This window comes from Hemiscyllium ocellatum, chromosome 19, assembly GCF_020745735.1.
Source record: "Hemiscyllium ocellatum isolate sHemOce1 chromosome 19, sHemOce1.pat.X.cur, whole genome shotgun sequence".
Lineage (NCBI taxonomy): Eukaryota > Metazoa > Chordata > Chondrichthyes > Orectolobiformes > Hemiscylliidae > Hemiscyllium > Hemiscyllium ocellatum.
This window is the reverse complement of record NC_083419.1, coordinates 14,196,997-14,773,712: the sequence shown is the minus strand read 5'-3', so window position 1 is coordinate 14,773,712 and position 576,716 is coordinate 14,196,997. Positions and strand designations below refer to the sequence as shown.

The window sequence follows — 576,716 nt, the reverse complement described above, 5'->3', positions numbered from 1 at the left end:
GTGAACCAGATGAGTTTTTATGATAATGAACAATAGTTACATGGTTACCATTAGGTTAGATTTTAATTGCAGATTTATTTTTAATTCAAATTTCATCTTCTGCTATGATGGGATTCAGATCCATGTCCCCAAACTGCTGCCTTGGGGTTGTCAGTTACTAGTCCAATTCTCTCTGTGATAAAGAAATCCACAGCCTCACTATACTCTGAGAGAATAAATTCCTCCTCATTTCTATGTTAAGTGGGTGACTTCTTATTCTGTGATTGCACCCTCTGGTCCCACACTCTCCAACAAGGGGACACAGTTAAAAATCACACAACAACAGATTATAGTCCAACAGGTTTATTTGGAAACAGTAGCTTTCGGAGCGCTGCTCCTTCGTCAGGTGATTGTGGAGCAGGACCATAAGACACAGAATTTACAATAAAAATTACAGTAAACTGCATGATATATTAAACAAACCTCAATTGTTGTATGTTTCATTTTTAAAAATGTGTTGCAGGTTTCAGTTCATTAATATATAAATCTCAGAACTTCTTTTCAGCCACATTCTCTAGCTACCTTAAGATTTTATTTTTAAAAATGACATTTCAACTCAGACAATGCATTAAAAGTGTGAGGTCAGAGTCTGTCTGTATTCCAATCTTGACTCAGACTGATTCTATTTCCAAAGTGGAATTTACAAAATATTATATGGTTTGACTGCCTGCAGAATGTGCATTTTTTGAGCAAAACAGAATGTATCTGCAAATATAATTCTGCAAATACAAATTCACCCCATAGACTTATATGTGTGTGTGCATGTGCAGGAGAGAGAGAGGGAGCGTGTGCGTCTGAATGCAAGCTTGGTAAAATGAGTACACATGAGAGAGTGTGTGTTTGTCTGTGTGCAAGCTTGGTAAAGTGTGTGTGAGTGTGATGGGATATAAGCCTGTGAGAGGGTGCATGCGTGGGTGTGAGTGTGGGGATCTTGGGTTCATGTCACATTACAGGTGACCCACTACGCTAAACACGCTTTCACATATACACTCTTACGTACTCACATACTCACACGGATCCTCTCTTCATGCACATGCTCTCTCTTTCATATGTACACACATACATCTCCCACACACACACCCACACATGCATCCTCTCACAGGCTTATACCCCCATCACACTCACACACACTTTACCAAGCTTACACACATGCAAGCACACACTCACGTGCACTGACATGCACACACTCACATGTACACAGTCATTCTCTCTCTCTCTCTCTCTTTCCTGCACACACACACACACACACCCCTATGTCTATGGGGTGAATTTGTATTTGCAGTAATATATTTGCAGATACTTGCTGGTTTGCTCAAAAAATGCACAACCTGCAGGCAGGCAATCCATGTAATATTTTGTAAATTCCACTTTGGAAATAGAACCAGTCTGACTCAAGACTCTAACCTCACACCTCTAATGCATTGTCTGGGCTGAGATATCACTATTTTTTAATAAAACCTTAAGTTATCTTGAGGATGTGATTTCAAGGAAGTTCTGGGATTTATATATTAATGAACTGAAACCTGCTGCCCAATCTAAAAGATGAAAGACTTAACAACAATCTAGGTTTGTTCAATATATCATTTCAGTTGCATGACACTGTAATCTTTTGCTATAAATTCTATGTCTTATGGTTCTGCTCCACAACTATCTGATGAAGGAGCAGCACTCCAAAAGCTAGTGCTACCAAATAAAGCTGTTGGACTATAACCTAGTATTGTGTGATTTTTAACTTTGCCCACCCCAGTCCAACACCAGCTCCCCCACATCATGGTCCCACAAGGAGAAACAACCTATACACACCTACCCTGTCTAGTCCACTATCTTATATATTTCAATAAGGTCAATCTTCTAAATTCCAAAAACATGCTTCACTGTGATTTGAAGAAGTTGCACGAGTGAGTAAATGCTTGGCAGATGCAGTATAATGTGGATAAATATGAGATTATCCACTTTTTGGTAGCAACATCAGGAATATGGATTATTAGCTCAATGACGATAGGTTAGGAAGGAAGGAGTTGCGGTGATAAGTGGATGACTTTGTACTTAAACGTAAGCATTCAGGTGTAGCAGATGGTCAAGTAGTCTAATGATATGGAGTAGACCATTTAGGATTGAGATGAGGAAAAATTTCTTTACCCAGGAAGTGGTGAGTCTGTGGAATTCTCCGCCACAGAATCGTCAAGAATCAAATATTTACAAGAAGGAGTTAGATGCAAAGGTGTAGAGGCAAAGGGATCAAGGGATATGGGATGAAAATGGGGAAAAGCTACAGAGTTGAATGACCAGTCATGATCACATTGAGTGGCAAAGCAGGCCCGAAGGGCTGAATGGTCTACTTCTGTTCCTACTATCTTTGTTTCTATGAATACAGGCCCAACCTACTCATGGAAGAGGCAATGGTGTAGTGACTAGTAATCCAGAGACCCAGAGGAATGCTCATAATCCCACCATGGTTAGAAATTTGAATCCATGAAAAATCTGGAACTAAAAGCTCACTTAATCGTGACCATGTAGTCACTGTCGATGTAAAAACCATCTGGTTCACTGATAGCCTTTCGAGTTAGGGTTAGGGTGAGGGTTAAGGTTAGGGTTAGGGTTTGCATAAGATCTACTCTCCTTGTCTGGGCTACATGTGACTCCAGACCCATACAATGTGATTGATTCTTAACCTGCTTTCAATGGCTAACAGGGATGAGTAACAAATTCTGGCCTTGCCAATGATACCCACACCTTATAAATGAATGTTTTAAAAAATGGGTCATAGATACCTGGACTTCACTGGTTTGGGAGAGTGTGCTAGTTGGGTGGGATGGTTGAATTAAAACCTTCAAAACCGTAATTAAAGTTAAAATCGTCAAGTCTATGATCAATAGATCTTCGACGGGTGAGGGGTTTAAGGGTTACAGAACCAAAGATGGTAGATGGGGTTGAGACGTACAAAAGCAATGGGTGAACTGAATGTGGGATCAGGCTGGATAAGCTGATTATTCTGCCTTTGCCCCAGTTTGAAAAGTCTTTCAAAATAGAGCCAAGCTTACTAAAATGGCCATGGGCATGAGAGACAACTTCAGGAACATTCACCGTTCATGAAATGAGGATTCTTGCAAAGTGAAAGAAAGAGAAAGAGAGAGAGAGAGAGGGAGTGCAACTTCTGGCTGCTTTGAAGAAACAGACCTATTATTAGCAATCTTCCTGTCACATTTTATTGCACTTTGCTCACTGTTAACACAAGTGAAAATGCAGTTCTTTGGAAAAGCATCTCCATCTGCTTTGTACACAGCAAGACCTCAGGGAAAACCATACGCCTCCACTAACTGAGAAACTGGACTTTTGATTCCCTCTGACGATAGCCCGAAGCCTTTTGGGAATGTTTCCAAACCTTTCTCTCTCTCTGCAGTGAAGTGAAACATATTATTTTAATATGTGTTCGTATAGCGTAACACAGATGAAAATGAGTGACTAGACTTTTGCCAAGAAAATCACTGCCTTACAGCAAACAGTATTTTCCACGAGAAAAGGCAAGCCTTTTAGCTTGCATCTTTTCCTGTTTTCCAAGTGTGGCAATATCTTTATAAACTGAAGATTCTGGAGACACTTCACACCTAAAATGGAAATAGAAATATGAATTTGATTAATACTGGTGTCAAAAATAACACCGAGAGGAATCTTAATGCAAGTGGATTGTCTTTTTCTTGGACCGGCCTCACTCGCAGTTTCTATAATAACTTTATAACAACAACAGTCTGCATTTATTTAGCAACTTTATCACAGTAAAAGAGGCCTCTCAGGAGCATTGTCAACCAAAGTTTGACACTATTTTCGGACAGATGACCAAAAGGTGAAGATTTTAAGGAGAAAATTAAAGAAGGCGAGTGAAAGACGTGAAAGCAGGAAAGGGTAATTGAGAAAACTCCAGCCCTGAGGTCATACAGAGAGCTAAAGGAGGTAGGGTTAGGGTTAGGATTCATCTCATGATGAAGAAAATGATGTAAAGAATTGAGGGGGTGCGGGTAAATCGGACAGTTGTGGTTACTGAAGATGTCTCAGAATTAGGGGTGAGGCTCTGGAAGGGTTTGAACACAATTAAATGGATAATTTTAAAATCACTGAGTTTTCAGATAGAAAGATAAAGTAGGTCTGCAAGCACAGGGGTGAGATGTGAACAGCCCTTCATGCAGGCTAGAAAATGGATGAGGGAGCTTCGGACGAGCTGACCTGAATTTGAGTTCTAGCATTGCTCAGACCTACTGATGGCTTACATTTTATACTGTAGCGTTCTGTAGTATTCATCTCCTGATTGTAAAATTACACTGGTAGCAAGAAACAGGACTTCTATACTGTAGCTTTATTTGCTGAACCACATTGCCATTGGTTAGAGTGAGTGGAATTACCATTAGCTCTTAGAATTTTGAACGTAGTTAACTAGTAGAAGAATCAGCCATAAAGGCTATTAGAACCTTATACAGCACAGGCAGGGATGTCCCTAATTCTGACAGCAGGAGCACTAGGTTCATATCTCACTTGGGGCAGAAGTGGATCCTAGATCATCTGTTGATTAAAAATGTCCAGCACCGAAGGAGGCCATTTGGCCCATCATATTTCTGCTCCCTTCCTTGCAAGACTAACAGAGCCAGTCACACTCCACTGTCCTTTATCTGTAGCACGGTGAGTGTTTCCTCTTCATATAATTATCCATCTACTTTTGAAGGCCATGGTTGAATCTGCCTGCCCTGTATTTGCAGGTTGACCCTTCTAGACCCTAACCATTTGCTGCACCAAAGAGAGGGACCTCATGTTGTTTTTGGTTCTATTTGTTAATCACTTTAAATCAGTGTCTTCTGGGTCCTGGCCCCTCAGTCAACATGAATAGTTTCTAGCTACTCTGTCCAGGCTCCATGTAATCTTCAACCCCTGCATTAAATTATGCCTGGACCATGTCTTTCCTAAGGGGTACTCCGCCAAATTTTCCACTCAATCCCTCTCACAGAAGTCCCTCATCCTTTAACTATTCTCATGAATCTTTTCTGAACACTTACTGCCTTCCTGAAGTCTAGTGTGAGATGTTGTCGAGAGTGTGGTGCTGGAAAAGCACAGCAGGTCAGGCAGCATCCAAATATCAGGAGAATCAATGTTTCGGGCTTATAAGCCCTTCAATCAGCTCATTCCTTACGCCCGAAATGTCAATTCTCCTGCTCTGCGGATACTGCCTGACCTGCTGTGTTTTTCCAGCACCACACTCTTGGCTCTGATCTCCAGCATCTTCAATCCTCACTTTCTCCTAGTGTGAGATGTTGCCTTTTATCACAATATGGTTGGGCTACGAAGAAGAAGAAGTGAAGCTTTGAGAGGGGACATGGGCTAATAACACAGAGACCAGAATCTCTCTGGAGTTAACGCTTGGAGTCATGGATTCAAATCCCATGGCAACTGGAGGAATTCAAATTAAACCTGGCATCGAAAGCCTATCTCCATAATGCTGAGCATATCATCAATTGTTGGGGGTTAGTAATGTACATGGCTTGCGGTACCTTCAGTGTAAAGCATGAGGGTGATCCAAATAAAGTGTACATTATATGGAAAGGTTTTAAATGTGAAGTTTTTAAAAATTTGTTCACAGGATGCAGGCATCGTTGGCTGGGCCAGCATTTGTTGCCTGTCCCTAGTTGGCCTTGAGAAGGTGGTAGCAAGATGTCATGTAGTATAGACACCCACAGTGCTGATGGGGAGGAAGAGCCGAGATTTCGACCTAGCAGCAAAGAAGGAATAACAGTAAGTCATGATGGTGAGTGTCTTGAGGGGAACTTGCAATGATGGCATCTGCCCTTGTCCTTTGAGCCAATACAGGTCTCAGGTTTGAAATGTGCTGTTGATAGATCCTTGGTGCATTGTTGTGTCCATGTATTGGATGGTACCCTTTGGTGGTGTTTCAGGTGCAGTAGATGTTGAAATTGCTCGATAGGGTGCCAGTCAATTGGGCTGCATTGTTCAGGATGTCTCTCTATCTGTGCTGTACCCATTCTGTGATTCTAATAGCCTTTGTGCTTGATTTTTGTACCTGTTGACAATGTCCAAAATTCTGAGAGTTAATAGTAAATTCCATTGGCTCTGATTGATGGCCATGTAGCTCAGCAAATAAGGCTGGAGTGTTGATGAAACTGCAATTGTCTTGGCACATAGGGACTATGATGAAAAATCAGTTACTGGAGCATGGGAATGAAGGACAATATTAACATCAGAGCTTGGCAGTTCAGGAAGAAAAAGTCTGAAAGCACATTTTTGCACAAAGTGATAGTGGGGTTCTGGAGATGTGGAGCTCTCTCCCACAAATGTTTAAGGATGCTGGGCCTACATTGGATGCTTCAGGACTGGGATTGATTGATCATTGTTAGGTAAGAGGACCAAGAAATATTGAGCTATAGTTGAGTCTTCTCACAAAATAGTTCCAGCATAGAGGGAGGTGAGTCAGCCAGTCATTTCTATACTGGCTCGCTGAAGGAATAGTTCACCTAGTGGCACCCTCCCTTGTCACCCCATTGCTCTATACATTCTTTCAGAAAATGATTGTGTTCTCTCTTGAAAGCCTCTATTGAACCTACCTCCCCTGCGCTTGCAGAGAGTGCATTTCAGCTTCTGACCACTCACTGCATGAAAAAGCTTATCCTTATATCCCCATTGCTTAATTACTGCCTTCTCTGATTCTTGATCCTTCCGTCAACGTGAATAGTTTTCCACTGTCAACTCTGTCCATATTCTCATATTCCTGCTTCTAATGTTGTTATGATCTGCTGGGACTTCTCAGTGTTAGTTAGGGAGCCTCAACTTCCCAACACTCAGTTATCTTTATGTCCAATGTAGCTTCTGCACACGTTGTTGTGAACTGCCAGCCCCTCAGAGTGCTGCTTTATTATGACATGTGCAGAGTTCATTCTGAAAGCAATCAGTCTTCATTCATCGATCTCAGAAAGCTTTCCTGCGTCTTCACCATGGAAACAAATGGGTGAAGCCTGGGGAGTCCATTTGCTGACACTGGAATGACTTAGCATCCATTAGAGCCCTTGGATATGGTCTTTTAGCAAGCTGGACTAATCAATAGTGACCTTAAATTTACCTGGACCACCTCTGGCACCTCCCTCCCCTTCCTGGACCTCTCCATCTCCATTAATGACGACCGACTTGACACTGACATTTTTTACAAGCCCACCGATTCCCACAGCTACCTGGATTACACCTCTTCCCATCCTACCTCTTGCAAAAATGCCATCCCAATTCCTCCGCCTCCGTCGTATCTGTTCCCAGGAGGACCAGTTCCACCACAGAACACATCAGATGGCCACCTTTCGAGACCGCAATTTCCCTTCCCACATGGTTAAAGATGCCCTCCAATGCAGCTCGTTCACATCCCGCACCTCCGCCCTCAGACCCAACCCCTCCAACCGTAACAAGGACAGAACGCCCCTGGTGCTCACCTTCCACCCTACAAACCTTTGCATAAACCAAATCATCCGCAAACATTTCCGCCACCTCCAAAAAGACACCACCACTAGGGATATATTTCCCTCCCCCCCGCCTTTCCACCTTCTGCAAAGACCGTTCCCTCTGTGACTACCTGGTCAGGTCCACGCCTCCCTACAACCCACCGTCCCGTCCTGGCACCTTTCCCTGCCACCGCAGGAACTGTAAAACCTGTGCCCACATCTCCTCCCTCACCTCCATCCAAGGCCCTAAAGGAGCCTTCCACATCCATCAAAGTTTTACCTGCACATCCACTAATATCACTTATTATATCCATTGCTCCCGATGCGGTCTCCTCTACTTTGGGGAGACTGGATGCCTCCTAGCAGAGTGCTTTAGGGAACGTCTCCGGGACACCCACACAAATCAATCACACCGCCCTGTGGCCCAACATTTCAACTCCCCCTCCCACTCTGCCGAGGACATGGAGGTCCTGGGCCTCCTTTACCGCCACTCCCTCACCATCAGATGCCTGGAGGAAGAATGCCTCATCTTCCACCTCGGAACACATCAACCCCAGGACATCAATGTGGACTTAAGCAGTTTCCTCATTTCCCCTTCCCCCACCTCACCCCAGTTCCAAACTTCCAGCTCAGTACTGGCCCCATGACTTGTCCTACCTGCCTATCTTCTTTTCTACCTATCCACTCCACCCTCCCCCCACCCCCGACCTATCACCTTCATCCCCTCCCCCACTCACCTATTGTACTCTATGCTATTTTCTCCCCACCCCACCCTCCTCTAACTTATCTCTCCACCCTTCAGGCTCTCTGCCTTTATTCCTGATGAAGGGCTTTTGCCCGAAATGTCGATTTTGCTGCTCCTCGGATGCTGCCTGAACTGCTGTGCTCTTCCAGCACCACTAATCCAGAATCTGGTTTCCAGCATCTGCAGTCATTGTTTTCACCGACCTGACCAATAGTGAGACTGAGCCAAGAAGGTGGAACAACATAACCTGATGTATAAACAAATCTGCATTCAATGAAATAATAAAAACCTTTAGCATCAGCCAGAAAGTGAAAATAAAACAATTTGTGCTTGGATGAGGAAAACCCAGGGCATTAATTAGCGCTGGGCTGTTCAGAGCTGATATCCGGAAGCATTTCCTCACACAAGGATGCTGGGAATCTGGAACTCTCTCCCCATCCATGTTCACGTTGGAGTCCATTTGAAAATTTCCAAACTGAAAGTTATAGATTTTTGTTGCTTCGGGTAGGGGAGTGGTGATGGAACCAGGGAGTTACAAAGATGGAGTTCTCGTATGGACTAGTCATGTGCTAAATGAAATGAACAGGCTCAAGAGAATAACCTTTACTGTGCTGATACCCCTGTGTTTTGGAACAAGGTTTTCTATCAGTCCTGATGCACAAAGCCACCAGTATAGAAGCTGGAGCAGACCATTTGGCCCCTTGAACTTACACTGCCATTCATGGCTGAGCTGATCTTGGCCTCAGTATCACTATTGTCGAAAAACCATAACCTCCTCACAGATCAACATTCTGTCAAACTCAACCTTTAATATATTCAACAGACTTTGTTGCTGTCTGGATTAAAGAAGGAATTCCTCCTCATGTCTGACTCAGGATTTTCCTCACTCTGAAACTGCTGCCTAATTCTAGATTCCCCCACAAGGGGGAATGTCCTCTCCAGCAACTTACCCTGTCAAACCTCAGAACGATCTGAAATAAAGTCAGAAAATGCTGGAGAGACTCACCGGGTCTGCTGGAGAGATAAACAGTTAATGTTTTGAGTGTTGTGACTCATCTTCAGAACAGCTTGTTATAGACCAGATCAAAGCCCCTCAAAATATAATAAGAAAATAGCTTTGACCCTAATTTTTACCTTATTTAGAGGCAAGTGTAAGGTGCTGCATTCCAGATGCAATTCGATTGGTTAATCTACGAGTCTCCAAGTAAAACACACTCTATTCTTACACCAAAGTTAAAACACAAACAAAAAAGAATTGGCACAATTTTAACTATCAAAATATTTGACAAAATAATATATATTTTAACTCCCTCTCATCATAGGGTGGTACAGTGGCTCAATGATTAGCACTGCTGTCTCACAACACCAAAAACCTGGGTTCAATTCCACTCTCGGGCAACTGTGTGGAGTTTGCAAGTTCTCCCCGTGTCTGTATGTGTTTCCTCCGGGTGCTCTGGTTCCTCCACACAATCCAAAGATATGAAAGTTTGGTGAGTTGGTCATGCTAAATTGCCCATAGTATTCAGAGATGCGTAAGTTAGATGCGTTAGTAAGGAGTAAATGTAGAGTAATAGGGAGGGGAATGAGTCTGGGTGGGCTACTCTTTTGAGGGGTAGTGTGGACTTGTTGGGCCAAATGGCCTGTTTCCACACTGTAGGGATTCTCTGATGAACTGCTCCATTATAGCAACATGCTTGGCAAAAGCAAATTCAGCAAACCTCAGCTTGCTCTTATTTGCTATCTCCTCCATTCCTGGAGAAGGAATACTGACAGAATGAATCTACCATCAGAGAGAGAAAGAGTGCTATAACTAGCAGGTTCAATTCCAAAAACCCCAAATTCAATAAACGAAAACAAAAACTAGTCCCCTGGGCCTGTGTCAGCCTGATTTCACTCAATTATGCTTCTTTTGTCTAATTTTTTTAAAAGTCCACAGCTATTTACTTTGGAGCAGACACCAAGAGAAACAGAACAGAACAAATTCCTCTTAAAGACACATCTCATCACAAGTTCTCTCCTTCCCTCTCCACTGATGCTGCCCGACCTTTTCGCTTTTATCCCGTACGGTACTTGTTTCTTTGAACAAAATTGCTTCATGTTCTGCCAGTCAGCACAGGTCCAAGCTGCTCAGTCTCTCCTCAGCAGACAACCTCAAAACACATGACGTTTGAAGTACTTGAGAAGGGCGGTCACTTCCGTCCTGTAGAAAATCAGGCAGCTTGTTTTATGCACATTAAGCTCCCAAGAACAGCACTGGATACCTGTTTTAATTACATTAATGGTGAGGCAAATATTAACCAGGAGACCAGGGATCCCTCTCCTACTTTTCTTTGAGATGGAGTTTAATTCAGATGAATGCAAGGTGCTACATTTTGGGAAAGCAAATCTTATACGCTTAATGGTAAGGTCCTAGGGAGTGTTGCTGAACAAAGAGACCTTCTGTGCAGGTTCATAGCTCCTTGAAAGTGGAGTCACAGGTAGGTAGGATAGTGAAGAAGGTGTTTGGTATGCTTTTCTTTATGGTCAGAGTATTGAGTACAGGAGTTGGGAGGTCATGTTGCGGATGTGCAGGACATTGGTTAGGCCACTGTTGGAATATTACGTGCAATTCTGGTCTCCTTCCTATGGGAAAGATGTTGTGAAACTTGAAAGGGTTCAGAAAAGATTTGCAAGAATGTTGCAAGGGTTGGAGGATTTGAGCTATAGGGAGAGATTGAACAGGCTGGGGCTGTTTTCCCTGGAGCGTCGGAGGCTGAGGGGTGACCTTATAGAGGTTTACAAAATTATGAGGGGCATGGATAAGGTAACTAGGCAAAGTCTTTTCCCTAGGGTGGGGAAGTTCAGAACTAGAGGGCATAGGTTTAGGGTGAGAGGGGAAAGATATAAAACTGACGTAAGGGGCAACTTTTTCACACAGAAGATGGTACGTGTATGGAATGAGCTGCCAGAGGAAGTGGTGGAAGCTGGTACAATTGCAACATTTAAGAGACATTTGGATGTGTATATGAATAGGAAGGGTTTGGAGGGATATAGGCTGGGTGCTGGCAGGTGGGACTATCTGGTTGGCATGGACGGATTGGACCAAAGAGTCTGTACATCTCTATGACTCTATGACTCCAGTGCTATCCATATAATCCTAACTTTATTGGTGTAGTCTCCAGAATGCAACTTGAACCCATAATCTGATCCCTCAATATAGAGCTAAAGTGAACATCTGATGAATAATCCTCCTCATGTTTTGAAAGCAGTAAGATTTCTCCAGCACCAATATTACTGCTTTGTAGATGTTTCAGTTGGAAGGCTGAGTAAATGAATCCACCTCAGGCAATATAAGACACAAAACATATGGCGCTGCATTTCAACCCCTGTTATAACTTTCAATTCCCTTTAATCTAATAACTAGTAATGTAATCACATAATGGATTGGTAATTGTGTGTAATCAGAACCAGTGGGTGAGAATCTTTGAACGGAAGCCTGTTTGGTGTGAAATAATTCAATTACTTTTGCTCCTATCTGAAGCTGACTCATTCTCTCAATCACATTTTGCCTCACTGCTACCCCTGAGAGTATTCACTGAAGCAAGGACACTTTTCTATGTGAAGCAAAAAGCTTTACTTCTCAAACAGTTTCTGTTTATTTAGTTATGCAATGTCAGCAGCTGTTTCTTGATACCACGTGGATTAAATCAAATTGGTTGAGAATCCCATCTGTGGTGCTAATGACCACTGGAGGAGGTTGTGATGGATCATTCACTTGGTACTTCTGGCTGAAGATGTTTGCAATTGCTTCAGCCTTATCTTTAGCAATGAAGTGCTGGTGTCTTCCATCATTGAGGGTGTAGATATGTGTAGCTTCCTCCTCCTCCTCCACTGTGTTCTTTTGATTATCCACCATTATTCGCGACTGGATGTAGCAGGACTGCACAACTTCATAGAATCCCTACAATGTGTAAACAGGCCATTTGGCCCAACAAGTCCACATTGACCCTCCGAAGAGTAACCCATCCAGACCCATTCCCTACCATGCTGCATTTGCCCCTAACTTACATATCTTTGAACACTATGGGCAATTTAGCATGGCCAATTTAGCATGGCGAACCCGCACATCTGTGAATTGTGGGAGGAAACCGGAGCACCATAGGAAACCCACACAGACATGTGGAGAACTTGAAAATTCAGACAGTCACTCAAGAACAGGCTTCCGTTCAAAGATTCTCACCCACTAGTTCTGATTCCACTCAAGGCTGGAATCGAACCCAGGTCCCTGGCACTGTGAGGCAGCAGTGCTAACCACTGAGCCACCATGCCACCCTATTCATTCTGGTTCATTTGCTGTGACATTACTAAGCCTTGTCTGTCACTTGCTCCTTGCTTGCCATGCAAGTCATTTTGTTCTGTAAATTCACCAAGTTTGCCACCTAATTTTTAGGTATATGCTTGGTGTTGCTCCTATCGATCTTGCGGCTTGATGGGAAAGGTAGGGTGGTGGAAGATGCTGGGCCCTGAGGCTACAGATTGTGGTTGCACCCAATTCTGTTGTTTCTGAGGGCCCACAGCACCTTGTTAACTTGTTCCTTTTGTTGGTTGTCTCACCACCTACTCTAGACCCAGTATAGCAGCTATGGCCTTTGGTGGTGACCAGCTCAGTTAGCAGTGGTGCTACGAAGCCACTCCTGGATGTTGAAGTCCCTGTCCAGAGTACATTCTGTGTCCCTCAACATCATTACTAATACTTCCAACTGGTGTTCAACATGGAGGAAAACTGATTCATCACCCAAGGGGACCAAGTAAGGATGGTTGCAGTGGTTAGTAATCAGCAGGAATATATTTTGCCTTGATCTGATGCCATGAATCTTCACACGGTCCAGAGTCAATGTTGAGCATTCGCAGGGCAGTTTCCTTCTGATTGTGTAAAACTTCTGCTGGCCGTGACCTTCCAGTGGAACAGGGATTGTGATGGTGGCAGTTGTAAAACGTCTCAACTCTAAATCCTGCCTATACCCACAACCCTCGACTTGCTTGTTAATCAGAACTTTGTCCAACTCTGCCTTAATAAATTCAATGAGCCAGCCTCCACTCCTTTCTATGGAAGAAAATTCCATTGACTAACTACCTTTTTTTATTAATTTCCTGCCCATCCCGAATTGTCCTTGAGAATGTAGTGAGAGCTGCTTTGTTGAACCGCAACAGTTCATTTGGCATAGAAACATTCACACTAGCCTTAGGGAGGGACTTCCAGGATTTTGACCCAGTGGCACTGAAAGGACAGCAATATATTTCCAAGTCAAATGGTGAATGGCTTGGAGGGGAATTTCCAAGCTCCCATGTACCTGCTGCCCTTGTCTTTCTAGTTGGTAGCTGTTGTGGGTTTGGAAAGTGTTGTCTATGAAACCTTGGTGAATTTCCAGACTGCTGGAAATAGTACAGACTGCTGCTACTAAGCATCAATTTTGGAGGGAGTGGATGCTTATGGATATGGTACCAATCAAGCTTTGACCTGGATGGTGTCAGGCTTCCTGTGTGAGTGTTGTTGGAACAGCGTGCATCCAGGCAAATGGGGTGTATTCCATCACACCCCTTACTTATGCCTTGTAAACGGTGGACAGGATTTGGGCTGTCAGCAGGGGGAGTCACCTACTGTAAGATTTCTAGACTTTAACTTGCTTCTATAGTCATAGAATATAGCTGGCTACTCTAGTTCAGTTTCTAGTCAATGGTAACCTCCAGGATGTTGATGATGCGGGATTCAGTGATGTTAATGCCATTGAATATCAAGATATTAGATTCTTTCTTATTGAAGATGGTCATTGCCTGGCACTTGTCTGGCCTGAATGCTACTTTCCAATTGTTAGCCCAAATCTGGATAATGTACTGGTCTTGCTGCATTTGGACATAGATTGATCTGGCATCTGAGGAGTTGAAAACGGTGCTGAACATTGTGCAACTGTCAGCAAACATTCCACCTCTGACCTTATGATGAAGGGAAGGTCTTTGCTGAAGCAGTTGAAGATGATTGGCCCCAGGATACTAGCCTGAGGAACTCCTGCAGAGATGTTCTGCAGCTGAGATGACTGACATCCAGCAACCACAACCATCTTTCCATGTGCCAGGTATGACTCTAATCAACATAGAGTTTGTTCCCTGATACCCATTGGTTCCAGTTTTGCAAGGGTTCCTTGATGTCACACCCAGAGCCTTGATGTCAAGGACTGTCACTCTCACCTCACCTCTGGAATTCACTTCTTTTGTCCATGTTTGAACCAAGGATGTAATGAGGTCAGAAGCTGAGTGGCCCATGTGGAACCCGAATTGGGCATCACTGAGCAGGTTATTGCTGAGCAGGTGCTGCTTGATAGCGCTGTTGATGACCCCTTCCATCACTTTACTGATGGTTGAGAGTACAGAAAAACATTCCACTGAGACAAAAATATTTTTAAACTCTGCTTTAAAAGGAAAACTTCTATTGTTATACAGTGTTTCCTGATTGTAGTCTCTCCCAAAAAAAGGAAATATCTGCTATCAAGTCCAAAGGAATATTTCAAAAACCAGACTGATAGGAGGGGCAAAAACAACGCACATGGAATACAACATGGGGATATTCATTTTGGGTGAAACCTCTTCACAAACTCTTTAATGTTTATTAGAGTCACATAACTCTAAACAAAGGTGGTTGTTGCAAATTGTTTTCACCATCTCTATTCTAGTAAATGTGAAATGTACACAAGGAGAAGCAGTCTTGTGCACAAAGCAGTTATTGTTGGCCCAGTGTGTTTGGTGATCCCGACTGGCTTGTGTCTCATTAAATGTTCGTAGAATTCCGGCAGAGGCGAGGTGAGATCTGTATCTCCCAGTGTGGGAGAGAACAACTGCTGATTCTGTAACTACAGGCTTTTACTTGAAATATTACAGCTGCATCAGTGCACCACATCATCATTATTCAAAGTGTTCTAATTTTAGAAGGCAGTTGATAAGATTTCCAGATCAGACAAATTACTCTCAACATGTGCCACTTATCTCTCCACTAATTACTCTCTGGTGTTCTAGTGAAGAAGACGAGTTCTCTGTTAACCTTCATAATGAATGTTATTGTTTCTGCCATTATTCTCAACCCATTGGTACATTTTTCTTCTCTTCAGTGAATTAAGTTTCACAGACTCACAGACTGAGTGTCTCAAGTGGCAAGTGTTCAAGGGAAGGTCTTACGGCACAAACAGCAGAAATCCTGCCTCTGAATCAGAAGTTTCAGTTCAAATCCCACCCTGGTACTTGATGGGTTCCCAATGTGGCCAAGCAGTTTAAGTACCAACCTGTGAGTCCCTCTGATGAGTCTAAGACAGACAATAAGAGTAGAAGAGGTTTTCTGCTCAGCTGGAACTGTGCGCCATAGCAGCAGTGCAACCGACTCTCCACATCTAAAAAGAATGTACCATATATTGTGAGGATGTAAGAATGACTGCTCCTTGTCATTGTGGCTACATCTTCCCAAACGTTGCAACAAAAAGCCCAACCAAGACTGGAATCAATAGGCAAAAAAAAATGGAAAACTCTCCACTGGTTGGAGCCATACCTGACACGTGGTTGTTGGAGATCAGTCATCACAGCTCCAGGACATCTCTAGAGGAGTTCATCAGGGCAGTGTCCTAGGCCCAACCATCTTTAGCCCCTTCATCAATGACCTAACCTCCATTATAAGGTCAGAAGTGGGGATGTTCACCGATGATTGCGCAATGTTCAGCACCATCTGCAACCCCTCAGATACTGAAGCAGACCACGTTTAAATGCAACAAGATCTGGGCAACATTCAGGCTTGGAATGATATTTGGCAAATAACATTTGCACCGCACAGATGCCAGGCAATAACCATTGTCAAAAAAGAGAATCTAACCTTCACATTCAACTGTATTATCATCATTAAGTCCTTCACTATCAACACCCTGGGGGTTACCATTGACCAGAAATTGAACTGGACTAGCCATATACAAACTGTAGCTACAAGAGCAGGTCAGAGACTATATTGAAAAAGACCCTGGATTGTTTGTTAAGCCTCTCATCTTTCAGAATGGTATGTTGGTTTCAGTTCTTTCATATGTCAAATTGAAACCTACATGGTAATTCTAAAAGATGAGAGACTTAACAAACAATCCAGGTATTTTTCAATGTATAATTTCAGTTATATCACACTGTAAACCTTTGCTGTAAATGCTGTATCTTATAATCTAATGCTCCACAATCACCTGATGAAGGAGCAGTGCTCTGAAAGCTAGTGCTTCTAAATAAACCTGTTGGACTATAACCTGATGTTGTGTGATTTTTAACCTGATAATTATAGGCCAGTGAGCCTTACTTCAGTTGTGGGTAAGGTGTTGGAAAAGCTTATAAGATATAGGATTTATAATCATCTGGAAAGGAATAATTTGATTAGGGATAGTCAACATGGTTTTGTGAAGGGTAGGTCGTGCCTCACTAACCTTATTGAGTTCTTCTAGAAAGTGACAAAACAGGTGGATGAAGGTAAAGTGATTGACATGGTGTATATGGAAACTACTTCAGTAAGGCATTTGATAAGGTTCCACATAGTAGGCTATTGCACAAAATATGGAGTTTCGGGATTGAAGGTGATTTAGCAGTTTAGATCAGACATTGGCCAGCTGAAAGAAGACAGAGGGTGGTGGTTAATGGGAAATGTCCATCCTGGAGCTCAGTTACCAGTGGAGTGCTGCAAGGATCTGTTTTGGGGCCACTGTTGTTGTCATTTTTATAAATGATCTGGATGTGGGCGTAGAAGATGGGTTAGAAAATTTGCGGATTATGCTAAGGTAGGCGGAGTTGTGGATAGTGCCGAAGGATGTTGTGCGTTAAATAACTTAAATAAGATGCAGAGCTGGGCTGAGAAGTGGCAAAAGGAGTTTAATGCTGGAAAATGTGAGGTAGTTCACTTCGGGAGAAGTAACAGGAATGCAGAGTACTGAACTAATTGCAAAATTCTTGGCGCTGCGGATGAACAGAGAGATCTCAGTGTCCAGGTACATAAATCTCTAAATGTTGCCACCCAGGTTGATAGAGTTGTTAAGAAGGCATAAGGAGTATTGGTGTTTATTGGTAGGAGGATTGAGTTTCAGAGTCACAAAGTCATGCTTCAGCTGTACAAGATACTACTAAAGCTACATCTGGAGTATTGTGTGCAGTTCTGGTCACCGCATTATAGAAAGGATGTGGAAGCGTTGGCAAGGGTCCAGAGGAGATTTACAAGGATGCTGCCTGGTATGGAAGAAAGGTCTTAAGAGGAAAGGCTGAGGGAACTGAGGCTGTTTTTGTTGGAGAGAAGAAGGTTGAGAGGTGAATTAATCGAGATGTATAAGATAATCAGAGGGTTAGATAGGGTGGACAGTGAGAGCCTTTTACCTTGGCTGGCGAAGGCTAATACAAGGGGACATAGATTTAAATTGAGGGGTGGTAAATTCAGGCCACATATTAGGGGTAGTTTCTTCACTCAGAGAGTAGTAGGGGCGTGGAACAGCTTGCCTACAAAAGTAGTAGACTCACCGACGTTAAGGGTATTTAAATGGACATTGGGCATACATATGGATAATAATGGAATAGTGTAAGTTGGATGGGCATCAGATTATTTTTACAGGTCGGTGCAACATCAAGGGCCGAAGGGCCTGTACTGTGCTTTGACGTTTCGTGTTCTATGTTCTGTCCATCAGAGGTTCTCTCTGCCCTCTGAATATAAAGGTGACATGGCGCTATTTAAAGAAAAGCTAGGGTATTCTCTCCAGTGTCCAATGTTTATCTCACAACCAACATTAGATGGATCTTGTGGTCATTGCCTCATTATTGTTGTGGAATTGGCAAAATAAAGGCTGCCATGTATAATGGTGTACAATGGTGACAATATTTCAATATGGATTGAGTTGGCTGTACACCACTCTGAGGTATTGAAGGATGCTATGAAAATGCAATTTCTTTCTTTGCTTCTTTCCTTGTTCTCCTCCTGCTAGATTTCAGGAAGAACTTTAGTGGAATCCCAATGGAATTTGAGGTCCTAATCCACCATTCCAATTCTCTGACTTTATTTATTTGCCAGTCAAAATAGGAATAGACTTTCTCTGAGTTCTGGGTGCATTTCCATAAGATAGATGGTGTTACAAAATCACATTTGGGCAAAGAATATTTTCCCAAGATACACTCACCATGACAGTTCTGCACAGGAGCTTTGATATAAATCTCAAAAATGTAGAAAGTGTCCACACATAAAAACAGCAATTCAGTCAGATATAAAATGATTAATCCCTCCACATTTCACTCCTCTCATTGCACAGCAGCTTTATACTTCAGTCAGTCTCTGTAGTCTGAAACCAGGCAAGGCTTCACCCAATCCTACCCTCCTGACCCAAAGGAAAGATCTACATAATACAGTTTCCAGAGGAAAGCAAAGCAAAAAGTTGTATTTTTAACACCTAGGACACCCCAGAATGGTTTACAACCAGCATAGCTCTGATATAGGGAAAAACCCAAAGAACTGATGCTGGAAATCAGAAACAAAATCAGAAATTACTGGAAAAACCTCAGCAGGTCTGGCAGCATCTATGGAGAGAAAACTGAGCTAACATTTCTGAGTTATGTTTTACGTCCAGTGGCCCCTGAAGTGAAGGATTGCAGGACCCGAAACATTAACTGTACGTTCTCTCCACTAATGGTGTCAGAGAGTTCTTACATACAGCTCCTTATTTATACAGCCTCTTTCAGAACCTCAAAGATCCACAAAGCACGACTTTGCTGAAAGAAAATCATTGATGTTGTGACCTAGCTATATAGATGCCTTCTGATTTGTGGGCCGGGGGCGGGGAAGGGAAGTGGGGTCATTCGCCTTAAATGGCTCAAATTGCCTTAAAATTGTGAACAATGAAAATGTGATATGAGGACACTGAGCATTCATATCCTATTATCACACTTCAGACTTTCACCCCAACAGATGTTATTACCATATGGAAAATCATTGCAACTAGTGGGATTCAGCCCCTGTTAAAGGTTTCTCGGTGTAAAAGGTTACTTCAGGATGAGCAAATTGACCACAGAGCTCATTACTTTTAAAGTAATAAACTTCTTAAGATGTCATTCGTGCAGAGAAATTACAAAGTGCTGGGAAATATTTACAGCACAGAAATAGGCCATTTGGGCCAAGAGGTCCATTGTGGTGTTTATTCTCCAGGAACCTCTTCCAACTATTCTCCATCAAAATCCTCAACATATCCTTCTTCCTTTCACCCTTGTATAGCTTGGCCTTAAATGAATCTATGCCTTTTATCTCAGTTTGTAGTAAATTCCACCCTCTGAATATGCTGTAATTGTACTTTACCTATGAGAGAGATCACTTTTAAGATCTCCATGTGTTGTGACTCTGTCTGGCATCTAGTTTGCTTTGGGTTTACAAGCTGCGACACATACAAATAAATCGTTTTGATACAATATTGTTTGATTCATGACTTAATATGTGTTTTACTATTGTAAATAAACTAACCCACAGAGTAAATCAATCCCTCACAGCATTAGGCTGCTACCATTAACATGACAGGGTGAAGAAGATTTCCTGAGCCATGTCTGCAGAGTGGTCTGTGAATTGCAAATTCATATACCTCATTAAGTCATTCTTGAGTATTCCAGTTTAAAAATAACCATTGGCAAAACTTTAGCCTTAATTCAAGTTGGTTTATTGCTATTATTGAAAATTATTCAGTAAAAAGTGCTACAGTTATTAGTTAGGATATAGATGCAAAGATTAAAAGTAGGTGTGACTAAAAGGTACATATAAAGATGCAAATATGGTCAGTCCCTTATCGTTGCCACCTGGCTTGTTCGAAGTGTTCTATTTCTCAGGTGAACAACCAGAACAGATTCTGGGAGGGGGTGGCAGTGTACAGAGACTCCTTTATTTTGTTTTATGCTCCTGGAGGTTGGGTCCTTTGGTAGCCTTCTTTGGCACTGCGGTCCTTTAGTTGGTTTGCTTCTCCCTATCTCCTTGTTGGAAATTCACTCTCTCTGATAGTAGTTCCCAGACTTCCTCTTGGTGTTCTACTCAAAATAGAGTCACACAGCCTGGTCTGTACTGATCAAAACATAAGAAGGTGTGAAGAGAGTTGAGAATATAGGCAGACCAGCCATAATTTTGTCAAATATTAGAGTAGGCTTAAGGGACTAAACAGTCTATTCCTGCGCCTAACTGTTATGCCAATTTGGATCTTATTTCTCATAGAATCCCAACAGTGTGGAAGCAGGCTATTTGGTCCATCGAGTCCACATCAACTCTCTGGCGAACATCCTACCCAAACACATCCCAGTAACTCTGCATTTCCCATGGCTAATCCACCTATTCTGCACATCCCTGGACACTGTGGGCAATTTAGTACAGCCAGTCCACCCTAACCTGCACATCTTTGGATTGTGGGAGGAAACCACAGCACTCAGAGGGAACATGGGGAGAATATGCAAACTCCACATAGACAGCCACCCAAGGCTGGTATTGAACCTGGATCCCCAGTGCTGTAAGGTAGCAGTGCTATCCATTGAGCCACCATGACACTTAGGTAAAGTGAATCCAAGTCTCTAGGTTACTAGTCCAATGACATCACCATACCTTACCATCCTCACTTCACTGTGTTAAATAAAAATCATTTATCCACTTGAATTCCACTCCTCCCCGTCAGAGTGAGAAAGCATGTTGGCATAGTTGGAAATGAAAGGGTTAATGTGTTATCAGTGGGCAAGGCTCTTGATGTGGTGTAACACATTAAAACTGTTTAACAATCCACTGCCGGTGATAACGACAGCCAAAACAGACCTACATCCTGTGGCAATCTTTCCCAGCAAACAATGGCTAATGTTTCAATATTTCCACTGAAAGGATGCAGAATGAATAAATATAAGCAAAAAGAAAAACCTTGTTGTTCATATTTCACAATTAGCATTACTAATAACAGCAGCAAATCTAAAGACTCTTGAAATCTTTGTGTGACTGAACACCACATAGTCATTAACTCAGAGTCAAGAGGTGAAATCTTTTTGTTGCACTGAACTTTGGATGTTTCTCTGCATTAATTCATCTTATCCTAATTTGCATTCAAGCTAAATAGCCTACATCCTTCAGCGAATAACAAAAAAAGGAGACTGCTAAAGGAGATTAAAAAAATATAAAGTAGGTCAAAATACAATTTATGGGTTATAGAAAATTCTCTCTCCGTTGAGAGAAGAGCATAAGAAATGGGAACAGCAGTAGGCTATTCAGCCCATCAAGCCTGCTCAGCCATTGTATTTGATCATGGCCAGTCTTAGTCACATCTCCACCTCCCACCTTTTCTCTATAAACCTTGACTCTTATCATTCAAAAGTCTGTCTAACTCAGTCTTGAGTATATTCAATAACACAGCCTCCATTGCTCTTTGGGGAAGAGACTGTCAAACATTCAGGAAAAATGTATGATGGAAAAGCAAAACACTATAGACGCTGGAAATCGGAAATTAAGTTAACTTAAGCAATAGAAAGTTTCCAACTGACAATCTGTCAATTTTTATCAGCATCTGTGGCCAGAGAAAAACACAATTAATTGTTCAAGTCTTTTGACTATTCAACAGAACGTCAATCCTTAGCAATATTCCTTTTTTCTGTCACCACAGATGCTTAGAGCTTCTGGCATTCTCTGACTTGATTTCAGATTTCCAGCGTCTATAGTATTTTGCTGTTCTACCATACATTTTTGTTCAGTAATAACATAATGGGCTGTGAAAGCAAAGGTAGAATAAAGACACAGAGCAACTGCAATCTAAATGACTGACAAAACAGATTCAAGGGGTTGAAGGATTTCTTCATTTTACTCTGACTCTAAACTCTTACTATTTATATTTATATTGTACTTTACCCTACTGCGTCCTATAGCTACCCCGGTAGGTTCTGCAGTGAAGCCAGCCCAGTGCAATCATATCTTAACCAGAATAATAATTAATGGAATTAGAAGTGAGTACAATGTTGGAGAGGCTCCTTGTAGCACTTTGTTGTGCATTAACTGCACATTTTTCTTTCACCCAGAAGATTATACGTTCAACTCCCACTGCCGAGTCTAGAGTACAAGTGTCTAAAGATTTCCAGTATCCACAGTATTTTGCTTTTATTTCAGTGTAGAGACTGTGCTGCACTCCTGGGGTTACTTTTTTTTAATGAAACATTAAATTTAAACCCTGTCTGATCTTACAGGTGCATGTAAAAGTCCCATCACTCTGTTTTGTTTAAGAGCAAGAGAGTTCTTCCTGTGGGAGCTTACTGTGTGCAGGCAGCTGTCAGCTTGCCTGATTTACGACAGGAACTGATACACTAGATGGGCAAAAAAAAGCCCATTAAAGGTGCAAGGTATTTGCAAGAGTTTCTTTGCATGCTTCCAGGTAGCTGGAATTGCTAAACTAATGCTTTTGACATTGTTCTTGTTTGAATTAATCCCTCTGAGGGTGTGGATATTACTGGCAAGATGGTATTTAATACCAACTGGTCACTCTGAGAAGGTCATGGTGTGCTTCCTTCTTAGCCTGTCAGAAAAGAAGCAAGCTACTCGGGTCTTCTCTGCCATTTGATCATGGCTGATATGTTCCTCATCTCCATTCTTCTTCCTTCTCCAGTTACCCTTTGATCCCCTTACTAATCAAGAACCTATTTCTGACTGTCTTAAATGCACTCAATGACTTGGCCTCCACAACCTTTCGCGGCATTGAGTTCCGCAAATTAATCACGCTCTGGGTGAACAGATTCCTCCTCACCTCAGTTCGAAAGGGTTTCCCCTCCACTTTGAGGCTCCGCCATTGGATCATGGTCTCTCCTATTAGTGGAAATATCTTCTCCACATCCAGTCTATCCAGGCCTCTCGGTATTTTGTACAATTTCAATTAGATCCCGCCCCCCAGCATCCCTCTAAACTCCATCGTGTACAGACTCCTCAACTACTCCCTTAAATGTTCAACTCCCTCTGCAGAAACTAGAGAACAAATGTCTAAAGATTTCCAGTATCCGCAGTATTTTGCTGTTATTTCAGTGTAGAGAGTGTGCTGCACTCCTGGAGTTACTGTTTTCTTTGATGACACATTAAAGTGAATCCCTGTCTGTTCTTACAGGTGCATGTAAAAGTCCCGTGACTCTGTTTTGTTTAAGAGCAAGAGAGTGATTTAGGAAACCTATTTCATTCTTGTAAACCTTGCATGGACCCCCTCCAATGCCATCAAATAACTCGTTAAATATAGGACCCAAAATGCTCACAATATTAATTAAGAACCAACAGCATTAGCCTGTTAACTATTGTTAAATACAGTGAATGTTTCAAGTTCATTATGACTCATCTTCAGAATCTACAGAACTCTGTAGAAAAGTCATATCGGCCTTGAAATGTTGCCTGTGGTCTCTCTCTACAGATGCTGCCAGACCTGCTGAGTTTCTGCAGCATCTTCTGTTTTGGTCTGGAGGTCGGCTCCCTGTACGAAAGATTCAATTCAATGGGCGGATCTGATGGGTTTTGGTGCCTAAATCCATCTCTGACGGCAGATTCTGAGATCCTCTGGAGACAGCACACACCTGAATGGAGGAACCCAGAGTTCAGCAGGGATTGGACTTCTGACCTCATCTACATCTGCAGCATGAGCTGACAATGCCAACCATCTCTCCTGAACAGGAAAATTGATTGTGGCTCCCTAACTGGTAAAGAGTAGCCTGAAGAAGCAGCTTGGGTAAAGGGACAATCAGCAGGATCACAGAGTTACTGGGAGCCTCTCTTACTCCTCAGAGCTCCAAATCCATTGTTGATCAGTGCTGGGTGATCTTGTCTCTCATATCAGAAAGTTGTCCATTTGTAATGCCCACTGTAGCGAAGTGAGTTCCAGCTGTCACTCCCATTGCAGTACACTGTCCCATTACATCGCTCTCATTTCTCACTACTGTATTTTTCTCGCTGTGTAAGACCCCAGTCATTCTATCTTGGTAAAACAGCAATTTATTTGTACTTGTTACAATTTAGTGTGCTGTCTTCAGTCACTTGGTGCAGATCTTGGTAAGTGCTGAAGGAAAGTAGCCACAGCTTTGGCTATTTTAGGAAACCTACATGAGTTCGGACTGAGATGGTCATCAGGATCGAGCCAGTGGTTTAAGAAGACCTGTGTTCTCAGCACCTATGTCAAGGATAAGCCTCACAGCCATTGGCAATAGGTGCATCAAATGAAGGAACCTCTCACAATGGCTTGTTAGCTGTGTCCATCATCTCTGGTAAAGGGAAGAATGCCATCTTTTTTGTTGTTCACAATGTGGTCTCTACAATGCAATGCCAATCACAGATCATGTACAGCTCACCTCCATTCACAAACATGACCCCAAGCTTTCAGTAGCTGATATTTCAGTCTTTCAGTTTACTCTTATTCTGACCTTTTATTCCTTCTGATGCAGCCCATGCTCTGAGTTCTTGGCAGTTTGATCCTGTCTCCCTGCTCCACTACAATTTCCACCCACATTGTAGATGAGAATCTCTCCCCCATGAGCTCTCAACGCATAAAACTCTGCGCCGGGAATGCTAACTTGTCAGAAATACCAAGAGTTTTATTTTGCATGCAGTGTCCTTCCAAAACACACAATACATACCTTCAGACCATGTCAGCATGGTTTTCTGTCAGTTCTGTCAGTACTTTTTGACCCATACAAAACAGTTCAGGAACATAGGATTGGGAGTGGGTCATTCAGCCTGTTGAAGAGCTAGCCATTTCATTTGATCACTGCTGATCAACTCTGGTGGCTCAGTGGCTCAATGGTTAGCATTGCTGCCTCACAATACCAAGGACCTGGGTTCAATTCCAGCCTTGGGTGACTATCTGTGGGGAGTTTGCATGTTCTCCCGGTGTCTGCAATGGTTTCCTTTGGGTAGTCTGGTTTCCTTCCACAGTCCATAGAAATGCAAGTGAGGTGGATTGGCCATACTAAATTGCCCGTAGTGTCCAGGGATGTGCAGGTTGGGTGGGTTAATCATGGGAAATATGGAGTTACAGGAATTGGGTGTGATGCTCTTCAGGGGGTTGGTGTGGACGCGATGGGCTGAATAGGCAAAAGTGAGGATTGCAGATGCTGGAGATCAGAGTCGAGATTAGAGTGGTGCTGGGAAAGCACAGCAGGTCAGGCAACATCCAAGGAACAGGAAAATTGACAGTTCAGGCAAAAGCCCTTCATCAGGAATAATCTAGACTCAATGGGTTGAATAGCCTGCTTCCACACTGAAGGGGTTCTATAATTCGATGTCATTTAACCTTGAATCTTTATCTCTAAGATCCTGTATGCCGTTAGTGATTGGAAATCTATCACCGTGGGCTGCACGGTGACACAGTAGTTAGCACTGTTGTCTCACAGCGCCAGAGACCTGGGTTCAATCCCTACCTCAGGCAACTGTTTGTGTGGAGTTTGCACATTCTCCCTGTGTCTGCGTGGGTTTCCTCCAGGTGCTCCGGTTTCCTCCCACAGTCCAAAGATGTGCAGGTTAGGTGAATTGGCCATGCTAAATTGCCCGTAGTGTTAGGTGAAGGGGTAAATGTAGAGGAATGGGTCTGGGTGGGTTGCTCTTCAGAGGGTTGGTGTGGACTTGTTGGGCCGAAGGGCCTGTTTCCACACTGTAAGTAATCTAATCTACCCTACTTTAAACACACCCAAAGACTGGACTTCCACAGCCCACTGTGGTCGAGAATTCTGAATGTTCACAATCCTCTGAGTGAAATGATTTCTCCTCATCTCAGCGAATGTTATCTCGCTTATTTTTACAGTGGTTGAAAGAGAAATGTGCATTCAGACAGTACCTTTGCCATCCTCCAGGTGTTTCAAAGCATGTTTACTGTGATAACTTTTCACTTTCAGGTGTAGTTGCTGTTGTAATTTAGGAGACGTAGCAGCCAATTTGCACACAGAGTGCTGTGACGTAGTTAGATTGTGTTGGTGTCGATCTGCTATCCGTATTGGTTGAGGGATAAATATTGATCCCAGGACTGTGAACAGAACTCCACTTTACCAGGTCATTGTAAGCATAGCCATATGCAGTATAGCAATAGAGTGCAAACTGTGGGTCAGTAGGTAGCACCCTTTCTTCTCAGCCTGGTGAGTTCCGTTCCGGAGAACTGAGCATGAAATCTAATGTATCACTGAAGAGTGCTGCACTGTTGGCAGTGCTGCCTCTCACACCATGAGGCTCAGTTGACCCTCTTGCATAGATAGAAAGGACCACCATATAGGACTGATTGAACAAGACCAGGGTGTTCCCACTGGTGTCGTAGATCATAGAACAATACAGTGCAGAACAGGCCCTCCTGTTGAACTGACCTGTGAATTATTCTTAGCTTGTCCACCTACACTATCCCAAAATCACCCATGTGCTTGTCTAAGGATTGTTTAAATCTCCCTAATGTAGCTCAGTTGACTACATTGGCAGGTAGGATATTCCACGCCCTTACCACTGTCTGTGTAAAGAACCTGCCTCTGACATCTGTCCTCTCCAATATCTCATTTGCAGCCAACATCACTATAACAGAATCTGACCACTCAGGTTATTGCTGGTTGTGGGGTCTTACTGATTGCGTTTTGTCTGTTATGTTCTCAACATTTCAACATAACAGTCCTTTAAACAGTATTCTTTGGTCATAAAAACCTAAGGACGGAGGGAGCCTGTGGAAGGCACTATAGAAATGCAAGATTTTCCTTTTTATTTGCTGTCAAGCACCAGTGCACAGCATTAAATAGTATGACATGAGGCTTTACTGAAATGTGATTCACAGGAAATGATGATCCGTGTATATCTTTGTTTACCCCTTAATGCTGTACTATCTCTGCATTCTGACAACCTCCGAATTAGAATGCAGCTCTATTGTTATACTAATAGCACTGACATGTACCATGAATATAGCAGCAAATCCATTGTGTCAGGTTTCCAGCTTAGTATTCAAGCCCCAGCATCAGCACTAACAGTGTCAATTTATCTTCTCCCAGTGAAATCTAAAAATACGATCTCCTCAAGCTTTCTCCCTCGCCTTTAACATCTGAATGACATTAGAGACTGAGATTGTGACGTACATTCTGAACACTGCTATTTCCACATGGTTCTCACATGCTAACTGCAAGCCAGCAATGCGCATGAGAGCAGCAGGAAAGATTGCAGCAGTACCATCCAAGGACTAAGGCTTGTGATTGCTTTTGCTGCTAAAAAGGAATGTAAAGTGCATGCTGCTTTTGCTGGATGGTAGAGTCGATCAATGACTTTAACTCCATTGTCCTCAATTCTGTTCATTTTAAGGTGGCTTTAGTGAATAAGGGATCTCGATGTTCAAAGTCAAAAGTTTTAGGCAGAAGTGAGGATTGCAGATGCTGGAAATCAGAATCTAGATAAGAGTGGTGCTGGAAAAGCACAGCAGGTCAGGCAGCATCACAGGAGCAGGAAAATCGACGTTTCGGGCAAAAGCCCTTCAGCAGGAATAAAGGCAGGGAGCCTCCAGAGTAGTTTATCTCTCCACCTGCCTTCATTCCTGATGAAGGGCTTTTGCCCGAAACGTCGATTTTCCTGCTCCTGGGATGCTGCCTGACCTGCTATGCTTTCCCAGAAATTCCCTGCCTTCATTCCTGATGAAGGACTTTTGCCCGAAACGTTGATTTTCCTGCTCCTCAGATGCTGCCTGACCTGCTGTGCTTTTCCAGTACCACTCTTATCCAAAGTCAAAAGTTTTGCTAAGCATCTGTTTGGCACTCATTTGAAGCAAGATTGCTATCTTTTGGACATTGTGCACCAAGGAACTGGGGACTTTCAAGCTCCTTGGACTGCCTAGCCAAGACTATTCACCATGAAAAGCAAGAGTATTTTCAATTCTCCAAAGAGAATTTGTATTGAGACATTTCAGAGTGAAATATAATGCATGGAAAAAAAGTTTATTTCTGTTGTATTTCTTGTGATTCTTAATTTAAAATGTTTTGGTCTCAAGACATGGACACTATACTGAAAGTATTAAGAACTTCACAATTACATTTAGTCACCTAAAAATGGAACTTGTAGGCAGACATATTGAATTTTATTGTGCATTCTGTAATCTTCAAATCATTTTTTATAATGCACTTTAATTAATTTAATGAATTACTTTAATTGACCAAAGGGGAAAGGTGGTTTGGCATTCATTTGTGGTACAATTACTATCAACAGTACATCTCATTCATTAGATACATTTACTAATGGAATGTGAGAAATTCTGGCTCTTGTATCAGTTTCACCCAAACTGGTGGGGCAAAACAAGGATCCTTTTACTGCTGACTCCAAATATTACCTTCTGGCTGAAATAACTTCACAGAGACTGGTATCTTATAGTCAAGTCACCTTTTAGTTACACATGGACAGTACATGACACTGATCCGGTTTCCTCAGAGCCACCTCTCAGAGTAAACAGAACCGCTGACACTCCAGTTTATATCTGTCAGCCAGGGCTCTCTGATTGGACCAGGTTTACAACCTCAATCAGGGAGCTCATGCTCTGTGAGGTCCACCTGGCTCACATTGTTACATTCATTACATCCATCCCCCCTCTATGTCTCGGGATGTAACCCTTTTCCTTTTCTTGTGGCCTCTCCTGGGGCATTTCCACACCATATCCCATTCCTCTGACTCAGCCTCGGATACAGACGGCAGATACCAGACCATAGTCCACTGGAGAGTTTTGGAAGAAATCCATCCTCTTCTTCAGTTGGTAAAAGTGTTGAGGCTGCAAAATTCACTGTGTGCATCTCAGACTCCAAAGTTTCTTCAGTGTTAGACAGAGGGGGAGAAACCAGGTTCCAACAGCATTTCCAACCGTTCTGCGGGGGCAGCAATGTTTTGCTCCTGCCCCGAGTTTGCAGCCTTTACATGGTCCACATGCTTGTTCATGACCACCTCATCTACACGAACTTTGTACGTCAAGGGACCTGACCTTGCTTCAACCACACCTCTTATCCATGTAGGGCCATTTCCATGGTTTCGGCTCCATTGAGTCATAGAGATGTACAGCACGGAAACAGACCCTTCGATCCAACTTGTCCATGCCAATCAGATATGCCATCTCAATCTAGTCCCGCTTGCCAGCACCCAACCCATATCCCTCCAAACCCTTCCTATTCATATACCCATCCAGATGCCTTTTAAATGTTGCAATTGTACTAGACTCCACACTTCCTTTGGCAGCTCATTCCATACACACACCACCCTCTGTGTGAAAAAGATGCCCCTTAGGTCTCTTTTATATTTTTCCCCTCTCACCCTAAACCTATGCCCTCTAGTTCTGGACTCCCCCACCCCAGGGAAAAGACTTTGTCTCTTTATGCTATACATGCTCTTCATGATTTTATAAACCTCTTTAAGGTCACCCTCAGCCTCCAACACTTCAGGGAAAACAGCCCCAGCCTATTCAACCTCTCCCTATAGCTGGTAAATGATGGCCCTGTGATAAACAATATCTGTGACTAATGCCTCTGGGAGTTGGTGTGATGCAAAAGACGCTCACAGCTTTTCAATCATCATACCCCTGTTTGACAAATAAACTCAATGCACATTCAACCAGTTTGAGGGCACATCCACAATGACTAAGAACTTTGAGCCCATGAAATGAGTGGCATAGCTGACATGTAACTGAGTTCAGGATTTATCTGGCCATTCCCACTAATGGGGCGTGGGAGGAGCTGCTGACTGTAATATTTGTCGTTGTTAGCAGTCTGGGCACCGCCCTACCGACGTGGCTATGTTTGCATCCATCCTGGCTACCTGGCCAGTGAAACCTCGCACCAACATCTCCATTTGGAAACTTCTGGATAATCCTGGGGGGGTTCAGCCAATATCTGGCAGCAACTTTTGTTTGAGACTGTCTGGCTCCCCGTCATAAAATGCCGCCTTCTACCGTGACTGGGTCTTGCCAGTGAAGAAAGGTTTCAATTCTGGTTGACCCTTTTGTTTCCCCCCCATCACCACCAGCTGTTTGAGCGTTGCCAGGACTGGATCCTTTGGTGTCCACAGTGTGATATTGTCTGTGGTGACCGGAAATGTGTACGGCAAATTTAAAAGCAGAATGGATTCTTCCAGTGGCAGCACCACCAGTGGTGTATCCACCAATGAGAGGTAGCTCAAGGCACACGCGTTAGCCACATGGCCTCCTGAAGAGTCTTCCAACTTATAATTGTACACACTCCGAATAAAACCACTGCTGAATTCACCTGAAGTTATGGGCAGCATAGCCTTGTCTTCTTTGGCAGGGGTTTGTATTTACATCCATACAGGTATTGGTGGGACATTCTCACACCAAATAAGACCATCAAACCTTCCTTCTCTCTCTGGGCGTATTTACACTGTGCATCAGCCAAAGTCTAGGAAGCATATGCTATTGTGCCATCTGTGAGCCATCACCACCCCGATACCATATGGGGGGGGGCATCGCATGTCAGCACCTGCTCTCACTTGGGATCGTTGTATGCTAACACTTTAGACAATGATAGCTGCTTCTTCACTTCTCCGGAGGCTATGTTTTTGCTACAAGACCATTTCTAGGGCTGACCCTTTTTCAATAGCAGATGTAAAAGTGCCAGGATGGAGGCTAGGTTATTGGCGAATTTTCTGGAATAATTCTCTAATCCAGGGAAAGACCTAAACTCCCACATGGACATGGGAGCCGGGGCACCTTTGATAGCCTTCACTTTATCTTCCAATAGATACAACCCAGGCTTGTCAACTCTATAGCACAAGTAGCTTACTCAGGGTGCATGGAACACACATTTTCTTCCTTCTAGGTATATGCCCACCATGGCAAAACATCTAAGGACTATGTCCAACTTCTCTAAGTACTCCTTATTAGCATGTCAAATAGGTAAATGATGACCTGGGATAGACCTTGTAAAATATTCTTCATCGTCCACTGAAAAATGGTACAGATTGATGATATCTCAAATTGCAGTCTCATGTATTGGTACAAACCCTTATGGTCATCAATTGTAGCATACTTCTGGGAATCCTCATCTAACCATAATTGCAGGTACACATGGCTTCATGAGGGACAGCACCACACCTCCACCTCCCCCAACCCCCACCACCACCACCAGCTTAGCGTATTAGTCCTCCAGACAAGGGTGTATTTATCCAGCTATGAGCAGCAGTTCACCATTTTTTTACAAATCCCCACAAAGACTAATTGACCGTCAGGCTTCACAATCGGTATGACCAGTGCTGCCCATTCTGCCAACCGTTCTGATTTGATGATTCCTTTGCTTTCCAGCCTCCTGATTTCTCCCTCTGTTTTCACACATAGAGCAAATGGCACTGGCCAGGCCTTGCAGAATCATGGAACTGCTTCCTAGTCAATATGCAAGGTAGCCTTGACTCCTTTGATAATCCCTAGACATTCCTGAAAACCTTGTGGGTATTTAATTAGAACTTCACTCAGGTGAAGTCAAAAAATGTTGAGCCAATGTAGGTGAACTTTGCTCAACTAATTTTGCCCCATCAGGCATGGGCCCGCACCTTTTACTACAATCTGTGGTAACTGAACCAGCTGCTTCTCATATGAGAACTGAACCATAGTTGTACCCTTAATCTGTAAAGGCTCCCCAATACAGTCTTTCAGTCTAGCCAAGGTCATATGGGAACTTAAGGGTTGGAGTCCAGAGCAAATTTTGTTAAAGACTGGTTCTACAGCCATGCTAGTATCAACCTCCATTAGAACCTGGTGACCATTTAACCAGACTGTGTATTTTGATTGGTTCTGATTTGGATATTGATAAGCAATTTAACAATTCCAAGCCAGATATACTTGAACTTTCCAGTGTTTGCACTCTCCTGGATAACAGCCTTCACCACGCTATTCAGGCTCAGTGGGGCTCTTTCGCTGTCTTGAGTCCGCATTTTGACAGCAACTACAATGGCTTGCTAGCCTGGATCCTGAAGAAAATGTTAACCATTTAGCCGAGGCTTGGCTTTGTTTTGAGGTTTGCTGTGGGCTGACCACAGAGTCCCTCTGATCAGAATATGTCTTGAGTGAGGCTATGAAATTGCCTTCACTCAAGTGGTGTTCCCCCAAGCTCAGTCAGCCTGGCAAGGATGTTCACTTCCATCGATCTATCCTGTAACTCATATGCTCCACTTGCTGCGTTTTCTAATGTCAAAGACAGTTGTCACATCTGTTTGAAGTCGAGTTGGGCTTCAGCGACTAGGTGCTTTTGCATGGTTACATCATGAATCCCACATACCAAACAATCTCTCAGCAACTCATTAAAGGTTAAACCAAAGTCACATGCCTCATCCAGTTATCTTAACCTCATCAAAAACCTTGACATGAATTCCCTTGAACTGCTGAGTAAACCTGTAGCACCTCAGAATTAGAAGAGGTATGTGGTCGCAATATTCCTTTATTAAATCCATCAACTCTTGAAAGGTTTTCATATCTCGTGCCTCCTAATAACTAAAAAAGCTGCGGGTCTACAAGCTGCCAGGAGAATTGTGGACGGCACGGTGGCACAGTGGTTAGCATTGCTGCCTCACAGCGCCAGAGACCCGGGTTCAATTCCCGACTCAGGCGACTGACTGTGTGGAGTTTGCACATTCTCCCCGTGTCTGTGTGGGTTTCCTCCGAGTGCTCCGGTTTCCTCCCACAGTCCAAAGATGTGCAGGCTAGGTGAATTGGCCATGCTAAATTGCTTGTAGTGTTAGGTAAGGGGTAAATGTAGGAGAATGGGTCTGGGTGGGTTGCGCTTCGGCGGGTCGGTGTGGACTTGTTGAACTGAAGGGCCTGTTTCCATGCTGTAAGTAATCTAATCTAAAAATTACTTGTTGCTTTTCATCAACCCTGCTGACATTTACCTGGAAAAAATAATGTATTCTTTCCACATACTGGGCCCGAGCTGTGTTTTTCCAGCACCACTCTACTCCAGAATCTGGTTTCCAGCATCTGCGGTCATTGTTTTTACCTTCATACTGGGCCCAGTCTTCAACGATAGGATTGAACGAGTCAAGCTTCCCAAATAATGGAATGATGCCTAGATGTTTATCCCAACTCACAGAAGACTGCTGCGTGCAAATTTCTTCAGGAGTATTTTATTTGTCTTGTTGCCACTGAAGTAACTCCACAGAGACTGGTATCCTGTCACCAAGTCGCCTTTTATTTACACGTGCACAGTACTTGGCACTGCTCTGGTTCCCTCAGAGCCAGCTTTCAGAGTGAATAGGATGTCTGATGCTCCCATTTATATCCCTGATTGGACCAGCCTAACCGCACTAATGATGAAACTCATATTGTATGAGGTGCATCTGGCTGACCGCGTTACAATCACCACACTGATGATTTGTCAAAATGAAAAAAAATAATATTTTTGTGACTTATTTCACAAATGAGAATATCCCAAATGCCTTGCAGCCAATGAACAACCTTCTTCAAGTATATTCAGTGTTGTAATATAGGAAACAAGGTAGCTAATTTGCATAAAAGTACAAACTCCCACAAAAAGCAGTGAGATACTGTCCCTGTAATCCAATGTTGAGCACATCAGCTGTTTGACCAGCACAGGGGGAGGAATCTGCTGCCCTTCTTTGGACTAGTGCCACCGAAACATAGAAACTAGGAATGGGGGAGGCCATTCTGCCCTTCAAGCCTGCTTCTCCATTCAATCTGACCTTGGCTGTTCCTCTATCTTCAAGCCGTATTCCCCATCCCTTAAAATCTTACAAAGCACTCTTTTGTTTTATGTATACAAGAGGAATGGTTAGTAAATTTGCAGATGAAACCAAATTTGGTGATGCAGCAGAAGGCGAAGAAGGTTATCTCAGAGTGTAATAGGACTTTGACCAGATGGTCAAATGGGTCGAGGAGTAACAGATTTAGATAAATGTGAGATGCTGCCTTTTTGAAAGGCAAATCAGGGTAAAACTTACACAAGTAATGGTAAGGTGCTGGGGACTATTGCTGAACAAAGAGATCTTGGGTGCAGGTTCATAGTTCCTTGAAGGTGGAGTCATGGGATAGTGAAGACAGTGTTTGGTACACTTGTCTTTATTAGGCAGTCTGCTGAGCACAGGATCTGGATTAGAGTGGTGCTGGAAAAGCACAGCAGTTCAGGCAGCATCCGAGGAGCAGGAAAATCGACGTTTCGAGGGCTTTTGCCCGAAACGTCGATTCTCCTGTTCCTCGGATGCTGCCTGAACTGTTGCACTTTTCCAGCACCACTCTATTCCAGAATCTGGTTTCCAGCATCTGCAGTCATTGTTTTTACCTTATTGAGTACAGGATTTGGGAGATTATGTTGCAGCTGTACAGGACATTGGTTAGGTCACTTTTGGAAAACTACATACAATTCTGATCTCCCTGATACAAGAAAGATGTTGTGAAATCTGAAAGGGTTTAGAAAAGACTTACTAGAATGTTGCCAGGGTGGAATGGTTTGAGCTACAGGGAGAGGCTGAATAGGCTGCAGCTATTTTTCCTGGAGCGTCGGAGGCTGAGGGGTGACCTTATGGAGGTTTATAAAACCATGAGGGGCATGGATAGGGTAAATAGACAAGGTATTTTCCCCGGCTAGGGAAGTCCACAACTAGGGGACATAGGTTTAAGATGAGAGGGGAAAGATTTGAAAGGACCTAAGGGGCAATCTTTCCATGCAGGGTGTGGTGCATGTGTGGAATGAACTGCTAGAGGAATTGGTGGATGCTGGTGCAATTACAACATTTAAAAGGCATCTGGCTGAGTATATGAATGGGAAGGATCTAGAGTGATATGGGCCAAATGCTGGCAAATGGAGCTAGATTAATTTATAATATTTGGTCAGCACAGACAAGTTGGACTGAAGATTCTGTCTCTGTGCTATACATCTCCATGGGTCTATGAATATACTTAGTGATTTAACCTCCACAGACTTCTGTGGTGAAGAATTCCACAACTCTTTGAGTGATGAAATATTTCCTTACCTAAATGGTCTATCCCTGTCTCCTGAGAATATGTCGCTTGTTTTGAGAATTCCCAACCAGTGAAAACACCTTCCTTTATCTAGTCTGTCCAGCTGTATTACAATGTATACACTTCAATCAGACTCCCCTTTGTCCTTCTAAACTCTAGTGAATACAGATCCAATTGAACCAATCTCTCCTTATAGGACAATCCTGCCATCCCCAGTATCAGCCTAGTGAACCTCTGCTGCACTCCCAGAATAGAAAGTCGAGAGACCAAAACTGTACACAGTACTCCTGGTGTGATCTCACCAAGGCTATGTGTAACTTCAGTAAGACATCCTGCTTCTGAACTCAAATCCTCTTGCAATGCAGGCTAACATATACTTTCCTAATTGCTCACCTGCCTGTCGACTTGCATTGACTGGTGTACAAGGACACCCAGATTCCTTTGTACATCCACACTTCCCAATCTATTTTAAACAATACCCTTCCTTTCTGTTTTATACACCAGTGTATAATTTCACATGTGAGTTAATTGCAAAATCAGAATTGTACTCATTCCCAATTACGTGAGAGAATGGACTACAAAAAAAGATAACCAAACTCTTGAAAAACTTGGAGCTGAGATGGTTAACGTGATGTTCTTCTCCCTGCTGTGATTGTGTGTTCAATCCCTCAAAGGGTGAATTTTGCTCCAGTGTTTCAAAGATAATTGGTGCTTGGGGCTCAGTTGGTTGTACTCACCCCTATTGATTCACAAAGCTGTGTGTTAATGTACATACTGAGCACCAAAGTCCAGGCTGACCCTGCAGCACACAGAGTGCACTTATGTAAATCTAAGGCTTTCAGTTTTTGGTAACTTGCAGTTATAAAGACAGAAGTGCTACAAGTCAAGCCTGTGTGGAACATAACCCGAACAAAACAACCCAACTGGCAGCAGTTTATCCTGTATTAAAATTTTAAGATTACTTATTTAATTGCTTAAAAACACAATAATATTTGCAATATTATAGAATTGTTATTCAAGGGTTATAACCATCAGTCGAAAGGTCAGCTCTGTTGCTGATCCTTGGTCACCCCTGAATGGCAGCCACGTTGCTTTAGATCTGGACTCTTATTTAAACCAGAGAAGCAAGGGTATCTTTTCCAGAAGGTAGTTTGTTACAAAAGTCAATGCCACATTCATGAGATTCAATTCCAATTATTTATTTATTTAATTCAATTTAAATTCCACTAACTGCTGTAGTGGGATTTGAACCCAAGTCCATCAAGACATTAGCCTGAATCTCCAGTTCACTAGTCCTGTGACTTCCCAGACAGAGAGATGTACGCCATTAATTCCATTCTGTGTCATCTCTTCAAAAGAATTAATAAATTAATCCCACTTCTGTGCTCTTTCCTCATGGATTTGAAAATTCTTATTTTTTTTCCCTTTTTGAAGTATTTATCAAATCCCCCTTTCAAATGTTGCTGTTGTGTATCATTCCTCTGTCCTTTCAGACAGCAAATTCCAGATCACAACAGCTCACTGCAGAGAAACAATTTGCTTCTCATCTCTCCCTTTGTCCTTTGCTCTTGTTATTTCAGTATTATGAATAGAAAAGTGTCCTCAAAATAGAGGGCTTTAAAAATAAGACAAGATAACAGAGGCAGCTCCCAAATGAAAAAATATGCCCATTCACACTTGACCTTTATCGTCTCAGCCTAGCAGCTCGGGAAACATTTGGAGATCTATTAATTATCCCAAGTAATCTAATTGTCTTGTCTGGCAATAATCATCAGTTCTGCAGTGAACTGCATCTAACCCTTTAATTTACTAACTGCAGTGCAGTTCATTATCTGCAACCATACTGTTGAATCATGTTGAGATATTAATCTCAGAACAAATATCAGCATCCTTTCTTCATTCAGCAAGGTACAGCCAACCATGTTTTCAAGAAAACAGAAGACACTGTCTGAGGTAGCTGACAGGTGTGTCAAAATAGATCACTTAGCTTGTTAAAATCTTAATTAAAGACCAAGCATGCCAACAATGCAAGATGTGATAGCAGTGCAATTAAAGTCAATGTCATTAGAGGGGAATATTTGCTCTGGCAAACCCTATTATTGATGAATGTATTCTAACAGGGAACAATGTCCCATTTATGTATAGGGATAATTTTGACTGAGATGTCAGATTTCATATAAGAACAGGAGATGCTAGAGATGGAAGAAAACACATGAACATCTCTACTTCCTCTGGAAGCTAAGGAAATTTGGCAGGTCCAGAAGAACTCTTGCCAATTTGTATAGAGGCACCACAGAAAGCATAATGTCTGGATGCATCACAACATGGTGTGACAACTTTTCCCAAGATTGCAAGAAACTATAGAGAGTTGTGAACATAACCCAGTCCATCACGCAAACCAGCCATCCATCCAATGACTCCATCTGCATTTCCCAGTGCCTCATTACAAATAGATTCAAGAACAGCTTCTTTCCCGTTGTTATTAGATTTCTGAGTGGACCTCTCAAATTTTAAATTTAATGCTGATGTAGGTTTTTGCACACTTTCTCTGCAGCTGTAACATTGTAATCCTTGCTCTGATTCATAACCCAATACACTTTGTATGGCATGTTCTGCCTGTACTGCACGCAAAACATGTGACCAACAGCACTTCTCCGCACAAGTTCAGCACATTCCTATTTTAACTTGTGCAAAGATTTGCATTGATAAAGTACCTTTGTGATCTCAGGATGGGCCAAGATGCTTTACTGAGAGTGAAACACTCGAAATGTAGTAACTGTTACGATCCAGTGGTTCTCAAAGTGGTCTGTGAGCGATTTTCTGGAGGCCAATGGGGTATTTCAAGGTGCAAGCCATCAATGCACGATTGTCCAACCGAGGCTGTAGGAGAGAAGAGGTCAAATCTGTCACTGCCATCACCTGCATGGTGTCACACAATCAGAACAGTCCCTGTGTGATGGCTCAAGTCGTCATAAGTGGGAAACTGAATGGTGCAGTTTTATAAACATATTTATTTTACTGTCAATTTTGTTTAATTAATATGGATATAAGTGTCCCAGAAGAAAACTATTGTGATGACTGTAAAACCATGTATTAGAATATTTCAAACAAATGTGTTCTTTTGTAGTATTAATGTTTATCACATGAAAAGATCTGCACTTTTGTTTCTGGGGCTTGTATTAATAATTTGCTTATGATATTTAATTTACAAAATGCATGGAAATTTAAGATGCATGCATTCATTTTCATGTGTTATTTTGTACTTGCAAGTGGAAGAAGTTGGCCATCATTATTACCGTCTAAAAATGAGAAAATGGGTGCACAATGTGGCAGGAGAGGTTAAAAGAGCAGTTAACAAAGCACACAGTATTCTAAACCTTATTAGTAGGGACAGCGAGTAAAAGAACAAGATCATGATGAACTTGTATAAAGGAGATAGAGGAGAGATTTGATTAAGGGTTGAATAGAGTTAAATAAGGTAGACACAGAAAAGTTATTCCAATTAGCTGTTGGCACACAGACTGAAGGGACATCGATTTAAGAATTTTGACAGTAGCCATAGGAGATTTGTGAGGAAGAACTTTCATATACTCCACATGATCATGACTTGATGGAATTGAAGAAAATCAAAGCCTTCAAAAGGAGGTGCACGTGAGAGAAGTAAAGAGGCCTTTGGAGATGGAGGGATTGAATGGGACATATTGGACCGCTTTAAAGGGAGTTGATAGGAATTCAATGGCGAAAGTGAGGACTGCAGATGCTGGAGATTAGAGTCGAGAGTGTGTTGCTGGAAAAGCACAGTAGGTCAGGCAGCGTCTGAGGAGCAAGAGAATCAACATTTCGGGCAAAATTCCTGATGAAGGGCTTTTGCCCGAAACTCCAATTTTCCTGCTCATCAGATGCTACCTGACCTGTTGTGCTTTTCCAGCACCACACTCAGGTATTCAATGGGCCAAGTGTCCTCCTTCAATCCTGTAATGCCTCATTGGGTGGATTTTCCCAACCCTTGGAGGATAAGAGCAATGGGGAGAAACGTGGGAAAATACAGCCAGAATGAAAAAAATCAGATTCTTGACATTGAGAAAAAAATTTCCAATTTTCCCCTTAAAGTTTCAGCAATGAGATTAGAATCTTGTTGTTAAATGGTGACTATCTCATCTCTTTACATTTATATCTCACCAACAGCCAAACTGGCATGATACGCAGTTGCATATTCTCCTCCTCTCCCATTTCATAAGACAGTGACAGTCCCTGATGTGAAAGTCAGAGAGGTTGACCTGGCAGATATAGCTCACCTCTTGCTTCTCCCAGGTTTCTATTTCAACATCCCTTCTCCAGCATGTCCTCAAATGTTCCATGGACAACATCCTCCTCTATATTTCATCCAGGGAAGTCGGCACTGGAAAGCTGCAGTCTCACAACAGGATCAGAGCCAAGCCTGATCCAACTCCAAATCCAGTTCAGTCCTTGAGGATTTCAGCTTGGAGCCCTAAGATACCTTTAACTTGTATGGTCTAGCCAGTTTACTTTGTATATCGGGACGCCTACGCATCTCTTGCATCCAATCAGGATGCATCTTATGGCTTTAACTTAATTTCTTAGCAATCACTCACTTTGCGCTTACTTGGAGGCTGCCAGTCTTTGTAGATTAAACAACTCTTTAGCCAGAGGCACGGGTTATTAATAGCGGAGAACGAGGTGGTTGATAGCCATTGAGTGGAGTTGCAGCACCAATAGCGGTGTTGCTGGCCCACAGGCTTCTGTGCAGCAACAGGATTGAAGAGAGTATGAGCTGGCAGGCAGTAGATAGTGTCAATTACTCTTGCAGTCTGCAGAAGATCATCGACCTTTATCCTGCACTCTGCTGTGCACTTCATCTGAACCAGGGACAGCACTGACCCAGGCAGCTATCTATGTCTGGCTGGATCTATTTGGTGCCTTGACCTCTACTGATGGTAAAGGATATGCCTCTTCTTGACACCAGGCTAGAGAGCAGAGGGTCAGCTTCCCTTTCAGAGACATTTGGTTTCCTCAGAGGACAGTGTGTGAGGTAGTTCCTGGCTTTATAGCAGCTGAGGTGATGTATAACTGGACTTTGAATAGGGAACCTGTAGCTTGTACGCTGGACAATTCCAGCAGTACAGGGAATTACACCTGTCCTATCATTTGACCCCACGATTAGGATGCTCAAGTGGCCAGTTGCATTTTTAATGAGGAGAGGAGTAAAGGATAGCATGACAAAGGCCATTGTGAGCCTTAACAGGACACCTGCTCTGAAGCTCCCTGAACATAACACCTAGCCTAACATAGGGAAATTATACTACCTTATATTTAAGTAGTTCTTTTCCAGGTCAGGCTGATCCATCGGACTTTTTTTCTTTCGCTTATCTATTAGGTTGTCTTAGCTAGCCTCTGTAGATGACATTGACACACACTGCACAATGTGTTGTTTGGGCACATATGCCTCAGTTTAATCCCCCAGAATTGAGCTGGAATCTTCAGGAATTGAAGATCAATCCCTGAGACTGTCGCATTTACAATCCCATTGAAAAGTCACAGAGACATTTAATAACATATTATTGTTCATTCTTTTGATCATTTTCTGTATTGCAAATATAAAAATATTTCAAATGGGGTTGGGGAAAAGACAGTTTGATTAAAGGTTATCATTGGAAGCTTTCACTCTTTTTGAGGAAGCCAAGAGAATTCCTCTAATGCAATGGCTTATGGACCACCATAAGACTTAGGAGTTCTGGTGTGGAATGTCGTCGTATTGTGGGCACATCTGATAGAGAAGAGTCTACTCATGTTCCAATCGGGGAGAAAGTGAGGTCTGCAGATGCTGGAGATCAGAGCTGAAAATGTGTTGCTGGAAAAGCGCAGCAGGTCAGGCAGCATCCAAGGAACAGGAGATTCGACGTTTCAGGCATAAGCCTGAAGAAGGGTTTATGCCCAAAACATCGAATCTCCTGTTCCTTGGATGCTGCCTGACCTGCTGCGCTTTTCCAGCAACACATTTTCAGGCTCATGTTCCAATCGACCAAACAAGGTGATAGGCTAGCTGGACAACCAATAGTGGGAGAATGAGGGTGGGCAGTAGTTAATCACAGGATGAAAGCTCCAGTCGTATGTCCAACCTGAGTTGGGGTCCTTCCTGAAGTTCATACCATGATATACCATAGCTCACCCACTTTATCCCCGTACGCAACAGAGCAGGCAAGATTATAATATTCTCTTCATCTGACTTGGTGACTACAAAAGAAATTCAATAAAATGGGGATTTAACAGAACAAAACACAGCATACACAAACTGTGACTAATATATTGCCATGGCAACAGGTCCGAGGTTGCAGCTTTGAAGCTTTTCCGTGAGTCTGGAGATGTCTTTTGTTCCACGCTCAAAGTAAAAATCTATTTGTGGTGGAGAAAAGAACAGAGAGGTCTAGGTTTCATTGGAGCATGGCATGTCTCATTGGACTGCTAGCCCACCAGAGGACAACTCAAATACTCTGGGAACAGGGGTCCGAATCCGAACAGAGGAGCTGGTGGAATTTACGTCCAATGAATAAATTAGCAAAAACAAAGCTGGCCTCAGTAATAGTGACGATGAGCAATTGTTATAAAAACCCATCTGATTCAAGTATGTCCTTTCAGGAAATAAATCTGCCATCCTTACCCAATCAGGCCTACATGTGACTCTCAGAGAATTGGGCATCATTTGAACTCTTTGTCACAGAGAGCTGTGGGGGTTGAGTTCTGTGTCTAATCAAAGCTGAGATAGATTCTTGATTAGTCGGGGAATCAAGTGTTCTGAGGAAAAGGGAGTATTGGATCAGCCATGATTCTACTAAATGGTAGAGTAGGTTCAAGGGGCTGAATGGTCTACTCCTATTTCTATTTCTAATGGCCTTATGGACTCATAACTCTGAAAAAGCCTCATATGTCAGTTAGTTCAAGGCCAATTAGGGACAAGCAACAAATGTTGGTTTTTCCAATCAGGTTCATATCCTATGACAGAGTCACTGAAAAATTAGGCATTTTCCCTCACTTTTCCATTCTGAGTTAAATTTTGCAATGGATATAATTAAAAATATGACTCCATTATAGAGCCACCATGTTACTGGTGTCAACGGTCCTATTGTCTTTATCCCCTGACACGGTAAACCTATCCCGTCAACCTTATAGTTAGTCCAAAATCTGAACTAAGCGAAATTTCTGATTATTAAAGGAACTTCTTCAGCTCTACCTGCTATAAGTTGGGCCATGGAATGAAATGTCCTCCCTTCTAGGAGTTTACAGAACGGCAATGTTTGTGGGTTCATGAGGATTTAAGTGTGACACTATAATCTTTCAAATGTATTGTTTTCACCAACACCTTTGCCCTTACCATTCCTCACCTTTGTGAACAGTCTGCCTCCTTTTGCTTGAAGATTTTGTAATCCCTTTTAATGTATCTAACAAAGTATTGCTATGTTAAAGATGCACCCAGATGTCATGGTCTTGGTGTTGTTGTTACTTACTTTGAATTCAGAATTGAGACAAGTGGGTGGCATGGTAACTCACTAGTTTACGTTGTTGCCAGGGACATGGATTTGATTCCAGCCTTGGATGACTGTCTGTGTGGAGTTAACATGTTCCCCCTGTTTCTGTATCAATTTCCTCCAAGTAGGGAAGTGATTGCTGGGTCCCTTGGTGAGATGTTTGTATCATCGATAGTCAGAGGTGAGGTGCCGGAAGACTGGAGGTTGGCTAACGTGGTGCCACTGTTTAAGAACCGTGGTAAGGAAAAGCCAGGGACCTATAGATCGGTGAGCCTGACACCAGTGGTGGACAAGTTGTAGAGGGAATTCTGAGGGACAGGATTTACATGTGTTTGGAAAGGCGTGGACTGATTAGGGATAGTTAGCATGGCTTTGTGCGTGGGAAATCATGTCTCAAGAATTTGATTGAGTTTTTAGAAAAAGTAACAAAGAGGATTGGTGAGGGCAGAGCGGTGGACATGATCTACATGGACTTCAATAAGGTGTTCGACAAGATTCCCCATGGGAGACTGGTTAGCAAGGTTAGATCTTATGGAATACAGGGAAAACTAGACATTTGGATTCAGAACTGGCTCAAAGGTAGAAGACAGAAGATGGTAGTGGAGGGTTGCTTTTCAGACTGGAGGCCTGTGACTAGTGGAGTGCTACAAGGATCGGTGCTGGATCCACTACTTTTCATCATTTATATAAACAATTTGGATGTGAACATAGTAGGTATAGTTAGTAAGTTGGCAGATGACATCAAAATTGGAGGTGTAGTGGACAACGAAGAAGGTTACCTCAGATTATCATGAGACCTTGTTCAGATAGGCCAATGGACTGAGGAATGGCAGATGAAGTTTAATTTAGATAAATGTGAGGTGCTGCATTTTGGAAAAGCAAATCTTAGCAGAATTTATACATGTAATGCTAAGGTCCTAGGGTGTGTTGCTGAACAAAGAGACCTTGGAGTGTAGGTTCACAGCTCCTTTAAAGTAGAGTCACAGATAGATAGGATAGTGAAGAAGGCATTCCTTTATTGGTCATTGCATTGAGTATAGGAGTCAGGTGGTCATGTAGCAGCTGTACAGAATGTTGGTTAAGCCACTTTTGGAATATTGTGTGCAATTCTGATCTCCTTCCTCGCGGAAGGATGTTGTGAAACTTGAAAGGGTCAGAAAAGATTTACAAGGATGTTGCCTGAGATGGAGGATTTGAGCTATAGGGAGATGAGGGGTGATGTTATCGAGGTTTATAAAATCATGAGGGTCATGGATAGGGTAAATAGAAAAAGTCTTTTCCCTGGGGTGGGGGATGGTCTGTAGTTTGAACGCATAGGTTTAGGGTGAGAGGGGAAAGATTTAAAAGGGACCTAATGGGCAGCTTTTTCACGCAGAGGGTGGTACGTGTATGGAATGAGCTGCCAGAGGAAGTGATGGAGGCTGGTACACTTGCAGAATTTAAAAGGCATCTGGATGGGTATATGAATAGGAAGGGTTTAGAGGGATATGGGCCAAATGCTGGCAAATGTGACTAGATTAGATTAGGATATCTGGTTGGCATAGACAAGTTGGACTGAATGGTCTGTTTCCATGCTGTATACCTCTATGACTCTATGACTCTATGACTCTAAGTGCTCCAGTTTCCTTCATAGATGTGTAGGTTAGGTGGATTGGACATGCTATATTATCCGTAGTGTCTAGGAATTTGTAGTAAATGTGGGGTTACAGGGATAGGGTGAGGGTGTCAGTCTGGGGGTAAAGGAGCTGAATAGCCTCTTTCCACACTGTAGGCATTCTGTGATAAGATTATGTAACCAAATGGCACATTTGGAATGTGAGGAAATTGGAGCTAGAGCATTTGGTCCTTGCTATGGAATAAAGCATGACTGTTCTTGCATATCATGTTCAATTCACCATGTAATCCCCATATCCCTTAATGACTTCCGTTTTCCAAAACGTCACTATCTCTGTCTTGAATAGACTCAATGAGAGCCTCCACAATCCCTCAGATTTGAGAATTCCAAAGATTTCACAGTTCTTTGAGTGTAGAAACTTTTCCTCAGCTCAATCTTACATGTCATATTCTGAGACACTGACTCACAGCAAATATGGCCTAAAAAACAAGGGTTCATCTCATCACTTAATAGTTTTACCCAGTGCTAAATAGACATTCAATAAGCTTTCAGGCAAGCAGTTCATTTGCATTCAATGAATACATCAATCACTAAAAGGACCTTAATAATAAGGTATTGATGTAACTGATTGTCTTTTGTTATCTTATTGGCCGACATTTTCATTATGGGATGCTCTGTAATTACCTCCTGCTTTTGGAGTAAAGTGATCATCCCTCAGGAGTCACTACGCTTCCTGACATCTCAACAATCAACGTCAAGAGAACCTTTTATATTAATTGCATTTCCTTCCATTACTCTCTTTGTGTTAAGTAAAGCAGCCCAGTGGAAACTGACAGCTGTACAAATGCTCCATGTAAAGGCAACAGACCGCTTCAGATGACATGGAACTGCATTAACATTGATAAAGATTATCAGTAGGACGTTCAGTCTCAAGTCAGATCAGCAAGTGCTCCTGCCTCGCTGTATCCATACCGTTGCCAGTCACCCCCTGAGCAATAAGGCTTTTAGTCTTTGGAGAACGATAGGAAATCCATTTTTTTTGACTGAGTGAGAGTCAGTAGCAGATATTTCTCATTTGTTTAGCTTTCATTTGATCTCTGGATACCTGCCAGGATAAGGGAAGATGCCTGCTGTTGTGTCAAAATCCCGGAGCTCTCCTCCGAACTGCACTGTGAGGTGCACCTTTAATTTATTCTTCCATTGGAAGTGAGCGTCACTGGAAAGGCTTGCATTTGGTTATTTTCATGTTGCTGTTAGTCAGAATTTGCAGTGCACCAATTGGCTGGCAAATTGCTCTCGTGAGCCCCTTTGATGATGAGATACTTTGGTGGCTGTGAAAGGTGCTACATAAATGCAATTCTTTTGTTTATGTAGCAAAATCACTAGAGCTTTATTTTTCTGGTGGGCTACTGTTTATGCAGGAACCTTTGTTTGACTTTATTGGGTCAAGGTTTAGTTTCACCAGTCATTTTTTTAAATAATATATTTTTATTAAGAAAAAAATAGATTTTTAAATATTACAACAAATACAAAACAATGCAATTCAAAAAGTACAAAAATGGTACAAAACTAAACCCAAATAATAAAAAAAATTCCCCAACCCACCTTCCTATATGAATGTATAAACATATATAGTGAAGTATAAAATTTTAAAAAACCTAAACTAGCTATTTAACAAACTAGATAAATACCTAACAAACAAACAAATAAATAGTAATAACTCAGCCCAACTAAACAAAACACTCATACATTCACAGTTCCTCCTCCCTGGATATTGGACTCATGAAACACAATTGTTACGGCTATATAAAAGCCCTTGTTAGTGTGGCAGATAAATCTGTGTCCAGGTATTTCAAAAAAGGTTGCCATGTCTTGTAAACATTTTCAGTTTTGTGGCGTACCATATTTGTGAGGAAATCCAGGGGAATATGCTCCATAACAATCTTTCGCCAACCCGACAGGCCTGGGGGGGGGGGGGTTCTAATATCCGACCTAGCAAGATATTCTTCCTTGCACAGAATGTAAGAATATTGAAAAGTTTTGCCTTATGCGAGTCTGCAGGAAATAGAATGGTAGGCCCAAAAGGAGAGAAATAGGGTCCTTCTCCACCCCTACACCTAAAATCCTCTCCATTGCACTCGCCACAGCGCTCCAATATGTTTGAAGCCTGTAACAAAACCAAAGACAATGGGTAAGAGTACCCGTACAGACCTTGCACTTGGGGCATGCTGAAGATACTCCTGGTTTAAATTTTGACAAATGGTCTGGGGCTAAGTGGACCCTGTGGAGAATCTTCAACTGTAAAGCATGGGTCCTATTGCAAATTGATAACTTCCCTGCATTCTCCCAAATATCCTCCCATGCCTCTGAAGAAACTTCAACACCCAGCTCTCTTTCCCACATCTTGCAGAGTCGATCAGATTCATCTGAGGTGGCACCCCCCAATTGGTGATATAGAGTACTGACAGAGAGTGTACTCTTAGCCCTTAGTACCCCTCTTTCTATGTCAGATTTGTAGGGATCAGTCAAAAGTGTGGTCCTTTTTTGAATAAAATCCCTAACGTGAAAAAAACGAAAGAGGTCTCTATTAGGTAACTCATACTTCCATACTAACTGATCGAAGGACATCATTACATCTCCCTTAAATAAACTGCCCATGCAAGATATACCCCTAGCTGCCCAACGTTTAAATCCTGCATCTATCATACCTGGTTGGAAACTCGGCATACCCACTAAAGTGTAAGCAAAGATGTTTTGCTAATACTATCTTCCCTCTGCTAAATTGCCTTCTATGCTTTAACAGTATTGATGACTATTGGGTTATGGCAATATTCCCTAACTGTCCTCACCTTGTCCAAAAACAGCAAACTGGTAAGGGGGCACCTTGCCTGGGAGACTTCGATGTCTAGCCATATTGAAAGAGAGTTCCCACAAACCCAATCACTTACGTAGGGCAAAAGCGAGCTTAATTGGTCATTTTTAATGTCCAGAAGGTCTACTCCCCCCAATCTGTGAGGCAACTGATTATTTAAGGTGCCAGGTAAAGGAGCTGAACCAACTGTTCAGTCTCCTGAGTGTTTGTTTATTGAAAATCAGGGGGAGCATCCGTAAAGGGTATAGCAAACGAGGGAGAGTATTCATCTTAATAAGTGCTATCCAACCCAACCATGAGGCTGGAAGTGCCTCCCATCTTTGGAGATCTTGTTTAATTTTTTCAAATAATTGAGTAAAATTGGCTTTGAACAGCCAATCCAGAACTGGAGTAATGAATATGCCCAAATACACAAACCCCCCCCCGTGACCACCTAAATGGGAATCTATAGTCACTCTCAAGAGCCAACTCTTTTGTAAGACCACCCATAGGCGTAGCCTCTGATTTAGCAAAATTAATCTTATACCCTGAAAAAGCACCAAACGCGTGAATGCATTGTAACAGGCAAGGCACTGAGATTGCTGGATTTGTCAAGAAAATTAGAACATCATCTGCATACAGCGAGATCTTATGTAATTTTGACCCCACTTCTGGCGCTGAAATATTGAGATCCCCACGAATGGCTTCTGCCAATGGTTCAATCACCAACGTAAAAAGCAATGATGAAAGGTGAAATATTAAAATTGCTTGGTCGAACCCCGTTGGTAATGACCGCAGCGAGAGGTACACTGTAGAGAACCTTTACCTATCTTATGAAAACTTCACCCAGACCAATCCGGTCTAGAGTATAGAAAAGGTACAGCCACTCAACTCGGTTAAATGCCTTCTCTGCATCTAAAGAAATCACCAATCCCCGTATTGACTGCTGTTGGCATGCTTGAATTACGTCAAGCAGCCTCCTAATGTTATTGGAGGATCTGCGACCCCTTATGAAGCCGTTCTGATCCTCTTTATAATAGAGGGGAACAAAGTCTCCAGCCTTAATGCAAGAGCCTTAGAGAGGATCCTAAAGTCCACATTTAAGAGCAAGATGGGCCTGTATGAAGCACAGTCTTCCGGATCCTTCCCTTTTTTAAGGATAAGTGAAATATTGGCCTCTCTCAGAGATGGTGGGAGACAAACATGACTGTATGAATCATTAAACATATTCAGCATCGGGCCTGACAGTATACTTATAAATTCCTTATATAATTCACTGGGAAGTCCATCAGGACTGGGCACCTTTCCACTCTGAAGCTACCTCACAGCTCCCTGCACTTCTTGCTCTGATAGTGGGGCATTGAGAAAGGACTGTTGTTCGGGAGTCACGCCCGGGAGCTTCAGGTCTCTAAAAAAGGATTCCATTTTGGCCTGCCCCTCCTCACAATTCTCAGACTGATATAACTTAGAGTAGAATCTCTGGAACGCCACATTAATCGTTTTAGAATCACATGTTAGGTTCCCAGACCCTTCCCTAATCGCTGTAATGGTTTGTGGGGCACTTCTCTTTCTGGCAAGGTATGCTAAGTATTTGCCTGGCTTGTCACCATGCTCGTATAACCTTTGCTTTGCAAAAGCCAGCTCTTTCTTTGCCATCTGCATGAGCACGGAATTTAGTGCAGACCGCAGTGCCGTAATCCCCTGTAGTTTGACCAACGAGGGTCTGTCAAAATAGGCCTTCTCGGCTGCCTTCAACCGTGCTTCAAGGAGATGTTGCTGCTTCCTACTTGTGGAATATGAAATAACTAACCCTCTGGCATAAGCTTTGGCAGTTTCCCAGAGAACAGATGAGCTATCAACCAAGCCTATATTGATGTCTAGGAAAGCCCAAAATTCCCTAGAGAAATACTCCACAAACTTGCTATCCATGAGAATAAAGGGGTCCATTCCCCAGTACTTTGAATCCACTGTAACATCCCTAATTTTAACCATGAGGTACACTGGAGCATGATCAGAGATGACAATATTACCAATTGTACAGGATACCACCAGATCCAGGGTTACCGCAGAGGTCAGGAAAAAAATCAATCCTCGTGTGACATCTGTGCGGATTGGAGAAAAACGTGAAATCCCTACCTGTAGGGTGGAGACACCTCCAGCCGTCCACCAATCCAAATTTCCCACACAAACCCAATAACTGTTTAGTTTGTGCAGAGGGTATCGAGGGACCTTTAGGCAACCTGTCTACTGTGGGGTTCCTGAGGCAGTTAAAATCTCCCCCTATAATGATGTGTCGAGACTTGAGACTTATCAGTTTCGAAAAAGCATCTACCAAGAATTTAAGAGGATGAGCTGGGGGACAATAAACATTTAAAATGCCATATTCTTCCCCATTCATCAAGGCTTTAAGAATTACAAACCTCCCGTATATGTCTTTAACACATTCTAACAATTTAAATGAGAGATTTTTTCTTATAGCCACTCCCCTACTTCTGGTATTAAATGATGAAAAATAAACTCGGTCAAAGCCATTCTGCTGTAATTTCAGATGCTCCTTGTCATCCAAATGTGTCTCCTGTAACAAAGCAATATCCACCTTCTCCTTTCTAAGACTCAAAGTACCTTCTTTCTCTTAATTGGTGAGTGACTTCCCTTGATATTCCAGGTATACCATTTAATCAAATTATTAGCCATAATCTTCTGCAATTACATTTAGATTCCAGAGAGAAGGAACCTGAACCACAAATTGCTGAGCCTTTGTGTCACATGGTCCACCAAATATAAAAACTACATAAACTAAAATCACTACATTTAACAAATATACAAAATTATTAAAAATAAAAAACAACAAAAGCTAGAAAACAAACCAACATATAAAGCACCAATAGCGCTGAGTAGGGGAACTCACCCTCTGCCTGGAGGGGGCAACTACCTGTCCCGAACTGCCCATAAATAGGCATCTAACCATCTCAAACAGCTTCACTTCTCCCAGCTAGAGCCACATCGCAAGCACAAGCTATAAAGAATAAACACCCCATAGAATATCAATATGAATAAAAAAAACATTCTTTTATAAAAAAAATAGGGTAATAAATGTCCCACCCATCCTTTGGTATGTCCTAACTTAGAAATTTAAAATGTACATCTTAACCACCGCCAGACATAGTTTGAACCAAATTATTATCAATAGAGGAAAAAAAAGGGGGACAAACAAAGCTCCAACCGGATTTCCTCCATTTCTTTTACAGAATGATAAACGCATACCCAAACAACAATATTTATACATACTACAATTGTTTAAATGAAGTTAGTTTGTCCACAAAGTCTCTTGCCTTCTCCGATGTGTGAAAGAGATGCATGGATCCATCTAAGGTGATCCGAAGCACTGCCGGATATCTCGGGGAGTACTGAATCCCAAGCTCCTTCAATCTTCTCTTGACACTATCATACGATTTTCATTTCTGGATCACTGCCGCTGAAAAGTCCTGAAAAACATGATCTTAGACCCCACGTAAATTAGGGCCTTTGGATCCTTCCCCTGGAGTCTGGAAGCCTCCACGACTCTCTCCTTATCCCGGTAATGATGGAACCGCACCAGGAAAGTACAAGGCGTTGACCCAGACCCGACCTCCGTGCTGCGACCCAGTGAGCCCTCTCCATCTTCAATCCTCTCATGCCAGGTCTCCAAGTCAAGGAATTTCGGAAACCAATCTTCAACAAATTCCACAGGCCGCTCACCTTCCTTACCCACAGGCAGACTGATGATACGAATGATTTTTCTCCTGCCCCTGTTTTCAAGATCATCCACTTGGTCATGCAAGTTATGAACCTGTGTTTTCAGGGCTTGGATTGCTTCCTTGAATGAACTGGCATCAGCTTCCACCACTGTGACCCTGTGCTCCACCTCATCCGTCCTCTTCTCTAGGTCTCCCAGCTGCTGCTCATGCATCTGCAGCATGAGAAAGACTGGAGCCAGCTTCTCTTCAATCTGTTTCCCCAACATCTCGCGAGATTTCGAGAGCTGGTTCACCAGGTCCTGGAGAGCAATCGGCTCCGAGGCTGTTGCAGGCTGAGCTGCAGGCCCGGCCTCAGATGCTCCTCCTCCCTTTTTAGGCATTTCTGGACAGCTGAAAATACAGGTAAGTCAATTTTTAAATGTTTCTTGGGGCTCCACAATCTTTCCAACACCCCAAGAAATCCTGATGACCTGGGTTGGGTGGGTTAAAGGACCATCCTGCTCCTGCTGCGATGCGAAGCTCTGCAGTGTGATCTTTTCAGATCGCCGCCATCTTAGATCCCCTCACCAGCCATTTTGCAATTTTTTGAGTCAGACATTGTCACACAGTTCCGTGAAACAGAGAGAACGAATTTTCAGATTAATTCATTGCAGATCCAAATCTTAAAAACAGCTTGAAATTACTGGGAAGTGTTGAGCTTAAAACCTGTGAACATTAATTAAAAAGGGACAAGCAGAACAGTATTGCAGTTAAATGAATCTTTACAAGTCACAGAGATATGAGGAAGTATTGAACTACGCCCCCATTATCTTCTTGACACTTAACTCCATGGGTTTTAATCTTCCCAACAAGTTTCCTATCTGGTAGTTTATTTAAAGGTCAAATATTACTAAATTTGTCCATCTGTTTCTGCTTAATAATTTACTTGAAGACTTAAGTTTAACTAAGCCTTCATGGTTTGACCCTTACAAATTGTCTGCATCTAATTAACTCAAGGATTTCCAAGGACTTGTTAATATTATTCCTCGTTAGTAACAGTGGCAGAGCTGAGCGAGGTGGGGAAGAGACAAAGCTGTGTTTGCATGGTCATGACAACTCACATGGATCACTAATCTCCTTTAAAGGAAAGCAACCTGCTGACCTGTTCTAGCCTCGATCCATCTACTTCCCTTTCTGTGCATGGTCACTCTCAACATTATCAATCCTGTACTTACATGTCATTGAACCATAGAGACGTACAGCACATAAACACACCCTTCAGTCTGACACGTCCATGCCAACCAGATATCCCAAATTAATCTAGTCCCATTTGCCAGCATTTGACCCATATCCCTCCAAACTCTTCCTATTCATGTACCCATCCTTTTAAATGTTGTGATTGTACCAGCCTCCGCCACTTCCTCTGGCAGCTCATTCCATACACGCACCACCCTCTGTGAGAAAAAGCTGTCCCTTAGGTCCCTTTTAAATCTTTCTCCTCTCCCCTTAAACCTATGCCCTCTAGTTTTGGACACTGTTACACTAGGAAGAGTCTTTGACTATTTCACCCTATCCATGCCCTTCATGGAGTCATAGAGATATACAGCATGGAAACAGACCCTTCGGTCCAACTTGTCCACGCTGGCCAGATATCCCAAGCCAATCTAGTCCCACCTGCCAGCACTTGGCCCATATCCCTCCAAACACTTCCTATTCATATACCCATCCAGATGCCTTTTGAATGTTGCAATTGTACCAACCTCCACCACATCCTCAGGCAGCTCATTCCATACACGTACCACCCTCTGTGTGAAAAATTTGCCCCTTAGGTCTCTTTTATATCTTTCCCCTCTCACCCTAAACCTATGCCCTCTAGTTCTGGACTACCCCATCCCAGGGAAAAGACTTTTTCTATTTATCCTATCCATGCCTCTCATAATTTTGTAAACCTCTATAAGGTCACCTCTCAATTTCCGATGCTCCAGGGAAAACAGCCCCCAGCCTGTTCACTCTCCTGATAGTTCAAATCGTCCAACCCTGGCAACTTTCTTGTAAATCCTTTCTGAAACCTTTCAAGTTTCACAACATGTTGGGAAGCCAGAACTAGAGGCTATCCCTACCCTCTAGTTGCCATTCACCTTATCTATGCCCTTCATGGTTTTATAAACATTTAAATGGTCACCCATCTACCTCCTACACTCCAGTGAAAAAGTTCCCAGCCCATCCAGCCTTCTCCTTATAACTCAAAACCTTCACTCCTGGCAACATCCTGGTAAAGCTCTTCTGCACCATCTCCAGCTTAATAATATCTTTCGTAAAACAGGACATCCAGAATTGGATGCAGGACCCCAGAAGAGGCCTCACCAACATCCTGTACAACCTCAACATCATGTCCGAACTCCTATACTCAAAGGCCTGAGCAATGAATGCAGGCATAATAAATTCCATTTTAGCCATCCTAACTATATAGAGTCATAGAGATGTACAGCATAGAAACAGACCCTTCAGTCCAACTCGTCCACGCCGACCAGATATTCCAACCCAATCTAGTCCCATCTGCCAGCACCCGGCCATATCCCTCCAAACCCTTCCTGTTCAAATACAACTCCAGATGCCTTTTAAATGCTGCAATTATACCAACCTCCACCACTTCCTCGGGCAGCTCATTCCATACACATACCACCCTCTGTGTGAAAAAGTTGTCCCTTTGGCCTCTTTTATATCTTCTCCCCCCCCCACTCTAAACCTATGTCCTCTAGTTCTGAACTCCCCCACCCAGTGAAAAAACCTTGTCTATTTACACTATCCATGCCCCTCATAATTTTATAAACCTCTATAAGGTCACCCCTCAGTCTCCGACGCTCCAGGGAAAACAGCCCTAGCCTATTCAGCCTCTCCCTATAGCTCAAATCTTCCAAACCTGGCAATATCCTTGTAAATCTTTTCTGAACCCTTTCAAGTTTCACAACATTTTTCCGATAGGAAGGAGACCAGACTTGCACGCAATATTCCAAAAGTGGCCTAACCAATGTCCTGTACAGCTGCAACATGACCTCCCAACTCCTGTACTTAATACTCTGGCCAATAAAGGAAAGCATACCAAACGCCTTCTTCACTATCCTGTCTACCTGCAACTCTTCTTTCAAGGTGCTATGAACCTGCACTCCAAGGTCTCTTTATTCAGCAACACTCCCTGGGACCTGACCATTAAGTGTATAACTCCTACTAAGGTTTGCTTTCCCAAAATACGCAAACTTCAAAGAATTATGTACCTGCACCCTTAGGTCACTTGGAATCATATCTGAATTGTATCATTAACTGGGTAATAGCCAAGTTATGAGACTTAGCTTGCTTATTTGAGGGGTCGTATGTCACTTGTTACATGCAATAAAGTTTAAACCACTGTTTCAGTACTTGATTGTTTTTGAGATTGCTTAATAAGTAGCCAAATTAAAGGTACCTGTTGTGATTTATGCACCTACCTGGAAATCCACCCAACCCTGGAGTCGGTTTAGTGAGCATTTGTTGTATGCCTTGTAAGGCAATTATATACTTTCTTAGATGAGGAAATCAAAACTGAGGTAAGTATGGTCATACTAATGCCCCCTATAATTGCAAGAAGGCTCCTTCACTTCTACACCCCAATCATTCTGTAACAAAAGTGAACAGTCCATTTGCTTTCTCTTTTGCTTGCTGCATCTTTACTCCTTGTGATTTGTGTACCAGGTCTTCAGATTCATCTGATTCAGCATCTCTCAGAAATATTCTGCTTCTCTTTTATTTCTTATTACAATGGCTTCACACTTTTCCACATTATCTTCCATCTGCCCTATTCACTCAGCCTGTTTTTTTTGAAATGGAAGTTTCCTTACAACTTTCCTTTCCTTTGTGTTATCTTGCTTTGTGACCCACACAGCACACAATTACCGTACTGGGTGTTGGCGCTAATTAGCAACTTTATCCAGAAATGGAAAGGCGGTTAATACAGGAAATGGAAATGGCATAAGAGTAAAAGTACAGCTACAAAAGTTATCCTATCGTTCATGACTGTTACAAGGATATGTTGGTTTTGTACATGATAACTGGACTTAAGGGGTCAAATTAAAAGTAGTTTACAGAGATCATTAACTCTATTCCCTGAAGCCTTAAAGATTAAGAGGGGGATCAAATCAAATTCTTTAAGGTGATTAAAGATTTAGTCGTTCGATAGAGAAAAACACTTTGAATAATCACCTCTATCCTTGGTCTTCCCCAGATTTCACATCTAAATGCTGCCTCTTAGTGACTTTATCCAAATGTCGTGTGCTGAAGACACCAAGCTCCAATTATCCACTATCTTGTAGGCTCCTTCACTGTCACAAAGGCTACCTGACATCCAAAAGTGGATAAGTAGAAGTAACTTCAAGTAAATAATGTTGCCATAGTCTTAGTGGACCATAGGGCTGCTCCTTGTGACAGAGAGATGACTGGTCGTTGTTTAACCTGAGGGTCACCACACCTCTGGTGAAGGGAGAGGTTGAGAAGTAGAGTCCTCCACAGTAATGTGAGCCAGTGACAGGCATGCAAGTGATGGAGTTGATGTCAATCTGCATTGTGCACCACCATCTAGCCAACTGAGCTAACCAATTGTTGGAATCCCATGTAGACTCGACCTGTTAAGGATGACTAGGAGAAATGGAGGAGTGCAGATGCTGGAGATCATAGTCAAACAGTGTGGTGCTGAAAAGCACAGCTGATCAGCAGCATCTGAGGAGCAGGAGAGTTGATGTTTTGAGCATAAGCTTTTCATCAGGACTTCCCGATGAGTTTATGCCCAAAATGTTGACTCTCCTGCTCCTTGGATGCTACCTGACTGGCAGTGCTTTTTCAGTACCAGACTTTTTGACTCAGGTAAGAATGACAGATGCCCTTCCTTAAAAGACATTCATGAGCAAGACTGGGTTCTGCAACAAATGACAGTGGTTGTATAATTACCATTAGGTTGGCTTTCAGTTTCAGAAATGTATTGAATTCACATTTCTCCATCTGTAGTGGTGAAATTCAAAGCCATGATCTCAGAGCATTATAGAGTCATAGGGATGTACAGCACGGAAACAGACCCTTCGGTCCAACCCATCCATGTTGACCAGATATCCCAACCCAATCTAGTCCCACTAGTCAGCACTTGGCCCATATCCTTCTAAACCCTTCCTATTCATATATCCATCCAAGGGCCTGGGGTTTTGGGTTAACTGGTCCAGTGATGTGACCACAATGCCATTGCCCATCTTTGCCGTGCTCCACTTCCCCCATGGTGGCTCTCAGAAACTGTGCCAAAAGCTCTCTATGATCTCCTCCTCTGACAAAACAGACTGAATAGTCTGTCTCGATGTTCCTATGCAAGAACGATGGACTGAGGGATCTCTTTTGCACCATAATAACTCCATGATTCTGGATTCATAAATTCTTATCTATCTGCCCAACAGCAAGGATTTGACAGAGACAGGGGTCAATGAATTTATGACACAGTTAACAAAAATTGGTTTCAGATATCAGTATCCTATTCTGTGGCCAGGCATTCTCAACAATGTCCAGAAAGTATACCACTGATTTTCAAAAGATTGTCCAACTCCATTTTTCAAAGGTACCCACATGCTACAATGTTTTTTCTTTGATCTTCAGGGCCAAGCCTGATTCTTATTACCAATAATTAAATAGCCATCATCTTGGAAATTGAAGTAGAAATAACTTGGGAGAAAGCTACAGATAGGAAGGACTATGGCTGTCCGAAGAAAATGAATAGAGGCAATCATCCTTTATCTATTAAGCACTTGTCAAACGTCTGTTTTTATTCTGTAGAAATTTGTGGTATCTGGTGGATATTTTTCATTTTGATCTTGGAAACAAATCTGTCCAAAAGTGTAATCAGGTTAAAAGCTGTGAATAAATGTTAAAATCTATTGGGTTCGTCTTTTCCATTTGTCACTGGGGTAAAGCCAAATGCTACATTTCTGCCACTTTCTCACTAATCATGACTAACAGAGTGGATATTACCCAATATAAACAACAGGCATATTGATTTATGTGCCACTTCATTGCAGAGTATGAGCTTGGCGAGGTGTTTACAACTTAGTTAATGTAATTTACAGTCCTTGCAGTATTGGTATAGAAAGACTCATTAATTTACACTGAACTCCACTCTGATGGGTATTAATGATTAAGTTGTACAATTCATCTAACAGATGCTGGATGGAATAACTAATAATAAAAGGTTGCGCTGCTTATGAATAGCATTTGCGTGTCTTTTGATTCACTGGGGACTGACAAAGGCTGTCAGTATAATTGCCTTCAACACCTGTGATTGAAATGTTTAAAGGGTCTCACGTTTTCACTTCCATCTCTACCATGACAGAGGAAAACAATCACCTGCCTTCATTTATAATGCATCAGGTCCTACAGTACAGGGCAGACTTACCATAATTCTTTAAAGTTAAAAATAAAATATAGTTTGTCTAGAGATGTGGCAGTTCAGTCTTATAAAGTATTATATATACTTATTATTGCTATGCATGAGATTTTGTTTTGATTGATGATGCATTAAACACTTTTGTTATTAAACGGTGTTGATTCATTTTAGACTGTGGACAGAAGATGGGAAAACTCTAGGAATGTACAATGTGAAGAGCAGTGGACTGATTCCTTTCTTTGTCCCACTCCTCCATTGGTCACAAGATGGAAGTGATGTTGCCAATTATATATTCATATATATTTAGCAGTCTGTGTACCTCTCAGTATTAAAACACGTCACCCGGTTGCTTGAGTAACAAATAAAGAACTAGTTTATAGCAAAATAAACATGCTCAAACAAAGCTGTAATAATTATGAACAAAATGTTTAAACTGTGTAAATATAAACACAACCCCTCCTGATAAATAACATGTACATATATGTACATTGACAATGTCCCAACTGGGAAAAAAAAGCATAAAACTTTGCAGAGTGTTGCTTTAGAACTTACATCAATTAAATTAAGAAAACAAATTATTCATAGATTGTCAAAATATTGTTCTTTAGCTGAAGTCAGTTTGCTCACAATTTGTGGACGTTATTATTTTTCTCTGGACCAGTTATGGCTGTCTGATTTCACTTTTCTGGAGCTAGAGGAGTCAAGTTCAAATTCTCCTTTAATAACACTCTACCTCTGGTGATAAGATTTTCCAGTTGGTTTTCAACTCATAAACTTTGATGATTAGAGTTTCATAGAAAAGTAGGGGAGTAGGCAAAAACCATTGCTCCCGGCAAGTTATCTCTCGACTATCTGTGTTGAAATCCAATTACTTTATTAAATACACAAATTGAATATATGACCTCTCCCTGGCAGAATTGTATACTCAGTGACAGTGTATTCTTTCCAAATGAAATGTCGTTTCTTACTGCAGCCAGTTTATTTTGCTATACAAAATGGTATTTTTCCAAAAAGACCAAGATAAATATCTATGTCCAGCCAAATATTAATTGAAGATCATTTTCTTGCACTCATCAGGACAATTCACAAGAATAGGAATTCAAAACCAACGTGTAGATTGTGAAAAAAATTTAAGGGGAAACCAACATTTTCCAGGTTGTTAATTTTCTCTCTGCTAAAGTTATTATTTATTTAATAAACAGTGAAGAATTTTGTTTAAGATACAAAACCAGTGTCTGGAAATTAATTATTCGCAAAGTCTGGGATTGGTTATTCAAAGGTCTGCTAGGAACCATTGGGATGACTATTTGGGGGTCTTCGATAGTTTAGTTTTACTGTGTTGTGAATACAGGAACAAAAAGTTTGACTTGGTTCGGCTATCTATCTCTGTGTTCAAAGTTAAAAATCTCAGAACACCAGGTTATCGTCCAACAGGTTTATTTGGAAGCGCTAGCTTTCAGAGCGCTGCTCCTTCATCAGGTGGTTGTGGAGTATAAGATCGTAAGACACAGAATTTATAGCAAATGTTTACAGTGTGATGTAACTGAAATTATATATTGAAAAAGACTTGGATTGTTTATTAAGTCTCTCCTCTTTTAGAATGAACACGGTAGTTTCAATTCTTTCATATGATAAATCGCAGACATTTTTAAAAGTTATATTCCCAAGTTAACTTTAGCAATTGGTGTCATGTCGGCCCAGATAATGCATTTACAGTGTGAGGTGTCCTCTGTGAGACTGTCTGTGTCACAATGTTCAGACTGATTCTAACCTAAAAAAGGGACTTACAGAATCTTACATGGATTCATGCAGTTTTTGAGCAAAATAAAAATTCATCCCACAAACCTATGTGTGTATGTGTGCATATGGGTGTGTGTGTGGGGTGGGGGGAGGTAAGAAGGTTTATGAATGTCTGTGAGAGAGTGTGTATATGTGTCTGAGTGTGAATGTAAAGGGGTATAAGTCTGTGAGAGGGTGCATGTGCAAGTGAGTGTATGTGTGATCATATGAGAAAGAGCTTGTGTATAAGAGAGGGTCTGCATGAGTGTGTGTGCCTGGAGGATTGTGTGCGTGTGTCTGTAGGAGTGTGCGTGTGCACATCTGTGTGTGTGTGTGTGTGTGTGTGTAGTGCAGTGGGGTCACCGGTAGTGTGAATTGAACCCAAGGTCCCGGTTGAGGCCATCCCCATTGGTACCGAACTTGGCTATCAGCCTCTGCTCGGCCACTTTGCAGTGTTGCCTGTCCTGAAGTCTGCCTTGGAGTAAGGTCACCAAAAGATCCGAGGTCGAACGTCCCAGACCGCTCAAGTGATTCCCATTGGGAGGGAACACCCCTGTCTGTCAGTTGTGCAGTGTCCATTCATCTGTTGCCTTGGCCTCTGCTCGGTCTTGCCAATGTACTATGCCTCAGGGCATCCTTGCCTGCAGCGTTATGAGATAGACAACGTTGGCTGAGTCGCATGACTACTTGTCATGTACATGGTGGGAGGTGTACCCATACGTAATGGTGATATCCGTGTCAACACTCTGACACGTCATGCAGCATCTACTGTGACAAGGTTGTGTGGTGTTGAAAGAATTATCTGGACCGACGTGACACCAATTGTTAAAGTTCACTTGAGAATGTAACTTTTAAAAAATTCTGTGGTTTACATGTGAAAGAACTGAAACCAACATGTTCATTCTAAAAGATGAGAGACTTAACAAATAATCCAGGTATATTTCAATGTATAATTTCAGTTACATCACACTGTAAACATTTGCTAATTCTGTGTCTTACGATCTTATACTCCACAACTACCTGATGAAGGAACAGTGCTCCAAGAGCTAGTGCGTCAAATAAACCTGTTGGACGATAACCTGGTGTTGTGTGATTTTTAACTTTGTACATCCCAGTCCACCAGCAGCATCTCCAAATCATATCTCGGTGTAGTAATACTTGTCAGGCCCTCAAAAAAATTTTGGATCTTTTAATGATTCTTCCTGTTACTCTTTGAGACACCAGCAACTGAAGGCCCACTCAATAGGGAGAAATAGGTATTTCTGAATAGAGACACAAATCCTTCAATATTCATCATTATTCTATCAGCAACCTTCTCTCATACTATTAGGAGTTGTGATAGTTTGAAATTTGGCATGCTTGCATTTGCACTGACGAATGTAAGATGAAATGTTATGTCAATATTTGGCAACATTTGGGGGGGGCATGGTGGCTCAGTGGTTAGCATTGCTTCCCCACAATGTCAGAGACCTAGGTTTGATTCCACCCTTGGGTGACTCTGTCTGGAGTTTCCACATTCTCTTCAAGTCAGTGTGGTTTCCCTCCAGGTACTCCAGTTTCCTCCCACAGTCCAAAGCTGTGCAGGTTGGGTGGATTGACCATGGATTGTGGGCGGCACGGTGGCACAGAGAGTAGCACTGCTGCCTCACAGCGCCAGAGACGTGGGTTCAATTCCCACCTCAGGCAACTGTCTGTGTGGAGTTTGCACATTCTCCCTGTGTCTGCGTGGGTTTGCTCCGGGTGCTCCGGTTTCCTCCCACAGTCCAAAAATGTGCAGGTTAGGGTTGAATTGGCCATGCTAAATTGCCTGTAGTGTTAGGTGAAGGGATAAATGTAGGGGAATGGGTTTGGACAGGTTGCTCTTCGGTGAGTCGGTGTGGACTTGTTGGGCCGAAGGGCCTGTTTCCACACTGCAGTGTGAAGGCCAGGTGGGCTAACCATGGGAAACGCAGGGTTACAGGGATAGAGAAGGGGCGTGGGACTGGGTGGGATGTTCTTTAGAGGGGTAGTGTGGAGTTAATGAGCCAAATGGCCCACTTCCATGCTGTAGGGGTTCTATGATTCAAACTGTCAACTTCCATATAGTTATTTGAAGCCAGGGTAGTAAAATAGCCATATGAATCAGAACATAATAAAGGCAAGGTGATAGCTGACTAACATATAGAAAACTGAATCCATATGACTTAAGATAAAGCATGGAATGAATTGATCACTCTATTACTACTAAATAGTGGAAGTGAAGTACTAGGACAAGGAAATGGACAAGTATATGGAATGAGTAAAACAACACTGAATCAAAATAATGGGGCATTTCCACCATTCCTGTTTACACTGTTTAACCCAAAACATTTTAAAAAACCAACCAAAAGGAGAAGTATTGCATGACTTAGTAATGGAAGTCAGTAAGAAAATTAAGGGTGGGGAACATTTAGGTAACATTGATCACAACATAACAAAATTTAAAGTAATGGTTAATAGATATACGATTAGTTCAAAAACAAAAGTAATAGATTGGAAAAGAAAACAACTATGAAAGAATGGGGATGGAGCTAAGAAAGGTAAACTAGAGAAAAATATTGGCCAAGATGTAGAATGACTATTAATTAACAGGGAGAAAAGTAGAGTCTGGGAGAAATGTATACCACCAAAATAGCATAAAGATATATTCATGGGATATGAACATTGCTAGCAATGCAGAATTTATCACTCATCTCTTATAGAATTCCTAAAGGACAGAGAGACCCCATCAAGTCTCTACTGAGCACCCGCCCCTCCCAACATTTGCCATGGTTAACCCACTAAACTGCTCACCCCTGGACACGACAATGCAGTTTACCACAATCAATCCACCTAATCTCCAAATCTTTGTACTGTGGGAGGAACCCCATGCAGACACAGGGAGAACATGTAAACTTCACACAAACACTCACCCAAGGAGTGGAATTGAATCTGGGTCCCTAGCACAGCGGTGCTAATCATTATGTCATCGTGCCATCTATGCAAAGGGAATGAGAAGCTGCTTACTTGAACAATAAAAAGTCTGTGGTGCATAAACACTCACAGTGCTTTAGTGAATCTTCACTATTTTGACCCAGCGACAGTGAGGACAATATAAATATCAGTAGAAACTCAGAGCTGATACTCCCAGGACAGTATTGAGGGAGTATGTTGCACGATCAGAAATGCTATCTTTCAGGTGAATTGTAAAACTGTCCTCTCAGGGGAATATGAAAGATCCCATAACATTATTCCAAAGAAGGACAGGGCATTCTCCCCAGCTTCCTAGCCTATATTTATCCCTCACTTTGCATCACACAACAAGGTGATCAGGTCTTTATCACACACTGTGTGTGAGCTAGTTGTGTGCAAATTGGGTGACATGTTTCCAACATTCAAAACAGAATGTTGGTGAGGCTTGCTCTAGGTTATTGTGTCCAGGTCTGGTTGCCTTGTTCTCGGAAGGATTTGTTAACCTGGAGAGGATTCAGAAAAGATTTGCCAGGATGCTGCTGAGAATGTAGGGTGTGAGTTATGAAGTGAGGCTGGATGAGCTGGGAGCTTTTTTCACTCGAGCATAAGATGTTAAGGGATGACCTTTTGGAGGTTCATAAAATCATGTGGGATATAGATAAGGTAAATGGCAGGTTTTTTTTCTCTAAGGTGGGGGATTTCAAGACAAGGGGCATATTTTTAAGATGACGAGAGATTTCAAATGGAAATGCGGAGCTACATTTGTACACAGACAGTGGCTTGTGTGTGGAATGAACTTCCAGAGGAAGTGGTGGATGCAGGTACAGTTACAGCATTTATAAGACATATGGATGAGTACATGAATAAGAAATATTTGGAGGGATATGGGCCAAGCATAGGCGGGTGGGATTGGCTTAGTTGTGATGATGGTCAGCATGGACTGGTTGGACTAAAGGTTCTGTTTCCATGATGTATGATTCAATGACCGTGACTAACCTCCAAATGGACTCCATTAGTTCTAGTGTGCTGGAGGATGTCTTACTGTACTTATTTCTATTTGGAATTGAAGTTCATTAGAAAAGGTCAGAGGTTATGCTTAGCCTCTGTCTCAGCCATCAATGGATGCTGAAGACATTATTTAAATATAGGGATTAGGTTGTTTGGTTTAAGGGATAGAGCTTCTGTTTAAAAAAATGACATTACAAGAGAGGCTGTAGCATTTGTTCTGTGATGTCAGCAAAAGTAATTTAATGTTTTCTTTATGCAGTGAGGAGACAGTATAATATTGCCAATATAACCAAGGTCCACAATAAATTTCCCTTTGATCCTTTATTGATATAATTTTTATAAATATGTCAAAAGAGTGTCAGATTCTGCAACAGAATGTAAGAATCAAAGAGAATAATGCACATAAAAACAGAAACTGCTGGTAATATTCAGCAGGATCGTACAGAGAGAGATAAAGTTAATCTTTCAAATTCAATCTGACTTCTTCAGGGCTGAAGGGAGTTAATAATACAGTGGGCGTTATCTTGTTGAAAATGGGAGGAGGGAGAAAGAACAATAGGTAGGGTCAGGAACAGACAATTGGACTGCAGTGGTTCAAGAAGGCAGTTCACCATCACCTTCTCAAGGGCAATTAGGGATGGGCTGGCTTTCATGGTATCATAGTATCATCATAACCTCTGAGCCAGGAGGCCTGGGATCAAGTCTCAAACTGCTCTAGGGGTGTATAACAACATGTTGAAGCAGGTTGCTTAGGAAAAACAATGAGAATAAATGACTGCTGGTCCAGCCAGTGAAGCCCAGACCACATGAATGAATAAAAAAAAGCCAGCGATCAGGTGAAATAACAAAAAAATTGTCATGGAATAAAAGAGAAAATGGGTGGCACTGGTGGTAGTAAAGAAAAGAAATGTTTCTCCAGGGTGAGTGTGAATGGCAGAATGACAAACAGCAGTGTCTAAAAGCAAAAACATTGAATATAGTAAACGGAAGAGTCTTGGGAAAAGTTGATGAGCAGAAAGATCTGGGAGTTCAGGTCCATTGTACCCTGAAGGTGGCTGCACAGGGGGATAGAGTGGTCAAGAAGGCATTTGATATGCTTGCCTTCATCAGACGGGGTATTGAGTATAAGAGCTGGCGGGTCATGTTAAAATTGTACAAGACATTGGTTCGGCCGCATTTAGAGTATTGTGTACAGTTCTGGTCGCCACATTACCAAAAGGATGTGGACGCTTTGGAGAGGGTACAGAGAAGGTTTACGAGGATGTTGCCTGGTATAGAAGGTGCTAGCTATAAAGAGAGGTTGAGTAGGTTAGGATTGTTTTCACTAGAAAAAAGGAGATTAAGAGGGGATCTAATTGAGGTCTACAAAATCATGAAGGGTATAGACAGGGTAGATAGAGATGAGCTTTTTCACAGGGTGAAGGATTCAATAACGAGAGGTCTCACATTCAAGGTGAGAGGTGAAAAGTTTAAAGGGGACACACTTGGCAATTACTTTAAACAGAGGGTGGTAGGTGCCTGGAACACTTCCCAGCAGAGGTAGTAGAGACAGGCATGGTAGATTCATTTACGATATGTCTGGACAGATGCATGAGTAGGTGGGGAGCAGAGGGATACAGATGGTTAGGAATTCAGTGGCAGGTTTAGACAATGGATTTGGATCGACTCTGTCCTTTGTTTTGTTCTTTGTTCAAGATACAGACTCGCACTTAATTGACAAAAGAAGAGTTAATCAGAATGGAAGTCAGACTTGATGGCCTGAACATATATTTGATTGTCCTCATTGACTTCACATTACTATCCCAGAAGAGAAAAAAACCAGTAAAACTTGCGAACGACGCAAACTGGTCTGACTTGTTTTGTATACGTCAGAACAATGCTCCATACAACCAATATATTCATTTCTGGGTGTTACTGTTTTTTATAACTAGCTTTTCCCTTTTGGGGATAGCTGATCGCTTGCCCTTAATAACATATTGAACATGCTGAGGAGTATAGGATTGAGAGACATTCAACTCTTTGTCAAAAATTGTGGCACTGATAAAGCGCAGCAAGTCAGGCAGCATCCGAGGAGCAGGAGAGTTGACGTTTCAGGCATAAGCCCTTCATCAGGAATGACTGAATGGGCTTATGCCTGAAACGTCGACTCTCCTGCTCCTCGGATGCTGCCTGACCTGCTGAGCTTTTACAACACCACAGGTTTTTACTCTGATCTCCAGCATCTGCAGTCCTCACTTTCTCCCGTTCTCTATCGGAACTCCATCTAACCATTATCCATATCCCCCCCTTTCTATTGGCTACTGAAAACTTGCCAATTTCAGATTAAAAATTATGTAGCTGTTGCTTTCATGACTGAGAGTTATAGAACATGTACCACCCTTAAATACTGCCTAAATTGTCTTCTAAATGGCTTGGTCCATGATTTGAACAAGTTCTCCCCTCTTGTGTTGACCTCTCCCACCACCTCTCCTCTGTTTACACTGCACAATGCTTTCAAATCCTGGAAACCCCTCAATGAAATCACCTTTGAAATGTCTTTTACATTCTAGGAAATGAGCCTAGTCTATGAAATCACGTCTCATAATCTAACTCTTCGAATCAAAGTTAAAAATCACACCACACTAGGTTATTGTCCAACAGGTTTAATTGGAAGCACTAGGACTGCTGCTCCTTCATCAGGTGGTTGCGGAGTACACAATTGTAAGACACAGAATTGTCTGATTTGTCTGTTGTGTGATTTTTAACTTTGTACACCTCAGTCCAACACCGGCATCTCCAAATCTTCGAATCATGTATGGGAAATTTTGGGTGAATCTGAGCTGTACTTGTACAGTCCACTACAAGTAATAGGGAAAGGCACCAAATTAGACAGCAGAGCTTTGTATATATGCAGAGCTCAGATTATTTGAAAAGGTTATGTTCTGACCATTATAACAATTTCTGTTTTCAGAGATAATAGTAACTGATACCTACAGAGTGCACAAGGCCTGTCATTAGATGTCATGCAAATCACAACCCACATCAGTGAACAGACTTCATTGCTTCCATCTTGACTACGGATAGAATTTTTGATTTTTTTTCAAGGCAACATTGCAGAAATTGAACTGATTGTGGTTATAAAAAGAAGCTTCTTGTAATCTTCCAGTTTGAGATCTGACTGCTCCTGCAATCACTGCCACATTCCAATAAGTAAGTGACATCTCACAGAATGGTCTCTGAAACTATGCACTTATTAACACCGAAGGTAATTAAGATCCAACATCATTTAGAAAACCTCTTTGTCACACAAAAGATTCAATTCTCAAAGGCTTTTCCTTATTAGCTGGTTTTATAGCAGAGTGTATTTGTGTTGCTTGTTCTCTGAAAATCAGTCTCAAGGCACCATCCCTATTCTCAAATGCTTGGGGAGTTACTTTATTCTTCCATGGGAACTAGGTGTCTCAGGCAAACCCAGTTTTTATCATCGAGCCCCAACTGCACTTCAACTGAAGGACCACCTTAGTCATTTCAGAGAGTTAAGAGTCAACCATATTGCTATGGGTCTTGAGTCCCACCTTGGCCAGACCAGGGAAAGGATGGTGGTACACCTTCCCTAAAGAACATTACAGGATAGATTGGTTTTCACAAGATTCAGTTATAGTTGTCACAGTCACTATTACTGAAACTAAAATTTGTATTCCAGAATGTATTCACTGAATTTAAATTCCATAGCTGCCAGGGTGAGATTTGAACCCTTGTCCCTTGAACATTATCCTGGGCCTTTGGATTAGAAAAACAAAAAAGAAAGGAACAAAATTAGGCCATTCAGACCTTCAAGCCTATCATTCAGTATGATCAATGCTGATTATCCTACTCAGTACTCTGTTCCTGTACCCTGTACCTTTTGATCCCTTTTGCCCTCCAAACTCCTTCTTGAAAACATTTAATCATAGAGCCAGTGAATGCCTACAGAGTGGAAGCAAGTCATTTTAGCTTAGATTAGTTTGGATTAGCTTACTTACAGTGTGGAAACAGGCCCTTCGGCCCAACAAGTCCACACCGACCCACCCATTCCCCTACATTTACCTAACACTTCGGGCAATTTAGCATGGCCAATTCACCTAACCTGCACATCTTTGGACTGTGGGAGGAAACTGGAGCACCCGGAGGAAACCCACGCAGACATGGGGAGAACGTGCAAACTCCACACAGTCAGTCACCTGAGTCGGGAATTGAACCCGGGTCTCTGGCGCTGTGAGGCAGCAGTGCTAACCACCGAGCACCCATCGAGTTCACACTGACTCTATGAGAAGCATCCCACTGAGATCCAACCCCGATCCCGTCCTGTGTAATCCTGCAATTCCCATAGTTCATCCGCCCAGCCTGCACATGCCTGGACAATACAGGGAAATTTAGCATGGTCAATCCACCTAACCCACATATCTTTGGACTGTGGGAGGAAACCGGAGCTCGCGAAGGAAACCACGCAGACATGGGGAGAACATGCAAACTCCCCACACACAGTTGTCTGAGGATAGAATCAAACCCAGGTCCCTGTCACTGTGAGGTAGTGGTGCTAACCACTGAGCCCCCGTGTGCCACCCCAACTGTTTTGACCTCAATCACTTTCCGTGGTTCACCACTCTCTGAAGAAATTTCTCTTCATCACGGTGGTAAATGGCCTACCTTGTATTGTTAACCTGTAATCCCTGGTTCTAGATTCCCAGGCCATCAGGAACATCCTTCCTGTGTTTATCTTGTCTAAACTTGTTAGAATTTACAGAATTCTATGAGATTGCTCATTTTTCTAAACTCCAGTGAATATAGTCCTGACCAAATCAATTTCTCTTCATAAGTCACCACAGCTATCCCAGGAATCAGTCTGGTAATAGTTATGAGCCCAGATAATTCCTATACCATCCTCTCCCATATAAATAACCTTAGAAACAGACCACATTGTTGGTTAATGGATAAATAGTGGCTCTGCTTTTCTTGCTGTAGTAAGACCATAATACTGGAAGAAATAGGAACAGGAGGCCTCTCACGCCTACTCTGCCATTCAGGAGGTTCATGACCAATCCAAAAGAATCTATTAAATATGGAACAACTTAATTTTACATAAAAGAATTACTTTAGAATGTTAAGTTGCATCATATAATTATCTTGAGGAAGGGAATAATTCCTGATGAAAGACTTTTGCCCGAGACGTCGATTCTCCTGCTCCACAGAAGCTGCTTGACCTGCTGTGCTTTTCCAAAACCCCATTCTCGACCCTCATATAATTATCTTGGCCATTTTGGCCCAGTTAATCCAATTCCATCACCTCATCTACCTATATCTTGCCCATGACCATCCCTCCCATGCTATTCCATCCATCTCATCCATATTATGGGATCTTCCACTTCGGACTGCCAAGGTACACAAGAGTAAAATGACTTTTTTATTCTAAAGGGGAGAAGATGATGCAATGGTCACATCATTGGATTAGTATCCAAGAACTTCTGGCTAATGAGCTGGGGTTATGGGTTTGAATCAGGGCATGGTAGATGTTGAAATTTGAGGACTGGAATAAAAAAAAGCTAGTTTAATGGTGACCATGTAACCACTATAAAATAAACCATCTGGTTCAGGAATGTACTTTAGAAAATAAAACCTGCCACCTTCACCTAGTCAGGCCGATTTATGGCTCCAGACCCAGGGTTGACTCTTGACTATCCTCTGGGGAAACTAGGGAAAGGCAATAATTGCTGGCCTATCAAGTAAACGAAGAAACACAAAAAAAGGACCAGGAATATGCCAATCAGCCCCTCACATATACTCTCCCTGAAAGTGGCCAGTAGATAGGGTGGTAAAGAAGGTGTAAGGCATGCTTGCCTTTATTGGTTGGAGAATTGAGTACAAGAGTCAGGATGTCATGCTGCAGCTTTATAAGACTTTTGGTAAGGCCACACTTGGAGTATTGCGTTCAATTCTGGTTGCCACATTACAGGAAGGATGTGGAGGTTCTAGAGAGGGTGCAGAAGAGATTTACCAGGATGCTGCCTGGATGAGAGGGTATGAGCTATAAGGAGAGGCTAGAAAAACTCGAGTGGTTTTCTCTGGAGTGGTGATGGAAGGGGAGACTTGATAGAAATCTATAAAATTATGAGATGCATAGATAGGGTTGACAACCAGAATCTTTTTCCCAGAGTTAAACTGTCAAATACTAGGGGCCATGCATTTAAGGTGAGAGAGGGAAAGTTCAAATGAAATGTGAGGGGTAAGTTTTTTCACATAGAGAGTGGGAGGAGTCTGAAACCGCTACCAGGGGTGGTGATGGAAGCAGATACAATAGGTGTGTTTAAGGGACTTCTGGTAGGCACATGACTATGCAAGGAATGGAGGGATTTGGACCAAGGGCAGGCAGAAGGCATTAGTTTAATTTGGCATTGTGTTAGGCACAACATTTTGTGCTGAATTCTTTTATGTTCTATGTTCTATAAGGTCAAGGCTGATTTGAATGTAGTTTTATTTTCTTATCCATCCCCTATAACTCTGGACTCCCTTGATCACAAATGTGTCTAATCTGGCCATGAATATATCCAATGACCAACCTCAGGTGCTCTTTGGGGAAGAGAGTTCCACAAAATAATAACTCCCTGGGAGAAGAAATTGCTCCTGATCTCAGTTTTAAATCGGAGAACTTCAATTTAAACGGAGTCCCTTATTTCTAAATTGCTCCACAAGGGGCAGCATCCTCAGCATCTAACTGGATATAAATTCAGGCAACTGGATTACCTGCCCAAAACCATAACCATCACTCTACTGCCCTGCTACTGGGGAGATGATGCTATGGTTTAACCTCATCCAGCAGAGAACTATGTGCTTAAGTTGGCTCTGGGACTTGAACCAAAAGTGTTTAGCCCAAGAGGCAAAATCACAGGTACTGGAATCATCCTTCATTTGCAACAGGACTTTTCTAAATACTAGAGGTGAACACATATCTTTGTCCTGCACCATTATGTATACATCTCATGAAGAACATTAAAAAGTAGGAGGGGGCCAATCCATCCTATGATAGTGAATGATCTAAACTGCAACTTCACTCTGCTACCCTGCATCATATTCCTGGATGCCAGTAGTGTTGAACATTCCAGATCATTCCAGTGTGCAAGCAGGCCATTCAGTTTGTTGAGTCCACACCAACCCTCCGAAAAGCAACCTACCAAGACCCACCCCGTTACCCTGTATTTCCCATTGCCAATTTACCTAACCTGCACCTCTTTGGACGGTGGGAGGAAACAAGAGCATCCAGAGAAAACCCATGCAGATAATCGCCCATGGCTAATATCAAACTTAGGTCCACTGAGCATCCTAAAATATCCAAGATCCAAATGAAAGAACCTGGAGACAGAAGGTTAGAGCACAGAAGAAGGTCATTTGGTCCAACATAAATAGGCTGGCCCAAGAAACAGTGCTATTTTCCACAACTGTATCCCTGTTGGTTTTGATACTTCAGGTACATATCCAAGTGTTTTTAAAAAATGCAATGAGGCTTTCTGCATCTTCTGGGCAGTGAGTTCCAGGCTGCTTATACCCTCTGAGAGAAACTGTCTCCTCAACTTTCCTTTAATCCATCTGCCGCTTACTTTAAATACTTTTGAATAAATAGCTTGAATGTACTCAATAACTGAAGCCCTTTGGACACAATCCACTGAATAGAGATTTCACCACCTAACAGTTCAGCATAGATTAGCGGCAATTCTATTGCCCATCTGATATTGGTCCCTCATGGAGGAAAGGGAAAATAGAAGGGAATGGTTTCATAGTCTGCAAAGAGATAGAAATCCTTTAATAATTACTTCGAAGGGAGAAAAATACGATGTTATGTCAAAGGAAAATACTGTGGATACTGGAGATCTGAAATAAATATGGAAAGTGGTGGTGTTCCTAAAAGGAATCATATCAGACTCAAAACCTTGTAATTCTCTCTCCACAGATGTCAGTTGTTATTAAAACCCATCTTATTCATAATCGCCTTCATTAGAAGGAAATCTCCCATCAGGCCATTATGTGACTCCAGATCCACAACAATGTGGTTGACTCTCAACTGCCTTCTGAAATAGCCTAGAAAGCCACTCAAGTCAAGGGCAATTAGGTAAGGCCAATAAATTCTGGCACAACCAGCAATGCCCACATCCCATGTATAAACAAACAAAAATGCTACCAGGCCTGTTAAATCTCTACATTGCTTTCCTTTTTGGGATCTTATGTTCTTTCTTGGCTTTAACTGAGATCTATAATTGTTTTTATCTAAAATACAAGTTAACCAGATGATAAAGACATTTCAGAGATTGGGGATCTATGTTGGGGAGCAATATACACAACATTTTGTAAAGCTAAATGACCAGGCATATGCTCAGGAGAAAAGCTAAATGACCAGACATATGCTCAGGAGTAAAGTTAAATGACCAAGTACATGCTCAGGAGTTTAAATGAAATGCATGTCAGGAAGAAGTGCAAGTTAGACAATGACCAATTGTTGGTCTCTATTACATGCCTACCAATTTTCATAGATGTCAATGGCTTTGCACTGGACTTGAACATTACAACAGAGCTGACACAAAACACAAGGGACAGGAGCAAGAGTAGGCCATGGTTGGTCGTGGTTGTTTTCATGGGCAAAAAGACAGGAAAATCTGTCAGGGAGGAACAAATCATAAATTTGTAGTTGTGGTGCCAATCAAGCAGCCTGCTTTATCTTGGATGGTGTTAAATCTCTTGTATGATATTGGAGCTGCACCCATCCAGGCAAGTGGAGAATATTCCATCACACTCTTGATTTCAGTCTTGTGATTGATGGGCAGGCTTTGGAGAGTCAGGAGGTGAGTTATTCACTGCAGGATTCCTAGCCTGCGATCTACTGTATATTGTTAAAGATGAGACAGGCTTACCCTAAGATATATTATGAAGATAGCATCGACCTTAACTTTTATTGTAAAGGCACGTTCCAGATATGATTTGATTGGTTCACCACCAAGTTTTAATCAAAACACACTTTATTTTTACAATGCAATAAAAATACAACAAAGCAAAGAATCGGTATGACTTTACTGCATTGTCAAACTTACAAGACACTGGATTAGTGGTGCTGGAAGAGCACAGCAGTTCAGGTAGCATCCGAGGAGCAGTAAAATTGACGTTTCGGGCAAAAGCCCTTCATCCTTATTCCTGATGAAGGGCTTTTGCCCAAAACGTCGATTTTACTGCTCCTAGGATGCTGCCTGAACTGCTGTGCTCTTCGATGTTTTGGGCAAGTCCAGAATCTGGTTTCCAGCATCTGCAGTCATTGTTTTTACCAAACTTACAAGACAATGTATTATTTAATCACTAGTCACCAACTGATCCAAAAAATCAGTACCCAATAAACACATCCTTTGGCATAAATGCAATGCAGCAAAATGGTTATTATTCTCACAAGCTGTCTCTCTCCAGTAAAAAGAAATACTGAAAGAATCAATCTGCCCCTTCTGATTTCTAAGAGGAAAACTCTCTAAACCTTCAATCTAACAGCAGGGAGAACTCTAGCCGTCTGCTGCAGCAGCTAACTTACAAAAAAAGCAACTTAAAGGAAAACCAAAGCCCTCAGGGTCTGTCTGAGTCTGACTCTGTCCCCCTTATGATTCTTTTGTCTTACTCTGAAAAGACACCTATGAAGAAATCCAAAGCTATTTACACAGCGTTTGCAATCGAGGAGACACCTTGGTACTGTTGTGATAAAACCCCTCTGCACAAGGAACAGGACAGAACACATCTCTTAAAGGTACAGTATGCAACTGTCCTAATGGTGCTACTTGGAAGGACAGCAGAGAAGCATCGCTGATGAAAAGTCACAAGTTGAAAGATTAAATCTATTTCTCCCTCTTCAGCTGCTGCCAGACCTGCTGTGTACTTCCAGCATTTTCTGACACTGATCAGCTCCCACTGAGCCAGCTCTCAGAGTGAACAGAACCCTTGACACTCCTGTTTATATCTGTCAGCCAGGGCTCCCTGATTGAACCAGGTTAACAGCCCCAGTCAGGGAACTCACATTCTATGAGAACCACTTGGCCAACAGCATTCCAAACACTATAAGCTTTGTAATGGTGGCTGTGAAAATCAAATGAAATTTCTGTTTTTTCTTTTATTGGGAATTGTGTTTGACATGCCAAGAATAGTTAATCTGTTATCTCCCAGTCAATACTGTCCCCACCCATAAATGACTACCCATCTCATCTTTGGTTTGGGTGGTTGAACCCAGGGAATTTCAGCAAATTGAACATTCATGCCCTTGTTGCAATTTGCCAGTTGCCAGGTCACTAATTAAAATGGATTGTAAATTCAGGTGCATCCATGTAATTTGTTCCTCCCTGCCAGATTTTCTTGCCTTCTACCCACAAACAGAAACAATGGCACTTTTAAAAAAATTTTAAATACTCTTTGCCTGGTGTTTAGAATCACCACCCGGGTATAAGTATACATCTGGAATAGATGCGTAAAGCAGCATATTTGATCTGCAATCCTCCCGGTGTGGGAGCTCTCTCCCCTGCTACCTGCAGTCTGGTGATAAAGTGAGAGGGTTTCGATGACACGACCTTGCTTTCGTCAGTCTGTCAAAATGAGAACCAGCAGAACGCATGGAGCTTGCTTTAATTGTTGTGGCCTCGATGAATCATCTTCTCGGCCTCATTGCAATCTTTTTTAGTTCCAAGGCTGTGAGGATGAATCAGAGCTCGATGACAAAGGCAAGCCATTGTCAAGCATACAAACACCTCCGCTCGTCCATCAGAGGCTTCATTCACAACGTAATGCAGTCTCACAATGGGAGGAAGACTTCTCTCTACTGCTGCAGTGAACTCTGCCGTGTAAGATAATGAGACAAGATAACAGCTTCAAGCATCCAGATATATTCAGGCTTCAACACACAGGAAGGCGTTTTTCATGAAAATGGGAAGTACTGGAGAAACTCAGCAGGTCTGACAGCATCTGTGGAAAGAGTTAATGTTCTGTGTCCAGTGATCCTTTGTCAGAATTACGTCACTGTCATTCAAGGAGGCTGCAGTCTACGCTGCTGAAGGTGATGTTTGAGTCAAACATTAAAGAATGGGAGATGGGGTGAAAGTGGAGGGAACAGGTCCCTTGGATTAAGACTACAGAACTTGTGGAAGGTCAGCATTAATACTAGCTAATTTGGAATATCCATAACACACCTATAGGGAACAGTAGGGATGAAATGCTTTGTGAACACCTCGACCCCATTTTCTTTGATCCCATTAGCCTGAAGAACTATATCTAACTCCTTCTTGAAAACATTCAATGTTCTGGCCTCAATTGCTTTCTCTGACAGACAATTCCACAGGCTCATTACTCCCTGGGTGAAGAAATTTCTCCTCGTCTCAGTTCAAATGATCTACCAGATATTGTGACCCCCGGTTCTGAATTGCTCAGTCATCAGGAACAACATTCCTGCGTTAACTGTGTCTGGTCCCTTTAGAACTTCACAGGTTTCTATGAGATCCCCTCCCATTCCTTGAACCATATGAAATCGCCCAATTCTTGACGATGACATTCACAGGCTTTTCTTTCAATGACATTTCTGCCTCATTTTTTAAAACTACTGAACCACTAGTAGCTTCACTCATCACAAGATCCCAGGAACACAATCTTCCATCAGGACCATAGGTCTTAGAAATGGGAGTAGGCCACTTAGAAATGGGATCATGGCCAATGCGACTGCGATTCATGAAATCATAGAACTCTACAGTGTGGAAGCAGGCCATTCAGCCCATCGAGTCCACACTGAAGAGCATCCCACCCAGACATACCCCCCAGTTCTGCATTTCCCATGGCTCATCCACATAAACCTGCACATTCCTGGACACTATGGGAAATTTAGCATGGCTAACCCACCCAAGCTGCATATCTGAAAATGGGAGGAAACCGGAGCACCCAGAGAAAACTTGGACAGACACGGGGAGAATGTGCAAACTCCACACAGACAGTCGCTCGAGGCTGGAAATTGAATCCAGGTCCCTGGTGCTGTGAGGCAGCAGTACTAACCACTGAGCAACAGTGCTGCCTGTGATTGACAGGTGTGAGAGGCCTGCAGAGAATCAGGGAGCACTACTGTGTCCCTTGATTCCACGTAAAGAGCTTGTTTAGTTCTTACATTTCGGCAATCTTTTCAGTGGCTATCCCTGAAAACAGACGAGGCCTGAAATCTGCTCACTGGTCCTGAACCAATTTCTTGGAAGGGACATAATTTGAATGATACATGTGAAGAGCAGACCCTCTGTTTAAAATTGGGGATGGGCTCAAAAATGGTCTCACCTTAACTGATCTTTCAAGGGGCCTCAAAACTCCTTGTTGTGCCCATTTTATGACTGTACAATGGACACAATGAGGTTCAGTCCCTGCTGTGGTAAGCTTTGGCATGACTTTCACCTTGTGCAATTAGAATAATGCAGTAGAACGTCTGCAGAGCTCAGTAATATAACTGGGAATTCATGAATCTGACACAAGCCCAGGTTTTGTCAAATCAATTATTTCTGCGCCGTGTTTGCACAAACCCATCTGGCTGGGCTTTGACAGCAGTTAGAAATTGATTTTTTTGTTTTACTTTGAACATGTTAATGACAGATGCAAGTGTCTCTATTCCAGTTGGTTAACACAGGCTGTCTCAACACCACCTGAAAAACAAGATGCCCGTGTTCCTGCCTTGGGACAATGGTGAGGTGATTGTAACTCACTTTGACTGGGAAAAATCTGGCCATGTCAGCACATCACCCACTTTACCAGGTCATGGCTATATTTACAATATGCAACTGAGAAACACATCTGACCTGAGGCATATTGGTTAATTGACATCTTGTTTTCTTTATTCTTTGATGAGACATGAACATCATTACATTTGGTGCCCATCCAAAATTGCTCTTGAACTGAATGGCTATCCAGGCCCATTTCAGAGAACAGTTAAGAGTCAGGGACTGGCTCAGCATTCAGATGTAGGCCAGACTGGATACTAACAGCAGATTTGCTTCCCTAAAGAACCAGCTGGGTCTTTGCAACAATTCATGATCATGTAACATGGGTGAACTACATATATCAGATTTGTTCATTGACTTTGACAAGTTATAATGAGAGAAAAAGCATCCTCATCAATGCCAACTTTCATTGGGTCAGTCATGGATTCATAAAGTTGTACAGCAAGGAAACAGACCTTCAGTCTAACTCGTCCATGCCTACCAGGCATCCTAAACTGATCAAAACCCGTTTGTCAGCATTTGGTCCAAATCCCACTAAACCCATCTTACTCATGTACCCTTCCAGATGTCTTTTAAATATTGTAATTGTAACCACCTTCACCATTCTCCTCTGGCAGCTCATTCCATACACGCATCACACTCCACATGAATATGTTGCCCCTTAGTCCCTTTTAAATCTTTCCCCTCTCACCCTAAACCTATGTCCTCTAGTTTTGAACTCCACCCACCCCAGGGAAAAGACCTGTGCTATTCAACCTATCCATGCCCCTCATGATTTTATAGACTTTTATAAGGTCACCCCTTAGCCTCTGACGCTCCAGGAAAAAAGCCCCAGCCTGTTCAGCCTCACCCTATAACTCAAACTCTCCAGTCCTGGCAACATCATTGTAAATCATTTCTGAACCTTTTCAAGTTTAACATCTTTCCTATAGCAGGGAGACCAGAATTATATGCAATATTCTATAAGCCTCACCAATGTTTTTCAAAGACTCAGTTATATTCTATTCCACCTTCTTCTGTCGGGCAGAAGATATAAAAGTGTAAATAATCAGATTCAATAACAGCTTCTTCCTTGCTGTGATCAGACTTTTGAACGGACCTCCTAAACCTCAATGTTGATCTCTCTCTGCACGTTCACTGCAGTGGTAACACTGTATTCTGCACTCTGCTCTGTTACCCTGATAGACTTGTAGGGATTGATCTGCCTGAACAGAACGCAAAACAATATTTTTAACTGTATCTCAATGGAGGTGACAATAATAAATGCAATCAAATCAAATTAAATCAACATGACATCCCAATTCCTACACTTAAGACACATCTCTCCTATAAAGTGGACTTCAGAACTATGCACAGTACCCCAACCATATCGTGCCAGACTTGTCCTACCTGCCTATCTCCTTTTCCTCCTATCCATTCCACCCTCTCCTCCCTGACCTATCACCTTCATCCTCTCCCCCACTCACCCATTGTACTCTATGCTACTTTCTCCCCACCCCCACCCTCCTCTAGCTTATCCACACTTCAGGCTCTCTGCCTTTATTTCTGATGAAGGGCTTTTGCCCGAAACATCGATTTCACTGCACTTTGGATGCTGCCTGAACTGCTGTGCTCTTCCAGCACCACTAAGCCAGAATCTGGTTTCCAGCATCTGCAGTCATTGTTTTCACCTCGTACTCTAGATGTGGCCTAACCAACATTTTATACAGTTTTATACAGTTTCAGCATGATCACCCTGTTCTTAAATTTTGTATTGACTAATAAAAGGCAATGATCCCATACAGCTTCTTAGTCACTTTATCTAGCTGCCCCACTACCTTAAGGGACCAGAGGACATGAGCACCAAAGTCTGTCTGATCATCATTTGCTCTAACTGTTCATCATGTACTCTCTTCCCTTGTTTGTCCTGCCCAAGTACATCACCTCAAACTTATCCAAATTGAATTTAATTTGCCACTGAGCAGCCCATCTGACTAATCTATCCATATCCTCCTCTAATCAAAGGCTATACTCCTCATTATTTATCACACCACCAGTTTTTGTCTCAGTCGCAAATTTATTGATCAATCCTCTTCTTGGATGTAAGTTTGTTTGCTGATCTGGAAGGTTTGTTTTCAGACATTTTGTCACCATACTAGGTAACATCATCAGTGAGAGTCTCTGGTGAAGCCCGGGTGTTATGACCCGCCTTCTAGTTTTGTGTTTAGGTTTTCTTGGTTTGTTGATGTCATTTCTTATGGTGATGTAATTTCCTGTGGTGATGTCATTTCCTGTTCTTTTTCTCAGGGGGTGGTAGATGTGTTTGATGATAGAGTGCCAGTTGGAATGCCATGCTTCAAGGAATTCTCGTGTGTGTCTGTGTTTGGCTTGTTCTAGGATGGATGTGTTGTCCCAGTCAGAATGGTATCCTTCCTCATCTGTATGTAAGGATACTAGTAAAAGTGGGTCATGTCATTTTGTAGCTAGTTGATGTTCATATATTCTGGTGGCTAGCTTTCTGCCTGTTTGTCCAACATAGTGTTACACTTCTTGCATGGTATTTTGTAAATGATATTCATTGTGCTTATTTGCCACAAAAAGACATGACTCCCTCTCACTAATATCCTTACATACAGATGAGGAAGGACACCACTTCGACTGGAACAACACATCTATCCCAGGACAAGCCAAACAGCAACACACACGAGAATTCCGAGAGGCATGGCATTCCAACCGGAACTCTATCAACAAACATATCGACTTGGACCCCACTTACCACGCTCTGAGAAAAAGAAAAGGGAAAAAAAAGAAACAAAACAGGAAATGACATCAGCAAACCAAGGAAACCTAAACACATAAAAAGAAAACAAGTCACAATACCAGTGCTTTAATGGAGGATCACTGATGGTGTTACCTAGTATGGTGGCGAAACATCTGAAATGAACCTTCCAGCTCAGTCAGCAAACTTACATCCAGAACCCCAACCTTAGCTACAAATCTTCTCAAACTCACCAACCCTCCTACATGCAATTCCAAATTGTTTATATAATTCACAAACAGCAAGGGCCCCAACACTGAACACCTGCACAACCCCATTTGACATAGGCTTCCAGTCACAAATATACCACTGAGCCATCTGTTTCCTGTTACTCAAATTGTCAAATTTCCTCAGATCTCATGGACTCTCACTTTCACTATCAGTCTCCCATGCGGGATCTCATCAAAAACTTTGTTGAAGTTCAAGTCAATTAAATCTACCCCTCATCTACACACCTGGCTACCTCTTTGAAAAATTCAATCAGGTTGGTCAGACATGACCTCCCCTGAAATAAACCATGTTTACTGCTCTTGATTAATCCCTGCCTCTCCAACTGCAGATTAATTAATAGTTTTCCAATCACTGATGTTAGACTGACTGGCCTGTGGTTTTCTAGGATTTCTGTTCCTCCCCTCTTAAATAACTGTATCACATTGTCTGGCCTTCAGTCCTCTTGCACCTCTGCTGTGGTCTGACAGGACTTGAAAATTATTGCTATTTCCTCCCTTGCCACACTCAGCAGCCTCGGATACATTTCATCTGTCCCTGGAGACTTGTCTATTTTTAAGGCTGCCAGATCACTCAGAATCTCCTCTCTGTGCTGACCTCTTTAAGTATATCAGAGTCCTGCTTCCTGATGTCTATACCCACATCGTCCCTCTCACTAGTGAATACCAGCACAAAGTATTCATTTAGAGCCCTAGCTGCATGCTTTGGTTCCACACATGGACACATGGAAGCACCACCACCTGCAAGTTCTCCTTCGAGCCACTCATCAACCACTCTTGGAAATATATTGCTGTTCCTTCAGTGTTGCTGGGTCAAAATCCTGACAGTATTGTGGTTGCTACCTACACAAAACGGATTGCAGCAATTCAAGAAGGCATCTCACCACCATCTTCTCAAGGACAACAAGGGATGAGCAATAAATTCTGGCCCAACCATCGACACATACATCCTATGAGTGAATTAAAAAATGTGACAGTCAATTTGCACACAGTAAACTCCCACAAGGAGCCATGTAATATGTAATAATCTGTTTACCTCACCAATCCTCCATATACTCTGTTTCAAGAGCAGCAGCATCTACCCCAGTTTCTGGCTAATAGTTATCATTCAAAACATATCACAAATAAAAATATCTGATCATACAATTAATAGTTGTTTGTGGGAGATGGTGTGATTAGAAGCTGTAATGTATAAATTAGAAGCCATGTTTTCCTGTTTTACAACATTTCAAAAATATTTAATTGACTGAAAAGAAAAGAAACATACCTGCATTTACATAGCACTTTTCACAATCTCATGTCTTCTAAAGTGTTTTTTTAAAGAATGAAGAATCTTTCATGTTGTCATTACTGTAATACAGAAAAGTGGCAGCCAATTTGCATACAGCAAGCTCCCACACAAATTAATGCAATAATAACGTGCAGATGATGTCTTGTTTATGATACTGGCTAAAGAATAAATATTGGCTAGGATTCCTCAGCTCTTCTTCAAAACTGTTCCATCGGATCTTTGCATCCATTTGAGAGGGCAGAGATTCTCAGTTTAACTCTCATCTGAGAAAAGTCAGTGCCTCTAACCGAACAGCACCACCTCTGTAGTGCAGTGAATTGTCAGCCTAGAATTTGTGTGAAAGTCCTGGAGTGGAACTGGAACTACTGGAAATGAAATGGCCAATTTGACCGATTTAATGAAAAAATGCATTAATTATTTGGAGTTATTGGAAATATAGCGCGCTAAATGCATCATTTGAATAAGTACAAAGAAACTATTGAGAAAATACTGCACAGAAAAGCATAGGATTTTTAGGAATCTTGGAGCATAGACAAATATCTGTGAAGGAAGCCAGACTGGAGAACACTGGTCGATACGTAACAATTCAAGGCAACAACACTATAAGTGAAGCAATGAGACTTGTTTTTGGGAACATATAATAAACAAGAAAACTCTCTCTCTCTCTCTCTCTCTCTGCTCCAGAGCTGACCCATGAACACACATGAACACACATTGAGAACAACCACCTTAGGACACAATAATGGTTAAATCTATATTAAATTGTTTGAAGAATGAGATGTTCTATAGAAATTTTACTGAATTGAGTGTATAGTTTTTTAAAAATCTTATTTGATAGAGTATTCAATTATATTTTAAGATGATTTAAGTACTGTGTGCAAATTCAAAGTAGAATAGCCATGGTTTACTATATTTGATGAGAGTTGGTTATCTCAGTTGGCTGATTGCAGAGTAGTGCCAATAACATGAATTCAATTTCCATAACGTCTACGGTTATTGTGAAGGAATCTGCTTCTCAACTTCTATCCTTCTATCCTGTCTGAGACTCAGGTTGAACACCACCAGTTATCTCTCTCTAATGAGAGAGCAAGACTATGGTGACTTTAGTTTTACTAGTTTAGATGTTCAGTGATACATTTTGCCAGTGTCTCCGTAAATAAAAGAAATTGGATGATAGGGCCTGGTTTTCAGTCCTTCAGGTATGGATTGTGAATGTAGGAAAGAAACAAAGAAAGGGCTTAGTTTTTTTAGTAATGTCACCCATGACCTCAGCATTCTTGAAAGCATTTAACAGCCAATCAATAACATAATTTCAAATTGAGTATTGTGATAACTATTCATAAGCAATCATAAAAAAGTTGCTGTCTCATGTTAGCATCCTTTTGAGTCCAAATCTAGATAACCATATCCTAAAATTTTTTGTTAGGATACTAAACACTGACATTGGTAAATTTAAAGGTTTCTGTCATAATATGACTACAGATATATTCTACGCTGAGATAATTTTGCTGATTTGAAAATGGAGGGAAGGACAATTTATTGCAGGACACAGGCGTTAGCTGGTAAAACTGATCAAGTTCCTTTCATGGTCTGAAAGTTCTCATAGATGAGGTTTTAAACGAACAATACATCAGGCTGGATAGGTTTAGCTTGTTATGGGGTAAAGGCAGTGGAGCTAGTAACACTGTAGCCTCTTAATTATAACCATAAATGCGACTCAGAACCATAAACCTGCTACATAAAGGCGTTAGATTAATGTAAATTCTTCCTTTTAGATTGGAGACCTTATTCCTTTAACCTTGCACTGTTATACGCTAAAACATTGAGTAACTGTCTGAATTTTTTTTGCAATAATTCTAAGTGGCTGCTGTTTCCAAGGCACCTGGGATTACCTAGAGTTTAAATCAGATGCAGAAATTACCTTTGATTTCAAATGAATTTCTGTGGGGGATGAAGGAAACAATGGGTGTAAAAATGTTGGAATGTTTGTGAAGCGCACAGATGTTGAGTGGGTGCGTGTGTGGGTGAGTGCGAGAGCACGTTGATGAGGAGGTGACAAGTGTGTGGGCAAAGTGGTGACAGTATGTGGAAGAGAGGGGAGCAGAGTGTTCACTGAGTGGGTGAGTGGGTGGCATTATGCTCGTGTCTAGGTGAATAAAAGAAATTGGATGATAGGGACTGGCTTTCAGTCCTTCAGGTATTCATTGTTGAATATGGGAAAGAAACAAAGAAAAGACTTGAGGTTATTTGTAACGTCACTCATGACCTCAGCATTTCTGAAAGCATTTAACAGCCAATTAAGCATTTTCAAAGTAGAGTCACTGTTATAAACCCAGTGAAAGGATACATGTAAAGTGCACATAGCAAAACCAACCATCAGCAGTGACACAACAACATAGAGTAATTTATTATTTTACTGATGGTGGTGCAGGATTAAATCTTGGTTTCTCTCTCTCTCTCTCTCTCTCTCTCTCTTTCTCTCTCTGTCTCTCGATTTGGTGCCATAGGACCTTGGCAAAGGAGAATTTTGTTTGAGATTTTACCTGAAAGATGAGAAAGCCACAACGGGTCTCAGTCTAAATTTTTCTGTTCAAGTCTCTGATGTTGGGCTTAAATCCTCAGCAAAGGCACCAAAAAATAATTTGTGTTTATACAGTGCCTTTTAATGTTTTTAAAAATTAACCACCACCAAACCGTTCCCACCTGATGCCTGGAGGAGGAACGCCTCATGTTCCGCCTTGGGACCCTGCATCCACACAGGATAAACATGGATTTCAACAGCTTCCTCATTTCCCCTCCCCCCACATTATCCCAGTCCCAAGCCTCCAACTTGGCACTGCCCTCCAGACCCATCCGCCACTTGCCCCTCTGACCTTCTCCCTCACCTTTATCCACCTATTGCTTTCCCAGCTACCTTCCCCCAAACCCCACCCCCTCCCATTTATCTCTCAGCCCTGACCCACAAGCCTCATTCCTGATGAAGGGCTTATGCCCGAAACATTGATTCTCCTGCTCCTCGGATGCTGCCTGACCCGCTGTGCTTTTCCAGCAACACACTCTCAAATTAAAATGTGATGCCACATAAGTAAAACTGACTGAAACTTGGGTCAAAATGGTTTGTTTTAAAGAAAGTCTTAAAATCATAGAGGCAGACAACACAGAAACAGACCCTTCAGTCCAACCCATTCATGCCAGCAAGTTCCCCAAACTAAGCTCTTCCTACTTGCCTGCATTTAGCCAAAATACCTCTAAACCTTTCCTGTTCATGTAGCTGTTCAATGTCTTTTAAATGTTGTAACTGTACCTGCATCTATCACTTCCTCTGATAGTTTATTCCACAAATAAACCACCCTCTGTGTGAAAATGTTGCCCCTCAGGGTCCCTTTGAAATCTTTCTTCTCTCAACTTAAAAATATGCCCTCTGGTTTTGAACTCCCCTACTCTAGATAAAAGACCTTTGCTATTCACTTTATTTATGCCTCTCATGATTTTGTAGACCTCAATAACCCCTCAACCTCCTTTGCTCCAGTGAAAAAAGTCCCGAACTATCCAGCATCTCCTTACAATCAAACCATCTGGTCTTGATAACATCCTTCTAAATCTTTTCTGCACGGTCTCAACTTTAATAAATCATCCGATAGTAGAGAGGCTTAGCTTTGCAGGTTAAAGGAAGAGAAAGAGCGAGGAGGTTTAAGGAGGGTATTGCAGCAGCTGAAAGCATGGCCACCATTAGTAAAGTATTTAAAATTCGGGATCCCCTAGAAGCCAGAATTAAAGAAACACAGAGATCTCGGAAAGTTGTACACCTAGAAGGGGTTACTGAGATAAGAAGGGCATTAGAAAATCCTACATACATTTTCAATTATTAAGAATAACCCCAATGTCTTAGTCATGGAGTCATACCTAAACAGACCATTCAGTCCAACTCATTCATGCTTTCCCACATAAGCTCGTTCCATTTGCCTGCATTTGGCCCATATCTCTCTAAACCTTTCCTACCCGTGAATTGGTCCAAATGTCTTTTAAATGTTCTGACTGTCCCTCAATCTATCACCTCCCCTGACAGTTCATTCCACATAAGAACCACCCTCTGTGTGATAAGTTTACCCCTTATATACCTTTTAAATCTTTCCCCTCTCACCTTAAAGCTATGCCCTCCTATCCTAGGGAAAAGACTTTTGCTATTTACCTTTTCTGTGTCCCTAATGATCTTATAAATTTCTATGAGGTTATCTATCAACGTCGTATGCTCCAGTGAATAAATTCCCAGCTTATCCAGCTTCTCCTTGTAACTCAACCTTTCCAGTCCCAGTAACATCCTGGTAAATCTTTAATGTATACTTTCTAGTTTAGCAACGTCCTTCCTATAGCAGAGCGACCAGAATTGTAGGCAGTACCTCAGAGGTGAGCATGTTACTAACTGAACCACAGATGATGCATGTAGCTGCAATTCGAACTAAACTACTTTCATATCACAAAGTGAAACAGTTGGAATGAAATTACATTAACACTCTTGGATTTGCAATGCATTACTGCAATAATAATAGTTCAGCAAAGGGACATTCTTTATATTTACCAATGCTGGTATATATAGCGTGGTAAGACACTCCAGGCAGATTTTGCAATACTGGGCTGAATTGGCTCCATGTCAGTCTCATCAAGTTTCGTGGAGGATTTCTTTCCATGAGATCTAGTACATTTTCTTGCGCAATCATCCCAAACTCATCCCACCACCCATGCACCATACCCTCATGACACACCTCTCATCTGATGCTGGCCAAATTTTCCCATTCGTCAAAGGGGATGGATGGAAACACTGGTGACTGGGACTTTCCAGGATTCCTTGTACTGGCACCATCTTTGAATACCTGCCACACACCCAACCAGGCACTGAGAGTCCAGAGACCCCTTTCACTGTCAGCCAATTGGCACAGCAGCTACACAACCAATGCCTTTTGCAGCTGGTAGGTGGCATGGCGGGCACTTCCTTGTACATGCAGTTGTGCATTCCAATCACTGTTTAAGGATCAGGCTACACAGCTTACCTGTTCTTAGCCACATTCTCTCTCTCACCAGCCTCTGTGTCACTGCTACTCTGTCTCTACTGCTCATTATAGCCCAGCATCTTCTCACTGCTCAAGGTGGGACCATCACCCATTGTCCAGCAGATACTGAGCAGGCTGCTCGGGGAGAGGTTGGAGCTAAACTGTTTGCGTCATGGGGACAGGAGGGTCAGAGTTCAAAGCTCTCTGGGCCACTTCCTGCAGATGAGTGAGGTGCAAGCTGGGAATGTCCCAGGACACTGTGACAGAACTGTACCCAGCTGCTGGAGTGGGACCTGCAGCGTGAAGGAGTGGGTGGCCACCCTATCCCAGTGGCTGTCTGTCACACTGACTGCTGTGTTGAATTTTAACGGAAGTGACTTCCAGAGTGGGGTCTACCAGACCTTGACCGTTGAGTGTTTTAAAGCTGTCACTGATAACATTTGGACCATCCCATTTCCCCAAGACAAGGTCAGTGCTCCTGTCGGGTTAAAGGCTTTGCCAACACAGCCAGCAACCCCCAAGGGCAGAGGCAATAGACTGTGTACACATCACACTGAGAAGGCCATATCATATCACAGCTAAGTTCATCAACAGAAAATCCAGAAATCAATGTGCAAGTGATTTCTGGTCATCAGTACGTTTTCTTCAATATTTGTGCGTGGTATCCCGAGAGCTGCCAATGTGTCTGTATCTTGAGAATATTCATGTTCCTGCTTCATTTCAAGACTAGATGTCACACAAAGTTGAAGGGCAAGGTTTACCCTCTGTCACCATGGCCAATGACCCCATTATACAATCCTTGACTGAGGCCAACTTCGATACAATTAGATTAGATTACCTACAGAGTGGAAACAGGACCTTCAGCCCAACAAGTCCACACCGACCCTCCGGAGAGTAACCCACCCAAACCCATTTCCCTCTGACTAATGCACCTAACACTACGGATAATATAGAATGGCCAAATCACCTGACGTGCACATCTTTGAACCGTGGGAGGAAATCAGAGCACCCAGATGAAACCCACGCAGACACGGGAAGAATGTGCAAACTCCACACAGATAGTCGCCCAAGGCTGGAATCTAACCTGGTCCCTGGTGCTGTGAGACAGCAGTGCTAACCACTGAGCCACCGTGCTGCCCTATCCTTTAACCAGGGCCTTGCTGGAGCAGGCAATAGGCCTCCTGAAGATGACGTTATGCTGCTTGGACTAATGTGGTTGGGCCCCACATTTCTCAAGACAGAGTGCACTACATAATCATAGCAACTGAAGAAGGCAAAGAGGTGATGTAATTTCAAAAATGCAAATAAAAATACAAAAATGAGGAGATGTGATGAAGGCTGATGAGCTGTGAGAGTGGCAGCAGTCTTTCAAAGAGGAGGATGAGGACATTGATTGCCCGATGAACGATACAATGCAGCAGTGTCAGGTGCTACAAGTCCTACAGGACAAAAGTAACATTTGATTCCTATAGGTGAGGGCTGGGTGCAGTGATCATTCATTGTCGATAAATTGTTAATGATAAACATTGAAGTTTATTTCTGATCTGGGATGCGACTGCAGCTTCTAATTGTTTAATTTCTGTTCATTTATGATGCGGATGAGTAAAGGTGTCTGCTCAGATCAGTTCGAAGTCCCCCCTGTTTGTGATGGTGGTCATGGGCCTGCTGGTGCGTTTGCTCCTGTTGCATATCTCTGTGCACTTTTGCATCGTAACATCAGGTGACAAAAACACCTTCGGTAATTTTATAGTGAGTCTGTATGGGGAACATAATGAACAGAACATGTCCTTAGTAACTCACTCACAAAATGACTGCTTTGCATTCTCTTCCACACAGCAGGACATGGAGCACTCCAACAAGGAGGTTCATACAATGACCTTCATTGAACCTGCTGGACTGACCTTGGATTATTCCCCAGACTGGAGCAAGATGGAGCCCCAGACCCTGATCAGCCAACTGACTGTGCCCTAGCCGCTGGACTGTTCCTGATATGAGATTGACTGTACATAGATTCCCAGACCAATGATAATCTTCCTTGACTTGATGAAGGGTTATTCCCCTTTGACTTTGAAACACAGTCACTTGGTTGAATCAAGTGCAGTGTGTTTGCCAAGTCAGCTGCTGGCACATGGTGCAGGTGGGAGATTAATGTAGCCACACAGAAAGATGCCCACTGCCTTGATTGGTGGCAGCCATGATGAGATGCCTGGCTTTGTATCTGCATCGGAAAGGTGAGACAAGACAGAAGTACTATGAGCCTTTAAGGTCTAGCTGAGGGGAGCAAGGTGCAAAAAGGCAACGCGGAGATGCTACAAGCATCCTGATAGTTGCAAAGGGTGCACTAAGAGAGAGCACAAGCAACCCTTGGATGGAATAAACACAAATTTAGACTGATTCTGTACCATGAGTGGGATTCCTGACTCTGTGTACAAAGTGGCCCTCCCAGCGGCATTGCAATGAGAGATGCCAGAGCACTCCAAACTAAAGCATATTGTATGTGGACTGGAGATATGTCAAGATGATACAATGAGCCTGGTACATGTCAGGGATGGCAATGTCTGTGGGTCAGCTCCATGGGCTGCACAGTTGCTGCCCATGGAGCTGACCCTGTGATGTTGGTGCTGGAGATCCAGAGGAGCAAAGCAGTCAACTGGAATGGCTCTGACTTTCACATTGGGAATTCTCAACGTCTAGTTTCTACCTGAGAGGTTGGAAACAAATATATTAATGAGGAGAGACCAATAATGAGGGTGATGGTGAGTGATAATCCCTGTTAATAAGCCTCTCACCGCTCACTAGATGGAAATCCAGGACTTGGCTGGTAAATGCGACTTATTCGTCTCAGCATTGAGAAGGGTTTTGCTGAGCATGACATACAATTATCTCAAATTCCTCACCATGACCAATATCATTCAGAGTTTAGTTGCACTGACATAAATGTAGGAAGTTGGGATAATCACATTGCACCCCTTGGGGACAGCTTGCTGATGAAAAGGAACAAAGATCTTTCAATTAGCTTCTCAAAGGTTGCCGTTGCTAATGAATTGCTCTTGATGCACAGTCATTGGTGTAACTAGGGCAAACTCAGCAGGACAATTCTCATACAGAGAGTGAATCTCTGAATCAACTCTTATCGTCCTATATTGATTTGAATGGAAAAATGGATCCTGGCTAAATATTCCAAACTTCTTTGAAAATGAAATCTATATTTAAGAAGTGGAAATGTTTCTCCTATGTCTCTGTCATTCCCTCATTAAATTTGTTCACCTTATGTACTTGGATCAGGGTGTGGGGCTGCTGTACTCAGGTCAGTGATCAGAAACCAGTGTGCTTGGGTCAGGCGGCAGGGCCCCTTGTGCTCAGGTCCTAGTGGGCGGCACGGTGGCACAGTGGTTAGCACTGCTGCCTCACAGCGTCAGAGACCCGGGTTCAATTCCTGCCTCAGGTGACTGACTGTGTGGAGTTTGCACATTCTCCCTGTGTCTGCGTGGGTTTTCTCCGGGTGCTCAGGTGTCCTCCCACAACCCAAAAATGTGCAGATTAGGTGAATTGGCCATGCTAAATTGCCTGCAGTGTGGGGTGAAGGGGTAAATGTAGGGGCATGGGTGGGTTGTGCTTCGGCAGGTCGGTGTGGACTTGTTGGGCCGAAGGGCCTGTTTCCACACTGTAAGTAATCTAATCTAATCTAAAGTCCGGGGATAGGGTAGGCCGCACTGTGCTTGGGTCAGGGGGCAGAGCCTACTATGCTCATGTTGGAGGTCAGCAGACAGGGCCCATTGATTCAGGTCAAGGGTCAGAAACCTCCATAATTGGGTCAGGGGTCAGAGTCCTGTGCTCAGGTCAGGGCAGAGGCAGGGCAAGGCCTACTGTGCTCAATTTGGAGGTCAGAGATCAGGAGATTGGGCAAGGAGCAACACCAGGGCCCTTGATTGTTAAAACCAAAACAGAGACTGCTGAGAAACTCAACAGTATTTACAAAGAGAGAAACAGAGTTGACGTTTGGAGCACAGTGACCCTTCTTCAGATTTCTGACCCTAACTCTGTCTAGGACATTATGCTGAGGGACTCCTCCATTAACATCCTGGGGCTTATATGACTGACTTCCAACAATCACAATTATCTATCTCTATGCCTGGCATGACTAACCAATTGAAAGATTTCCCCGATTCCCCTTTGACTCCAGTTATGCTAGGGTTCCTTGATGCTATATTTGGTCAAATGCAGTCTTCATGTCAAGGGCAGTTGCTCTCACCTTCCCTCTGTCATTCAGCTTCTTTGTCTACATTTGAACCAATACATTCAGAAGCTGATTGAGCCTGGCAGTATCTGGCGGCACCCAAACTAGGTGTTAATCAATCATCAATAGCCTTGTATATACAATAATCCGTATACTTTGTACACAGGGACATTTAAGCACTTGCTGGACATGCACATGGACAGTAGTGAATTGAGGGGTGTATAAGTAAGGTTATTTTGTTTTTCATTAGGATTAATCCTTGGCATAACATTGCAAGCCGAAGGGCCTGTTCTGTGCTGTACGTTTCTATGTTCTATATCATTCTCAATGGATGAGTGGGACAGTGTTCCAGCTGACCACATGATGGCGACACTCAGCTCCTTCATAGGGATTGGGGGAATACACAGGAAGTAGGTCACTCAGCTCAAAAAGTCTCTTCACCATTCAGTAGCTGTCATGATTTTACTTTGCTGCCTATTCACTTGACCACCTGGTAAATCAAAAATCTATCCAAATCACCCTTGAATATATTGAACAACCCATTCTCCAATAACTGAGTGAAAATAAATATTTCCTCATTTGAATCCCAAGTAGGAGATCAAAAACTTTCGAACAGTGGCTCCTAGTTTCAGATGCCTCCATGATGCTACTCAGCATTAACCTTGTCAGGACCCCTCAGGATCTTATACATTTCAACGAGATTATCTCCTTTTTCTAAATTACAGAAATACCAAAGAAATGCTGGAAATCAAAAACAAAAACAGAAATTGCTGGGAAAACTCAACAGGTCTGGCAGCATATGTGGAGGAAAAAGCCAGTGTTAATATTTCAGATGCAGTGACACTTTCTCAGATGCTAGTTCTGACAAATGGTCAATGGATCCAAGATGTTAACTTTGCTTTCTCTCCACAGATGCTGCCAGACCTAGAATCATACAGTCATACTGTTGTACAGTTTGAAAACAGACCCTTTGGTCCAACTCGTCTCTGCTGACTAGATATCCTAAATTAGTCTAGCCCCATTTGCCAGCATTTGGCCCATTCCCTCTAAACAGTGGGTGGCACAGTGGCACAGAGGTTAGCACTGCTGCCTCACAACGCCAGAGACCTGTGTTCAATTTCTGCCTCAGGCGACTCTCTGTGTGGAGTTTGCACATTCTTCCCGTGTCTGCGTGGGTTTCCTCCGGGTGCTCCGGTTTCCTCCCACAATCCAAAAATGTGCAGGTCAGGTGGATTGGCCATGCTAAATTACCCGTAGTATTAGGTGAAGGGGTAAAAGTAGGGGAATTGGTCTGGGTGGGTTGCACTTCGGTGGGTCAGTGTGGACTTGTTGGGCCGAAGGGCCTGTTTCCACACTGTAAGTAATCTAATCTAAACCCTTCCTATTCATATATCCATCCAGATGCCTTTTAAATGTTGTAATTGTACCAGCCTCCACCACTTCCTCTGTCAACTCAATCCACACATACACCACCCTCTGCATGAAAACATTGCCCCTCAGGTCCCTTTTAAATCTTTCCCCTCTCACCTAGTTTTGGACTCCCCCGCCCTGGGAAAAAAAGACTTTAGCTATTCACCCTATCCATGCCCATTATGATTTTATAAAACTCCATAAGGTCACTCCTCAGCGTCTGATGCTCTGGGGAAAATAACCCCAGCCTATTCAGACTCTCCCTAGAGGCGAAACCCTCCAACCCCATCCTTGTAAATCTTTTCTGAACCCTTTCAAGTTTAACAACATCTTTCCTGTAGCAGGGAGACCAAAACTGAACGCAGTATTCCAAACGTTGCCTTACCAATATCCTGTACAGCCACAACATAACATCTAAACTACAATATTCAATGCACTGACCAATAAAGACAAATTTTCTTCATTAATCTTCACTACCAGTGACTCCACCTTTAAGGAACTATGAACCTGCACTCCAATCTGTTGAATTTTCCCAGAAATATCTGTTTTTGATTTCAATAACTATGAGCCCAACTTGCTCAACCTTTCTTTGGAAATATGGGCATCATTGTCCCCTGGCTTTGCTTCATACTGTGTTCCATCTTGTTATGTAACTGAGAAGGCCAGATGTTGCATAGCACTCGGATGATTTGCCTGCCTTGGCTGAAGAGCTGGAGCAAGAATGAGGCCAGCACTATTGATACATGGGTGAGGGTGAGTGGGGTATTGGAACGTAAAGCATGAGTGCAGAGTGCTAGGATCTCCTGGTGGGTGAATGGTGTGGATATTGTGATTGAGCTGCATATGAAGTTTACAGCTGGCAGGTAAGCAATGTCATGCAGAAATATACTAAATGACTTTAATCCTGAATGCATGGCCATGGCAAGACTTTTTTTTTAATGCACTTGTGGGATGTTGGTATCACTGGCTGGCCTGCACTTATTGCCTGTCCCTAATTGCCCTTGAGAAGGTGGTGGTGAGCTGCCTTCTTGAATTACTGCAGTCCACCTGCTGTGTGTTGACCCACAATGCCCTTAAGGAGGAAATTGCAGGATTTTGACCCAGCGATACTCCGGGAATGGTGATATATTTCCAAGTCAGGACAGTGAGTGGCTCGGAGGGGAGCTTGTAGGTGGTGATGTTCCATGTATCTGCTGCCCTTGTCCTTCCAGGTGGAAGCAGTCATGGATTTTGGAAGGTGCAATCTGAGAATTTTTGGTGGATTGCTGCAGTGTACCTTGTAAATGTTACACACTGCTACTATTGAGGGTCATTGGTGGAGGTACGGAAAGTTTGTGGATGCAGTGCCAATCACGTGGTGCTGCTTTGTCCTGGATGGTTGTTGAGCTTCTTGAGTGCTGTTGGAGCTGCCCCCATCCAGGCAATTGGGGAGTATTCCATCATGCCCCTGAGTTGCAGATGATCGCTTGCCTCTCTTCTCTGGGTCCTTAGGCTCAGACATCATTGATCTCTCTGACCATGACAATTAAAGCCTCTAGTGGCACACCTATGACCCTGCAGTTCCCTCCCTACATTCCCGCGATTAGAATTGCAGCTGTCCCATTCGACATCAGCCTCCTCTCATTCAGCGCAGCCCCTTTATTAAGGGACAATCTACCTTCAAGGAGAGAAAGATGTACAGTGTGTTATCAGCAAACAGTGCTTGGCTCCTGGCAGAGCTGAGAGACAGCCAGGGGCAGGCTACAATTATTTAAATAGGGTAAAGCCCAAAGTGACATGCTGCCAAATGAAACTGGTTGGGACTCGTCTGAAATTATGACTCCCTGAGGCACAAATAGTGGCTCATATCAGATCCAGGCTAAAGAGCCTGAGTTTCCTGGTTGTGGCTCTGAAGTACAGCCTCCAACAAACCCCTTACTGATTCTGTACACGTCCAGCAGATCTCCTCCTCTTAACCTTCAGCTAGCTCACTCCAAGAGGCTTTGCTGCACAAACTGCACAGAGGCAACTTCCTAACGTTGCCTGACGTAAGCTGTGGATCATTCACGTCTGTGATGCAGCTCAGGGACATAATTTCTCTCTGCGCTGAAACAAGAAACTGTCACAGATCTACCTTCTGTCGAAGTGGTGGGAGGGACACATTCAGACATCTTCCAGCATCTGGAGAATGCTGTGAATAAACCAATAACAACAACACAGAGAGAGGAACAAAACAGATGGAGAAAGCTCAGAGCTTTGAGGAGTTTATTTATCAGATAAAAGCGACCCGCTCACAATTCAACCCAGCTCCTTCACAATTCCTTCATAAACTGTGTTGTTTTAATGGCTCGAACTAGTAAAGTATCAGCTCAACTTTAATGAATTATCCTTTCAGAAGGTAACGACAGCATTTTGGTTACCTCAGCAATTCTAATTGATGTTGGTGCACTCACTAATTAAAATGCATCATTCCTTGAGAGAGGAGGAAAAGATACAGAGTGTGTTGTGCCAGATGACTGAGTGAATCTTGCACACAGCCTGTGTTCCATTCTCCACAGATGACACTTGTGAACAGCGGAGGCTGTTGATTGGAAGCCCAGCTTTAATGTTGCAGGAGGGTTATTCACATAAATGAAGACAAACGGCAGCAATAACTTGGATTTATATAGCGCCCTTAACTTAATAAGACATCCCAAAGCACAGGGTAGTCAGAAGGCACAATTTGCTAGCCTGAGGGATGATATCAGTCATTAGAGAACAGAATTTAGCATGGGAGATGAAAACTATAGCTCTTCTCTCCCCTAAATTTATATTTAATTTATGGGACATGAGCATTGCTGGCTGGGCCAACATTTATTGCCCATCAACAGTATGTCCTGGAGAAGGTGGCAGTGAGCTACCTCCTTGAATCATTGTGATGTAAGGGCACCCACAATGCTGTTAGGAAGGCAGATCTCGGTTTTTGACCCAGTGACAATGAAGGAACAGCAACATCTTTCCAAGTCCAGGTGACTGCGCAGTAGTTAGAGGCAACTCCTTCTCATCCAGCCCTGGATGTCATGTAAGCATTTTTATAATTTAGCAACAACGGAGGATCTGAGAGATGTGAGGTGGAGCTGGGTTTCTGTCATGTGGAAACTGGAGCAATAAATTGGCAAGGCTAAAAGCAAATAGCGTTTAGCTGACAATGGGTGTCCCTTACAGAAGGTTTGCCCACTCTGCAATCCTGGAAAGTCCAGCCCATGACCTCCAACCATTCCACTCTCCTCCTTTCATCATTGGTTGCCTGACACATCCTTCCCATGGAGAACTACTTTCCCAACTCACTCTTGATTCATGGACCCCAACCTGGATGGTCGACAGTCCTGGTAAACAAGTTGGTGAGGTATTCATTGACCAATGTTTCCATTAAAAAAAACCCATTGATGGTTCTTCTCACTTACTCTGCATTACCAGTGAGTGATTTTTCACCATTAACCTAGTGGACTGATGGGTGTTCTCTAGATCTGATTCTTAACAATTTTTATCGATGTGCCAAAGAAGGGATTCTATCTGGATGTGTCATGGTTGGGTACAGCAACTGCTCCACCCAGGACCATAAGAAACTACAGAGAGTTGTGAACATAGCCCAATCTATCATGTAAGCCAACCATACATCCATTGACTCCATCTATACTTCTTTAATCAAAGAGCCCTCCCATCCCAGTTATAATCTTTTCCAACCTCTTCTGTCTGGCAGAAGATATAAAATCTTCAACACACACACAGCACCAGGTTCAAGAACAGCTTCTTCCCTGCTGTTACTGGACTTCAAAATGGATGTCTCAAATTTTAAACTTTAGGTTGATCTCACTCTTTGTGCATCTTTTCTGCAGCCGTAACATTGAATTATTTGCTTTGTTCAATTACCCTAATACACTTTGTAGGGTATGATCTGCTTGTACTGCACACAGAACAAAACATTCCACTGTACCTCAGTACATGTGACAATAGTAAGGGCAGCATAGTGGCACAGTGGTTAGCACTGCTGCCTCAGAGCGCCAGAGATCCGGGTTCAATTCCCGCCTCAGGTAACAGTCTGTGTGGAGTTTGCACATTCTCCCAGTGTCTGCATGGTTTTCCTCCGGGTGCTCCAGTTTCCTTCCCCAGTCCAAAGATGTGCAGGTTAGGTGAATTGGCTGTGCTAAATTGCCCGTAGTGTTGGGTGAAGGGGTAAATGTAGAGGAATGGATCTGGGTGGGTTGCTCTTCGGCGGGTCGGTGTTGACTTGTTGGGCCGAAAGGCCTGTTTCCACACTGTAAGTAATCTAATCTAATCTAACTCAAATCAAATGCATCCCCTGTCCTTTCCCTGCAGGCTTTTCATTCTCACACAACAAGCATCCTATAAAATCCTAGGACCTTCATATCTTTGATCCCATTCCGGACATGATCATCAGGAAATGGAACATCACAGGAAGAGGCCATTCAGCCCAATGTACCAGAGCTGAGTCCTACTTGTTTTGTGTCTTAGAGCTCTGGATTTCTTTGCCTGCAAAGCATTTATCAGTTTTGTTTGAAAGTTACTACTCATCTGTTTCCACTCTCAGTTCTCTCCATCTCCCTGGTTTTAATAATGTCCCCAGTTCATCTTATGTTCTTTTACTAACACAATAATCTAGGACTTAACCATTTTTCATTACTTATTGCTTCAGAACAGTTCATGATTTTGAACTGACCTAACAGCACCTCTTAATGCTCCCTGATCTAAGGAGAACAATCTCAACTTCTTCACACAAACCTCAATACCTCATCTCTTGTATTAAAATATGATGTGATGCCTGGGTACCAACCATTGGCGGCCTTTAGTGAGGTTTAAGATCATAATACACTTCATTTAATGTTCTTCTTTCACGTTGAACCCATCTTCCAGCTCACAGAACATTTAGCATTTCTCAGTTGCTAGTATTAAGAATAACTACTCACCATTTGCAAATGATGGAGAGTGGTGCTCAACAGGCATTAATATCTGAATCGGTGTTGATCACATTTCACAGGAATGATGCAGATATTTCAAAATTGAAGGAGCATTGTTAATCTGTGGAATTCTCTTTGCTGGAAGATAGGGGTCATTATTCAAGGCTGAGTTGGACAGATTTTTGTCTGATAAAGATTTATGAGACCATGATCTTGTTGCCAGGCAGGCCAGTCTCGAAGAGCCAAATGGCCCAGTTCTGCTCCTAATTCCTATTTCTGCACTCACGTGACCCAATAGACTGGTATAATTAATAAAAAGGTAGAATGGACAAAATGCAGGAAGACACCGATAAGCTTGCAGAACTTGCATATATTTGACAAATTAATTTCAACATAGAAAAGTGTTAGGTATTACATTTTACACAAGGTAAAAAGGAAGCATAATGCTTGGAGACTCAGGTAGTGGACTACAGGGATCTGAGAGCACAGATCCACAAATCCCTAAAAATGACAACATGGGATAATGAGGTCACAAGAGGCAGGTAGCACATGGGTTCTTTGTAGGGAACTAGACCTGAAAGGCACAGCAATTACATTAAACACACATTGAAATTATTCTGGAGAATAGTGGCATTGTTTCGGTCTCTATTTTACAAAAAGGTTCCAGGGGCACTAAAGTAAGTGGAAAATGATTGACAAGGATGATACCTGAACTGAGAGAGTGCAACTTCTGTGTGAAGATTGAAAAGACTGGGTCTCTGATCTCCACGGAAGAGAAGACCTGATGGTAACTTGGCTTTGTGGGTCAATGTTTGGCAGGCGGATGCAGAAGTTCAAGAACGCAGGTCACCATCACCTTCTCAAGGGCAACTAGGGATGGGCAATAAATGCTGCCCAGCAGCAACACTCACATCCCATAAATTAACAAAAAGAAAGATTGTGGAAGCCTTTGGTGCAGCTGACTGAGAGAAAGTACTTTGACCTATAGGGATGATTACGGCTTTCCCCACACCTTTTTAGTTATCCCAGTCAGAAACAGTGAAAAAAACAGAGCATTTGCTAAACAACAATGAATGTTTTGAGAATTATGCTGATAACCAATTTCACATTATTACGTTGGGCTTGTATCGTGCCATGTATTGGAAGCTACACATACTGAAACACAGAAAGAGCAGATATACACATTGAGCCTGTTTGAACTTAACAAACCATTCTCTGCCCCATTTCCTTGGGGCAATGTGTTGACCATTCAGTCTCAACTAGCCAGGTTTAAATTTAAACAAATCTCAGCAGCTGTCAGTCACCATCTCAACAGTGTATTCTCCATGGCAACGTCTCTTTAAGTCAGTCCATTTGCCCACCTATCATCACACATTTCATACAGTTTTTTTATTCTATTTATTCTGATGTCAGCCTCATTGGCTAGAATTTATTGCCCACCGCGAATTGCCCACAGGGCAGTAAAGAGACAATTCCCTTGTTGTGGATCCTCCGATACTGCCTGACCTGCTGTGCTTTTCCAGCGCCACACTCTCAACTCTGATCTCCAGCATCTGCAGTCCTCACCTTCTCCTAGTTGTGAATCTGGACTCAGATGTACATCAGGCCAAGTAAAGACAACAGATTTCTTTCCTTAAAGGACATAAGTGAACTAGTTGCATTTTTACAACAATTGGCATTGGTCACATGGTCACCAGATATTATATTTAATTCAAATTCAAGCTTATGTCTTTAGCCTGCCATTCTGGATTATTAGGAGAAAGTGAGGACTGCAGATGCTGGAGATCAGAGTCGAGAGTATGGTGCTGGAAAAGCACAGCGGGTCAGGCAGCATCTGAGGAGCAGGAGAATCGACATTTCAGGCAGGAGCCCTTCATCAGGAATGAGGCTTGTATGCCGAGAGGATGGAGAGCTAAATGAGAAGGGGGGTGGGGCTGGGGGGATGGTAGCTGAAAGGGTGATAGGTTGATGGAAGCGGGGGATATGGTGATAGGTCAGAGAGAAGAATGGAGAGGATAGGTGGGAAGGATGATGGACAGGCAGGACAGATCATGAGGGCGGTGCCGAGTTGGAAGTTTGGAACTGGGATAAGGTGGGGCGAAGGGAAATGAGGAAACTGGTGAAATCCATGGTGGTGCCATGTGGTTGGAGGGTCCCAAGGATTATTGGTCCAGTGACATTGCTATGATGCTACCATTTCTGTCATACAAAATGGAGTTCCCCTTTACCCTGGTATTCTGGTGAACGTCCTGATAATTGCAAAATGAAAAGCTTCAACAAAATGTATCTTTTTTCAACAATAAAAGTGGTCACCAGTAAATCTAATAGGGAATTCATGAAAAATATGTTTATTCAAGGAGTGGTGAGTTTATGGAACAACTGCAGGGAGGTGGACCCATAGAGTCACTTAAGGGGAAGTTAGATAAACCCATAAAAGTGAAAGGGATAGAAGGAAATTCTGATGGGATAACTAAAAGGGTGTGGGGAAAGCATAAACACTGATGTGGATCCTTGCTGTAACTCAATGTAGTAATTAACACTTCCGTTGTTTAAGTTCAGTACTTCTTACATGTGGCTCAGTGTAGGTTTCAGGTAGGAAGGATATGCGATAATGTTAAGAGACCCTTATGTCTGCAGGCCTCAGCTGAACATTCTGCCACATGGCAGGAATGCAATGCACGTCTTGAGGCCCCCTGTGCTGTCTTCAAGCACTGCCTCAGAGTAATCACCATGGCAACGCACGTTCTGCCTGGCAACCCAACACTGGAAACCCTGGCAACGCAACACTTAAAGCCTAAGCAATCCAACACTCACCCTGGCAATGCAACACATATGTCCAAGCAACCTGCAGCCAATCCAGCCCCAGAAACCCAGTAGCTCATCTACACTCACCATGACAAAGCAGCACTCCCAGTTTAGGTAATCCAGCATTGGAGACTAGAAAGCTCAACCAAAAAAAATACTGTGTTTGTAAAGCATCTTTAAAGTAGTAAAACAATCCAATGTGCTTTGAAGCCAAATTTGATACCGAGTCATGCCAGGAGGTGTTAGGAACAGTCTTTGTCAAAGAATATTGAGTGAGATGGAGGGATTTCGGGAAAGAACTTGGAGATTTTATTGCTAAATGTGTGGATTTTTTTCTTTATTCTCCATTTCTGGCTGGCCTAGTATTGTTGCCCATCCCTAATTTCCCATGAAATAATTGGCCTGCAAGGCCATTTCAAAGGATGGTTAAGAGACAAATACATTGCCAAAAGGTCTGGAATCATATGGAAGACAGACCAGGTAAGGGTGGCAGATTTCCTTCCCTAAAGGATATGAATGAATCAGATGGGTTTTGCGACAGTGGTTACCATTACTGACATTAAATCCAGATATATCAATTAATTTAAATTCTACAAGGTGCCATGGTGGGATTTGAACCTGTGTCCTCGAAGCATTTGGCCTGTACTTGGGAGGCACAGTGGTTTAGTAGTTAACACTGCTGCCTTCACAGCACCAGGGAGCCAGGTTCTGTTCCAGTTTTGGCTGACTGTGTGGAGTTTGCACATTCTCCCCATGTCTGTGTGGGTTTCCTCCAAGTGCTCTAGTTTCCTTCCACAGTCCAAAGATGTGCAGGTTAGGAAGGATTGGCCATGCGAAATTGCCTATCATGTCCAGGGAGGTGTAGGCTAGGTGGATTAGCTATGGGAAATGGGGAGTGATGATTATTGGGATAGGATGGGGAGCTGAGTGCAGTACTCTTCAAAGGGTTGAATGGCCTCTTTCCACATTGTAGGGATTCTATGTAGCTGTCACGTTATAAAAAGGCCACCACTGCCCCCATTTACACTAATTGCACATCGATTAAAATCACATATATAAAGACAGATGTCTGTTGATCTTTTTCTGTTAATACTCAGCCCCTGAAAGAGGAAATGTTTGGAAGCCTTTATGAATTATGCAAGTTGCAAGTGTAAGAGTTGCAAACTCATGGGCAGTGAAGGGTTAATAATGTTGAGGAGGAAACAAACTGATGAATTAGTTCATGTCAGTGCAATAGTCTACAGGCGTGTCTGTGCTTAGACTCTCCTATCTGTGTGCCATGTTGATTTGTACACTCAGCAATATAATTCTTCTTAAATAAAAGATGCCTATCACAGGAGACTGGAAATTTTGAGCAGTAAGAAAGTATCAGCACTTGGTCATAGGCCAAATTCCACTGAGGAGTATTAATTGAATAATCACAGAACTGAGGAGCAAAACCCAACCTGGAAAACAAGAGTCACTTTTGCTTATTTGAAATTATTATAAATTAGAGGCAAATATAGAAATCACAGTGTCAGAATTCAACAATGTACAACATTACATTATAATGATGAAAATGGAACATAAAGCTGATCTGTTTAACAGTGACCATGAAGCTGGTTGTTGTAGAAACCCATCTGGTCATTAAATTCCTTTAGGGAAGGTGATCTTCCATCCTTGAGTAAAAAGTGAGGTCTGCAGATGCTGGAGATCAGAGCTGAAAATATGTTGCTGGTTAAAGCACAGCAGGTTAGGCAGCATCCAAGGAACAGGAAATTCAACGTTTCGGGCCAAAGCCCTTCATCAGGAATGATGAAGGGCTCTGGCCCGAAAGGTCGAATTTCCTGTTCCTTGGATGCTGCCTAACCTGCTGTGCTTTAACCAGCAACACATTTTCAGATCTTCCATCCTTACCTGGTCTGGCCTACATGTGACTCCAGACCGACACCAATGTGTTTATTTCTTAACTACCTCTCCCCGGCAGGTAGAAATGGGCAATAAGTGCTGGCCTAGCCAATAACACCCATAAGCAAATAAGGAAACAGGAGCAGAAGTAGACCAGTTGGTCCATCAAGCCTATTCCGCCTTTCGGTTAGATTGTGATGATCTGATATATAGCTCATTTCCCTGCCTGCCTCCCAGAACTTTTGACATGCATGTCAATCAAAATCTCAGAAATGAATACACTTCGTGACTGGGTCTCACTCATCTCTGAGGCAGAGAATTCCCAAGCCTAGTAATATTTCCCCACGAGTCAATTTACACTGTCAAGTCCACTCAGAACATCACATGATTCAATAAGGTTATCTCTCATTCCTCCAAATGCCAATGGTATGTTACATAGAACATAGAACATTACAGCACAGTACAGGCCCTTCGGCCCTCGATGTTGCGCCACCCTGTCATACTAATATGAAGCCCATCCCATCTACACTATTCCATGTACGTCCATTTGCCTGTCCAATGACAACTTAAATGCACTTAAACTTGGCGAATCTACTACCGATGCAGGCAAAGCATTCCATACCTTTACTACTCTCTGAGTAAAGAAACTACCTCTGACATCTGTCTTACACCTATCTCTCCTCACTTTAAAGTTGTGTCCCCTCATGTTTGCCGTTCCCATACTTGGAAAAAGGCTCTCCCTGTCCACTCTATCTAACCCTCTGATTATCTTGTATGTCTCTATTAAGTCACCTCTCAACCTTTTTCTCTCTAACGAGAACAGCCTCAAGGCCCTCAGCCTTTCCTCGTAAGACATTCCTTCCATACCAGGCAACATCCTAGTAAATCTCCTCTGCACTCTTTCCAAAGCTTCCACATCCTTCTTATAATGCGGTGACCAGAACTGTACACAATACTCCAAGTGCGGCTGTACCAGAGCTTTGTACAGCTGCAGCAGAACCTCCTGGTTCCGGAACTCAATCTCTCTATTAATAAAGGCCAAAACACTGTACGCCTTCATAACAACCCTGTCAATCTGGGTGGCAACTTTCAGGTATCTGTGTACATGGAACCGAGATCTCTCTGCTCATCTGCATTCCCAAGAATCCGACCATTGGCTCAGTACTTTGCATTCTGATTACTCCAGCCAAAGTGTATCACCTCACACTTGTCCACATTAAACTCCATTTGCCACCTCTCAGCCCTCCTAACTATGTCTCTCTGCAACCTACTACTTCCTTCGTCACTATCCACAACTCCACCGACCTTAGTGTCACCCCAGTCCAACACCGGTATCTCCAAATCATGACTGAATTATCTATTTCATTGAACACCACAGTGTTGGTGGAGCAGGACTTGGCCATTTATCTGCTGTGTATGCCTTCAAGTCCCACTTAACAGAAATATTCAGCCTGCTAAAGTCAGTTTCACATTGAGATAAGTAACAATCACACACCCTTTTTATCTAATTGATAGTGAGTGACAACATGTGAATTTAGTCACTCCCAGTCTCCTTTGTGACTTAAAGATCAGATGTTACACACACCAACTTAAGGATTGTTAAGCATGCCTTTGCGTAAATGTTTTAGGTATTTATTGTGATTATGTGCTCTACTGTGCCTGCAGGAGAATATCAATCGCCAGTTACCACACCTTGTATGCTCACCCAGTTCCCAGTCAGGAAATTATGTAAACAAGACTATTCATTTACTCCTCATTGTGCTCCTTCCTATGATTCACAATGATACTCAACATAAGGGCAGTGAAAAGGAACAGCCTGTGTTCGAGCCAATATTTATCCCTCAATAAATGTCACTTCTATGAAAGAAGAAACAAGTTGTCTAACCATTCATCTCACTAATGTCTGTGGAATTATGTTGTGAGCAAATTGGCTTCTATGTAACCTAAATTATGATAGTGACTACACTTCCTAATTACTTTATTGGCCGCATTCATTTGAAAGCATTTCATAAGACCGTAAGATGTAAGAACAGAATTTGGTCATATAGCCCATTGAGTCTGCTCCGCCATTCAATGAGATCATGGTTGATCATCCCAAACCATACATTCCTGCCTTTTCCCTTTAATCTTAACTGACTGAAAATCAGCCTTGAATACACTGAATGACCCAGCCTCAACAGCCCTCTGCGGTAAAGAATTTCACAGATTCACAACCCTCTGAAGGGAGAAATGCCTCCTCATCTCTGCCTTAAATGTGTGACCTGAGATTATTTTGGGATTATGCTGCCTGTTCCTGCACTGTCCCACAAAGGGAAATAACCTCACTACATAAAGTCCACAAAGTTACTAATCATGCCTTTTACATTCTCATCCAAATCATTTATATTTATGACAAACAAAAGAGAACCCAGCGCCGATCTGTGTGGCTGTCAAAGTGCAAGCAGAGTGTAGTGAGGGTAAATAAAATTCCAGGCTTCATATATGGAAAGATTTGCAGAAAGATCTCACCTTGGCCAATCATTGCAGTCCCCTGGTGGCAGGAAAGTAATGCAGAGCTGGGGATCTTTTTAATGGACAACTCCCTCCCTTCCACCCCTGGACGACACCACCCCCCCTCAGTCAGACACCCCACTGCCCCGTGGCCGGAAACTTCAACACCCCATCCCCCCCCCCCTCCACCAAACACATGCAGGTCCTGGGCCTCTTCCATTGCTACACCCGAACCACCCCAACGCCTCATCTTCTGCCTCAGGACCCTTCAACCACACGGCATCAATTGGATTTCCCCTCCCCCCACCTTATCCCAGATCCAACCTCCCAACTTGGCACCGCCCTCATGACCTGTCCTACCTGTCCATTGTCCTTCCTACCTATCTGCTCCACATTCCTCTCTGAGTTATCACCTTTACCCCGATCACCATCTACCTATCGCCCTCTCATCTACCTTCCCCCCAGCCCCAGCCCCCTCCCATTCACCTCTCCATCCCCTTGGCTCACAAGCCTCATTCCTGATGAAATGTCCTGCTTCTCGGATGCTGCCTGACCGGTTGTGCTTTTCCAGCACCACACTCCCGACACTGATCTCCAGCATCTGCAGTCCTCACTTTATCCCACATGTTCACCTTTGCCCCAAAGATCATGTCTGACCCTGCACGTGAGCCAGTCACTGACTTCAACAGCAACATCAATTTGCATTCATATAGTGCCTTTGACCAAGCAAAACATCCCATGGGTGCTCTCTCAGAAATGCAAGCAAACAAAAAGGAACACTGAACCAGATGGGGCCAGTGGACAAATGGCTTGGTAATAGAATTACCAGGGTTTAAAGAAGATAGAGAGAGAGAGAGAGAGAGAGAGGAAGACGTTTGGGCATGATCTTTACAACTGAGGGTATGGTAACTAAATCAGCCAATGGTAATGAGGTTAAACATTATTAAACCGTCCCACTGATGTTCCTATGCACCAGCTGCTGAGGTTATACAGAAACAATAAAGAGAATTGTATTTGCTTTGTATCAAAGCCTTCATTATTACATATGCTCCTTGCAGGTATTGATTTTGAGTTAATCTAAAGATAAGTTCACTAAGCCAACCCAGCAGCGAGTATTACACAGTGTATGATAGTCTTATCTCTGACTCGGTAAGACTGTGAGTTTAAGTCAAGCTCCACAGACAGAAACACAGTGATTTCAGCTCGCACTCTAGTACAGAGCGTAAGTGAGTTATTAAAATGCCGGTCTGCTCTTATGCCATTATTCAGACAAGTAGGGGAGATCTCAAACAGCAACAAGAGCTACTTGGTCAACACACTTCACCTTGCCCTCGTCAGGACTAAACTGCAAGAAAACCAAATGCAGAATGGCAACTCTAATTTATGTGCAACATTACAAGAGGTTGAACAATGATGGGAATTGAAATACAGCAGAAACTGCTGTCAATCTTTGCTAACCAATTAAAGTCAAACCAACAAATCAAATGTCTTCAAGAAGGAGTTAGATATAGTTCCCAGGGTTAAAGGGATCAAAAGGTACGTGATGTTGGATAATCAGCTGTGATCAGAGCAAGTGGCAGAACTGGCTCAAAGAGCCAAACGGCCAACCGCTGTTCCTATTTTCTGTATTTCAATGTTTTTACGACATTAATTGGTTAGGGTATTGTCTTTGGAATGTAGAAGGGATTAGATGTCTCCTCACCTCTCTCCTTAGGTGCAATGTGATGATAGATTCCTTTTACCAACAAAGAACAGAATCCCGTGTGTGAATAAAAGTAGCTTCCTGTGTGTGTAAGTGAATAACACAACACACCCAAGCGACGATCTTAAATTGGATTCCTTGGTACTTCTTAGTACACTCAGAATTAACCAGTAAATGTTGCTCAAATGCAGAATCATATCAAATGGTTAACACAATGTTCTAAGTGGAGATCTCCCCAGTGTCCTTGCCAACATTTATTCATCAGCCAACATCATTAAAAATTAGTTAACTGGCTATTGACTACTTTCCTGTTTGTGGGATCTTTCTGTGTTCAAATGCTGCATTTGCTGGGCTACAATATTGATTATAACATTGTTTGGTTACAACTTTGACCAGGCTGCAGTTGTTGAAAGCTGTGATTTAACTACAAGTCTTTATTTTCTTCTTTCAAAGCAGTGTTTGGAGATGTGAAATTGAGATTCTGTGTCCGATACCGCCTTTGAACATAGCACTCCACTGGGAGCACAGGAACAACAGTTTGTTCCCTCATTTTTCCAACATGATCATTTCTTGTCAGATACAAGAAGAGAAATGTTATTAATCAAAAAGAGAGTTGGTAAAATCTGACCTCTCAGCTGGCTGCATGACCATTCTGTCAAGGATAGACAGAAGTGCTGTGTGTAAAGAAAGTAAATTGCGAAACTGTGAGTACGTGATACCCTCTGATTGTCCCAACTCACATCGGAAGCAATGACCATCAGATGCCTGTCACTCATAAATGGCTGACTCTTATCAGACAAGTCAAGAGATCAAATTAATATTTGCCAAACCTGTAATGTAAATTGTGTGTGACATATTCCATTAATTTTCTTGTATTAAGTTTGCTGGGTTGTTATCAGCAAAAATTAATGCTGTTATAGTTAAAGATAAAAACTGTTTATATTTGTAGTGAACATCAAAACCTGCATAATAATGTCAACCAGCCCATGAATAATGGAATCACATGCTCAGTCCAGCTTCGAGAATAACTGAGAGGGTTTCATTTCACATCAATTATAGAATCATGCAGTACAGATTTAGGCCATTCAGCCTGCCCTGCTAATGCCAGTTCTTTGAAAGCCAGTCCTGCAATTGTGTTTTTCCTTTGCAAGTCTACAGCCAATTGAAAGTTGCATTTTAATTTGTACATCATCCAGATAGGCAGTGAATTCTAACTCACTGCTGAGAGAAAATAACTTCTCCCCCTCTGGTGCTCTTGAGAGATATCTTGAATCTGTGCTCTAGCTGGTAAGCAACTCCAATAGAAACCTACTCCCTATCGAGTCTAACAAAACCCCTCAAAGCTTTGGACATGTTCCATACTCTGAAGAGAACAGTCTGTCTTATCTGGTCACTCTCTCTTTCTGTACCTGAATGATTAGAAGATTTGTCAATTCCCTCTCCTTTGTAAAGGCCTATTCAGAGCTAAGCCTAGCCATGAGCAGCTGCTCAGAACCTATTCATGCCAACACATAATTACAGTCTGCATTGCACAGTCACGCTGAGTAGGAGTTTTGTTTGCCAGTGTGCATGGTGGGAAACATGAGTGGATCAGAATGCCTCATTAATTGGGATCGTCTCTTACACAAGGACTAGAACTGGCACTGGGATTGTCTCTCAATCTGAAAGGAATTACTGGCATCATCTGTGCATAGAGCTGTCTACTCTCCAGGAAATGACCCCAAGAAGCCAAGACTGATCTCCCGAGCACTCCAGCACAGATGACAAAAACAGAAAGCTATTGGAATCTTAAAAATGACATTACACTTGTTTTTAAATAGATCGCTTGGAATGGTTTTGTTGACCAGTCATAAACATTTAGAGATGGAGAAATGTGGCCAATTGGTCAAGATTTAAGGACTGGGCCAATGATGGGTGCAAGGCAGGGCACTGCACAGATTAGGTGTGCCAGGTGACCCATGGGAGGAGCATGTGGGCAAAGAAGATGGAGGTCAACAGTCACGTGACCAAATCACCTGCAATTCACCCAGTCAAGAATGTTATATCCTGCCACTCTGTTTTCAACTGCGCATGACCATAAACCCATAAGATATATGGGGACAGCAGTCTATTCAGACCCGCCAGTCTGCTCTATCATTCAATAAGATCCTGGTTAATCTGATAATTCTCAACTCCAGCTTCCTGTTTTTTTCCCCAAAATCCTTGATTACTTCATGATTAAGAATCTGTCTATCTCAGCCTTGAATACTGCCTTGGGCGACTGTTTGGGTGGCATTGCATATTCTCCCTGTCTGTGCGGGTTTCCTCTCACAGATATGCAGGTTAGGTGAACTGGCTGTGCCAAATTTCCCACAGTGTTCAGGGATGTGTGGGTTAGGTACATTAGTCAGGGGTTAATGCAGAGGATAGGGGAATGGGTTTGGGTGGGTGACTCTTCAGAGGATGAGTGTGGACACGTTGGGCCAAATGGCCTGTTTCTACACTGTAGGGATTCTAACTTATAAAATTCTTCTAAAAACTAATTCTACAGATTCACGACCCTCTAAGAGAAGAAATTCCTCCTCATCCCTGTCTTAAATAGGTGACCAGAGATTACACCCTCTGGTCCTATACTGTCCCAGAAGAGGAAACAACCTTTCCACACCTACCCTATCAAGTCCCAGAAGATTCTTGTAAGTTTTAGTAAGGTAACCTCACATTCTTCTAAATTTGAATGAATACAAGCACGACCTACTCAACCTCTGTCCATAAGACAGTGGTATCAAACTAGTGAATATTCTCTGGACTGCTCCAACGTCAGTATATCTTTCCTTAAATAAGGGGTCCCAAACCGTTCACATTCAAAGTGAGAGAGAGACAGTATTTCCACTTGTTTTACTTGCAATGCAGCGGTATTTAAAATGGTTGTTCTCATAGCTATAGCACTAACATCACTCAAGTCCACACATTAGATTAAAGATTGTATTTTTTTATTCTTCTGTATTTTTGATTATGGATTGAAATGAGCCAAAGACTGATTTAAAACCAAGGATTATAAAGGAGTTGCTGCACTTGGTGATTGCATGTTATTCAAACTCATTTTAAGCAGAGTTTACACTGCTGCTTTGTTCAAACAGTGAGGGAAGCTGTTTGTAGATGGTCTGGCACCAGAGGGTGTATACAAAACTACATCTGGCTGGCAACAAGTTGCTGATTTGTTTATGGAATTGTGACCAGATGTGGATGCCAAAGGCTATCAGCGTGAAAACAGCTATCTGATTGGCTCTTGGGAAGCTGAACAACTTTGGGTTTGGACAATACTGTGAGAAAACTTCAGGCAGCTGAAAAGGCACATGGAGTGCCTTTCTCTCCATGAAATACCCTAAAGCCTAAGGAAAGTAAATGTGAATTTTAATAAGTAACGAAGAGATTTTTCATTTGTTGTACCAGTCACTGTTGCCTCCTGCGAAGAAGTGAAAAGAAGCTCAAGAAGCGAGATTGAAGAACAGAAAATCCCAGCAAACAAAAGGACCACCTCAGTGACCCCTGGCATCTGGAGCCATGGAGGTGTGTGTGTGTGTGTGTGTGTGTGTGTGTGTGTGTGTGTGTGTGTGTGTGTGTGTGTGTGTGTGTGTGTGTGTGTCTGAGTATGTGTGTTTTGTGTGAGTGTGTGTTTTGTGTGAGTGTGTGTTTGTGTGCGTGTCTGTGTGTTTGTGTGAGTGTGTGTGTGTGTGTCTGTCTGTCTATCTAGCAGTGTATTAGAAGAGGATTAGCGGTTCAACGAATAGAGTTAGATGTTGCCCATTTATAGTTTTTTACCTGTAGTTAGAATCTATTTATTTGTAGTAAATTGTAATTCTTGTTCAGTACAGAAATCTGGTTCATGTTTTCTGTCAATCTGGATCTATCTAACAGGTAAATTGGAGAATTTGCATACTTAGCTTAAAATAAACCTTACCTTATTTGATGACTGATTTCCAGCTTGCTACTCCAGTGAGGTACAGCTCTAGGATATCCGTACAAAACACACACCGACTAGGATCAGTCCATTTTAACCCCGTTCTTAGAGCACACCTGGAGGGTAAGCATACAAGTCTGTGAGAGGGGCTTTCTGTTGAGAGGAAAGATAGTCAATGCCCTCAATTATCTCTTCCTTTTACCATTCTTAGAAATAAAATAAATGTGAAGAAAGGAGGAATTGTTAGTAAGTTTGCAGGTGACACCAAAATTGGAGGTGTAGTAGACAGTAAAGAAGATGCCCTCAGAGTACAATGGGATCTTGTTCAGATGGGCCAATGGGCTGAGGAGTGGCAGATGGACTTTAATTTAGATAAATGTGAGGTGCTGCATTTTGGAAAGGCAAATCAGCGCAGAACTTACACATTTAATGCTAATGTCCTGGGCAGTGTTGCCAAACAAAGAAACCTTGATATGCAGGTCATAGGTCCACAGATATACAGGGTATGAAGAAAGCATTTGGTACACTTGCATTGTGTATAGAAGTTGGGAGGTCATATTGTGGCTGGACAGGACATTAGTTAGGCCACTTTTGGAATTCTGCATTCAGGTTCTGGGCTTTCTGCTACAGGAAAGATGTTGTGAAACTCAAAAAAGTGCAGAAAAGATTGACAAGGATGTTCCCTGAGTTGGAGGATTTGAGCTATAGGGAGAGGTTAAATAGGCTGGGGCTGTTTTCCCTGAAGTGTCAGAGGTTGAGGGGTGACCTTGTAGAGATCTATAAAATCATAAGAGGCATGGATAGGGTGAATAGCCAAGGTATTTTTCCCAGGGTAGGGGAATCTAAAACTAGAGGGTGTACATTTAAGGTGAGAGGAGAAAGATTTAAAAGGGACCTAACGTTTTCATAGAGAGGGTGGTGCGTGTATGGAACGAGCTACCAGAGGAAATGGTGGAGGCTGGTACAATTACAACATTTAAAAGACATCAGGATGGTTACATGAATAGGAAGGGTTTGGAGGGATTATGGGCCAAGTGCTGGCAATTGTGATTGAATTAATTTCAGATATCGGGTCGGTATGACGAGCTGGACAGAAGGATCTGTTTTCATCCTGTACGTGTCTATGATTCTATAAAGTAAAAATAAAGCATGTCTATATATTCCTTGGGGTTCTAGTCTGTTGCCATAGCAATATAACATCTTTAATATCAAAAATATGAAACTTTTTTAAAATTAATAATATCTACTGAAGTGTCATGACGTGACTCATCCTGTTCTCCACAGCTCTGCAATCTCCTGGGAGAATCAAAAAAAACCCTCCAGAGAATAGTTGAAGCTAATAAAGGAAGAAAAAGCCTCTGGGAATTTTATTGGGTACTCCCATGGGTGATCAAATACAAAGATTCACATGGGCTTACTGTTTGTTAATGATGTGATAGAATGAAAACCTTAAGTTCCTTCACAACTGTGCAGTAGAAGGGAAAAAAATCTTCAAAAGGAACAGAATGGAGTCATGGAACATAGAACAGTGCAGCAGAGTACAGACCCTTCGGCCCTCGATGTTGTGCCAACCTTTTATCTTACTCTAAGATCAAACTAAGCTACATAACCTTAATTTTACTATCATTCATGTGCCTATCCAAGAGTCACTTAAATGTCCCTAATCTATCTGATTCTACTGCCACTGCTGGCAGTGCACTCCATACACCCACCACTCTCTGTGTAAAGAACTGACCTCTGACACCTCCCCTAAACCATCCTCCAATCGCATTAAAATGATGACCCCTTTGTGATAGCCATATCTGTCCTGGGAAAAAGGTCTCTGACTATTCACTCTATCTATGCCTCTCATCATCTTGTACACCCCTATCAAGCCACCTCTCATCCTTCTTCACTCCAATGAGAAAAGCCCAAATCCCTCAACATTTCTTCATAAGACATGCCCTCCTGTGCAGGCAGCATCCTGGTAAATCTTGTTTACACCCTGTCTAAAGCTTCCACATCCTTCCTATAATAAGACAACGAGAACTCAATATAATATTCCAAGTGTGGTCTAACCAGAGCTCTATAGGGCTGCAGCATAACCTCATGGCTCTTAAATTCAATACCACTTCTAATGAAAGCCAAAACATCATATACCTTCTTAATAATCCTATCAATTTGGATGGGAAATTTGACAGATCTATGGACATTGACCCCAAGATCCCTCTGTTCCACCACACTGCCAAGAATCCTGTCTTTTACCCTGTATTCTGTATTCAAACTCAATCTTCCAAAGTGAAGCCCTTCACACTTTTCCAGGTTGAACTTCATCTGCCACTTGTCAGCCCAGTTCTGCATCTTGTCAATGTCCCATTGCAACCTACAACAGCTCTCCACACTATTAACAACCCCACCAATCTTCATATCATCGGCAAACTTACCCACCCTTCCACTTCCTCATCCAAGTCATTAATAAAAATCACACAAAGAGCAGAGATCCCAGAACCAATCCCTGTAGAACACCACTGGTCACCAAGCTCTAGGCTGAATACATTTCATCTACCACCGCCCTCTGTCTTCCATGGGCCAGCCAATTCTGTATCAAGGCAGATAGGTTTCCCTGTATCCCATGCCTCCTTGCTTTCTGAATGAGCCTACCATGGTGAACCTTATGAAATGCCTTGTTAAAACCCATATAGACCACATCCACTGCTCTACCTTCATCAATATGTTTTGTCACATCCTCAAAGAATTCAATAAGGCTTATACATGCCCCTCACAAAGTCATGCTGACTACCTCTAATCAAACTATGGTTTTCCAAGTACTGTAATCATAAATCCTGTCTCCCAGAATCCTCTTCAATAATTTGCCCACCACAGATATTTGACTAATTGGTCTGTAATTCCAAGAATTATCCCTATTCCCTTTCTTGAACAACTTTTGCCACCCTCCAGTTGTCTGATACTATTTCAGCGGACAGTGAGGGTGTAAAGATCATTGCCAAAGGGGCAGCAATCTCTTCCCTCGCTTCCTGAAGTAACCTTGGGTATATCCCATCTGGCCCAGGGGACTTATCTAATTCTTGCATTTTTCAAACTTTTCAGCACATCCTCCTTCTTAACATCTACCTGTTCGAGCAAATCAGCCTGTTTCACGCTGTCCTCACAAACATCAAGGTCCCTCTCAGTAGTGAATACTGAAGTGAAATATTCATTAAGGACCTCCCCTACCTCCTCTGACTCCAGGCACAAGTTTCCTCCACAATCCCTGATCAGCCCCACCTTCACTTTGGCCATCCTCTTGTTCCTCGCATAAGTGTAGAATGCCTTAGGGTTTTCTGTAATCTTATCCACTAAAGCTTTTTCATGCCCCCCCTTCCAGCTCTCTTAAGTCCATTCTTCAGTTCCTTCCTGGGTACCTTGTAACCCTCTTCAGCCCTGATCCTTGCCTGCTCAATCTTAAGTAAGCTTCCTTCTTCCTCTTGACTAGATGTTCTACATCCCTTGTCAACCAAGGTTCCTTCACCTCAGCATCCCTTCCTTGCCTCCGTGGGACAAACCTATCCAGCATTATCAGCCAGTGGGCTCCCTAAACAACTCCACATTTCTGTTGTGCATTTCCCTGAGAACATCTGTTTCCAATTTAGGCGTCCCAGTTCCTGCCTGATAGCATTGTAATTCCCCCTCCCCCAATTAAATGCTTTCCCACACCATGTGCTCCTATTCCTCTCCATAAGTATAGTAAAGGTCAGGGAGTTGTGATCACTATCACCGAAATGCTCTCTCACCGAGAGATCTGACACCTGGCCTGGTTTGTTGCCAAGCACCACATCCAATATGGCCTCCCCCTAATTGGTCTATCCACATATTGAGTCAAGAATCCTTCCTGGACATACCTGACAAAAACTGCTTCATCCAAACTATTTGAAATAAGGAAGTTCCAATCAAAATTAGGGAAGTTAATGTCACCCATGACAGCAACCCTGTTATTTCTGCACCTTTCTAAAATCTGTCTCCCAATCTGCTCCTCTCAGTCTCTGTTGCTGTTGGGGATGGGGGGGTGTTGGTGGAAGGGTCTGCAGAAAACTCCTAATAAACTGACTGCTCCTTCCCTGTTTTTGACTTCCCCTCATACTGACTCTAAAGACAAACCCTCCTCAACGAGCTCCCTTTCTGCAGCTGTGATATTATCACTGATTAGCAAAGCCACTCCCCACCTCTTTTACCTCACCCACTCTTCCTTTGGAAACATCTAAAACCCTGGAACATCCAGCAACCATTCCTACCCCTGTGACATCCAAGTCTCCGTAATGGCCACAGCATCATGATCTTTCTTTCATTGCAATCTGAGGTTGACATGCCCTTCCATTTATGTTAATAAATCCTGTGGCAGCATTTTGAAGAAGAGCAGCTAAATTATCTCAATGCTCTACTGAAGATTTACCCCTCAACCAACATTCCTAAAATAGATTTTTCAGCATTATTGCTATTTGTGGGATTTGCCAAGGGTCATCCGGTTACATTGCGACACATTTCAAAGAGAAGTGCATTGGGTGTAAAGCAATTTGGGAACTCCAGAAGATATGAAAGGCACCATATCAATGCATCTCTCCTCTTATATTCAGGTTGGAATAATCAGGAGAGATGGGACCATTTTAGTTTGGGACTATGTTCCGCACAGACTGGTTGGACCGAAGGGTCTGTATCCATGCTGTGTGACTCTATGAGCCTATAAGAGGTGACCAAAATCTTGGTCAAAGGGTTTCCCAATTAAGGACAGGCTGTGAAACAAAGACAGTCAGAATCCTGGAGGCTGCTGAAGCTTCTGCAACCCACTTAAAGGCAAGACAGAAATAAGGAAAAATTTCTTTTGCCAGAGAGTAGTGAATTTGTGGCATTCATTGCCACAGAAGGCTGTGGAAGCCAGGTCATTCAGTATTTTTTAAAAAAGAGATAGCTAAGTTCTTGATTGCCATGGAGATCAAAGGTTATGGGGAGAAAATGGGAAAATGGGGTTGAAAAAACCTATCAGCCAGGATTGAATGACAGAGCAGACCCAATGGGCTGAATGGCCTAACTTCTGCTCCTATGTCTTATGGTCTTATGGATGCCTAAAGACTCCAGCTTTGATTGCAAGTAAACCCTCAAACTGAGGGGTTAATAAGTAGACTTTTTTTTTATCTTTGTTGCTCCAGTTGTTTATCATTGTGATGCAAGAGAAGACATTGAAGATAAAAGCTATTTTGTCCTTAATCCTATTCGAGAACTACCTCCTGCCCAGTTAACAATATACCCAGAACACAAAACAAAGGTTCATCAAGGTAGGACTGGGATAAAGACTTGAGAAAATTTAGAAACAAAAACAAGGATTTTGAGTTTAATTTTATTATACAAAAGCAAACTGTCACTGTAATGATAGCATGGAAATTCTAAGATAAAAACAAATATTAATTTGGTTTCCCACCATTTTCTAAACAAAGCTGTTTACAAAATTAAATTATTAGGAAGTGACTCCAAAGGTTGATTGAACACAACATACCTTCCAGGACCAGTGCCTGTTCTTGCCCTCGAATGCTGAATCCCTCAGGTTGGTTTTGAACTGCAAGGGTAAATGTCAGTTGTGACTCAGCTCAGAGTCGCAAGGCCTATTCAAGTCCTATTCCATGGTTTAAGTGCAAAAAATCAAAATGCTCATGTGCAGTACTAAGGGAGTGCTGTCCTGTCAGTGGAATTATCTTGTGGAGAAGATGTTCTGAAAGGTTAATAGTAAGTGAGTGCCATAAGCAGCACTCACTTTGATGACAACATGTGGGCAGAACAACTTAGGATCTTGCTGGAGAGAGATCTAACATCTGATCCCCCTCAAGGTCTTTGTAACAATGTTGATCATATCATTATAACCTATAAGTCATTGCTAGCATGCAATAAACTATATTTTGCTAACGTCAAGAGATCTCTCTAGTTAGATCAGGAAGTAGTTTTCTTCAATCACACTACACCATACCAACCCTGTAACTTCCGACACTTAGAGGATGGTGGCAGTAACTTTTACCAGCAGCTCATACAGTGTGGTTTGGCAGAAAACACCAAAATCCCACTAGCCTACTTAGGTGAAAGTAATTTGATTGATTTATCACCCTTTTTGATGAAGGTCATGGGTGTTATGCCTGGTGCCCTGGCCAATATTTATCTCTGAGTCAGTTTTATAAAAAGCAGATGATCTGACCACTGTCACATTGTTATTTGATAGGGGAACTTGCTGAATGAAAATTGTGTTTATTTTGCTATACATGGAGGAGGTGATTGCGAGGTGGTATTATCACTTCGACTGTTAATTCAGAGACCCAGATAATGTTCTGTGAACCTGAGCTCAGATCCTGACACAGCATATTCAATTTTAAAACTAGTCTGGAATTAAGAGTCTAATGATGACCATGAATCCATTGTTGATTCTCAGGAAGAACCCACCTTGTTCAGTAATGCCTTTAGGAAAAGGAACTGCGATCCTCAACCTGATCTGGCCTACATGTGACTTCAGACCCACAGCAATGTGGTCAACTCTTAAACTACTCTCTGGGTCCTAGACAATAAACACTGGCCTGGGCAATGGCACCCTCCTTCTGTGAATGAATAAAGAAAAAATAACAATGGCTGCACTGATTGGCTGTAATGTGCTTTCAGATGTCTTGGGAGGGGGGGGTCATGAAAAGAGCTACATAAATACAATTCTGTTTGTTTCATTTTTGTAAAATATATTTTTTCCTACTAAGTTTTCCTTTTTTTAAATGTAAAAATAACTTTCATTCACATAGTACCTTTCACAAGCTCAGTTTGTCCCAAAAAGCAATGAATTACTTTTGAAGTGCAGTCATTGTTATAAATTAAGAACAGTTTGTGGACAGTATGATTCCACACATACTTCTCCTGGTATGGAGGGATTGTCTTGTAAACAAAGGTTTAAACAGATTGGGGCACTATTCTTATGGGGTTTGACAGGTAAATGCTGAGAGGATACATCACTTTGGGTGGCACTGCTGCCTCACAATACTTGGAGATCTGGGTTCAATTCCAACCTCAGCTGAATAGTTGGAGTTTGCACATTCTCCCGTGTCTACGAGGGTGCTCCAGTTTCCTCAGATATTCTGAATATGTGCAAGTTTGGTGGACTGGCCATGGTAAATGCTTTAATGGGGGGATGTGGGTCTGTGTTGGATACTCTTCGGAGGGTCAGTGCAGACTTGATGGGCTGAATAGCCTTTATCTGCATTGTAGGAATTCTACGAAGTTAATTGGATTGTCTAGGATCAGTGGGCACGTTCTCAGAAATAAGGAGAACCAATTTAAGACTGAGATGAGGAGAAATTTCTCCTTTCTGTGGTTTGTGTGTATTTGGAACTCCTTGCCATAGAGACCTGTGGAGACGTTGATTCTTGATCAGTCAGGAAACAAACGCTATGAGGAAGGGAGAGGAATGCGGATATTCGAAGTGTCCAATCAGCTATCGTCCTATTGAATGCAGGCTTGAGGGGCTGAATAGCCTCCTCCCATTCCTTTTTCTAATGGTGTTATAGTCTAAAAGCTGTTTAATGGCAGAACCAGGAGGCACTATGGGCAGATCCGCAATAAGAAGAGAAGATTTGCATTTCTGTGGGACCTTTCTGCATTTCTGTGGCACCTTTATGACCTCCTCAGGATGCCCCCAAGTGAGGTGCAGTTATTGCTGTAAGGTAGGTAAAAACTGCAGTCATTCTGTGTACAATAAGGAGCTTGTCCTTCTAAAACAGTAACATTACAGGACACAGTTCTGCTAAAAAAGCAACAGACAAACAAAGGACCTCCTCAGGATATTATTATATCGTACATTTTGTCAAATGGAAATAGATTTAACGAACACTTTTCCACAGATTTTAATTACACGAATGAATCACAGTTTCCACCTTCCTCCCCAGAAATAAAGCTTTAGACTGTCTGCTCCGCCCTGGTACAGTTTGTTTGTGCTGGCATCCACCCTCTCTCTCATCTCCTCTTAGGAAAATGATTTGTATTTCTATCTTTTTCATAACCTCAGGACTTCCTAGAGCTTTCCTGAAGCAATGTTGGGTCATCATCACATGTTCTCAATAGGACACGTGGCAATCAATTTGCACATAGTAAGTTCCAAAAGATAACAGAGGACCACAAGGGAATCTGATGAGAGGTAAATATTGGTCCCTAGACTTAATGAGACCTCACTTTGACATCTCCCTCCAGTGACAACACTCATTCAGGAGTGCACTACAGATTTGTAGTGCTCAGCATGGGCTCTGACACCACAATCTTTTCCCTCGAAAGTAAAAATGGTACTTGTTGAGCTATGATTAACACGCAATATCTACAATCGGAAAGATTTGCAGCCACACTCATTATTTTACCTCATTGGCCTCCTACTTGGATAATAACCCTCCCAAGTGTCTTCCTTCCTGTTCTCTGGCCTCATCCTCTGCATATCCCTCACATGCAGGCAGACATGGCAAAAGCAGCTTTTTGCACATGTCTCCTGTTTCGCACTCTGTAAGATGTTAAGGTTTTATGTGTAAACAGCCTTATTTCTGTATTTGCCACTGGTTCTATCCTGTTTATTTTCCGTTGGTGTTCTCTGTTTCTGCAGCAGCTCCTGTCTATACATGGGAACGTTCAAATTGCTCTTTAATGGTTGTTTAATTATATGTTCTGTGTTGTTTGTTGCTAAGACCCATCATTAAGTTTGCACTTGCATGCATTCTATACTGTCCATGTACTTACACTTCTAGGCTTGGTCTCGAGTTCTGTACTATTATTATGTTCTCTTATCTTTGTACAATCTTAAAAGAAGTTGAACTATGTACATGTCAGCTATGGCTCAGTGGGTAGTCATCTTGCCTGTGAGTCAGGAAGTTGTCTATTTCAGTCCTCACACTTGAGTACAAACTGAGGGCAGAGCCCAGCACGCCATCAAAGATTGGACCTGTCCTGACCTTGAGCAATCAAGCCCATTTTCACTCGTTATCAATTTTTGGAGAAATATCATCTGATTGTGTGTCTAATTTAGAAACAGTATCAGATTCTTTTCAAAAACATCTCCATGGCAGTGGATATTTTAACAGATCAGGGTTCGAACTTGTGAAATGTATAATTACAAAATTATGAAACTGCACCAAAAGTCTTATTCAATCAAAAGTTGTAATGGTTTAGAATTGCACTGGTCTGATCTGCGAAATGATTTCATGCGTCATCGTCCATCACTCACCAACTGATCACGTAAGCTGTAGAGATATGTACATCAGGGAAGGAACTCATTGAGGAACTTCACTGTTTTGAAATTATTTTGCTATTAAAGATTTGAATTTATTTTAGGAACAGAAGAATTTATCATTAACATAGAATATGCAGGCTGACACACATTTATAGAGGTGAAAGTGAAGGCTGCAGATGCTGGGGATTAGAGTCGTGAGTGTGGTGCTGGAAAAGCACAGCAGGTCAGGCAGCATCTGAGGAGCAGGAAAATCAACGTTTCGGGCAAAAGGCCTTCACCAGGAAGAAGGGAAGAATGGGCTTCCTGATGAAGGGCTTTTGCCTGAAACATCAATTCTCCTGCTTCTCGGATGCAGCCTGACCTGCTGTGCTTTTCCAGCACCACACTCTCGATGCAATTAAAGAGTCATAGAGTCATACAGCACAGGAGCAGTCCCTTCAGTCCAATTTGTCCATGCTGACCATAATCCCAAACTAAAAAATTCCACCTACCTGGTCCTGCCTCATATCCCTGCAAACGTTTCCTGTTCATTTCTTTAAACTGATTCAGGACAGAATCTAATTTGAAAAAAAGTGAACTAATTAGAGGGCTTGAAATGGTTACACCCATGTTTGTGACTGAATGGATACTGCGCAGAAATTCATAAATACAACACTTGCTTTTGACTATTTTTGGCATTTGCAAAAATGCTACATAGATATAATTCTCTCAGTTTTACTTGGTTAAAGTACTTGAAACATTCAAGACAATGGGTCCTGTGCTGGGAGGTGGGGCTAGTGTAGATTTGGTAATTCAGGCTTGATGGGCTGAAAGGCCTCTCGTCTACTGCACCATACAATGACTCAATTGCAAAAAGTGAACTGAAGATTGGGACAGTGAAGCCAAAATCAAAGTAGAGAATGGAAACAGAGAAAGACACAGTTTGGCTTGAATTGCAATTTGTTTTAAATGTAATCTCTTGTAATCATGTGGCTGCTACTGTAAGGCACACCCTGTAGGCAGACATCTTAAGCTTTGCTTCAATGAAGTCCACGTGTTGAACACATTGCTGTGTTGTACACTCAATATATGGTGAGTTAAAATGGAAGTGCTGAGTTAAAATGGAAAAGCAGAGCTGCTGTTAACAGCCAGTAACGGAGAAAAAAACCCAAAGATCTCAGTAAAAGCACTGATGAAGAAACAGTGGATGCACCATTTTCCCTATCATCTCCTATTCAAATGACTGGGATATGAGGTAAGGCCGAGAATTCTTTCACGAACAACGGCAGAATTATGCAATAACAACAAATCTTTTGAACAAAACAGATCAAGTACAAGTCGCCATATTTTTTATCATTTTGGGGAAGAAACTGTTTACAAAATATTTTCCATCTTACATCTCTCTAAACCACAGAATCCCTAAAATGCAGAAAGAGGCAGCTCTGCTTTTCCATTGTAACCCATCACTTCCACCACCAGATTAGATTAGATTAGATTCCCTACAGTGTGGAAACAGGTCCTTCAGCCCAACAAGTCCACAACAACCCTCTGAAGAGTAACCCACCCAGATCCCTTCCCCTACCCTATATTTACTAATGCACCTAACACTATTAACAATTTTGCATGGCTAATCCACCTGACCTACACATCTTTGGATTGTGAGAAGAAACCGGAGCAGCCGCAGGAAACCCACACAGACACGGGGAGAACGTGCAAACTCCACACAGACAGTCACCCTAGGGAGGAATCAAACCTGGGTCCCCGGCGCTGTGATATATTGAGTGTACAACACAGCAATGTGTTCAACACAAGGATTTCATTGAAATAAAGCTAAGATATCTGCCTTCAGGATGTGTCTTACAAAGGGTCAGTGCAGAAAGCGGCCATTTGGCTATTAAGTCTGTACTGACCCTCTGCAAACCATCGCATACCAACTCAGCACACTTACCCTATTACCTGCATTTCCCACGGCTAACCCACCTAGCCTGCACATCCCTGGACACTATGGGCAATTAAGCATGGCCAATCCACCTTTAGGCTGTGGGAGGAAACCCACACAGACCCAGGGAGAATGTGCAAGCTCTACACAGACAGTCAACCAAGGCTTGAATTAAACCCAGGTCCCTGGCACTGTGAAACAGCAGTGCTAACCACAAAGCCACTGAGCAGAGAAAACAGATAGCACAAATTTTTAAACTTTAAAGATATGTCTTGAGCTCCAATTGAATGTTATATGTGAACAATATGGTGATCTGTGTGATAAAGAATCCATTGATCATTGCGTAACCCAGCTTGCAGAAACCCTGCGAATTTGAATAATTCAAGGATGAGCTAGTTAGAGACAGAATTGTATGACAAATAATGAACCCAAAAGTGAAAGCACACCTACTGGGGGAGGGCAAACCTACATTCAGGAGAGCAACTGATCTCTGCAGATATGCTGAGGTTAGAAATCAAAAACTTGAGCAGATTCATGCCAGAGAAAATCAAGTCTTGCATTATTCTGACAGATACTCCAAGTACACAGAGCAGAACAGTCATTGGCAAACAGCAGGATGTAAATACTTGCAAAAGGGGAGAAGGCGTGTGGGGAAAGCAGTGTTCTCATTCCAAGAAGCTGAAACATTTTGTACTTAAGTGTATGGCAGAAAAGATTTGATTTGATTTAGTATTGTCACATGCACAGAGATTCAGTGAAATTTATTGTTTTACATGCTAACCAGACAAGTCATATCTGACATAAATGCAACAGGGTGATAGGACAGAATGTAGTGTTATAGCTAGAGAGAAGGTGGAGAGAAAGATATACTCTAATATGTGAGAGCTCTGTTTATAAATCTGATAGCAGCGGGGAAGAAGTTGCTCTTAAATCTGTTTTCAAACCTTTGTATCTTCCGCCCAATGGAAGAGGGTGAAAGAGAGTATAACCAAATAACTACAGATGGCCACTGGATAGATAATGGCTTAAGATTCTGATGAACCACTAAACATCATAGGGGAGCTTCAAGGTACTATCCAGTGACCTCAGTATTGTCGAGGGGAGGCTGGGTTCAATTGACAATGAAATTTGAATTCAATCAAAAAGTCTTGAATTAAGAATCTTAACGATGACCTTGAAACCAATGTAAATTGTCAGAAAAATCCATCTGGTCCATTAATCCCCTTTTGGGCCTTTCTTACCTGCTCTGACCTACATGTGACCCATAGCAACGTAGTTGATATTTAACTGCTTTCTGTGCAGTTAGGGATGACCAATAAATGTTACTCTGACCAGTGACCTACCACATGAATACAAATCAACAGTTTAGTTCAGTCAGGTCGAGAGGTGAGATATGGTTTGTTAGTGAGAGTTGGAATAAAGACTGCGCATGGAGAACATCAAGTCAACGTAAATATCAGATACTGGTGTGTCAGTCATCCTCATAATCCTCACAGACACCGGACAAAGTGGCCCAATGTGGAAAGCTAAAAAGAAAGCCCTCAAAAGTAAGATTAAGGTTTTATAATGGCACAGTATTCATGCCCAGAAGGATTACTCTGTCAGCCCATTGCAATTATATGAATGAGGAACCGGAGTTCCAGATCAGTGATGCCAAAGATATGCCACTCATCTCAACTAAGAGCAAGCTTGGAATGGTAACCCTCAACACGCCAAAAGAGATCTGCCACATGTCACAGTGTATTAAACAATCGACTGTGGAACACATCCTGGGTGAGTACAAAGAGAAAGGGTCATGGAGTCACACAACATAGAAACAGGTCCTTTACCCACTGTGCCCATGACAACCAATAACCCTGTGTTTATGTCGGCAGTGGAGGAGATGTCATCACCGAGGAGGCTACAGCAGGACTCCTAGCCATGTCAGCAAGGTGGCAGCTGCAGTGGTGGTTCATGGTTGCAGTAGGTCTGAAGCAGGGACTCCTCGTGATGTTGGGACCAGAGTTGGGTCTCCTAGTGATGTCAGGCCTGGAGTAGGGATTCCTAGCAATTTGGGCCCAGAGTGGGGACCCTTAGTGTTGTCGGGCTGGAGGGAGGAATCCTAGCGATATCAGGCCCGTTGCAGGGACCCTTAGCAATGTCGGGCTCAGAGTGAGGACTCCTAGTGATGTCAAACCTGGAGCAGGAGCTCCTCGTGATGTCAGATCTGGAGTGGGGACTCCTAGTGATGTCAGACCTGGAGCGGGGGCTCCTAGTGATGTCAGACCTGGAGAGGGGACTCCTAGTGATGTTGGGCTTAGAGCGGGGGCTCGTAATGATGTCGGGCACAGAGCAGGGATTCCTCATGATGTCGAGCCCAAAGCAGGGACTCCTAGTGATGTTGGGCCCAGAGTAGGGACCCCTAAGTAATGTCGGGCCCAAAGCAGGGACTCCTAGTGATTGCCCGCCCAGAGCAGGAACTCTTAATGATGGCGGGCCCAGAGCGGAGGCTCCTAGTGATGGCGGGCCCAGAGCGGGGACTCCTACTGATGGCAGGCCCAGAGCGGGCTCCTACTGATGGCGGGTCCAGAGCGGGCTCCTACTGATGGCGGGTCCAGAGCAGGGACTCCTACTGATATCGGGCCCAGAGCGGGGGCTCCTACTGATATCGGGCCCAGAGCAGGGACTCCTACTGATGGCAGGCCCAGAGCAGGGACTCCTACTGATGGCAGGCCCAGAGCGGGCTCCTACTGATGGCGGGTCCAGAGCGGGCTCCTACTGATGGCGGGTCCAGAGCAGGGACTCCTACTGATGGCAGGCCCAGAGCAGGGACTCCTACTGATGGCAGGCCCAGAGCGGGGACTCGTACTGATAGCGGGCCCAGAGCGGGGACTCCTACTGATGGCGGGCCCAGAGCGGGCTCCTACTGATGGCGGGCCCAGAGCAGGGACTCCTACTGATGGCGGGCCCAGAGCAGGGACTCCTACTGATGGCGGGCCCAGAGCGGGCTCCTACTGATGGCGGGCCCAGAGCAGGGACTCCTACTGATGGCGGGCCCAGAGCAGGGACTCCTACTGATGGCGGGCCCAGAGCGGGCTCCTACTGATGGCGGGCCCAGAGCAGGGACTCCTACTGATGGCAGGCCCAGAGCGGGGACTCCTACTGATGGCGGGCCCAGAGCGGGGACTCCTACTGATGGCGGGCCCAGAGCGGGGCTTCTAATGATGGTGGGCCCAAAGCAGGGACTCCTACTGATGGCAGGCCCAGAGCGGGGACTCCTACTGATGGCGGGCCCAGAGCAGGGACTCCTACTGATGGCGGGCCCAGAGCGGGGACTCCTACTGATGGCGGGCCCAGAGCGGGGACTCGTACTGATAGCGGGCCCAAAGCAGGGACTCCTACTGATGGCAGGCCCAGAGCAGGGACTCCTACTGATGGCAGGCCCAGAGCGGGGACTCCTACTGATATCGGGCCCAGAGCAGGGACTCCTACTGATGGCGGGCCCAGAGCAGGGACTCCTACTGATGGCGGGCCCAGAGCGGGCTCCTACTGATGGCGGGCCCAGAGCGGGGACTCCTACTGATGGCGGGCCCAGAGCGGGGACTCCTACTGATGGCGGGCCCAGAGCAGGGACTCCTACTGATGGCGGGCCCAGAGCAGGGACTCCTACTGATGGCGGGCCCAGAGCGGGCTCCTACTGATGGCGGGCCCAGAGCGGGGACTCCTACTGATGGCAGGCCCAGAGCAGGGACTCCTACTGATATCGGGCCCAGAGCGGGCTCCTACTGATGGCGGGCCCAGAGCAGGGACTCCTACTGATATCGGGCCCAGAGCAGGGACTCCTACTGATGGCGGGCCCAGAGCGGGCTCCTACTGATGGCGGGCCCAGAGCGGGGACTCCTACTGATGGCGGGCCCAGAGCAGGGACTCCTACTGATGGCAGGCCCAGAGCGGGGACTCCTACTGATGGCGGGCCCAGAGCGGGGACTCCTACTGATGGCGGGCCCAGAGCGGGGCTTCTAATGATGGTGGGCCCAAAGCGGGCCTCCGAGCAAGTCAGACCCAGAGTGGGGACTCATAATGATGTCGGGCCTGGAGCAGGGTGTCTTAATGATGTTGATGAGGCAGCTGGGCCAGAGACTCCTGGGACATAGGCTGGACATGGAACAGGGACTCATTGCAGCCCAGAGTCCGGAACACCGTACAGGAACCCCAGAGATCTTAAGGAACCCCGGAGCCGTGCTCGACAAGAAGAACTGTAAAGTTGGACACGATTTCTTATTTTTCCGCCTTTATATTTTTCTGTCAATTGAACAGAAGATGAAGCTCTACTGAAATAATTTCTTTTTAATCATATTGTAACCCAAAATGGCGCTGGATTGTGGCAACAAAACACCTTTCACTGTATTTTCCAAAACACACGTTACAATAAAAACATTCATTCATTCATTCACATTGTTTGGCAGATGTAACCGTACTGGAATAGCTTGGCTTGGCAGCATATTTTAAAGTTAAAACCATCAGTACAATTGCCAGAATTTTATCAGGGCCCATAACCTTTGCAGTATTCAATGCCTTCAGCTATTTCCTGCTATAAGTGGAGTGAATCAGATTGGCTGAAATCTGGGGAATCGCTGGAGGAGGCCAAGATAAAGCCTCTTCCAGCTGAAGATCATTGCGAATATTTGAACCTTATCTTTTGCATTAATGTGTTGGGCTCCCCCATCATTGAAAATGGGGATATTTGAGTGGAGCTTCCTGCTGCTGTCAGATGTTTAATTATTCACCAAAATTCACGGCTGGATGTGGCAGCACTGCAGAGGTTAGGTCTGATCCATTGGGTTTTGTGATCACTCGTCCAGTAGTTAAACCAAGCTGCTACTTATAAAACTTGCCTCACCCCTTGGTATTAAACAGAATTTATTGACTGGATCCCTTCTGTACACTGATGTTAGATTTACGGTCAAACATCACTGATGAAGGAGTTGCAGTTTATATTTTTAGTACAAACAACAGTGGGGATTCCAGCACAGTGTAACAACTGCGGATGTTTATTGCCTTGAGAATGGTGTAATACCTAGATTGGGAGATTAGGTCAAAACCTTCTTCCTGCGGGCACTGAAGACTGAGGCCAAAAGCTATCAGTTTAAGATTTTCATTAAGATAATGAAAGGAGATGTCCCTGGCAGTGTTCTTGTCGCACAGAAAATTGTTGTTTTGAATCACAGAATGGATGGGAACCACGTGGATGTCGGACAAACAGTGGAAACTGAGGACAGCTGAGGGCTTTGGGGAATGACGTGGGGCAGTGGGATTCACTTTGGATTCCTGCAGCCAAGTTTCTGCACAGACACAGAGGGCAAATACCCTCAAGCTATCTCTCTGATTGTGGGCACTGCGTGGGTTCAGCTGTGTGCATTTCTGTGCTGGAAAATCGAATGATTAATTTAGATGTTGTGGAATTGGTTAGTATTAAAGTAGGCCTTTCAGCCCATCTAACAGATCCTTATTCTGTTAATTCCACACGTGCTTTTTCCCCGTAACCCTGTAAATTTTCCTCGTCAAATATATACTCAATTCCCTTTTGGAATATATTTTTATTGAATCTACTTCCCCTCTCCTTTAGGCAGTGTATTCCAACAACAAAGGTGAAATAAATTCACATCCCACCTCTAATTCTGCCAACTCTTCTGAAACAGCCCTTCCTGCAAGCAGAGGCACACTCTCCTTCTTTACTCCCTCAAAAGCCCTCATAATTTAGGCACCATGTCATAAATGTGATGCCTTAAACGACAAACCAGGTGCATGCTCATGGCACTAAACTGAGCAAGCTTTATAACTACAAAATCAAAATAAAACAGGCATCGGAAATGTGAAATAAAAAACAGAAAGTGTTTGAGCATTGTGCAATTATCAGTAAGTTTCCTACTTCTGACCTCATGATGGAGGGAAGGTCAATGATGGAACAGTTGAAGATGGTTGAGTTTATGACATTCGCCTGAGGACCTCCTGTTGAAATATCCTGAGTCTTGGATGACTGACCTCCAACAGCCACAACCATCTTCCTTTACACCAGTCCCCATTTACTTCAGTTTTTTCATTCCAATGGTATAACATTACAGGAATGCACTCTCTCAGGTAAGGGATTAGGATCAGAGCAACTTTTGTCAAGAAAATGGGTGGAAGGTGCCATTGGTAATGTTGAACTTGATTGGCTGCTCTGCCTTCTCTTTGTTCCAATCAGATTTAAGCTGAAAGAGTAAGGGATTCCCATGAATGCTCAGTTCGTTTTGAGTCCCAATGTGCCTATTAGCAACTCTCGCTGAAAAGTCACTCAGCCACTTGTGTCTCTCACAAGGCAACAGTGTTCCCATGACAACCTGAAGCACCTGAAGAGAAAATGAATTGCAGGGCTGTGACAGAAAGTGGTGGGGGCGGGGCAAGATAAGTTGCTTTGATAGCTGTCTGGCACAGACATGACAGGCCAAATGGCCTCCTACTGTGCCACTATAATTCTGTGGTTCTATAATTCCAAACCTTTCAGTCTAACTCTAAGACAAAAGCACTACAGCTGACATGCTGCAAGTTTAAAGGGCAGACTCTGATTTTTGTTTATTTTCTTTAATGTGATGCGGGCATCGTTGGCAATTTGTTGCCAATCCCTGAAAAGATCCAAAATGTTAACTCTGATTTCTCTCCATAGATGCTGCCAGACCTGCTGGGTTTTTCCAGCAATATATGTTTTTGTCTCTGATTGCCAGCATCTGCAGTTCTTTCAGGGTTTTTTAAATATAAATAGAAACCTTTATTTAAAGAAAACAATCACTGTCATAAGTTTTTCCTACTAAAGGAATAATGATCTCACTCTCCTGCCACCCATCATAACTAAATACCAAGCTTTCCCATCCTGTTTTACAACAATAATAGTAATGGAACAACAAAATCCTGTTACTGAAGAAAGGTCATAGAGGAACCAGTGTGACTCAGCTGTCCAGAATTGATTACTAATGTGATATAATTCAGCTCAGTCCCTCTTTGAGATCATCCAAAATTCTGCTGGCCATGTCCAGACTAACCACAAGTCCTGCTCAACCATCACCCCTAGTTTGCTGACCTACTCTGGCATCAGCCTGATAATGCTTCAGTTTGAAAACCCTGTCTTTGCTTTTCAATACTTCCGTGGTCTCACCCCTCCCTATCTCTGTAACTTCCTCCTCAGCCCACAGCAGTTTTTCCATCTCACACATCCTTGAATGTACTCAGAGACCACACCTTCAATTGCCAAGATCTTAGATTCACGAATTTCTTTTTAAAAATTTAAGATGGCACTCAGCAGCTACATCTTTGGAACTTCTTGTGTACAGAAAGCAATACTTACCAAAGAGGAAAAATTAATTGACTGGGCCTGCATCCTCTGGAGCTTCAAAGAACGAGATGCAATCTTGCTATGGCAGGCAAAATTCACACAGCTTTTGACAGGACAGATGCAACAAGGCTGAGAGGGGTCTATTCCAAAGGACACAGTCTCACCTTAAGGGCTAAAGTAAAAGAAAGAACTGGGGGTGCACTAGAAATCTGAAACAAAACCAGAAATTGGTGGAGAAACTCAGCAGATCTTTCCTTAACAGAGGATTCCCTGTGACTGTAGTTGACGGGGCCCTTTGGTGTATCTGACCCATATTTTACAATTCAGCCTTCATCCTCTCTTTTCCCTTTCACAAGAACAATAGGGTCCCCTGGCCCTCACTTCCCATCCCACTAATATCCACATCCAGAGGATCATCTCCACCACCTCTAGCAGGATGCCACCACCAAACGTGTATACCCCTCCCTTCCCCTTGTCAGCATTCTGCAGGAACTGTTTCCTCTGGGACACCCTGGTCCACTCCACCTTCACTTCCAACACATCCCCAAACCTGTAAGGCACCTTCCCACGCTATCGCAGAAGATACAACACTTGTCATTCATCTCCTCCCTCCTCACTATCCAACGTCTCAGACACACCGTCAAGGTGAAACAGAAATTTACCTATATTTTGGTCAGTCTAGTCTGCTGTATTCGCTGCTCACAATTCAGTTTCCGTTACATTGAGGAGACAAAACACAGACTGGGTGACCACTTTGCAGAACACCTGCATTCTGTCTAGAAAATTGACCCCGAGCTTCAGTTGCCTGCCACTTCAACACACCATAACGTGCCCTGGCCAACATCTCCGCCTCAGGCTTCTTTGAAACTCAGCACAAGCTGCAAAAGCAGCATCTCGTTTTCTGCTTGAGGACCTTGTAACCCTCAGGATTCAGTATTGAGTTCAATAATTTTAGAGTTTGAACAGTTCCTTCCACAGCTTTTACTAAACACCTGGCCCTGTCATAATATGGGCTGCTTTCCTTTCATTCTTACCTCCTTATGGTCCCCATTGTCACCTTTTCTTCTTCTCTGGCTTAACTATCAACAATCCTTTTGTTCCACTCTCTCCCTCTCTCTGGGCTCTGTCTCCATCCATCTGCCACTCCTCCTCCCTGTCCATCTACCCATTGACATAAATACCACATTTTCCCAGATGATAGCAGTTTCGAAGAGATGTCACTGGATTCGAAATGTTAACCCTTTCTCTCTCCACAGGTGCTGCTGAACCTACTGAGTTTCTCCAGCAATTTCCCTTCTTCTCTCAGAGGAAAGAGATTGGCCACGTAGGACTGAGATCTGGAAGAAGTTCTTTAATCAGAGGGTGGCAAATGTTTGGAATTCTATATCCTAAAGGTCTGTGGAGGCTTAGTCATTGAGAATGTTCAATGTAAAGATTAATTGATTTCCACATATTAAAAACATCAAGGGATATGGGGATAGTGCAAGAAGAGCATACGTGGTCTCAATGAATAACAAAACAGGTTCAAGAGCTGAATGCCCTCCTCCTGTTCCTATTTCTTATGCTCCTTGGCCAAGTTTTCAGTCACTAATATGTCCTCTTCTGCCTCAGTGTCAAACTCCTATTGATAATGTTTTGGTCTTGTCTCTTTGGGTATAAATACAACTTGCTTTTAGTGTTATTGATGTATAGTATCATTGATACTATGAAAACCTGGTGGAATTAATTTGCAAAGAATCTTTATTGTCTAGCACTGAAAGGCTCAACCTGGTGCACATATGGTATCTAGAGCTGAAATTATAAACCACTTGATGACCCAGTATTATGTTACCTAAGCTTGGTGTGGTCCTAAGCAGGTGCTGAGTACATGACTCGACACCTAAAACTGGGCTGGATTTGGCTGCAATTTTAGAGAAGTCCCCAGGCAGAAGGTCCACATCAGCAGGTTCGATGTATTCTTCTGGAAGGTCACAGAGAGTTAGTAGGGAGCTGTGTAAAGCACATCCCATGCCCCTGGATAATTGAATGGAGTATCTCACTATGTTATTTCAGAATACCCTGATGCATTCCGCCAAACAGGAACCCTCATTCAACACTAACGCGCACACATACACACACACACACACACACACACACACACACACAGCCACACATACACACACACATCCACACGCAAGCACATACACATCCACATACACATCCACACACATGCACATACACACACACACAACCACCCATACACACATCCACACACACACATCCACACACATGCAAATGCACACCCACCCACCCACACACACACCCACCCACACGCACACATATCCACACACATGCACACACACATCCACACACACGCACACACACACACATTCACACACACACATTCACACACACACATCCACACACATGCACACACACACACCCACACACAAACACCCACCCACACATCCACACACACACATCCACACACATATCCACACACACACAGATCCACGCATACACACACATCCACACACACGCACACCCACTCACACACACATCCACACACACACAGCCACCCACACACACACCCACACATACACATCCACACACACATATCCACACACATGCACTCGCACACCCACCCACACACACATCCACACACATGCACACACACACATGCACACACACACATCCACACACACGCACACACACATCCACGCACACACACATCCACACACATCCACACACACACCCACCCACACACACACATCCACACATCCCCACACCCATACATCCACAGAACACACACATACACACCCCCACACCCATACATCCACACAATACACACATACACACCCACACACACATACACACCCACACAACACTAACACACACATCCACACTACACCCCCGACACATCCACACACACATATATACACACCCATACACATACACACATCCATACAACACACCCCCCCACAAATATACACCTACATACCCACACATGCATCCACACAATACACACATACACACCCACACCTCCACACATACACAACAACACAACCCACACGCACTCTGCCACATAATAACACCCACATACATGCACATTCACATAACACACACGCATTCATACATACACTGATACACACACAGGTTCACACTCCCCCACATGCGCACTCATACACATCCACACACACACACATATTCAGATAACACAAACACATGTTTATACACATACCCACAAACAAACCCAGACGCTATATGTACACACACCACCTCCACCCACACACAGACACATAGAGGGTCCACGTTTGCAACCACCCCACATGCATATATACCCACATCCACACAAATATAAACACACACATATGCAGGCACATCCATACATCCTCACACAAACACAAACACACGCATATACAGAGATATACACACACACGGATCACAAACAAACAGACTTACGTACATAGACATACACGCACCCACACAAACACATATATACAGGCACACTCAAGGCTTGGGGAACATACAGTCAGTGAAGATGAGTAATTATTTTGCTAGTTAAACTCTTGACAAAGGTCATTTGATGATTTCAATGGAACAATTCCTTAGCCTGAGGGTCATCTATAGCTTGCATTTGATAATTGTGAAACCGCAGCACATTCCTGGAGATTGACTGAGAGCTCCAGAGGTTAATTAATTGTTTTGCTTCGCTTACCACTGTTGGCACCATCATTTACGATCTCTGAACTGAACATTGTAAATAGGGACAAAACCTGTATCATTAACCTCCCTGCGGAAGGAAGATGAGATAACCTCCATGTACGTAACATCCCTCTCATACAAAAATATCTCAAGGCATTTCACTGAAATGGAAGAGGTGTTGACTCTTGAACACTTGTGGGGGAGTTAAGGGATTGAAAGAATTAAAGCTCTGTGACACTAAGGAGAACTCAATGTGAAAACAGAGCGGGAGTGTTTTAAGGAAAAATTCTAGAAATTGGAGGCTGAGAAAGGCTGTAGAATCAATGACGGACAGGAAGGCAGCTGAAACTAGAACTAGGGGTGATTGCCTCAAAATAAAGGGGTGCAGATTAAGACTAAGTTGAGGAGAAATTTCTTCACCCAAAGGGTTGTGAATCTGTGGAATTCCCCATCCAGCGAAGCAGTTGAGGCTGCCTTGTTAAATGTTTTTAAGGCAAAGACAGATAATGTTTGAACAGTAATTAAGGGCTATGGTGAGCAGGCGGGTAAGTGGAGCTGAGACTCTGAAAAGATCAACATGTCTTATTGAATGGCAGAGCAGGTGAAGGGGCCAAATGGCCCACTCCTACTCCTATTTCTTATGTTCTTACGCACAGGAGAACAGTGAGAAGGCAAAAGTAAATCAACTTAATTAGGGGATTGCATTGAATTTATGGTACAGAAACAGGCCATTCAGCCCAGCTCAGCCATCCTAATGTTAACGTTTCGCAACAGCTTCCTTGCACCTCTGTTGATCATATCCCATTCACATAGACTTCAATTCCTTTCTTGCTCATGTGTCTGTCTAGCATTCCCTCAAATGTCTCCATGCTGTTCACAACAACTGCACCTTGCGTCAGTGAGTTATTTATTATCATGATGAAGAGTCATGGCATGATGCCCCTAGTCAAAATGTAGACCATTAGAGATCTTCATTTTTCATTGAAATCAACCACAAAGTATTTAATTATTTCTAGAGACAAAAAAGTGTCAACCGAATTTGGTCTGCATGGTCATCCCTGTTGCTTACAAGAATTGAAATGGTGAAAAAAATTGAATTTGCAAAGCTGTGGGGAAAGGGTAGGGGAATGAAATTGGGGTTGAACTGCATTTGCAGAGGGCCAGCATGGATACTATGGGATGAATGGCTTTCTTCTATGATTATGATTCTATGGCATCCTGCATCCAAGAAAAGAAAGCCCACAGGATTAAGGCCCGGGCATTTATTTGGAATGTTTTTAATTTTATGTTGACCACTTGAATAGAAGCCAACATGATCTCCAGGCAGCTACAATCCATAACAAACAAACACTCACTCATTTATCGCTGTCAACCGAGCAATTATCTGTGATAAGCAGCCAGGTGGATATTCAAAATGATAAACAGAAATTCAGCGGAGTTATAAGGAGCAGCATCTTTAGCAGTACTCAACTGGAGGAGGATTATTTATCTAAATGTTGGTGCATTTGGGTCACTTACATGTGCATTCATTAGCAACACCCACAAGCTCAGTCATGTAGTAAACACCTTCTCAAACTACCAGTTCCTTGATGAGAGAGATCAGAAAGCACAAATTACCGTGACTAGTAATTTCCTTTCTCCTTCAAGGCTGAGTCAACTCTTAGAACAGAGAAAGAAGAGGGTGAGATGAGGAAGCCATCAGTCTGTTTACACAACAAACTGTGTATCTTTTCCATTAAACATTTTAACCACAAGTTAACAACATTGTGGATGAAATACAGTTAGGGATGGAGTTGTCATGACTCAATCAGGAATGATACTGGAGATGACTCAATGTGGAAGTCTCAATATTATTTTGGGTACCTGCAATTTTTTTATTCCATGCAATCCTCCCGTGAGTGTAAAAGTAAGGACCGTCTAGCATAAGATTGATGGTCATGTCTTCTTGATTTTTATGATCCCAGCTGTTGTTATTAATGGACAAGTCAGATCTCAGACTGAAACCTGGCTTGATAGATCATAATTTGTTTTGTTTTGCTTTTAAAAAGGTGGTCTCTCGCAGGCAGAAGCACACAATATTGCAGATTTTGTTTTTGCAAAAAAAACAGAAAGGTATCATGCAAAAGAAATTATGATAAAATAGAACAAACCAATCTGTTATAGTATGGATTCAAAGAGTTTTAAACACACAGGAAATGTACAATCCTATTAATCACAAAAAAACCTTTACAAGTTTCAAAGAACTCCATCATTTTTACAGTAAGCAAACAGCAAGCCTTGTACAGTATTCACACCAGAATCCCTTTCTCTCAAACCTTAATAGGTTTAATATAATTGTGACTTTAACTCTTAGACTGGTATCTCAGATAACTTAATCCCAAAGGTATCTTACACCTGAGCTGAAACAAACTCAGCTTCTTGTCCTCTTCAGGGATTTATCCCAACATTTCTGGTCTAGGACTAGCACCAACTTCTTTATCTAAGGTACTCTAATCTACTATATTCTCTCTTTCTCAAGATCATTGGTCTATCTAGAGTCATAGTCGTAGAGTCAAACAGCTTGGAAACTCACCCTTCCATCCAACCAGTCCATGCCGAACATAACCCCAAACTAAACTCGTCCGACCTGCCTGCTCTGGCCCATATCTTTCCAAACTTTTCCTATTCATGTACTTATCCAAATGTCTTTTAAATGTTGTAACTGTATCCACATCAACCACTTCTTCAGGAAGTTCATTTCATATGTGAACTACCCTCTATGTAAAAAGTTTGCCTCTCTTCTCTTTCATAAATCTCTCTCCTCTCACCTTAATAATGTGCCACTGGCCTTGAAATCCCCCATCCTAAGAAAAAGATAACTACCATTAACTCTATCTATATCTCTCACTATTTTATAAACTTCTACCAGGTCATCTCTCAACCTCCTTCGCTCCAGTGAAAACATTCCCAGCCTATCCAGCCTTTCTTTATAACTCAAACCTACCAAACATTCTGGTCAATCTCTTCTGAACCCTCTCCAGCTTAATAATATCCTTCCTATAACTGGGTGACCAGAACTGGATACAGTATTCTGGAAGAAATCTCATCAATGTCTTATACAACCTCAACATGACTTCCCAACTCCCATACTCAAGGGACTGAGCAATGCAGACAAGCATGTAAAACAACTTTTTAACCACCATGTCTGTATTTGATGCAAACTTCAAAGAATTGTGTACCTGCATCACCAGATTCCTCTGTTCTACAGCACTACCCAAGGCCATACCATTAATTGCAAAAGCCCTATCCTTGTTTGTTGTATCAAACTGCAATACCTTGCATTTATCCAGATTGAACTCCATCTGCCATTTTTCAGCCTATTGACCCATTTGATCAAAATCCCCTTATAATCTTAGAAAACCTTCTTCACTGACTACTATGCCACCAAGTTTGGTGTCGTCTGCAATATTACTAACCCATACTTCTACATTCTGTATCAGTGAGCAGTCGAAGCTGAGCTGTTGAATATATTGAAGGCTGAATCCAGCAGATTCCAGTTCTGAAGAACCGGATTTGAAAAGTTAACTTTGTTTCTCTCTCCATAGATGCTGGCAGGCCTGCTGATTTTCTCCAGCATTCTCTGAGTTTGTTTATGACAGATCTTTGATCTATAAGTATGTCAAGGATCATGGGGAGCTGGCAGAAAAGTGGAGTTAAGACCATAATCAGATCTGCCATGGTTTTAATGAAAGGTGGAGCAGACGCAATGGGCTGAATAGCCTACACCTGCTCTTATTTTGTATGAACCTTACCACCCAGCATCTCAAAGGCTCCCAAGCCCTCAGCATGCTGCTATCAGCTCACACTCACCGCACTGTCATCAGAGTGAAGCTGGAATATATGGTCAAACAAGGAGGACACAAATCCCAGAACGATGTTTACGCACTACTGTTACTGTCGCAACAAAAGATGTGTCCTGTTGGACTTGCAGCTCAAAGATTCAATGCTCCCATAGACTTTACGTGTGACATTATGCAGAAATGCATTACTGTGCATGCATGGAGAAGCATGGGCACTTTTGAGTTGGGCTTCAGTGGTGGGGAGAGGGGATGTGGGACCAGGCAGCTGAGAAGACAAGAGGGCCTAGAAGCCAGGGGAAGGGTGGCTGACAAGGAAATTCCCAGGACCTGGGAGGGAGCGGCGCATGGGTGGCCCAAGAGTCAAGAGGCCCTTTCTCCCTCTGTCTCCTTTCCACACTCACCCCAAGTTTCCACTATCCTTTCCATCCCATCCATTCTCTCCCCTGCTCCTGATGCCAATCCCTCCACCTCACTTCCCAGTCCCGATCTCCTCAGGATAGTGGGTGGATTGGGGGGAAGCTTGTAGGCAGTGGTATTTCCGTGTGTCTGCTGCCCCTTGTCCTTCTCAGCAGTTCACGTTTGGAATGTGATGCCTCTGGGATAATGAAAATCTATCAGTCCCTGGATTTACACAAGTGTCAATTGCCTTGCACTCTTGAAATCATAAAAACCATGTTAACACTATTCGAAGATTGGAAGATGACACACTGTCAACTTAATCTCAGTTGTCATTTTTTAAGTATTTATGAAGTATTTGTTCAAGGGTTTACATGCCCCCATTGAACCTTATGGCAGTGGAACAGAATGAATTGAAGTGGGTGGGGATATTTATGGAACATGGGTGGTGTGGAATATTTATGACATTGGAGTGGCAGAACATTGACATAAAGAATGGCAGCGTATATAGTGTGGGGAGTTGGTAGAGACTGCATTTGTTCATTGACCGAGTTTATTATTAGTGAAAACACAGAATACATCTCAAATGTAGGTCAATGAAGAGACACATATTAATGATCACAACTGCCTCAGCACCAAAGAAATAGAGAGATATGTGGGCCCCTACAGTGTCAGCAGGAAGTCTATACAAGTCTGCAGCCTGTTACTACATCATAAAAGCTCAAAGAAAATAGCAGGTGGTAGGGAGGGAACAAACACACCAAAAAACAAGATCCATTGGACTCCTACTTAATTTTTAAAAATTTCACTGTGTAAGCAATCGTTTTCAAGCTGTTCTGATGCTATGTCAAACACGACATCTACTGAAGTGCCTTATTAGCAGGTGAAAAGTCGCAACAGGCTGGTTATTAGAGCAATAAAAACAGAAAGTGCTTGAGAAACTCAGCAGGTCTGTGAAGACAGAGAGAGAAAACAGTGTGAATGGTTCAAATTGGAAGACTGTTCTTCAAAACTCGAGAGACAACAACTGTCATACCGAAACATTAACTGTTTCTGTCTCCACAGATGCTGCCAGACCCTGCTGAATTTCTCTAGCACTTTCTGCTTTTATTTCAGATTTCCAGCATCCGCACTATTTTCGTTTTATTTTGGTTATAATAGCGGACTGTTTGCATTAAGCAGTTAGTGAAATGATTCAGGGAGATGATATGCAGACCATGAAATCATTGAAAATCTATAACAACTGTGTTGGGTTGCACCATCTACAAACTTTGTTCATAAGGCAAACTGTTGTATAAGTTCATGGATCTGAAAGAGTTAATGCATGGGCTTTGCTAAGCTCCTGATGAAGGGCTCATGTCTGAAACATTGATTCTCCTGCTCCTCAAATGCTGCCTGACCTGCCGTGCTTTTCCAGCACCACACTCTCGACCATGCTGAGCTCCGCGCAGTCTGATGACATTAGACAACCTCTGGGTAGAGAATCAGTTGGAATTTGCCATGATCATGTGATGAAGACATACATTTCATCATTAACTCTTGTTAGTAATAAGTAATAACCCTAAGGTTTAAAGTAACCTATAGTTAATGATATGTAACAAAGTGCATTGCTTTATCTCAGATAACAGTGTCTTTTACTAAGAGCTATTTGTGGTTCATTCACCCCCACAGACTAATGAACAGCCTTTCAGACTAGCCACCAAGATTAGACTAAACACCCATGTCCCAGCAACCAAGTAAGGAATATTGTACATGCTGTTACTCTCCCATTACTTCCCATGCGAATGTATCGTTAACAGAGCCAAGTGCATCAGGCTTAGAGTCTCATGGATATGAGCATAAGCCTGCGCTCTATAGCTCTAGACATTGGTGTGATACTGATAACAACTTGGCAAAATGAGGGGCACAAAGGACCTTGGCCTCACCCTAGGTGCTTCTTCCTGAAAAGGAGGCAGGGCAGTGCTACAGCAGACGCAGCTGGAGGAGGAACCACATACAGGCTTCCCCCTCAAAAGTCTTATCTCAGAACACTCCAGAAATGGTGGGGTCTTCCATCTCTACCCTGCCTGTCCCACCCTCAGCCCTCTGGGACTTGAAGCCGAGGAGGGTGTACCTGCCTCTGAGCAGGGCACAATCAGCATGTGTGGGCAGTGCAGACGCAAGCACTCCCAGGGTGCCAAACCAAACCTCCAAGGCTAACAGGCTCCTCCCAGCCCCAGCTGCTGAGCGCGGGACTGCACTGAGACATCATATGAGGGAGAGAGAGAGAGAGAAGACCCTCCTCACGGTACATGGGGAGACTCTGCAAAAACGACATTGCATCTGTAGAGCTTGGTTCAATTTTCATCATCAGTTGTGTGAGCGAATGTCTTTCTAGCTGCAACTACACGATGTAGGGCCTGGCCTTCCCCAACACCATACGATGTCTGATGGTCCAAGGTGTGAACTGATAATGCTCCTGTATTGTGTGTGGACTGTGGGAACTAGGAATGTGATTGCGACTTTGACAACGAGGGTGAATCTTTCCAGGCTCTGGTGTGATGCTTGTGCTTCACAACCATTGGTGGGATTGATTCCTCATGTTGCAGGACTTGGTCAAGAGAGTTTGGGGCCAGGATTGGACTGTACACAGTAGGCTACTGCCCAAGGTTCACACATAGCACACAGTGCTCAGGGGTATCTTGCTGCTATATTGTGTGCATGGCTGTGCAATGCTGGTGTCCTTTGAAGGGCCTGTCATTGCTTGCATTTGATGTCCCCTCCCTGATAGAATGAAACACAGAGCAATTCCACTCTGGCTCTCGTTGCAGACATCTTCAGCCACACAGCACCCACTCCTCACAATGAGTGTCCTCACAACCCACTTTCTCCCATCCTTGGAGAAACCCCACATACAATTATTTCCCTTTTTTGTGGCCCTCCCCATTGGCTTTGAACTTCCCACCCAACCCTCTATCTAAATCTTCATTCCCCATTATATCCTCAGCCCAATCACAGGCTCATTGAGTCAACATATCGGATTTAGTAGCCCACTCCACTGTCCCCTCATTGAAGTCACTGATTGTCACTGATCCCCCCGCCCTCAAATTACTCCTTTTACTTCAAAGTTCCATCATATCATCAACCCCATATATATTGAGGTACCCCCTTTCACAGTTTCTGCATTCCAGTATCTAATCCCCACGATTAGGTTCTGTAGCCTCTGACCGACAGCAGCAACCCCAATCCCCCTAAAGGACTGCCAGCAGCCCACCCCCTTGAGCAACTCAGACCAAGAACCCAGAATGACCAGACCCGTGACTGACCTCTGTGCAGCTCCGAGACTGAGTTCTCCCAATGCCCTGAACCCATGAGTCTGACCATGGCCCACTCTGTGTCACATTCGGCACCTCCTGATAACGAACACCCCCAAGCAGCCAGCTGACTGTGTCTAAGCTCCTGAATTTATATCAGAGGCTGCCTTGACTCGCTGTCCCTTGACTGGTGGGTATCTCCCTGGTCTTCACAGAGGACCACTCTCCTTAGTCTTTGAGACTGTTTGCTTGAAGCACATGTCGTGTGTTTGCAGTGTACATGGCTGGCACATGGTACAGGTGTAACACTGATGTAACATGACGCTGCACTGCAACCCATCCATTCTCTTGAATGATACTCAACAGAAAGACAAGACAGATGTACTGTGAGCCTCTAAGCTCTGGGTGAGTACGAAAAGGCAAGGCAAGTGCATCACAAGTAGATATGAAGTAATTCAACACTAACGGAGTAAGCAAACAGCCCTGAGGTGTACCCTAGTCCACCTCATGATCTGGGAGCCTGTCCCCGTGCATTAAGTGTTCTGACAACAGCACTGCAATAAAAAAAGCTGGTGCACTCCAAAGTGCAATATCGAAGTGCAGAACCATACCAGAAATGGATTGGATATGTGCCAATGATGGTATAGCCAGTCTAGCATGTGTTCGATGCCAATGCTCACAGACAAGAGGTAAATGAATTCACTACCCGTGAAGCATGCCCTCAGATGACGATGGGTGCTTCCAAGATGGAGAGCTGGAAGAGCAGGGAACAAGTTGGAGTTGCCAGTTACCGGCTCTGACTTTCATGTTGGGAATTGTCACCATCTAGTTTCTATCTGGCAGTTGAGAGAATGTGAAACCACATTATAATGATGTGAAGTTAACTAATAGTGAGATGTTAATGTATGCTAATAAATGCAAATAGGCCAAACACGAGTGAGAATCTTGTCTCGCTGATCAATGCCTGGTTAAAAAGTGGGACTTCCTGCTTTGTGTGTCAAGAAGCTCATCATTGACTATTTCTCACTTGCCCACTTTCTCACCATGGCCCACGTTATTCAGAGTCTGGGAAGATTCCATCCTTCACTTCAACAAAAAATCAATCAGTGGTACAGTCCTGGGAATATTGGTGGAATGATAGAGGGGGGGAGGGAATATTCGATTAAATAATTGCAGTCAAGTTCAGAAACACAAGGAAACAACCCTCCATATCTTACCTGATAGTATTAAAGATTGTAATTTAAACAAAACACTGTGCAACGTGAGAGCTGTAAATGCCGACAGTGTCCAGTCTTCCCCGAGAGCTGGATGTTTTGCCCATGATTAAATTTAAGCCACTGAGGGGGGAGCACACTGGAGTGAGTCTCAACGAGATTAGACTGGCCAAATGTGGATTAGTTAACCAGCTGCATAAACCAAAATCAGAATCCCCATATTGTCAGGTGGAACTACAACAGCTAATGCAATCAAAGTTCCACTTGCTTTGAGTATTTCACTGAATCATACACAAATACAGCTGTGACTTAAAATCTCACCTGCCATTTCAGCATTCTGACAAAATACTTAAAGGTATAGATGTAGGTAAGATGTTTCCCCTGATTTGGAGGTTTAGAATCAGTTTAAAAATAAAGGGGATGTCATTTGGGTGCAAGATGAGGAGAAATTTCTTTAGTTAGAGGTTTTGGGATTCTCTGCCCCAGTGTGGGAACTCAGTGCTTGAGTATGTTTATGCTAGAGGGTGGTAGATTTTTGATTACCAGTGGTGTAAAGGATTATGGGGGTAGTGTGAGTAAAAAGGCACCAAACCATTTGAATCAGCCATAAATCATAATGAATGTTAGGGCAAGCTTGATGAGCTGAATGGCCACCTCTTGTTTCTGAGTTCCTGATATTTCTTCATTTGGAGAGAAATGAGTCTTTGGAATTCTCTACCACACAGGGAAGTGGAAAGTCGATCATTGAATATGTTCAAAACTGAGATTGTTAGATTTCTAGATATCTAAATACTCTAGATGCCTAGATATTCTAGATAATAGATATGAGATAATAGAGAAAATGACAATGAGCTGGTTGATCATCCATCATCAAGAATGACATAGCAAGCTTGAGGGCTGAATGGCCTACTCATGCTCCTGAGTTTCTATGATTCTAGACACCTTGGTAACAGTTGGAGGAATTTTATTGACAATGACAATTTTATTGACAGTTTTAATTCTGCTAGCCTTAGTAACAGGAGGCTATTGGATGTCTCAAGGTTGCTCCACCATTCAATGAGGTCAGGATTGAGAACTACTAGTCTGGAAGCTTCAAAACCCCTTTGTCATTGCTAATCTGGAGAAGAAATGTATTATCAATTCACTTAGGATGTTTATTACCTCTTTAAAATTTTTTTTGTTACTTCAAGGAGACTGTGCTATGGAAATTAAATCCTGAGTCATTTTCAATCTGTATGCCTGGCCCTTGTGCTTCCTGTCATTTGCCATTTCAATTCTTCACCTTGTATCCCCACTGACCTCTCTGTCCTTGGCTGACTTCAGTTTTACAGTGAAATTCAACACATACTTACACAGCAGCACATCATTGTTTGACTTGGTGCTCTATACTTTGCTGGACCCAACATTGAGTCTTAATTCATAATCTCTTTCCTCATTTAATGGGATTGTTTTTTCCTTTTGGTGGTTCGGTATGTTATCCGTCATCTTTATTTTTACTTGCATTTGGAAAGCTGATTTCCTGCCATTCACCTATTCTCTACTCACATGTTTTGGTTTGTTACTTGTCCCATTACCACTTCCTTTGAGCTTGCAACTTGAAATCCTTTGTCATATCATCTCTCTTGTTTGCACTATCACATTCCTTCCCTTTTGTTCTCCATCCCACTGTCTTCCCTTTTAGTTCTCTTCAACCCCTCAACGACAACCCCCACTTCCATTCATGTGCAGGTGTTTATGGTGCAGTGGTAATATAATTGGAATAGTATAATCGAGCAGTTGAGGCTAGTCCTTTGAGGTCATGGGTTCAAATCCCTATCATGGCACTGGCTGGACTTCAAGTTCAGTTGTTAAATCTGGAATGTAAAGCTACTGATTAGTGATAGTGACCTGGCCAGCTATCACCCTTGTCATAGAATGTCCTCTGGCTTACTAATGTTCTCTGGGGAAGGAAATCTGCCATCTTTCCCCAGGCTGGCCTAGATGTGACTCCAGACCTACAGCATTATAATTGATTCATGTCTACCCTCTTGAGTTCAGAGACCATTAATAAAGGGCAACAAATGTTAATCTTGCCAGTAATGCCCATATCCCATCAAAGAAAATTCCTACATTGCTAACACTTCTCAGTCCCAAAGAAAGCTCACTGATCTGAAATGTTAACTCTGTTTCTCTGTCCACAAATGCATCAGATGTGTATTTCCAGATGTGTATTTCTTTTGATTAACCTTGGTAGCATTGCCAATGGTGATGGAAGCTGATTCTACAACTATTTTGAAAACCGAATTGGATATTTATGTGAAAAGAAAAAAATTGCAGAACTGTGGAAATGAGTGGATTAGTCAGACTTATTGAGAGCTCCTTCAAGTATATGTGTGAGGGGCAGAATATCCTCCTTCTGTGGTGTTGGTGACCCTAGCTCAGTGAACTTTATCATGAGAATAGAGAGGCAAATTTCCCTTTGATTTATTGACAGTGGGTCCATCGCTGAGCCATAGTTCCTTGAAGGTGGAGTTGCAGGTAGATAGAGTGGTGAAGAGGGCATTTGGTATGCTTGCCTTTATTGGCCAGTGCATTGGATATAGGAGTTGGGAGGTCATGTTGGGCTGCACAGGACATTGGTTAGGCCATTTTTGGAATACTGCATTCAAGTCTGGTCCCCTGATATAGGAAAGATGTTGTTAAACTTGAGAGAATACAGAAAAGATTCACAAAGATGTTGCTAGGGTTTGAGGTATAGGGAGAGGTTGAAAAGTCTGTGGCTTTTTTCCCTGGAGTATTGGAGTCCGAGGGGTGACCTTATCAAGATTTATAAAATCATGAGGGGCATGGATAGTTTAAAGAGCCAAGGTCTTGCCCCCAGCATATGGGAGTTCAAAACTAGAGGGCACAGGTTTAAGGTGAGAGGGGAAAGATTGAAAAGGGACCTAAGAGGTCATTTTTCCACACAATGTGTGGAATGAACTGCCCAATGATGTGGTGGAATTGAACCTGGAGGCATGGCACTGTGAAGGCAACAATGCTACCCACTGACCCACCTTGCCACCCAATATAGAAAAAAAATGGGGGGAAGCACAATGGACTTAATTGTGTCTGCCCTGTATTAAGGAGGGTGTATTTTGCCATAAGTGTAATATATGCAGAAGATGATGGTTATTGGATGATACACTGTTTGGTTTTATTGCCTGCTGCTATTCATTGCACATGATCATGCATGAGAAATGGTTATGCGTATAAGGCATTTGGGACTCAGCTTTACTTCTGAAGTCAGTATAGTTCAAAATTTTATAGTTTGGGAAGAGGAGAATGAATGGAGTGACTTATACAAACTTGAACTTCAATTATCTCTACACCATACAGATATCATAACCATAATTACATCACATGACTTAACCTGAACTAATTGTTTCTAAGACATTAGAACATTTCAAAGCAAAATTATCAACAATTTATTGCACTTAAATATTTTAAGTAGTCTCCATTATAAAAATGATACCATGAGTTGTGTTAACTTTAAAAAAAATCAAACCCTAACATGCTGAATCATAATTTAAGGCTGAAGATAATCATACAATGAATCAAAATATACCTCAGTTGATAATGTAAATTGCTGAGTTTAGATCTGAAGTAAAATCAAAGGAATGGTTTACGCAATAATTTTCCATTGGTGAAAGATCAATAGTTTTATTTTCCTCACGTGCGGCAGTTTATGTCATGATGGAGGTTTGATAAGTAAGACAATAAATCCTTTGTTTTTATTTGGTGTGCAGAACTTTCACCTGCTCCATGTCACAGTTACTGAATAACATACAAAAGATCCAATTTCACCAAAATAGTGAACAGTGTTCTTGCGAATTTCTGTATCCACATCTGGCCCTACAATCCTCCAAGACACCCGCACTCCTCCAATTCTGCCCTCTGACACATTCCAGTATCCTTCACCAAACACAGTGCTTTCACCTGTTTTGACCATAAGCTCGGGAACTCCCTTCCCAAACCCATCTGCCTAATTTCTATCCTTTAAAATGCCCCTTAAAACATATTTCTTTTTGGATCAGCTGATCTAACAGCTCCTATGTGATGGATTGTCAAATTTTGTCCAGCAATACTGTGATGAAGTGCCTTGGATTGATTCACTGTTATGAAGATGTGGTGTACTGTAAGAGAGTAAAATAGAGAGTTAAAAGCAAGAGAACTACCTGACAGCACCAAGTGTTCTGAAAAGGATTTAATGTAACCTTCTGGTCCAGGGTAGCTGGTTAGGTGGAGCCAAAACAGATTTGAATTAGGCCAAACAGTTTAAATTATACCCCCACCCCCCCAAAAAAAAACCAAACTCCAATCCAGTTTGAATTTAGTATATTGATAATCTTAAAAGCCAATGACACAATCTGATGCTTTGGGGATATAGGACTGGGGAAAATTGAACAGTTGAGAGGAGAACTGCCAAGCCACCAGGATGTAAAGATTGCCCAAAAATAGGTGTCTTATCGATCCTGTGAAGGTACCTGTGAAGCAGTATTCCTAAGAAGAAGAAAAGAAGACAGGAATACAGAGAATAACTGAAACTTGCCTTGTTTTGAGATAAGAAGTTTGTTTTGTAAATCTTAATTGGGATTTTAATTGGACCAGTATTGTAGAGGGAACAGTAAAGGATAGATTAGAGGAAGGAGTTGTAAATGCCTGTTAGTTAATTATATTTTAAAGTATAACAGGGAGTAATTAATTTTTACTTTAAATAGTTCTTGGCCTCTCGAATTTTCACAGATTACTGCATAAATCGTTTCTGTGTTGCTGGTTTAAATTAAGCAGGAGGGTTTACCCTATGACATAATATGACACAGTGCAGGTTGTGGCTGTCAGTTTCAGGCTACTCACTGCCAGTAGAGGCAGACAGAAAAGTCTGGAAAGAGTAGAAAGGTCACATGTAATCTCTTCAAACACTTTATCCACAACACCTTATAGTCACAGCTTAAAAGCAGCAATAATATTATTACACCTTTTTTTTACAAAAGGAATTCAATGGAATGGAGCTACTGGGAAGGTCCAGCATTTATTGCCCATCTCTAATTGCCACTTCAGAGAACAATTAGGAGTCAACTAGGTGGCTGTGGGTTTGGACTCACAAGTAGGCCAGATAGGGTAAGGACAGTAGATGTCTTTTGGTCTCATTCATGAACCAAATGGGATTTTATTTTAATAACAATCAATGATAGCTGCCTTGGTATTAATCAATGAGAGTAATTTTATATTGTAGATTTATTAATTGAATTTAAATTGCACCAGCTGCTGTGCTTGGACTTGAACTCATGACCTCAAAGCACTGACATGGGTCTCTGGATTCCATCAGAGAGAGAGAGAGATGACTTCACTGCAAGAATGTGAAACGTGTTTTGCAACGCAGATGTGAATTCAAGAAGGCAAACAGAAACAGTGGGTGTTGTGCATAGTTTTGATCCCCTTATTTGAGGAAAGATTGGAGGCAATTCAGTGGGGATTCACTAGAGTGATCCCAGGGATGAGGGGTTTGTCATATGAAGAGAGACTGAACCGTTAGGGCCTACGCTCTCTGGAATTTAGAAGTATGAGGGAAGATCAAATTGAGGTATTCAAGATGATAAAATGTGTGGATAAAAGGGACGTGGAGCAGATGTTTCATTTTGTAGGGCATCCTGGGATGAGAGGTCAAAGTCCTAGGGTAAGGGGTAGCAAATTTAAAACAGAGTTGAGGAGAAATTACTTCTCCCAAAGGGCGTGAATCTGTGGAATTCGGTACCCCACGATGTAGTGGTTGCTGGGACAGTGTGTGTTAAGGAGGTGTTAGACAGATGTTTTAATTGGTAATGTGTTGAAAGAATATGGGGAGAAGGCAGGAAAATGTAGGTGAAGAGAATATCATTCTCCTCATTCCTGATGAAGGGCTCTGGCCTGAAACGTCGAATTTCCTGTTCCTTGGATGCTGCCTAACCTGCTGTGCTTTAACCAGCAACACATTTTCAGCTGTGATCTCCAGCATCTGCAGACCTCACTTTTTACGTGAAGAGAATATCAGCCATGATCAAATGGAGGAGCAAACTTGATGGGTCAAATGGCCTAATTCTGCTCCTATACCTTGTGAACTTATGAACTTTTAATGTGCATGGCTATGGGGAAAAGGGAGGAGAATGACACTAAGATGCTCAATTGGAGAGTTGGCACAGACATTAGACTAAATGGTCTCCTTCTGCCCGTAACAGTTTATCAATTCATTGAGTTCTGAATGAAGAGGACTTCAGTGAATTTTGAAATGGTACACGAGTGTCCAATGTGGGACCTGTCCATGACACTAAAATCAGCATTAAGTATCCCAAGATACGAGCAATCTTTAACCAACTCACCCATTGAGCAACTGAGCAAATTGTGTGGCAAACCCCAATCCCATGGGTTTCAGGATATGATTAAAATGATCCCTAATATATTTGGGATTCAGACATAAGCCAGAGAATGAATTAAACTCAGAAAAAAAGGGTCAAAATAGGTCTTGTAAACAAATGTTAGATATGACCTGGATTGTAGCATTGAAATACCAGTGAAGAAACACCTTCTTCCTGCCTCGTTAATTAAATAGATAAAGCTATTTTGGTCTCTTGAAAACTTTTTCTGCAGTTATTAAATCAGATTGAATGCTTGTTAGGCCCTGATTTAAATGTCATTCTGTCATTGATGGTTTGCAATAATTACCCTCTGTTTTGCGTCTCTATTTGCTGTGTACAAAATGGTACTACTGTGTTTTTATCCTTTTCAAAATTATTTTTAACAGGATGACAGTGCCACTGGCCAGGCAGCATTTATTGCCTGTCGCTAATTGCCCAGAGGGCAGTTAAGAGTCAACCACTTTGTTGTGGGTCTGGAGTCACATGTAGGCCAGACCAGGTAAGGATGGCAGTTTCCTTCCCTAAAGGATGTTAGCCAATGGGCTGAATGGCCTATTCCTGAACATTTGTTTTGTCTTCTTATGACCACAGCAGTGAGGTTGATGGTTCACTGCCCATCGAAATAGCAATATTGTGTCCAGGAAGACAGCTCACCAGCACCTTTTCAAGGGCAATTAGGAAGGGGTAGCAATAAATGTTGGACTCACCACCATCCCACGATTGAATAATTATCTTAAAACAGATCAAAGACAATCCATATTATGGAGATAGGGTGGGATCATTTCAGTCATGAGAGCCTCCATTCAAGGGTCAAAGCGTCTGGTCAAGGGTCAAAGAGTATGATCAAGGGTCAAAGGGTTCTTCAGGATGAGATATTCCATTATGGGTCAGCAATTAGTGCTCCAAGTGAGGTGACAGGGACTGATCCTGCCAGAACACCCACTATTGTGTGATCATGTCAGTGGAATTTGTTAACCCTCTACAGCTAAACAGCTACCATTCAGGCTGAAGGAAAAAAACCCCAAAGAACTGCAAATGTTGGAAATCTGAAACAAAAGCAGAAATAGTTGGGAACAAACTCAGCAGATCTGGCAGGAAGTGTGGAGAGAAAGCAGTTAACATTTCGGGTTGCAAGATAATTCTGTCTGACACAGTCTAATTTGGAGTAACAGCAACACTGGCTATTCACTTCAACAGGGACAATAAGTAGTTGCATTGGCTGGTGGTATTTATCGGTCCCATCAGTGGAACTTTCAATTGCAGCCCTTTTGAAGAAAGCTTTGCTGTGCAGAGCAGTGAGCACCAGAGGCTGCTAATGTCATTTTAGTTTCCACAAGTTCGCCCGACTGAGAACATATGTCCCAGGGCAAGGGAACAAAAGGGCAAAAGTATGTTTTCTGACTTATGAGTGAGCTGTCTTTGTACAGCGTGCTAGAGATTGGCAAATAAAAGCAGCTGGTCAATTTTTTTTTCCTTGCTGGTTTTGTCGTTAATGTTGCTGAGGTCAGTAAGGGCCCTTACTCTGCGTGAACAGGGCGGCGGGGTCACCACGGCAACAGGAAACAGGAGCCAGGTTTGTTTATGGGTCAGAAGCAGCCGCCCCCAACCCTGGGAGTCTATTTAAACATAAGGTTTTCACACAGGCAAATTGCCAGTTGGCATTGGGGCCAAGCTCCCTATCTAATCAACAGAGCTGCCAGGTTTTTGAAGACAAGGAATCAGTCAGCAGCACTAGGAAGCAGCTCTATAGAGGCTAGTCTGAGTCCTGTGCCCATACGCCATACAGGCAGTGAGGGCCTGTTGACCTACCTGAAGGAGAACAGTGCTGCCCACTGACTAGCAGATTCCAATGTCCAAGACAACATGCTGAGGGGCACACTAAAGCTTCAGGTAGCTGCTGTCAAGGATTGGATGAGCTGCCAGTGGAACTGGTGGAGGCTGGTACAATCACAATATTTAAATGGCACCCGTGTAGGTACATGAATAGGAAGGGTTTAGAGGGATATGGGCCAAATGCTGGCAAATGGGACTAGATTAACTTCGGATACCTGGTCGGCATGGATGAGTTGGACTGAAGGGTCTGTTTCTGTGCTGTACATCTCTATGACTCTATGACCACTGTTTGAGGTTTTTCTGCTAAAGTTAAAAGGAGGTCCGTTCAGTTATCAGACCCTCCTTGTGCCTCAAATGTGTGTAAATATAGACTGGTTCAAGTAAGTGATGCCATTTGGTTTGACTGGACAGAGTCAAACTCCAATGTTTGTTTGTTTCCTTGATATGCTACTGTGTTTGTGGCTATGTATATATGTAAAGATAATTTTTATGAATAAAGTGTATTTTTGAAATAAAAAAACACAAGGCTATCCACCTCCAAGTGGGTTAATCTATCTCTAGTTGCGATGGGAAACTGGAGACTGGCAGGAAAATCCCAGCCAGCTCTTAATTTCTCAAAGCTCTTAATGAGCCTGCTTACCTGTCTTACCTAAGGTGATTTGGTGACCTTCTCAGGCTTGAAACTCTTCCTGCTCACTTCTCTTCAAAATGGTTAGCACCAGAGACTGACACTCTGTATAGACACACTGACTCCTCCAGTGCCAGTATTTCCGTGCGTCTGGTTCCAGCTTTGGATCCCAAAATCCCAGTTCACAGGATTCTAAAAGATGGACTTCAAACAGATAAATCGTTCGTAGCTGTGAATTTGTTGGATGGCAGAGATTCCTGTTCACCCACGGCACATGACGGATGTGACCCGCCATCTTGTATTCCTTCATTTTTTTAGATTAGATTAGATTACTTACAGTGTGGAAACAGGCCCTTCGGCCCAACAAGTCCACACCGACCCGCTGAAGCACAACCCACCCAGACCCATTCTCTTACATTTACCCCTTCACCTAACACTACGGGCAAGTTAGCATGGCCAACTCACCTAACCAGCACGTTTTTGGACTGTGGGAGGAAACCGGAGCACCCGGAGGAAACCCACGCAGATACGGGGAGAACGTGCAAACTCCACACAGTCGGTCACCTGAGGCGGGAATTGAAACCAGGTCTCTGGTACTGTGAGGCAGCCATGCTAACCACTGTGCCATCGTGCCACCCATTTTATGGACAGAAAATTGTGCCACCAACTACCAAATACCCAGTGTGGTCAGAAAGCATGGATTCCTGCTGCTGACCATTAGCAGATTCAGGGGAGGCACTGATACAGAGGTAATGTCATGGGCTAGTAAATTCTGAAGGCTCAGTTTAATGTTCTGAGTCCATGGGTTCAAATCCCAGCATGACAGGTGATGAAATTTGAATCTAACAAAAAAATCTGTAATTAAAAGTTAGCATGATAGTGACCATGTAACCATGGTCAATGAACATAAAAGCCAATCTCATTCACTCATGCCCTTTAATGAAGGAAATCTAGAAGGTTTTGTTGCAAACATTTCGTCCCCTGGCTAGGCGACATCATCAGTGCTTTGGAGCCTCCTGCGAAGCGCTTCTTTGATGTTTCTTCCGGTATTTATAGTGGTCTGTCCTTGCCTCTTCCGGGTGTCAGTTTCAGCTGTCCGCTGTAATGGTTGGTATATTGGGTCCAGGTCGATGTGTTTGTTGATGGAGTTTGTGGATGAATGCCATGCCTCTAGGAATTCCCTGGCTGTTCTCTGTCTGTCTTCCTGTTTGTCCTATATAGTGTTTGTGCAGTCCTTGCATGGTATTTTGTAAACTACATTAGTTTTGCTCATGTTGGGTATCGGATCCTTTGTTCTAGTGAGTTGTTGTCTGAGCGTGGCTGTTGGTTTGTGTGCCGTTATGAGTCCTAAGGGTTGCAGTAGTCTGGCTGTCAGTTCTGAAACGCTCCTGATGTATGGTAGTGTGGCTAGTCCTTTTGGTTGTGGCATGTCCTCGTTCCGTGGTCTGTCTCTTAGGCATCTGTTGATAAAGTTACGCGGGTATCCGTTTTTGGCGAATACCTTGTATAGGTGTTCCTCTTCCTCTTTTTGCAGTTCTGGTGTACTGCAGTGTGTTGTGGCTCTTTTGAATAGTGTCCTGATGCAGCTTCGTTTGTGTGTGTTGGGGTGGTTACTTTCATAGTTTAGGACTTGGTCTGTGTGTGTTGTTTTCCTGTGTACCCTTGTGGTGAATTCTCCACAATTCTCCTATATAGAACAAACAGGAAGACAGCTAACAATCGAATACATGAACATCAACTAGCCACGAAACGGCATGACCAGCTATCCCTAGTAGCCACACACGCAGACAACAAGCAACATGAATTCGACTGGGAAAACACTACTATCATAGGGCAAGCCAGACAGAGAACAGCCAGGGAATTCCTAGAGGCATGGCATTCATCCACAAACTCCATCAACAAACACATCGACCTGGACCCAATATACCAACCACTACAGCGGACAGCTGAAACTGACACCCAGAAGCGGCAAGGACAGACCACTATAAATACCGGAAGAAACATCAAAGAAGCGCTTCGCAGGAGGCTCCAAAGCACTGATGATGTCGCCTAGCCAGGGGACGAAACGTTTGCAACAAAAACTTCCAGCTCGGTGAACAGAACCACAACAACGAGCACCCGAGCTACAAATCTTCGCACAAACCTTGAAAGAAATCTGCCACCCTTACTGGTCTGGCCTACTTGGGACTGCAGATCCACAGCAAAATGATTGACTCTTTAATAAACAAACCCTCTAAGTTGTGCAGCTATGAGCACATGACCACGGCAAGGTTCCACTCGTGGTGATTGCTGTTGACACTGTCCACTGGGTAATTCGGAATGGGCAATAAATATTAGCCTGGCCAATAGTGTCTTCATGAATTAAATATAGAAATGTTGCTCAACCGAAACTCCAGTCAGGAATGTGATGGGACATTTGTCATTCTCAAGCATGGCTCCGTCAATAACATGCCAGGCCCTGATCCAGGAAACTGTGGTTTTAAGTCTCAAGCCAGAGATCAGAGCACAGAAACTAGACTGACACTCCTGAGCAGTACTGAAGGAGTCTGCACTGTAGGAGGTGCTGACCTCCTTCGGGTGAGATGGTAATCTGAATGGCTGCCCTAAAGTTTCTGTGACACTGTTAAGACGTTAGAAAGTGCAAAACCATTCTGCCTTCTGTCCGGGCCCAATATTTATCCCTTAACTGATGTCCCAACTTAAATCAGAGGCCCTGAGATTTCATGAAAAGCATGGTACAAATGCAAATAGTCTTGAAAAACTGAAAGAACTGTGGATGCTGTAAATCAGAAACAAAAACAGAAATTGCTGGAAAAAACCAGCAGGTCTGGCAGCTTCTGTGAAGAGAAATCAGAGTTAATGTTCCGGGTGAGGTGACCTTTCCTCAGAACTCCTCAGAGGTTCTGAGGAATTCACTGGAAACGAAACATTAACTCTGTTTTTCTCTCTCCAAAGATGTTGCCAGACCTGTTGAGTTTTTCCAACGCTTTCAGATTTCCAGCATCCACAACACCTTGCTTTTACTAACAACAGGATTTATGCACAGCATTACACACACACATGTATATCACCTATTTTGAGGGATTAGTAAGGACATCGCAAAATTGCATTAAGGTGGCAAAACGTCATGACCTTGGGATTGGTTAGAAATGAAATAGCTTTTGTCACTGAAATGGGAGCGAATGAGAAAATCTTTTAAAACGCATGTTCAGTGATAGGGCAAAAGAGAGGAGATATTCAATGACAGAAGTGTCGATGGGGCAAAGCCAAAGGGAGAGCTCACAAGACAGTAAAGGAACAAAAGATGCATCGAGAGGAGGTGCAAATGGCAGGATTATGAGCTGCTGTGTCCAAAAGTGAAATCAAGTGAAACAAGATTAATGCTGACAGACAAAGACAAGAAAACAGAATGTGGGAACTCAGGGACATCAGTGAACTCAGTGCAGAGTTTGGAAAGTTATGAAGTGTATCGTGAAACAGTGAGATGCTGCTCCTTGAGTCTGCATTGAGTTTCTTCAGACAGTAGACCCAGGGCAGAGATGTCAGCCTGAGAATAAGAGAATTAATATGGCAATGCTATATCCTTGACTCTGCATCACCAATCCTTCTGTCATTTAATGTCTCCCAGCTTCCATCCTAGCACAGACCTTCTCCTTGCCCCGATAAAAGCTACAACATTTCTATCTTCCCCCATTTCTGATCAAAGATCACAACCTCCAGGTTTAATGCCAAGTATTTACAGGATCATTTATTTCTGAAGTACAGCAATTTTCTCTCAGTCTTGAAATTAGCATCACTTTAGACAGGAAGGAATTGAAATGTTTTCCTTTGAGAGCTGTGCGCGCACACATACCAGGTTGTACAACGAGGGAACACATACCAGAGAATTATATATATCTGTGAATTTCTGACCGGTTTGAAAATAGTTACTGGCTTGCTGGCAATGTTCTGATACACGGTTCCAGAGGTGGGAGTGTTTGTAGCAAACATTCTTACAGTTTATCCCCTGGTTTATTTTCTTCCGTTCCTGTCTCAGCTTAGAACCGGTTTAATTAATGCCAACAACAACAGCTGAACTGAAGTGTAGGCAACCCCAGAATTCACATTCCTATTGACCCACCCAGGTGGTCAGACATCCGCTGGCTGCTCAGTATGCCTGTAATTAAATTACTGTTTTATTTTTGACTTATGGTGAGATTTGTATAAGAAATGCCCAGTTGGGCATTTGACCAATAAGTATCGTTCAAATTCTAATAAGTTTAAAAGCTCTGATTTAATTAATATCTAATCCTATTTTGTAGTATACCAAGTCCAAGATTCAGCATTTATATAAGCTTACTAACAGGAGAATGGCCAAAGAGTGAAATTTGGAGAAATTTATTTACAGAAACTTTATCATCCAGGCACAAGATGGGACCACTCAGCCTCTTCAACCTATTCCAATACTCAACAAGATTATAAATCCATAAATAGGAGCTGAAGTATGTCATTTGGCCCATCAATAAGCTCATGATTAGATTACCTACAGTATGTGAACAGGCCCTTCAGCCCAACAAGTTCACACTGACCATCTGAACAGTAACCCACCAGGCCCATTCCCCTACCCTATATTTACCCTTGACTTGGAAATTTAATATGACCAATTGCACCAAGAGGAAACTCACGCAGACAATATGCAAACTCCACACTGACAGTTGCCCAAGGCAGGGATTGAACCCAGGTTCCTGGCACTGTGAGGCAGCAGTGCTAACCACTGAGCTACTGTGCCACCCCAGGATTGCCTTGATATCTTCAGCTCCACTTTCCAGTCTTATCCCCATAACCTTTGACTCCACTACTATTTAAAATCTGTCTACTTCAGCTTTGAGTTTAATTAATGACTCAGCCTTGATAGCCTTCTGCAATAAGAATTGCATACATTCACCACTCAGTGAGAGAAGAAATTCCTCCTCATTTATGTCTTAAATGAACAGTCCCTTACTCCGAGATTATGCTGTCTGCTACTGGATTCTCCCTGAGGGAGGAACAACCTCTCTCCATCTACCCTGTCAAATCCCTTCAGAATCTTGCACGCTTTAATATGGTCTCCTCTCATTCTTCCAAACCCCAATTATGGTGAACCTGCACCTCAATTGCATCTGTCCTCATCATTCCAAACCCCTTGATACCCATATCCCATAAAAATCTACCCACCTCAGACTTGAAATCTTCAACTGATTCCCCAAGGTTCCCTGTCAGGTGGGGGCAGTGAGATAAAAAGTTTCAGGACATTTTGAAATGATAAAGGTGCTCCCTCATTTATTCATGAACAGTTTAGCATAAATTTTGAGGTTATGGGTGCAATTTTCAAGTTATAATTTAAAGTGCTGCGGTCAAGCCTGTAAAGTGTTGATTAACACATCACCCCACTGCTGACATAGTTGATCTCACCGCCCACCTTAAGAAACTAAACTGGACTACTCATATATAAATACAGTGACTACAAAAACAGGTCAGAGACTAGGAATCCTGCAGTGAGCAACACAGCTTCCATCATCCCAGAGCCTGACAACCATCTACACGTCATAGATTCATACAGCACAGAAATAGACCCCTTAGATCAACTCATCTGCGTTGACCAGACATCCAAATTTGACCTAGTTCCATTTGCCAGCATTTGGCCCATATCCCTCTAAACACTTCTTATTCATCAACATGTCTTTTGAATGTTATATTTGTACCTGCCCTCACCACTTCCTTTGACAGCTCGTTCCATACATGCACCACCCTCTCCTTGAAAATGTTATCCCTCAGGAGTGTGAGGAAGTATGCTGCACTTGCCTAGATGGGTGCAGCTCTAATAACACTCAAGAAGCTTGACATCATCCAGGGAAAAGCAGCCCACCGAATTGGCACCCCCATCCACCACCTTCAACATTATACCGTTTGTAAGATGCCAACTCAGTATGCAGGTAACCCAGGTTTCCCTATTAATCACATTTCTTGCCTGATACGAAGGAAGGTAATTGATGAGCTGAAGCCATTAACTAACCACTGAATTGATGGTGGGTCAAGAGAGTTGGCCATGGAATGTCATGCCCAGAGTTTAATCGCTGAGGTGGTGAGAATGGGAACATTTATCTCTAGATCCAACTTGCTGGGGATGGGGCAAGGGGGAAAGGAGGTTCTGCCCACATCCTTCTTCTCTTTATATCCTCCATTGGAGCAAAGAATTTCTCTGCATCTATCTGCATCTTCTACAGCTTCTCCATTTCCAAGCACATGCATATTTTCATTAAATCCGAAAGGCCTGGCATGGACTTGGGGCTAAGGTCACAAATCAGTCAATGATAGAACTGGCTTGAGGGGCCGAATGGCCTGCTCTTGATCCTGTTATGTTCTTGTGTTCATTTCTTCTTCCATTCCTTTCTCCCTCTTGTGCTCATTCAACTTGCTCTTCAATAAATCAATGCTATTGCCCTCTGAGCAACAATCCTGTATTGGAAATCTTTTCCCATTCCTTCAATTTCAGTGAGTTAAACTCCTGGAGCTCCCCCCGGGGCATTGTGGGTCTCCCTACCCAAAAGTACCACAGCTGTTCAAGAAAACAGCTCACCACCACCTTCCCAATCAGGGAGGGGCAATAGCCAGTGACACACACATCCTGTAAATGAACAAAGTAATGTTGCTGTTGTAAGTTGCACATTCATGCCAGCTGTCTGGGTAAAGCAGTTCCTCCTTCATTCTGATGGGATTTATGAGAGACTATTCTGCCCTTAGCTTTGGACTTAACTGCAAGTGAATTCTCTACCCGAGATGCCAGGACATTGAGTAAATTTACGGAGGAGATAGACAGATTTATTTTTATTAGTGAAGGGTTGATGGGTTATGGGGAGTGCGGAACAAAATAGAGTTGAGGCTGAGACGTGATCAACCAAGATCATATCAAATGGTGGAGCAGGCCCGAGGGGTTGAATTGTTTGTTCCTGCTCCTTTTGTTCCTCTAAGTGGAAATATACTGAAAATAGTGTCCCTTCAACAGGCAGTGTTGCAGTGATGGGCTGTCAGGGAAGTGTTTTAATTTTAGGACCCGTCATTTTGTGACCCAGTCAGATGAGAAAACATTGTCTATTTGGTGCACCCTTCTGTAGTTTGAGATCAGGCACAGCCTTATCCTTACTGTAATTATCCTAACCACATCCCGACACTAATAATTAGTGTCTGCTCTGAAAGTTTTTGTTTCTTTTTGCAGAATTTTATGTAACCCTATCAGCCCCTGTCATATGATTCGTGCACAATATCATTGTGCTGATATGTAATGGAAAACTCCTTCACGTGTTGCTTACTGGGACACAAAAGGGATTCAGTCTCTCTCTCTCTGCTCCAAAGACTTGAGTGGAAAACTGGAAACATACTCATTTATTTTCCTCATCCTGTCCAAACAGCTGACAATGAGTCATCCTGGAAGCGTTACACGCCTCTCCTACTTTGGTCAGAGTACACTTGTAATTCTAATATGAAAAGAGACAAATTTATCTCGGAAAACAGTTAACCAACTGTTTATCAGCGAGGAGTGTATGCAAACTGGCCTTTTCAGTTTCCCTTCCTTTTTTCTATTCGCAGTCAGAGGAGGCCCAGCTCCGCTGAGCAACTGGAATGGAAAAAACAGAATAAACCTTCCTTTCATCTGAAAAGGGAATTCAGTTCATCCAGCAGTCTGCTTAGGTAATAGTTGACAACGGGCCAGGTGATTTATAATTGAAAAGCGTTTGCTGCATCAGGATTGGATTCCCAAGGTTTCCAGGTGTCATCTGTGCCTCACCTTGCTCCCACCGTGAGTGGAAAGGTTTGTGACTATGAAAGACATGAGCGCAGAACCCAGCACTGACGCTCCAGCGCAATGCGGAGGGAGTGCAGCACTGGCAGAGGTGAAATCTAGCGGATGAGCTGTTGAATCACCTTCTTAGGTGGTTCTGAAAGATCCCATGGTGAATTTCAAAGAAGAGAAGGAGAGTTCTCCCCCTCGCCATCTTGTTCATCCCTCATTCAACATCACTAAACCAGATTATCTGTTCATTAGCACATTCATTTTCTGTAGTGATTCACAGATGTAGCTGTGTCAGCATTTATTATCATTCCTCATTACCCTGGAGAAATTGGAGGGGAGTTATTAGTCTGTACCACTTCATTCCGTGTTGTATACATGCACCCACAGTGTTGTTAGAGGAGGATTTCCGAGATAGCTATAATGAAGGAACAAATCTGGACAGTGTGACATTTGGAGGAGATCTTACAGATAATGGTGTTCCTATGTATCTGCTGCCTTTGTCCTTCCAGGTGGTAGAGGTCATGGTTTGACAGGTCCTGTCCAAGGAGCAGTGCATCTTGTAGAACTTGCCCACTGGCACCATACTGCACTGGCAATGGATGCAGTGAATATTGAAGTTGGTGGATTGAAAGATCAAGTCAGGAGTGTGATGGACAACTCCACACTTGTTTGGACAGTGTCAAGCATTTTGAGCGCTGTTGGAGCTGAGGCAAGTGGGGAGTATTATATCGCACTCCTGATTTGTGCCTTGTAGATGGTGAGCATGTTTTGGGGTGACAGGAGGTGAATTATTCACCTCATTGTTATATACTGAGCCTTACTGCATGCAAATTGACTGCTCCATATCCTACATCACAAAGGGAGAACTTTATGAATGTTTCAATTTATGCAAAGTACATAGGAATGCTCTGGGATTGAAAAGTGTGCTTTTTAAATGCAAGTTCCTTACTTTACCCTGTGCTGTGTTGAGTACTTGGACAATCAATGGTTCTTCAAGCCTTGCTGATGTTGGTTTTGTAAAGGGTCAGTAATCAAGAGAAAGGAGGCAAGTGACTGTTTCCTTCATGAGAAGTTGGTGGGAATGTTGTAGTTGAGAAAAGCCTCAGTCTCTGAAAAGGCTCAGGGGAGTTTTACTCAGGAATAAATGTGGGATCATATTAGCCAAGTAAACAGAAGGCCTTGGACTTGAACAAAGGTTTGAGTTTGTCCAAGTCTATCTCTTAATTTTAAGAACTCATTTGTGTTGGCGCATAGTGAAAACAGATTGGGATCCAGAGAGATGATCTTCTTTGGCTCATCTGAAGATTTTTGAGTTCCTCTTTCTGAAACTGTGTGACAAGTTGCCACATGACAGTATTACAAGGTGAAAGTGGGTCTGCAGATGCTGGAGATTAGAGTCAAGTTTAGAGTAGTGCTGGAAAAGCACAGCAAGTCAGGCAGCATCTGAGGAGCAGGAAAATTGATGTTTCGGGCCAAAGCCCTTCTTCAGGAATGTATTACAAGGCCTACCCCGTTAGGAAAGTTGCCAAAGTGCTTCCGGACCATAGCGCAGCTCTCTCAACAGAAGGAGACACAGGTGGTGGTTTAACCTGGGGATCACTGTGCCTGAAGTGAGGAGAAATGTTTATAACCTTCACCAACACTGAATGCATGCTGTTAGAGTTACTCTGCAGTACAAACCTGCCATCCAGCTAATAGAGCCCACTATTAAGAACAAGGCACATGAAAGGCACATTTATATTTGAGGATGTATGTAAGTCACTTTTCCATTGTCAAGGATTTGCTTTCAATTCCCAAGTGTAACCTGGATTCAATGAACTTATCCAGGACAGCACTAGAACAGTGGAATCTGAGTGATTAGCAGCCACCCTCCAACTGATGAATCTTACCTAGACAATGGCGGCCATATTTATCAGCAAATGTCTGAATCGTACAGTATGTTGGGTTTGTTGCTCCTTATAGACAAGACAGACCAGACTCAACCAGCCCACTTACAAAACTCAAAACAAAATTTCTGCTGTTAGATGTCATTCTGCAAATGGACAATACTTACTTACCTAAGTGCGTTATCTGTGACACTGACATCGAATTCACAAGTCAGGCTTATGACAGTTCTCATTTATGCTCACTACGGCCACCATATATTCAGATGGAGGGACCTGAAACAAAAGGAATATCTTCAATAGTTGTTAAATTTGAATTACCTGGAATCTTGGCATCATGGAGTCATTATGGCACAGACAGAGGCTGTTCAGACCATCAAGTCCTTAGTAGTTGCTCCCTGGGAAATGGGGAGCCAAACAAATTTAAGATTCAATTTTGATTCTGCAGAGGTTGTCCCAGAATTCTTGTCAAATGAGTCAGGGCTTCGGTGGGGAGAATGCCAGATGACTTTATCAAAGTCTTAAGGAGCCTGACAGGGTGGATACTGAGAGGTTGTTTTCTCCTGGATGAAGAATCTAAAACGTGAGGACATAACATCAGCTTGAAAGATTGAACATTTAAGCTCGAGGTGAAGAAAGCTCTCTCCCCTTGGAGAGTTGTAAATAATTGAAATTCCCCTGCCTAGAGAATTATGGATGGCATCCTTTGAACATATTCAAAGCAGAGATCACCAAAGTAATTAATGGATCGTGGGTTTGGACAGGAAGGTGGACTTATTTTGGACAACGTGCCACTGTTTTGAACGGCAGTGTAAAGCCGGGGGTAATCTTCCTGTTGTTCCTATTGCTTACTTAGATTCTTTAGCTCTCAGCAATATGTACAGCAGAAGGCCGGCAGGGAAATGAATGGAGTTGGCAACGTAGGAAGCAAGCAACAAAGTGAAGGTCTGTCACTGTCAAACAGAGTAGGGGCCAGTGGATGGGAACCAGCGGGAACAGATGAGACCTATCTGAGCACACAGAGAAACACAAGCAGCAACTGTAAACATGCAGGAGTAGACAGGTACAATAGAACAGAGACAACCCAGCAGACAATTCCATCTCTGTCAGTGACAGTGAGGATGCCTGAAAGATAAAGAGGTCATCATCCATTGGTTCAGCACTCCCTCAGCAGGACCATGGTTAATATAATTGGTTCTGATAGTGTTGGAAATGAAACCTCTGTTTTCATTTGAGTGTTTAAATTCCGTTATCTCTACTACAATAACAGGAAATAACCAGGGGAGTAAACATTGCAACTCAACACTGGGTAGTCAGAAACAGGAAGCAACACATGTCAAAATATTTCCCAGCACTTCCAGTCTCTTTGTAACAGCCTCGACAATTACATGCTTTCCCCTTTACAGTTTCCACCATCCATTTTCAAAACCCTCCAAAAATGGACAAATTCAGCAGTACAAAGAACACCAATTTGCATTTGTATAGCACCTTTAACCCATACTGCCACAAGGATCAGCATTATTTGCTATCTGCATTAATGACCTGGGGGAGAGGGTGCAGAGTGTAATGCAGCCACCTTTGCTGACAATGTGAAAATAAGTGGCTGAGTGTGTTGTGGTGAAGTCATGTGGAATCTTCAAGGGGATATAGATAGGTTGAGTGAGTGAGCAAAATGCGAGCAGGTTCAGTTTAAAGCAGAAAAGTGCAAGGTTATGCAATAGTAGACTATTATTTAAATGAAGAGAGACACCAAAAAAGTGCAGTGGAGAGGGATCTGACTGTTATTGCACGAGAAACACAAAAGGTTAACGTTTATATATAACAAATAATTAAGGAGACAAAAAGAATTTTGGCCTTTATTGCTAGAAGAATTCAAGTTTAAAAATAGGGAACACTTGTTACAATTGCATTGGGCATTACTGAGGCCGCACCTGGAGTATGGTGCATAGTTTTGGTCTCCATAGTTAAAAATGGATGTGCTGGCATTGGGGACTGTTTGAAGGAAATTCACTCAGCTCATTCTTGGGATAAAAGGGCTGACTTATCAAGGACAGCTGAACAGGTTAGACTTCTGTTCATTAGAGTTTAAAAGACTGAGGGGTGAGCTTATTGAAACATACAAGTTCTGACGGAGTGTAATAAGGTAGGGGTTGTGGAGATGTTACCACTCGTAGGGGAATCTCAAACCAGAGGATATAATCGCAGAATTCATGGACACTCAATTAAAACTGAGATGTGAAGGAATTTCATTCTCCATTGGGTAGTGATTGCCTTGAATTGTCTACACCAGAAAGCTGTGGAGGTTAGATCGCTGCAAGTAATTCAAGAGGAGGCACATAAATTTCTGAAATATCAAGAGAAGGGGGCTATGCTGAGCATAAAATGGGAGTAGAGGTCTAGAGTAGATCTTGTTGAATGGGGGGGGGAAACAGACTTGAAGGGCCGAATGACTTACTCCTATTCCTTAGATTCTTAATCCAGGAGAACGTTGCAAAGCATCTGTAGAGATAGGAGGGCGCATAGCTACTTCAAAGTAGAAAGAGAGCAGGTATGGAATGGATAGGATGCTCTGTCAATGGTTTGCTGGCTGATTGTGTTGACAAATTTATGACTGAGGTGGACAAAAGCATTGCCCCAGAGATTGTGGGGGGGGTGGGGGAGAGGTGAAGGGGACCAGTGTTGGTGCAGTAATGAGCCAAACATGTCCAAGTCAAAGGGGAACATTGGATGGATCTTCTGCCCTTATGCATGTAGGGAGGGTGGAGCTTAACCCATTTAGGAGGGTCTATCAAGGAAAACTTGATGAGTTGCTGCAGTGCTTCCTATAGATGTGTCAGAGGGAGTGGATGTTTAAGCCGATGATAGTAACTCCCGAATGAGGCTTCACTTCTTCTATATGAGGTCCCTCTGGAGATTTTTATTGGAGATACTAAAAAGGGAAATGTTGCAACCCTAGGACAGCTGTTTTTTACATCTTTAGATAAGTTTGTCGTTTTATTGTTTTCTGATCATAATCTTGTCATCTAAACTAAAGGACCAAAATATCAGTAAAATTAACCACAGTTAACAACTTCAGCTAATTTTGTGGCTGTGGTATTAATTGAACACATAACTATTCCATTTCCTTTGTTTCCATGTACAGTCACACACAGGTGGAGAACTGACTATAATAGCGTAGCTGTAAATATTTTTTAAGCCTCACCCAGCAACAGGGAATTATTAGCCATTCTTTAGTAAGCTGAAAAGGAGCTCATGTTGTGCCGTCCTGCCCATTAACCCCAGCCAAATCATATCCTCACTGGTTATCCCAGTATGTATGTGTGTAAAATGCACAGGCATTTTGCCACATCACAATTTGAGGCTGGGTGATAATGGTCACGTGTTCAACAAAGGAGAAATTTTGGAATGACTCCATTTGGAACCAGTCAATGGAGAAAATGAAAATGAAAACAACTGAGACCTGTGGAAACAGCCCTGACTGAGGGCACGCTGCCACAAACTCCAGTTTGTCCACTCTTGGACTGACTGGATTCCTTAAACTTTGCTTTTTTGGCACCATTTCCAATATTCTGAGATGAAGGCTTTGCCCTTGAGCTAAATGGACCTGTCCATTTGCCATCGCAGCAGAGGATTAGGGTTAAATATTGGTCTGGGCCTAGTGATGTGGCCTGGACAAAATGACATGTGACCAAGTCAAGGATCCAGAGAACCAATGGCAATTGGTCTCCAGGTCTCATCCATATTGTGGTGTAATGAGGTCCAAGTAAATCATAATGTTATAAGGAATCATAGAAGGCACCAAGTCTAGAATGAGCATGTGAAGTGAAAAATCTTAGACACTACACTCTTGAGGAATACTTGAAAATCTACTGTGTACAGATGCAAATAATGACTTGGAGATGCCGGTGTTGGACTGGGGTGTACAGAGTTAAAAATCACACAATACCAGGTTAAAGTCCAACAGGTTTATTTGGAAGCACTAGCTTTTGGAGCACTGCTCCTTCAAGGAGCAGAGCTCCGAAAGCTAGTGCCTCCAAATAAACCAGTTGGACTATAGCCAGATGCAAATAAAACAGTCTTTTCACATGGAAGATGTAAAAAAGCCTCATTTAGTGATGAGGAGCAAGCAACCCCAGGGACAGTATAAGTGCAGATATCCATGGCACAGAAATGCTCCAGACTAGAAGCTCAATGATCAAGTCCCTGTAGTGGATTAAGTACACATATAGCTTACCCAGGACAAGGGCTTCAATACTGACCCTCATCCAAGTCTAGGAAGGGGTTGTTCATGTGAACTACATGGGCAGGGAGGAACACCAGCTGTATGAAATACCGTCAAAGAAATAACATTTCAATAACTACCTTCAGTGGAGGAACAACAGGGTTAGCGAAGCTTCAAGTGAATCACCAAGTAGTTTAAAATGCACTGGCAATTATAGTAACTTTTCACATCTGTCTGTGTGAGTGAGTATGAACAATCCTAGGCCACCATTTGGAAGCATAGGCTGTGTCTCCAGCGTTCTGGTCAAGATTCATCCTCCAGTTAAAGCATCACACCCAAAAAAATAGCAAGCAACATCATCACAATGCTGGTCATCGGAACTTGCTGTGCACAAATTGGCTGCTGCTTTTCTTACATGACAGAAGCAGCTAAATCTCCACGATACTACGTCACCTAGAAGTGCTTTGAGACGACCGGAGATTGTGAGAAAGTGCTATATACCCAGTCCTTGAGTTCCATTCTTGAGTCTGTTCACAGTTAATTTATATCCAAGTCTGAACACAATACAGGACAACATAGATTAGATTAGATTACTTACGGTGTAGAAACAGGCCCTTCGGCCCAGACCCATTCCCCTACATTTACCCCTGCCCCTAACACTGCGGGCAATTTAGCATGGCCAATTCACTTAACCTGCACATTTTTGGACAGTGGGAGGAAACCGGAGCACCCGGAGGAAACCCACGCAGACACGGGGAGAATGGGCAAACTCCGCACAGTCAGTTGCCCAATGAGGGACATGAACCTGGGTCTCTGGCGCTGTGAGACAGCAGTGCTAACCACTGTGCCACCGTGCTGCCCAGTAAAGTCACCATCTGTAAGTACAGGAAATGTGCAAATGTCTGGGATCTTGAAAATGACACCCTGTTAGGGACCATGTAAATACGTTCTTAAGATGAATGTTTATAAATCAAGGACCCCCTGTATAATGCAGCTGACCTTTCAAGAACCTTTTGTGTAGCCCTCTCTCCTCCGTGAGAGCTACAGGTTCCTCAATGTGTTACTTTATTTGCCTTACTTGACTATTTTTCGTGCATCTTGTTTCACATGAATAACTTATACCAGGGTGACATCATGGACTTGCAATATTGTTGGCATGACAACCCGTTAGCTGAATTCTGATCCACTGAAAGGGAGGGGGACGGAGGCCAAGAGATGCAGGGTGAGTGTGTGCTGTAATGATAAGATGGAATATAGCATCAGTTCACATTTCACTATGCTGGGCTGTTCAACTATTTATAAGGTGAATGATTAGAAATTTCCACTGCTACAGCTGACACACCTGGCTTTACCTAGCAACTGCTCAAACAAAAAAAAGACTGGCAAAGTCAACTGGGAATGGAAGAACAAGCAACTGTGTTTAGGTTTCATCTTGGGAAACCATCATGGAAAATAAAGAAACAGAGGGAAACGATACCATTTGTTGTTCTGCCATCGATGGCCCTGTTGAATTGGTCATTCGACACATTATTGAGGTTCCACTTTTCAAATGCAATTGTTGACGAAACGGTTGGGGAGATAAAATGTGGTGAATCCCGTTTGCCAGAAGGTTGAGGTAGACGCTGAGGGCAACTTTCAAACCACTACCTTAAATGGCTGCACTCGGGGTTCTGAATTCGTGGGTTGAGGAGAGAGTTGGGAGGGCTGGATGTGCAATTTCTCACATCACAAAGCATAACTGTCTGACTCTAACATTCAAAAATATGCAAAACTGATTGATTGAATTAATTTGCTGACAAACCATCCACAGCAGGGACTTTGGCCCAACTCTTGCTACATTTAAACCCTTTGCCCTGGACCCCCTTGTTTTTCCCTGGAACCCCGACTAACTGAGTCCAGTGTGGGCTTTTAAGTCACATTGGCTTGGTCTTCCCCTTTCTGCTCTGTGCGTCTAAATGCTGAGTAACGAATTGTTTCTAACCCTCTTTCCTCATTAAATCTTCATGCCAAAACCCTGTTGAGAGGAGCAACTTGAAATTATATCCAGGTTAAAATGAGCATGGATTGAAACATTATAAGCGCATGTGAGGCACCATTGCCCCAAGCTGCCTGAAAAAGACAATAATCTTGGGCAGTCTTTCATTGCAATACAGAACCTATAGTGATAATACATTACAATGTAATGAATGCTAAAATTGCAAAACACAGAGTAATTTATTTTAAAAATCATTCATGGGATGTGGTTAGGCCAGCATTAATTGCCTGAGGGCAGTTAAGAGGCAACCATATTGTTGTGGGTCTGGAGTCACAAATAGGTCAGATCAGGTAAGTATGGCAGATTTCCTTCCCTAAAGAATATCAGTAAACCAGGTGGGTTTTCTGTGCAATAGACAGTAGTTGTATGATTTTCGAGTAAAAAATGAGGTCTGCAGATGCTGGAGATCACAGCTGAAAAGGGCTTATGCTCGAAACGTCGAATTCTCTATTCCTGAGATGCTGCCTGGCCTGCTGTGCTTTGACCAGCAACACATTTTCAGTAGTTGTATGATCACCATTAGTCTAACACTATAACTGTTTTGCCTCCTATTTGTACACAGTTATATAAAATTGGACAGAATGGACAGCACAGAACAGGCCACTCAGCCCAGCATGACCTATCCCAACATTTGTGCTTTACGCTAGCATCTTCACATCCTTCTTCCTGACAGACAACAGCCTAACCTTGAACTCAAGCTCATAGGCCTAGAGAGATTCCCCTTAAAGGTACCGATGTTACATTCCTCAACTGCTCCATATGACAACAAGGTCCACATTCCGATGACAGTGATGTTCCAGTGTTTGCAGGGATGTATTCCCAGAGAACATCCTGATTGTTGGTTTTCAGAAACAGTGAACATGACAGACTGTGTATGAGCGGTGTGTCATTTTGCTCCAGGGAAAAAAATGTTTTGGTTTTTCTTTAGAACTGGAGAGAAGCAGCAATTCAGAGTCAGTGGGAGGTTGCACAGTAAACATTACACTGATACGCAAATTCCCAAAAAACAAGTCTTTGCTGTGTTCTCTGGATAAAGTATTCTAAGTCTCACACAATGCTGACTTGGAAATATATCACTGTTCTCATATTTCACTGGGTCTAAGTCCCGGAACGCCCTCCCCAACAGCATGGTGGGTTTACCACAGCATATGGACAGAAGTGGTTCAAGAAGGCAGCTCACCACCACTCTCTCAAGTGCAGTTGGGGAGGGGGGAATAAATATTGGTATAGCCAGTGATGCCCACATCCTGTGAATGAGTGAAAAAACTTCTCCAAAATTCCCTGTTGTATTTATTAATGACAATTTGGACAATTCAGGCTCCCTGATCTACATACCCCATAAAAGCAGAACAGAAGGATCAATTCGGGGGGGGGGGGGGGGGGAGGAGCTTGTTCACAACAAGTGTGCTGATAAAGTTTTACCAGTGGTCAGAGTGTCATCCTGCTGCCTGGTCTGCTTTCAGAGAGGTGACTTCTGGGATTGAGAAGACTGCCAGAGACAAGTGGCCATTCAAGCCATTTGAATGTTGAGTTGATAGCACTCGCCTAGATTCTGCAGATGGTGATGGATTCCCCCACTAGCATCCCCCACCCCTGATGGAAGGGGTAGTTGGTAAGATGGTAGTCTCTTGGTGGCCAAGCAGAAGGTTGGGAGAAGAAAGGCAGGAGTCAGTAGGTGATCCATAATGCAAAGCTGTGCAACGTATGTGATCTGGCAGCAAGGACCACAGTCAAAGCTGCAGATTGTCCTTAGGAGATGTTGTCCCTCTGCAATGGAGGCCTGGGCAGCAGCAGGCACAATGCTCTTAGTTGATTGTTCAACTCTTCAGAGGGCAGACCCTGGTGGGGCTTCCCTTTGATTGGTCTGACCACATTAAGAGGTCGGCCAGTTCAGAAGCTATTGCCTCCAGGAATATTGCATCAAGGCACAGTACTTTGGCCTCAGTACTGGATCCGCATATCAGGGCCCAGAGAACCATGGAGAAATTCCAACCATAATCTCCATATCTATCCTCTGAAAACCCCTCCATCATTTTAAAGAGCCCCTACAGGTCAGCCCTCAATTCTCTCTGTTAGGGCCCCTGACTTTGATGTTTTTTAATATTTGAATACCAGCCTAGCCAGCAACATGCACAGAGTCATAGAATCGTAAAGATGTATAGCATGGGAAACAGACCCTTTGGTCCAACACGTCCAAGCCAACCAGATACCCTCACCTCATCTAGTTCCATTTGCCAGCACTCGGCCCATATCCCTCTAAACCGTTCCTATTCATATACCCATTCAGGTACCTTTTAAATGCTGTAATTGTACCAGTCTCCACCACTTCCTCTGGCAGCTCATTCCATACATGCACCATCTTCAGAGTGAAAAAGTTGCTCCTTAGGTTCCTTTCATATCTTTCCCCTCTCACCCTAAACCTATGCCCTCTAGTTCTGGACTCCCCCACCCCAGGGAAAAGACCTTCTTTATTTATCCTATCCATGCCCCTCATGATTTTGTAAACCTCTGTAAGGTCACCCCTCAGCTTCCAACGCTCCAGGGAAACAGCCCCAGCCTGTTCAGCCTCTCCCTATAGCTCAAATCCTCCAACCCCGGCAACATCCTTGTAAATCTTTTCTGAACCCTTTCAAGTTTCACAACATCCTTCCAATAGGAGGGAGATCAGAATTGCAATATTCCAAAAGTGCCCAAATCAATGTTCTGTCCAGCCACAACATGACCTCCCAACTCCTGTACTCAATGCTCTGACCCATCTTTCAACTGAATGTGGGGGTCATCTTAAACATGCTTGAATGACGTGGTCTACAGCGAGAACAGTGAGAGAATTGTGAGAAGAGTCCAAAGACCTCAATGTCCACAGAATGTAGCTGCAACATTTAACTAAGTACCCAACATTGAGGCACGATTCTCACTAGGCAGTAGCAAGTTGCCTATTACAGGGGATTATTGTTTGTTAACTATCTTATTAACTACATATCCTGAAGATCATATTGTGGCCTCCTTGCATCCTCCTCAGAGCTCTCAATCCTGTCCAGTTTTGTGTTGTCAGCAAATTTGAAAATGTATAAGATCCCACACCATGAAACAATTATCGGTTGTCATTAAAAACCCATCTGTTGCACTAAGGTGCTTTAGGAAAGGAAATGCAACCAGCCCAGCCTCCATCCGAATCCAAACCAAGAGCAGTGTGGTTGATTCTTTACTGCCTATTGAAATGGTCTAGGAAGCCACTCATTTCAAGGACAATTGGCAAAGGACAACATATGCTGACCTTACCAGCAAAGCCTGTGAAAAGATTGGAAAATATTTCCTTAGCTTTTAGCTGATAAAGAGAAAATTGAGAAAGCACAACCTCTGGAAGGTTGCAGTGAGAGTCTGCTATTCAGTGAATCAGTGTGGACTCAATGGGCCCAATGGCCTACTTCCACACTGTAGAGATTCTATGATTCTTCATCAGAAATGTATTCATATTAGTTTTAACAGGAGACGGAAATGAGAGAAGGATGATGGTGAACCAACGTCATTCCAAAATTATTGCTGCTGGTTAGGTTATTTAAACATTCCCATCAGCTAAAATAAATCCACAATGTTCTCAAGTGCGTCATCACAGTTTGATTTCAAAATCTTATTTAAATCTTTATTCATGTTCCATTGTTACTTCTTTGTCCCCAAATAGTTTCTTGTCAGAGTGCTATAAATAATTTCAGCAATGTGGGCTTGGAGTCAATGTCCCTGCTCCTGATCATTTTCCAATAATGCCAGTTTGGGCAGTGAGAGTGAGAGAATGTGTGTGTGTGAATTTGTCTCTGTTTCAAATAATGCATTATTTTTTGAGAACATGAGAGTGACAGTTCATGTGTGAGAATGAGTGAATGTATGAATGTGTGTGATTGGGTGCATTTCAATGTATGTGCAAAAGTCAGTGTGTTCATATGTGTATGTTTTTAATATGTGTGCTTATAAGTGTATGTGTGTGTGTTGGTCTGTGTGTGTGAGTGTGAATTCATGTGTGTTTGTCTATGTTTCATGTATAAACGTGCCTGAGTGGAAATATGGGACTGTGTGCCTGAATGTAAGTTGCTTAGATCAGTGAGCATGTGCGTGTGTTAATTTCTGACTGTGCAATTATGTAAGAGCACAAATGTGAGTGTGAGAAAACATGAGTGTGAGTGAGTATGTGTGGGTGTGAATGTTTGTGAGAGTGTATGAATGTGAATGTCAGCATGAGGGTGTGTGTGTGAATATGAGTATGTGTGAGCATGGGTGTGTGAATGTGATGGAGCATGAGTGAGAGTGAGATGGTGCATGCATGAGTGTGAGAGTGCATGTGTGAGCGTGTTCATGTGTTAATTTGTAAGTGTGTGAGTGCAAGGGTGGGAGTGCAGGAGTGTGGAAGTGAGTGTGAGAATGTGAGTGAGTTAGCATGAGTGTGTGTTTGTGCAAGTGTATGTGAACAAGTATGTGGATGAGAGAGAGAGAGAGTGTGTGTCTGTGTGTGCACGCATGAGAGAGAGAGAGTGAATGAGTGTGTGGATTGGGAAGACAAGATCTAGTTTAGATTCCTTTGCCCTTTCCCTCGGTCCATCCAGTCAGCTTGTCACTTAGGCATGAGAGGTAATGGCGAGTTACCAGCTAGTTGCTGACACCCAGTAAGTGAGTCAGCATCTCCAGAGTGAGTGGAAGAAAAAAATATATTTTAAAAATAAATAACGACACGTATACCTTCCTGAAACACAGACGGAGGGAGAACCCAGGCTGATGTGGACAGTGGGGGTGGGGGAGAGACTGGCCTGAGAAGATCCCTCTTCGCAAATGTACACGTTGCACTCAGACAGTTACAGAACGGCAGTGATGGCATCAGTGAAGAATTGCATGGGCCAGATGGTGAGAGCCTTCCAGCTAAAGTAGGAGCCACTGTAACAGGTGGACACATGATGATCCAAGAGGAATGTAAAAATAGAAATGAAAAATAATATTCAATTACTTCAGGAGGTTTTCACACATGTGTAATCAATGTTGGTCACAGTTATGGGGATTTCTCTTCTCTCGTCTACGTGGTCCAGCTTCTACCCTGTCGCTCCCCCAGCCAGACCCCTGCAATGGTGGACACGTCACCTTCATGTAGTACGGCTCCTATCAAATTCCTCAAGGACGTGACAGCAAGGTTTCAGGCAAACAGCCTAGTGTGGTACCATGGGAGTGCTGAGCTGTCAGAGGTGCTGCCTTTCAGATGGGAATTACGCTGAGGCTCCATCAAGTCGTTGTAAAAGATGGGGTTGCCATCTCTAATATCCTGTAATTATCCTTCAAGCAGCATCACAAAAAACATTAAACACAACCCATTGGTAGCTCATAACAGTCCCCCTTACAGGTCTGCCTGCCTTTCGAACGTTTGCTTTATGTCACTCCACTTTTACAAAAGATCTACATTAGTAGCTATTTTCACTAACCGAAACAAATCTGAAGAGGATTTTCGCTTTTATGGAAAAAGGCAAGCATTTTCCCATATACATTAGTGCTCCTTCACTTTACGCCTTTTTGGCTTACAAAAGGTTTCATGGGAACACTCTTACTTTCAGGTAGCGGGGAAAACCTGTAATACTATTCAGGTGAAAGCGAGGACTGCAGATGCTGGAGGTTAGAGTCAAGATTAGAGTGGTGCTGGAAAAGCACAGCAGGTCAGGCAGCATCCGAGAAGCAGGAAAATCAACGTTTCAGGCAGGAGATCTTCACCAGAAACCTGCTCCTCGAATGCTCCCTGATCTGCTTTCTAATACTATTCACCCTCCCAGCTAGATCATTTAGCACTCCCTTGTCTCTGTACTCTCTCTTTGGTTTTACCCTGTCATTTACTCCGTTCCCCCACCCCCTATGTTTTGCAATATAACCGACATTTTCCTAATTACCATCAGCTCTGGGGAAGGGTCACTCAACCTGAAACATTAACTCTGAGTTGAACTTTTCCAGCAGTTTCTGATTAGAATCCCTATAGTGTGGAAACAGGCCCTTCGGCCCAACAAGTCCACACCAACCCTCCGAAGAGCAACCCACCTGGATCCATTCCCCTATATTTACCCCTGACTAATGCACCTAACACTACAGGAAACTCAGCACGGCCAAATCACTTGACCTGCACATCTTTGGACTATGGGAGGAAACCTGAGCACCCTGAGGAAACCCACACAGACACAGGGAGAATGTGGAAACTCCAGGCAGACAATTGCCCGAGGTGGGAATTGAACCCAAGTCCCTGGTGCTATGAGGTAGCAGTGTTAACCACTGAGCCCCAGAAGAAAACAGACGATTTGGACATTATGGTGTCGCTGTTTGTGGGATCTTGCTGTGTGCAACCTCAGTTGCTGTATTCCCTACATTATCATAGAGACTTCATTTTAAAAGTGCTTCACTCGATATAAAGTGCTTTCATACAACTACCAGTCTGCAATGTAAAGCCTTAGGGTAATTCTTTCCTTCATCACATTCTACCCTCTTTCTTGCCCTTTCCCTTCTTTATTTCCTTCCTTCCATCTGGAACTTTGTCTTTCAGCCATTATGTATTTGTGGGACTAGACTAACGGGGTAAGGAATATTGCCAGGGAATGCAGCCACAGGGAACACCAAGCTGAGTCCAGTGCTCCCTCATCTGTGTTTATACATGTGTATGTTTACGAGTCAAGAGTGTAGTGCTGGAAAAGTGGAGCAGGCCAGGCAGCATCCAAGGACCAGGACAGTCTATGTTTCGGATATAAGCCCTTCATCAGGAATGAGTGAGGGTCTGAGCTAGGGCAGGACTGACTGCTGGTAGAGTAGATGGTGGTATATGGCTGATAGCGTGAAGCAGAGGATCCGGAAAGAGAATTGCAGTTGAAGGTTTTGGATTTGTAGTGTGCACTGGGTATCCTGTACAGGTCCAATGAGTCCGGAGTCCATGTGGGATCAGATGGTTCCATAAGCAGGCACTGAGGAAGGAGATATGGCTGTGGTAGCGAGTCTGCTTGAGGACATGGTTGAAGAGCTTCAGGGCAGAGGAGAGGACTTGGAGGGTACAGTGAGACAGGGACTCACTGAGATCTTCATAAAGAGAGGAGGAGAACTTCTTCAAGGTAGATTTCCTTGGAAGAGGCTTCGCAGTAAAGTTGAAATCAATTTGGAGTAAGTGAGGACTGCAGATGCTGGAGATCAGAGTCAAGAAAGTGGTGCTGGAAAAGCACAGCAGATCAGGCAGCATCTGAGGAGCAGAAGAATTTATGTTTCGGTAATAAGCCCTTTATCAGGAATTTTACGAGGGGATTCTGAAGACTTTCCTTTGTGATTAAAGATCTTGAGATAGGAAAAAGTGGCCCAGCTATCTGTTGAACTGGATGTAGAAGGTTATTTTTTTAAAATCGTTCAGGGGATAAGGTCTTTATTGACCAGCATTCATTTCTCATCATCGGTTGCCCTTCAGTAGGTGGTGCTGGAAAAGCGCAGCAGATCAGGCAGCATCCAAGGAGCAAGTGAATCAACTTTTCAGGAATCAGCTCTGATCTCCAGCATCTGCAGTCCTCACTTTCTCCTTCACTAGGTGGTGGTGAGCTGCTTTCTTGTACTGCTGCAAGTCCTTGTGCTGTCGATAGACCAACAACGCTGTTAGGGAGGGAGTTCCAGGATTTTGACCCAGTATTACTGTGGGTGTTCCAAGTCCAGATGATAAGTGGCTTAGAGTAGAACTTTCAGGTTCCCATGTATCTGCCATTGTCCTTCTCAATAGTAGTGGTCATGGGTTTCGAAGGCCCAGATCATGGAAGATAGACAAGCATCAGTACATTACTCTTGACCAAAGAACAATTCCTTCAAACTTGTGGAAAATTCACAGCTAATTGTGCCAACAATTTGGTGAGTAAATCCACATGCTAAACTGGACAGTGAGTCACAACCTTTCTGTCTGTGTTTGGTGGGATGGTATAGCAATTGATTAGATTGAAAACATCCACCAAGCAAGTTATTAGAAGCCAATTCAAAAAAATTAATTAAGGAAGCGCACCTTCTATTTTCTGTTAGTAGTAATTACGTAAATCTTGGGGTTGGTTATCTCTATTGGCTGGACTGCTAGTTGGCAATACAGAGTGTTGCCAATAAGGCAGGTTCAATTCCCACACTGACTCGGGTTACAGTAAAGATCTCCCCCCCCCGCCCCGTGCCTGAGGTGCAGTGAAGTCACATTCAGTTCTCTCTCAAATGACAGAGCTGTCCTCTGGGACTATGATGATTTTATCTTACCTGTATCACCAGCAATAGATCCATTCTTAATTCGGTTGATATGCTTGAGGAAATCTGATTACTTTTTATCAGAGATCAAGTACTTTATAATCCAACTTAAAATGTTAATACCTAGGACAGTGAGTCCCTTATTCAGACAGTCCATCTGCAACTGGTGGAATGGAAATTCGATTAATTAATCTGGAATTGAAAGCTAGGTTCAGTCATGGTGACCACAAAGCTATCATCAATTGTTGTACAAATCCATCTGGTTCACTAATGTGCTTTAGAGAAGGAAATCTGCCATCCTTACCTTGGTCTGGCCTACAAGTAACTCCAGACTCACAGCAAAAGGGTTGAACTCTTAACTGCCCAAACAAGTCACTTAAATCTTTTTAAAAATTTGTTCATGGGATCACCAGCGGGCTCAGCATTTGTTGCCACTTGAAACTGATTGGTCTGCTATTTCAGAGGATAATTCCGAAACAAGCACATGGCTGTGGATCCGGAGTCACGTGTAGGCCAGACTTGGATGCTGCCTGACCTGCTGCGCTTTTCCAGCAACACATTTTCAGCAGTGATATTATCACCCTACCACCACGTCTCAGGTAATTAGGGATGGGCAACAATTCTGGTCCTGCCAGTGACCCTCACATCCCTTTTAATAATAAACTATAGGACTGAATCTTGTCTTCTATTGGTTAAGTGCTTCCAGTGCTTCAATTCACCACTCTCTAATACCCGCTGAAAGACTGGTGCCCACACCATTTGTAAAAAGCTGCTGTGCATGAAGTCGAGCACTGGCATTGCAAAGCCACTCAGCTTGGTGACTGACATTCATTCAGAAGATATCAGGAAACAGGAATGTACTGACACAATTCTCCAACAGGGACCTGGAGATCTGTGTGGAGGGATTGGTACAGAGGAGGAGTGTGCTCTTCCTAGAGTACTGGCGAGAAGGCCACAAGATAAAAACCCTGGCAGCCCAGTTCCAGGTCCCCACCCGGATCCGTGTAGTTGCCACGGTGTGAAGTATTCGCCAACAGTGCTCTGTTCCACCAGGGGAGATCTGACACTTCTCTCTGTTACCTCACCCTCACTCTACCTCTGCTCCTGCACTCACTTCCCACCAAGGCTCATGTTCTGCCACTGTCACTATTGCCGATAGCATCTTCACTCACTCGATCTTATTTCCATCATTCCCCTCCCCCAACACCTCCACATCACTAACCTGACCTTATCCAATGCTTTCTCATTCCCCGGAGACACCTTATACCCCTCTACACCAGCACTAACAACCGTGCCACCTCCTGCCATATCACTAAGCCTCTACCTTTCTCTGATTCCAGGAGAAGACACTTGGACAGAAAGGGCCTGGTTGGGTGGAGGAGACGCCAACACCAGGCTCCTCACTCTCTATGAGGAGAGAATGCTGCCCTTTGCAGGAGAAGACTGAGACTGCACCTGTGGGGATGCTGAGACATCCATGTCCCACTAACTGAGTAAGTACCATTCTTCATGCCATAGGAACTCTCACATTAACCCTACTGTCAGTGTTATCCATTGCACACCATCTTTAATCTTTGGCCATGATGTTTTCTCTCCCTTGTACCTTGCAGATACTAGCAGGATGTCCATGTCCATAGTTTCACTTTTGACTGTACACAAAGCACACCACCTCCCCCCCACCACCCCCCACCTGATGAAGGAGCAGTGCTCCAAACGCTTCTGATTTCAAATAAACCTGTCTGACTATAACCTGGTGTCATGTGACATCTGACTTTGTCAACCCCAGTCCAGCATTGACATCTCCACATCAAAAGACATGATGACAGAATATTGGGACAGTATTAATGGGACTGGATAAAATCAGCATGGGTTTATGATTTGTAACTCATGCTTGTCAAACCTACTGGAGTTTTTGAAGGTGTAGCTAATAGAATAGATAAGGGAAAACCAGTGGATGTGATGTAATTGGATTTTCAAAAGGCTTTTGATATAGAGTCATAGATATGTGCAACATGGAAACAGGCCTTTCGGTCCAACCTGTCCATGCCGACCAGATATCCCAACCGAATCTAGTCCCACCTGCCAGCACCTGGCCCATATCCCTCCAAACCCTTCCTATTCATATACCCATCCAAATGCCTCTTAAGTGTTGCAATTGTACCAGCCTTCAACACTTCCTCTGGCAGCTCATTCCATACCCAAAAAACCCTCTGTGTAAAAAAGTTGCCCCTGAGGTGTCTTTTATATCTTTCCCCTCTCACCCTAAACCTATGCCCTCTAGTTCTAGACTCCCCGACTCCAGGGGAAAGACTGTGTCTATTTACCCTATCCATGCCCCTCATAATTTTGTAAACCTCTATAGGGTCACCCCTCAGCCTCCAAGGCTCCAGAGAAAACAGCCCCAGCCTGTTCAGCCTCTCCCTATAGCTCAAATCCTCCAACCCTGGCAACATCATTGTAAATCTTTTCTGAATCCTTTCAAGTTTCACAATATCTTTCCGATAGGAAGGAGGCTAGAATTGCACGCAATATTCCAACAGTAGCCTATATGTTGCCTTATAAGAGATTATTTGCCAAAGTTGAGGCACATGGGATGTATTGACATGGATCAAGAATTGGTTGACAGACAGGCAACACACTGGGAAAAATTAGTTCTTTCCAGGTGACGGGCAGTGACTACTGGGGTACTGCTTGGGTCCCAGTTATTCACAATATGGAAATGACACAGATAAGGGAACCAAGTTGGCTGAGGACACAAAACTGGGCAGGATTGTGAGTTCTGAGGAGGCTTCAAGGTGATTTAGACAAGTTGACTGAATGGAGAGTGTGGCGCTGGAAAAGCACAGCAGGTCAGGAGCAGCTGAAGAACAAGAGAATTGATGAGCTTATGCCCGAGACATTGATTCTCCTGGTCCTTGGATGCTGCCTGACCTGCTGTGCTTTTTCAGCACCACACTCTCAACTCTGATCTCCAGCATCTGCAGTCTTCTCTTTCTCCTAGTTGACTGACTGGCAAACATATGGCAGATGCAGTAACGTAGAAAAATGTGAAATTATACGCTTCAGTGTGAGAAACAGTAAAAAGATGATTATTGAAATGGTGATATCCTGGGCAGTGGGGATGTACGAAGGCAGTTGAATGTCCTTGTACAGCAACCCATGAAAGTGGACAGGCAAGTGCAGCAAGTAAATAGCAAGGCACGCGGTATGTTGGCCTACAATGCAAGAAGATTTGAGTTCAGGAGCAGGAATGTCTTATTGCAGTTATACAGGGCCTTGGCGAGACCACACCTTGATTTTTGTGTGCAGCTTTAGTCTCCCTACCTAAGAGAGGGTAAACCTGCCATTGACAGAGCACAGCAGCAGGTCACTAGGCTGATACTGGGGATGGCAGCACTGTTCCATGAAGAGAGATTGATTCTACTGGGCTTGTATTCTTTAGCGTTTAGAAGGAGGAGAGGCGATTTTATTGAAACATATAAATTCTGAGTCTGGAGTCTAGAGCCAAGGGACTCAAACTCAGGATACAAGGGACCCATTTAGAACTGAGGTGAGGAAAAACCTTTCCACTCAAACGATGGTGCACCTGTGGAATCTCTACCGCAGAAAGCTGTGGAGACCAAGACACTGAATATATTCAAGAAAGAGGTAGGTATGTTTTTAGATTTTAAAAGTGTCAAGGCGTGAAAGCGGGAATGTAGTTTTCAGATATTCAACCATGATCCTGTTGATGATGGATCAGGTTTGAAGGGTCAAATTGGTTTGCTTCTATGTTTTAAAGACCCCACTGGCACCAGGAATTCATTCTATCCTGGGCTATCCAGGTTGTGCCCGGTTGTTCTGGGTACAATATGGGCTGGACTGTTACTAGGCTCAGAATACAGGGGAGCCATTGGACAGGATAAGGAGTTAATGAGGCCAGTTTGGTAAGATATAGTGAGAAACCTCACTAGATTATACAGCGAAGAACCCTCCAAATAATTCAATGAAACTGACAACCAAAAAAAAGTCTAAAATATAGCCCATGTTCACTGTCACTGAGACTAGTTTTCACTTGCTGATTTAACTGAATTGAACCTGTGCCCTACAGCATTTCCCTGATACAGTAGATTGCTAACCCAACAACATTACAACAGTGATTAGCACTGCTGCCTCACAGCGCCAGAGACCTCGGTTCAAATCCCACCTCAGGTAACTGTCTGTGTGGAGTTTGCACATTCTCCCCGTGTCTGCGTGGGTTTCCTCCAGGTGCTCCGATTTTCTCCCACAGTCTAAAGATGTGCAGGTTAGGTGAATTGGCCATGCTAAATTGCCTGTAGTGTTAGGTGTAGGGGAATGGGTCTGGGTGGGTTGCTCTTCGGAGGGTTGGTATGAACTTGTTGGGCCGAAGGGCCTGTTTCCACTACTTTAAGTAATCTAATTACCACTGTGCCCACAATCTTCCCCAATGCCAGCTGTTTGTCATCTTGCAGACAGATTTATTGGCTCTTTGCTATGTCCAGCAGGTTCTAAGGTCCCTTTGTCAGGTTTCAAAAAACTGTAATCTCTCTCTCTCTCTGTCTCTCTCTGTCTCTCTCTGTCTCTCTCTCTGTCTCCCATGCAACACAATGCTCCATGCAAAGAACTGACAAATTGTCCTTACAGGTACAGGGCACTGGGATAACCTCCATTGTTGTGGATGCAATGGTAAAATGGAATTACTGCTAGATTATTAATCCAGGAACTCAGCTAATGTTCTGGGGACCTGGGTTCAAATGCTGTCCAAGACTCATGATGGAACTTGAATTCAATAAAGGGAATTAAGGGAGCAATGATGACCAGTGTTGACTGATTGAAAAATCCATCCAGGGTCACCAATCTCCAGATCCACAGCAATGTAGAACTCTTAACTGGGCAATTAGAAATGGGCAATCAATGGGATATATTCATCCTGGGAATGAATTTAAAAGATTACTGCATTCAGCTGATAATTTGAGGAGTGGACAGTCATCAGTCACCCCTGGATTTTGTGCACTTTTCTGGGATAGGGCAGGTAGCTTCCATCAATCTCCCACCAGGATTTGATTGGGAAAAGATCTACACCGCACTTTGGCCTTTTCATTTAATCACACTCGGATCTAGGATTCTCAGTCCTATCCTTTTGAAGAAAACCTCAGGTGAGTTTTTCCTTCATGGTCGTCTCAGTTTCATCCTTGTGTTCAAATCCCTCTGCCTCTGTCCTTACACATCCCCACCCTGACCCCTGTGAGCTCCTGCAGTTCTACATCCCTCTGAATGGCCTCTTTGCCTTTATCTCTGACCTTTTGTACATCCCAGGATTCCTTCTCTCCATCACTGGGGGTCATGCTGTGGGTTGTGGAGACCCTAATGTTCACTGCTTACCCTGTCTGCCTCTCCACGTCCCTTCCCTGCTTCAGGTCTCTCTCCTAATACAGTTAAAGTATGATTCCTAAGTCTCCTGGAAAGCACCTCGACTATTTCACTATTTTGACGGCAATACAGACTGGATTTGAGAAAACACTTGCAGCATTTGAAAGGGCAGTTTGCAACAGTGGCGTGTTTGGAAAATTACTTGTGAGTTCTAAAAGTATAAGGTCAGTGGCATCTTGTAGGGGAGCAAGGTCCATACTGGTCCAGGTTTGCTGAAGAAGTTATCCAATTCGACTCAAGTAAAAGCAAAATACTTCAGAGGCTGGACACCTGAAATAAAAACAGAAATCGCTGGAGAAACTCAGCAGGTCTGACAGCAGCTGTGGAGAGAGAATCAGAGTTAACGTCTTGAATCTGATATGGCACCTTTTCAGAAAGGAAGAGTCTTCTTCGGAGTTAGGGTCATTGAGTCATTGACAGCACAGAAAGAGACCCTTCGGCCCATTGTGTCCATGCCAACCATCAAGCACCTATCTAATCTAATATCATTTTCTAACACATGGTACATAACTTTATATATTGTGGCACTCTAAGTGATCATCTAAGTGCTACTTAAATGTTGTGATGGTTCCCATCTCCACCACCTTCTAGTTGAAAGATTCTTCCCTAAATCCTCTCTAAACCTCCTGCCTTTTACATTAAGTCAATGCCTCTGGGTTATTGATCTATCTACAAAGGGCAAGTTGAAAAGGAGAGTCATATTGGAATTGAAACGTTTCTGTCTCCACAGATCTTGGCAGAGCTGCTGAGTTTCTCCAGCATTTTTTGTTAATAATCCAATTAGGCTCACGCTTTTTTCCTGAGGCTATGCGATTTTTTTTTTCCCCCCTTTTTCCAAGAATTATTTCTAGCTATCCGTCAAAGGTTCCCACTGAATCAGCTTCTGAAATCCTTTTGGGTGGTGCATTCCAGATCATAACAGCTCACTGTGTCCAGGAAATCCCGTCTCACCTACTTTCCCCCCCCCCCCCCCCCCCCCCCCCCCCCCCCAGCCCCCCCCCCCTGACCACACCCCTGCCCCAACTCCATCTTTTATCAATCATTTTAAACCAGTCTCCTCTGGTTTTCTTTGCATAAGCTGTGCTGACTTGGTGAGATTTTTGTAATGAATAAGTGGTTTATTCATCATTTTATCCCAGGCAAATTTATTGAATTCCATTTCACAACATATGCTGCTAAGATTGGAACTCATGGCTAGCCTTATATCACAAACACTAAGTCACTGCACACTTTCTCAGCAAGTTTCAAGGCTTTATTTGATGTATTCTGATGTTCAAGCCAAAAAATATTTTTCCTGGAGGAGTGACAATTACTTAAAACACAGGAAAAAAAAAGCCACTGTGAGAAAAATAGAATGGAAAAGCCCGGGCTGTTTTCCCTGGAAGAGGAGATTTTAAAGAGCTATTTAAAATCATGAGGAGTCTGGGCAAATTAGGTAGGGAGAAACTGTCCCTTTTCATGACAGCATTAAGAACAAGTGAACACAATTGGAGCAAAGGGAACGGAGAAAATGCATTTTCAGACAGAGAGGGGCTGGGGTCTGGAGTTTCGTGCCTGGAAGTGTGGTGGAGGCTGGTTCAGTTGATGTGTTCAGATGAAAATTAACTCTCTTTATTTGGAAGGGAAGATGTTCAGGATCACAGGAAAAGGGCAGGAGATCAAGTGAATTGTTCATTGTCCTTTCCTATTTCTCAGTCTCATGCTGACCCTCACTCACCACGCCTCTCGGCTCCTTCACTGTTTCGAAGTTATCCAACTATTTATCTGACATCCAGTACGAAATAAACAGGAGGATCATCTAATTCAATTTTTGAAAGACTGAACACTTGCCTCAAATCCTAATCCATAAAGCTATAGATAAAGGAAGAGGAGTCGCCTGTTTGGCCCCTTGAGCCTGTAATACCATTCAATAGGATCATGGCTGATCCAACACTCCTTACATCCACATCCCTGCCCTTTCTCCATAACTCTTGATTCCCTGGCTGACCAAGAATCTATCTATCTCAGCCTTAAATATGCACAAGGATTCCGCCCCCACAGCTCTGTGTGGCAAGCAGTTCCAAAGACTCTCAAACCTCTGACAAAAGAAATTCTTCCTCATCTGAATCTTAAATTGGCATCCCTTTATTCTGTGTTTATGCCCTCTGGTCCTCGACTCTTCCATGAGGGGAAATGTCCTCTCAGCATTTACACTGTCAAGCTCCTTAAGAATCCTGTATATTTCCACAAGATTGCCTCTCATTCTTCTAAACTCCAGTGAGTAGATTCCCAACTTTGCTCGTTAGACAATTCCTCAATTCCAGGATTAACCTAGTGAACCTTCTGTGAACTGCCTTCAATGAAATGATATCTTTCCTGAACCTTGGGGAACTTTAATTGCTCACAATGCTCCAGATGTGCCCTCACCAGTACTTTGCAGAGTTGCAATAAGAATTCCCTCATTTCTGACTCCATCTCTCCCATTGGTCAAAGTCTGGGTGGCACGATGGCTCAGTGGTTAGCACTGCTGCCTCACAGCACCAGGGTCCCATGTTTGATTCTGGCCTCGGGCGTCTGTCTGTGGGGAGTTTGCACATTCTAACCGTGTCTACGTGGGTTTCCTCCCACAGTCTAAAGATGTGCAGGTTAGGTGAATTGGTCATGCTAAATTGCCCATAGTGTTAAGTGCATTAGTCAGAGGGAAATGGGTCTGGGTGGGTTACTCTTCAGAGTGTCGGTGTGGACTTGTTGGGCTAAAAGGCCTGTTTCCACATTGATGGCTTATTAGATTAGATTCCCTACATTTTGCTGTCTTATTTATGACACTAAGATGAGTTTATGATCTCATTTTGGTGCCATCAGTAAGGTGGCCTACTCTCACTATCACAGCATTGCCTGACTATGTTCATGTCTCAGCTCATTTGTTGCTGAATCCCTCCTTCATGTCCTTATCACCTCTGTACCTGACTGTATTTGCATACCTGGATGCTTGCCCACAAGCTATTCTTTGCAAACTTGACATAATGGAAAACTCTAATGCCTGTGTCTTATTTCATGCCAAGTCCATTTATTACCCTGGGACCATTGATCTGCATTGGATCAGTCAAGCAACATTTGGTTTCACCGTTCTCTGTGACCTTGCACATGCCTCCTCACTCCCTCCAATCTCTGTAATCTCCACCAGTCCCATAACTGTTCATGATCTCCATAAACCTCTGATTCTTGTCCCTGGAACATCCTAATTTGAATCATTCCAACATTGTTGGCCAGGCCTTCAGCTGCCTAGACCCTGAGCTCTGGAAAACCCCAGATAAAGCTCTCCACCTCTCTATCCCATGTTACTCCTTTTACAGGTCTTCAAAACGTACCATTCCGATTGGCCATCTCCTTAATATCATCTTAAATTGAAAGCAAAATACTGCCGATACTGGAAATCTGGAATGAGAAACAGAAAGTACAGGAAAAACTTAGCAGGACTGTGGAGAGAGAAACAGAGTTAGTGTTCCAAATCCAGTATGACATTTCCTCAGAACTTCAGAACCCTGAACAAATCATATCAGACTCAAAATATTAACTCTAACCACTCCTTATGTAGCTGAGTGGCATATTTTGTTTGATAACATTCCTATGAAGGGCCTTGTGATGTTTTATTACATTTAGAATGCTGCATAAATATCAGTCAATGCTGCTGTTGTTGAGTAAGTGTTAAATAATGACCAGAATAATTCCCCTGCTCTATGTTGAAATAGCGTCATGGAATCTTTATGTCCACCCCAGAGAGCTGACGTGGCCTTGGTTTAACAACTCATCAGAAAGGTGACACTCCCAGATGTCCAACATTCCCTCAGTATTGCATCGTTATTTTGGGACAATCTTTAATTACTTCTCACCGTTAAGTCACTTCCCAATAAAGTGGAGCAAAGTAAATGATGCATGCGCTGTCACACACTGGTTTCAGTGATATCGCTGCCAATAACCTCAGACTACTCCTGTACTGTGTCCTGTAGCCACTCCTTTTAGTTATTTTCTAATCAGATGTTATGGTATACCTCTAGGGCAGATGGGACTTGACCACAGGTCACCTGGCTCAAAGGTAGGGACACTACCACTGCACCACAAGCACTGTTATATGCCCCTGCCTTGCTTTGTATTCATCAACAATAAATGTTGCTTGCCGCTGTTAGCAGAACTCTCCTAAATGCCTCTTTATTTTAGTTCCTCTTCCCACACATTAGACGTCTGCTTTCCCAACCTCCCCAATTTGGTACCGCAGCAAGTTTAGCCAAATGTGGTTTTGTATCTACTTGTGACATACTAACGTACAAACAGCAGTGGTGCCAAGCACTGATCGCAGAGTGAACTTCCTATCATGTCAAAGCAGCATCCTTCACAACAACCTTTGCTCTCATCAGTTTGGCAAATTATCAGTCCACTTCAACAGCTCAACTCATATTCCACACCTATCTCCCATGTGAGCTACTTGTTAATATCAAAGGTCTTGTTGAAATCTAAATATAATCACAGTCACAGATTTTCCATTGTCAACAAATCCATTGTATTCTCAAAGAACATTGGTGAAGTTGTTAAGCATTGCTTCATTCTCAGTGCACTCTACCTCCAGGGTTTAGACTCTCGTGTCACTCTAAAACCTTACCAATTAGAAGAATGAGTGATCGCTTTGAAACATACAAGATTCTGAGGGGCTTAACATGGTTGATACTGAGAAGTTGTTCCACTATTGGGGTAATGTCAAACTAGGGGATATGGTCACAGAATCAGGAGACACTCATTTAAAACCAAATGTGAAGGTATTCCTTTCCCCCTGAGGATAGTGAGTATCTGGAATTCCCTATCCTAGAACAATGTGGAGGTTAGATTACTGAAAGTATTTTAAGAGGAGTTGATACATTTTAAAATGTCAGAGTGCTAAATGGCACAAATGAGAAGTTGAAGATTGGGGCAGATCAGCAGGATCTTGTTTAATGGTGATGCACTCTTGAAAGGCTGAATGACCTATTCTTCTATTTCTTATAGAGTCATAGAGATATACAGCATGGAAACAGACCCTTCAGTCCAACTCTTCCATGCAGAGCATATATCCTAAATTAATCTAGTCCCAGCATTTGGCCCATATCTCTCAAAACCTTTCCTATTCTTAGACCCATTCAGCTGCCTTTTAAATGTTGTAATTGTACAAGCCTCCACAACTTCCTCTGGCAGCTCACTCCATACATACATCATCCTCTTATGTGAAAAAATTGTCCCTTAGGTCCTTTTTTAAATCTTTCCCCTCTCACCTATATCAGCTAGATTTGGACTACCTTCTTCTGGGGATATATCTTACCTTGCCTTATCCACCCAGCGACTATCTCTTATCAAACCAAACCTATCTCAGTGAGTATGTCCTACTGTGGTATAACCATTGAGGCAATTCCTAATTGCTCTTACTGATGGTGTTCCAATAGCTTACCCACAAAAGAAGTTAAACCTTATTAGAAATGATGACCTGTGCAGTTTTTGTAAACACTATTTATAATACTTCCATGTGTTTAACCCTTTAACTGCAAGGGTTTGTCAAATAATTGACCTTCCCAAGGGCAGTATGCATTCTGGAACCAAAGTAGGGAGATAAAATAAGACCAACCTTGATCTAAACGAATGGTGAAACAGACTCAATGGGCTGAATGGCCTGTTCCTGTTGGTATTATTCCCCCTCAACATCTGCCTTGTTAAAGTTGGAGGTTTGCACTGTGCTTACCCAAGTTATTCTTGTTCATATTGTCTAAGCCAGTTACTCCATTAAAGGGTTAACTGACATTGCAAGATGAACTCAGCCATCAGGATATAAAGGACTGCTCCTAAGAGGAGCTAATGGGCATGTACTGTTCCAGTTCTCCATGGGTTCACCAGAGTGTGTATAGTGCTTCACTTGTTGTTCTTAATGTTAACAACATATAGCTAAAATATTAAAGCCTGTGCTTATTCTTAAGTTGACCCTAATATTTCATATGAGACAACCATGTATCTAGGATGCAATGTAACAACTTTCAGATGTTACATAATAAACCTATGTACTGTTCATCAAAACTGAACCTATCTTTGGTCTAAGAAGTTGTGCATGCATCTCAAGCCATTCTCATATCTCATTGTTTAAGCAAAGGCCAACACAAAAGGACTATTTCTCCATGTTTCCCCTTATTAGGGAGGCATTAGCAGAGTGGTATTATTGCTAGACATTAATCCACAAACCCTGCTAATATTCTGGGGACCCAGATTCAAAGCTTGCCACAACAGATGGTAGAATTTGAATTCAATAAAAATCTGAATTTAGAGTCTCATTGTTGGAAAAGCAGACCTGTCCTTCACAAAGAAAACTGCCATGTTTACCTGGTCTGGCCTATGCATGACTCTAGACATCATAGCACTTGGTTGACTCTGAGCTGCCTTCTGGACAATTAGAGATGGGCATTAAATGCTGGCCCAGCCAGTGACACCCTCATTCCATGAGTGAATAAAAGAAAGTTTCACACTGGATAAGGGAGGAAGATCAGAATGCAATTTTAGCAAAAGTGGAGTGAATGGGCCCTATCAAATTCCCATTGTATTCCTGTGGCTTTCCCTGTCCAAACTAGATTGAGTGCAACTCAGAGATGTTAGTCGAGAGTGTGGTGCTGGAAAAGCACAGCAGGTCAGGCAGCATCTGAGCAGCAGGACAATCTTCATCAGGAATTCCCAATGAATGTCTTATGCCCGAAGTGTCAATCTTCCTGCTCCTCGGATGCTGCCTGACCTGCTGTGCTTTTCCAGCACCACACTCTTGACTCTGATCTCCAGCATCTGCAGCCCTTACTTTCTCCTCAGAGATGTTAGCCTACAACATCGAATGTGGAATCAGCACAAGCAACAGTCCTCATTTGGAAGAGAATCTGAACGTTTGAAAAATCTCATCGAGATAACCATGTTTTCTTTGTTCCAAAGGTAAGCAAGGAGCTATTTACGGGTTGTTCCAATGAGCTGTCTCAGCCACCAGGTTTGAAGAAAAGTAATATTTTATTCAAATAATTAATCTTGTTGCTGGGTTTCTCCAGAGCTGTTTTATTTAAGATCTACAGCATCTACAGTATGTGGTTATCAATTCAGCTAGTGTGTGAATTCAACATGGAAACTAGCTATACAGCATCGAGCAGGAGGCTGGAGGAACACAGCAAGCCAAGCAGCATTAGGAGGTGGAGAAGTCAACGTTTCAAGTGTAACCCTTCTTCAGGATTGGGGATGGGTGTACGGGGAGCTGCAGCTAAGGTGGGGGGGGGGGGGGGGAGGGGCAGGGTGGTGAGGTGGGAATAGGGTGAAGACAGGCAGAGGGTACAAACTGGTTAGTCAATGGGAGGAATGAATCCGTTTGGTGGCTGGGAGGACTGGAAAGGAGGGGGAGGGGCTGGGAAGGGAGTCGAGGAATTTGAAGGGAGTTTATTTGAAATTGGAGGGAGAAGATGAGTGTTGTTCCCCCAATTTGCGGGTTGGTTCATTGTAACAATGGAGGAAGCCCAGGGTGATCATGTTGGAAAGGGCGTGGTCAGGGAAATTGAAATGAGTGGTGACTGGGAGGTCCAGTCAGCTCCTGCAAGCCTGGCTGAGATGCTCGGCGAACCACTCCCTAAGTTTATGTTCGGTCTCCCCGATGTAGGGAAGACCACATCGGGAGCACCTGATGCAGTAAACCAGGTTGGAAGAGAGGCAGATGAACTCTGTCTCACCTGGACAGACTGTTTGGGGCCCTGGGTGAAAGTGATGGGGGTGGTGTACTGGCAGATTTTGCATCTTTTGCAGGGGAAGGTACCTGGGGGTTCAATGGGGTTGGTGGGGAAAGTGGCACAAATCAAGGACTGTCAAAGGGAATGGTCCTTGCAGAAGCCAGAGACGAGTGGGGAAGGGAAGAAGTGCTTGCTGATGGAGCCTAGTTGGAATTGATTACACCCGAAATGTCGACTTCTCCACCTCCTGACACTGCCTGGCTTGCTGTGTTCTTCCAGCCTCCTGCCTGTCTATTTTGGATTCCAACGTATGCAGTTCCTTTTTGTCTCTAAACAACATTGAGCAACCAAAGAAATTAACCTGTTCCAATAAAAATCTAACTGAGAACTACTCTTAGAAGTTTCACAGTAAGAAACTGTGAATTTTTGCCTGAAGAGACCATCACCTTTAGAGCATCAAAGAGCTATTAGTGAATCTAACAGCTTTCTAAATAAGAGATGAGAGATCATAAATTAGAGACTGACCAAACTATAAAAGTGCACTGTATTTACATTGAATTGTGTATGTGTGCGTGCATGTGTGTGTCTGAGTGTATGAAACACATAGGGTACCTGTTCTTTATTCTTACACTCACAAAACTTTGTTGCTGTGTTATTTCATAGGGATACACATTTCAAGGGAAAAGACATAACTCTTTCTATACAAAACATACTGATCACTGGAAGGAAGAGAAAATATACATTCCATCTATCATACTTGTGCATAAATTGATTTTAAAAAGTTTAAATTTCACAAGTACGTCACATTCAACAAACCAAGTTTCTGAACTGTCTTGAAAGTAGATAATTTGCATTTAGCAAGACGCCTTGAACAGCTAGTGGGATCAATAATTAGTTAAACTGGCTTTATAATGTTGGGTCCAAAAGATAGAACGTATGAAGGGATCCTTCAGTACTATGGATCATAAAGACTAGTACAGACTGACTGGCCCATTCCTGTGTTGTATGTTCTTTGTAGACTGGACTGCTGGTTTAGGTTGCAGGCTGGACAGGGTTGCTGGCTCAGAGACAAGACCAATGTTCCAGGAACATGAACTTGAATCCCAATATGCCAGATGGTCAAATTCAAGTTCAATAAAATTCTGAAATGTTTTTTTAAAATCTAGCCTAATGGCAACCGTGGAACTGGTGTCAATTGTTGTAAAACCCAGTTGGATCCTTAATGTCCTTTAGGAAAGAAAATGTGCTATCTTTACCAGTTTGGATCTAGATGTAACACCAGATCCTTCGCAATGTCTCTTGATTGCCCTCTGAAATGGATCTGGCAAGCTTGAGGGGCAATTAGGGATGGGCAATAATGATGCCAGCCCAGCCAGCGACACCCACATGCTATGCCCAAATTTCAAAAGCCAGATTTGGAAGGAATTGCAATGAAAGCAAAGGACCCTGTATCAAACTAAGAGAAATGGAATTTGGGCAAAGACATTGATGGCAACTGAAAAATGACATCCCTTCAAATATCACAAAAGGAGAAAAATGAACAAATCAAATAATTTAACTTGCAGAGAACCACTTTAATTTCCAAACAAGAGAAGGCAGAGTTGGTGGATTGTGAAATGATTATCCATGAATATACAATGAACTAATTGTGGCTTGAATCTAATGAATAATTAATCATTGAAAGTATGTCCCAAAAGGAACTCTTACTGTAGTCATCTTAAATTATTAAGCATCTTTGGAGTCTGTGAGCCACCGAGAGAAAGCGATTACAAGGGTTTCTTTGTGTCTGGCTGCCTACAAACATCTTGGAAATACAGTGTCACAATCTGCTGATAAACATGACATCAATTAACGTAATATTTCAATTGATTGAACACAAATAGAGCATGGTTGTGATGCAGGAATAGCATCCTCCTGAAAATATGTTACAGTGCTGACAGGAATATTGAATTAGATCATTCTGTTTCTGAAGCAGTTTGCAGTTCATCGCACTGAGCTACATTTTTCTGCTGAACAATAGGGAAGCCTGTCATCTTATGGTCAGCTATCTATCTCTCAGTCTGAACTCCTTACTCAGGCAGTCTACTCAGGCTCGCTGGTATCTGACATTGCTCTTTGTGTTTGGATAGGTCGATTCACCATCCCCAGGTGTGTGTGTGTGTGTGTGTGTGTGTATGCGAGTCTGAATATGTCTGAGTGTGAATGTGACAGTGTGAGTCAGTCAGTCAGTACATGTGAGTACAAATGTGTGTGTGAGTGTATATAAGTGTGCATGTGTGGGTGCATATGGGTATGAATGTGTGAATATGAATATGAATGAGTCTAAGAGTATGTGAGTGTAAATGTGAATGTGTGAGTCACATGTTTCCATTAAGATAAACTGCGGCCCTTCCTTTCTCTGTTTGACAATTAAGTCATGCAACAGCAAAGGCTTTGCTCCCATGTGTTCTCCTTACAGGTCATGTGTCATGAGGAATTTCTCTCTTGCAGGCAGGATATTCCTGCTAACTGACATGTGCAGTGGGGGCTGACTCTGTTGAGTCAGGTCAAATGACAGCTGCAGCCAAACTAGCTCCTCCACCATTTTAAAAATAAATAAGCACAAGGCATGAGTCCTTGCCCAGATAGATATATTTTTGTATGGATTCTATTACCATTCCCATCCAAAAATAATAGTTAGTGTAAACACTGTAGAGTAGGAGAGCCTGGCTTGCCTTTACAATAGTGTATGTCGGCTGTTCTGCAGTAGCAGGATGGGTCAAAAACAACTGTCGATATGATTGTTTTTTTTAGCTTGTAGGTATGAACTCTGATAACACAGGACTGATATGAAGATAGTGCAGACAGAAATAGCACCTTGAGAAAATCCAAATCCTAACAAGTATAAAAGAGTGTCACCCAGATTGTGTACTTGCTACATTATCAGAAATTCACAAACAGTGCATTTTCATCACTGGTGGTTATTTAGTGGATAATTATAGCAAGGGATTACTGTACCTTCACTAGCAACTGATGAAGCTTAAATCATGAGGATGTCAGTTCATTTAATGCCTTTCTTTTTACACTGACGCTTTGACTTGACCTCATTGTTGATCCCATTGACCCCTACCCCTGTTGCGTGCAATCTAAGTGTGGGCTGATTCCAATAACAGACAATTAAAGCACAATTATCATTTCATTCCCATTAAGCAATGAGCTGTTCAGAATGTTCTAAATATGTGAATCAGAAAACGTTAGTATAACGCACACAGCAAGCGAGTAGGAAAGCAACTGAAATGTTGTCATTTATTGCAATTGAAACTGAATATAAAAATAGGGATGTTTTGACAATTATACAGGGTCTTAACTGGAGGGACCACATCTACAGTAATGTGTGCAGTTTGGTTTCCTTAACTATTTAAGCAGTTTAGGAATAGTTCACTCATCGGATTCCAGGAATTAAGGGACTATCTTGTGAAGAAAGGTTTGACAGGTTAGACATCTACCCATTAAATTTAATGAATGAGAGACAAGAGTTCAATTCCACCCTTGGATGACTGTCTTTATAAAGTCTTCCCGTGTCTGCCTGGGTTTCCTCTGGGTGCTCCAGTTTCGTCCCACAATCCAAAGATGTGCATATTAGGTGGATTGGCAATGCTAAATTGCCCCATAATGTCCAAGAATGTGCAGGCTAGGTGGATTAGCCATGGGAAAATACAGGGATTGGCTGGGTCTGGGTCCAATGCTCTTTAGAGGGTCAGTGCAGACTCTTTCTGCTTTGTAGGGATTCAATGATTCTATGTCTCTTTGGATACTTGAGAAAAGTACTAGGAAACCTTACAGGACTACAGACCATCAAATCTCCTGGACCTGATAGCCTGTACCCTTCAGCCTAAATGAAGTGGCTACAGATAGTGGATAAACAGGAGGCTGGAAGAACACAACAAAGCAAAGCAGCATCAGACACTGAATGCCTTGGTTGCAACTTTCCAAAGTCCATTCGAATCTGAAAAGATTCCCATTGATTGCAAAAATGTTAACGTAACCCATCTATTCAAAAAGAAAGGAGACCGAAACGTGGAACAGTATAACTGTTAGTCATCCGGAAAATGGCTAGAATCCATTATTAAGGAAGGAGGAGCAAGATATTTAGAAAATCACAATACAACGTTATAACCTACTTGGGAAAATGTACTCTTTCTCTAGAGTAATGAATAAATCAAAGTATGCACAGCTCTCCACTGACCTATCGATGGGATCACAGAAAATACTGACTAGGTTCCTGTACTCAATAAAAGCTACCCTATTTATTGCATATAAGTAAATTCTTATCACAAATAAACAGCTATGAATTATTAGCATTCGGCTTGACTTAGTGAAAACTCCTTTGAGTGGCTCATACGTGAGTCACAAAGTGTCAATATGTAGGTGGAGCAAATAATAGGACGATAAATAGAGTGTCAGCCACTTGTGCAAGACAGATTGCAATAAAATTTCTGTGCCCCCAGTAAAAACAAAAGTCAGAGATTTGCAAGTTACTCCCATCTCAGAAGGAGAAAACAAGAAGGTTCTAAGTCACAAAAAAAACAAACAGAAATTGCGGGGTGGGGAGCTCTGCAGGTCTGGCTGGGAGAGAAACAGAGTTAACATTTGAGTCCAAAGACTCTTCTTCAAAAGTTTAAGCAAGCTGGAGAATTAGGTTTTTTATGTTGTTGACAAATGATGGGGTGGGGTGGGGGGGGGGGGGGGGGTATTTTTGTTGTTGGAACAAGTGGGATAGATGGTGAGGGTGACCACAGGAAAAGGCGAAGGGATTGCTGATGGTCATAAAGGAGAGATTCAGAGGCAAAACAGGTGAGAACAAACTCAAGCAAACAATGCATTTCACAAGCTGGGGCTTGGCATGTGATTAGAATGGAGACAGTGTTCATGCTCTGAAGTTGTTAAACACAATATTGAGTCCTAAAGACTGTGAAGTGTCAAGGTAAGGTTAGCACTGCTGCCTCACAGTGCCAGGGACCATGGGTTTGATTCCACCCTTGGGTGACTGTCTCTGTAGAGTTTTCATATTCTTTCTGTGTCAACGTGGGTTTCCCCTCACATCCATAGGTGTGCAGGTTAGGTGGATTGGCCACGGGAGCTGAGGGGTTACGGGGTTAGGGTAGAAGATGAGTGTCGGAGGGATGCTCATTGGAGGATGTGTGTGGACTCAATGGGCCAAATGGCCTGCTTCCAGGGATTCTATGTTTGTCAACCTCATTTTCCAGTCTTCTCTATGTAATCTTTGATCCCCTTACCAATCAAAAATCTAACTGTGTCTGTTTTAAATACACTCAATGGTCTCCACAGCCTTCAGTGGCAATAAGCGTCATTGATTAACCACAGACTGACTGAAGAAATTCCTCCTCATTCCAGCTCTAAAGGGTTGTCTCTTCACTCTGGGATTGTGCCCTTGGGTCATACCCTCATGGAAACAACTTCTCCACATCCACTCTATCCAGACCTCTCTGTAAGTTTCAACCAGACCCCACCAACCCCGCCCGCCCCCCCACCCCCGCTATCATCCTTCTAAATTCCATCAAGTGCAGACCCAGAGTTCTCAACTGCTCCTCATATGACAAGCTCTTCATCCCCTGGATCATTCTATTAAACGTTTTTTGGATTCCCTCCAATGCTAGCACATCCTTCGCAATCTCCTCAGCAATTCAGAATTCTGGGATGTAGTCCATCTGGTCCAGGTGATTTATCCACCTTCAGATTTCCCTTCACCTTCTTCTTAGTGATGGCCTCTACACCCACATCTTCCCCAGACTCTCTTGAAGTTCTGGTACGCTGCTGCTGTCTTCCATAATGAAGTTGAATGCAAAGTAACTATTCTTTGATCGCCAGTACTACTTCTCTAGCCTCATTTTCCAGTGCTCTAATGTCCAGTCTTGCCTCTACCTTATCTTTTATATATCCAAAAAGATTCTTGCAATCATCTCTTATATTACTAACTAGCTTACCCTTATATTTCTTATTGCTTTTTTAGTTGTCCTCTGATGGTTTTTAAAGGTTTCCCAATCCTCTAGCTTCCCTCTAACCTTCACCACATTGTCTGTTTCCTCTGTTTTCTTTTAGGTGGTCCGTGACTTCCCTTGTCAGCCATGGTTGCTTCATTCTCCCCTTAGTATATTTCCACGTGCATTTAAATATGCAAAACAAGGTAAAAGCTTGTAGCATAGACTGAAATTGGTGGGAATGATGTTGTGGGTATCACAGAGGTGTTGGCTGCAAGTGGATCAGGGCTGGGAATTAAATATCCAAAGATTCACATCCGATCAAAACGACAGGCAGTGAGCAGAGCGGGCAGGATTGCTTTGTCAGTAAGAAATGAAATCAAACCGATTGCGGGAATTGATATGGAGTCGGAAGATGTTCTTTGCATCTGTTCTGGCAGCACCCCACCCAATTAGACCGGACCTGCTAAACAATCAACAATCTTCTCTTTCATGCCATATAAACTGTGGCTCATTATGAAATTTGGCTTTCTTACATCTTGCAAAGCAAACATCTTCGACACCATACCTGCTTTATAGTGACCTTCAAGAATCTGGACCACCGTGCAACTATGATAGATAAATTCCTCTTCCACAGAGATGCTGTTCCACTTTTATGTCAAGTAATGTTGTCTCCACAATCTGAGGTCGATAGGCTTTTATTCTCCAACGAGCAGTGGAGTGAAGACAGGTGGATGGAGTGAGGTTGTGTATCAGTCATGGTTCAATTGAATGGCAGAATAGGATCGAGGGGCTGAAGAACAATGTTCCTGTGGTCAGGTGAAGAACGTTCTGTCAAAATGTCTTAGGTTACTTGGGTGCCCATTAGAGAAGCGATCAGTGTAAAAGCTGTTGGAAAGTGGGAGTATTCTGTGGGGTAAAGGGAGAGGGGTCACAGGGTACAGCCTTAGAGAAGTCAATTCACCTGAGTCAGTTTTCTGCCCGGACTGAGTGGCGTAAGTCTTGACTCTGTGTAAGAGTGTGAAGTGCATGAGAGTGAGTCAGCCGCAGATTTTACAACTCTTCCAGTTTTATTTCCATTGATTCTCAGGGTTGAGTTTGACTGAGACAATGGAAATTTGTCGTGATGGGAACTCTTTTAGGCTTGATTTCTGTTCTAATCCACATAAGGGAGATATGCAGCTCTTATGTTTATGAGGGACATTGATTGTCCATGACTTAGGAAACTTAATGAACTATTTAAAAAGCAAGCAAGCATAAAGCATTGACGACAGCTGTTACAGACTGCCTGACGTGGAAAGGAAATTTTCCCATCGCAATCAGTGTGAGATCTCTCAAACACTTCTAGATTTAATTTAATTTCAACACTTAGTGACTTACACAGGATTCAGATTTCTGCTGCATTTCATTTGATGGTGGCTTTTTTTAAACAAGTATTTTGTGAATAATTTTACAGATTTATAGTTGATTTTTAAAAGTAGATTTGCACATGAAGATACTTGAAGAGGTCAATGCATATGGTGTCATGTACAAATAGCTTAAACTCACCCTTATCTGTGAAATAAATGCTTTGTATAACACTGAAATTTAAGGATTCATACAAATTCACAACATGGACAGAGGCCTTTCAGCCAATCAGTTACAGTGATGCACATTTCTATCCTTACCACACTTTCCAACAGTGAGTCCCAGCTGCCCACCACCTATTGACTGAAAAAGAATTTCCCTCAAAATCCCTCCAGTTTCCTACCCCAGCCCTAACTATTTCTGCCCCCAACCAAAGAGAACAGGGTTTTCCTATCCATTCTGCGTAATAATTTTAAATACTTCAGTTCGGTCTCTGCACTGCCTCTGCTGTTAGACATAACACAACCACAACTCATCCATTTCTCCCAAGTAAAATTTGCCAGCAATGGTAGATCTTTTCTTATATAATATCATCCTACTTCATACACCCCTGGTGCAGGTGGAAGTTGAATTGGGTCTCCTGGCTCAGAGATAGGGATACTGCCACTGAGCCACATGAGCAACCCCCATGCTCCAAGCTATCATTTATTAGTAAATGCTCTTTGCTCTCCACTTTACAGTGCAATGGCCATGTCGAACTGCGCTCAATATGCCAGCTCTGGCTGTACATCTCCAGTATAAACTCCAGCTCTTATATTCTGTGTCTCACAAATGTCAGATCTGAGACTTGGTTTCTGAGTTAAGGTCTAGACTGCTGGGTTAGCCTGTTAGAGCGTGCACTTGCCTTGAGGTTGGCTGATTCATGGTGAAGCAGAAAATAGTCAATACAAGTCAGCCTGCAGATATCAAAAAGCATTTCAACTGAAGGGCACCATGAATCACAACTGAACAAGCCTTTCAACAGATATGACTGTTCTTCTGAATCATGCATTTCATTCAATTAAAGTCAGTGTTTTATTGCTGGTGAAGATTTCAACAACATCACCTGTAAGTCCTTCTTTCATTTGTTGCATTAATCCAGCTTACAGATATGTGTGCCTGTGTTATTCAGGTTGGCTCAGTGGTTAGCACTGCTGCCTCACAGCACCAGAGACCAGTGTTTGATTCTACCCTCAGGTGACTGTCTCTGTAAGTTTGCTCATTCGCCCTGTGTCAGCAGAGGTTTCCTCCCACAATCCAAAGATGTGCAGGTTGCGAAGATTGGCTGTGCTAAATTGCCACACAGTGTCCAGGAATGTGCAGGTTAGATGGATTAGCCACAGTATCTGCAGTGCTACAGGGATAGGGTAGGGGACATGGGTCTGGGTGATGTTCTCTTTGGAAAGTCAGTGCAGACTCGAACAGCGTCCTTCCACAATGTAGGGAGTCCATCTATGGAAGTATGAGGGCATAGTGACTATGGTACTGGGCTAATTATCTTTTAACCAACGCTAATAACCTGAAGACATGAGATCAACTCCCCCCACAATATAAAAATAAAGAATTGCAGAGGCTGGAAATCTGAAACAGAAATTACTAGAGAACTCAGTTGGTCTGGCTGCATCTGGAAAGACGAAAAAAAGTTAATATTTCAGAAATGATAAAAGGCCACTAAACCCGAAAGAGTAACTCTGTTTTTCCTCTCTACAGATACTGCCAGACTTGTTGAGGTTCGCCAGCACTTTTCTGTTTCCCACCACGACAAATTCTACTCAGTTCACTGAATGAAATCTGATGTTAAAAAGCCAGCGCCTGTCAATAACTATAAAACTACCAGGTTGCTGTAAAGACACACATTCAGTTCACTGCTGCACTTGAGGATATATAGCTCCAGACTGAGCAATGTGGCTGACTCTGAACTGTCCTCTGAAGTCTGTTCTCTCCACTGGCTGACACCAACACTATGGAGAGAGCGCACCGTTGAACTCCTTGTGACTAATTATCTCTGTGTCATCACTGCCAGTTGTTCTCAAAAGGCAGCTGCACTCATGGACTGTGAGACATTGCAACACAGTCAGAATGTGAGGTTGGATTTCTTCAGCCTTGAAGCTGACTCTGTCAAATCACATGATCTTATTCTTTGAAAATACTGCTAAAGTTCTGATGAGTTCCGAAACTTTGCAGTAACAGTTGCATCATCAAAATGGAAACAACTTTTTCACTCGGAGGTTGGTGCACGTGTGAAATGAGCTGCCGGAGGAAGTGGTGGATTACAACATTTAAAAGACATCTAGATGGGAACAAGAATAGGAAAGGTTTAGAAGGAAAGAGGCCAAATGCTACAAATGGGACTAGATTAGGTTAGGATATCTGGTCGGCATGGACAAGTGAACCAAAGGGTCTATTTCTATGCTGTATAGCTCTATGACTCTCTGACTTTGGAAGTTAGTGAATCCCTTTGTATACCTCATTCTTATTGTCTTTAACATGAATAAAGGTTGAGAGGGATGTACGATATCGTGCAAAGTCATGATGATAGTCTAAGGCCCATTATCACACACAAACACCTCTTATTGCGTAACTACAAAATCAGCTCACCCACAAGATACTAAAAAAAGCACACACAACTAAAAGAATATCATATCTATGTTGGACGTCTTCAGGCTCAGTTCTTCTCCAGTTTTGGTTCGATCCAAGAGGAAACTCACTGCTTTTCCCGCTCAGACTGCTGAGTTAAAATTGCAAAATGTTCTGAGGAAGGGTCACTTCACCCAATACGCTAACTCTGATTTCTCTTCACAGATGCTGCCAGACCCGCTGAGCTTTTCAAGCAACTCCTGTTTTTGTTTCTGATTTCAAGCATCTGCAGCTCTTTCGGTTTTTAGAACATAGAACATAGAAAAATACAGCGCAGTACAGGCCCTTTTGCCCTCGATGTTGCGCCAACCGAAGCCTACCTAACCTACACTAGCCCAATAACCTCCATATGCTTATCCAATGCCCGCTTAAATGACCATAAAGAGGGAGAGTCCACCACTGATACTGGCAGGGCATTCCATGAACTCACAACTCGCTGAGTAAAGAATCTACCCCTAACATCTGTCCTATACCTACCACCCCTTAATTTAAAGCTGTGTCCCCTAGTAACAGCTGACTCCATTAGCGGAAAAAGGTTCTCACTGTCAACCCTATCTAAACCCCTAATCATCTTGTACACCTCTATCAAATCTCCCCTAAACCTTCTTTTCTCCAATGAGAACAGCCCCAAGTGCCTCAGCCTTTCCTCATACGATCTTCCTACCATGCCAGGCAACATCCTGGTAAACCTCCTCTGCACTCGTTCCAATGCTTCCACATCCTTCCTATAGTATGGCGACCAAAACTGCACACAATACTCCAGATGAGGCCGCACCAGAGTCTTATACAACTGCAACATGACCTAAGGACTCCGGAACTCAATTCCTCTACCAATAAAGCCCAGTACACCATATGCCTTCTTTACAGCACTATTTACCTGGGTGGCAACTTTCAGAGATCTGTGTACATGGACACCAAGATCCCTCTGCTCATCCACACTACCAAGTAGCCTACCATTAGCCCAGTAATCCATCTTCTTGTTACTCTTACCAAAGTGAATGACTTCAAACTTAGCTAGATTGAACTCCATTTGCCACCTTTCTGCCCAGCTCTGCAACTTATCTATATCCCGCTGTAACCTGCCACATCCTTCTTCACTGTCCACAACTCCACCGACTTTCGTATCATCTGCAAACTTGCTCACCCAGCCTTCAAGTCCCTCCTCCAGGTCATTTATAAAAATGACAAACAGCAATGGTCCCAAAACAGATCCTTGTGGAACACCGCTAGTAACTGCACTCCAAGATGAACCTATACCATCAACTACTACCCTCTGTCTCCTTCCAGCCAGCCAATTCCTAATCCAAACCTCTAATGCACCCTCAATGCCATACCTCCATAATTTTTGCAGTAGCCTACCATGGGGTATCTTATCGAATGCCTTGCTAAAATCCATATACACCACATCTACTGCTTTACCCTCGTCCACTTCCTTGGTCACCTTCTCAAAGAACTCAATAAGGTTTGTGAAGCACAACCTGCCCTTCACAAAACCATGCTGACTATCCTTGATCACATTATTCCTATCCAGATGTTCATAAATCCTATCCCTTACAATTCTCTCTAAGACTTTGCCCACAACAGAAGTGAGACTCACTGGCCTATAGTTACTAGGGCTATCTCTACTCCCCTTCTTGAACAAGGGAACCACATTTGCTATCCTCCAGTCTTCTGGCACTATTCCTGTAGACAACGACGACATAAAAATCAAGGCCAATGGCTCCGCTATCTCCTCCCTAGCTTCCCAGAGGATCCTAGGATAAATGCCATCAGGCCCAGGGGACTTACCTATTTTCATCCTTTCCAGTATTCCCCAGACCTCTTCCCTACATACCTCAAAGCCATCCATTCTAATCACTTGTGACTCAATATTCACATCAGCAACAATGTCCTGTTCCTGAGTGAATACTGACGAAAAGTATTGATTTAGTGTCTCTCCAATCTCCTCCGCCTCCACGCACAACTTCCCACTACTATCCTTGACTGGACCGATACCTACCCTAGTCATCCTTTTATTTCATATTTAACTCTCTGCCACTTCACTTCCAGGTATTCCCCACCTTGAAGAAGTTCTGCTCCTCTCTCTGACAGGATTTCCATGCCAGTCCTTTCTCTTGTCCACTGTCGTTATTTTCGTTGTCACTCTAAGGTGTTTGACAAGGTACTTGCGGAAGCTCGCTTCCACAGCAACATTCCATTCCTCAGTGACTGCCTCCGGCTCAGACACACCCCACATGGGTCTGCAGCTCAAGTTTAGTCTGTTGTGTTTTGAATCCACCCAGCATCCCAAGTATCTCCTTGATGTTCAATATCCCACAGACAGCTGCTACCGCTGCATCCTGAGATCCACGTTCAGTGCCAAGCATCACCATGTGCACACTCTCGATCGCTCTCTCCAACAGCACCACTTCACGATGGCTCGGGACTGCACTACTCCCCATTTCACCTCATCCTCTGGCTCATTCGATTTGCCATCTAGAAACATTTTCTTTTCCAGTCAGTCACAGTTCCGAGCAAGGGTCACCGAACCTGAAACGCAAACTGTGGTTTCTCTCCACTGATGCTGCCAGACCTGCTGAGTTTTTCCAGCAATTCCTGTCTTCGTTTGCGAGTTAAAATTGCAGTTGGGATTGACAGTTCAGAATGGGAATGGTGTTGGTTAAAATAGGATTCTTCGGACTTTGGCACTAGGTGTCATTGCCAGCTGCTCAGGAGATCATGGGATGGAAGGGGTTAAAATCCTTCATTTATTCACAGTCTGAAAGAAAAGTGGCAGTCAGCAAAATAAAAATTTCCAGATAAAAGTAAGCTTTATCGGGCCGGTAGACCAGAATGTCATATGGTGTAAAATAGTTTCCATTTACTGTCAGTGCTGGCGTCTAAGAGGATTTGAAACATTTGTCAACACTCGGAACAGAAATATTCACAGAGATACTGACAAGCCGAAAAAAAACTTCATCATTATTGTTCGTTTAAAGGCAAACTCAATCCAACGTTTTGTAATTGTTTAATTTTAAAATTCCCAGCCTTGTTTCCAGAACCCCCATCCCTTCCTATTTCTGTCGCAGCATTGGCATTAGCTGTAAATTCAGGACCTGATCTCTGATGTTCCAGGTTAAGGCCAATCCCAGGACTTTAGCACAAAATTCAAGGCTGTAACTCTGGCCCAGTATTGAGAGAGTGCTGCACTGTCAGAGGTGTTGCTTTTCAGATGAGTCGTTTAACCAAGGGTCCCCCTCAACTCTGCTACTGGAGTGGAAGTAACAGATCCCAAGGCACCATCTCCAAGAACAGCAGAGCAGATATCCCTGTGGAGTCTTATCATCTATTTGCCACACAGTCAACATCACAAAAGCAACAACTCATCTGCTCAGTGCCATTTGTATTAGTGGGGCCTTGCTGTGTATAAATTTGCTGCCATGTTTCTGATGAAGGCCTTATGCCTGACTCTCCTGCTCTTCGCGTGCTGCCTGATCTGCTGTGCTTTTCCAGTGCCACACTTTTCAACTCTGCAATGCTTCCTGTCAGCCCCAAAGGAATCTTCCACATCCATCCGGTTTCTGTAAAGACTGTTCCCTCCATTACTATCTGGTCAGGTCCATGTGCTCCAACAACCCTCCCTCCCCTCCTGGCATCTTCCCCTACCACTGCAGGAGTTGCAAAACTATCGCCCACTTTCCCTCTCACCTCCATTCAAGGCCCTCAAGGAGCCTTCCACATCCATCAAAGTTTCACCTGCACTTCCACACATGTCATTTACTGTATCTGTTATTCCTGATGTGGTCTCCTCTACATTGGGGAGATTGGACACCTACTCGCAGAGGACTTCAGAGAACACCTCCGGGACACCTGCACCAACCAACCCCACCGCCTTGTGGCTGAACACTTCAACTCCCCCTCCCACTCTGCTGAGGACATGCAGGTCCTGGGCCTCCTCCTTCGCCACTCCCTTCCCACCCGATACCTGGAGGAAGAACGCCTCATCTTCCGCCTCAGGAACTTCCAACTGCATGGCATCAATATGAATTTCACCAGGTTCCTCATTTCCCCTCCCCCCACCTTATCCAGTTCCAACCTTCCAGCTCAGCACCGTCCTCATGACCCGTCCTATCTTCCTTCCCACCTATCTTCTCCACCCTCCCCTCTGACCTATCACCTTTACCCCCACCTCCTCCTACCTATTGCAATCTCAGCTACCTTCCCCCCGCCCCCATTTATTTCTCCACCACCTCAGCTCCCAGCTTCATTCCTGATGAAGGGCCTTTGCCCAAAGCATCGATCCTCCTGCCTCTTGGATGCTGCCTGACCTGCTGTGCCTTTCCAGCACCACACCCTTGACTCTAACCTCTGGCATCAGCAGTCCTCACTTTCGCCATGTTTCCTGCATCACAAGTGTGGCTGTGCTGAGTAAAAATTACTTCATTGGCTGTGAAACACTTTGAGACATCCAGCCGCTCTGATAAATGCTCTATGAATTCTTTCTTTTCTTATGAACCCTCACCCCTCCAGTTTCCCAAGGTCACCCCTAATTCCAGTCTCTGGTCCAGCCTAGGTTTAACATAGCGTTGGCCATGGCTTCAGTGCACTAATTTCTGGAATTCCCTCCCTAAATCAATGGTGATCGTGATTCCAGAACTTAAATACCAGTCCAGAACACTCGAAATCAGTGCCAGAACAGACACAAAATACAGACACAGACACAATGGTTATACCTAAATTGGCAGAAACACTGAGTCGAGCCAAAGTTTAAATCTCTCTCATCCCAAAAGAATCTGTAAACATGTGCTCAGATCAGTGTTTCGGTCAGAAAGATTACAAGTTAAAGTTTGTTTTGCTGGGTAATGCATGACCATGTGACAGACAAGTAAAGTCTTTGATGTCCAGATTTCCTGACAGCGTGATTCAACCAGCTGATAAAGATAAAACTGAAATAAACATTCCAAGTCTTTACCCTGAGGCAATTTTCTTTCAACCATTTTCATTTGTGCCCTTTGTGTTGGGTTCCTTCCTTGAAAATGCAAACCTTGGTTGGGAAGATCAGTGTGTTCTGAGGAGTAACACTAGCCTCATGACCAAGCTATTGAATGGGACCTCAGGCCTTTAAAGAAAGTGGTAAGTGGGGCCCATTTCTGGGGCCTGGTGCCTGCAGAGTTCACCACATGGGAGATCCTGACTTAGCCACTTCCCAGGCTGTTTCTCACTCCTTCGTCAAAGACATCACGCTGGGAAGATTCCTGAGGCTGCAGTCCTGGTCTGATGGTCCTCAACCTTGGCATAAGGGAGGAAAACATCTGGGGGGGATTGTGGATGAGGATGGGGGCAGTGCGACTTTCTTCTGAAAATTAATTGGCTTTAATCAACTCTGAACTGCCAAAGCTGCCAAGGTGCCCCTGCTGGAGCCACGGGTAAGGGTGACAGAGCAAGGAGGTTACAAAAGGCGGCACAGTGAACCCACCCAGTCATATCTAGGTTCTGGTCAAGCTCAGATCTCAGTGTGGGTGCCCCATCCACCATTGGGAGGTTTTCCAAACACGTTCAATGCCAGCTTTTGTTCATTTCTTCCCAGTTGATATGTTCCCCACTCCTCCCACCCTCGCACACCCCTACCCCTTCCAGCCCTGGGAGTGGGAAGATCCCACTCATGAAGACCACGCTGGCAAGGGGAGTCTAATCATTTCCAGTTCACTCATTAGCATACTGACAATTCCTGAGGCTGTAATCTGAGATTTAACACAAAGAAAGACAAGCGATTACTTGTTAGGAGCTGGGTTAGGCATTTTAGCTCTTCAGACTGATTCCATCCTTTCCTGATCAAGGGCTTATGCCCGAAGCATCGATTCTCCTGCTACTCAGATGCTGCCTGACCTGCTGTGCTTTTCCAGCACTACACTCTCAACTCTGATCTCCAGCATCTGCAGTCCTCACTTTCCCCTACTTTCCCCCAATTCCATCCTTTGAAAAAGGTCATGGCTCATCTGGTTGTGGTTTCAACTGCTGCCTGCCCTCATAATCCTTGACTGTTTCTCTGTACAAAACCTATCTAGCTCTACCAATGATTGGAGACCCAGCCTCCACTCCTTTCTGGAGAAGAGAATTCCACAAAGTAATGACCCCTGAAAGTAAGGAAAGGGCGATCTCCTTTTTAAACTGCATTCCTGGTTCTAGTTTCCCTCACAAGGAGAAAGTTAAAAATCACACAACTCCAGGTTATATTCATTTCAGTTTCTTTTTCTCAGAGGTTGGTAAGTGGGGTTCAAATCAATGTGTTTATTGATGGAGTTCCGGTTTGAATACCAGGCCTCTAGGAATTCCCATGTGTGTCTGTGTTTAGCCTTTCCTAGATGGATGTGTTGTCTCAGTCGAAGTGGTGTTCTTCTTGGTCTGTATGTAAGGATACTAATGATAGTGGATCATGTCTTTTGGTGACTAGTTGGCATTTGTGTATCCAGGTGGCTAGTTTTCTGCTTGTCTGTCTGATGTAGTGTTTGTTACTGTTCTTGCATGGTAATTTGTAAATGATAAAAATTTGTAAATTTGCTCACTGATGGTTTAGGGTCTGATCTGACGTCATCAATCCTTTTTGCTACTTCTTCAAAAAATTCAGTTAACTAAGTGAGACATGATTTCCCATGCACAAAGCCATGATAACTATCCCTAATCACTCCTTGTATTTCCAAATATGTGTAATCCCATCCCTCAGGATTTCTTCCGAAAATTTGCTCACCACCGACGTCAGGCTCATCGGTCTATAGTTCCCTGGCTTTTCCTTACCACCTTTCTTAAATATTGACACAACGTTAGCCAACCTCCAGTCTTCCAGCACCTCACCTGTGATTATCGATGATACAAATATCTCAGCAAGAGGCCCAGCAATCACTTCCTTAAGTCCCATAGAGTTCTAGGTACACCTGATCAGGTCCTGGGGATTTATCCACTTATGTGTGTTTCAAGACATCCAGCACTTCCTCCTCTGTAATATGGATATTTTTCAAAATGTCACCATCTATTTCCCTACATTCTATATCTTCCATGACTTTCTCCACAGTAAATACTGGCAGCACGGTGGCTCAGTGGTTAGCACTGCCGCCTCACAGCACCAGGGTCCCAGGTTTGATTCCAGCCTCGCGCAACTGTCTGTGTGGAGTTTGCACATTCTCCCTGTGTCTGCGTGGATTTCCTCATACAGTCCAAAGATGTGCAGGTCAGGTGAATTGGCAATGCTAAATTGCCCCGAGTGTTAGGTGCATTGGTCAGAGGGGGGTGGGTCTGGGTGGGTTGCTCTTTGGAGGGTCGTTGTGGACTGGTTGGGCTGAAGGGCCTGTTTCCACACTGTAGGGAATTGAATCTAATCTCCTGCAGCTCCACACAAAGGTTGTCTTGCTGATCTTGCAGGGGCACTATTCCCTCCCTAGTTAACCTTTTGTCCTTAATGTATTTGTAGATACTTTTTGGATTCTCCCTAACCCTATTTGCCAAAGCAATCTCACTGCCCCTTTTTGCTCTCCTGATTTTCTGCATAAGTATACTCCAATTACTTTTATACTCTCCTGGGGATTCAATCGATCCCTGCTGTCCAAACTTGTCATATGCGTCCTTCTTTTTCTTAACCAAAACTTCAATTTCTCTTGTCACCCAGTATTCCCTACAACTACCAGCCTTGCGCTTCAGTCTACCAGGAACACAATGTCTTTGGACTCTCATTCTCTCATTTTTGAATAATTCCCATTTCCAGCTGTCTCTTTACCTGCGAACATCCACCACCTCCCCATCAGCTTTTGAAAATGCTCGTCTAATACTGTCAAAATTAGCCTTCCTTCGATTTAGAACTTTAACTTTTAGATATGTCTTATCCTTTTCCATCACTATTTTAAAACTAATAGAATTATGGCCACTGACCTAAAGTGCTCACCTACCCTGCCTTATATCCCAAGAGTAGGTCAAGTTTTGCACCTTCTCTATTAGGTACATCCACATACTGAATCAGAAATTTTCTTGTGCGACACTTCACAAGCCATCCAAGCCTTTAACACTATGGCAGTCCCAGTCTAAAATCCCCTACCATAACCACCCTATTATCCTCACAAATAACTGAGATCTCCTTACAAATTTGTTTTTCAATTTCCAGCTGACTACTGGGGGGACAATTGTATAATCCCAATAAGGTTATCATCCCTTTCCTATTTCTCAGTTCCACTCAAATAACTTCCCTGGATGTATTCCCAGGAATATCCTCCTTGGAAACAGCCATAATGTTATCCTTAATCAAAAATACCACTCCCCCTCCTCTCTTGTCCCCTTTTCCATCTTGCTCCTTTTTCTGTCCTTCCCTCTAGGATCTATACTCTGGAATATTGAGCTGCCAGTCCTGCTCATCCCTGAGCCACGTCTCTGTAATCCACTCGTCACAGTCTGCCATCCCCATACAGACAGCTTTATCCTTTGCTATTAGATAACCCATGCTCATGTTACCCCCTATACCTTCAGCTCTTATTTTGTGCAAAGGAAAACTTCCTGCAATATTATCACTGCTGGAGTGCAGAAAAAGTGACCAAATAACCAGGTTGGTATGTACTTTAAATAATTACTTTTGAATATAAATAAATAGTTTTGAATTACAAGTAAACAATTATGAATTAGTTCAAATTCTACACCGATGACAAGGCACATAGACTGGCTACTTTCAAGCTTCAGATGCTTTGTTCTGCAGAGAAAAGAAACAACTCCTGCTTTCCCAGAGATCATATTCCAAAATATTCACACCCTCCAGCTGTTCAGCTAGCTGGAGTCAATCACATAGTTGCTGACAGGCAGAAGGCCTTTGTCATTAATAGCTGATCAGTGCTCCACAGAGCAATCACTTACCTATTGCCAACCAGATAACCATATTCACATAAACCCCTAGACACTAGCTTGTCTGCAAACTCGGGCTTTCACCAGTCCTTGAACAAGCAGCTGTGTAAATACTACTTACAATGAGTATCAGGTTACTTGCTTTTACAAAGTGCAGCAATCTTTCAGCAATCCTTTGGCTTGTAAAGCAGTTCTTGTCCCATTTCATTCTGCAATCAAAAATACAAAAATAATGATACAATCTTTACAATGTATGTATGTCTATTTCTCTGTTCTCTATGTGTGTGCATGTGTGTCTCTCTGTGTCTCACCTACCTATCTCATTCCCAACTATCTTCCCCCCAGCCCCACCCCTGGCCCAGTGATCCAAGGGCAGTGCGAGAATGGTTGGCAAACGTTGACCATGCCAGGGATGAGACATCCATGAAAGAAAAAGGCCCTTCACCACCAAGAACTCAATGGGCAGTTGATGCAGGTCAAGGAGATGGAGAGAGAGGTGTCTAAGGTAGAGCGCAGCACTTCCGAAATTTTGAAAGTAAGAAGTGTCCACAACTCCCAGATCATCGTTGTCAAAGGGAGGCCCATGTGTCAACCATCTTCGCCATCTTTCAACCATCAGGTGAGGGTTGGTTTTGTGGGTGGGTTTAAATGCTTCTGGAGCATTGGCTGCCTGCATGTCACCGGGGCGGGGGAAGGTCACCCCTCCTTACTGCACGTGTATTGACCACTGCAGGAACCTACCAGCTCACTGGAGAAATCCAATGAATGCAGGAGAGGAACCTTGAAGGACTCCTTTATTGGCTGGATGCCACTGGGTAGGCCTTTGATTCTGACCTGTTTGATCACCTTGCTGGAGGGACACTTATCCTACTGGGGAGCCAGACAGAAATTCCGATCATTCACATAGACAAAGTATTTTCCCTGGGGTGGGGGAGTCCAGAACTAGACGGTATAGGTTTAGGGTGAGAAGGGAAGATATAAAAGAGACCTAAGGGGCAACTTTTTCATGCAGAGTGTGGTATGTGTAGGGAAGGAGCTGCCAGAGGAAGTGGTGAAGACTGGTAAAATTGCAATATTTAAAAGGCATCTGGATGGGTATATGAATAGGAAGGGTTTGGAGGGATATGGACCGGGTGCTGGCAGGTGGGACTAGATTGGGTTAGGCTGTCTGGTCGGCATGGACGGGTTAGAACAAAGAACAAAGAAAATTTACAGCCCAGGAACAGGCCCTTCGGCCCTCCAAGCCTGAGCTGATCCAAATGTACTGTCTAAACCTGTCAGTCAATTCCTAAGCATCTGTATCCCTCTACTCCCCACCTACTCATGCATTTATCCAGACACATCTTAAATGAATCTACTGTGCCTGCCTCTATCACCTCTGTTGGCAACACGTTCCAAACACCCACCACCCTCTGAAGTACTTGCCGCATGCATCTCCTTAAACTTTCCACCTCTCACCTTGAAAGCGTGACCTCTCGTTATTGAATCCTTCACCCTGGGAAAAAGGCTGGTCTCTATCCACTCTGTCTATACCCTTCATGATTTTATAAACCTAAATCAGGTCCCCCCTCAATCTCCTTTCTTCTACTGAAAATAAACCTAACCTACTCAATCTCTCTTCATAGCTAGCACCTTCCATACCAGGCAACATCCTCATAAACCTTCTCTGCATCCTCTCTAAAACGTCCACATCCTTTTCGTAATGTGGCACCCAGAACTGTACACAGTATTCTAAATGCGGCCGAACCAATGTCTTGTACAATTTTAACATGACTTGCCAGCTCTTATACTCAATACCCCGTCCAATGAAGGCAAGCATACTATATGCCTACTTGACCACTCTATCCACCTGTGCAGCAACCTTCAGAGTACAATGGACCTACACTCCCAGGTCTCTCTGCCTATCAACTTTTCCCAAGGCTCTTCCGTTCATTGTATAATTCGTTCTAGAATTAGTCTTACCTAAATGCATCACCTCACATTTGTCTGGACTGAAATCCATCTGCCATTTTTCCTCCCAACTCTCCAGTCTATCTATATCCTCCTGCATTCTTTGACAGTCCTTTATGCTTTCTGCTACTCCACCAATCTTCGTGTCATCTGCAAACTTGCTGATCATACCAACAATGCCCTCTTTTAGATCATTTATGTATTTTACAAAACAGTGGCCCCAATGACCCCTGTGGAACACCACTGGTCACCTTTCTCCATTTTGAAAAACTCCCTTCAACCACTACTCTCTATCTCTTATTGCTCAACCAGTTCTTTATCCACCTAGCTAGAACACTCTGCACACCTATGACTTCACTTTCCCCATTAGTCTACCTTGGGGAATCTTATCGAACTGAAAATGTGTTGCTGGAAAAGCGCAGCAGGTCAGGCAGCATCCAAGGAACAGGAGATTCGATGTTTCGGGCATAAGCCCTTCTTCAGGGATGAGGAAAGTGTATCCAGCAGGCTAAGATAAATGGTAGGGAGGAGGGACTTGGGAGAGGGGCGATGGAGATACGATAGAAACCTATCGCATCTCCATCGCCCCTCCCCCAAGTCCCTCCTCCCTACCTTTTATCTTAGCCTGCTGGACACACTTTCCTCATCCCTGAAGAAGGGCCTATGCCCGAAACGTCGAATCTCCTGTTCCTTGGATGCTGCCTGACCTGCTGCACTTTTCCAGCAACATATTTTCAGCTCTGATCTTCAGCATCTGCAGACCTCACTTTCTTCTCGAAGAATCTTATCGAACGCCTTACTAAAGTCCATGTATATGACATCAACAGCCCTTCCTTCATCTAACAACTTGGTCACTTCCTTGAAGAACTCTTATCAAGTTGGTAAGGCACGATCTCTCCTGCACAAAACCATGTTACCTATCACTGATAAAGCAGGAGAAAGTGAGGTCTGCAGATGCTGGAGATCAGAGCTAAAAATGTGTTGCTGGAAAAGCGCAGCAGGTCAGGCAGTGCTTTTCCAGCAACACATTTTCAGCTTATCACTGATAAACCCATTCTTTTCTAAATATAAATAGATCCTACCCCTCAGTACCTTCTCCAGCAACTTTACCACCACCGACGTCAGACTCACTGGTCTGTAGTTACCTGGAATATCCCTATTACCCTTCTTGTACAGGGGGACAACATGAGCAACCCTCCAGTCCTCAGGCACCTCATCTGTATTTAAGGATGTCACAAAGATATCTGTCAGGGCCCCAGCTATTTCCTCTCTCGCCTCCCTCAGCAACCTAGGATAGATCCCATTCGGTCCTGGGGATTTGTCCACTTTAATAACCTCTAGCCTACGCATGTCAACATGATCCAGACTAATCAAACTTCTATCTCTAATCTCAACGTTCATCATGTTCTTCTCCTCAGTGAAAAGGTTGGACCGAAGAGTCTGTTTCTGTGCTGTACACCTCTATGACTCTATGACCGAGAATCCAGCACTGAATGACCACTGAAAACCCAACCCATGTAGAAGCACATGGCATCCTCGTGAGATCTGTCCTTTGGCTTGACTCCAACCCATTGTGACAGAGATATTATTTGCCCCATGGTAAAACCCCAAGAGCTGTGGTTGCAGATTATTGCACGGCGTCCTTATTTAGGTGACAGTGGTGAATTGTCACACAAAACAATTGCGTTAAAACTTAAAGCATTAAACTTATTGTACTTATCTAGGAGTTAAACTTACGTTATTCAGCTGCTGGAAAACCAGCTCCTTGGTGAGACCTGATATTAAAAAATTATGGGCCTCTTAAACCAAGCCCAGACTTTCTAAACTGATGTTACCAAAAATGGAATGAAACTGGGGTTTTGTGGTGCTTTACACCCTAAAGTGCTTTACGGTCTTTGAAATACATTCGCAGTGAGGTCAATGTAGGAAACATCACTAAAGTAAGCTCTTAGACATACACTGGTGCAAAACACTGCTGATGGTTGCGGCATTGTCTATTTGATCCAATGTCGTAATTCTGACAATGTTCGTTTAGTTTCCATTTGCTTATCTCGCAGACAATTGATTGATTTCTTACCAGTTTACCAATAACTTGCAGACTTATCTCACACTGTTGATATGCAACAACATGCAGCAACTCCTTTATTAATGTAGGCAGAGTCCACACATTAAGTAATGTGTTCCATCTGGTGATAAGCCTGATTAACAGAAATGCTCATGCAGGGTGTACCATCCACAAGATGCACTGCAGGCAACTGAAATCTGCAACCTCCACCATCTGGAAGGATAAGGGCACCAGATACACAGGAACGCCAACACCTACATGCTCCCATACAACACCATCAGTAGTAAAGTGAGGCATCCTCATTGGGACCAAGCAAGCGGACCTCACGAAGATGTGGAGCGGCAGGAAGGGATAGCTATGGAGGAAAAGGGATGAATGTCTTCGTGACAACAGCAAGACGTTCTATTGGGTACTGCCCCTTCCCCAACATCTGCCAAAGCCCCTCACCCCACCCCCAGCCCTCACCAGTCTGCTGTCAGGCTCCCAGGAAAGGCCTACCCATGGGACATGCCACCATCCCCATGACTAGTGAAACACCAGCACCAAGGATGAGTCCCTTAATTGGGGCTTAATCAGCCTAGGAGCGGGAATAAGCCTGGCCAGATCACTTCCTTCCCAACCTAATCAGGTCGGGAGGTGACAAGTTCTGCACCCACAACTTTCCATCTGATTAAACATCTGGCCCTCACCCCTACCCTGACTCTGCAGCTGCACCTTAGGGGCAGGTTAAATGCTGCTCTGTGTCAACAATGAAAGACAATAGGTGCTCATATGAAGGAAAAGGGGATAACAGGATGTGGGAACTGACTTGGGGAGATGTTATTGTTTGATTTACTTGGGAGGAGATTGAATAGGGAGACAGGTTGGTTGGCATTTATGGTCTGCTTTCTCTCTGTAGTTCAATATCCAACATCTGCAGCTGTACAGGGCCCTGGTGAGACCACACCTGGAGTACTGTGTGCAGTTCTGGTCTCCAAATTTGAGGAAAGACATTCTGGCTATTGAGGGAGTGCAGCGGAGGTTGACGAGGTCAATTCCTGGAATGGAGGGATTACCTCACTGAAAGACTGAAGCGACTGGGCTTGTATACCCTTGAGTTTAGAAGACTAAGAGGGAATCTGATTGAGACATATAAGATTATGAAAGGATTGGACACTGTGGCAGCAGGAAACATGTTTTGATGGGTGAGTGCCGAACCAGAGGACACAGCTTAAAAATACGGGGTAGACCATTTACGACAGAGATGAGGAGAAACTTCTTCACCCAGAGAGTGGTGGCTGTGTGGAATGCTCTGCCCCAGAGGGCAGTGGAGGCCCAGTCTCTGGATTCAGTTAAGAAAGAGTTGGATAGAGCTCTCAAAGGTAGTGGAATCAAGGGTTATGGAGATAAGGCAGGAAGCGGATACTGATTAGGAATGATCAGCCATGATCATATTGAATGGTGGTGCAGGCTCGAAGGGCTGAATGGCCTACTCCTGCACCTATTGTCTATTGTCTATTATCTGAAATACCTTTGACAGGTGGTATCTTCCTTGCTTGAGGTTTCAATGTGTTCTCCAGGTTTACCATTCTGCCTTTCACTGCGATTTGTAAGCCTCATTCCTGATGAAGGGCTTATGCCCGAAACGTCGAATTTCCTATTCCTTGGATGCTGCCTAACCTGCTGTGCTTTAACCAGCAACACATTTTCAGCTCAGCCTCTGAAAGAAGACCAATAACCAAGAATATGGTTCCATTCATGGACCAACCTACACTGGCAAACTAAAGGTAGTAACATACCATATTTTTGCACTTCAAGTGTAGTTGAACATGTGACTTGTGACTAAAGAGATACAAACTGATAATGGCAAGCTGGTGGAGGGAAATACACTGAGCATGGCTTTAAAATGCTTGCGCTGTGCGAGAAGGTTGCTTTTCCCACTTATGCAAATGCTTCAGGTGCAGTCTTCACTGCTTGTTGATTGCATTATCCAGATCTAAAACTCGTTCCATTTTTCACATTGCTACCTGTCCAAAGTCAACAATACAGTTGTGATGTTGCTGTGGAGGTTGGAACATGTTTGGTCTGTTGATTTTCTGATTGCTTTTGGTCTTGATGGTCCATTCGATCTAACTCTTTGACCAAGATTTGATCTCTTGGTCTGATAAACCCTTACCTGACTTGTATCGAAATTTCGATTGTGCTGCTTGAAGAACCTTGGAACAATTCACTAAGCGCTATATAATGCAAATTGAAAGTTGTTGCTTTTGTTCAGGTGCTGTTGATTGAGGGATATCCTCCTCTGCAGTTCTTGGAGTTGAGTCACAAGACCGTTCGTAGCCATCTGAAAGGGTAGTCAGAGGCACAATTTAACATCTCATCTGAAAGATGGCTCCTTCAATTATAGAGCAATCCACTCAATTCCAAACCAGAATTCTCCATTTAAAATGGGACTTGATCCCACAAGATTCTGCCTCAGGATGAGCTCAGCAGTTTGACATCAAATTGAAGCTTTTTCAGATTTTTGTCTCAACAAGCTACCATCGCAGTTCCTGCACAGTTGGGACAAAAGGAGTCAAACTGGATTCGAAACATTAATTCTGTTTCTCTTTCCACAGCCTCTGTTGGATCTGTGGGTTTCTCTTGCACTTGTTTTTATTCCAGTGAAAATGATGATTGAATTATTTTAATTTTATACATCTGCCAATCTCAGAATACCCTCATGTCAGTTGTTGATGTGCAATGAACTGATCTTGATGAAGCATTTTTAAGTACCACAATCATTTACATTCGGTCTCAGACAAATGCATCTTCAGTCTTACTGCCCATGACAGTTGAAGATGGTGCATATCAGAACCTGATGCCTTTCTTTCTGGGTAAAGCAGGTGCCAACACTGCTGTCAACTGTGTGAGTGGCAAGGTGGCTCAGTGGTTCGCACTGCTGCCTCACAGCACCAGGGACTTGGGTTCGATTCCAGCCATGGGCAACTGTCTGTGTGGAGTTTGCACATTCACCACATGGATACATGGGTTTCCTTCAGGTGCTCTGGTTTCCTCCCACTGGTCCAAAGATGTGCAGGTTTAGGTGAACTGGCCAAGCTAAATTGCCCATAGTGTTCAGGGATGCGTAGGTTAGGTCCATGAGTCGGGAGTAAATGTAGAGGAATGGGTCTTTGGAAGTTCAGTGTGGGCTTGTTGGGCCGAAGGACCTGTTTCCACACTATAGTGATTCTATGATTCTGTAGCTCAATGAGTGACATTTCTGCCTCTGCATCAGAAGTTTGTAGGCTAAAGACCTGTTCCAGAATCTTGAGCATCAAGTCTGGCTGCAGTATCTTAGGTGCCACCTTTCAAGTAGAAAGTGAGGACTGCAGATGCTGGAGATCAGAGCTGAAAATGCGCAGCAGGTCAGGCAGCATCCAAGGAACAGGAGAATCGACGTTTCGGGCATAAGCCCTTCTTCAGGAATTCTTGAAGAAGGGCTTATGCCCGAAACGTCGATTCTCCTGTTCCGTGGATGCTGCCTGACCTGCTGCGCTTTTCCAGCAACACATTTTCAGCCACCTTTCAAGTGCACAGTTATACTAAGGAGAATCTAAAGGGCACTGTGTCTCAGTTTGAATGATAGCTGAGAATCAGGCTTCCTGGAAAATGGTTAGTCCTAACTCATCAAAGTACATGATCTGGTCATTATCACTTTACTGTTTTTGGGAGCATATTGCATGCAAATAGACCAACCCATGGTTCCTAGATTGCAGCATTGACTACACTTTAATCTTACTTGATTGATGTTGAATGTTCTGAGATTGTGAAAACAGTTAGATAAATGCAAGTTATTTCTTTCTTGCATATCACCTTTATGATGACAATTCAAAATGTTATCCCTTGTCGTCCTGTGTCTGTGAACTCAATTATATCTATTCTACTCTGTTACAATCAGCTCCCTTTAGTGGCTACTAATTCAAGGTCGTGCAAAGTCCCTCTTTTATCTCAACATAACAATACATTGGTCCTGCTGTAAACTCTTGAAACAGACCACATTTTTGACCTCAATGGCCAGAAAGCAATGGCAGGGCTGGAGCTTTGCAAGTCAAGATATGGAAGGAAAGGAAAGCCACACAGGACACTTCAAGGATTTATGAAAATTGGAGGAAGTGAGACAGATTCTTTGGCAGGAGATTATTTTGCCCGTCTCACCACTTGGCTCTACTCCAACATTAAAGCAACTAAGTAATCCTTGAGATTTCATTCTTTGTGGCTGCTTAAGTCTAACAAAGGCAATAAATCTTTTATAAACTCAGAGGAAATTGCACTCATGCCAGAAAATGTAAGAGGCTGTTGCACAGCATTTATTTTGAATCATTACTGTATCATCACAATGGCTGAGTAATTAAGCCAGTGTTTCACCAGTGATCAGTCAAGAAAGAAGCTTTCTACACAAACTTCTGGCATGCACAGCTTTATTCTTACTGCACTATTAACTTCCTCAAGTTAATGTTTAAGGACACAAGACGTATTCAATATTGTAATGATTCCAAACAATCACAAATTCCCCACCTTCCCCATAACAGGTTCTTTTCTGTGCTACTGACACACTAACATCGAACTACTGCAGAGGGGAATTTGGAACATGTGAGTTCAGACAATAGCAGTCGACCTCTGCCATTTAGTTGCAACATTATAAATCCTTTTCTACAGTGATTCCAAACTCAGGCACCGATATATATTTGAACACTTTGGGCTCCTTGTGTGTGCATCACAGAGACACAGATGTGAGGAAAAGGAGAATTTTGCTTTGAGCAATGAATTGTTACCAGTGGAATGTGTTGTCTGCAAGGATAGTGGATTCAACAGTAATGATCAAAAGTGAAATGGACAAATAAATTAAAAGTAAAGGTTTATGTTGATAAGAGCAGAAAGTAGATAGCTCCTTCAGTCAGCAGGCACAAGGGGAAGAAAGGTCTCACCTGTGCTGTACAACTCTCTGACTCATTAATCATACCTTTCTTGTATTGTTCACTGAATAGCCACCATTTATACTCTAATACCAGCATTAACTTTTTTAACCAAAAATATACTTTATTCATTATATTTGCACAACATACGTCGCAAAACATTTCAACGTGAATATAATTGAATTTACAATAAAATTCAACTTATTTTCATACACCATGTTCTACTCAGTACAGTTCCAATAGTCTAAATATTTACAATTTATATTCCATGCCAGGTGTAACTGGGCAAACCACTTCAAATTGGAAATTACTAAAAGTGCATTCAAAATAAAGTTCTCTATGCACCATGTTCAATTCTGAGGTGTCTCAATACATTTGTAATTCTGTTCATACTCATGCTGCATATTCTTCCAGGCTCAGGTGCTCTACAGCTTCCAGCCCCTCAGTATTATGCGCTGAGAGACTTTAGCCAGCAACCTTTGCCTCTTGTATTTCTACAGTGACTGTTCTAAATTTTATTACATCCCTCAGTCTGTAGTCCTAGACATTGGAAAATGTCAGTCTGTAGCACTCAGCAGGGGACTACTCTTTGCAAGGAAGACCAGCATCTTTTAGATAAATCAGAAAGTGTCTTTCGGTGAATTGATGATCCTCCAGGTGAAATTAGTGTGTGTACCGGTGTGTGTCAGCTTACTCTGGCAATTTGCAACAGTTAGATTAAGGGTAGTGCTAATGTCAATTTATGTCATGGTGACCGAAAATGTTAAACAAAAATCCCAAAGAACTGTGGATGCTGGAAATCAAAACCAAAATCAGAAATTGCTGGAAAACCTCAGCAGGTCTGGCAGTATCAGTGGAGAGAAAGCAGAATTTCGAGTCCAGTGATCATTCTTCAGAACCGACCTGAGAGATATGCTGGCGCTTTTTTAAAAATAGAGATTCGTCTGATTTTAGCATGGAAACTCAACCAACTCACCACCAGAAAAATTAGGTAAATAAGTTTCATATTTTCAGATTTAAAATTATAAGAGTTGAGGAATTTTGATAAGTATCAGAAGTCTGATACACTCTCATTTCAAACACAGCAGAGTTTGGAAAACTGCAAATAATAATCATAATGTAGGAACTGATGGTTCTGTTCCAATTTCAGCTTTTTAATATGTTGTACAATTTCTTGATGGGTGCATACCATTTACTACAAAGGAACACTGCTCCTTAAAATACAGTTCATGTAAATTTAATTAATAATTTTCACACTTTATCCCAAACACAAACAATCATTTGCGTTTGCAATTGTCAGTGACTGAGTGGTGACACCCTCGTCTGAGGGGTTCAAACCTTACTCTTGGATCAGAGTACATCATCTAAACTCCAGTCCACATTCCAAAGAAAGATTTCAGAGACTGCTACATAATCAAACATGTCCTCTTGTGAATGAAATTTTCAGCTCTGATTCATAAGACTCCTGTGAAAAAATCTAGCCATATTCACAAAGGGTTAAATCAACCTTTCCAACAATTTCGTCCACATCCCTTTAACCAAAAATAGTTACCATTTCTTTGGAAACAGTATCCTTGATGAAGCATTGCACAATTCTCTCTCAAATACATTCCTCCAGATGTTGAGAACATTCTCAACAGTCAATCTTGAGATGATCAAGTCCCTCTAGGAGTTTTGACTAAAGGTGCAATAAGCACAATCAGCACCAGTTTGTTGGATTAAAGAGAGATGGTCAGTAAACGAAATCTTGCCACTTTTGTCTCGATCTCAAGAATAATTTTGAAATGTTAAGCTTTTTAATGGGAATATAGGAAATAGGATAGGCATTGACCCTTTGCTCCCTTGAGCCTATTCTGCACTCAGCTACATTATGTCTGATCTTCTACCTCTATTATTTTCCTTGACTATTTCCATAACTGTTGATGTCTTTAAAATGTAGAATTCTATTGATCTCTGGCCTAAATGACTGAGGCTGGGAGTATTATTTTGATTGTAAGGGTTCAAAAAGGGTTGACAAGGATGTTGCCGGGGTTGGTGGGTTTGAGCCTACGGAGAGGCCGTTTTCTCTGGAGCATCGGAGGCTGGGGGGGGTGACCTTATAGAGGTTTATAAAATCGTGAGGGACATGGATGAAGTGAATAGTCAGAGTTTTCCCCCAGGGTAGCGAAGTCCAAAACTAGAGGGCATAGGTTTAAGGTGAGAGGGGAAAAATTTATAAAGGACCTAAGGGGCAATGTTTACACACACAGGGTGGTGGTGCATGAATGTAATGAACTGCCAGAGGAAGTGGTGGAGGCTGGTACAATTACAACATTTAAAAGGCACTGGGATGGGTATATGAATAGGAAGGGTTTGGAGGAATGTGGGCCAAATGCTGGCAAATGGTACGAGATTATTTTAGGATATCTGGTCAGCGTGGAAGAACTGGACCAAAACGCCTGGTTTTATGCTGTACATCTCTATGACTCTATGAGACTGTGCCCCAGTTCTAAATCACCCATAGCCCCTACCTAAGCTAGAGAAAGCACCCTTCCTGCCTTAATGACTTTAGCAGTTTAAAATAATGCAACTGCATTAGGTAAAACAATCAACAAGCAACTGATCCCTGAACTGTGTTGGGAGAGATTAGATAGGACAATCTAAATTTTGCTGGAGAGACATTCTGGAGTATTCAACCAATAAACGTTAGCCCAGCAGAAGCCTCAAATGATCCAGTCAACCTAAGGATTCCAATTTTAATCACTCCACTCCCTAACTGGATCCCATTCTGTATCTGTCCCTCTCTTGCTTTAAGACACACCTTAAACTTAAATTTTTGACCAAGCTTTTGGCTCTATGTATCCCTCATATGGATGGTTGTTAGGTTTTACCTGAATATGTTCCCGTGAGGTGGTTTGCAATGGTTCCTCTTGAAACCACTGCATGAATGTAAGTTGTTGTTGCTGTTGAGAGTCAATATTACTAGATGGCCCTCAGCATTATCTCCATTTCTTAAAAATGTTTTTACATCTACAACCATCCTAAATAATAACTATTAGCTTATGGAGACTGAGATTTTGGTCATGAGGCGAAGAGTAATAAACACTGACTCCATTCTACTGCACTGCAACAGATGTTTGCATTTGCAGTGGCCCCACCCTGATACTAAACTCCATAATTAAAGCTGGAATGTCTAAACACCTTTAGAATGTTCAGCTAGAAGAAACAACCAGCATCGAATTATAGAAGGTGGATCAGTCCTGAAACCAGATTGAATTCTTTGAAGAGGTGACTAAACCAGTTGGTGGAGGGATGTCTATGGCTGTAACTCATGTTCAGATCCAGGAATCCAGGAATTTAGCTAAGCTTAAAGCTCCTTAGAATTGAAGGCATGTGATTGAACTAATTAGCTGATGAGTGACAGTAAACAGAAACTAGGGATGATGGGTAGGCACTTTAACAGGCAGGGTACAACTGGTGGTGTCTTCGAAGATCTGTGCTGGGTTCTCACTGTATTTTTACCAATTCAATGACTGGGATAGAAAGACATATTTCCAAGTTTGTCCTGATTGAAAGATAGACACATTGTAAGCAGTGTGGGTGAAAGTATAGAAACATCAAAGATTTTTTCTTCCCCTTTTATTCTTTCACGGGCTGGACTAACAGCATTTGTTTCCCATGAACTGAATTACTAGGCCATTTTAGAGCAAATCAAAATGTAACCATATTTCTGGGGCCTGGTGGATATAGACGCCAGACCAGGTAAGGATGGCAGATTTCCTTCCCTAAAGGGCATGAGTGAACAAGATGGGTTTTTATAACAATCAATGATACTTCCATGGTACCAATACTGATAGTTGCTTTCAATTCCACACTTATTACGAATGTAGGAACAGGAAAAGGCCAATCAGCCACTCAAACCTATTTCACTGTTCAATAGGACCATGAGTGATTTGTGGTCTAACTCCATATACCTGCCTTTGGCCCATGTGCCTTAATATCTTTGCTTAACAAAAATTTATCTAGCGCAGGTTTAAAGTTAACAATTGATCCGGCATCAACTGCTGTTTGTGGAAGAGAGGTCCAAACTTCTACCATCCTGTGTGTGTAACTCTAACATCACTCCTGTGTGGTTTAGACCAATCAAATAGATTGGATTTAATTTCCACCAGATACTGTGGTGTGATTTGAACCAATGTCCCAAGTGGAATCACTGGGTCTAACTGGATAACTGTCTAGTGACATTTACCATGATATCATGGTAGGTATAGGACTTATGTTAGGGGTAGATTCTTTACTCAGCGAGTCATGAGTTCATGGAATGCCCTGCCAGTAACAGTGGTGGACTCTCCCTCTTTATGGGCATTTAAACGGGCGTTGGATAGCCAAATGGAGGAAAGTGGGCTAGTGTAGGTTAGGTGGGCTTGGATCGGCGCAACATCGAGGGCCGAAGGGCCTGTACTGCGCTGTATTTTTCTATGTTCTATGTTCTATCATCCTATCTACTCTCAGCAGTTTAAGTGTGTGAGCAAGACTGTGGCAAATGGATTGCAATGTTGACAAATGTGAGATAATTTATTCTGAACATAAGAACAGATGCATTACCAAATGATGAAGGGTTAAAAGCCGTGGGTATTTCAGAGTTTAGGCACAGCCGGAATGGTAAACCAGTTAAAATCATGGATGCTCAAAGGGTGAAGTGATGCAAACGTGGCTTGCCGGGGTTGCAGAGCTGGAGAAGGGGAGGGCAGGAGCCTGATCGAACTTCTTTACCCCTCCCCTTGTCTTTTCACTGTAGGCAAATGAGTAATCCAAGATGGAGGACCGGAAAAATGTCTGGCTGTAACAGCTACACCTTTTTGAGGTATTTCAGATGTTGGAGGTGATTGCCTCGAATTCCAGGAGCAGCAATTGCTGTTTTATATGCTGTTGCATTGTTTTGGAACTTTGGGGAAAAAAAAGTCAAAACATTAGCACTTTTAAAAGGGAGAGGAACAGATAAATGAAGGACATGGTGAGGTCAGTGCAGGAGAGAAAGAGAGAGAGAGAGAGAGAGAAATAGTAACCCATACTGCTAACTGACACAGCAGTGAACCTGTGCAGTTACTGCCTTTGGTGTTTGAAATCATGTATCGCTAGACATCAGAGTGCGTCTGGGAAAATTAACAAACAGTGAAATTCACAAATTAACTTCAAGGAACCTGTTTGGGAGAGGTCACAGCACAGAAATAGATAAGTGAATATTTTTAATTGTGGCCTACATAAAGTCTGCAGTAGTAGAGTAAGTTTTTTATTGATTATATGTTTTATTGAGATATGTCCCTTATTAAACTTAAAATATAAGCCATAAATATTAATTTAACCTGGAGCAGCATTTTGTAGAGGAATAAGACAGTGCTATTTTCTGGGTCTGTAGACTGAAAGTAGCAAAAAAGACCTTTAGTAGAGTGATATGCTCTTCTTGTCAGATGTGGGAGTTTAGGGAGAGTTTATGTGTTACTGAAGACTATATCTGCAATAAATGCCGTTGGGTTGCAAATCCTATCAGATTGAATGGATCAGTTGGAGAGACAGTTAGAGGCAATGAGGAATTTACAAGAGCAAGGGGATGTGATGGGTGGCAGTTATAGGAAGGGGGAAAAGTTGCAGATACAGTCACATAGATGGGTTAACTCCAAGACAGGTAAAAGAGGTAGGCAGCTAGTGCAGGAGTCTTCTGTGGCTATCTCCATATCAAATAAGTATACTGTTTTGGAAAATGTAGGGGGTGATGGATTCTCAGGGAAACATAGCACGAACAGCCACATTGGTAGTATTGAGACTGGCTCTAATGCAACGAGGGGTACGTCGGCTTCCAAGAGATCAATTGTGTTAGGGGACTCTCTAGTCTGAGGTACAGACAGGCATTTCTTTGGCCAGCAGCAAAAAATCAGAATGGTGTGTTGCTTTCATCGTGCCAGGATCAAACATGTCTCAGAGAGGGTGCAGAATGTTTTCAAGAGGGCGAGGGACCAGCAGGAGGTCATTGTCCACATGGGAACCAACGACATAGGAAGGGAAAAGGTTGAGATTTTGAAGGGAGATTACAGAGTGTTAGGCAGGAATTTAAAAAGGAAGTTCTCAAGAGTAGTAATATCTGGATTACTCCCAGTGCTATGAGCTAGTGAGGGCAGGAATAGGAGGATAAAGCAGAAGAATGCATGGCTGAGGAGCTGGTGTATGGGAGAAGGATTCACATTTTGGGATCATTGGAATCTCTTTTGGGGTAGAAGTGACCTGAACAAGGAGGATGGATTGCATCTGAATTGGAAGGGAACTAATATACTGGCAAGGAGATTTGCTAGAGCTGTTCAGGAGGATTTAAACTAGTTAGGCGGGGGTGTAGGACCCAGGGAGATAGTGAGGAAAGAGATCAATCTGCGACTGGTACAGTCGAGAACAAAGGCAAATCAAACACAGGGCAGGGAGGGACAAAGCAGAGAATAAGGTAAGACTGAGAAATTAAACTGCATTTATTTCAATGCAAGAAGCTTAACAGGGAAGGTGGATGAACTCCGGGCATGATTAGGAACATGGGACTGGGATATCATAGCAATTACAGAGATGTGGTTCAGGGTTGGACAGGACTGGCAGCTTAATGTTCCAGGATACAAATGTTACAGGAAGGATAGAAAGGGAGGCAAGAGAGGAGGGGGAGTGACGTTTTTGATAAGGGATAGCATTACAGCTGTGCTGAGGGAGGATATTCCTGGAAATACATCCAGGGAAGTTATTTGGGTAGAATTGAGAAATAACAAAGGGATGATCACCTTATTGGGATTGTATTAGAGACCCCCTAATAGTCAGAGGGAAATTGAGAAATAAATTTTTAAGGAGATCTCAGTTATCTGTAAGAATAATAGGGTGGTTATGGTAAGGGATTTTAACTTTCCAAACATAGATTGGGACTGCCATAGTGTTAAGGGTTTAGATGGAGAGGAATTTGTTAAGTGTGTACAAGAAAATTTTCTGATTCAGTATTAGAATGTAACTACTAGAGAATGTGCAAAATTCTTGGGAAATAAGGCAGGGCAGGTGACTGAGATGTCAGCATGGGAACATTTTGGGGCCAACGACCATACTTCTATTAGATTTAAAATAGTGATGGAAAAGAATAGACCAGATCTAAAAGTTGAAGTTCTAAATTGGTGAAAGGCCAATTTTGACAGTATTAGGCAAGAACTGTCAAAAGCTGATTGGGCGCAGACATTTGCAGGTAAAGGGACGGCTGGAAAATGGGAAGCCTTCAGAAATGAGATAACAAAAGTCCAGAGAAAGTATATTCCTGTTAGGGTGAAAGGAAATGCTAATAGGTATAGGGAATGCTGGATGACTAAAGAAATTGAGGGTTTGGTTAAGAAAAAAAAGGAAGCATATGTCAGGCATAATCAGGATAGATTGAGTGAATCCTTAGAAGAGTATAAAGGAAGTAGGAGTATACTTAAGAGGGAAATCAGGAGGGCAAGACGGGGACATGAGATAGCTTTGGCAAATAGAATTAAGGAGAATCCAAAGAGTTTTTACAAATACATGAAGGACAAACGGGTAACTAGGGAGAGAATAGGACCCCTCAAAGGTCAGCAAGGCGGCCTTTGTGTGGAGCTGCAGAAAATATGGGAGATACTAAGTAAGTATTTTGCATTAATATTTACTGTGGAAAATGAAATGGAAGATATAGAATGTAGGGAAATAGATGGTGACATCTTGAAAAATGTCCAGATTACAGACGAAGAAGTGCTGAATGCCTTGAAACGCATAAAAGTGGATAAATCCCCAGGACCTGATCAGGTGCACCCTAGAACTCTGTGCGAAGCTAGAGAAGTGATTGCTGGGCTTTTCAATGAGATACTTATGTCATCGATAGTCACAGGGTATGTGCCGGAAGACTGGTGGTTGGCTAACGTGGTGCCACTGTTTAAGAAAGGTGGTAAGGATAAGCCAGGGAACAATAGACCAGTGAGTCTGACGTCGGTGGTGGACAAGTTGTTGGAGGGAATCCCGAGGGACAGGATGTACATGTATTTGGAAAGGCAAGGACTGATTAGGGATACTCAACAGGGCTTTGTATGTGGGAAATCATGTCTCACAAACTTGAGTTTTTGGAAGAAGTAACAAAGAGGATTGATGAGGGCAGAGCAGTAGATGTGATCTATATGGACTTCAGTAAGGCATTCAACAAGGTTCCCCATGGGAGACTGGTTAGCAAGATTAGATCTCATGGAGTACAGGGAGAACTAGCCATTTGGATACAGAACTGGCTCAAAGGTAAAAGACAAAGGGTAGTGATAGAGGGTTGTTTCTCAGACTGGAGGCCTGTGACCAGTGGAGTGCCACAAGGATCAGTACTGGGTCCACTACTTTTCATCATTTATATAAATGATTTGGTTGTGAGCAAAAGAGGTATAGTTAGTAAGTTTGCAGATGACACCAAAATTGGAGGTGTAGTGAAGAGTGAAGAGGGTTACCTCAGATTACAATAGGATCTTGATCAGATGGGCCAATGGGCTAAGAAGTGGCAGATGGAGTTTAATTTAGATAAATGTGAAGTGCTGCATTTTGGGAAAGCAAATCTTAGCAGGACTTATACCCTTAATGGTCAGGTCCTAGGGAGTGTTCCTGAACAAACAGACATTGGAGTGCAGGTTCATAGCTCCTTGAAAGTAAAGTCGTAGGTAGATAGATAGTGAAGAAGGTATTTGATATGCTTTCCTTTATTGGTCAAAGTACAAAAGTTGGGAAGTCATATTGCAGATGTACAGGATTGGTTCGGCCGCAGTTGGACCATTGCGTGCAATTCTGGTCTCATTCCTATCGGAAAGATGTTGTGAAACTTGAAAGGGTTCAGAAAAGATTTTCTAGGGTGTTGCTAGAGTTGGAGGATTTGAGCTATAGGGAGAGGTTGAATAGGCTTGGACTGTTTTCTCTGGAGCATCGGAGACTGTGGGGGAGGGTGACCTTAGAGGTTTATAAAATCATGACTGGCATGGATAGGATAAATAGACAAAGTCTTTTCTCTGGGATGGGAGAATCCAGAACTCGAGGGCATAGGTTTAGGGTGAGAGGGGAGAGATGTGAAAGAGACCTAAGAGGCAACTTCTTCACACAGAGGGTGGTACGTGTATGGAATGAGCTGCCAGAGGAAGTGGTGGGGGCTAGAACAATTGCAACATTTAAAAGGCATGTGGATGGATATATGAATATTAATATGGAGGGATGTGGGCCAGGTGCTGGCTGGTGAGACTAGATTGGGTTGGGATATCTGGTCAGCATGGACGACTTGGACCAAATGGTCTGATCTGTGCTGTACATCTCTATAACTCTGTGACTCTAAATAGATTATTCAAGTTAGATTACAGCTCCAAAAGTTCCTTCTGGTGAAACGTGTAATAGGGACATGCAGACTAGTGTCAGAGAATTCAAGAAATGTGTTTTTGGAATGGAGTATCTCTAATGGGAACAATATTAGTTAATAATAGAACAATATTAGCAAATATTAATAAGATGAGTTGAGATTTGAGATATTCCTTTATCCACAGCTGTACCAGGTCAGTGGCCCTAGGCAGGAGAATGCTGGTAAAAATAATTAAAGGTAAGTGCCCAGACCAAACACCATCAGGAAAATTGCAGGAAAGTGCAGGGGACTTGTTGACTTCAGGAAATGTGGAAATTGCAGGTGTTCCATCCATTCATTCTAACTGGCAGCTTTTTCAGCAACTGCTTGTGACACACATGAATCTGAGCTGAGAGTATAAACTTACAGCAATTATCTTAATATGTATGCAAATAATCAATCTCACTTGATAAGAACAAAACTACATGTTGTGATTGGGATACAAATTAAGGCAAGAAAACAAAATCTATTGCATCGTGCCAGTCTGAAGGTTGTGTGTGTCAATGTGGAAATACAGTGCCATAATGGTACCATAGTGGTTTATAATTTATATTAGTTTAGCTATAAATAAACTCACCAAAGATCTTCAAGTTAGTGAAATTGATACACTTCATTTATATTACATTTGGATAGCAGCAGAATATTATTACAGTTACAATTTTTTGTTTTGTCTTGCACCATCATCCTTTTTGCCTTTAATTGCTCTTGCACTCCACCATAATACAGACCTTTGTTTGCTGACAGGGTAATTAAAACTGTTTAAAATTGGCTGCAAAGTACTTTGGGACTTCCTGAGATCATGAGAGATGCTATATAAATGTAAATGCTTTTACCCGTTTTGTTCCTTCCTCCTCCCTCTCTCCATTCACTACAACTTTTCTCCCTGACTCTGAACTTTTACTTCTTAATCTCCAATAACTTTCAGTTCTGATGAAAGATCAATGACCTGAAACATTAACTCTGCTTCTCTCTCCTTGGATGTTGTCGGACATGTTGAGTATCTTCAGCACCTTCTCTTATTGTTTCAGATCTCCAGTACATGCATCATTTTGTTCTTGTCTTAGATTTTGTTTCTCCTTTCGCTAAAATGGTGATGTATATTTGTTTATCTTCAGTAAAACTCTCTCTTTGACTCCTGTCAATCATGATGTGGAGATGACCGTGTTGGATAGGGATGGACAAACTCAGAATTCACATGGCACTAGGTTATGGTCCAACAGGTTTATTTGAAATCACAAGTTTTGAAGCAGTGCTCCTTCATGAGGTGACATGGGGGGAAGCTTCTCTCTACTGCTCCTGACAAAGGAGCAACACTGGAAAAGCTTGTGAGTTCAAAAGCATCTTTTGGACTATAACTGGTGTCGTGTGACTTCTGATCCTGTAAACCACTAATGGAAACTCAAAAGCAGAAGTAGCAAAATGCACACAGTACTCTGATCTAAATGCCATATGAGTAACGTAAACTCACAAGGGCAAGTTTGTTGACACAATCCCAAATTTGGTCATATAACAGAAGTTAGAAAAAATTGTGATTTTTTTTCACTACGCATTCATTTGCACTTAAGTCTTAACCTGCAGTAATAGATAGAATAATTTATGCCAAAAATTGCAGAATGTTCAGTTTGACTGTAGTTTTTATATTTAAACACATGGCTTTATTTCTATTTCCTTCATATTAAGTGCCATTGTCATTACGAGGCGCAGTTTAAAAAGTGCCAAACATACAATTGTAACTCAAAGTAAACTGTATCTGACAAAGTAAACTTTTAAGTGTGGCTGCTTTCCAATCTGCACTTGTGACATAAAACTTTCCACAGAACCTTGGCTCATAAACAAAACAAATATTTGCTATTTTATGAGCCTTAATTGTGTGGAAGGTTATGTGACAGAGCTATAGCAGGGCTACAGTGATACGATCTAAAGTGTTCTCAGCACAATGAAAAGCTGCAAATTGATATGTTGGACTTCTCAATTGCAGGAACAGATGTAGAATGACAAAAGACCATTTGGTCAATCGATGCCTGCTGTGTTCACAGGCCTTGTTCACAATCTCAGCCACTGAAGTCAGTTCAGTTCATAGTACACTAACTCTGACTCATGAAAGTTTGAGAGTTGGACTTCAGACGTAAACTCAATTGATGCTTCAAAGCAGCAGTTCAAATTGATATCATTCAATCTTCAACAGACTGCAAGTCTACAGCCATTTCTTGTTGCAGCAGGTAAAGGTTCTGAAAGGGTTAATGTTTGCAATTATGTTGGGCTCCATCCAGCCTAATGATGTTAGATGGTCTTTGAATGGAAAAGAAGCAATCTAGCACAAGGTTCCAATGGAGGCTGAAGTCTCATCACTGCCTCCTGATAGTCTTGGTAGTTATTCTTAACTAGACAAAGTAAAGGATCCAATAGAAACAACCAGCAAAACAAATGTCATTTACAAAATACCATCCAAACACTATATCAGACAAACAGGCAGGAAACTAGCCACCAGAATGCACGAATACCAACCAGCCACAAAAAGACATGAGCCACTATCACTAGGATCCTTGCATATCGATGAAGGAGGACATCACTTTGACTGGGACAACACATTCATCCTATGACAAGTCAAACAGTGACATGCATGAGAATTCCTAGAAGTATAGCATTCCAATCGAAACTCTGTCAACAAACACATTGGTTTGGATCCCATCTACCACCCTCTTAAAAAAAAGGAAATTACATCACCTTAAGAAACAAGACTCGTAAATAGAAAGTGGGACATAACACTAGCGCTTCACCAGAAGCTCACTGATGATGTTGCCTAGTATGGTGACGAAACGTCTGAAGATGAACCTTCCAGCTCAGCAAGCAAACTTACATCCAGAACCTCAATCTGAGCTACAAATCTTCTCAAAAATTGCTAAGGAGATTTTGGGGTTTGGTTTGTCCAAAGACAAGGACTCCCATGAGTTCGCTGGGACGAAAGACGCACGAATATCAGCTTCTTTTGAACAGGCCAACATCCCCAGCACTGAGGTACTGACCCCCCCCAATCATCTGATTAAGGGGCTGAGCACGTCGTCCACATGATCGACATGAGACTCCCCAACCAGGTGCCCTACTCCCAGCTTCAAAACAGCAGCCAAGCCCCAGGAGGACAGAGGAAATGCTTCAGGTATATCCTCAAGGCCTCATTGGTGAAGTGCAGCATTCCCACAGAAACCTGGGAATCACCAGCTTAAGACCATCCAAAGCAGAGGGAGAACATCTGGGAAGGCGTCAAACACCATGAGACTTGCCGCTGAGAGAAAGCGGAATCCAAGGGGAAACAGCAAAAGGAGCACATTGCCACATCAACATATCACCACCCTTTCCCTTCCCCCATGACCACCTTCTGCCCCAAGGGTAACAGAGCTGTGGAAGCTGCATTGGACAGAACAGCCACCTATGGACTCCCCCTGAGAGTGAAGAGAGTCATCCTCATCTGCGAGGGATTGCCAATGATGATAATTGCTGACACTGTGCGATGTGAGCTGTGTTTGTAAACCATTGTCAGTTCACTGTATTAATTAAAAGGAGGTGCTGGACAAAGGAGGGCGGCACGGTGGCACAGTGGTTAGGGTGGCACGGTGGCACAGTGGTTAGGGCGGCACGGTGGCACAGTGGTTAGGGCGGCACGGTGGCACAGTGGTTAGCACTGCTGCCTCACAGCGCCAGGGACCTGGGTTCAATTCCCGACTCAGGCGACTGACTGTGTGGAGTTTGCACGTTCTCCCCGTGTCTGCGTGGGTTTCCTCCGGGTGCTCCGGTTTCCTCCCACAGTCCAAAAGATGTGCGGGTCAGGTGTATTGGCCATGCTAAATTGCCCATAGTGTTAGGTAAGGGGTAAATGTAGGGGTATGGGTGGATTGCGCTTCGGCGGGTCGGTGTGGACTTGTTGGGCCGAAGGGCCTGTTTCCACACTTTAAGTAATCTAATCTAAATCTGGATTATTTTCACTATAGCGTCGAAGGTTGAGGGTCAACCTGACTGAAGTATATAAAATTATAATAGGCATGGTTAGGGTGGATAGTCAAATACTAAGGGGCATAGGTTTAAAACGAGAGAGGAACAGTTTAAAGGAGAAGTGCAAGGAGAGGTTTTCACACAGAAAGTTAGGCGCATGGAACGCACTGCCAAGGGAGGAGGTAGAACGATATATAGAACTGTACATTACAGTACGCGGACCTGATAGTATGCCGATATGTTAGGAGAGTTTAAAGCGCATTTAGACAGACGCATGAACAGTTAGGGCATTGAGGGATGCAGACCATGTGCAGGCAGCTTCATAGTCCTGGAGGGCTGAGGGACCTGTTCCTGTGCTGTACTCTCCTGTGTTCTATGCTTTGTTAGGAAATCGCATGTTAAAATGCTTTCAATACCATTACCCCATGTCTATCTCTCTGGCCGCCAATGGTTGTAACTTTCTAACAGTTTCTACAGAAATAAATGAAACTTTTCTTCAGATTCTTGGGAACACGCAAAACATTTCTAACTTAGCATGTGTTAACACTGCGACATCTGTTTTGTAGAACATAACACAATGAAGCTCTGTTTCAGGAACACACTTCACAAAAGACAGAATGTCCTAACAGGCCTTCATTGTTTCTTTTGACATTTACTCTCCTGTTTCAGAAAACAAAAATCTTTTCCTGTCCAAAATTCTAGTTAATTGGAAAATTACCCTGAAAATACTAATAGGCTTAGCTTAGCTTAGTGTCATTCCACTGTTGAGTTTATGTTTGATTACTATTTCTAAAGGCAATGTTCCCATTCAGTCCCCCTTTGTTCCTGTTTCCTTTGTGACAGCAGTCATATGATTCAAAGTTACTGGGAAATTATGTTGTTTCCTATTCAGGTGGACAGCAAAAACAGTGACCACCCTTGCACTGTCCCAAAGGTCTTTGAGATTGCTGACAGACTGCAGTGATATGCAGGAAAGATGTTGAATGGTGAGTTGGATGATTTAAGTAGAGATGACAGGATAACAGAGACCAGAATTGAGGAAGGGTCAGAAAGGATGCCATAGAATCCCTTCAGTGCGGAAGCAGGCCATCCAGCCCATAGAATCCACACTGACCCTCCAAAGAGCATCACACCCAGACCCACCCATCCCTGCAGATCTTACGGCTAACCCACCTAGCCTGCACAATTTAGCATGGCCAATCCACCCTACCCTGCACATCATTGGGCTGTGGAAGGAAACTTGAGAACCCAGTGCAGACCCATACAGACAGACGGAGAATGTGCAAACTTCACTCACACAGTTGCCTGAAGGTGGATTCGAAGCCAGTTCCCCGGTGCTATGAGGACATCAGTGCTGACAACTAAACCACCGTGCAGCCCCAGTGTGAGGAGGTGGTATTCAGAACGTTTGGCTAAAGTGTCCTCCCATCTTGAACCGTGGAATGTAAGATGCAGGAAGGGGAACATAGGAGGAGGCCATTCAGTCCACAAGCCTGATCCACTATTCAAAACAATTGTGGCTGATCATCCATTTCAATGCCTTTTCCCATATTATCATCATATCCCTGTATTTAATTGATACTTAGCAATCTACTAATCTCTATTTAAGCACACTCAGTGACTGATCCATAGCCTCCGAGATACAGTATACCAAAGATTCACAATCACCGAGTGAAAAACAATTACCCTGGTCTAAGACATAAATGACTTATTCATTCACAGGATAAAGGCATTGCTGTCTAGGCCATCACTATTACCCATACTTAATTGCCCAGAGGGCAGTTAAAAATCAACCATATTGCTGTTGGACTGGAGTCACATGAAGGCCAGGATGTCAGATTTCTGTCCCTAAAGGTATTAGTGAACCAGACAGGTTTTTCCCCAACAATCAGCCATGGATTCATGGTCAACATTAGACTCTTTAATGCCAGATATTTATTGAATTCAAATTCCACCATCTACTGTGGCAGGATTTGAACTCAGGTCCCGAGAACATTATCTGGGTCTCTGGGTTAATAGCCCAGCTATATATAATACCATTAGGCTATCACCTCCCCTACAAAAAAATTAAAAGGATTAAAAGAATTAAAAGACGCAGGTAAGGTGTTTCCTCTGGTGTGGAGAGTTTAAAACCAGAGGATATAATTTCAATATGAGTCATTTAGGTCTTAGACCAGGGTCATTTGTTTTCACTCAGGGAATTGTGAATCTTTGGAATCACACACACTCTCACATGCACACTCTCTCTCATACACACACACACATGCACACTCTCGCACACACACACGCACACGCACACTCTCTCACACACACACACACGCACACTCTCACATGCATACACACATACAGACATATGCACACTCTCACACACACAGACACACACACACACACGCACTCTCTCACACACACATGCACACTCTCTCACACGCACATAAACGCACAGACACACATGCACATTCTCTCATACACAGACACACATGCACACTCTCTCACACATAGACACTCGCACACACGCACACTCACATGCACACTCTGTCACACACACAGACACATGCACAAGCTCTCACACACAGATACACAGATATGTGGTTGTGGCTGAAAGCCTCAAATTTGCACAGTTCTGTGATGGAGGTAGTCCTGGAACCATTGTGGCCCACCATCTGTTGGGAGCCTATGTGATTTTACGAAAATACTGGCAACCTCATCAAACTGCATCCCAACAGGCAACTAATTGCTGACTACTGCAATGGGTAGGCCACTGCTGCTAGTTTGATCCTGCCTCCAGCAAGGTCTCTTAGAGGCCAGATAGTTCCTGGGAGACATTTTACTCCTGGTCCTGCCTTCTAATTAGGAAACTTTAGTCCACTTTGAGTAGACCAAAATGGCGGCTTAACTTCTATTTATTTTACTTTTTCCACATGATTCCTCTCTGGCTCTTTCATATCAACTGTCATCATTTGGTAGATTTGGCTGGTGATTTCACAGTCAGATGCCCTGCCTATTAACCTTCTGCCACCAAAGAGGGCCACAGGCCAGTACTGTACCAATACACACTGCCTTCCCTACACCAGTGGACAGGTTCTCTCAATCCAGCAAGTCCTGGAATAGTTTTTAAACCAACAACCTTTTCATTGAAAGGTAGAGAGCTATCCACGGAGGCAAACCAACTTCCTTGGTAACACCAGTCACCAAGGGCAATTAGTGAACCAAGAGGATCCAAATCATTGGAAAGATTTTAGTATTCAACTGGAACATGCTGGAATTATTGAAAAGCAAAAGTGATAAAACACAGATGTTGGAAATGGAAGGTGAGCCTTTCACAATCTAAAATCCTGAAAGAGCAGCCTTTTGTTGTGGTGGAAGTGGGGCTGTCAAAGTGAATGGTGTGGAGTGGTGTGGATTGTGCATTGACCTCAATGGAATTGAGAATTGGCTGCTGAACAACAATTTTCCATCTTGACAATAGTTAAAATGGCTCCCCAAGTCACATGACTATCTGCTGACCATTCCTATTCTACAACTAGCAGACTTCCCACAGAATTGCTCACTGCCCAATTAGAATCCAGAAAGTCGTTTTGAGTTTTGGGCTTGTTCCTTCAAAGCCAAGAACTCCTTTGGGAATAGGCATTTGTAAATTACTAGCTCGATTAGTAGGTTCCACAGGGTCTGTAAGTGTCAAACTCCAGATTAATGACTGGTCTTCTATTCATCTTGAAGATAGCTTTTGCATCTGCGTGATGTCAGAAATGTGACAACTAGAATGTTACACCTGAAGTGTGAGGTCTAAAATGTGACAACCATCTGCTAGGCCTCTAACCTTTACGAGGTTCACGAGCTGATCTCCTGTGGTATTGCTCACGGTGAGTCAGATATTGTGTTAAAGTGTGGTGCCTAAAGTGTGAAGTCTGAAGTGTGACAGTAAAGTGTGACAATTAATGTGTGACGGAAAGTGAGTGTGCTATTTATCAGTATGTGCCTTGGGAATAGCTGTATTTTAGACAGTCAGTGTATTGTGGTTTGTTTGCTATTTTGCGATCCAATACAGGTCATAAAATGTTTCTCCCCTTATACTTGAAGTTGTCATAATGAGCAGAATATGTGTCATGAACAATCAGCTATCATTAGGCCTGGCTAATCTTTTATTGCACCCCCTCTGCCAAATCTGAGCCTCCTCCTTTCAACCCAATTTATGCACCGTTGACTTCTGAATCTAATGCCCCCAATATATGCTCCATACTAGAATTGTAGACCTTCACTTCATTAAAATTCCCACTTGCTTTGAGGACCATTGACATTGGGACTACCTGGACGTTCCGAACTAGTACTTGTCAACAGTGGTTTGGCAACATTATGAGAGGCACCCTCCAAATTAGCTGCAATTCGAAACCTTGGAGGTACCAATTCAAAACATTAATCAGGTTTTAAAATAAGGAGACCAAAGGTTGATGTGGTGGGGCTTCTGGGAGGATCACTGGGGACATGGGGACAATTGGACCATACAATGTCTGAGATTCCCAATGATAACAGGCCAATACAGTTCCTTCCTATTTTACAAGATCCCTAACCTCCTCTACCAGCAGCCAAGTACTGCACATTCTGCACTTAGCTTCTTCACAACTTTTTCATAAATTTCTACATCGTTTTGAAGAACATAAGAAAATGTTGACTTTCCTGCTTCACATTTATCACTTTCATTAACACAAATCTTTCAACTTGATTTGTAACAGATCTATCTCTCGTTGTGCTTTTTACCGGGAAACTGATTACATTAATTAACTTTCCAACAGTGTTCAAAGGGAGAAAACATTACCAGAACAAATAATTGCATGGTTAATTAATGGAGTGGTCAGTCTTCCTGTGAAGCACTCATCGAAATGGATAATATGTAGCTGGCACTAACTAATTTGTAAGTATTAATGAATTCCAAGGCTTGAATCCAATAGCAATGAGTTCCATTTTCCACAGAACAGCAGAACCTTGAAGAATGTTGACAATAAATCAACAAATCCATGTGCACCCATCTCTCTGTTGATTCTTGTAGCAGTGATGTTGACCCATTTGAGCTGAACAGCGAGGAGAAAGCTTGGAAAATACATGTAGCAATATCCACTTCAGTTAATATACAATGCCAGTGGAAATGGAAGATTTGGGATGACCACTGGACAGACAGAGAGAAGATTATTCTTTTTAATAGAATGAGCATCTGGAACACACTACCTGAAAGGACATTAGAAGCAGAGACAATAGTAACTTTTAAAAATGAATTGGAAATGGAAAGTCTTGGAAAATTGTGGGAATAGATTTTGGGGGAATGAGAAGAATCAGATAAACATCTAAGGAAAGATATAAGATCCAGAGAGGTGTTGACAGCTTAATTGTGGAGGGAAAGTTTCCTCTTGTGGGAGAAATTAGAACAAGGGGGTTACCTGATGAAGGAGCAGCACTCTGAAAGTTAGTCTTCCAATTAAACCTGTTGGACTATAACCTGGTGTTGTGTGATTTTTAACTTTGTCCATCCCCGTCCAACATCGGCATCTCCACATCATCATTGAAAACTGGTCAAAACAATAATTTTTTTTCTCTCAGTCAGAGGGTCATGACCTCGCTTTCTGAAAAGGTGGCAGAGCAGTGAAAATACTCTAGTTATGCGAAGGGCTGCAAGGTTATTGGAAGGTGAATTTGAAGTTACAATCGGATCAATCATGATCTCATTGAATGGTGGAGCAGGCTCAAGGAGCTAAGTTGCTTGTTCCTGCTCCTTGTTCATGTGGAAATGACCAGACTGATCCCTTCTATGGTGGGATGGTCTTGTAGGAAGAACTAAAAAAACTGGGCCTGTACTCTCCCACCATAAACAAGTTCAACAAATTCAGTACAGATCAAGGTCTCACCACAAGACGTTCCTGGTTTGTTTGACCCAATGGAAAATTCATTGGAAAAACCCACTGTAACTTTGCAAGAAGTTGTATTGACCCACATTTGATCTTAAAATTTGTACTCCAACTGTTAATGACAATGCATTGGCAAGATTCTGCATTGCCTTATGAATGTTCTGGGTTTAGGAACATGTAGGAAACACTTTAGAAGAGAGAGCAGCCTGATGGACGTATATTTCTCTTGGTGTTGCTGTTTTCTAGTTAATGTCTTGGAAGCAGGAGCTGTGGGCATTTATTGTCTGTCCCATATAAGTAGTATTAAGCCTTCCTCTGGATGGGGTTTTGACAGAACTGAGTCCCTTCCTAGTGTTATAGACCAGACCTAAACACCTCAAAACATATATAAGAAGATCACCTAGACACTAACTTTTTCTTATTTTAAAGACAATTGGAAGGTATTGTGTTTCAGATGCAATTCGATTGATCAAACTGCTCAACGTTAAGCAAAACACACTTTAATTTTCCACGACAGTTGAAACACAGACAAAATAAAAATTTTTAAAAATGAATTGGCTTAACTGTGACTCCACTGAAATTCTTAACAAAATAATATATTAACCAAGACTAATTAACTGTTCAAATATCCCATGTAACATCCCATGAACACATCCTTGGCAAAGGCAAATTCAGTAAAATAGATAATCTTGCATGCAATTCTAGCAGCAAGAAAAAAGCTCCAGCTTTTAGCTGTGGCAGAGAGAGAAATGGAAGCTTCCACATTCAGCTTTAAGACCACAGCAAACGCTGAAAGCTAAAATTAAAGATTTTAGTTCTGTGGGAGTCTGACACCACCCATTCAGACTGCTTCTATTGTTCCAACTGTAAAAAAAAACCAAAGTCCTCACAAGTTGTTTACTTTATTGGTCTCAAGCAGACTGCTCAGCATCTCTGTATCCACCTTCCTTCATCAAACAAAAGGACAAAATATATCTCTTCAAGCCATAGTATTGTTATGTTGGCCCCACTCAGTGGGCAGTTACAAATCAGGCAGGTTCATTTGGATTCCCATGTAGGCCCAGACCAGGTAATGGGAGTGAGTTTGCTCCCTAAAGGGACATTAATGAAGTAAAGGCACCATAATTCAAGTAGACCATAGGGCTGCTCTCCCATTATAGACAGTCAACGAGTGGAGGTTTAACCTGAGGGACAACTTTCATGGTAACCTCAGTTGGTGTAGGAACTGAACCTGCACTGTCAATGTCCCTCTGCACCATGAAATAAGCTGTCCAGCCAACTGAGCTAACCAACTCCTTGACATTAATGAACTGTTTGGTTAATGGCAATCTGACAGCTCCATCATCACATCTACTGATGATTTTGTTCCAGAACCCAGATTCTCCAGATGTTTGGGAATTTGAACTAGCCTCTGAACTGCTAAACCCAGACCATGATGATGCCACAGAATTACTTCAAGCTGAAGAACCCATTCTAGAGACCAACTACATGGTAATAATCCAGAAGAAACAGCCAATTCAGTCTCACCAGTCCATGGTGTTTGTCCACCTCATAGTCCAAATTGTTTGTACTTATTTTATTCCAATACTATTTACTTCCCAATTTCTCAAAGCCACAGTCTGACTATCTGGAGGGACAGGGTTCAAGGGCAGAGGAGCGGGAAGTGGAGGAGATGCGGTGGAGAGCACTGTCAACCATGTCTGAGGGGAAATTGCGGTCTTTGAAGAAGGAGGCCATCTGGGTTGTTCGGTATTGGAATTGGTCCTCCTGGACACCCCGTGCTGGCCTCTTACCCGCCCTCGATCTCTTCATAGCCAACTGCCACCGTGACATTGACTGCCTCAACCTGTCCACCCCTCTCACCCACTCCAACTTCTCACCCTCGGAACGTGCAGCCTTCCACTCCCTCTGCTCCAACCCCAACCTCACCATCAAACCAGCAGACAAGGGAGGCGCAGTGGTAGTTTGGCGCACCGATCTTTATATTGCTGAGGCTAAATGCCAGCTTGCAGACACCTCCTTCTACTGCCCCCTTGACCATGACCCCACCTCCCACCACCAAACCATCATCTCCCAGACCATCCATAACCCCATCACCTCAGGGGATCTCCCTTCCACCGCCTCCAACCTCATAGTCCCACACCCTGCATCACCCGTTTCTACCTCCTGCCCAAAATCCACAAACCTGACTGCCCTGGCCGACCCATTGTCTCAGCCTGCTCCTGTCCCACCAAACTCATTTCTGCATACCTTGACACGGTCCTGTCCCCCTTAGTCCAAGAACTCCCCATCTACGTTCGGGACACCACCCATGCCCTCCACCTCCTCCACGATTTTCGCTTCCCCGGCCTGCAACACCTTATCTTCACCATGGACATCCAGTCCCTGTACACCACCATCCCCCATCACGAAGGACTCAAAGCCCTCCGCTTCTTCCTTTCCCGCCGAACCAACCAGTATCCTTCCATTGACACTCTCCTTCGACTGACTGAACTGGTCCTCACTCTGAACAACTTCTCTTTCCAATCCTCCCACTTCGTCCAAACCAAAGGAGTAGCCATGGGCACCCGCTTGGCCCTAGCTATGCCTGCCTCTTCATTAGATATGTGGAACAGTCCATCTTCCGCAGCTACGCTGGCACCACCCCCCACCTTTTCCTCTGCTACATTGATGACTGTATCAGCGCTACCTCGTGCTCCCACAAGGAGGTTGAACAGTTCATCCACTTTACCAACACCTTCCACTCGTCCTCAAATTTACCTGGACCATCTCAGACTCCTCCCTCCCCCTCCTAGACCTTTCCATTTCTATCTTGGACGACCGACTCAACACGGACATCTACTATAAACCAACCGACTCCCATAGCTACCTAGACTACACCTCCATCCTGTCCTCTGTAAAAACTCCATCCCATATTCCCAATTCCTTCACCGCATCTGCTCCCAGGAGGACCAATTCCAATACCGAACAACCCAGATGGCCTCCTTCTTCAAAGACCGCAATTTCCCCTCAGACATGGTTGATGATGCTCTCCATCGCATCTCCTCCACTTCCCGCTCCTCCGCCCTTGAACCCCGCCCCTCCAATCGCCACTAGGACAGAACCCCACTAGTCCTCACCTACCACCCACCAACCTCCAGATACATCGGATCATCCTTTGTCATTTCCACTACCTCCAAACGGACCCCACCACCAAGGATATATTTCCCTCCCCATCCCTATCAGCGTTCCAGAAAGACCACTCCCTCCGCGACTCCCTTGTCAGATCCACACCCCCCACCAACCCAACCTCCACTCCCAGCATCTTCCCCTGCAACTGCAAAAAATGCAAAACTTGCACCCACACCTCCCCCCAAGGATCCTTCAATATCCATCAGAAATTCACTTACACCTCCACACACATCATTTACTGCATCCACTGCACCCGATGTGGCCTCCTATACATTGGGGAGACAGGCCACCTTCTTGCGGAACGTTTCAGAGAACACCTCTGGGACACTCGCACCAACCAACCCAACCGCCCCATGGCTAAACACTTTAACTCCCCTTCCCACTCCACCAAGGATATGCAGGTCCTTGGCCTCCTCCATCGCCAGACCATGGCAACACAACGCCTGGAGGAAGAGCGACTCATCTTCCGCCTAGGAACCCACCAACCACGAGGGATGAATGCAGATTTCTCCAGCTTCTTCATTTCCCCTCCCCCCACTCTTTCTCAGTCCCAACCCTCAGACTCAGCACCGCCTTCTTGACCTGCAATCTTCTTCCTGACCTCTCCTCCCCCACCCCCTCTTCGGCCTATCACCCTCACCTTAACCTCCTTCCACCTATCACATCCCCAACGCCCCCCCCCCACCCCTCCCCAAGTCCCTCCTCCCCACCTTTTATCTTAGCCTGCTTGGCACACCCGCCTCATTCTTGAAGAAGGGCTTATGCCCGAAACGTCGATTCTCCTTCTCCTTTGATGCTGATTGACCTGCTGCGCTTTTCCAGCAACACATTTTTAAGCTTTGATCCCCAGCATCTGCAGTCCTCACTTTCTCCTAGTGAGCGGGAGGGGGCAATGATACACTGCAAAGTACAACAATGAGGGCTCCTCCAGCCTGGAGACCTTTCTGCCAACTGGATGATCCCAGTAGTGCTATCACCTTTTGTCCTGTTGGCACAACACTATGTCTAATTGCCATTGACTGGTCACATCTGTCGTATTAATCCATCTTCCAGCAGGATTCATCAAAAACAGAAACCCATTGGGCAGCTGATCCAACCTGTTCATTTCAAACTTTCCACATCTTCCCGCCTCCAAACACACCTCTTTGGAACTGGGAGAATTCACAACAGTAATCTAAATTTCAGCCATTTACTCTGGTAGATCATTCCCCATGATCACAGCCTTCCATCTAAATGTTTCTCCTAGATTCTGCCCGAGATCTCACATATTCAAAATGATATCAGTGCCCACATTTGTCAAGACCTCTCAATTACTTAGATGGTTACCTCATGCCACAGGTATTTTGTGAGAAAAAAGGGGTTACTTGAGCAGTGAATGTTTCTTGAATTCACTATGCAGTCAGAGAGACAAATCACCAGGCAACCATCAAGCTGATGATGTTGTCCTGAAGGCAGCTTCGAGAGCACAGGCATTACAAGGCCACCCACAAGGGGCAGGAAGGGTGTGGAACCAAAATTACGGATGGTGTACTTGGAGATTGAAACCCTCAGCCTCTGGAGAGGTAACCACTTTCTAATATCAAACCTTTTCTTTGACTAGGTGATTATAGCTCATTTTTAATATTGCAGCAAATCCACAACCAATTGTTCTCTCTGAGGTTGTGCCATTTTAGCCATCAGTCACTATTGCAAGCGAACTCAATTTAAAGCATGTGATAGAGCAACTTCATTCATTCTGAAGGGACCCAGCATCCAGGACTGTTTCAGCTTTTCCCACCAACTCACTATTTTGCCCCTAAGCCTTTTCTATTTCTTTACCACAGCAGGGGAAGGTTTGCTCACGCATCATGTGTTTATAAACTGGTTCTTCATTAATCACTTTACAGCTTCAGTCGCACAATTTGCACAAAAGCAAGTTGTCATTGCAGGGATTTAATTATAATAAGAGTTATTTTGCCTTGGCAAGGGAGTTCTCCCCAGCGTTGCTCACTACAGCCCTTTCTACCCTTTCACCCTCACCCCAGAAGAAAAGCAAACAGCAGCAGGCACTCATGCACCCTCCCTCATTTCTGTCCTCTCATCAGCTTTGGTTTGAAGATTCACCTCCTGACTCCCACATCCCATAAATGAATTTTGAAAAATACTTACAACGCCATCGGCACTTGTCTTGTTAAGTAGTCTTGTATGTGGTACCTTACTGAACGTCTTTTAAAAATCTAAATATATTACGTCAACTGATCCCCCTTTATCTGTCTTGCTTATTATCTCCTAAAAGAATTTAAATAAATTTGTTATGATCTCCCCTTCCTCAAGCCATACTGACTGTGATGGGTTATATTACGTATTTCTGAATACTCAGTTTGGACCTTATCTTCACTTTGCCCATCAAATCCCCTTATAATTGTTGATGCCTCTAGAAGGTGACCCCTCAACCTGCAGATACAATAGATTTCCAGCCTATTCAGTCTTTTCCTGAATGTTTTGTCCATATTTAAATGTTGTTCAAGTTCACTCCTTGAGAGTACTAATCATCAAGTACCACAGTCAGCTGACACTGTACATTCCAAAACCTTAAATTGTGATGACTCATAGCTTGATTGGCTGTAGGCAAGTTCTGTCACCCTCTTCCTGACAATGCAACCAAGGTCAAATAGGCCTTTGTTTGTGCTGCATTATAAATTGATAAGCAGGATCTGTCCCATTCACCCTCCAGCTCCAGACTGCTAATGTTCCAGCCATGTGAACTGATGTGCGCTTCATCAAATACAATTCAGCAGTTTGACCCTGAAAGATAGAAGAATTTCAAAGCAGTTCCATTTTACAACGTGTTCTGTGGGTACAGAGATGGTGGAAGACATAAAGGCAGTTTATGGTTATTTAAATGTGCTTCACTCTGTACATTTCTTGTTCTTCATCAGGTGGGCATGACAGATACATCCCATGTGTAGAGTGTGTCCACCACTGACTGGCGTGCTTTCTGGCAAAAGCCCCAAAAGGCCACCATGAAAAGGTCATTGAAAGGTCTGAGCACAATGGACATCGTTTACTGAGGGAAATAGTCAGAAACCAATGGATTTTCCATATAGTCACCAAACTGTACAAATACATTACTCACCTCGGAGCAGCACAGTTTGGTTTAGGAATGAGAATTTAGGAGATTTATCCATCACCCATATTGGTCACCTGTAAGTTAGGTTATCAATCTTACAACAATACGTAGAATTAACCACCCAGAGGAATATGTCATTTGGTCCAACTGACACATACTGGTATCCATGCATCACACCCATTACTTCCTCTCATTCAATCAGCATGTTCTTCCATTGCTTTCCTCCTGATGTTTTATCTAGCTTCACTTTAAATGTACCAATACTATTCACCTCAATTACTCTCTTTGACAGTGTGTTCCATGTTCTTGTTACTTGGTGATTAATAATGTTTCTCCCATAGTCCTTATTCGATTTATTCACTATTTTATATTCTACTACAAACCCACAGACATCCCACAGCTACCCGGACTACACCACTTCCCACCCTGCCTCCTGTAAAAATGCCATCCCTTATTCCCAATTACTCCGCCTTTGCCACATCCATTTCCAGGATGACCAATTCCACCATAGAAAATTCCAGATGACCTTGTTCTTCAAACACCGCAATTTCCCCTTCTACATGGTCGACAATGCCCTCAGCACATCTCCTCCACTTTCCGCATCTCTGCCCTTGATCCCCAACCCTCCCAACGCACCAAGGACAGAACCCCCTGGTCCTCATCTTTCACCCCACCAACCTTCGCATACATCACATCGTCCTCCGCCACTTCTGCCACCGACAAACTGACCCCAACACTAGGGATGTATTTCCCTCCCCTCCCCTATCAGCATTTCGGAGAGACCATTCCTTCCACAACTCCTTTGTCAGATCAATGCCCCCTACTAACCCACCCCCTTCCACTCCGGCACCTTCTTCTGCCATCGCAAGAAGAGCAAAACCAGCGCTCATACCTCCCCCCTCACCGCCGTCCAAGGCCCCATAGGATTTTTCCACATCTGACAGAAATGTACCTGTACCTCCACAAATGAAATCTACTGTATCCGTTGCACTCGATGTGGTCTCCTCTACATCAGGGAGACAGGACATCTACTTGCGGATCATTTCAGAGAACATCTCCGGGACACCCGCACTAACCAACTCCACCGTCCCATGGCTGAACACTTCAACTCCCCCTCCCACTCCACCAAGGACATACGTGTCCTGGGCCTCCTCCATAACCAAACCCTGGAGCCTGGAGGAAGAATGCCTCACCTTCCGCCTTGGAACCCTGCAACTACACAGTTTTAATGTAGATTTCACCAGTTTCCTCAATTCCCCTCCCCCCCACCTTATTCCAGTTCCAAGCCTCCAACTCCACACCACCCTCTTGACCTGTCCATCGTCTTTTCCATCTATCTGTTCCATCCTCCTCTCCGACCAATCACCTTCTCTCCCACCTTTATCTACCTATTGCATTCCCAGCTACATTCCCCCCAGCCCCACACCCCTTCCTATGTATCTCTCAGCCCCCACCCACGAGTCTCATTTCCGATGGAGGGCTTATGCCCGAAATGTCGATTCTCCTGCTCCTTGGATGCTGCCTGATCTGCTGAACTTTTCCAGCACCACACTCCCGACTCTGATCTCCAGCATCTGCAGTCCTCCCTTTCTCCTATTTCATATTCAGGTCTCAATGAATTGGACTTCCCCACCAATGGAAACATCCACTCTCCATCAGCTTGATAAAGTACTGTCATTATGTTATTCGCCTCTATTAGGTCACCTCTCTGTCCAGCATATAAGAAATAGGGGCAGGAGTAAGACACCTGGAAACTCGAGACTGCTTTGCCATATAATCCCTTGTCTGGCCAATGACCTCACCTCCAAGTTGCTGTCTTGTTTCCAAATCCCCTGATTTCCCTTACCCTTTCTTTTCTTGGGAATAGAGCCTGTTGAGGACGCGGAAGGATAGATTGGGAAGTGGGAAGAGTAACACATGTCACCGACATGATTTCACCAGTCTAAGCGAACTTTTGTCATTTCAAGAAATGAGAAAAACAAGCAAGCCTGAAGCTACTACTCAATCTGAGTCAGAAATTGCTGCCTTGCGCATATGGCTATGTATTTTTTTTTGTAGATTAGTTGGCATAACAACAGAGTGCAGCCAGAGACAAATGTAAGCAGGACAGATGTCTCTCAATTTCAAATCTTATGGTTGCTGGGTACACATTTACTTTGCAGTAATTGCATTGAAGGTTTTTAGAACACATTTTTTCCATTAAAACAGATCGGCCACAATCAAAATACCTGTTCCTACTTCCCAGTGTTGGTTAAATAATTAAATCTACCTAAGAGAAAAGAATTAAATATTTACTCCGACGTACAGAATGACAACACAATCACTGGGTTTTGCTTGTTTGGTTGTTTGTGTTTTGCTTTTATAAAATGAAATTAAGAGACAGAATGTCAGAAAACATTATCGTAAGTTGAGATGTTATTTTCTGATTGGCCTGTGGTCAGTGATATATTGTCCTTTCTTATGGCACTGGGGGAATATTGTGTCAGCAGTTGACTTCATTTATTACCTCAGTGCATGCATTGCTTTGTCTGTGCTTTCCTCAAAGTCACGACTTCCCTGTTTATGACACTGGTAGCAAGAGGCTATGACAATAGCTGGAGATTGAAGTGAATGGCGATGACTGCGTGCCGGTGCCCTGTGACGTCAACTGAAAATGATGCACTCCACACAACATTCCTTTCACAAGATCGCAAGACCATTAGTGGATCAATACAGCTAAAAGTTAATGAGGCTATAAAACTGGTTTCATTCAACAGTTCTCGGTCAACCCTTGTATATAAAAACTCCAGGTAAAACCGATCGATGTTCACAGTCTGTGCTTTGTCTTCAATGGTTACACGCCAGCAGGAAAGTACTTTGCTTTTGAACTGATATAAACATGAAGATTCCAGAGGGTTTTGTAGCCAGTGAAAGTTGGTGCTGAGTTGATGATGGCTAACATTAGGGGCGAGTATGTTTCAAATTTTCAAGAAGTGGTCAGATACAGCCCTTGGAGTGAAAAAGGTCAAAGGATATTGGGGGAGAAGCAGGAACAGGCTATTGAGTTGAATGATCATTCATGAGTATAATGAATGGTGGAGCAGGCTCGAAGGGCCAAATGGCCTGCTCCAGCTCCTTGTAATGAGGTCAGCCAGGGGACTTCATAGAATGATTAGGTCTATTAATCTGGTCCAATCAGAGATATATGGTTAAGATAAACGATGAATAGAGGAGTCAACATTTCAGGTCAGAACCTTACATCAGGAAAGATTCTGACCGAACCATTGACTCTCCTGCTCCCCTGATTATGCTTGACCTGCTGTGCTTTTTCCAGCTCCACACTTCACCAACTCTGACTTTCCAGCATCTGCAGTCCCCACTATCTCCATAAAAGGACAAATGTCAAATATTTTGGTCTCAGAATGCATGACTCAGCGAGAGGCAATGCTATTATCAAAGGCTATGCATTTGTAAATAAATGGTGATTGGTGTCAGGATGCCGGCCTCCGAAGAGTTGTTTCACTCCTGTTTTTCTCATTTTCTAAGTTCTGGTTTGAAATTTTGGATGTCAGAATGATACACAATAAAAGCACAAACAAAGATTGAGCTTCACTCTGTAAAATCAGCATTGACATGAATAATTAGATGTAGCAATAGAGGCTGGAGGCCTTACCACCTTGTTGATTCTGACAGCTTCACAAGGGTCAGTCACTGGTTAACAGAGGTACCATCCTGAAGCAAACAATAACTTTCCTGTCTGTGCAAATTGAAGTTCTAATAGGCACCAGAGGAGGTTATTCAGCCCATTGAGACTTTCCCACTTTTCAGTGGAGAATCCTTCTTTAAGGAGGTGTTGAATTACTATCCTTCTGTCCTCTCAGGAGGCCATTAGTGAGTCTTTGGCACTGATTAAAGAAGAGCAGAGGGAGATCCAAGATGGCGGCGACTCAGCAAGTCTGAGTTTACAGTGCTCTTCCCAAAACCTGGGTAAAGTGAGTTACTCACCCCCACCACACTTACCAAACCACCCAAAAAAATTTTCTAACCTTAATTAGCTGCTTATTATTATATTTAAGCAGTTTAATATTAAGTGGATAATGAGTAAACCAAAGGGATCCTGCAGCTCTCAGAAAACAAAGACCCCTCCCCCACCCTCCTCTCCTCCTCCTGCTGCAGCTGATGTAAAAACAGGCCTTGAAGAGATGATTGCCAGGCTGGAAACGACACTCGTCAATTTCATCGCAGAATCCCGACAGAGATGGAACTCATTCGAAGAAAAGCTACAAAAGCACAGCCAGGCTATTGAGGAGCTGCAGGGCCGAGTGAAGGGGGTGGAGCTAAAGGCCACGACCTCCGAGGCTGCAGCTCAAACAGCTGCAGAACAGGTGCGAGCTCTGGAGCAGAGAGTCCGGGCCTTTGAAATCTACATGGATGATATTGACAACAGAAATCGGAGAAAGAATATCCGTCTTCTGGGCCTCCCTGAACAAGAAGAGAAGGGACAGTTAGCAGTATTTCTGGAGCGATGGCTGCCCCAGCTTTTGAACCTGGGGGCTGAAACTGATCAGGTAAGGGTGGAGTGGGCCTACCGGGTCGCAGCACGCGGATCTGGCCCAAACCAGCGCCCACGCCCGGTCCTGTTCTGGCTGCAGAGTTATAGGGAGAGGCAGATACTCCTGGATGCCTCCAGAAATCTTGGAAAGGATCCTAAAGCCATGATCCATGAAGGATCCAAGATTATGTTATTTCAGGACTTCTCCCCGGCTTTGGCACGAAGGAGGAAGGCGTTTGATGAGGTGAAGAAATGTCTAAGGAACTTAAATATTCAATACACCTTACGCTACCCAGCGACGTTATGCTTTAACCCGAAGGATCCGAGTATAATTTTAGATCACCAGAAGAGGCTAAGGAACTTTTAGACTCGTTTAAATAAATCGTAAGAGACAATTTATGTTGGCTTGCCTCTTCCACACTCCGTGGGGAGAAGTGGATACTTTACTCTACTTTACTTTTGCTTCTGGGAGCAGGGTTGTCTTCCCTTGCTATTTTATGTTATTATACTTAACTGTAATTTGTTGGAGTTGTAATTTTATAGTTATGTGTGTTTGTACATGGCATTGATGCTATCAGATATACTCAGGTATGGGTGGGGAGGGGTGGGGGTGGGGCGCTCACTGTTAACTCTAGCTCGGTATTATATCTAAATCCTATTAAGGAGCGCCCGGGTCAAGGGTGGGACACTGTTTGGGAGAGGATATGGTGGACCTTTAGAAAGGAAGTAAGGCCCCCTGAGAACAAGGGGGAGGATCTCCATTCAAACATGTTTTATTTTTTTTTGTTCTTATTGTTTGGAAATAGTTTCCTTTTTATTATACTGTTATGAGTGTATTAGAGAACATTTTCTCTTGTTTGAAGGATGTAAGTGACTCAACTATACACTCTGGATAATTGTGGATTAGATTAGTAGTTAACTGAGTTTCATTGTTTTTCTTTCTTCTTTAGTATCATTCCTTTGAATTTTGATGATTATATATTTAAGATCTATTTTTATATTAATGTTTGTGCTTGAAAGTTCTGTTTATTTTTGTAAATCTGTCAAAATATTAAATTTCTAATAAAAATATCTTTAAAAAAAAGAAGAGCAGAGTTCTCCCCCAGTGGCTGTGCCAACATTTGTCCTTCACACCGGTTTTCTGCAGATCTACAAATCTGCCATTAGAGTAAAATACTCAGAGAATGCAAGAAATCAGGCAGAGTTTGGTGTTTCTGACCTGGGTCCCACTGTCCAGTTTGATTGATTGATTGATTGATTTAATTATTGTCATGTGTACTGAAGTACAGTGAAAAGCTTTGTTCCAGAGCAGTACAGGCAGATCATTGTAAGCAAGGATGTACAGATCAAAAAGACTTAGACAGAGGCATACAGGCTACATTGTACAGGACGTGCATTAGGTGAGATCAACATTAGCAAGATCAACATTATTTGAGGCTATGCAGTCCATTCATCAGTCTAATAATGGCCGGAAGAAGCTGTTCCTGAACTTCTTGGTGTTTGTGTTCAGGCTTCCGTATCTTTTGCCTGACGGAAGAGATTACCGGGGTGTGATGGGTGTTTGATTTGCTGGCAAAGGAAATGCCAATCTCCAAAAGCTGCCAGCCAATTATGTGATCATTGGTCTAGGATGAGTAATGGCAGGTTGGCGGGTGGGGTGGATGGTAATGTGGGAAAGAGTGGGTAGGGGGGCTAAGAGGCAAGGGCAGATGGGATGACTTGCAGCGTGTCCTGGCTGATGGTCCTTCCCATTGTTGGGTTCTATGATCAGGCACTGATGCCAGAAAAAACAGACTGCACCACCACAGGAGGCACAGAAAGGTAGTGTGGCTCCAATTTAATCCTTGAGCCAGCAGTAAGTTCCAGAGGATAATTGGTGTGCCTGAGTGGCAGCTATCATGAGCAGGCTAGTTTCTGCCTGTGAGTTAATCATTGAGTTTCTTCCTGGAGGCTGATGAGTGGTCAGCAATGTTTCCTACTATGACAAGTTGGATTAGGTTCTGCCGATCGATGTTACTGTCCCAGAAAAATGACCACAGCATGTACTTCCATAAAAGTGGCTTCAAGGGACAACTAGAAGGCCCTGGACTTTCACTTCTAGATCAAATAGAATCAATATTACCAGCATGAAATCCCCTTCTGCCAAATGACTGCAACTCTCCTGATTGAAATAGGTTTGCATTGCTTCAACCTACCTCCCTCTGAGTTGGGGCTGTACTGAGGGAGTGCTGCACTCACAGGGGAATAGTTTTTTGTATGGCATTTTAAATCTCGATGTCCCTCTCAAGTGGATGTAAAGCTTTCCCCGACTCTATTTCAAAGAAGACCGTGCATTGTTAATGGTGGGAAAGGTTGGAGGGTGGGTTCATGGTGACAGCAGTGAGAGAAGAGGGGCACAGGTGAAATGGAGGGGGGTGCATGAGAAAGCAGAATGTGGTTCTCCCAGTTTCCTGACTGAAATGCATTTTGTATACATTCATTCATGAGATGTGGGCATCGCTGGCTGGGCCAGCATTTATTGCACAAGAGAGGGATGAAAAGTCAACCACTTTGCTGTGGGTCTTAAATCACATGAGACCAAACTGACTAAGGTTGGCAGATTTCCTTCCCTAAAGGACATTAGTAATCCAGCTGGGTTTGGATGACAATGTATATATGGTCATATTTCCCCAAGATGGCGGCTGTGGGGTCGGCAGCATTCAGCTCCAGAGCATGAGGCTCAGTGGTTCATGGCTCATGCAATGGCTTCTATTGCATCGGCATGGCTTCACTGTTATCCTTCCAGCTTGGTAACATTATTTCTTTCTGTTCTGGTTGCTCTGGGCCTCTTCCTGATCTTTTCCTGAGGGATTTCGGGGGCCCCATATATCTCCAATCTCCACTCTGTCTTGAGTGGCGGCATTGGAAGACAAGCCAGGAGCCTGTTAGACAACTCAGAACCAGTACACCGTCGGTCGATGCGCAGCGTTGGAAGAGGTACATGATCCGCAGTGTAACCATCTCCATTTTGGAGACGGCAAGCACAGAAGCAATGGCATCAATGGCAGCAGAAAAGCAGCACATTGCCAGGACCCCAGGGACAATATTGGGCAGCAGTGACTGGAGCAGTGGAGAGGGTAAAGTCTACAGAGAGTTTTAGTAATATCAATTTAATATTAAGTTATTCAGTATTTTACCATTTATACAATTTGTTCAGTAATTTATTCTATAATCCAAGATGGCGCCAGAATATGGCGACATTATCCATTTTTCACAGTACCTAGGTACAAGTGACAATGTGAAATACAGAGGAACCTCAATTATCTGGCTTTCGATTAACCAAACAAAATACCCCCACCGTGACCTTCAGATTAGATTAGATCTGATCCCTACAGACTGGGAACAGGCCCATTGGCCCAACAAGGCCACACCGACCCTCTGAAGAGTAACCCACTCAGACCCATTTCCCTCTGACTAATGCAATTTAGCATGGCCAATTCACTTGACCTGCACATCCTTTGGACTGTGGGAAGAAATCAGAGCACCTGTAGGAAAGCCAAGCAGGGAGAACATGCAAACTCCACATAGACAGTTGCCCGAGGCTGGAATCGAACCCGGGTCCCTAGCGCTGTGAGGCAGCAGTGCTAACCACTGAGCCACTGTGCTGCCCCAATAATCAAGGTTCCTCTGTAAATCTAAATCATCATTAGACCAGCTTTTTATTCAATTCGAATGTCATCATTTGCCAAGATGGGATTCAAACCCATGCCCCCACAACATTAGCCCAGGCCTCTGGATTACTAATCTAGTGATATTACAATGATGCTACCACCACTCTCCCGTTTACACATAATCATCACAAAAATGTTTGCCTTAACAGAATCACATGTGTGTTGGTGGGGGCTTCCTGTGTGCAAATAGCCTGCTCCACTTCCTCCGTTACAACGAGTACACATATTTCCATGACTATAAATCACTATGGGATATCCTGAGGCTGGGAAAGGTGCTATACAAACTTACATTCTTTGTTTCTTTTCTTGGCCTGGGGCCTCCAGAACCAAATCATTTTCACACAAATTGTTGATTCGCTCTGAAAGGCTACAGATTAAGGAGTTTAAAAGTGTTGCATAGGTTCTGACCAGAGGTTAGGACTGAGAAGTGTGGCTAGGGCAGAGTTTCCGTTGATTAGTTCTCATTTTTTTTCTGTGTATGAGCTTTCAAATTTGCCAAAACAGGGAATCCTATTAATGGTCACCAGCCATAGCAGGAAAAATGCTTTTAATCACATCCAATATTTCACTTCACAAATTAATTATTTACTTGCAAAGATTCTGTTTGACAAGATCAACTTACATTTCTACTCCTCACTGTTTTTTTGAACTTGCCCTGCTTTGCGAATTTTCCAAGGATAACAGCTGTCTATCTACAAAGCAACCTCACACTTCTTCATTCACAGCTCTCACTCATTTCCTGCTTGATTTTCTCAGTATTTCTTCCTTTCTTTCCCACATACTCACATCTATAATATACAACAAACTGCCAGTAACAACCGAGCAACTGAACATGGGGGAGGTGACGGCCTAGTGATATTATTGCTAGACTATTAACTCTGAGGCCTAGGTAACATTCTGAGGACTTAAGTTCAAATCCTTACATGGCAGATGGTGGCATTTGAATTCGGCAAAAAAAAAGTTGGAACTAAAAATCTAACGACGACCGTGCAACTACTGCTTGAGGGACAAACCCATCTGATTAACTCATGTCCTTCAGGGAAGGAAATTTGTTTTCCTCACCTGGTGTGGCCTAAATGTGGTTGATATTTATTTGCCCTCTGGACAATAAATGCTTGGCTAGAAAGCAATGCCCACATCAAATGTATACCGAACCGCACACCACACCTAAAGTTCAAGTAATACCAGGGTCATAGTTTGAACCTGTCCATTCAAGTCAGACAGTCTCTCTGGAGACTTTAAGGAGAGATAGTCAGGCCAGATCATGGTATATGGTGAGAAAGACTAAATGAGAATGAATTATAATGTAACACTCAGGTTTTTAGAACATAAGAACCAGGAGCAGGAGTAGGCCCTCTGGCCCTTTGAGCATGATCTGCCAAACAATATGATCACAGCTGATCTTTTTGTGGCCTGATCTCCATGTACCTGCCTTGTCACCACAACCCTTAATTCCTTTAGTGTTCAAAAACAACCATCTTAGCTTTAAAAACATTTACTGAGGAAGCCTCAAACACTTCACTGGACAGGGAATTCTATTGATTCAAAATCCTCTGGGTGAAGAAGTTCCTTCTTAATTCAGTCCTAAATCTGCTCTCCCGAATTTGGAGGCTATGCCCTCTTGCCCTAGTTTCACCCACCAGTGGAAACATCCTCTCTGCTTTTATCTTAGCTATTCCCTTCATAATTTTATATGTTTCTATAAGATTTCCCCTCAATCTTCAAAATTCTGATGATTATAATCCCAGTTTACTCAGTTCCTCCTCATAAACCCTCAACTTTGGAATCAACCTAGTGAACCTCCTCTGCTCCCCTTCCAGTGCCAGTACATCCTTTCTCCAGTAAAGAGGCCAAAACTGCACACAGTACTCCAGAGTGGCCTCACCAGCACCCTGTACAGCTGCAACGTAACCTTTCTGCTTTTAAACTCAATCCCTTTAGCAATTAAGGACAAAATTCCATTTGCCTTCCTAATTACTTGTTGTACCTGCAGACTAACCCTGTGTGATTCATGCACAAGGACACCCAGGTCCCTCTGCATAGCAGCATGCTGCAATTTCTTACCATTCAAGTAATAATGCTTTTTTACTGTTATTCCTGCCAAAATGCATGACTTCACATTTACCATGTTCTTACATTCTGGAGCTGTGCTACTACAAAAATATACATTGTGATATTATTACTATTTGATGTTTTGGTGAATGGTTTACTAATTCCATAATACACAAAAGCAGAAGTAAGCTATTTGGACCATCAATTCTGCTTTGCCATTCAATGAGATCATGGCTGATTTGACAATCCTCAACTCCACCCTCCTGCTTCTTTTTCCCCACAAACCCCTAATTCCCTTACTAATTGAAAATTTGCCTTTCTCAGCCTTGTATATACTTAACAATCCAGCCTCAACAGTCCTCTGCACAGATTCACTACCCTCAGAGAAAATGAATTCTCCTCATCTCTGTATTAAATTACAACTCTTTACCCTGAGACTTTGAGCCCTCTGGTCCTATACACTCCCACAAGGGAAAACAACCTCTCCTTATCAAACATATCAAATCCTCTATGTTTCAATAAAGTAGCCTATCATTCTCCTAAACTACAAGGAGTATAACGCAAGCTTCTCAATCTCTCCTCATAAGAAATCCATCCATACTTGTGTTCATCAGTGCACAATATAGTAATAAAGCTCAGACTTGCAGTCATAAAGAAATATGTCATCATCATAAATAAAGTCATCATTAATCAAAATAACTAGCAAGCACACTTAACCTAAACTAGGAGGCAGAACCTTGTTATTTCCATATGGGCCCAGTGAACATTCTCCAGACTGCCTCCGGTGCTGTATCTTTCCCTCAATAAAGGACCAAAATTGTTCATAATTATATTGGTGCGATCTTACTCATGCCTTGTATAGTTTTAGTAAAACTTCCCTATTTTTATGCTCCATTCCCTTTGAAATAAAGGCCAACATTCAATTTGCCTTTCTGTTGTCTGCTGAACGTGTTGAGCAGCTTTTTGTGATTTGTCCCTCTATGAGCAATAAAGCTTAGGTCAAAGCCAAGAGTAGCATTATTTCACATCTCCTCAGGCTATGTGATTAAACCACAAGCTGAAATAGGCAATAGACAGCCCTCTTTTCACAAACCACAAATCTATCTGGCCAAATGAAGACAATCTCTGGAAAACAATGATCCAGACCTCACCTCCAAGAGCTAACCAAAAGACAAAAATAGCTGGAGTGAATATATGCTGAAAAAACAAAACAGGTTCTGCCTCCTTGTTTAGGTTAAGCTTGCTTGAGAGTCCATTTATGACGTAGGTCTGAACTTTACTGCTATATTCTACACTGGGGCACATCTAAAGTGAGCCAGCAACCTGACATCAATCTTGTCTCTCAGGCATCAGCATCCATTCTGTATTTCTAAAGGATCTCCACCTTCGAACATTTTCCGCTCTGCTTTTCTCAACACTGATCCAGTTAAAATTCATGAAGTCCACAAATTTAATATTGCCAATAAGACTAAAAGAAGCATGTTTTATAAAATTGTAATTTACTCTTGGAATGTAGATGTGGCATCTTTTGTTGCTCTGATAAAGTAGTGATATTGCAAGGCCTTTTTGAAGGCTGGTTAAGAGTCAAGCATGACGTGCTGGGATTGGAGTCATGTATAGATCAGTTCTGGTAAAGTTTAGAGATTTCCCTCCCTGCTGCACAGGGACTGTGGAGGAAAGAAAATGAGAGGAAATGCTGTTCCCACAATCAGTTACCTGAGGATGATGTAGACCCGCCCAGATGAGGACTTAACATGAAGCAATGTGCAATTCTTGGGGAAGCCTCAGGGTGAGGCATTTCATTACCTGAATTTGAAAATTTAAGAAACCGTGACCTTGGAAGTCTTGATGTGTAAAGCCAAACCCTTGCAGAGCATCAGAGTCACACACGGATCCTGCTAAACAATTCCAGACGGGTATGACAGGTGACATCAGAGTTAAAGGTTATCTTTGGTGTGAATTCTTTGAAGCAAAATGTATCCTCGAGTGATTGGCAGCTCCAGGAACATCTTCACATATCTCACAGAAGACAAAGAGCTCCCTAAAACATGACAAGTTGATTTGTTTAAAAAATATTCTTTCATGGAGTGTGCACATTGCTGCCTTGGCCTGCATTTGTTACCCTTCTTTAATTGCCCTTGAGAAGGTGGTGGTGAGCTACCTTCTTGAACTACTGTAATCTATCAGTGCTGTTGACTCTGACCTGGTCTCTGGACAATTAGAGATTTGGGAAGGTGATAGAGAGTAATGATGTCAGTAGAACGGTAATCCAGAACTCCAGGCAAATGCTAGGGGACATAAAATCAAATTCCATAATTTTAAATTTGAATTCTATAAAAATCAGCAATAAAAACCTAACCTAGTGATGACCATGTAATTATTGATCATTGTGGCAACACATCAGATTCATTAATGCCCGTTTTGGAAAGGAGGTCTACCATCTTTACCTGACCTACATGTAACTTCAGATCCACAGCAATGTGGCTGATGTTTAACTACCCTCTGGGCAATTAGGGATGGGCAATGACTACTATCTCCACCAATGATACCCACTCTCCAAAAACAAAATGGTATAGACATGTTAAGTGCCATTAGGGAGGGCGAATTTTGACCTGCTAACAGTGCAGGAATGGTGATATATTTCCAAGTCAGAATAGTGCGTGGCTTAGAGGGGAGCTTGTAATTGGCATTCCCAAACATTTGTTGCCCTTGTCCTTTAAGGTGGGTTTGGAAAGAGTCACCAAATAATCTTGTGAATTATATGTGGGGTTTGATTTCCTGTGGTATTGGCTGTGAGCTCACTTTGCTCACTTACCCCATGTTTCTCCATCTCTTCGTCCTCTCACAAGTAAATGAAATCTATTTCTGAAATAACATTTCACAGGCTTTCCCTTCTCTCAAAGAAATTCCCCAAAGATGAAACACTCAACCGGGAGTTCCCAATCAAGTTAAAAGCTTCCATCGCAAAGAGTCAAAATGAAATTGACAAAAGGCCAAATAAAAGCAAAGTTCTCATCACAGAATGAATCACCAGTATTGATCACAAATACCTCAACATTAGCCTTCCTGCCTAGTTTCTGTTTTAAATTCCTTCTGTTTTATAATTACCCCAGGGATTAAAGAGAAAACAAAGATTTTATGCTTATATAGCACTTTTTATAACCTCAAAGTGTCCCAAAAGTGCTTTATATCCAAGAAGCAGTCTCAGAGTTTAATCATTAATATAATGTAGAAAATACAGTAGTCAATTTGTACACAAAGTACCACAAACAACAATGTGATACCAACTCAACAATCTACATGTGTTCCCTTTTAAGCAAGGTCTCAAATCTTAAAATTATCATCTATGTTTGCAAAGCACTCTGTGATCTTAACCCTATCTCATAACAAGCAATGTGAATAAAAGGGATCCTGTAGTTAGATTTTCAGAAGACACTTGATATCGTTCTAGGTTAAAGGGTACTCCACAAATAAGAGCTCATGGTGGAGGCTGTAATATAATAGCCTGGGTGGAGGCGGGGTAAGAAGCAATTGGTTTGTTAACAGAAGACAGAAAATAGGCCTAAATGCTTTGAGGACACGAAATCAATTTCCACGATGGCAAATACTGAAATTTGATTCCAATAAAAATCAGCAATAAAAATCCAACCTATTGATGATCATGTGACCATTAATCATGTACAAATGCATCAGGTTCATTAATGTCACTTCAGGAAAGGAAATCTGCCATCTCTACCTGGTCTGACCTACATGTAACTCCAGATGCACAGCCATGTGGTTGACTCTTAGCTGCCCTCTGGGCAATAAGGGATGGGCATTAAAGCTGTTCCTGCCAACAATGCCTACATCATTTTAGACTGGCACTTTGCAATGATTGGAGTGGCACAGGGACCAGTCCTGGGCCTCAGCTACGTCTAATTTATTATCAATGACTTGGAAGAAGGAACCAAAGAATGATTTCTAAATTTGTTGATGATACAAATGTAAGTAGGAAAGTAAATTGTCAAGGGAATGTTGGGGGTCAGCGAGTGGGTACCAAATCTGGCAGATGGAATATAATGTAGGAAAATGTGAACTTGATCACTTTGACAGGAAACGTTTGTAAAGCAACATATTATTTAAAAACACAGAGAGAGAAAGTGCAGAGCCATGAGACTAAACCTTGATTGTTCAGCTTTGAGGCAAATAGCCGAAGGGGTATTATGGCTTCCTGCCCCTTGGTGTGACATGGTTGAAAGGCCTTAGACAGCAACCTATATCCATTGTGACTCTGCAGCAGCTGCCCCAGGCTTTAGTGCGTGTCCCTCAGCTCGTAGTCCTGGACTTTGGAATGTGCCAGTCTGCAACACTCAGTTTCGGACAGTTCCTTGCTCTGAAAACCAGCAAATCTCAAATAGATCAAACAGTATCATTTACTGAGTTGATTGCCTTCTATTCAGAGTTGATATTTTTCTTGGTGTGCAGCACTGTGACCAGCTAGAGTAGCAAGAATTGTAGTAAAAAATGAGGTCTGCAGATGCTGGAGATCACAGCTGCAAATGTGTTGCTGGTCAAAGCACAGCAGGTTAGGCAGCATCTCAGGAATAGAGAATTCGACGTTTCGAGCATAAGCCCTTCATCAGGAATCCTGATGAAGGGCTTATGCTCGAAACGTCGAATTCTCTATTCCTGAGATGCTGCCTAACCTGCTGTGCTTTGACCAGCAACACATTTGTAGCAAGAATTGTAACAATGCATCTCACACCTGCTGTAGGATGTATTTGTTAAATAGGAAGTTTGTAATAATATTACATGTTGAATTTTCTTACAAGTCCTCCAAGCTCCAAGCTGAAATTATATGAATAAAGTATATATTTTTGAAAAAAAAATTCTGAGGTACAGTGGGATCTGGGTGTCCTGTTAGTACACAGGGGCAGCAAGCAATTAGGAAGGCAAATGAAATTTATTGTTTATTGCAAGGTTATATAAGCAGTAAACATGTGTTGTTAAAGTTATACAGGCTGTTGGTGAGACCAGGTCTGGAGCCCTGTGCATAGATTTATCCTTCTTATTTAAGAAAGGAGGTAATTGCATTAGAAACAGTTCAGAGAAGGTTCACTCAGCTGGGATTGATGGGGAGGGTTACTTATGAGGAAAGGTTGGCAGGTTCAGCATGTAACCTTTAAAGAACTTTAGAAGAATGAGTTATGATTGTATTGAAATGTATTGAAATTGATTGTATTAATAAGCTCCTGAGTGGATTTGTGAGAGTGAATTCTGAAATCATATTTTTCCTTATTCGAGAGGATAAAATTAGGGGAGATCATTTAAAATTAAGGGATCTTCAATTTTAGACAATCATGAGGAGTATTGTTTTTTTCTAAGAGGGTAATGAGGACTGGAACTTTCTTCCCCAGAGAATACTTTTAAGGTAAAGTGCTTGACTAAAAAGTGAATCAACGATTGTCAGGGGTAGGCACGAATGTGAAGTTGAGGCCACCGATAAGCTCATGGCTGATATGTTTAATCATGGAGCAGGCTTGAGGGGCCAAATGGCCTACTCCTGTTTCTGATTTCATAGAATCCCTACAGTTTGAAAGCAAACCATTTGGCCCATTGACTCCACACTGACCCTCCAAAGGGCACCCCAACCAGACCCACACTATCCCTCTAACCTTGCATTTCTCATGGCTAATCCATCTAACCTGCACATCACTGGACACTATGGGCCATTTAGCATGGCCAAACCATCTAACCTGTACATCTTTGGACTTTATATTTTCGTGTGCAATCTTCTTCATTTCTACTTCTAGTCATCCAATTCTGCCTTTTTGAGTATCACCGCTTTTAATTACTCTCTCCGTAACAGCTTAAATTCCCTCCCCAAATCTCTCCAGCTCACACCCTCTCTTTCCTCTTTAAAATGTTTGTTAAAAGTGCAACCAAAACCTTGGTCATCTGCCTTCATTTCTCCTGAGGTGGCTTATCAAATTATGTTTGATAACACCAGCCAATACCTATGTGACATTTTATGACATTAGAAGTGTTACATAAATACAAGTTGTTGTTGAATGACAGCAACACTGTTGGAAGTGTTGTCTTTCCAGACAAGATGTTAATTCTGTGCTATCTGTCTAAACAGGTGAACCTGAAAACTCCCCTGGTACCATTGATTGATAGTATAGTATTTTCCCTGTGTTCCAGCACAGAATTTGAGTATTGTTGAAAAAAGATACATGTTGTTGAAATCTTTCTTAATGCACTCATCAATACAGATGCAAGAAAACCAAACGTCAAAAAGAACAACAACTTGCACTGAATGTTTTCCTTTCAAATTCAGTATTACTACATCTGTCCTGATGGGAGCAAGACAAAAAACTACGGTAACATGTATTTCAGCAATGCAGAATTATTTTCTGTCCAACCTTTATCCCCTACCTAATTATTTTTATTATTCATTTGAGGGATGTGGGTGTCACTGGCTGGGCCAGCATTTATTGCCTGTCCCTAGTTGCCTTTGAGAAGCTGAGGATGAGTTGCCTTTTTGAAGTGCTGTAGTCCACCTGCTGTGGGATGACCCACAATGCCCTTAGAGAGAGAATTCCAGGATTTTGACCTGGCAACAGTGAAGAAATGGTGATATATTTCCAAATCAGGATGGTGAGTGGCTTGGAGGGGAACTAGAAGGTGGTGGCCTAGCCATACATCTGCTACTATTGCCCTTCTAAATGCAAGTGGTTTTGAAAGGTGCTGTCTAAGGAGCTTTGGTGAATTTCTGCAGTGCATCTTGTCAATGTTACACATTGCTGCTACTGAGCGTCAGTGGTGGGGGGAGCAGATGCTCGTGGATGTAGTGCCAATCAGGCCAGCTGCTTTGTCAGTGACTGCTCAGTGACACCCAGTTGGGGTTCCCCCAGGGCCACTCATCTCCTGACCTCATTACAGCAAAAGAGCTGAATTTGAAAACTGAGGTAAGAATGACAGTTTTTCACATCAAGGCTGTATTTAAACAAGTGTAGCATCAAGGAGCCCAAGGAAACCTGGAATTAATGGGTATTGGGGGAAAATGCTCTGCTGATTGAAATCATACCTGACATGTGGGAAGATGGTCATGGTTGTTGAAGGTCAGTCATCTCAGCTCCAGGACATTTCTGCAGGAGTTGCTCAGGGTAATGTTTTAGGCCCAACCATCTTCAACTACTTCATCAGTAACCTTTCCTCCATCATTAGGTCGACGAATGCACAATGTTCAACACTATTTGTGACTCCTCAGATACTGAAGCAGTCCATGATCAAAGACAACAGGATTTGGACAATATCCAGGCTTGGGCTGACAAGTGGCATGTATCATTCGTGCCACACAAATGACAGGCTTTGACATCTCCAGAGAGAGACAATCTAACCATCACCCCTTGACATCCAATGATGTTACCATCACTGAATTCCCAACTATCAACATTCTGGGACTTATCACTGACCAGAAACTCAACTGGACTCACCACATAAATGCAGTGGCCCTACAACAGCAGGTCAGAGGCCAGGAATACTGCAGCAAGTAGCTCACCTCCTGACTCCCAAAGCCTGTCCACCATCTACCAGGCACAAATCAGAAGTGTGATAGAATATTCCCTACTTGCCTAGATGAGTGCATGTCTAACAACACTCAAGAAACTTGACAGCACCCAGGACAAAGCAATCTGCTTGATTGGCACTACTACCACAAGCATCCACTCGCTCCACCACCAATGCTCAGTGGCAGCAGTGTGTATTGCCTACAAGATATACTGCAGAAATTCACCTTAACTAATAAAGTCGACGAGACAAGTTATTTAGTCATATGCATTGTATGTGGAGCTTTGCCGACATAACAGAGACAGTACATCAGAAGTTATCCAATTGTTGTGATATGCTTTTGCATTGTCCTTAGGAAGTGACACAAAAAACTGTAAGAGTGAACTCTATCCCTAAACAATTAACTGGCAGAACAAACAATGACGCTGCTGAAAGAAAATGAAGTGCTGGAAATCAGAAACAAAAACAGAAATTGATGGAAATTTCAGCATCCATTCTGAGGAAGGGTCATTGGACCCAAAATTTTAACTGATTTATCTCCACAGATTCTGGCAGACCTATTGATCCTTTCCAGTAATTTCTATTTTGATGTAGATGACTCTGCTTTCAACCTGACCTTGTTCTCAACTGGTCGTCTCATGAGGGAAGACAGTTTCCATTTTAACCCTAATCAGTTCAATGTTATTCACATCTCCTTCTATATAATTAAAGCTTTATAAAGACAAATTATAACAATACATTTCTTATAATTTGAAGTAGGATTGGATGCAGCTATTGTCTCAAGCACAGTTTGCAATCAAATAATGGAATAAAACATCTATCAATGTTTTATACAATAACATAAATAATGCTTTCCTCCATCCCCTATTAGTTGTTGTTCATCCATACTATCTGCCAGTTTTAGTATTGAATTTTCCATTTCTTCTCTCACCTGTACATAATTTGCATTAATTGCTTCTCTCTCACCAAAGTGTTGTAGTTATTTTAAGCAAAACACCAATCAGATGTTTATTTTTACAATATAGTCTCATAAAATTTTTATTGGGTCCTTATGTAAAAATAACACATTCAACATAATCCATTTGCCCATATTTTCTCCATATTCTTTGATACCTTTGTCTCATAAAAATCACAAACCAAAAATCAATTGACCAAATAGAAATTTCCAGACTTTGACTTGAGTCAAAAATGCTTCCTGATTTCATTTATAAATGGGAAATCCCAACTTTAATTTTAATCCCTTTTGCATCGGGTTCCAAGAACAAAGAAATTGCTTTTGCTACATTAGCCCTAACAATTCCTTTATTATTTTCTACATAATAATTTGACTAGCCTCAATCTTCTGTCCTCAAGAAAATACAAGCCAAGTTGAAACAACCTGCCTAAGAAATTAAAAGCAGGTTAAATTAACCTGACTCTGATCAATGAGGGGTATATTTATTCTGGTTGACGTGGATGCTTATTAAAACAAAACGTTCTGGATATTTCAGAAGCAAACAAAAACAAACTTTGCTGGAGAAACTCAGCAGGTCAGGCAGAATCTCATAGAATCCTTACAGTGTGGAAACAGGCCCTTCAGCCCAACAGGCCGACATCAACCCTCCGAAGAGGAACCCACCCAGACCCATTCCCATTCCCCTTCCCCCTACCGTATATTTACCCCGACTAATGTACGTAATCTATACATCCCTGAACACTATAGCAATTTAGCACAAACAATTCGCCTAACCTGCATATCTCTGGACTTTGGGAGGAAACCGGAGCACCCGGAGGAAACCCACATAGACATGGGGAGAATGTGCAAACTTCACACAGTCACCCGAGGATGGAATCGAACCCGGGTCCCCAGTGCTGTGAGGAGAGAAAGCAGAGTTAATGTATAGCATCCAGTGACCCTTCTTCATAACTAGTTCCCCCAGCGATATCTGTTTTTGTTTGTTTCAGATCTTCAGCATTCTCAGTTCTTTGTTTTATCTGGGCCTTTCAGAGTTTAGCTAATAAAACAAGGAGCACAATTTGTAATGCAACACATGGTTGCATTCAATTATAATAAATGATTCATTTTAAATATGTTAAGAAATATGGATCTTTGAAAATATAACTCAGAAATAGAATCCCTATTTAATAAAGCTGACATTCCAGGCTGATGTACCCAATGGAAAACGAACTTAAGTGGTCATAAAAATGCGCAAATGTGTCCATCCAGCAAGTGTGATTTCACATTGGGAAAACATGGTCAGAAAATTTCCCCAGTAATGTTAAGTCATGTAGGTGCTAAACTTGGGGATGCAGAATTATTGCAAGTTTGCACTTTCAGGAATGAGTCACACCCAGCTGTATTGGAATGACTCAGACTCTATCGACACAAACCCCAACAGACTAAGTCATGCTGCAATCCTCTTTTCTGCAATGGAAAGCATATTTAGAGTAGTTTTTAATAGCTCCAATCTTTTCAAGCAAATGTTTAACCATAAATCTAGCGTTTATGCTCCATTACCTATCAAATTGCTATGATTTATTGGATTATACTTTGCAACCAGCATTGTTCACCCTACCAACAGCTAATTCACTTTATTAGACACTTCTCTTTTCACACAGGCGTTAATCCAGTAGAAGTAAAAGTGTTAACAACAGCATTATAACGCATAAAGAGGGATTTAGTGCATAGTAATAGGCTTTAATACATGCACAGAACTGATCAAAACATATTTGCTTACTTAGCCAATTAGCTTTACATCAGAAGGCACAGAAACAGGTCAGAAGAAAGTGAGGACTTCACATGCTGGAGATTAGAGTCAAAAAGTGTGGCACTGGAAAAGCACAGCAGGTCAGGCAGTATTCGAGGAGCAGGAGAGTTGAATAAAGGGCTTATGCCCAAAACGTCGACACAGAAGCAAGTCACTTGACACAAACAGCCCATGTTTATTCTCCCCTCAAGCTGCATCCCAGCTTTCCTCACCTAAATCTCTGAATAATCCTGCATGCCCTTAGGGTTGAAAGGTTGTGGAATCAACCTGATTGCCTCAGCGACTGGTGTAGGCTAACTGAGGTGCTAATTGAAATAACACTACAGTGGCCAGTAGCCCATCACCAAGTTCACTCCTTATTAACATGTGGACAGTGCTAGTCACTAATCCAGCTCCCTCAGAGCCAGCTCTCAGAGTGAGCAGAACCTCTGACACTTCTGTTTATATCTGTCAAGTGGGGCTCCATGATTGGACCATATTAATAGCTCCAGTACGGGAACTCATACTCTATGAGATCAGCCTGGCAGACCTCATTATAATTACTTCACTAATGGCACAGGTTTCAATCCTGTTCTGGTTGGGACAGGATTTGGGACCTACCCCAATGCCCTTTCTTTATGATGGAGGCTACAGATGGGAAACAAAAGAAGAGGAACATTTTAAAGGTCTCTTTTAGGTCACCTGTCAACCTTTTTTCAAGGCGATGGAGATCCAGCTTGTGTTCTGTCTCACTGGGGTAGTGTGCTGTTCCTGGGGTCATCCTAGAAGCTAAAGATTTGATAAGAGAACACAAAACTCCCCACTTCAACCTGTCTTATAGATCCAGGTTCACAGAAAGCACAGATCAGCTTTCTTAACAGTAAATACTATTATTGCAAGTAAATAAACTCTAGCTACAGATTAACAATTATGAACAGATTAACAATCAGCATATAACATAATAATCCTAACCCATTTATAAACTCATTCTTTTACATGCTTATATACACGCACAACACACTGACACGAAGAAACATGGCATTATGGATAGAAGTAAAACTGGGGAAGAAGTTCAGTCGTCTTTGTTCATAATATCTACTGAGATGGTTTTTGTATTGATCAGAATGTTCCTTCTCAATCTTACTTTTCCAAATGCTTTCTAGTCTGCAATTGGCACAAGGTTGATTATGAAAGGTCTCTTAATTATAAATTAAAAGTCATGGCTTATAGCAACTGAAGGAAAAGAAAACTGGCGTTCTTCAAAACTTAAAGTGGTTTTTACTGCAGAGAACAAAGCTCCTGAGCTGGTGAAGATCTGTTGCCTTCTCATTATCTTGTTCCCAGTTCCAAGCTGTTTTACCTGAGAACCAAGCACACAGTTGTTGGGAGTTAGAGGGTCTTTGAAATTGATAACTGATCATGAGTCCACAAACCAATCAGCTACTTGTTGTCATTTATACACACCCTTTTGGTTCCAGCTTGTCTGCAAACAACACTTCAACTGCTGCTTGATCAAATACCTGAGTTAATTTTTATATACTACCAGTAGTTGGGCTAAGTTATGAAGAAAATCTCTTTTTATTATTTATAATCTGCCATTTGAATTTTCACCACACCTTCCAGTGTGAAGCGTAAGTTGTCATCCCAAAGACTTGCATATGCAAGTTGAATCAAGCAAATTAGGTGAGATGATTGCATCTTGGCAATGTTTCTGGATTAGTATCCAGAATCCTGGGGGTGTGTTCTTGGGAAGTGGGATTAAATCCCACCATAATAAATGGCAAAATTTGAATTTCATAATAAGCTGGGCTAATGGCAACCATGGGACTCCTGACAATTTCCTTACAAATCCATCTGGTTCACCAATGTCCTACAGGGAAGGAAGTCCATTATCCTCACCCAGTCTGGCCCACATGTGACTCCAGACCCTCAACAATGTGGCTGGCTTTTAACTGACCTTTGGAGATGGATAACAAATACCAGCATGGCCAGTGACACTCAGAGTAGAATTTTAAAAATAGACAGGAGAAAGCCATTTCAAGGTAGTGGGGGTTTTCATTCCCACTGCTAGTATAGCACAAACTGTCCTATTGACTGTTATTTGACCAAACAGTGTATTTTAATCATATAAACATAATTACAAGCAGAAGTAAACCATTTGACCCTTCAGACCTCCTCTGCTTCACACTGGAAGGTGTGGTGAACATTTAGGTAATAAGTGGAAAATAAAAAAAAACGATACAGAAGATTTTAAAACGTTTCTTCACTACAGGTAGTTTATAAAAACGAAAACAACTTCTTAGTTGCGCTGTTATTGATAATGCTTAGATCAAGCCAAGTGATACACAGGAGGCAACTGAGTAAGACAGAGTCCCATGGTGTCAGAGGCAAGGTTCTAGCAATGATAGAAGCTTGGCTGTCTGGCAGAAAGCAGAGAGGAGGGATAAAAGGGTCCTTCTCAGGTTGGCAGCCGGTGACTAGTGGTGTTCTGCACGGCTCAGTGTTGGGACCACAACTTTTCACTTTATACATTAACAATCTAAATGAAGGAACTAAGGGTATTCTGGCTAAGTTTGCAGATGATACAAAGATAGGTAGAGGGACAGGTAGCACTGAGGAGGCGGGGAGGCAGCAGAAGGATTTGGACAGGTTCGGAGAGTGAGCAAAGTTGCAGATGGAGTACAACGTGAGAAAGTCTGAGGCCATGCACTTTGGTAGGAAGAATAGAGGCATGGACTATTTTCTAAATAGGAAGAAAATTCAGAGTCTGAAATGCAAAGAGACTTGGGAGTTCTGGTCCAGGATTCAGTCAAGGTAAACTTGCAAGTTGAGTTAGTAGTTATGAAGGAAAACACAATGATGGCATTTATTTTGAGGACTTGAATATAAGAGCAGGGATGTACTTCTGAGGCTCTATAAGGCTCTGGTCAGACTATATTTGGAGTATTGTGCACAGTTTTGGCCCCTATATCTCGGGGAGGATGTACTGGCCCCTGGAGTGTGTTCAGAGGTGTTCATGGGAACGGTCCCAGGAATGAAAAGCTCAACATATGAGGAACGTTTGAGGACATGGAGTTTAGAAGGATGAGGTGGGGGGGGAGTTGTGGGGGTGGAATCTAATTGAAATAGAAAGAACACAAAATAATTGTTGGGAAGATGTTTCCATTGGTAGGAGAGACTAAAATCTGAGGGCACAGCCTTGAAGTAAAGGGAAGACCTTTTAGAATGGAGATAAAAAGAAACTTCTTCAGCCAGAGAGTGGTGAATCGAATGAATTCATTACCACTGAAGGCTGTGGCCAGGTCATTGAGTATATTTAAGACTGAAATAGATAGGTTCTTGAGTATCACGGGATCAAGAGTTATGCTGAGAAAGTGGGAGAATGGATTTGAGAAACTTATCAGCCATGGTTGAATGGTGGAGCAGACTTGATTGGCTGAATGGTCTAATTTCTGCTCCCATGCCTTACAGTCTAATTCTGGTCACCGTATCTTGTTAAAAAAAATGATATAAAGCATGAGGACAAAGTAACTAACAATGCAGATTTATAAGGAAAATGCCAGAAGTACAAAGGTATATCTATCAATAGAGAATGAATAGGCTGTGTCTCCATTGCCTTGAAAGAAGAAGGCTGACAGTGATCTAAACGTAGAAACATAGAAACTAGGAGGAGTAGGCCTTCAATCCTACTCTATCAATCAATATGATCAGGACCATTTCTCTATCTCATCTGTTTTCTCCACATATGTCTTGATGTCTTTAATGTCTAAAAAAATGATCAATCTCTTACTTTGTTATACCCAGACTCCACAGTCTGCTGTGATATCGAATTTCACAGGTTGACAACCCTGAGTGAAGAAATCTTTCCTCATCTCAGTCCTAAAGGGCTTAATCTGTATTCTAGGTTCCCTGGTTCGAGACTTCCCCACAAAGGGAAACACTTGCCTGCATCTACCCAGTCAAATCAGAGTCATATAACATGGAAACAGGCCCTTCAGTCCAACTCCAACTCCCCCATACCAACCAAGTTTTCCCAAACTAAACTCCTCTATGGTAAGTATATCCTCTCTTAGGTGGGAGACCAAAACTGAACACAATACTCTTGGTACAGTCTCACCAAAGCCATATATAATTTCAGTAAGACATCCTTACATCTGAACTCAAATCACCTTGCAACAAAGGCCAACACACTTAACTTCCTAATTGCTTGCTGCATATTCCTGTTTACTTTCATTGATTGGTGTTTAAGGAAGCCCAGATCCCTTTGTACACTCACACTTGCCTAAATATCACAAATTAAAAGAAGTCTTTAAAATTTTCCTCTTACATTTTTCCCTGTCGACAGCATCCACATGTGGGAAGTGCAAGGAGGTGGATCCCAAATTCTGACAAGAGATTGAACAATACCATCATGCCTGAGCTGTTTGTGTTTCAATTTCCGCATTCCCATCTATCTGGGATAACCTTTGATGTACAAAACTATATTCATCATGTTGGAAAACTCCCAAGAAAAAAACAGAAAAGCTCCAGGGATATCCTCAAAGCATTCCTGAATAGGTCAAACATCCTCATAGACTAATAGGAATCTCTCCATTGTCTGTGTGGGTTTCCTGTCATAATTTAAAGATGCACAGGCTAGGTGGATTGGCTATGCTAAAATTGCCCATAGTATCCGATGAATGTGTGGTCATGGGGAATGCAGGCTTACAGGCATGGGATGGGTCTGGGTGGGTGTTCTTTGGCCTGTTTCCACTCTGTAGAGATTATATGATCTTAGGTTTTCTACCAAAGTTATTCTCCTTTTTCCTTCTGCGGTTTTTCTTTTGATAAAATTAAATACAGCTCACAAAAATCACAGAGAAAGAATTGATACTCACAGAAGGTGTGCCTTGCTCCACCAGCAACGCTAAATGCGAGAGGCCAGAGTGGAATCAGCAGATACATCAATTAAATTACTCAGTCTTTAAGTGATCAGGGGTAATTTGATTAAACGAATACTGGACAATTGAATACTAATTGAAGAAACGTGTTTATATTCGTGCTTTCAACAATCACTGAACATCCCAAAGTACATTAAAGCCAATTACACACATTCTGCAGTGTGTTTACTGTTATAATAGATGGTCTTCATCTGAACTAGAGTGGTATCAATATCCTGGTGGGGTGGAATTTGCTAACGCTCTTTGTGTGGGTTTAAACGAAATCAGCTGGGAACCCAAACTGTAGTTTGAGAATACCGGAGGTTGAGAGTAGGGAGGTCTGAAATAAGGTTGCAGGGTGGCAAGAGGGTACCGGCAAGCAAGAAATTGGTTTGAAGTGTGTCTATTTCAACACCAGGAATATCAGAATAAGGTAGTTGAGCTTGCAGCATGGGTCGGTACCTGGCATTTTGATGTCATGGCCATTTCAAAGACATGGGCAGAGTAGGGACAGGAATGATTGTTGCAGGTTCTGGGATTTATGTTTCAGTAAGAACAGAGAAAATGGTAAAAGAGGTGGGGTGTGACATTGGTAGTCAAGGACTGTATTACGGCTGCAGAAAGGACATTTGAGGATTCGTCAACTGTGATAGTATAGGTTGTGATTAGAAATGGGAAAGGAGAGGTCACTCTGTTGGGAGTTTTGTATAGGCCTCCAAATAGTTCCAGAAATTTAGAGGAAAGGCTGGCAAAGATGATTCTCGATAGGAGTGAGAATGACAGGGTAATTGTTATGGGGGACTTCAACTTCACAAATATTGACTGGGAGTGCTATAGTTCAAGTACTTTAGATGGGTCAGTTTTGTCCATTGTGTGCAGGAGGGTTTTCTGACATAGTATGTAGACAGGCCAACAAGGGGTGAGGCTACATTAGATTTGGTATTGGGCAATGAACCCAGCCAGGTTTTAGATTTGGAGGTAGGTGAGCATTTTGATGATAGTGACCACAATTCAGTTATGTTTACTTTCGGGAAAGGGATAGGTATACACCAGAGGGTAAGAGTGACAGTTGGGGGAACGGCAATTACAATGTGATTAGACAAGATTTAGGATGCATAGGATGGGGAAGGAAACTTCAGGGCAAGGGCATAATAGAAATGTGGAGCTTATTCAAGGTACAGCTACTATGTGTCCTTGATAAGTATGCACCAGTCAGACACGGAGGAAGTTGTCAAGCACAGGAGCCATGGTTTACTAAAGAAGTTGAATCTCTTGTCAAGAGGAGGAAAAAGGCTTATGTTAGGCTCAGTTCGGATGATTGAGAGTTGCAAAGTAGTCAGGAAAGACCTAAAGAGAGAGCTAAGAGGGGCAAGGAGGGGATATGAGAAGTTGTTGGCAGATAGGATCAGGAAAAACCTTAAAGCTTTCTATAGATATATAAGGGTAAAAAGAATGACTCGAGTAAGATTAAGGCCAATTAAGGACAGTAATGGGATGTTGTGCATGGAGTCAGAGGAGATGGGGTAAGCACTAAATGAATATTTTTCATCAGTATTCACACTGGAAAAAGACAATGTTGTCAAAGAAAATACTGAGATACAGGCTACTAGACTAGATGAAATTGAGGTTCACAAGGAGGAGGAGGTGATAGAAATTCTGGAAAGTGTGAAAATAAATAAATCCCCTGAGCTGGATGGGAATTATTCTCTGATTCTCTGGGAAGCCAAGGAGGAGATTGCCAAGCCTCTGGCTTTGATCTTTACGTCATCATTGTTTGCAGGAATTGTACCAGAAGACTGGAGGATAGCAAATGTTATTCCCTTGTTCAAGAAGAAGAGTAGAGACAACCCTGGTAATTATAGACCAATGAGCCTTACTTCGGTTGTGGGTGAAGTGTTGGAAAAAGTTATAAGAGATAGGATTTATAATCATCTCTATAGGAATAAGTTGATTAGGGATAGTCAACACGGTTTTGTGACGGGTAGGTTGTGCCTCACAAACGTTATTGAGATCTTTGAGAAGGTGGCCAAGCAGGTGGATGAGGGTAAAGCTGTGGATGTGGTATATATGGATTTCAGTAAAGCATTTGATAAGATTCCCCATGGTAGGCTACTGTACAAAATACGGAGGCATGGGATTGAGGGTGATTTAGTGGTTTGAATCAGAAATTGGCTAGCTGTAAGAAGGCAAAGGGTGCTGGTTGATGGGAAATGTCCATCCTATAGTTCAGCTACTAGTGGTGTACTGCAAGGATTTGTTTTGGGTCCATTGCTGTTTGTCATTTTTATAAACAACCTGAATGAGGGCATAGAAGGATGGGTTAGTAAATTTGCAGATGACAGTAAGGTAGGTAGAGTTGTGGATAGTGACGCAGGATGTTGTGGGTTACAGAGAGGCATAGATAAGTTGCAGAGCTGGGCTGAGAGGTGGCAAATGGAGTTTAATGCAGAAAAGTGGGAGGTGATTCACTTTGAAAGAAGTAATAGGAATGCAGAGTACTGGCACATGGTAAGATTCTTGGCAGTGCAGATGAGCAGAGAGATCTCGGTGTCTCATTACATCGATCCCTCAAAGTTGCTATCCAGGTTGATAGGGTCTTTAAGAATGCATACAGTGTGTTAAGTTTAATCAGTAGAGGGATTGAATTTTGGAACCATGAGGTCATGCTGCAGCTGTACAAAACTCTGATGTGGCTGCACTTGGAATATTGTGTGCAGTTCTGGTCGTTTCATTGTAGGAAAGATGTGGAAGCTTTGGAAAGGTTTGAGAGGAGATTTATTGGGATGTTGCCTGGTATGGAGGGAAGGTCTTATGAGGAAAGGTTGGGGGCTTGAGGCTGTTTTCATTAGAGAGAAGAAGGTTGAGAGGTGACTTAATTAAGACATGTAAGATAATCAGAGGGTTAGATCAGGTGAACAGTGAGATCCTTTTTTCCTAGGATGGTGATGGCTACCAAGAGGGGTGATAGATATAGGAGAGATGTCAGAGGTAGTTTCTTTGCTCAGAGAGTAATAGGAGGGTAGAACACACTGCCTGCAACAGTTGTAGACTCACCAACTTCACAGGCATTTAAATTGTCATTGGATAGGCATGTGGACGAGAATGGAATAGAGTAGGTTAGATAGGCTTCAGATTGGTTTCACAGGGTGGCGCAAAATCGAGGGCTGAAGGGCCTGTACTGTGCTGTAATCTTCTATGTTCTATAATGCAATAAGCACAGCAACTAACTTACATACTGGAATGTGATAATGACCAGGTAATCTGTTTGAGTAAAAAGTGAGGTCTGCAGATGCTAGAGATCAGAACTGAAAATGTGTTGATGGTTAAAGCACAGCAGGTTAGGCAGCATCCAAGAAACAGGAAATTCGACGTTTCGGGCATGAGCCCTTCTTCAGGATACTAGGAGAAAGTGAGGACTGCAGATGCTGGGGATTAGAGCTGAAAATGTGTTGCTGGAAAAGCGCAGCAGGTCAGGCAGCATCCAAAAGCGCAGCAGGTCAGCATTCCTGAAGAAGGGATCATGCCCGAGATGTCGATTCTCCTGCTCCTTGGATCTGTTTAAGTAATGTTGTTTGGGAGATAAATATTGGTCAGGACAATGGGGAGAACTCCTAAAATTGGTGCTATTTGATTAAAGATTCTCCTTCTTAATCTTTCTCCTCGCCCAAGGAATGGTGAATCTTTGTCTCTCTCCAGTAGGACTATGGCAACTTATTAATTGTTGGATCAATTATGGCCACATCATGTAGAAAGATGGGCCTCAGTTTTAACATAGCACAGCTCACCCTCAGTACTGCACAGGAGCAGTCATCTAGATATTTCTGTTCAAATATGGGTGAAAGACTTAAACTCAGAATTTAGTCTGAGGCATGACTGTAGTAATTGAACTATTGCCGTACATGGGGAAATATAACTGAAGACCAGAATGAAAATATTAAATACACAGATAATTGCTTCATAAGACCAGTAGGCCTTGACTCTGCATTGTGCCATGTTCAGGTCAGTCACATGGTTTATGTTTAGCAACTGACTGTAAAAAAAAATTTCCAGAGCCTTAACCACAACATCAGTATCACTGGGGTTTTGACTACTTGGGAGTTTTCAGCACATGGTGGAAACTTGGGTTAAGTTTTAATTTAGGATATTTTAAGCACAAAATTCAATAAGGACTCTCTGAAAGAAAGACTGGAAAACAAGTTTAAAGAAATACTTTGCTCATAGTGGCCCAGTCAAAATTCCACTTTAACCTCAGGAGATCAAAGGAAGAAAGATTTGCACATACAACTCCTTTCAACCATGGCAATTATAAATAGGGCCTTTCAAGAACTCAGGACATTTCAAAATGTTTACAATGAAGTTGTTTTGAAGTGTATGGTCATTGTAATAATGTAGGAAATTAGCAGGCAATTTGCATGTTGTTTTAACACTATATCCCCCAATGACAATTTGAAAGAGTCTTTGGTGTCTTTATTTCACTCAGAAGAATTATAGAATCCCAGAAGTGTGGAAAGAGGCCATTTGGCCCATTGAACCTACACCAACTCTCTGAAGAGCATCCCATCTAGACCTAACCCTCTCCCCTATCCCCATAACCCAGCATTTCCCATGGCTAATCCACCTAACCAGCACATCCCTAGTCACTAAGTGTAACTTATTCCTGATAAAGGGTTTATGCCCAAAATGTTGATTCTTCTGCTCCTCAGATGATACCTAACCTGCTATGCTTTTCCAGCGCTACACTTTTCAACACCATGGACAATTTAGCATGGCCAATGCATGTAACCTGCTCATCTTAGGACTCTGGGAGGAAACCGGAGCACCTGGAGTACACCCTAACTGACACAGGGAGAATGTGCAAACTCCATACAAATAGTCAGCCACAGCTGGAATTAACTCAGGTCCCTGGAGCTGTGAAGTCAGCACTGAGCCACCACACTACCCACAGGCCTTTTGCACATGCCCTGGTTTTCCCTTTGATCAGGTATATAGTGCTAGTGCAGAGAGAAGTTCAGGCTTACCTCAATCAATGCTGGACAGAAAGTAAATCTTAAGTTGATCAAGCAACCATCACACACAAGATTGATCACTTGCTTTTAGAGATTAATCAATTACAATACCACAAGATGTGCCCATAGAACATGCTGTAGTGTAGTGGGATAGGAGTTTCCTATCAGCCCTTACATGGAAGTGAACTATCTGCAGAGTATCAGGATATGCAGACTGGCTTTAATGAGGATGGATGAGGAATAAAGATTGGTTCTGAAGAAGGGTGACTGGACCTGAAACGTTAGCTCAGCTCTCTCACCAAAGATACTGGCAGACCTGCTGAACTTTTCCAGCAATTTCTATTTTTGTTTATTTCTATTTTTTTTTCAACATCCACAGTTCTTTCAGTTTTGAGTCCAGAGTGGCACTTGGACCCAAGATTGTGGCTTGGAGATGGGGACATGCCACTAGATCTCCTCCAAAGAGGTTCATAACCTTGAAGAAGCCAGTATTGATTTGGGGAGTACGGATGCTATATGTGCTCCATTGTGTTTTTGGTGTATATGGAGCAACACTTTTCCACTTCCTGGAGATCTTTACTCGCATTTTAAGACTATTTTCACATCCTTTTATTTATAGTGGGTTTTGTCCTCCTTAGGCATTTTCAAGCTCAATCTCAGACCTGAAAATCTCTTTGGTTGCCTCGAATGTTCTGTTTGAAACAAGGTCATCGCACCAGATTCTCTAAATCTTAATAATTTCCATTGTAGCTTTTACATCATACACATGGAGGCAATGGCTGACGGTGACAGTGGAAAATCACATTCCTTTTCATGTGAGATGGGAACTTAGTGCATGAATAACTTGCCAAGTAATGGATCACTGGGAGTCATTGTGTGATGGAAAAAGCTGACACTTGCAAAGAGGGATGAGGTCTTTAACTGTATGATTTGGATATTTACTGTCTAAAATAAATTAAGTTGGTCCCTAACAGCAGCATGAAATGGACTTGTAGGAAATTGGCAGTCATTTTTTTTTCACTACGACTGATCTTCTTTCCACGGAAGGTCACAGCATGACAGTTCAAATCTATGGCCTGTTTCCATGTAAATTTTACTTGTTTTGATACTTTTTAAAGATCTTGGCACTGTTTTCCAAGCTAATAGCAAATAAAAATCAGCACAATGAAATGTTAGTGATCGATTCACTGGGAGCTCCATTCCCTCAGCTATTACAAATTAACGGGTGGTACGGTGGCTCAGTGATTAGCACTGCTGCCTCACAGCACCAGGGTCCCAGGTTCAATTCCAGCCTCAGCCAATTGTCTGTGTGGAGTTTGCACATTCTCTGTGTCTGCATGTGTTTCCTCTGGGTGCTCTGGTTTCCTCCCACAGTCCAAAGATGTGCAGGTTAGGTGAATTGGCCATAGTTTTAAGTGCATTAGTCAGAGGGAAATGTGTCTGAATGAGTTACTCTTCAGAGGGTCAGTGTGGACTTGTTGGGCCTAAAGGCCTGTTTCCACACTGTAGGGAATCTCACCACAAACATCTGTAACCCTATGAGAATGGGAGCAACTGCAAAAAGCTTCAAAACCTGAGTGAGAACATGGTTTAGTGCTGGTGGTGAAGGCTCAAAACACATAGTTAGATGAAGGGCTTATGCCTGAAATGTCAACTCTCCTGCTCCTCGGATGTTGCCTGACCCGCTGTGCTTTTCCAGCATCACACTCTATAACAATTAAAATCAGGCCCATAACCATTGAGTCAACTAGCAGATCAAGAGACCATTCAACTCTATACTTATATGGGCTGTTTAGAAGATTTATTCAGTTAGCCTCACTCACTTGCTCTTTCCTCTTGACCCACTACTTTTTTGGCTATGAAATTTCTCCTTTTGCACATTCATAGTGAATCCTCCATTCTTTCAGGTGGTACATTCCATAGCAAAACAACTCAGAGACACATGTAGAATCCTCCATATTACCCCTCTGCTTTTTCCTCTGCCTAATATTTCAGCTGCTCAGAATTGGGATACTCCCAGTGTAACATAAGAACTTTGACAGAAGGCCTAATAATTCTGTGTAACATTTTTCTTTGAACAAAAATCACAGATAAATTAGCTGGTCGTCTGTTTCATATGATTTATCCATAAGGAACTGTTTCACTGTTCCTTCACTGTTACTGGGTTAATATCCTGGGACTCACTCACTAACAGCATTGTGGTTGTCCTTACACCATGTGGACTGTAGCAGTTCAAGAAGACCGCTCTATGCCACTTCACACTTCACAACTTCAAACTTCACAAGGGCAATTAACAATAAGCAATAAATGCTGGCCATACCAGTGATGCCCAGATCCCATGAAGTATTATGTTGGAAAAAATACAAATTGGCTGATGTATTTCTTTAAACAGCAGCAGTGACTATCATACAAATGTATGTGACTGACCTGAATTTTTGGGGCTCTCCAAAAGGCAAAATCAGAGGCAGGAAACCTCTGTCAATCTAGGATGACTCAAATCTTCACTCCATCCTCCAAATTGTTGGTGGACAATGGCGAACAAGATCAATCCTTTGATGAAATGGCTACTCAGCCTCTATGGGAACTCCAGAGACAGAAACGCAATGCAACTAATGCTATCTGCTCAATATGACAATCCTGGAGAAGGTCTTTGGGTTTGTAAAGATGCAGTTCTGTTGCTTGGACCACTGTGCTCTCCAGAATCCTCCTGCAAGGATCATAGCCATCATGTTCTTAGTTTTACAGAAATTTCCATTGAGGCATACACCTCGAGGACAATGGAAGGAGACACCTCATTCGGAGAAGTGAAGAAGCAGGAGGATGAAAGAGGAGTCTGAAGGAAGAGGTGGACAAGAAGAACTAGAAAGAGATGACACTGAGCAGTGAGGTGACCCTGGTGCATATGGAGATGGCCTTATCCTACCACCCTTTAGGAAGAGGATATTGCCATTCTCCATCACATTAGAGCCAGATCGGCATCAATGAAGCAACAGGTTGCCCTATCCTCAGGGTAAGGTCTCAGGTTCCCCACTTCTTACTCCCCTCTGGTGCTGTTGAAGGTTTGGGCACAAACTGCAGTTCTCTCCCTCAGCAGCCTAGGTAATGGCTACAGTGAAGACTCTAAACAAGAGCCACACTTTATCGGACCTGCCCCCATTCCTACCTCCATTGGCTCTAAGTGAACAGCAAACAGATCCACATATCAACTAAAGGCTTTCCATGCAGAAATCAGGATTTTCATTTATTTTCTCCTGCAGATAGGTTTCCGATCCAAAAATAGGTCCTGTTTCACATCTTTGGCAAAAATGCGATCCTTGGTCTCAGGTTGCTTTGGAGTGCCCACAGATATGAAAGAAATGCATCGTAGAATAGCATTAGTTAGGCAGCATTTCCCAAACTTGCAGTTGCTACCACCTGGATGGTTGAGGGCATCAACTGAATAGGAACACCACCAAGAAGTTTTGCTTCCAGTTACACACACCAGTGCAACCTGGGCACATATCCTATGTTTGTTCCTATCTGAAAGGCTTTCAGCTTCTTGCCTAACAGCATAAGTAAAACTCTCATCAGAGAGACTGCAGCAGTTCAGAAAGGTAGTTCCTTGTTATCTTATTGAGAGTGACTAGACTTGGACAATAAATTGCAAGCTTGTCAGCTATTCCCATGTCCCCAGAATGACTTTGTACAATGTTTTGTGCAATTAAACAAACAGCACTCTCGTGAGCCATATTACATTGAACATCCAGTTAATAACCCAGATATTTGTCTTTTAAGTCAAAGACTCGACATACAGAATTTACTTTCCAGTTGCTATTCTGGTGAATCAGGCCAGCATGCCTGCAGCAGATAAGATCACTGTTGCCAACAGATAGCAATTAATTTATAAACAATGACAACAAAGGCAAAACAGATTCTATCAGACTTGAAAAGTTTGATAAATGGCAAAACACATAGAGCTGAAATCAATGAGGCAAATTCTAAAATAATAAATGACTTTTGCTAATGGAAACATGCATCAGTTGATGTTTATGACAATTCTTCCACAACTACTTTCCCACAAGTTGTAGCTACACCAATATTTTCCCACAGTGACTTCTTTTAATACAGATGATCCAATTAGACATTTGCAAACTCACTATGTGAACTATCGTCCAAGTTGAAAAATCGTTTTACACAATTTTATGTGGAAAGGGAATTGCATATATTTGTGCAGAATTTAACAATATTGTGTTTAGGGGGTACAGTTTTAGCCCTGAGTGACTGTAACATCTTTGGTGGTCATAAGTAACTTGCACATTGAAAATACAGTTTGTACTGAATATGTCCCTATATAGTAAAATGATTCCAATAGTAGGGAAGCACAAGTTGTGCATCATGGGACTTTCCATTGGGTACTCATTTTTCTTAGTCTCCATTTAATCACAGGGCTAATATGGAACATCAGAAAGTATTTTTATCTGATTAGAAGTTCTAAATTTCCATACCATGGTCAATATGCCTCCAATGATCAGCAAATGTTATAGCACAAGAATAAGATGGTGATTGGCGCAAATCCAGTCAAGCTCTGTGAAATGGTGCAACCCTACAATCAACACATATTTAATCTCCGGTCTTTATTTACAATGAAGAAAAAATTAATAATTAAAGTATGTAACTATCATTAGAAGCAAGCTACTGAAATATGCTGTCAAGATTAAACTTCAAATCCACATTATCTGCCCCAATCTTTTTACTGGTACAAAAGTTCACATTAAACATCACTGCTGTAGTCCTGTATTCTCACTGAATTAATTATTGTTTTCCGTGGAGTTCAGTGTGATCATTAGTCCAATAACACTTTTTTTAAAAAAATTATCTATATCATAGAGAGCCTTTTAAATTCAGAGAATGCAAGGGAATGGGATTTGACAAGATTGCACTAGATGAAGATTTTTAGAGTCATAGAGATGTACAGCATGGAAACAGACCCTTTGGTCCAATTCGTCCGTGCCGACCAGATATCCTAAATAAATCTAATCCCATTTACCAGCATCTGGCCCATATCCCTCTAAACCCTATCTATTCATATACCGATCCAGGTGGCTTTTATATGTTGCAATTGTACCAGCTTCCACCACTTCCTCTGACAGCTCATTCAATACGTGCACCACCCTCTATGTGAAAAGGATGCTCTTGGGTCCCTCTTAAGTCTTTTCCCTCTCGCCTATGCCCTCTAGTTTTAGACTTCCTTGCCCCAGCGAAAAGGCCTTGTCTATTCACCCTAACCATGCCCCTCATGATTTTATAAACCTCAATAAGTTCACACCTCAGCCTCCATTCCAGGGAAAACAACCCCAGCCTATTCAGCCTTTCCTTAAAGCTCAAATACTCCAATGTTTGCAACATCCTAGTAAATATTTTCTGAACCCTTTTAAGTTTCACAACATCCTTTCATCAGCAGAGAGACCAGAACTGAACACAGTATTCCAAAAGTGGTCTAACCTATGTCCTGTAAAGCTGCAACATGACCTCCCAACTGCTATGCCCAATGCACCAACCAATAAAGGCAAGCATACCAAATGCCTTCTTCACTACCCAGTCTATCTGTGACTCCACTTTCTAGGAAATATGAACCTGCACTCCAAGGTCTTTTTGTTCAGCAACTCTCCCCAGGACCTTACCATTAAGTGTATAAGTCCTGCCCTGATTTGCCTTTCCAAAATGCAGCACTTCACATTTATCTAAGCTTTTCCTTTTTTCATTTGTGGGTTTGGGCATTGCTGGTAGGGCAGGATTTTTTGCTGATCCCAAGAGCAGTTCAGAGTCAATCACAATGTTGAGAGTTTGGAGGCACATTAAGGCCAAATTGGGTAATTAGTGCAGATTTCCTTCCTCTAGAGAACATTAGTAAACAAGATGGGTTGTTACGAAAATAAATGATAATTTAATGGCTTTGGTTTGCAATGCTAGCCTTCAATTCTGGATTTGTTCATTGAATTTAGCTCTTGCCCCTGAGAATTAGACTGGGCTTTAGGATTATTAGTCCAGCAACATGACCACCACACTGCCATGTCTCCCAGCACATAGGCAATGCACTGAATGCCCTTTCTTGATCTCCAGTTACTACAGCAAAACCATTCGCAACCAAATGAATACAATTAGCCTATGCTTAAAAACGGCAATTCTATGATTTAAAATATTATTTTCAAGAGGAAAAGACATTTCTATAGGATCATAAAATTCTTCCAGATCCTGGGATTTCCTCCAACTCATGTTACAAATGGAATGCTTGCATTCACATTTGCTGGGGGAGGATGAGGGTATGGTGTTATCAGGGAATTGGGTGCTGCACTGTTGAGATATACAGGCCAGAAGATTTGGTTAGCAGGTGGTGTTGTCAAACATATCATCATTAGCAGCTGGTGTTCCAACCACTATCACCATAACTCTACACACAGGATTAAAACATTGCAGTCTCGAAGTCTGCTCTGATTGGCAATGTAAGGTGGCAGATCATTTGTTCATTGATGCTCCACAGTCTTTGGGTGCAGTGAATGAGGAGTTACAATAAACACCATGTTTTCATTTGAAAGGTCATTTCAGTGGTCAGTTTTCAAAGGAACTGCTCAGTTGTTGGTTAAATTATTTAAAAAGACAGAAAGAACTTGCATTCATATAGTACCATTCGCAACATCAAAACATTCCAAAGTGTATTATGGCCAGTTAAATACTTCCAAGGATGGTCACGGTTATGGTGTCAGAAGTGCAGAAATCAATTTGCACAGCAAGTTCTCATAAATATCAATGTGGTAATAATTCAAGAACTTATTTTTGTCCTTTTAGTTTTAGGATAGTGAGGTCACAGTAGTCCTACTGCACTATAGGGTACTCTTTCATTAGAGAGTGACACAGATGGTGGTTTAACCTGAGGATCACTATACCCAAACAACGGAAGAGGTTGAGGAGGAGAGGGTTTCAAAGTAAACTCTGCACTGAACCCATGCTGTTGGCATCACTCTGCATAACAAACCAACCATCCAGCCAACTGAGCGAATTGCTTTAAGTAAGACACCTGGGATAATTCCACTACTCTGCTACAGAATAGTGGCAGAGGATCTTTAATCTCCACCTGAAAGTGCTGTTGAGGTTTAACACTTTTTCCAAAATGTGGCCGCTCCAACAGTGCAGTATTCCCTCAGTACTGCATTGTCGCGTCAGCCTAGATCTTTGATTTCAAATTTCTGGAGTGGGATATGAACTCACAACCTCCTGATTCTGATACAAAAACATGTTAGCATGTTGAATGCATGCTTCCAGACGAATTACTGCAGTCACATGCACTTGAAACAAGTCTCAAGAGGAAGCAGCAGTGGAGAATTTTCCAACAGTCTGCAAATTATTCACAATTACTTTGTGCAGATTGCCTCTGCAGTGAAGACTGAATAGAGAAACAGATGGGTTTATTCTCTAAGATAAAGCAATATGCCATTGAAATACTGGAATGCTTAGAACCACGTGTGTGGCCCAATGATTGATGGAACAGCCAAACAGAGAGTGAGGAATGTTTGGTTTCCTGCAAATGTAAAACTGTTTAGAGATTTGAAACTTGGAGATTGGAAACAGATAAGTGTCAGTAATAGGAAATATTTACCTATCAATTAGCCACATGGACCAGATGCATGACTTGAAAGAGTAATCACATTAGCAGGACTCTGGGGAAAGCTCTTGCAGCTACTCTGCTATGGCACTTAGGCTTATGCTGCTGATGTTAACTCCTGATAGTCAATCTTTGCCCAGGGGCAGCGTGCTATCCCATACAGTTCAAAAATAATTATTGTCAGATTCCCTACAATTAACACTTTACATTCATATTTTACCCTTTCCAAAGTCGGCCTCATCCAAATTAGGGGAGAAAGTGAGGTCTGCAGATTCTGGAGACCGGAGCTGAAAATGTGTTGCTGGAAAAGCGCAGCAGGTCAGGCAGCATCCAAGGAACAGGAAATTCGACGTTTCGGGCATAAGCCCGAAACGTCGAATTTCCTGTCCCTTGGATGCTGCCTGACCTGCTGCACTTTTCCAGCAACACATTTTCAGCTCATCCAAATTAGCAAGTGTAGATTTCTGTAAAATTTCCACTTTCAAAACTGCGTAGCCTACAGCTCATTACAAGGATGCATGACTATGTTATGCATGACCAGATTTTCTGTTTGGTTTTCCAAATTCAAATGATGGCTCAGTAGGAGCTCTCATTTCTAGAGCCAGGAGGCTGTGAGTTCAGGCCCCCTCCAGCCATATAATCACCTAATGCAAGTTGACATGACAGTGCAGCCTGGAAGGAGTTGCTTAATCTAAAAGCCTCCCAACTTGCCCAGGTGGATGTAGATAACTTTTCACCATTATCAGAAGAAGAACAGGGAAGCTCTCATAATGTCCTGTCCTTGGTTATTATCACCAGAACAGTCTTAATGGGTCAAAGACAGAATATTACAGCAGAGACACTATGCAGCCCATCAACCTTTGTGTTCACTTCATTTTGAGAGCAATCCACTTTGTCTCACTCTCTCGTACTTACCCAATATCCCGGTAGTTTATTTTCATGAAAGCATTTATCTAATTTGCAAACATCATTTTGGCAGACACTGCACCTCATGAACTTTTCAAGCATTTTCAAGTTTTACTTCAGATTTCCAGCATCCAGCATTTTTTCTGCCATATTTTCTTTCTTTGTGTTTATCTATTTTCTTTTAGAGACTTTGATTGTTTCCATCCCTCTCTCATGCAGGGCATTCCAAATCACAACCACTCATTGTCCTTGTTCCCAATCACAGAAACATCAAACTGTTACAGTGCAGAAGGAAATCCTTTTGGCCATCACATCTGCACCAGCTCTCCAAATGAACATTTTAATTTAGTGCCAATCTCCCTATAACACTACACTATTTCTATTCAAATAATCATTTAGTACCCTTTTAAATGCCTCAGTTAAACCTGTCTCCACGCATATTTCCAGATGATTTGTGCCTTTTGGTGTTGACTGTTCAACCACTGCAACCAGTTTCGACACACATATTCTAGCAAAACCTTTTATTATTTTAAACAGCCCAACGAGATCTTCTCAACTTTCCCTGCTACTTTTGGGGTGCATCTTTCTGCATTTATCTCACCCCATCATGCATTCATGCATGTAGACCCTAGGTTCTCGAATTCCTTTTCCAAATGTCTTCACCTCTCTCTTTTCAAAAATCAAGCATCCACTCCAGGATCATATAAGGGAGTACTATCAGAGTTGCCAACAATTCTGATGAATTTGTTAAACAGATGCCCTGTCTTCTCCTTAGGGAAGATGCCAAGAATTCAATGACATTATTTTAAAGAAGGGGAAGGTACACTGGTAAATACATGAACATTGCTGTAGAAATGCAATTTTTCTTGTAGAGTCATGGAGATGTACAGCATGAAAACAGACCCTTCTGTCCAACCTGTCCATGCCGACCAGATATCCCAACCCAATCTAGTCCCACTTGCCAGCACCCGGCCCAAATCCCTCCAAACCCTTCCTATTTATATACCCATCCAAATGTTACAATTGTACCAGCCTCCACCACATCCCCTGGCAGCTCATTCCATACACATACCACCCTGTGCGTGAAAAAGTTGCCCCTTAGGTCTCTTTTATATCTTTCCCCTCTCACCCTAAACCTTTGTCCTCTAGTTCTGGACTCCCCAATCCCAGGGAAAAGACTTTGTCCATTTATCCTATCCATGCCCCTCACAATTTTGTAAACCTCTATAAGGTCACCCCTCAGCCTCCGACACTCCAAGGAAAACAGCCCCAGCCTTTTCAGCCTCTCCCTATAGCTCAAATTCTCCAACCCTGGCAACATTCTTGGCAATCTTTTCTGAACCCTTTCAAGTCTCAAAACATCTTTCCAATAGGAAGGAGACCAGAATTGCACGCAATATTCCAACAGTGGCCTAACCAATGTCCTGTAGAGCCGCAACATGACCTCCCAACTCCTGTACTCAATACTCTGACCAATAAAGGAAAGCATACCAAACGCCTTCTTCACTATCCTATCTACCTGCAACTCTACTTTCAAGGAGCTATGAACCTGCACTCCAAGGTCTCTTTGTTCAGCAACACTCCCTAGGACCTTACTATTTATTAAGTGTATAAGTCCTACTAAGATTTGCTTTCCCAAAATGCAGCACCTCGCATTTATCTGAATTAAACTCCATCTGCCACTTCTCAGCCTATTGGCCCATCTGGTTCAGATCCTGTTGTAATCTGAGGTAATCCACTACACCTCCAATTTTGGTGTCATCTGCAAACTTACTAACTGTACCTCTTATGCTCACATCCAAATCATTCACGTAAATGACAAAAAGTAGAAGACCCAGCATCGATCCTTGTGGCACTCCACTGGTCACAGGCCTCCAGTCTGAAAAACAACCCTCCACTACCACCATCTGTCTTCTACCTTTGAGCCAGTTCTGTATCCAAATGGCTAGTTCTCCTTTTATTCCATGAGATCTAACCTTGCTAATCAGTCTCCCATGGGGAACCTTGTCGAACGCCTTACTGAAGTCTATATAGATCACATCTACTGCTCTGCCCTCATCAATCTTCTTTGTCACTTCTTCAAAAAACTCAATCAAGTTTGTGTAGTTAATTTATTAATGTAAAATTTTGCAAATCTCATCACTTGCGTAACCGACTTTTTGATCATCACAAAAATGAACTTTGCCAATATTTTGCAATGTGTGCAATTTCTGACACTTGTCTAACACTGCTGGTTAAAATAAAACTGAAGCAGAAGATAAAAACTACTCGGTCCCTAAGGAATGCTATTAAGGGAGGGAAGTGGGATATATGTCTGGTGGTGGCATCCTACTGGAGGAAGCAGAAATGATAGCTTATGATCATAAGGCTCCATCTCCAACTATCCACTTACTCTTTCCCTCCCCATCTCCATCATCAGCACAAGTATCACCTTTTCCCAGCTACTGTTAGTTCTGAAGAAGAGTCACTTGACTTAAAACATTAATTCTGTTTTCTCTTCACAGATACTGCCAGGCCTGCTGCGTTTTCCAGCAATTTCTGTTTTTATGTGCTTCAGATCTCCAGCATCCGCAATTCTTTGTTTTAGTTTATTACGTTAGCATCTGAGTGACTCATTAGAACAATCTCAGGGTCAGTCAATACATTTTTATTAATCAATTAAGTCTCACCAACTGCTGTTGCGTGATTTTAACCCATGCCCCCAATGCTTTAGTCTGTGTTTATCACCGAATCCAGTGATACAACCACCCCTCTCCCCAAATGTTATAATTACATCACAGCTTCTTGTATTCATTCCATTTTGGGGCATTTTCTAAAATATAACTGCTGTGTAGTTAATATAGTTAGTGGAATCACCTAGAGATGAGGGACAAACTACATCACAAGGATTGTTTCTCAAGCTTGTCATTTCAGAAGTAACTATTGCATTGTAATAATGTTGCAGCAATTGTATTGTCATATTCAACAAAAGAATCTTGTGTAAAACAGAGCATAATCCACAAGGATCATAGACAATATTGATCATCTCAACTCTGTAGTATTCAGCCAAACAAGTCAACTGTGCAATAAAATGGTCCTCAAGTCCCAAGGTAGCATGAAAATAGGTCAATCTTATGTTTACTGTTTCTGTAAGCACACATTTTTCTTTCACTCAGCGCAAACCCCGATGAATCAAAATACCGCAGATACTGAAAATGAAAGATGAAATAAAATGATAATGTGCTGAAAAAGCTCATCATCTGTGGAGAGAGAAACAAAGTCAATGTTTCCAGTTGAATAGGATCCTTCTTCAAATTCTGTTTTTACAGTACCTTAATAGTTGTTTGAGACTGACATATTTCTCTTCGCAAGCAACAATGTAGATTCCTGAGTGGAGACATTTTGTTCACTTGTGGTCTGAAATGTTTTTCTCTCTCCACAGATGCTATCAGACACGCTGAGTATTTCTGGTATTTTCTGTATTTTATTAAAACACAACTTGACTTCAACATACAACTAGACTGCCAAACAGAGAAAATGAATCTTAGATCTAAAAGAAACCAAATCAGAAAATTTGAAAATTAGAATGATGTGAATGACAAAAGAAGCTTTACTGTTGTATGTTTGTTTAAATTATAACCTAAAATGCTGTGATGTAGTGTTACAACCAGTTCCCTGATAAGGCTTCTCAAGTTGTTACAGTTATGACAGGGTACTCTATCTCATGAAGTTTTTGGATGAGGATGAATGAACTATTTCCCTTTCTAAATTTACCTGACCCCTTGTTTGTTTGCAACAAGATTATTTGAAAAATGATCCCCTCCCTTGCAATATCTTTATTCAAGAGGAAATTCATTTATCTTTTAAAGAAGCCAATTTAACCAGGCTTCATGACAAATCAGTGAGTTATTTGTTACTGAACATGAGAAGAAATGCACCACACATAGATTAGGAATAAGAAGTGAGTCTAAAAATACGTGTACAGCTCAGTCTGAGAGTTACTCATGAAGAACATGTGGCCTTCATATTGCATATTATTGGTCACATGGACATTGGTAGTTACACAATTAATTTTGAGATCTTTGCCTTACAGTATTTGCAGGTTGGCTGAAATTCTTTTGTCCAGGTAATGGGCTGGCAGCACTTAGGACAGTGACTGTTCCCTTCTTTACCTGCAGTGCGTTATGTTTAATGGCTGTTCTCAAATTGTGATCCTCACCGCACACCAGTCCATATAGTAATACATCAGATCAATAGCACCCCAGACCATGGGTTGCATTCAATTTTTAACTACTTAATTTCCCTTGAAGGGTAAAACACAAACGTATCTGCAGAAGATGATTTTCTGCTGAGAGAGGTAGTCAATCTCTTAACTTCCTTGTTAGTCTTTCTGTTGCAGCTTTCCTGACTCTTTAGGTGTGACATTCCTCAGATCCATACTATACATTGTAAGTCACTAAATTTACATTTGCAGTCAACTTTAGCAGTAGCAGTCCCTTTTAAAAAAATACCTTTTAAGTACTTTGGGATTCTAAACCTTTATCATGACATTTGGTATTTATTAAGTTTTAATGTGTTCGCATATAAAATAATTCAATGCCTAGCTGCCTTAGTCAGTCTGGTATGAGACTTGGGGGCTGTGGGTTTGGGCTCCACATTGAACACTGCTCTTTTGGTACCGTGTTGTTGTGTATAACTTGGAAGTCAGAAGGTTTGGGCTTAAATCGCACCTGTCCTGGAGGGTGTCTGCTCACATTGCTTTTTCTTTGTTAAGAAAATATTTCGATATTTTATCGTTTCAGATGTGACATAAATCACAAAGACACAAAAAACGTACGTTTTAAAAGTTGTGGCTTTCCATTGTAAATTTTAAGCATTGTAAGTAATATTAAAAATGCTTCCTATGATCTTCAGACGGAATATAAGCCAATTCCAATTCTTGACATCAAGGGAAGCATGTCAGTATTGCTGCAACAGTCAAGATGTTACACTCACACTGTATCCACATTCTGCAATAAACATTAACAGAGATATCGACTTAATAATTTTGGACAGCAGTCGATTCTGCAGAGCCAGTTAACAACGATCGAAAGGACAACTTAATGTTGCAAAAATCCAAAGATTTGCGTTGCATAGGCGGGCTGGCTGTTGGACGAGCTGTCAATCAGCCCGCTCAACGCGTGCGCGAGAGGTGCCGGTGGCGGCGCGAAGGGCGGGGCCCCGACGCGGCTGATGGGCGGGGCTTCCTCGACGTCATGGAAACAATTACGTCAGGTTGTTCCCCGCCCCCCCCGGCCTGCCGCAGACCTCCAGGAACCACGCCCCCTGAAGGCGGGGAGGTGGAGGCTGGCGATCGGACGGAACGAGCCGGGCCTCGCTCTCCAATGGCGAGGCGGGCCCGGCAGTCACGTGACGTGGCCGGCGGCGGGTTCGGGTTGAGTGGGGGGAGGGAAGAGTGTGTGTGTGTGTGAAAGAGAGAGAGAGAGAGAGTGGGGGAGGGGTTAAGAAAGGGAGAGAGAAAAAAGGAACTGGTAGTGCCCCTTCCTCCTGCTCGGGTTAGTCTAATGTGTTCAGCCTGACTTCCTTCATCCACCTGTTTGCAATAGGCCTCGATTTCCCCCACCCCTCCCCTACACACACAAACAACATTCCCCCCTCCCACCTCACCAACCTTTAATAAACAGCCTCAGGATTGATGGGGCTTGTGCTTGAAGCAGCCTCCAAGTGGGTCAGTCAGGAACTGGCCTGTTGCTGAGGGGACAGGGGGAGGTAGGTAGCCAGCCCTCACTCGAGGCAATAGTCTCAACTTTACCGCCCTCTCTCTCTCCCCCCCCCCTTTCGCTTTAAAGCCGAGCTAAGCGACCAATATACTTGAATTTGGGCTGCAACGTGACACTGAAACCGGCGACGGCCTCTACTCTTCGCTTTAGTTGCGGTTGTTGTTAAGTTTATATTTTTTTTGGCTGGAGGTCAGAGGGTAAAGGGCAGAACCCCCCACCCCCTGCCGGCAGCAGGTCCGCCCAGGGCTGTCCTGACCTGGAAGCAGGAGAAAAGAGGGGGTGTTTAAAAACAAAGTTCTATTAGTAGGATTTCTCTCTTTCTTCTCTCTCTGCGCTCAGCTTCTCTATGTCTCGCTGTCTGCAGGGGGATTTTTTTGCACCAGGTAAGCTCTCGTGGCTCTTTTGTGTATGGCTTTCGCTCTCGTATGAGGAGAATATAATTTTATTTCAACCTGTACGCTTTTAGAGCTGGTTTGCCTATCGAGCCTTTTCACCGTGTAAGCAAATTGCCACTTATGTTTTGCATGAGGCCATTCTGTAATGAAGTCTGAGCTGTACGGATCCGAGATAATCGTCTGTGCTTGTTTACTGGGTTCATGTCTTACAAACGTCTATCCTCAATTTTGTGGATATTTGTCTGATGCGTTTTTTTTTTAAAACTACCGTTTTCACTGAAATGTAAGCTTCGGTTTTTAACTCGGATGCTCTCTTAGTTAAAACCCAAGAGCTCTCTTGACCTTGAATGAAATTGATTCCACTTCACCCACCTAGCTCGCTCCACAGCTGCTGCCTGTCTCTCTCTGTTCCTGTCTGGTGTGGGATTTGGGTTCCATGTTCCGCCGCCTAGTATTGGAAGTGGACGAATGAGCGGGGTTTCCCCCGGCTCGCGTGTCTTTTTTTTTAAATAATCCGGTTTTCACTTCCATCTGGTGGATCACTTGTGGAACTAACTTGTGCGAAAATGAAGTGTTTATTCCGAGCTTCAAAAGGCTGCTATCCTGAGTCCGAATGGGTTGCAAAATCGATCGAATTATGTAACAGGTATATTTTAGGAAGAATATTCAACGCGTACTTGGGACAGTAAGATAGCTACGGGTTTGAACTTTTCGAAAAACCTCTCGTTTGAACCTGTGCGATTGCCTAAGTTCTGAATTCCCCCCCCCCCCCGGTCTCTTTCGGTAAAGCTTCCAGACCTCATCAAATGGCAACACCCTTATGATACCTGCGCCGGTTTCACATCCTTCTAATCATCCATCTTGTACCAACGTCTGTAATTATATCCGTATTTATAAGACGTAAGTTCCTTCATGAATCATCCTTGAGCAGGGTTGGTGGCCCGATGCTAGTTCAGCCCAAACGACTAGATGTTGGGTTGTGGTTGTGCCGGTGGTATACGGTATTGGGTTCCATTGATAATCGATCTTGGCGTGTGGTAAGTACTTTCAGTATAAATTAAGATTTTTACCCTATGGTTTTCATTTTCCCCATTAGAAACGACTGCGCAGGGTATAATGTCTATCTATTTGATGTTTTGCTTGTTACAATTGTCCATGACGTTCCGAAAAGTGTCCCCAGTTGGGCTTAATGTGGACTCGAAAGGCACGTGGATTTGAACCAAGCTATTCATTCAGCCTTAAGACTCTGGTTTCTAGGTTTTGTGCTTTGGTATGGAAAAGGTGTTGAACATTTCTAAATAAGAAAACTGTTGCCTCGCTTATTGAGGAAGATGTGCCATCTAGAGAGTGGTGCTAGCATTTGACATTTCCGAATAACATGTAACGAATTGTAGCTTTCTGAAGAGCTGCTAGTTAGTGGGGAGACCAAACCTGGATTAATCGCGGGATGTCTGGGGCACCCTTTCAGGGCAGGGGTCTTAAATTCAGTGAGCACCTTACGACTGAGGAACTAGGCTAGCGCAGACGTTTTGTGGTTCATAGTTTTTGTTTAGAAAGAAAGTTGAATGCGAGTGTGGATTTATATCTGCCCACCTCTGTCCAACTGAGGGTGAGCTAATTTTGAGAATGGGCATATCAAGGGAGTGGAGTAAAGGCTCGAGAAACTTGACTTTTCGCTAACCAAGCACGTGGTCTGTTCCGGGGAATGTTTAAATAGAGTTCAGTGTTTATAGAAATCTTTTCGGATAGGGAATCGGTTGGGTTTTATTGGTTTTAATCTGTTTTTGTAGTGCCACTCTTCCTCCTGTCTAGAAATAGGCTACTTTTGCCGGAAGGTGTTGCGCCATCGGTCACTGATCACACACGAGGACCATCCGACTCCAACTAAACTGTGGCTAAGTTCACTCCTGATTGGGAACAGTATTTGCAGAATAGGGACGTTGATTTTTCTTGTAAATGGCGGCTAAAGTTTGATATTCAGAAGCATGGCCGCACTGCACAAATATTCAATGGTGGGCCAACTCATTGCAGCAAGTTGACTGGTCTACCTATGTTTGATTATTTGCTTATCCAGACATTTTGGGATTAACAAAAATCTTTTCTTTTGTGCGCCCTTTTCATGGTACCAGGTGCCTTGGGTTAACCTCTTATGTGATAACCAAGCCTCTTTCCTGCAAATAACTGTTATCGCATAACTTGACGTTCAAGCTGTTTGTCATAGTCTGAAGAAGATTGTTTGCAGGTTTAAAGAACATGTTAAAATTGAGATCTCTAAATATTTTTCTATTAAAATAACCTTTTAGCCTCCATGGTATTAAAGCTGATTTTCATCAAACTTGTTTAGCTGTAATTTGCATGTTTATACTTGCATTGAAATAGTTTTGCAAGCCACGCTGTATGTATTGCCTGTATTCTGGGGATCTAATTTTTTAACTAAGCTTAAATTAGGGTCTAGCAATTACAGCCTGCACTGAAAGTAGCAGTATTTATCACTTACAAAAAAAAACTAGGCCATTTGAGGCTTTTGAAAACAAGTTCAAGCATTCCCTAATGTAAATAAACCCTGAGTTGATTGCAATTAACTTTTTTTTACCTGTATTAACCCTAATCATTTTGAAGGGATTCACATTTGTATTTGACTTTTGTTAGTCTCCAACCAACATACCATTCAGTAGTCATTCATGTAGATTCCAATATCGTAGAAGTTTCTCCAGAAGAGAGGATTGCATACTTATCAGGATTTTGGATGGGGATAACAAAGTAGGGAAAAGCTGGTCCAACTCAGTCACTGACCTGGGATAAGTGAGTAGGATGTATTTGAATAATGTGAAAGTTGGCATGCATGACTTCTGCAGGCCCAGGTTTAACTTTTGAAATTCAAAGTCACATGTTTGATTCAAGAATACAGCTGCTGATAAATTTTGAAAGTGATTCCATCTAAAGTTTTCAGTTTTTTATAATACACTTAACCATTCACATCAGCCCCTACTACAATAGGCTATGTCCCTTTCTCCATTATTTGCTACATTGTTGTTTTTATCATGGCCAATAAGTCAGTGCTGTTAGAAGCAAAGACAGGATGCAATGCATACCCTGAGAAGCAGGGATTCCTTCTATTGATGGTAACCAAAAGATGCTGTCAGCAATACTAGGTTTTGCAGATGTTTCTTTCAGACTATTACGTTTTACATTGTGGTTATGTGGGCACTGAGCAGGAAGTTTGGCACATGTCTTTCACCTGTCACAACTTCTACGCTGAGCCCTATCAAATGTAAATTTAGTTGTCATAGATGTAACCAAAAAGGGACATTTTTAATTCTGAAAAATGTTCTGTTTATTTCAATAAGTGTCTCCCTGTTGGTCATGCAGTGTTTGGTCATCCTTGTCCCACTTTCCATACTCCTGAATTTCTCTCCCTAATTATTTCCCTCTTTTTTTGGTACCCTGTTCTCAATTGTTTCTTGAGGCAGGATCTCTTGGATGTTGGTGATAACAACTGAAATGCAAGACTTCTCTAACTTGGGACTGGTTGCTGTGGCAGCAAATTTGTGGTAAAGTGAAAGATTGATCAGGAAGTGGTGAAGGCTGGGACAAGTGCAACATTCAAAAGGCATCTGGGTGGGTATATGAATAGGAAGCATTTGAGGGAAATGGGCCTTGTGTTGGCAAATGGGGCTAGATGAGGTTGGAATATTTGGTCGGTATGGGTGAGTTGGTCTCTGTGCTGTACATCTGACTAATTGCATGTATGGTTTGTGCAGTTTTGAGTTCATACTAACACTGGTGATTGGTCACTTTGGGATCACTTTTTCATTTTAGTGATTTTGCCCAATGTTATTTCTAACTGAAGGAAAGGAATACATTTGGAGTTTGATAATCCAGCCCCAAGTGCATTTGAATATCAAGTGGGGGTACTAGTGCCAGCAGCAGAAGTCATCTTGGTCTTGGCACTTTTTACAAAACCTGTAGCATATTGTTGAGAGAGATCTTGCCTTCATCTGTTTCTAGCTGCAAAACCATTAGTTTGGAGTGGTTGAAAAAATGTTCCCAGTATGGCTGAAAGCTTAATTAAAAACTGAAATGAAAACAAATGTTGAAGATATTTGGGTCATTAAGTGTCCTGAAGTGTTAAATCATCCTGTATCAACTTCCTACAGTTGCTGCCCAGCCTGCAAAATATTTCCAGTACTCTTGTCAGATTTGCAGCAGCAGTGTTTTTTGACTTTAAATTGCAATTGGCAAATCGTTTCATTGAAGCCAAATTGCACACTTTATGCAATTTGTCTGGTTTGAGAATTTTCTTTTTGATATGGGTCAGTGTTTACATTGCTTTCATTAGGATGTGCCACAGTGCAAGCTTTTGAAGGTAAGCTGGCAGTTGTCATTGCTGTTAAGCTGTTAGATTAAATTTTTGTTTTAAATGAGTGATTTTAGATATTCATTGATTATCAAATCTTTAAGTGGTCACATTCAAGAGTTTTAATCCTGTTCCCTTCTACTGGAGAGACAATCACACCATAGTAATATCTTTTCTTTTAGACTTGTAATCCTGAGTCCTGGGCTGATGTAACAAGAGGAGAAAGTGAGGACTGCAAATGCTGGAGATCCGAGCTGAAAATGTGTTGCTGGAAAAGCACAGTAGGTCAGGCAGCATCCAAAGAGCAGGAGAATTGACATTTTGGGCATGAGCCCTGAAAAAAGGCTCATGCCTGAAACGTCGATTCTCCTCTTTGGGTGATGTAACAAGAGTTCAGTTCCCACCTTGACAGCTGTTTGGAGTTTTGAGCTTAATTTGCAAGAAATCTAAGCTGAAAGTTAGCCTCAACAGCTTTTGTTTTTATTAAAAAATCTGCCTGGATCACTAGCCTCTTAGATAAATCTTTGTTTCTTACTGGTCTGCTCTACATGTGACCTCAAGCCCCTTCACAATGATTCCAAGCTGCCTTCTGAAATGATTGAGGAATCCATGTAGTTCAAAGTCAAATTGGGAGTGAACAGCAAATAATAATCTTGCCAGTTTTATTCCATCTGTGGAAGAACAAATTTGTCTTGCCTTTGTTTTTCATTAACCAGTCTTGAACAGAGATCACAATCAATACCACTTTGGCACATTGACTGCACCATGTTTCCTATTTTAGTTAGGAGTCACTTCATAGTAATGAGGAGCAAGAGCTTTTACTGTTCCTTCCCTCTTATCTCTATTAAAATCAAATATTTTTACCACCCACATAGCATAGTAATCATACCAAAAACTTGTCTGACTTTGCCACGTAACAAAACTGGATTACAAAGCCATAAACTCACACTCACAATAACATTGCATTGTAATTGTAATGAAGGCAAGTTTTGAGATTTACTTTTACCCAGCATCTCTAACTATGTAGTATTCTTCCAGTTGAAAGATTGCTAATTGGGATCCTAGCTTGTCTGGTCTTCAGATCTGTTTTGAGTTGCATTGAACTTTGGCTCTGCTGAAGGAAAGTGTCTGGAAGACAGGTGCACTGTATACCTGTGAAGTGAACATGAGCAGCGGAGCAAAGGTGAAGTCTGAAGTCAATTTCATGTGAAGCAATTGGTTGCAAAACTTGGGACAAGCAAATTTCAAATTGTAAAACCCACTATGCCAATTTAAGGGTTTTCACTAGACAGCAGTCAGAAATTTGTTTTATTTGTGACTTTTACCAAAGCATGGGAAAGTTATTGAAGTAATGGATTTTGAATTCTAAAACTTGAAGTACAAGTGTTAGTAATTTCTGAACTCTTGAATTCCCAAATATGGGGATTATGCAATCCTAATATTTAGATTTACAGGGGAAAACTTAAAATCCCCAAAGCTGCACTTGTTAAAAATTCTCTTTTTTTTTTCTACTTTATAATGTAGACCTACTGCAGATTGGATTCATTGCAGTATAGCTTTCATCTTGAAGATCTAGCTCCAGCTATTCATCTTCAAAAAGTACTCTAGCCAGGTAATAGCTAATGCATTTTAATCAATAATTGTTTTTGCGCAAGTACTAAAAACCAATGAAATGACTTGCTTCTTGACCATTAATGTCATCAACCTGAATCTGCTGCTGGCCTGTTTGCTTCAATCCACTTAATTAATAATTGAAGTAGGCCTGTCCATATCATTATCTGATCTATCCACTGCTGTCATGCTCATGAACAGCAGTGGAAAATTAATACATTGCAAGCCTGATTCAAATTTGGTTAGAGTATACCATGACACAGGCATGTAGTAAAGTTGCTTTGTTAATGTATCTGGGGTGTCTTTAAATTATTTGAGGACTTTTAAGAAGCTTTGTGCTCAGTGTTCTGATGTATTTGAAATTCTAATCATTTGAGGTAACTGCTTGTTCTACTACTTTTCTGAAATACTTGGCTGGTTTTTTACTAGGTCAGGAGCTTTTTGATTTTATGGGTTAAGTTTTTCTTGACAGGTTGCTGTATCTTAACAATTTGAGGGAGCTTCTCTTAAAGAAAAAACAGTTTTTCTTAGGAAGACTTTACACTAACTGGCTGCTAATGAATGAGATTTTGTTGATTGACCTATCACCATACTTTCTGCACTGACACAATTTTGTATTTTGCATGATGCAAAGTCTTAAGTACTGAATTCCTTTTTTATATAAAGGATTATACAATTTTTCCATCAATGTGTGAAGTTTGATTTGATTGGGATAATGGAGGAAAACAGTTACTGATCTAAGATGTGCAAATGGTTTCTACAAGGTTTTGTAATTGAACCTTCAGAATTTAAGATTTTTGGTTCCAATTTTAAGTTTGTTCCTACTCTACTTTGAGCTGGCTTGGCTTTGAAATTTTCAGTATTTTGGGCATTGTGTGCAACCAAGCAGAAAAGTAACCTCTGACTGTTAACTCGTGTTTATCATATGGATTTGTAAGAAAGCTGGCAGTCTTCTGTAAAAAGTACAATGAACACTGCTTCACTGAATTGCACCTCATTGTCAAAGTCTGCAGCTTTCAGTGCAGAGAATTTTAACTGACATCATTGATCTATTTGCTCCTGCAGGCAATTCATGTCTGTCGTATAAAATGGGAACCTTTTGGCCCAACTCTATATATTTTGAAGTTTGGACCTTTCCTCCCTCCTCTTCTTCCCCCCCCCCCCCCCCCCCCCCAGCTTTATGAAAAGGTTCCCTAGGTTAGAATAATGAGCAAGACCTAATTGTCAAGCACTTCAAATTTTGATAAATAAGTTTTTCAGCACAAGTATACTTTTGAACCTTTCAGGTTACTAAATGCAGCATACTATAAATGATGGAAATCAGACATGGAGTGCTGGAGAAACTGATAACATCTGTGGCTCAGTTTGTTTGGAATTCAAATGACTCTTCATAATTGCTAGGGGTTGGAAAGCTGGAGTCTTGTGCGATAGCCAAAAAGTCTGTGGAACAGAGGATACCCAGGACAAAAGTGGTGGTGATAGCAATAAAGATGTAAAATGGGTGGAAGCAAAAGCTGTGAAAAGGAGAATGTGGGTCCATTCTGTTGAGTAAGACTGAGATCACCAACTTGCAGGTGAGGATAAAATCCAAGAAAATGGAACATGGAGATCGTGCTCTAAGTGGAAAGTGAAGTGGTCCTCCAGCTTCCATTTAAGCAACATTGGCGCTTTAGCCAGCCCAGCATGTTTAGTGAAGTGGCTTGTTGCCAAGGTAAGCAACCTTGGTTGGTGGGGGGGGGGGGGAGAAAGAGGAAAGAGGAAACTGTCACTTAGTGAAAGTGTCTTGCACAAAGGCTATCCAGCCTGTCTGGTTATGCCAAATATAAAAATAGAATCCTGTCAGTGGTTTTGGTATCATGAAGGAGCTGGAAGTTGCAGAGGATGGACATCTCTAATATGGGCGTTGGTGGAATGTGATCAGGGAACTTTTATTGCTGTTTTGTGAGCGCAGAGTGCAGGAGATGTTTTGGATACAGTTGAGGGCTGTCAATTGTGATGTGGCAAGGGGTTGGGAGAAAAGGAGGACATGTCAGGCATCCTGCTAGACTGTAGCACTGTCTAAATAGTTAGAGCTGGAGAAACTGGGAGATTTGGAATAGAATCATTGCAGGAATCTAAGATTCTAATTGAGCTAAGCTAGAAATAATCAATGGATTTATAGTGAATACTGATGGACATCCTAGCTTCCAATACAAAGTAAAGCTTGAAAGAGAAATCAGATGGATGATCAGATGACACTGCTATATCTGGTGCCACATGGCATCTTCCTGGTCTTTTGCAGATATAAGACTTGACCATTTACCACCACCTTCCAGTTGAAGCAGTGTTTAACTTGCACTACTAGCAATTTATCCTATTTGCTTGTGGTGCAATCTCCTTCATTTGGCAAAGCCAAATGCAGACTGGGTGACTGTCAGTAGAAAATCTTTTGACCTAAATTGCTTGCCATTTCACTAAATCCCCTTGCTGCCATGCTAACACTTGGGCTTGCAACAGTGTTCTAATAACTTGATGCGAGCTGGAGGAGGAACAATTATTTTCCTTTTTTTTTAAAAGGGTTGACCATTTTGAGCTATTGCGCAACTTTAGTACATGGTTCGTTTCTCTTGGTGGTTTTTCTTCTTGAAGCTATATAGGAGATGAGGGATTTATGGTGGAAATTTCAGAACAAGGTCTGTCAGATAGCACAGAAACAGACCCTTCAGTCGAACTCTAAGCTGACCAGATGCTCTTTAATCTAGTCATATTTCAGCATTTTGGCCCATATCCCTCAACACTTTTCGTATACCCATCCCTCTCGCCCTTTTAAATGTTGTACCAGCTTCCACCCCTTTCCTCTGGCAGCTCATTTCATACATACCACCCTCTGTAGAAAATTGCCCCTTTAGATCTTTTTTAAACCTGTGCTATCTAGTTTTGGACTCGCCCGAAGGAAAAGATGTCTATTTACCCAATCCATGACTCATGATTTTATAAATCTCCTTTAAGGTCACCCCTCTGCCTCTGCTGTATGGAAAAACAGCCCCTGCCTATTGCTAGGGAATAGGCAATGCTGGATTTCATATTTTGCAATGAGGCTTTCTTGATAAGGATTCCTTCACCTTAAGCTCTCTTAGGTGGTGGCCATCTGATTGGATTTTCTCTGCAATTTGAGGGAGAAGATAAAATCAGAGGTAATGGTATTTACAGCTTAAAGCTGTGTTTCAGGGAGGAATTTCCTGAATTACTCAGGATGATTCTCTGCTGTAAAAAGGAGGATGTTGTAACTGTGGCCAACTATCAAAATCCGATAGTATAAAAGCAAGAGAAATATAATGTGGTGAGGGGCAGTGGGGAAGCTTAAAGACCAAGAGGGTGGCAACAAAAAGAAGATTTAAATGAAGGTAAGCTAGCCAGTAATATAAAGAACTAAGTTCCCTTTATATCTAAAAGGTAAAAATGGGCACTGGGCTGCTGAAAAATGCTGGAGACTACTGGGAAGGAGGTGGCTGAGGAACTGAATTTATCTTCACAGTGGAGGATGTAATATCCCTCACTCTTGAATTGTTGGGGGCAGAGCTGACTATGGTGGCCATCACCGAGAAGATGCTTTTTCAAAAAAAAACTGGCCTAAAGGTGGACTACACCCCAGCATTCTAAAGGAGATAGCAGAGATGTTAGTTGTAATCCTTCAGGAATTCCTAGAATTAGGAGGGTTTCGGAGGGGACAAACTGCTAACATGACTCCCCCTTTAAAAGGGAGGAAGGCAGATGGAAAATTACAGACTGATTTTAGCCTAACCCCTCTCATGAGAAAAATCCCAGAATCAATTGTGAAAGTTGAGATTTCTGATGGTTTAAAGTCTGTAGTCAGCATTGTTTCATCAAGGGAAGGTCCTGCCTGAAATCTGCTAAATTCTTAGTATAACTGAGCAGGTTAGACCAAGGAGAGCCAATGGATGTTGTCTACCTGGGCTTCAAGGTGCTAGCATGAACAACTTTGGCTGAATGCAGAAAGTGGGGAATGAAAGAGCCCTTATGGGTGACAAATGGTGTTCTGCAAGACTCTGGGGCCATAACTTTATTGATCTAGATGTAAAAACTGAGGGCATTCTGGCTAAGTCTCTAGGTGAAATGAAGATAGGTAGGGAGGCAGGTAGCATCAAAACACAGGCTGCAGAAGGATTTAGATAGGTTAGCAAAAGCAAAGAAATGGCAGATGGAGTACAATATGGGAAAGTGAAGTCATGCACTTTGGTATGAAGAATAGAGGCCTGGATTGTTTTCTAAATTGGTGAAAAATTCAGAAGCCTGAAGTGCAAAGATTTGAGTTGTAGTCGAGAATTCTCTCTGCATCTGCTTTCCTAACAATCTGCAAGTGTACAATGATGGCATTTATTTTGAGGACTTGAATATAAAAGCAGGGATGTACTTCTGAGGCTCTAGTCAGACTATATTTGGAGTATTGTGTGCTACTTGGGGCCCCATATCTCCAGGAGGATGTATTGGCCTGGAGTGTCCTCAGGAGGTTTACAATGGTCCCAGAATGAAAAACATTTGAATGTTTGAAGTCTCTGGGTTTATACTTGACTGACTTCACAAGGGTGAGGGACATCTAATTGAAAATAAGTACTGAATGGCCTGGATGGTAGATCTTGCAAAGATGCCCCTGTTGGTAGGGGAGACTAGGACCTGAGGGCACAACCTTAAAATGAAGACTTTTTTAAACAAAAAATAAACTTCATCAGTGTGGTGAATCTTGGAATTCATTGTCACAGCCTGTGGAGGCCAGGTTATTGTGAGTATATCCAAGACTGAGGGGTTCTTGGAGATCAAGAGTAACAAAGGAAAATGATGTTGAGAAACAGCAGGCATGATAGGAGCACAAATTAGGCCGTTCAGCGCCTCCGTAGCTCAAACCTTCCAATTCTGGCAGTATCCTTGTAAACATTTTCTGAACCCTTTCAAGTGTCACCAATAGCTGGTCTCCCTGCTATAGGAGAAAATTTAAATGCAATGTCCTATACAGCTGCAACATAACTTCCCAACTCCTATGCACAGTGCACTGATCAATAAAAGAAAGCATATTTACACTGTCTTCACTATTGTATCTCCACTTTTTCAAGGAACTATGCGCCTGCACTCCAAGGTCTTTGTTTGGCAACACTCCCCAGGACTTTACCATCTAGGTGTGAGTCCTGATTTGATATGTCTTTGCAAAATGCAGCATCTCATTTACCTAAATTAAAATCCATATGCCACTCCGTGCCCCATTTTAATGTATTGAGGTAACCTTCTTTGCTGTCCACTACACTTCCAAGTTTAGTGTCATCTGTAAACTTGCTAACTATACCTTCTATGTTTGCATTTCATCACTTACTTAAATGATAAAGCAACAGACCAAGCACTGATCCTACTGGTACACTGGTCACTGTTTTCCAGTCTGAAACACTCTTCTGTCTATCCTCTACTATCCTCTGTCTTCTACCTTTGTTGAACCAGTTCTGTATCCAGTAGCTAGTTCTCCCTATATTTGATGTGATCTAACATTGATAATCAGCCTAACATGAGGAACCTTGTCAAATGTCTATGAAGTCCATATAGATCACATCTGCTGACTACCTCAATCCTTTGTTCTTCAAAAAACTGAGACACACTTTCTCCCCCACAAAGCTATGTTGTCTATCCCTAATTGCTCCTTGCCTTTCCAAATACATTTAAATCCAGTCCCACAGGATTTCCTCCTACCTGTCCACTAAGTCTAGCAGTGTCTTATGAAAATAATACTTGAAAGTTAGTATCTTTCATGCCATAAGACTTGCTAAAGTGATTAGACTTCTGAAGTGAAGCTTTTGTTGGAATGAGTACAAAAGTGAAACAGCTAACTTGTGCAGAGCAATATGACAGCATCCTTCCCACCTGTTATGAGGCAGGGTGTGAGATATGTCCCTGCTCTAAACATGTGATTTTTTTTTTGTCTTACATCTAGATGGAGCTGTAATTTAATCTCCATGGTAATTCACAACTCCTTCAGTGCTGCATTGGAATGTCTCTTTTTTTTTTCTTTTGACTCATTTCAACTTCAGCACAATGACCTCTGAGCTCAAGGCCAATATTGTGCTGCTTGAGCCGTGATTGATGGAAAGAAAGTAATTTGAAGATGGATTCTCTTGTGTTCTATTTTCCATAAGTGACTTTCAGAAGTACTTTATTGAAAATCTTTATCCAGGTCTTTCTCTCTCGTTTTCAATTCACCTTGCTATGGTATGAAACACTTGTGACATCCATGCTTTATATACATAGAAGATACTTCATTCTTAAAGTTGACTTTTAAGTTGCCATTGGATGCTGTATTGACATTTGACTACACCAGCTACTGACTTTGGCCCTTCATAAATGAACATTGAGTGAAAATCGGCAGCATGTTAACTTGACTCCCTGGCAAGATTGCATGTCCTTATTGTCTCTGTCTGCCTTAGAACATAAAGTACAGCACAGAACAGGCCCTTTGGCTCACCAATGTTGTGCTGCGGTTTAATCCTAATGTAAAATAACCTACACACCCCTCAACTCGCTGCTATCCATGTGCAGCAGTCACTTAGGTGTCTTTGTAAACTGATCCCCCTAAGCATGTAAGCAGGCTGAGTTTATTGAACTAATTTGGATTTTACAAATATCCAGGAACCTCCGGTTGCAGTTTGTACTGAGATTTTTTCAATGTTAGATTTAAGCTTGACCTCCTTGTTTGCTATTTGCCCATTTGAGTTAGCTGTCCCAAAGGGTCTGAAATATTGAAAAATTGTTCAGTGTATTAAGGTCTGTCTTAATAGCTTACCCCCCCCTTCTGTGTCAAACTATGCTTATCTCCAGTTGCTGTGTTGTTGAACCATTTTTGAAATTCCACATTGTCTGAGCCACCAGGAGGGGCCTATAACTTCTGGTTTTGATCAGAAGCTTGACTGCTGTATTGTGGCCTTGCTGATCTATAAATGTGCAAATCTAAATTTGCCAATACAGTTATATTTTTATTTGGAATCACCTTTGTAAAATTTGATATTTTGGTCTATTTGGGTTTCAGAGCCTTCTGTAGAGCATTTAACACTGGATGTAAGCTAGAATTCTCTTTAATCGTCTCCACAAATTGAGCACTCTGGTTGAAATTACATCCCACTTTCCTATTTCCCAGTGTTAATCCATCTTTCTAAAGCTTTAGGTATTGGATTGTCCAGTGGGGTATTCCATCTGCTCCTACCCTACAACCACCTGAAGTCATTTATAAATGCATGCCATACATCTAGGCTGTCACTTACCATGGCTGAGTGATCTTTTGATATTGCATGCAATCTGGATTTAAAGTTACAAAATGTTTGCCCTGATGAGGGTAACTGGCTTAGTGCTTACCTCCGTAGCACGGGGACCTGGGTTTGATTCTAGCTTTGAGTGACTGGAGCTTTCTGGGTGCTGAGTTTCCCCCTGTAGGTTAAGTGATAGGCAGTTTAGCACAGCCCCGTAATGTCTGGGATGTCTAAGTTGGGTGGATTAGCCATGGTCTGAGGTCTGGACAAAAAACAAAGTTTGCAGCCCTGGAACAGGCCCTTCAGCCCGAACCGATCCAAATCCACTGTCTAAACCTGTTGCCCAGTTCCTAAGCATCTATATCCCTCTGCTCCCTGCCTACGTGTGTCTGTCCAGATGCTTCTTAAATGAATCTACTCTGCCTGCCTCTACTGTCTGTGCCCCCTCAACCCCCAACCCCCCCCCCCCCCCCCCCCCCCCCCAATTTTCTTTTTCAATTGAAAACAATCCTAACCTACTCGAGCTCTCTTCATAGCTAGCACCTTCCATACCAGGCACCATCCTTGGAAACCTTCTGTACCCTTTCCAAAGCATCTGCATCCTTTGTACAGTTCTGGTCACCACATTATCACAGTATTCTAAATGTGGCTGAACCATAGTCTTGTACAGTTTTAACATGACCTGCCAGCTCTTTTATTCAATACCCAGTTCTGATGAAGGCAAGCATACCAAGTGCAACCTTGATCACTCTTCTCCACCTTCAAGGTACAATTTTCCCCAGGGCTCTTCTGTTTAACTGTATAGTTGGCTGTAGAATTAGACTTTCCAAAATGCATCTTTTTTTCTGGATTGAACTCCATCTGTCACTACTTCTCCACCCAACTCTCCAGTCTGTATATTGTCCGTATTCTTTCACAGTCCCCCATGCTTTCTGCTACTCCACCAAGCTTTGTCATCTGCAAACTGACTGATCAGACCAGCCATATCCTCTTCCAGATCATTGTAATCACGAACACTGGCTTCAGTACTGATCCCTGTGGAACATCACTGGTCACTTTTTTTTTCTCTCCACTTGGATACAATTCTAATTCTTTGTGGGCTGTGGTGTTGCTGGCTGACTGGCATTTATTGATTGTCCCTTGGTGGTGGTGAGCTGCCTTCTCAAACCACTCCAGTCTACCTGATGGGAGATCTCATTTGGGAGAGTTCCAGGATTTTGACCCAGCAACAGTGAAGGAGCAGCGATGTTTCAAGTTGGAACGGTGAGTGGATTGAAGAGGATCTGAAGGAAGTGGTGTTTCCATATCTGCTGCCCTTGCTGTGGGTGGAAGTTATTTGGAAGGTGCTGTCTGAGGATCATTTTTGAATTTTCTGCAGTTAACACTTGTTACTGAGTGGTGGATACAGTGCTAGTTAAGCAGGAAGCTTGACACCATCTAGAACAAAGCAGCAAGTGTTGGAACTGCACTCATCCAGGCAAATTGGGAGAATTCTATCAGACTCCTGACTTGGGCCTTGTTGATAATGGATAAGCTTTTTTTCCCTCTGTCAGGTGAGTTACTTGTCACAGTATTCCTAGCTTTGACATACGATTTTGATCAGTGGCAGGCTCACACTTGCTCTCATTTGAACCTGGGTCCCCAGGACATTATCTGGGTCTCTGGATTGGTCTTATGGTGATACCACTTGGCCTTCACCTTCCCTTGAGACAAAGGTCAGTGCTGCCTTCCACTGTAGGGATTCTGATATGCTTGCAACCAAACGTGTTAACTCACTTTAAATTTGGGTGGATGTTATGACCTATTTTAAAAAATTTTTTCCCTTTAACTTTGGTTATCATTTGGGTGAGGTTGGTTGCACCAGGACTAGGGTGAAAATGGCAGCACTGATTACATAATTTGTCTGAAATGAGACATCTGTACCAAAAAGCCTTAAAGAGCAGCAAGAAGGTCTAGGTCTAGGTCCACCATCCTCAATCTGAATCAGGTGCGCCATGACTGTCTTAAGTCATGGGCTCTTAAAACCATCAATTACCAACACCACACTTTTTTTTCCCCTTCACCTTCCTGGTATTAGGGTTATTGTTTCTTCACCTGAGGGAAGCAGGGGTAGCAGCACTCGGGACAAATGTAATGACTAAGATTCCAACTAAATGAAGTGTGCTAATGGAAAAAAGGCTTTTTTTTAATTTAGAGCAGTTGTAAATATCCAATACTTAAGTTGCATATGTAGTTTCAGAAAAGCTTGAGGTGTGAATCTTTTTTGAAGGTAGTATTTATTGCTCATCCTAAATTGCTGTGGTAGTGGGCTGCTGGAGATCAAGAAATGGTAATATAATTTTAAAGATTGCCTGGTTTGTCTCCATGATTCTGAAGTGGTGTTTCCTTCTGTTTACCCTAATTCTACTTTTAGGTTTAGTAAGTATTGTGAAGGGAGATTTGGTGAATTGATGCCGTGTATCTGTTTTCCCTGGAGTGTTGGAGGCTGAGGGGTGACTTTTAGAAGTTTACACAATTTGAGGGGCATGGATAGGGTAAATAGGCAAAGTCATTTCCCAGGGATTTGGAGTCCAGAATTAGAGGGCATAGGTTTGGGGTGAGAGGGGAAAGACAAAAGAACCCTACAGGGCAATCTTTTTACACAGGTTGATGCATGTATGGAATGAGCTGCCAGAGGAAATGGTGGAGGCTGGTACAATTGCAACATTTAAGAGGCATTTGGATGGGTATACTAATAGGAAGGGTTTGGAGGGATATGGGCCGGGTGCTGGCAGGTGGGACTAGATTGGGTTGGGATATCTGGTCAGCGTGGGTGGGTTGGACCAAAGGGTCTGTTTCCGTGCTGTACACCTGACTCTTTTGACTTGGTGGGTACTAGCATCTCTGCCACTACTGCTCTTTTGAAGTGTATTTTAAGGTGGTGCACCTGGAATGTGGCTGTAACCAAGCCCTTCCAGGCATGTGAATATTCAATCACATTCCTGACTTCTAGATGAGACTTTAGGCCTCGGACACTTTGAACTAAATTAGTTCAATGCCCTTGGGTTGAGATGTTTGACCTGGTGAGATTCTTTTGTTGAGCTGCAAAAGATATCTCCTTCTCTTCCTCCACCCTACTCCCATATTGCCATTGACTTCAGTTCTATCAGGACTCCTTGGCACCACAGTATCTCCTCCCTTTTTTTGAATGAAGGAAATTATTCTGTTTGGCCTTGCCAAGGTCCTAATGAGGTTATGAACTGTGGTCATAGAACATAACAGTGCAGTACAGGCCCTTCAGCCCTCTGCACCAACCTGTCATATCAATCTGAAGCCCATCTAACCTACACATTCCATGTACATCCTTATGCTTGTCCAATGACTACTTAAAGTTGGCAAATCTACTATAGCAGGCAAAGCATTCGATACCCTTCCTACTCTCTCTGTGGAATCTAAATGGAGAACTGAGTAGACTGTGTTGCTTGATATTTAACAATCTGATGTAGACTCTTGTTTCTTCAAACACTAAATTTTAAAAAATGCCATTAGAAATTGTTTGGAATTTTTTTACCTATTCTCGTCAATAAAATCCCCATTGGAGAGGCAAAGGTTCTTTGCTCTTGCTTTGCCTTCATGATTTTTTAAATTATGCACTTTTCTCCAGTAGTTCTCCTGGATTACTTCCTGTCACGTTTACAGATGTGACATTTTGAAGTTTGTAAACTAACCAGTATTTGAAGTGATGTGGTATAAAGCAATTTAACACCATGTTTGTTTGTGATCTTAACAGTGAGGCTTTTGAGTTCATCTTAATACTTCAGTATGTATGTAAATGAAACTTTCAGATGCAACCTAATATCTGGGCTCAGGTGACTTAGTCAAACTGCTGCAAAGCTTGAACAATTTGAACACATTGATTATTTAAGACTTGTAATTCCATCTGACTATCAGTCCAGATTTTAATGTGTTGAATAAAACTGTTTGCTCAAATCTATCTTGCAGTGTGAACTTGTGCTTTTTTTTTTTGCTTTTGATCCCCTATAAACTTGAAAGATGTATAATTCTTGTTTTTAGTGTAATGAAAATAAACAAAGATGCTTAATTATGTGATTGAAACAATTGAAATTGACAAAAAATAGTTCCTAAAACTGCTTCAATCTTGCAGATAGCAATTTGACCGACTGGGTCTAGTATTAACCACTCATGAGCAAACTTGTCCCCACCAGCATGTATCTACTAGCAAATGATGCTTGGAATACAGAACAGTCAATGGTGTTTGGAAGGATAAGGGAGGGGGAGGAATCTAATCAAAACATAGATTACTGAATGAACTTTACAAAGATGCTGGGAAGATGTTTGCCTTAGAGTCTAGGACCCTAGGGCATAGTGTTAAAGGGAAGAGTGCTGTTAGAACGGAGATAAGAAACATCCACCAGAAATTGGGGAATCTATGGAATTCTTCCCCTCAGGCTGTGGAGACCAGGTCATTGAATATATTTTAAGGCTGAGGTTTAAATATCAAGGGTTATGGGGGCAAAAGCAGGAGAATGGGGTTCAGTAGATTGGCCATGCTTGGATGGTGGCGCAGCCTCTATGGGCTGAATGGCCTAATTCCTACTGGATAAGGCCTAGAAGGAATGTGATCGGGCTTTGATCTATTTGCTGCCGTCTTCCCATTAAATACAAATGGAATTTGAATGACTAACCATAATCAAACTGTTTTACTATATAACTAATGGGAGGAGTTCAGGCCTTGGACTGAGTAATTAGATTCAGCTAGTGGCTGAATAATTTTGTATTGGGTTTTAAGTTTTTAGGATACTATTGCCACTTTAAGGAACCTGGATTGTATGCTGGGTACATGTGCATTTCTCAACATGAAATCTCCAAGATTCTAATTGTAACACTCTGAATTGCTTGTTCAGTGTTGATACACTTTGTTGATACATAGGATCTCTCAATGCAAGGTAACATGTTACTGTTTGTACTTGAACCTTATTAGTGGAGGATAAATATAAATAACATTGCAGCCATGTAATGAAACTAGTGAATTATGTTGAACTGTTTTTCAATCGTTGAATGCTAACACCCTGAAGTCTAGCCAGAATACTCTTCAAGGCAGTATACTTTGAGCAGAGTGGCATTGGCCTTTTTCACCTGAGAATAACTGTATCCTGAATATGTTTGTTCAACTTGTTGCACATTAGCCCACCATCTTTGAAGATGGAGGGGAATTTCCTCTGGACATTGACCGTCAAAACCTTCCTGTGGAGTCGGTGCTTTTCGACACTTTCCACAATAGTGCCAGAAACTCAATAACAATTGATCTCTGCGCATAATGCCTAGTTTTAAGAAGCCATAAAATGGCAGAGCTTTTTTTTTGTTTCCCCAAAAAAAGTTGAATTCCAGTCATGCAAACAATATAACTTACTAGCCACTTACCTGTTACAGCTATCACTTTGTAGTTTGCAAATACCAGCCAAATAGCCTTTCACTCTTTTCATAGATCATGAACCAAAGCCTTCAATTTAACACTCCAGAACTGACTAATGCATTCCACTATATTGAGCTAGAAAAGTGATTCAGATAAAAGAATCAATCTTGAGGATTGAACTGGATTTGACATTGACAGTTTTATTGAGAGTGCTGGTTTTTAGGTGAAGTATGCCAGCCATTTGGAATTTTCTATTTTGAGCATACCGTACCAGTACTGAGCAGTCTCGATCAAGTATAACCTGTTCCAGATGTAAATTCACATTCACTTTGCTATGATTTGGGCACCTTTTTTTTAGTCCCATTCTTTGATCACCTGTTGCAGTGGTGTTAAACTCCTATTGTCAGCAGCTATATTGAACTTGACAATCAAATTTGGCTAGAGGTTGCCCCATTTAATTTCTTCCTTCAATACTATTACCAGTCTTAAGTATACTATGATGTTTGTGATCTTACTTTCTGTGCATTACATTGAATTTATTTCAATACCTAACATGACATCTTACCATCAAGACTTTAGATATGTTAATTGTAGTCAAGAAACAAGATTATGCAGCTGACACAAATGTCTACCATATCAAGAGACTAATGTTCATGAGCTGTTTAAACTTTGCTTTTAACTTGCTGCACAAACATTGGACTGATTTCTGAGTTTTTAGTTTCGACAATGACGACAAGGCCAGCATTGAATTGATGTTAGTTTGTCCCATAGAGAATCAGGAAGCAGCATGCGATGTTTTCAATATCATTTTAGGAGATGAGAGCTTGAAGTAAAGACAGACACTTAGCCTCTTGAAAGTGTTCATAAAACACTGAATCTGCTCTACTTTCCCCAGAGTTCCTAGGAACTTCAATTTTCAGAGCAACTGTCTTGTGTAGATGTGGGAGAGGTAAGATTGTACTCTAATAAGAATCACGGTAAAGTTATATTTTGGTGATCAGAATTCTGATTATAGGGTTTGTGTAATATTTTGATTCAGATTTGAATTGTGCTTGCTGAAGCAAAATCTTAATTCTATCACTTGGCTAGAATGACCTAATACTTCCAGGTTCAAGCTCTAATTTGCATCAGTCATGCTTGCATTATTCTGGGCTTGTCGGTGTCTGTCTACAAAAGTCAAATCTGAATATCTCTGCCAGTTAGGTTAAATCATTTTTGGATGATTTGAGATTGGTTTCCCCCACTTTTTTTTAGACCAAGGCATGCATTGCCTAGAGTCAGCACTTAGAACTGTTTTGCACTGCCATTATCAACTGCTCAACATTGGACTTGTGCTGCCCATCCTTGCATGCCCAATCAAAGCACCACCCTCTTTTTATGGTAGCCAACGAATATTCCTCTTGGAGGGGAAAAACCATATTTGCTCACTTGGTTTTGAGTTTACCCCCTTTCCTCTGCCTACTGACTACTCCCTGTAAGGGAAATATTATCATTGTAAAATGTCTATATAGTCATAGATGTACAGCATGGAAACAGACCCTTCAGTCCAACTCATCCATGCTGACCAAATATCCCAACCTAATCTCTGCCCATATCCCCCTCAACCTCTTTCCCTATTCATATACCCATCCGGATGCTGCTGCCTCTTTTTTTTTTAAATGTTGCAAATTTACCAGCCTCCACTTTGCCCTGGCAGCTGCAGCTCATTCCATGCACACCACCTCTGCATGAAAATGTCATCTCTTATGTCACTACTGTTTTTATATATATATATATATATATATATATATATATATATATATATATATATATATATAAAAATTTCCTCATCCTCATGTTGTCTACTTATCCTATCCATGGCCATAAACCTCCTATCAGGTTACCCCTCAGCCTCTGATGTTCCAGGGAAAACAGTCCTAGCCTGTTCAGCCCCTCCCTATAACTCAGATCCTCCAACCCTGGCAACATCCTTAAATCTTTTCTGAGCCCTTTCAAGTTTCACAACATCCTTCTGATAGGACAGAGACAAATTGCATGCCATATTCCATCAGTGGTCTAAGCAATGTCCTATACAGCCTCAACATTACCTTCCAACTTCTGTATTCAATACTTTGACCAATAAAGAAAAGCATACCAAATGCTGTCTTTACTATCCTATCTACTTGAGATCCTACCTTCAAGTAACTATGCCCATGCACTCGAAGGTCTTTGTTCAGCAATGCTCCATCCAACCTTACCACTAATCTGATTTGAATTTTCAAAATGCAGCGCCTTATCTAAATTGTAGCTCCTGTTGCAAAAGTGCTCTCTTTTAAACAAGCCAAAAGGAATAACTTAGCAATGTTTGAATCATGCTTCTGGCAGCTAAGATATAACTCTCCAGTGGATTCCTCATCTTCTGAAGTGTAATAGCACACTGGTTTTTCAGATCTCAACTGTGTTCAGCAAACTAGAGTCTGCAATAAATTTGACTAGTTTACATTGAAATTGAACATTTTGGTTTTTCAAAAAGGTGCTAGTGATTTGAGTCTACTGTAATGAACACCAACCTTTTCCTTTTACCACAAGTTTTTTAAAAAAAAAACTCACCTATGCAAGTAGACACTTTCTGACATTGAGTCGTAGTCACACAGCCATGCTGCATAGAAACAGGCCCTTTTGGTCCAACCAGTCCATGCCAAACAATCCCAAACTAAACTGGTCCCATCTGCCTGCTCCTAGCCCATATCCTTTCAAACCTTTGCAATTCATGTACTTATCCAAATGTCATTTAAATGTTGCAATTGTATCCATGTCCTCCACTTGAAGTTCATTCCATGCATGACCCAATCTGTTCTTGAAATGCTCCTCAGATCTTTTTTAAATCTCCCCTCTAATCTTAATGTAGCCCTTAGTCTCGCAATTCCCTATCTCTACACGAGAACTCTTAATTTTTTTTCACTGACTTGGCAACAAATTCAGCTTTTTAATGCAATTGAGTTGGATTTGCACAAGGAATTATTTGAGGAAAGTGAGGTTTTAGTGCAGAATAGGTTAACATGACTTAAGAGTTTTTGGCTATAGGTAGGATGGAGTAGGTTTTTATTTTGTTTCATTCACTCACTCATAGGATTTGGATGTTGCTTGTTGTGTCAGCACTAGTTGCCCTTTTAGTGAACTGCCTCCTTGAGCCAGTTAGCCATGTGCTTGAGATGGATCCACAATGCCATGTAAGCAGGAATTCTGGGGTTTTGGCAAGTGAAGGAATGGCACTTATTTTCAAGTCAGGATGGTGCAGAGCTTACAGGAACTTTGTCCCCATGTACCTGCTGCCTCTATCACTTTACAAATGAGTCAAATGATGAAGCTTATCCACAGGCTTTATTTTAAAGACCAGTTTCTGGTTGTGTACAAATTTTAATTAAATTTGCACTTTTTTTTTTCTCTTGCAGTGTGTTTGAACTGAAGGATTGCATAAAAAGTGAATATGGAAGCAAGTCTGTTAAATATTGGAATTTTCAAGTAATCACGTCAGATAATATGCACTTTCTTTACTGATCAATGTTATCTGGAGGAATCACACTTGGAATCTAGTTTGGCAGGATTACTGCAAGTTTTTTGCCACCTTAAGATTTTACATTAAGGATTTTCAAACATGGATGATATGAATAATACAGTGAAGTATCTCCCAAGAAAAGCAATTGATGATCATGATGAAGGGCAGTTTGGTTGCACGCTCGTGGAGCTTCGTGATCTTATGGAACTGCGATCGATGGAGGCTGTGCAAAAAATAGAAGAGTGTTATGGAGATGTCGAAGGACTTTGCACACGGTTGAAAACTTCACCTGTAGAAGGTAAACTCTTGCACTCTTCCTGTTTCAAACTAAGTTTTTTTTTCTAATGCATATACCTCTGAACAGTTCACCAAGAGAATGCCTTACTGGGAGTATGATAACTGAAGTTTGAAACTTTTTTGTTCTGAGAATTGTTTGTTTACATTTTAAAAGAATTTAAGGTTTTGAGTAGATTTAATTTTGTTATACAGCTGAAATGTTTTTTTTTGTCAAGGTCTTGGTCCAGTTTCATGAGCGCAAATCCATATTGACATTTAGATGTCAACTTTAATAATGAATTATTTGCATATTGCAATCATGAGCAGGATATGACCAAAATTGACTTTCAATTGTCTTTGCTCTTTTGGGAGCATGAAGATAATTAAGTTGTGATCTTCTTTACGCTCCCTCATTGTTTTTTAAATTTCACTTGAGAATCATTTCTTATGCAATTGAATTTATACGAATTATGTTCAATGCTCCCAATTCTGCATTTTTGCACTGTGACACTTCCTATAATCTGAGTTGCAAGACATTATTTTCATTGTACAGTATAAACTGATTTGAGTTTAACATGTAAAACTAGCAGTTTTAAAAATCAATTTTTCCTCATTGTTTTGATGTCAATTTAATGTACTTGTGTGGTAACTTTTTTTGTCCAGTTTCATTTTTGGCTCTAATCTTTTGGGACATACAATACAAGTTGATATGAACAACTTTTTAAAAATGTATTGAGCTATCTTCCTCGTGAGGATATGAAATATTGAGCTGAATAGATTATCTTCACATACTAAAAAATGGACTGATGTTTGACTTCCCCCTTGCCCTGATCCTATCTCCAGTACCCAACTATATTTCAGCGTAGCACCTCCAAGTTAAAGATTGATTATTTTGCTACTGCTTTCATTTCATAAGATCAGTGCATCAGCCAAATCTGGCTGCCTTGGTCAAAGTTTGGGGTAGCAACCAACCGTGTACAGTTACATGCTGTATTGTTGCCTAAGTTTTATGGCTCCCTAAATGTGCATCTCAAGTTGAATTTTGCACTGCCCATTTCTATAGCATGGGACAAACACTTTTAATATGCAACTTCATAAGTTAATATTTCTTCCAAATTAAGAATTACAAATTTTTAAACAACCTTTTTCAAATCCATGACCACTACCATTCAGAAGGACAGATCAAGCTGCATATAATTGGAGGGTCCATCACCTGCAAGCTTTTTTAAACTGCTAAATATACTGACTTTGATAGACATTTCAATTTGTTCAGTATCATTTCTCTTTGGGTCAAAATCCTGGATTTTTTTTTTTCCCCACCACCTTCTGAAAGACAACTAGAGATGAGCAACAAATGCTGGCACTGTTGCTTGGATCACGAGTGAATTTAAATAAACACTTCCCATATGTCCTGTGGCTCACTAACTTTTAAATGACCAGATTTGAAGGCAGAATAGTAGATGTTGTTGAATGACAGTTCTGCATGATTGGTTAGTAATGCTAGGTTGCATGGAATACAAAGGGATCTAGTCTATTGGATGCAACATTCCTTGAAGGTAGCAGACAATGGTAAAGGAGTGCGTTTAGGTTGGGACATCTGTGACCAACTATGTACTACAAAGATCAGTGCTGGGTCTACTGCTTTTCATCAGTTTATATAAAAACTATTTGAATATAGTGGTTTGATACTACCAAAATTGGTCATGTGGTCAGTGAACACTTGAGTATGATGACTCCAATGGTCTTTCCAAAAAGGCGCACCTCATTATCTACATTAAAGACTACCTGCGCCTCAGCCCAATCTAGGGCTTGAGTGAATATTGGGCCTCTGGAGGGTACCAAATAGATCTTGATGCAGGTTCATAGTGTCTGGAAAGTGGACTGCAGGTAAATAACAACATGGTGTGAAAGGCATTTGGTACACTTTACTCACTGGTCATTGGCCAGTGCATTTAGAAATTGAGATGTCAGGTTGTGGATGTGCAGCACACTGGTTCAGCCACGTTTTGGAATACTGTTCAATTCTGATCTTGGGGTCCAGAAAAGATTTACAAAGATTTGAGCTATAGGGAGAGGTTTTTTCCCCTGGTGTCAGGCTGAGGGGTGACTTGTAGAGGCTTTTAAAATCCATGGCCTGAATAGGGTCAATAGCCCCCCAGCACAAGTAGGGGAGTTCAAAATCAGTGTATAAGATATGGGGTAAGGTTTTCAAAAAGGGACCAGAGGGACAACATTCATCACAAAAAATGTGTGGAACGAGTTGCCAGAGGGAATGGAGGCTAGTACAATTTACAACCTTTTTTATAAAAAGGCATCTAGGTGGGTAAATGAATAGGAAGTGTTGAGGGATAATGGCCTAGGTTGATTTTAGGATATCAGGTCTGCATTGAATCAGACCAAAGGGTCTGTTTTCATGCTGCACATCATTGTGTTGGGGGAAGAAATAAGTTCAAAAGCAATGCGTTCTACTTTTTTTGTTTCTGAGAATATGTGAGAACTCTTCCTTTTTTTTGTCTTATTATCTGGGCCTTTAAGATTGTGGCAGGTATCCTGTTCCCATGTTGCTGCCTATTTAGATCACGTGCTGCTAGTTGACATTCTTAACTCTGCTTCCCTTGGATGAGTATGACCTCTTTGCTGTCTTCAGTTCAGAAGCTTGGATTAGTAAGTTATCTTATGCCTGTTTAAGTTTTTTGCTCCAAGTGATGCAGCTATTGCATTGGCTTATGAAATCGCAATGTTTGTAAATAGAAGCAATGGGGAAGAATTAATCCGATTTAAAACTATTATATGGTGAATTAACTGTTTCTGGCTCACATACAACTACCCAATCTTATCACCACTGCAACTTGATACATTGACTGGGTTGACTTGTTCCCTGTGTCCATGAATTAACATTGAGGAAAAAGTTGTGGTTAATCTAAAATTTGAGACATTTCAGCAGATGATACAATCTTAGATTAAATTGACTGACTGACTCTCTTTGAAAATCAGCTGGTTTGGTTCCCACTTCAACCAATCCTGATGAATTGGCACCAGAGTTTCTTTCCAGTGGCTAGGCAACAACCATGCTTGCCATGGAGACAATACAAATTTTTAACCAGTGGGTTATGATAGCCATTGGAGATCTGAATAATGGTCTCTAATGGATGTGGAAGTTTTTTGTGGTCTAGAACGCCCCCTTGTTTAATTGGGGAAGGAGTGTGAACTGCAAGCACCTGACAAATTTTTTTTTGTATGCAGTTTTAGGAAATAATGGCTGAATTTTTGAAGTCTGCACATATTTCAATTATTCCAAAAGTAGAATCTAATTTGGTTACACTTCTCCATTTTTCAGTCTTTTCAGCAGTTCAGTGTGCACCATATCCCCACTGACTTTTCCATGGGGAATCTAGTCTTCCTAAGCCTCACCCAACTCTTTTTTTTGGTGTTTTTACTTCAAAACACCACATGCACTAAAGCGTTTCCTTTGTTTTTGGCTGATTGAATCTTAATCAGGACATTCAGATTTTTTGCATTCTCATCTGAATATCACTTGCAATAAACCTGCAAAGCATTGGTTATATCTTGTCTTAAACAAAGCACATCTTTTAAACCTGTATGTTTGGGTCTCCACTTTTTCCTGCTATAGACCAGTGTAAATCTTTGCAAACAGGCTATTCGAACCCTCACTATCTAGTCAGTGACTGTTTGTTTTACTTGGTCCATTTTGTCCGGCTTAATGTCCAAGTGAGTGCCTGTTTAATTCTAGCTGCATTTATTCCACACAGAAGAAAATGCATTTTTCTACATTAAAAATATTTTGTTTGCATGTGCAGAGAAAATCTTGGTATAAACAACTTCAAACTTTCAGATGTTTTGTCGAAGACTTCAATTTGCCTCTAACATTTAAATTGTGTGGTGTTCCCAAATCTTTTGCTTTGCTTTATTTTTGAAACCTACTGATTGCATCCACCTCCAGACTGCCATACAGCACCATCAGCCCCTCCAGTGCAAATCAACTATGCTGATTAGATATTCTGAATTTAACCTAGTCCCATTTGCCAGCATTTGGTACACATCACACTCGAGCCTTTTCATATACCCATGCATATGTCATAGCATGGGTAAACACTCTCTCCTGCTTTGCTTTAAATCAGCAACGTGGTTTATCTTGTGCAGTGATCTCTGAAAATTGGAGGCCAAGAACTCATTGAAATGAAATGACTAAAGTATAACAGAATATTAACCACTAACTTTTTACAACTCTATCTTCAATATTTGTCAGATTTAACCCCCCCCCCCCCCCCCCCATTAAGATTTACTGAAAATTCAAATTTCTAAACCAGCCAGTGGTTAAATCTTAACTTCTAGATTTGTTCTCCAGGTTTTATTTGTGCCAGCTCCTTCTCTTGACAGGTACCTGAGTTCTGACCACCATGCTGCTGACAAGATGCATTTGTATCTTGTTCAGAACACTTGGTGCTGTCAGGTAGTCCCACTAGCTTTTAACAAAGGTACAGTGTACATGTATCTTAACGCAGATACCTTGAAAGCTGTAATTGTACCAGCTGCCTCCACTTTGGCAGCTTGTTCCATACATGCACAACCCTCAGTCATCTCTCCAGTGCTATTTTTTTTTAATATTCCCACCTTAAGCTTACACCCCTTCTGTTTTGGAGACTCCTACCTTGGAAAAAGACCATGGCTATTCATTATCCATACCCCTTCGACCTTTTTTATAAATGGTATAAGGTCACCCCTCGCTACTTTCCCTCCAGAGTAAAACAGCCCCAACCTGTTCAACCTAATTCTTGCAAACTTTTTTTTTCTGATCTCTTTCAAGTTTCATAATGCCTTCCAATAGGAGGGAGAACAGAATTGAATGCAGTATTCAGTGTTGTACTGATTCTGGAATGTATTTTAGCTAGAGATGGCTAAAGTTACAAGTTCAGTGTCAGCAGACTGCTTCGACCATCCAACTTTCTTCTTGTAAACAGGAAGTTAAATACTTTCCTGTTTTTATTTGCAGTAAACTGCTAAATTGAACATACAATGGTACCCTCTCCCTGTACGTTTTAATATCTGACAGATTTTTACTCCAGGGTGAATTCAATAAAGATAAAATTGATACCGTATAAGCTGCATTGTTAAAGCATTCCTTAAGTTCTGCACTGAAGATTAAGGGCTCATTAGTTGAAGGAGAGGGCTAATATTTTAGTGTTAATAGGATTAATGAATTAGAAGCAAGAAGTGTGCATAGATGGGGCCAGGACTTTGGGACCAAACACAGAATGTTGTACACTCTCTTGAAAACTCACTAGTATGGTATGGAGTGCTGCAAGATCAGGGATGATGTCTTTCAGATCAAAGGGGTGTGTGTGTGTGTCTGCCTGTGCCTGTACTGTATGTTCTGAGCTTCCATCTACTCCCTGCAGACACAAAATCAATACTCTAAACTCAAACAGTGGAGTTCTAACTTCCAGGCTAATATTTGATCTTGTCTTAAACTGATCTACTCATTGTGTATGGGTGCTTGCTCTATACACAAGCTTGTTTCCTAAACCAAGTGAATACACTTACTGTGTATTGCCAGAACCACTTCCTGTATGGTATGGACATTAAAATGCCTTCTATAAATGAGTTTTTAAGCTATTTTTTACTCGTACATGTAACTGAGTATCAAACTAAATCTCTTCTGGGTCTGGAATTGAATTTGTTTTTTCTGCCTATAGCCCTCTTTTAGGTTTTTCTGGGGAAAAAGTAGGTCTGAACTTGCAGACATTAATGGTTTTTTTTCACTTGGTGAACTGAACCCCACAGCTGTGTACCTATCAAGGATAGCAATATGGTCTAATTATAGGAAGGCAGCATTAAGATTTACAAAATAGAAAATATGTTCAGTGGCTGTGAAAATACATTTTTTTTTCCTGTGAAGACCCCTCAATTTTTAAAGCCAGTAATGGACTTAATATAGCTTTTAAATGAAGGAAAATCTACCATTCTTGCCCCACCACACTTCTTTGGTTTTTGTTGGCCAGCTAGAGTTTTGGGAGAATGCATTGCAATTAATTACTCAATTGCACATGCTTTTAGATAATCAAAACTGAAATCATTGCAATTTCATTCTCCACTCCTCCCACTCCCTGCATCCCTTTAAGAAAGCTTTGGAGATTATCTTGCTGTGGCCAAATAAGCTGACTGTATTCTGGAAGTGTTTTAAGGTTTGCAACTAGGCAGTAATTTAAATGCATTCTAGAGCACTTTAAAAATATTGTACTGTGATTCCTGATTTTTTTTTTAAACTGTATTCAAAATTGCCCCCCCCCCCCTGTTTTTTTAAAAAGGTTCTCTTTTTAGATATAAAGGTTGAACAAATGCTTTCTAGGAAAGCATTCACTAAATTTGATTGCATTTCCCTTGCATTTTTGAATTTTCTAAATGAGTGAAAAACCATTTATTCATGAATTTTGAGGCCACCTGAAGAGTTGTTCTGGTGCACCATAACTCATCACATTTTTACCTGAACAGAAATAGTTCAATACATTAGAACCAAATAGTGAGCCTGTCTTTCAGTGCTATCATCTGTGGCTCAGATAGTAGCACTGACTTCTGAAATGGAAACTTACAGGTTCAGGTTCTAGTCTGGGGCTGGAGTACAAAACTAAAAGGCTGATGTTCTAGTGTAGTCTGGAGGGAGCATGGCATTGGAGGTACTGTCTTTTGGATATGTTAAAGTGAAGCCCTTCTTGGATGAATGTAAACAATCCTATTGTGCAATGTGGAAAAAAGTGCAGTTAATTCTGGTGTCCTCTCCAATCGTTGACCCTCCTTTCATTTTAGCCTACTTTTCTGATCATCCTGTTCAGATGTTACTATACACACCTCCCCCAAGGAGGTGGGAGTTGAGCTTTGGTGCAAGAGTGGGGATAATATCACTGCATCACAAGAGGGCCCTGCTCTTTAATTCCTCTCTAAGCATCTTTTAACTGTCTGGTCGTCATTGCATTAATGAAATGTTGTGTGAGAACTGACTGCTCTGCCCACATGACTGACTACATGGCAGAGAAAGCAGTTGGCTGTAAATGTTTTTGCAATATCTGGTCACCAAAAGCTCCATGTACATGATACAAACTTGCTGTTTTACAGGTACAAAATTGGTACATTGTAAATATTTGCAAATCATTGATGCAATTGCATAAGTCTGTATCTGATTTGGGTTAGTTGTCAAGAAGCAGAATACATGTTAAATATCCAGTTAGATTGTGTTGCATTTGCATATTCATGTATATTTATAAACATGGAAATTGATTTAAGCAATCTTGCAGGTGTGCAGAATTTTAGGTCTTGTACACTATTACAGCATAATTTACAAGTAAAAAGTGAGGTCTGCAGATGCTGGAGATCAGAGGCTGAAAATGTGTTGCTGGTTAAAGCGCAGCAGGTCAGGCAGCATCCAAGGAACAGGAAATTCGACGTTTCGGGCAAAAGCCCTTCATCAGGAATGAGGAAAGTGTCCAGCAGGCTAAGATAAAAGGTAGGGGGGAGGGGTGATGGAGATGTGATAGGTGGAAGGAGGTGAGGGTGATAGGCTGGAGTGGGGTGGGGGCGGAGGCGGAGAGGTCAGGAAGAAAATTGCAGGTTAGGAGGGCGGTGCTGAATTAGAGGGAATCGACTGAGACAAGGTGGGGGGAGGGGAAATGAGGAAACTGGAGAATTGAGTTCATCCCTTGTGGCTGGAGGGTTCCCAGGCGGAAGATGAGGCGCTCTTCCTCCAACCGTTATGTTCTGGCAATGGAGTCCAAGGACCTGCATGTCCTTGGTGGAGTGGGAGGGAGAGTTAGTGTTGAGCCATGGGGTGGTTGGGTTGGTTGGTCCGAGCTCCTTGTCTCAGTCGATTCCCTCAAACTCAGCACCGCCCTCCTAACCTGCAATTCTCTTCCTGACCTCTCCGCCCCCACCCTACTCCGGCCTATCACCCTCACCTTGACCTCCTTCCACCTATCACATCTCTATCGCCCCTCCCCAAGTCCCTTCTCCCTACCTTTTATCTTAGCCTGCTGGACACATTTTCCTCATTCCTGATGAAGGGCTTTTGCCCGAAACATCGAATTTCCTGTTCCTTGGATGCTGCCTGACCTGCTGTGCTTTAACCAGCAACACATTTTCAGCCCCCAACTTTAGCTATAATCAAGATGGGATAAATAGCTTCCACTTTGTGCCCAAAAGAGCAAGTGCTCAAAGGGAAATGTAAAAACAAAAAAAATCCTGGCCTGAGATGGCTGGTTTCACCATCCTTCCAGGCTACTTCTATTGCTCCAACCTTTTTTTAAAGCATTGAGCAGCTTTTACTGTGGTGGTTTTGGTCAGCTGTCCTGTACCTCTGCCTTACTACTACTACAACAAAAAAAGACAAGACAAACTTGAAGCCACAGTATAGTCACCACCTTCTTCCTTTTTTTTTTCCCCCCCTGCACCATGCACCAACAGTGTACAGCTTAATGTTTTCTAAAAAAAATACCCTTGGTCTTGGACTGTATACATGAAAAGGTATATATTACATTGACTCAATGTATGAAAATTCACTACTGGTCTGATTCTTTTCCCACCACGGAGTGCCTCATCTGTCGCAAATCATCATGTGTCATCAATTGCATTCTCTCATCCTGTCATGAGTGTATAGTTATCAAATTAGATGGAGCTTGCTTCAACCATCCAAACAACAGGAATTCAAGGATTATGATCTGTATTTACAATTGTCTACAACATAACTTGCAATATAAATGTTGTAACACTAACATCAAGCTCAAGGTTTCCTTCTCAATAGTGCAATGCTTTCATCGATTACTTTTCTGGAAAAGTACCCAAAAGATCTTGTCAATAAGATGACACGAATACAGCACTGATGCCCAATCATTCGTATTAGTAGCCACCTTTTTTTAATGGCTTTGTGTAATTGTGTGGCAAATACTGAAGCAGCAGTTAACACCACCTTCAGACTGTCAAACTTCTTCTGTCCAGTGAAACTTTTTTTAGCACTTCAAGTCAGTCAGTGGAGCAACCACACTGCTAAATTTGGTGCTAACTTCAAATAAAAACCCTCAATACCAGGAATTGTACTACTGCCCTCTTTGGTATGTGAAACTCCCTAGTAACCTTCACTTTCACATCTGTGTGGGGGCCATCTGTCCATGTCCAATAACATCGCCCAGGAATGTGACTTTGGTCTTCTGCAAGCTCACTGAGCCAGGTTGATCACCAAGTCTGTTTCCCAAAGTTGATCAAACGACTGTGGATGCAGTAAATATTCCTTTTCACCTGACTAAAAATTATCAGGTCATCAGTACACCACACAACTAGGTAATTCATAAATAACGTTTTAGTTAGTCTTTGAAGTGTGGCTGTGAGATTTAGAATTCATAAGATTTCTACAGTGTTGAATCAGGCCCTTCAGCCCAACAAGTCCACGTCAACCCTCTGTAACCCACCCAGACCCCATCCCTATTACTCTACACTTTACACCTAACGCACCTACACATCCCTGAACAATGGACAATTTTTGGCATGGCCAATTCACCAGACCTGCACATTTTGGTCTTCTGGGAGGAGACCAGAGCACCCGGAGGAAACTCTCCCAGATACTAGGAGAATGTGCAAACTCGGCACAGATGATTGCTAGAGGCTGGAATCAAGCCTGGGTCTCTTGCTATGAGGCAACAGTGCTAACCACTGAGCCACCTGGCATGACTTTAAATTTGGTAGTATGTTCAGAGTCATGAAAGCTGAACTTCTTTGTTTCAGATAAATGCCAGTATCCTGAGTAAATCCAACTTAGGACAAAAAAAATTGTACCTCTACTTTCATATCCTATTCCACATGTCGACGACTATTGAGAATCAGCTTTTGTAACTTTAATAGTCCCCACCCAAATGTTGGGTATTATCTGGTTTGGCACCATTTTACTATAGGTGAGCTCCAGTTGCTGCATCTCACTGAATAGATGGTCTTTTGAGCATGTGTTCTGTCTGTTTTGAACCTGTATCAACTGCAGGGTCTAGTCTATAAAAATGTTGCTTAATTGGAACAGCACTTCCTATATCTGTGTAATGTTTATTTTCCACTATCTCACCATGTGATTTGTAATGGCTCTTTCAGGCCATCTCTGATTTTCCTATGGAAGTTTAATGCAGTAATTCTTTTCAGTTTAGAACTTTCTCATTTGTCCAGTTTAATTGAGGAATGTCTTCACTGTGTAACCGTAACACTCTCCCCTTTTTTTGCTTTTCTATCAAGTACCCTTTTTGAGCATATTCACACTTTTTTCTATCTGGTGTTATTATCAAATTATTCACCTCACTTGATTGCTTTGAGGCCCACTAAACCTTTGCAAAGTTTCACCTACACTTTGCTAGTGGTGGTAAAGTAGTGAATTTTTGACTACTCAGCTTTGTGTTTTCATCACGTACTGTACTAAATGTTGTCTAGCCAACTACCCACTCCAAATTTTAGGGAAAGATTACAGTCCAAATGTGGTCTAAGATGATTCACCAACTACTTATGCCCCCAAAATTTAAATCAGCTGAATTTGATAGATGCACCAAAATGAATCTTTAATTGCAAAAAGTACAAACTGAATTCCTTTATTCCAATCGTCTGGATAATCTTGATTTTATAAGCCCTCAACATAGTCTTTTGAAGTTTGCTGCTGTCAAATACTCCCTGCAATTCTGGATGATGTATGCATTGGATTTGAATTGTTCTTAAGCTATCCATAACTTTCCTGGAAAACTTCACAAAATTCTGACCTATGATCAGATTTGTTTGACTAGTTTGTACCTATTGAGTAACTCTTATACATTTTTTTTTTAGCTGTGATACTGCATAATGGAATTCCCTCTGGAAATCTCTAGTGGGCTCGCCCCTTATGGTCAGCAAAGTGATTCCCACTTCAGCTTCAACCTGAAGCTTTGACCTTGTTATCACAGTCAAAATCCTGGGATATACTTCATGTAATACCTTTTTAGTTGCCTGATGTTCCACTGGCTTTTCAACCACTAGGTTCAGTCCCACTTGTGATCCAACAATATCATTGCCATGGACTAACTGTATTCCTGAGCGGAGTTTCTCTAGTACTCCCACCACCACTTCTCTACTTTTTCACTAGGCACTCGATCTCACCTTCATGTGAATTCTCTTCTTTTCCCCCCCCACTCACTTCAGCAAAACTCTGGCTTATCCTTTTTTTTCATGTCTCCCTAGTGCTTTTTCTAAACCACCAACACTGACTTCATGTGACTACTTCTATTGCTTTTTACTTCAGTCGCCCTCAGGTTTGTTATTTTTATCCTGTGGCAAATTATCTTTATCATCTACAAGATCTTCCTTTCCCTAACTACTTGAGGATTTCTATCCTTCACAGATTGCCTTCCAACATCAATTTCAAACTTTGATTTATGAACCAACTCCAATCATCCTTCATTTCAGCTGCTAATCTTGCAGTTTTAAATCTGTTCTCCCACCTGAGTTCTCACTACTTCAGGAAGTGAATTCTTGAACTTCCAGTGAGTGTGGAAAGATGAGACCTAAGGGGCAACTTTTTCATACTGGGTGGTATGTGTATGGAATGAGCTGCCAGAGGAAGTGGTGGAGGTTGGTACAATAGCAACATTTAAAAGGCATTTGGATGGGTATACGAATAGGAAGGGTTTGGGCCAGGTGGGACTAGATTGGGTTGGGATATCTGGTCAGGATGGATGGGTTAGACTGAAGGGTCTGTTTCGATGCTATACATCTGACTCTAAATCATCTAAGAACTCACGTTGTATTTTTTTTCTTGCTTCAAGTCAACTTTCCTAATTGCTGATCTTTTCTCCCCTCATGCTTTTCTGCTGGGGTCTGCCCCCTCCTTTTTCCTCTCTACCAAGGCTATTTTTTTTCACCTCTTTGAATTACAATTTTTTAAAAAAAAACAAATGGCAGCTGCTTCACTTGCAACTGAATATTTGTTTCCAAAGATTTCAATGGCATTTCCTGGCAATCGTAAATGTCAAGTTATTGCTGCAATTTCCTCCCCTGTTTGCACAAAGGCAAACCTAACCCCCAGCTAGTTAGCCAATTCCAACAGCTTTGCCTCACTCTTGTGACATTTTAACTACCTGAATCTTTCCACCCCTTTCACCTGCTTCAACTTCTCTCCATCTGATCAGCCTTCCACTCCAACCCCAAACCAGCTGACAAGAAGTGTGGTAGTTTTGTGTGCCAAACTACCTTGCTGAAGACATGTGCCAACTTGCTGACCCTCTCCTACTGCCTCTTGATCACAACCTGACCCCCTCATCACCAAATAATCTAGGCTATATACCAGTCATTTGCCTCAGATCTCCCATTCATGGCCTCAACCACCTTTTTTTTTAAACAGTGCCTTCAACCCCATGCTGCCAATTGCCATCTTCTCCCTAAATGTCAACAAATTATCTCTGCTTGCTTCTGCCCCACTGAATTCATCTCCTTATCTAGCCTCCATCCTATTCCTTATTTTTTTACATCCAGGAAGACCACCACTACCCGCCCCCAATTGGCAGTTCCCCCAGCTCCCATCACCTCCCCTTCACCGTGGGCATCCAATCTTTCTACACCTATGTTTCCCTGATAAGTGGTCCTCGCCCTAAATGTTTCCTTTTCAATCCTCTCTCAAACTAGAGGGGTGACCATGGGTCTGAGCTATGTCTGCCTCTTAGGGTATGTGGAACAGCCCCTCTTCCATAGTTATGCTGGTACCATTTTCCCCTTCGCTTTATCAGCACTGCCTCCTCCTTCCCATGAGAAGGAGCTTGAACAGCATCTATTTCACCCACACCTTCCTCCCTTCCCTTCTTGGACCTCTCCATCTCTGGCAACTGACTTAGCATCTATTACAAACCCCGACTCTCTCAGCCACCTTGATTTGAACATCCCACCCTTCATTTTTCCCCTGCAAAAATGCAATCCCATGTTCCCAATCACTCTGCCACCACTATCTGTTCCCAGGGATGAGTGAATCCACTCCATGACACATCTTATGTCAAAGATTGCAATTACCCCTCTCCATGATCAATGCCCTCAACCACATCCTTGTTTCCTCCCCTCCCCTCACAGCAGGGAGTCATTTGGGTTTCCTCTTTGATTTTACTGCACCTGTTTGTGGTGTGGTCTCCTGTAAATCAGAGTTCGAGCATAAACTCTCAAACTGGTTCAGAGAACTTTCTTATGGGCAGTGTTATAGCCAACCCTACTTCCCTAGTTGCCAGCTATTTCAACACCATCTCTTCTGCATCTTCTCTCCCCCCTCCCCCCCCCCCCCCCCCCCCCCCCCCCATGTCTGTCCATCTAGGCTGCAGCCTCCATCAAAAATAAGGCCACACACAAACTGGAGGAAGGACACCTCATCATCTTCTGCTCCACCCTCAAGCATATAGCCTTTAATAAAGTCTCTCCTCATTCTAGGCCTGGCCCAGCCCCACCCCACCACATGCACTTAGCATGACTCAACCTGTCTTCCTTCCCACCTATCTGCTCCACCCCTCCCAGTGTCCAAACAGCCATCACCTACCTGCATTCATCAATCAATCCCACCCACTGCCCCCCTGTCCTGATGAAAGGTTTCAAACTGAAAAGTCAACTCCCTTTCTCCTGCTTGACTTGCTCTGCTTTCTCCTCTCCTTTTTTTTAGTCCAGTCTATAGAACTCCTGCAGTAAGTACTTGCACCTCCCAAAAAAACTTGCTACACAAGATGTACCCTGGTTCAACCAACTGAATTCAACACCCAAAGCACAGACACTAGCACCTACCATTCACTCACTCAGTCCAAAAATCCAAACCCAACTTGGAATTGGATTTTGATCCTGAATGAGCTGCCTCAATATTTTAAGGTAGCCTAATCCTTTACATTTTGCCTTATAAAAGTAAAGTGTTGTGCTCTGGATGGAATGCAGCTGGTGAAACTACACTCTATTAAGCAAAACAATATTTTAAATAAAACCAAAGAGGAATTTAGAATAATTTGACTATTGGCAAACTTGACAGAATAATACAGTATCTATTACTAATCACTAATTTCCTGGTTTATCTGTAAAGCAATATCTTAATGTCCTAACTAAATGATTTTCTATTAAAAGTATATCTTTGTCATTCTGAATTGCATCTACATTAAGCCCATACTTACACTTGAAATCAATCTGAATTTGCTGTACCAGGTCTTACCAGAAGCTTTATAGGTTCTAAGTCATTCTCCTTGATTTTGCACCATCACTGCTTGAGGGTACTTTACTTTGTTACAATTATTGTAAATTTCAGAAAATGGTATTTCTATTTTCAACTCAGTTCAAAAGTATAGGCCACTAATGAATGGTCCACCTTCTACAGGATTCCAAGATTCTTGTTTTAAGTAGTGGCTTTGAGCAGTGTCTCTAGGTACTTCACAAATTTTGGCGAGCTCATTTAACATTACCACCAGTAATAGTCGTCTCAATGACTATTCTTTCCTCTTTCCATGTTCGGACTAATGTTTTGGAATCTGGGATGGTTGCATCTTTCCTTCCACTAGATGCGGTCATCGCTGTGCATCAGTCTGTGGTAGTTCAAATGGGAGAATGAATGTAAAATACTTTGGATTCATGTCATGACTGTGTATATGAATATTACCAACTCTTAAATTGAAAACTACTAGCATGTTGTAGTTGTAGCATGTTGGCTGTGGTTGGGGCAGCATGGTGGCTCTGGTTAGCACTGCTGCCACAAGCATCAGGCATTCTGGTTCAGTTCCACACTCAGTGCAAACTCCAGTTTCCGTTCACGTTGTGCCTGCATAGTTTCCTTTTGGGTGCTCCAGTTTTCTCCCCAAGAACTTTGGGCAGTTGAGCAAGGCTGATCCATCTGTGTCCAGTGATGTGCAGACAGTGGATTTGCTGTGGGGATACTGTTCAGCGGGTCGGTGAGGCCTCTGGATGAATAAAACATTCTGGATCCAAATTGTTTTAAAACTGAATTTACGCAAGTCTGAAAGGTGGTACAGTATCAAAGTTCACTTTATTCCCAATTTGGGATGGCATTCAACTTTTTCATGTGGTTTGTGTAATTTCACTAATTTTCCCCAACCACCATTCCTTTTTTTTGCTATTTGGAGCAAACCATTGGTGTGAAGTTGTGGTAACCTTACTACAGTGTAAACAGCAGTGGCAGCATAGCCAATGAACTTCCTATGACCCCAAACCTAGAAGGCAACTGTACGTGCACCATTAAAGGTGCAGGAGTCGAAGTAGGCTATTCAACCCATTGAATCTGCTTTGCCATTTTAATTGATATGGCTGATCTGATCAACTCCACCTTTGTGCCTTTTTCATAAACCTTGATTCCCCTAATAATAAAATCAAGTATTTAATATATTTAACAAATCTACCTTGACAGCTGACTGTAATAAAGGAATTGCACAGAATTGCTATTTCTAAGTTAATAAATTCCTTATCACTAGAACATGTGACTCCCTTTGATGCCCTTTCCTAGAATAGGAACAGCAGGATTGGAAAATCTCATGTGCCCTTTCAACCTCCCCTGTTCTAGGGTAAATTAACCTCCAGTCTGTCCAATCTCTCAACTGGAACAGTCCATCCCAAGCAACGTCCTGGTCAAACTCCTCTGCAATCTCTCTAGTGCTATTGTGACTCTCCTATAATGTGGATTCCAAATTGCTCTCATACTCTGGCTGGAACCTAACCAACTTTTTTGATCAGTTCCAGCATAACTTCCTGATCTTTATCTCTCAACTCAAGGCAAGTATATCCATGCCTTTTTATAAAGGACCAGTGTACATGCACAAAGGCCTCTCCTTTTGTTCTTCCCAGCATCCTACCATTCACTATAACATTCTCTTAGTCCATCCTGTCCAAGTGCATCAGCCGGTCTCATCCTCTTGTTTCCTTTCCACTTTCTGCTATCCTTAACTGGTTAACCACAGTTGTTTTGATCTTTGTTCTGCCAAAGGAAGCATGTTCTTAAACGTCTGCCTTTTTTTTCCTTAATAGTATTTGCTGTTCCAATCCACCCCTGTCATCTCTACCCATATTTAAGTTCAGCACAGTTGTTTCTGACAAATTCTTCCCCATGCCATGTTATGGTCACTCATTCCAAATGAAATGTTTTACTGTCATTTTATAAGCTTGCCTTATTATACATCACCAGATTAAAAACTTGGATTAACCAAGAATTAGGAAACTTTTTTCTTATGGTTACTTCTGCCATTCTGACTCTCTACATGAAGCCCATGGTGTATTGCCACAAACTTTATAACCTGTAATTATTTGGAAGTATCTTAACTTTGGTTTCTTGTGTATTTTTAAAGTATCATTAGATAAATTCATAATTAGGATTTCTTGTGCTAAAATGTACCTCTGCTTACGGAGGAAAATTGAATGGAGCATATGTTCCCTTTTTAACAGATGATTCAGTTCCTGCTGCTTAGTGTTGAGGTAGGGAAGCCCTTTTTTTCACTGTATTCAATCCCTGCTGCCAAGCTGTTCTTAACCAATTTCTTCTGATTACCTGCTGACCATCCTCAACAACGAAGGGCAAAGTTTTTTTTCTTGACTGGATGGTTAGCTTTGAATGCCCAAGTTCAAGTCATGAGAAAAGTTAGCTGGTTGTTGGCATTTTCATTAAAAGGAAATGGGATATAAAAGGACACTTTGCTAAAACTACGCAAGGCACTAGTCAGACTAATCGCGCTCCCCTTATCCAAGGATTGATACACTGGATATGGAGGCAGTCTAAAGAAGTTCATTAAGCCAATTCCAGTAATGGAGGGACCCTCAAGTATAGGACTACTGTACTAAACCTGAAATATAGATGAATGAGGGAATCTTCTTGAAAACATAAGATCTTGAGGTAAATGTGGAATGACTTCCCCCTTGAAAAGGTAGGACCAGAGAGCATAATTTGGAATAAAAGTTCTCCATTAAAACTGAGGATTTTCAATTTCTTCTAGTGAATCTGTGGAATTCTTTAAAGCCGAGAACTTGAGGCTGCCTGGCTAAGTATATTCGAGGCTGAGATGGATGGTTTTGTTTAAATTAGTGGGGGCATGAAAGATTGTGGGGCAAAAGCAAGAAAATGAAGTCTAACTATCTCGCTGCAGATTTGATGGGTTAAATGGCCTATTTTTGTTGCTGTGTCTCAAGCCCTTCAGTGAAAGAAACCATCCTTTTGGTTACCATTCCCATCCTAAATTAGAATGGGGCAGTCTAAACCATGCAACAATGTAAATTCTGATGTCACAAATGTAGTGAAACTTAATCACATTGTTTAATATGATTTTGTTTAGTAAATCTTGTGTGGAGAAAGTTTCTTTTGAATCTCTTCCAGCTCCAGTAACTGCCACTGTGCAAATGGGGAGGGATGGAGAATAGTTCATGTTTATAACTCCTTGAATGCAGCACCCTGACTAATTAGAACACCTGTTTAATGGAACTTAACATCCACTCTGGTTTTTTTCATAAGGAGGATTTGAGTCTAGGGATTTCTCATTCTGCTTTTTCTGGATTGTTCCAAAGCATGGCTGCTAAATGCATGTTTGTTTATGCCAAATTTCTTCAGGTTTTTTTAAGAGTAAATCAAATAGTTGGGAGTTTTGGTTCCTCTTCAGCTTGTATCACTCACTTTTAAGCTATTTGTTTACTACATTTAATATTCTACGTTTGTGTAGAACAACAGGTTACTCTACGCATGCCAAAATTGAAATGGGCTTATCAGACTCCATGTTAAGAAGCATGTAGGTTATACTAAAGTCAGAATTTGACCATATGTGGCAAATATATTGGAACTTTTTTCCAACTGTTTAAAAATTCACAACTCTTGACTGGAAGCTTTAATTTGGAATAACTAACTGAAATGTTTTGTCTCTGCAGGATTATCTGGAAATCCAGTGGATCTCGAAAGAAGGCATCATGTTTTTGGAGAGAACTCTATACCCCCCAAAAAAGCAAAAACATTTATTCAGTTAGTATGGGAAGCACTTCAAGATGTTACCTTAATTATTTTAGAGATTGCAGCCCTAATATCACTTGGCCTTTCTTTCTATAAACCTCCAGGGGGAGATGATGAAGGCAAGTATTCCTAATTAATTTGAAATGTTGTGAATACCATGTTAATTATGGCTGCTCTGGAGATGAAATACCTGCACACACCTCTCTAGACTTGTGGTATTCAAAATGAAATATTGTAACTGCCCTAGTTCTAGAAATTGAGCTTTTTTGAAACTTAAGACTAATATGTTGAGGGTCCCTAAATATTTTGAAGGTGGAGATCAATTTTTAGGAAATCTAAAGTTATTTAGGGTATTGGAAGGTGGAATTTGAAACAAAGCAGATTGCTTATTGAACCAGTTTTTTTTTGGTGCATGTGGTCAAGTGACCTTCCTCAGCTTCTATATCATATGTTGGGATGTAAACTTTTAATGTACTAAAATCAGACTTAAAACTCCTGGTCTGAAACAATTGACAGCTTATCAATGCACTATTCCTTCAGACTTTGTATAAGGTGACACTTTCACTTTCTGCATTATACATTATAGCCACAGTAGAGAATTTGCAGAGCTAAACTTGAAAAAAGAACTTAGCTAGTTCTATTGGAAAAGCTAAATGTGGGCTCTAGTGTTAATATATACTTTGCAAATTGTACGCTGGTTATGATCTTAGATTAGATTCCCTGTTGTGTGGAAACAGGCCTTCAGCCCGACAGGTCCACATCAACCCTCCAGAGTATCCCACCCAGATCCATTTCCCCTACCCTATATTTACCCCTGACTGATGCACCTAACATTTAGCATAGCCAATGCACCTGACCTGCACATCTTCTGATTTTTATGGGAAGAAATCTGAGGAAACCCACCCAGATGTGGGGAGAATATGCAGACTCTACAAAGTCACCTGAGGTGGGAATTGAACCTGGGTCGCTGGTGCTATGAATTAGCAGTACTAACATCTGAGCCAAATTGTAGATATTGGCTCTTCTGGAGCCATTTGGGATGTAAAAATCTGCTTCATAGGAAATATTGCTTCAAGCATCTGCAGTGAGAATATCTTAATGTGAACTCGTAGGTCCATAGTTGCACCCTGTAAGACTTTTAGCTACAATTAAATACAAAAATATTTTTGTAATGTAAAATACTTTGGAAATCTGAAATAAGAACAAAATAGTAAAAGATGCTGATCGGACAACATCTGTTCTGACATGCTAATGCTTCTGTCAGGAAAACACTTCACAACTGATTACAGGCTGTCAACCTTAAAACGTTAACCGATTACGGAGTTGCTTCCTGACTTGGTGTTTTATTTGCTTACTGCTTTAACGTGAGCCTGTACATCTTGCTGTAATAGCACACTTGTTGCCACCCCACCCCCAAAGGTAACGACTATAAAAATCTCAACTTTGGTTTTGCCACCAGAAGTTCCAATCTATCGTGAAGCTGAACTTGAGCTCTCAAAGGGACAAAATTTTGACAATTTGAATTGAAGCCTTTGACTGCTTTCTACTTGTCACTTGCAAGTGAGCATGGTAGCTGACCACTTCTCATACCTTTGTTCCAAGCAGGAAAAAAACCATTAGAAATGAGGCCCAGTGTACACTTTTTTTTTCTTTTCAAGCCACTGAGCCTGCTCTTTTTTTTAAGCTAGATCATGGCTGATCTACCTCCTATCATTCCATCTATCCTTTTTTTTAAAAACCTTGAACTCTCTCCAACCCCACCCCCTACACCCCCCACTTCCAGGTAATGGTCCAAAAAGATTGGTTCCTCAATTAGGCTAGTCAATTGTAGCATTGATTTTAATGTAGGTCACCAATGAAAGTTATTTTCTACTAAGCTTGACTAATGCAGTATTTCTGGTCAGTCTGATGCTTGGGTGATGATGCAATTGGACTGGTTGAATCTGATTTTTATAGTACTTGTGAAATCATTCTGCAATTAATATCAAAACATGAGCTAATGTCTTTTATAACCTGTTCTTTCTGCAGTATGTGGTACAGTAACAGGTGGTGAAGATGAAGGTGAATCAGAAGCTGGTTGGATCGAAGGCGTTGCTATTCTTGTTTCAGTTATATGTGTGGTACTAGTTACAGCTTTCAATGACTGGAGTAAAGAGAAACAATTCAGAGGTCTACAAAATCGGATTGAACAAGAGCAGAAATTCACTGTGATAAGAGGTGGCCAGGTTATCCAGATTCCTGTGGCAGAATTGGTGGTTGGTGACATTGCACAAGTTAAATATGGTAATTTTCTACTTTCACCACTTATTCTATAAACTGAACTGGAATCTCAGATTTTAATGACTTCAAGTAAAGATTATTTCACTTTATAAAATATTACAGTTGTGCCAGTGGTAGGGGGCAATGAGTAACTTGTGGGATTGGTGGTGGATTATAAATACACAAATGCAAATTTTCATTGTATCTGGTCAGACAGGATGAGATATCCAGGTCTCTCCCTCAAGCATTGGTCATGTGCTTATTTAGATTTTAGCTTCTAGTTGAGCACTGATCCAAGGAAGAGGCAATGGCATAATGGTATTATTGCTTGGCTGGTAATTAAAGTATCCAGGTTCAAATCTCTCCAAGTCTTTCAGTCTAAAGTCTAATGATGACCACAAACCCTTTGGTTCTCACTTTTTTCAGGGAAGGAAATCTACAGTTGTCAACACTGTAGTTGACTTTGTGTTATCTTCTGAAATGTCATTCACTTATGTGGAACAGGTCATTCAGCTCAGTCCACGTTGACCCTGCCTTTAGTCCATAGAATCTCTCCAAGCATTTCTTTTTATTGTACTTGTATAGCTGCAGCATTTAAAAGGCATTTGGAGGTCACATCCACTTCCTGTGGAAGTTCATTCCACACACAACTGTTTTTGGAAAAACATTGCCACTTGTCTTTATTTTGATCTTTTGTCCTCATTTTTAAAAAAGTCCTGCACCTAAGGAAAAGACACCTGCCATTCACCTTTTAATCTATGTCCCTCATGCTCCAGTACAAAAGATTTGGCATCTTTTTAATTCCAACTATCCATTCTCAGCAACATCCTGGTAAGTCTTTATCCCCTCCAGCTTAATAAAAATCATTCCTCTTGTTTCTTAGTCAAGGTTGGTCACCATTACAGACTGTCTCTAGTGCCATCATTGCACTCTACCAGCAGGACAGACAGATCTAGCATGTAGTAGATATAGGTAGTTGTGCTGCAGAACCTAAAGATTGACTCCGGACTACATGAATTCTCATGTATCTGGTCAAACAAGGGCAGGAAAGCTGCTTGCAGATTACCATGTATCACTCCCCTTTGCCTGACCAATCAGTACTCCATGTTGACCACCACTTGGAAGTATTGAGGGTGACAAGGGCACAATGTATTCTAAGTTGGGATCTTTAATGTCTACCATGAGGAATGGCTCAGCAGCTGTGCTAATCAAGTTTGTCAAGTCTTTAAGGGACAACTACTAGATTTTCGGGGGGTGGGAGGGAGAAGAAAAGTGATTTTAAACCAGCAAAATATTTGACCTCCTCATGACTGATCTTTGCAGTCACATCTGTCCATGACTATGTAAGTGACCACTACCCAATACTTGTGGACATGAAGTACCCTTTTTCATATTGAGAATACCCTCCATGTTAGTGGCACTCCCATGCTGAATGGACTAAATTCACAACAGATAACTGACTAGGCATCCATGAGGCACTACAAATCATCAGAATTGTGTTCAATCTTGATGCCTGTCACATCCCTCACTTTACCATTGCACCAAGCAAGAGATTGTGTATAGATGTACCAAAAGCAGCACCTGGCACACCTTAAAAATGGAATTGTAATGCAGTGGTACTTCTGCAGAGCATAATGCAGCAGGCAATAAATCTAGTAATCCCACAACACCCCTCAACTAATAGTAATCTATTAGTTGAGGGGTGATGGTCAATTAACAAATAACTAAAGACTGAACAAATCCTCCCATCCTCTGGAGGAATCCAGAGCATCTTGAAGTGATACCAGATCTTCAGGCAATTCAGTTTACTCTCTGCAATATGATTTGGCTGAAAGCCATACAGTTGAAGCTTTGGGCCCTGCCAGTATCCCAAGAGTAGTACTTGAGATATGGACTCAAGAGCTCTCTGCACCCTTACCCATTCTAATGCAGTATAGTTGCAACACTGGCATTGACAAACTGGAAAGTGATCAGCTTGGTCTTGTCCACAAAGCAGGACAAATTCAATCTGGCCAATTAATTTAAACACCTGTGCAGTCAGTTGTGAAGCTATGATACTGCTGAACAATCATTTTACAGTACCTGCTCACCAGTGCCTTGTTTGGTTCTGGAATGAAGCATTATCCATCTTTTTGGATCAAGAGTGCAATGAGTCTAATTATCAGGACCCAGATTTCTAGTGAATACAAAGAAAGACCTTCACCCTTGACATTTGACTGGGCCGCAAAGAGCCTTTGTTTATTTGAAGATGGGATTCTGGGAAAGCTCTAGTTGTCTTGCACAAAACCAGATGGTTGTGATAATTGGAGGTTGCTCATAGTAGTCCCTAGACATAGGTGCAGAATTTCCTCCAGGATCGTGTCCCAGGGCCCAGACAGCTTCAGCTGCTTCATCACTCGTCTTGCTTCCATCTTTAAGGTCTGAAGTTAGATCACTTGGTACTGAACAATTTATATTTGTTACCTCGTACCAATTCAAATGCAGCAAGCCCTGAGCAATATTCAGGCAAGGATTGATGGTTGCAAGTATTTTCAATGAGAATCTCCACTTCACATTCAATATCATAACTATTCCTGAATCTCACCATTTTAACAAGTGAATTGCTGTTGAGTAACTAGAATGAGCCATCTACAGTGGCTGCAAAACAAATTGAGGTTGGAATTTCTGTCATGAGTAGCTCACTACCTGACTCATCCTGTCCACCATCTACAGTACATTCCATGTGATTGGATACTTGGTCAGATGACTGCAATTGCACAACATTCTACTTCAAAATCACCCTGAACTTTACTGTCTTGCGACTATTAGACAATAGGTGCAGGAGTAGGCCACTCTGCCCTTTGAGCCTGTACCACCATTCAATATGATCATGGCTCATCGTCCTTAATCAGTATCCTGTTCCTGCCTGATCTCCATAACCCTTGATTCCACAATCCTTGAGCTCTATCTAACTTTTTTTTCTTCTTAAATGAATCCAGAGACACGGCCTCCACTACCCTCTGGGGCAGGGCATTCCACACAGCCACCACTCTCTGGGTGAAGAAAGTGTCTCCTCATCTCTGTCCTAAATGGTCTACCCTGTATTTTTAAGCGGTGTCCCCTGGTTCGGCATTCACCCATTAATGGAAACCTGTTTCCTGCCTCCGGAGTGTCCAATCCTTTAATCTTATGTCTCAATCAGATCCCCTCTCAGTCTTCTAAACTCAAGGGTATACAAGCCCAGTTGCTCCAGTCTTTCAGTGTAAGGTAATCCTGCCATTCCAGGAATTGACCTCATGAACTTACGCTGCACTCCCTCAATAGCCAGAATGTGTCTCCTCAAATTTAGAGACCAGAACTGCACACAGTACTCCAGGTGTGGTCTCACCAGGGCCCTGTACAACTGCAGAAGCACCTCTTTTTTTTTTTTCTTTTTTTTTTTGCTTCTATACTCCATCCCTCTTGTTATGAAGGCCAGCATGCTATTAGCCGCCTTCGCTACCTGCTGTACCTGCATGCTTACCTTCATTGACTGGTGTACAAGAACACCCAGATCTCTGTACTGCCCCTTTACCTAAATTTGATTCTATTTAGGTAGTAATCCACCTTCCTGTTCTTGACACCAAAGTGGATAACCATGCATATTTTATTTATCCACAATAAACTGCATCTGCCATGCATCTGACCACTCACCTAACTTGTCCAGGTCACCCTGTAATCCCCTAACATCCTCATCACATTTTACCCTGCCACCCAGCTTAGTATCATCAAATTTGCTAATGTTATTGCTAATACCATCATCTATATCATTAACATATATTGTAAAAAGCTGCAGTCCCAGTAACTGATCCCTGCAGTACCCCATTGGTCACTACCTGCCATTCTGAAATGAAGCTGTTTATCACTATTGTTTCCTCTCAGCCAACCAACTTTCAATCCAAATTAGTACTTTTGCCCCCAATACTATGCACCCTAATTTTGCTCACTAACCTTCTATGTGGGACTTTATCAAAAGCTTTCTGAAAGTCCAGGTACACTACATCTACTGGATCTCCCTCTTCCATCTTCAGAGTTACATCCTCAAACTCTGAATTGTTAATGTACCGTACACAATGCAAACCAGAAGTTTACGGAGGCTCCTTTTGACAGCATCTTCCATACTCCTCAACCCCATCACCCTGAGTAGTGGGGAAGTGGGTGAATGGGAATGAAAGTTTCCCTCCACTGAATTCTTTGTTACTGGGCCAAAGTGATAGTTGCTAATGGAATTGGCATACCTCTAGTGGTTCAGATTGTGATTAACTTAATATGTGACCTGGTTTTTAAGGTGACCTTCTACCTGCTGACGGTGTGCTTATTCATGGAAATGACCTGAAGATTGATGAAAGTTCCCTGACAGGGGAGTCTGATCATGTGAAAAAAGGCCAAGGAAGAGATCCACTACTTTTGTCTGGTAAGATGCAGCATGAAGGTACTAAACCAACTGTTCTAAGCATGATAGACCACTAACTTTATTTCCCAATTGAGATGTGAAGTTGATTCCAAATCTATCGTGTCTAAACTGCTTCCTGAATGAAGGGTGAATGCAGGCAATTAGTCTCATTTTTTGTGGAAAGATACTACTTGGGTGGGTTGAAAGGTTGGGAAGGAGTAATGAAACCAGAGTCCACCACAGCTTTGGCAGCATGGCTTTAGGCAGATGGTTGGATCTACAACTCCAACTTGCTGGTAGGTATGGTGAAATTGAGAAAAGTACAAAAAGCTAGCTAACAATGCCAATATTGGCAATGGTGGATAGACTGCGTGCACAAATTTTGAGGAAAAATGCTTTGACATTTAAGTGTTAATGGTCCACCAATAAGTGGTGGACAACAAGAAAGCCAAATGTTACAGCTATGGTGGAGGAGTGCAGTCATAGTTAAGCCCCAGAATGCCAGAATTGCACTTTTTTTATAAAATGTTTTCATTAATTCAAATGATCAAGACTTTCCCATTGTCATGAGATTTTTACCAAGTTACTTTTAATTTTGTTTTTTTAACAATGAAAAAGTTCCTAAAATAAGTGGCAGTGATTTAATACCAAAAGTATAATCAGGGAATGAGTATCTCTATCTAAAAGCAGAAATACACTCAACTCAACAGAATCTGCACAGATTTCTTAAAGGAAAATGTCCCTGTTTAATGAAGGTCTGAAAACAAATTTCATGATTTTTTCAGATCATTTATCTTGTTTGCACTAAATTGCATGATCACTATGGACAAATGGAAGATCTTGCAAATGAGGCTTCAGTTTGGATGGAAATCAGTCTGCATCCAAGTTTTTGGATAGTGGTTGTAATTTGGCTATTCAAGTTTTACGAGCAGTCACAATACCGATGTGAAAACTTCCAGGTTCCCATGTGCCTGAAGGGCTCATGCCCGAAACATCGATTCTCCTGCTCTTTTTGGATGCTGCCTGACCTGTGCTTTTCCAGCAACACATTTTCAGCTCCCATGTGCCTCAGCCAAGAGTCTTGCAGCTTTACTGATACCTCTGGTCTTTCTCTTGGAATGTAAAAACCATTCCAACCAGGTGTTTTGAAACTGAATGAAATGGCTTACTGAAATACAAATTGGCGCACTCAAATTTGAGCTTGTTGACAAAACATTATGGAATGCAAGGTACAAAAATTGGGTTAGGTAAAATCACCATAGTCCTCCTGATTATGAAGGTTGTGCTCATTTGGAGATCCAGCTTGTAATGTTTTAAGCTGAGTCACCATGCCTCAGGTGAGGGAAGGAGTTGAGGGGAGAATCCTCCATGATAACCTGAGCCAGTGCAGCAACTGAACCCATGCTGTTGGCATAATGCTGCATTGCAAGCCAGCCATGTGAGCTAACCAACCCCCATAAGACTTGGAAAAGGCACTGACCTAAACTATGGAAGCTTGTAGAATTCTGATAAGATATGAGCTTTTGTGGATGTTGTTTACATGGGAAACTATTAATAGTTTTAAAGCTAGTGTTAAATTTATAAATGTCAATTTCTGCTTTTTAATACATTCTTTATATTGCCTATTTACATTTCTTCCCAATTATATTAAAAGTACCCTTTTGCTTTGTTATGGAGCAACACTTGGGCAATTTGATCTTGCTTATCCATTTCTACAGCAGGTTGTCAGAAATCACCCTTGCCCTTGCCTGGTGTAACACCTGCCCATCTATCACCTTTCTTTGTTATCAAAGGCCCAGAGATGCTTCCCAGGTGAAACAGCACTTCACCTGCATTTTGCACAATGCCCCTGGTCTAGGAACTCCCCACATGTTTGGAACACTACCCACACCCTCCACCACCACCACCAAAACTTTCATTTCCCTGGCCCCCAATGCCTCATCTTCACCATGGACATCCAGTCCTTTAAATGCCTCCATCTGCTATGACTAGGGCCCTCAAGTTTCATCCTCTCCTGGCATCCCCACCAGTACCACTCCGCTGACACTTATTCGTTTAGCTGAACCATTCCTCGCCCTCCATATTTTCTCCTCTTTGAATCTCCCACTTCCTCCAGATGAAAGGGATAGCCATGGGCCCCAACTTTGCCTATCTTTGTTTGTAGAACAGTCCATCTTCAGTTACACTGGCCCCATTCCCAACATCATCCTCCGCTACATTGACTGTGTATTCGCACCACCTTATGCTCCCGCAAGATCAGTTTATCAACTTCAATGCATTCCACCCTGACCTTAGTCCTGGTAAACTTATCTCAGACACCTCCCTCACCTGGACCCCTCCATTTCCATAAACTCTGATTGATACAACACTGACAGCTTCTACAAACCCACTGACTCCCACAGCTACCCGAATTATACCACCTTCCACCCTGCCTCCTGCAAAAATCCTATCCCTTATTCCCAATTCCTCCTTCTGTCACATCTCTCAGGAGGACAATTTCCACTACAGAATACACCAGACGGCCTCCTTCTTAAAGACTGCAATTTTCTCTCCCATGTGGTCGATGCCTCCAGCACATCTCATCCACTTCCAGCACCACCGTTCTCGAGCCTTACCCCTTCAACCGCAACAAGGACAGAAACCCCCGGTCCTCACCTTCTACCCCCACCACCCTCTGAAATGGTGGAGGATGATGTGATGTATACAATCACCTACAAATGGACCCCACCAGAGATATTCCTCCCCATCCTGTCCATCTTTCGTAAAGACCATTCAGTCAGTGACTTTCTTCAGGTCCATGCCCCACCCCCCTTTTTTTTTCTTCCCACCATCTCCAGTCCACTCCATTTTGCTCACAATATGGTCATTATCTATATTGGGGGAAACAAAGTGTAGACAAGTGTACTGCTCTGCAGAACATCTCTGCTGCCTGCCACTTTAACAGCTCCTGTTCCCTTCCCAACATCTGTTTTGGGCTTGCTATAGCACTCCAGTGAAGCTCAGCACAAGCTGGAAGAATAACACTGCAGTTTCTGCTTGGGAATCCTGCAGCCCTCTGGACTTAGTATAGAGTTCAATAATTTTAGGGCCTGAACTCTCCCAATCCATCCCCCTACCCCACGCACCAGACCTTGTTATCATTAGTGTCTGCCATTACACACTACCTATTGTTGGCCTCTAACAATCTGGCTAGGAGGGTAAATAGTGTTATCTACTCCTTTTTGTGTCTCCAACTATTCCCTCTTTTGGGCTCTATCCCCATGTCTCACTTTACTCCCTTACCCTCTTCCCCCTTTCCCCCCCCCAAACTCAATTTTGGATATAAAATGACTTTTTCCTAACTATCCATTCTGAGGAAGGGTCACTTTGGCACACAACGTTAAATGATCTCTCTTCAGATGCTGTCAGACCTGCTGAGCTTTCCCAGCAGCTTCAGTTTTTATTTGATTTACAGTTTTCACTTTTTTTCCACTTTGTTTTCCAAGCTGCTTGAGATTAATCTGTTTTCTGCCAGTGTTAAGGCCCTGCATATCCAGTCGCAGAATGACCACCTCTGAAATAATGCAATCAGCTGAGTCCATGCTGGCTCTCCATAGAGCAATTTAATGATTCCCAGTTCCTTGCCCTTTCCAATAGGCATGCAGTTGAACAGGTGTGGTAAAATCATTCTTGCTGCAACCTTCATCTGTAGATAAATACAATCATCCAACTTCTGGTTTCTAAATTTCTAGTTCATGTACTGAAACAGGTGACAAAACATCTTTTCATTCTCTAGTCAGGAACACACTTGTATCCTTTAATCGGATTTGGCTTGACCCTGTCCATCTTTTTTCTTTATCATCAAAACCACCATTAAGGTGTAGGCAGCACTTGACCAACTTCATTTCATGACTGCATGCAAGTATGTGGAAAACAAAACGCCTTTTTTCTATCCAAGATTATATAGCATCTTGTAGATTCCTGTTGTTTTTGTCCTGTGCTCCTAATTTTCTTCAACATTTCCACCCATCTTCTGGGCACCAAAAGACTTGCAATTTTAACTTATTCTATCAGCAGAGAAAGGGCTGTAAACTGCTAGCAAGCAGTGTTGCAGATTTGTTTTTAACACTGCTTTCAAGTGGCATTTGCTCACCAATGTTCATTTTAGGTGCTGCCAGAAATCATTTGACATTACAGCTTGATCCAAGTCCATCAGATCGCTTTAGTAGTGTTGTGGAGTATGCTTATCGAAGCAGGATGGCTGTCTATTAAATTCAATCCAGGAGCATTTTGTTCCTTGCCCTTATCCAACTCACCTTCTGTTTCTTCAATGAGCTGTCATCCATCACTGGTTTGAAGTGGAGTGCTTGCCTATTCTACAGTTCCATGCACAACTCCTTGGGTAAAGCAGTCCAAGCTGCAGTGTAGCAAGACCTAGATGAGCAAATGACATTTTGACCATACATTTAGCTTGCTTTTGATATTTTGATCCTGGATGATGAACTAATCAAATTCAAGAGATCTGGCTTGATGAATCACTTTTCAGCGTGATGGTTTCATTGTTTGCTTTTCAATGTTCCTGATTTGACTTTTAACAGGGAGTTTTAGAAATTTAATATTAAACCAAATAAATGAGTTTACAACAACACCACATTAAAGATGGTGTTCCTTTTTAAAAATCCTATATCGGGTAAAAATTACTTTAGCACCTGCATTTGCTTAATTTTAACTGGCTTTTGCTCCGGTCTAGAAAATCTGAGCTGCTTCTTGGAGCTTTCATATACTTTTAGCTTAAATGCTCTCTGCTACAAATAACCTCTTCAGGATGTTATCCAAACACCTGGAACTATTAAACTCCTGACCAAGGTGTTTGTTTGCTCTAATCTCTCTCCCATGAAGACTTGTATAAACTTGCCCCGTTTAAACCTTTTTCACCTAATGCGTGTTTCTTGAGTTCAAATGCCTAAAACTTACAGCGTGCTTGCCTTGCTAGTTAAACTCCAAATGGAAACAAAACCTCTAGTTCTAATAAGCTGCCTGTGTGAACTCCTTTTTCAAAAAAAAAAGCTACAATTACCTGTCACTTGATTTTCAGTGTGACTGAAAGATTCAAACTTTAAAGGTTTTAAAAAAAACACTCCCTACACTACACCCTTTGATGGCCTCACTCATTGAACATTCCCAGTTAGTATTAGGAATTACAATTGGTTTGTTATAAATGACTGCACAATTCTGGATTGCTGTTCTGTAACAGTGACTCTCCAATTGACTCCACTCTTTCCACAATGTACAGTGCTTGAATCAGGAGTGTAAAATACTACTGCCAAGGTTGCTACAACATACAAGTGTGGAGGAGCTGGTATTGGGCTAGTTTGGACAAAGTTTAAAAATCACTATCAGGTTATAGTCCAACAAGTTTATTTGAAGCACTAGCATTCAACATGCTGCTTCTTTAGGTGGTTGTGAGGCAGGACCTTAAGAGAATTTATAGCAAAAGATTAATGATACAATGGTACATGAACAAACCTAGATTGTCTTTCATCATTTTAGAATGGATTTGCTGGTTTGGGTTCTTAAATCCCAGATATTTTAAGCCACCCATTCTCTAACTTGTAACAAAAGATGACCTCTGAGCCCAATGCCTTTTTAAAGGTGAGTCAGACCAGTCTTGAGTCAGGTTGGTTCTCTTTCCCAAGTGGAATTTAATGACTTGCTACCTGCACTGACTGCTTGCAGGTTCTCCCCTTTTTTTTTTTGAGCAAAATAGAATGTGTCTGCAAGTAAAATTCTGCAAATACAAATTCACCACCTAAACTGGAGTAAATGCAAGAAACTGAGTGCACGTGTGTGCAAGCTTGGTAAAGTGAGTTGGGGCACATGCCTGTGGGAGGTGTATTTGTACATGAGGGTTTGTGTGCACACGTGTGCTTTGTATGGTGCAGTGGGATCACTTGAGTTGAGGCCATAGCCATGTTTGGCATCCGTGGCGATCAGCCACTCTGCCTGGTTGCTTGTCCCAAAGTCCACCTTGGAGGATGGTTGCCTGAGGCTGAATGTCCCAGATGTTGTCTCCAGCCTGGGAGGGAACACCCCTGCCTGGTGACTGTGTGCAGTGTCCACTCAGTTGTCAAAGCATCTGCTTTGTCTTGCCAGTGTACCATGCCTTGGGACATCCTTGCCTGCAGCCATGACCAACAATGTAGGCTGAGTCACATGTCTACCAGTCATGTAGACACTGGGTGGTGTCACCACGGTTGATGGTAGTATCCATGTTGACACTGACGTATCTTGCAATCATGACAGGGTTGTACAGCGTGGCCTATGTTGTCCTGAAGGCTGGGCAGTTTGCAGCAAGCTGTTTTTAAGGTTTAGTTGTTTAAAGGTCCACTTCTGTCCTTGAAACAACCACATATGTGCACAAGTTTTTATGGGGTGAATTTGTATTTGCAGATGTTTTTTTTTTGCTCAAAAATACAAGCAAGCAGTCAATGCAGGCAGTGAATCTATATAATTCTAAATTCCATTTGAGAAATAGAACCAGCCTGGCTCACCTTTAAGGCATTCTGTCTGAACTGAGTTGTCACCTCTTTGTTAAAACCTTAAACTTTCAAATCGCATTCAACGTAATTTTTGATTTATGTATTAAAGAACCAAAATGAGTGTTAAGGCTTTCATTCTTTCAAATGCAATCTAGGTTTGTTTGTATCCTTGTATCACTGTAATCCTTTGCTATAAATTGTCTTCTGGTCCTGCTTCACAACCACCTGATGAAGCGTGTTCAAAGCTAGTGCTTCCAAATAAATCTGGACTATAATTTAGTGTTATCTTTTTTAAACCATATACAACGCATCATGTCCGGATAGTGCAATCCAGTTGTCTTTTGTACTCCATTCAGAGTACACAATGATTGCAGTATCTCATCAATGAAGTGCAGTGCATCTTGCCCAAGCTGCTTTGGCTCTTTTCAAACTTGTAACCTCTAACTTGAACAAGAACAGCAGTTCTGGGGTAACTGCCTCCTAATTTTCCATGTAGTTACAAGCATCCTGACTTGGAAAACCATTATTCTTTTTGTCACTAGATTAAAAATTCTGACTAACAGCATATAATATCTTAATGGCATTTATAATTATTTAACGTTTCTGGGATAATTGGAAATTAACTACTGTTCCTAGTCTTGCCCCCAAACTGCAATTTCTTTAAACCTATTTATTGAACCTCTTTAAAACCCTCCCAATCTTATTTCACCCTTTCACAATACTGACATGGTTCCCAAATCCTGTGACTTCCTTTAAACTGCTCATGCTGTTAGTTTTGATCACTGCCTCTTTGTGGAAGATACTATTAATGCCCATATTAAGTATTGTGTATAGCTCCAACCTTCTCGATGGTACATGTAATTTCCTTTTTGATCTTGGTAATTCTCACTGACTTGTGGGTCCTATTTTGCAATGCAGCAACTGTACATAGTTTTAAGGTCTAGTAAAATGAAAAGTTATAGTACATCCATAGGTCTGCATGTTTTGAGGAAACAAATTCACTTAGTGCACATTTTTCTGTCCACATTTGGGTGTATTACTCAACTTTTAAAATTTGAGTACAAGTCAGTGGCGCAGTTATAAGTTGGCATCTTGGTGTCTAAGACTAAAAATAGTGGAGTAATAAGGTTATGTTCGGACTATGGCTTCAGCAGTGTTTTGATAGTGTGCGTCGGATGACCATTTGCAGAAATGAAGTTTCAGGGTTTTTATGGGCTGTAGAATTCTGGGGATATCCAAGGCAGCTAAAATTTGTAGCTTTGGTGGATAAGGACGGTTTATCTGCTGCTACTCAGCATAAATACTCTCTTCCCCACTCTAATTTTCAGATTAGGCACTGTCCTTTTCCAAAGGTTGCTACGGAATGGAATATTTGTTGAGAAGACATTTAAAAAATTTTGCATTCTGAATTTAAAAATTTGTAAACAGGATGACCAATGCAGGAGGAAAGGGAGAAGTGAGAATTTAGTTTTGAACTTTGAGCACCAATTGACTTGTAAATGCTGATACGGTTTGAGTTGGTCCTAATCTAGTATGGAGAAAAAGAACCCAGCAAGGAATGCAGATTATTTTCTGAACTGAACCCATCTTTGATCTGGAGCATAAGATGTTGAAAGGTGGTGAAGTTAAAATCATGAAGGATATAGATACAGTAAATAGGTCGGTCTTTCCTAGTTTAGGAAATTTAAGACCAGGGTGAGAGGCTTTTATAAAAATGAGGTGCAAATTTTTTTACGCAAGGCGTTCCTGTGGAAGGAGCTTCCTGAGGAAGCGTTGGATTTGGGCATCACTGCATTGAAGACATTTTGGTGAAGTATATATGAAAATGGAAGGGTTGAAAGGATATGGGCCAGGAGCAGGCAGGTGGGATGAGTTTTTAGTTTGGGATTATGTTCAGCATGGAGTGGTTAAACCAAAGGGTCTGTTTCTACACACTCTGTACATGGATGACTTCCCTCTGGGCATTCATTTGATACACTCCTTTCCCTACTGAGCATTCAGTTGCATATTTGTTATTCCAAGAATTAGACTGATAATTCCAAACATTAATCTCCCCATTGTGATCAAAAGGCTTTTATTTCTCGCCCTCTTTATGTAAAATGCAATTCTCACTGAACTATCAATTTTGAATTCTGTTTATTTTGCTGTTGTTTTAGGGGTCACATCTTTTTCCTCTACATAGAATTTTTCACCTTTGTAGCTCATCCTGTTTTATATTTGTTAATATTCTGTTCACACTAAATTTCTCTTGAACTGGCTCCAACCTGTGCATTCTGATGTCCTCTCCATTTGCAGATTTCTGAGGTGTAGGAGACCTAATTAATGTAGTCCAACATTCTAGTGACTGTGTAAAATATATCTACAGTTGAACTATAAGTTCATAATCTTCAAATATAGTTTAGATTCTAATAAAACTTTGTCTTAAAGTAGTAAATTTATTCATTTTGTGAAACTCATCTGAATTCAGTCTAACTTCATTCTGCATTGTTTACAAACTACTCATTTCTCCAGCCTCCTGTTTTAATGAGCATGGACTCCTAAATTTTCAGATAGTAATGAGAACTTTTTATTTGATACACTATATTTGCAGTAATGGCCAGTTCTAACTAGAATTTATTTTCAGGTACCCATGTTATGGAAGGTTCTGGAAGAATGGTGGTCACGGCTGTTGGTGTAAACTCTCAAACTGGAATCATCTTCACCTTGCTTGGATCTGGAGAGGAAGAGGAGAAAAAAAGTAAGCATGTGGTTGTATTGTCCTCTTAGGCTCAGTTGGGACAGCACTTTAACAGCATTGAATGTTAACCAGGAGCCTTTTTGAAATGACTGCAAGAATTCAGTCTCCATTTTCAGTACAGTATCCCCTTCTGAGCTGGATATTAAGCAGATGACAGATTGCACTAAAAGCATTTTCCCATAATTTGCCTTCCATTTCTTTTGAAAACTGAAGTCCTGCTTTTAATCTTGGAATACCCAACACTTTACTTGCCAAGATTTAAAAGCTATCATTCAGCATTTTAGCTGTCCTCCAGATATCAGGAGTAATTGCACTATTCTTTAATGGTCAACTGAATTTAAACATGATTACTGAAACTTAATAAATAAACTGGCCAAATGTTGTTTTGCCAGTGACATTTTAAAAAAGAACTTAATGGTAATTTCCTGTGATTGCCAAGGATATGTTAAATAACTTTTTTGTTTTTGTTTTTTTGCAATGTTGAGATCAGCGTATATTTGAAACCAAGTTACTAAGGTCCACAAGCATTTATGACAGTACATGCTCTTATTTAGAGTACTTGAATGCTGGAGGAAAACAGCCCAGGAATATCTTTGGACTTGAATTTGTAATGCAAGCCCAGGGATATCTTTGGATTTGAATTTGTAATGCAAGCCCAGGGATATCTTTGGATTTGAATTTGTAATGCAATTTTCGCCAACTAATGTTCCTCACTCAACCAATTGGAACTGATCACTATCTTGTGTTTATGGGTGCTTGCAAATTAACTACAAGTTTCTTAATGATCTAAATTACTAGATTTCAAAATTCCTTGAATCTCTTTAAAAGCATTTGAGATCCACATCCTGGGGGTCATACTATACAAAGTCAGTGTAGTGCTGGAAAAGCACAGCAGGCCAGACAACATTAGAGGAGCAGGAGAGTTGAGGTTTTGGGCATAAGCCCTTCAGGATGTCATAGACTCCCCTCTGCTGCCCGACCTGTGCTTTTCCAGCACCACCGGTTTTGACTCTGATCTCCAGCATCTGCAGTCTTCACATTTTTCATACTAATCAAAATTAATGTAGGTTTGCACATTAAGCTGTAAGGTTTGTTTTCAGATGTTTCATCACCCCATACTAGGTAAAAGTGAGCTTCCAGATGAAGCACTAGTGTATAGCCTGCTTTCTATTTGGGTTTCCTTGGATTGTGACCACTTCCTGTGACATTAGTTTCCTATAGTGATGTCATTTTCTGTTTTTCTCAGGATGTGGTAAATGGGATCAAAGTCAATGTTAGCATTCCAGTTGGAATGCCATACTTCTAGGAATTCTCGTGTCTGTTTGGCTTGTCCTAGGATGGCTGTAGTGTCCTTCCTCATCTGATGTGGATACTAGTGAGTGAGTCATGTCCTTTTTTTTTGTGGCTAGTTGCTCATGTATCCTGGGGGTTAATTTTCTGCCTGTTCATCCAATATAGTTTTTGTTACAGGTCTTGCAAGGTATTTTGTAAGTGACATTAGTTCTGCTTGTTGTCTGTATAGGGTCTTTCAAATTCAGTAGCTGCTGTTTGTGTGTTGGTGGGTTTGTGGGCTACAGTGATGAAAAAATAGCCTTGTGGATGAGGAAGGGCACCACTTTGACTGACTAGGTCAACACATCCATCCTAGGACAAGCCAAACAAATGAGAATTCCTAGAAGCATGGCATTCCAACTGGAACTCTATGAAGAAACACTGACTTCGTAGATCCCATTCACCAGCCCCTGATGGAGGATAAAAGGAAATGACATTGCAAATGTCACCACAGGAAACCCAAACACTTGAACAGAAAGGGAGCTATACCACCAGTGCTTCCTCTGGAGGCTCACTCTAGATGTTATCTAGATGACCATGTCTGAAAACAAGCTTTCCAGCTCAGCAAACCTACATCCAGGACCTTGCAGAGTTTTTTGTGACTGAATTTGGAAAAATATTGCTTGTTGCATCCTTTCCTGATCTACCCCTTAACTACCAATAAATTAACAGTACCCTACACAATCAGGGATGTTTGTTTCTTTGGTTTGTCTGGACAACCACTGAGAACCATTTTTAATTGCAAATATCTCTATCATGTTCGTATACCATTAATTCCAAAATATTGCAAGTTATTTGCAATTAAGTGATTATTATACGCAACTGAACCATTCTATAAGAACAGCATTTTTGAGATGCTAATGACCAGTTGAACTATTGCTTCAGTTGACTCTACTGATGCACTCTGGAAAAGTACCACAAGATGTTTTGGATCAACCTGTGTACTGAGCACTATTCTCCTTTTGTATGGAGGATGAGTCTTCCAATGCAGCACTCCAAGCACTGCACAAAAATGACTTCCCAACTCCTATATTCAATGTTCTCACCAATAAAGGAAAGCATACCAAATGCTGTCTTCACTATCCTATCTACCTGATACTCTTTCAAGGACCATGAACCTGCGCTCCAAGGTCTTTCCTAAGTCATACTCCCTAGGACCTACCCTGATCTGCCTTTCCAAAATGCACACTTCACCTTTAGCTAAAGGTAAACTTCATCTACCAGTCTTCAGCCCATGGACCCATCTGATCAAGATCCTGTTGTACTGAGAGAACCTTTGTCCACTACACTTCCAATTTTGGTGCCATCTGCAATCTTACTAACCTATGTTCATATTCATCATTTATACAAATGATAGAACAGTTGGGTTTCACCAGCTGGCCAGCATTGTGCCAAGTTGTACTTGGTGGTGGCGAGTTGTTATCTTGAACTGTTAGTCTGCATGCTTTAGGTTGACCTACAATGCCTCTAGGGAGACAATGCCAGGATTTTGACCTTGGTGATATTTAAATCTGGGTGAGGAGTGGCTTGGAAAAACTTGCAAGTGGTGGTGTTCCCATAAACTTGCTGCCCTTGTTCATCAAGAAGGACATGGTTGTTGGTTTGGAAGATGTTGTCTCAGCCTTGGTGAATTTCTGTGGTGTCCTGTAGATACAATGTTTTTAGGGCAGATTTTGGGTGGGGAGAGTCTATCAAGGTGCCTAATCTCTCTGCTTTGAGCAAGTGCTGCAGAAAGAGAAGCTGTGAACATAGTTTGACTTCCCAAGTGAAAGGGGCAGGAAAGTAGTGGCTTTTTAATGTTGTAGTGGTGAGAGGAAGGAAAATGTCCAGATCAAAAGGAATTGTGCTGATGTTGGTAAGGAGAATAGAGATGTAAACTTGGTGAAAATAGGTGCGAAGAAGATTGGTTTACTTCAAGCAAAGCCAATGAGGACATGTCATTTTTCTGAAGTTGTGGAACTGAGGGTGTAGGGCTCTACTGTTCCTCCACTTTGTGCTGAGCTTTGAACCGTAGCAAGCCAGAATGGAAATCTTGCAAAGAAGCCACTTTGCTCCCATACTAACATCTGGAAAGTTGAGCTCACTTGACAGTGAAGATGTTCTACGACTTAGTCTCGCAGACTGCATTTGGCCTGGCCAATGTGAAGTTTTTGTTTTTTTTTGTTTCTGCTGCTCAATGCAGGCTGCTTTCAGTACAATAAAACAATGCTTCACATGGATGGTATTGGGGCTTGGATAGTGAAGAGGGAGAAGGTGAATGAGCAAATGATGCACCTTTGGCACTTTTCCACGCAAATGCGCATCATGCAGAGTGAGGAAGTGTTGAGACTTAAGAGTGGACCAGAATGTCAGAGGGAACAGTCCTTGTGGCCTGACACTGGAGGCGATGGGGAAGTTACTTGACAGAAATGCTAGAGGATGCAACATTGAACTTGCTTTTGGGGTGTGGAAAAATCAACTCAAAGATGGGCAAATATATTTTGGTAGATTGCTTGCCATAAGTCAAATGGCCTGCTTCAATCCAGGCCACCACCTGCTCTTTGGCTTTCACCCCTCCTTCCTAGAATAATTATACCATCCCCCTTATCCACACTTTGCATGCCATCAGTTCTTATGTTCTGAAAATTCTTCTATTTCCTCCTCCAGTAGGGGCCTGTTAAATGTTCAGGATCAATGATTTATTTGTAATGCTCAATCTCTACCCACTGGGAACTTCATGTGGCAAGCATTAATGTTAACAAATGTTTTCTTATTTCTGGGCTAACGATTGAACACTTCACAAAGGGGCATCCAGTATTGAAACAGTCACTGTGTGCACATTCAATTTGTGTAGCTAGGTTTCAAGCACTTTAAGATATCAGTCTTTAGATGGCCATCCCTATTAGTACTTATTATTAAGTGCGTACTTCCATTGTGCAGTGTTTGCCAGTTTTGACGGGTGTCGAAGCCAAGTCCAAAACGTGTATGGGACTCAGATTTGCAGGACACCTTTTTTGCTGAGTTATTTTGGTGAAGAATATCAGTACAAAATTAGAAATCTGAAGAATTGACTTCAGGCTACACAATACTGATCATGGAGAGAAGTGTAGGCCAGCACAATATTTAACTTCAAAACACTCAAGCTGCTGGTTTGGATTGGTAGGACTAATAGTAAAAAGTTTTGATGTTCTGCTGAAGTGGCTCATGTAAGCTGTTACTTTTAACTATACAACAACTGCAAAAAGAAAACTGGCTTTATTTAGCTTCAGACAGCTTACTGGCACCTGAATCTTGCTTTTGAACCCTGGTGCAATGTTGTCTTTACACCATTGTTTTGCAAATCATTAAATGATTTGAGCTTCTATAACTTTACAATAATTCCTCACTTGTTGGTGGCCTTGTTTTTGTTTGGGTAGATTGGAAAAAAAAGCAAAACAATTTGCAGTACCACAGACTGCATTCTATCAACTGGCCTTACCATTGCATCAGGAAGTCGTTTGATGTTTTTGAGTGGATAAAGTTTTTTAATAGCGTGCTGCTGATGTTAGTTGCCTACTGGATATTCTTTTACAGTTTTTGAATATGAAATTAAGAGCAGAAGGTCATTCATCCCTTTTAAGCCTATTCTGCAATAGATTCAATATGATCATAGCTGATCTGACGACTCCATATTCAACCTACTTTCAATAACCTTTCACCCATTGCTCATTCGGAATCTATCTCTATCCGTCTCTATCTTAGAAGAATCTGCTTCCCCTGCCTTTCAAAGAATGGCATTCTAAAGTTGCTCAGCCCTGAAGAGTTTTTATCTGATTTTAAATGGGTGGACCTTTTTTCAGATTTTGTGACAAATGACATGTTAAGGTGGAGTATCCAACACAAAATTGCAACCCCTTGAGCACACCAACAAAAGCACTGAACCAGAAGCCCACTACTCCATTCAATACGCTCATTCAGTAGAATTATCAATTGATAATTCTAAGTCCAGTTTGGGCTTGACTCCATTCTCCAGTTGGCATGATTTTACCTTAAAAATTGACAGTTTACTGTTTTTATACTATTTAATCAACCCCAGATGTGCTGAGGCACCTTTTTGGAATAGATGTCTTGAACCTGGGCCCTCTGTCTAAGGCAGGGACATGGCCACTGTCATGAGCCCTTTAAATGGTTGTCTGAATATTGTAATTTTAAGTACTTGAACAATAAACAAAAGCTCATAGTTTGTGTAGCAGCACCCTTAAAACTTGTCCTTATCCATGATTGATGTACTGCCTTTATTACATGCCCTCATTCTCCCGATTTTTTTATTTTTTTTATTCTGCCCCCACATTTTCCTGTTTATCAGCCTATAGAGCACTCCCCAGTGTTGTCTTCCCTTTTTTTTATTTATCTATTTCATTCAGATTCTACATAGCAAGTGATCCTGGATTGGGATATCATACTTTATTCTATCTCTATACCAGTAATGTCACCACACCACCCTTCCTTCCTGCCTATCCAATCAAAAAGTCTCATCTTTCTGAATATTTAGTTCATAACTTTGATCTTCTTGTAGCCATTTCTCTGTATTGGCTACAAGAGTATACCCATTAATTTGTATTTGTACCATTTTTACTTCTGAATATTTCATGCAGAGATATTAATTTTGTCTTTTTACCCTCCACCCTTATTTGTGTAGCTTGCTGTATCACAAGAGTCATAAATGTACAGCATGGAAATGGACTCTAGTCCAACTCATCCATGCTGACCAGATATCCCAACCCAATCTAGTCCCACCTGCCAGCACCTGGCCCATATCCCTCCAAACCCTTTTCTATTCATATCCTTCCAGATGACTCTTTTAAATGTTGCAATTTTACAAGTCTCCACCACCACCTCTGGCAGCCTATTCCCCACACCACCCTCTGCATGAAAAGTTGCCCATTGTCCCTTTTTTTTAAGATCTTCCCCCTCTCCCTATGCCCTCTAGCGTTGCACCGTGCTGCACCCCCCCCCCCCCGAAAAGACTTTGTCTACTTACTCTATTCATGCCTCTTGTGATTTTATAAACCTCTCTAATGTCATTCCTTGTCCTTGCGCTCCAGGGAAAACAGCCCTAGCCTATTCAGCGCCTCCCTGTAGGTCAAAACCTCCAACCCTAGCAACATCCTTGCAAATCTTTTCTGAACCCTTTCAAATTTCACAACATCTTTCCGATAGGAAATAGACCAGAATTACACTTCCTGTTCTGGGTATCTTTGTACAAATAGCTACCCATAATTCTTTGTCCTTTGCAAGCTTGCATTTGCACACTTCAAACTCTTTCCCTCCCAGGCACCAACCTTTTTTTCCCTCATTGGGGACTTCAAATAGTCTGCCTCAAATTGTACATGTGAATCCTTCGCAATGAGAGTATAACTGTATTTAAAATCTGGTAACTTAGTCAAATGTTCAGTGTATTCAAATCAGTCCTCATTTGTATTTATAAATAGCTCATGGTTTGGAAATGTATAAACTGAGTTGATGTTTTCCTGTGATTTTTCTTAGACAAAAAGCAAGATGGAGCTGTGGAAAATCGAAACAAAGGTAAACAATTGTTTTTGAGCTTTTTTTAAGCTCTTAAAATTTAAAATCTACATAAACTTTAGAAATTTTAGTTTTTTTGGCTTTTAAGGTGAAACAAATTATCCCAGTGAAGGAATGGGACAAAACTAAGCTTTGCCATTTGTGGTAATGTCCTTTTGATTCCTCAATTTGTTCATAACATTCGAAACAACTTTTTAACTTAGGTATGCCTTGGCAAACATTACTCTTACTCCAAGACAGGTTTGCCCAGAATGTTCTCTGGGTCACCCTTTGATCCAAATTGTAACCTTGATATTAGCTTCAGATAGTTGTGAATCATCTGAGTAACTACCCCACTGAAACTTCTCTGAACAAACTTTTTTTTATAGTTTCCACTTAAGAACCATAATGAGTTGTTTACTAGATTCATCTGAAGTGATGAATTTTGAGCTGAGTAAACTGTAGATTCTAATGTACATATGTAATGGAATAGGTGTTTCAAAAATGGTTTGGATGCATTTAGCTGAAGGTCTCCTGAGTTGTAAGATTGAGACAATGAATATTAAGGTTGGGTTTATCCCAAAAATTGTATTTAATGCAATGCCTGCATGCTGAGCTATCATAATTGTGTAATCAGAGTAAAACTATTTAAGCAGCTTTGATTTCCATTAGAGTTGTAACTTGAGTTTCTTAACACTCAAGGCCCTCTATTCTTGTCTTAAAAACTGCACTTTTAACAGTTTAAAGTGCTTGTCATGGCCAAATAATTGTGTCTGAGCACTAAGTTCTATTTTGACATGAGATGTTTCTTTGGGTGTGTTTTCACAATGATGTAGTGTGCCACACTAATTTTGATTTTGAATCTGTTTTCTATTTGCAGTAATTACTGCAGCATGAATTATAGAAACTTAATTCATGTAGTGGAGGCCATTCAGCCCACTGTTTGTACTATATTTAAAACCGGTTGTGTAGTGGTCTTCTGGATTCTGTTCCATCATACTCGAGTAATTAATAAAATTGTCACCTTCAGCCATATGTTTGGGTAGTGTTCTAAGCCTGACAAATTAAAAGCAGGAGTAGACCGATTTTATTCTGTATATTCACAGCTGATCCCACATCTCCATGCCATATTCCTGCTTTCTACCCCATATCTCTTGATACCTTTTGAAATATAAATGTTTATCCATTTTTCTTGAGATTTGGAGCAAAGGTTGGAAAGTTGAGTTCCCTTACCTATATCTTGCACTAACTTCAAATCTAACCTACAATAATTGACTCTTGTCCAAGCGAATAATTTTTCTCTCCAAATCTGTCATCTTGGGTCAGCACCACTCCTCATTCAAAGAGCAAAATTCTAATTTCAAACCTTTTTTTGATTTAATATCCCTCATTCTTAGCAAACTACATCAGTGCTCTTAACCCTCCTTGATGGTCTTAGACAATTAGTAAGTGCGCTTTTCACAGCTAGCCTCTAGAATTCTAGACCCCTTTCAACTAGGGGGTCCAACTGTCCTCTTTGACAGGGCAATGACTATTTTACACTTTTTTAATCCCCAGCTAAAGCTCAAGATGGAGCAGCTATGGAAATGCAGCCATTGAAAAGTGATGAAGCAGCTGATGATGCAACTGAGAAAAAGAAAACAAATGTGCCTAAAAAAGAGAAGTCTGTGCTCCAAGGGAAGCTCACAAAATTAGCAGTTCAAATTGGTAAAGCAGGTATGAACACTTTCACTTGAGACCGTAAGTTTATAGAGCAGAATTGGACCATTAGGCCCATTGGGTCTACATCATTCGATCGTGGCTAATGTTTGTCAACCCATGCCACCTTCCTGTAATCTTTTAAGACGCTTACTAATCAAGGACCAATCTGTCTTAAACACATTAGAAAAGCTAGCTTTAGTTCATTGGGAACATAGGTCTATCTTGTGGAAGTAATAGTGAGTTTTGAGAAGATTTTGTAGCTTGAGTTGAGGTTGCATGTTGGTTTACTCACTGAGCTGGAAGGTTCATTTCCAGACCTCTTGTCACCCTACTAGTAACATCTTCAGTGGACCTCTAGGTGAAGCACTTATGTGGAAGTAATTTCCAATTCAGCTGATTAGTATAAACAGAATTTTTAATCTAATTCCATATTTATCAATATGGATAAAACTGAGGTTGTAACAAATACATGTTGACTGTTATTACACTCGACAACAAAATAGCATAACACCTGAGTCAGTCCCAATTAACGTTTTACTTTCTTTAAAAATGGGCTTTTTACTTTTTTAAATTTTATTTCCATAGTTTTATGTAGTCTCAGGTACTAACTCTGTGCATTAACCAGCATGTAAGCATTTGAAAGGCTGCCCAGACTGTGGTAAGCTTCCCAATTCTCTAGACTGACTTAAGAGACTCAGCACTGTCCTGGCCCATCCCAAATGCCCAGCAGAGTTAGTATACAGCCCTGCACCATTTCTACTTCATAATTCTGTGGTTTAATCAGTTGTGCCTAGAAGTGAATGTTGTACTCTTCTAAAACAACACCATTTTGAGGTGCACAAATCCAATTGAGGACCTAATAGAGCATTATTGCTTGAGACATTGGAAAACTTAGTATTGCTTTGACAATTTATTTGAACTATACCACTTAAATATTTAGCTGTATTAATTTTGGAATACTTAACTTATAACTAGTTGATACTTTCATAAGTCAGAAACCAGTGAATGGGGTTGGAGCCATTTTCTGTCCTGTACCTATGACTACTTTTTAGACAGCTTTTTATAGGCTTCTAAATGAAGTGGTGGATGCCAGCATCTAACTTATTATAAAATCTATTGATCTGCTTTTTCTTCCATAGGATTGGTGATGTCTGCTATTACAGTTATCATTCTTATTCTTTATTTTGTGATTGATACGTTCTGGGTCCAGCAACGTCCTTGGTTAACTGAATGTACTCCAATTTACATTCAGTATTTTGTTAAATTTTTCATCGTTGGTGTGACTGTCTTGGTCGTGGCAGTACCAGAAGGTCTCCCACTTGCAGTCACAATCTCTTTGGCTTATTCTGTGAAGGTAAGCTCTAATGTAAAAATAACTGAAATTGTGGCTGTTAGTCTGTTTCTTCTTTTATTGTAAGCTCCTCTTCCTTACCCCACCTGAGTTTAAAACTTCTAAGGTCTATTCCAAATGCAGCAGCTACTTTCAGTAACATTTAATGTAAGTTTCCTGACTTTTTAATCAAGAATAGCTAACTAGTTAACCAACAGTATATGACAGCCAAGCTTGATTTCTGTTCTGTCATCAAAATGTATTTGCTTGTAGGGATTCATTGCATTGTGTTCAGATCTCTCTCCCCACCTCTCTGGGAACAGCCTGCTTTTGAAAATTTGAAGTTTCTATTTCTGCAGTACATTCCCAACTGTTTCTGGTGTTCCACAAACGTTATAGTTGTCACTGACAGGTTTTGTGCATTCCAAAATGGCAATTTTTTTTTGTTTTTGCAGTTCAAACCTAACTGCATCTTGACTTTTGGAACTATATATTTGAGTGAGCTTAGAATTGACTGCATGTTACTCATTGGTTGCAGTTTCTTTTCCCCGCTAGTTGAAAGGATTCACATTTTGGCCAATCTAGTCTCAACCAATGTAATTGTAAACCCTTTCAAAAATTGTTCTGTCAAAAGCTAACACTATCTTGTATATTAAATGTTACATTCTTGAACTGGATGCTAATGATTGCATCCTTCCAAATGCAGAAAATGATGAAAGATAATAACTTGGTCAGACATTTGGATGCCTGCGAAACAATGGGGAATGCAACGGCTATATGTTCGGACAAAACTGGTACCCTCACAATGAACAGGATGACTGTTGTTCAAGCATATTTAGCAGACCGGCACTACAAGATGATTCCAGATCCGGAGTCCATTCCTGACAATATTATGGACAGACTTGTTGCTGGGGTAGCTGTAAACTCTGCATACACTACAAAGATACTGGTATGTTGGGCTCCAATATTAATGCATGATTCTTGCATGGGGCATACAGTGTATAGTGTTAAAACTAATGAGGTTTCTGTATTTAGGTTTTACATTACATTTGGAATGGAAGAGGGCATGGAGTATATTATTGGGCGTTAATTCGAACGAAATTTCAAATGTACTAATCAGACTGATCATTCATAGCTTGCTAGTAATTCACGCTTCATGCTGGATGGTCTTTTAATCCTAATTTAATAGGATTAGTTTCTGTTGCAGTACATAATAGTTGTATACTTTTTGATTTTAAACTCATTTCAATTTGATCTAATTTGGATCAAGTTCTGCAAGATGTAGTATATTAAATGTTACCGATTTTTAATTTTATAGCCTCCTGAGAAAGAAGGTGGCTTGCCACGTCATGTTGGCAATAAGACGGAATGTGCCTTGCTGGGATTTATCTTGGCTTTGAAGAAAGACTACCAGGCAATACGGAATGAAATTCCAGAAGAGAAACTATTCAAGGTCTATACCTTCAACTCTGCAAGAAAATCTATGAGCACAGTTCTGAAGAACCCTGATGGTAGCTTCCGAATGTTTAGCAAGGGTGCCTCTGAGATTGTTCTCAAAAAGTAAGTGTAATCTGTGATGCTTTTTGTAGGGGACTTGATAGGGATCTGATCAATGATCCAAAGAGAACATTTAAACTGATCTTCTAACTGGTAATTTGGCCTTTATGCCAAGGCTACCACTAGACTTGGGAAGGAAGGTTGCCTGCATAATGTAAACATGGGAAATTATTCTAAAACCAATTTTGTTCAAGTTAAATGAAAGCTGCTTCTGAGGCTAAGGTTTTTATTTAAACACTGGGTTACTTCGATCTCTTTTTCAGTACTGCTTGTGTTGATATGGAACTAAAATTGAGCACAGTATTTGTAGTGAGTGCTACTAATCTTTATTTCTGTTGTTACTATGCATAACACACAGGATGTGCCCACGTGAGCTAAGAACTATAACTTTACAAGTAACTCAAATTTATAAATTGCATGCAATGTTCCTATCCCTGAGCAGTCATTCTAAATTTGTGGAATAAAACAATTCTATTTTATATACAACTTTTGATCTATGCTCATCTCATTGTTTACCATTTTCCACTCTTAACTGCCTCCAGATTCTTATGAATGCTTTAATTTTCCCACCCTGAATTTCTAATTCAGTATCACAAATGATTTGCAACCTAAGTAGAATAACATTAGGTGTTATCTTGCAGATGTCCTAGAACTGAAATGCAGTACTTCTGGGGAAAGCATCTTACTCTGCAAAAACTTTTCTGTGTTTACTTTGAAACTCTAGGGCAAAAACAGATGCCAAGACACAGCAGTTTTAAGAAAACTAAAATGTCAGCATTTCTAATTTTGCCCTCAAGTATTCATCCTGAGTATTTGAGTTCCTTACAATACATTAGCATGTTTCTGGGTTTGAGATGGAGAGGGATGAGCAGTTGTAGAGGCCACCATGGCTCCCAATGTTTCTGCTGCTTCTAATACTGTCCCCTTTTTGATTAAAGATTGCAGAAATTTTCATATCCAGATGAGACCACACTCTAGCCTTGTATATTTTATTCACCTCCGACCATCCACAGAAGTAGATGTTTTCAGCTCCCAAATTTGTTTTTCTTGCATGTCAGTCTTTAATTATTTCCCTACTGGAGTTTGACTGCCGACAGCTTACTAACCGCCTCATCAGTACGTGCCCTTTTCCCCACTGATCCAAGCTAATATAAGCCCTCTTGATGCAATCCGCTATTGCATCCAGACAAATTTTAATCATGACCAATAGTAGAGACCTTTGAGGGGGCCAGAAGGGAGAGGTGAATTTCTACCATAAGAGAAGTAGACAACACCTCTAAGAAGATGGGAGTTTTAAAAATTACTGGAAACTAAGATTTTTATTTCTAATAGATTCTATGGAACAATATTTGCAGTATTCTGGTAAATATTATGTGTCCACTAATTTTGAGCACAGGAAGAGATCTGTTCACCAGCTCTAATTTCTAAGATGCCATTTGCATGTTATAAGATTTTAAATGTAAGTTTTTAATAGCTCAGTTTAATATACAAATGAACTGAATCCTGTTCATTTCCAGTTGGTTCTAGTTTTAAGATTTTTAAAAGGAAAAAGCTTTTATAATTTCCTCTCACCAGGTGTTCCAAAATTTTAAACTCTAAGGGAGAGGTCAAAGATTTGAAGATTAGAGATCGTGACGATTTAGTAAAGAAAGTAATAGAACCAATGGCTTCTGAGGGACTGCGTACCATCTGCATGGCCTTCAGAGAATTTGAAGTTGATTCTGATGTGGATTGGGATAATGAAAATGATGTACTTTCTGATCTCACCTGTATAGCTGTAGTTGGTATTGAAGATCCTGTGAGACCAGAGGTAAGTAAACAGTAAATATGTTTGATTAATGTGACAAGAGTAGCATTGGGGTTCTGAATTTTTAAAACCTTATCCAACATTAAGGATTTATCTGTATGTGCACATTAGAAAAATTATTCCATGGTGGCTTAATGTCCATTGTTTAGTCTTAAGAGTTTGATTACTGCAAAGTCTATTTATTTTCCCTGTATTTTCTTTTGGGGCTTCCTGTGTATTTTTCTTGGACAGTATTGAATGTTGAGAATGAAGGCAAGTGGAAATTATTTGGTGAAAAATATCCCTGTCTACTTTAACTTTTAGATGTTTAGATTGACTAGTGGCTGAACTGACCTCAATACTAAAAATGAAAGCTGATTAAAAGTATAATGACATACATTATTTTGAACTTTGGTTTAAAACATGGTTTTCATGCCTTTCAATGACTTGACTACCCAATTCTTGAAGGATGACTATCTAGCAATAGTCAACCTGTATATGTAATTTTTCAGCTGTCTGCTATTTTTTCCAAATTGATTTACTTTGTCATGAAGCCCTTACATTTTCAGTCTAACACTTGTCAAAAAGTCTCATGTTTTAAATATTAAAGGACTACAATGGAATTTGAATTTTCTACAAATTAGTTGCACTGTTTTGACTTGACACTTTATGGGTGTAATGTGGGTAACATTTGGCTATAGATGCTCAAGGTAACTTAATTTCAAATTTTAGTTTTCTGGTAGTCCATACCAGTAATTGAGGCCCAAAGCGTGTTGGAAATATTAAATCCTGCTGGATTTTTAAATTCCAATTATTAACTGAAACATATGGACACTCTTGCTTGGATTAGGTTATGATAAATTGAGTCTGATTTGATGACCTTTTGGGACCTTTTTTTAAGCGTGTATGACAGAAGTTCTTGATCAGTAAGGGGATCACATATAAGAAGGGAAGAGAATGGGGTTGAGAAATAAAAGCCAGAACCAAATGGCAGAGCAGACCTTGAGCTGAATGACCTATTTTAGCTCTTATCTTGTGGTTTTGTGGCAGGAAAGCAATCGTTTTCATGATCTGTGTGGCGCAGACCCATACTGATGTAATTGGTTCCCTCCTTTGGAAATAGACCGAGCAAGCCATTTATCCTTTATTGTTTGAAGTGAATGTCTTTAGTGTTGCAAGTAAAATACATGATCTGGAGAAAATAATTATTTCTGAAATTTGCTAAATTCAGCAGCTATAGAAACATGATTCAAAAGCTGGTAAATATTTCCAATTTATTTACTAAACGATGCATTGTCCTATAACCTGCATTTGCATAGCACCTTCAATGTAATGTAACATTCTGTGGTGATAAGAGTATTATCTAACAGTTGATCTACAAGAAGTGACCAAAAGATTTGTTCTTTGTTAGAGGTAGGTCTCAGCATTACAAGTAAAAGGAACAGGAAAGGTTTGGGAAAAGAATAACAGGGCTCAGGCCTTTGTTAGATTGCTTGCTTGCTTCATTACTGATAGCCATGCTATGAAAATGAGGGATGCTGAAAAGGTTGGATTTGGATAAGAAAGTACATATTTCATTGGAAGGAGCAAGGATTTGAAAATGTGGATTATGAAAAGATTAAACTGACCAGTGGGCAGATTAGAGGATTGAATATGGAAATCAGCCAACAGTGCACTGGAATGTCAATGTGCTTTATTTCTAAGAAATCTAATTTATAGTGATACTCCACTTTAAGTGTCACCCACTGATTTTAATGGGATCACACAGAATAGTGAATCAAGACAATCAATAAATGTCTCAAAGTTTAACTCCATTTAACAGGTTATTTTAGAGCTGGAGTGATGTACAAGATTTTGTTTTAACTAAATATTGTGCAAACTTAATATGAAGTTTGTTTTTTTTTTGAAGGGTAATCCATGTCAGAAGAAATCACTGTCAAGTCACTAAAGTTGTGTTTCTAAAATGGTAACAGCATTCACAATAGCATTAATTAGGCAAGAGCTTGGAAATGTGGATTGGACACCCCTATTTGAAGGGAAATCCACACTTAAGATGTGGGAGGCTTTCAAAGATAATTAACAGCAGTGCAGGATAGGCATGTCCCATTTGAAGGCAAAGGATAGGAAGGGCAAGATTTGTGAATCGTGGATGACAGGAGAAATTGTATGACTAGCCAAGAGGAAAAGCAAAGCATACATAAGGTCTAGGCAGCTGAGAACAGAACTGGCCCTGGAAGAATATTGGAAGAGTAGGGCAAGTCTCGAACAAGGAATCAAACAGGCTAAAAGGGGTATGAAATAGCTTTAGCTAGCAGAATTCAGGAAAATTTTTATATAATGAGCAAGTGGATAACTAGAGAAAGAATTGGTCCACAAAAGATAATGAAGGAAGGCTGTGTGCAGAACCTGAGATTTTGAATGATTACTTTGCATCAGTGTTCATTGAGGAGAGGAACATGATTGTTGATCTTAGAGGTTTGATTAGTCTGGATCACGTTGACATAAGTAGGGAAGATGTGTTGGGTAGGCTAGAGGTTAAGGTGGACAAATCCCCAGGACTGGATGGGATCTATCCTGGGTTGCTGAGGGAGGCGGGAGAGGAAATAGCTGGGGCCCTGACATCTTTGTGGCATCCTTAAATACAAGTGAGCTGCTGGAGGACTGGAAGGTTGCTCATCTTGTCCCACTGTACAAGGGTAGTGGGGATATTCTGGGTAACTACAGACCAGTGAGCCTGATGTTGGTGTTGGAAGTTTCTGGAGAGGGTACTGAGATAGGATCTATTCCTATTTGGAAAGGAATGATCTTATGTGATGGGCAACCATGTTTTTGTGCGGGGAGATCAAGTTGGTACGGCATGATAAGACTTCTTTGAGGAAGTGACCAAGTTGTTAGATGCAGGAAGGGCTGTTGATGTCATGTATATGGACTTTAGTAAGGTGTTCGATTAGATTCCCCATGGTAGACTAATGGAGAAAGTGAAGTCATATGGTGTGCAGGGTGTTCTAGCTAGGTAGATAAAGAACTGGTTGAGCAACAGGAGACAATAGTAGCTGAAGGGAGTTTCTTGAAATGGAGAAAGGTGACCAGTGGTGTTCCACAGGGTCAGTGTTGGGGTCACAGTTTTGTAATATGTGGAAATGACCTAGAAGAGGGCACTGTTGATGTGATCAACAAGTTTGCAGATGACGCTAAGGTTGGTGGACTGGCAGAGAATACAGGAGGATATAGACTGGAGAGTTGGATGGAAAAATGGCCATGGCTTTCAATCCAGACAAATTTAGGTGATGCATTTAGGAAAGTAATTCTAGACTGAATTATACAATGAACGGAAGAGCCTTGGGAAAAGTTGATGGGCAGAGAGATCTGGGAGTGCAGATCCATTTAACCCTAAAGGTTGCTGCACAGGTGGATAGTGGTCAAGAAGGCATAAAGTATGCTTACCTTCAACAGATTTAGTATAAGGGCTGGCAAGTCGTCTTAACATTTGTACAAGACATTGGTTTGGCTGTATTTAGAATACTATGTACAGTTCTGGTTGCCACATTACCAAAAGGATGTGCACGCTTTGGAGAGGGTACAGAGAAGGTTTATGAGGATGTTGCCTGGTATGGAAGGTGCTTACTATGAAGAGGTTGAGTAGATTAGGTTTATTTTCACTAGAGAAAAGGAAATTGAGGGGGGACCTGATGGAGGTTTAAAAAATCATGACTGGTATAGACATAGTGGATAGAGACCAGCCTTTTTTCCCCAGGGTGAAGGATTCCATAATGAGAAGTCTTGTTTTCAATGTGAGGGGTGGAAAGTTTTTAAGGGGGATATATACAGCAAGTACTTCAGAGGGTGATGGGTGTTTGGTACACATTGCCAGCAGAGGTGGTAGAGGCAGTCATGGTAGATTCATTTTAAGATGCATCTTATGTGGGGAGCAGAGGAATGCAAATGCTTAGAAATTGATCGACCAGTTTAATCAGTACACTTGGATCTGCTCCAGCTTGGAGAGTCGAATGGCCTGTTCCTGGGCTAAGTTTTTTTTTCTTTGCTCTTTGTTCTAATTCAGCAAATTAGACATAATTGAACTTTATGGAATTAAATAGTTTGTGGAGTTGTCACCTTTTCATAGATGTTTGAGGTGGGTGCCAGGAAACTTTGCAATGAATAAGCAATAGTCATTCATGCCATAGAGCCTTAGAGTAATGTTGTATGCCCTAGATGTTATCACCAACTCCAGCCACTTTGTTTCTGAACATAGTGTCCTTCACTTTTTTAAAAAAAATCCTCAGTCACTAAGTGGTCATTGTTCAGTGTTTTAAAGGTATTAAGAACCAAAATAATCTTGTTCTTGGTTTTGGTATGCTTTCAGCTACAGGAGGATTTTCCCATTAATTATTGCTTTGCTTAATCATAGCGACATATGAAATGCTGCTTTGTTGAGAACCTGCTATCACCTTCATATCCATGGTGTTACTGTCATGGTAAAGTTTTGAATCTGATGCAAGATCTATTGTGAGCAGATAGTTTTAATGGCAATTTAAGGTCACCTATCTCCTAATGAAGAAACTGTTAATTACTAATTGCATTTGTCCCACTTTTCAGATGGTCTTATCTTTTTGGTGTTGGTCTGGCATTTATTGTTAATAGTACTTTAATCAAAGTTCGTGCGAAGATTTGTAGCTCGGGTGCTCGTTGTTGTGGTTCTGTTCGCCGAGCTGGAAGTTTTTGTTGCAAACGTTTCGTCCCCTGGCTAGGCAACATCATCAGTGCTTTGGAGCCTCCTGCAAAGCGCTTCTTTGATGTTTCTTCCGGTATTTATAGTGGTCTGTCCTTGCCGCTTCCGGGTGTCAGTTTCAGCTGTCCGCTGTAGTGGTTGGTATATTGGGTCCAGGTCGACGTGTTTGTTGGAATTTGTGGATGAATGCCATGCCTCTAGGAATTCCCTGGATGTTCTCTGTCTGGCTTACCCTATGATAGTGGTGTCGTCCCAGTCGAATTCATGTTGTTGTCTGCATGTGTGGCTACTAGGGATAGCTGGTCGTGTCGTTTCGTGGCTAGTTGATGTTCATGGATGCGGATTGTTAGCTGTCTTCCTGTTTTGTCCTATAGTGTTTTGTGCAGTCCTTGCATGGTATTTTATAAACTACATTTAGTTTTGCTCATGTTGGGTATGGGTCCTTCGTTCTAGTGAGTTGTTGTCTAAGCGTGGCTGTTGGTTTGTGTGCCGTTATGAGTCCTAAGGGTCGCAGTAGTCTGGCTGTCAGTTCTGAAATGCTCCTGATGTATGGTAGTGTGGCATGTCCTCGTTCTGTGGTCTTTCTCTTGGGCATCTGTTGATAAAGTTGCGCGGGTATCCGTTTTTGGCAAATACCTTGTATAGGTGTTCCTCTTGCAGTTCTGGTGTACTGCAGTGTGTTGTGGCCCTTTTTGTGTGTGTGTGTGTGTGTGAGAGACTTGGTCTGTGTGTTGCTTTCCTGTATACCCTTGTGGTGAATTCTCCGTTCGGTGTTTCAGAACAGACAGCCAGACTATTGCGAGCCTTAGGACTCATAACAGCACACAAACCAACAGCCACGCTCGGACAACAACTTACTAGAATGAAGGACCTGATCCCCCAACATGAGCAAAACTAATGTAGTGTACAAAATACCATGCAAGGACTGCACAAAACACTATATAGGACAAGCAGGAAGACAGCTAACAATCCACATACACTAACACCAACTAGCCACGAAACGACACGACCAGCTATCCCTAGTAGCCACACATGCAGACAACAAACAACATGAATTCGACTGGGACAACGCTACTATCATAGGGCAAGCCAGACAGAGAACAGCCAGGGAATTCCTAGAGGCATGGCATTCATCCACAAACTCCATCAACAAACACATCGACCTGGATCCGATATACCAACCACTACAGCGGACAGCTGAAACTGACAACCGGAAGCGGCAAGGACAGACCACTATAAATACCGGAAGAAACATCAAAGAAGAGCTTCGCAGGAGGCTCCAAAGCACTGATGTTGCCTAGCCAGGGGACGAAATGTTTGCAACAAAAACTTCCAGCTCGGCGAACAGAACCACAACAGTACTTTAATTGCATTTGGATCTGTCTTCTGGGGTGAATAAACAGGAAATTTTGCATATCAGACCACTCTTGGCATTTGACTCTTCTGGATAACAGTAGTAATCCACAGTTAAGTTTCCAGAAATTAAAACTTAGCATCTTTTGGACTAAGATGTTGAACATCATGGACTTGTTGGCCCAAAGGGCCTGTTTCCACTGTGTAGGGAATCTGATCTAGTCTGGAAGAAAGTTTGCTAAACATCAGCACTTGAGAATTCTTGGAATGATGCCTACTAATTGGAGCAGGTGAAACATCAAATCCACTGCATTGAAGAGGTTTCCAATCTGCTTGTGAACTGAACGAATGTGCAAATTGCTTGTATGAGGGAAAAGTCAAAGTTGTCATTGGTCTCAATGTAATAAAAATCTGTAAGTAGACCACTATATGTAATGAAATTCTGGAGTCCAGTGTTGCATAAACAATGAATAATCACGGAGTCAGTCGTAGAGATGTACAGCATAGAAACAGACCCTTCAGACCAACCTGTCCATGCTGACCAGATATCCTAACTTAATCTAGTCCCACTTGCCAGCACCGTGCCCATATCTCTCCAAACCCTTCCTATTCATATACCCATCCAAATGCCTCTTAAATGTTGCAATTGTACCAGCCTCCACCACTTCCTCTGGCAGCTCATTCCATATGTATACCACCCTCCGTGGAAAAAGTTGCCCCTCGGTCTTTTTTATATATCCTTGCCCTCCTTTCCCCCTAAACCAATGCCCTCTAGTTCTGGATGACTCCACTCCAGGGAAAAGGCCTTTTTGTCTATTATCTTATCCTTGCCCTCATGACTGATTAAGTAACCTCTAGAAGATCACCCCTCTGCCTCCGTGCTCTGAGAAAACAGCACCCACCTATTCAGCTTCTCCCTATAGCTCCCTATACATCCTTATCAATATTTTTCTGAACCTTTTTCAAGTTTCACAACATCTTTCCATTAGGAAGGAGACCAGAATTGCATGCAATGTTCCAACAGTGGCGTAACCAATGTCCTGTATAACCACATGACCTCCCAACTCCTATACTCAATACTCTGACCAATAAAGGAAAGCATACCAAATGCTGCCTTCGCTATCCTATCTACCTGTGACTCCACTTTCAAGGAGCTATGAACCTGTACTCCAAGGTGTCCTTGTTCAGCAACACTCCCTCGCACCTTACCAGTAAGTGTATAAGTCCTGCTAAGATTTGCTTTCCCAAAATGCAGCACCTCACATTTATCTAAATTAAACTCGCATCTGCCATTCCTCAGCCCACAGGCCCATCTGATCAAGATCCCATTATAATCTGAGGTAACCTTCTTTGCTGTCCACAACACCTCCCAAATTTGTCATCTGCAAACCTGGCTAGCTATACCTCTTTGTATATTATTTGGATGTGAATATAAATTATGAAAGATAGTGGACCCAGCACTGATCCTTGTGGCACTCCACTGGTCACCAGGCCTCCAAAATGGAAAAACCACCTACCACCCTGTCTTCTACCTTTTTTTGAGCCAGTTCTATATCCAAATGGCTAGTTCCCCCTGTATTCCATGAGATCTAACCTTACTAACCAGTCTCCCATGGGGAACATGTCTAATGCCTTACTGAAGTGCATAGATCACATTCATCACTCTCTACCCTCTTCAATTCTGTTTATTACTTAAAATCTGATTGAAGATTTGTAGCTCGGGTATCCGTTGTTGTGGTTCTGCTCGCTGAGCTGGAAGTTTTTGCTGCAAACGTTTCGTTCCCTGGCCAGGGAACGAAACGTTTGCAGCAAAAACTTCCAGCTCAGCGAGCAGAATCTGTTTATTACTACTACACACAACTCCAAGTTTGAGGCACCATTTTCCATGCACAAAGCCATGTTGACACTCCTTGATCAGTCCTTGCCTTTCCAAATGTACATGCTTGTCCTTCCAACAACTTGCCCATTACTGATGCCAGGCTCACTGGTCTGTAGTTCCCTGGCTTGCCTTTACCACCTTTCTTTAAACAGTGGCACCCCATTAGCCAACCTCCAGTCTAACAGTATCTCGCCTGTGACTATCGATGATACAAATGTCCCACCAATCGCTTCCCTGGCTTTCCACAGTTCTAAGATATTTCTGAATAGGTCCTGGAGATTTCTCCACTTTGTTTGAAGACATCCAGCACTTCCTCTAATATAGGTATTTTTCAAGATGTCACCATTCATGTCATTTCATTTGAATAGCAAGCAATGAGCACCATTAGAACTATATCAACAGGTCAGTTGATTAAGTGTAAGGGACGGGAGAGAACAGAAATATTAAAGTCCAGCAACCTCTTTGGAGAGAGAATCAAACATTTTTTCAAGTCCATATTTTACAAAGTGAAAAGTTACCTTCATGTTGCTCAAAAGATTAAAAGGTGGTACAAGTAAAGTTAGCCGTTTCATCTAGTCACTGCAATGAGTGATGCTTACCACTAATTGGATGCTGCTGTCAAAGTTTTGTAGTTTACTTATGTGATAGACATGAATTTCAGTGGTGTTCATGCCAAGTACATAATATATCCCTTGCAATAAGAAAGTACTGACTGTAACCAAACAACGCATGTCTTGTCTTCAACAGTATCTAACACTAGATGTGGTTCCCCAATTGAATGGGAAATTGCTAGGATAATCTGAATATGCAAGGCATTACACTGACTTTTAGGCAACAAATATTTTTGAAAAAATGTGCCAATGCCTACCCAAATTTTAAATAGCATTTCATTCTAGATCTGGGTGGCTCACATGTAAGTTGCACCTATGGTACATGAAACCCTGTATATTCTCAAGAGAACATGTACCCACATAGATAACAAGATAGGTGCCATCTGTTTAATTTTTTTCAGGCAGTGCCTTGTCAAGTCAAAGCCAATTTGACTGGTTTAAATGTAAATTAGTATTAATGGTTCCATTCCCTGTGGCAACATTTCTACTAATCAGCACTGTCCTCTTGCAGCATAAGTATGGTTTTTCCCCTTGAATTTGTCATATTACAGAATTTCCTGAGAGACACATCTTGAATGTCTAGCTGAAAATAGTCATGCTAAGGGTTACCTCTTGCACATGAAAGCAAAAATATTAATCTCCATGTTTAGCCCACAACAATAGAAGTATCTGTCCTCTTATGAGCAGTGCTCTTATCAAATCAGCTCATTACATTTTTGTTGAATTAATCAATATATTGAAATATTGAGTAGTGAAATTCTGATATTCAAGAAACACTTAGACTGAGTTGAGCATCAAGACAGGCAGCAGTCAGTACAAACATTTGAGATTTGACTGAAATGCAGTAATAAGTTACCTCAAATGTAATGTTTAACTTTTGAATCTCTTTTTTTATATAAAGTTGTCTTTTTAGACTGAATTTGAGATTAATTTTCTTCGGTAGGTGATTGGTATAATGTGACACTTCTCTACATATTTTTGGCATAAGAACTTGTTTGTTTTTTCCCTTGCTGTGCATGCTGCACCAAACCAGAGCAGCATAAATAGGGACATCCAGTCAAGACACCGCCTCCCCAGTATTTTTCTCAATATAAGCCAATGAGTTTAATCCTGCAATTCTGCCCCTCCCAGTTAGGGGAAGGTTACTTTCCCCACCAGCTGTTCTTGTGCTATTTGGCTCGCCCATATTTTTGGAATTCGGGGTTTAAACATGACTCTGCTTTTGTGCTGGAACTGTAATGTAATTTCTGAACAAAACGTGTTAATCTAGTTGAATTAATTTCCTTTTGTGAAAAATAAGCACCACCTTTGCTACTCAATAAGAATCCAGACAGAGTCCACATCCTGAATGAGTTGAAATTATTTGAACCAGCATTATTTCTTCAATGTTTCTTTAAATTGTTCCTGTTTCAAATTTTAGTACTTGTTAACAAGGGAGAACAGTACTACATTAATATTAAATTAATTTTCAGGCACTGTTGAAATATTCCTTCAATGAAAAATTGCTTTTGCCAGTCAAAAGACATAGCCTTTTGCAAAGTAATAACACTTTAATCCTTGTAGTGACCTAGAGGTGAGTGACCAGTTTAAAAAAAAATGTTGAAATGATTTTTCAGTTTCCTTCAGAAAATTCAAGTTTAAAGACTTTAAACAATACATTTAAAATTTGAATAAACACATTCATGGAAAAACCTGTACTTCACAGAAAAGGTGAACCCAATTAACACCAACTGTGAAAATCTTCGTTCTCCAATTGTATATTTAAGCAGACATACTAGTAAATCCCTGGAACAGGTTCAAAATGATTCCAAGCTCCCAAGGACTGTCCTGCTTATCTTTTCTCGCTGGGACAGCATCTAATCCCTGAATCTGTTTTCATGGTGAGGGATGGGTGAGAATCTTCCAAGCTCATTTAAACTCTCCTCCACCCATGTGAGCTTTAATCCACATTACATCGAACCATAATGATTCATTGCCTCCAGTCTTGTTTCTTACAAATTCTCAAATCTCAACTGGAACCTATATAGTATCCCTCACTTAAATTCTGGACTCCAACCAGGGAAAACCTCTTACCTGCACCTCTCCTGTCTTATCATTTTATTTTGTAGATTTCATTCTTAAAGCTAAGAACAGAGGCCCAATTTACCAGATCTCTTCAGACAACTGTTTCCAGAACATAATCCCTCTATGATAGCTTTCCTCAAATAGGGTCAATATATTTGAGGGAATCTCTAAGTTAATCCTATAGTGACTTTGTATGGATTCTTCCCTCAGGGCCCCAATTTATAACAGTGCAAGTCATATGGACCTTCTCCCCAAGTGGAAATGATCAGACTTTTCACTGAAGCTCTAACTCTGTTCTGTACTTTTATATATATTCAACCCAACTAGAGTCAACTTCACATTCCTAACATGCTTCTGGGATGTTGACAGAGTCTGTCCACTGCCAGCCCAATCCTTTGGGTCATTGTTTTGAGGCCAGCCTGCTGCAGTCTGTAGCTTTGACTTCCTTTTTGAGGAAACTGATTACCATTTGAGGGAGTGCAACAAAGATCCACCAGTCCTAAGACGTTTGGCAAATTGGCCTGTGTTCTAAAAGTTTTGAAGAATGAAAAGTGATATTGCAATTTTCAAAATACTTAAGGGACAAACGGGGGGGTGCAAGTAAGAGGCTTTCTTCTTCTCCTCCCTTCCCCCCCCCCCCCCCCCCCCCTTCCCACCAAAGAAAAAAGCTCAGTATGCTTAAAGGGGAGGTTGCTAGATTTGATTACTATAAATGCCATTTTATGTACTGTGGGTAAAGGACTTTTAAGAGTCATGATTTGTATTAAATAATAGAGCAAGCTGACTGGCCTACTCCTACTTAAACAACCTGAGCCCAGCCAACTGGGATGCTTGTCAACTGAATTCTGAGCATTCTGAAACTTGAAACAAATGTTGCTTTGCAAATGCAAAGTTTAAAACTATATGCTATTCTATATAAACAAAGGCACAAACCACTTGTCTAGTAATGCTACTAGACTAGTGACAGCTGCTGAGCCCAAGGCTAAGCCTGGACCTAAAGTATTTGTCATTTTAGATGAAAATTCCCTGTACCTGTTGTGAACTATTAAAATGTGTTGTAATTTTCAGTTGTAGTTATGCTAAATTGCTAGTGAAACAAATTCCCTTATGCTTAAAATCAGTCATTGTATGTATTTCAGTTCATGCGTACATGTTGTGACATGACCAAGTGTGAAGTAAATTTTCATTATTGATTTAATATTTCTGTGGATTTGACTTGTTTTTGGCTATCAGGAGACTAGTTCAGCATGGAGGTGAATTGCTTCACTACTGTGGATATTCCAAGTGTATTCATTCTAGAAGTCTCACCTAAATGTACTAACTTGTACACTGTGTATGTGTGTGTGTTCTTAAAAGACTAATGTTCAACTGGAGAGGAGTCAAATTTACCAAAAATGTTGCTGGGTTGGGAGGCTGGGAGTTTTTCACTGAAACATAGATTGAAGTGACCTATATAGAGGCTAATAAAATGGGTATAGGTAGTGAATGGTGGGGATTTTTAAGGTGAGAGATTTTAAAGACCTGAGGCAATTGTTTAGTAATTCACCCATGTATCACTTAGTAATGATACATGGAAGTGATGGATATGGTCATTCACAGCATTTAAAAGACATGTATTACTACATGAATGAAGTGTTTGGAAGGATATGGGTCAGAAGCAGGCAGGTGAGACTATTTTAGTTTGGAATTATGGCTGGCATGGACTGGAGAATTGCCAACATAATAGGTGGCTATTTTTAAAGTATGTAAAGATAAGCCAAGGAAATATAGGTCAATCAGAACATTCTGAAAACAAGTTAGAACATAAGTTATGGACAAATGAAAATTAGCATAGATTTCTCAAGCCAATATTGTGCTTTTTACTATGAGTTTTTTGTGGTAATAGTTTGACCATGGTATTCTGTGGTTGGCGCAACAGACTTGAGCAAAGTAACAATTCATGGACTAAAGGATGCACTGGTTAATCAGACAATTGGCAGTGTGCTGGGAAACCGAATACTAGTTAACCAATTCCTGTTTTTAGAGGCTGGTAAAAATTTTTGTAGCGAAGTTTCCCCAGAGTGGGCATTGGTACTGTTATAAAATTTTACTCTTGTAATTATAACCCTCTGAGAAACTTGTAAATTGTGAAACTTGAAACTATATTGTGAATGGAGGACAATGATGTAAAATTTCAAAAGGACATATCCATATCGTGGGCAGACATGTGGCAGATGAGCTTCAGTGAAGTGATGTCACACTAATTATGACCAAGAACAACATAAACAATCCAAAATGAAGCAGTTTTGGGGAGGCAAGAGCAGAGGAGCTGGAGTCTAGGTAAGCACATAGCAGGAGTGGTTAAACTGTTAAATAATGCAGTAACCTAAGTTTTAATACAATACATGAACATTGCTTTGCTAGAGTATTTGTTTTTGGGTGCCACACTTCAAGGCATTGGAGAGTGGAGAAGTGGTTTGAGAATGACAACTGATGAGGAATCTAAGAAGCTAGCGCATTCTCTACTACTTGAAAAGAAGACAGGTGATTCAATTAACTTGAATCATGACGGGTCCAGACATAATGGGAAAAGACTTCCCCACAAGATTAAGAACAAGATAATTTACAGCTATAAAAGTTGAAAATATTTTCAGTGGTTAGTGTCTGAAAAGCACTAGCTGAGTGAAGGCAGGTTTAATTGAGGCAATTGAAAAGGAATTAGAAAGTTAATGTGTGGGATTAGAGGAAAAAGCCAGGTGTGTACAGCATAGGTGAAATGCACATTTGAATAATCAATGCTGCAGAGCTGCCATCTGTTTAAAAACTTTAGATCACAAATGATTGTTTGTGTGGAAATTAAGTCCAAATTAGCCTCTTAATGTCCACATCAAGATTGTGAAATTTTAATTAACATTGCTCTGAACTAACCACCAATTTGAACTGGTGGGATGTAACTGACCTGTAAAGGATGACTGACAAAACTTGGAATCACGTCAGGCTTCCTTTTAACCTAAAAGGACATAATGAACCTTTTTTGTTTTCTTTTGCAATGTTCTGATAGCTTGTACCTTGAAACAGATGCTGGATTTTTTTGTCTAAGCGTTCAAATGCTCAAGCTAGCATGTCAATGATACAGCTACAATAAAAATAATATTGCTGATGCTAGAAATGAGGTAGAAAAAAGTAAAGATGTCATGGCATCTATGGAAAGTGTTGATGTCTGAGCCTTTCAGAATTTCTTTTGTTAACATGGTGTTACCATGTGGTGTAATTCCAGCATTTTGTTTCCATTTAGTAATAAGCCTGGCACTATGGTTGTCATGGAGAATGATGAAACAGAAACAGTGAAAATAATGGTGTGGGGGAAGTTTGGCTCCCAGAGACTTGACAGTTTTTAGAGCATACACCCAAAGGTTAAAGTAAAGGGAATTTTCAGACCTGAAAAAGTGGTATTGAATGGTGGTATGAATTTTTAAATGGTAGTGCACCTTTTTTTAATTTTAAAAAGCCAGGCAGCAGTGGTACCTTTTTTTTTAATGTGCAAATAGTTACTAAAAGAACAAAGTGGCCACAATAGGGAGATTTTAAATTTGCACCAAGAGGGACAGAATCCAAAAATGTTGATCTCTGGTTGCAGTGCAAGTGAAAAGTGTTTTTTTTTAAAAAAAAAACCTTTTTAGCTCGATGTTCCAAAGCACTTGCAGCCAGTTGAATACATAAGTAAATAACCTGGTGTATTGTATAAAAACAGCCACCTTGCACCCAGGAAGGTCCACAAGCAATATAATGTCATATCGGTTTGTTGACATTGACTGAGCTAGACCATCGGGGAAATATTTCCCTGAATGATGAATCGGATCTTTACATTTTGAGTAAACGAGTCGAACGTGGCAGTGGCAAAGCAGTGGGTCAGGCAGCATCTGCAGAGCAGATGTACAAATATATACAAGTTCCCAACACTCAAAGGGGCAAATGTGAGAAAGGAAAGTGCATTCCTATGAAGGGTATATGCCCAAAACATCAACATTCCTCCTCTGCTGCCTGACCTATTATTATGCTTTGCTTTGCCAGTGCCACACTACTTTTGACTTTTTGATCTCCAGTACCTGCAGTCCTCCCTTTTATTTTAAACATTTTCCCATTCAGAAATAATGAATTGCAGCATTGACTCAGTACTGTACAAGGGTACTGGTATGTGACTTGAATTCAACTGTCTGACTAAAGTTTCCAAATTTGGAGGAAAGGGTTCTAACTTGAGATTTATCTTTGGGCAACAGTTCTGAGAATCTATTTTCATTGCTTCAGGTGTAATAGAAGACCAGAGTACCAAACACCACATTGAGATATGTGCCAGGCACAATCCTGGCACATATCTCAATGTTGTTTTTGGTACTCTGGTCTTCTATTACACCTGAAGCAATGAAAATAGATTCTCAGAACTGTTGCCCAGGATAAATCTGAAGTTAGAACCCTTTCCTCCAAATTGAAGTTAAGGAGTGAACTGAGAACCTGCAGATTAAGAACTGAGATATCTTCCTGTAAAGTTTGTAATTGAGGTGCTGAACAAGTTTTGTTTCATCTGTGCTAACCATATTTCCACATCTACATTTGGAGTGAAGAGGCTTTGGAAGTGAGTTCCTTGCAGGATTTGCAGCCTATTTGATATTGTCACATACTGAGATGGTGAAAAGTATTGTTTTGCCTGCTTCCCAAGCACATACTATTCATAAGTAAGTGCTACTGATGCAGAGGAAGATCAGCTTTTAATGATGTCTGTTCAAAAGTCTAAACAGATTCAAGAATAACTTCCCCTCCTTTATGTACTTTCAAATTTTTGTATCTTCTATCTGATGGGTGTGTATAACTGTAGGGGAAGAGGTATTTGATGTTGACTGCTTTGCTTTCTCAATCAATGGATGGAAAGCTGGTTTGTGAGATGGACTAGGTTGCATTCACAAGTCTAATTTCTTGTGGTCTTGGAGAGCAGTTGCCATACCAATCTGACCTTTTTCTGGTAAGCATAGCTGATAACTGGACCAGTGGTCATTAGTGACTTAAGAACATTGGTACTGAAGTGCACGTTTATAAGGCTGCCTAGTATTTATAGATGTTTCCATTGGACAAACCCTTGAAGGGGCAAACATGATACAGGGGAAGTGTTGGGCAAGTGGGGCTAACTGGCATTTGAAGAGGCAGCTCAAACTTCCTTTTACATGCTGTACCTAGTCTAAAATTCAATCCAAAATACTGATATTTGTGGCATTCAAACTTGGACTTTAACCAAAGATTTTTAAATTGCAATTTAATTGTGATCATCCATGGGATTAGTGATATTTAACATTTATAGGGTATAGGTGTTGTATGAGAGGAAGTTGGCTGAAATGTGGGATTTTCTCGCACTTTTGCTCAAGTAGTGTCCATAAATACTACTCCCAGCTAATTTGCTATTTAAGTGGTGAGCATAGAACTTAGATGGCTCCTGTTGTTGTTAAAGTAGACTGTAGCAAGCAACAGTGTAACATGAATGACCTTTTTTGACCCACGCATCTTCAAAGTGCAATTGAAATTTCATCAATAATTGCAAAGTTGTCCTTTTTGTTCTGATTGAAATATTTGCATTGGGAGGATGTCCTATTTAAATCTGGATATGGGGTGAAGAACTCTAGCATAATGCTATTGATCATAGCAAATGTCTTACCAGTGCTCTGTATTCCTATTGTTTTTATCCTTGTGCTCTTAATAATAAGAGGATCCATGCTTACAGGGAGAAAGCAGGAGCTTTTCATTTTTTTTTTCTTATTTGTATAGAGACCAAAAAACTGCAGATGCTGGAATCCAATGTAGACCAGGAGGGGGCTGGAAGGACACGGCGAGTTAGCCAACATCAGGTGGTAAAGTCAACGTTTCGAAACACACGGTTATAAATGAAATGTTGATCTCGCCACCTGATGCTGCTTGGCTTGCGGTGTCCTTCCAGCCCCGACTTGTCTATTTTATTTGTATCTTGGTGTGGATAAATGTTAATAGACTGGGAAGAGCTTGCATTATATTGTCTGACACTTTGTAGAGACATCATTAAATGTTGCTTAACCAGTTATTTTGATATGGACCCATGGTGTTGCCACCATGAGCTATTTTAAGTGTCATATTCCTATAGATGTACGGTATGGAAACAAACCTTTTTGGTCCGACTTGTCGATGTTGACCAGATATCCTATCCTAAACTAGTCCAGTTTGGCAACATTTGGCCCATATCCCTCCAAACCTTTCCTATTCACATACCCATCAAGATGACTTTTTTTAAAAATGTAATTGTACTGGCCTCCACTGACTCTGGCAGCTCATTCTTATTTTTTTTCCCTCTCCCTCTCCCTCTCCCTATGCCCACTTCTAGATTCTCCCTGTTCCCAAAAGACCTTGTCTGTTTACACTATCCATGTCCCTCATGATTTTCATCATGTTTCAACAGGGTTTTGCCACTAGATAGACAAAATATCCCATGGCACTTTAACCAGATTCCCTGCATTAAAATGAACTTTTTAACAGCAAAAAAGGCCAAGTAATTTTATAAATGTTTAAATGGTTTGGTTGATTTATGCTTAGATTTTGAGGCTGATTAACAAGAGAGCCAGAAGTCACATGAACTTTATTGGGTAAGATTTGGAATGTGATGCCGGATTTAATTTTGTATCCGTCACTCCCTGTAGTAACTCTTAATGTCCTTGTGTTAACTTCGTGGAAAGACTTCGAGCAGGGAAGTTAGTTGGATTACTATCTGACCCATCAGCATAGACTTGATGGGCTGGTGACTTGTACTGTTGCTGCTTTGTCAGACACCACCAGCATTAAAGTAATGGGTTGATTGTCAGCTCTCTGGAATGAAACTACCTCCAAGCTGAACTGATAATTGTTTGAATATAATCTTTTAGTTTGTTTCACTTGAGTGAATTGAGAACAATAATGAAGCTTTTGTATAATGAAAATGTATGATCTAAAGTGCTGAAATGTTCCTTTCTGCAGGTTCCTGAGGCCATTAAGAAATGCCAGCGTGCTGGTATCACGGTCCGTATGGTCACTGGTGACAACATTAACACTGCTCGAGCAATCGCTACAAAGTGTGGTATTTTACAAGCTGGTGATGACTTTCTGTGTTTGGAGGGTAAACAGTTCAACAAACGTATTCGCAATGCAAAAGGCGAGGTAAGTTAACACTTTAATTGGCTGTATCAGTGTGGATTTTTCCCTTGAAATTGAATACTGTGAAATGGCAAAATATTTTAATATTTTCAGATTGAGCAAGAACGTATAGACAAGATCTGGCCCAGGCTCCGTGTCCTTGCAAGATCTTCGCCTACTGATAAGCACACTTTAGTCAAAGGTAAAATGGTGATGGTAAAATTATTTTCACTACCTTTTTTTTTTGCACACCTCTAATTCCAATAGATGAGCATTCACTGGTTCTGATTCAGCAGGCACATTAAGCTTTGAATTCTAACTGGATTACCCTGATGCCATTGGTAGAATTGTCAATGTGCTCTAAATTGTATCTCACATGAAATTTCTTGCCTTTATGTTGAAAGGATATCTTGTCCACATAAAGGAGTTGGATCAAAGTGTCTGTGTATATCGGATTCTGACTTGAAAGTGTTTGGCAATACTTCGTTACAGCATAATTATACAAACATTGTCACCTGGTTGGTGTCCAGATAGCCAACCTAAAGCTTGATTTAAATGAAGTGCCTTTAAGGAGTAGGGAGGTGGAATGTTTTGGAACACAGAATCCAATGAATGTATAGCTGCCAAATGTACTGTTATGGGATGAAGGTGGCATGTAGACTAAATGGAGCTTTCGAGATGTGCCCCATTTTGGAGATTATCCTGGACAGCTATATTGTTGGAGGACATTCTTGCAGCAGTGAAGATTCCGAGCATGATGGAAACCAGCGAGAACAAATCAAGGCAGAACTTGTACACTTAATGACAGTTCCTGGGGAGTGTTGTGAAACAATACCTTTGGTGTGCAGGTTTGTAGCTCCTTGAAAGTGGAGTTGCAAGTTGATAGGATTGTGAAGAATGTGTTTAGTATGTCTACCTTTTACTGGCCAGCGTATTGATTATAGGTGTAGGGCAGTCATGTTGGAGCTGTAGAGGAAATTGGCTAGACCACTTTTGGAATAGTGTTCAATTCTGGCCTTTCTGCTGTAGGAAGGACATTGTGAAACTTGAAAGGGATCAGAAAAGGTTTAGGAAGTTGGCAGGCTTGGAAGGTTTGACCTATAGGGAGAGGCTGAAAAGGCTGAGGCTACTTTTTTCCTAGAATATTTGAGGTTGAGTAACCTTGAAGATTAATCTTGAGGGGCATTGATAGGGTGAATAGGCAGTCCCTTGGGATGGAGGGGGGAGTCCAAAATGAGGAGCATGAGTTTTTTTTAAGGTGAGGGTTAAGATTTGAACAGGAACTAAAGGGCAACTTTCTCAGGGTGGTGAGTGTGGAATGAGCTGCCAGAGGAGATGGAGGCTGGTACAATCGCAACATTTCAGTCATCTGGATATAAATAGGAAGGGTTTAGAGAGATATGGGCCAAATGCTGGCAAATGGGACTAGATTTGTTTTGGACAGCTGGTCAGCATGGATGAGTTGGACTGAAGGCTCGGTTTCTGTACTGTGTATGTGACACTGAAGCATATCCAGGTAGTGAAAACTTTCTAACAGCTCTTACCATTAAGGCAGGATAGTACAGTTTTCTTGGCTTGTTTCTGCTACTTAGTTAATGGACACTATAATTGTTTTAAGTGAGAGCTTCTATACATCTAAACTCTAGAGTTAGATACAAAGCTGAAAAGCCATCTTTGAAATGACAAATCTAGCTGTAAATGTATGGACAAGACTGCCACCTAGTGAAAATAGTGCAACATTAACAGAAAATTTCAAAGTCAGCAATGCATGAAAATGTGAATGATGCATAAGTGGAGGTAATACTGAAATATCAGATGTTGAATAGTGTTGAAATTTAGTCTGGGGCTTCATGGCCAATTTTGTGCAGAGTAATGACAGAAAGGTACTTTGTATTGTGTAGATATGCATGAAATGACCATATTTATTGACATTCTGTATTCCCTATGTTTTTGAGCACGAATTTTCCATTGCAATGCTCTTGTTAGTTCAAATTGTAAACTTTTCAGTGGTATGGGAAAAGAGCCAAGATCATAGCCCTTCCAAAAAGCTGATGGCATGAGTCAAGGGTCACCACTTTGGGCGGCACGGTGGCAGTGGTTAGCACTGTTGCCTCACAGCGCCAGAGACCCGGGTTCAATTCCTGACTCAGGTGACTGACTGTGTGGAGTTTGCACATTTCTCCCCGTGTCTGCGTGGGTTTCCTCCCACAGCCCAAAGATGTGCAAGTCAGGTGAATTGGCCATGCTAAATTGCCCATAGTGTTCGGTAAAGGGGTAAATGTAGGGGAATGGGTGGGTTGTGCTTCGTCGGGTCGGTGTGGACTTGTTGGGCCGAAGGGCCTGTTTCCACACTGTAAGTAATGTAATCTAATCTTAGTGTATCCTTCTCATTTTCTTTGCAGTGTTTATAGCCTATAATTCGAAGATTCTTGCTAGTAAAACTCCACCCCCTTAGTGATATCACTCTTAGTGGGTGAAAATAGAATGCAAGAAATTATCAACATTTGGATTGCTAGATCTACTTCAAAAGACTGGACAGTTCAGGTTGTGGATGAACTGAAGTAGCCATTATTAACACTGACTCTCTGTTCTTTTCCATCCCAAATGTGTGCATTTCATCTAAAATTGTGTAATTCGTGTAAAAATTTGTTGTTTGTCACTCCAAAATCTCCGACCCTGTGCAGTGAGTTAAAAACAAAATGGAGAAGCTCAACAGGTCTTCAGGTTACGTTTTCTTTGGACAATATTCTGAAGAAAGGTTACTGGACTCCATGTTTCTGCTTTTGCATAGACATTGCCAGACCAGAGTTTGTCCAACATCCACAGTATTTTGCTTTTAAGACTGCAGTGTTGTATGGGGAAAAAAGATTATGAATGGCATTCCTATTCAAAGTTTCACCTGAAATGCTTGATATTAGTGCATGGCAGCTGAATAATGTTTTTTTAAAACTCACCTATATTTTCACTTCAAGGCATTATTGACAGCACAGTGTTAGAACGCAAACAGGTTGTTGCAGTCACAGGAGATGGTACTAATGATGGCCCTGCACTGAAGAAAGCTGATGTTGGATTTGCTATGGTATGTACAAAAGTTAATTTTGTGCACTGAATTATGCATTTATGCTGACTTATCTAGGTGTTTTAATATTTATTTCAACTGAAAGAGAGCTCCATGGAAATTTTATTTGCAATTATTTATTTTGCTTTCCTTAGGGTATTGCTGGAACAGATGTAGCCAAAGAAGCCTCTGATATAATCCTAACCGATGATAATTTCACAAGCATTGTTAAAGCAGTTATGTGGGGCAGAAATGTGTACGACAGTATTTCAAAATTTCTCCAGTTCCAGCTTACGGTCAATGTCGTGGCAGTGATTGTGGCATTCACTGGTGCATGTATCACACAGGTAACAACAAATTTATTAATTTGACGAGCTTTGTGGAATAAACTGACTTTGTTTATTTAAAGGATGTCCGTGGTTAAGCAAGCATTTAAGAATCCACCTAATTACTGTGGTTCTGAAGTCACACGGAGAACAGACCAGGGAAGGATGTCAGCATTTTTTCCCTGAATGACATTAGAGTACCAGATGGGTGGAGATTAGCTATTTATTCCAGATTTTTATTGAATTCCATCGTTACCATCTGCCAGGACACGAGCCTGATAACTAGTCACCTAATTGTTACTCTCCTTAAATGAGCATAAATGGATATATCAATTACACTGGTCTCTTTTTAATAACCTAAATGGTGATCCATGAACAAAGGGGATATGTATTTTGAAACACTAGGTAGACTGTATATCTTCAGTATCCAAATTCCAAGTTGACTGAACTCCAATACCTGTCTTCTAGGATTAGAAACCAGACTGCACAAGGTAATTATTGTACAGACTATTCTGAAATTGTTTCTGGAGCATGGAATCAGTTGTGCGTATGTAGCTGTGTGGGGTACAGCCCATACACAACAATAACACCAAGCATGAAAAATGTTTGCTGTTTAAGCCCTTCTCTTTTTTTTAAAAAAAACATCTGGGGTTACATCACTGAAAATCTGTACTTGCCTGTATTTTTGTCTGTCTTCAGTGTTTTGCTTTCATTTTAGTACACTTCTCAACAATGACCAGAAACTTTCCTTTCATAATCCTCAATGTAGGTTGGGACTTCTATCTTATACATTTGGGTGATAAGAGACAGATGAGTGAATTAAAGGAAAAAGTATAATTCAATTTTCTGTCTGAACAGGTTGATTTGATTTGTTCAAATCAAAACTTGTCTCACTGCACTGTTCTGTAGGTTTCTTTAAATCTAAATGTTTAGTGTCCCTTCAAAATAATACACACAGCGTGCTACCGCTAAAATGTTCTGTTTAAAATTTTAAATGGCATCTATCTGTGCATGCAGGTATACCCACAGTGCTATTGCAACTGCAAGGAACAGCAAGAGTTTAAGATATTATATTTGAACTGCTTGTATTTCAGTCAGTTTGCAAACTTGCAGCATAAGTTACATTACCAGTGCAAAAAACACTAATTACTAGTTGCAAATTCTTAATGTAGTAACTTGGGGAACCTGTCCATTTTAACTAAATTTAGTGACATGTATTAGTAAAATTGCATTTTTTTTTGAAAAATGCAAAATGTGCAACTGTTAAAGGCAGCAAACTTAACAATTTGCATTAGTTTATTTTAATTTTGATCATAATCATTAAATTTTTATTCTGTCTTTCAAAAGATAAATTATCAAGAGGATTAATTCATTTGGGTCCTCAATTAAAAGATGCATGAGCAGTTGCCAGGTTGGTGATGGACAGGCACAAACCAATTTTGTACATGTTGCTCTACACTGGATGCAAATACTAAATCTCTCTCATTCGCTCACCCATTCCAGCAAATGTCAGTACGTTTTTCTCCTGACTTCTCTGTATCCAAAATGGGCATAGTCATAGATATTTCAGCACCTTTCAATCCAACTTGTCCATGCTGGCTAGATATTCCACGTTAATCTAGTCCCATTTGCCAGCATTTGGCCTGTACCCCCCTCCATTCTTTCTATTCATATACCCATCCAGCTATGAATAGAAATGTTGTAATGGTACCAGCTGTCTCCATCTATTGCTGGGTCCTTTGCTAAGATTTGTATCGCCAGTAGTCACAGGTGAGGTGCTAGAAGGCTGAAGATTTGGCTACTGTACCATTATTTTAAAGATAAAAACAAGCCAGGGGGTACTAGACCAGTGAACCGGACTTTGGTGGGCAAGTTGTTGGAGGGAATCCTGAGGGACAGGAATTACATTCCTTTTGAAAGGCAAAGACTGATTAGGGATCGTCCATATGGCGCTGTGGGAAATAATGTCTCAAATTTGAGCTTATTAATGAAGTAACTAAGGTGTTGTGGTTCTGTTCACTGAGCTGGGAATTTGTGGTGCAGACGTTTCGTCCCCTGTCTAGGTGACATCCTCAGTGCTTGGGAGCCTCCTGTGAAGCGCTTCTGTGATCTTTCTTCCGGCATTTGTAGTGGTTTGAATCTGCCACTTCCGGTTGTCATTTCCAGCTGTCTGTTGCAGTGTCGGTATATTGGGTCCAGGTCGATGTGCTTATTGATTGAATCTGTGGGTGTGCCATGCCTCTAGGAATTCCCTGGCTGTTCTCGGTTTGGCTTGTCCTATAATAGTAGTGTTGTCCCATTCGAACTCATGTTGCTTGTCATCTGCGTGTGTGGATACTAAGGTTAGCTGGTCGTGTCGTTTTGTGGCTAGTTGGTGCACCAAGGTTCTCTATGGAAGACTGGTTAGCAAGGTTAGTTCTCATGGAATACGGCGAACTAGCCATTTGGGTACAGTACTGGCTCGAAGTTGGAGAGTTGTTTTTCAGCCTGTGACCAGTGGACTGCCACAAGGATCAGTGCTGGGTCCACTACTTTTCATCACATATGCTCACATCCAAATCATTTTATATAAGAGATATAGTTAGCAAGTTTGCAGATGTTACCAAAATAGTAGGAGGTCTGGACAGCAAATAAGGTTACCTCGGATTACAACAGGATCATGATCAGATGGGCCAGTGGGCTGAGGAATGGTAGATTAGTTTTTAATATAGATGTGAGGGGTTTCATTTTGTGAAAACAAATCTTAGCAGGACTGAGACACTACTTGGTAAGATACTAAGGAGTGTTGTTGAACAAAGACCTTGGAGTGCAGGTTCATAGCTCCTTAAGGTGGTAAGCTTTCCTTTATTGGTCAGTATAGGAGTTGGGTCATGTGGCAGTACAGGATGTTGGTTAGGCTACTTTTAGAATATTGCATGCAAATCTGGTCTCCTTCATATTGGAAGGATGTTGTGAAACTTGAAAGGATTCTGAAAAGATTGACAAGGATGTTGCCAGGGTTGGAGGACTTGAGCTATAGGGAGAGATTAAATAAGCTGGGGCTGTTTTCCCTGGAATGTCAGAGATTGAGGGGTGACCTATTATAAAGGCTTATAAAAGCACAAGGGATATGGATAGGATAAATGTCTTTTTCCCTGGGGTGGAGAGTTCAGAACTAGAGGGCGTAGGTTTAGGGTGAGGAGAAAGGGACTTCAGGGGCAGTGTTTTCACGAAGAGGATGGCAAGTCTATGGAATGAGCTGTTAGAGGACATTGGGGCTGGTGCAATTGCAGCATTTTAAAAGGCATCTGGATAGGGATGGGTAGGACAGACTTAACGTTCCAGGATCCGAATCCTACAGGAAGGATAGAAAGGGAGGCAAGAAGAGGGGTGGAATTTTTGATAAAGGATATCAATACAGCTGTGCTGAATGAGGATATTCCTGGAAATACATGGAAGCTAATTGGGTGGAATTGAGAAATAAGGGATGATAACCTTATTGGGATTGTATTATAGACCCCCTAATAGTCAGGGAAATTGAGAAGCAAACTTGTAAGGAGATCTCAGCTAACTAAGAATCATAGGGTGGTTATGGTGGGGGATTTTAACTTCCCAAATGTAGACTGGGACTGCCATAGTGTTAAGGGTCTAGATGGAGAGGAATTTGTGTACAATTTTCTGATTGGGTATGTGGATGTACCTACTTGAAGGTGCAAAACTTGACCTACTCTTGGGAAATAAGACAGGGCAGGTGACTGAGGTGTCAGTGAGGAAGCCCTTTGGGGCCAGTGGCCATTATTATATTTAGATTTAAAATGGTGATGGAAAAGGATAGACCAGATCTAAAAGTTGCATTTCTAAATTGGAGAATGGCCAATTTTGACAGTATTAAGCAAGCTGATTGGAAGCAGATGTTTGCAGGTAAAGGGATGGCTGGAAAATGGGAAGCCTTCCGAAATTAGATAAAGTATATTCCTGTTGGTGAAAGGAAAGGCTGGTTGTATTAGGAATGCTGGATGACTAAAGAAATTGAAGGTTAGGTTAAGAAAAAGGAAGCCTATATAAGGTATAGACAGGATAGATCGAGTGAATCCTTGAAGTATAAAGGAGGTAAGAGTTTACTTAAGAGGGAAGTCAGGAGGGCAAAAAGGGGACATAGCTTTGGCAAATAGAATTAAGGAGAAGCCAAACAGTTTTTACTTTTTTTTGTCCTTAAATGTATTTGTAACTCGAGAATATGGCCCCTCAAATCAGCAAAGTGGCCTTTGTGTGGAGCCACAGAAAATGGAGATACTTTATGAATATTTTTCCACCGTAAATACTGATGCAAAGGATATGGAAGATATAGACTGCAGGGAAATAGATGGTGACATCTTGCAAAATGTCCAGATTACAGGAGGAAGTGCTGGATGTCTTAACTGGTAAAGGGGGATAAATCTGCAGGACCTGATCAGGTGTACCCAAGAACTCTGTGGGAAGCTAGAGAAGTGATTGCTGGGCCCCTTGCTGAGATATTTGTATCATCAATAGTCACAGGTGAGGTGCTGGAAGACTGGAGGTTGGCAAATGTCACTGTTCAAGAAAGGTGGTAAGGACAAGCCAGGGAACTATAGACCAGTGAGCCTGACCTCAGTGGTGGGCAAGTTGTTGGAGGGAATCCTGAGGGACAGGATGTATATGTAATTAGAAAGGCAAGGACTGATTTAGGAATGGTGAACATGGCTTTGTGCATGGAAATCCTGTGTCAAACTTACTTCCTCAAAAAAAAACAATCAAGAGGATTGAGGGCAGAGTGGTCAGAGTGATGTATGTGAACTTCAGTAAGGTGTTCAAGGTTCCCCATGGGAGATTGGTTAGATCCCTCAGAACACAGGGAGAACCCACCATTTGGATACAGAACTGGTTCAAAGGGAGAAGACAGAGGGTGATGGTGGAGGATTGTTTTTCAGACTGAAGGCCTGTGACCAGTGGAGTGCCACAAGGATCAGTGCTGGGCCCTCTACCTTTTTTGTCATTTACGTAAGTGAGCATAGGAGGTACAGTTAGTAAGTTTGTAGATGACTCCAAAATTGGAGGTGTAGTGGACAGCGAAGAGGGTTACCTCTGATTACAAGATCTTGACCAGATGGGCCAATGGGCTGAGAGGTGGCAGATGGAATTTAATTCAGATAAATGTGAGTTACTGCATTTTGGGGAAGTAAGTCCTGCTAAGGTTTGTACACTTAATGGTAAGGTCCTAGGGAATGTTGCTGAACAAAGACCTTGGGGTGCAGGTTCATAGCTCCTTAAGTAGCGGCACAGGATGGTGAAGGAGGCATTTGGTATGTTTTCCTTTATTGGCCAGAGTATTGAGTACAGGAGTTGGGAGGTCATGTTGCAGCTGTGCAGGACATTGGTTAGGCACCTAATGGAGTGTTGCGTGCAATTCTGGTCTCCTTCCTATCGGAATGGTGTTGTGAAACTTGAAAGGGTTCAGAAAAAAATTACCTGGATGTTGCCAGGGTTGGAGGATTTGAGTGACAAGGAGAGGTTGAACAGGCTGGGCCTGTTTTTCTTTCCCTAGAGTGTTGGAGGCTGAGGGGTGACCTTGGAAGTTTACAAAATTTTAAGGAGCATTGATAGGATAAATAGACAGTCTTTGCCCCTTGGGTCTCACATCTTTCCCTTCTCACTAACCCCAGGGAAATGTTTTCATGCAGAGGGTGCTACGTGTATGGAATGAGCTGCCAGAGGAAGTGGTGGAGGCTGATACAATTGCAACATTTAAACGGCATCTGGATGGGTATATAAATTGGAAGGGTTTGGAGGGATATGGGTTGGGTGCTGGCGGTTGGGGATATCTGGTTGGCATGGACAAGTTGGACCGAAGGGTCTGTTTCCATACTGTACATCTGACTTTATTTATGGCAGCTCATTTCCCACACCAAAACCCTTTGGAAACATTGCCTTTTTAGGCCCCTTTTTAAATCATTTCCCCCTTAAACCGAAGCCCTCTAGTTTTGGACTGTTTGTGGTGAAAATGTCCTTGTGTATTCACCCTGTGCACCAAATGATTTTCTTAAACCTTGATAGGGTCACCCTTCAGCCTCCAGTGATAAAGGAGAAAAGCCCCAGCCTAATCAGCCTTTTCCTATAGCTCAAACCCTCCAAAACTGGCAACATTCTTGTAAACCCTTTCTGAACCCTTCAAGTTTCACAACATCCTTCCAATAACTGGGAGACCAATATTCCAAAAGTGCCCTGACCAAAGTCCTATACAGTCACAACATGGCCTCTGAACTCTGCACTCAATGCACTTAGCAATAAAGGCAAGCATACTAAATTCCTTCATACCCTGTCTACCTGCAACTCCAATTTCAAGAAACTATGAACCTGCAACCTTAAGAGCCTTTGTTCAGTAACACTCCTAGGACCTTAGTAGTAAGTATACAAGTCCTGACCTGATTTGCCATTCCCAAATGACCCCTCTTGTCTTAGTACTTACAAATTCTCAAGTTATTTTTCTTTATCATTGTCGTCATAACTGCTTTGGGAGTTTCTCTTCCCTACTGTAGCTTTTTTATGTACTCCTTGTCCTAGTGAACTTTTATGCACGCTGTCTAGGAGTTTAGGAACAATTCTATATTATTTCAACTTTCCATCTTTCAAAGAATATTGCAATAATTCCATTGGTGCTTTGTTTCCCAAACATGCCTGGAGTAAGTACATTTTCACTCCAAGTGCTTATAGATTCATTGGAGTTGAGATCAGTAAGTTTATGGTTCTGACTAGCAGTTTCCTTCTGTAAACAAAGAACAGCTAAAGTTGAGGGTACTAAACACTTGTGTATTCCTGCTCTACAATGCAAAGTCACCCTACATCAAATGGTAAAGTGATCATGTCAGTAACCCAGGACCCTGGGTCAGTCTGCAGATGTGGGTTGGAACCCTACCATTGTAGGTGGAATTTTAAATCCAATAAGTCTCTGAAATAAAAAGAAAAGCTAGCCTAATGGCAACCATATTAGCAGCATCTCTTGCCATGAAGATCCATCTCTTTGTAATTGGCAGTAACCTGCCATTTATGGAATATGGGCATAACAACAAAACCAGGCCAAGAATGAATGCCAGATTACCTTCCTTAAAGGCTGAATTAGATGGGTCTTCATGGCAAGAGATGATGCTAATATGGTTGCCATTGGGCTAGCTTTTTATTTCAGACTTGTTAGAGCAGAAATACACAAGTGTTTAGTACCCTCAACATGGGAAAGATCAGTCACTCTAACACAATGCAGCTGTTTTACTTGGCCAAAAGACGATGAAACTTAGATGTGCTTGCTTCTGTCCTTTGTTTTTTTTTGTCTGTGCCTTCTGGTCAGCAACGCTCAAAGATTGCAACTATGACCATTTACATGGTCCCAACCTAAAGGGCTCATGAATGTTTGATCTGTAGATACATTCTGTGGTCCACTATTTCAGAATACTGCTGTTTACTGCTTTGTTAATAGCCTTGAGAGCTGCAAATGGAGTGATAAATTCTCAAGTAGAAGAAAAGCCCTTGAGATATTTCTGCACAGTTAATTCTATTCACTGTTAGTATATACTAAGTAACCTAGTTAAGCCAGTCAGCTACTTCAACTTTCCATTGTCTTTTCTAACTAAGAACCATCTGAAAGACTGCCATGTGGAACAATGTTGTCAAACATTATTCTTCAAGGCTTGTGAAGTGTCTGGTGTGTTCAGAATTTTCTTGGTTGCACATCAAGTTAGTTGAAAATAAAGCATTCATGCTGCAATAATTCTGTTCCTCCAGAACTTGATCAAGTACTCTGAAATAATATGGTTCAATTGTTTATAAACATTAAAAATTGTTTGAATTTTAGGATTCTCCGTTGAAGGCTGTGCAAATGCTTTGGGTAAACTTGATCATGGACACGTTTGCATCGCTTGCTTTAGCCACTGAACCACCCACAGAAGCACTCCTGCTACGAAAGCCTTATGGCAGAAATAAACCGCTAATTTCTCGCACTATGATGAAGAATATCTTGGGTCACGCTGTCTACCAACTTGTCGTTGTTTTTACACTCTTGTTTGCTGGTAAGCAGTGTTGTGAATCCTCCAGCTTCAGAATTTTTAACTAGGATTTAAATGCCAGTGGCTTGAGGTTAACTAAAATAGTATTTAAGATTTTAGAAAAATGTTTTGATTTTGGATTACAAATGACTTCATCGGAGTTAATACTTGTAAGCTCTTTAAAAATCGGTAACTTAATTTATTTTTGGGATTAAAAAACTGGAGCTGAAATTAGGTTTACTATAACTTCCTCTAGGCTACATCAGAGGTCTGCATTATCTCTGCAGAGGTGGTTTTATCTTCCCAAATTCTAGAAAGAATTGCAAGTTTTAAAAACTGCAGCCCAGCAATTCATTAAAGAAATAAGAGATCCAAAGGTTAGGTAGGTGTTTGTTAGCCAGTGAACTAATGGGACCTATTATTGTACAGTTGGAGAAGGAATTGTTTCTGATTTTTTTTTTTTACAAAAGGGAAATCATTTAACTTCAAGAAAACCAGCAAGATAGAGGAAGGGATCCTGTAAATGTTTGAATTCTAATAAATCATCTTCTGCTAAAAGAGCGGGTCAGAGGCTATGAATACTAATGAGAAACTCCTACCTGACTCCCAAAAACCAGTCCACAAGACTGGAGTGAGCTAAATATTCCCCACTTAGCTGGATTGGTGCAGCTCCAACAACACTAAGCTTGGCACAATGAAGGACAAACCAGCCCACATCACATCCACAATCGACCACTCCTTCCTCCAACATCTGATGCATGCTGCTACTATCTACAAGATGCACTGCAGGAATTTACATAAATCCTTAAACTGCTCCTTCCACACTCCCAATCACTTTCATCTAGTAAGACAATCAGTGGGTACATGGGAACATATAACAGGTGGGCTGCAGTGGTTCAAGATGGCAACTAGGGTTGGGCAATAAATGTTGGCCAGCCAACAATGCTCACGTCCCACACATGAATAAATATGAAAATGTCTCTACTGTCTGGAGTTGGCTTGGTGTCTAAATTTCACAAAATATAGCAAAATGAAACCTGTTCAAGCACTGTGCTGAAATTCAGGAAAAATTAAAGATGTAAAGTTTTTCATGAAGTGAACTAGATAACTGTTGTGTGCTATGAAAATGAACCCAACCTGAATGCTGCTATTTGTTACTTTGTTTGATTGAAATCCCAAAGCTTCACTCTAGTTGTCCAGGTTAAATTTGCTGTGACCAATCACTTGGACATGAAGGGAAAGGCTATTTGGCTACAATAAGTAGCTTCCGTTGGAATTTAATTTTCAGATGGGGAAGGTTTGTTTTTAAGCTAAATTTATTTGACTTTGCAGAATTTGTAGCCATTTTGTATTCATACTTTTAAATGTAACCTTTTCAATTTTTTCAGGTGAAAAAATATTTGACATTGACAGTGGACGAAATGCTCCTCTTCACTCTCCCCCTTCAGAGCACTACACAATTGTATTTAATACATTTGTCATGATGCAGTTATTTAATGAAGTGAATGCTCGAAAAATTCATGGTGAAAGAAATGTTTTTGATGGAATTTTCAACAATATAATATTTTGTACAATTGTATTGGGAACATTTATTGTACAGGTAAGTGACTGCTTTGCTTTGACAAACTTATGCTAATATTTGAATTTAAATATTGCACTTCTTTGTTTGCAATTTCAATTTTATTTTTTTTAACCAGATCATTATTGTTCAATTTGGTGGGAAGCCATTTAGCTGTACTAAGCTAACAGCAGATCAATGGTTATGGTGCATTTTTCTTGGAATGGGAACACTAATATGGGGACAGGTAAGCAATTTGCTTTTAGTTGCCTTGCATTTTATTATAGGAACAGTTTGTCTTGCAGAGAAATCTTGTTTTGTTTTCAATGTACCGTTACTACAAGTCAGTTACCAGTTGGAAATAATTTGTCATAACATTGTGAATATTTGTCACGATCCCCTTCCTTCTGAAAAGAAAATTTGAATAAAAGGCAGAGTTGGTTTGTGAAGCATAGAATGTCTGTCTGGTTTCGATTGTTCAGTCTATTGTGATTTGTAAATTTGTCTAAGACTGGTCAGTGCCACTTTACAGAATTTGGTGATCTACATATTTCATGAAGTTTTCATGTTCTCTGGTGTTGAGGTTAATTATTTCAATGTTGGATTATATTGATAGTAATCTGGTCAATACTTAACCATTGTTTAAGTGTTCTAACCCTTTGGTGGCTGGTTTAACTAGATCACCAGCATCTACAAATTGTTAGGAACACTTAGGCATTTCACTGGACAAAATCTATGCTAAGCTTCATGGAGTTTCAATTTGACTTTTCATGTACTTAAGTACAATGAAAAGCTTTGTTTACAAGCAGTATAGACCTATCAAAATAAGTGAGGACATCCATTATGCTTTGGACCAGGTCAGACCCCCTCGAGGTAGCCGAAACCCAACTTTTCTAGCTGTTTTAAGCAGGTGTTAAGTGGATATTTCAGGAGTGATGCAGCAGGTGCAACCACTCCAGTTTTAAACAAAACCATTTTATTTGCAAGATTATTGAATGAAACACAAAGGAACAGAATATAGAATAACTTAACCTATTTAAAAACACACCATATTGTGTGACCTTCATAATTCTGTTCCAAATTCCTGCAATGATCCTCATAAACAGCTCTTGGCAAAAAAGGTAAAGTCTAACAGTCTTGCAAGGGAGAGATGGCAGAGATTCAGCATGGAACACCCTCCATGACTAGCAGCCTCAAACTGCCTGCTTGCTAAAAACCAAACCAGAAAAAAGTTGGGCTGGGAGAACCAGCCACACCCCATTATTGTATGTTTTCTTAACCTGAAAACTTTTTTTTTTCCCCCCCTGAGGCAGTATGTTTATAATCAAATTGGCCCTCGAACCTATCCGAACCAGACACATTAGAACTTCTAGGGTTATGACCCCTCTGGAAACAAAAACCAAGGACAACATTGTTAAAGGAGCAGCAGCATCGCACTTCATAGCATGGAAAAATAAACTTGGGCAGTAGCATACAGGTTACATCGCCTAAAGGTTGTGCAGTAGGAAAGTTCAACATTTTAACTAAATGCTGATCTTTTTATAGTCCATTCATCAGTCCAATAACAGCAGGGAAGAAGTTGTTCTTGAACCTGCTGGTGAATGTATTCGAGCTTCTGTATTCTACCTGATGGAAGAGGTCCTAGGAAAGCATTGCTAGGGATCCATGGCAGCAAGACGTGTAATAGAGCCCACAGATGGGAGGTTGGCTTCCATAATGTCGGGCTATGTACATAACCATCTGTCACTTTCTTAGCCCTGGGCAGAGCAGTTGCTGTACCAGGCTGTTAAACAACTGGACAGTATGCTTCAATGGTGCACTTTAAGTTGGTGAGGGACCTTTTTTTATGGTCATGCCGAATTTCCTATCTCATCCATTGATGTAGATAGGGTCCTGTTCTCCCTTTTTTGAAGTCGATCAGTTCTTTTAGTTGTCTGATTTTGGGAGAGGTTTTTCTCATTGCACCACATCAGCAAGCCTTCTATCATCCTCCTATATTCTGACTCGTTTGATATGTCCTACCCTGGTGGTAATCAACAAACTTGCAGATGTTTGTTCAGAATTTAGTAACATGGTAGTGGGTGTACAGGAAGTACAGTGGGAGACTGGGGATACATCTTTTGGGTGGGGGTTGGTGGCTTCAGTGAGCTGCATTGTGAAGTTGTAGTTAACGGTCTTCAGATTGCTGTTTGTGGGTCAGAAAGCTGAGGGTCATTTGTGGAGGGCAGAGATGAGACCTAGGTCTGAGTTGAGATCAGTCTAGAGGGGATAATGGTATTGACTACAGCTCTGCCTTCAATGAGTCTGACAGGTTGCCTTGTCCAGATGTTCCAGGCATGAATGCAGTGTTTGGGAAAGGACGTCCGCTGTGGAATGCTGTATCGGTAGATGGATTACAGGGGATTGAGGCAGAGTAGAAATTTATGTGGGTCATGACCAGCTATTCTAAGCACGGATTGATTGTGGAGGTCAGAGCCACTGGACTAGTCATTCTCCTTTAAGAGAAGTAACGAGGAATTTGAAGATAGCTAGTTTTTACTGTTTAAAACTAGCCCCTTTAACCAGACTGAACAATTAGTATGCCAACCACACTGCATCTTAAATGGTTTTTTTTTAAAAAGGGGGGTACTTGGGCAAAAGTGATTGGAGATAAGGATAGTTAAGAAGCAAAAGGACACCTCATTGAATCCTGTGGAATAATGCTATTGAACTGTTCCTCAGCAATTTTTCTCCCCTCAACATTTCCTTTTTGATTCATCTGTTAGCATGCATGAGTTTAGAAGTAGTGTTTTAAGCAAGAGAGTTATGTTCATTGCTCACCTTGTGTCGAGTCTGGAGGCTTTCTGCAGCTGTATTGTTCATGATCTGTCCAAAAGCAAATCTGAGAGCACCGCTGGCCCACGTTAACTGATACTTATTCTTGCTTTTGAATGAATAGCTTGTCTATAGGCAAAACTTCCATGAACACACAGTTTCAGCAATCATCTGTCTTCTCCTCTGCCCGTGCTCCCCTTCCCCTTCTCCTCCTCCTGCACCCCCCCCCCCCACCAATTCACCCACCTTGAAAAGGCAACAGTAAATATAATTGAGTTCCAGTGAGGTGTTCAAAACGCTCCTTCCAGTTTCCTTGGTTTAAAACAGTATCATTTTTCCATTTTTGTTCACATTATAAGGTACTTCTCAAAAGTATAAACCAACAGTTGGGAGCAGGAGTGGGATGTTTCACCCCTTATATCGGTCTTTAAGATCGCAACTAATTTGTAGTCTCAACACACTTTCATGGCTATCCCCAAAATCTTTTGACTCACTTGATGGCCAATAAACTCTTTACCTTTTAATTTTAATGATCCAACTTGCATTGTTCTACAGGGGGCACTTAAGAGTCAACATTACTGTGGGCCTGAAGTCACATAGGCCAAGTGAGGATGGTAATTTCCTTCCCTAAAGAACATTAGTGAGGTTTGGTTTTTCTGACCATCTAATGGATTCATGGTCATCATTAATTTCAGATTTATTTTCATTGAATTCAAATTTGACCATCTGCTGTGGTGGGATTTGAACCTGGGTCCTCAGAACATTTTATCTGGTCGTCTGGATTAACAGTTCTGCAATAATCCCAGTAGGCCATTGCCCCCTCCGTAGACAAGACTACATTCAATTTGCCTTCCTAATCACTATGTACCTGCTTAGATTCATCCTTTCAGTGTTGGTCTGCAGTCTCTCCCACTTATCCTTCTCTTGATGGGATGCTGATCAATTTTAAACATACAGACTTGAAGTTGAAATCTATAGTGTATTGAATAAGCTAATTTGAATTCTTTGAATAAGCGGTTTGAATTTCTACACTGAGTTGAGAAATATTTTAAGTGAAATTCAGTAGTTGACTTGAAACTAATGTTTCTGTTTATAGATGATTGCTACAATTCCAACAAGTCAGTTAACATTTCTCAAAGAAGCTGGACTTGGCACACAAAAGGAAGAGATACCAGAGGATGAGTTGGAAGAAGATATTGAAGAAATTGACCATGCAGAGAGAGAATTACGTCATGGTCAGATCTTGTGGTTCAGAGGTCTTAACAGAATACAGACTCAGGTATAAATGCAATATTATCAGCCATGCTCCTGTTGAATGGTAGAGCAAGCCCTTCACCTGTTCCAATTTTCTTATGGTCTTATTTACCTACTTTTTGGAATGGAAGAAAAGGCCTGTGCCAGGATTACCCCAGACTACTTTGCTTTTTATTAACTGTAACTCTACTGCTGTCCTGTAAACTCTTGCCTTTTAGTAATTTCTACTTGTGTATTATAGATCGGATGGTTTTTCTTTTTCTTCTTTCTTCTCTCTCTCTGAACAAGCTGTCACATTCTCTGGTTCCTTGCAGATGGATGTAGTGAATGCTTTCCAGACTGGAACTTCCTTTCAGGGAGCTCTAAGGCGGCAACCTTCCATCGCCAGCCAGCACCATGATGTAACAAATGTTTCTACCCCTACACATGTAGTGTTTACTGCTGCCACTACTGCTTCTACTACTGTGGGGTGTGAGTTTTTCTTAGTGCATGACATTAACATTTCCTGAACCACATGCCTAACGTTTCTCATTTTCTCCCTTAGTACCCTCCAAACTTCATTTGTTTCAGTCTGTTCATGCAGTTTTCTTATGTGGTCACCAAGTCTTCAGATTTTATTTTCTTTGAGGGTTAGAACTCTTTAAAACTTGCAGAAAAAAATTGAAGGCTGAAATGGTCCTGCCAAATTTCAATACATATTACATTAATATTCAAGTGCCTGTGTAAATGTTTGAGTATAAGCCCAGTTTTCAAGGTCCTTTTATTTCTAATATATAAAATGCCATTTTTAACAAATCCATAAACAATTGTTCTACTTATTAACTATAAATTTTTATCTCTACATTAATCAGATTCCGTGTTGGGCTGTATGTTGCATACTTTTTTCTAGGTCTACATGTTTTCTGTTACAGCAACAAGAATGAAACTGAACACTCAGCAGCTTTTTACAGCATTTGCCATATTATTTTATGGAACTCAACTAGATTTTCTTTCCTTGCCTAATGTGCCTGAGTTAGTAAATGATTGTGTGCAACATTTCCATGCAAACAGCCAAATCCATATTTCAAAGGAACAACAAGATCACACTGCTTTCTGGATTTACTGTACTTCAAACTAAATCATATCAACCATCTTTTTGACTTTTAATAGTTTAAGGGGTTTGGCTACTTGTTTCTGTCCTAGCCTATTTGTTTGTATTAAATATCTGTGCACTGGTTGAGTATTCTAAGAAGCAAGTTGTTCTGTTCAGTAGAATTGTGCTCAACTTGTGTAACTGACTGAAGTGTAAATCCTATGAATTCTTAAATGTCGTCTGTCTTGTGGTTTTTTAATCCAAAATTTTGAATTCCATAATTCTGAAGTTGATTAAAGCAAAGCCCATTTCTGGGATTGTCCAACTTGTGAATAGTTCTACTCCAGTTTAAGATGAATGATAAAACTGATTATGGTCCTTTTTTATCTCAATTGACTACCTGGATTGGTGTCAGGAAAGAAATGACTACTAAATTTTTTTTTTGGTATGTTCCAGACTAATTTGTGCTGCTTCTGAGCACAATGCATTCCGACCCAGGTTTGATAAATTAGCAAATCTGAAGGAAATTTGTAGTATTAGGAATGAAAAGATTTGTGTGGGGTGCTGGGAAAGCACAGCAGGTCAGGCAGCGTCAATAGCAGGAACATGAATATTCCAGGCAAAAGCTCTTCAGCAATCAACCCACTTCCCTGATGAAGGGCTTTTTGTCAAAGTCAATTCTCCTCCTCCGATGCTGTCTGACCTGTGCTTTTCCAGAATCCCAGACTTGACGACTGTAATCTTCAGCATCTGCAGTCCTCGCTTTAGCCTAATGAAAAGAGCTTAGCTTTGTTTGAAATATTCTGTAAATATCTTTGCTCATCACAGTTCAAATTCTGTAGTGATGGAATAATCCTGTTTGACTTTATGTATTGAATTCCAGGTTGATAAAAGTAATTTTTCTGAAAAGAAATCCAATCTGTTTTCCTGACCAAGCAGATTATCGTGCAAGGACAGTAACAGGACTACTTCTAGACCTGTTGAGGAAACATAAGCACCTAAAACATTTGCTACTTTTGAAATTCATTCTTTTCATCAGATCAATGATCAGAAGTCTAATAGCAGACATTGTATGATAACAGTAAACTATATATATTTGTATGAAATTTTTGCTTTATAAAGTCTCTGAATGCATTGGCCTTTCTTCTCCACCTGTTTCTCTCCCTTCTGCCCTCAACCTCGTCATTCTTTCTCCTCCTCTTCTCCTCCCCCCCCCCCCCCCCCCCATAAAAATTTAAATTCCATGTAAATGGCAATGGGCATATACATGAACATTTGCACAGGTTCTACTTAGGATTTTCGCATGTTCCATTTTCTTAATGCTGTGTTTATCTTAGGCTTGGCTTTTTATCATAGTCAGTGGCATCCTAAACCCACGCATGAGGTGGTCCTGTTTTGTAGCTCATGTTTTGCATTTTTGAAAATTTTTGGTAAAGTGAGGTTCATGAATCTTGGGAGCTGGTAAGTATTGCTGCATTAACTGCTTTGTTTGTATTTTATGGTACATCAGCTTAAGTGCTTACACCAAGGTAACATGCTTGTTTAAAGATTTTTATTTACTGTTCTAAACTGTCTTAAGTTCTTTCCAGTTCTTCAACTTCCACTGCATACTGCACGATACAGATTTCAAATGTTGCTATGTAATTGGATTTCAACCCAATGCAGCTTAATCATTCTGTAACATTATCAGACCTATCCGTTACTTCAAACATCTGACACTATGTATATTTTCTTACAGCTCAGAGTGGTGAATGCATTCCGTAGTTCCTTGTATGAAGGATTAGAGAAACCAGAATCTCGCAGCTCAATCCACAACTTTATGACGCATCCAGAATTTAGAATAGAAGATTCTGACACTCACATCCCTCTAATTGATGAAAGTGGTGATGAAGAAGCACCAACAAAACGTGATACCTCACCTGGATTATCTCTCAATGAAAACAACAATGCTGTTGACAGTGGGATCCATCTTACAATCAACACAAGCAAGTCTGCTACCTCTTCAACCCCAGGAAGCCCACTACATAGTCTGGAAACGTCTCTCTAGTGTAAGCAGAATGTTAACAGACTAGATCTAGTGAGCTACAAGAAAAGAAAATTGGGTCTTTTTACACTGTGTGATTGACAAGATATTCTTGTCTTGGACTTCAACAGAAGACACACCAAGAATGTAGATACTTAAGCTTTCTGCCAGACTAAGGGTGCTTTTGGAACTCCAAGTGACACACCAACCTGGTATAAAAATGACTTGCTTTGAGGATTTGTTCTGTAACAGAGGATGAAAAATCAACTTGTAAGAATTGTCCTGAGCAGTGTGTTAGCTGAACTTTTAGTTTTTCTTGATTTTTCTGGATGGTGTTTTTCGGGCCCTGCCTCATTGATACTTTAATTTCTGCTACTTGGCTGTTAATATTTTTGAATTATTTATGTTTTAAATGACGCAGTTCTGTTTACAAGGTTTGTAGATACTTCTGTTTGTAGGTAGGTGGCTTCCTGACACACGATGCAGAGAAACTAATCCTTCAAATACTACTGGTATTTTCAGGAAAAAGGGTGTTTCAATTGAAACTGTACTAAATATGCCTGTGATTTACTTGTTAAATATTGTAGATAAAAAGCATAACTTGTAGCCAAATAGATAACACTACTAACATACAATACTTAAGCATTGTTTTATGGTCCCTTTCCCAATGAAGCCCCTAAATACTTGCACAGATTTTTCAATGATTGTTTCAGAATTTAGTTTCTCAGTTTCTGGGAAATGAACTGCAAAGATTTTCTCTACACAAATGAGTATGGGTGAAATGTTCAGTGGAAGAAAACAGCCATGTATAATGAGATTCTTCAGAGTATTTGTCAACTCATCAAATGGATTAAATCAAATGCATCATAACTTTAGTCTATCTGTGTTTGTCCTTAGATGTTAGATTTGTTCAAATGTGAGCACGGTTTTTTTGGTACTTAAATTTGCTATTCTTCTAGCACCAGTGCTGATAACTTTGAAAATCTGTTCTTTTATAGCATTCTTTGTTTAATGGTTCAATAGAGTATCTTTCTCCAGTTAATCATTTTTTTTCTGCCCTTTGGGCATATCAGAAATTATCAGGGGTAGAGCACAATGCATTGCATCATGTAAATACATTTGATTTCAAAGTGGATAACCTTTTTGTGGATCATGATTTTAAATGAAAAGGCTGGAGTACAGTGCAAACTACGGAATCATTCAGCTGCACTGGTTTTCTACATGGTGCATTTTGATAAATTCAGATGTTTTAGAAATGGCGTGGGGTGGGATGATTGGCAAAAAATCCAAAGTCATTGTGACATCCCTTAGGCAGGGGAACTCCACAACTGCTTCAGTGAGGCAGTGTAGTAATGTTTCTGCACTTGTGTAGATAAATGTATATAAGAGCTAATTTTCTTTGAACATCCCACTGAATTAACTTTCAGAAATCCTGCTGCAATTTGGTGCTTTCAGAAAAGACAAGTACACAAATAGTAAAGATTTTGGAGGGATATGGAGCAGGCAGGTGGGACTAGATTTAATTTGGGATTAAGTTCAGTATGGACTGATTGGACCAAGGGTGTCTCTCCATGCTGTATGACGCCATGTAATATATTTCAGTGTTACAGAAAAGCATTACATTTTTCTCGTAATGTGATGGGGTGGCAGGGGAAGGGGTACTTGAATATCTCAAATTGTACAACTAGATATTTGGGTTATAAACTTAACTCCCTATGTATCCCAAACACTTTGCAGGTTTGGAAAAACAAAATATAAAGTCTCGTACTTAGCATTGTGTCCCATTTTTGGCCAGTTATAATAATTTATATATTACTAATGCCAGCAGCGTGTCTTTTTTGGAACAAATTATTAAATGTTTAAGCAATCAACTAAAATGTCAAATTTCCTTGTGTCAGGTGTTCTTTAACTTGTACAAAATGTGTGCTATGGGAGGTATATTGTACTGTAATGGCAACCTTTGGATGGATGATCCAAGATGCTACTGTTGTAGCGATATTTAAAATGGAAAATGTGCCTGTGGATGAGTTTCTAACGGGTACATATTTCAAGAAATGAGTTCAATTAAGATGAACACTAATCAAAATTAGACTGTAAAGACAATGTACAAAGCTGTTAAAAGCTGCATGCCTTCTGTTATTGAGCACTTTGCAATTTTATATTGAAATTTAGTACAAATTGTTATATAACAAGGCCAATTTCTCAATCACTTGTCTACCTGCTGAGTCTAAACTACATTGTGTACTCCAGCGATGTCTGAAATTCCCTAAACTTTATACACTTTTTTTTGAGCTTCTGCAGTTGACCAAATCTTTTGGTCATCCACTTTCTTGATTTATCTACCGCTTGGCATCAAATTGTCTGCAACAGCTTAGGACACTTTTTTAAAATTATATTAAATACACATTTTGAGTTCTGATACCTTGTTTGTTTGTCTTCAAAATGAGCTAATAAATTTAAACAGCCCTTCTTAATCTGTCATATCCAACTGCATTGCCAATTTATTATTTGCTGTTGTCTAGTATCAACTAAATTGCATATCTCCAATATTCATTTCTGATCATTGTGTACTAATGTTTCCTCAGCAAAATTGAAAACTCCATTAATTGATTAACAATGCTAACCAATTGGAATACTGAAATACTTAATATATAACTGATCTGAAGGATGTCCAGTCATAGGACATATTAAGAATAAATCTGATTTTAGTTCCTGATCACTACAGAAAGTGCTCCATTTATGTAGGGTTTTTTTATACAGAGCTGATAGGATGTGATTCCTCTGCATGTTAATTAGAAATCATGAACTGATTTTTGGACTGTACAAAACAAATGTTTAGTTTTTAAGCTGCTTACCAAGTTGACAACAACTGGAAGTCTAGTAAAACTCATAACTGTACAAATCCATACACCTTTTATGGCATCTGACAAACTCTCCCGTTCAAGAAGGGAAGTGATTTGAGAAGTTAGCTGTTTGTAGTAGAAAAACAATTCTAAAACTGGAATGTGGGTCTGCATGATCAATTGTACCATTGTAAATCAAAATTGAATTGATAGTTCTCATTGTCGTCTCTTCAAATCAACTTATTTTGGTGCATAAACCAGCATCTTTAATTTTCTATCTGCATTTCCTTGGAACAATCCTGCATAAAGTTTGGAAGGACTAGCTTTGAGTGTTGCTCCATCAGGTAGCTGTGGAGCAGGACCATTAGACAATTTTATAGTTTTTAAAAGAAAAAAAAAACTAACAAACAACAGCAATCTAGGTTGGTTCAATACATTTAAGTCTTTCATTTTTTTTTGAATGGATGGCAGGTTTCAGTTCATTCACGTGTAAATCCCAGCATTTAAGTCCTGTTCGAGATAGTTGAAATCTCTTATGTTAAATTCTGACAATGCATTAAAAGGTGTGAGGTTAAAGTCGGTTTCCCAATCTTGGGTCAGACTGGTTCTATTTCCAGTGTAACATTTTATAAATACCCATGGGTTAACTGTCTACAGGCTCAAAGCGCACAATCTGCAAATGCAAATTCGCCCCATAGACTTTGCGTTCATGAGTGAGAGAGATTCTCAGAAGTCTGAGGTGAATTTGCATTTACAGACACATTTCTCCTTTGTTTTTCCACAATCTGCAGGCAGTCGATCCATTTTTTAATATTTTTTATAAATTCCACTTTGGAAATAGAATCGAATCTGACTCCAGATTAGGAAACACATGCTAACATTTCGCCTTTTTAATATGTTGTCAGAGCTGAAATCTTTTTCTTTGTAACATGTTAAGTTATCTTGAATGTGTCTTAAATTCTGGGATTTATGTGAATGAATCAAAACATCATTCTCTTTCATAACAATGAAAGACTTGTATTGAACAAACCTAGTTTACTGTTTGTTTCAATTACTTTTTAACTATAAATTGTCTTATGATCCTGTTCCCCAGCTAACTGATGGACCAGTGCTTCCAAATAAATCTGTGGAGTATAACCTGGTTTGGGTTTTTAACTTCACCCCAGTCCAATGCCAGTTCCTCTACATCTATCCTAGACAGATTTCTGAGCTTATTTATCTTGGCATAGGATAAATATGTCCTCCAAAAGATAGCGTTGAGGACCTTTTTTTTTTCATTTTAAAGGTGGGAGGGATCTGGAACTGTTCAAGGGTAGTAGTGATGAATCAACTTTCTCTGCTTGAACTGGTTTTTATTTTTTTTTAAAAAAGAAAATCAGCTGGGCTGTAGACCTAATGGATGAAGGCGAGATTAGGTTGGGTGACTGTATATTGACCCCCAACAGACTTTTTTTAATCCAAGGATGTGAGTGTAGTTTAGAAATGTCAACATGTTGATGCCTGATTTCTTTGAACTGCTGCAGTCCGTCTGCTGTTTCTACTGGGCAGGTATTTATGAACAAATTTTGAAAGGCCAGTGATGGGAGTTCTGTCAGGATGGTATGTGGCTTGTCAGTGTTCCCACACTTCTGCCCTTGTCCTCAAGTTTTGGTTTTAGAAGATGCTGACAGTGGTCTTGGTTGGTTGTTGTCGTGCATCATACATATGCAGTGGCAACCTACACATTTTTATGTTCTCCACCACTAATATATCATGAATTATGAGCAGAAATAGACACCTAAAACCTGTTCTAATCTCCAATAAGATCATGGCTGATTTACATCACATTCCCACCTTAACTCTCTCTTTTTCCCCCCCTTCCCCCAATCAAATTTACCTACCTATTCCATACCATTTAGGTACACACCCAAAAAGGCTATAGAAGCAGTGTTCCAACAATGTTGCCACCTTCTATGCCCCTCTTTTTTTTTTTTAATTTGAAAAATGACCATTGTTTTAATTCTCCAACGAGATGTACATTTCACATGTAAAGATACCTCCAGATATAATGTTGCAAAGTAAATTAGCCAAGGGGCAAACTGTAGCCTCCACCTTGCTGCAGAGTGAGCTGAACATCTAATCTAATCATCGATGGTTTATATTACTTAGTATGGAAACAGGCCCTTCGGCCCAACAAGTCCACACCAACCCGCCGAAGCGCAACCCACCCATACCCCTAATCTAACACTACAGGCAATTTAGCACAGCCAATTCACCTGTCCCGCACACCTGGAGGAAACCCACGCAGACACAGGGAGAACATGCAAACTCCACAGTCAGTCACCTGAGGTGGGAATTGAACCCAGGTCTCTGACGCTGTGAGGCAGCAGTGCTAACCACTGTGCCACCGTGCCGCCCGAATGGTAGACATCAGGATGATGGGGATTTGGTGCTGAAAATGCATTGAATGTCGTGATGAGATTGAGATTTTTCTCTTTGAAATGGTCATAGCCTAGCACTTGTCATCCCATCTTATTGTGACCTTTATTGTCTCTATGGCATGACTTCTCAGGAGTTCCACAGTAATGTGAAAAGAAGACAGTTAAGATGTATGATCCACTGGTCTGTTTTGTCTGGGCCTTCACTTCTTGGCCAGCTAAGCTTTTTCTGTTTTGGAGATGCCAGTGTTAGACTGGGGTGTACAAAGTATAAAAATCACGCCATCAGGTTATAGTCCAACAGGTTTAATTGGAAGCACACTAGCTTTTGGGATGCTGCTCCTTCATGTGATTTGTGGAGGTGAACTGCATGAATTCATGTAAAACTGTTATCTCACTTTTTAGATTAGAATCTAAGCATCATGACAGAACACAGGGTGCTAACACCTTCAACATATTGTCTAGATAACACCGATTGTTACAACAAACCTAAATGCAACTTTAAGTTTTGTTCTTTTACACATGGAAGAAATGAAACTATCATGGTATTTGAACAGATGAAAGACTCTGTATAATTTCAGTTACATTATAAATTCTGTGCCTTACAATTGTCCTCCACAATCACCTGAAGGAGCAGAACTCCAAAAGCTAGAGTGCTTCCAATTAAACCTGTTGGACTATAACCTGATATGATTTTTAACTTTTTTTTTGTTTCTGCTGGTCTCTCTTCCAATGCCCTTCAATACAGCCTGATAGTCTTGTAACAAAAGATTGCGTGCTCAGGCGGTTGTGACAAATAGCTGTTTTCACAGTGTAAGGAGGTCTTTTGAGACCACGTACCCACTGACTATAGTTAAGGTAGTGAATTCATTGCTAACCCAATGACATATATGCTGATTAAACTAGTATCTTCCAGGTTTACCAGTGATCTTATCCTGACCAGATGCTGAAGATATAAGACAGTGATCATCTATTTCTCTCCATTTGTTGAACACCTCTTAAGCTATAAGAGACTAGAAAATCTTGTTAACTCACCTCAGTTGCTTAGGAGAAGATCAAGGTTGTAAAATCTCTACCTTTTTTTGGAGGAGGTTGGGGGGGATTCAAAGGAGATGAGACTTTTTTTTAAAACCCCTAACATAGCAAGGTTAGATCTCATGGAATACAGGGAGAACTCTCCATTTGTATACAGAATTGGCTGAGAAGTAGACAGGGGGATGGTGGAGGGTTGTTTTTTTTTTCAGACTGGAGGCCTGTGACCAGTGGAGTGCCACAAGGATTGGTGCTGGGTCCTCTACTTTTTGTCATTTACATTAAATTGATTTGGATGTGAGCATAAGTATAGTTGGTAAGTTTGCAAATGACACCAAAATTGGAGGTGTAGTGGACAGCAAAGAGGGTTACCTCAGATTACAACAGGATCTGGACCAGATGGGCCAATGGGCTGAGAGAAGTGGCAGATGGAGTTTAATTCAGATAAATGCGAGGTGCTGCATTTTTGGGAAAGCAAATCTTAGGACTTACCATTAAGTGTATAAGATCCTAGGGAGTGTTGCTGAGCAAAGAGACCTTGGAGTGCAGGTTCATAGCTCCCTGAAAGTGGAGTTGCAGGTAGATAGGATAGTGAAGAAGGCGTTTGGTATGCTTTCCTTTATTGGTCAGAGTATTGAGTACAGGAGTTGGGAGGTCATGTTGCAGCTGTACAGGACATTGGTCAGGCCACTGTTGGAATATTGCGTGCAATTCTGGTCTCCTTCCTATCAGAAAGATGTTGTGAAACTTGAAAGGGTTCAGAAAAGATTTACAAGGATGTCGCCAGAGTTGGAGGATCTGAGCTACAGGGAAAGGCTGAACAGGCTGGGGCTGTTTTCCCTGGAGCGTCTGAGGCTGAGGGGTGACCTTTTATAGGGGTTTACAAGATTTGAGGGGCATGGATAGGGGTTTACAAGATTGAGGGGCATGGATAGGATAAATAGTCTTTTCCATGGGATTGTGGAATCTGGAACTAGAGGGCATAGGTTTAGGGTGACAGGAAAGATACGAGACCTAAGGGGCAACTCTTTATCACAGGGTGACATGTATGGAATGAGTTGCCAGAGAAAGAGGCTAGTACAATTGCAACATTTAAGAGGCATTTGGATGTGTATATGAATAGGAAGGGTTTGGAGGGATATGGGCTGGGTGCTGGCAGGTGGGACGAAATTGGGTTGGGATATTTGTTCGGCATGGATGGGTTGGACCAAAGGGTCTGTTTCCATGCTGTACATCTGACTCTGAATTGTCTGCATGAAAAAATCCAGCAGTGTGCCTTTTTGACCTCAGATGCAAGATAGGCCTGAATTTCTTTTGACAAGGAATTATAGTTGTAGTGTTTTTTTTTGTGAAATGCAAATATTCTTTTGAAAGCAGAATTTAGATATCAACTGGATAGAAACATTTTAGTTCTATTATTTAGCTTTCAAGTATCAGGACTGAAATATTGGATGAAAGTGACCTCCAGATTCAATGCAGTCAGTATTGGATTAGGCAAATCAACAGACAGTTGATCAAGTTTTATTACAGTACCTCAAACTATTTTCCAATAAAACCAATTTTACCTTGCTGTTACCTTTATAGGCAAAGTTTAGCTGTACTACATCCCATGTATGAATATATTTAAAATGAGCAAATTTGCCCACCACAATGGATACAGCGAAACTATGATTTGAATTTGTATTAGCTGAACATATTATATTGAATTACTTGTTTGTCAAAATACCCACATCTCTACTCTGGCCCTACACAACCTGCTCCTAACTTCAGTGAATTTATTTTTTTTGGATATTGATTTTTTTTTATTGTCCTTCTCCAGTTTCTTCCCACTTAAGGTATTAAAAGAATCTCCCATTAGTTTCACAACCTCATTTCCTGGCCTCTGCTTCCACCTCCCTCACCATGAATGAAATAAGCAATTCCCCATACCCTGCAGGATGGTTGGAAAAAGGTTGGTTTTCAAAGTAGCAAGGAAGTGTTAAGACCATAACTTAGTGGAAGTAAGGCAATGCAGCCCACTGAGTCTACTCTGCCATTCAATCATGGCTGAAGGGAATTTCAACACTATTTACCTGCACTCTCTCCATATTCCTTGCAAGATTAAGAATTTATCAATCTTTGCCTTGAAGACATCTAACGTCCCAGCCTCCACTATGCTGTGGTAATGAATTCCACAGGCCCACCACTTAAGTGTTCCCATTAGCCACACCTGCATTCATCTAGCTGAACTCATTCTGACTTGGGAGAAACTCTTAAAAGTTAAAGATGTGACCATGGATACCTGTCATTTCACATTTGTCTATCTTTGGGAATGTGGAACATTCCTTTTTTGATAAATCAATGATGTAATTTTTACTGACTGCAACAGATGAGAAATTGTAAAAATTTATCTGTTTTACTTCCAATTTGTATCCTTCCCTCACCTGGGCCATCTGACCTTTTCTGGTGCTTTTTGTGTTGAATTCTGGGATTTGTTATCCACCAGTATCCACTATAAACCTGCTGGCTTCTACAAGGACTCAATTTAATTTCACTTAGTTTCTGTCTCTTCCACAGTGCCTCTGACGTCATTTTTCTAATGCAAGGATTTCCTCCACTGCCACAGTGCTTTTCTCTTCCCAACCTCTTCCTGCCACCCTTCCACCCCTGAGAATAAGATTCCACTTGTCCTCAATTTGTGTCTTAGCATATAATCACAGAAGGCTTAACACTTGCTATTTGCCACTGCCATCCTGACTGTCCAAGGTCTCAAAACCATTTTCCAGGTCCACCAATTTTCTTGTACTAAATTGTCTGTTGTACTGTGTTCACTTTATGCAGTCTCCATTAATATTGGCAAAATTAAATGTGGACTTGGGCATCACATTGGGATTAGCATGTTTTGAGAAGATTCGTAGCTCAAGTTGAGGTTTTGGATGTAAGGTTGCTCGCTGAGCTGCAGGGTTCACTTCTAGATGTTTCATTACCCTACTAGGTAACATTATCAGTGGGCCTCAGGCAAAGCAATGCTGAAAATTCCTGTTTTCTATTTGTTTTAGGTTTCTTTGGATTGGTGACGTTTCCTGTGTGAACTTCCTGTTCCTTTTTTCTCAGGGGGTGGTAGATGGGGTCTAACTCATTCCTAGAAGCATGGCATTCCATTTGGAACTGTATCAACAAACACCATTGAGTTAGACCCCCGTTTACCACCCCCCTCAAAAGGAACAGGATGTGAGTTCAACTGCAGGAAATAGCAGCACAGGAAATGACATCACCAACCCAAACATAATGCTGGAAATTCCTGCTTTCTACTTGATTTTGCCTGAGGTCCACTGAAGATGTTACCTAGTAAAATAACAATGTCTGAAAATGAACCTTATAGCTCAGTGAGCAAACACAACATCCCAATGCATGCTTTCTATAAATTATAAACCAAGAACAGGCCCTCCAACCCTGTGCTGATCCAGATCCTCAGGTTTATAGATAATTTTCCAAGGCTTTATATACCACTGCTCCTTGCCTAGTCATCTGTCTAGATAGACCCTAAATTGTGCTTACCTCTACCAGCTCTACTGCCAAAGTACCCACTACCCTCTGCATAAAGAACTTTCTATGCATTTCTCCCTTAAATGTTATCCCTTACCTCGAACTTGTGACACCAATTAAGTTTTCCCCTACTCTCTTTGGGGGAGGGAGAGAAAGAACAGAAGAGAGTGGAGGAGAGGGGAAGGGAAGAGGAAATGCTTTTTGCTATTTATACTCAAGATTTTGTATAGCTGACAATATAGACCATCAGGTCTCCTCTTCTTTCTTCTCTTTCCATCTATCTATCTATCTATCTATCTACTTTGTTGCCTGGCATGGAGTGCACTAGCTACATTCTGGTGAACCTGGTCTGTACCCTCTTGAAAGCATCCGTATCCTTCTAGTGATGTAGTGACTTGAGCTCTGCAGTATTCCAAATATGGCCAAACCAAAGTCCTATACAACTAATAGGACCTGCTAACCCTCATATTCTATGCTTTGCTTCATGAGATAGGGTATAATCATATATTGTCTTGACCCCTATTGATTTGCATTGTCACCTTCAGGTTACAATAGATCCAAACACCCAGATCTCTCTCCACTAATTTTTCCCAGGAATTTTCTTATTTACTGTATGGTTCACTTTTGAATTGGATCTTGCAAAATGCATTACCTTGCATTTGTCTAGCGTGAATCTCACTGACCCTTTCTCCACCCAACTCTCCACTCTATCTGTATTCTGCTGTATATGCTGACAGTCTGCTTCATTATCTCTCCAGATACCTTCCTCCAGATCATTTTGTATATCACAAACAACATTGCTCCCTGTGATACACTACTGGTCACAGTTCTCCATTTTGCTACAACTATCTCCTGTTATCAAGCCAGCTCTCTATCCATCTAGCTAGTGTACCCCAGACCCCATGTGACTTCATTCTTAAGAATGACCCAAACCTTCCTGTTGCTTGCCATTTCAATAAACTGAGGACTGCAGATGCTAGAAACCAGAGTTTAGATCAGTGGTGCTGGAAAAACAGCAAATCAGGCAGCATCCGAGGAGCAGGAAAAATCAATGTTTCGGGCAAAAGCCCTTCATCAGGAATAGAGACAGGGGGCCTCTGGGGAGGAGAGAAACACTTTCTTTTTTTGCTCCCATACCAACATGTCTATACTAGGCATATTGCAGTGCTCGAGTGAAGAAACTCCAATAGGAACTCTAGTCTGCTTAGGCACTTTGCCTTGAAGGGAGGAGACCTGATTGTCTATATTGTCATGATTTTGTAGACCTGAGTGTGAATAGCAAAAAGTTTTTCTCTTCTCTTCCCTTCCCCTCTCCTCCACTCCTGTTCTTTCTCTCCCTCCCCCAAAGAGAGTAAGGGAAATTTAATTAAGTGTCACAAGTTTGAGATAAGGGGTAACATTTTCAGGGAGATATGCATGGAAAGTTCTTTATGGAGAGGGTAGTGGGTACTTTGGCAGTAGAGCTGGTAGAGGTAAGCACAATTTTTAAGGTCTATCTAGACAGATGACTAGGCAAGGAGCAGTGGTATATAAAGCCTTGGAAAATTATCTATAAACCTACAGCCTGAGGATCTGGATCAGCACAGGTTTGGAGGGCCTGTTCTTGTGTTTATAATTTATTATTTATGGAGAGCATGCATTGGGATGTTGTTTACTCACTGACCTATAAAGTTCATTTTCAGACAGTTATTTTACTAGGTAACATCTTCCGTGGACCTCAGGCAAAATCAAATAGAAAGCAGGAATTTCCAGCATTGTTTGGGTTGGTGAAGTCATTTCCTGTGCTGCTATTTCCTGTAGTAAACTCACTTCCTGTTCTTTTTCTGAGGGGGTGGTAAACGGGGTCTAACTCAATGGTGTTTGTTGATAGAAGCATAGTATTCCAACTGCAACACTAGGAATTCCAAATTAGGCGGCAAATCAGATTAGCGATTGTTCGATTTAGCTGTTTGCGATTAGATTACTTAAATCTGCAGATTTACATTTTACTGGGTTTTTAAAGATGTGGAGTCAAACATAAATTTAATTGGCGAGCTACGTTTAAAGCAGATGGAAGATAACTTTTTAGGGCATTCTATGCCTTGCAGTCCAGATGGCTGAAGGCACAGTATCAAGTGTTTAGACAAAGAAAACGGTAGAGTGCAAATAAGGTCACCGCTAAAGGAGACCAGAAGACGTCGAGAAAGTTCCCCAAAGGGAGAGCAGAGTTTTGTATGCCAGCGTGAGACTTTTGTTCCGTGTTTGCAGCATATGCCCTGCCAGCGGAACCTCGTTTTCTCTTTACAACAATTGGGAGAAGGAAGAACTAACAGGTGATGCGTAATCCCAGCATTCCTTGCGGTAATGAAAGTGCTCTATATTAACCAGTGAAACCAGGAGACTATGTGCAGTGTGTTCACTGTACCTTCAAGCGCAAAGGAAACTGCTTTAATAATATAAGTAAACAGACGCTAGCATGCACTGTACCTGTCCAGCTAGCTCGTCATTTTTAGCACCCGCAGTTTAAAGATTCTTACCTGTCTATTTGCTAAGCCCTTCAAATACGATTGGTTGTTGATATTACGTAATTTTATATACTAAGTTTATGTCTCGTTCGGAACAAATGGATTTCACAGTGGCATTAGGGCGCCAGTGTGGAGCCTGAACCGAATCTTCCAGATACTGGCGACAACTCGCAGGCGCATTTTGCGACTGAACGGCAGCAACGTCTTCAAGAATTCAAAATCGGCCGCCGGAGCGCACGCGGGGCGTCGCAGCTCAGCGCATGCGCAGACTGGGGAGGTTGGCGGCGGACGGAGCTCAGACACGCACGCGCTAGTATTGAGAGGCAGGATTGAAGCGCAGAGCGCGGTGTGGGCATGCGCCTCGGAGGGGGGAGGGGGGTTGGAGGCGGCTGCACGTCCGATGGTGGAGTATTGCTGCAGCTTGAGGCCGCGCGCTGTGGGATGGCGGATGGAGGTCCGGAAGTCCTTTCTTAACGTTTCTCCGGTCCACCACCGTTGTGCGCCATGGCCTCCGCTCTGGTAAGGGAAAGGAGTCAAGGGTGAACGGTCGACGGGGCAGACCTTGAGGAGGCCGTTCGGCCCCTCTCGCCTCTGCTTTCTCGGACAAGAATAGGCCTTTCGCCCCGTCGAACCGTTCTACAATTCAGTGAGATTATGGCTGATTTGTGGTCTGGCTCCATATTCCGTAATACATTCGCTTAACAAAAGTTTATTTGCTTCAGTTTTAAAGTTGACAACTGATCTAGGTTCTATTGCCGTTTGTTGAAGAGGGTTCTAACTCTCTATCACCCTTTCTGCGTAGGTGAGATCTTTCCTGAATGATCTGGCCTTAACTTTCCATCTATGTCCCCAGTTCTTGAGTTTTCAATCAATGAAAATAGTTGATATTTATTATCCTGTTGCTTTCTCGCCTGTCTCCTTGAAGTAATTATTCGCTTAGTCCCACTTCAGCGCCATTGCTCTTTCCCTGCCAGTTGCCGCTTTTCCAGCATTTGCCCTTTCATTGAATCTGCTTCCACTAACTTTAAAAGGTTTGATTACAGATCATGACAACATCGTTTCCCCTCTGGTTCTTTTGCTGTCCTCTATGTTAGTGAATTAGTGAGTATTGGATAACAGCTATTGTTAATAAAACTGAAAGACAAACTCAATAATTTGGGATGACCCAAAATTCTCTGGTGGCAATAAATTGATTATGAAGTGTAGTCACTGTTGTGAAACAAAGGGAAGCCACTACATTGATAGAAAGGACTCTGTAATGTGACTGCGACCAACTAACTGATTTCTTCTTAGGTTGACTCACTCCTCAACCTTTCTACAAAACAGTTCCAGGGGATTTTTTTCCACCCACTTGGATCCTTGGTTTAACTTCTTGTCTGAAAGACTCTACCTCTGATCATGCAGCACTTTAATGCTGTATTTGACTCTCAGCCTAGACTTTTTAAAACTTGGTCTTTAGAGTCTCGGATTCTGTCTCAATATGACTACTCCCCATTGGGTCATGCTGACGCTTTGGGGATGGCAGTTGCTCTATGTACTGATTGTATTACATTGATAGGAAAAGGCCAGCTGGTTCATCAGAACATAGCAGGTATAGTTAGTAAGTTTGCAGATGACACCAAAATTGGAGGCATGGTAGACAGCAAAGAAGGTTACATCAGAGAACAACGGGATCTTGACCAGATGGGCCAATGAGCTGAGGAATGTTAGGTGGAGTTTAATTTAGATAAATGTGAGGTGCTGCATTTGTGAAAAGCAAATCAGAGCAGGACTTATACAGTTCAAGGTCAGGTCCTCAGAAATGTTGCTGAACAAAGAGATCTTGAAGCTCTGGTTCATAGTTCCTTGAAAGTAGAGTCGCAGGTAGATAGGATAGTGAAGAGGGTATTTTGTATGCTTTGCTTTATTGGTCAGAATATTGAGTATAGGAGTTGGGAGGTCATGTTGCAGCTGTATAGGATGTTGGTTAGGCCACTTTTGAAATATTGCACGCAATTCTGGTCTCCTTCCTACCAGGAAAGGGTTCAGAAAAAATCGATAAGAATGTTGCCAGGGTTGGGTGATTTGAGCTATAGGGAGTGGCTGAGTTGGCTGGGCTGTTTTCCCTGGACCTTCGGAGGCGGATGGGTGACCTTATAGAGGTTTATAAAATCATGAGGGGTTTGGATCGGATAAATAGAAAAGGTCTTTTCCCTGGGGTGAAGGAGTCCAGAATGAGAAGACAGGTTTAGGGTGAGAGGGGAAAGATATAAAAGGGTCCTAAGGGGCAACTTTTGCACACTGAGGGTAGTGCGTGCATGGAATGAGCTACAAGAGGAAGTGGTGGAGGCTGGTACATTTGCAACATTTAAAAGGCATCTGGATGGGTATATGAATAGGGTTTAAAGGGATATGGGCCAAGTGCTGGCAAATGGGAGTAGATTAGATTGGGAATCTGGTCGGCATTGACGAGTTGGACCGAAGGTTATCATTGGTTAGCATTGCTGCCTCACAGTGCCAGGGACGTGGGTTCAATTCCCATCTCAGGCAACTGTCTGTGTGGAGTTTGCACATTCTCCCCATGTCTGCGTGGGTTACCTCCCATAGTCCAAAGGTTAGGTGAATTGGCCGTGCTAAATTGTCTGTAGCATTACATGTAGGGAAATGGGTCTGGGTGGGTTGCTCTTCAGCAGGTCAGTGTGGACTTGTTGGGCCCAAGGGCCTGTTTCCACACTGTAGAGAATCTATTTAAAAAAAAATCAGAAATCACAACAACTTAAACTCATGGACTAGCCTATCCTTTAGATTCTGGGTAATCCAATATGGAGGATGGGAAAAAGTTCTGGCTGTAACAGCTGCTCCTTTTTTGTTTTTGAGGTATTTTGGGTGTTGGAGGTGATTTCCTCGATTTCCAGGAGCAGCAACTACTGTTTTATATGCAGTTGCATTATTTTGGAACCTTGCGGTGGAGGGGGGGGTGGGGGGAGAGTCAAAACAACAGCACTATTAAAAGGGAGAAAAGCAGTCAAAGGAAACACATGGTGACATCATTGCAAAAGAGAGAGAGAGAACCTGCACAGTTACTGCCTTTGCTGTTTGAATTAATTATTGCTGAATATCGGAGTGCATCTGAGAAAATTAACAAACAATGAAATTCACAACTGATCTTGGAAGAACTGTTGGGTGAAGTTCACAGCACAGAATCAGATAAGTTAATTGTTTTTAGTGTAGCCTACAGAGAATCTGCAGTAAGGAGTAGAGTGGGTTCTTTCTTGATTATGTTGTTGGAGATATGTCTCTTAATTAAACTTTAGCCATAACTATTAATTTAAACTGGGGCAGAGTTTGTAGAGGAATAAGATGGTGTTATTTTCTGGGTCTGTAGATTGTGAAGGGGCAAAAATGTCCTTTACAGTGATATGTACTACTTGTCAGATGTGGGAGTTTAAAGAGAGTTTAAGGGTTACTGCGGATTATATCTGCCATAAAATGCTGTTGGCTGTGAATCTTATCAGATCGAATGGGTCGGTTGGAGAGACAATTAGAAGTGATGAGGAATTTGCAACAGTCTGCGATGGATGGCAGTTGTAGGAAGGGGGAAAGTGTTGGATACAGTCACATAGATGGGTTAACTCCAGGAAAGGTAAGCGAGGTAGGCACCTAGTGCAGGAGTCTTTTGTGGATATACCCATTTCAAACAGGTATGCTGTTTTGGAAAATGTAGGGGGTGATGGATTCTCAGGGGAGCGTAGCACGAACAGCCAAGTTTCTGGTATTGAGACTGGCTCTAATGCAATGAGGGGTACATCAGCTTCCCAGAGATGAATTGTGTTAGGTATTTTCTAGTCAGAGGTACAGACAGCGTTTCTGTGGCCAGCAGCGAAAAAGCAGAATGGTGAATTGCTTCCCTGGTGCCAGGATCAAGGATGTCTCAGAGAGGGTGCAGAATGTGCTCATGGGGGAGAGGGGCCAGCAAGAGGTCATTGTCCCCTTGGAACCAACGAAATAGGAAGGGGAAAGGTTGAGATTCTGAAGGGAGATTACAGAGAGTTAGGCAGAAATTTAAAAACGAGGTCCTCAAGAGTAGCTTTATCTGGATTACTCCCGGTGCTACAAGCTAGTGAGGGCAGGAATAGGAGGATAGAGCAGATGAATGCATGGCTGAGGAGGTGGTGTATAGGAGAAAGATTTACATTTTTGGGTCATTGGAATCTCTTTTGGGGTAGAAGTGACTTGTACAAGAAGGACAAATTGCACCTAAATTAGAAGCATTCTAATACACTGGCAGAGAAATTTGCTAGAGCTGCTCGGGAGGATTTAAACTAGTAACGTGGGGGAGTGGGACCCAGGGAGATGATGAGGACAAAGATCAACCTGAGACTGGTACAATTGAGAACAGAAGCGAGTCAAACAGTCAGGGCAGGCAGGGACAAAATAAGACTAATAAATTAAACTGCATTTATTTCGATGCAAGGGGCCGAACAGAGAAGGCAGATGAATTCGGGGCATGGTTGGGAACATGGGACTGGGATATCATAGCAATTATGGAAACGTGGCTCACGAATGGGCAGGACTGGCAGCTTAATGTTCCAGAATACAAATATTCCAGGAAGGATAGAAAGGGAGATAAAAGAGGAGGGGGAGTGGCATTTTTGATAAGGGATAGCATTACAGCTGTGCTGAGGGAGGATACTCCTGGAAATACATCCAGGGACATTATTTGGACGGAACAGAGAAATAAGAAAGGGATGATAACCTTATTGGGATTGTATTATAGACTCCCGAATAATCGGAGGGAAATTGAGAAACAAACTTGTAAGGAGATCTCGGCTATCTGTAAGAATAATAGGGTGGTTATAGTGGGGGATTTTAACTTTCCCAAACATAGACTAAGACTGCCATAGTGTCAAGGGTTCAGGTGGAAAGGAATTTATGTGTGTACAAGACAATTTTCTGATTCAATATGTGGATATACCTACGAGAGAAGGTACAAAACTTGACCTACTCTTGGGAAGTAAGGCAGGGCAGGTGACTGAAGTGTCAATGTGGGAGCACTTTGGGGCCAATCACCATGATTCTAATAGATTTAAAATAGTGATCGAAAAGAATAGACCAGATCTAAAAGTTGCAGTTCTAAATTTGAGAAAGTCCAATTTTGACAGGATCAGGCAAGAACTTTGGAAACTGATTGGTGGCAGATGTTCGCAGGTAAAGGGACGGCTGGAAAATGAGAAGCCATCAGAAATGAGAACGCGAATCCAGAGAAAGTATATTCCTATTAGGGTGAAAAGAAAGGCTGGTAGGTATAGGGAATGGTGGATGACTAAAGAAATTGAGGGTTTGGTTAAGAAAAAGGAGGAAGCATATGTAAGGTATAGACAGGATAGATAGAGTGAATCCTTGGAGTATAAAGGCAGTAGGAGTTTACTTAAGAGGGAAGTCGGGAGGGCAAAAAGGGGACATGAGATAGCTTTGGCAAATAGAATTAAGGAGAACCCATAGAGTTTTTACAAATACATTAAGGACAAAAGGGTAACTAGGGAGAGAATAGGGCCCCTCAAAGATCAGCAAGGCCACCTATATGTGGAGCCGCAGAAAATGGGGAAGATACTAAACAAGTATTTTGCATCAGTTCTTACTGTGGAAAAGGATATGGAAGATATTGACTGTAGGGAAATAGATGGTGGCATCTTGCAAAATGTCCAGATTACAGAGGAGGAAGTGCTGGATGTCTTGAAACTGGTAAAGGTGGATAAATCCCCAGGACCTGATCAGGTGTACCCTAGAACTCTGTGGGAAGTGAGAGAAGTGATTGCTGGTCCTCTTGCTGAGATATTTGTATCATCGATAGTTACAGGTGAGGTGCCGGAAGACTGGAGGTTGGCAAACATGGTGTCACTGTTTAAGAAGGGTAGTAAGGACAAGCCAGGGAACTATAGACCAATGAGCCTGACATCGGTGGTGGGCAAGTTGTTGGAGGGAATCCTGAGGGACAGGATGTACATGTATTTGGAAAGGCAAGGATTGATTAGGGATAGTCAACATGGCTTTGTGCTTGGGAAATCATGTCTCTCAAAGTTGATTTGGTTTTTTTGAAGAAGTAACAAAGATGATTGATGAGGGCAGAGCAGTAGACGTGATGTATATGGCTTCGGTAAGGCATTCGACAAGGTTCCCATGGGAGACTGGTTAGCAAGGTTAGATCTCACGGAATACGGGGAGAACTAGCCATTTGGATACAGCACTGGCTCAAAGGTAGAAGACAGAGGGTGGTGGTGGAGAGTTGTTTTTCACACTGAAGGCCTGTGACCAGTGGAGTGCCACAAGGATCAGTGCTTGGTTCTCTACTTTTTGCCATTTATGTAAATGATTTGGATACGAGCATAAGAGATATAGTTGGTAAGTTTGCAGATGACACCAAAATTGGAGGTGTGGTGGACAGCGAAGAAGGTTACCTCTGATTACAACAGGATCTTCATCAGATGGATCAGTGGGCTGAGATGTGGCACATGGAGTTTAATTCAGATAAATGTGAGGTGCTGCATTTTCGGAAAGTAAATCTTAGCAGGATTTATACACTTAATGGTAAGGTCCTAGGGAGTGTTGCTGAACGAAGAGATCGTGGAGTGCAGGTTCATAGCTCCTTGAAAGTGGAGTCGCAGGTAGATAGGATAGTGAAGAAGGCATTTGGTATGCTTTCTTTTATTGGTCAGAGTATTGAGTACAGGAGTTGGGAGGTCATGTTGCGGCTGTACAGGACATTGGTTAGGCCACTGTTGGAATATTGCTTGCAATTCTGATCTTCCTATCGGAAAGATGTTGTGAAACTTGAAAGGGTTCCGAAAAGATTTACAAGGATGTTGCCAGGGTTGGAGGATTTGAACTATAGGGAGAGGCTGAACAGGCTGGGGCTGTTTTCCCTGGAGTGTCGGATGCTGAGGGGTAGCCTTATAGAGGTTTACAAAATTATGGGGGGCATGGATAGGGTAAATAGACAAAGTCTTTTCCCTGGGGTCGGGGAGTCCGGAACTACAAGGCATAGGTTTAGGGTGAGAGGGGAAAGATATAAAAGAGACCTCAGGGGCAACTTTTTCACACAGTGGTAAGTGTATGGGATGAGCTGCCAGAGGAAGTGGTGGAGGCTGGTACAATTGCAACATTTAAGAGACATTTGGATGGGTATATGAATAGGAAGGGTTTGGAGGGATATAGGCTGGGTGGGACTAGATTGGGTTGGGATATATGGCCGGCATGGACTGGTTGGACGGAAGGGTCTGTTTCCAGGCTGTACATCTCTATGACTCTATGACTGTATAACTCTATCTGCCCTATGTCACGCTTGCTGGAGAGTTATGATTGAACATATGTAACATCAATTATCCCTCTGTATCAGTTTTGATTTCAATAATATTTAACCATTTCTCTATCTAAACTGCAGCTAAAGAAATGACCATCAAAACCACATAGAATAAGAAATGTAATACCTCATTTTACATAAAAATACGTGGAGTGGATCTAAATTGAGATATTGACTATAAGAAGGTTTTTTTTTAATTAATTTGCGTGATGTCAATATTGCAAGTTGGCCAGCATTTCTTGCCCATCCTTTGTTGCCCTTGAGAAGGAGGTGGTGATCTTATTGTTTTAGAGGGACTATACACAAAAATAGTCTTATGATGTTCATAGCCTTCGGTAATACATTGATTTCAACAATATGCTATTACAGCCAAAACTAGTTTGATAGTGTAAACAGAGTGAAAGTGTGAAGTGCAAATAATGCCTAATGGAAATTGCATATTTAATCTAGTGATCAATTAATGCTCAGGACATGCAATCACATAGATAAGCTTTCATTCAATTTGAGATGAGGTTTGACCAGTAACTGGATTTTTAAAGTTATGCTTTCATGGGAGTTGCGTGTCGCTAATAAGCCCAGCATTTGTTGCCTTTGAACTGAGTGCCTTGCTAGGCCACTTGAGTGTGCAATTAAGAGTCAACCACACTGTTGGTGATCTAAGTTCATGTATAGTCCAGGCTCGGTAAGAATGGTAAAATAATTCAATGAACCAGATGGGATTAAATGATATTGATAGTTGTCATGGTCACCAATATAGAGATGCACTTTCAATTCCAGATTTTTATCAATTGAACTTAAATGACATGAAATCACTTTTTTTCTCTAATTTCCCTCATCCATTGAACTAGTCTTATGTTTTCTGCATCCTCTCCAAAGCATTAACATTGCCAGCATTGAACAGTTACCATTGAAGCCAAACCACATTTTTGTCAAAGTTCATTATAACTTCTTCACTTTTAAATTCTGTGCCCTTTTTTTTATAAATCCAGGATCCTGAATGCTTATTTAACCATTTTCTCAACATTTTCTGCTTTCAAAGAATTGTACACATATCTGTAGTTGTCTTTGCTGCATTTAGAATTATATCATTTATTTCATAATGCTTTACCTCATTCTTTCTGCCAAAATGTATCCGTTTTCTGGATTGGGTTTTGAGTGCCACAAGTCAACCCATGCCACAAACTTGTCTGTGTCCTATTATTTGAACTGAAGCAACATCTTCTGAGCTACGCTGAGATGCTTTTTAAAGGAATCTCACTTGCAAAATATAAAAAAAATTCTTTCTTTCCATTTAGATTCTGTTAAAAACTACCTGCATTATCTTCAATCCTAAAACAACCCTCCATTGTCAAAAATCACAGCCTTGCATCCTTTAAAAATTAAATAAATTATACCATGGGTTACTATACAATCCCTACAGACGAAGGTAAAGGTATCAACCTCATTATTTGAAAATATAACTAGAAAATCATTTTGGTCATACATTTTTGAGAGGCAGTTAGAGTGTCCCAGTAAAATTAAACGGAACTGCAGATGCTGAAGATCTGAAACAGAAACAAAGTGCTGGGAAACTCAGCAGGTCTGGCAGCATCTGCAGAGAGAAAAACAGAGATAATATTTACTAGATTTGAAATATTAACTCTCTTTCTCTCCGTAAATGCTGCCAGACCTGATGAGTTTCTCCAGTACTTTCTGTTTTTGTGTCTTTATCTTTATCTATGTAAAAACTCTAACTTAATTTAGCAGTTGTCTGCCCCAAGATAATCGCACCATGACTAAATGGGAAAATGTTAACTTTATGATTACAATGAGATAATTCCACAAAACTTAAAGCACCATCTACATATTGACAAAGGATTGCAGAAAATGTTTGCAAATTCTCGGCTGCCACAAGCTGATCCACGTTTTGCTTCAGTAGAAACTGAAAACTAAAGGTGTAGTTGAAATGTGAAAATTCCTCTTTATTTGTATTTTAATCAACATTTTCCTGTGCACCACAGTTTTAAAAGCTTAATTTAGATTTGTGTTTTCATGAACTGCATACAAGAATATTTTAATAAACTTTATAGCTGTAAGTGAGTGGACAATAGACAATAGGTGCAGGCATTCAGCCCTTCGAGCCTGTACCGCCATTCAATGTGATCATGGCTGATCTTTCCTAATCAGTATCCGCTTCCTGCCTTATCTCCATAACCCTTGATTCCACTATCTTTGAGAGCTCTATCCAACTCTTTCTTAAATGAATCCAGAGACTGAGCCTCCACTGCCCTCTGGGGCAGAGCATTCCACACAGCCACCACTCTCTGGGTGAAGAAGTTTCTCATCATCTCTGTCCTAAATGGTCTACCCCGTATTTTTAAGCTGTGTCCTCTGGTTCGGCACTCACCCATCAGCGGAAACATGTTTCCTGCTGCCAGAGTGTCCAATCCTTTCATAATCTTATATGTCTCAATCATATCCCCTCTCAGTCTTCTAAACTCAAGGGTATACAAGCCCAGTCGCTTCAGTCTTTCAGTGAGGTAATCTCTCCATTCCAGGAATTGACCTCGTGAACCTACGCTGCACTCCCTCAATAGCCAGAATGTCTTTCCTCAAATTTGGCGACCAGAACTGCACACAGTACTCCAGGTGTGGTCTCACCAGGGCCCTGTACAGCTGCAGAAGCACCTCTTTGCTTCTATACTCAATCCCTCTTATTATGAAGGCCAGCATGCTATTAGCCTTCACTACCTGCTGTACCTGTATGCTTACCTTCATTGACTGGTGTGCAAGAACACCCAGATCTCTCTGTACTGCCCCTTTACCTAAATTGATTCTATTTAGGTAGTAATCCACCTTCCTGTTCTTGCCACCAAAGTGGATAACCATACATTTATCCACATTAAACTGCATCTGCCCACTCACCTAACTTGTCCAGGTCACCCTGTAATCTCCTAACATCCTCATCATATTTCACCATGCCACCCAACTTTGTATCATCAGCAAATTTGCTAATGTTATTGCTGATACCATCATCTATATCATTAACATATATTGCAAAAAGCTGCGATCCCAGCACGGATCCCTGCGGTACCCCACTGGTCACTGCCTGCCATTCCGAAAAGGAGCCGTTTATCACTACCCTTTGTTTCCTATCAGCCAACCAATTTTCAATCCAATCAAGAACTTTGCCCCCAATACCACGTGCCCCTAAGTTTACTCACTAACCTCCTATGTGGAACTTTATCAAAAGCTTTCTGAAAGTCCAGGTACACTACATCTACTGGATCTCCCTCGTCCATCTTCAGAGTTACATCCTCAAAAAACTCCAGAAGATTAGTCAAGCACGATTTTCCCTTCATAAATCCATGCTGACTCTGTCCTATCCTGTTACTACTATCCAGATGTGCCGTAATCTCATCCTTTATAATAGACTCCAGCATCTTTCCCACCACTGAGGTCAGACTAACTGGTCTATAATTTCTTGCTTTCTCTCTCCCACCTTTCTTAAAAAGTGGTATAAACATTAGCCACTCTCCAATCCTCAGGTACCGATCCCGAAACTATCGAATTCTGGAAAATAATCACCAATGCATCCACGATTTCCCGAGCCACCTCCTTCAGTACCCTGGGATGTAGGCCATCAGGCCCCAGGGACTTATCAACCTTCAGACCTAACAGTCTCTCCAACACCAATTCCTGGCAAATACAGATTCCCTCAAGTTCAGGTCCTTCAGTCGCTGTCACCTCAGGGAGATTGTTTGTGTCTTCCCCAGTGAACACAGATCTGAAGTACCCATTTAATTCTTCTGCCATTTCTTTGTTCCCCGTAATATATTCCCCTGTTTCTGTCTTCAAGGGCCCAATTTTAGTCCTAACCATCTTTTTGCCTTGCACATACTTGAAAAAGCTTTTACTATCCTCCTTTATATTATTGGCCAGTTTACCTTCGTACCTCATTTTTCCTCTGCGTATTTCCTTCTTAGTAATCCTCTGTTGTTCTTTAAAAGCTTCCCAGTCCTCTGTTTTCCCACTTATCTTTGCTATGTTATACTTTTTCTCTTTTAACTTTATATGTTTCTTAACTTCCCTTATTCCTGATGAAGGGCTTATGCTCAAAACGTCGAATTCTCTATTCCTGAGATGCTGCCTGGCCTGCTGTGCTTTGACCAGCAACACATTTGCAGCTGTGATCTCCAGCATCTGCAGACCTCATTTTTTACTCTTAACTTCCCTCGTCAGCCACGGCCGCCCATGCCTCCTCCTGGGATCTTTCTTCCTTTTTGGAATGAACTGATCCTGCAACTTCTGCATTATACACAGAAATATCCGCCATTGTTCCACCGCGGTCATCCCTGCTATGGTATTGCACCATTGAACTTTGGCCAGCTCCTCCCTCATAGCTCCATAGTTCCCTTTATTCAACAGAAGTACTGTCACTTCCGACTGTACCCTCTCCCTCTCAAATTGCAGATTGAAACTTATTGTATTATGGTCACTACTTCCCAATGGCTCCTTCACTTCGAGGTCTCTGACCAATTCTGGTCAGCTTTATCTTTGTCCATTAATTATTCTCTTTGCTGAACATGCAACTTACCACAAGCCTTAAAATGCTACGTAGACATTTTTTTTTTTGAAGACACTCAAATCCAACAGTTTTTTGAAATCTGAGGTATTATTATTGTCTGGTTTTGATTCACTTTTAATGAAACCTACTATGCACATTATAGAAAATTTTCAATTTGGGAATACTCAATTTCTTCAACATTTAGATCAAGAACACTAATGTGGGATTTTGGATGGATTTGGAATTACAGCTGAAATATAGAGTATAGTTCTCTGGTTGGATTGAGTTATGTTAAGTGTGATAGGTAATAAAGATTCAGTTTCAGAATATTTGAACTGGAATCACAATTTGTGGAAAGATCATAAGTCTCAGATGACGCTTAGTTTTTAGCAAAGACAAGTTTTATTTCGCTTTATTTGGCAACGAGCAATGGAATAAAGTAAGGTATTTAATTTTTTTACTATCCTAGGAGGATCCAAACTTAGAACACAACTTTAAAGGTCATAAAGATGTGGTCACCAGTGTTGATTTTAACCCAAACAACAAGCAGCTAGGTAAGTGCTAGATATTTTGCATAGTATAACAGAAACCTAAGCACAGAAGGAGAGCATTTTTGTCCAAAAAACTTGTGCTTCACGTGGCTCTGTCGCTTAGCTTTACATTGTAGTCCACTCCCCTTCCACTTGCCAGTTCCCAGATATCCTTATATCCGTAAGTTTAAGCTTCTGTGAACATTTAACTAATGTTAAAGGCATTGTTTCTATGTAAATTATTATGCATAGAGAGAACCCGTAAATGGAGTTGGAAATTAATGTCAATAGATTTCTACAGTTATGTAATTCACATGTGAAAAAACACTGTAGGAAGCTCCTGTGCTAACACCTTTTGGTGTATTTGGTGTCATATTTAGGTTTATGTCAATTTCTTGCCAGTTTGCAATTGCTGAACATTTGAATTGACTTTTTGTTGTTTAATTGAGATAATTGAATTTACTCATTGAATTGAGTCAGGTTAAGAGATATGTGTGTATTTCTAATATTTAAATAGGAATCTTAAAATTAACATTGGCAGACTATAAAAGGACAGGTTGAGAAGTGATAGGATTGCTGATTTTGGGATTCCAAAGGGACTAATTAATGTTGACCTTGACAAGCTATTTCACCTTGTCTAGAGCAAGTTGACAGTGTTTCAAGCAGAATAAATTGAAAATCAGCAGTGGAGACAGCAATTCATTGAGTGGAGCAAACTCCCACTGGAGCCAATAAAAACAGTTACTATTGATTCATTCAAATGCAAATTAGATAACATTTGCTGCCAGAATAATATTTTGTTATTTATTGCATCTCAAACCCTTATCCTGTGTAACATTTTGGGATACAGACTAAGTGTTTGAGATGCAATAAATGTGGCAAGTGTAGGTCAATGCAGCGATGGTGTACCTAGCTCTGAGCCAAGTGGCTCATATTCAAGTCACACCTGCTCAGACGTGTGTGGTAACATCTCTGAACTGGGTTGATTAGGAAATATTCATCAAACATGAGACTTGACCACAGATATACCGCATTACTTGGAATTTTCTTTACAACATCTCTATGCTACTTACATATATAACACTATCAATTAGAATATATTTCTAATATTTAAATAGGAATCTTAAAATTAACATTGGCAGACTATAAAAGGACAGGTTGAGAAATGATAGGATTGCTGATTTGGGGATTCCAAAGGGACTAATTAATGTTGACCTTGACAAGCTATTTGCTGTAATTAGTCTTCAACACCAATTTGTCATGTGATTTCCAAAATACCAAATGGTGGGCTAGATAGATACAAAAATGTAATGTACTATAGAAACTGAGCACATCTGGTAGCATCTGTGAAAAGAGAAGTAGAGTTAATACTTTAAGTTTAATATGACTATTCTGCAGAACTGGGTGTAATGACATTAAGCGTAAGGGCAAATGCCAAAATTCTCCCCTTTTGTAATTATTGACCTATCTACATGCCAGCTTGCCTTCAATCCTCCGAATTGAGTTTAACGCTGAACAAAACAAAAACAAAGAGCTGCAGATGCTGGAAATCATTAATAAAATTGTAAATAACTGGAAAAACTCAGCAAGATCACCTATCTTTTACATGTTTACCTTCCTTCCATCCATTCTCTACTCTGTCTTCTCTCCACAAATGCTGCCTGCTGCCACTCAGAGTTATAGAGATGTTACAGCATGGAAACAGACTCTTTAGTCCAACTCGTCCATGCTGACCAGATATCCCAACCCTATCTAGTTCCACCTGCCAGCACTTGGCCCATATCCCTCCAAACTCTTCCGATTCATATATCCATCCAGATGCCTTTTAAATGTTGCAATCGTACTAGCTTCCACCACTTCATCTGGCCGCTCATTCTATACACGTACCACCCTCTGCGTAAAAAGGTTGCCCCTTGATCTTATATTTCCCCCCTCACCTTAAACCTATACCCTGTAGTTTTGGACTCCCCCACCCAAAGGAAGAGACTTTGTCTGTTTATCCTCTGACTGTCTACATCCCAGTGTACTGAAGGAGGTTGCTCCAGAAATTGTGAATGCGTTGGTGATTGTTTTCCAGAGTTCGATAGATTCAGGATCAGTTCCTGTGGATTGGAGGGTGGCTCATGTTGTACCACTTTTTAAGAAAGGAGCAAGAGAGAAAGCAGGAAATTATAGACCAGTTAGTCTGACCTCAGTGGTGGCAAAGATGCTGGAGTCAATTATAAAGGATGAAATTACGACACATCTGAATAGCAGTAACAGGATAGGTCAGAGTCAGCATGAATTTATGAAGAGGAAGTCATGCTTGACTAATCTTCTGGAATTTTTTGAGGATGTAACTCTCAAGATGGACAAAGGAGATCCAGTGGATGTAGTGTACCTGGACTTTCAGAAAGCCTTTGATAAAGTTCCACAAAGGAGGTTAGTGAGCAAAACTAGGGCGCATGGTATTGGGGGCAAAGTACTGACTTGGATTGAAAATTGGTTGGCTGACAGGAAACAAGGAGTAGTGATAAACGGCTCCCTTTCAGAATGGCAGGCAGTGAGCAGTGGGGTACAGCAGGGATCAGTGCTGGGACTGCAGCTTTTTACAATATATATTAATGATATAGAAGATGGTATAAATAGTGACATTAGCAAATTTGCTGATGATGCAAAGCTGGGTGGCAAGGTGAAGTGTGAGGAGGATGTTAGGAGATTATAGGGTGACCTGGACAGGTTGGGTGAGTGGACAGATGCATGGCAGATGCAGTTTAATATGGATAAATGTATGGTTATCCACTTTGGTGGCAAGAACAGGAAGGCAGACTACTACCTAAATGGAGTCAAGTTAGGTAAAGGGGCAGTACAAAGAGATCTGGGTGTTCTTGTATACCAGTCAATGAAGGCAAGCATGCAGGTACAACAGGTAGTGAAGAAAGCTAATAGCATACTGGCCTTCATAATAAGAGGGATTGAGTGTAGAAGCAAAGAGGTTCTTCTGCAGCTTAACAGGGCCCTGGTGAGACTGCACCTGGAACATTGTGTGCAGTTCTGGTCTCCAAATTTGAGGAAAGACATTCTGGCTATTGAGGGAGTGCAGCGTAGGTTCACGAGGTCAATTTCCAGAATGGCGGGATTATCTTATGTTGAAAGATTGGAGCAACTGAGAGGAGACCTGATTGAGACGTATAAGATTATTAAAGGATTGGACACTCTGAAGGCAGGAAACATGTTTCCGCTGATGGGTGAATCCCGAACCAGAGAACCCAACCTAAAAATAAGGGTAGGCCATTTAGGACAGATATGAGGAGAAACGTCTTCACCCAGAGAGTTGTGGGTGTGTGGAATGCTCTGACCCAGAAGGCAGTGGAGGCCCAGTCTCTGGATTCATTTAAGAAAGATTTGGATAGAGCTCTCAAGGATTGTGGAATCAAAGGTTAAGGAGCTAAGGCAGGAGTAGGATACTGATTGAGGATGATCAGCCATGATCGTAATGAATGGTGGTGCAAGCTCGAAGAGCAGAATGACCTACTCCTGCACCTATTGTCTATTATCCATGCCCCTCATGATTTTATAAACATCTATAAGGTCACCGCTCAGTCTCCGACTCTCCAGGAAAAACAGCCCTAGCCTATTCAACATTTCCCTATAGCTCAAATCTTCCAACCCTGGCAACATCCTTGTAAATCTTTTCTGAATCTTTTCACGTTTCACAATATCCTTCCGACTGGAAGGCGACCAGAATTGCACGCGATATTTCAACTGTGGCCTAACTAATGTCCTATACAGCCGCACCATGACCTCACAACCCCTGTACTCAATACTCTGATCAATAAAGGAAAGCATATCAAATATTTTCTTCACTATCCTATCCACCTGCAAGTTCACCTTCAAGGAGCTATGAACCTGCACTCGAAGATTTCTTTGTTCAGCAACACTCCCTAGGACCTTGCCATAAAGTGTATAAGTCCTGTTAAGATTTGATTTCCCAAAATGCAGCACCTCGCATTTATCTAAATTAAACTCCATCTGCCACTTCTCAGCCATTGGCTCATCTGATCAAGATCCTGTTGTAATCTGAGGTAACCCTCTTCGCTTCAAACCTTCAATTTTGGTATCACCTGCAAACTTACTAACTATACCTCTTCTGCTCACATCCAAATCATTTATGTAAATGATGAAAAGTAGTGGACCCAGCACTGATCCTTGTGGCATTCCACTGGTAATGGGTGTCTAGTCTGAAAAACAACTTTCCACCACCACCATCACCCTGTCTTCTACCTTTTGAGTTCTGTATCCAAATTCTCCCTGTATTCCATGACATCAAACCTTCCTAACCAGTCTCCTATGGGGAATATAAACAAATATGAACGCATTATTGAAATCCATGTAGATCATGTCCACTGCTCTGCCCTTCTCCATCCTCTTTGTTACTACTTCAAAAAACTCAATCAAGTCTGTGAGACATGATTTCCCACGCACAAAGCCATGTTGACTATCCCTATTCTGTTGAAAATGTGTTGCTGGTTAAAGCACAGCAGGTTAGGCAGCATCCAAGGAATAGGAAATTCGACGTTTCGAGCATAAGCCCTTCATCAGGAATGAGGAGAGGGTGCCAGGTAGGCTAAGATAAAAGGTAGGGAGGAGGGACTTGGGGGAGGGGCGATGGAGATGTGATAGGTGGAAGGAGGTCAAGGTGAGGGTGATAGGCCGGAGTGGGGTGGGGCGGAGAGGTTAGGAAGAAGATTGCAGGTTAGGAGGGCGGTGCTGAGTTGAGGGAACCGACTGAGACAAGGTGGGGGGAGGGGAAATGAGGAAACTGGAGAAATCTGAGTTCATCCCTTGTGGTTGGAGGGTTCCCAGGCGGAAGATGAGGCTTTCTTCCTCCAACCGTCGTGTTGTTATGTTTTGCCGGTGGAGGAGTCCAAGGACCTGCATGTCCTTGGTGGAGTGGGAGGGAGAGTTAAAGTGTTGAGCCACGGGGTGGTTGGGTTGGTTGGTCGGTCCGGGCGTCCCTGAGGTGTTCTCTGAAGCATTCCGCAAGTAAGCGGCCCGTCTCCCCAATGTAGAGGAGGCCACATCGGGTGCAGCGGATGCAATAGATGATGTGTGTGGAGGTACAGGTGAACTTGTGGCGGATATGGAAGGATCCCTTGGGGCCTTGGAGGGAAGTGAGGGAGGAGGTGTGTGCGCAAGTTTTACATTTCCTGCGGTTGCAGGGGTAGGTGCCGGGAGTGGAGGTTGGGTTGGTGGGGGGTGTGGACCTGACGAGGGAGTCACGAAGGGAGTGGTCTTTGCGGAACGCTGATAGGGGAGGGGAGGGGAGGGAAATATATCCCTGGTGGTGGGGTCCGTTTGGAGGTGGCGGAAATGACGGCAGATGATACGTTGTATACGGAGGTTGGTGGGGTGGTAGGTGAGAACCAGTGGGGTTCTGTCTTGGTGACGGTTGGAGGAGCGGGGCTCAAGGGCGGAGGAACGGGAAGTGGAGGAGATGCAGTGGAGGGCATCGTCGATTACATTTGGGGGGAATCTGCGGTCCTTGAAGAAGGAGGCCATCTGGGCTGTGCGGTGTTGGAACTGGTCCTCCTGGGAGCAGATGCGGCGGAGACGAAGGAATTGGGAATATGGGATGGAGTTTTTACAGGGGGCAGGGTGGGAGGAGGTGTAGTCCAGATAGCTGTGGGAGTCAGTCGGTTTATAATAGATGTCTGTGTTGAGTCGGTCGCCTGAGATAGAAATGGCAAGGTCTAGGAAGGGGAGGGAGGAGTCTGAGACAGTCCAGGTGAATTTGAGATCGGGATGGAAGGTGTTAGTAAAGTTGATGAACTGTTCAACCTCCTCGTGGGAGCACGAGGCAGCGCCGATACAGTCATTGATGTAGCAGAGGAAAAGGTGGGGGGTGGTGCCAGTGTAGTTGCGGAAGATGGACTGTTCCACATATCCTACGAAGAGGCAGGCATAGCTGGGGCCCAAGCGGGTGCCCATGGCAACTCCTTTAGTTTGGAGGAAGTGGGAGGATTGAAAAGAGAAGTTATTCAGGGTGAGGACCAGTTCAGTCAGTCGAAGGAGGGTGTCAGTGGAAGGGTACTGGTCGGTGCGGCGGGAAAGGAAGAAGCGGGGGGCTTTGAGTCCTTTGTGATGGGGGATGGAGGTGTACAGGGACTGGATGTCCATCGTGAAAATAAGGCGTTGGGGACCGGGGAAGCGAAAATCCTGGAGGAGGTGGAGGGCGTGGGTGGTGTCCCGAACGTAGGTGGGGAGTTCTTGGACTAAAGGGGACGGAACCGTGTCAAGGTATGCGGTGATGAGTTCGGTGAGACAATGGGTCGGCCGGGGCATTCAGGTTTGTGGATTTTGGGCAGGAGGTAGAAACGGGCGGTGCGGGGTTGTGGGACTATGAGGTTGGAGGCGGTGGATGGGAAATCCCTTGAGGTCCTTGCCTTTCCAAATACATGTACGTTCTGTCCCTCAGGATTCCCTCAATCGACACCTTAGCAATTTGAATGTATTTCCAATTAAGCTAATCATATCACTGACAAAGATTTGTGGTCCACCTTCGTCCTTCATGATGTTTTCCCAGAGTTATCTTTCTTCTTGAGGCTTTTCACAATGGATGCTATATTCAAATAACGTTTGCCAACTGTACCATGTTAACTGCCAATTAATTGGATACTTGCTGCCTACTTCAGAACCTTATTCATTTCTCCCTGCACTGAATAGGGGGCTGCTTATACTGTCTGAAACTGGTTTGAATCTTCTATTGCTTCTGGTGATGTTGTGGATCAGTAACTACTTTGGGATCTATATCTATGATTATCTGAAGAATCTTAACTAAAACCTACTCTTAGTATTGATGAAGCAATTCAAGAGAAAAGCTAATTTGTATAAAATGTTCTTATCTATGTCTTAAGCATTGGCAAGTAACCTTGAGTCTACAGAGCTGTTATTGTGCTACTTGTGAAGACAATATTAAGCAAATATTTTCCCAAGCGCTCTAACTACTGTCAGCCATGTTTTGCTGCATTAGCCATGGGCAGCCATCAGCTATTTTGTGCTGCTCTAATGCGCAGCCCAAACAGTGGGGAATGGGAAACTGCGTTTAAATAGTGAGATTTGGTAATAATGAGATTGCAATGCATGTGAGTAGGCTCGCTAATGTGAAATTTGTCTCACCATTCAACATGTTTTGAGAGCCAAAAATCCAGTTTTCAATCCAAGAAGCTCCTTGCTGGCTATCTGGTATACATTTTCCAGTTTTCTCACCAATGATCATGCTTTTCATGAACTGGTCACAGTTGCAAGAGCCACAGTAGGGTTTTTCCAACATTAAACTGGAAAAATAATTCAGATAGAGAGTGGAAGATCATGGTGTTCTGAAGAAGATTCATTGAATTCACGAAGAGTATTTATCTCGCTCAACTGTAGCTGTCAGACCTGTTGAGTTCTGCCAGCATTTCCTGTTGTCTTGAAGATGGTGACAACAGCTGTAAGGTTAAGCAGAGGAGATTGTATGCGTAATATCCAGCTCACGAACATGAAAACCACATCTTTGCTTTCAAGTAAAATTACTGGAGGGGTAAATGGTGAGAAGAAATGAAACTTGGATTACCAAATTAACCATGCAAGCACTATTGAAGAATATTGAATAAGTGCAAGTAGGATTCAGAATTCGGAGGGAGTCCAGCAGACTGTGGAAGAGACACACACAAAGAATGGAGTGAATGTCAGAAAAAAGCCACAGTTCTATAAGATGTTGCCTATGCCTTGGACCATTGCTACATGTGGTGGAAACCCCACTGGAGGACGTAAAATAAATTCTAAAGACGTATGCAACTGTATTTGCAATGCTCTCGTGAAAATGTTTTTTATTTTTTCACGGAATATAGGCGTCACTGGTAAGATCAGCATTTAGCCTATCCTAATTGCTCAGCTGTTTCAGAGGGCATTTAAAAGTCAACCACCTTGTAGGTTGGAATGTTAGACCAGATAAGGGCAGCAGATTTCCTTCCCTAAGCACATTAGTTTTTTTATTTTATCTGTGCTGGTTGTTAGCTTTGTTTCAGATTTACTGATAACTGCTCTGGTGAGATTTAATACCATCGATAAATTTAAATTTCAACAGCTAATAATCCTGCTGCACTGCAAAACTGATGATGGAGTATGGCTTGAGAAATGCCAGTCCAATGTTATGGTTGAGTGATGATAGATTCAAGAGTACTGATTGAGTAATTCCTGCCTTCTGTTCCACAATATGAGTGAATTGAAATACGTCAAATGTACATTTTAACCTCTGGTGTACTGTTAAGTAATTTTAATCATTTATCATATGCGTAAAGTAATTTTTAAAAAATATTCATATTAAAAGCCATATAAATCTTGCACTGTCTTGTTAAGAGCTGTGTCAAGTAATGTAGTTGATTTGCTCTCTCTCTATGTTCATTGCACTTTGTACTAGTTAGTCATTTTCAATACTTGTGTTTTTTCAAAGAGTCCAATAAAATTTCAATTTTTAAGAAAAATCACTCCTGGCATCACTGGCTGGACCAGCATTTATTGCTCATCCCTAGTTGCTGGTGAGCTGACTTCTTGAACTGCAATGTATCTAGTCGAGATATACTGCCAGTACAGTTAGGAAGGGAGTTCCATGACTTTGAACCAGTGACGTTGAAAGAACAGTGTATTTCTGTCTAAGGAGCTTAGGTACATTTCTGCAGTCCATCTTATGGATGGATACAAAAACAGAAGTTGCTGGAGAAACTCAGTAGGTGTGGCAGCATCTATGGGGAGAAAGCAGAGTTAACATTTCAAGTCCAGGACTCTTTTTTTTTTCTTCTTAAGAATGAATGTCAAGAGGTGGTGGGTGGATTCTCTCTCTTGGGATGTCATTGTCTATTACTTGTGTGGTGTGAATGTTATTTAACGTATTTTAAAACAAAATGAATGTTGTACAGTTTTTGCTGCATTTATTGCTTCAGCGTCTAAGTCGTTGTGAATAGTATTATATGTTGTGCAGTGAGCATCCCCACTTCTGACCTTGTGGTGAAGGGAAGGTCTTTGATAAAGCAGCTGATGGACCGACAACACTCCCCCGGGGAACTCCTGTGACGACTGCCTTCCAATAACTACAGCAGTTTTCCTTTGTCCTTGTAGAATTGTCTCATTGATGTCCATGGATTTCATTTTTGCTAGGGCTCCTTGTTGCCACATTGTTAAAGGCGACCTTGATGTCAAAGGCAGTCATTCTTGCCTCACTTCTGGAATTTAATTCAAGTTTCAACCAAGGCTGTCATGAGGTTAGGAGTTGAGTGGCCCTGACAGAACCCAAACTAGGGGTCAACAAGCTGATTAGTAGTAAGCAAGTGCTGCTTGATAGTGCTGTTAATAGTGATTTGAAAGAAGCTTGTGTGCATATTATATCTTGTATATCTCAAACGCTCTAAAATGCTTCATTTAGATTAATTTACTCTTTAGTTATTGTTATAAAAAGCTTGCCATTATATAGCATTTTACAAGACTTTGTGTCCAGATGCACTACAGCTTATGATCAGCTTTTTGAACCATACCTACTGTAATGTAGGTAACATCCAGTTTGCACTATAATCAGCAATAAATTGTCTGGATGGGTATATGAATAGGAAGCATTTAGAGAGATATGGGCCAAGTGCTGGCAAATGGGACTAGGTTAGGTTGGGATATCTGGTTGGCATGGGAGATTGGACCGAAGGGTCTGTTTTCATGCTATACATCTCTATGACTTTGAGTTTGTGGTGTAAGTTGAAAAATAACTGACCAGGTTATTGGCAGACCTCCAATGCCTTCCCGCAAAAAATGCCCTGTGATCTTTTTGCATCCACTTGAAAAGACAAACAGGACCTTGATTGTACCATCTGAAAAATAACACCTTTTGATAGCACAGCACTTCCTTCAGTTCCACACTAGACTGTCAGTACAAACTAGGTTCAAATCTCTAGAGTGGAACCTAACTCTCTAAGACAACAGATATTTTTCTACTTTTGGGCTAAACTTAATACTTTAAGGAATAAATGCAATCATTTTTGTACTCCATAAACATCGAGATGAATGAATAAAGGACAGTCAGTTGAACAAGATGTCAGTTGAACACTGCTTATATTTGTGAATAATACATTGGCATCTTTACTCATTTAATTCATTAATGAAATAAGCCATTCTATTAAGTTATAATGTGTGTCATAGCTTCTCACTCACTAGATTGCTAACTATTCACAAAAATTCCAGACAGGCTTAAGCCCTCATGATTCTAACACAAAGGTGAAAGGTTGTAGCTGTAAGCTCATCCCAGGATATTCTCTATAGTTGTAAACTACTGAAGCTTCATTCCAGTCATTTATAATGGTCCCGAAGCTTGCCGGTGAGGTAATCACCCTAATGAGTACTCTTTGGCATGCATTATACTCACTTTGCAATGAATAAAAAAATTGTAAAGCTTATATAACTAAATAACCAATGGATTTATAAAAAGCAGCAAAGACAAGGCAGATAGAATAGTTACCTGCGATGAAATATGTGGCTTTATGGTCAGCTATTAGGTAGGAGTTATCAAATGAACCTGATGCACCATATGGAAGAGAAAAGCAAACAATGTTAGCAAGTGGTTAGCCAGGCCTCTGGCTGTGATGCAGAATAAGAACAAGGAAGATGATGCATTATTTATAAAGTCTGCGTCATGCCTTGCTGTGAAGCGATAATTCCCTGATAATTGGTGAATTAAATGCAGCAAATAGCACTTAAAAATTAGCAAAAGGAGGAAGAAATTAGTTTGGAAGTGATAGCTGTTTTACAGTGTGCCCAGGGAGTAAAAGGATATTACCTTCATGCAGTTTCATTTTTCTCCTTTCACTGTTTTCTGCCTCACTATTCATTTTTAGCTCTTGGGGATTTCATCTGTGCCATCTGACCAAGATTTTGCTCCACTGCACTATAAGTAAGGGGCAATATGTGAACACTTTTTTGCTATTCCATGAGTTGTCTACTTCTGCTATTTCCTGATATCTGCTGTTTATCTTGACATCTCTGTCTTTCTATAGTATGCTCACCATTTGCATTGAATATCTTGCCTGAAGAGAGAAAAAAAATAGACTGCAATTAGATGGACAAAAAATAAATAAAAAGAGAAACAGATTTTTTTTAAATGTAAAGGGAATTCAAGTACAATGGAATCTTGATCAGATGGGCCAATGGGCGGAGGAATGACGGATGGAGATTAATTTAGATAAGTGTGAAATGTTGCATTTGGAAAGGCAGATCAGAGCAGGATTTATACACTTAATGGTAAAGCCCTGGGAGTATTGCTGAATAAAGACACCTTGCAGCGCAGGTTCATCGATCCCTGAAAGTGGAGTCAGCGGTAGAAAGGATAGTGAAGAAGGTGTTTGGTATGCTTGCCTTTATTGGTCAGTGCATTGAGTATTGAAGTTGGGAGGTCATGTTGGCGATGCAACCGTGTTATAGCCAGCGCATGTTTTAAAAGTTCACACTATAGAAGCAGCATCCCCTATTTGTCAATCGTGTTACAGCCGATTCACATTGATGAAATGCATATCATAGCAGAACAACATGTTTTCTATTATGCTGAATGAAATTTATTTTCTGCAAAGACTACAAAAAACAATTTGAGAAACATCACTTGTGTTTGAAACTTCTTTGGCACATGATGTAATTAAGAACTTGAAAGGTGACATTGTCTGTTTGAAGAGAAAACCTGCAACAAAACCTAAATTTGTAATTCGGAATGCTGTGAGGGCTGTCGCTAAAATAATGAGATTAGAAATTCTGGAAAATTGCTAGGCAAATGACCCATTACCATATGCTTATGTTCTTTTATCATATCATAGAGATAAAATGTAACTTTAATTTATGCACCACAGCAATCACTATTTACAAGCTTTTTTTACGTTTATTTTATTGAGATAAAATAGTTTAATAATTTCTATCTGTCTTGATCTAAATAAATAATTGTCAGTACATCTGTGAGATTTAACTATGAATATTATTGTTATTTCATGAATCTCTCTCTTTCACAAATAGGCATAAGGGAATGTGAGTCAACTACATAATGTGTTTAAATTATTTGACTGTGATGGTCAAATCTGTACAGAAACTATGTGATTTAATATTGATTTATTCTTTCTGAAGCAACTACCTCAATTGATAAGTGCCTTATGATATGGAACTTGAAGCCACAAACCAGAGCCTACCGATTTACAGGACACAAGGATGCTGTGATGTCTGTCCACTTTTCCCCGTCAGGTCATCTGGTGGCATCTGCTTCACGAGATAAAACTGTTCGACTCTGGACTCCAAATGTGTGAGTAATGCAAGTAAACCTTGAATGTGTAAGTGTATTTTACAGATAGCAGATATATTAATTACACAAATGTTATGAAGTAGATTTTTTTTGACATTCTAGCAAGTATAGATTGCACTGTTGCACTGAAAGGATTTAAATACATTTCTAAGACTTTTGATCAAACTGAAGCTACTGAATCATCTTTAGCATTGCTGTGATTGCTCTCTTATGTATGCTTTTGCTTCTGTTCTTCTTTTCTCATCCACATAAAGAATGAGCATTTTCTTTTTTTTCTACTTTTTTACTTTCATTGTATGCTGTCCTTTTTATCCCTGTCTCCTGTTTCACTTCTCACACTAATTTTCCTTACATTTATCTTTTAAGTTTTTTTTCTTGCAATTCAGGTTGGCAGCCAAGATTCTCACAAAAATTTATGGCATACAAGTACGTAGGTAGTCCAAGGAACATCCAGATCTGGGTGAATGAACCAATAGGTTCTTCACTGTAAGATTTTAGAGAGATAAATTAGGGCAGAAGCAGGAAAGTTTGATTATTTTATTGTTACCTAGTTGATTCTTACTGACTGTTGCCATCTCAATTTATTCACTTCTAATGAATTAATTACTTGAATTGAAATATACTGTCACTGATTTTTGCCCTAAAGAGAGAAGACTTTGTGAAATATGACTCCTGTGAAGATATGATGCAATAGATTTGCACTGAATACAAGACCATTGTATACAATTAGAATATAAATCAGACCAGTTTAGCTACAATTCTCTAGATTCTCTTTCTGCAGTCAAGTTTAAAAATGCATTGTAGTTGCCAAGGTGATTTCATCAAATAAGGTACTCTGCATACGTTTTGCAGTCTCTAAAACGGACTGTAATGGAGTTGTGAAGTATCTGTCAAGATGATTTTCCATAATGAAATCATCTTTGCACATAGGTTATTTTCAGTTCTGTTTCTGGAGTGAATTAAAATGAAATATTTGAAAGAACTTGATCAGAATTTAAAAAGAAAATATTCATGAATGGTTTTCTCTTCACATTTTCCTTTTTCTTTGGGGAGAAAGAAACAACATTAGTAGTGTTCTGTATAATCATTTGGTATATAGTTTGCACATAGTTTTATAACATCTTTTGCATATACTCTTTTAAATGGTTTCCACATAGAATGAGCTTATCTCTTAGTGTTTGGATATTTTCTGATCAACTTGTGCAGATTTGTTATTAAAAGTCTGTGGAGCAGGTGGGACTTGAACCAAGGCTTTCTGGTCACTGAACCACAAGGGCCCTCATAGCACCTAGTCTTGTATTTTCAATATGATTTTCAGTACAAGCTGTTACTGAAAATCCAGGCTGCTCAGCATCGTGTTTATTACATGGTAAGGATTCCAGGGATGATATCTAGAATACTAAATTGATGCAATTAAGCATTGCAGCTATTTCTAGAATATAAAACTCCACTTCGTTTCAAAAGTGTGCTTTTTTTCATCCAATAACCGTTTGACGGCAACATTGCAGTTAAATCATGTTTAAATTGAAAATTAATTGAAGGGAGTGTTTTTTTCCTAAAGGAAGAGTTTTGTCACTTTTTAGGTCTTGAAAATGCATTGATGTTTGTTATATTGATTTAGAAACAGCCTGTGTTATCTGGTATGTCTGTTTTAGAAAGCACTGAAGTGATTTTGCTGTCTTCTAATTAGTAAAGGAACATCAACGACATTCACAGCCCACAGTGCCGTAGTTCGCGGTGTGAACTTCTCCTGTGATGGAAATTTCCTGGTTACGGCATCTGACGACAAATCAATAAAGGTGTGGAACACGCATCAACAACGGTTTCTGTTATCATTTAAAGGACACAATAACTGGGTTCGTTCTGCCAGGTACGTTTATTTTCAGGAACAGATAGGTGAGTGAAAATGTTATCTGTATACAAGTATCTGATCATAATGTTGGCTTAATATTTGTACTTATTTTTGAATCATGATTAAATTGTGACTTGAGTCTGCACTGCATAAATTTGATAGAGTGGCAGAATTTTTAAGTTTCATTCATTTTATTTTGCCTTATCAGGTTAGAAAAAATCTTAAATATCTGCTAAGTTTGCTGAATTCAGTCAGAGGTGCAATAGGAATTAAGTGTGTGATATACTGTGCCTAACGTTGTTGAATTCATAGATTGAGATTTGTTTTCCACTGGGACATTTTTACTGTGTTCTAAGCAATAACTCACTTCTGGTACAAAAAGTATGCAGACGTTGTTAACTTATTCAAAAGGTTTGATTCCTAATATGCATTTTCCCAATACCCAGTGTCACTGTTTGTTGTACCATTTTCTCCAGTGGCATGAAACAAAATATGACACAAGTGCTCCCATTTTTCATAAAAAGGGTGCAGCTAAAAAGAGGCTTAATCATAAAACAAAGGAGTGCTATAAACATGAAAAATTATTTCTAGCATTCACTTCGCTTTAGTCCTTATGTTCCTCATGAGTCACAGAAATCTTCAGATACAATAACATACTACTTTTCCCACGATGTCTGAGTGCAGATATAGTTGCTTGTGCAGTTTTCCTTCCTCCCAGACTTATGCTTTTTTTTACTTGAGGTCCTTTCCATCGAGGCTTTCAAGTTTTCCCTTCCTTCAGCTTGTAAACCTGGAATATTCACATGACCAGACAGAGTTCCTTTCATTTTCCCTTCTTCACAAAATGGGATAAAAGTTCACAGAAACAAGATAGAATTAAGCTTCAGTTTCTCCTGATGTGTCATTCTGTTTGGTTTAATTGAAATCAAATAATATAGTCAGCTGGTTACATGTGACCATGCTGTACAATGAAGATATTGAGAGTTAATTAAGATGACCCCATGCTAAAATGCAATTTGAAACGGCAAGTTATTTTGTGGTTTGCATCAACAGAAATGTTTATGCTGAATTAAATGCAGCTTGCTATTCTTCAGTGGAATTGAAACGTTATTTTTACAATATTGTCCTTTGTATGTTAATACTACAGCTGTGTTTGGGTGTTTTTTTTTGCACCAACCATCATCCCTCTGAGCTCTGTGTGCATTGAAATTAACACTGACTTAACCAAATTAGAGACTTGCAGTAGTGATGATAGTTAAACTGTTCCCCACTGAAATTGATACTGCCTGTTACACCGTGCAGTATTAAATGATATTCCAGACGTTACTTCAGTCATCTGAACAATCTCAAGGCAAAGGGCCAATACCACCTCCCAGAAACACCTGCCAAATATGCAGTCAATGTGAGAGTATCAACATGCAATGACTCTCAGAACCTGTGACCAGTGACATGGAATTTCCTAGCAGAACAATCATACTCATTAGCGAGTGTTTGCTGACATCATCCCTTCTCTAGAGCTTTGTAGTGAAGACGGTCACTGAGTTTGAAATGTTAGCTCTGCTTTCTCTCTACAGATGATGATATACCAGCTGAGTTTCTGTTTTTGTTTGAGTAATCAAGCGACGCAGTGTCATCCCTGTTCTGTAATAATTTCACCTGGGGCTATTAGAGTTCATCTAGATAATTTTGATCAGGTTATGCTCATTAGAGCTCTGCCTCAAGACTACCAGTGTCCTCTCCTCTGAGCCAGAGATTTTGTTTGAGTCCCAGAGGTTGTTGGTGATGGAAGTGAATTCATAGCAGTCAAACAGTTTTAAATATCAACTTATTCAACATACACCAGAGGCAGGCTGTAAGAACAGGAGATATTCTTGCCCAGCCATATGATAGACAGAAATTGGAGCCTTCGCCATCATGATCTATAGCTCCACTCTACAAAAGAATGTAAAGGTTTATGCTGTCACATCAACTTTGTATTGGGTGGCTGGTTGGCTCAGTGACCAGCATGGATCAGATTGATACCAGCAAAGCAAGGTTTAATCCTTCAAGTTTGGAGTGGATTCACTATGTGCTTCTTTGGCCGTGCTGGTAATTGAATGTTGTGTCACTGTGCGTTGAATTTGTCTTCAGGCACAGAATACAAGAGTATTCATTGTGCAGAAGTCACTCTAGCTGAACTATCACAGAGGATTAACTTATTTGACAAATTTAAAATACTACCTTTTAAGAATGAATTTTGAATCACATTTGGGACATGCCGATACAGATTTGAACATTGTTCTGCATTTTGTATTACAGTGCATTACACTTTATTTTTATTGGGTTCACTAAATTGATTCTGGAGTTGAGGGGTTGGCTGATGAGTCGAGACTGAGTAGACTGGGGTTATATTCATTAGAATTCAGAAGAATGAGGGATAGCTTAAAGAAACATGTAAAATTATGAAGGAAATAAATAAGATAAAAGCAGAGAGAATGTTTCCACTGGCAGGTGAAACCGATAGCCTCAAGATTAGGGGCAGCAGAATTGACAAGGAACTACTTCTTCAATCTATGGAATTGTTTGCCTAGGGAAGTAGTTGACACCACTTCAGTAAACATTTTTAAAGCTAAGATGGAATTTTGTTTTTAATCAATAAAGGAATTAAGGAGTACAATGAAAGCGTGGGTAAGTGGATCTGAATCCATGATCATATTGAATGGCAGAGCAGGCTCGAAGGGCCAAACAGCCTGCTCCTGCTCCTATTTCTTGTATTCTAACTCTAAATCAGAATTTGAAATGAGACTAGTTTGAACTATACATTTTGATTTTATTCATTACTTCATTGTTTGCACCCAGGTTAAGGATGGCAGTTTAATATTCATGCAAGGCCTCTGTTTTTAATGGTGCTTAAATTTGCAAGATATTTGCATTTTATGAGAGATATCTTTACTCTATTTTAAATATTTTTCTGGCACTCAATCATTAGGTTCTCTCCAGATGGAAGACTTGTAGTCTCCTGTAGTGATGACAGAACTGTTAAAATCTGGGACACAGTGAGCAGAGAATGTATCAATACTTTCACTGATTACAGAGGGTAAGTTCATATTTCTTCTTTACAAAATGCATTAATCTTTCAACCTCCGCTTCATTAAATCACACCATAAAATAATCTAAATGATTTTGTTGATATTCTATTCATTCTCTGATGTAAGCTCATTAGGCAAATCTGGATATTAGAGCTACATATGACCTGCTGTGGTCAGGTCATTCGGTGTGTAGTTAGAATAGCTTGTAAATTTTCGACTTCAGATGTCACATTTGATTTTCTTTTGGTGAAATGCTTTGCTTCTGTAGCAAAACTGAGACAGACACTCTATAGGCAGAAGATTTAGCTATCCAAATACCTGAAATGATTCCATCACTGTTTTTGCTGTAAGCCACAATGGTCTTGTAATTTATACTGAAAAATATGATGTTTATTATAATCCAGATTTGCCAACTTTGTGGATTTTAATCCCAGTGGTACCTGTATTGCCTCAGCAGGAACTGACAATACTGTGAAGCTTTGGGATATTCGTATAAACAAACTGCTACAACATTACCAAGGTAACTAATGAGAACTGAATTAATACTTGTTTATATTAAACAACTGATAAATTATTCATGTTTGTGAGAAGATAGTTTACCATATTCAACAAACTTCAACCTTGCATGTTTGTAGCATTTTTGAACAAATTTTATAAATGTCTACGGACTGAAAAAAAATTATCAATGTTACGAATGAAAAATGTTTATGGATCTGTGCTTAAAACAATACCATTCACTTTATAGTTGCATTGCTTAGACCATAAGCCATAGGAACAGAAATTAGACATTTTGGCCCATTGAGCCTGCACTGCCATTCAATCATGGCTGATAAATTTCTCAACCCCATTCTGTCACTTTCTCCCCATAATCCTGATCCCCTTGATACTCCGGAATCTATCGATCTCAGTCTTAAATATCCTCAATGACCTGGTCTCCACAGCCTTCTGTGGCAATGAATTCTGGCAGAAGAAGTTTCTCCTTATCTTCGTTCTAAAAGGTCTTTACTCCAAGGCTGTGCCCTTATCTCTCCTACCAATGGAAGCATCTGCCCAACATCTACTCTGTCTGGGCCATTCAGTACTCTGTATGTTTCAATTAGATCCCCCTCCCCCCACCCTCAACCTTCTCAACTCCATTGAATATAGACCCAGAGTCTTCAAACGTTCCTCCTGTGTTAAGGTTTTCATTCCTGGAACCATTCTCCTGAACCTCCTGAATATGCTCCAGGGTCAGTACATCCTTCCTGAGATAATGATCCCCAAAATTGCGCACAAAATCCAAATACGTCAGAGCTTTATAGAGCCTCAGAAGTACATCCCTGCTTTTATAATCAAGGCCATTCAAAATAAATTCTATCATTGCATTTGCCTTCCTAAGTCAACCTGCAAGTTTACTTTGAGAATATTCTGGACTAGAACTCCCAAATCTCTCTGCATTTCAGGCTTCTGAATTTTCTCCCCATTTAGAAAATAGTCCGTGCCTCTATTCTTCCTACCAAAGTGCATGACCATATTGTGTTCCATCTGTCACTTCTTTGCCCACTCTCATAATCCTTCTTCAGCCTCCCCGCCACCTCAATGCTACCTATCCCTCTACCTATCTTTGTACCGTCTGCGGACTTAGCCAGGATACCCTCAGTTCCTTCATGTAGATCATTAATGTATGAAGTGAAAAGCTGTGATCCCAACACTGAGCCTTGTGGAACCCCACTTATTACTGACTGCCACCCTGAGAAGGACACTTTTGTCCCCATTCTCTGCTTTCTGCCAGATGGCCAAGCGTCTATCCATGCTAGCACCTTGCCTGTCATACCATGGGCTCTTATTTTACTCATAGTCTCCTGTGTGGTACCTTATCAAAAGGCTTCTTGAAGTCCAGGTAGATAACATCCATTGGCTCTCATTGATCTAACCAGTTTATTACTACTTCAAAGAATTCTGTCAGATTTGTCAGGCATGATCTTCCCTTGATGAGACCATGCTGACTTTACCCTTATTCTCAGCACTGTTGTTCCTCATGTAATCTAAATAGATTTTCTTGTATCAAACAGTTTTTGAGTCGCAAATGTTTTTGAGGTCTACACGTTAAGCCATGTTAGTTACAGAATATGATGCATTAAGAAAAATGGTCATGTTTGAGATCAAATGTTTATCTTGTCTGCCTTTGTCATAAGCTTGACTTAATTTCTTTCTAATACTTACTTTGTGGCCTTTTTTGTTAATTTACTCCTCATCTATTCTGAATTTGCATGTCATTCCCTCTCTTACTGACCTTTGCATTCAGTTTCCATAATTTAATCAATGATTTCCTATTTTGCAAGATGTACACAAGATTTTACAGTAAGTTCTAAAGCTAGATTGGAAAAGTTGAATTTTTTTTATTCATTCGTGGGCATTGGTGGCTGACCATTCATTGCCTGTCCCTAGCTGCCGTTGAACTGAGTGGCTTGTTCGGCCATTTCAGAGGGCAGTTAAGAATCAACCGCATTGCTGTGGATCTGGAGTCATGTGAGGGCCAGACCAGGTGAGGATGGCAGATTTCCTTCACTAAAGAACATTAGTAAGCGAAATGAGTTTTCCTTGACAATCAACCGTAGTTTCATGGTCATCAGTTAATTCCTAATTCCAGGCTTTTTTAATAGTCAAATAATTTACATATTTTAAAAAGAAAATAAAGTGAGCTTTAAAATGGCAGAGGTGAACCAAAGCTCCCCAACCCCTAAACCTCTTTTCAGGGTTGACATTTGTGACTTTTGACCACTTCTACATATATCGATTTCAAAGTGTGATGCAAAGCTCAAATTGTCTATGTGATAAAAAAAATCAACCTGACTTAAACAGGATAGCTAATGAAGTTTGTCAAGTATTATTAACTTTCATGTAGAGGAGATGTGTGTGTCCAGTATCACTATTACCACAAAATATATCTTCATCAAGACAAAAGTAAGATAACATTGTTTATAATTAAAGTGCTTCTCTTGAGCCAAAGAGCTGTTAAGATATAGGGGCAGACATGTGACATTTGGTAAATTGAGTAACTTTACCATTCTACAAGACTGATGTAATTGAAGCTTTAACTCCACTTTTCTGGCCTCACAGCCCTGGACTGTCTTGTCCATCATAAATCTATCTCTGCCTTGCCTGTACTCATTAATCTAACCTGCCAATGCTCCCTGGGGAAAAGAATTCCCGAAATTAACCATCCTCTTGAAAGAAGAGATTGCTCCCAGTCTATCTTAAATTGGAATCTCTTATTTTGAAACCTTTTTGATTTTTACTTTTCCCCTAGTTTTAGATTCTCTTATGAGAGGAAACATTTTCTCAACATCTACCCTTGTGTTTCAGTAAGGTCCCCTCTTGATCTTCTAAATTGCAACTAATCTAGGCCAATGCTGGTCAACCTCTTCTCAAAGCACCTAGGAGCAGAAGTAAGCCCATTGAGTCACATTTGTCATTCAACGATAACATTGGCTGATCTGAATCCTCAACTCTACATTCTTGCTTTTTCCCCAAGCCCATTCATCGCCTTGTTGATGAAAAATCTTGTTTATCTCAACCATTAATATACTTAACAACCCAGTTTTGACAGCCCTCTACAATAAAACAAAAAAAAACCCTCCGATTCACTGCCCTCCGATAGAATAAATTCCACCACACCTAACTGGGTGGCCTTTTACTCTGAGATTCTCCCCTCTGTCCCTGCCTCCCCAGAAGGAGAAATAACCTGTCTGCAGCTACCTTGTAAGCCCTGTAAGAATCTTGATATGTTTCATTAAGGTCTCCTCTCATTATTCTAAACTCCAGGGAGGACAAGCCCAACCTATCCAACTTCCCATTAAAAAGCCCTCTATGCCCAGAATTAATCTAGTGAGCCATCTCTAGACTGCTTCCAATGCCAGTATTTCTTTCCTTAGATAGGAGGACTAAAATTACTCGCACTGTTCCAGGAAAGGTCTGACTAGCACGTTGTAAAGTTTTAGCACGACGTCCCTATTTTTATATTTTGCTTCCATTGAAATAAAGGCCAACATTCTGTTTGCCTTCTGTATTACTAGCTGAACTTGTATGATAGTATTTTGTGATTCGTACACAGGTTTCCCCAAATCCATCTGTTACAGCTTTTTGCAGTCTTTTCTCATTTAACTAATATTCAGCTCTTTTTTTTTAAATATATCGTTCCTGCTAAAGTGAGTAAGTTCATGTTTTCTATATTATTCCAGCCTCAGGTGACTGGAAACTCCATACAGACATTCTCCTTGTCTGCGTGAGTTTCCTCCAGGTGCTCCGATTTCCTCCCACAGTCCAGGGATGTGCAGTTAGGTGGATTGACCATACCTAATTACCCACAGTGTCCAGGAATGTGCAGGTTAGGCGGATTAGCTATGGGAAGTGCAGGATCAGGGGGATAGGGTGGCAGGTGAAGTGGAATGCAATAAAATGGGTTGGGTGGGGTGGGGTGGATGTGGGTGGGTTGCTCCTAAGGGTCTGTGTGGATTAGATGGGGCTGAATGGCTTGCTTCCACAAGGTAGGGATTCTATGATTTGCCAAATATTAACCCATTCACCACTCTTTATCCCCTTATAGACTCTGTTATCCTAGCTATTTACTTCCTACCTATTTTTGTCATCTTCAAATTTCATGATAGTGCATTCATTTCCATCGTCCAGTTCATTAATATATACTGTAAATAATTGTGATTCCAGCAATATTTGCTGTCACTGTTAATTACAGATGACCAGCCTGAAATGGTCCAAACTCCTTGTTCTTTAGCTCTATCCATGCTTCTCGTGCTCTGAATGCAACGCTGGTATCTTAAGTAGCCTTACGTGTGTTACCTTATTGGAAGCCTTTTGAAAATCCTAAAGCAATCTTCTAATCCCAGATAGCAGCCTAATGAGCCTTCTCAGAACTGTTTCATATACATATTCCTTCTTAAGTAAGGAAACAAAGAGCAAAGAACACTTACAGCCCAGGAACAGGCCCTCCAGCACTCCCAGCCTAAGCCGATCCAAATCCATGGTCTAAACCTGTCACCCAATTCCTAAGCATCTGTATCCCTCTGTTCCCCACCCAATCATGCATCTGTCCAGTTGCACCTTAAAAGAATCTACCATGCCTGCCTCTACTACCTCTGCTGGCAACGCGTTCCAGCCACCTACCACCCTCTGTGTGTAAAGTACTTTCCGCATGTATCCCCTTTAAACTTTTCACCTCTCACCTTGAATGCGTGACCACACATTATTAAATCCCTCACCCTGGGAAAAAGCTCATATTTATCCACTTTGTGTATACCCTTCGTGATTTTATAGACCTCAATCAGATCTCCCCTCGATCTCCTTTTTTTCTAATTAAAACAATCCGAACCTACTCAACCTCTGTCTACTTACCTAGCACCTTCCATACCAGGTAACATCCTTGTAAACCTTCTCTGCACCCTTTCCAAAACGTCCGCATCTTTTTAGTAATGTATTGACCAGAACTGTACACAGGGCAGCACGGTGGCTCAGTGGTTAGCAATGCTGCCTCACAGTATCAGGGTCCCAGGTTTGATTCCAGCCTCGGGCGACTGTCTGTGTGGAGTTTGCACATACTCCCTGTGTCTTTGTGGGTTTCCTCTGGGTGCTCCGGTTTCCTCCCACAGTCCAAAGATGTGCAGGTTAGGTGAATTGGCCAGGCTAAATCGCCCATAGTGTTATGTGCATTTAGTCAGAGGGAAATGGGTCTGGGTGGGTTACTCTTCAGAGTGTCGGTGTGGACTTGTAGGGCCGAAAGGCTTGTTTCCACACTGTGGGGAATCTAATCTCTAATCTATTCTAAAAGCGGCTGAGCCAAAGTCTTGTACAATTTTAACATGGCCTGCCAGCACTTGTATACTCACTACACCATCCGATAAAGGCAAGCACACCATATGACTTCTTGACCACTCTATCCACCTGTGCAGCCACCTTCAGGGTACAATGGACCTGAACTCCCAGATCTGTCTGCTCATCAACTTTTCCCAAGGCTCTTCCTTTTAGAGTATAGTTCACTCTAGAATTAGACTTCCCAAAATGTATCACCTCACATTTGCCTGGATTGAACTCCATCTGCCACTTCTCTACCCAACTCTCCAGTCTATCGATAATCTCCTGAATTCTTTGATAGTCTCTTATGCTTTCTGCTACTCCACCAATCTTCATGTCATCTGCAAACTTACTGATCAGATCAAAAATGTCCTCCCCCAGATCATTTATGTATATCACAAACAATAGTGGCCCCAGCATTGATCCCTGTGAAACACCATCGGTTACCTTTCTCCATTTCAACTACTACTCTGCCTCCTGTAGCTCAACCAGTTCTTTATCCACTTAGCTAGAACACCCTGCACACCATGTGACTTCACTTTCTCCATTAGTTTACCATGGAAAACCTTATCAAGTGCCTTACTAAAGTCCATGTATATGATGGACTTTCTTCATCTATCAACTTGGTCACTTCCTCAAAGAGTTCTAAGTTGGTGAAGGTGTAATCTCCCCTGCACAAAACCATGTTGCCTATCACTGATAAACCCATTATTTTCCAAATATAAATAGATTTCATCCCTCAATATCATCTTCAGCAACTTTCCCACCACTGACGTCAGGAAACCTTAACTTTATACTGTCTCTAAGTGCAGCCTGACCAATATGTAGTACAGGTGTAATAAAACTTTGCTATTTTTTATGCTATATCCCTTTGCACTAAAGGCCAGCGTTCAACTAGCATTTCTAAATACTTGCTGTATTTGCATGCTAATTTTTAAATTGATTTTTGTAAAAGGAGATCCAAGTTCTTAATAGATTTCTAAAATTATTTCATATGTTACGGGTGTTGCTGCCTAATCGCCCTTGAACTGAGGCATTCTAGGCCCTTTCAGAAGGCAGTAAATAATAGTCCCATTGCTGTTAATCTGCAGTCACATGAAAGAATGGCAGATATTCTTCCTTAAAGAACATTAGTGAACCAGATGAGTTCTGTAGCAATTGTGGGTATTGTTACTGAGACTAGCTTTATGTTCCAAATTTATTCATTGAATTTAAGTTACCATGATGAAATTTGAATCATTATCCCCAGCATCTGAACCTCTGGATTAGTAGTATAAGAACTGTTTTTTTTAAATTTTATTTTGTGTTTTAAAAACTATGGACTGAAATGTGAAAAAGCTGTTTTAAAATGTAGTTTAGAGTTTTGGAAGCAATTTGGAACTGAGAGAATGTTTGGATGCTTGGATAGGGCGGCACGGTGGCTTAGTGTTTAGCACTGCAGCCTCACAGCGCCAGGGACCCAGGTTCAATTCCACTCTCAGGTGACTGTGCAAACTCCACACAGACATTCTCCCCGTGTTTGCATAGGTCTTGTGGCACCGTGGTAATGTCAGTACCCTGAGCCAGAAAGCCCAGATTCAAGTCCATTTGCTCCAGCAATGTCATTAAAAATATCTAGCAGTCATCTTGCGTCTCTTACCAGCCAGTAGAAGCAACCAGGGAAAGACAACCAAAGCAAAGAACTGGCCCGCAGAAGAATCATGATGATCATCTGAAACACTGAACCAGGAGCAAAGACTGCTGAACTGTCTTACCACTTTTTTCCCCCACCGCCGTATCTATTTATTTTTATCCTGTCTGTTTGTGAGAGTGTAAGGGGATGCTTATAACGATATTAGATTTTTAAAATTTAAATTACATGCCAACAGTTTAAACTGTTCACGTGGCTATAGTGTAATTACCTGTATGAAATTGTAGTTTTCGTTACATACAGAAACTTTGTCTCTGCTTTCTGTTAATCCAGGTCTGAAAATCAGGTAAATTGGGAACTTTGCATAATTCATAAAACCTTTAACTTTTGTGACAACTCTGGGAATGCCGGTGTTTGATTTCCAGCATGCTCCCCCAATGAGTGGTACTGCCAAAGTGGGCAACTTCACATTTTGCCATAGTTACTCTCTCTACCATATTTTTCCCCAATCTCATCACTTTTGTGTATCTCTTTAGATGCTCTTCATATCTTTCTCACAACTTGTTTCTTATGTATCTGTTTTATCATCAGGTTTGGTTAGAATGCTGTCAATCCTCCAAGACATTAGTATATATCATAAATATTTAAGATCCTGTAGCATTCCACTTACAGTTTCTCAATCTGAAAAGATCCTATTTATTCTGAATCTTTGTCTCTTCTTTGTTAACCAGCCCTCGATCCATGAAAATTGTTAAACCACCACCCAGTTGTGTATCATGAGAGAGCAGCCCTATGGTCCTCTAGGACTATGTTAACTTTGCTTACGATTCCTAAGATTCTTAGTGCAGCAGCCTTTAATGTGGCACTTCATTAAATGTGTTTTGAATCCAAATACAATAAACTTATAGTTCCCCTTTATCCACTATTTATTACTCAAAGAGCTGTAATATTTTTGTCACTTTATTGCCAATTCACAAAACTATGTCGATCTGTCCGATTGTATTATGACTTTCTAAATTACCTGCTACTAAATAACGAATTCTGGCATTTTCTCAATGATTTTTAGATAATCTGGTCCTACTTCCTACTTTATACATCTCTTTTCTTGAACAGTGTTTTACTTTGCATCCTTTGAGACTGTTGGGACCATTCCAGAATCTAAAGAAATTTGCAAGATTATAAGGTTATAACCAATACGTCCACTGTCTATAGCCACTCTTAAGGGCCAAGAGATCCATTTCCCTTAACAGTTACTGTGTGTGTATGTGTGTGTTTTCAGAGTATAAAATGAGGGAGTTGTGTAAAAGATGATTGGAGAAGGAAGGATACCTGAATGGTGAGGCAGAGAATGAGAAAGACAAAAGGAAGAAATGAGGGAGAGTTAGGGGACCTGTGAGCTACTACAATTCATACTTCAGGAGAATAACTGCAAGGTTGCATTAAAAAAACCATTGGGATGGCTTTCAAAATTCTGTGCAACTAGTAAAACTATATACAGGTAGTCCCACATTCCCACGAAACCTTTCATGAGCCAAAAATGGCCTAAAGCAAAGGTGCATGATTTATATGTGAAAAAGTATCGCTGTGTTTCGTAAAAGCAAAAATCCTCTTCGGATTCACAAAACAAATACTAATGTAGATCTTTCGTAAAAGCGAAATTGCGTAAAGCGGGGAATACCTGTACTGCATAATTGTTGGCTATATTTAAAACAGCATTGTGTGAATAATACATTAAAAAAATTGGCTGATTGCTAAATATTGAGCAATGGCCAAAACTCAGTTTAGTATATTGAGAAAATGATAAAGTGTAGGAAATTCCTTTGGATTCTAAAGGAATAAAAATGCTTTAGATCTCATGGAATACAGGAAGAACTAGCCATTTGGATAAGAACCGGCTCAAAGGTAGAAGACAGAGGGTGGTGGTGGAGGGTTGTTTTTCAGTGGAGTGCCACAAGGATCAGTGCTGGGTCCTCTACTTTTTGTCATTTACATAAATTGATTTGGATGTGAGCGTAAGAGATACAATTAGTAAGTTTTCAGATGACACCAAAATTGGAGGTGTAGTGGACAGCGAAGAGGATTACCTCAGATTACAACAGGATCTTGACCACATGGACCAATGGGCTGAGACGTGGCAGATGGAGTTTAATTCCGATAAATGCGAAGTGCTGCATTTTGGGAAAGCAAATCTTAGCACGACTTATACACTTACTGGTAAGGTCCGAGGGAGTGTTGCTGAACAAAGAGACCTTGGAGTGCAGGTTCATAGCTCCTTGAAAGTGGAGTCGCAGGTAGATAGGATAGTGAAGAAGGTGTTTGGTATGCTTTCCTTTTATTGGTCAGAGTATTGAGTACAAGAGTTGGGAGGTCATGTTGCGGCTGTACAGGACATTGGTTAGACCACTGTTGGAATGTTGCGTGCAATTCTGGTCTCCTTCCTATCGGAAAGCTGTTGTGAAACTTGAAAGGGTTCAGAAAAGATTTACAAGGATTTTGCCAGGGTTGGAAGATTTGAACCACAGGGAAAGACTGAACAGGCTGGAGCTGTTTTCTGTGGAGCGTCGGAGGCTGAGGGGTGACCTTATAGAGGTTTACAAAATTGAGGGGCATGGTTAGGATAAATAGACAAAGTCTTTTCCCTGGGGTCGGGGAGCCCAGAACTAGAGGGCATAGGTTAAGGGTGAGGGGGAAAGATATAAAAGAGAGCTAAGGGGCAACTTTTTCACGCAGAGGGTGGTACGTGGTATGGAATGAGCTGCCAGAGATGTGGATGAGGCTGGTACAATTGGAACATTTAAGAGGCATCTGGATGGGTATATGAATAGGAAGGGTTTGAAGGAATATGGGCTGGGTGCTGGCAGGTGGGACTAGATTGGGTTAGGATATCTGGTCAGCATGGACAGGTTGGACCGAAGGGTCTGTTTCCATGCTGTACATCTGTATGACTCTAAGTAAGTAATGATATAAGCAAAAGCAATAAATGAGTCCTCTTGTATTGATTGATAGTCTTGGAGCAAGTAATTAATAAATCATTAGCTGTCATTTTAAAAATCACAATAACTACATTTGCATGGAATTGTAATTATTGGGATAGCGTGATTAAATCTGTAATGATCATTTAATTTTAACACATTGCTATTTACAGCATGGTGACGTAAGAGCCTTATTGTGTCCAGGGAGGTGGTGGTATTGAGGTAATATAATTTGATTAATAACAGAGGCCCAGATTAATGCTCTGGGAATATGAATTTAAATCCCAGCATAACAAAATTTAAATTCCTATCATAAATCTGAAATATAATGCCAGTTTCAGTAATGGCCACCATAACAACTACCATTGATTCCCATTAAATCCCAATTGGTTCACTAATGTGCTTCAGAGGAGGAAATCTACCATCCCTTACCTGGTCTGGCTTACATGTTTCTCGATTACTATCAGCAATATTGTTGGCTCTTACTTGACCTTTTCACCAGAGCATTTAAGTCCCTCAGTTCAAAAGTAATTAGCGATGGGCAAATACTGGCCTTGACAATGACTGCCACATTCCATGAAGATTTTTTTAAAATGTACAGTAATTGTGTACCCAGTAAGAAATCTGATCATATGTGTGTATTTCATGTGGCTACCTGAAAAACAGTCTCATCACAGTGCAGCAAGTCAAGTCTAGGGATTCTAATTGTTCCTTTTTTTAGGAAGCTCATAAATAATTGATTTTTTATAACTCATTAAGTCTGTCTGACCATCCTGTCTTCTAAACAGTCCACAGTGCTTCAGTGAACTGCTTGTCTTTTCATCCTTCTGGTAACTATCTTATCACTGCATCGAGTGATTGTACTCTCAAGATAATGGATTTGTTGGAAGGAAGATTGCTTTACACCCTTCATGGACACCAGGTGAAAATAGTGACACATTATGTAGTGAAACTATTATGTATTTAGTTCTTTATAGTCTTTATAGTTCTCCAATTGCTCTGTCATCTGATTCTGATTTAGTGTTAAATCAGTAAATAAACTCGGCTGGGAAACTTCTACAAATTTGCTCCCTTCCAAAGGGATCTTGTGAAATGGCAGAAAACCTCTCAAAATGTGAAGTCACTTACATGTGTATTTATACCCTAATAGCTGTAAAGCAGTTTCATTTATAGTTCTTTCTTAGAAAGACATTATAGAAATGTGCATTAACATGACAAGTCTGAATGAAATGAAAATTTAATTATAAACTGCTTTTCAATAGACTAAATAAATAATTTTTGTTTTAGGGCCCTGTACTTGCTGTAACGTTTTCTAGGCATGGAGAGTATTTTGCTTCTGGTGGAAGTGATTCACAGGTTTGACATTTTCTTTCTTGTAATAATAATTAGTTTTGTCTGCTAAAGCAATGAGAATGCATACAATAATGGAGGCTTGGCAAGTGTGATAACTTCCTTTCTCATAGTTTTTATTCCCAAAATCACAAGACTGGGATTTTCCATATAATTGGTGGAAAATCATGGGCTAAGAGCCTGATACTCCATGTACTTGTAGTTCCCTCCATTCTCATCAGCCATGCCCTCCTAACTCTCATCCATCCTTGAACGAAAACATTGTTTTTGTGCTGGATTCTCACCTCTGAGCAGAGGCACAGTGTGAAATATTTCCTTGTTTGTTGAAAGATGATATACAATCGGACTATGTATATTTATTTCTATATGCTTTACCAAGCAAAAAGGCTTGTTTAGTTTCAATGCTTTGAAACATTGTTTTGTATCTTTTTAAGACTGTCACTCAGCAATATGAAAATGTTCATTTAGTTTGGATGGCAAAAGGGAACAGTTAAACATGGCATCCTCCCTTTATCTCTAATATGTGTAGCTGTACGGATTGCAAATCCATGAGCTTTAGTGTTCCAGAATTCCATAGATTTTAGAGCAGTCCTCATGGATTGAGAAAATGCTGATGCAACCATGCTGATCAAGGAACAGGAAAAGGATGAATTAGCCCGACATCATTAGGGAAATATTAAGAACGTGGTAACACAGCATTCAAAATTATATGATTAGGTAGAAATAACACAGATTTATGAAAGGAAACTTGTGTTAATCTCTTTTTTTTTGAGTTAATAATTACCAGTTTGGATAAGGAGTAGCCAGTGCATGTGGTGCATTTGGATTTTCAAAGCAAGTCTTCAATAAAGGTAAAACACTATAGGTTATTGCTTAAAATTAGGCATATGTTATTGAGGGTGACAGTTTAGAATGGATTAAGGATTGATTATCAGGCAGGAATAGTTAAGTAGAAAGGAACAGTTCACTTTCATGTTGGCTGACTGGAGGCAACACAGTTTCCCCAAGGATTAGTACTAGGGCCTTAGTTACTTGCAGTCTGTAATCAATATTTAGATGAAGGGATGAAGTTACTGATGGTGAATTAGGAACTAAGGTACAGAGCTTTTCGATGGCAATAATTTTGACAATAATTCACTCATACACATTCCTCCAAATCTCCTGACTCTAGAACTGTGTTCCAGTTGTCCTTTTGTTGTGCTCAAACAAATAGGAGTAGGATCATGCAGCCCTTGAGCCTACTCAATGATTTCTAAATTACAACCTTTCATCTACATCAAAACATTTTTCCATGATACTTCCATTTCCCTTGATTTCATTAGTATTTAGAAATTGACTGAGTTGAACACAGAAATCAATTAATGAGTTTCCACAGCCGTCTACAAAATTTGAAAGTTTCATTAGTGAGTGAAGCTGATCAATTAATGCCAAACACCTGTTTACTCTTAAATGTGTAATTGTGTCTAAATTTGCTGACATTAATGTGCTATGACACAGCAGTGAACCCTTCTGTTAATTAAAACAAACACCCAGAAAAGCCCGCCTTGCATCCTAAATTGTTAAAATGAGTGACAAAGAATTCCCCAAATTCCACTATTTAAAGAAAATATCAATTTATCCTTTAACTCAAGGTAAACATTAAACAACAACTATTTACAACTCTTAAGTCCCTTTTCACTTAACTCCTTATTACCTGCCTCCAACCTTATAACAAAATACTGTTCCAATTTAAAAACATGTTAAAATTACATCAACCTAATTTCAAAACCACGCAGCGGCTAGTGTCTTTGGTGTCTTGTCTTCCGCTGAAGATCTCCCTGGGTCGTCATCTTACTTTTTACTGCAAATGGGTTTCATGTGGAAAAAGTACCTTTGATAGAGTAATTCCTAATTTCTTGGATCTGTGTTGATGGCAGTTGCTCTGTCTGCACTTTTCAAAACGCCTGCAGTTATACATCTCTAACATTGGATCATCTCGTTGGTTCGATTTTGGCAAAACAATAAATTCAAACGCAATCGAGATTTAGTATCCTGGGGCATACTTTAAGCCAGTTAAATTCAAATTGTTGTCAAAATAGCAACCAACTCTGGTATCTATTTCATAGCCAAATGTTACATATTTTCAATTTTCCAGTACACTCTGAGACTGTTGTCAAGTCATGTACACAGGTGCTTGCTTCTAAGTTCTCAGTGCAGAACAAATTTCACTCTCTCTTAAAGATACAGTACACACCTTCAACTTCACAACAAATGTTCGGTGGAAAAGTAAACAGTGAAGAGGACACAAAGAGGCACAATTAAGTGAGTGGAAAAGAACATGCCAGATGAAAATAATTTGAGCAAGTGTTGAGGATGTATACTCTGGATGAAAAAATAAAATATCATATTTTTGAATAGTGAAAGATTGGAGATCTTTGGCATGCAGAGGAATCTGGATGTCAATGTACAAATCCAGAAGTTTTACTGCAATTCTAAAATACTTTGTAGGATTGCACCTGGAGTACTGTGTACAAATTTGGTCTCTAAAATTAAAGTAGAATTGAAGAGATTGTAAAAAAGATGAAAGGTTCCTGGAACGAGGCGGTTTTCCCAAGAAGAGAGCTTTGATAAACTGGGTCTATCATCCTTGCAGTTTAAAAGAATGAGGTAATCTCATTGCAACATATAAAATTATAACTTTAGGTTAGGTCCTGAAGAATGTTTCCCATTATAGGGGAATCTAGAACTATTTGTCACTGTCTCAGAATAAGTGGTTGCTGCCTATGAAGTAAGGTAAGGAGAAATTTATTCATGCAGTGTCATTGATCTTTGAAATTCTTTATACCAGAGGTATTTGGATTTTTGATACTAAACCTCCTGCCTCACCTTTGTCCTTGGCTCAGTTCATCTCTTGGTGGAACCCTCAACTCGACTCAACTATTGCAATTCATTTCTGATCAATTCTCCTCTCATCTAACCTCCATATATTTTAAGCTGTCAAAAACTGCCGATATAACTCTTAACTAGTTCTGTTCCCTAATAGCTTTAAACTCAAGTTGACCTGTGACCTAACTGCTCTTTCAAAGCAATCCCTTAATTACTGATGATATGTTCAAGATCTGTTCAGTTGGTGTGCATTGCACAAGTACAAAATGTATAATAAAACTACAATTTTAGACAATTGACTTAACCATTAAATAGTTAATCAGAATATGTCCCAGCAATGTGTTGGCATAGTTTCAACTTTCATATTAGCATTGTAAATTAAGTAGTTAATTTTTTAAGGAGATTCTTTTTAAAGATAAATTAATCACAGAAGCTAAGCAAACAGATTTTAAGCTCCTATTGATATAAATGCAAATACCTCACTTTTCTAACTAAATGTCTGAATGCTCCAATTTAGTAAATTTTCACTCAAAATTAGTTTACAGGAAAAATGCTGCAGTTATGTTTAACAACATCTTGTTTATTCTCATTGAGAAATAACTCTACGTTATGAAACATTTTGGATGTGAACTATATTTTGTAGGAGTCTGCTACTCAACCTCTGTCTTGCCACTATTCAGTTAGATTCCAATTGATATGTATGTCAACTTCATCTATTGGTTTTTATTCATGAGCCCATAACACCCTTGTGAAACCAGCATTTGTTGACCTCTGTCACAAATTTCATTTGAACAATGATCACAGCCTTGTGGGTGAAGAATTCTGTACTTCACTACAGATTGTGTGAAAATGTTTCTTTATTATATTTTGAAATTATCTTTCTTAAATTTTAAAATTATTCTTTTTTCAGTCTGAAATCCCTTACCAGTGGAAATATTTTCTTTGTATCTGCCGATAAAATGAAAATGGAATTTAATTTTACTCAGTTGGAGCACTCCTCAACTTTCTCAGTGTGAGGAAACACAAGCAATTTCTCATGAAGCCAGTTCTCCTAATTAGACACTCCCAATTGTTGGAAACATCATGATGCAACTATTCCAAGACCAATATATTTCTTATAAAATTCGATTCTCAAAATTGAATGCAGTACTGCAACTGGAGTGGCATAGTCATCGAGAAGAGATGGGAAGTGGTAGTCAATAGACAATAGGTGCAGGAGTACGCCATTCTGCCCTTCGAGCCTGCACCACCATTCAATATGATCATGGCTGATCATCTTGAATCAGTATCCTGTTCCTGCCTTATCTCCATAACCCTTGATTCCACAATCCTTGAGAGCTCTATCCAACTCTTTCTTAAATGAATCCAGAGACTGGGCCTCCACTGCCCTCTGGGGCAGAGCATTCCACACAGCCACCACACACTCTGGGTGAAGAAGTTTCTCCTCATCTCTATCCTAAATGGTCTACCCTGTATTTTAAAGCTGTGTCCTCTGGTTCGGCACTCACCCATCAGCGGAAACAAGTTTCCTGCCTCCAGAGTGTCCAATCCTTTAATAATGTTATATGTCTCAATCATATCCCCTCTCAGTCTTCTAAACTCAAGGGTGGCTGAAAATGTGTTGCTAGAAAAGTGCAGCAGGTCAGGCAGCATCCGAGGAGCAGGAGAATCGACATTTCAGACATGAGTCCTTCTTCAGGAATCCTTTGGAAACAGTAGAGACCGACGAGGCGGCCAGGTCTGTCAATCAAACGTTGGCGTAGAGACAGAGCGGAAGAGTCAGACATCGCACAGAGCCGTGGTAATAGGGGACTCCATAATGAGAGGAACTGACCGGGGTTCTTGTGGCAGCAGATGGGATTTAAGGATGGTGTGTTGCTTTCCTGGTGCCAGGATTAAAGACATCACAGACAGAGTGCAGGAAATCCTCAAGGACGAAGGTGAAGAGCCAGAGGTGGTGGTACATGTCGGCACAAATGATGTCGGGAAGAAGAGGAGGAACATACTACAGCGGGATTTTGGAGAACTAGGAAGGCGGCTGAAAAGCAGGACGTCCAAGGTGGTTATCTCCGGTTTGCTTCCAGTTCCTCGGGCTGGTGAGGCCAGAAACACGGAGATAATGGACTTGAACGTGTGGCTGGGGAACTGGCGCAGGAAGCAAGGATTTAAATTCTTAATCAATTTAGGTAAAGGGGCAGTACAGAGAGATCTGGGTGTTTTTGTACACCAGTCAATGAAGGTAAGCATGTAGGTACAACAGAAAGTGAAAGTGAAGAAGGCTAATAGCATGCTGGCCTTCATAACAAGAGGGATTGAGTATAGAAGCAAAGAGGTTCTTCTGCAGCTGTACAGGGCCCTGGTGAGACCACACCTGGAGTACTGTGTGCAGTTCTGGTCTTCAAATTTGAGGAAAGACATTCTGGCTATTAAGAGAGTGCAGCATAGGTTCACGACGTCAATTCCTGGAATGGCGGGGTTACCTTACACTGAAAGACTGGAGCGACTGCGCTTGTATATACTTGAGTTTAAATCTTCGAGGAGAAAGTGAGGACTGCAGATGCTGGAGATCAGAGCTGAAAACGTGTTGCTGGAAAAGCACAACAGGTCAGGAAGCATCCAAGAAGCATCAGAATCAACGTTTCGGGCATGAGCCCTTCTTCAGGAATGAGGAAAGTGTGTCCAGCAGGCTAAGATAAAAGGTAGGGAGGAGGGACTTGGGGAAGGGGCATTGGAAATGCGATAGGTGGAAGGAGATCAAGGTGAGGGTGATAAGCCGGAGTGGGGGTGAGGGCGGAGAGGTCAGGAAGAGGATTGCAGGTTAGGAAGGTGGTGCTGAGTTCGAGGGATTTGACTGAGACAAGGTGGGGGTAGGGGAAATGAGGAAACTGGAGAAATTGGAGTTCAACCCTTGTGGTTGGAGGATTCCTAGGCGGAAGATGAGGCGCTCCTCCTCCAGCCGTCGTGTCGCGATGGTCTGACGATGGAGGAGTCCAAGGACCTGCATGTCCTTGGTGGAGAAGGAGGGGGAGTTGGAAGTGTTGAGCCACGGGGTGGTTGGGTTGGTTGGTCCGGGTGTCCCAGAGGTGTTCTCTGAAACGTTCCGCAAGTAGGCGGCCTGTCTCCCCAATATAGAGGAGGCCACATTGGGTGCAGCAGATGCAGTAAATGATGTGTGTGGAGGTGCAGGTGAATTTGTGGCGAATATGGAAGGATTCCTTGGGGCCTTGGAGGGAAGTAAGGGGGGAGGTGTGGGCGCAAGTTTTGCATTTCTTGCAGTCGCAGGGGAAGGTGCTGGGAGTGGAGGTTGGGTTGGTGGGGGGTGTGGACCTGACGAGGGAATCACGGAGGGAGTGGTCTTTTTGGAATGCTGATAGGGGAGGGGAGGGAAATATATTTCTGGCGCTGGGGTCCGTTTGGAGGTGGCGGAAATGACAACGGATGATATGATGTATATGGAGGCTGGTGGGGTGGTAGGTGAGGACCAGTGGGGTTCTGTCCTGGTGGCGATTGGAGGGGTGGGGCTCAAGGGCGGAGGACAGGGAAGTGGAGGAGATGCGGTGGAGGGCATCATCTTGTCTGGGGGAGATTTGCGGTCTTTGAAGAAGGAGGCCGTCTGGATTGTACGGTATTGGAACTGGTCCTCCTGGGAGCAGATGCGGCGGAGACGAAGGAATTGGGAATATGGGATGGCGTTTTTACAGGGGGCAGGGTGGGAGGAGGTGTAATCGAGGTAGCTGTGGGAGATGGTCGGTTTATAGTAAATGTCCATGTTGATTCGGTCGACCAAGATAGAAATGGAAAGGTCTAGGAAGGGAAGGGAGGAGTCTGAGACGGTCCAGGTAAATTTGAGGTCGGGGAGAAAGGTGTTGGTAAAGTGGATGAACTGTTCAACCTCCTCGTGGGAGCACGAGGCAGCGCCGATACAGTCATTGATGTAGCGGAGGAAAAGGTGGGGATGGTGCCAGTGTAGCTGCGGAAGATGGACTGTTCCACATATTCTACGAAGAGGCAGGCATAGCTGGAGCCCATGCGGGTGCCCATGGCTACTCCTTTGGTTTGGAGGAAGTGGGAGGATTGGAAAGAGAAGTTGTTCAGGGTGAGGACCAGTTCAGACAGTTGAAGGAGGGTGTCAATGGAAGGGTACTGGTTGGTATGGCGAGAAAGGAAGAAGCGGAGGGCTTTGAGTCCTTCGTGATGGGGGATGGAGGTGTACAGGGACTGGATTCCATGGTGAAGATAAGGCATTGGGGACCAGGGAAGCGAAAATCGTATAGGAGGTGGAGGGCGTGTGTGGTGTCCCGAAGGTAGGTGGGGAGTTCTTGGACTAAAGGGGACAGGACCGTGTCGAGGTATGCAGAGATGAGTTCAGTGGGGCAGGAGTAGGCTGAGACAATGGGTCGGCCGGGGCAGTCAGGTTTGTGGATTTTGGGCAGGAGGTAGAAACAGGCGGTGCAGGGTTGTGGGACTATGAGGTTGGAGGCGGTGGATGGGAGATCCCCTGAGATGATGAAGTTATGGGTGGTCTGGGAGATGATGGTTTGGTGGTGGGAGGTGGGGTCATGGTCAAGGGGGCTCCGAGGGTGAGAGGTTGGAGTGGGTGAGAGGGGTGGAGAGGTTGAGGCGGTTAATGTTGCGGCAGCAGTTGGCTATGAAGAGATCGAGGGCAGGGAAGAGGCCAGCACAGGGTGTCCAGGTGGATGGGGTGTGTTGGAGGCGGGAGAAGGGGTTGTCAGAGGGTGGGCGAGAATCCTGGTTGAAGATGTAGGTGCGAGGGGAAGGCGACGGAAGAAATATTCGATGTCTCACCGCATGTTGAACTTGTTAATCCAAGAGCGTAGGGGAATGAAGGTGAGGCCTCTGCTGAAGACTGATCTTTCATCCTCAGAGAGTAGCAATCTACCTTCCTGTTCTTGCCATCAAAGTGGATAACCATACATTTAACCCTCATTCAACTGCATCTGCCATTCATCTGACCACTCATCTAACTTGTCCAGGTCACCCTGTAATCTCCTAACATCCTCATCACATTTCACCCTGCCACCCAGCTTAGTATCATCAGCAAATTTGCTAATATTATTGCTAATACCATCTTGTATATCATTAACATATATTGTAAAAAGCTGCGATCCCAGAACTGATCCCTACAGTACCCCATTGGTCACTGCCTGCCATTCCAAAAGTGACTACTCTTTGTTTCCTATCAGCAAACCAACTTTCAATCCAAGTTAGTACTTTGCCCCCAATACCATGCGCCCTAATTTTGCTCACTAACCTCCTATGTGGGACTTTATCAAAAGCTTTCTGAAAATCCAGGTACACTACATCGACTGGATCTCCCTCATCCATCTTCAGAGTTATATCCTCAAAAAATTCCAGATTAGTCAAGTATGATTTCCCCTTCATAAATCCATGCTGACTCTGACCTATCCTGATACTACTATCCATATGTGTCGTAATTTCATCCTTTATAATAGACTCCAGCATCTTTCCCACCACTGAGGTCAGACTAACTGGTCTATAATTTCCTGTTTTCTCTCTCCCACCTTTCTTAAAAAGTGGTAGAAAATTAACCACCCGCCAATCCGCAGGAACTGATCCCGAATCTATCGAACTCTGGAAAATAATCACCAACGCATCCACGATTTCTCAAGCCACCTCCTTCAGTAGCCTGGAATGTAGACCATCAGGCCCCGGGGACTTATCAACCTTCAGACCTAACAGTCTCTCCAACACCAATTCCTGGCAAATATACATTCCCTTGTTCAGGTCCTTCAACCACTGTTACCTCAGGGAGATTGCTTGTGTCTTCCCCAGTGAACACAGATCTGAAGTACCAATTCAATTCTTCTGCAATTTCTTTGTTCTCCGTAGTATATTCCCCTGTTTCTGTCTTCAAAGGCCCAATTTTAATCTTAACCATTTTTTTTGCCTTTCACATACTTAAAAAAACCTTTACTATCCTCCTTTATATTATTGGCCAGTTTACCTTCGTACCTCATATTTTCTTTGCGTACTTCCATCTTAGTAATCCTCTGTTGTTCTCAAAAGCTTCCCAGTCCTCCGTTTTCCCACTTATCTTTGCTATGTTATACTTTTTCTCTTTTAACTTTATATGTTTCTTAACTTCCCTCGTCAGCCATGGCCACCCATGCCTCCTCCTAGGATCTTTCTTCCTTTTTGGAATGAACTGATCCTGCAACTTCTGCATTATACACAGAAATATCCGCCATTGTTCCTCCAATGCTAAGGTATTGCACTATTGAACTTTGGCCAGTTCCTCCCTCATAGCTCCATAGTTCCCTTTATTCAACAGAAATATTGTCACTTCCTATTGTACCCTCTCCCTCTTAAATTGCAGATTGAAGCTTATTGTATTGTGGTCACTACTTCCCAGTGGCTCCTTCACTTCGAGGTCCCTGATCAATTCTGGTTCATTGCACAATACCAGATCCAGAATTGCCTTCTCCCTGGTCGGCTCCAGCACCAGCTGCTCTAAGAATCCATCTCTGAGGCATTCCGCAAAGTCTCTTTCTTGAGGTCCAATATCATCCTGATTCTCCCAGTCTACCTGATGTTGAAATCCCCCATAACAACTGTAATAACATCTTTGCGACAGGCCAATTTCAGTTCCTGATTTAACTTACATCCGACATCCAGACTACTGTTTGGGGGCCTATAGATAACTCCCATGAGGGTCTTTTTGCCCTTAGTATTTCTCAGCTCTATCCACGCTGACTCTACATCCCCTGATTCTAGGTCGCCCGTGCAAGGGACAGAATATCATCCCTTACCAACATGGTCACTCCACACTCTCTGCCCATCAGCCTGTCCTTACAATAGCACGTGTAGCCTTGAATATTCATTTCCCAGGCCCTGTCCACTTGAAGCCACGTCTCAGTTATCCCCACAATATCACATCTGCCAATTTCCAAAAGAGCCTCAAGCTCATCCATCTTATTTCTAATGCTTCGTGCATTCGTGTATAGTATTTTTAATTTGTTACTGCCCTCACCCTTCCCATCAACTCCTGTTTCACTCAACCTTGCAGCATATGATCCCTTTTCTGAGTTTTCTGCCTCATTGATACAGTTGTCTTTCTTGACTTCCCTTGTTCTAACTTTCCCTCCAATCTCCTCCTCAAACATCCAGTTTGTCCCCCCCCAGCTACTTAGTTTAAACGTAGCTGTGTTGCAGTAGGAAACCTGCCTGCCAGAATGCTGCTCCCTAACCTATTAAGGTGCAAACCGTGTCTCTTGTAGAATTTATGCTTACCACAAAACACGCCCCAGTGATCCAAGAATTTAAATCCTTGCTTCCTGCGCCAGTTCCCCAGCCACACGTTCAAGTCCATCATCTCCGTGTTTCTGGCCTCACCAGCCCGAGGAACTGGAAGCAACCCGGAGATAACCACCTTGGATGTCCTGCTTTTCAGCCGCCTTCCTAGTTCTCCGAAATCCTGCTGTAGTACGTTCCTCTTCTTCCTGACATCATTTGTGCCGACATGTACCACCACCTCTGGCTCTTCACCTTCGTCCTTGAGGATTTCCTGCACTCTGTCTGTGATGTCTTTAACCCTGGCACCAGGAAAGCAACACACCATCCTTAAATCCCATCTGCTGCCACAAGAACCCCGGTCAGTTCCCCTCACTATGGAGTCCCCTATTACCACGGCTCTGTGCGATGTCCGACTCTTCTGCTCTGTCTCTACGCCAATGTTTGATTGACAGACCTGGTCGCCTCGTGGACTGGCAGTGTCATCGGTCTCTACTGTTTCCAAAAGATTCAACTTGTTCCTGACAGGTACTTCCCTCTTTCACCTGTCTCCTCTCTGCCTTCCTTATCGTCTGCTCTCTTCTGGTACGATTGGTGTAATAACCTCGCTGAAGGTCTTGTCCAGAAAGATCTCGTTCTCTCGGATGAGCCTAAGGTCCTCGAGTTCTTTCATCAGTGCTGAAATATGCTCTGTCAGTAGCTGAACGTGCACACACTTTCCACACTTGTACGAGCCAGACACACCAGAGTCGTTGACCTCCCACATCAAGCACGTAGCACACTGAACCAGCTTGGCAGTCATGTTTTCACCCTCTTCAACTGTGGCGTAATCACTTCACTCAACCTCCTTGTCAAGGACTCCTGAGCTAAAGCCTCACTCTTCAATCGACAGGAATTTCCTTGGACCCTCTTTTTGGGGCAAGTCTGTGGACTTTTAATTTAGGTTAGAGGAGGAGGGAGGGAGGCCCTACTTTGTAGGACCTGGGGTCTAGAACACACCCACTCTAATAACAATCAGTTACCTTCCTGACCGGCTTTACGCTCTGCCTTCACTTCCGCCCAGCTCCCTGATGCGAAAAGACCGTTGGCGTTGAGGTAACTTCTTAAATATCAATCTCTTACCTTCCCGACAGGCTTTGTGCTCTGCCTTCACTTCCGCCAAGCTCCCACCGCTCTCTGATGTGATTAGTCACGAATAATACAACACAGCTTACCTTTGGATCTTTTTGTTAAATAAATCTTTGTTCCTTATGAACACAATGAGCAGAGTTAAGGAGCTAATTAGCACATCAAGTATTTTTATTGCTTCAGTACATGTATACAAGATATATATAGTGCTAATCACTGACTCTCAAATAACCAAAAAGCTCGTTCTTTTACCTTTTTTTTTAAAATCTAATAAAGATCTGACTAATTTAAATTCTACAAATTTTACTTTTGGTTTGCACTTTTGAATTAGGTAAACCAATTATTTTTGTTCTTCGCAGTAAATAATTCAGCTTGAAATTTTCAACTTAATTCCATGTAATTGTATTCAGCAAATTATAGCGACCAACAATGTAACCAGAAACAGGAAATGAAATTTTAGATAATATTTCATCAGTAATAAAACAAATTTGAATAAAATTTATGCAGTAATTGTATTAATTAAATATAGGGTTGAATTTTAGATATTTACTTGAGGCAGCCCTATTCTAAGTTATTGATTTTAGCTTAAGCTAACAAAATTACTCATTGCAAGAGTTTTAAAAAAAAACTTCAAATCATTATACAGCCAGTCTGATTTTCCTCCTTTTTCTTTCAGTTGAATGGAAGGTATCAAGTTATATAATGTTTTAAAAATTCTGCTATTAACCCTGTGTGTTTTGGTGCTGACCAGTCACTTTTCAAGAGATACTATCTTCATGATAAAGCCTTGCCATAAACCAACCACGCATTTGTTCCTATTAAACTGCGTGTGTAAACTGATCTCGACTGGATAATTGGGAAGCAATAGATTGTGTTATATAGTGTATGCATATTTGGTAGTGTCAATGTAGGGCACATATTTCCAATTGCAACAAGACCAGACCTAGAGGCCATAAATATGAGACAGTCATTGAGAAATTTGACAGTGAGTTCAAGAGAAACTTAATTACCCAGATGATGGCTAAAATACCAAATTCCTCATCATAAAAAAAGTACTTAAGGTAACTAGTTAAGATGTATATAAATTGAAGCTGGATAAACACTTGAAGAAAGAACTAGAAGGTTATGTTGACATTTGATGAAGGATAGGAGAAGCTTCATGGGGACCATGAAAAACAGCATGGACCTGTTGGGTTGAATGGCCTTTAAGGCACTTGTTGTCATCCATCTGCAATAGAAAATTGGAAAGGGCTGGGAAATGGTTCCTTTTCTGTCTTGACAATGTTAGAGTCAGATGAGGACTGGAATGCCCCCCTCTTTGTTTGACCACCATGGAATTTTTTTCATACAAAAACCTGTCCTTTCAGTTGATATTTAACTGTTTCACACTGTGACTGTAAAACATACATTCAAATTAGTTTCCACACTCCTTTTTGAAGGAAAGGAAAATAATCTTTATTTTACTTAACATCCAATCTAATTGAAAATAATGAAAGTGTTCTAATTGTCACTCATCCTTTCAGGCATACAGACAAATATAAACTACCAAGTGACAGATTAGATTGAATAGTTTTCAGAAGTCCAAAAAGAAATTAGTTTTATGTGGATTGAGTAGATTGATGCCTTGGATGGTTTCAGATTGGGCACACTGATCTTTCTGAATACTATAGTAAGACAATTTCAAATTGTTGATGGAAAGTTTCTATTTGGTCTTCTAAAGTTAGTTGCTGAGTTGGGTTTGGACACAGCCCAAAACAGATAAGTGGTCAACAACAGACAAGGCTCAACCTTTCATGAATGGTGCAACAGTGCTCATTCAAGATCCTTCCTTGATTACATCTTTCCTTCAAGGAACCGAAAAGCAGTTCCTTAAAGCGCAAAAGGGAATTAGTTGGATTATCAAATAGAATGGTCCTCTCTCAACAACCGAGCAGTTACCCAACGTGGCTATGAGAAGTGAATTCCAGGTCCATGACTTAGATATTATTAAAATACAGCTATAGCTAAGTTCCCTTCTCAGCCAGAGTCTCTTGTTCAGAATAAATAGGTCCAATGTCTGTTTCCATGTCCAGTTGAATAGCTGGTTGTCTGAAAACTTTGTGAATGATGCTGGAGGTGAACCAATAACTCTTAAAGGTGATTGCCCTTAGTTTTTTTTTAAGATGGTGGGGCTCCATTACAATGGCTTTATAATTTGCTGGGTAAAGTTGTGTTAATGTTCAGCCATTTAGAAGCTGCTGTTTTAGTCCACTGAAGTGGTATTATTCAGTTTTCTTTGTAAACTCCATCAGTGATTTAAATCCAATAAATAAATTCAGTCATTTTCAATATAAAGCATGGCTGTGTCACAATAATTAAATAACATCTGAAAGGAAACCTAAAACTCAAATGAGAAATGAACTTCAGTACCGTACTACTTCAGCTGTACTAAACCCCGCCCCCACGCCGTCTTTCGTCACTACGCATAACCCCGCCCCCACGCCATCTCCCGTCGCTTCACGTAACCCCGCCCCCACGCTTATTTCCGTCACGACGCATGACCCCGCCCCCACGTCGAGCAACGTCACCACGTCTAACTCCGCCCCTACTTCGATCTCTGTCCCCGCCCCCAGCTCCAGCTCCAGTCCCACACCAGGTCCTAGCTCCCAGCCTTGCCGGATTTTCACCATCCCTCCAGATCTCCCCCTCTCTGAGGATGAAAGATCAGTCCTCAGCAGGGGCCTCACCTTCGTTCCCCTACGCCCTCGGATTAATGAGTTCAACACGCGGCGAGATATTGAACAATTCTTCCGCCGCCTTCGCCTCCGTGCCTACTTTCACAACCAAGACTCCCGCCCACCCTCTGACGACCCCTTCTCCCGCCTCCAACACACCCCATCCACCTGGACACCCCGTGCAGGCCTCCTACCCGCCCTCGACCTCTTTATAGCCAACTGCCGCCGTGACATCAACCGACTCAACCTGTCCACCCCTCTCACCCACTCCAACCTCTCACCCTCAGAACGTGCAGCCCTCCACTCCCTCCGCTCCAATCCCAACCTCACCATCAAACCCGCAGACAAGGGAGGCGCGGTGGTAGTTTGGCGCACTGACCTGTACACCGCTGAAGCCAAACGCCAGCTCGCGGACGCCTCCTCTTATCGCCCCCTTGACCACGACCCCACCTCCCACCACCAAACCATCATCTCCCAGACCATCCAGGACCTCATCACCTCAGGGGATCTCCCATCCACCGCCTCCAACCTCATAGTCCCACAACCCCGCACCGCCCGTTTCTACCTCCTGCCCAAAATCCACAAACCTGCCTGCCCCGGCCGACCCATTGTCTCAGCCTGCTCCTGCCCCACCGAACTCATCTCCCAATACCTCGACACGGTCCTGTCCCCTTTAGTCCAAGAACTCCCCACCTACGTTCGGGACACCACCCACGCCCTCCACCTCCTCCAGGATTTTCGCTTCCCCGGTCCCCAATGCCTTATTTTCACTATGGACATCCAGTCCCTGTACACCTCCATCCCCCATCACGAAGGACTCAAAGCCCTCCGCTTCTTCCTTTCCCGCCGCACTAACCAGTACCCTTCCACTGACACCCTCCTTCGACTGACTGAACTGGTCCTCACCCTGAATAACTTCTCTTTTCAATCCTCCCACTTCCTCCAAACTAAAGGAGTTGCCATGGGCACCCGCATGGGCCCCAGCTATGCCTGCCTCTTCGTAGGATATGTGGAACAGTCCATCTTCCGCAACTACACTGGCACCACCCCCCACCTTTTCCTCCGCTACATCGATGACTGTATCGGCGCTGCCTCGTGCTCCCACGAGGAGGTTGAACAGTTCATCAACTTTACTAACACCTTCCATCCCGACCTGAAATTCACCTGGACTGTCTCAGACTCCTCCCTCCCCTTCCTAGACCTTTCCATTTCTATCTCGGGCGACCGACTCAACACAGACATCTATTATAAACCGACTGACTCCCACAGCTACCTGGACTACACCTCCTCCCACCCTGCCCCCTGTAAAAACGCCATCCCATATTCCCAATTCCTTCGTCTCCGCCGCATCTGCTCCCAGGAGGACCAATTCCAACACCGCACAACCCAGATGGCCTCCTTCTTCAAGGACCGCAGATTCCCCCCAGACGTGATCGACGATGCCCTCCACCGCATCTCCTCCACTTCCCACTCCTCCGCCCTTGAGCCCCGCTCCTCCAACCGCCACCAAGACAGAACCCCACTGGTTCTCACCTACCACCCCACCAACCTGCGCATACAACGTATTATCCGCCGCCATTTCCGCCACCTCCAAACGGACCCCACCACCAAGGATATATTTCCCTCCCCTCCCCTATCAGCGTTCCGCAAGGACCACTCCCTTCGTGACTCCCTTGTCAGATCCACACCCCCCACCAACCCAACCTCCACCCCCGGCACCTTCCCCTGCAACCGCAGGAAATGTAAAACTTGCGCCCACACCTCCACACTCACTTCCCTCCAAGGCCCCAAGGGATCCTTCCATATCCGCCACAAGTTCACCTGTACCTCCACACACATCATCTATTGCATCCGCTGCACCCGATGTGGCCTCCTCTATATTGGTGAGACAGGCCGCTTACTTGCGGAACGCTTCAGAGAACACCTCTGGGCCGCCCGAACCAACCAACCCAATCACCCCGTGGCTCAACACTTTAACTCCCCCTCCCACTCCACCGAGGACATGCAGGTCCTTGGACTCCTCCACCGGCAGAACACAACTACACGACGGCTGGAGGAGGAGCGCCTCATCTTCCGCCTGGGAACCCTCCAACCACAAGGTATGAATTCAGATTTCTCCAGCTTCCTCATTTCCCCTCCCCCCACCTTGTCTCAGTCGGTTCCCTCAACTCAGCACCGCCCTCCTAACCTGCAATCCTCTTCCTGACCTCTCCGCCCCCACCCCACTCCGGCCTATCACCCTCACCTTGACCTCCTTCCACCTATCCCACCTCCATCGCCCCTCCCCCTAGTCCCTCCTCCCTACCTTTTATCTCAGCCGGCTTGGCTCTCTCTCTCTTATTCCTGATGAAGGGCTTATGCTCGAAACGTCGAATTCTCTATTCCTGAGATGCTGCCTGGCCTGCTGTGCTTTGACCAGCAACACATTTGCAGCTAAACTCATTTAAAATCCCTTTGCAACAGTAAATACATTTTCGCGTTCGTATCTCTGTATGAGAGTGACCTATTTTGTGTTGAACTTCAAACAATGGAATTGGTAGCTAGAGTTATAGAGATGTACACCATGGAAGCAGTCTAACCCGTCCATGCCGACCAGATATGCCAACCCAATCTAGTCCCACCTGCCAGCACCCGGCCCATATCTCTCCAAACCTTCCTATTCATATACCCATCCAAATGCCTCTTAAATATTGCAATTGTACCAGCCTCCACCACTTCCTCCCAATCTCTAAATCAAGTTAGAAGCACACTCTAGTAGATCTATTATCTTAATATCTATGGTGGGAATCTACTGCTACCCTTTTCATAAAGGAAATAACTCAAACATGTAGCAAAAACAAAAGCCATAAATCCATTCAAACATGGGGTTATGAAAGGTGAATGGGAACTAGCAAATATAATGGAATTCTTTGATCTTTATGTTGATTTCATGTTTTGACCTTTTAGAAAACATTTCATCAGGCCTTAGCAGAGTTCTGCCTGAACCAAAGCCTCATATGTCCTAAGATTAAATTGAGAGTTGAATCATTATTGGATAGGCAATGCTAAGAAGCAGCTTTCAATGGTCACAGCTCTGGCTGTGACAAATGGAGCCCTCTGAGCATAACTTTGAGGTGCATGGTATTTTGAACATTTGCTATTGGGTCTTTGTATTCTAAGAATATCTATAGATGACAAAGCTTTGTAGCAAGTGTGGTACAAAACAATGTAATGACTCTTGTAATTGAACAATTAAATAGAGTTTAGAATTGAGAACTAGATGTCACTGCAAAAGCAAGCCACATAAAAATCATAATGAAATTTATCTCAAAATAAAGTCAGTATGCTTGTAATTGTTTGCTATCACTGTTGAAACGTCTTGATACATGTTGCAGTAATTGTCAAAGAAGATAGAATATTGACAACTATTTAGATCCATCAGTCATGAATGTAATTAATATTGAATGTCTAATGCATCATTGAAATGACACAGTAACTGCAGTGATCTGCTAAAGCATGAAGGCAATTGAAAGAACTTAGTAGTTCAATTAGGACAAGTACTGACTTGAAACAGGTTCACAAAATGAATATTGCAGTTTAAGATGGAAGAACTGGGGTATTGGTCTTGCTGTTGGCCCTTGTAATTTAGAGACGCTTTGCATCGAGAGGGGTATCGTCTTTTGGATGAACTGTAAAATAGTGCCACTATCTGCCACGTCTGGGCATACAGTGCAGGATCCCATGGCACTATTTGAAGAAAAGGAAGTTTCTTCCATTTTCCTACCCAGCATCTATCTCTCAACCATCATTAAAACACAATTGTGAATTATTTCATTGCCGTTTATGGGGGCTTGCCCTATGCAATTTGAGTCCTATAGTAACTACAGTAACTACATTCAAAAAGCATTAAAAACATGCAAAGTATTCTGAAGTATTCCTAAACCAGATGACAAGGTCATTTCACCAAAAGGGTAATTTTCATAGAATCCCTACAATGTAGAAGCAGGCCATTTGGACCATCAAGTCCACACTAACCCTCTGTGAATCATCCCATTCAGACTCACCCCCCCCTCCCCAATCCCTATAATCCTGCATCTCCCATGGCCAATCCACCTAACAAGCACATCTTTGGACAGTGGGAAGAAGCCAGAGTATCCAGAGGAAACCCACATAGACATCAGAAGTATGTGCAAACTCCACATAGGCACTCATCAAAAGTAGAATCGAACCCAGGACCCTGGCACTGAGCGATAGCAGTGCTAACCACTGAACCTGTAGAAGGTCTCATGCCCGATACTTCGATTCTTCATTCCTGAAGAAGGGCTCATGCCCAAAACATCGATTCTCCTGCTCCTTGGATGCTGCCTGACCTGCTGCGTTTTTCCAGCAACACGTTTTCAGCTCTAACCACTGAACTACCATGCCACTGAAAATTTTTTCCACAATTTTCTGAACTATTTTAAACTTTAAATTATTTTTTAAGAAAAGACTTTGCTACCTTTAAGAGAAAGATAGGAGGAAGGTAAGACGAGGAGGGTTTCAGTCACTCACTGCCTACTACCATGTGTATTTACTGCCTTTATCAATTCTAAAACTTACTTCTGCAAATGTGAGATTTCACCAGCATGGGGTTTGAATTCTATATACAGTAAAAATACATGGGAACAAATACAGAAAGATCCTACCTTAGAGCTATACGTGATTTCAAAGAAGCTACACGTATTTGAGAAAAATAAACAGACTGAAATGTGATTTTTTTTCAAGCATTTGGTCAGGAAGTCAATCGGTGAAATCCATGTGAAGAATTTATTTGTGTTGAGACGGGTAGGGGCTAGATGTGGGTTTAATATTAGGCAGTTTTGTTTTTGCCAAGTGCTTTCCAGAGAGCATGTCTTTTTCCGGCTAGGCTGGATTCAATTTACACGGGTGGAAAGAAACTATCCAGATTTACTTTTACCTAATTAACCTGGGCTTTTCATGAGGTAGTTTTGTGTCTCAGCTCAGTCTCTTCAATTATCTTGTAATGTCTGATGGATTACAACTAAATGAGATAAGCTAGATGGATCAAAGGGTTTTTTCCCATCCAACATTCTCATTTATTAAAAATGTTCTCATGGGATCTTCATTCTAATAGATCTGTTATTATTCTAGTTAAGTAACTGCACCAATGCTTGAGGTTGAGTAATGTAATCTAACTGGGTCTTGTACAGGGATGTATTTGAAAACTAGTTAGATAAGATTGAGAAAAACAGTCTTAAAGATTTTAACTAACAAATGTATCCAATCAGTTTACTACAAAATTGCCATTCAATTTTACCAGCACTTGGGTTATATTTCTTGGTTCCTTCTTTGATTTCACAGCAGGCTTAAAACAATTAAAACTCAACTAATATTACCAGAGGTAGTACCATTATGTGAAATGTGGTGTATGTATCTTTACTCATTTATCATTCTGCAATTGAACAGAATTTTATTAGGCTTCTCAGATGTGCTTATTAATGTTATAATTGGATACTTGTTAACTTGCATTCAAGCCTGACTTCGTCTATGACAAAGCTGCCTTCTTGCTAGGTACCAATCCACCACCTCCAACATTCTTTCCCTTCACCACAGATGTGCAACTATTTATAAGATGCACTGCAGTAACTTACCAAGACTGCTTCAACAGCACATTCTAAACATGTAGGATCTACCATTTAATCAAAAAAAAATGTTTTGCAGGTATTGGTATGGAAGACAAATTTTGACAGTATTCCTTATAACAAGGTTCTGAAAAGCCTTAGTGTAAGAACAAATCCTGATCCTGCTCCTCATATCACTGATATTCACCCAAGAATTCCTCATCTGCATACTTCAGGACCTCAGCTGATTCAGGTAATTGTATTATACACCAGTTTGCCTAGCAGCTAATTCAAACAGATGAAACTGTATGAAGCTCATTAATGTAAAGTGAGGATCACTGAAACAATATGTGAATAAATATCTAATATATTCTTGATAGTAATAATTTTGTGTTATGTGTATGAGTAAAATGAATACAAAATAATTGATTGACTAATTGATACCTTAAATTCATTTGGTGAAAGGGTTTCTTGATTACAGATGTTATTTGAAACCCAATGTTGAATGAATATTGTTTCTCATGCATACATTCTTTTATTCATTTATGGGATGTGAGCATCATTGGCTGGGTTAATATTTATTGTCCATCTTTAATTGCTCTGAAGAAAGCTGCCACCTTGAACCTCTGCAATCTGTGTACTTGGGAAATGAGTTTCAAGGTTTTCAACCAGTAATGCTGAAGGGATGGTAGCATAGATCCCAGTCAGGTTGGTGTGTGGCTTGGAGGGGACCTTGCAGGTGGTGGTGTACCCATGCATCAGCTGCCCTTGTCCTCCTTGATGGTAGAGCCTGCATGTTTAGAAAGTCCTGTTGAAGGCTTGGTAAGTTACTGTAGGGCATCTCGTAAATGGTGCACATTTCGGAAGGGAAAGAATGTTGGAGGTGATGGATTGGTGTCAAGCAAGAGGGCATCTTTGTCATAGATGGTGTCAGGCTTTTTAAAATGTTTTTGGAGTTGTGCTCATCCAGCGAAGTGGCAAGTATTCTATCTATGATTTGTGTTGTGACTGGTCGACCGACTGAGGGGAAACAGGAGGTGAGTTATTTGTCATAGAATTCCACCTGTTCTAGTAATCACCATATTTATATGGCTGGTCCAGTTCCCATTTCTGGTCAGTGGTAACCCCTAGGATGCTGATAGTGGAATGTTAAGTGAACATGCCTTAAGTGCCTCTGAATGCCAAGGGGTAATGATTAGATTCTGTCTCGTTGGAAGTTTTCATTGCCATCTTGTATGATATGAATGTTACTTAATAATTATCAGCATAAGTCTGTTTGTCCAAATCTTGCTGCATATGGACATGGATTGCTACTGAATCTGGGGAATTGTAAATGGTACAACCATCAATGAACATCCCCACTTCTGACCTTATGACAGAGGGAAGTTATCAAAAAAGCAGATTGTTAGCCTAGGATACACCAGAACAAGAATAGGCCACCTATCCTTTCACTTCTACTCCACTACTCAATACAATCATAGTTGATCTGATTTTAATCTCAACTCTATATTCCTGCATATCACCTCCAATGTTTTTTTATCCCCTTGGAAATCAAGAATCTATCCACCTCTACCTCAATATTTGAAGATTCTACATCCACTGCCATTTGAGGAACAGAATTTCAAATATTCTCAATCCCAGAGACCAAGAAAATGCTTCCTCATCTCTGACTTAAATGAGTGATCCCTTATTTTCAAACTGTGACTGTTAGTTCTTAGCTTTTTTTTGTTTTATATGGCATTTGAAAATAAATTTATTATGACTTATGATGTTTAAATCATGATGTTAACACTGACAATTAATCACTTGGCAGAAAATATAGTTCCTCTTCTTTTGGTTTAACTGTGCCAAAATATATTTGAAATCACAAGCTTTCGGAATGCAGCCCCTTCATCAGGTGAAGTGAGAGAGAAGATCACACAGACACAGAATTTATCGGCAGAGAGATAAAAAAAATCATACGACTGGTGTGAGTGGGGAGAAGCATAATGAGTCGCAGTTGGCTAAGAATGTTGGACGGCGTGTGTAAAGTGTCAACAATTGAATAACGAGCAAAGGGATGACCTATAATCCAATTAAATGAGGCAGAGAGATAATTACAAACAATTAAAAATAAGGTGTAGTTGGAGACAAGCTAAATTACTAGAATATATGATAGATATAAGAGTCGCATGCTGAGGGTCTAACTTAAGTAATAAGTCATGCAAAACTGTACAAACTAATTAAGGTAGATAAATCATAACAATTTATCAAGGTGATGGTGTCAGAACAGGACAGTAAGGAAGATTTTACAGATACAGAACAGTGTGGTGGGGTCGCATGGTGCAACATGAACCCAGGATCACAGTTGAGGCTGTCTTCATGGGTGCCAAGTCTAGATTAGAGTGGTGCTGTAAAAGCACAGCAGGTCAGGCAGCATTCGAGGAGCAGAAAAATCAACTTTTTGGGCAAAAGCCTTTCAGGACTCCATTCCTGATGAAGGGCTTTTGCCCGAAACGTCAATGTTCCTGCTCCTCGGATGCTGCCTGACCTGCTGTGCTTTTACAGCACCACTCTAATCTAGACTCTGGTTTCCAGCATCTGCAGTCCTTTTTTTAACCTCCATGGGTACAGAGCTTGGCTAAAAGGTTTCTGCTGAGACTCTGCATTGTTGTGTGTCTCGAAGGCCCTCTTGGACAATGCTTACCCAAAGATTGGAGGCTAAATGTCCTTTGCAGCTGAAATGTTCCCCGACTGAGAGGGAACCTTCCTGTCCGGTGATAGTTGCATAGTGTCCATTCATCTGTTGTCGTAGCGTCTGCATGGTCTCGCCAATATACTATACATCAGGACATCCTTGCCTATAGCGTATGAGATAAATAACATTGGCCAAGTCACACGAGTATATGCCATGTTCGCTGTGGGTGGTGTTCCCACGTTGATGACAGTATCCATGTTGGTGATCTGATGTGGCTTGCAGGGGTTGCCGTGGCAGGGTTGTGTGGTATTGTGGTTAATATTGTCCTGAAGGCTAGATAGTTTGTGCGAATGAGGACTGTTTAAGGTTTGGCGGTTGTTTGAAGGCAAAACATGGAGGCAGAGGGATGATCTTGGCTGGATACTCATCATCACTGATGATGTGTTGAAGGCTGCGAAGAACACCGCAGTTTCTCTGTTCTGGGGAATTACTAAACAACAACAGGTACTCTACTGATCATATCCTGTGTCTGTCTTCTGAGGAGATCATTGCAGTTTTTTGCTGTGACACGTGGGATCCAGTGAGTGATGAGTTGAGCATCATATCCTGCTGTGATGAGGGCGTGCTTTAAAATCTTTAAGTGTCTGTCACGTAGTTTATAGTAACATGTCATCAACTCGCAATTACGAACCTCAATTATGGTTTAATTCATAAGCTTCTGGAATGTATTTGAGGCATTTTTTTTAACTCAAGTGGCATCATACGACATTGTATTAACCCATTTGGAATGATAACATGGATATTTCTTTTGCCTTTGATGTTAATGGCACTAAGAGAAAGTGAGGACTGCTCATGCTGGAAATCAAAATCAAGTGTGTGGTGCTGGAAAAGTACAGCCGGTCAGGCAGCATCCAAGAAGCAGGAGAATCGACATTTTGGGCGTAAGCCCTTCTTCAGGAATCCTAGTGAAGGGCTATGCCCTGAAACATCGAATCTCCTACTCCTTGGATGCTGCCTGACTAACTGTGCTTTTCCAGCACCACACTCTCGACTGTTAATGGCAGTCGCTCGTATCCCCTTCAAACAGATAAATCTTAAGTTTGACTGTGTCTCATTTCTTTCTATCAATTCTATCTTCTAATGCTTCGGACTGGATTTGAATCAGTCTTCATGACTACATTAATCTTTCTATAATCTGCAAACTTTAGTTGATTCAACTAATTTAAAAACTGTGGGTGAACTCCAGCTATTTTAACTAGCTTCAGTCAAGTGGTCTTCCAGCATATATTGAACTTCTGTTTCCACCAGAGCTTGTTGTTTTTTTTATTCAACCTTTGCTGCTTTATAGGTCCTGATTTTTCTATGTCCATATCGTGCTTGGGCTATTGCAGTACAAATTTTTACCTCATCAGTAGTCTTACAAAATTCTCCCATTGTCCTTCCTCTAAATACAAGAATGCGGTGTCTCACTGTCCTAATATTTGTGATGTGGAGGTGCCAGTGTTGACCTGGGGTGGACAAGGTCAAATGTTTCACAACACCAGGTTATAGTCCAACAGGTTTATTTGAAGTCACAAGCTTTTGGAGCATTGCCCCATCTGTATTAGCTAGTTGGATAGTATGTGTTTATCTTAAGAGCTGTCCAACACTCTTTTTTTAAATATATAAATATACTGATGTGGGACATGGGCATCAGCATTGGGCCAGCATTTGCTTCTCACCTCTATTTGCCTTGAGCAGTGATGATGAGCTATCTACTTGAACTGCTGTAGATTATGCTATAGGTTGACCCACAATCTCCTTCAGGAGGCAATTTCAGGATTTTGACCCAGAATAGGTGAAAGAACAGTAATATATTTCCAGGTCAGGTTGGTGAGTAACTTGCAGGAAACTTGCAGGTGTTGTGTTCCCATGTACCTGCTGCATTTGTCCTTCCAGAGAGGAGTGGCTGAGAGTTCGGAAGTGCATCTTGTAGGTGGCAAGCGCTGCTGTTGCTCAGCACCAGTGTGGAGGTAGTGGTGCCTACCGAGTGGCTTATTTTGGCCTGGATGATGTCGAGCTTCTTGAGTGTTGTTGGCAAGTGGGGAGTATTTCATCTCCTCACTTGAGCCTGTAGATGGTGAACAGGATGTGGGAAGTTAAGCGGTGAGTTACTCACTGCAGTATTCCCAGCTTCTGACCTGCTCTTGTAGCCACGTGTCTTGTATGGCTAGCCCAGTGTAGCTTCTGATCAGTGGTATCCCTCAGGGTGTTGATGGTGGAGGAATCCGTGATAGTAATGAATGTCAAGGAACAATGTTTGATTGTCTCTTACTGGAGATGAACATTGCCTGGTATTTGTGTGGCAGGAATGTTACTTGCCACTAGTCAGACCAAGCCTGGATATTATTCAGGGTGGAGGAGCTGTTTGGGGATTACGAAGCACTAGGAAGGAAATTGAAGTGCAGGTCCTCAAGGGTCATAATCTCCGGATTACTGCCCGAGCCACGTGCCAATTGGCATAGGGATAAGAAAATTAGGGAAGTAAACACGTGGCTAAGGGATTGGTGTGGGAAAGAGGGATTCCACTTCATGGGGCATTGGCATCAGTTTTGGAACGGGGGGATCTGTACCGTTGGGATGGTCTCCACCTGAACCGATCAGGTACCAAAGTTCTAGCGAAGAGGATAAATAGGGTGGTTAATAGGACTTTAAACTTCTGAGTTGGGGGAAGGGAAAGTGAAAGCGACAGGGAGTATGGAGTTAAATAGAAAGGTAAGCAACAGGATAGTATATGTGTAGGTGGATTTAAACTCGAGGTAGACTGGGAATGCAGCAAAAAGAAAAGATAACTCAGGACATCTTATGATTTCCAATATCTCTAATGATAAAGTTAGCATTAAGGCACTTTATGAATGCCACGAGCATTCAGGTAACAAAGCAGATGAACTGATGGCAAAGATCATAGTAAATGATTATGATGTGGTGGGCATCACAGAGGCGTGGTTGCAGGGGGGTCAGGACTGGCAGTTAAACCTCCAAGGATTTTCAATTTATCGAAAAGACAGGGAGGTGGGCAGAGGGGGTGGGGTTGCCTTGTTAGTTAAGAACAAAATTAAATCTGTGGCACTGAATGACATAGCGTCGGATGATGTGGAGTCTGTGGGTGGAATTGAGGAACCATAAAGGCAAAAAAAAACATAATGGGAGTTGTGTACAGACCTCCTAACAGTGGTCAGGACCAGGGGCACAACATGTACAGGGAAATAGGGAAGGCATGTCAGAAAGGTGGCACAGTGATTAGCACTGCTGCCTCACAGCGCCAGAGACCCGGGTTCAATTCCTGCCTCAGGTGACTGACTGTGCGGAGTTTGCATGTTCTCCCCGTGTCTGCGTTGGTTTCCTCCGGGTGCTTCGGTTTCCTCCCACAGTCCAAAGATGTGCGGGTCAGGTGAATTGGCCATGCTAAATTGCCCGTAGTGTTATATAAGGTGTATATGTAGGGGTATGGGTGGGTTACGCTTCGGCGGGTCGGTGTGGACTTGTTGGGCCGAGGGACCTGTTTTCACACTGTAAGTAATCTAATCTAAGGCAAGGTCACGGTGATCATGGGAGACTTCAATATGCAGGTGGACTGGGTAAATAATGTTGCCAGTGGATCCAAAGAAAGGGAATTCATGGAATGCCTACAGGATGGGTTTTTGGAACAGCTTGTCATGGAGCCCACAAGGGAGCAGGCTATTCTGGACCTAGTGCTATGTAATGAACCAGACTTTATAAAAGATCTTAAAGTAAGGGAACCCTTAGGAAGCAGCGATCATAATATGGTAGAGTTCAGTCTGCAGTTTGAAAGAGAGAAGGCAAAATCGGATGTGATGGTGTTACAGTTAAATAAAGGTAATTATGAGGGCATGAGAGAGGAACTAACAAAAGTAGACTGGTAGCAGAGCAAAAATGGCAGGAGTTTGTGGGTATAATTGAGGACTCTGTACAGAGGTTCATCCTCAAGAAAAGAAAGATTATCCGGGGAGGGATGAGACAGCCATGGCTGACAAAGGAAGTCAGGAAATGTATTCAAGAAAAAGAGAGATCCTATAAAGTGGCCAAGAGCTGTGGGAAATCAGAAGATTGGGAAGGCTACAAAAATAAACAGAGGATAACAAAGAGAGAAATAAGGAAGGAGAGGATCAAATATGAAGATAAGCTGCCAGTAATATTAGAAATGATAGTAAAAGTTTCTTTCAATTCATAAGAAACAAACGACAGGCAGAAGTAGACACTGGGCCACTTCAAACTGATGCTGGAAGCCTAGTGATGGGAGATAAGGAAATAGGAGAACTTAACAAGTACTTTGCATCAGTCTTCACAGTGGAAGACATGAGTAATATCCCAACAATTAAAGGGAGTCAGGGTTGTGTTTGGTTGCCATTACAAAAAAGAAAGTGCTAGAAAAGCTAAAAGGTCTTAAAATTGATAAATCTCCTGGCCCTCATGAGATACACCCTAGAGTTCTGAGGGAGGTGGCTGAGGAAATAGCGGAGGCATTGGTTGAGATCTTTCAAAAGTCACTGGAGTCAGGGAAAGTCCCGGCTGATTGGAAGATCGCTGTTGTAACCTCCTTGTTCAAGAAAGGATCAAGACAAAAGATAGAAAATTATAGACCAATTAACCTAACCTTGGTTGTTGGTAAAATTCTAGATTTCATCATTAAGGATGAGGTTTCTAAATTCTTGGAAGAGCAGAGTCTGATTAGAATAAGTCAACATGGATTTAGTAAGGGGAGGTCGTGTCTGACAAACCTATTGGAATTCTTTGAAGAGTTGACAAGTAGGTTAGACCAGGGAAACCCAGTGGATGTGGTCTATCTAGACTTCCAAAAGGCCTTTGATAAGGTGCCACCCGGGAGGCTGCTGAGCAAGGTGAGGGCCTATGGTGTTTGAGGTGAGCTACTGGTATGGATTGAGGATTGGCTGTCTGACAGAAGGCAGAGAGTTGGGATAAAAGGTTCTTTTTCAGAATGGCAGCCAGTGACAAGCGGTGTCCCACAGGGTTCAGTGTTGGGGCCGCAGCTGTTCACATTATATATTAATGATCTGGATAAAGGGACAGGAGGCATTCTAGCGAAGTTTGCCCATGATATGAAGTTAGGCAGACAAGCAGGTAGTACTGAGGAAGTGGGGAGGCTGCAGAAAGATCTAGACAGTTTGGGAGAGTGGTCCAGGAAATGGCTGATGGAATTCAACATGAGCAGATGCAAGGTCTTGCACTTTGACAAAATGAATAAAAGCATAGACTGCTTTCTAAACGGTGAGAAAGTTCGTAAAGCCAAAGTACAAAGGGATCTGGGAATGCTAGTCGAGGATTCTCTAAAGGTAAACATGCAGGTTGAGTCCGTGATTAAGAAAGTGAATGCAATGTTGTCATTTATCTCAAGAGGGTTGGAATATAAAAGCACTGTTGTGCTACTGAGATTTTGTAAAGCTCTGGTTAGGCCCCATTTGGAATACTGTGTCCAGTTTTGGTCCCCACACCTCAGGAAGGACATACTGGCACTGGAGCGTGTCCAGCGGAGATTCACACAGATGATCCCTGGAGTGGTCGATCTAACATATGAGGAACGGCTGAAGATCCTGGGATTGTATTCATTGGAGTTTAGAAGATTGAGGGGAGACTTAATAGAAACTTACAAGCTAATACATGGCTTGGAAAGAGTGGACGCTAGGAAATTGTTTCCGTTAGGCAAGGAGACTAGGACCCGTGGACACAGCCTTAGAATTAGAGGGGGTCAATTCAGAACAGAAATGCGGAGACATTTCTTCAGCCAGAGAGTGGTGGGCCTGTGGAATTCATTGCCGCAGAGTGCAGTGGACGCCGGGACGCTAAGTGGCTTCAAGCCAGAGATTGATAAATTCTTGATGTCACAAGGAATTAAGGGCTATGAGGAGAATGCAGGTAAGTGGAGTTGAAATGCCCATCAGCCATGATTGAATGGCAGAGTGGACTCGATGGGCCGAATGGCCTTACTTCCACTCCTATGTCTTATGGTCTTATTCCGGTCTTATTGCATTTAGATACAGATGGTTTTGATATCTGTGGAGTTAAGAATGGTGCCGAACATTGTGCAATCGTCAGTGAATATCCCACTTCCTACCTTATGATGTAGGGGAGGGTCATTAATGAAGTAGCTGAACATGCTAGAGGCTAGGGAACTACTCTGAGGAATTCCCTCTGAGATGTTCTGAAGATGATTGACTTCCAAAAACCAAACCATATTCCTATGTGCCAGTTTTCACTATTGCTTCACTCTTATTGTCTCTGTCATATTCTACTACTCTTACCTGACGCACTTCTTCCCCCTTTCTTCTATCCTAGAATAATACCTTTTCAACATGTTTATGTGACTAACCAATGATTCTTCCTATGACTAGTATTTACCAGGTAAGTCACTTACTTCATCTTCTGTTTGAAATGTTCTAATTGCTGACTGTTGTCTGCCCATTCTTTTTCCTTGTGAAACTTTCAAATTCTCTCGTGAAACCCTACATGCTCCTGTGTTTCTTTTGAAGAAAAATGGACATGCATTCTAACATTGAGGATTTGTCTTTATTTGGTTTAAGAACTTCTCCCAAATTAATCTTAACAGAACACTCATGACAATAAATCACTTAAAATGGACTGAACCTGGTGGTTTCATTTGGCAAATACTAAGGAATCTAATTGTTTGTCCCAATCCTATGGGTATTCTCGACTATATGCCTTAATTGTGGTTTGAGATTCTAATGGTATCTCCCCAGAGCACCATGGTTTATAGCTGATATGCATTGACTTAATTGTTTTATACCCAACAAAAAAAAACTGTAGGCGCTGGAAATTGGAAACAAAAAAAATTGCTATAAAAACAGTGATCAAAGGCCAGTCTAGTTCTGACGACAGTCACTGGACTTGAAACATTAACTCTGCTTTCTCTCCACTGATGCTGCCAGACCTGCTGAGTTTTTCTAACAATTTCTGTTTTTGTTTCATGTCCAAACTGTTAATGATTTCCTGGAAAACCTTAGAACATTGAGATTGTATCTCAATTGGTAGTCAATAACAGAGTAAGACTGAGTAAATCTTTCTGCTGCAAATGTGTTGCTGGTCAAAGCACAGCAGGCCAGGCAGCATCTCAGGAATAGAGAATTCGACGTTTCGAGCATAAGCCCTTCATCAGGAATGAGAGAGAGTAGCCAAGCAGGCTAAGATAAAAGGTAGGGAGGAGGGACTTGGGGGAGGGGCGATGGAGGTGGGATAGGTGGAAGGAGGTCAAGGTGAGGGTGATAGGCTGGAGTGGGGTGGGGGCGGAGAGGTCAGGAAGAGGATTGCAGGTTAGGAGGGCGGTGCTGAGTTAAGGGAACCAACTGAGACAAGGTGGGGGAGGGGAAATGAGGAAACTGGAGAAATCTGAATTCATACCTTGTGGTTGGAGGGTTCCCAGGCGGAAGATGAGGCGCTCCTCCTCCAGCCGTCGTGTTGTTATGTTCTGCCGGTGGAGGAGTCCAAGGACCTGCACGTCCTCGGTGGAGTGGGAGGGAGAGTTAAAGTGTTGAGCCACGGGGTGATTGGGTTGGTTGGTCCGGGCGGCCCGGAGGTGTTCTCTGAAGCGTTCCGCAAGTAAGCGGCCTGTCTCACCAATATAGAGGAGGCCACATCGGGTGCAGCGGATGCAATAGATGATGTGTGTGGAGGTACAGGTGAACTTGTGGCGGATATGGAAGGATCCCTTGGGGCCTTGGAGGGAAGTGAGTGTGGAGGTGTGGGCGCAAGTTTTACATTTCCTGCGGTTGCAGGGGAAGGTGCCGGGGGTGGAGGTTGGGTTGGTGGGGGGTGTGCATCTGACGAGGGAGTCACGAAGGGAGTGGTCCTTGCGGAACACTGATAGGGGAGGGGAGGGAAATATATCCTTGGTGGTGGGGTCCGTTTGGAGGTGGCGGAAATGGCGGCGGATGATACGTTGTATGTGGAGGTTGGTGGGGTGGTAGGTGAGAACCAGTGGGGTTCTGTCTTGGTGGCGGTTGGAGGAGCGGGGCTCAAGGGCGGAGGAGCGGGAAGTGGAGGAGATGCGGTGGAGGGCATCATCGATCACGTCCTTGAAGAAGGAGGCCATCTGGGCTGTGCGGTGTTGGAACTGGTCCTCCTGGGAGCAGATGCGGCGGAGACGAAGGAATTGGGAATATGGGATGGCGTTTTTACAGGGGGCAGGGTGGGAGGAGGTGTAGTCCAGGTAGCTGTGGGAGTCAGTCGGTTTATAATAGATGTCTGTGTTGAGTCGGTCGCCCGAGATAGAGATGGAAAGGTCTAGGAAGGGGAGGGAGGAGTCTGAGACAGTCCAGGTGAATTTCAGGTCGGGATGGAAAGTGTTAGTAAAGTTGATGAACTGTTCAACCTCCTCGTGGGAGCACGAGGCAGCGCCGAGATGAACTGTTCAACCTCCTCGTGGGAGCACGAGGCAGCGCCGATGCTGAGTAAATCTTTCCACTACTACCCTAGCTGTATCTGTCATTAAGGTAATGGCATCTGGGAAGCAGGTTCACATATCCATAAATATAAGGTTATACTGATGATCTGCTTTCATTTTCAGTGGTGGTTCTGTGCAATCTAAAACCCGACTGGTATGGGTATTAAAGGTGCTGGTTTTCCTACCACCTGATGTTTTACAGAGCTGTACTATGTCTTTTTGAAGTCTTGGCCTTATAAAATACATGTTTATCAGTGCCTGGGTCTTCCATGTTCCAATGTGGTCTGCCAAAGGAATTTGATGTACTACTCACATTATCTCCTTATGAGATGTGGTGGTACCAATATTTGGTGAACAGTCTTCCATTTTTTGGGCACAGATCTGTGCAGATGTCTCCACTTCCTCATGAGATCCAACTTCTTAATATGGTAGCACTGTTAAACTACCCCAACTTCAGCTTCGGTGTGAGCTGTCTATGTTAACTTTTTTTTAAACTCTGGATTTACTTCCTAAGCCTCAATAGCAAAGATATGCCAAACACCACCTTCAAATTATCCTCATTCTCAAATAGTCTCAGCCACCTAATATTTTCTTTCATTAATGCCGTGACCTCTGGTGATGAACTTTGTTAGCCATTATTCTGGACACTATGCACGATGGAAAAATATTCTGAACCTATTCTTGCAATTATTCCATCTCCTTTTAGCCTCAAATGGACTTTCTATTGCCATAGGCAAGGCTGTAACCTTCACTCCTGAATCATTCCCAAAGGGTAAATCAACTCTGTCTACAAGTAATTACTTAAAATAAATATAGAATCCCTACAGTGTAGAAGCAGGCCATTCAGCCCATCAAGTCCACACCAACCCTCCAACGACCTTCCCATCCAGGCGCACTCCCCCATCCTATCCTAGTAACCCCACAATTACCATGGCCAATCCACCTAACCTGCACATCTTTGGACTGTGAGAGGAAATCGGAGCATCCAAAGGAAACCCACACAGATACGAGACGGTCAACTGCCTGTGTGAAGTTTGCACAAAGGGTAGAATGGAACCCAGGTCCCTGGTGCTATGAGATAGCAGTGCTAATCACTGAGCCACCATGCTGCCCTTATTTAACTAATTCAGTTACTACTAGACTGGACAAAAAGTCACAATGCACACTTTGTACAAAGTGACATTAGTACAAGACAGGAGGAGAAATAAATATTTTATATATGTAGTATTTTTATATATTGTGAGCAAGGGTACAAGTTAGCAGGAAGAAAGTGAAATATAAAAACTTTGTAAAATAGAACAAGCTGTAAGAGTCCAGTTGAAGAAAAAAAAGCGGTTTGATCCCAAGAGGGCAGATCTCCTCACCTGTGTGATATTTGAAGAAAGGCCATTCTATAATACACCTTCAAATTTGCAAAGTTTCGGTAATGCCAAGAGAATAAAATTAATATTTCCATTTCAGCATATGAACTGGTTGTTGCTACTGTGCAGAGAATGTCTGCTTTCTTGAAATTCCAGGCAGTGTTTGAAGCCAAAATTGCAATTTGAGCCAATTAGAATTCTTATTTTAATTGGCTTTTTTAAAACCATTGGCTTTTGGGTCATTTGCTTGATTTTCAAAAAGCAGGCTGCAAATGCAAGAATGAAACAAGTGGATTATCTAGAATTTGAGGGGGAATTGGACATTACATGGTAGTTTAACGTCACATCATAGATTATCGATTCTCAAACTAAGTTTATGTTGGATCATGAATCTGCATATATTGGTTACATTTGGAGTGAGACTGTGTTTAATGTTAAGTCTTCAAAAATGTGCAATCTTACGTGTCACAAGGGTGCATACCCTTCACCTACTACTTCAATTACTTAACCGTAGATAGTTCATTCTACATGTTTACTACCTTCAGTATGATCTAATTAAATCAAAACTGCAATTCTGATCTCTCTGCTATAGGAAAGATGTTATGAAACTTCAAAGGGTTCAGAAAAGATTTCCAAATATGTTGCCAGAGTTAGAGGGTTTAAGCTAGAGGGAGAGGCGGAATAGGCTGGGGCAGCTTTCCCTGGAGTGACTTTATAGAGTTTTATTAAATCATGAGGGGCATGGATAGGGTAGATAGTGAAGATCTTTTCCCTGGGGTGGGAAAGTGCAAAACTAGAGGGCATAGGTTTAAGGTTAGAGGGAGAAGATTTAAAAGAGATCTAAGGGGCAGCTTTTTCATGTAGAGAGTGGTGCATGAATGGAATGAGCTGCTAGAGGAAATGGTGGAAGCTAATATAATTACAGCATTTAAAAGGCATCTGGATGGCTATATGAATAGGAAGAGTTTAGAGGGATATGGAATGAATGCTGGCAAATGGAACTCAATTTCTCTAGAATATCTGGTCAAGTTGGACCGAAAAGTCTGCTTCCGTGCTGTCCAACTCTATGACTTTGTTTTAGCACACCACTGTCGTCTTTGTTTGAGGATTTGGTATCTAATTCTAAAGTTTGCTGCAAAAGTAAGTATATTATCAAACTTCATTTTGGATTTATTCAGTTTATTTGTTCCCTAAAAATTCTGATTTTCTGAAGCAGCCTATGTCATTGGGTTGATTTTCCCCATTTCTAATCTTTATAATTATGTAGATAAATCCCAGGGGACACATAGTTGACATGCAATCGTCTGATCCCCCAGTAGTGGACATTGGAATCGACTTTCTCTCTAAACACAAGGTGAGCTTGTCATGTAATATGACTATTTCATATCTTAAAGGGAAAATAAATCAGGTTCAAATGTTGTTACTACTTATGAAAATTATGATTTAGAAGTGCTGCTGTTGGACTGGAGTGGACCAAGTTAAAAATCACAAAGCACCAGGTTATAGTCCAACAGGTTTATTTAGAAACACTAGCTTTTGAGGCACTGCCTCTTCAGGTAGTTGTGGGACATGATCATACGACGCAAAATTTATAGCAAAAGGGTTACAGTGTCATAGATTTGTAGTAATATATTAAACAACTTTAGGTAAAAATCACACAACACCAGGTTATATTTCTCAAACAAATTTAGATCAAGTCTTTCATCTTTTAGAATGATATATGGTGGTTTAGGTTCTTTAATATGTAAGTCCCAGAATTACATTGTGCGATTTTCATTTTTCATTTCTCAATTTTCATTCTCCTCCTCGGCACCACTCCACCACCCCCAGACATCAACATAAAATACCATTTCTGAGCTATTCTCACTTCTGACGAATGGTCAGTAGACTCCAAAGCATTACTTCTTTCTTTGTTCTCTCTACAAGTGCTGCAGGAACTGCCAAGTTTCTCCAACACTTCATTTATGTGCACGCACTCGATGTGTGTTTCAACTTAACAAAACCGGTGGCAGATATTAAAAACCCAAACAACTGCAGATGCTGTAAATCGGAAATAAAAACAGAAATTGCTGGAAAAGCTCAACAGGTCTGGCAGCATCTGTGAAGAGAAATCAGTTAACATTTTGGGTTGAGTGACCCTTCCTCAGTTCTCAATCAGGTGACCGATATTTGCTGGTTCAATTCTCAGGGCTTTCCCATTTGAAATCTAAATGGAGCTTGGCAGATCAGTCAATCATCATTAAATATGGTCTTCTTTGTGACAACGTCTTTGCTAATCAGAATCCACTAGGAAACCAATCAGTATTCTCCCCTCATGCAGTGTTAATGTTGACTTTCTCTCCATTGGTTTTGAATTGACCTAATGAGCACAGGCTGAAAAGCTTCAACAAAATATCCTTTCTCAGCAATACACATACTGTTGGGAAGAACTTGTTATCTATTGTAATACCACAACTTTCCCTGCAGAGGGCAATATTTGTGTCCATTTTGAAAACTACTTTGTGGATAGCTGGATTTGAGTACTTTTTTATTCACTCGTGGGACATGAAGATCACCTTCATTTATTACCCATCTCTTGAGAAGGTAGTGGTGAGCTCCATTCTTGAACTGCTGCAGTCCATGTGATGTAGATCGATCCACATTGCACTTAGGGATGGAATTCCAGCATTTTAACCCAGCAACAGTTACAGATTTCAAAGTCAGAAGGTGAATGGTTTGGAAGAGAACTTAGACAGTGGTTATCCCAATACATGCTGCCCTCGTCCTTCTAGATGTAAGTGGCTGTGGGTTTGAAAGGTACTGTCCTAGGATATCTGTGGCACATCTTGTAAGTAGTATGCATTGCTGCTACTGAGTGTCAGTGATGGAGTAAGTGGCTGCTTTATGGATGTGCTACCAATCAAGTGGGACACTTTGCCCTGGATGATGTCAAGCCTCCAAAGTGTTGTTGGAGCTGCACTTTTCCAGACAAGTTGGGGGAGTATTCCGTCTCACTCCTGACTCGTGCCTTGGTAGATCGTGGTCAGGCTTTGGGCATTCGGGAGGTGAAGTTACCTGCAGTATTTCTTAGCCTCTGACCTGCTGTTGTCGTGAGTAAGTCCATTTGAGGTCTGGTCAATAGTAACCCCCAGGATGTTGATAATTGGGAGCAAGTAGGGAGGGGATTCAGTGAATGTAATATCATTGAATGTTATGGGGTAATGATTATATTGTCTATCTCCTACTGCAGATGGTAATTTCCAGGCATATACAGTATATGCTGCTGAGACTACATTGTAATATTTCAGTTATCCTGTAGATGGTGCTGTTGGGCTGCAAACCACATTGATCCCAACACAATACTTCAATGTGTCAGACACAAATTTAAGTTTAGAAGTTGCAACTGCTCCTTGCTTAGCTTAATTTTCCTAACTTGGGCTAATATCTTAATGCCCAGCAGTTGATTTGCACTCCACATAATACTGCATGAATGTACAATTTCATTAGGTTTGCAATAAACATCAGCAGCAGGGCATGTGATTTACTAGCCTGTCTCCATGTTTGGTAAACCTATTTAGAACATTATTATCATTGAGCAGGGTAATGAAAAAGCCAAGTGCAGAAATTGAGACATAAATCAGACAAGTGTAAACATTTACTCAGAGCTGAAAATGTGTTGCTGGAAAAGCGCAGCAGGTCAGGCAGCGTCCAAGGAACAGGAGATTCGACATTTCGAGCATAAGTTCTTCAGAAATGCAGCACTTTTCCAGCAACACATTTTCAGCTCTGATCTTCAGCATCTGCAGACCTCATTTTTTCCTTAAACATTTACTCAGAAAAGACAGAAGCATAAATATTCTGCTACCACACGCTTACTGCCTTAACAATGTGTGGAAAGAAATTAGAAAAAAAACAAAGAGAAAAGGAATTTCAAGTACTGCAAATGAAAATCTGCCTACGTTGGTGACAATTTTTCCAATGTACATTACACCTTCACAACTGCGGTAGTATCCATTGCCAGTCATTATTTATATATTAGGTGAATCAATATTTTTGGCATTTAACCAATCCCTAGATGCTTGTCCTAACTTGGGTTTAATAATTGGACATAAACTATGGTGCATGGATGATGATGATGTCTGAGAACTAGGTTCAAATTCAATATGTTAGCATAGAAGTTATGTGGGTAATGGGAATGGAGTATAGATGTAGGGAAGTCTTACTAAAATTATACAGATCTAGATCCATATTTTGCTCCCTTTACTGAAGGAAAGATACACTGGCTTTGTAAGCGATCCAGAGAAGGTTCACTAGATGGTTTCCAGGAATGGAGGGATTTTTCTCTCGAGTAGAGTTTAAGTAGTGTGTATACTCATTGGAGTTAAGAAGAATGAGAGGTGACCCACTGAAACATAAAATGTTTTGAGGGCTTGACAGGGTAGATGTGAAGAGATTGTTTTCCCTTGACATCTACGACCAGAGGACATAATCTGAGAATAAAACGTCAACCATTTAAGACTGAGGAAGAATTTCTCCTCTGGTTTGTAAATCTGTAGAATCCTTTACTGAAAAGAGCTGTAAAGACTGGGTCTAAGTGCTTTTAAGGTAGCCAGATGTTTTTTTAATCAGTAAGGAAATTAAGGAGCTGAAAATTCAGATCAGCTATGATCTTATATCTATGATCTTTTGTACAATTCATCTGTGCCAACCAGACATCCCAATCTGACTAAGTCCAATTTGCCAGCAATTGACCCATATCCCTTGCTCCTTGGATGCTGCCTGACCTGTTGTGTTTTTCCAGCAACACACTCCCAACCCATATCCCTTTAAATCCTTCCTATTCACATACCCATTCAGGTGCATTTTATTTGTTGTAATTGTACCTGCCTCCACCACTTCTTATGGCACCTTATTCAATACATGCACCACCATGTGCATGAAAAAGTTACCCCCAGTCCTTTTTAAATTTCTTTTTCTCCCCTCCTCCTCCTCCTCCTCCTCCTCCTCCTCCTCCTCCCCCCCCCCCCCCCCCCCCCCCCACCAAAACCTATGCCCTCTAATTTTGGATTCCCCCACCCTAGGAAAAATACCTTGGCAATTTACCCTATTCATGCCCCTCAGGAAGATCACTCCTCCACCTCCAACACTCCAAAGAGGGAAAATGTCCCAGCCCATTCAACTGGTCCCTATAACTCAAACCCATCAGCCTCGGTTGAATGACAGCATATTCAGTAGCTGAACGCCCTCTTTCTGTTCCTGCATTTTGTAATCTTATGGAAGTAGATGCTTTGAAAACCTGTACAAATCTGAGGAAGAAAATTCTTTGAATGTGAATCCACAAGCCAAAGTTATTCATCCAAAAGGCAAAGCAGTTAATAATTGAGCGAAAGTGGGAAAAGTGTGAATGTGATATAAAGACTGCTGGTCCAAGAAATGGAAAGCGTTCCCAATCCTTTCTCAGATTTGTTAACCATTTATTGTCGAAGGAAAAAGTAAAGAGTATTTAGCATCAAAATTAGTATATGACCTTGGAACTGATTCTCTGGAGCAAAACCTGTTACATTCCACAGTACTGAGGTTGCTCACTTGAATGAGTAGAATAGGGGAAATTCACAAGTTTGTATTATCTGTAAACCTCGCAAAAATAACTTCAGTTCCTTTGTCAAGATTTGTTAAAGCAGATTATGAATAGAAGGTTTTTTTAGTATGCTTGCCTTTATTGGTCAGTGCAGTGAATATAGGAGTTAGGACATCATGTTGCAGCTTTACAGGAAATTGTTTAGGCCACTATTGGAATACTACATTCAATTCTGGTTACCCTGCTACAGGATTCATGCTGTGAAACTTGAAAGGGTTTGGAAAAGATTTACAAGGATGCTATCGGGATTGGAGGGATTGAGCGATAGGGAAAGGTGAATGAGGTGGGCTATTTTCCCTGGAGCTTTGGAGGCTGAGGGTGACCTTTTATAGAGGTTTACAAATCATGAGGGGCATAGATAGGGTGAATAGCCAAGATCTTTTCCCCAGGATAGCAGAGTCCAAAACTAGGGGACATAGGTTTAAGGTGAGAGAGGAAAGATTTAAAAGGAACCTAAGGGACAACTTTTTCATCCTGAGGGTGGTGCATGTATGCAATGAACTGCCAGAGGAAGTGGCGGAGGCTGGTACAATTACAACATTTAAAAGGCATCTGGATGGATGGATATATACCGAGAAAGAGTTTGGAGGGATATGAGCCAAATACAGGCAAATAGGACTAAGATTAGGATATCTGGTCAGCATGAATGAATTGGACAGAAGGGTCTTTTTCCATGCTGTATGACTGAGACTTTGGGATGTGATCCCAAAACTGACCCCTGTGGAACTCAACTAGTTGCCATTCTGCTATCCTGAAAGTGACCCCTTTAAATCCATTTTCTGCCAGTCAGCCAATCCTTGATCCATGACAGTACCTTGCCCTAACACCATGGACTCTTATCTTATTTAGCAGCCTCCTGTGCGACAACTTGTCAAAGGCTTTCTATAAATCAAAATCGATTGTGTCCACTAGCTTTCCTTTGTCTAACTTGTTGCCTCCTCAAAGAATTCAAAAAGATTTGTCAGGTATGACGTCCCCTTAATAAGCTGTGCTGACTCAACCCTATTTTACAATGCACTTTTAAGTACTCTGCAATCTCATCCTTCATGATGGATTCTAAAATCTTACCAATGATAGAGGTCAGGCTAATCCATCCATAATTTCCCATCTTCTGTGTACTTAAGCAAGTGTAAACATTTTAGGAGCAAATTACTGCAGATACTGGAATCCATACTGAAAACAAAAAATGCTGGAAATCACAGCAGGTCAGGCAGCATCATTGAAGAGAGAGCAAGCTAATGTTTCGAGTCTAGATGATTTCATCAGAGCTGACGTGAAGTCAGTCCTGCTTGGGTACCTTCCCATGTAACAGTTACCCCTTCATCACCTCTCTGCTCCTCATCCAAGGTCCTAAACCACCTTTCCAGGTGAAGCAGAGTTTCATCCTTCCCTTCAACCTGGTGTATTGCATTCGCTGCACACAATGTGGCCTACTCTACATTGGAGAAACTAAACACAGACTGGTTAACCGTTTCGCTAAACACCTCTGGTCCGTGTGCAAGCAAGACCCTGACCTTCCAGTCATTTTAACACAGCGTCCTGCTCACATGTCCACTTGTCTGTCCTGGGCATTCTGTTATGGTCCAGTGAATCACAGCACAAACTGGAGGGACAATGTCTCATCTTCACACTGGCACTTTACAACCTTCTGGACTTCAAATTGAATTCAGCATCTTCAGATTGTAAACCCACTATCATTCCTTCTCTTTTAGCTTTACTTGCTACATTCTCTGTCAGCATGTCCTCTGAGCCCTCCCTCCAGTTCAGTGGGACTGTCTGTTCTTTAAAGTTTGGCAGTTAAACACATTATTATTCTGCCTTTCTCACATTGCAATAACCTAATCTGCACAATCAATGCCCTTTCTCCGTCAGCACTCCCACCCCACCCCAATCATTACATATGTGCTGCTCCTTCTACATTTCATGTCAGCTCTGAAGAATCATCTAGACTTGAAATGTTAGTTTGCTCTCTATCCATGGATGCTGCCTGACCCACTGTGATTTCCAGCATTTTTTGTTTTCAGTTAAAGGTTTACATTGGCTATTTTTGAGTCCTCTGGGATCCTCCCTGATTCCAGTGTTTCGCAAAAGGTCACCACCAATGTCTCCACAATCTCCTTAACCATTCCCTTCAGAAACCTGGGGTGTAGTCCATCTGGTCCAGGGAATTTATTCCCCTTCAGACGTTCCAGCTTCCCCAGTATCTTCTCCATTACATTCACCTCTGTCCCCTGACTTTCTTGAAGTTCTGATATGCTGCTGGTATTTCCCACCATGAGGACTGATGCGAAGTACCTATTCACTTCTTGTGCCTTTTTTTTTTGTTTATCATTCCTACTTTTCCCACCTCACTTTCCAGTTATTCAATGTCCACTCTTGCCTCTATTATCTTTTTATATATCTAATAAAACTCCAGCTATCTTATTTTATTACTAGTTTGTTTATCCTCATATTTCATCCTTTCCTCCCTTGTTGTATTTTTTTTAAGTAGGTCCTCTGGCTTCCCACTAATCTTCACCACATTATATGCATTTTTGTTTGTTTTTATGCTGTCCTTCACTTGTCTGGTCAGCCATTCTCCCCTTAGTATGTTGTTTCTTCCTGGGCTTGACTTGCTGCTGTGTCTCCTAGTTACCCCCCCCCCCCCCCCCCCCCCCCAAAACCCCTGCCATTGCTGCTCCACCGTTTTCCCTGTTAGCTCACTTTCCAATCAACTCTGGCCAGCTCCTCCCTCATGTCTTTGTCGTTATCTTTTATTCAATGTAATAGTTATATCTATTCCAGCTTCTCCCTCTCAAACTCCACGGTGAATGTTATCACATTATGGTCACTGCCCTCGAGCGGTTCTTTTACTTTAAGCTCCTAATCAACTCTACCTCATTACATATTACCAAATTCAGAATTGCCTGTTCCCTAGTAGGCTGTACTATAAACTGCTCCAAAAAGACACCTCATAGGATTCCACAATTACTTGTTTTGGGATCTGCTACAACCCTGATTTTCCCAGTCCATCCATATATTGAAGTCCCCATGGTCATTGCAATAGAACCTTTCTTACATGCTTTTCTACCTCTTGATTTATTTTCTACCACACATTCTGACTACTTGTAGAAGGCCTATACATAACTTCCAACTTGGTCTTTTTCTCTTTAGTAGTTCCTCAACTCTACCCACACTTCTACACTTTCTGACTTTTTGTTTCCTGCGATTGACTTAATTTCATTTCTTACTAACAAGGAAACCCCACCCCCTTTGCCCATCTGTCTGTCTCCTTCCAGTAGACTGTATCCTTGGATACTTAGTATCCAACCCTAACTCCCTTTGCAGTCGCATCTGTGATGTCCACAACATTGTACCCGCTGGTTTCAATCTGCAATGTAAGTTCACTTACCTTACTTCATGTACTCCGCGTAAATAGTTGGGGGTCATCTGCAATGTGAACCCGGGACCCATCGCATGCTAGTACACTACAAATCCCAAAGGCAGAATTGTACCCATAGAACAATGAGGGAATGATGTAACACAAACCACTCGTTCACTGTCACGCTTTCTCGGAGAATTAAACTGGGGAACTTTAGATTGTTAAATGGCTGCACTGCTTGCTATGCTAAGAAATCATTGTTTCTCTGCTAGCTGGAAAAGAACTGTCCAACATAATCCCTCTTGCCAACTTTTAGCCTATAGCACTGTAGGTTACAGCATCTCTAGTGCACATGGAAGGGCTTTTTAAGTGCGATGGAAGATTTTTGATTCTATCGTCCTTTCTTGCAGGGAGTTTCAGGTTCCCACACCATCTTGTATCTGAGCGTTTCTCATCAACTTCTCTGTAAACTGTCTGTCCATTATTTCACATCAATCCGCCCAGATTATTAAAGAATCCACTAGGCGAAAGTGAGTACTGCAGATACTGGAGATTAGAGTGTGGTGCTGGAAAAACACAGCAAGACAGGCAGCATCCGAGGGGCAGGAAAATCGACGTTTCAGGCAAAAGCCCTTCATCAGGAATGAATATTAAAGAATCCCAGACTTTTACACAGTTTTTAAATTGTATATCTCACTTCCACCTCTTTTTAGCATCCTCTTTTCCAAAGGTAATGTATCCAATATTTTTTTCTTATGAAGAAAATAGAAATACGTGTATTTATACAGTCATTTCACGATTACAAGATATCTCGAAGTGCTTTACAAAATGTATTTTGAAGTGTTGTCATTGTTGTAACGTAGGGAATGCGACAGCTAATTTGTACATTGCAAGCTCCCAGAAATAGCAAAATGATGTTGACCAGCTAAATATTCTCCAAGGCACCTACACCCTTGTTCTTTTTTTCAAATTATGCTTGGAATATTTTACATCCATTTATAGATGGGGGCTGGGTTTAATGTCTCATTCATAAGGCAACACAGTGCAACATTCCCTCAGTATATAATGGATTGTCAGCTTTGATTTTTGTGCTTAACTCCTGGAATGGAATTTGAACCTGGAACTTTGTGATTTAGAGTTAGGAATAAGAATGCCATCAACTCAGCTACTGCTGACACATTAGCAGTGTCCTTCTAATGTTTTGTTTGTCCTTCCTGTAATGTGGGGATCAGAGCTATAATGTAATATTCTAGCTGTGGCCTAACTAGTGTCATACAGGATTCTGGCATAACCTCCTAACTCTTATAATCAGTGACTCATATGTTAAAGGAAAAAAATCTGTAAGGTTCCTTAAAAGTTTTATCTAATCTGACGACACACACTCTTAGAGCCTTTCATCCTCTTTCACGTCTACTGCACGGTGAATTTCGTTGACTGACTTGCCTTCTCCAAATGCATTATTGCACATGCCTCTACATTAAGTTTGATTTTCCGCTAAATTGACCAGTGCATTGTATATTGGCTCTTCCCCTGTCTATCCATGGCACAAGATTTTTTATTGTTCAGAAAAGTCTTCATCATACCCTCTCTGTTTAAGTCTAAACCAGCAGTACACCACAAAAGCAAGGAGTCTAGTGCTGAGCCCTGCAGCACCCCAATGGTTGCAACCTTCCAGTGGCCTGAATGTCTTTCAATCATTCCTCCTAACTACCACTGAGCCAACTTTGTTTTCCCTTTGAGTCCATGAGTTTTCACTTCCTGACCATTCTCCCACAAATTGGTCATCTCCTACGTTTAACTGATAAATAGGTTTTGTTGGTTGGGGGGAAACAATCAGTAGCTGGAATATGTTTTTTTTTTTAGATTAGATTACTTACAGTGTGGAAACAGGCCCTTCGGCCCAACAAGTCCACACCGACCCGCCGAAGCGACAACCCACCCATACCCCTACATATACCCCTTACCTGACACTACGGACAATTTAGCATGGCCAATTCACCTGACCCGCACATCTTTGGACTGTGGGAGGAAACCGGAGCACCCGGAGGAAACCCACGCAGACACGGGGAGAACGTGCAAACTCCACACAGTCACCTGAGGCGGGAATTGAACCCAGGTCCCTGGCGCTGTGAGGCAGCAGTGCTAACCACTGTGCCCTCCGCTTTTGTGGAGCTACAAAAAGTCTCCTGGTCTCATTAAGATAAAAATAAATTTGGGATAGTTTAAGCTAAGGCTTTTCAACATTTCCAAAACTTAAGTGATCATATTTTCAAATGTGGGACATCTAAGTCTCTGATTTCACCACATGCTGCATAATATATTGTACTTGAAAAGCAATGAACACTACCTGGGTCATTGCGAACTTTATTCACTGGTGTGAATGAACTTCATGTTAATGTGAAGTACTGTATTGAAATTGAAAGTTTTAAAATAGTTTTCTACCAGCACTGGTCTAATTAATCTCTCAAAGCCAGCTTTTGCTCTGCCAACATTTCACTTCTCAGAATGAATGGAAATTAGCATGCTAAAAGCTGATTGTGTAACTGCTCTCTTCTTGATTCTGAAATACTGACAATCATTGGACCCAGCAATTTAACTCGTGCTTTTTGCATCCTGATCCAATTAACAAAAGACAAGTGCAACAGTCCTCTTGGCCTGCCCTTATTTAGATTCCATATGACCATGGGGTCAGCACAGTGGCTTAGTTATTAGCACTGTTGCCTCAGTGCCAGGGACACGGGTTTGGTCCCAGACTTGGGCAACTGTCTGTGTTGTGTTTGCACATTCTCCCTGTGTCTGCATGGGTTTCTCCAGGTGCTCTGCTTTCCTCCCACAATCCAAAAGTTTGCAGGTTGGGCAATTTGGCATGGCCAATTCACTTAGTGTTCAGGGATGTGTAGGTCAGGTGCAAATGTAAAATAATAGGGTAGAGGAATGGGCCTGTGGGTACTCTTCGGAGGGTCGGTGTTGTTGCGTCAAATGGCCTGTTTCCACACTGTATGATTCAGAGGTTCTCTACCAAGGTCAGACACCTGTCAAAGCTCTTACCTAAGTGAACCAAAGAACACTATCCTATAGAAAACAGAATCGAATGTTGCAAGGCATTGTAGAACAAAAATAGTCTGTTTTTTTTCCACCATAAACTTCCATAATTCTGTTTTGTATGGCTGGTGCCTTATTTTCATAATGGATTATGCAGTTGTGTGACAAGTGAACCCATTTCAAAAGATTGTCTACTATATGAGCAAGTTGGACTAATGAACAGAGTGGCTACTCTTCAAAATCTATATCTGACTCCACGATTTGTCCTTCCAAACATAAATAAAAAATTTTGTTCTGAAAGATGTCTCCAGCAAGGGACTATACAGCTTGGATCACAGTTAGCATGTACTGCAAGGAAGGCATTCCTGCAGGTCAGGCATAATCTGTGACTGTCCAACAGTTGTCTTTAAGGAAGAGTTCAGTGGAGCTAACCCATCTTGTAAATTGATAAGTTTGCAACCATATATTTATTTATTACAGGCATCTTGTACACCTAGGTAGATGGAAGAACATCTGTCATAGTCTTTAATTCATGCTTGGAGATCAATAAGCTCTCCCTCTTCTAGTGGAACAATGCAAGTTTAAAAGACAAGTGAAAGGAACAGAATTAGTGTTGGGGCAGATGACTAAATAAATAATTCAACACTTTGAGTCCACTTCCAGCAAAGAATTTATTGAAGTTACACTGATGGGAAGAAATCTCCGGGGTTCCAGAAGTTTCTTCCCTGTTTTCAGCCATCTTTGACTCTATAAATCAATCGCATTACTAATTGGTCACATATATAGTCAATCTGGTTAATCATGGCACTGTATGATCTGTAATAGACAAACTTATGAAGCACCCTCAGTCTTCCATGATTTCACAGTGCATCTTATTCAGCCACGTTCTAATACTGCTAACTTCTGCTCCTGTAATTCAATCCACCCAGCGAACAGTGTGAGGGCCTTTTCTTACAGTTTCAAGCTGTCTCTCTAAAGTTATTGAGTTTAGTCCCTGACTGTTTACTGTATTTTAAAAGATTATATGTGTTTATATATATTCCAAATCTGTAACTATGATTATCTAGGAATCTTAACAGATCCTTTTATCCTGTGATGCATCTCATTACTTAAATCAGCTATGGAATTCTTTTATCAGCACACTCAAGGTGTCTTTATCCACCTGTTTCTGTATAAAGAATTGCAGCTGTATGTTTGCAACAACATCCTTTGTGTACTCATTGTAAGACCCTTTGTGTGCTATCGTAATCTTGTTACCTTGGATGTATTCTGTCTACAAATATTACTTTAATATTACACGAAACAAGCTCCTGCTTCAGCTAAAAAAATCTTCTCCGCTATCTTATGTTAAGTAAAACTTGCAGCCAGCCATTTTCATGTCACCTTCAGCAGGGAATCCCCAATAATTGAGAATCAAGTTAGTTAGTTGTAAACATTTTTTTGTCTCATCGAGTCATACAGGCAAAAGTGAGGACTGCAGATGCTGGAAACCAGCATCAGAGTGGTGCTGGAAAAGCACAGCAGGTCAGGTAGCATGAGACGAGCAGGAAAATCGATGTTTCGGGCAAAAGCCCTTCAGCTACTCCTGATGCTGCCTGACCTGCTGTGCTTTTCCGGCATTACTCTGATTTAAACTCATCGAGTCATACAGCAAGGAAACAAACTTTTCAGTCCAAATGTTCCATGCCAAACCAGGTTTCCCAAACTGAACGTGTCCCACTTGTCTATTTGGCTCATAGAACATAGAAAAATACATCGGCCCTCGATGTTGCGCCGATCCAAGCCCACCTAACCTACACTAGCCCACTATCCATATGTCTATCCAATGCCCGTTTAAATGCCCATAAAGAGGGAGAGTCCACCACTGTTACTGGCAGGGCATTCCATGAACTAACGACTCACTGAGTAAAGAATCTATCCCTAACATCTGTCCTATACCTACCACCCCTTAATTTAAAGCTATGCCCCCTCATAATAGCTGACTCTGTACATGGAAAAAGGTTCTCATGGCCAACCCTATCTAAACCCCTAATCATCTTGTACACCTCTATCAAGTCACCCCTAAACCTTCTTTTCTCCAATGAAAACAGCCCCAAGCACCTCAGCCTTTCCTCATACGATCTTCCTAACATACCAGGCAACATCCTGGTAAACCTCCTCTGCAACCGTTCCAGTGCCTCCACATCCTTCCTATAGTCTGGCGACCAAAACTGCACACAATACTCCAGATTCAGCCACACCAGAGTCTTATACAACTGCAACATGACCTCAGGACTCCGGAACTCAATTCCTCTACCAATAAAAGCCAGTACGCCATATGCCTTCTTCACAGCACTATTTACCTGGGATGGCAACTTTCAGAGATCTGTGTACATGGACACCAAGATTCCTCTGCTCATCCACACTACCAAGTATCCGACCATTAGCCCAGTACCCCATCTTCTTGTTACTCTTACTAAAGTGAATCACTTCACACTTGGCTACATTGAACTCCATTTGCCACCTTTCTGCCCAGCTCTGCAGCTTATCTATATCCTGCTGTAACCTGCCACATCTTTCCTCACCCTCCCTCACTGTCAACAACTCCACCGACTTTCGTGTCATCTGCAAACTTGCTCACCCAACCTTCTAGCCCCTCCTCCAGGTCATTTATAAAAATGACAAACAGCAATGGTCCCAAAACAGATCCTTGTGGAACACCGCTGGTAACTGCACTCCAAGATGAACCTTTACCATCAACTACTACCCTCTGTCTTCTTCCAGCCAGCCAATTCCTAATCCAAACCTCCAACTCACCCTCAATGCCAGACCTCCGTATTTTTTGCAGTAGCCTACCATGGCTCATACCTTTCTAAAAGTTTTCTCTTCAATGTACCTAGCCAAATGTTTGTTTAAATGTTGTAACTGTACCTGCATCTACTACTTCCTCTGGCAGTTCATTCCACATACGAACCATCCTCTGGGGGAAAAAAAATTGCCCCTCCAGCCCCTTTTAAGTCTTTCTCCCTTCAGCTAAAAATGTGCCCTCTGGTTTAGAATTCCTCTACTCTAGGGAAAAGACCTTTGCTATGCACCTTATCTGTGCCCCTCATGACCTTATGAACCTCTATAAGGTAACCCCTCAACCATCTACGTTCCAGTGAAATATCCAGTCTCTCTTTATAATTCAAACTCTCCAGTCCTGGCAACATCCCAGTAAATCTTTTCTGAGACCCGTCCAATTTAATAATATCTTTCCTACGGCAGGGTGACCAGACCTGTACACAGTACTCCAAGGGGGCCCTCGCCTACGTTCTGTACAATCTCAGCATCAGTCCAAACTTCTATACTCAGTGGTCTGAGCAGTGAAGCAAGTGTGCTGAGCACCTTCTTTCTGTTGAGTCTCTCTGTTTGACAACACTCCCCAGGGCCATACCATTAACTGTCAAAGAACTGCGCTTGTTCATTTTACCAAAATGCATTACCTCACATTTATCCAAGTTAAACTCCATCTGCACTCCTCAGGCCATTGCCCCAATTGATCAAGATCCCTTTGTAATCTTAGATAACGTTTTTTACTGTCGACTATGCCACCAATTTTGGGGTTGTTGACTTACTCGCCAAGCAGGTAAGTTTGTTCACAGACATTTCATCAGCATTCTACTAACATCATCAGTGGGCCTTTGATGAAGTGTTTGCGTTCTATCAAGCTTGCAATTTGTGTGTCTGGGTCTGCTGGTGTCATTTCCAGTTTTGTTTCTCGTTCTGTTTCTTAGTGATTGGTATACGGAGTCCAACTCTACATGTTTGTTTATGGAATTCCAGGCTGAGTGCCAGGCTTCCAGGAGCTTCCATGCATGTTTCTATTTGACTTGTCTTAGGATGGATATCAGATCCCAGTCGAATTGGGGTCCTTCATTGTCCATGTATATGAATACAAGTGATAGCTAGTCATGTCTCTTGGCGGCTAGTTGGTGTTCATGTACTTGAATACTCTGAGCAATTTTGATGTCATCTGAAACTTACTCACCTGCCTCCTGAATTCTCATCCAAATAGTTTATATAAACATAAAGCAACTGTGAACCCAGCACCAATTTCTGCAGTCCCGTCTCCTCCTGCCAAGCCAATTTTGTATCCAATTGGTAAGCTATCCCTGAATCCCATGTAATCTAACTTTACTAATCAGTCTACCATGCAGAGCCTTGTCAAAGGCATTTCTGAAATCCATGTCGACACAGTCTACTGTTCTACCCTCAATCGTGGCTTGCATCTTCATGGATCATCTTGACTGACTATTCTGGTTGGAGTACGTGGGTATTCCTGGCTAGATTGCCCATTCCTAATTGCCAGGCAGTTAAGAATCAAGTACATTGGCAATATGTCTGGAGTCACATGTAGGCCAAACTGGGTAAGGATGGTTCTTTTCCTTTCCAAGGTATTAATAGCCAGATGGATGAAGGAGAAGATGCCAAAGTAAACATAGTCTCTTAAAGACTGGGGAAATAATAATAAGGAATAAGAAAATGAAAGAGGAGCTGAATAAATACATTGCATTGGTCTTACAATTGAGGATGCTAATATCGTTCCAAAAATATTAAATAATCAAGCCCAAACTGGTTTGGGAAGTAAACACAACTACTATTGCTCAAGGGAAAAGTCCTATGGAAACAAATAGGGTTAAAAAACCAACAAATCCTCTGAACGTGATAAGTTGCATCCTAGATTTTGAGGAAGTAGCTGCAGAAATAGTGTATGCACTGATACTAATTGTCCCAGAATCCATGGATTCTAGCAAAGGTCCCGGAGGTTTGGAACACTGCCAATGTAACATCAAATTATTGAAAAGGGAGGGAAACAAAAACAGGTAACTATAGGTCATTTATTTTTAACATTTGTCATTGGGAAAATCTTAATAAGGGATGCAATAGTACAGCATTTTAGAAATGCGTCATATAATCAGAGTCCACATGGTTGCCAGAAGGAGAACCTCCTGCTGACAAAGGTATTCAAATTCGTTGAGCTAACAACAAGGATAGATAAAAAGAATGTATGTCTGGCATAAGTGCCTTGGAGGTTGCCCAACTAAACCTTCAAGGTGACTGTGGTAGCAGGTGCACATGACCTGTCGTGTAGTTTGGTCATATGCAACATGGAGGTCCTTCGCAGCATTGATGAGCTGATTTCGCCAGGTCCTCACTGGTTTCTGTGTAAAGATTTCTCAACATCTAGTGTGTTTAGTAAGATATAACTGTTAATTTAAACCAATTAACAGGAATCTTACATGGTAAGATCGGAAGCTGAATGTTAATGAGGTGAGATGGCCATTAACAAGGTGCATCATAACTGGCCTTTCCAGACTTCTTGTACAATTCTGCTTCTAATCCTACCATCGCCAGCATCACATGGGCCCTTAGAAGATTTTGCCCATAGTTCAGCTGCTATGATGGGATTTGAGCCTGTCCCCCCAGAGCATTAGCCTGTGCCTTTAGACCTGTAACCTTACCAGTATCCCCATGATAACATAAAAATATGGGAACAGTTAAAGCTGAATCTTGGAAGCCATTGAAAGCTAGCACATTGCTGAAACAAAATGAAATTAATGTAAGTCAGTATTGAAGTTGCTCACAAATCCAATGGCTTTTGTAATTCTTACCTGAAATATTCTTTCATTAAAACTTAATGCATTTATTATGGGAGAAAATGTAGTTTATTTAGGAAAATTCCAGTATACAATTATTTTAGATTAAAATGTTAGCTCAAATACTATTAATGCTGGGATTGTTGAACAATTAGCATTCTCTCAAGGAGAACAGATTGTGCGTCAACATCAGAACTTTCTTTTGCCAAGTGAAAATAAGATAATGCTGTACATAATATGTTAAGTACTGTGCTTCCTGTAAGGACTCCAAGCAGTTGCAATAGTTTGTTTCCATTGCATTCCATCTGACAATACCATGATGTGTAAAATATCTCTCTTCATTTGGTGACCCACCACCACTGCAGGTGGCTTCGCTGTCATCATCTACGATTTCCACAACTCCAAATGAACCAACCTCTAAACTCTTTCTGTTGGAAGGAACAGTTCACTACATGACAGCTAGCACATGTTCCTGCCACTGCATTGCTAGATTTTCTTATCCCTGCATCATTACATCTGAGAATACATGCATTCAGTGTGCCCACAGTGCCAAACAATTCTCCTTTGCATGAAATTTGCAGATGTGTTAAACCTGCTGTCCACTGCAGGGTGTCCTTTGCATTTGGAATACCAAAAATTGATGAGATGACCACTTTGTCAAACATCCTGAAGCTTTCTGTCACTTGACATTTCAGACCTCTAGCTCTCTCCAACTCAGACCTCTGTTCTTAAACTTATGCACTGTTTTAGATCAGCTTAACACAATCTCAGAGAACAGCAGTTTTTCATTTGTTTAGGTACTTTGCTCCCCTGTGATTATGTTGACTTTAATAATTTAGACTTCAGTTATAGTTTTTCTTCAGGATATGCTTGCATTGTTGATAGCGTATTTGTATTTTCAAGGAGTGTTGCCTGTTGGAGGTGGCACAGTTGGCACTGTAGTACTCAACACCCATGAAGTGTATCTGTTTGTTCTCTGGGGCTAGGATCCTGTACCTTTGCAAAATTCCCTGTTCCCATTTTCACTTGTCTTGCCTCGCAAAAGACACACGTCCCATCCTAACCGCTGCAACAGCACTGGTACATTCTGTGCCTCATTATTTTTGTTTAATGTAACAATGCATTTATGCATTCTAAGAATCATTTTACATTCAACTATTTTCTTTCTCCCCCTCTATCTATTGTAGTGTTCTCCTCATTTCTTCCAGTTTTGGTAAAGGGTCTAGACTGGAAATCTAAACTTGCCTATTCCTCAACAAGTTGCTAATTGATGTGCTGATTTTTTTCCCATTTCTATTTCAAAATTCGTTTTTGTGCTTTTTATGTTTCTTTAATCAATGATCTTTGAAAAGTCATTCTTTTAAAATACCTAGTCAAAATGTCAGAGGCTCCAATACTGCAGCTTGTTTGGGAGTGTTTTTGCTGTGTGGAAAATATAGGGACAGCTAAAGTTCCAAGAATTATTTCTGTTCCTTCGTTTCCTGTGTTTCTGGTCACCCTTGACCTCACTGCTGTGAAAGCACAAATAGCCCTCGTTGGTATCTATAATAGCAACTTGTTCCATGTGCAGATACAGAGTCAGTGTCACTGTTTCACATAGTTGATAAGGAAACATTCAAAGAATGTTCAACAAGCCATCAGCCACATAGTCTGTAGCAACTGTTCCTTCCTTTCTTCCTGTTTAAAAGTAACTTCCTTCAGGGAGAAATGCACCTCAAGGTATGTAACTGCAGAAGTTCCACAGGAAATGGTATCTGTGGTGCTGACAGCTAGTGTTTTTGTCACTTGGCTTGCCAGGCAGTAATGAGCTTCCTGCTGACATAAAAGATGATTTACTGATCTAAATGCCATTTCCGTGAGAAGTTTGTTATAGTTTTCCAGAGGATACTAAAGTTAGCATCTCACAGTTGTCCAGCACATCAGTTACCAAACTGAGACTTATATTTTAAGTGCAATTAGATTTATAAAGATAGAAGTACATTCTTGGTGTTCCTTAGTAAGGCTGATCTTGATATTGCCTGTAATAAATATGATAGTTACTGAATAATGAATACCCTGGTGAAAGGTTATATTATTTTCGGTGAATTTACACTGCAGTATTAAATGCCATGGAACAGTAGGTTTGTGGTTCGATGTATTATATCATTTGTATGAATGGTAAAAATGATTTGTAGTATCTTAAATCTTGTGCTGATGTCAGGCAGATGTTTCAAAGTGAGCATTCTGGCATGTTTATTGGTTGGATAAACCTGATTAGAAAGCTAGATTTTGCATTTTTACCCTTTTAATCTTCAGATCATAGCTGCTTCCTACTCAACCACCGCACTACAATATAAAATTATAGTGGCAATTTTCTTACATTTCGTGACAATATGACTCTTAAACTCCCCAGCTGATAAAGCCATTATTTTGTTGGAAATATTTAAATGAGTGGTTGCAGGAATCTTAGAAAGAAGAGCAGGTGTTGATTCCATGGCTTGTAAAGCCCAGTCCACCATTCAACATGATCATGGCTGATCATTGGCCTCAAATCCACCTCTCTTTCCTACTCCCCCACTGCCACAATTTATTAGTTATAAATGTTGAACTCTGTAGTGAAGTTGATTTTGTTTTACTGAAAATGCATTTAACTGTATTTGGGTTGAAACTGGACAATCTCAGAATTGTTACTGTGTAGAAGTAGGCCATTCAGCCCATGTTTGCACAGCTCTCCGAATGAACATGGTGACAGTGCCATCTCCCTGCCCATTCGCCAAAATAGTGCGTAATATTTCTATTTAAATAATCTAAAGCCCTGTTGAATGCCTCAAACGTATCTGCCTCCAGCAAACTTTTAGGCAAGTCAATGGAAGTCTGGAAACACTATTTCAACAAGGACAAGATGCATTAGGTTGCTACTACTTTAATTCCTTACTGTTCCTCGGATGCTGCCCGAACTGCTGTGCTTTTCCAGCACCACTCTAATCTAGAATCTGGTTTCCATCATCTGCAGTCCTTACCTTGTTGATTGTAAAAGTATTTTTGAATACTTTTGATGACAGTATATTACATTGCAGCTATATAATTTACAAAATAGTTTGTTCAATATAATAGTTCTCAATCTAGGTTTTGTCACCAGTTTTAATCTCATACACTTGATAGACAACTGAGTCAAGACTCCTAATTTGAAATGAGTCCCTGGCATAGTTGCAAGGTTTAAGATGCTACAAATAGTTCACTATTCAAATGAAAGTGTCATAGTTTAGATTTTAAACCTACCTTTCTTTCCACAAAAAAAACAGTTTGATTATATTTTGTGATACATATTCAGGAATATAAAATCTAGGAAAGGTTCCTCCACCCCCATGGAATATAAAAGTGAGATTCACAGACTATTTCTGACCATATGGGCCTGGTAATGAATTAATAAAGTACAAATTTTAAAATCTTATATGGTCTTAATGTGAGAGAAGTGAATGATATATTGGTGCAGCTAAGTATAAAGCTGCATGCAGCAACTTTTAGGGGCAATTGCAAAATATCTGTTCATTTCTTAAATGTCCACTCAAAGTATACTTCCCCTTGTTATTTTGATCTCCTGTTGGCTAGTTAAGTAGTTCTGCAATTTATGAACATGCAAGCACATTATCCTTCCTGTTCAGTTATTTATAGTGTCACTTTTGAGAGTATTTCCTGTTGCAGTATTTCTCATCTTTGACATCCTTCATTTCGCACTGAGGGCAGTGTCTTTATCTTACCTTTTAAGTGTAATTATATTCTGAGTTAGTCACCCTCTTTAAGGAGGTTACTAGGACTTGACTAAATCTACAAATGTATTTGTTCCCTCAAGTGTAGCGGGTATGGTACTAATTTATTTGCATGGTTCCTTTTAGAATATGAGCAGACAAAAACAGAAATTGCTGGAGAAAGTCCGGTCTGGCAGCACCTGTGGGAAGAAAGCAGAGTTAAAGTTTTGAGATAAGACCGTTCCTGAACGGTCACCAGACTCTGTCTCTGTCCTGTCTTCTGTTCTTTGAATTGCTCAGGGTAGTGTCCTAGGCCCAACTGCTGCATCAATGACCCTACCTCTCCATCATAAGGTCAGAAGTGGGGGATTTTTGCTGATGATTGCATAATATTCAGCACCATTCATGGCTCCTCAGATACTGAAAATTAGATTCCCTACAGTGTGGAAACAGGTCCTTCGGCCCAACAAGTTCACACCAACCCTCCAAAGAGCAACTCACCAGACCCATTCCCCTACATTTACCTGACTAATGCATCTAACACTACGGGCAATTTAGCATGGCCAATTCACCTAACCTGCATATCTTTGGACTGTGGGAGGAAACCGGAACACCAGGAGGAAACCCACGCAGATATAGGGAGAATGTGCAAACTCCACAGACAGTTGCCCAATGCGGGTATTGAACCCGAGTCCCTGGCGCTGTGAGGCTACAATGCTAACCACTGAGCCACAGTACCTGAAGCTGACCATGTTTAAATGCAGTGAGGTCTGTACAATTTCTAGGCTCGAGCTGATAAGTGGCAAGTAATGTTCAAGCCACACAAATGCCAGATAATGATCATTCCTACTAAGAGACGATCTAACCATCACCTCGTGATATTGAATGGTGTTAACATCACTGAATCCCCCACTATCAAGATCCTTGGGGGTTACCATTGATCAGAAACTCAACTGGACTCACCACATAAACGTAGTGGCTACAAGAGCAGGTCAGAGGTTAGGAATAATGCAGCAAGTAGTTCACTACCTGACTCCCCAAAGACTGTCCTCCATCTACAAGGCACAAGTCAGGAGTGTGATGAAATACTCGCCACTTGCTTTAATGGGTGCAGTTCCAACAATATTGAAGAAGCTTGACACCACCCAGGACAAAGCAGCTCAGTTGATTATCGTACCGCATCCACAAGCATCTACTCCCTCCATCACCAATGCTCAGTACAGCAGTGTGCACTGTCTACAAGATTCATTGTAGAAATTCACCAAAGATTCTTAGACATCACCTTACAAACCAATAACCACCATCCAGAAGGACAAGGGCAGCAGACAGATGGGAGCACCACCTGCAAACTTACTTCCCAGCAAATCACTACTTGGAAATATATCGGCATTCCTTCACTGTTGTTGGGTCAAACTCCTGGAATTCCCTCCACAACGGCATTGTAGATCAACTTGTAATATGTTGACTGCAGCAGATCAACAGTGCAGCTCGCTACCATATCTCAAAGGTAAGTAGGGACCAGTGATGATTGCTGGCCAGCCAGTGACACCCGGATCCAACAAGTGAATTTTTAAAAAAGGCCTGGCCATGCCATTCCAAACATCCGAAACACATTGCCAACTTACTAAGAAATAACAGTAGTTTTATTAATAAAAAAAAACATGTATTTATAGATGCACTCCATCTCTATCACCTAGAAGAAGATCAGGTGCTTGGGGGCACCACTGTCTGCAATTTCCTCTCTAAATTGCACACCATCCTGACTTAGAAATATATCACTATTCCTTCATTGCCGTTGGATCACAATGGTGGGATTCTTGGCTAGCAGCATTTGCTATGTACCTACGACCGAAGGATTCAGTAGTTCAAGAAGCCAGCTTCACCACTTTTTCCAGGGCAGTCAGGGATGGGCAATGCTAACTTAGCCAGCAATGCCCACATTCCCATGAACAAATAACAAAGAAGATGCAGAAGCGGAGTTAGTCTTGGCTCAGTGGTGACATTAAAGCCCCCTGAGGCAGTATTTTGATCCTATTCAGCCTTTATCAGACAGCAAAGAGGCATTCCAGTCTCTGAATACTGGGCTGACATCTAGTGGGGTGTACTTGCCCAATAGGAATAGAGTAACCCTGGTCGGCAGACCCATAGTTACTTCATGCTGTAATGTTTTGAAGTTGCAGTTTGAATGTGTTCATGTGAAGCTGCCATACTTAGAAGCACAAGTAGATGGAGCTGTACTAAGCAACAGAAAGCATTAAATGATTGCTTAATTTTTTAAAAATCAATATTGTTTATTTGTATAATATTAAATCTTGGTCTGCTTTTGGCTATATTAAGTCCCAAGAACATTATGCATGGCCAAGAACTTCTCAGGTTCACATCCTATCTGTCCAGTTGCAATAGAGTCAAGATCTATCATTGTAACTAGTCAATTTTCATGATAAGGAGTACTAGGTCAGTCAATGACCAGGTTTATGGGCAAATATAGGATTTCGTCACAGTAACAACACACAATGATTTCAAAAAAAGAAATAGCTGGACAAATTCATCAGGTCTGACAGTCACCAGTGCCTCCAAATCATAGTATCTGTGGAGAGATAGCAGAGTCAGCATTTTGTGTCCAATGTCTCTCTTTCCAGCATCTGCAGTTCTTTGCTTTTTTGTTTACAGACTATGATTTATTAGATAAAGAAGTTGAAGAAATAGATTACTTCATCTTTGTAGATAAGAGAATCAGCAAAATACGTAGAAACAACTATTATGATAGTTGTGTTATTGAATATAGCAATCTGCTGCCCTCTGCAGCTTTTTGGAACTGCACTGATTTGGAAACCCAATCATATGTTGAGGTCATACAGAACGTTGGTGAGGCCTCTTCTGGAGTACTGTGCGCAGGTTCTGTTTGCCCTGTTATAGAAAGGATATTATTTAACTGGAGAGGGTTCCGAAAAGATGTTGCCAAAATGGAAGTTTTGAGTTACAAAAATAGATTGGAAAGACTGGGCCTTTTTTCACTGGAGTGTAGGAGGTTAAGGGGTGATCTTACTGAGGTTTATAAAATCATGAGGGGCATTGATAAGATGAATGGCCATGGTCTTTTCCTTGAGGTGGGGGAGTTCAAAACTAGGGCGTGTATTTTTAGGGTGAGAAGAGAAGGAACTCTTTTCACCTTAAAAAGAAACTTTGCTTTAATTTAGTCCAACCTGTCAGAAATAGTGCCATTTAGTTTTCATTGGGCCTGATTTGATTTGATTTGCAATTTCATGAAATATGTAAGGATTAGTGATTCACAGTGGCAATATATCTGTAAACATCACTTGTCTAAGCTGCACCTTTAGAACAAGTAAAACTAGAAACCGTAAAACTGCGAAGTTCGCTGTCCAAACAGTATTTTTCTGAGTAAAATGTCAATGACTGTGCTATCTGAGTTCATTGGCTAGGCACTGAACTGTGAAGAATGGATAGTGCTTAATTATTGCTCAGAAACTCTAGCTACTGTGTCACTACCACACAGTGAGAAGAATCATTTATGCCTGACAGGAAACAATATTAATCAATTACTGACAGATGACAGTGATATCATATTTACAGAAGCTACCAGTTTAATTTCCTGCATGACATCCGGCTGGTAATACTGTGGTAATAGCTTCCTGCACTGATGCATCAAGTTTGCTTTGTGTCTTGTTTTTCTTTTTATTTCTGACTCAGAAGTAATTCCACAAAGTTTACCAGCTATGACTGGCTTAGTCTTTGTTCCTTGGCTTTCTTACTGCTGAAAGAACATGCTTGCATTGTAGTTATTGGCACAGGAATAGATAGTACTGTTTAAGGTCATTATGTACCTCTCATGGTTTAAGAACATCTTTTATGAGGACATTTCTGTAACTAGTTCATATTTTATATTTTTAAACACCTGAGGTAAAAAGTTAATGACCAATAATATTTCAGCATGTTCAGTTTTATAATGTGGAATAAATTGAATATATCTAGCAAGTTTGTATAGTAGAATTTATTTCACTCGCATTTTGGTCAAAACCCAGTATAGGTCCTGATTTGTGTTGGAGCATGTTGAAGACTGGAACAGTGGAATGTCAATTGATCTGTTTCCCAGTTTCCTGTGTTTTCTGCTTTAGAAAGGACTGGGGAGAATAATGGAATAGAATGTTTTTGTAAAAACTCTTCTTTCTTCAATCAGAACAGTTTACTCGTTTTGTCTAGCTCACTAAGCAATACAAAGCATTCGTCTGTGAGACAAAAATGTATGAAATAAATTAGGATTTTAGAACAGTGGACAAATAAATTCATTAATTTTGTTTACTGCGAATCAATATTGAGGTTGTTATTAAAAGGGATATAGACAGCAAGAATAAGGAGTTTATGCTGAACTTGAATGCTGGTTCAATCGCAGCTAAAGTATAATGTTCAGTTCTGGGCAATGCACTTCAAAAGGAATGTGAAGGCATGAGAGAGTGTCCAAGTAAGATTTGCAAGGTTGGTCATAGATTGGAAGCTTCAGTTGCGAAAATAGATTGATGTGGAGGTATTTGGTGTTGGACTGGGGTGGACAAAGTTAAAAATCTCACAACACTAGGTTATAGTCGAGCAGGTTTATTTTGGAAGTACAAGTTTTTGGAGCACTGCTCCTTTGTCAGGTAGCTAGTGGGGCAGGATTATAGGACACAGAATTTATAATAAAAGATCTAAGTATCATAGAAACTGATGTGATGTATTGAACAAACTTAGATTGCTGTTAAGTCTTTAATCATTGAGAGTGGGGATTTCAATTCATTAATATGTAAATCCCAGAACTTATTTTCACATCACAGTCCCCTTAAAACTTAAGGTTTTATATGAAAAATAGGTGGCATCTCAGTTCAAACAATGCATTAAAGGTGTGAGGTTAGAATCTATATCCCAACCTTTGCAGCTTTCTATTTGCAGATACATTCTATTTTGTCCAAAAAGCGCAAAATCTGTAGGCAGTCAGTCCGTATGACATTTTATCAATTCCTACTTTGGAAATAGAACCAGTCTGACTCAAGGTTGGGATACAGACAGACTCTAACCTCAAACCTTTAATCTCAGCCTGAGCTGAGATGTCACCTTTTTTTTTTAATAAAATCTTAAGTTATCTCACGACTGTTCTTGAAAGAATTTCTGGGATTTACATATTAATGAATCGAAACCTGCAACCCCATTCTAAGTGATTAAAGACTAAGCAGCAATCCAGGTTAATTTGTTACATTGCATCAATTATATGACACTTTGATCTTTTACTATAAATTCTGTGTATTATGGTCCTGCCCCACTAGCTACCTGACTTAGGAGCAGTGCTCCGAAAGCTTGTACTTCCAAAACAATCCTGTTTGACTATAACCTAGTGTTGTGTGATTTTTAACTTTGAAGATAGATAGATTGGTAACGATAGGACTGTTTTCAGAAAAGAAGGTTGAGGAGAGATTTGATAGATGAATTCAAAATATGAGGGGTCTGTGTGATGACAGCGTAGAATTTCTCGGCGCTTAAGTGTATATTGAACTTCTAATTCCATTATGTTTTTTTTTCTTAAAAGAGGACTGCTGCAGCTAAAAGATGACTGTAGATAAAAATTCAGTGACTAACAGGATGGTGTGAGCCCATGGAATATCACAGCTGTCCAGAGAAAGGGAAATTTAGAGCAGAATGATTCAAAAGGGCATGAATAATGATAGGCTGATTCCCTTCTCAATAGAAAGCCATTTTCCTATGTATATCACTCTGTTTTATACTTCTAGAGATATATAAACAGATTTTTAAAAACTACAATGCCTTGTCTTTGTGTATTAGTGACCTGACATTTTGGTATGTAGAACATGTGTGGTGTGAAGTTCACACTTTAAGAACAGCCATTAAACACCCCTGCACTGCAGGTAAAAGAGGAAAGTTTTAGCTCAGCCAGCTACCATCAAATGGTACAAGGGGTGGGGGGGAGGGAAGAAAGATCTAACTGCCTCTAAAGCCAAAAATTACAAATTAGGCTGCTCAACTACCAATGTAGACACTACTGTTATGGGCCAGGCCAGACCCCCTCTAAAGCATTTTCAAGAAGATAGCCCAGAACCTAGCTTTTCTAGCTGTTTTAAGCAGGTGTAAATTGGGTATTCCAGGATGATGCAGCTGGCCCAACCACTCAGTTTTAAACAAAACAGAATTTATTTACAGACTACTGAATGAAACACCAACAAAAGAGAACCAAATTTAGAATAACTTACTATGCGAAAACCTATTCAACTCTATCGCAATTTAATGATGCTGTATCAAATACTTGCAACATCCCATAAACCCTCCCTTGGCAAAAAGAAAAGGTGAAATCAAACACCGGTTCTTACAGGAAAAGTGTCAGAGAGAGAGAGACAGCAGGGAGCTACTTTGGGTCCAGCAGCTCCTTTGGGTTCCCAGCTACAACTGGACCAGCAGCTGCAAACAAAAACAGCTTATTAAAACCAAAACAAACCAAACCCTGAACTGGGGGAATTGGCTATTCCCCTTTCATTGTACAAGTGTTTTTAAGAAAACACTTAAAACCGTTTTTTATGTAGCTATTTCCAGACATATCCGAACCTCTGTCTTTGTGAACCCCCCCCCCCCCCCCCCCCCCCCCCCCCCCCCCACAACTCCAAAAGAAAACACTAGGCCAACATAATCTTGTGAAAGGAGCAGCATCGTCACGCTATCACTATACCAGCCAAAATGCAGCTGCAAAGTTCTACTATTTACTCTTCATGATCGACCTTGAGTTCGATCCATCTACTGTTTTTAAAACTTTTTGTTTGGACTCCCATCTTATTCCTAATCTGTCCAAGTTTGTTGTGTTATTGTATCTCATTACATTTGGTAACTAATTAACTAACTCCTTTCTTAATTCAATAAAACCTGGTTAAATTAGCTCTTTTTAAAGCACACATTCACTTGATCTGGGAGAAGCATGTCCAGGGCAAATTAATCTTATGAGCAACTGAGGGGGGTGAGTGAACAAAATGAATAAGTCAGTTCATCCCTTCTCGCCTGGGAATTTAACTATTTGGATTATCCAGTACCAAAATTGGGAGCCTCATCTTGCTCTGTTTGAAACAGGGGACAGAATAAATGGGAAGAAACTATTCCCAGCCATAAACGAATTGAGAATGAGAGCCAACTCATTTAAAATAAATGGCAAAAGAAGGTAAGCAATATGAGAAAATATTTTTTCAGGCAGTGATTAATTACATCTGGCACTCACGATTTCAGGGTATGGTGGAGGCAGATTCAATTGGATTATTCTAAAGGGAATTACATTATTATTTGAAAGTGAAGAATGTAAAAGGTTAAGGGGTCAGTTATCGGGAGAATGTCCCGAAGTGAATTGCTCATTCAGAATGTCATTGAGGACACAATGGACTGAATGGCCGCCTTCTGAGCTATAGCACTTCTGTGAATAGTATAAACTATATTCTTGGCACATGATCTTTTTTCAGGTAGTTTTTTCATCATGAATAGATCTGTTTTATTAATCTGTTCACTTTGAAATTTGGATTGTAAGAACAGATGGGTCACAGATGGAAATGCAATTGATGCGGAGTTGCTAAACTTTCTGTGTAAACAGAGTAAGCTTTGTTGCTTAGTGTCTTTCTTTGCCAGACTTCTCTCAGTGCTGAGATCTGTTTGAAGTTGAACATCATACAGGAAGACAAACGAAGCTAATATCTTTTATGCACATGATATTGGAATGCAGGAATGACATTTTCCTTTTGTTTCCTTTTTTTTGCCAATTGATTGCAGTCAAAAGCAACAGAGTCGCACAGTCCCTCACTGGTAACAAACCAGGTGAACAGTTGTCTGGATCCTTCTCATCGGGTAAGCTCCCATGCAATGGACCCAGCCAGTGGTGACCCTGGTGTAACTAGCACTCTGGAGGACCACACAGGCATCCCACCAACACTTGCCAGCACATTAGGGCACATTGTAGAGCAACTGGATGTTTTAACCCAGGTGAGTGATTGAAAAGGTGAAGGACCTAATAATTGTTTTGCTAATAAGTTTTTCTTACATTTTTCGCTCTAGGAGCATTTCATTGCTGCTTTTTTGCTCCAGTTACATTTTTATCTTTGTGAGTTGCTTGGTCCACTATTTTATCTCATTTATATAAACGGTTTGGATAAGAGTTTAGGAGACTTGTTTAGTAGGTTGCGGATGACACCAAAATTGCTGGTCTCGTTAACAGTGAAGAAGGTAATCCAAGATTGCAAAGAGATTTGGATCATTTGGGCCAATGGGCTGAGGAGTGACGGATGAAGTTTAATTTGGATAAATGTGAGGTATTGCATTTTGGTAAGATGTGCAGGGGTGGGACTTAGACACATGATGGTAGGGCCCTGGGTAGTAGTATTGAACAGAGATACCTAGGGGTTCAGGTACATAGTTCTTTGAAACTTGTGTCACAGATAGATAGGGGGATAAAGAAGGCTTTTAGCACTCATGCCTTCATAGCTCAGACTATTGAGCATAGGAGTTGGGATGTGATGGTGAGGTTGTACAGGACATTGAGGGCACTTTTGGAGTACTGTGTACACTTCTGATCGCCTCTGCTATAGGAAGGATATTATTAAATTGGGGAGGATTCAGAAAAGATTTACCAGGATGTTGCTGGGACTGGAGAGTTTGGGAGGCTTGGATTTTTTCCCTGGACCATAGAAGGTTGAGGGGTGACCTTAAAGAAGTTTAAAACCTTGTGAGAGACATTGATAGGATGAATGGTAAAGGTCTGTTCCCTAGAGTGGGTGAGTTCAAAAACTAGAGGGAATATTTTTAAGGTAAGTGGTGAAAGATTTAAAAAGGACCTGTAGGGCAACCTTTTCACACAGAGGGTGGTTCATGTGTGGAATGGATTACCAGAGGAAGTGGTAGTTGCAGGTACAGCTATAATATTTAAAAGTCATTTGGATAGGTATATAAACAGGAAAAGTTTAGAGGGATATGGGCCAAATGCAGGCAAATGGGGCTATTTTAGTTTGGGAAACTTCGTCAGCACAGGCGAGTTGGAAAGAAGGGTCTATTTCTGTGATGTATAACGCTCTGCTGTCAATGACTCTGAAATCTGAGATTTGAATTTGTTACAATCATAATAATTGCATGGTACCAGTACCTGTTGTTTTTAACTAATTAAAACCAAACTCCTCTTTTTACACAGAGTTAAAGGATAAATTTGCAATAACTTATGTTGATTGCTTCAACACTTGTTCCTTTTCCCTGAAAATTCTTGTTTTACCCTATTAATACCATACCACCAGAATGTGTGAAGTCATTCAAAAATACACAATTATGGGTAGCTTTTCTCATGCTATCATATGCTCTAAAGTACTATCAAACTAACTTAATTTCCTGAGAGAGATGGATAAACGCAGATTAAAATTACAGGGTAAAGCTTGGCTTTTGTAGGCTACAGTCATAGTGCCAAAGAAGCATAGAAAATAGGAGCAGGAGTAGGCCATACTCATACAGCATGGAAACAGGCCCTTTCCCTCAACATGTCCGTGCCAACCAACAAACACCAAACAACACTAATCCCATTTTCCTCCACTTCGTAGTCTACTCTGCTTTGGCATTTTAAGCGCACGTCCAGTTGAGTCTTAAATGTTGCGAGAGTACCTGCCTCCTCAAAAGTTTTAGGCAGCGTGTTCCAAATTTCTGCCAAATGCTGGTTGAAAAAGCATTTCCTCAAATCACTCTAAACCACTTACTTCTCAACTTGTGCCCTCTGTCTTAGATGCATCTGCCATGGGGAAAAGATTCTCACAATCTACTCAGTCTATGTGTATCGTAATTTTAGAAAGATTAGATTAGATTCCTACAGTGTGGAAACAGGCCCTACGGCCCAACAAGTCCACACCGACCCTCCAAAGAGTAACCCACCCAGACCTATTTCCCTCTGACTAATGTACCTAACAGTATGGGCAATTTAGCATGGCCAATTCACCTGACCTGCACATCTTTGGACTGTGGGAGGAAACCAGACCATCCAGACGAAACCCACGTGGACACGGGGAGAATGTGCAAACTCCACATAGTCAGTGGCCCAAGGCTAGAATCTAACCTGGGTCACTGGCACTGTGAGGCAGCAGTGCGAACCACTGAGCCACCGTGCTGTCCCAAGAAATTGAGCTTCAGTGAGCCTGATGTGATCGGAACAAGTAACCTTCTGATCTGGAATCAGACGCGCTACTGTTGCACCACAAGCGCGCAGCCAAATTTTGTATATTAATCAGATCCCCTCCCCTTGGCCACCTATATTCTAAGGAAAACTAATTCAGACTAACCAGTCTTTGATCATAACTCAGCCTTTTCATCCCTGGTAGCCTCCTAGTGAAACTCCACTGCACCCTCTCCAGTACAGCCATGTTGTTCCATTTAGTGTGGTGGCCAGAACTGCACACAGTATTCCATCTGTGACCTTACCAATGTTTGATAAAACTGTATCAAGACTTTCTGGCTCCTATAAGCCCAGCTAACGCAGGCAAGCATCCCATATTGCTTTTCATAACTCTATCTACCTCTACTAACACCAAGATTCCTTTATTCCTCGATACTCCCTAGGGACCTACCATTCATTGTGTAAATCCTTCTCTTATTAGACCTCTAAAATGCATCACCTCACATTTCTCAGGATTAGATTTCATGTGCAAATGCTCTGCCCAGTTTATCAGCTGATCAGTATCAGACTATAGCCTGAGACCATCCTCCTCACTATCAGCAGCACCAATTTTCATGCAAACCTACTAATTATACATCCACATTCATATCCAAGTTATTCATGTACATGACAACTGCAAGGTTCCCAGCACCGATCCCTGTGATAGACTGCTAGTCACAGGATTCCAATCACAAAAATAACCCTCCGCCATCACCCTTTGCCTCCTATTTGCAAGCCAATTTTTTATCCAGTTTGCCAAATTGCCTTGGATCCCTTGCGCTATTACCAGTTGACCAGCCTTCCATGTGGGACTTTGACAAAGACCTTATTGAAATCACATCAACTGCACTACCTTCACCAATATATTTAGTCACCTTTCTAAAAAACTCATTTATATTTAATCCCTCTAACAAATCCATGCTGACTATCCCTGATAAGTCCCTGACTTTCCAAGTGTTGATTCACCCTGTCCCTCAGAAGTTTTCCCTGTAATATCCCTACCACTGACATCAGATGAACTGGTCTGCAATTATCTGGCATATCATTGCTGACCTTCTTCAACAAAAGAACAACATTAGCTTTCCTCAAGTCATCTGGCACTTCATTTTTCACCAATAGAGTTTTGAATATATCTAACAGGATCCCAGCAATCTCCTCCCTTACCTCCCATTTGCAACTCATACATCACCTCAGGTCCAAGGGATTTAGACACCTTTATGCCTGCTAAAACATGCTCCTTATTAAACTTCATTTGTTCTAGAACCTCACCATCCCAGCTGAAATCCACAGTTACAATGTCTTTCTCTTCTTTGAATACAGGTGAGAAATATTCTTTTAAAACTCATCCACATTCTCCACCACCACGTGGAGATTGTCCTTTTGATCTCCAATAGACTCCACTCTTAGAACTTAGAACAATACAGCGCTGAACAGGCCCTTCAGCCCTCAATGTTGCGCCGACCTGTGAACTATTCTCAGCTCGTCCCCCTACATTATCCCCAAATCAGCCATGTGCTTATCTAAGGATTGTTTAAATCTCCCTAAAGTGGCTGAGTTGACTACATTAGCAGGTAGGGCTTTCCACGCCCTTACCACTCTCTGCATAAAGAACCTGCCTCTGACATCTGTCTTAAATCTATCACCCCTCAATTTGTAGTTGTGCCCCCTCGTACAAGATGACGTCATCATCCTGGGGAAAAGACTTTCACTGTCTACCCTATCTAATCCTCTGATCGTCTTGTATGTCTCTATCAAATCCCCCTTTAGCCACCGCCTTTCCAATGAGAACAGACTCAGGTGTCTCAGCCTTTCCTCATAAGACCTTCCCTCCAGACCAGGCAACATCTTGGTAAATCTCCTCTGCACCTTTTCCAATGCTTCCACATCCTTCCTGTAATGGGGCAACCAGAACTGTACACAATATTCCAAGGGTGGCCACACAGCATTTTGTATAGTTGCAGCATGATATTGCGGCTCCGGAACTCAATCCCTCTACCAATGAAACCTAACACACTGTATGCCTTCTTAACAGCACTATCCACCTGGGTGGCAACTTTCAGAGATCTATGCACATGGACTCCAAGCCCCCTCTGCACATCCACACTACAAGAATCTTTCCATTGACCCAGTACTCTGCCTTCCTGTTATTCTTCCCAAAGTGCATCACCTCACATTTAGCTGCACTGAACTCCATTTGCCATCTCTCAGCCCAATTCTACAGTTTATCCAAGTCCCCCTGCAACCTGTAACATTCTTCCAAACTGTCCACTACTCCACCGACTTTAGTGTCATCTGCAAATTTGCTAATCCATCCACCTGTGCCTGTGTCTAAGTCATTTATTCAAATGACAAACAGCAGTGATCCCAAAACAGATCCTTGTAGCACACCACTAGTAACTGGATTCCAGACTGAATATTTTCCATCAACCACCACTCGCTGCCTTCTTTCAGAAAGCCAGTTTCTAATCCAAACTGTTAAATCACCCATGATTCCATGCCTCTGCATTTTCTCCATCAGCCTGCCACGTGGAACCTTATCAAAGGCTTTACTGAAGTCCAAGTATACCATGTCAACTGCCCTACCCTCATTTACATATTTGGTCACCTTCTCAAAAAACTCAATGAGGTTTGTGAGACACGATTTGCCCTTGCCGAAACCATGTTGACTATCTGAAATCAAATTGTTGCTTACTAGATAATAATAATTCTTATCTCTTATAATCTTTTCCAAAACCTTTCCTACAACAGAAGTAAGGCTCACTGGTCTATAATTACCTTTGCTGCCTTTCTTGAACAAGGGCACAACATTTGCAATCCTCCAGTCCTCATGTACTAAACCTGTAGACAATGATGACTCAAATATCAAAGCCAAAGGCTCTGCTATCTCCTTCCTAGCTTCCCAGAGAATCCTCTGATAAATCCCACCTGGCCCAGGAGACTTATCTACTTTCGCTCCTTCTAGAATTGGTAACACCTGTGCGTAACTAACCTCGATCCTTTCTAGTCTAATATCTCGTACGTCATTCTTCTCCTCTATAATATTCTCCAATTCCTGAATGCACACCGACGAGGAATGTTCATTTAGCACCTCCGATCTCTACAGACTCCACACTCAACTTCCCACTCCTGTCTTTGACTGGCCCTATTCCTACCCTAATCATCCTTTTATTCCTCATAGAAAGCTTTAGGGGTCTCCTTTATTCTATTTGCTCAAGACTGCTCGTGTCCTCTCTTTGCTCTTCTTAACTCTCTCTCTTTAAATCCTTCTTAGCTAATCTGTAACTCTCCATCACCTCATCTGTACCATCTTGCTTTATCAACACATAAGCCTCCTTCTTCATCTTAACAAGAGATGCAATTTCTATAGTAAACCATGGTTCCCTTATCTTATCACTTCCTCCCTGCCTGACAGGGACATACCTATCAAGGACACGCAATATATCTGTTCCTTAAACCAGCTCCACGTTCTATTGTCTGCATTCCCTGCATTTTGCTACCCCATTCTATGCATCCTAATTCTTGCCCATTCGCATTATAATTGCCATTACTCTATCGATAACTCTTGACCTGTGGCATGTACCTATCTCTTTCCATCGCTAAACTAAACGTAACTGAATTATGGTCACTCTCTCCAAAGTGCTCACCTATAACTAAATCAAACACCTGGCCTGGTTCATTATCAAACACCAGATTCAGTGTGGCTTCCCCTCTTGTCAGCCCTTCGACATTCTGTGTCTGGAAAACCTCCTGTACACATTGGACAAAAACTGATCCATCCAATGTACTAGAGCTGTAACATTTCCAGTTAATGTTGGGGAAGTTAAAGTCCCTCATAATGACAACCCTGTTCCTTTCATTCCTACTTAGAATAGTTTTGCTAATCTTCACTTCCATCTCCCTGGAACTCTGCGGAGGCCTATTTAAAAAAAAATTCCAAGCAGTGTGACCTCTCCCCTCCTGTTTCTAACCTCAGCCCACGCTACCTCAGTAGACGAGTCCTCATCAAAAGTTCTCTCAGCCACCGCTATACTATTTTGACTAACAAGGCCACGCCTCCCCCTCTTTTACCGCCTTGACTGTTTTTAATGAGCGATCTAAACCCTGGAACCTGCAAAATCCATTCCTCACCCTGCTCTATCCATGTCTCCGAAATGGCCATAACATTGAAGTCCCAGGTACCTATTCATGCTGCAAGCTCACCTACCTTATTTCAGATACTTCTGGTAGTGAAGTAGACACACTTCAAACCAGTTTGCTGTCTGCCAGCACATTCCTGTGACCCTGAAATCCTGTCCCTGTCCTTCCTACTCTCATCCTCCTGTGCACTGCAACTACACCTCCGGTTCTCATCCTGTTTCTCTGCATATACTTTAAAATGCCTTGAGGTTTTCCATAATCTTATAAGCTTGAAAATGTTTTATGACCCTTCTTTGCACTCCTAATTTCTTTTTAAGGACACTGTACACTGTCTGTCCTTTTGAAGGGCTTCCCTATTTTTAATGTGTTGTGCCGACCATAATTCTTCCTTTTCTTTTCAGTATCAAACTCTCGATATCTCTTGACATGTTGGGTTCCCTGGACTTTGTTGCTCTTGCTCTTCAACTGTTCAAGGAAAATACTGTCCTGAACGTTCAGTATACTACTTTGAAAAGGCTCTCACTTTCAAATGTGGACTTACTGCAAGTAGCTGCTCCCAGTCTACATTTGCTAGATCCTACCTAATGATATTGAATTTGGCCTTCCCCTAGTTTAGCCACTTTAACTTACCACTATGCTTATCCCTTTCCATAATTACTTTGAAACTTCGAGTTCTGGTCACTAACCCCAAAATGCTCGCCTGCTTAAACTTCAATCACTTGACCAACTTCATTCCCTAGGATTAGTACTACCTAGGACTATCTACATACTGGCACAAAAATGCACTTTAAAAATTCCACCCGGTCTAATTCTTTAATACTAAGACAATGCCAGTTAATGATAGCAAAGTTGAAATCCCCTACAACTACAGCCCTATTGCTCTTGCACCTTTCTATGATTTGCCTATGCATCTGCTACTCTGTTTCCCTCTGACTGTTGGAAGGCCTGTAGTATAGTCAAAGTAATCACCTTTTTCTTTTATTACTGAGCTTTACCCACACGGTTTCCTATGAAGAGCCTTCTAGGATATTCTACAGTGACGGTTTCCTTTATCAATGACGTTAAATTGTTACATAAATACCATTCAGTGATTTTCAGGCTTCAGGGATTTTGTAATCCAGTAACTGTGCTGGATTTCTGTGGTAACATCCAGGTTTACTTTGCTCACTGATCATTGAAGCAGATTTGGCTCCGCAGGTTTTGGAAATCCGAGCTTCGAAACAATTAAAGTTGTAATTCTGCTGCTATTGACTCTGGTCTGTGTTATTACCAAGGTGGTTTCCACACGACTAGGATTTTGGTTAATATTGCAGATTTGCTTTCTGTAGCAGGTCAGGTGACAGTTCATGCTTTTTCAGTCCAGTGCTTCCATTACGAAGCAACTGCTTAATGCAATGTAAAGTGACAAACCTAAAGCTTAATCAATTTTGTGCAGGATTAAAGTTTAAGGTTGCTTCAGGTTACTTTGACAGGCAAGGGAAAGGAAAATGACTGAATTGCATTTATGTAACAATTTAACACACACTGTCATAGAGATGTACAACACGGAAACAGATCCTTTGGTCCAATGAGTCCATGCTGACGAGATATCTTAAATTAATCTAGTCCCATGTGCCAGCATTTGGCACATGTCCCTCTAAGCTCTTCGTTTTCATATACACATCCAGATGCTTTTTAAATGTTGTAATTGTATCAGCCTCCTCCATTTCCTCTGGCAGCGCATTCCATACATGCACTACCCTCTATGAAGAAGTTGCCCGTTAGGTCTCTTTTAAATCTTGCCCTCTTATCTTAAATCTATGTTCTTTTAGTTTTCAATTCTCTCACCTCAGAAAATGCCTTGTCTATTCACCCTATCCATGTCCCTCATGATTTTATGAACCTCTGTAAGGTCACCCTTCAGCCTTTGATGCTCCAGGGAAAATAGCCCCAGCCTATTCAGCCTCTCCTTTTAGCTCAAACCCTCCAACCTTGGCAACATCCTTGTAAATCTTTTCTGAATCCTTTGAAGTTTCACAACATCCTTCCTATAGCAGGGAGTCCAGAATTGCACACAATATTCCAAAAGTGGTCGAACCAATACCCTGTATAGCCGCTATATGACCACCCAATTCCTATACTAAATACACTGACCAATAAAGGCAAGCATACGAAACACCGCTTTCACTGTCCTATCTCCCACCCACTTTCAAGGAACTATGAACCTGCACTCCAAGGTCTGTTTGTTCAGCAACACTCCCCAGGAGCTTACCGTTAAGTGTACAAGTCCTGCTCTGATTTGTCCCGTTGTACTCTGAGGTAACCTTCTTCGCTGTCCACTTCACCTGCAATTTTGATATCATCTGCGAACTTACTAACCATACCTTCTATGTTCATATCCAAATCATTTAAATAAATGATAAAAAGCAGTGGAGCCAGCATGGATCTATGTGGCACATCACTGGTCATGCTTTCTTCACAGGCCTCCAGTCTGAGAAGCAACCATCCACCACCAACCTCTGTCTTCTATCTTCAAGTCAGTTCTGTATCCAAATGGCTAATTCTCTAAGATTGCAAAGCAGCAACTTAAGTTTTGATTAAATTTACAACAGAGGAAGAGAAACAGCTCAAAGCACTGTAAGGAATAGATCTTAAGCAAAATCTCAAGCATTTCTGTTTCAGGCTAAGTGGAAATGTTGAGAAAAATAATTCAAAGATTATGTGAGAAAGTCAATGCTGGGGCAGTAGCAGGGTCCTAGGAGTAGCCTGGTTCTCACAGTAGCTGACATCTGTTTCAAATGGGAGGGAAACTATTGACAAGGTCACCCTGCCTGTCTTGTGAGCGTAAGAGTCAAGCAGGAAGTGTGGAATTGGAGTAATGTGTAGGGTCACTTCCCTAGAATAATGTAATGAACTACATGGATTTTGTTTTACAGCAATCCAAGAATTTGAATTGTTATTCTGTGATATCTGTTGATCAATTTATTTAACTTAATTTTGTAAGTTGTCAAGTGGGATTTGAACTCACCTCTGAACTTATACAGTAGTGCCATCACCATCAAACTACCTATCTTGATATATGATAAAATTGGCAATCAATTTTATTAAAGCAGGATGCAGTATCACATACCACAAAAGGAGCTCATTGACCCATTCTGTCTATTCTGGTTCTCTAAGGACTATATGTACATTCTATTCTTCACAAAGCTACAATGTTGAATGGCTTAGATTAATCAGTTTTCTACTGCCGCTAATTGAACCTGCTCAATTCAAGTTTTTCATTCAGTGTCTGTGATTCTGCCGACCCCACTTTTCCTTTTCAGGTACAGTTCCACTCACAGTTGCAGATAGCCAGTTAATGGTCTGTGGCTTTAAACATTGAATTTTTAGTTTGAGGAATTATCATTTAACTGTAGAAAATAAGAAATCTAATTGCAGTACAAGGAAGCATTAAAGCAACCTTAAAAGGCTTGAGTCATTTTGCCTTAAGAGGTTACCAGCGAGAAAGATAAGATCATGAATGGCAAATGCATTTGTTGAGCTGGAGACATGTAGTCTTAATTTGCAGTAATAGCAGTCCAGCTTATTTTGAGAGTTAAAGCCTAAGTTGTTCAAATCAGAAAGGCTGTAAAACCTATTTGCTTTGTCAAATCAAAGAGTAAATTGTAAATAAGTAATGATAGCTCAGACAAGCTATTCCATTCTGGAAATATGTGAAGCTTAAGTAGGTGCTCTGGTTTAAATTTATCTCTGTTTTGGAGAGGAGTCTGCTGCAGTTTGGATTTGCAAAAGTGCTAAAGCCTAAGAAATTGCCAGGTAGGCCACAGATTACTGAAGTTAGAGCTGCACAAAAGTCTTGACATAAAAAAATGAAAATGAGCCTTGGTATCCATTGTTAGTTCACAGCAGCTGAGAGTGGGGAGAGGGAAACTCAAGCATATTTGCTTGATGCAGCTGAGAAACATGGAAGTTTTCAGAATTTTGGTGACACTTTGAAAAAACTAACTGACTGGAGGAATAAGGATTCTGGGTAATCCAAGATGGAGGACGGGTATTATTTCTGGCTGTAACGGGCTGCTCCTTTTTTGAGGGATTTTAAGTATTGAAGGTGATGTCCTCGAATTCCAGGAGCAGCAATTACTGTTTTATATGCTGTTGCATTATTTTGGAACTTTTGAGAAAAGAAAAGTCAAAACTACTGCACTTTTAAAAGGGAGAGGAACAGACAAAGGTAGCACATGGTCTGTGCAGGAGAGAGAGAGAGAGAGAGAGAGAAAGGAACCCACACTACTAAATGACACAGTTACTTGCATTGTTGTTTGAATTCATGCATTGCTGGACTTCAAAGTGCAACTAGGAAAATTAACAAACAGTGAAATTCACAAGTGATCTTAGAGAACCTGTTTGGGAGATGTCACAGCACAGAAACAGATAAGTGAATAGTTTTAAGTGTAGCCTTGCTGTAAGTCTGCAGTAGTGAGTAGAGTGGGTTCTTGCTTGATTATATATTTTATTGCGATATGTCTCTTGATTAAACTTAAAAATATAAGCCATAAGTATTACGTTACCCTGGAGCAGTGTTTTGTAGAGGAAAAAGACAATGCCATTTTCTGGATCTGCAGATTGGAAGAATCAAAATGGCCTTTAGTAGAGTGATCTGCTCGTCATGTCAGATCTGGGAGTTTATGTTACTGAGGATTATATCTGCAATAAATGCTGTTGGTTGCGAATCCTATCGGATCAAATGATTGCCTCTAACTGTCATTCCAACCAATGTGGAATTTACAAGAGGAAGGGGATGTGATTGATGGCAGGTACAGGAAGGAAGAAAAGTAGCAGATACAGTCACATAGATGGGTTAACTCCAGGAAAGGTAAGAGAGGTAGGCAGCTAGTGCAGGAGTCTTCTGTGACTATTCCCATTTCGAACAAGTATGCTGTTTTGGAAATTGTAGGGCGTTATGGATTCTCAGGAGAATCCAACACGAACAGCCAAGTTTCTGGTTTTGAGACTGGCTGTAGTGAAATGAGGGGTATGTCGGGTTCCAAGCGATCGACTGTGTTAGGGAACTCTCTAGTCCGAGGTACAGACAGATGTTTCTGTGGCCCATAGCGAAAAATCCGAATGGTGTGTTGTCTCCCTGGTGCCAGGATCAAGAATGTCTGAGAGGATGTAGAATGTCCTCAAGGGGGAGAGGGCTTAGAAGAGGTTATTGTACACATTGGAACCAATGACAAAGGAAGGCAGAAGGATGAGATTCTGAAGGGTGAAAATAAGAGAGTTAGGCAGGAATTTTAAAAGGAGGTCTTCAAGTAGTAATATCTGGATTACTCCAGTGCAACGAGCTAGTGAGGGTAGGAAGAGGAGAATAGAGCAGATGAATGCATGGCTGAGGAGCTGATATATGGGAAAAGGATTCACAGTTTTGGATCATTGGAATCTCTTCTGGGATAGAAACGACCTGTACAAGAAGGATTGCACCTGAACTGGAAGGAGGCTAATATACTGGCAGGGAGATTTGCTAGGGCTGCTTGGGAGGATTTAAACAAGTAAGGTGGGGAGAGGTGGAACCCAGGGAGATAGTGAGGGAAGAGATCAATCTGAGACCGGTATAGTTGGGAAAGGGAGCGAGTCAGTCAGGACAGGTAGGGACAAAGCAGAGAATAAGGTAGGACTGATGAATTAAACTGCAATTATTTCAATGCAAGAGGCCTAACAGGGAAAGCAGATGAATTCAGGGCATGGTTAGGAACATGGGACTGGGGTGTAATAGCAATTACAGAAACATGGCAGAGAAAGGGACAGGACTGACAGCTATTGTTCCAAATGCAAATGCTGCAGGAATGACAGAAAGGGAGGCAAGAGAGAAGGGGGAGTGGCATTTTTGATAGTATTACAGGTGTACTGAGGGAGAATACTCCCAGAAATACATCCAAGGAAGTTATTTGGTTGGAACTGAGAAATAAGAAAGGGATGCTCACCTTATCGGGATTGTATTATAGACCCCTGTTAGTCGGAGGGAAATTGAGAAACAAATTTGTAAGGAGATCTCAGTTATCTGTAAGAATACTAGGGTGGTTAAGGTAGGGGTTTTAACTTTCCAAACATAGACTGGGACTGCCATAAGTGTTAAGGGTTTAGATGGAAAGGAATTTGTTAAGACAATTTTGTGATTCAGTATGTGGATGTACATGCTAGACAAAGTGCAAAACTTGACCTACTTTTGGGAAATAAGGCAGGGTGGGTGACTGAGGTGTCAGTGGGGAGCACTTTGGGGCCAGTGACCATAATTACTTAGATTACTTGGATTACATAGTGTGGAAACAGGCCTTTCAGCCCAACAAGTCCACACCAACCCGCCAAAGCGCAACCCACCCATACTCCTACACCTAATACCATGGACAATTTAGCATGGTCAGTTCACCTGACCTGCACATCTTTGGACTGTGGGAAGAAACCGGAGCACCTGGTGGAAACCCACGCAGACACTGGGAGAATGTGCAAACTCTACACAGTCAGTTGTCTGAGGCAGGAATTGAACCCGGGTCCCTGGTGCTGTGAGGCAGCAGTGCTAACCACTGTGCCACCGTGCCGCCTATTAGATTCTATTTCATTTAAAATAGTCATGGGAAAGGATGGACCAGATCTAAAAATTGAAGTTCTAAATTGGAGAAAGGCCAGTTTTGACGGTATTAGGCAAGAATTTTCAAAAGGTGATTGGGCGGATATGTTCACAGGTAAAGGGACAACTGGAAAATGGGAAGCTTTTAGAAATGAGATAACGAGAGTCCAGAGACAATATATTCCTGTTAGGGTGAAAGGAAAGGCTGTTGGGTGTGTGGAATGCTAGATGACCGGAGAAATTGAGGGTTTGGTTAAGAAAAAGGAGGAACCATATGTCAGGTCGACAGGATAAATCGAGTGAATCCTTAGGAGTATACTTAAGAGGGAAATCAGGACGGCAAAAGGGGGACATGAGATAGCTTTGGCAAATAGAGTTAAGGAGAATCCAAAGGGTTTTTACAAATACATTAAGGACAAAAGGGTAACTAGAGAGAGAATAGGGGCCCTGAAAGATCAGCAAAGCAGCCTTTGTGTGGAGTTGCAGGAGATGGGGGAGACACTAAACGAGTATTTTGCATCAGTGTTTACTTTGGAAGAGGACATGGGAGATACAGAATATAGGGAAATAGATGGTGACATCTTGAAAAATGTCCATATTTAAAGAGGAGGAAGTGCTGGATGTCTTGAAACGCATAAAAGTGGATAAATCCCCAGGACCTGATCCTGGTATACTCTAGAACTCTGGAAAGCTAGGGACGTGATGTGCTGGGCCTCTTACTGAGACATTTGGATCATTGACAGTCACAGTGAGGTGCCGGAAGAGTGGAGGTTGGCAGGAACTTGTACACTTAATGGTAACGTCCTAGGGAGTGTTGCTGAACAAAGAGACCTTGGAAGGCAGGTTCACTGCTCCTTGAAAGTGGAGTTGCAGATAGGATAGTGAAGGCAGCGTTTGGTATGTTTTCCTTGGTCGTTGGGAAGCCATGTTGTGGCTGTACAGGACATTGATTAGGCCACTTTTGGAATATTGCATGGGGTTCCTATTGGAAGGATGTTGTGAAACTTGAAAGGGTTCAGAAAAAATTGACAAGGATGTTGCCAGGGTTGGAGGATTTGAGCTATAAGGAGAGATTGAATAGGCTAGAGCTGTTTTCCCTGGAGCCTCAGAGGCTGAGGGGTGACTTTATAGAGGTTTATAAAATCATGAGGGGCATGGATTGGGTGAATAGACAAGGTCTTTCCCCTGGGGTGAGGGAGCCCAGAACTAGACGGTATAGTTTTAGGTTGAGAGGGAAAAGATGTAAAAGAGACAGAAGGGGCAACTTTTTCACGCAGAGGGTGTTACATGTGTGGAATGGATTCTCAGAGGAAGTTGTGGAGGCTAGTACAATTACAACATCTAAAAGACATCTGGATGGGTATATGAATAGGAAGGGTTTGGAGGGATATAGGCCGGGTGCTATACAGGACTAGATTGGGTTGGGATATCTTTTCGGCATGGACAAGTTGGAAGAAAGGGTCTGTTTCCATGCTGTACATCTTTATGACTCTGACTGATAAAACTTGAAATTGTGCCACTAGTTAAATATTTCAGGGAAGTCTCAAGAGACCAGGGAACCTCTGACTCGGGAAAATAGATTGACCCACAAAGATAAAACAGTCATTGAGGCAGTCTAAGTCAAGAAGCTTTGAGAATGCTTCCAAAACTAGATCCTCAAAAGTGAAGAATGCCGTGCAAAGACGACAGTTTTAATGAGATCTGATGACTTGGAACATATTACACTTAGGTGGGATCTGTTTTAACTGTATTGGTCATTTAAAGTTCCGTCATGGGAAAGTCAACCATAGTTTGTCAGTTAATTTATATTCACATCATAATAATTGTGGATATTTGAGTACAGGTTGTATAGAAATTGGAGATCATTTTGCTTTGCTAACTGTATAGTAAACTTTTATTTATGCAAAATCATGGAATCCTTGTGGCTTTGCTTTCTGTCTGAGTATCTGTAATCTTGAACTTTGTTTACTTTAAATAAGAATCGTTACTGGTCCCTAACTCGATCCTAACATAAATTTAGGACTCTAGTAGCGTTTGGGGCAGAGGTGATCTGTACAAGAGAGACAGATTGCACCTGAACTGGAGGGTAACACATATCCTGTCAGGGAGGTTTGCTAGTGCTACTTCGGAGGATTTAAACTGAAGTGGAAAGGGAATGGGAACCAGAGCAGCAGATCATCTAGTGATGGGATTGAGGGGAAGATGATTGTTACGGCCAGTAAATCAGAAAGAAAGGACAGGCAGAGACAGTTAAATAAACACAATGGTGCTAATGGGCTAAAGTGTGTTTATTTCACTGCAAGGAGTATTAAATGTGAGGCAGATGAGCTTCGAGCCTGGATCAGTACATGGGGCTATGATGTTCTGGCCATTATACAGATTTGGCTGAGAGAGATACAGGACTGGCTGTTCTACGTTTCAGGGTTTTAGTTGTTTTAGACAAAATAGAGAGAAGGGTAAAAGAGGTGGAGGAATTGCATTAGTAATCGGGAGAAATGTTCCACTCAGAGAGGACATGCTGGAGGGCTCATCCGTTGCAGCAATATGGGTAGAACTCAAAAATAAGATGGGTGCAATCACTCTGATTGCATTATATTATAGGCCTCCTAGCAGCCACTGAGAGATTGAGGAACAAATATGTGGGTAGATTATGGAAAGATGCAACAACCACAGAGTTGTTACAGTAGGTGACTTTAACTTTCCCAGTATTGACTAGGACTCCCTTAGAGCTAGAGGTTTAGTGCAGAATTTAAGTGCATACAAGAGTTTCTTGAAACAGTACGTGGATAGTATAATTAGAGGTGCCACACTGTATCTTATATTGGCTAATGAGACTGGCCAGGTGACTGACCTTTGTGGGAGAGCATTTTGGTAACAGTGATCACAACTCTTTAAGGTTTTTAAGATAGCTATGAACAGGGATAAGTCAGGATCTTGCGGGAAGATACTAGATTGAGGAAGGGCAAATTACATCAGCGTTAGGCAGGAACTAGAGAATATTAATTGGGAGCAGCTGATATCAGGCAAGTCCATATTTGACATGTGGGACTTGTTCAAAGATCTGGGGAGAGTTCAAGACCAACATATTCCCATAAGGAGGAAGGATAGCACTAGCAACGTAAGGGACCCTTGGTTAATGAGGGAAGTTGTGAATTTAGTCAAAAAGGAAAAAGAAGCAAAGGTTTAGGAAGCTAAAATCAGACAGGACCCATGTGGAATGAAAGCAGGAAAATACTCGAGCAAGAAATTAGGAGAGCAAGAAAGGGCCATGAAATGACCTTGGCCAATAGGGTTAAAGAGAATCCTGAGGCATTCTGTAGATACATTACAAACAAGATGATAACTAGGGAGAAGGTAAAGAAGATTCCAAGATAGAGAAGAGAACTTGTGCTTGGAGGCAGAGAATGTTGTGAGATCATAAATGAGTATTTTGTGTCAGTATTCACCCAGGCAGAGGATATGGAGGATAATGAGATTTGTGTGGGGCATGCTAATATGCTAGAGAATTTTGAGATCAAGAAAGAAGTGGTGTTGAATCTCTTGAAGGCCATCAAGGTGGATAGCTTTCCAGGGCCCAATGGGATCTACTCCAGGTTTTGAGAGCGGCACGAGAGGAGATTGATGGGAAATTGACCAAGATCTTTGAATCCTCGCTAACCACTGGAGAGGTCCCAGAGGACTGGCAGGTAGCTAACGTTGTTCCTCTGTTCAAGAAGGGAAATAGGGATAATCTAGAAAACTATAGACCGGTGAGTATCACATCAGTGGTTGGGAAGGTGTTGGAGAGAATTCTTAGGGATAGGATTTATGAGCATTTGGAAAAGAATGGCCTCATTAGGGACAGTCATTATGGCTTTATGCAGGGCAGATCATGCCTTACTAACTTGATAGAATTTTTCAAGGAGGTGACGAAGATGATCAGTGAGGGTAGAGCAGTGGATGTTGCTTACCTGGATTTTGGTAAGGCTTTCAACAAGATTCCTAATGGTAGGCTCATCCAGAAGATTAAGGTGCATGGGATCCATAGTGGCTTGGCCGTATTCAGAACTGATTTGCCCAAAGATGACAGAGGGTAGCATTTTTTCTGGCTGGAGGTCTATGAATAGTGGTGTTATTCCAGGATCTATACTGGGACCTCTGCTGTTTGCAATACATACAAATTACTTAGATAAAAATGTAAATGAGTGGGTCAGTAAGTTTTGCAGACAATGCAAAGATCAGTGGAGTTGTGGACAGCTTAGAAGGTTGTCAAAGGATACAACAGGATATAGATCATTTGCAGATGTGAGTGGAGAAATGGTAGGTGGAGTTTAATCCAGGTAAGTGTGAAGTGCGGCACTTTGGAAGATCAAATGTCAAGAAAAATATACAGTTAAATGGCAGGACCCTGAACAGTATTGATGTACAGAAGGATCTTGGGGTTCAGGTTCCTAGCTCCCTGGAAGTAGCCAAGATAGGGTGATAAAGAAGGCTTATAGCATGATTGCCTTCATTTATTGGGGAATTTAGTACAAGAGTCGGGATGTCATGTTGCATCTTTATCAGACTTTGGTTATGCCACACTTTGAGTACTGTGCTCAATTCTGGTTGCCATATTAATGGAAGGATGTGGTGGCTTTGGAGAATGTGCAGAAGAGATTTCCCAGGAAGCTGCCTGGATTAGAGAGCTATAAGGAGAGGCTAGAAAAACTCGTGTTGTTTTCTCTTCAGCAGCAGAGGTTGAGAGGAGGCTTGATAGAAGTCTATAATATTATGAGATGCGTAGATAGGGTGGACGGTCAGATCTTTTTCCCACCGGTAAAATGTCTAATACTAAGGGGCATGCATTTAAGGTTAGAGGGAGAGTTCAAGGGAGACATGAGAGGCCGGTTTTTTAGAGTGGTAGGCGTCAGGAACTTTACTGCTAGGAGTAGTGATGGAGGCAGATACAATAGAGGGATTTAAGGGATCACTAGGTAAGCACGTATATGTATCTTGAGAGTTCTTATACTCCACAACCACCTGATGAAGGAGCAACACTCCAAAAACTAGTGCTTCCAAATAAACCTGTTGGACTATAACCTGGTGTTGTGTGATTTTTAACTTTGTACACCCCAGTCCAGCACCGGCATCTCCAAATCACGAATATGCAAGGTATGGAGGGATATGAACCAAGAGCAGACAGAAGGGATTTGTTTCATTTGGCATCATGGTTGGCACAGCATCGTGGGCCAAAGGGCCAGTTCTTGTGCAGTAGTTCTATATATAACATGACGCAAGTGCAGATTCCCATAATGTCAAATCAATCTAGTTTCTTTACTTTTATTTTTCATTAGAAGGAATGTTAGTGCTGCTGAAGTCTGGAAATTATTCTTGCACAACTTTTAGCAACCCCATGTTATATTTGTTGTGGTGGTGAGATAGCAATCTTTTTGAGGGACACAACTTTGAGTTTGTCAGTGCCTCTACGTGACCTTTGTAAAGATGGCAGGAGGTGTTTCCTGGACGCAGGAGGTGTTTCCTGGACACACGAGAAGCTGTGTACTCCAGGAAAAGCTCTTCAATAGTTTGGAAGAGTGTGCATGTACCACATTTCATTGCAAGCAAAAAAGGAATGGTAATGAATCCTATACTGATGACAATATCACGATGTGGAAAGGAACCACAGAGAGCTGACTAGGGAATGAGATGGGTGATTCCTAGTCACATTTAAGGAGTCGATAATTGGTGAAGAAATTACCTGTGGGAATATCTTTTTGTAGCTAAGGAGCTGCTAATTGACAAGACTGTTACTTCAGTGGTAGCTACAAACCTGGAAAACAAAGTGACAGCTAGCACATTGCAAGTAGTGAATTAAGGATAAATGCAAATATATGATCTACCTTGCAGTATCCTAGAGCCTGGAAGCTGTCCCTGCACAGCCTTCTGGTACCCCAGATTAAATTCGATAGATTTGTTGTGGTAGTCACTAGAGGTCTCGTTGAGGGAAGAAAATGGGCATCCAGCAACTTTATTTTGAGTTTGAATCTGCAAAGTCATAGCCGTTACCAATGTTTTACATAGTAAGAGTAAAGATGCAAGGCAATGTAGTTTGTGCACTTTCTCTTTAAGTGCAGGACATGAGTTAACATTTTAGTACTGACTAGTCAGAGGTGCAATCTTTAGGGTGTGACATTAAACTGAGACGCTATCTGCCATCTTGGGTGGATGCAAAAAGATCTTTTGCCACTATTTTACAGCAGTATACTTTGCTTTTCCCTTTGTATTGCAGTCATCAGGACTGACTTAAGAGTTTCAACAGTACTCAAGTTCTATACTGCCATGAAAAGTTCATCCCACAGGCGACTGACTGTGTGGAGTTTGCACATTCTCCCAGTGTCTGGGTGGATTGCTCTTCGGCGGGTCGGTGTGGACTTGTTGGGCCGAAGGGCCTGTTTCCACACTGTAAGTAATCTCATCTAATAATCTTGTATTGAGTAAATATTTTTATAATTGAGCAGATAGGAGTCATTTTCATCACCTGTACATTTCCTCCTTACAGAAGATAAATATTCTTTGAATATTCATTGTTGTCATAAGCATAAATTGCAGTTAAATCTCTATTATTTTACTTCATGGATTTTCAATTATTTTATAAATTCATTGACTTTGTTAGTCAACGGACAGGGAATATTGTTGAAACTCACTCTGTTGTTGCTAGCCTTACTCAGAACATGATGAAAGAAATCCAGAGCTAGTATCTCTTACCATCTCACACTGCAGTGACATAAAGGAGCTTGAATCCTTATTGCACTTTCCATAATTTCATAGGATTGCAAAGTCTTGCTGGCCAATAAAACACTCCTGAATTGAAGTCTCGGTTGTAACATCGAGAAATGAGCTCATTTCCACGCAGCCAAGGCCTCTCAAACAGTACTGAAACAGTTTAGGTGGTGTGTTTAAGTGATGAACATTGATCAGGACATGGGGAGAACCATTTTGCTGTTCAGATAATATAGGATTTTATAATATCCAAAACTACTTGTCTTTCAGATGGGACGGTAAACCGAGACCCCAATGACAGTATCAAGCAATTCAGTACTGTATTTAAATACCAGATAAACTAGTTGTTTTAGAATAGATCTGATTGTATAACTGTAACATCCCTACCTCTGTGCCAGAAGTTCTGGGTTTAAGTACCATTTCTGGATTTGATGTTCACAAAATGTGCATGCATAAAGTGGCCGAGTGTCAGCCTATAAATCCTATCAATACAACTGATGACAAGAGGTATGAGTAGAAGGGTTTCTTGGACAGACATCCTACAGAAACCAATGGCAGACCACTGTTAGGTTTGCCAAACATAACCACAAACAACCCAATGGAAGTCCGTGGTCACTAATGCTCTCATTGAGCTGGTGCCTGAAAGAGAGAGAGAATATAATCTGGAATTGCCCTCAAGATCCTCACCTCTGAGTCAGAGCTATCTCTGTGCCAAAGCTGCCATCTTAAACATATCTAAACATGTTTAACTGATCTAAATCTAGATATTGCCACGAGTGGATTGACTCTTGCAAATGAACTCAGGATATTAATTTATTGACGTGACTAAGAGATAGCCAGTCAAATTTGTCAAAATATAGTCAAAGCTGATCAAGGACCCTGAATTCAGTTCTTTTTTTTAAAACTGGACTGCACATTTTTCAGGGTGAAAGTGAGGTCTGCAGATGCTGGAGATCAGAGCTGAAAATGTGTTGCTGGAAAAGCGCAGCAGGTCAGGCAGCATCCAAAGAGCAGAAGATTCGACGTTTCGGGCATAAGCCCTTCTTCCTGAAGAAGGGCTTATGCCGGAAACGTTGAATCTTCTGCTCCTTGGATGCTGCTTGACCTGCTGTGCTTTTCCAGCAACACATTTTCAGCTCTGCACATTTTTCAGTTTGCTAAAAAGTTATTCTTGCTCAGCAACAAATGTTAAAACAGAAAAACAGAAATTGCTGGAGAAATGCAGCAACTCTGGCAGCATCTGTCCAATGATCCTTCATCAGAACTGTTCTGTTCTGAAGCATTAGCTCAACATGTTAACTCTGTACTCTCTCCACAGATACTGCCAGACCTGCTGAGTTTCTCCAGCAATTTCTGTTTTTGCATCTGCAATTCTTTGTTTTATTTTGACTTTTAAACAGCTTGCAGTAACTCAAAAGTAAAGATATAAAAAATGAGTTTTTGAAAGCAGTATTTAAGGTCTGAAATTGTTTTTGTCTGTAAATAGTAGACTATTAACATAGCATTCATTATAAGAGTGCTATTTCAGTTAAAATCCTAACTTAGGTATACTCTTCTTTGATTAATAATAAGTTGTAATTTTTTTTTAAGTCCATACCACAAACTCATTACAGTAGACAGCCCAGATAGCATAGCCTTTGGCTTTAAGATCAAAGAAAAATAGACCTGTTGCCATTTTCCAATTGTAGATACAACTGGAAAAGAAAGATTTACTATGTGCCCATGTCTGAAAATATCGTTGTGAATTTGTAACTTGTAGTTTCTTACTCTTAAACTATTGAACTAGTTTGATATTTCTTTGTTGGCAACTTATTTGTCTCATTCCCAAATATATGGGTCCGAGTCTCTTACCTGTCATCAGGAGTTCATTGATCTAGTGTATGAAATATTCTTAAATGGAAATCTGTTTGTTTTCTCTTCCTTCCAATTTCTCAGGAGACATTAGTGTCAATATTGCCTGGTACAAAACAACAAGCTGCTTAAACTTTAACTTGGACGAAAAGATGCATTGTCATATGGTAGAAACAGCAACAAAAAGCTGGACTATGAAATATGGAGGGATTTGTTCATTTTCGGCAATCAAACTTTAGGAAAGGTGTTAAGAGCTTGGAGAGGGTATAAGAGATTTGTTGGAAAAGTTTTCATGGATGAAACCCTTCAGTTGTATGGGGGAGATTGGAGAAGTTGAGGTTCTCTTTCATAAAGCTGAGAAGGTTCACGGGAAATTTGATGAAGCTGTTTAAAAATGTTGTTTCAGAAGAATAAAAGACTGTGTTTCTTAAGACAGGAGAGTCAGTAATCAGAGGTCCCTGACGCGTCGGAGGTTAGAGGTGACCTTAGCGGTTTATAAAGTCATCATGAGCATGGATAGGGTAAATAGATAAGGCCTTTTCCCAGGGGTGGAGGAATCCAAAACTGGAGGGCAGAGGTTTAGGGTGAGAGGGGAAAGATATAAAAGGGGCCTAAGGGGCAACCTTTCCGCACAGAGGGTGGGATCTATGTTGAGTTAGTTGCCAGACGAAGTGGTGGAGGGTGGTACAATTACATTTTTTAAAAGGCATCTGGATGGGTACATGAATAAGAAGGGTTTAGAGGGATATGGACCAAATGCTGGCAAATGGGACTAGATTAATTTAGGATATCTGGTTGGCATGGACAGGTTGGACTGAAGGGTCTGTTTCCGTACTGTATATCTCTATAACTCTACGACACCATTTTAAAATGAGACTTGAGAGAATTTTTCGTAAACACAGCTGGTTGTTGTGACCTGAAATGCACTGCCTGAAACCAGTTCAATAGGCATCTCCAAAAGAGACTTGAATCAGAATTTGTAGAGGGAAAAAAAGTCAAATCTTTGTGCATCATTCCCTAAGCAAATCCATAACATTTTCATGTGTTGACAGCCCTGCCAACCTTGTGTTAGGAAGTATGTCAATTACTGGACTCTAATTTTACCTTTCTACTTCATGCGACATCATTAAATGGTTCATTAGATCAGTGTGGGTGTAGAGAAACCTTTATGATGAAATCTAGTGTCAAAAACAGCAGGTTATATTTACTTAGAAAATATTCCATGGCATTTTACCCAGAGGACTGGTAATGTAGAAGAGGTTGTAGAGGTATGATGGGGCCAAGCGTTGAAGATCAGAATTTTACACTTGATATAGGAAACCAGCATTGGTCAGTGAGGATCAGATATATCAGAATTTCTGGACAGCACCCTGCAGAAGCCAGTAGCAAGCCCCTATTGGATTTGTTAAGCATAGTCATGGACCAACCGAATGAAAGTCTGCGATCACGAATGCTCTCTTAGAGCTGGTACCTGAAGAGAGAAAGGGGCATAATCTGGAATGGCCCTCAAGATCATCACCTCTGAATCAGAGTCGAGAGTGGGTTTTAGGGCAGGTCAGATTCAGAAGCAATTAAGAGGATGAGAGACTGGCAAAGAGGGTCTTGGAGAACTTGAGCTGAGGTTGTCCTACCAGCCACTCAGTGATCTATCACTAATTTTTGTAGACTTTTAAGCACTAATATAATATTTTTGTATCTTTTCTTCCAACCAGTTACAGCCAGAAACTTCCCTTGCATCAATCTGGTTTGAATTTAAACTCTGGTCCCGACCAACACATTTCAATAATGAGACTGTTATTTGACGATGTCATTGGTTTCTTGTCAGCATTGGTGAAAGATTAGTAGGGTAAAGTTTCAATGGGTGGTTTAGTTTCCCCTGAGTACAAACACTAGGAGTTCTTAAGTTCCTGATTAGATGTTGAAAACCACACCAAATAATCACTACTAAAATAATGCCCTGGAGTTAACCACAGCTATATTCTGTCCCTTAATAAATGTCTGCTAATGCATTACTTCATCTACAGTAAATGTCCAGGTAATTAAGTACTGTATTACATTTTGTCTCCAGACAGTGTCGATCTTAGAACAGCGCTTGACGATGACCGAAGACAAACTTCAGGAGTGTCTAGACAATCAACAGACTGTGCAGCAAGTAACGTCATCTTAGTTAATGAAAAAAGACTGATTTTTAGTTTTTGGAGTTTGGATTTTCTACATTTATTCTTTGGTCATTGATTGGACATTGTGTTAAATGGAAAGAATCAACAATTAGTTCTTCAAGTAAAAAGATACAACATATTGCACTCCGATGTAATTGGATTCTGGCACTGAAATGGTAAAATTGCTGCTACCAAACTTCCCCACATCTACTTTGTGTGTATGAGACATGTCTATTCCATTTTCTTTTGCGTATACTCTTTTACAATTGATTATTTCACAAACCATTCAAGTGGAATAAATTGGACATCTGAGCATTCTTCTATCATGAACATTCTCCTTTCTTAATGTGGACTAATTCCTTCATATATCATATGATGTGTACAATTCTGTCTGCACTCTGAGGCACATAATCAGGGTGGTGGCTAAAGTTATACTGAATGTGGATTATCTTTCATGTGACTCTGTAACTACTTAAAACTGTCGCTTTGAATTTGCATTGATTCCAAATTCAGATTGACTTGAGTTCACTACCATAAGGTGGTACTTCCTCTATGTAACACATGCTTTTTAATGTAACTTTTTATAATAATAAAACTCTATCCATTAAATTTGAGGATGCAAAATTTTTAAAGAAAAATATTTTCAACTTGTATTTGAATTATCGTGACATTGTTAATTGGTCCATACTAATCAGCTGTGGCTCAATGGCAGCATTCTCATTGGCTTCTAGTATCCCAGTTGCTTGATTATGGGATTTAGTGACATCAACTGACACTCCTTTGAGGAAGCTTTATTTTGTTTGTAGTTAGGTCTTAAACGTATTTATAGCTTTAGTGCAACCTGCACAGAAACATCTGTTTCCCTGGAGTAATCAGGAACCTCTTAATATTTTCCTTAGAATGTTAGATATATTCGAACTTGCACTATAATTAATTTAAGGAGAGATATTTTAAGACAGGACCCAATTCAAAGGCAAAATACTGTACTTGCTGGAAATCTGAAGTATCAACACAAAAGTTAAGTGAATTGGCCATGCTAAATTGCCCAAAGTGTTAGGTGCATTAGTCAGGGGTAAATATAGGATAGGGGAATGGGCCCGTGTGGGTTACTCTTTGGAGGGTCAGTGTGGACTTGTTGGGCCAAATGGCCTATTTCCGTACTGTAGGGAATCTAATCTAAAATACTGGAAACAGCTGGCAAGCCAAGTTTCATCTGTAGAGAGAGAAATTGAGTTAATGTTTCAAGTCTGACTTTTCAGGTGTAGCGGGTTTTATGGAAGGACAGAGCAAAAAGGGTTTTTTGGGTGTAATGGAAGTGTGGACAAGGCTGTTGCAGAGATGACAGTTGTGAAGGTGTATTCTGCGGGTGTTATGTCAATCCATAATGACAACACAAGCAACAGCCCTTAAATTATTAAAGTGTAAATAAAAACAAAGTGACTTCAGATACTGAAAATCTAAAACAAAATTCATGTGCTCAAATAGTGAATATATCTCGTCATATTCATGGTGACAATCAGTGAGTTAATTTTTTTTGTCGACCCCCTTCATCACAGCTGTTTTAACACATTCTGGTGGTTAACTGCAAAAAAAACACAACTGTCTTCAAAAAAAAAGTTATCGAGACATTTTGACACATTTCTATTGATAAATTGCCACACAAATGCAAGCACTATTTGCAATGAGTCAATGAGGAGGACTTGCGCTTTAATGATAAGCCCTCAGGAGAAATTATTTTTCTGTTTCTAGTTTTTGATTAAGCATTGCAAGAAAGTGACTAAAGGTTTCCTGTTTACTGACCCCCTGATAAATGCACTATCAAGTTTGGATGTCAAACAGGTTTACAAGTTCTAGAAAACCTAAGCTTCTGTGATATGCGAACTGTAGTTTGATGCTAGTGTGTAGTGAGCAATGGAGCTCTGAACCTATTTTGGCGTGTTAGGACATGAGATACAGGACTTAACTTGCCAAGCTTCCAGCCTGTGATTTTCCACTCCATTTTGTGAAAGGGCAGGAAATTGTTCTGTGGGGGGAGGATGCCAGGATAGGGAGGCGGTGAAGTGTAATATCCCAGCTAAGATTTCTAAATCGAGTGAAATAAAAGTATTTGCATGTTGTCTTATCACATTACTTCCTGACTGAGGGTGTGAGCTTTACAACATTTCGACACAGGCACCGACATGTGCCTCATCACGATATGTAAGCAGATTTCTGAGAACAAGGTTTGGTCAGTATTCGTAGTGAAGTCTTAAATATGTTTTTTTTAAAACACATTTACACCCCTTGAGTAATGACTTGCACATCTTTAGGACATTCCAAAGCAGTTCTCTTTGTTGTTTGCGCTTCTGTTAAGTGTTTATAGATTTTCTATGGTCAACAATAACCAGTCACAAGCAGGGGAGATTCTGGACTAGTGGTACTGGAAAAGCACAACAGTTCAGGCAGCATCCGAGGAGCAGGAAAATCGACGTTTCAAGCAAAAGCCCTTCATCGGGAATACAACGTCGATTTTCCTGCTCCTTGGATGCTGCCTGAACTGCTGTGCTTTTCCACTAATCCAGTTAAGAGTCCAAAGCACTGCTGTGGGTCTGGAGTCACATATAGGTCAAACCAGGTAAGGACGGCAGTTTCCTTCCCTAAAGTACATTAGTGAACCAGATGGGTTTTTTTTCCAACAATCCAAAGTCACCTTTCGACTCTTAATTTCAGATTTTTATTGGATTCAAACTCCACTATCAACGATAGCAGAATTCGAATCCAGGTCCCCAATACATCACCTGGGTCTCTGGATTAACAATCCAGTGATGATAACATTAGACCATCACCTCCCTAGATGTATCTTGTGCAACTGAAGATTCAGAAGCAAATCCTTTTTCCACTGTATTAGTGCTTTAATGTCTTCCACTTGCACCACGTTCCTCTAGTGTTAGGATAAAGCTGCCTTCATATCATTGATAAGAGAGGTTTCTGTGCTATATTAATGCGCTGGAAAGGGTTGTTGTCAGTCACCAGAAATCTCTCCTGCTCCTGCTGCCTGGCATAGGCATATTACAAGGATTAGCAGATGGATTATTAACTCACTTTGGCCATGTCATGAACATTTCCTTCATAGCCAACCGGCCGTGGAATGGGGCTTGAATCTTGAGCCTTGGCTCAGTTGTAGGGGTGTCACTGACTGACTGTATTACAAGACTCCTACACTCAGACGTCCAATGTCAGCATAATGCTTCTTCTCTATAATCCTTCCCATTTTGTACAGTCCAGCCATGATCGCAGTCTCTGATGGAGTAGGTGGGACTTCCCCTTTCTATTCTGTTCATTCTGAGCACTTTAGTACTCACCAACAGTAGCTGTCTCAATCCTGGGAAGTTTTTTTTTGGCAGTCTGCCTTTCAGACTTCACAGTGCTTCTCCAAAGCTATATATAGTTTGGACAGTAAATAATTATACGGTCATGTAACTTAATACATCAAAATAGAACAGTTCCTTGAGTCTGAGTTTTATTTTAGGAATATTGGCACAGGGTAGTGAGCCATTCCGTCCTTTAATCCTGTCCTGCCATCCCATTGGATATTACCATTATTCCAAGTACCTGGCTTAGGTTCCCATGGAGTGAGGGTATTAACAGTTTTGACGTTTTTTTGACATATTAAATTGTCTGCCAGCCTTTAGAGCTTTTTTGAAGGAAAAAGTTCCAGGTTTCCACTGCTCTTTGCATTAGAGGTGCTTTCTGACATCATCTGTAAACAGCCTGGTTCTAATTTTAAGGCAGTGCCCCTTGTTCTAGACTCTCTGCTTCCCCCATCTCCACAGAGAAAATAGTTTCTCTCTCTTACAACCTTTCAAATCCTTTAATCATCATTGACGTCTCAATTAGATCATCACTTAATCTTCTTTACTCAAGGGAACACAGGTCAAGTCTGTCCAACCTGTCACCGTTAAATAAACTACTTTACTAAGGATCATGGAATAAATACAGCACAGAGGGAGGCAATTCAGCCCATCCTGTCTGTGCTAGCTCGAGCACAATCTTTCCCTGTCACTCTGCTCTCACGAAGTGCTTATTCAATCCCCTTTGAAAGACACATGCCTCCACTATGTTTGCCCCATAATCATTTTGCAAGCCATGCCAGAAAACTAAATGCTCATAACTGTATTTAAATACAGAAAGTAAACATCTGTCAGATCTATTGGAGAATCTTCATACAAAACCAGAAGTTCCAAGACGATATTCACATTAACTGTGTTTTTTACAGTTGTATAAGTTAACATCAGTATTCTGTCCAGCATCAGAAAAAGAATCCCTACCTTTTCGTTTGTTGGTGTTAGTAGAGCTTTTGGTAAATTGATTTCAGCTGGCCAAACGCCAAGTCTCTCGCTAAGACACGGACTACATTTTGAACTTAGCCGTCTGCCAGCCCAATTACCTCGTGGCAGTCTGAGCCAGCAAGCAGACACGGACTAGATGGGGAGCCATGAATAAAACGTATTGCTACTCATTAGCACTAAAGCTCAGCTCACGTATTGTTGGCTGTAAGTTTATGATCCTAAAGGTGGTGTAAAACCCAATCATAATGAGTACACTGGAAGAATAAATTGAGGTCCATTGATTTTTTTTTAATGTAGTCCCAGTGGCTATAAAAAAAAGTTATGAAAACAGGAGAATTGTTCTACTGCTAACAAAATTACAGGTTGAGGGTTCTTCTCCCAGTTGAGAGACTGGAACACTAAAGTCTGGGTTGACATCCCATTGTGCTACTGGGGGAATGCTACCACTGTCAGTGGTTAGCAGCTTTCAGGTGCAGCATTAAGCCAAAGCCCTAACCTGCTTTGGCAGGTGAATGTCAAAGTTCCCACGACAGTATTTCAAAGAAGAGCAGCAGTCTGTTACACCCACTATAGTAGATCCAGTGTTGACTTAGCATCTCATTCAAGAGTTGGAATCGTGACAGTGCAGCATTCCCTCATGTCACATGAAAAGTACCAGGAGAACTTGGGACTGACACACCACTGTTCTGCCATTCTCACATTCTGAACACTTCATCTGCATTATCAACGCCCTTTCTTCCCCGGCACTCCAAACTCCCACATCCCCCGCTATTTTATAAAAGCTGTCCTCTCCACACTTTGTCAGCTCTACTGAAAAGCAATCTAAACTCAAAATGTTAGCTTGCTCTCTCTCCATGGATGCTGTTTGACCTGCTGTAAATGTCAGCATTTTGTTGTTTTCAGTTCGGACTCTGCAAATTTCTGTTTCGCAGGAAACAGAACTAGCTCTGAGACAAGCTAGTAGCTAACGGAATTAAGACAGTCAGAGTTCGAGAAGGGTAATCTGTTTTAAGTGAAGTTAGTTGAGGAATAAATATTGGATCAAGACACTTTGGCTTAATCTGATTCAATAAACTACAGAACAAAGTACAACTCGTTATCGATCTGCCTTGTGGATTACATAAAATGGGTCTCGTTTCAAAAATGATGCATGAAATGATTTGAATCTTTATCCTTTTTTTCGAAATGTGTTTTGGTCTTGAAATTCTCACGTAATTCCTTGACAGAATTTCATTGTTGTCAGAATGTCAACAGATTTTCTGCTTTCAAGGCCTGGGAAATTTCTGACTACAATGGGCCTGACGGACACTCTCTTGTGTGTAAAAAGAAAATGTGTAATGCTATACTCTCTCAAATGAAAAACACCCACTATCAAAGTTCACCTAAAGCTCTTCCAATAGTGTTCTTTGTGACATTAGGAACGTGTATTCTGTATGTCATCTATCACTGCAGGAATTCCAAAACTTCTAAGATTATTTCTCAAACAATGGTTACCCAAATCTTTGATCAACATAGCCTTTTTCCTTGCCTCCTGTTCCATTTTTACACAGTACTCGCTTTCTCTTCTTTGTATCTGCACTCAACTGTTTCCAGCACCTTTCCAATAAGGCCCTTAAACCTGTAGTTTAGGCAGGATGCAATTTACAGAGTCATAGAGTCATACAGCATGGAAACAGACCTTTCAGCACAGAGTCGTAGAGATGTACAGCATGAATACAAAACCTTTGGTCCAATTCATCCATGCCAACCAGATATCCTAACCAAATCTAGTACCATTTGCCAGCATATGGGACTAAATTTGCTATCTGTCTGAACCAGAGGGGTACCAATATCCTGGGGGAAAATATGCTAATGCTCTTTGGTGGGGGCACGTTTAAACTAATGCAGTAGGGGGATAGAACCTAAATTGTGATTCCAGTGTACAGAAGGTTGAGGGTAGTGAGGTCAGGGGTAGGTTTACAAGATTGCATGAGGACACCGGCAATCAGGATGTTGGTTTGAAATGTGTGTACTTCGATGCCAGGAGCATCTGGAATAAGGTGGGTGAACTTACAGTATGGTTGGTACCTGGGGTTTTGATGATGTGGCCATTTCAGAGGCATGGCTGGAGGAGGGACAGGAATGGTTGTTGCAGATGTTTCGGGTAGAACAGAGAAGATGGTAAAAGGTTGGGGTGTGCGGGTGGCATTGTTAATCAAGAGTAGTATTACAGCAGCTGAGATAACGTTTGAGGACTTATCCACTGAGGTAAGTTTGGGCTGAGGTTAGAAACAGGAAAGGAGAGGTCACCCTGCTGAGAGTTTTCTATCGGCCTCTGAATTGTTCCAGGGATGTAGAGGAAAGGATAGCAAAGATGATTCCCGATAGGAGCGAGAGTAACACGGTAGTTGTTACGGGGATCTTTAACTTCCCCAATATTGACTGGGAATACTACAGTTCAAGTAATTTAGATGGGTCCGGTTTTGTTCATTGTGTGCAGGAGGGTTTTCTGACACAGTATGTAGACAGGCCAACAAGGGGCGATGCCATATTGGATTTGGTACTGTGGAATAAATCTGGCCAGGTGTTAGTTTAGAAGGTAGGTGAGCACTTTGGCGATAGTGACGACAATTCGGTTACATTTACAATAACAATGGGCAGGGATAGATATATATCGCAGGGAAAGAGGCATAACTGGGGGAAAGACAATGATGATGCAACTAGGCAAATTTTAGGATGCATAAAATGGGAAAGGAAACTGCAGGGGACGGACACACTTGAAATGTGGAGCTCATTTAAGGAACAGTTACTGCGGGTCCTTGATAAGTATATACCTATCACGCAGGGAGGTAGTTGTCAAGAAAAGGAGCACTTTGGGGCCAGTGACCATAATTCTATTCGTTTTAAAATAGTGATGAAAAGGATAGACCAGATCTAAAAGTTGAAGTTCTAAATTGGAGAAAGGCGAATTTTGATGGTATTAGGCAAGCACTTTCAAAAGCTGATTGGAGGCACATGTTCGCAGGTAAAGGGACGGCTGGAAAATGGGAAGCCTTCAGAAATGAGATAATGAGAATCCAGAGAAAGTATATTCCTGTCAGGGTGAAAGGGAAGGCTGGTACGTATAGGGAATGCTGGATGACTAAAGAAATTGAGGGTTTGGTTAAGAAAAAGAAGGAAGCTTATGTCAGGATAGATCGAGTGAATCCTAAAAGATTAGATTAGATTACTTACAGTGTGGAAAAAGGCCCTTCGGCCCAACAAGTCCACACCAACCCGCAACCCACCCATACCCCTACATTTACCCCTTACCTAACACTACGGGCAATTTAGCATGGTAAATTCACCTGACCTGCACATCTTTGGACTATGGGAGGAAACCGGAGCACCCGGAGGAAACCCACACAGACACGGGGAGAACGTGCAAACTCCACACAGTCAGTTGCCTGAGTCGGGAAATGAACCCGAGTCTCAGGCGCTGTGAAGCAGCAGTGCTAACCACTGTGCCACCGTGCTGCCCACAAAGGAAGTAGAAAAGGAAGTAGGAGTATACTTAAGAGGGAAATCAGGAGGGCAAAAGGGGGACATGAGATAGCTTTGGCAAATAGAATTAAGGAGAATCCAAAGGGTTTTTACAAATATATTAAGGACAAAGGGATAACTAGGGAGAGAATAGGGCCCCTCAAAGATCAGCAAGGCCGCCTTTGTGTGGAGCAACAGAAAATGGGGGAGATACTAAATGAATATTTTGCATCAGTATTTACTATGGAAAAGGATATGGAAGATATAGACTGTAGGGAAACAAATGGTGACATCTTGCAAAATGTCCAAATTACAGAGGAGCAAGTGATGATGTCTTGAAATGGGTAAAGGTGGATAAATCCCCAGGACCTGATCAGGTGTACCGGAGAACTCTGTGGGAAGCTAGAGAAGTGATTGCTGGGCCTCTTGCTGAGATATTTGTATCATCGGTAGTCACAGGTGAGGTAGCAGAAGACTGGAGGTTGGCAAACGTGGTGCCACTGTTTAAGAAGGGTGGTAAAGACAAGCCAGGGAACTATAGACTAGTGAGCGTGACCTCAATGGTGGGCAAATTTTTGGAGGGAATCCTGAGGGATAGGATGAACATGTATTTGGAAAGGCAAGGACTGATTCGGGATAGTCAACATGGCTTTGTGCGTGGGAAATCATGTCTCACAAACTTGATTGAGTTTTTTGAAGAAGTAATAAAGAAGATTGATGAGGGCAGAGCAGTAGATGTGATCTATATGGACTTCAGTAAGACGTTCGACAAGGTTCCCCATGGGAGACTGATTAGCAAGGTTAGCTCTCATGGAATACAGGGAGAACCAGCCATTTGGATACAGAACTGGCTCAAAGGTAGAAGACAGAGGGTGGTGGTGGAGGGTTGTTTTTCAGACTGGAGGCCTGTGACCAGTGGAGTGTCACAAGGATCGATGCTGGGCCCTCTACCTTTTGTCATTTACATAACTGATTTGGATGCAAGCATAAGAGGTACAGTTAGTAAGTTTGCAGGTGACACCAAAATTGGAGGTGTAGTGGACAGCGAAGAGGGTTACCTCAGATTACAACAGGATTTGGACCAGATGGGCCAATGAGCTGAGAAGTGGCAGATGGAGTTTAATTCAGATAAATGCGAGGTGCTGCATTTTTTGGGAAAGCAAATCTTAGCAGGACTTATACATTTAATGGTAAGGTTCGAGGGAGTGTTGCTAAACAAAGAGACCTTGGAGTGCAAGTTCATAGCTCCTTGAAAGTAGAGTCGCAGATAGATGGGATAGTGAAGAAGGCGTTTGGTATGCTTTCCTTTATTGGTCATAGTATTGAGTACAGGAGTTGGGAGGTCATGTTGGGGCTGTACAGGACATTGGTCAGGCCACTATTGGAATATTGCGTGCAATTCTGGTCTCCTTCCTATCAGAAGGATGTCGTGAAACTTGAAAGGGTTCAGAAAAGATTTACAAGGATTTTGCCAGGGTTGGAAGATTTGAGCTATAGGGAGAGGCTGAACAGGCTAGGGCTGTTTTCCCTGGAGCGTCAGAGGCTGAGGGGCGACTTTATAGAGGTTTACAAAGTTATGAGGGGCATGGATAGGATAAATAGACAAAGTCTTTTCCCTGGGATTGGGGAGTCCAGAACTAGAGGGCATAGGTTTAGGGTGAGAGGGGAAAGATATAAAAGAGACCTCAGGGGCAACATTTTCATGCAGAGGGTGGTACGTGTGTGGAATGAGCTGCCAGAGGATGTGGTGGAGGCTGGTACAATTGCAACATTTAAGAGGCATTTGGATGAGTATATGAATAGGAAGGGTTTGGAGGGATATAGGCCGGGTGCTGGCAGGTGGGACTAGATTGGGTTGGGATATCTGGTCGACATGGATGGATTGGACCAAAGGGTCTGTTTCCATGCGGTACATCTCTATGACTTATGACCTTCAATGCATTATCTGGGCCAACATGGCACCTATTGTTAAAGTTTACTTGAGAATGTAACTTTAAGAAAGTTCTGGAATTTATGCATGAAACCTACATGGTCATTCTAAAAGATGAGAGACTTAACAAACAATCCAGGTCTTTTTCAATATATAATTTCAGTTACATCACACTATAAACCTTTGCTATAAATTCTGTGTCCTATGATCTTACGCTCAACAACCACCTAATGAAGGAGCAGTGCTCTAAAAGCTAGCACTTCCAAATAGACCTGTTGGACTATAACCTGGTGTGTGATTTTTAATTTTAGAACTGTACGTAGTGTTCCAAAAGTGGTCTAACCAATGTCCTCTACATGAGCTCCCAACACCTATACTCAATGCACTGACCAATAAAGGCAGGCATACCAAACACCTTTTTCACACTCTTCTGCTTTCATGGAACTATAGAACCTGCAATCCAAGGTCTCTTTGTTCAGCAACACTCCCCAGGACCTTATCATTGAGTGTATAAGTCCTACCCTGATTTGCCTTTCCAAAATGCACACCTCACATTTATCTAAATTAAATTCCATCTGCCAGTCATCGGTCAATTGGCCGATCTGATCCCGTTGTGATTTGAGGTAGCCTTCTTCACTGTCCATTCCACCTCCAATTTTGATGTCATCTGCAATCTTAATAACAATACCTGCTATGTTCACATCCAAATCATTTATATAAATGGTGAAAAGCAGTGGACTCAGCACTGATCCTTGTTGCATACCCGCTGGTCACAGGCCTCCAGTCTGAAAAGCAATCCTCCACCACCATCCCCAGTCTTCTACCTTCAATGGTAGCCATAATGTGGAGGAGCCAGTGTTGGACTGGGGTGGACAAAGTTAAAAATCATACGACGCCAGGTTATAGTCCAACAGGTTTATTTGGAAGCACTAGCTTTCAGAGCGCAGCTCCTTCATCAGGTAGCTAGTGGAGCAGGATCATAGGACACAGAATTTATAGTGAAAGACCAAAGTGTCAAAGAAACAGATGCAATGTAATGAATAAACCTGGATTGCTGTTAAGTCTTTAATCACTTAGAATGGGGTTGCATGTTTCAATTCAATAATATGTAAATCCCAGAAATTCTTTCAAGTCACAGTACTGAAATAATTTAAGGTTTTATAAAAAAAAGTGACATCTCAGCTCAGACAATGCAGTAAAGGTGTAAGGTTAGAGTCTGTCTGTATCTTAACCTTGAGTCAGACTGGGTCTATTTCCGAAGTAGGAATTGATAAAATGATACATTCAATTTTGTTCAAAAAGGCAAAATCTGTAGGCAGTCAGTCCATGTGACATTTTCTAATTTCTTACTTTGGAAATAGAACCAGTCTGACTCAAGGTTCGGATGCAGACAGACTCTAACCTCACACCTTTAATGCATTGCCTGAGCTGAGATTTCCCTTTTTTATAAAACCTTAAGTTATCTCTGGACTGTGACTTGAAATATGGATTTACATATTAATGAATTGAAACCTGCAACCCCATTCTAAGTGATTGAAGACTTAACAGCAATCTAGGGTTGTTCAATACATCGCATTAATTATATGACACTTTGACCTTTAACTATAAATTCTGTGTCCTATGATCCTGCCCTATTGGCTACCTGATGAAGGGGCAGTGCTCCGAAAACTTGTACTTCCAAGTAAACCTGTTGGACTGTAACCAGATGTTGTGTGATTTTTTAACTTCTCCCTTTGAGCCAGTTCTGTATCCAAATAGCTAGTTGTCTCTGTATTCTGTCTGATCTAACCTTGCTAACCAGTCTATCTGAAGAACCTGGTCGAACACCTTACTAAAGTCCATATAGATCACATCTACCACTCTGCTCTCATCAATCCTTTTTGTTTCTTCTTCAAAACACTCAACCAAGTTAGTGAGACACAATTTCCCATGCACAAAGCCATGCTGACTATCCCTGATCAGTCCTTGCCTTTCCAAATACACGTTAATCCTGACCTTCAGAATTCCCTCCAACAACCACTGATGTCAGGCTCACTGGTCCATAGTTCCCTGGCTTTTCCTTACCACCTTTTTTAGTCCAACTAGTCAATGTTGACTATTTTCCCAAACTCAAATTGTCCCACTTGCCTGTGTTTGGCCCATATCCCTCCAAACCTTTCCAGTTCTGTACTTATTAAATTATTTCAAATGTTGTAACTGTACCTGGATCCACCACTTCCTCTGGCAGTTCATTCCACATACCAACCAACTCTGTGTGAAAAAGTTGTTCCTTATGTTCTTTTTAAATCTTTCTCCTCTCATCTCAAAATTATGTCCCTTTATGTTGGGAAAAGGCAAGGGGTTCCCTATACACAGCGAGAATTTTCATCTTTTTATTGAAAATGGGGTTATTTTGAACAGGAGTGGGTATTTGCACCCAGTATTTTGGTTCAATGTTTATCACTCAATTACAGTAAAACATAGATTACTCATTCACGTTTTGTATAATGCTGTGTATGGGATCGTGATATGCAGCAATTGGATGTTGAATTTCTACATGACAACAATCCAAAAGAACTTAATTGACTAAATAATATGCTTATTGGAATGTCAAGAGGTTGTGAAAGATGTCATGTAAATATGTTTTGGACCTGGCCAGACCTCCTCAAAGTATTTTCAGAAGGTAATTCAGACACTAACTTTTTCTTATTTTAAAGGCAGATGTGAAGTGGATATTCCAGGTGTGATGCAGCTGATCGAACTACTCAGCTTTAAGTAAAACAGAATTTATTTAAACACTGCAGTTGAAACACAAACAAAAGAAAACAGAATTTAGATCAGCAATTATTGGAAACTGAACTGACATCAACTTAACTAAGGAGCTCTTCCAATTTCTGTAACGTTCCAGAAACACACCTCTTGGTACAAGGAAAATACAAACACAGGTTCTTACAGTCAGGAGAAATTTCAGGCAGAGAAACCAGAAAAGAAACATTTGCTGAAGCACAGAACCTTTCTGCACCATGGCAGCTTCTGCTGCAGTTACCAGCAACTTCTCTGCTACAATTAAACCAAACATGAAAAAGAAACTGAACTTGGAGAACTGGCCGCTTCCCTGCTATACTTAAAGTAGACATTTCCAGACATTTTAGCACCTCTGCCTTTATGACCTCTTTTGAAAAAAAAATGCAAGGACAAAATAATATTCTTAAAGTGACAGCCTCGTCACAAATGCAAAAGAAAGAACTGCAGAACTCAGAAATTGTTAGGAAAATTCAGCAGGTCTGGCAGCATCTGTGGGAAGAAAGCAGAGATAATGTACTGTCTTAACGCCTGAAAGGATAAGAAAATGTTTCTGTTACAATGTTGAGTGCATTGGAGGATCAAGTGGAACTTGGGGGCAATGCAGGTCTGAGCCAGCATGAGGCGCTGATGATGGAAAAAGGTCCAGAGTGTGCAAATTGCAATGTATGCCACTGCGTGTGGATTTCAGGATGCAGGAGAACAACTGTCTGAGGAGCGATCTGTTGTTGATACCAGGCATCTTGAGACCTGTTAGAGCTGAATAATTATTGGCCAGTGAACCAGTGAAATACAACCAAGTTGTCAGGTAATTTAAGTTTTCAGCTCTCAGCCAGAAGAGTGGAACATTAATGACTGGCTTTCCTAAGAAGCACATTAAAATGTGACAGACTCAAACCTTTTATATAACACAAAGTACAAAGTCTGGCACCACTTCCTGTCTGCTTATCCATTACAAATTCCTAAGTCTGCTTTTAAAATGAAAACTACTGATGTAAACTTAGAATCATAGAATCCCTACAGTTCAGAGATCAAGTCTGCACTGATCCTCCAAAGTGCATCCACCCAGACCCAGCTCCCCACCCCATTCCTGTAACCAACCTCCCCCCCCCCCCCCCCCCCCCCCCACTTCCCATGGCTAATATACCTATCCTACACATCCCAGGAGACTTCAGGGAAACTTTTATCGCATGGTCAATCCATTTAACCCTGTCCTGCTTCATTTACAATTTGAAATGCCCATTAAAGAATCAGAACTATTTTAAAAATTAATTTAAATATAAAATTAAGCGAATATGTTTTCAAAGTAGGGAGTGAATAATGTCTGAGTAGCCTAAACTATTCGGCAACGGCACTTTCAGTCAGTCTTAGCTGAAGACTAAAGGGTAAATTTCTTTATGACTTTTCCTGCCTGTGGCATTACTCTGATGTGCAAATCCCATTTAATTACAGTATAGTAAAGGGAGTCTACCATAGAGTCATAGCGCATGGTCCAACCAGTCCATGCCATACCATGTTCCCAAATTAAACTAATTCCATTTGCCTCTGCTTGGTGCAAATCCCTCCAAATGTTTCTTATTCATGAATTTATCCAAATGTCTTTTACACGTTGTAACTGTACCCGATCCACCAGTTCCTCTGGAAGTTCATTACACCTACGAACCACACCCTGTGTATAAAAGTTGCCCCTCGAGTCTTTTTAAAACATTTCTCCTCTCACCTTAAAATATGCCCCCTAGTCTTGAAATCCCCAACCCTAGGGAAAAGACACCTGCCATTCAATGTTTCTATGCCCCTCATGATTTTATAAATCTCTATAAGATCACTCCTCAACATTCCACCCTCCAGTGATAAAGTCTCAGCCTTTTAACTCTCCTTATAATTCAAACCCTCCATTCCTGGCAACATCCTGGTAAATCTTTTCTGAACCCTCTCCCAGTTTAATAATAACCGTCTGCAACATCCAATCAGAACTGCACACAGTACTCCAGAAGAGACCCCACTAACATCCTGTACAACCTCAACATGGCTTCCCAGCTCATGCACACAAAGCTCTGAGGATTGAACACAAGTGTGATAATTGCCATCTTAACCACCCTGCGTACATGTGATACAAACTTCAAAGAATTATGTTAGTGAGTCCCTAGGTTGTTTAGCTTAATTGGCTGGAAGGCTGGCTCTCAATCTATGAATGACTCCAACAGCATGGGTTTAATTCCCACACTGGTTAATGTTAGAAGGATTGACCTTCTCAGTCTGGGGTGACCCTCTGGTTGAACCACCACCAGCCATCTCTCTCTTACAAGTGAGCAACCCACCGTCTAATAGCACCACTTTAGGGACTCAGTTGGCTGATTTGCAATGCAATTTAATCATGCAACTAGCCTTTTCAACACTGTCTGTCGCATTGTATTGATCCATCTTTAACGCAGTAACACATCCTAAAGTGCCTTTGTAGAAGCTTTAACCAACAAAATTTGACAATGAGCCACACAAGAAGATATTAGGAGAGGTGACCAAAAGCTTAGTTAGGAAATAGGTTTTAAGGAAAGTAGGAACTAGAAGGGAAAGGTTTAGGGGAAACATTCCAGCTATTTAAACATGTTTAAACATCAATACTTTACGCCACTATCATTGAAGGGAATGTGTTAGAGTGATGGCTTATATTATTGACATGACAGTATTTGGGTTTTCTTTGGGTAATGGGAAAAAAAAAGTGGGCGGCACGGTGGCACCATGGTTAGCACTGTTGCCTCACAGCGCCAGAGACCCGGGTTCAATTTCCGCCTCAGGCGACTGACAGTGTGGAGTTTGCACATTCTCCCCATGTCTGCGTGGGTTTCCTCCGGGTGCTCCGGTTTCCTCCCACAGTCCAAAGATGTGCAGGTTAGGTGAATTGGCCATGCTAAATTGCCCATAGTGTTAGGTGAAGGGGTAAATGTAGGGGAATGGGTCTGGGTGGGTTGCGCTTCAGCGGGTCGTTGTGGACTTGTTGGGCCGAAGAGCCTGTTTCCACACTGTAAGTAATCTAATCGAATAACGCCATCCCTTCAGTCTCACTGAGACAAAATCCTGGAATTCCCTCCCAATCAGCATTGTGGGTCTACCTACACCAAATGCACAGCAACGGTTCAAGATGGCGGCTCACCCCCACATTCTCAAGGACAACTAGGGAGGGGTAATTAATGCTGGCCCAGTCAGCTAGCAAAATCCACACTGTCTGAATGAATGAAACAAAACATTGTAATAGTCGAGTCCACTGAATAATCTAAATGTCTCGTCGCTATTGAATAAAACGTGTTGCCCCATTTCCTAGCACTATGCTTGAAACCATGAATATTATATGGACACAAGGTCTTGTCTTCTTGCTTACATCGAGAAGCGAAGTCCTGTCAGAAATGAAATGGGGATAAGCAAAATATAATGAGGATCAAAATGTGATGGACGCAGCAAGTTACTAAGAGCAATTCAAGATGGAAAAGCAGTCTGCAATATACCCAATGAATCCTTTTTATTATTCATACTTAAAAACATCTTAATGCTTCATTGAAAAATGAATGTAAGGGGAACTGGTCATTTGGCCTAATGAGCCAAAGCTGCTGTCCACTTGCTGCTTCCTGGACTAATCCTGCCCTTCAGTTTTATCCCCATAACATTTAATAGTCTCCTTCTTAAGAACTAGGTTATTCAATTCTAATCAAAATATATCAACCTTATTTTGAAAATGAGTCTTTCCCCCTCTTACCCTTTTCCAAGTTTGTCACCTTTCTTCCTTTCGAATAAGCACATTCTGTTCCAGTTACCTGTGAGGATTTCATGGGGGAAAGTGAAGACCGCTCCTGATGAAGAGCTTTTGCCCGAAACGTCGATTGTCCTGCTCCTTGGATGCTGCCTTTTCCAGCAACACACTCTTGACTGTGAGGATTTCAATGGCCAAACCTAAACACATCTTCGGCAAACTTCAAATTAATAGACGATTCATACGACAACTATAAGATGGAAACCAAGACTGTGCCAACTGTGGTCAATGTTTCTTCATAGACAATGATATTAAGTTTGATGCGGCTAATGTTTACCCAGTTGTATGAACACAGGCAGTGCAGTAAACCTGGAAGATCCTTAACTGCAGGACTAGATAATATGTTAATCCTCAGAGCACTATGGGGTCAGAGCAATAATGGTCTGAAAAGTTGCAGATTTTATACTTGAGATGCAATGAAGTAAAACTGCATCTTCTGCCTCAATCTCCAACCTAAACCCAATGTCATATCCACTTCAAGAAGTGTCCAGTCAAACCCTTGAGCTAGTATCCCTCAGGTAAGCAGGTATGAGATGATGGGCACACCAGTAAATCTAGTTACCATTTAATTAAAGGTAAGGCACTCATCATCCTAGGACCTGGGGAGTGTCTAACCAGGCAGATTCAAAACAAATGTGAATCTGGCATTTGCCTGATGATATGGAGGACCTCAGGGTGTATTGCATCAACAGAAAGTAGAATCAATCTAACTCTAATGACTGTCCTATCAGAGTCAACCCGACCATCATCAGAGCCATGAGAGGAGTCATGAACTATGCCAACAAGCCACCCTTGCTCATACCAACACAGTTTGGATCCTGTTAGCATTCATCATGGCTTTGAAGCAGACAAAGCTGACTACCAGAGGAGAGCTGAGAGTATCTGGCTGCAACATTGACGCAATGTGTGCAGCAACAAAGAGCTGTGACAAAACTTGAGATCATGGGAAAGACCCTCCATTGGCTGGTAGAATGGAGATTCGTTGGGAAGATCAGTAAATATCAACCCAGCACATACGATACATGGGGCATCCTCAGCACAACCCTTTGCAGCTGTGTCCCCTATAGCCCACCTTCTAACAGAATGATAGAATGGAGGCTGCTCACTGATCATTTCACAGATTTAACACCATTCACAACTCCTGCCATAATGATGTGGCAGGATTCCGCTAGCTTCCAGGATGGGTGTGAGATGCAGGTTACATTCGTAATGAGTAATAGCCACCTCAAACAAGGGAAAGCCCATTATCTTCTCCCTAACCTTCAAGCTGATATTCGCTGAAGTTTGGTTCCACAGTAACGTAGTACCTGACCTCAGGATGAGGCAGCCTCTGCAACTAACAGTGAGGAAGATTTTGGGGAAATTATTGGGAAGGCAAAAAGGGAAGAGAATTAATTCATTTACATTTTTCTAACAGGCACATCTTGTGCACACTATTGGAGTAAGCTAGGAATGGAATACTTTGGTTGGGAACAATTTCACAAAGTACCGCCTGGTTGTTAATATCAGAAAGATAATCTGGAAGACATAAAGAATAGAACTGATGTGGGTGTGGTAGTTGAGGTTGGACTACGCCAGTAGAGATTCTCATCAAACTTGTCTCCTCCATAGCACAGTGAATATTAATAAAAATAATGATTCCCTCCCAGATGAAGAGTGACTTTGTACAACATATTTCCCTGTGATTATGAAGGGTTATTTGAATTAACTTAAATAGGCAAAGATAAACTCCAGCTTCTTTTCTTCATTATCTCATGGGATGTGGGCATCATAGCCAAAGCCAGTATGTTTTGTTCATGAACTGAATGGTTTGCTTTGCCATTTCAGAGGGTAATGAAGAGTCAGGCACATTGCTCTGGAGTCACATGTAGGCCAGACATGGTACTGATGGCAGATTTATTCCCTGAAAGTGGATAGAATGCCCTTTTACAACAATCAATTATGGTTTTATGGTCACCATCACTGAATCTAACTTTTATTTCAGATCCATTGATTGAGTGGGACTGTACTCTATTTTCACAGAGCATTAACTTAGGCCCCGGATTACCCCTAGTGATATTACCACCACATTACCACACCTTACCTCTGTCCCTCAACTCAAATATGTGAAGCATCTGAGCCCAGCTCAACAAGAGGAGTAGAATCTTAATGATGTATCTCGTAGCTTCCATGAGTTACAGTCTATGCCAAGCTTGCGGATTGTTGTGTAGGTGGCTGGACTTTGGGTAGTCCCTTCATCAATGATGGTTAAAGAAGATTGAGTTGGGAATCAGTTTCCAGATTCTTGCCAAGCAACATCTTGAGATAGTATTTCTCATCCTTATTTTAATTATTCCTCCATGATCTCACCTCAGTAACTTCCTGCAACCCAGTGAGCTTTCTGACACCCATTTCCTCTAATTTTTTTGCCCGAAACATTGACTCTCCTGCTCCTCGGATGCTGCCTGACCTGCTGTGCTTTTCCAGCACCAAACTCTCTACTCTCCCCTAATTCAGGCCTCTTACACAACCCTAACTCTCACCATTGTCCCCATAGTTGGCCCTACCTGAAACTGGAAAGGCAGTGGGCTCTGAAATTCCCTCCCTAATCCTCTCTACCTCTCTCTCCTCCTGTTAAGAGACTCTACTCTTTGGCCAAATACTTTGGCATCTGCCCTAAAGTCTTTGTGACACAATGTCAAACTTTGTTCCATAACATTTCTGTAAAGTGCTTTAAAATATTTGACTAAATTGAAAGTGCTAGAGAAATGCATGTTTTGCTGTTATTGGTGGGCATGTAGGCCTGGAAACCAGAAATACATGTGGAGCTGGGCAATGTTAATTGGAAATGAGACATTAGGGGATTAAATCTAAATATTGGTGGGCAGCACAGAGACCGGGGTTCAATTCCCACCTCAGGCAACTGTCTATGTGGAGTTTGCACATTCTCCCCATGTCTGCGTGGGTTTCCTTCGGATGCTCTGGTTTCCTCCCACAATCTAAAAATGTGCAGGTAGTGTTAGGTGTACGGGAATGGGTCTGGGTGGGTTGTGCTTCGGAGGGTTGGTGTGGACTTGTTGGGCTGAAGGGCCTGCTTCCACACTGTAAGTAATCTAATATAATCATATTGCCACAATCTACCAGATTGGGAAACTAAATCTATTGAAGGGCCACAGCAAGGTATGGATGTATCTCAGAAACTACAATCGATTTAGAAGAACAATCAGAGCTGGAATAGGCCATTCAGCGCCCCCTCTCTACAGTGTTGCCCCATTCAACAGGATCATGGTTGAACATTACAGTAACTGCATTTTTCTGGACCAGGCCAGAATCCAACCCCCCTCCTACTCCCCCCTCCCCACCCCCCCAAGCCAAAAATATTTTAAGAGAGTAGCCTAGACCCTCCCTTTTTCTTATTTTAAAGGCAGATATGAACTGGTTGTTCCAGGTGTGTGCAACTGGTTTTAAGCAAAACAGAATTTATTTAAACACTATAGTTGAAACACGAGCAAAAGAAAGCAGAATGTAGAATAACCTAACTGTTGGAAAACTTAACCAACCCAATATGGTAACTCAACTGATGAACTGTTCCAGGGTCAAAAGTATGACGCTGGAAACACACAGCAGGTCAGGCAGCATCCAAAGCAGGAGATTTGGGTCACTGATTATAAGAGTTAGGAGGTGTACTGCTGGTTTAGACTTAAACAGACGGGGTATGATTAAGACTTTTCTGAACAATACAAAATCTTGTGTAGTGGATAGTCAGGGGAAGAGCCAATAAACAACACACTGGTCAATTTAGCAGAAAATCAAACTTAATGTAGAGGCATGTGCAATAATGCATTTGGAGAAGGCAAGTCAGCCAACGAAATTCACCGTGCAGTAGACGTGATAGAGGATGAAAGGCTCTAAGAGTGTGTGTCGTCAGATTAGATAAAACTTTTAAAGAACCTTACAGAATTTTTTCCTTTAACGTATGAGTCACTGATTATAAGAGTTAGGAGGTTATGCCAGAATTCTGTATGATATTAGTTAGGCCACAGCTAGAATATTACATTATAGCTCTGATCCCCACATTATAGGAAGGACAAACAAAACATTAGAAGGACACTGCTAATGTGTCAGCAGTAGCTGAGTTGATGGCATTCTTATTCCTAACTCTAAATCACAAAGTTCCAGGTTCAAATTCCATTCCAGGACTTGAGCACAAAAATCAAAGCTGACAATCCATTATATACTGAGGGAATGTTGCGCTGTGTTGCCTTACGGATGAGACATTAAACCCAGCCCCCATCTATAAATGGATGTAAAATATTCCAAGCATAATTTGAAAAAATGAACAAGGGTGTAGGTGCCTTGGAGAATATTTAGCTGGTCAACATCATTTTGCTATTTCTGGGAGCTTGCAATGTACAAATTAGCTGTCGCATTCCCTACGTTACAACAATGACAACACTTCAAAATACATTTTGTAAAGCACTTCGAGATATCCTGTAATCGTGAAATGACTGTATAAATACACGTATTTCTATTTTCTTCATAAGAAAAGAATATTGGATACATTACCTTTGGAAATGAGGATGCTAAAAGGAGATTGACGTGAGATATACAATTAAAAACTGTGTAAAAGACTGGATTCTTTAATATTCATTCCTGATGAAGGGCTTTTGCCCGAAATGTCAATTTTCCTGCTCCTCGGATGCTGCCTGACCTGCTGCACTTTTCCAGCACCACTCCAATCTAACCTCTGGTGTCCAGCATCTGCAGTCCTCACTTTTGCCAACTTGGGAGTTAAGTCCTCTCAGTATTGTCATCCATCTAAACTCTACGCAGTTTCCACCCACTTTACACAGCTCCTCCTCTGAAGAAGAGTCATACTGGACTCGAAACATTTAACTCCGTTTCTCTTTCCACCAGAGCTGCTGAGTTTCTCCAACATTTTTCTCTTTTCAGTTCACATTTCCGGCATCCACTGTATTTTGCTTTTATTTTAGAAAAATACATTCTGCCACATCCAAGAGGGGAACTGGTTGCTGTGATTTGGAATGACAGCCATCATTGGCTGATTAGTCGTTACTGAGGATGGTCTGTCCCAAATCGGCTGCTTTGGACCTTGACCATCCTGATTGATGATGTAATCAGCAGCAAAGACCATAATATGTAGAAGCCGAAGTGGACCATTTGGCCAATTGAGTCAAGATTAGAGTGGTACTGGAAAAGCACAGCAGGTCAGGCAGCATCTGAGGAGCAGGAAAATCGACATTTTGGACAAAAGCCCTTCATCAGGAATTTGGCCCATGGAGTCCACTCCACCATTCAATGAGATCATGGTTGATCTAATAATCTTCAACTCCAGCTTCCTACCTTTTCCCCATAACCCCAGATTCCCTTACTGATCAGAAAGGACCAGAAGATGTAGGAACAGAAATGGCCATTTAGCCCATCCAATCCACTCTACCATTCAATGTGATCATGGCTGATCTGATAATCCTCAACTCTACTTTCCAGGGGGCTCTTGTGACCCAGAGGGAGTGTCCTTACCTCTGAGTCAGAAGGCCCTGGGTCAAGTCACACCTGGCCCTGAGGGAACTATAGACCGGTGAGCCTGACCTCAGTGGTGGGCAAGTTGTTGGAGGGAATCCTGAGGGGCAGGATGTACATGTACTTGGAAAGGCAAGGACTGATTAGGGATAGTCAACATGGCTTTTTGCGTGGGAAATCATGTCTCACAAACTTGATTGAGTTTTTTGAAGAAGTAACAAAGAAGATTGATGAGGGCAGAGTAGTAGATGTGATCTATATGAACTTCATTAAAGCGTTCGACAAGGTTCCCCATGGGAGACTGATTAGCAAGGTTAGAGCTCATGGAATACAGGGAGAACCAGCCATTTGGATACAGAACTGGCTCGAAGGTAGAAGACAGCGGGTGGTGGTGAGGGTTGTTTTTCAGACTGGAGGCCTGTGACCAGTGGAGTGTCACAAGGATCGGTGCTGGGCCTTCTACCTTTTGTCATTTACATAAATGAGCATAAGAGGTACAGTTAGTAAGTTTGCTGATGACACCAAAATTGGAGGTGTAGTGGACAGCGAAGAGGGTTACCTCAGATTACAACAGGATCTGGACCAGATGGGCCAATGGGCAGAGAAGTGGCAGATGGAGTTTAATTCAGATAAATGCGAGGTGCTGCATATTGGGAAAGCAAATCTTGGAAGGACTTATACACTTAATGATAAGGTCCTAGGGAGTGTTGCTGAACAAAGAGATCTTGGAGTGCAGGTTCATAGCTCCTTGAAAGTGGAGTCGCAGGTAGATAGGATAATGAAGAAGGCATTTAGGATGCTTTCCTTCATTGGTCAGAGTAATGAGTACAGGGGTTGGGAGGTCATGTTGCGGCTATACAGGACATTGGTTAGGCCACTGTTGGAATATTGTGTGCAGTTCTGGTCTCCTTCCTATCGGAAAGATGTTGTGGAACTTGAAAGGGTTCAGAAAGGATTTACAAGGATGTTGCCAGGGCTGAAAGATCTGAGCTACAGGGAGAGGCTGAACAGGCTGGGGCTGTTTTCCCTGGAGCATCAGAGGCTGAGGGGCGACTTTATGGAAGTTTACAAAGTTATGAGGGGCATGGATAGGATAAATAGACAAAGTCTTTTCCCTGGGATTGGGGAGTCCAGAACTAGAGGGCATAGGTTTAGGGTGAGAGGAGAAAGATATAAAATAGACCTAAGGGGCAATGTTTTCATGCAGAGGGTGGTACGTGTATGGAATGAGCTGCCAGAGGATGTGGTGGAGGCTGATACAATTGCAACATTTAAGAGGCATTTGGATGGGTATATGAATAGCAAGGATTTGGAGGGATATGGGCCGGGTGCTGGCAGGTGGGACTAGATTGGGTTGGGATACGTGGTCAGCATGGATGGGTTGGACCGAAGGGTCTGTTTCCATGCTGTACATCTCTATGGCTCTATGACTCTATCTCTGAACAAGCTGATTCTGGAAAAAATAAATTTAAAAACCTCCACTTTCCTGACTTTTCCCTGTAATCCTCAATTCCCTTACTGGCGAAAAATCTGCCTGTCTCAGCTTTGAATATGCTTAATGACCCAGTCACTGTGATAAAAGAGTCCCATTGATTCACTGCTCTCTGAGAGTGTGGTCCTTCTGTCTGGGAGTCCTGCTCCATGCCACATGTTTGGGAATCACGGTCCCCAGATTTTGTCAGCCATCCCTACTGGTGGGGGAAGGGAGGGTCACAGCCCAAGGTTTGGTAGGCCACGGGAGAAATATTGGCCCAGGACATCAGAGAGAACTTTGTAAAAAATGTGACAGGGTTTTTTTTACATTTAGCTGAGAGGGCCCACTGTACAAAGATCAGTGCAGTTGTGGATAATGTAGAATGTTGTCAAAGGATACAAGAGGATATAGATCAGTTGTGAATATGGGCAGAGAAATGATAGATAAAATTTAATCAGGGTAAGTATGAGGTGCTGCACTTTGGGAAATCAAATGTTAAGGAAAAGTATACAGTTAATGGCAGGACCCTGAACTGCATTGATGTACAGAGGAATCTTGGGGTTCAAATAAATAAATCAAATCAAATCAGCTCAAAGTCCATAGCTCCCTGAAAGTGACCATGCCATCAAATAAGCTGTTTGAAAAAAAGGCATATGGCATGCTTGCCTTAATTGGTCAGGGAACTGAGTACAAGGATCAGGATGTCATATTGCAGCTTTATAAGACTTTGGCTAGGACGCATTTAGAGAATTGCATTCAGTGCTGGTTGCCACATTACAGGAAGGATGTGGAGGCTTTGGAGAGGGTGCAGAAGTGGCTTACCAGGATGCTGCCTGGTTTAGAGGGTATGAGCTATAAGGAGAGGCTAGAAAAACTCAGATTGTTTTCACTGGAACGGCAGAGACTGAGGGGAGACTTGATAGAAATCTATAAAATAGTGAGATGCGTAGATTGGGTTGACAAGTCAGAATCTTTTCCCAGAGTTGATATGTCTGATATAAGGGGGCATGCATTTAAGGTGAGAGATTAAAAGATCAAAGGAGATGTGAGGGGCAAGTGTTTTACACAGAGAGTGGTAGGAGTCTGGAATACGCTACCAGGGGTGGTGGTGGAGGCAGGTACACCTGGGCTATTTAAGAGCCTTTTAGATAAGCCATGAATATGCAAGGAATGGCAGGATATGGACTGAGGGCAGACAGAAGGGATTAGTTTAATTTGGCGTCATGTTTGGCACAACATCATGGGCCGAAGGGCCCGTTCCTGTGCTGTACTATTTTATGTTCTACAAATAACATAAGACAGCACCAGCAACAGTGCTGCACTTCCTCGGAATATCTGGTCTGGTGACCCAAGGGGGAACTTTAACCCAGAACCGGTTGATAATGTGGTAGGTTCTGTGTTTGTTCATCTCAGTGGGAACAGCATTGTGAGTAACTTGCTGTGGAGTTATAGCTACTGAGGCACATGGGTAAGGGTCGCTGGTGATTAATGGGCCTTCGCTCTTCCTTCCAATGTAACCATTCTATGACTCTTAACGAATCAGCAGAGTGAGTATTGGGATACGATCTCACACACAATCTATGTCACTGGGAAAGAGTGGGAGAGGTAAATTAGAAGTAACTTTATTGTCACCTGTCCCTGCTTTTCCAGCACCACACTCTGGACTCTGATCTCCAGCATCTGCTGTCCTCACTTTCTCCCTGTCACATGTACTCACCAGAGTATAGGAAAAAGTTTACAAATACGCAAAAGTGAGGACTGCAGTTTACAAGTGTCCAGTTGTGGTACAGAGGTATCAAGGTACAGATTCTTAAATACAACTCTTAGGAAAAATATAGAAAAATAGAGAAATTAAAACGTAGGAGGGTAACAAGAGGGAGGGAGGGAGGAAGGGGTGGGGTGGAAGAAAGGGTAGAGGAGAGGGGCAGGAGAGGGACAGAGGGATAGGGAGGAAAGAGGAGAGAGGGTAGGAGAAAAGGAGGATAGAGAAAAAGAAAACAGAAAGGGAGGGAGGAAATTGAGTCGGGAAGAGGAGCAGAGGGGAACAATGAGGGGGAGGGATGAGGAGGGAGGAAGTGAGAGGTGAATGAGGGAGGTGAATGGAGGGGATATGAAGGGGAATAATGAGGAGGGACAGGAAGGGGAGGAAAGAGAGAAAGAAAGAGCAGGAAGTCAGCTTGGGATGGGGTAGAGAGGGAGGGGGAGGGTTTTTAATCAAGGTGTAGTGAAGAGGGGGGATAGGAAGGGGAGCGGGTGGGATGGTGGGGAGGCAAATCAGAGGGAGAGAGAAGTGGGGCTGGGGGCTGGGAGGGGAAAAGAAGTGAGGGAGGACAGTAATAGAGGGGAGGGGGTGGACCGCACAGAACAAACAGGCTGTGTATTAATTTCTAAACAAGCGGTAAGAATAGTTTTTTTTCTGAATACCTTCCAAGTAAAAACATCTGGGGTCCTAATCTACACCCAGCAATCTAAAGAGAAATGACAAATGTTATCTTCTGAGGAGTTTGGAGAGTGAGTTTCTGTGGGAGTGAGATTGAATACAATCACCGCGATTGCTTTGCTGCCTGCTGAAGTGATTGTTTTTTTAGATATTAGATTCCCTACAGTTTTGAAACAGGCCCTTCGGCCCAACAAGTCCCCACTGACCCTCCGAAGAGCAACCGACCCAGACCCATTCCCCTATATTTACCCCTGACCGATGCACCCGACACTTTGGGCAATTTCTGATTTAATGCCAACGGTCGAGAAATCCCGTTTATTTTTGAAGATCAATAACTGGACGTTAAAGCCTATTAGATAAAAGACCGGAAATTTAAATCCCTACATTTTAATAGGAGATTGCTTCCTGAAAAGTTTCGTTGAACTGTTGTGAATTAATCTGGCCACCTCTGCCCCCTGACTTGGAAATTCCATCTTTTAGATGTTACAAAAGGGAGTTTTATTTTAGCGCGTTGCTTGGAGTCATTGGACTGTTGTCTCCGGGGTGATAAAACATAACTCTGTGAATTAAATTCGTCTAACCACCCTTTCTGCTGTAAAAATCAAATCCCAGTCCAGCCCAAAGCCAGCCCTGATAAAGTTCTCCGCCTGTGTCAGGTAGACAGAAATTCTGCTCTCAAATTGTTGGCAAATCTGTGATCAATTCACTTTGTACCCAAAATCCATGATGAAGGAAGTGTGACAGGGACACTCTGTGAGATTGAATTAACCTCACACCAGATCGCACTGTGTTTCAGGCAGTAAATGGAAGGATAGGAAAGTTAATAATAGAATTGACTTTAACAGAATAGCCCGAAACAAAATGACCCGCCAGCCCTTACTGAGGTAAATGATTCAAGTTTAATTCTGCATTGTAAATGCATTGCAAAAAGGTTATATGCACCGTGGCTTATTCGTTTTGGATATGACCTATTACAAACTGATGTTAGTTATGTTTTACATGTAATCCAGCTACTGGTCTTTTTTTCATCTATAAATTAACATTAAATCTGCAGATTCCATCGCTGTACATTTAAATATGACCAGTTACTTTGGGAATCCCAGATGGTGGAATGGATTCAAGTGTTCCCTAGCTGGGGAGATTCAAAACGAAGAATTGTGGGTGCGAGAGATCTGAAACACACACACACAAAAGCAGAAAATCAGCAGGTCTGGCAGCATCTGTGGAGAGAGAAACTGAGTTTCGGGTCCAGTGAAGATTTAAGATGACGTTTTCATTTTTGTAGCCAATGCAGTGCAGTGTCAAGCGAGCTGTAACTCGATCCTGCTGTTCCCTGAACCCCCAGCCTACAGTTTGCTGAACACGCTACACCAGAGCGTCTCTGGGTTGTCTGAAGGTACCAGTTGTCAATGGAGAATTGTAAATTCGTTACTTGCCTCCCACGCATTGCAGAAAGGGAGGGGGGATAAACTCTGGGCACACATCTTTCTGTTTTCTGTAGAAGTGTTTGTTGTGTTACATGAAAGGATATCGCCCCCGAGTCTGCGGGGATGTTTCCTGGGGCCCTCTGAATTACCAAGAAATTCCACCTCAATAAAATGATGCAACCAGTCCAGCATTGAACGTGTCAGACTAGCTGTTACCCAGAGGGTTCAATATCTGTGGGAAATATATTTACAAATCACAAATGAAGTGTCCTTTCCGTGTTAAAAATATGCAATAAATAGCCTCAAGCGAAAGATTCACATATCTGAGGCGCTGAGTCCGTCATTTTTTTTCTTAAACACAGGCTATCAACCCAAGTCTCGACTCATATAATTTCCATTTCATTCAGCGTTATCAATCCTTCTTTGTTTTTTCTAATGTAAACGAATCAGGAAAAAAAATCTCCCCTATATCCCACTCCTGACTAATTTTATGTTCTGCAAACGCTCAATAACAGAGAGATTTTAAAATTACCTTTCCGATAAAATGCTTGGTTTGTTTTGGCGGCAAACTGACGATATATCTGAGCTTCCCCCAGACCCTCCAACCCCACTCCCTCACGAAACTCATAAGGAATACAGTATGAGCGACATTTGTCAAATATTTGAAAAAAGATGGAATTTTACAGTGGAGTTAACTACATGCAATGCAGCCGAGAACATGGTGCATTCTTAGAAATTTGAGCATTTCGTTCAAATGCTTGTTCCGGATATATCTTTAAAGTAATAAAGAGCCGCAGGCATTTTCGGCATCATTCACTTGGACCGTGTAAAATACAACGACACCCAATCCGTTCCAAATGTCGGTGGAAACAATTCTACTTTCGAAACCCTGCCAACAGATCAGATGTGAATGGAAACGGTGGTTCTGCCGGAGGTTGCGAAATGTGTAGCAAGTGGTGCCCGCCGGCAGTTTTTTAAACAATTCCCATTCAGAAACAACAAAAAAAAATCAGCGGACGCCAAATGGTGACTGATCGCGGAGAAATAGCACATTGGTGCTTCCTGCCACAACAAAATACAGAGAAAAAGAATCCATGCTGACGTTGTGGGGCAATGCTTTTAACGACGGTTAATTATCCTGGGTTGATTAAGAAAAAGAGCCTGCAATTATGTAACTTACACCGAGAATTTTACCTAGCCAGACGCTTCGTATTATTTGTATTCTCGAGTCCTGGAGTCATTTGTTTTGACTTTTTTTATTGTATGTGCGTTTGTTTTGTTTTCTGCTGTCCATTTCATTAAGGAACGGGAGGATGCCTCTTTATTTATTTCTCTTTGGCTTCCTCCCTCCCTCGTGTGTGAGCAGAGTGGAAATTCCTGCTTCCAATTGCAAAGGAGGGGTTTTAGACACAGCAGCTCTCTTTCTCTCTCTCCTTTGTGAATGGCACTTCTAAACCTTATTTGCATACACACCAGCTCCAGGTCGTCGCCCGGGCAACGACTGTGACGTCATGAGAAGGAATCCGGGAGCCGATTGGCTGCGTGCGGCCGAATGTATCCATTTGTGGGGATGCTGTGTTTCTATTGGACAGAGGGGTTGAGCTCTGCTTTGTTACAGAGCGAGCGGCGCGGCGCCTCCCAGGGTCATTGAGAAAAAAAAACAAGAGAGACGTCCTGTTATCATTCAGCAATCCGGGGCTAGTCGCACACAGACTGATTGCAGATTCCTCTCTGAGGGAATTGACTTTTTTTGTGTGAAACCCACTCTCTCTTCCCTTCCAGCCGTTCAGAGCACCTTTGCAAAGCAAAAGCGTTTGCATTTTGAAAGACATTCTCCTACCCCCCTTTATTTTCTTTAGTTGTTGTTGCAAGCGTGCCCATTGATTCACGCACAAGAGAGAGCATTTCTCGTGGCTGGCTGTTCTGGTTTCTCTCTCCGAGGGGGTTAGGTTTTGTTTTGACCTGATGCTCGGTCAGTAAAAGGTGTTGCCCCCATGTTAGAGAAATTTCCTTGCGCCCCGTTCGACTCGGAAATGGCGTTCTGCAAGGCGACGGGCTGGCTGCACGACCAGCTGGAGAGAGGCAACGACCGGCTCTTGCTGGTGGACTGCCGAGCCCATGAGCTGTACGACTCGTCGCACATCGAGGCGGCCATCAACGTCGCCATCCCCGGGCTGATGCTGCGGCGCCTGAGGAAGGGCAACTTCCCGGTCAAGTCGCTCATCTCCAACAACGAGGACAAGGAGCGCTTCGCCCGGCGCTGCAACACAGACATCATCCTACTGTACGACCAGAGCACTTTGGAGTGCAACGAGAACCTCAACGCGACCTCGGTGCTGGGCTTGCTGCTCAGAAAGTTAAAGGATGAGGGCTGCAAAGTGTTCTGCTTGGAAGGTGAGAGGCACCTGTTTCACAACGGCAACCTGTGTTGTTTTCATTTTATTTTTAAAGAAAGCAGAGAGATGATTATTTGAAGACGGTGTGATTGCTGCAGGTCAGGGAGGGATGGAGGAACTCCCCACTGGTCCAGTGTGTTCTGGTCCAGTTCAAATCCTCTACTTCCACCCCGCTTCTTCCCCCACACCCCGCCGGTTAGATTTAAAAGTGTGAAGGGAACAGGCTTTATTGGGACATGCAGAGAAACTGGAAGGATAGCGAGCTGTAAGAACCAAGAGTCGATGCTTTACACCATAATTCTGAAACATGTTGTAAATGAAGAAGGGAATGATTTGCAGGATGTTGCGGAAGAGTTAGTGTGAGTGAATGGGGGCAAGAGGGAGTGAGTGAGAGTGAGTGAGTGAATGAATGGGAGAGTGAATGAGTGAATGAATGGGAGAGTGAATGAGTGAATGAATGGGAGAGTGAATGTGTGAATGAATGGGAGAGAGAGAGTGAGTGAGTGAATGGGAGAGAGAGAGTGAGTGAGTGAATGGGAGAGAGAGAGTGAGTGAGTGAATGGGAGAGAGAGAGAGAGTGAGTGAGTGGGAGAGAGAGTGAGTGAGTGAATGGGGGAGAGAGTGAGAGAGTGAATGGGGGAGAGAGTGAGAGAGTGAATGGGGGAGAGAGTGAGTGAGTGAATGGGAGAGAGAGAGAGAGTGAGTGAGTGAATGGGAGAGAGTGAGTGAGTGAGTGGGAGAGAGAGTGAGTGAGTGAATGGGGGAGAGAGTGAGAGAGTGAATGGGGGAGAGAGTGAGAGAGTGAATGGGGGAGAGAGAGAGTGAGTGAATGAATAGGGGAGAGTGTGAGTGAGTGAGTGAATGAGTAGGAGAGTGTGAGTGAATGAGTAGGAGAGTGTGAGTGAGTGAATGAGTAGGAGAGTGTGAGTGAGTGAATGAGTAGGAGAGTGTGAGTGAGTGAGTGAATAGGGGAGGGAGAGAGAGTGAGTGAATGAATGGGAGAGAGTGAGTGAATGAATGAATAGGGGAGGGAGAGAGAGTGAGTGAATGAATGAATAGGGGAGGGAGAGAGAGTGAGTGAATGAATGAATAGGGGAGGGAGAGAGAGTGAGTGAATGAATGGGAGAGTGAGTGAGTGAGTGAGCGAATGGGGGGAGAGGGGGTGTGAGTGAGTGAGCGAATGGGGGGAGGGGGGTGTGAGTGAGTGAGCGAATGGGGGAGTGGGGAGAGATGGGGGTGAGAGTGACTGATGGAGCAGAGAATGTGAGGATGAAATGAGTCTAATCGCTCTCCCTTGTGTCTGCATTATTCTGATTTTTTCCAGATAGATGAAACTAAAGTGGCTGTATTTTTCTTTTTGTTGTCCTCTCCTGTGTTCCTAGGCGGATTCAGTAAGTTCCAGGCGGAATACCCAACGCACTGTGAGAGTAACCTGGACAGTTCATGTGGGAGCTCCTCGCCCACTGTGCCAGTGCTGGGTCTTGGGGGTCTCCGCATCAGCTCAGACTCATCCTCAGACATCGAGTCGGAGCCGGACTCTGGCAGCGCAACTGAGTGTGACAGCAGCCCCCTGTCCAACAACCAGCAGCCCTCCTTCCCCGTCGAGATCTTGCCCCACCTTTACCTGGGCTGTGCTAAAGACTCCACCAACTTGGACGTTTTGGAGGAGCATGGCATCAAGTATATCTTAAACGTGACTCCGAACCTGCCAAACCTCTTCGAGAATGTCGGCGAGTTCAAATATAAGCAAATCCCCATTTCCGATCACTGGAGTCAAAACCTCTCTCAATTCTTCCCCGAAGCCATTGCATTCATAGGTAGGCAAAGTCTCCCAACATCACACAAAGATTTTCACCCTTTCTGATTTTGTTTTGTTTTGAAGGCTTTATTTCAGGGAAGGCAGATAGTTGTAATGTTGAATTCAGTCATCGCAAAGTGAACAAGCCTGTGCAGCAAGATTGTGGGGAGGGCTATTTAAACCCTACGACAGAAGGATCAGGAATGAGCTAAAATGAAAGAGACTGCAGATTAAGTCGATGGTCTAAGTGTCAGTTTGGTCACACTCCTTTACTAAGAGGGAGAACCTCAGTGAAGTGAACTGAGAACAGATTTCATTTTCTCTGAAAGTATAACATTGACCAAGTTTCAGGATCCATTTAAAAGTGAGCTTTTCCCTTTCAATTCAGCTCTGAAATGTTTTTTTTTAAAGCTGTTAAGTTACATTTACTAAAGAAGACTTTTGAGGCTGTGTCAGTGTCTATATTCAAGACTGAGATAACAGATATTTATAATCCATAACAGGTTTGAGGGTGATTGGTTTTGGAGGGGGGGGGGAGAGAAGGCAAGTGGAGTTGAGGATTATCCAATCAGCCATGACCTCATTGAATGGAGCAATCCAGATGGGCTGAATGGTCTCTTATGTCTTCTGGCCTTATTTCAAGGTCCTGGTCATTATGTGATAGTGGCATAGTGTTAATGGCACTCTGCTCGTCTTCCACAAGCTCAGTCCTTGTGCTGTGGATGGAATTTTAACTCAAATTAGTTAATAATTCTGCTCTTGAAAACTAACTTCGCTGAAGGAGGCCATAAAAATATCATCAGTTGTCCTAAATTTCCACCCTGATCGCTAATCTTCAGGGAAGGAAATCTGCCATCTTGTCCCAGTCTGCAGACTCCCAAAGACCTGCTCCCACAGCGGTGTGGTTTGGATTTTTAACTGCTCTCTGAGGTGCCCTAGCAAGCCACTGCATTGTAGCGATCAGGGACGGGCAACAAATTCTGGCTTTGGCAGCAATGCCTACGTCCCTTTAAAATAATCTTTACAAACAGCATTTGCAAAAGAAAAGGGACATCAGGAAAGCTTGTAACGGATTTTGTGAAGGGTGCAGCACATCCGTTTCAATGTTGGTACTGAAAGCTTTAAATGTTCCCAGCCCAGCTCCTTGCTTTCTGGGAGTCTGTGTTTGTTTCCTTTCAAGTGACGCTGTTTAAATATTGGGCTTTTATGTTAAATTGAACGCTGGTGGAAAGGTTTCCAGTCTGAGAAATTAAAACAGGTTTTAAAAGAATCCCCAGCAGGTTTATGTACAGACTTCTGGGTTTAACCAGAACTAATGCAATTACAATCCTTGAAGCACGGTCTGCAGTCTGGAGCTGATTTGAGCTGGGGCGGAAGGAATTTCGGCTGGGAGCCACAGAGAAGCTAATCTAAAGGCATTGTAATGCATTTCCTCCTACAAAGGAAAGCATTTTCAGGCAATGTTGACATCCTGTTCCTGTTAATGGGCCTTGTCCCCTGTGACTTTCCTCTTGCTTTTGAAACGCCTGAATGCTCCTATTGTGAAGGGAAGCACAACAGTTGGGAGAATAATTTAATAGACTTCACAGCCTGTAATTCTCTACATAGGAGACATTCACTGTATCGTGCAAGATTTCTATTGAAACATTCATACAACAGACATCAATCCAGAGATGAATGCACTCCTCTGTCAGCACTGACCACATACAGACACAGCAGGCTTCCCAGTTACACAAAAGTTGCAGGGTAACCTTTTACAGGCCTCCCAGCATTTACAAAACATTCCTTAAAAAGTCGAACCTCCACAGTACTCTGCAAATCAGTTTTATTGCCCCCGCAGACACCCTATGTTCACAAGTGTAATTGGGAGAATTACTGGAGACCCCATGAATATAAGAGAAAGAGCAGATTTATTCAGGGCTGAGGGGGAATGCAAATTAGCCAGAGAGTTTTGTGTCAAACAGAAAAATGTGTCACTAACTAACTTTGTTTCTCTGCAATTGACCATTTCTATTTTCATTTGAATATTTTCCAGACGAGGCCCGTAATCAGAGCTGTGGGGTACTGGTGCACTGTTTAGCTGGGATCAGTCGATCAGTCACAGTAACTGTGGCCTATCTGATGCAGAAGTTGAATCTGTCCATGAATGACGCCTACGACATTGTGAAGATGAAGAAGTCGAACATCTCCCCCAACTTCAACTTCATGGGGCAGCTGCTGGACTTTGAGCGGACCCTGGGCCTCAGCAGCCCCTGTGATAACCGGCTGCCCTCACAGCCTCTCTACTTCACCACCACACCCACCAACCAGAATATGTTCCAACTCGACTCACTCCAGTCCACTTGACTGCTCAACCCAGCACCCAGTGAGTAAAGGCTCAGAAGAATTTTAAAGGTCAAATCACTGACATGTAAAGGGGCTCGAGATGGGTATGAAAAAGAAGCAGCTGATTTCACTGAAAGCAACTTGACTCTTTTGTTCAAGCAGCTGTTTTGAAGTGGGGAGACCCTGACCCTTTGACTTTGAGACCACTGATGGTTCACAAAGTTAGTTGGAAAAGTACAGTGGCTGAAAGCTTCACAGTCTGAGAGGGGACAAAGAGAGAAGTCAGGCGAAATACTTGCACTCTCTTGAATAATCCCCTTTTTTTTGTTGAGTACTGTTGGTAGCAAGACATTTGTCTTCAGTGAAGACTTTGTTTTTTCCAGCTTGTTAGGAGAGTGGGGGAGAAAAAAAAGATGTTTTGAGAGTTCTGGAATTGGCCACAATTATATTTCTGTACTCCAGATTCAACAGAGTACTTTACAGCATGATTTCTGTATATATTGTCTGTGTACAGGTCCAGTGTCACAAATTGTACATCAACCAAGATTGTATTATTTGGGTGGATTGCTGTAAGGAAAGTAGCTTCCTGTAGGTACTTGAGATTGAATTCAGTGCATCTCCTTCCTCGCAAATGCTAATGACAGGAAATGTACAATTACTATGTAAATTAATATTGTTTTTAACTGATCCTTTGGACAGTACATGCCAAAAAAAGGTTGTGTTTGACTTGCTTTGATATGATGCTTTATCTATGTATGAGTGCAATTTGAAGCTAGCTTATCATTTATGTCCTCTTGTTTCCCTCAATTTTCAGCTGAGCTCCTTGTTCATGTGTATACAGTGCTTGTGATTTCTTGCTAATGAATGAGTAGACTGTTATTTGAAAACGGGACTGGCAAATTTCTTTGCGTTAATTTTTATAATGGACAATGCGTATCTCATACAGTGCATTACCTCTGTGCAGACTCTTCAGGGAAGTTAATCATGAATGCAATAGTTTTTTTTTCTATAAGTCTGTATTTAAAACTGGAAGCCGAAACTGTATGTATACACTGCACTTGCTGTAACTCAGTAGCCAGTTGAGAAGTCGTCCCCAGTTCATTGTTACCGACAATTTAATGTGGGATGGGGGATTTTATTATAAGAATGATTGATTGATTGATTGTATAAAACTAAGTTATTAATAAATAACTATTTTGTCTATATAGAATCTTACACAAACTTTTGGTCTCATTTGATTATCCTTATTCCAGTGTTAAGATGTTTCTTGATGGGTTTTGTGGTTACAAAGTAATAGAACCAAGCATTAGAAACAAACTTGAGAATGGCTTTAAATGTAAACACACTAGTAAATGGCAACTCGTGCTTATTTCATAAGGGACATCCTGCCTGCTTAACCACTAGGTTTGAGGAAGTAACAATCAAAAGTACATATTGGAGAGAGCTCTTATAATGCAGGGCATTTAGACTTCAAGCACAAAAGCCTGTTTCAAACAAATTTGAGGAAGTGGATCTTTATTTTTAAATGAGGAATTGAAATAAAAGAGGAACCACTGTTAGATGAGTTATGTCAAGCTGGGAAGATACAGTGAGTGCAGAATGCAGGTCCAGTGTTTTTATGCTGAGGCTCTGCAGTTTTTAATCAGTATCAATGACCTGAGTACAGAATGCAAGTTGCTACGAATTGTAGACCTTCACTGGAGGAGTGTAACACAGAAGGAGGCCATTTGATACACTGAGCTTGCTCTGGCTCTTTCAAAAAGAAATCTCCACTCGCTCTTTTTCATTGTAGCCTGCAATTTTTTTTGTTGTTTTCTCTCTGCTTCATCTATTTATTCAATTCCTTTTAAAAGGATACTATGGAACCCGTAGCTGGCATCATGTGAAGCAAACCAATCTGAATCCTAACCACTCAGTAAATTTTTAAAAATTCTTGTCATTTCTTGTTCCTTTACAATCAGCCATTCGAAATTGTTTTTCCATTGATTTCTTAAATATCTCCTTAGACTTCTCTGCTATGAGGCACAGCTCAGCTTCCCAGACTCCCTACATAACTAATCCCCAATTTAATATATTTCTCTTTTGATTTGAAATTACTGTATCCCTAAAGCCTTCACATTCTCCGTAAAGTTGAGGTGCTCCAAATTAGACCATGGTCCAAAATAGCAACAAACCAGTGCTTCTTAAAAACTAGATATAACTTCTTGGCTTTGTGCCAATGTTTATAAAGCCCAGAATCTGATATATTTTGCTAAACTTGTCATGACATCTTGAAAGATTTGTGCACAAATAATATACTAGATTCTGTGTTCTTTAAGCTCCCCACCTTTTATAAAATGCCTCCCTCCCTAGTAAGCATCAGATAGTCTGGTAGATAAACCGGGCAGAAAGTACAAATAAGATTGTAAATATTGGAAGGTAAAATGGAATCTATCCATCTGAATGGTGTCAGAACAGACCTGGGTGTGAAAATGGATGCATATGTTCAGCCTGTCTGGTCATAAAGTGCAATCAGCGTAACATTTGAGCGTTATTACCGGGTCTATACAAGAATGGCCTAATGCTATCTTGCAAAAGTTGCACAGTGTGTTGGCCAATGCACATCTTTGAACACTGTATTCTGTTCTGGTCATGAAGGGTCAAGCAGAAGTTGCAAATTCTGGAACTGATGTGGAGCAGGACACAAAGCTGATGGCTACTGTAAGCTGATTTATGAGAAGAGATTTTTTTTAAAAATTGCTGACTCTTCAAGCCACAGTGAAAGCAAATTAGGAATACATTAGAGGTGCATAAGATGCTAAGTGAAACAGAGAAGGTTAAACCTTAACATCAACTTAAATGCGAAATGAATCTTTGAAAATCTACAGCTCTGAACAAGTTTTTAGTCACCTATCCTAATATCGGTGTTTGTGTCAAATATCTGATTACACTCTTGTGAAGATCCTTCAGTTTGTTTACCACGGGTAAAGGCGCAACAGAAATACAAGCTGTTGCCATTAATCCATGACTGCAAGACATAGTTACAAACCAATAAATGGCCATTTCAGGTGCAATGTCAGAACACGTTTCAAACAAAAATAACCAATACCCTGGAATAGATGCAGCAAAACTGGAATCGTTCTGAGGCCATTAGCTAGGGCAGCTCAGTGGCTCAATGGTTAGCACTATTACCTCATGATGCCAGGGACCTGGGTTTGATTCCAGCCTTGGGTGAAGTCTGTGTAGAGTTTGCACGTTCTCCCCATGTCTGTGTGGGTTTCCTCCAGGTGCTCCGGTTTCCTTCCACAATCCAAATGTGCAGGTTAGGTGGATTGGTCATGCTAAATTGCCCATTGTGTTCAGGGGTGTGTAGGTTAGGTGCATCAGTCAGGGAAAGTGTTTTTTGCTGTTGTATTGCTATAGTCTTACCAGCCCATAGCGGCTGCTCTCTCATTAGAGAAAAGCAACTGGCAGTGATTTAAACTGAGGGCCATCAAACCTCAGGCAAGGGACGAGGTTGAGAAGGAGAGTCCTTCATGGTAACCTCAAACCAGTGATGGGAATTGAACCCATGCTGTTGGCATCACAGTGCCCTGTAAACCAGCGATCCAGCCAACTGAGCTGAACCAATTCCCTCAGAAAACATACAGCAGTAGGGTAGGGGATGGGTCTGGGTGGGTTTAGATTAGATTAGATTACTTACAGGGTGGAAACAGGCTCTTGGCCCAACAAGTCCACACCGACCCGCCGAAGCGCAACCCACCCATACCCGTACACTTACTCTTTGGAAGGTCGGTGTGAACTTGTTGGCCTCAATTGTCTTTTTCCATACTGTAGGGCTTTGATAATGTCCTGAAACCAGAATGTTTATGGAGGATGAGGTGGATAGGCCAACTAGCTTCCTTCAGTTGTACGCTGTGCTCTCTGTGTTTGTACACACAGCAAACCTCCCTGAGCCACTGGAGGGGAAGAATCTAATCCGCGCCCTGTAAAGTTTGATGGCATTGCCATTGCTCCCACATCCTGGGGCTATCATTGACCAGAAACTGAACCAAAAGCAGCATAGTGGCTCAGAATTCTCTTAACGAATAACGTACCTCCTGTCTCCCCAAGTGCCCACTATCTAAATGGCACAAGTCAGAGTATGATAGAATAATATCCGCTCACTGGGATAAGTGCAGCTCCATTAGCACTTGAGCTTGACACCAAGCCAAAACAGTCCCCTTGATTGGCACCCAATCCAGTGCCATATTGTTTGACCCAATCCACCCCATTCAACATTCACTCTGTCACCGATACATAATGGCAGCATTGTGTACCATCTTCACAATGCATTGTAGCAACTCACCAAAGCTCTTTGAAAGCACCTTCTAAAGCTGTTACCTCTACCTTGAATTAGATACATGGGAACACCACGTCCTGCAGATTACTCTCCAAGCCATTCACCTTCCTGACTTGGAAATATATCACCGTTCCTTCAGGGTCAATACCTGGACCTCCCTCCCAAACAGCATTGTGGGTCTACCTACAGCATACGGACTGCACTGTTTGAGAACCTTCAAAGGCAATTAGGGATGAGCAATAATTGTTGGCCTTTTAAATTGATTTAGATATTAGAAAGTAAAAATAAATTATTTTAACTTTGTGTCAGCAAATGGCAGCCTTAATGACAAAAATGACTGCCCTGGGCATTTCAGCAGCATCAACAAAGTACAAATTTCTCCATAGCAGTCTTATGGATAGCTCTCATTCCTGAAGTGGAGAAATTGCTCTTTGAGCCTTGTTCTGCAACGTGAAGGTATTTCAAACACTTTGTGAAGAGTTTCATTTGGTGATTTACACATCTTTTTAATGCTCTCCATCACATCCAGTACACTGAAGTTGAATTCCCTTTTTCTGCTTTGGAAAGAAATCTAGGGGACATCATAGACCCGAAGGTCACTGATTTGTTTACAAAGTCAATACTGTAAAGTCAGCCCCTGTTCCCCACATAATTGTTAAGACATCATGTAGGCACACATTTTCTCACAGATGAAAGCAGCAAGTTCAATAGACAGCCACAATCCATTCTACCCCATCAATAACGAGTGTAAACGAAGACAGGTCTTAACACTTAAGTATCTGCAACCAATAGATACATTTTCCTCTTTTTAATCAAAAGAGTGATAATCGAAAGTTAAGATCTTGTACCATGACAGCTTTGTTGCAATTTTTTTATTATTTTGACTGGACATCTGCCAGAGACAAAGGGTGGGCATTATAAAAGTATTAAGAGAGCATATTACAAATTGCAGCCTGCTTAGTTTAAGGAAAAAAAACTTCCACAGTAATTGTGTAACAGCTTAGGCTTACACTTCAGTGCAATTAGGGAGTGCTGCATTGTCAGAGGTACCCTGTTTCAAATGAGGTATTCTACCAAGTCTGTCTGTGCATGTAGGTACACAGCCATTTCAGCACAATATTTTCAAGGAGAGGAAATTATCCCATTGTCCTTGTTAAGTTTTATCCTTCAAGTAGCAACACCAAAACAAGTATCCTGCCCATTTATCAATATTGCTGATTGTTCAATGTTTCAGAGCACAAAGAAACTATCATGTTTGTCTACATGGTTTGAAAACAAGGAATCCTGAGGATGTAAAAAAAACACCTTATAAATGTCAGTTCTTAAATTTTTGGTGAAAAATAAGTGTCTTGTTAATTAATTTATACATTTATACCTGGAAAGCAGCGATTTTTCCACTGAAAACTTTGTGCGTGCACCCACACAGCATAGAATGCTTCGGAGTAGTGGTTCACCACACCTTCTCAAGGACACTTGGGGATGGGAAAGAGATACTGACTTAGCTTGATACTCTTGAACAAACATGAAATGACTGCTCAAACGAATGTGTTTATATCCTAGTAGGATGTAATTAAGGAAGAAATTCTTAAGCTTTTCACAAATTTGGCATGTCACAAAGTGTTTTTATAACCAACTAAGTACTTTGAAGTGTGATCATTGTGACACCAGAACCCCTGAGCTGCCAACTACCTGTGCTGGGCCCTCATTCCAAGCCCTTTGTGGACTTCACCTAACGAAGGAACAACCTCTGAAAGTTCGTGATTTTCAGTAAACCTTTTGGACTATATAACCTGGTATCGTATGACTTCTGACATTGTCCACCGCCGTCCAACACCGGCACCTCCCCATTATTTTGTGGAGTGGCACATAAAATGTTGCTCACCTCCAAGGACTGTACCTCTACAATCTAAGTGGTGGATTGATCACAATAAACTTAGCCAATAAGGACGCTAATGCTAGGCTCCATGGATTTTCATTGGCTAGATAATATAAAAATACAGGCGAAAGTGAGGACTGCAGATGTTAGAGATCAGAGTCAAGATTAGAGTGGTGCTGGAAAAGCACAGCAGGTCAGGCAGCATCCGAGAAGCAGGAAAATCGACGTTTCAGGCAAAAGCCCTTCATGGTGATTTTCCTGCTCCTCAGATGCTGCCTGACCTGCTGTGCTTTTCCAGCACCACTCTAATCTTGAATATAAAACCACAGGCAACGCCAGAGCCAATTTACCCACAGTAAACCCCCACAACAGCAAATGTGTTTCTTTCACCATTGGTTGAGGAAAAAAATAAAGGCCTAAGCCATGGAGGCATAACAACAACAATCACTATGACAACTGAGTTCAAGTAAGTCATTTAACATTTACGCTTTGTAGAGAAAACAAAGCACGTGTATCATAATTTGTGAATTGCAATTGCACTCCAGATTATTAAAACCCCATTATTTTCTTCAAATTCCTCTTTTGAAAGAATAAAATCAGAAAGACTGCACTAATATAGCATTTTTCACCATCTGAGGAGATCCCAAAATGCATCCAATTAAGTAGTTTTCATGTCCACCCACTATTATAATAAGCAGCCAAATTGTAACCAGCAAACTCCCATATATGGCAATGTCATAATGACCAGGCATGTTGATTGCAAGATAAATGTTGATCAGGGCATTTATTCTTTGACGGGATATGGAGGTTATTTTTGTATATCCCTAGTTTCCCTTCATCTGAGTGACTTTCTTAGGCCTTCACTTAGGGCAGTTAAAAGTCAAGCATATTTGGGGTTTGTGTCTCGCGTTGACCAGACCAGACCAGACAAGGAAGGCAGATTTCCTTCCAAATGAGAACCAGATGGGTTTTCAACAATCAATTAGTTTCATGGTCACCATTGCTGAGACTGATTTCTAATTCCAGATCTTGTTAATTAATTAAACTGAGACAAACTGCCATTTTGGGATTTGAACCATGTTCCCAGAGGACAAGCTTGGCACGGTGGCACAGTGGTTAGCACTGCTGCCTCACAGCGCCTGAAGACCCGGGTTCAATTCCCGACTCAGGCGACTGACTGTGTGGAGTTTGCACGTTCTCCCCGTGTCTGCGTGGGTTTCCTCCGGGTGCTCCGGTTTCCTCCCACAGTCCAAAGATGTGCGGGTCAGGTGAATTGGCCATGCTAAATTGCCCGTAGTGTTAGGTAAGGGGTAATGTAGGGGTATGGGTGGGTTTCGCTTCGGCGGGTCGGTGTGGACTTGTTGGGCCGAAGGGCCTGTTTCCACACTGTAAGTCTAATCTAAAAAAAAGCTTCAAATACAGTGGAATTACTTCCCTGCTTTGCTTTTAGGTCAACAATTCCTCTGGCAAGGCAGATTCAATTTCACACCAAATCTGAAAGATGGCACCTTCAGAAGTCATGATTTAGAGATGCCGGTGTTGGACTGGGGTGTACAAAGTTAAAAGTCACACAAGACCAGGTTAAAGTCCAACAGGTTTAATTGGAAGCACACTAGCCTTCGGAGCGACGCTCCTTCATCAGGTGGTTGACCAGCACCTGATGAAGGAGCGTCGCTCCGATAACTAGTGTGCTTCCAATTAAACCTGTTGGACTATGACCTGGTTTTGTGTGGTTTTTTAACGTTCAACAGTGCACTCCTTTCAGCGAACACAATGGCGGTCTTCTGTTGCTGTAGGTAGTGTCCTTGCCTCTGAGCCAGAAGCTCTGGGTTTGAGTCCCACCCCAAGACCCAGTGGTCAAGGAAGGTGCATTTCTAATGTAATCAATCATTCCTATTGCAGATGCTAACAGAGTGGGAGAGTCTTCTGGACAGACAGACCTTGACAGCCAGACCATTCCTAGTGAAGGACACGGACGTCAGTACGTGTGTAGTCTGCCTGTTCTGTGAGAAGAAGAAATGTCAAATGCAGAAATAGAAAGCTAACTGAAAGTATCTAAGTTGAGGTCGAAAAGGATAGATGAAGCTCATCTGGCGCAAGAGTCGTTTGGGTTAAGTGCTCCGTGAATTCTGTGTATTACATAATCCCATGTAAACCTGAGCTCATCTGAATCGCTGCTGATTGTATCATAACTTGCACCCAAGTTCTATTCACTTTTCGAACTTTGGTGAACCACATCAAATCCTTTAATCAGGCAATATTTCACTTTTCAAATTCTTCCCCTTGTTTTAAAATTGCTAATGATGGAAGTGTCATCAGCTGCCTCAGCCTTAATAGGTGGGATTCCCTCCCTAAATCACTCTGTCTCATTAACTTGCATTCCTTGTGAGGTTTGTAAAGCACATCTGATCACGGTGACCCTTAGTTACCAGCCTGAAACTATTGCTTCAACGTTCACACATGGGTTGTGGGCATCACTGGCTAGGCCGGTGTTTATTGCCTAACCTCTACTAGTTCTGGAGAAGGTAATGGTGAACCAGCTTCTTAAACTGCTACCATCCTCGTGGTGTAAGGACATCCAAAGTGTGTTCAGGATTTTGAGCCTGTGATACGTTTCCAAATCAGGATAGTGAATAGATTAGATTACCTACAGTGTGAAAACAGGCCCTTTGGCCCAATAAGTCCACCCCGACCCTCCGAAGAGTAACCCACCCAGACCCATTTTCATCTAATGTACCTAACACTGTGGGCAATTTAGAAAGGCCAATTCACCTTAACCAGCACGTCTTTAGACTGTGGCACCAGGAGGAAACCCATACAGACACAGGGAGAATGTGCAAACTCCACACAGACAGTCACCTGAGGCTAGAATTGAACCTGGGTCCCTGGTGAGGTGAGACAGCAGTGTTAACCACTGAGCCGCCCCTAGCTTGGAGCTGAACAGGAAGGGGCTGGTGTTCCCATGTATTTGCTGCCCTTGTCCTTCTGGATGGGTTTGGAAGATGCTGATGGACGAGACTTGATGAGTTGTCCTCATATTTCTTGACGTGGCTCGATGTCAAATTTTGTTCCCAAGAAGTGCTTGGAGGCATTTTGCACTGAAAAGGCGCTATAGAAATGCAAGTCATTATTGTTGCGAAACCTTGGTGGGTGGCAAATGTTGAAAACCACAACAGCTGAAAGAAAAAGAGAGAGAGAGCTTGACCATTCCTAGGCTTTCAACACAACACACAGCTGTGAGGCTAATCCAAGTGTTCTCTCCCCCCCCTCCCAGGCAATCTCCAACTGTCCCAGGTCAGGGCTGAAAGGACAACTGGTTTCTTCAGAAAACCTTGCAGCATAACCGGGAGGTGGGCATTGCATCTGTGAGGGGGCGGGGGCTGCAATAAAAGAAATGTAGGAGCAGTTTGTAACTAAACCTGACCTGCACTAATCTTAACTCTCAACAGCTTCCGTTCCTGCTCTGTACCAGCTGCTGGAGATTTTGTGCGGGGCGGGGGGGGGGAGACTAACGTGATTTCCTGGCCAACTGCAGATTAAGCGCTTTTGATTTCATTTTATAAGCTTCCCCTCCACATGCTATTGATGATTGATTTTAGCTTTATTCTTCTCCCTCCACTGCTGTCCCTTGAAATTGGACCTCCGCCTCTTCGTTCAGTTTCACTCCAGCCTCTGCTCGTCCTTTCCCAGTTTCCTTCTCGTTTTTTTTATCAAACCTTAACAATCCTGGCTCAGAGTCACGGCCCCATTATCGCTCAGCAGAAACTCTGGATAGTAAACTGGACCTGAATTTGCTGTTGCACTTGTGACGAAGGCTTGAAGGGGAGATGGAATGGGGCGAGGAAATAACGCCGCAGAGAAAAAAAGACAACAAATATTTAACCCCCACCCACAAGTCTTGCATATTTCACATTTGTACTTTCAAGACAGTCACCCCAACCTCCAGACAGCAAGCGCCAGTTGTGATACTTAGTTACGGATGTTAAACAAAACCACTCATTGACCTGAGGTTTTTAAGTGTGCAAGTGTTCACTATTTCTCGCTCCCTGACCTCAGCAGTTTGGATGTAGCAATTAATTTCCTCACTGCCTCCCCCCAGAATAGACAGCCCAGTGTTTTACACACGCACGCAGTTCCTCGTTTGAATAATGACAGAATATTCATTGCAACTGCGGTACTGAGGGAGCACTGCATTATCCCAGGTGCCGCCTTTCAGATGATACATTACAACCGAAGGCCCACCTACCTGCCTGGTCTGGTGAATGTAAAATATCCCATCATCCAGGAAGGACAGGGGAACTAACTCTAGTGTCCAGGCAGCATCACAAAAATAGATCACCTAGTCATTACAAAATTGCTGTCTGTGGGATTGTTACTCTGTGTACTCTGACTGTTTCAAACGTTACAACATGGACTATCTTTCAAAAGAAAGCGCTTGATAGACTTCCTACAGGGAGGAAAGAGGCCATTCAGCCCATCAAGTCTGCTGCTGTGAGGCAGTAGTGTTAACCACTGATCCACTGTGCCACTTTGTTGACTGTGAAGTTATAGAGTCATAGAGATGTACAGTTTGAAAACAGGTCAAGTCCCATTTCGCCATATCCCTCTAAACCCTCCCTATTCATCATATACCCATCCAGACACCTTTTAAATGCTATAATTGTACCAGCCTCCACCACTTCCTCGAACAGCACATTCCATACACCCACCACCTCTGCAGGGCAAAGTTTCTCCCGAGGTCTATTTTAAATTCTTCCCCCTTCACCCTAAACCTATGCCTCTCATGATTTTAAAAACCTTGTGATATGTCCCGAGCATGAAACATGCTGGATAAATGCAAGTTCTTCTGTCCTTTACCATGTGGTAATCCTCCTAATCTTAAAAGAAAGAATTTTACAGTGAACAACAGTGGAAAGAAATGCATTTACATAGCACCTTTCACAGTCTCAGGGCACCTCAAGTCATTGACATGTAAGGTAGAAAAGATAGTGATGTGCTCACAGTTGCTGAGGAAGTGTAAGTGCTTGTCTGATTTACGTGGCTAGGTAGATTTTTTTTTACCTATTTCCCTAAAATTTCCAGTTTGATTGAAGTAAATATGCTTTATTAATCATTCAATGACAAAAGCTGGCTGTGAGACAACACTTTTGACTGGATTTTGGTGGTCAAATTACTCTGCTTCAACCACACCCAGGGTAGATGTTGAAGTTGTGTTTACAACACCTCCCAGCATGGCAAAAGCTAAAGAACAGAGAGAAAGACTTGCTTTATTCAATGCTTGGTCACAGCCTCAGGATATCATTATGCAGCCATTGAGGCACTTTTGAAATGTTAGAAGGTTGAGTACAGTACCCAGCTACATGTTTGCACACAGCAAGGTCCTGTCAACAGTTAAATAATATGGAAGTGAGTAAATTTGCTGTTTTAATGTTAGTGGTTGAGAGATAGTTATTGGCTATCTTATGCTCTTCATTCAAGTCACCCCTTGCTCTCCTAATGCCCAGTGAGAACAAGCTCAGTCTGTTGATGCCTGACCTGCTGTGATCTCCAGAATGTTTTGTTTACAGCTCAGTCTGCTGACTCTTTCCCCATAAGACATGGACTCATTCCGGGTATCAATCCAGAAAATCTCTTTTGAATCACTTCCAGTGCATTTACATCTTTCCTAAAGGAGGAGGTCAATACTGCTCAGTCTGCACCAGTGCACATTATTCCTTCAAAGAACAAAAATAAATTGGTCAAAGATGATTTTCTTTCACGAAATCATGTTGATTCTTCCACATTGCCTTGCGTTTTTCAAAGTACCCAACTTATAATTTCTCCAGGGATCGATTCTAATCTCTTCCCCACAAACAGACATCAAGCTAACTGACTTTTCATTTCCTGTTGTCTGTCTTCCACCCTTTTTGAACAGAGAGGC

At 41.8% G+C, this 576,716-nt stretch overlaps 3 protein-coding genes across 12 annotated transcripts; all 3 read left to right on the top strand.

Moving 5' to 3' along the window:
• Nucleotides 1-283,776: 283,776 nt before the first annotated feature.
• LOC132824868 (plasma membrane calcium-transporting ATPase 1-like) lies at nucleotides 283,777-392,824 on the top strand. Of its 5 annotated transcripts, none has more exons than XM_060839673.1 (21): nucleotides 283,777-284,010; nucleotides 306,503-306,904; nucleotides 324,796-324,993; nucleotides 326,903-327,157; nucleotides 331,440-331,565; nucleotides 340,686-340,799; nucleotides 347,637-347,675; nucleotides 349,212-349,370; nucleotides 350,495-350,709; nucleotides 351,392-351,634; nucleotides 352,004-352,245; nucleotides 353,818-354,052; nucleotides 371,664-371,843; nucleotides 371,934-372,021; nucleotides 374,792-374,898; nucleotides 375,033-375,224; nucleotides 383,044-383,257; nucleotides 384,622-384,833; nucleotides 384,931-385,038; nucleotides 388,702-388,884; nucleotides 391,670-392,824. In XM_060839673.1, the coding sequence occupies exons 2-21, from the start codon at nucleotides 306,706-306,708 to the stop codon at nucleotides 391,976-391,978; spliced, it is 3,618 nt and encodes a 1,205-aa protein (XP_060695656.1). In that variant the 5' UTR covers nucleotides 283,777-284,010; nucleotides 306,503-306,705; the 3' UTR covers nucleotides 391,979-392,824. The 5 variants fall into 5 exon arrangements, with proteins under 5 accessions (XP_060695656.1, XP_060695655.1, XP_060695658.1 ...); XM_060839672.1 differs by lacking the exon at nucleotides 283,777-284,010 and adding an exon at nucleotides 284,102-284,404; XM_060839675.1 differs by lacking the exon at nucleotides 283,777-284,010 and adding an exon at nucleotides 284,731-285,062.
• An 11,799-nt stretch (nucleotides 392,825-404,623) lies between these two features.
• Nucleotides 404,624-531,475, top strand: poc1b (POC1 centriolar protein B). 5 transcript variants are annotated; one of them, XM_060839247.1, is made up of 12 exons: nucleotides 404,624-404,794; nucleotides 416,627-416,711; nucleotides 428,847-429,018; nucleotides 430,709-430,888; nucleotides 433,839-433,946; nucleotides 434,343-434,458; nucleotides 445,173-445,306; nucleotides 445,672-445,740; nucleotides 465,414-465,566; nucleotides 479,092-479,178; nucleotides 506,985-507,194; nucleotides 530,790-531,475. In XM_060839247.1, exons 1-12 carry the CDS (start codon nucleotides 404,780-404,782, stop codon nucleotides 530,886-530,888), a joined length of 1,428 nt encoding a protein of 475 aa, XP_060695230.1. In that variant the 5' UTR covers nucleotides 404,624-404,779; the 3' UTR covers nucleotides 530,889-531,475. The 5 variants fall into 5 exon arrangements, with proteins under 5 accessions (XP_060695230.1, XP_060695232.1, XP_060695233.1 ...); XM_060839249.1 differs by lacking the exon at nucleotides 416,627-416,711; XM_060839250.1 differs by lacking the exon at nucleotides 465,414-465,566 and having other exon boundaries at nucleotides 404,625-404,794.
• A 28,216-nt stretch (nucleotides 531,476-559,691) lies between these two features.
• Nucleotides 559,692-565,811, top strand: dusp6 (dual specificity phosphatase 6). Of its 2 annotated transcripts, XM_060839670.1 has the most exons (3): nucleotides 559,695-560,474; nucleotides 561,859-562,293; nucleotides 564,310-565,811. In XM_060839670.1, exons 1-3 carry the CDS (start codon nucleotides 560,075-560,077, stop codon nucleotides 564,618-564,620), a joined length of 1,146 nt encoding a protein of 381 aa, XP_060695653.1. In that variant the 5' UTR covers nucleotides 559,695-560,074; the 3' UTR covers nucleotides 564,621-565,811. The 2 variants fall into 2 exon arrangements, with proteins under 2 accessions (XP_060695654.1, XP_060695653.1); XM_060839671.1 differs by lacking the exon at nucleotides 561,859-562,293 and having other exon boundaries at nucleotides 559,692-560,474.
• Nucleotides 565,812-576,716: the final 10,905 nt, after the last annotated feature.

Coding starts and splice junctions, on each gene's coding strand:
- LOC132824868 (XM_060839673.1), top strand. CDS start 306,706: ATGGATGATATGAATAATACAGTGAAGTATCTCCCAAGAAAAGCAATT. Junction 331,566..340,685: donor AGATCCACTACTTTTGTCTG/GTAAGATGCAGC, acceptor ATTTATTTTCAG/GTACCCATGTTATGGAAGGT. Junction 347,676..349,211: donor TGTGGAAAATCGAAACAAAG/GTAAACAATTGT, acceptor TTTAATCCCCAG/CTAAAGCTCAAGATGGAGCA.
- poc1b (XM_060839247.1), top strand. Junction 433,947..434,342: donor ACTTTCACTGATTACAGAGG/GTAAGTTCATAT, acceptor ATTATAATCCAG/ATTTGCCAACTTTGTGGATT. Junction 507,195..530,789: donor AACTGGATGTTTTAACCCAG/GTGAGTGATTGA, acceptor TTTTGTCTCCAG/ACAGTGTCGATCTTAGAACA.
- dusp6 (XM_060839670.1), top strand. CDS start 560,075: ATGTTAGAGAAATTTCCTTGCGCCCCGTTCGACTCGGAAATGGCGTTC. Junction 560,475..561,858: donor CAAAGTGTTCTGCTTGGAAG/GTGAGAGGCACC, acceptor CTGTGTTCCTAG/GCGGATTCAGTAAGTTCCAG. Junction 562,294..564,309: donor CGAAGCCATTGCATTCATAG/GTAGGCAAAGTC, acceptor AATATTTTCCAG/ACGAGGCCCGTAATCAGAGC.